Source organism: Mesoplodon densirostris, chromosome 2 (assembly GCF_025265405.1).
Source record: "Mesoplodon densirostris isolate mMesDen1 chromosome 2, mMesDen1 primary haplotype, whole genome shotgun sequence".
NCBI classification, from domain to species: Eukaryota; Metazoa; Chordata; class Mammalia; order Artiodactyla; family Ziphiidae; genus Mesoplodon; species Mesoplodon densirostris.
Genome location: NC_082662.1, coordinates 83,479,190 through 84,029,540, shown reverse-complemented (window position 1 = coordinate 84,029,540; position 550,351 = coordinate 83,479,190). Strand labels below are relative to the sequence as shown.

Sequence of the window (550,351 nt, the reverse complement as noted above, 5' to 3'; positions counted from 1 at the left end):
AAAGACCTCTGGCTACTTGGTGAAGGAAAGATTTCAGGGTTTCTCAAGCTCAGCACTATTGACACTTTGAGATGGGTAATTCTTTGTTGTGGGGCCCTGTCCTATACATTATAGGATGTTTAGCATCATCCTTGGCATCTCCATGCTAGATGTATCCACACATGGAGTTGAGACAACCAAAGTCTCCAGACATTGCCAGATGTCCCCAAGGGGCAAAACCATCCCTCATTGAGAATCAGTGAATTAAGGAATAGCAAGAGAGAACGATGGAGACCATTGGTGATTTCACCGTAGCCCAGGTAGCGATTATCGTAGCTTAGAATTGAGGAGGTGGAAAAGGAAGGAAGTGAACTGATTAGGGTTAGGATTAGGGATTAGGGAGACATTTAGGAAGTAAAGTCAATGATATAGGTTGCTTGGTTGAAATGGAAGGAGCAAGTGAGAGGAATTAAGGAGAATGAGTGATTCTGGCCCAAGCATACAGGCAGGTGCTTAGTACCATGAGCTAAGATTCCAGGTAGATCCTAGATTTTGAGCCAATGTAAAAGTGGAACAAGACTTTTGGAAGTATCGGGGTATGTGAATATAATTGTACATGTAGGAGGAACATAAATCATTAGAGGCCAAAAGGCAAACTGTAGTAGTCAATTACATTGGTAGCCCCCAGTGAACCATGCCTCCTGGCATTCATGCCCCTGTGTAATCCCGCCTCTTGAATCTAGGCTGGCTTTGTGACCTTTAACTAATGGAATATGGCAAGAAAAACATTCTGAGACTTCTGAGCCCAGCTATTAAGAAGGCCTGGCAGCTCCCACATTTGTGCCCTAGAGTGGCCATTTAAGAAGCTAGTGGCCATTTAAGAAATCTGAGTACAGTGAGGTCACCATGCTATGAGAGGCCCAACCTTGCTATTTGGAGAGGCCATGTGGAAGATAAGTGAAGCCCCTTGCCAGTGGTCCCAGCTAAGCTTCCAGTTTACAGCACCAACTTGCCAACCATATTTATGAGGCCACCTTGGAAGTGCATCCTTCAGCTCCAGTCAAGCCATCCATGTGAGCCGATGTGCTGGCCCCATCAAGACCTGACCATATTTCAGAATTATGAGCAAATAAGTTGTTGTTTTAGGTTGGTAACTTTGAGATGCTTTGTTACATAGCAATAGATAACTGAAGCAGCCTCTCTAAGGCTCAGTTTTGCCTACTGTAAGTTAGAAATAATAATAATACCTACCTCAGATTTGTTGTAAGGGTAAGTTAAATAATGCCTGGCACGAGAAGTACTCAAATATTGCTATTTTTATTCTGGTAGTCACCAAAAAAATGCTTAATAGTTGACAATTTTATTGCACAATATTGATTAATATTGTTAACGTTAACAGAGCATCTCTGGATGCCCTACATTGAACAGAAACTCTCAGTCACTCTGCTCCCTTCTTTGCTTCGTAGCACTTATCACCACTTGAAAAATATATTTTTATTATCTGTCTTCAACACTAGAATATAAACTCCATGAGGGTTAAGACTTTGTTTTGTTCATTGTGATATCCCTAGTGACCTGTCACATATCTGGTCAGTAACCATTTGTTGAATGAGTAAATGAATGAATGTTGTTGCTCATACATGTCCATTTTTCACTAGGGAAATAATGGAAAATTTCCTGTATTTTACCTAAAGCTTAAAACTTATCAGTTATTCCTTCTCAACACAGCATGTTTGATTGGTTGATTAGATAGTAAAGCTACTTTTCTCTCCTATAGGGAAATCTTGGGGTGCAAACAATGTGAAAGCGGGCAGACTACAGTTTCAGACCAGCTTAAATTCAACCAGTTTAATTCATTAAGCTTTACAAGCTAATTCTTCAGCTTTTATTCCTTGGCTTAGTCACACCTGTGTCCCAGATATATGCAGTTAGCTTTGAACTTCACCTTTTCTTTCAGCCTAAAGCTCCCTTAAACACAACCACTCAACCAACCATGGGAGCAGTGGTTTTTCTTCAGCTGAGATTTGGCCAGGACATTTATCAAGAACACTTCTTCCTGAGCACACATCACTTTATTGGGTTGGCCAAAAGGTTTGTTCGTTTTTTTCCATAAGATGGCTCTAGGAGCGCTTAGTTGTCTTTAACTTTATTCAAAACAATTTTGTTAGATTGTATTGTGACAGCTGTCATATCAGCGTGCATTTAAAAAAAGCTTATCAAAACTGGTGAATTTTTGTGTAGCCATTTTAATATTGAAGATGGAAGAAAAAAAGCAACATTTTTGGCATATTATGCTTTATTATTTCAAGAAAGGTAAAAACACAACTGAAACGCAAAAAAAGTTTTGTGCAGTGTATGGAGAAGGTGCTGTGACTGATCAAATGTATCAAAAGTGGTTTGCGAAGTTCATGCTGGAGATTTCTTGCTGGACAATGCTCCACGGTCAGGTAGACCAGTTGAAGTTGATAGAGATCAAATCCAGACATTAACTGAGAACAATCAACATTATACCATGCAGGAGATAGCCGACATACTCAAAATATCCAAATCAAGCACTGAAAATCATTTGCACCAGCTTGGTTATGTTAATCACTTTGATGTTTGGGTTCCACATAAGTTAAGTGAAGAAAACCTTCCTGACTGTATTTTCTCATGCAATTCCCTGCTGAAATGTAACAAAAACGTTCCGTTTTTAAAACAAATTGTGATGGGCGATGAAAAGTGGATACTGTACAATAATGTGGAACGGAAGAGATCATGGGGGAAGTGAAACAAACCACCACCAACCACACCAAAGGTCGGTGTTCACCCAAAGGTGATGCTGTGTATACAGTGGGATTAGAAGGGAGTCCTCTATTATGAGCTCCTTCCAGAAAACAAAATGATTAATTCCAACAAGTACTGCTCCCAATTAGACCAGCTGAAAGCAGTACTCGATGAAAAGCATCCAGAATGAGTCAACAGAAAACGCATAATCTTCCATCAGGATAATGCAAGATCACATGTTGCTTTGATGACCAGGCAAAAACTGTTACAGCTTGGCTGGTAAGGTCTGATTCATCTGCCGTGTTCACCAGACATTGCACCTTCAGATTTCCATTTATTTCAGTCTTCACAAAATTCTCTTAGTGGAAAAAAATTCAATTCCCTGGAAGACTATAAAAGACACCTGTAACAGTTCTTTGCTCAAAAAGATAAAAAGTTTGGGGAAGATGGAATTATGAAGTTGCCTGAAAAATGACAGAAGGTGATGGAACAAAAGGGTGAATACGTTGTTCAATAAAGTTCTTGGTGAAAATGAAAAATGTGTCTTCTATTTTTATTTAAAAACCAAAGGAACTTTTTGGCCAACCCAATAGCTCTTAAAAATGCTGCTGCTTTCAAAACTTTCCAGAGGTTACCTCTAATAGATTTGATCAGCATAACCTGAAATCTAATCTAATTTCTTTAAAAGTTTTTGCATTGCTCTCCCCCGCACCTGGTTTACCTGCACTGATTTATATGTCTACAGCCCTAGGGACAGGCTTGTCAGTCACCTGCCTATACCAACATTGGGGAATGGGCATCATCATCCCTTGAGCCTAAAAGACCTGTATTTGACATAGGCAGTTGCTGTAAGTCCTTATGTATTGGAAGGTGTTATACATGCAGGATCACCACAGGTCTCTGCAGACTGTATTCAGGATATTGAATGGAATGTGGCAACTTTGCTGAGAGCTTCAGTGTTTGTGTGCTGCTCTTGTACACGGGCCTCTCATTGTTGTGGCCTGTCCCGTTGTGGATCACAGGCTCCGGACGCGCAGGCTCAGCAGCCATGGCTCATGGGCCCAGCTGCTCCACGGCATGTGGGATCTTCCCGGACCGGGGCATGAACCCGTGTCCCCTGCATCAGCAGGCGGACTCTCAACCACTGTGCCACCAGGGAAGCCCTGCTCTTTCTTTTGAGTACACACAGCCAGGGGTTCTAATAGAGAATCTCTCTGTTTACTTTAAGCCTTCAGAGGATCTCACTGGATTGCTTTGTGTTTTGGTCAAGTGTTATAGTGTATAGGCTGTTGTCCATGTTGAATTGTTACTTGCACTTCAGGTACAAAAATTAGCTAAAAATTAAAGACTTTAAAAGCTAAAACTATAAAACTCTTAGAAGAAAACATACCTGTGACCTTGGATTAGATAATGGTTTCTTAGATATGATACCAATAGCACAAGCAAAGAAAAAATAGATAAATTGGACATCAAAATGAAAAAAAATGTATTTCAAAGGACACTAACAAGAAAGTAAATGGGGGGACTTCCCTGGTGGCACAGTGATTAAGAATCTGCCTGCCAATGCAGGGGACACAGGTTCAATTCCTGGTCCAGGAAGATCCCACATGCCTCAGAGCAACTAAGTCCATGTGCCACAACTACTGAGCCTGCCTTCTAGAGCCCATGAGCCACAGCTACTGAGCCCACGCACCTAGAGCCCACACTCCACAAGAGAAGCCACCGCAATGAGAAGCCCGCGCAACACAACAAAGAGTAGACTCCGCTCACTGTAACCAGAGAAAGCCTGCACGCAGCAACAAAGACCCAACACAGCCAAAAATAAATAAATAAATTTATTAAAATAAATAAATAAATAAATTTATCTTTAAAAAAAGAAAGTAAATGTGAAAAAATATTTGGAAATCATATATCTGATAAGGACATTTAATCAGAATATATAAAGAACTCAAATCTTTTATGAAAAGACCAACAATTTAATTGAAAATGGGCAAAGGATATGAATAGAAATTTCTCCAGAAACACAGGCAGTATGCACTTTGACATTGGCCTTGGCAATATTTTTTTTGAATATGTCTCCTCAGGCAAGGGAAAAAAAGGCAAAAATAAACAAATGAGACTAGATCAAACTAAAAAGCTTTTGCACAGTGAAGGAAACTATCAACAAAATGAAAAGGCTGCTTACTGAATGGGAGAAGATATTTGCAAATGATATATCCGATAAGGGGTTAATATCCAAAATATACAAAGAACTCATACAACTCAATATAAAAAAAACAGCCAACTCAATTAAAAAATGGGCAGAAGACCTGAATAAACATTTTTCCAAAGAAGACATACAGGTGGCCAACAGGCACATGAAAAGATGTTCAACAACACTAATCATCAGGGAAATGCAAACAATCAAAATCACAATAAGATATCATCTGTCAGAATGGCTATTATCAAAAGGAAAACAAGTGTTGGTAAGGATGTGGAGAAAAGGGATCCCTTGTGCACTCTTGGGAATGTAAACTGGTGCAGCCACTATGGAAAATAGTATGGAGGATCCTCAAAAAATTAAAAATAGAACTACCATACAATCCAACAATTCCACACCTGGGTATATTTCTGAAGAAAACGAAAACACTATTTCAAAATGATACATGCATTCCTATGTTCATTGCAGCATTATTTGCAATAGCCGAGATATGAAGGCAACCTAAGTGGACATCAATAGATGAATGGATGAAGATGTGGTATATATACACAATGGAATATTACTGAGCCATAAAAAAGAATAAAATCTTGCCATTTGCAACTTTTGGTTCTAGAAGATATTATGTTAAGTGAAATAAATCAGACAGAGAAGACAAATACTGTATGATTTTACTTATATGTAAAATCTAAAAAACCAAACAAGTGAATAAACAAAATGAAACAGAAACCAAGTCATAGATACAAAGAACAAACAGGTAGTTGCCAGAGGGGAAGTGGGTAAGGGGATAAAAAAATAGATGAAAGAGATTAAGAGGTACAAACTTCCAGTTACAAAATGTCACGGGAATGAAATGTACAGTGTGCAGAATATAGTACTATTTTTGTATAGTATCAGATGGTAACTAGACTTATTGTGATGATCATTTAAAATGTATAGAAATATCAAATCACTGTGTTGTGTGCCAGGAACTAACATAGTGTTACACGTCAATTATACTTCAAAAACAAACAAACAAACTTATAGAAAAGAGATAAGATTTGTGGTCATCAGAGGCAGACAGTGGTGGGAGGAGGAATTGGATGAGGGTGGTCAAAGGCTACAAACTTCCAGTTATAAGATAAATAAGTACTAGGGACACAATGTACAACATGATTAATATAAGTAACACTGCTCTATCTTATATGTGGAAGTTGTTAAGAGAGTAAACCCTAAGAGTTCTCATCACAGGAGAAAAAACTGTTTTTTCTTTTATTTTGTATCTATATGAGATGATGGATGTTCACTAAACTTATCGTGGTCATCATTTCATGATGTATGTAAGTCAAATCATTATGCTGTTTACCTTAAACTTATACAGTGCTATATGTCATTATAGCTCAATAAAACTGGAAGGAAGAAATTAATTTTTTAAAGAGCCTAAAAAAACTACAATTTAGTTCTTTTAAAATTACTTATTTACTTTCTAGCATAAGGCAAATATTGTGGTAAACCAAGAAACATATTTAATCATGATAATCCCTTGTATTTCATTTGTCATACATTATCTCATTTGATCCTTTAACAGCTTAATTTTGTTCTTTTGCTTAAAATTCACAAAGGTTGGGGACTTCCCTGGTGGCACGGTGGTTAAGAACCCACCTGCCAACGCAGGGGACACCGGTTTGAGCCCTGGTCTGTAAAGATCCCACATGCCGCGAAACAACTAAGCCGGTGTGCCTCAACTACTGAGCCCATGTGCCTGGATCCCGTGAGCCACAACAAGTGAAGCCACCACAATGAGAAGCCCGCACACTGCAACGGAGAGTAGCCCCCGCTCGCCACAACTAGAGAAAGCCCACAACAAAGACCCAATGCACCCAAAAATAAATTTATTAAAAAAAATTAATTGTGAAACCTAGTCATTTTGAGAAAGGACTCTTAAGAATCCCCTGAGAATAGTTTGCTTGAAAATATATATATGAGTTCATTTTTAATAGAATCAGACTTTTAAGTCCCTGCTTGACTTTTAAGTCTAATTCTTTAGACTCTGGAATGGATTATGCCAAGGCCTTGTGATGCTTGGTTGCGTTAATGGTCCAGGGTCATTCAAGAAAGAAGGTGGAAGGACTTCCCTGGTGGTCCAGTGGGTAGGACTCTGCGGTCCCAAGGCGGGGGGCCTGGGTTCGATCCCTGGTTGGGGAACTAGATCCTGCACGCCACAACTAAGAAGCCCACATGCCACAACTAAGAACCTGTGCAGCCGAAATAAATATTTTTTTAAAAAGAAAGAAAGAAAGAAGGTGGGAATGAAATGCTGTATGCCCTGCTCAGATTTTATTTGGGCAATCTTGTGAAAATAACTCTACGTTCCTTTATTTCCTCTTCTGTACAACAAATAGATTAAACAACATTACTGATTTAAAAAAGAGAGAAATTTCTCCAAAGATAATCCGCAAATGGCCAAAGAGCACAGCAAAAGATGTTCAACATTATTGGCCATCAGGCTCCTTTACTTTAGCAGGAGACAGCTCAAGGATCATCTTAACTTCAGATCTTCCCATGGAGTCAGCTAAGACCTTGTTGTGGCTACATTGCAGCCAAATTCTCCCTCTGCCCACTCTTTCTTTCTTCCCTTCCCCTATAAGTGTTGATTTTAAGAGATTCCTAAATAAACTTCCCATGTGCTACTTTCCATCTCAGGGTCTGCTTCCCAGAGAACTCAACCTGTAACAAACTGCTTTTAACAAAAGCTCATGTACCTAGTAGGGGCAGATGTATGAGAGGTATTCCGGGCCAGAAAAAATAGATTATGATAATTATATGGATAAAATGATGGCCAAACCAAGGACTTTGGCTCAGTGGATTTGTAATCTAAGCCAGTCAGAAAATGCATGGTGCTTGGGCTTTCACTCTTCTCCTGTGCCCAGTGCAGGGCTGACCTTGGGGAGGGAGGGGCCCAACCCTTTGGGATTTTCTGCTACCACTAGGCTAGCTCTAATCTCCACTTCAATTGTAGTTACTATATTTATGTCTTATTTCAAAGGTCCCTGTATTTCCCATTATGAACTTGATAATATTAATGTAGTTTATATTCATTAAACTGACCATACTTTATCAAATAAATATTTTAGAAATTGTACTGTAGATTTATTCTCTTCATGTGCTGTCTTGTTTGTACTTAGACCTGATTAAAATATTTTACTCTACATAAATAACAAGGGCTAGGAACAATGATAGGTTTTGTCACTTTCATTTCTGCAAGGTTTTGAAGTTGACACAGGGACTTTGATCCTAGGGTTCAACACATATGAGACATCTTCCCCAATGAAGTCCAGGCCAGCTGAAGGGAGAAATTAGGACAACAAACTGTTTTTAAATATTTATTTATTTATTTGGTTGCGCCAGGTTAGTTGTGGTGGGCTGGCTCCTTAGTTGTGACATGCAAACTCTTATTTGCAGCATGCATGTGGGATCTATTTCCCTGGTCAGGGAGTGAGCCTGAGCCCACTGCATTGGGAGCACAGAGTCTTAACCACTGCCCCACCAGGGAAGTCCCTAAACTTTTTTAACTAGCCTTCCCCTAAAGGATGGGAGGATGATATAGGACCAGGGTTGGGGTAGGTCAGGGGTTGAGGAAAACCAATACAACAGTATGGAATTGCTTTTCAGGCCCAAGGGGATAGGTAGAGCCTGGCACAGATCTGTGTTTATATCCCAGGTGACAGTAAAATGGCAGGGATGTCTAGACAGAAGGTGACTAAAAGATACCATTGTCGGGCTTCCCTGGTGGCGCAGTGGTTGAGAGTCCGCCTGCCGATGCAGGGGACACGGATTCCTGCCCCGGTCTGGGAAGATCCCACATGCCGCGGAGAGGCTGGGCCCGTGAGCCATGGCTGCTGAGCCTGCGCGTCCGGAGCCTGTGCTCCGCAACAGAAGAGGCCACAACAATGAGAGGCCTGTGTTCCACAAAAAACAAACAAACAAACAAACAAACAAACAAACAAACAAAAAAGATTCCATTGTCATTTTGATTTCTAGCATCTGCACAGTATCTGATGTTTGTCACATGAGTTACTGGAAAAGAGATGAGTGAGCATGTTCATCCTTCTTACCATCATACTCCAGAGTCTAGATCAACATTTCACATAAAGTGCTCTGATGATGGAAGAATCTATATTTTTAACCTAAAAAACTTCGTTTCATTTTCTCTTAGATAAGTCAGTCAACTTCATCCAGGCCTTTTTTTATTCCATTATTTATTTCTAGAGATGAAGCAGGCAGAATAGAATAGAATGGATCCGGATATATTGTAGCAGAAGGGTAGAGCAGTGTTTTCAATTTAGTTTTACATTTAGTGTTTGGTGATGCTCAATCCTTTATTGGTGTGTTGCCTATAACAGCTTGGATTAGTATCTTATTAACTACAGGAGTAGTTAATAATGACTTACCCTTATTCTCTGAATATATTTTAAAGAAATGTCACCTTGCATTTGTTCATGCTGAAACCTATCTGACATGTTTTTTTGCCCAGCCTCACTGTCTTACAACAGCTTCCTCTAATTTATCCTCATGCGTTTGGGTTTTCATCACAAAGAACCTTAAGTGTCACCTACATATCATTTTCTCCCTTTGAGTCTTATTTTTCTTCATCTGTGAAGTAGGATAATACTACAATATATCACTCATAGGATTGTTGGAAATATTAAGTAAGTAACCCATGTAAAGTGCCTAGCATGATGTCTGATATATAGTGACATTCTAGGAATGTAAATTTCTCTTCCCTCTCTTATTGGGTTCCTTGACAATTGAACACTCCCATTGATTCCTTTTTTGCTGTGGTTGTTAGAACAGGTCAAAACTCCTCAATGAATTACAAACATATTCAAAGGTTATTAGAGCCAACCATATGTTTATGAACTTTCAGAATTAGATAATTACAGTAATATTGACCTAATAGTTTCAGATTATATTAGTCAGGTCAGCATGCATTACAACTCAGGTTAGGAATTAATCAATACAGCAATCTCTCAGGATATTTTCTCTCTCCAACTCTAGACAAATTTTGATTAAATGACTCAACATAAAACTTCAATTATTCTGATATTTAGAAATACATACTTGTAAATAAATAACATCAATTATGTCTAACAATAATCCTCTTGTCTAATCCATGTGCTTTCCCACCCTCCTTTTTTGAATTGGTGGAAAGTGATATGGTTATGAGAAGCTGTTTATAAAACTTTTGAAATGAGTCTTAAAACAATCCTTTGTAGCTGGAATTTGATTGTTTGGTACCTATTATGTTTTGGCCGCTATTAAAATGTCTAAAAGGCTATAAACTATAAAGATTTCCCATATCCTATGCTTCTATTTTTTAGATTGCATCTATAATCCCAAGAAGTTTTGCTTTCAAATTGTTTAGTTTTGTGTCTGAATCTTCAGTGCTTGAAAAACTTTTAGACAAGTTATACTGTACCATGATTAAAAAGAAACAGTAGAATACAAATGGAAAGGGAGGTCATAAATATCAGCCAACAGCAATACTTGATAAATTTTGGGAATTCTAGGTCTATGTAACTTTCTTAAATTGAACTCTGGGGTCTCAATTGATTTCATTTAGGATTTTTGTCAAGTAGGTGATGATAATGTCTACATAGATCTCATTCTTACTTTCCCAAACTTTGACTATCTAGTGAACTAAGTGTGGGTGATGAGTATATTAGATTTCACAATAATGTGGAAATTATTGGGCTGAATTTTGTTTTGGAGTACCAGCTGTTGTGGTATTTACTTCTGTTTAGATCAATTATAGTGTATAATGTCAAAACAATACTTTGGAACCAATAGTTCATAGGGTAAAAATTATCCATGTACAGATGGTAATGAGTGATCACTTAAACTCTAGATGTATAAATACCATAAGTACGTATTCAGAGTTGTGAATGGAATAAGGATTCCCACAGTTTTAACCCACCTTCAATAAGCCATGCAAGCTGTTTCACTCATAAAAAGCGTGAAACACAATCTGTTCTATACACTTTTCACAACCTCAATTGCTGTAACATGAGAAATCTTTTCTTAAGGGTAGAAACTCTCAACTGCTTTTAGACCACAAAAGTCCATCAGCTTACAGCTCGAGTCTTCTATCCATCCAGAATATTTGGTACTCTTATGGACAGAAGTCCCACTGTTTAAATTAATAGATTTTGTATCTTTGGGAGTAAAGTGCTCTTAAGTCATGACATGAATTTTGCTTTGGCCTTAATTTTCCTTTTATTTCTAGGGGTTTCTGTAAAAAAGGGTTCTTTTGCTAACATATAACATATTTTCATTGTAAAATAACGTTAGATTTTTCCTCTGTATTTTCACAAAAGCAAAAAAAAAGTTTTTTATCTGTGTCAGATATCCTGCAAACCGATTGCCACAAACTCCTGTGGAACGAACTACCTCACATGCAACAACATGAATGAACCTTGAGGGCATTATGCTAAGTGAAATAAGTCAGTCACATAAAGAAAAATATTGCATGATTACACATATGTGAGGTATCTAAAATACTCAAATTCATGGAATCAAAGAATAACAAGCATAAAGTTTCAATTAAACAATATGAATAAGCTCTAGAGATCTACTGTACAACATTGTACCTATGTCAACTATAATATATTATATACTTAAAAATTTCTTAAGAGGGTAGGTCTCATGTTAAGTGTTGTTACCACAATAAAATAAAAAACAAACAAAAAATTTTTTGTACAAACCAATAGTTGTCTCTAACACATATTTTTTTTTTTTTTTTTTTGCTGTACGCGGGCCTCTCACTGCTGTGGCCTCTCCCGTTGCGGAGCACAGGCTCCGGACACACAGGCTCCGCGGCCATGGCTCGCGGGCCCAGCCGCTCCGCGGCATGTGGGATCCTCCGGGATCGGGGCACGAACCCGTGTCCCCTGCATCGGCAGGCGGACTCCCAACCACTGCGCCACCAGGGAAGCCCCATATTTTTCCAATTATAAAGTATTGATGTTATTTCTGGAAAAATATAGAAAAAGTTTAAAGCATAAAATAAAAATTACTCATAATCTATATGGAAATAAACATTATTAACATTTGTTCTCCATAGTCCCATATAAAATATTTCTTTGAAAAGGAAGAAAAGAATTGTGACACCTATGGTTCATTTAAACTGGAAGTAGAAAATACTAGAAGTGTGATTACAAATATTTATGAATATTTCCTTTTCTGATACCTACTTTGGACTATGGATAAATAGCTCCATGAAACCAGAAGTAAAGACAGAGGAGATAGATCTGTAATTCCCATTCTCAAGAAAAGATCTATTAATTTTGAAAAAAACTTTAAAACATGACTAATTATAAAATACCATAAGGAAGAATAAGAGATGAATAAACTCATTATCAAGATGTATCTTTAAAGTGAAAAAGAACATTGAGAAGTACAATAAAAAAAAACATAGACTAGTACAACACAAAGACTGAACCCTAATATAAACTATGGACTTTAGTAAATATTAATGTGTCGATATTGGTTCATCAGTTTTAACCAATGTACCGCACCAATGCAAGATGCTAGTAACAGGAGAAACTGAAGGATTAGGGAAGGGAGTATATGGAAACTTTGTACTTTCTTCTCAACTTTTCTGTAAACCTAAAATTGCTCTAAAAAATAAAGTCCAGTAATTTTTTAATATTAAAAAAATAAGTAAAGGAAAATAATATGAATCTTCAAACCTCAATACTTTTCTGATGGATTTTCTACCTGCATGTTTGCTAATTCTTCTTCCTCTGCTTAGCCCTTAAATAATAACTACGACACCCCTTCCTCAGTCCTTTTCCTTTTTATTCTATAGTCTACTTTTCATAAATTAGTTCATCCATTTCCATACCTTCAACTGTTACTTATCACCTATCATTTATTTCCTCCCTTCTTCCACTAAAAACACCCACTATCCCTGTGTTCCTATCTTGGCTATACATCTACCATTTTCTATCCCACTTCCCCCTGTGCTACGTTTTCCCTTACTTCTCTGCCTTTTTTCATGCTGTGCCCTCTGCCTGGAATGCTCTTGCCCTGCATCTCATCTTTCCATATCTTAATCATCCTTTAATGTTACTAGTTTTGTGAAGCTACTCCTGACTCAACCCTTGTATTCATTTAGCAATTGCTTATAACCACAACTGGGGCTTTAAAAATGGGGGAAAACACCACACAGTCTGGTTTATATTGTCATTAGTTGTATGTTTTGCTTATTTCCTTCACTAATCTTTGACGTCCTGGGAGGTAGAAAATATGTATTACTCAACTTTGCATTACCCAAATATGGTACTATAAGCATAGAAGATAATAAATACTTCAATTCATGATAATCAGGCTTTGAACAAAACTCTAACGTACTATTCTACTTTCATAAGATAACTTTTTTTTTTTTTTTTTTTTTTTTTGCAGTACGCGGGCCTCTCACTGTTGTGGCCTCTCCCGTTGCGGAGCACAGGCTCCAGGCGTGCAGGCTCAATGGCCATGGCTCACGGGCCCAGCCGCTCCGTGGCATGTGGGATCTTCCCAGACTGGGGCAGGACCCCGTGTCCCCATCATCGGCAGGTGGACTCTCAACCACTGCGTCACCAGGGAAGCCCCATAAGATAACTTGTGAACCAAGTGGAAATTTTGATGGGGTTGGTTGTCTGCAAGAAACATTCCTGAAATATTAAATTCTACAGTTTAGTGTTAGTAGGCGTTTAGTGTTGAGAGTCATATATTTCTTGCTAAGTCATCAACAAACATTCAATTTAAAATATAATCAGGGGACTTCCCTGGTGGCACAGTGTTTGGGAATCTGCCTGTCAGTGCAGGGGACACGGGTTTGATCCCCGGTCCGGGAAGATCCCACATGCTGCGGAGCAACTAAGTCCATGAGCCACAACTACTGAGCCCGTGTGCTGCAACTACTGAAGCCCGCCTGCCTAGAGCCCGTGCACTGCAACAAGAGAAGCCACTGCAATGAGAAGCCTGTGCACCGCAACAAAGAGTAGACCCCGCTCACTGCAGCTAGAGAAAGCCCGTGCACAGCAACAAAGACCTAATGCAACCAAAAAATAAATGAATAAAATTAATTTTAAAAAATAAATAAAATAAAATATAATCAGCATAATTTATAGAATAATTATAAAAGCCTATTGAAGACTTTTATATTACCAGCCTTGAAGAAAGACTGGTAATATAATTTTTAAAATACCACCAAAAGAAATTGAGTCTCAAATAATCCAGAAAAAGTAAAGTTGGTAACTATAATTTCATTAATATTTCTCTAGAACTTTTCAACTGAAGGATGTCTGTATAACTCAATATGAGTATTTTACTTGACATGAGAGCTATAGTCTTACATGAAACATCAAATATTCACAAAAAGCATGAAAGAGGGATATCATAGCATGGGTGTATTTTCTGTTTTTGTTGTTTCCAAGAGCAGGACTTTCATCATACTCTGAGTTTCTGGTCACTTACATACACACAAATAAGACTGAATATGCTGCAATGATTGTCAGCCAATTGTATTTATTAATTTAGACTAGAAGAAGATAATCATATGGTAAAAGACATAATTGGACTCAATTCTCATACCATATACAAGGTATACCAGCTAAATTCTAAGGAGATTAGAGTTTTACTGTAAAAAGAGGAAAATAATGAATTTCTCTGTGGGAGTGGAGAAAACTTTCCTATCAAGAAACAATAAGGAAGGCTTCCCTGGTGGTGCAGTGGTTGAGAGTTCGCCTGCCGATGCAGGGGACACGGGTTCGTGCCCCGGTCCGGGAAGATCCCACGTGCCGCGGAGGGGCTGGGCCCGTGAGCCATGGCTGCTGAGCCTGCACGTCTGGAGCCTGTGCTCCGCAACGGGAGAGGCCACAGCAGTGAGAGGCCCGCGTACCGCAAGAAAAAAAAAAAAAAAAAAAAAAAAAAGAAACAATAAGGAAAAGATTAATACATTTTATTTCATAAAATAATTTAAAATTATGTGATAAAAATCACAATGAGCAAAATAGAAAAATCCTAAATAGGGAAAAATTTTGCAATATTTATCATAGAAAAGGGATTAATATCTCTATCATATAAAAAGCTTCTAAAATATAAAAGACCAAAAATCCCATAGAAAAAGTGGATTAGAGATGTCACAAAAAAGAAATGCTAATGACTCCCAACCATATGAAAAGATGCTCAATCTCATTCATAAGAAAAACAATGCAAATCAATACTTCAGTGAGATATCATTTCTCACCTATAAGATTGGCAAAAATCCCAAAGTTTGACAATACTCTTTCAGTGAGGCTCTTTGGGGCATGGGCACTTTCCTATATGGCTTATGGGAATGCAAAACACTACAACCGTGAATGGGAATTTGGCAGTATCTGGCAAAAATTACATGTGTATTTGACCCATAAATCCTACTTCCAGGAATCTATCTTGAACATTTACTGGCACAAATGAGAACAAATTTTGCATGGGGCTGTTCATAACTACATTCTTTGTATTATGGAAAGACTGGAAACAACCCAATAGTCCATTAATATGGGAAAAGTTGAAAAAGTTGTGATACATTTACACACTGTAGAATTATAAAACTGTAAAAAGAAATGAGAAACATCTTTATATATTAAAATGACATGATCATCAGGATGTATTAAGTGCAAAAAGCAAGGTGGACAAAAGTGTTTTGATATGCTACCATTTATCCATGCATGAGTAGAGAAAAATGGATGTACACATACATTTGCCTATATATTTTTTTAAGTGGAATGATAAATCACACAATTTTTAAAATAGTTACCTGTGGGAGCAAGAAGGATAGGGCTGTGGGAACAGGGATAGAAGATAGATGTGTTTAATTATACCTTGCTTTTAGTTTAGACTCTGGAACAATGTAAATATTTAATATAGTTATAAAACAAAATGAAATTTTAAAAAATCTTGAAAAATTTAAGGCAAAAAACCAATTCAACTTAACCACATATCCAGTTGGTGGCATAACCACACAGAGAGGAACTATTCCAAATGACTTTAAAACACAGTATTTGACTGTAGGTTCCTATTGGGATATACCTTAAGGAAAAAGAAGAAGAAAAAGAAAATTGCAAAAACAAAAGAAAACAAACAAACAAAACCCTTAAACTGTTTTCAATTTCAGTATTCATATAGTTGATGGAGGTGTTAGTATTATCATGGGATAATTGTGTTCTGTGGCATAAAGTAAATTAGCAATTATACTGGCATCACTGAGAACTGGGATTTTTGCCATGGGACAAATTAGATATAAATGTAAAAGAGAAGAGGAAAAAAACCCTGAATTTGAATTGAAAATATCAGTATGATCTCATAATGTCTTTTATCTTTAAATATATAGATATATACATTTCCTATCTCTGCCCACCAAAATGGTCTAGAAACAATGACAAACCAGAAGTAATGAGCAACCCCAGTGCCCAGTTTGAAGGCTGTATGTAGCATTTTGCACTAAAAGAAATCAAGGATCCTAGGAGAAATGGCTGATTCTGTCTAGGGCAGAAAATATAAAAGAAAAGCTTGGAATATTTTGTAATACCACAAAGCAAGAAGGCAAATCAAAGACCACTGGCAAATCAAAGAACTCAGAAGCCAACTGACCAAAGATGGGATAATTTAAGTATTAAGTTATTAAAAAAGAAAATAATTGCAGTGTATTGAAAAACATAAACTTTAAATCCATGAGTTCATAATGATTAGAAGAAACTAATTGGTCACATTTAGAAGGTTCTAGGGAACCAACACTGTATTTTGAAAACCAGTAAAAAAAAAAAAAAAAAAAAAGGAAGGAATCAAATCCTTATTCTACCTTTCCTATATGAACTCTACCAAATAGTTCATGAGGTAAAATTTCTCATTCATAGAAGTATTCTACCTAAAAATGCAGAAGGACTTATAGAACTAGAATATCACCATTTTACAACTTCTAATGACTTAATAGATGTATTAATTACATCTGCTAACATTAAAAAAGAGAAATAACCAGACACTGTGTGCCTTTTGTAAGTGTCTGATACCACATATGAAGTAGTCCTGCCAAAAAAAAAAAAAAAAATCCAAAATCTAGGCAAACCTAGCTTAGATCTAAACTATCAATTTACAGGAAATACAAGGGACAGAGGAATATACTAAACAATATCATTGGGGATAACTCAGCAAATCTGGACTATGGAAACACTATAGGACAAAAAACATGGTTTTTTCAACAAATAAATGTCAAGTTAAGGGGGGCAGAGTGCAGGGGAATCTATAGATTAAAAAAGGTAAAAGACATAGCAACCAGTTGCAATGTATGGACATTTTTTGGGCCCTGATTGAAATAAATACTGTAAAAAACAAACTTTGTGAGACAATCAAGGATATTTGAACACTGAATATTAGATGATATTAAGAAACTGTTCGTTTTTAGATGTGACAATAGTTTTGTGATTATGTTTTTTAAAGAGTCCATATCTTTTGGAAATATACACTGAAATATTTCTCTATGAAGCCATTTGAAGTCTGGGATTTGCTCATAAGAAATGATGAGGGCAATAGGGGGCTAACAGGTTGAACAAAATTGCCCATGAGTTGGTAATTATTTAATCTGGTGACAGGAATTCTTTATTCTGTTCTACTTTTGTAACTATTTTAAATTTTTCATAATAAAAGGTTAAAAATTGTCACCACCTGGCATCAAAACTCCTCTCTGTTTGGAAAAACCTTTGATCACTTTGGAAAGGTGAAACCCTGTGGGCTTGAAGAGGAGATAGGCAGGTCACCAGAGAAGTGAGAGAGAACATTATTAGTACTAGCAATATTTGAGCACATTTATTGATTAGAGAAAGTTGCCATTTGAGAGAGAGAACTTGAAAATACTAGGAAGTGAGGATAGCTGACGGAGCAAGGCCTTATTTTATTGATTAGCTGAGCTCACCTATTTCTCAAAAAAGTTTTAAAAATAAGTTTTTTCCTAGCAAACGTTTGTTTCAATATTCTGTCCTTCAAAGATCTCAGGCAATATTGAAATATCAACGCTTTTAACAAATGTCTTCCAAGTCAATACCTTCAACTCTGTTCCTTCTCTGCCTTTTGAGTATTTCCACTCGAATATCCTGTCATTTCCTCTAACTCAGCATGAACACAAACTAACTAACACCTGTAACTGGACACCCTTCTGACTGTCCTGCTTATGTGAATGGGGCTACAATTCCCAAAGTCACCAGCTAGTTAATCCTCTAAATCCTCTTAACTCCTTCCTTACCCTTGACACTCCAGTCCCAATCAACAAATTCTTTTTTTCTAGGCCTCTTTCTTGTCATTTTCTTTCCATTCCCATTCCCATATCCTTATAGCACAGTTTGCAGATTATCCATTCATTCCAACAGCTATTTATTGAGCCAACTATGCACCAAGCACTATTCTAGATTCTGGAGATACATTAATGAACAAAAACACCAGAGACACTGTCTTTGTGGATTTTTGCATTCTCATGGAACTCACTGTCTAGAAATTCTATTGTCAAGGAGTGTAGGTCCTTAGCTGCAATAACACAGAAACTGGAAGAGTCCTAAATCCTTAATCTTTGGTGATTATCCCATCTTTATAGTTCAAGTAAAATGGAAGTTTGACTCTTGCCCAGATAAGAGAGAAAATTCTGTCTCTAACCTCTATCCGTGGTGGTTTCTTGCATGACACTGTAGAGGGGGCTATTGTCCAAGTCCCTTCCTCTGAAAACTCGATCCAATAGACAGCTGTCTGAATCTCACACTCAGGCAATAGAAAACAAAATTCAAATGGCCCTGGGAATTCCCTGGAGGTCCAGTGGTTAGGACTCAATGCTTTCACTGCTAGGACCCAGGTTCAATCTCTGGTCGGGGAACTAAGATCCCGTAAGCTGCATGGTGCAGCAAAAACAAACAAACACACAAATGGCCCTTAAACATATAAAAATATGTTATCATAAGATAATTGCAAAATAAAACTAGCTGAAATAACATCTTGAATCTTTCAGATTGTTAAAAAGCAAAAGTGTGACTACACACTCTGCTGACAAGACTATGGAAATAAATAAAATGCTGTTGGGAGTATAAAATCCACAGTCCCTTGGAGGACATTTGGAAGGCATTTCAATTTCATTTATTCTTTGACCCAGCAATCTCACTTCTGGCAATTTATCCAAAAAATATATTTGCATTTATATAAAACAACAAATTTACAAAGTTATGTGTTGAATAATTGTTTGTACTAGCCAAGACTGGAAAGAGCCAAAGTGCCCATCTATAGCATGGTTTCTCAATCTCAGTACTAATTGATATTTTGTACCAGATAAATTCTTTGTTGTGGGGTTGTCCTCTGCACTGTAGGATGGTTAGCAGCATCCCTGGCCTCTACTCACTAGATGACAGTAGCATTCTTCCCTCCAAACCAAAATGACTGCAGACATTCCCACATGTCTCCTGGGGTAAGGCTGGGGGACAAGATCTTTCCCAGTCCCCTGATGAAGACCACTGATCTATAGAGAACTGGTTAAATAAACAACGGTACATCCATAAATGGAATACTATGCAGCTGTAAAAATAATGAGGAGAGGGCTTCCCTGGTGGCGCAGTGGTTGGGAGTCCACCTGCCGATGCAGGGGACACGGGTTCGTGCCCCAGTCCGGGGGGATCCCACGTGCCGTGGAGCGGCTGGGCCTGTGGGCCATGGCTGCTGGGCCTGCGCGTCCAGAGCCTGTGCTCCACAGCGGGAGAGGCCACAGCAGTGAGAGGCCCGTGTACCACAATAAATAAATAAATAAATAAATAAATAAATAAATAAATAATGAGAAGAGCTCAATGTACTGATAGAGAAAATTGATTGGATAATAAAAAAATGGAAACAAGAGAAGAAAGGAGGTTGCTGTTCTGATTACTACAGGGTGCTGAGGAGAGACAGAGGGGAGCATGTATCTCCATTATCTATAATACTTTTTTAAAGTATATTTTAGATAACTTAAACTTTATTTCCATGAAAAGTAAGGCTATGATTTTAATCAAGACTATGTTCAAGTCAGTGAAGATACAGAGAGAGAAAAAGATCATTTTATAAGTTATAACAATATTTCTCATATAAAGTTATTTATAGAAAGTGTTTATTTTTTTAATAAATTTATTTATTTATTTATGTATTTTTGGCTGCGTTGGGTCTTCATTGCTGTGCATGGGCTTTCTCTTGTTGCCACGAGCAGGGGCTACTCTTCATTGCGGTGCACAAGCTTCTCATTGCAGTGGCTTCTCTTGTTACAGAGCATGGGCTCTAGGCATGCAGGCTTCAGTAGCTGTGGCACATGGGCTCAGTAGTTGTGGCTTGCAGGTTCTAGAGCGCAAGCTCAGTAGTTGTGGCACACGGGCTTAGATGCTCCGCGGCATGTGGGATCTTCCCGGGCTCGAACCCATGTCCCCTGCATTGGCAGATGGATTCTTAACCACTGTGCTACCAGGGAAGTCCCTAGAAAGTGTTTTTAAAAAGATTTTAAAAGAAAGTGTTAGAAGGTTGATTGCACTTGCTTTTAACTTAGGATATTGTGCTACTATAAGGAATTGCTTCAAGATCTGTTCTAGAATCTATTAATAACTAGTGATGGAAGCTATCAAGTTATATCTTTCCGATGGATTTTAACTTCTTTTTTTAAAAATGTATTTATTTTTAAATTTATTTTGGCTGCGTTGGGTCTTCGTTGCTGCGCGCAGGCTTTCTCTAGCTGCGGCATGCAGGCAAGCTGGGGCTACTCTCTGTTGTGGTGCACGGGCTTCTCCTTGCAGTGGCTTCTCTTGTTGCGGAGCATGGGCTCTAGGCGCATGGGCTTCAGTAGTTGCGGCACGCGGGCTCAGGAGTTGTGGCACACGGGCTTAGTTTCTCCGCGGCATGTGGTATCTTCCCTGACCAGGGTTCGAACCTGTGTCCCCTGCACTGGCTGCGGATTCTTAACAACTGCACCCCCAGGTAAGTCCCTTAACTTCCTTTTAAAGATACTTCATTCTTTAAAGTCCTAAGCCAGAAAAGAAGCAAGCTGCTGCCTTTATGTTGCCAAGGATGTAAAACCATCCTCCAGTTGTGACTTGAATAAAAATAGCTATGGCATGGGAGAAAAAAACATACCCTGCTGATAAGCTGCATATCGGTGACATTGTCCCACAAAATCTATCCCTGATTAATCTTGCAGCTCCATGAAGATCTGTTTATTTCTCCACTCGTTGAACATCATGTCTGAGTGCCTACTGTGCACCAGGCATTACGTTAGGTACTGAGAATACAGTGACAGTCATAAATGATACATTTCTTGCTTTCAAGGAATGAGGGAATCAGACCCTAAAAACCCCATGTGTACAGAATGGGAATATGGAGAAGAAGCACAGAGGAACTCGTTTATGATTTTGCCTTGTTTTATTCTTTATAATGCTCATATCATTCCTCATGACTGTAGCAAATGCCTTGCTCTATCATTGCTTATATAAAATCCACCCTTTCTATAGAATTCAGTTTAGGGTCTACAAAGTTTCACCTCCTTGGAGAAGTCTTCCTGGACCATCTCCAAGACATCACAAATATAATATTTATTATTTATTGATCATATACGATGTACTAGGCTCTATACAGGCAATACATTTTTTATCTTCACATCAACGCTTTGAGGGTGTGATTATTATGCCTACTTTACAAATGTGAAAATGAAGCTCAGAAAGATTAAATAACTTGCCCAAGTTCTCCCTGCTGCTAAGTGGTTGTATGGAAATTTGATAAAAGGCCTGATTCCAAAGCCTGTACTCATAAATATTGTGCCTAATGGTCTACTACTGTGCTCCTCTGCCTGTCATAGCATTTGTCAACTATACTACTCGCTCATTCATTCCAAATGACTCTTGTAGTTTGCCGCTTGAGCTATTGTTTGTTTGCTGGGTTGTGGATACGTGTGTGTGCGCTAGTGTCCATGTAATTGTCTTGCCTTCTCAACTTGATTGTAAACTTCTTATGGGTGAGGACTTATGGTCAGGCTCTACAATAGAGCTTTCAGCTTGAGTTTGACTTACATTCAGCTGATGCCTAAATCTTTTTGATTCTTCCTTGAAATGCCCCTCAGATCTTTCTTTCTTTTCCTTCCCGTTGCTAGTGCCCTACCACACTCGCATCATTTCTTCCCTTTGTCTCCTAACCAGTCTCTGAGCCTCCATTTTCTTCTCCCTTCGAAGATTTTTCCTCTCTTGCAGCCCAGATTTGTCAGCCTAAAATATGTATCTTAGCTATCATTCCTGTTCTTAAAGTACCCCTGATTCCACAGGACAAAGGCAACATTCCCTAGCCCTTAGCCTGAGGTCAGAATCTGCATCTGCATCTCCCTGATACACACCCCACTCTCCAGCCCACTAGTACAGTCGCATTCCCCAGACAGAATATGCTTTCTCATAGTGCTGGGTCTTCTGCCATGCTGGAGTGAACTTTTTTTACATAGTGAGCGCCTCGTCGTCCTTCAAAGACCGGTTCAGATGTTCTAGATATTAGTCCCATTACTGCCAGAATTGAAAGCTCCTTCTGTGTTCTCCTCTTTTCATATTTCTATGTTTCAGTTGTTCACAGTATAATTTATTTAGATATTGACTAGTTTCTTTTTTTTTAGTCTGGGCTCCTTGAAAAGAAAGAACCATGTATTTTCCCTATATATTCTACCATAGAGCAGGATCACAATATAAATAGGTGATGAATCAACAATTAAGTGAATAGCATTCCTTTTTTTTCCTCTTCCTTTTTTAACAGCATTTTTTTTTTGCCTATGCTTTTTTTTTTTTTTTTTTTTTTTTTTTGCGGTATGCGGGCCTCTCACTGTTGTGGCCTCCCCCGTTGCGGAGCACAGGCTCCGGACGCGCAGGCTCTGGACGCGCAGGCCCAGCGGCCATGGCTCACGGGCCCAGCCGCTCCGCGGCATATGGGATCCTCCCAGACCGGGGCACGAACCCGTATCCCCTGCATCGGCAGGCGGACTCTCAACCACTTGCGCCACCAGGGAGGCCCTGCCTATGCTTTTTCATTAGAGTTAGTCTATGTATACCCATGAAAGGGTAAAAAAAAAAAAAAAAAACCCATTGTGGATTGTTTTACATGTTTGCATTATGTGTCTCTTTCTCATAAGATTTTTTTTTTCCTTTCCCACTTCTGTAATGACAGGAAACCCAGGAATCTTATTCAGGGTGTCCTGGAGACCATCCTTCCTCAGTCCCCACCCACTTTAATTAATTCTGAAGTATTAAAGGCACCTTCAGTCTTGTCCTTACTCTTAAGTCATGGAGGTACTTTTTGATTCAGACTGATGTCCTAGCCTTCTTTTCATTTGAACTATTCACCAGTCAACTGAGATATATTTTAATGGCAAACATTAGTCACAACAGAAAGATGAAGTCAAATAAAGTTACTATACTGGCTTTTATCAAATATTAAATCTTTTCTCTCCTGTCTTCAATGGCAGAGACACCTGGCAGCTTCAGAGGCTGGGTTTCCCTCGTCCTTATCAGCATGTCTGCTTTTGCCTGCTTTATTTAGGGAAAAGGCTCTCTGTTTATCAGCCCTCAGAGAGTCAGTATTTTCATGAAATTGACCAATGCTGATCCCAGAAGTTGGAGCACACTTCCATAGAGAAGTCCCTGTCCAGGTCTAACTGTACTCTGTGTATTGAAGTGTTTTAGTGCTAAGTACATTTTTAAGTATTATAATTTATTTGAAAGTAATGATCCAAGTATGACATGGATTTGATTTATACTTGCTTACCACACTGTAGACCACTGAAAGGCAGCACTGTCAACTCTAATACCTTGGACGGAGTAGACACCTAACAAATACTTCTTAAATTAAATGAGTCGGAACCAGGGACGGCTACATAATTTGCCGAGCCCAGAGAAAAATAAAATAAAATACAGGTCCCCTTGCTCAAAAAGGAGGAAAAAAGTGACATAAAAGTACTAAAATATAATGTTTATAACAGCATTATTCATTTTGCCAAAAAATGGAAACAACCCAAAAGATCATCAACTGATAAATGGATAAACAAAAGTGGTATATCCATACTATGCAATAGTATTTGGTTATAAAAAGGAGTGATATATTATACATGCTACAACATGAATAAACTTTGAAAGCAATATGCTAAGTAAAAGGAGCCAATCACAAAAAGACCACATACTGTATGATTCCACACATAATGAAATATCCAGAACAGAAAATTCTGTAGGGATGGAAAGTAAGTTATTCGTTGCCTAGGGATAGGTGAGGGAGAGGGACCTGCAAGGGTAAGGAGAGGGGTTTTCTTTTTGAGGTGATGAAAATGTTCTAAAATTGACTGTGGTGATGGTTGCACCTGTCTGTGAATATTGAATTCTATACTTCTAAATTGTAATGTAAATTGTAGAGTATGTGAACTATATCATTTTTGTGTGTTCATCTTTTTTTATTGAAATAGTTGACATACGATATTATGTTAGTTTCAAGTATACTATGTAGTGATTTGACATTTTCATACATTATGAAATGATCACCTTGATAAATGTAGTAACCATCTGTCCCCATACAAAGTTATTGTGATATTATTGACCATATTCCTTGTGCTGTGTATTACATCCCCGTGGCTTATTTATTCTATAACTAGAGGTTTGTATCTCCTTGTTCTGTTTTTTAGATTCCACATGCAAGTGAAATCATACAGTATTTATCTTTCTCTGTCTTACTTATTTCACTTAGCATAATACCCTTCAGATCCAACCATGTTGTCACAAATGGCAAGATTTCATTTTTGTGAACTGTATCTTAATAAAGCTGTTTTTTTTTTAAAAAAGGTACTAAAATATAAAGTTTTTTTTCTTTCTTTTGAGGTCTTTTTCTGATTTGCAATGGTGTTTTTTATTTGATATTTTTGTCATTCTAAATAAAGAAAAAGTAAAATTTTTAATTATTAACATGAATTTTAATGTTCATCTTTGTATCGTGCAATGCCAGTTTTAAATGCAAATATAAGAGCATGTAATTCATGCAGAATTACCAAAATTACAGATTTCATATATTGTAGCTCATATATGCACATATATTTCGTCCTTACCAGAACAGTGGAAACACAGCACAAAAATAACTCAACTGTTTTTATTTCACTTCTTGATATGCACACATCCTACAAGTACTATCTTCAGTTTACTGATGAGTAAAGAAGAACTGAAAGTAAAAGAACTATAGGTCGCTATCTTTCCCTTTCCTTCTATGTCATTTTCAGTGTAAATGGTTGGCTAATATAGGGGAGCAACACAAGTAAGAAAGGGTATGATAGTGTTTTTCAGTCATCTGTGTTTCTTAGGAAACCAGAAAGCAAGTTCTGCTTTGAACAGAAAGTACAAGCCTCTTGGGGCTGTCAAGGCCCCACTTAATTTTGGACATAACATGCTTACCTTGTACTTGTTTTGAATCTTCTGAACACTCAGGCATTGTGGATCTCCTCCAGAATTCTGCATTCATGGGGCAAATCTAGAAAGTTACATGCAAATTCAGCAGCAAAGAATGGAGAACACTTTTATCTCTTCTGTTCATGCACAGGCCACATTGTCCCATCAGACTTCACTTACAATATGTAAGTTCAAAGTTTAAATTATTAAGAATTTCAAGATGAAGACAGTAGAGCATTAAGTCAAGTGTGGGGCACTTTTGAGTGTAGATCCTGTGTGAACTGCACAGGTTGCACGTCCATGAAACCAGCTCAATGGAAGTATTTGATTTCTAAATGATTTTAGATACAGCTTTGGATAAGCAATGCATCTGAGGGCATAACGTTTCCTTAGTTTAATTTTTTTTCTAACTGAGTGACTTTGAGCAAATGATGTTTTACTCTGAAGGCTCTTAAAATTTAATTGGTTGATTTCATCTCTCCCTTATACTGTCCTAACCTAAAAAAGCTAGAAGAGTGAATTACTGAGTCATTTTTCTTAACTCTTCTAGATTCAGTTGAAAGAAAAGTTGAGTGAAAATATATGCCGTGATCACCTGGATATCTAGGCATGAGTCTAAGTGGGGAACAGATTGCCCTGAATAAAAGGTTTTAATCCCCAGGAGGGTCTGTGGTTGACTGAGGGAACAGGGAGGGGATGAGCAGTTGGATGATGAGGGGAGCATGGCTGTGGTTAGTTGGGGCATGCATCTGGTCTGGATGTGCATCAGATAAACAAGGAGAGGTATGAGAAAAAGCTCATCAGCCTCCCAACCCTCTCCAGAGCAAATGAGTAGAAAGGTAGTTTGTAAATTAAAATTGTAGATGTTCAATAATAACTTTTAGTAGCTTTTTATCTGTAGCTAATTTATGGCCTTAATAATTAAAGGTCATCTAAACAGATTGCTTAAGAGAAATATTCAATCAGGGTTCATGTAGCCAAAGCACAGAACCCTTCTAAATTATTTTATAATTATTACAACATTAGGAGCTCAAAAATGCTTACAGATTGTAGATTTAGATGAAAGAATATAGTTTTGAAGAAAAAATGTTTAAGCTGCGGTGATGGGCCACTAGATGCTATCGAATGCAGAAATTCTATTATCTTTTATTCTATTAGTGAGAAATGCCTGTTACCTGACGCTTCCCTTGTTAACCCAGTACTACATAATGATTATGGGGTTTCACGTATGACCCTGGAACTCATGTAGTAATTCAAAAATTTTAAATGATGGCATTACATTCAATTTTATTTTAATAACATCGTATTTCAGGTCTTTGAAGACTTAATTCCCAGAACATTACGTTTATAGTGTGCATGTGGTGTTTGATTATCAATATATCCTATCCTCTGACCAAATATACTCTACTTTACTTAAAGATTTTATTTACTTAGTTTTTAGAGTAAGATTTACAATCCTCTCTCTATATCAACAAAAACATCTTTCTGCTTTTTTAAAAAATGTATTTTCATTATTGTCAAATAAATGTAATGAATTTATTTATTTTTCCAGACCCTTGCCCTTTAAGGTTGTAAAATTCACTTTTGTTGCCTTCTTGTGTCATAGCCCTGCTATGAAAACAACATATTCTTTTAAAAACTGCATGATGTAAATTTTATCCCTGTGCAGATGGTTGATATGCTACCTTTTGGTAAATGGAGGTGGAGGCATGGTAAATACAATCCCAGACTAATTTTCGAAGGCTTGTTCAAGTATAGAACAATCAGAGAGACCACCTGGGATCTTCTTCTACATTAAGAATACTTAGTGCATGAAAAGATGCATCAACTTAACCTTTTAAAATGATGATGCATCTAGCTTTGTTATTTTTTAAAGAAAACTATTTAACTATATAACTAATGCCAGAAAGGGATTTTTAAAACTTCTCTCTCAATCGAACTTCCTTGGCATGAAATTATAGAAATCAAAGCTTTTCCTATGTCTACTCTCCCATTCTCTTTATTTAACTTATATGAATTCCCATGGTATTGAGCTCTGTATGGAGGGAACAGATTTATTGAAGAACCTGTAAATGATTATTGCCAGCATGTGAAGCTGCACTGGAAACAATGAAACCAAAGAGAAACAGGCTTTTTCTATCAACCAGACTGATAGATTGAGGTAATGTTGTGCCTGCAATGTTTCCAGATTAGAGCAGGGCAGTTAGCAAAAATTTCTGTCTCCTTTAAGATATTAAAGTGTAGGCAGGATGATGGCATTACAAGTGTCTTCATAGTTGAAGGGACATTGTATTCATGGGGTATTGTATACCAAAGGGTAATTAATCCCTAGTAGTCTGGAGAGAATTTTCTAGTAAAGTGTCCTGGGTAAGTTGTAGGACTTGCCCAATTCAAGATTTATATCGGTGATTTAGATCATGGTTTCTAAGGGTATTCTAAAAGCAAAACTTCACTCAAGTAAATCTTCACAGAAGACATATAAAATAGATAAAAGAGGAATGGCTTTGGTGAAGGTGGGGAGTAAACAAAGACATGTCCACACACTTCTCGGTCTTTCTAGAGCTCAGAGCACTATTGACCCAGGTTAATAAAACTAGCTAACTTTTATTAGGACTCATTATGTGCCAGACATTGTGTTAAGAACTCTATAATCTGTTATCTCATATAATCATCACCACACCTTTCTATGAGGAAGAATCCCTTATTGGCTCCATTTTACAGATAAAGAAACTAAAAGTCAGAGCTGTTAATTGTTGAGTTAATTACTGATTACACAGTGGTAAATAATGGAGCTGGGCCTTGACACCAGATTTCCTGACTTCAAAGCCCAGGCTCTTAATTGCCATGATATTTGGTCTTCTATGAAAGTGTACATGTTACAGGTGTCAAATGCTGGGCAGTGCAGGGAGGTGAGAGGAATGATTGTAGCACTGAGCTCACTCAAAGTAATCCAAACCCCAAAACACACCAAAGTACACTGGATTGAGCTACATCTGCTTTCCCATGTCTTATCTCCATCTCTTTTCTCCTTCTGCCTCTCTTCCTTTCCCAGCTGCTCATCTGTGGCTTCTCTTTGTCAGTGGCAACCCCAATCAAATTTGGCATCTTGTGGTTAAACACAGCCTTCACCTATAATGTTCCCATTGCTTCTCTGATTCAATCTGACACGTACTTCTGCTTTCTAGGAGCCCACACATCTGTTTTCAGTTTTGTGATGACCCAGGTGTGGCCACCAGAATGCCAGATGGGGGGCAACTGTTGGTACTATGAAAATTAAGAGAGTAAACATCAAATGCATTCTGTTTCTTTTACACAAATACCCAAGACACTTATATTCTGAGGTGAAATTAAGTGCTCTAGTTCCCACACTTATATGTGAACTTCTTCCTTCCTGATAATTCACTAGCTTGAGCAAAAGTATTTTAACATTGCTTTGAAAAGAAAAAGTTGCTTATTCCATATGGGCATGTAGTCACTAAAGAAATACTTGTAAGAAATGTGAGAATCTCAACTGCTTATTTTTTTCTCTCACATCATATATATATATATATATATGAATATATAAAATAGTAAACACCTCAAGTGCGGTAAGAAATTAATATTTGTATAGAGTTGAATGTATAGAAAGACTGTAATGAACAACAAAAATGCATATAAAGAAAAATATTTAGTCTTTCAAAGAGAATAAGAAAAAGTATTTTCACTCTGATCCTTCCAAAGTTCTCTCCGTGATGTGGTCTAAATGAACTATGAGTTCAAAGAATTTGGGTTGCTGCAGGAGCCTGGTCTTGCCTCTCATCACAACAGCTTCCTAGAAAGGAGCCCTGCAGAGAGCCAAGGAGATGAAGCAACAAGACTGCACCTACCTCTGTGTCCTTCAGACCCCATTGTCACCTATAACTTTCTGTCAAGGGATAATGTTCTTTCAAGCTGCTTCAGCTCCTGGGTCCACCATGACTTCTAAAGTTCCTATAATTCCCTAGGCCCAGAGAAGTGCCTGCCACTCTGGAGAAGTTTTAGAGTACGGAAGCACTGTCCTTTCTACTGGAGTTTCAGCTGCATAATCAGTAATATTTCCAGAGCTAGGAACTAATCCAGAGAAAGATGCAGGAGTCAGGCAGCTGGAGATCAAAGTATCACCTTAATTGCTGATAAAGGTTAGTTTGGAGGAGGCAGTTTAGCAGCAGAATTGGACAAATTGACCCACACACTCACAGGCAGCACTGGGCAATGCTAAGCCTATCTCTGTAAAATTCACAGCATAGAGGAGCAACCCAGGATGTGTGTGTTTTTTTTAGGAAGGTAGATTCCAAAGAGAAACAGGAAGGAGCATGTTCATCTTCAAAATTCACCAATCAGGGGGCTTCTCTGGTGGCACAGTGGTTGAGAGTCTGCCTGCCGATGTGGGGGACACAGGTTCATGCCCCGGTCTGGGAAGATCCCACATGCCGCGGAGCGACTAGGCCCGTGAGCCATGGCCGCTGAGCCTGCATGTCCGGAGCCTGTGCTCCTCAACGGGAGAGGCCACAACAGTGAGAGGCCCGCATACCACAAAAAAAAAAAAAAAAATTCACCAATCAGGTAATTAACACTGCCTGCCATGGGATGGTGTGAAAGGAGAAATGGTCTGAGGAACGAATATGTAGAGACTCCTGACAGTGGCCAATGGCATGACCATCTGGTCAGGGGGTGGAAAGAAAAGGACTGGAAGATTGGAGATAAGGAGCACAGGCTTGTTGAAGGACACAGAGAGTAGGCACCAAGTATGAAGATTTTTGTATCAAGTATTAATGCCTGCCAGAAGCATCCACCACAGAAGTGCTGAACAAAGCAGACAAAATTTCTCAGCTAGTTGATGTCAGCCGGTCATTGCCATTGTCAAGTCTGGATCAGGCATGATGGGCACATGAACAGACTGACTATAATGAAAGAGAGGGAGGCTATGTATTGGCCACAAAACATGAACTTCTACTTCCCAGGGCCAGTCTCTTTATTGCTGCCTCTGAATGCCCAAACTGTCAGCAACATGGATGAACACTGGGGTCCTCCTATGGAACTATTCCTCAGAGAGACTGACTTAAATGTCCCTTCCATCCTGGAAGAGCCAGTGGTTCATCCTCACAGAGCTAAATACTTATTATTCCAGGTATGTGTTTTCCTTTCCTGCTCACAGATCCACAGCCAGCACCATTTTCTGGGATTTATGGGATGCTTGATCCACAGGCACAAAATCCCACTTAATGTAATCTCTGACCATAGGATCCATTTCATAGGGAAGATGTGGGAATGGGTCCACAACTCCATGTCTTGTTTGAATGGTGTGGTCAGAAAATAACTTAAAATTTTCATTTTTCATTTGGCATTACCTGAGTTGATATTGTAGAGTTTTTACATTTTGTTTTTATTATGTGCTGTTATGGGCTAAATTGTGTCACCTGCAAAATTCATCTGTTGAAGTCCTAACCCCCAGTAACTCAGAATGTGATTGCATTTGGAGATAGGGCCTTTAAAGAGGTAATTAAGGGACTTCCCTGCTGGCACAGTCATTAAGAATCCGCCTGCCAATGCAGAGGACACGGGTTCGAGCCCTGGTCCGGGAAGATCCCACATGCCGTGGAGCAACTAAGCCACTGCGCCACAACTACTGAGCCCACGTGCCACAACTACTGAAGCCCGCGTGCCTAGAGCCCGTGCTCCACAACAAGAGAAGCCACTGCAGTGAGAAGCCCGTGCACCACAACAGAGTAGCTCCCCTCGCTGCAACTAGAGGAAGCCTGCACGCAGCAATGAAGACCCAATGCAGCCAAAAAAAAAAAAAAAAAGAGGTAATTAAGGTAAAATGCCAATTTAAAAAAAAGGTAAAATGTAAGATAAGGTAAAATGAGGTTATTAGGGTGGCCCTAACCCAGTGTGACTGGTGTCCTTATGAAAAGAGATTAGGACACAGACATGCACAGAGAAAAGACCACGTGAAGGCACAGGAGGAAGATGGCCATCTACAAGCCAAGGAGAGAGGTCTCAGAGTGAAATCAACCCTGCCAGCTCCTTGATCTGGGACTTCTAGCCTCCAAAACTGTGAGAAAATACATTTCTGTTTGTTTATTTTAACTTATTTTGGCTGCGCCGGATCTTAGTTGCGGCATGCAGGATCTTCCTTGCGGCATGCAGGCTCTTAGTTGCAGCATGTATGTGGGATCTAGTTCCCCGACCAGGGATCAAAACAAGGCCTCATGCACTGGGAGCCTTATCCACTAGACCACCAGGGAAGTCCCGTAAATTTCGTTCTTTAAGCCACCCAGTCTGTGATATTTGTTATGGCAGACCTAGCAAGCTAAAACATATGCGAAGTTAATAATAGGTTAACATTTATAGTGGCTAGCTTTTCAGTTTACAAAGCGCTTTCAGTTACATATCTTAATTGACTCTCATTAAGGGTTGGTAGGGTGTTATAATTTTCAGTTAGGAAACTGAAGACATGGGAATCCCTAAGGTCCAGTAGTGAGGGACAAAATTAGGTCCCGAATCCAAGTATTCTGACTTCAGCGCCTCTCTATCAAGAGTGACCTTCTCTATTTAAAAACCATCAGTGGCCAAATTCTTTACTTAGAATGGCATACAAGGTCCCTCTCATGCTGATGTGCCCCAGCTTTCCTTTTCTACCTACTATCACTCAACCCCTTTCAGCCTATACTTTATCAATATGGAATTACCCACCACTCTTTATAAATCAAATATATGTTGCTCTCTCATGGCATTGTGTGAACTGTTTCTCTACTAGGGTGCTTTTGCTACTTTCTCAACTTGACAAATTATTACACATTCTTCAAAACCCAGCTCAAATATTACCTTCTCTGTGAACCCTACTGAGTTTCTCTCCTCTGTGCTCCCATATTTTGTATATATCTCTACAATTGCACTTATTTTATGAGATCAGGAAGCAGATTAACAGAGTGAAGAGGGGCCAGGGCTTTGGAGCTAAGCAGACATAGGGTCAAATCCTGACTCTGCCATGTTTCATTCAATCAAATAGCTTTTTACAGTATGAATTACATGAAACACGCTGAGCCATGTTCCAGGAATACAAAGATGACAAACCTGTGCTCACACTGAAAGAAACTAGTCCTAATGCAGTCTGGTTGCGGATTCAAAAAGTAAATTAAAATTTAGAGAGACAAGTGCACTGCTAGAGATACATACAGGGAGCATTAGGCAAGGCATTGACACTTTCCAGGGTCAAGGAAGGCTTTCTTGAAGGACAAACAGGAATTAAATGAAGGTGGGTAGTGGGAATTCCCTGGCGGTCCAGTGGTTAGGGCTCAGCGCTTGCACTGCTGGGGCCCGGGTTAGATTCCTGGCCGGGGAACTAAGTTCCCACAAGCCACGTGGTGAGGACAAAAAAAATAATATTAATAATAATTAATAATAATAAATAAATAAATAAAAATAATAAGTAAATAAGGTGGGTAGAAAGTTTCAGGCAGAGGAATTAAATGTACAGAGGAGACTGAGAGAATGGCCAAGGTAACTCTCTATAAGCCTCAGTCTCCTCATCTGCAAATAGGGAGATGTACCCCTATCTCTTAGGGTTGGTGGTAGGATTAAACGACTTATCATATGTAAATCATCTAATAAAGTGTCTGACATTGAGTGCTCAAAGTATTGAGATATTATTATTCTGTTGTGGTTATATCTATGTTTCTATCTCTACTACTTCACCAGGGGAGTTCCTTGAGGGCCAGGAACAGCCTTATTCACTTTTGTATCATTAACTTCTGACACTGTGCCTGGCATTTAGAGACCATTCAATATGCATTTGTTGAATAAGCTCATGAATGCATGAAGTACTGAGCATGTGTTTCAGGATCTCATCCGTTCTAAGACAAAAGTAAGAAGGAACCAAAAAAACTACAGCAACACTAAAAGACCCTTCAAGCTTTTCAGAAGTTTCCCTTTTCCAATTTATAAAACAAGTATGGCTTCCTTCTGTGATTTATGTCTCCTGATTTATTAGAAATTACCAAACCTGCCACCTTAAAAAAACTCAGAGATCCACAGATCTAGGATGAGTTGATTTTGATGTGAAAAAGAGGAGTAATAAGTGCAGGTCAGACCAAGTATAAATTCAAATCCCATGTCCTTTTTCCCTTCAACAATTATCAATACTTTATTACAGAGGATTTAAAACATACTTAATTGAGAAGTTGGTCAAGGATAGAAAGCTAGAAGACCAATGTCTCAGGAACTCCCTTTCCTTCCCTTTGGCAAGTCCTAAGGAAGGATTCTGGGATCATGGTGAGAACCATTGTTTCAATAAATTTTATAAATACCATGTGTGTAAATAGAAATATCTAGGTCTTCATTAGAACCATTCTTTTTAACACCAAAAAATGGTTATAAGACAAATAGACATCAGTCTTCAAGGTCAGATTCTCTTGAAACGATTCCAAGCTATTAACTATGAGAATAATTAAACTGTAATTTAAGTACATTTTAAAGAGCCTAACAGATCTTTGCCCAGGCAAGCATTCCTAGAGGAGATGCTGTACTTCCAGATTAATTTTAAAGTTACTCCAGCAATATATGTAATCTGAATTTATTCTCCAAATTACCAAATCCAGATTCTACTCTCCACTGTTCAATTTAGTTTCTTCAGTTTGTATGCAGATTATGCCAAGCAGGAGGTCTGTCACCTACAATTGACAACACTTACCAGCTGTTAATTTTACACATTGCTCTAATTTAAATGCTTAATTGCTCTCAGTGCACTCAATTTACAGCTCATAAACCCCTCCCAGTGGCCCCCAAATCTCTTTGCCTATGATAGGTTCAAAGTTAAATGAACCATAGTGTCCCTTGGTAGAAAAAAATGAAATATCTGAATAATCCTATACTCTTTAAATGTTTATAATTATTTGTTAGAAAAAAATAACATCTGAGAATTTTCTCTAAATTAGTTTTGGAGAGAAGAGGTTAGGTTCAATGACTGCCAGGTCTCCTACTAGTTCCTTAACAATCTTGCTCTTTGAAACTGGAGCACAAGGATGATACCTGCCTTTTCATGTGTATAGTATCAAGGATGATCAGGGAGGATCAAAGAAATATTAAAAACATTGTGGAGAATGACTATAGAATTACAAACTGTTCCATGTCGATGGCATCCAACTAAGGTAAAGATAAGGTGCTGTAAGTATCATAGCCTGATGGGAGAGTTTGAAGGCTTTTCTGTCTACCCATCCCATTAGCTGGGAAATTGAATGCTGACTTTGAAAGAGCTCATCTCATTCAACATCATCATTTTATGGATGAGGACACAGAGCCCCAGAAAATTCAAGTGGTTTGCCCAGCGAAATGAGTGATGGAGAACAGGACCAGAATTTCAGGTTCTTGTCTCTTCGGGCAACATTTTGACCACTTGACCACCCAGCCTATCTTGCCCCCCAGTTTGTTGCGGTCAACTGCAGCAAGGGGAAAGGGAGTAAACCTTTATTAAACCTTGCACAAGATACAGAAATGGATTTTCTTCAACAATGATACCGAGGTGCTCTCTGTTTTAAGCCAAACCACGTATGAAAATAGAGATGTACACTAGGCATCACAGAGTGCTTCTTGACTTAATTTACAGGGATTCACTATTGGATTTTTGTAAACATTTAGCTCCCCTACTGAATTTTAAAGTTGGCTTATGCTAGCCTCAAGAACACATCTATTATGTAAATTAAGGTATTTATGCACTCAAACCAATTAGCAAGTGTTTATAAAGTACAGTCATCCCTTAGTATCCACTGAGAATACCAAAATCAAGTCCCTTATATAAAATGACGTAGTATTTGCATATAACCTATGCACATCCTCCTGTATACTTTAAATCATCTTTAGATTGCTTATAATACCTAATACAAAGTAAAAGCTATGTAAATAGTTGTACATACAATGTAAATGATATGTAAATATTTGCCTTTGCACGAATTCAAGTTTTGCTTTTTGGGACTTTCTGGAATTTTTTTCCAAATATTTTCGATTTGGTTGGTGGTTGGTTGATTCCCTGGATGTGGAACCCGAGGATATGGAGTGCCAACTGTACCTAACACTGAGTCAGGTGCTATGCAATTTTTTAAAATAATAAGTATAATATAAGCCATGTTCCCTATTGACAAGGAGCTTGCATCTTAATTGTGGGCACAAGACAAACAAATTGAACAACTTGAAAACAAAACAGTATATAATGAAGCATTAAATGGTACAGCAAGGAAAATTTGTAGGATATGGATGATAAAGAAGAAAAGACAAGTGAAAAACTTTGAGACTTAAACATCTCTGTACTAATTTTATTTGTGTGATTTTCTGTTTTTTCATAGGCTAGCAAATTAAAACAGGTTAAAAGCAATGCAAACAAGAGACCATGTCCTCTACTGCTCTCAAAATAATTTGGCAGGTTTGTAAGAGTTTTGACGCCCCCTAGTGGCCAGTTATAATAGCATTGTCTGCCTGTACTTATAGTTCTGAGGTAACTTGTTTTTTTGTTGTTTTTTAAATTTAATTTTATTTATTCATTTTTTATACAGCAGGTTCTTATTAGTTATCTATTATATATATATTTGTGTATATATGTCAATCCCTATCTCCCAATTCATCACACCACCACCGCCCCGCCCACTTCCCCCCGCCTTGGTGTCCATATGTTTGTTCTCTACATCTGTGTCTCTATTTCTGCCTCGCAAACTGGTTCATCTGTACCATTTTTCTAGATTCCACATATGTGTGTTAATATACAATTTTTTTTCTTTTTCTGACTTACTTCACTCCGTATGACAACTCTGGGTCCATCCATGTCTCTACAAATGACCCAATTTTGTTCCTTTCTATGGCTAATATTCCATTGTATATATGTACCACATCTTCTTTATCTATTCGTCTGTCGATGGGCATCTAGGTTGCTTCCATGACCTGGCTATTGTAAATAATGCTGCAATGAACACGGGGGTGCATTTGTCTTTTTTGAATTATGGTTTTCTCTCTTGGCTTCTGTTTTTTTTTTTTAATTTTTATTTATTTATTTAATTTATTTTGGGCTGCATTGGGTCTTCGTTGCGGTGCACGGGCTTCTCATTGCAGTGGCTTCTGTTGCAGAGCACAGGCTCTAGGCTCTCAGGCTTCAGTAGTGGTGGCAACGTGGGCTCAGTAGTTGTGGCGCACGGGCTTAGTTGCTCCGCGGCATGTGGGATCTTCCCGGACCAGGGCTCGAACCGGCGTCCCCTGCATCGACAGGCGGACTCTCAACCACTGCGCCACCAGGGAAGCCCTGGCTTCTGTTTTGAAACCAAAAACCATGGGGAAGACTTTGATTTAAAACTATCAATACTTTTCAAAGTTTTCTTTGACTAATAGAGGCTGCGTAGTGTAGTGGTTAACACATAATCTACAGAGCTAGCCTGCCTCAGTCCAAACACCAACTTTGCCACTGACTAGCTGTTTGAGCCTGGGCAAATGTTGCTTAATCATTCCATGTCTCAGTTCCCTCTCTGTAAAATGGGAATAACAGTAGTACCCTCTTCATGATGTTTTTACAAGAATTAACTGAGTTAATATTTTTAAAGAACTTAGAACCGTGCCTATCACATAGTAAGCATAATATAAATATATGCTAAATAAATTAGAGCAAATCACAGTAAAGCTCATTCTTCTATTTACATTATACTGACAGTAATTTATAATTTTTCTAAACTTGGGAAAATTAACTTCTCTGTGCTTAAGCTTCTTTAATAATAAATAATCATGTGTGAGGAAATTTTTAAAAATAGACTTTCATTTATTTATTTTATTAAAAATTCTCTTTTAGAGGAGTTCTAGGTTCACAGAAAAATTGAGGAAGGTACAGAGCTTTCCCATATACCTGCTGCTGCTACACATTCATAGCTTCTCCCATTATCAACATCCTCCACCAGATAGAACATTTGTTAAAACTGCTGAAAGGATTGATACACCATTATCACCCAAAGTCACAGTTTTCAATACGGTTCACTCTTGGTGTTGTATATTCTGTGAGTTTGGACGACTGGTAATGACACATATCCATCATTATGGTATCATACAGAGTATTTTCACTGCCCTAAAAATCCTCTGTGGTCCACCTATTCATCTCTCCCTCCCCCCAAACCCCTGGCAACCCCTGACCTTTTCCTTGCCTCCCTAGTTTGCCTTGTCCAGAATGTCATATTTGGAGTTACACAGTACGTAGCCTCTTTAGATTGGCTTCTTTCGCTTAGTAATATGCATTTAAGTTTGTTGCATGTATTTTCATGGCTTGAAAGCTCATGTTTTTAGCACCGAATAATATCCATTGTCTGGATGTACCACAGTTTATTTATTTATTCACCTACTGAAAGACATCTTGATTGCTTCCACATGAATTATGAATAAAGCAGCTATAAACATCCACGTGCATGCTTTTGTGTGGACATATGTTTTTAACTCCTCTAGGTAAATACCAAGGACTGTGATTGCTGGATCATATAAGAGTATGTTCAGTTTCGCAAGAAGCCACCAAACTGTCTTCCCTTTTGCATTCCCACCAGCAATGAAGGAGAGTTCCTGTTGTTCCGCATCCTTGCCAGCATTTGTTGTTGTCAGTGGTCTGAATTTTGGCCATTCTAATAGGCGTGTAGTGGTATCTATTGTTTTAATTTGCATTTCTCTGATGACATATAATGTGAAGCATCTTTTTTTTTTTTCCCGGTATGCGGGCCTCTCACTGTTGTGGCCTCTCCCGTTGCGGAGCACAGGCTCCGGACGCGCAGGCTCCGGACGCGCAGGCTCAGCGGCCATGGCTCACGGGCCCAGCTGCTCCGCGGCATATGGGATCCTCCCAGACCGGGGCACGAACCCGTATCCCCTGCATCGGCAGGCGGACTCTCAACCACTGCGCCACCAGGGAGGCCCGTGAAGCATCTTTTCATATGTTTATTTGCCATCTGTATATCTTCTTTGTTCAGGTATGACTTTATTTTTTAGAAAAGTTTTATATTTACAGAAAAATTGAGAAGATAGTATGCAGAATTCCCGTATACCCACACCCAGTTTTTCCTACTATTACCACCTTAAAGTAGTATGGTATATTTGTTACAATCTATAAACCAATATTGACACTTTATTATTAACTGAAGTTCACAGTTTATTCAGATTCCCTTGATATTTGCCTAATGTTCTTTTACTATTCTAGGATCCCATCCAGGATACCACATTCCATTTAGTTTTCATAATCTCCTCAGGCTCCCCTTGACTATGACAGTTTTTCAGACTTTCCTTGTTTTTGATGACCTTGACAGTTTTGAGGAGTACTGGTCAAGTATTTCGTAGAATGTCCTTCAATTGGGATTTGATATTTTTCCCATGATTAGATTGGGGTTATGGGAGTTGGGGAGGAAGATCACAGAGGCAAAGAGCCATTTTCATCGCATCATATATACTATCATCATGATTTATGACTTTTGATGTTGACCTTGATCACTTGGCTGATGTAGTTTTTGTCCACAATAAGTTTTTGTAGGTCTCTCCAGAGTACAGTTACCCTATTTCCTCCCTTTCCATAGTCTTCAGAAGAAGGTCACTACATGCAGCCCACACTTAGGGAGTAGGGATTTATGCTCCCTCTCCTTGAGGACAGAGTATCTATATAAATTATTTGAAATTCTTCTGCATAGGCTATTTGTCTCTTCTCCTCCATTTATTTTTATTCAATGATTTATTTACACCAGTATTGACTCAGATAATTATTTTATGCCAAATTTGGGTTGCTATCCAATTTTACTTTTATTTATTTTTTCCAAATTTTTCCACCTTTGGCTATTGGGAACTCTTTCAGTTGTCTTCTCTGTCCCTTTGTCATATCCCTATCAATATGCTTTTTAAAGAAATCACCTCCTAAAAAAAAAAAAGAATGAAATCTCATTCCTTACTTTCTGTCACTTCAACATGCTCCTAGCTTATCTTGTATATTTCCTGCCCTAGTCCTAGAATCAACCATTTCTCCAAAAAGCCCTAGTTCCTTTTACCAGAGAATAATGTTAGAAACCAAGATCTGAGTGCTATGTGTATTTGTGCTAGGGGATGTCATTTCTTTTATGATCCCTCTCAGTTAACAGATCAAAGAAATATATGCATGTATACTAATCAGTGTATACATACATATCTATTAATATTTCTATTTGTAACGATATGCGTCTATAGTAAGCTAAACATGAGTTCTTCCTGATATCTCCAACTCTAATCCATCGCTACACAGATGGTTGGTTCTAGCCTCCTCCCTTTGCTTGTCTGTAAATTCTTACTCCAGCAATGAGCTACACCTGCCGCCCATTCACTCAGTTGTTCAGTTCCAGTATACACATGTAGCAGTATCAGAATTGTTAACACATACCCACAAGTGAAACAACTTTATCAACGAAAGTAGAATTCTATGCAATTTCTTTTGCCTTCAGTCTTCGAGATTCCATTAATTTCCAATTTTACTTAAGGTCAGCACCTTTCCCCACCCTGTCCTTCAGTGGCATTATTTCATATATATACATATGTGTATATATATATATATTTTTTAAAATTATTTATTTATTTATTTATGGCTGCGTTGGGTCTTTGTTGCTGCGTGTGGGCTTTCTCTAGTTGCGGTGACCGGGGGCCACTCTTCATTGCGGTGCACGGGCTTCTCATTGTGGTGGCTTCTCTTGTGGAGCATGGGCTCTAGGCGTAGGCTTCAGTAGTTGTTGTTTGCGGGTTCTAGAGCGCAGGCTCAGTAGTTGTGGTGCATGGGCTTAGTTGCTCCACGGCATGTGGGATCTTCCCGGACCAGGGCACAAACCTGTGTCTCCCGCATTGGCAGGCAGATTCTTAACCACTGCGCCACCAGGGAAGCCCTCATATATTTTTAATACAGTTAGATTCTCTTATCATGATCTGCTTTCCTTCCTGGAATTTTCTGACCTCCTAAATGATTTTATTTTAATTTTCATACATTAAAGTTCACTCTTTGTGTTTTACAGTTCTATAGCTTTTGATAATTGTAGAATGTCATGTATCCATGATTAAAGTATTATACAGAATAATTTCACCTCCCCAAATGTCACCTGTGCTTCAGCTCCCCATCCCTCCACCCTGAAACTCTGGCAACCACTGTTTTTATTGTCTCTATAGTTTTGCCTTCTCTAGAATGTCATATAATTGGAGTCATACAGTATGTAATCATTTCAGGCTCTCTTAGTTCACTGAGCAATATGCATTTGCAATTCCTCCATGTCTTTTTGTGGCTTGATAGCTTGTTTCTTTTTATCTATGAATAATATCCCATTGAATGGATGTACAATTTATCCAGTCAGGCAATGATTTAATAATTGAAAATTCAGAGGTGAAAAAGTCATCCTTACCCTGGAGAAATTCCCTACCACTGGAGTTGGTGGCACATAAATAAACTACAGCATGATAAGAGCTATATTACATGTATAAGCAAGGCGCTGTGGGCACCCATAGGAGAAAGTGGACATCTACGTAAGAATGTGATGAAGCATAATACAGAGAAAAGCTGACATTTACCTTGGGCCTTGAAGAAAAACTAGGCATTTGAGGGTGAGAAGAGAGCAGTAAGATGACTGATGAAAATGAGCCTGCCAACAAGTATTGCAAGAAGGTGAGAGAGACTGCCTCAGGTCCCAGATAACAAGTGCATTTTTCTAAGGTTGGGAGGAAGGGGCTCTGCATTTCCCCTTCTGGTGTCACTTGGATAATAGCAATAACAATGACTCTCACTTGTCGAGCACCTACTACCTCGTGCCAGGCACAGTGCTGGGCATTGTATGCATATTTTTCCCTCACAGGACTGTCCTTGTGTGTGTGTAACACACACATATGCAAAGATACGGGAAAAACTCCATCATGCTTCCTGTTGGAAGTTGATACTACTGAAGGTGAGTGCTATTCAAGTGTGTGGAGTAACTGAAGAGACATTGTCTGATACATGTGTAGAAAGCCTGCCCTTTGCTGTTTAGCTGCAGCTGCCACTTTCAGGCCTTCCTTACCCCAGCTCCTCGTCTCTAGGCCCCAAAGCTTTAAAATAATCACTGCATTACCGGTTGCTGCATTCCATGGGATTGGCCACCTCCTCTGTCTTATCCAGGGATCAGGTCTCGAGATCACCTCATTTTCTTCTACCTCTGAGATTCTATATTTACCTAAACAATTCCAGAAATGAGAGATGATAAGAACTTGGATCAGAATTAGAAGACACCAAGCTTTTCTTTTATGAAAATAGCAAAATGAGGTCAACCTTCTCTTGACTCTGCCCCATGTAAGTTTCCTAAAGAAAGTCAAAGCAAATTTGTTGATCTATATTTAGGCTGCCTGCTTCCTACTCCAGAGCTAGAACTGAACTCTTCTCCCTCGTGTTGACTCTGTAATATGTGACAAGGCCTTGATATTGGCCCAGCACCCCATGGAGGCCATTAGAACAGCACTGTCCTGGAATAGAGTTCTCTAGGGGAAAGAGCTATAAACATGTGGAAACTGAGAGAGTAAGTAATATTCCCAGAATATTAAATAGCTCCAACTCTGATAATCTTGACTTTTGGCACTGGAAGATAACAGGCCAATTTGTACCAAGAGACAAATTACCAGTTTGTGATAGTCTTTAACAAAGACTTGGCACCCCTATTGATACTACAAATCATTTTCATATTTCAGCCAATGAGGTCCTCCAGGGAATGTGTACTGAGTGACACATCACATAGCTAAATATAAAGCAGCAGTTAATTTGACACCCACTACAAGATGACAGAAGTGGAACCTACCAAGTGGCTCATAATTATTATTTCCAACATTTAAAATACTGGTAATTAAGTTTCCTGTATTTACTTCCTAAGATGCAAGCTTTTCCAAAAATTAAACTCAAATTTGTTATAGAATAAAATTTCAGGATCTAAGGAATTATAGAAAGTCACAGTTGCATAAATACAAACATGTGTTCTTATCCACATTTGGCTAATTAGTATTTAGCTTACAGTTCTTAAAATGTTATCAGTATTGTAATCATACCTTTCCCTTTAGGCAAAAAGTTATTTTAGTCAAGTTAGACCAGAGGTAATTGTGTAAACAACCAATTCTGCTACTAGACTGAAACATCCTTAGGGTATGTGTGTGTTTCAAATGTCCTTGTACCCTTCACACAGCAAAGGCTTCAGTTGTCCTTCAGTATTCATGGTACTACAGCCCCCAGTTTTTTAAGTGGGTTACATGGTCACTCAGGATAAAGACCACATTTCCTCAGGCTGACTTAACAGTAGGTGTGGGCTGGTAACTAAGTTCAGACAAATGATATGTAAGCGTAAGTGTCAACAGTCTACAGGAGCCTTCCTTAATTTAGCTTTCTTTTCCATTTTTTCTTCTTCCTGCTGGCTGGATTGTGGATCTAATGGCTAGAGCTGAGCAACTATCCAAGAGGTGAGCAGCTTTGACCATGAAATGATCTTAGAAGAGAGGCCAGGCCTGGCAGAGCAACTTCATGGAACAAAACCACACACCACTCTGGCCTGCCTCCATCTGGACTTTTATGTGGGATAAACTCTTCTATCTTATTCAAGCTACTGTCACTAGCAACAGAGCATAATTCTAACTGTTAAACCTTAAAATCTCTAGCATATGTTAATGTTACCAGTGCAAAATATATAGTAATGAAAGTTTATTGAATAAATGTTGCAAATTTGGGGGTGTACATTATTTTTGTTGGTCCAGAAGTTCATTGGCTGAAACAGGAAAACAGTGAGGTCATCCTAAGATCAGAGGGAAATCAGATCAAGGAGCTTAAGCATTCAGGAGACCAGCAATTATCAGGCAAATAAGGAAGAAACAGTCAAAGGTAAGGCTCAGTGAAAGACATGGAGATAAGAGGAGTTTTCGATCATCTGTCTCTGGCCCCGAGGATAGGAAGCAAGTAGCTCAAGGTCTGTGTCAGAGGTTCTCGTCTGGGGGTAGTTTTGCTCCTGAGGGTACATTGGCAATACCTGGAGGCTTTTTTGGTTGTCACAACTGATTGGGGGAGGAGTGATGCTGTGGGCATCTAGTGCATAGAGGCCAGGGGTGTTGCTAAACATCCTACTATGCACAGGGCAGCCCCCATAACAAAGAATTATCTGGCCCAAAATGTCAATAGTGCTGAGGTGAAGAAACCTAGGTTTAGCTGACGATAGCTGTACAGATTGGACCCCGAACTCCAGCTGCTCTTGGAATTCAAGCCAGTGTTAAAATGGATCATTTAGCCAGCCTGGATAGCATCTTGGAAATAGACAATCCAGACTTTCGTGTTCAGCATCGTTAAGCAGATTTCGTGACTAAGCTGAGTACCTGCAAATTGCTTCCAGAATATTAAATAGCTTATACCTCAGAGTTCCTCCCTCAGCGCAAAGATAATTGTGCTTAAGTATAAGGCTGAGGCTGTGACATGCTCACAAGCCCTTAAGGAGAGTATGGGATATAAAACAGGCATATATTGGGGCCCTAAGATCTCAGGTAGAGAAGCCCCCTTCTGTTCTCTGAATGTAGGGAGAGGAATTAACTTGACAAGCAGCTTCTCCTTTGATGTGTGTCATCAGCTTCCTAAATGTGGGAATTGTCCACACATTCCCAGGGCCAGAGCTTGTGCAGAAGATCTATGCCAGAGCAGCTGAGAGGACAGACCTGTCCTTAATGCTGCAGTTGACTTGCTGTTTGAACTGAAGTAACCCTCTGACTTCCAGGTGCCAGTTTTCCTTACAGTGTGAAAGTCAAAATTATCATTAGCTGGAGGGGAGGCCTGAGGGAAAGAGAGAGGAAGAGCAAGTTGATTGAGCTGCTCTGGCTGTTAAGCACTGTGTGCATATATCAACTCACTTAAACCGCAGAATATTCCCCTTGGTTCTAGGATGACAGTACTGTGGAAATGAAGTCCTATTTATATTCTTATTATATTCCTGCAACATACATTTGTTTCACATATTAATTAGAATGGCAATAATTACTTTTGTTTCTCAAAAAATTATTGCCCAGCTGCCTTCAATATTAATTGAATACTTATACACAAAGCACTATGTTTGGACTTCCCTGGTGGCACAGTGGTTAAGAATCCGCCTGCCAAAGCAGGGGACACGGGTTCGAGCCCTGGTCCAGGAAGATCCCACATGCCGTGGAGCAACTAAGCCTGTGCACCACAACTACTGAGCCTGTGCTCTAGAGCCCACAAGCCACAACTACTGAGCCTGTGAGCCACAACTACTGAAACCCATGCACCTAGAGCCCGTGCTCTGCAACAAGAGAAACCACCGCAGTGAGAAGCCTGCACACCGCAACGAAGAGTAGGCCCTGCTGTCTGCAACTAGAGAAAGCCCACACGCAGCAACAAAGACCCAACGCAGCCAAAAATAAAATAAATAAATTTATTTTTTAAAAAAGCACTCTTCTTGGTGTTATGTGGTTCCTGCGGGAAAGCAGACATTCACACAAATAAATTGTAATACAAGGGAGAAAGTCATAATGTCACCCGAAAACTGGGTTTGCCTCTTGGCGACTGTTGAGCCAAAAAGACGCAACCAAGGCAAAGAGTTGGGGACGGAAGGAGTTATTATCACTCGCAGCAAGTAAGGAGAGCACCAGGGATCTTTCCCAAAGCAGTGTCTCCTCAACTGCAAAACTGGGGAAATTTTAAGCTAGGGGTACATGCATAGTCATGAAGGGGCTTGGGTGGTCAACAGAGTGCAAGCTTTAGTGGATTGAAGTCATGAGGGTCAGAAAAGGTCAACATCATCAGCCCTTAGGTTCCAGTTGATCTGGTGGTTGAGCGCTCTAGGCAAATCTTTACCATGGGAACAGAACGGGAGTCTTCACAATGGATGTATTATCTTTGCTCTTGTTACTTCTCTGGCCTGTTAACAGTCACTTGTTTCTGCATTCTTTTGTTCCTTTAAGATCATCAATTACTGAGAACTGTTCAAGGGCAAGCACTGCAGCCAGGCTTAGGCTTAGACCACAAAATGGCTTAGGCCAAAAATGGCTTCTCTTATGTCAAGAAAGCCATCCCTGGTTCTCTTACTCCAGGGACTCCTACCTTATCTGCTTACCATAATGCCATAGAAGCGACATAAAATGTTATGGGTCCATTGGGAATAGAATAATCAATTTTGTTGGAAGAAATAGGTTCAGTCATTAGTTATTTTGTTGAAAAAATATTTACTGCACTTTTGCTATATGCCAGGCAGTCTGTTAAATGATGGAGATTCAGAATGAATGAGACCAAAGAGCCCTAAGTTGAGTGGGTAAGAGATGTATATTGAGAAGTGGCATTTGAGCTATGAGAATGGGAGGAGGTGCGGGTTATTCCAGGCAAAGTGAAAACTTCAAATTAAGTTTCTCTTTTGTCTTGGTTTATTTCCAATGCCTTCAAATAGTTGTTTAAGAATACACACACACACACACACACTGGAATATTATTCAGCCATAATAAGAATGAAATTTTGACATTTGCAACAACAGGGATGGACTTTGAGGATATTATGCTTAGTGAAATAAGTCAGACAGAAAGAGACAAATGCTTTTTTTTTTACTCATATGTGGAATCTAAAAAATAAGACAAACAAATGAATATAACAAAACAGAAACAAACAGAGAACAAACTAACAGTCACCAGTGGGGAGAGGGTTGGGTGAGCGACAAGATAAGGGAAGGGGATTAAGAGGTACAAACTACTAGGTTAAAATAAATAATATACAAGGATGTAATGTACAGCACAGGGAATGTAGCCAATATTTTATAACTTTAAATGGAGTATAATCTATAGAAATATCGAATCACTATGTTGTACACCCGAAACTAATACTGTATTTCAATTATACTTCAATTAAAAAAAAAAAGATTCAGGGCTTCCCTGGTGGCGCAGTGGTTGGGAGTCCGCCTGCCAATGCAGGGGACACAGGTTCGAGCCCTGGTCCAGGAAGATCCCACATGCCACGGAGCAACTAAGCCCGTGAGCCACAACTACTGAGCCCATGTGCCACAACTACTGAAACCCACGCCCCTAGATCCCTGCTCTGCAGGGAGAGAGGCTGCCACGATGAGAAGCCTGTGCACTGCAGCAAGGAGTGGCCCCCGCTTGCCACAGCTAGGGAGAGCCCGCACGCAGCAACGAAGACAAAAAATAAAAAATTTAAAAATTTAAAAAACAGATTCAATCTTAAGGCCAAGCCTCCAGGGAAGCTTTTTAAAAAATGACTTTATTTTTTTAGAGCAGTCTTAGGTTCACAGTAAAATTCAGAAGGTATAGGTTTCTCATATATTCCCTGCTCCCACATAGGCATAGCTTCCCCCCATTATCAACATGGGAACGCTTTTAAATTGTCCATGTCTCAGTGTGAATTTCTTCCAATACCCAATCAGATTACTTTCTCCTAGCACCTTGGAGAGGAATTTTATTTAGGAAGCAGAAGCTGGGATGAGCATAACTGTAGAATGTAGGGCAATTTGGGGGAAGACATTTATATTAGAACACTTCTTATCATAACAGAAATTGACCACAACTGGTCAGGCAAACAGGGGAATTTATTAGCAGCCTATCATGACTGCAGACAAGACGTTGCCAGAATTCAAAGAAGTCTGGAACCAGGGGATCCAACACCACTATCTTTCTCATTTCTTTGCTTCTCTCAGCATGGGGCTTCATTCTCTCAGTATAGCTTCCTCCACAGCCGGGAGAGGACTGTTAGGTCCCTATCCTGGGCTCTCACAGCTTTGACTCTAGATGACTGACTTTTTTCCCCTGAGCTCCAAGCCAAAAAAATCCCGAGGATGGATGCTAACTAACTTGGCTTGTGATTTGACCTAGCTTTGACCAGGTTATGAAATACTCTGGTTGGCTCAGTTTGGGTCATGTTTGCACCCACAGACCCATCAACTGTGAACAAAGGGCAGGATTTGTAACAACTTGGCAGTTCCTTTTGAATCACATGATAGTAATAGGAATAATATACCCCAGAAGAAAAGGGGTGCCATTCTGAGGAAGGAAAGCATGTGGACCAACACACATGCTAGGTGTCCACTAGCTTGGCAAGACCTTGGGCAGAAGGTTCAGAAAGAGGTTTAAGTGTAACAACAGGGACTTCCCTGGTGGCTCAGTGGTTAAGACTCCACGCTCCCAATGCAGGGGACTGGGTTCAATCCCTGCTCAGGGAACTAGATCCCACAAGCATGCTGCAACTAAGAGTTCACATGCCACAACTAAGAAGACCATGTGCCTCAACCAAGGAGCCAGTGAACCACAACTAAGGAGCCCACCAGCTGCAACTAAGGAGCCCGCCTGCCACAACTAAGACCCGGTGCAACCAAATAAATAAATAAATAAATATTTGGGGGAGAAAAAGCAAGAATGACTTGACTGTCATTAAAAAAAAAAAGTGTAACAACAAATTCCTATCACTTGCAAATTTTTTCAAGGCCCTAGAAGTCCTAACAGCCCTACATAGCCCTCAAGTCATCTCTGGCTTATGCTTCTGATAATCTAACAAACCCAGTAATAATGAGCTGGATTCCTCAGAGACCTCTTATCTTCTGCTATTTAGGCAACTGGGGAAGGAAATGTACCCAGTTCTGTCCACTAGCATTTCTTCCCTTGAGGATTAGGTTGTAACATAAACCACAGGGTCCTAAAGTGACAAATCATATCAAATATCATATCACACTGATTTGCTCTGAATCCTTGATATTTTCTGGCTCCTTACCTCATTGTATTCACATCAAGGTCACCTCTTCAGAGAGACCTCCCTGACCCACCCACCCAGATATTTTCATTTCTATTCTCCTACCTGATTCTACTTTTCTAATCACATTTATCATTACCTGATGGTCTCTGTTGGTCTCTTTGTTTACTGTGTACCTCTCAATAGAATTTAGGCTCCATGAGGGCAAGGATTTTGTTTACTGCTGAACCCCTGCACCTGGAGCAGCACCTGTCACATGATAAACGTTTAATGAATAATTTTTGCACCGTGACAACCCTTTCATAGAGCAGTGATCTTCACATTTATTCAAGGTGAAATACTTGGAAATCATGATATAATGCTGGGAAAATAATGTATTTAATTTCATCTTATGGAATAGAAACAATTTTCTTACAGAAAAATGGCTGTATGCATATAATTTTGGTGAGACTTTCAGCTGGGCCTAAACTATAATTCATACATTGATCTAGGCATGTGCATTCTACAACCAACTCACCAGAATCCTAGATTGGCATTGGATAAGTGGCCTGAGGATCCATTTTATTGATAGATAGATAGATAGACAGATAGATAGATAGATACATATTCATCAAATTCAAAATAGTGGTTACCTCTGGGAACCAAGAGGGATAACATCCAAAAGGGACTTTAACATTAGTTTAATGCTCTAATATTTTAAGATATTTTGAATAGAGAGAGAGACAGAAAGAGAGAGATAGACAGAGAGACAAAGACAGACACACAGAGACAGGGACAGAGAGATAGAAAGAAACATTTTTTAAAAATACTATAAACAGGGCTTCCCTGGTGGCGCAGTGGTTGAGAGTCCGCCTGCCGATGCAGAGGACGTGGGTTCGTGCCCTGGTCCAGGAAGATCCCACATGCCGCGGAGCGGCTGGGTCCGTGAGCCATGGCCGCTGAGCCTGCATGTCCGGAGCCTGTGCTCTGCAACAGGAGAGGCCACAACAGTGAGAGGCCTGCGTACCTAAAAAAAAAAAAAAAATACTATAAACATGGGCTTCCCTGGTGGCACAGTGGTTGAGAGTCTGCCTGCCGATTCAGGGGACACGTGTTCGTGCCCCGGTCTGGGAAGATCCCACATGCCGCAGAGCGGCTGGGCCCGTGAGCCATGGCCACTGGGCCTGCGCGTCCGGAGTCTGTGCTCCGCAACGGGAGAGGCCACAACAGTGAGAGGCCCACGTACTGCAAAAAAAACCCCAAAAAACTATAAACATGATAAAAGACTGGAAGCAAATATGCCAAAATATTAAGAGGAGTTGATTTTGAATGGTAGGAATATGGCTGATTGTTTTCCTCTTTATTCTCTTACTTATTTTTCAACTCACCCTCACTAAATAAAACATGATATAAAAACAGAATTAATCATAAAAATTGAAGAATTGAACTACTGCTACGAAGGTTTTTACTGAAATAAACTGATGGAGTAGCTTGGCCGTTTTTTTCTGCAATGCCAAACTCATATTCTTGCACTTTCACTTCTTAGGCCTAGGATTTATCTTTTTTTTTCAATATAAATTTATTTATTTATTTGTTTATTTATTTATGGCTGCGTTGGGCTTTCGTTGCAGTGTGAGGGCTCCTCATTGCAGTGGCTTCTCTTGTTGCAGAGCATGGGCTCTAGGCACACGGGCTTTAGTAGTTGTGGCACATGGGCTCAGTAGTTGTGGCTTGCGGGCTCTAGAGCACAGGCTCAGGAGTTGCAGCGCTCAGGCTTAGTTGCTCCAAGGCATGTGGAATTTTCCAGGACCAGAGCTCAAACCCATGTCACCTGCACTGGCAGGGGAATTCTTAACCACTGCGCCACCAGGGAAGTCCCGGATTTACCTCTTTTTAAAAACCATTTTCTTGGGCTTCCCGGGTGGCGCAGTGGTTGAGAGTCCGCCTGCCGATGCAGGGGACGCGGGTTCGTGCCCCAGTCCGGGAAGATCCCACATGCCGCGGAGCGGCTGGGCCCGTGAGTCATGGCTGCTGAGCCTGCGTGTCCGGAGCCTGTGCTCCACAACGGGAGAGGCCACAACAGTGAGAGGGCCGCCAACGCAGAAAAAAAAAACAAAGCCATTTTCTTTTTAATACTGTGGTGATGTTCTGAAAATATGTGGAGAGGGAAGATGTGAGTGTGACCTTGTGTTGAGTCTCTATTTCCCAGAAACATTTTAGATTCAGAACTGGTTACATATTAGCTCTAACCAGCAGAGTGATTCAGTTCTTTGAAAGAATAGATTTTTTTTTTTTTTTTTTTTTTTTTTGCGGTACGCGGGCCTCTCACTGTTGTGGCCTCTCCCATTGCGGAGCACAGGCTCCGGACGCACAGGCTCAGCAGCCATGGCTCACGGGCCCAGCCGCTCCGCGGTATGTGGGATCTTCCCGGACCGGGGCACGAACCCGTGTCCCCTGCATCGGCAGATGCACTCCCAACCACTGCGCCACCAGGGAAGCCCGAAAGAACAGAATTTTAATGTCTCTTTCTACTGATATCTTGCATTTTTAATATGCTTTGTAGAGTAGTTTAGTTTTAGAATCCACAAAATCTATGGTAAAACTTATTTGATCATAAAGGTCTTTGCTGGATCCAGTAAATGCCCTCCATCCCTTTTTAGCACTTGGAATTTTAGCAATTACATGGCCGATGTCCGAGTCACAGCATTATCCAGGGCAGGGATTTATGTCTGCTTTGTTCATTGTTATATATTTCCCCAGTTCCTAGCACAATACGTAAGTAGCATAGAAAGTGCTCAATGAATGTTTGTTGATAAATGGATTTGAAGCATTTGAGAAATTCCTACTTGTGTTTTGCTTAATTTAAGATTTGGTCTACTTACTTTTTAAAAATTATTTATTTATTTATTTGGTTGCATCAGGTCTTAGTTGCAGCATGCGGGCTCTTCGTTGCAGTGCAGGGGCTTCTCTCCAGTTGTGGCGCACAGGTTCCAGAGCACACGGGCTCAGTAGTTGTGGTGCAACGGCTCCAGAGTGCATGGGCTCAGTAGTTGTGGCACATGGGTTTTCTAGTTGTGGTGCATGGGCTCTACAGCATGCAGGCTTAGTTGCCCCACAGCATGTGGGATCTTAGTTCCCTGACCACGGATTGGACCCATGCCCCCTGCATTGGAAGGTGGATTCTTAACCACTGGACCACCAGGGAAGTCCCCAGATTTGGTCTACTTTCTCTCCAGGTGAGAGTCTCTAACAATTAACATAATAAATCACCAGGAAATGGGAGACTGGACTGATCAGACTAGGGTCCCACACAGCTGGGGGAGTGGAGGGACAGAATTAGGACTGGGGTGGGAGAGGTTCAGCAAAGGAAGGGAGGAGATAGGGTGTTGGGAAACAAAACCAATAGCTGTCCACATGGTAGCCCACGAACTCATCATAAACTATTCCATCACATTAGAAATTTCAGAAAGAAAACTTAAAATGAGAAAGAAGGAGAAAATGCTAGGTGTTATGGTGAGTGGCAGAAAAGGGTTGGAGGAAGAGAAGGGAGGCCAGAATGAGTGAGGCAGAGAGCGCTTGGACATGAAGACAGAGAAGGAGGCACAGCAGGCCAGGGTGCAAATCTAGGATTTTATTTTCAGTGTGTGGAAGTGACATGACCCATTTATGGATCATTCTGGTAACCATGTGGAGAATGAACATTGAGAGGAGGCAAGAGTAGAAGTTTAGAAACAAGCTAGGAGCTTCTTTCAGCCATTCAGGCAAGTGATGCTGATGGCCAGGACCAGGGTAGCAGTGGGCAAAGGTAGCAACCAGATATCAAGTGACTATTTAAACAAATAATTAATTATAATTGAGATATGTGCCACAAAAGAGGTGAATGAGGCAACTCAACTCGGTCTGGTCTGGTGGGTAGAAGAGCAGTCAGGTAAAGTTTCTTTGAGCAAATGGCATTCAAGCAGGGACTGGAAGGATGAGTGAAGTGGGAAAGGAGAAGAAAAATTTCTAGAACAGGGGTTGCAGGTGGGAAAGCTTTGGGGCCAGGAAGAGCACAGCTAAATCCGGGACATATATTTATTAAACATCATCTATTGTACATGACCATCATCTATGTGATCAGATTCATAGTTTAGAAAGAGTACTCTGATTGTAATATAGGAAATGAATCAGAGGGAGCAAGAACAAGTGCAAAGGACTAGTGGGTGAGCTTCTGAAGTAGACAGTGGGAGACAGTGGTGGTTTGCCCTACAGAGGTGGCAGTGGGCATAGAAGGATATGGATAGATGTAATGATTGGCAGCTTGGGGGAACAGGGGTATGGAAGAGGCTCGGAGACTGAGCACTGCACAATAGGCATTGGCAGATGGGGTTCAGCAAAGAGTTGGGACATTGTATTAGATTCCAAGGAGCACCTAGTCAGTCTCCTGCTTCTTGTCCTAGAGTATCCTAGAATGTCCTTACAGGACTATGATAAACCTTGCAGAACGACTACCCAAAAATAGATGGTATACTTAGAAAACCTGTGAGTGAGCTTCTTTACAAAGGGTTGCTTATAAAGATGTGGGCAGGGTGTAAGGGAACCACAAAGGATAACCCTAGGCCCCGACTAGATGTGACAAGGCGAGAGGGCAGTTACCGAACCCAGAAGGAGAAAGTCATATGGAGAAGGTCACTTTGACCTATACTCTTTGGTCAAGGAATTTACAGGGAAGAAGCCAGGGGAGTAGAAATTCTCCCTGACTCACTTTCCTCCCTTTCATCAGTCCACTGCCTGGGATCCCCATTGGTAAACCCCAACTAGAAGGACTTGGAGACTCTGTGGTGTATTCAAGTCAGCCTCCAGGTGTGAATGCAGGTGAGGGTGGAGAGTAGACCCAGAGAGGCAAACAGAAGTCCATGCTGGAGCTCTGCCAATCAAATGAACAATTCAAATTATCACCTCTTAGTCTGCATTGGGATAGGATTTCAGACATTTTAATTGAGAAACAAAAATGAAACAAGGAAAATTGTTCTCACCTGTTGGAGGAAGTCCCTCTATCTATTCTTACTTGTTACTCAGGTTATTTAGTTGTAAAATCTGATGAAAATAACCTTTGGGAATCTGCAGTTTTTGCCAATCTTGTAGCAAGATCTTCTAAAATACAGTTTGAGAAGTAAAGACTTTTACAGTGAAGTTCAAAGGAATTTGCATCCTGCACAAGTGTGGTTTGTTTCCTGCAACCTAGGCAACTCCTTGGAGCTTAAATGCATCAGAACCAGAAAACCTGGCCAGATAACAAAATTATTTTGCCGCATCATGAATCTGAGCTACCTAGGCTTTCTGCCTTTGGTTTCCCTATTACCCAAGTTACAGCAAATTTGTTTTTCTAAGCACATTGGCTTTTTAAAATCCTTGACAAATCAAGGAAAAGTCATTATTCTTGCTTAAAATTCATCTGGTCAACACATTTTCCGTATATGACCTAGTAAAACAGGTTAGTCAGGTACCTTATTTCTTTGCTCTCTAAAATGTTATTATCCTGGAACAAGCTTTCAATATTTTTCTTAATGGCTCTGGTTTCCACTGCAAGTTAACAATGATTATTTGTGGTCTGACAGTTCCCCTTGGCATTACACCAAAAACAGGAGCAAGAAAGCACATTCTTAGGGAGGTTTAACATCTAAGCCAGACATTCAGCTGTGAATCCAAATTTTCTCTTCTGTACTCCTTCTCTCCCTCGAGTGAAAATGCCATCTGACAGTTTCTTTGGTTTCCTAGCTTCAGAAAGTTATTCAAGCCCAGCAATTCCCAAAAATATCACAGCATTTTCAAGTCAGTATAAATGTCAATCTGTTTTCTTAAGTAGGATATTTGTCTCCAAGTTAAAAGAAATGAAGTATTTTTTTCTCTACGTTAGAAAGTTGTTTATCAAATACTGTCTTGGGGCAAAACTTCAGCCTGAGATTAGTAATGTAGACAAGTCAACGGCAGGTTGTGAGGTGCGTACAAAGAAAGTGGACAGCTCTCCTTTCTCTCCCTTCTCCTTCTACTCTGTCCCTGCCACCCATGCCCCACCTAAAACAGTCCTCCCCTTGAGAAAGAAGAGAACACTGAGAGGATGGGGCAGGGAAGGCTGTATGAAGAACCTGGGAAATTTCTTGGTTTCTGAACACTTTAACTATCAACGTTCAATAACAACAGAAAAGTCTCAATTAAAGACCTTAGGCACTAAAGGCAAATTAATTTTGCCTTTTTGTTTTGAAAGTGAAGACTAGAGAACTGAAAATTCTAGTTAATAAAAATAAAATTTGGATTTCAAGAGATGTAGCTTTGGCTCCAGGTCGTCAAATGTGCTGAAGATGGGCAGGCCAGCATTGAGATAGACCAGTAAACCAGTTTATTTTGCAACTGATTTAGCAGCTATAGGAAGCAAACAGCCACAATCACTACTGTCAGCTACCCAGTCATAAGAAGAGGAGCTTAGGCTGAAGCCCATATGGGGAATGTCACAGAAGAGAGATGAGAATAATATGACATCACTCACTGATATCACTAAAGTACTCGATAAACCAACCCTGAAGGCAACCTTCCATCTCTGGACTTTATGCCTAATAAGCAAATACATTTTTACATGATGTTAACAGATTTGATTTAGGTTGTTTGTTCTTCACAGCTGAAAGCATCTTTAACTGATGCTGGGATCTGTCACATCTCCAGCATCCACATGACTGTGTACTCATCATTCACATTTTGCATGATGGTCGAGAGACCCCATAGAACCCTCAATCAACAAACAAAAGTCAGGTTTTGGATATGGCAAGTTTTGTGTGGTACCTTAAAGATGGAACAAATTTTTTGTCATTGGGTAGCCACTGAAAAATGAAGTCAGTTTTCCCTTCTGTTGAGTCTGGGCTGGCCATATGGCCTCTTCTGACTAACACAATGCAGTGAAAGTAACATTGGATGACTTCTGAGGCTGGGCCTTAAGAGACTTGCAACTTTCATCATGCCACTTGGAACTCTCCCTCTGAGAACCCAGCGACACTGTAAAACATCCACCTATCCTGTGACCGTCTTGCCATGAAGAAGCCCAAGCTAGCCGTAAGAGAGAAAGAGACAGACAGGCAGACAGACCCTGTGGAGTAGCACTGAGGCGCCAGACATGATAAAACCTTCTTGAATGCAGCCAAGTGAACCCCAGCAGACTCCATAGAGAGCTAAGAACCACTCAGCTGAGCCCTATCCAAATTCATGACTCACAAATAAAAATAAAGATTGTTATTTTAAGCCACGAAATAAATAAATAAATAAATAAAATTTAACTTAAAAAGTCCAGTTCTAAAGTATAATCAGAGAGATGATAGAGAAAAGCAGGAGAATGAAGAGGTGGAGGGAGAAATAGAGAAATGACCTCAGTGATTGTCAGATTCCTGAGAAACACAGATTTAATGTGTTCATATTAGTGCTTATATATTAATACCATTCTTTTTTCCATTAAAAATTTTAATTTATAACTTGTTAAATATAACTTCATTTTTAACAACTTTGAGCATTTTTGAAATAATTTTGAGTTTTTTATTTTTAATAAAAATGTATGTATTTAAGGTATAACTTGATGAGTTGCTCTATATTTATGCAGTGAAATGATAACTACAGTCAAGCTAGTTAACATGTAATCTCCTCACATAGTTACCAGTTTTTTGGTGTGATGAGTACCTGAAATCTATGCTCTTAGCATATTTCTAGTGTTCAATAGAGCATTATTAAGAGGAGCCATCATGGGACTTCCCTGGTGGTCCAGTGGTTGAGAATCCACCTTCCAGTGCAGGGGACGTGGGTTCGATCCCTGGTTGGGGAACTAAGATCCTACATGCCGCGTGGCAACTAAACCTGCACCACAACTAGAGAAGCCTGCATGCCACAGAGAAGAGCCCATGCACCACACAAAAGATCCCACATGCAGCAACTAAGACCCAACACAGCCAAATAATAAAATTTCTTTTAAAAGTTGATTAAAAAAATAGCCATCATGCCTGTACATAATATCTCTAGGCTTATTCATGCTACACAACTGAACATTTGCATCCTTTCACCAGCATCTCTCCCTTCCACCTCCCTACTCCCCGGCCCCTGGTAACCACAACTCTATTCTCTGCTTCTGTGAGTTCAATTTTTTTCTTTTTTTTAGATTCCACATATAAGTGAGATAATACAGTATTTGTTTTTCTTTGTCTGGCTTATTTCACTTTGCATAATGTCTCCTGGTTTATCCTGATAGGACCTCATTCTCTCCTCACACACTCCTCTCTAGCCAAACCATCTCCACGCTCCCAGAGCCTGCCCAGTCTCTAACCTGACCTCTGACATCTACATCTCCCTAACTTCTCTAAGCCTGGTTTATAATTTATAATTCCTTGCTTTGCACTGGCCTTTAATTTTTGTGGGCATCTGGATAAAACATTTATTGCTCACTCATTGCCTAGTTTATGAAGTGATCCTTGTCTTTTTCTGAGCAATGGGTCTAGTAGAATAGCCCAGGCCTTAAAATTAGGTAGATCTGAGTTTGGATCCCACACTGCCAACTTACCAGATGTTTGATTTTGGTTAAGTTAACCAACTACTTTGAGCTTAAATTTTCGCATTTGTCAAATATGGGCAATGAGGTCATTGTGAGGATTATTTGAGACTTCATATGTAAAACAAATAGCATAATAGGTGACAGATACTTTTCATTTTCTTTTCGTTCCAACCCATCCAGTGGGGTAAAAGTGAGGGAAGAAGCAATGGTTTATGGGTGTCTAAAGTTCTTTTTTTTTTTTTTTTAAATTGAAGTATAGTTGATTTACAATGTTGTGTTAATTACTGCTGTACAGAAAAGTGACTCAGTTATACATATATATACTTTTCATATTCTTTCATTTCCATTATGGTTTATCACAGAATATTGAATATAGATTCCTGTGCTATACAGTAGGACATTGTTGCTTAAAGTTCTTTTTTTTTTTTCTTTTTGCGGTATGCGGGCCTCTCACTGTTGTGGCCTCTCCCGTTGCGGAGCACAGGCTCCGGATGCGCAGGCTCAGCGGCCATGGCTCACGGGCCCAGCCGCTCTGCGGCATATGGGATCCTCCCAGACTGGGGCACGAACCCGTATCCCCTGCATCGGCAGGCGGACTCTCAACCACTGCGCCACCAGGGAGGCCCTAAAGTTCTTTTTATATCTCACCAAGAAGAGAAATGGGATTCTCTGGGTTTATGAGCAATATAGTTCTTAGTGACAGCTGAGTCTCCTAATGTCTCAATCTCAAGATTAAGAATCATAAGGAAAATGGTGTCTGTAGTATCAATGGCAGTGTTCAACACCCTTGGAATATTTCAGTCAAATCTCAGTAGTGATGGTTTTTGCAGTAGACCTTTTTTAAATTTCCCTTGGCAAACTACCCTGGCCTAATTTTTAGAAAGGAACCTGGATAGGAAAAGGAAAACTCTGAATATTAATCACCTCCCATACTTATAAATAGTAAACAGAATTAAAACTTCCTGATGAAATCAATTCATTAAAAATCCTCTTTAATAAAAGCAAAAAGAATTCTAAAAACACCAAAAAAAAAGTTTGGCATAATGTGCCTCTAAAGAAATAATTTTTTTTTCAAGCAATAAAGGTGATGGCAGAAAAACCATGGCTAATTAACCAGAATAAATGTGGTTAAGAAAAGCTGTTTCATCAAGTAAAAACCAGGCAGTGTGAGAAATTCAGGCAAAGATTTAGTAATAAATAATAAAAATGATTAAGGGAGCTTCCCTGGTGGCGCAGTGGTTGAGAGTCCGCCTGCCGATGCAGGGGATGCAGGTTCGTGCCCCGGTGCGGGAAGATCCCACATGCCGCGGAGCGGCTGGGCCCGTGAGCTATGGCCGCTGAGCCTGCACGTCCGGAGCCTGTGCTCTGCAACGGGAGAGGCCACAACAGTGAGAGGCCCACGTACCGCAAAAAAAAAAAAAAAGATTAAGGGACTAACAGTAAAGAAAATAAATGGTCACCATAAATGAGTCCTGACTCAGGAAAAACACTCAATGATTTTAAACCATGGAGATAATCCCATGATATATAGGTAGATCTCCTGGATAATGGGCACCTGGGGAGAGCAGGGAAGTATGTGTTGTAGAGTAGGCACCTTGACAGCCTGCCATCCCTCTAGCTCTCCTATACAAAGATCTTACTCCAGGCACAGACTCTAAGAGTCACTGGGCTAAGCTTGCTAATATCCTTGTGCTCCTCCAGACCCTTCCAAAGTGTCTGGGACTTGGAATAACTAGGCCAAGATGTACCTCCCGCCTCCCACAGCAATCCTAGAGCTCTTCTTCACCCCCTACCCTGCCCCAGTTCTGGAACATATGAAGTGGCTGACCAAGTGAAAAACACAATAGTCTAGCCAGTTCCTGAAACAGCGGAGTCAAGAAATATGCAAGGTCTGTGTCTATCTATGGTCACGTCATACAGGGTCATGGATTTTGGTTTGCCTCAGGCTTCTATACTACCTGAACTGATTTTAGCCCGCAGTATAATTCTCTAGGTAGCCAGCCTAACCTCCCTGTCTACCGCAAGGCTAAGGAAGGAGTAAGAACTGGTCTGTTCCACATGATGGCAGGGGACACAGACCTGCCCAGTTTGAGCCTGTGCCCTTAGGACTGGCCTAAAACCAAATCCTGGGTTTGGGCACCATCCACCAAAGTATTTGCTTTGTCATGATACTGAAGACCAAAGGCTGGGAAGATTACATTATCATGGCAGTAAAAATAAAGCTTACTTTCATGCCTGTTCTGTGATTTGTTTGCCTAGTAATCTTACTTCTTTATTGGGCAGTATTAATGGTGAGGCAGAGAGTGGAGGTATAGAGATTCTAAAGGGAGCAGCACAGCGGTAGGCAGTTGAGAAGAGAGATGCTATAACCATTAAGTCCCTTGCTATTTACCTCTCTCCTCTAAAAACATCTCCATTCCTCCTGAAAAATTAAGGTCCTGTTTTCATGAATGTCTAGGTTTCATAGGTTGTGTCATTCTTTCTCAGGGAACCATCAAGGTTTAAAAAGAGCTTAGGTGTTTGCCCACTGAGAGCAACCCTAAATGCTACAATGTTAATCTGAACATGAGCCCCCTGAAACCCCTGGTGAAAAGAAGCCAGATACCCTTCTGCATCTCTTCTTCCTGGGTCTTATGGCTTTTGCATCCTTATACTGTCACTGCAGGAGAGATCTATACTCTGAGCCCCAGTTAAAAGCCAAAGTCCTGCTTTCCCACTTCATTTCTGCTATCCCATTTCCCAGGAGCTGGGTCCTGTTCTCATTAGTCCTCATTAGCTTTGAATAGATTACGTTGAATGACACTACTCTGCTTAGAATTTCTGAGGATGGGATAAATGCTAAGACAAGTGAATCCCATAATCACAGCCTTACTTTTTTTTTTTTTTTTTTACTGTAAAATAAGTTCCTTGATCAGAAGCAGTGTTGTATAGTATACCATTCTGGTGAATGAGGCATTAAGTAAGTACATGGAAATATTACTGGAGGACATACAGTGGGCAAGAAAGATTATCCAGAATAAATTTCCATTACAATCAGGACAAATTACTAAATTACTATCCCTTAATAGTACTAATAAAAGGGGGGCAATATAATCAATATGCCACCAGGTGGCAGTGTTTTCCTGCTGAGTATAACACTGTATTGCGGGCTCAAGGTAGGTGGAATTGAGGGCTCAAGGTCAGGTTGACATTAAACAGTGGTAGTAGCCAGACCAGCTTTGCTGAAGAGAATCCCATATTATATCCATGAATAATCTCTATCCCTGACATCATTAGTCTTTCCATGAACCTATTGTGCAAATGCTGAAGTGTTTGGGGAAAGAAGCTTGAGTCACAAAATGGGTAATTTTGTCCACCTGACTATGCAGAGCTCTTCTACTGCAAAGGCTGTTTGATGGGCATTCTCAAAGGACACAAATATTCTCACATTCGTGATCATTCCAAGATATTCATTCACATATATCTTCCCTAAACCTACAGCAACTGATCCCCTGGTGTTCTGTTCTTCCTTCCAAGTTTCTGAACATGTGACCAAACCTTTAGCCCCTGTCCTTGAATTTATATAGATCTATACTTCAGTCCATCTCTCTTTCTTGGCAAATGGACCATAAAATATACTGGTCAAAGTTATGCCCACTGGGAGGATTTCCATTCCTCCACTGTCTTTTCAGGACATACCTAAGTTGAACTGCCATGGCAGTTCAGTTTTGGCTAATAACATCAGATCATGGAATCATCTGTAATCCAGGCTTGAATTTATTTTTTCTCTGTCAATTGATCATAGGTAATTTCCCATAAGGATATAGGTGTGAAGTGAGTGTGAAAAGAGTAGTCATATTGTGAGTGAGACTACTGTGAGTAGTCATACTGTGAGTCATACTGTGGGTGAGACACTTGCTCATGCAACTTACTTGGGTCCTCAGAAGTTACTTAAATCTGATCTTATACATGCCATTTCCCCCGATGATGGAATGCTTAGCTCACCAAATTCATGGTTTTGTGGCTCAGACAACTGCCAGTTAAGATGGGCAAGTCACTGCATATTGGGTGTTCTGTGGTCAGGTAGAGGTGGCTGGATACCTTGGTAAGACACATACATTCCAGAATTGGGAGAGAAACTCCATCAAGATTCAGAGATCAGCCAATTCAGTATGGTTTTTAGGAGCCCAGTGGTCAGAGGCTTGCCAGAATAATCTCTTCAAAGTAAAATACAAATTGTAATATCTTTCACCCTCACCATGAAGAGAGAAACAAAGAAACTGGAAGTGTCTTTGGGTTCTGGAGACAACATATTCCACACTTAAGAATATTGCTCCTGCTCTTATACTGGGTGACATGGAGGGATGTCAGCTTTGAGGGGGCTCAAAGCAGGAAAAGATACTCTAGCAGGTCCAAAATGTGGAGCAGTCAGCCCTGCCACTTGGGCCATATGATCCAGCAGGCCCTTTGGTGTTAGAGGTATCAGTGGTGGCAAAAAATGCAGTAACAGCCTATGGAGAACTCCATAAGGTTGGCCCCTGAGATTTTGGAGAAAGGTCATACCATCCACATCAGAGAATTACATATTATTATTATTATTATTATTATTTTACATATGATTTGAAAAACAGGTCTTGGAAAGTTACAGAGGGGTAAAGGCAGAATGCTTGACGATGGAACATCAAATGACCCATGCATTCAGAATTTCCTCCTATAAGCTGTGTTCTGTCAATTACGCCAAGTCAAAAAGTTGGAGGGGCTCAGTAACAATCCTTTATAAGATGGAAATAGGATATCCAGGATCAAGTTCAAACAGGGCCAGAGGGCATAAGTAAGCTGTATGAGCAAATATCTCAGACTCTCATGTCACCCATCATAGTTGTGCTAGTTCTCCTCCCATGGCTTGTACCCACGGCCTAGTGAAGGGCCCCGTATGACCAGGTAAAGCAGTGAGAAAAGCTGAGGACTGGTTTATAGATGGGTCAGCTTTAAGTACCTACAGGCTAAAAATGGATGACTGCCTCATAGCCACATTCAGAGTTGGTCTTGGAAGACATTGGAGAGGGCAAATTTTCCCAAATGACAGAGTTAGCAGAGAACCTGTTCATCTGCTTTGGTGGAAGGAGAAATGGCCTGAGGTAAGAATACATACAGATTCCTGAGTTGTGGGCAATGGCTTGGCTGTTTGTTTGGAGGCCTGGAAAAAAAAAAATTGGAAGAGCACGGACAAAGGGGTCTGGGTAGAGGAATGTGTATGAAAATGTGAGAGGAGGTACAAGTGTGAAGATATTTGTATCACATGTTAACATCCACCAGGAAACATGCACCAGACACTAAACAACCAAGTAGACAAAATAGCTCAGCTAATTGATATTAACCAGACATCATCATCAACAGTCCCAGAGCTGACATGATTGACATATAAATGGCATGATCATGTGGCAGAGATGGAGGCTACATGTGGTCCCAACAGCATGGACTCATAGTTAACAATACTGCTGCCTCTGAATGTCTAACGTGTCAGCAACAGAGACCAACGTTAAGCTCCCAATATAACATTATTCCTCAAAGAAATCATCCTGGACATTGGAGCTCTCCTATTCTAAAAGAGCTAGTGACTCCCTCTTACAAAGATAATACCTATTCCAGGCATGAGTTTTCCTTTCCTACCCACAGAGCCTCAGCCAGGACTACTATCCAGGGGCTTTTGAAATGCTTGAGCCACGGGCATAGCATCCCACACAGTATAATATCTGATCAGGTGACCTGATTTAGAGCAAAGGTGCAGGTATGGACCTATATATTCTATGGTCCTATGTATGAACCTATGTATTCTATGGATCTATGTATTCTATGGTCCATTCCATGGACCTATTACCATGTAGTCTACTCATCATATCACATGCCACATCATCCAGATGCAGCCAGGCTCATAGAATGCCAAAGTGACCTTCTAAAGGGCCAGTTGAAGTATAAACTGTCTGTCTGTCTGCTTTGTCTGTATTTATTTATTTGTTAGAGTAACAAACCAAAAATGCTAACAGTGGTTTTTTCTATATGGTGATTTATATTTTCTTCTTTTTGCTTATCTATATTTTCTACAGATTCTGAATGTGATAGTGTTAAATTAAAAAGGGGGAAAGTAAAAGAAGCTCCTCTTTTTTCATTGCACCAGAAAATAGTCCTTTACCTTCTGAGCTCCAGAAACTTTGCCTTTTATCTCTTGAACTCTCTAAAATCTGTGTGGCTCTTTTTTTACTCTATAAAACCTCCAGCACTTTCCTAGAACCAGAGAATCACTTTCCACAGAAATCTGCATTGCTGATGCATTTGTCTCCCATTTCCCCTGGACCCTCTGAACCCATCATTGTTATTTTTCCATCAATGTTCTGAGAGCTCCTTAGAGCATGCAGCAAAAAAATTTACCTTGGTACCTTCTGAGTTCTAGAAACCCACTATTATTTACCTCAAGTCTCAGAAACTGTTTCACAGTGAATCTGTATTAGTTATCTATTGCTGCATGATAAATCGCCCCCAAATTAGCAGTTAAAGCAACATTTATTATTTTACACAGTTTCCAAAGGTCAGAATCCAGGAACAGCTTAGCAGGGTGGATCTGGCTTAGCATCTCTTATGATGTTGTAGTAAAGATGTTGTTTGAAGCCTTATGGAGCTGAAGATCTGCTTCCAAGATGGCTCACTCACATGGCTGTTGGTTCAGTTTCTTGTAGAACAGAGCTTTCCACACAACATGGTAGCTGGTTTCCCCTAGAATGAGTGATCCAAGAGATACTAACTTAGAAGCTGCAATTGCATTGTCTTTTATGGTCTAGTCTTGGAATTGACACGTCAATTATGTCATATTCAATATGTTAAGAAGTAATTCATTAAGTCCAGGCAACACTTAAGAGAAAGAAAGACTCTTGTAGGGGAGAGTATCACAGAATTTGTGGACATATTTTAAAACCACCACAGAGTCAAACTTTAGAAAAACTTCCAGATGTAGCAAGATCCATCAATCCCATTAGTTTCCTCTGAATCCTAAGGCTGTCCGTAAGGAATGTTGCCAACTTGCACAGTTCAGCCAAAACTGGGCATTCAGAACCCTAGATACCATCATTTATTATCTCACTGAACCATGGAAGTCATCACTTACTCCTCTTGAGCACACATGGATAAACCCTGGTGTATCATTAGATCCTTGAAATTTTAAAAAGCATAATTTATTCACGTAGACTGCCAAGCATGCTGTTATTTTCCTCAAACCCCAGAAATATGCTAACACCTAAGATCACAAAATACAAAGAAAGGCCATAGAACATAAAAAGGAGCAGTTTTTCACTCAGAAAGAACCATTAATTCTAATTTTGTTCAGAGAAGCAAATGAAAAACAAATTTTAAAAAAACCATTTATAGGAGTCTGATGCCTATTCAGCAGTACTGGTATCAAATGACAGATCTGGAATCAGTAGATCTAAAAAGTATATAGAAGGAAAATCTGGGTTCTATGATCAATAAATTTTGATGAAGAGCTAATTCCTATTAATTAACTCTAACTTCTGTTTCCAGGCATGATGGGATACAGGAACTAGATTTCTTATCCTGCCAGAAACCACAACAACAACAACAACAAAACAGACAAACTACCTTTTTTTTTTTTTTTTTTGCGGTATGCCGGCCTCTCACCACTGTGACCCCTGTGGCCCCTGTGGCCCCTCCCCCTTTTTGGAGCACAGGCTCTGGACGCTCAGGCTCAGGGGCCATGGCTCACAGGCTCAGTTGCTCGACAGCATGTGGGATCCTCCCGGACGGGGGCACGAACCCGTGTCCCCAGCATCAGCAGGCAGACTCTCAACCACTGCGCCACCAGGGAAGCCCAGACAAACTACCTTTGAAATTTAAGAAACTGTCTTAAGAAGAGCAAATTATAACACAACATTGTAAATCAACTATACTCCAAAAAATATATAAAATAAAATAAATCCAATGATAGCACAGGAAAAAAAAAGAACAAATTAAACCCAGAGTAAACAGAAAGGAAAAAATAGAGATAAAAATATGTTTAAGTTAAATCAAAAAAAAAATAAAGAAAAAATCAATAAAACCAAAAGCTAATTGAGGAGATCAATAAAATTGATAAATTAATAAATCTATAGCCAGATTTGTCAGAGAAAAACAGAGAATATACAAATTACCAATATCAAGAATGAGAATGGTGACATCACTAAAGATGCTACAGCTATTAAAAAGATAATATTATCGGCGCTTCCCTGGTGGCACAGTGGTTGGGAATCCGCCTGCCGAAGCAGGGGACATGGGTTCGTGCCCTGGTCCGGGAAGATCCCACATGCCGCGGAGCGGCTGGGTCCGTGAGCCATGGCTGCTGAGCCTGCACGTCCGGAGCCTGTGCTCCGCAACGGGAGAGGCCATGGCAGTGGGAGGCCTGCATACCGCAAAAAAAAAAAAAAAAGATAATATTATCAATAACTTTGTACCTATAAATTCAACAGCATAGATAAACTATCAAATTCTTTGAAAGACACAAGCTATTAAAATTTACTCAAGAAGAAATAAGGAACTTGAATAGCTCTATATCAATTAAAGAATTAAATCTGTGGTTGAAAACCTTCCTACAAAGAAAACTCCACAAGTCCTCATGGTCCATTCATAGGAGGATATAAGCAGTTGAGTTTCTAAGATGCTAAACACATCCAAAAAAGGCACTGAATGTGGCAGTCTGCCTTTCTTTTAAAATTTTTAAAAATGAATGAATGATTTTTTGGAAGAGGAAGAAAACTCCAGGCCCAGATTGTTTCACTGTTAAATTCTAAACAACATTGAAGGAAGAAACAATACCAATTCTGCACAAACTCTCTCAGAAAATTGAAAAGTAGGGGTTTTCCCCTAACTTAATCTATAAGACCCATATTATCCTGATACCAAAATCAGACACAGACATTACAAGGAAACTATATATAGACCAATATGCCATATGAACATAGTGCAAAAATTCTAAAAATATTTTAACAAGTCAAATTCAACAATATATAAAAGAAATAATACATCATAGCCAAATAGGGCTTATCCCAGGAATGCAAGTTCAGTTTAACATTTGAAAGTCAATCAGTGTAACACACCATATTAACAAACTGGAAAAAAAGTCACATGACCATCTCAATAGATGGAGAGAAAACATTCAACAAAATCCAGCATCCTTTGCCAATAAAAACTCTCAATGAACTAAGATTAGAAAGGAACTTCATCAGCTTGATAATGGCATACATCAAAAACCTATAGGTAACATCATACTTAACAGTGAAAGATAGGATTCTTTCCACCTAAGATTAGAAACAAGCCAATGATATTCATTCTCACCACTTCTATTCAGATTCATCCTAGAGGGTCTAAGCAGAGAAGTAAGTCAAGGGGGAAAACCCAGATCTGAAAGAAAGAGTAAAATTATCTTTATTCACAGATAAAATAATTATGTATGTACAAAATCTAGCAGACTCTCCAAAAATCTACTAGGACTAATAAATGAGTTTAGCAAGGCCTCAGGATACAAGATTAACATACAAAAATTGACTATATGCCTATATATTTGCAACAAACAATTAGACATTAAAATTTTTAAATATCATTTACAATTGAAAATATGTCAAAAAATATGAAATACTTAGGGATAAATCTGGCATAAGATGTGAAAGACCTGTACACTGAAAACTATAAAACACTGTTGAGAGAAATGAAAAAATAACTAAATAAATGGAAAGCTATACCTTGTACATGGGTCAGAAGACAAAATATTGTTAAAATGTCAGTTCTTCCCAATTTGTTCTATAGATTCAATGCAATTCCAAACAAAATCTCAGTAGGCTTTTTCATAGAAATTGACAAGCTAACTCTGAAATTTATGTGGATTTGCAGAAGTCAAAAAAAAAGTCAAAAGTAAAAAAAATAGGCAAAATATTTTGAAAAGAGAAAAAAAGAACAAAGTTGGAAGGCAAACACTATCTGATTTCAAGACTTATTATAAAGCTATACTATTCAAGATAGTGTGGTATTAGTGTAAAGGTAGACATAGATCAAAACAATAGATAGAGAGTGAGGAAAAGACTCAACAAATGTACAAAGTAGACTCAGTGGAACAGGAGTAGTTTTTTTCAACAAATGGAATTGGAACAATTGTATATTCTAATGCAAAACAATGAACTTCAATCCACAACTCATACCATCTGCAAAAATTAACTTAGATGGATCATAACTTAAGTGTAAAACCTAAAACTGTAACACTTCTGGAAAAAAAAGGATAACATCTTTGTGATCTTAGGTTAGGTAAAGATTTCTTAGACAAAACGCACAATCCATGAAAGAAAAATGATAAATTTGATTTCATCAAAATTTAAAACTTCCGCTTTTCAAAGGATATTGCTAAGAGAATGAAAAGGCAAGTCACTGACTAGGAGAAAACATTTTCAAAGCATGTATCTTATAAATGACTTTTATTCAGAATATATAAAGAACTTTTACAACTCAATAAGACAAACAATCCAATAAAATAAACAATGGGCAAAAAGTTTGTATTTCTTCACCAAAGAAGATATATAGATGGCAAATAAACACATGAAAAGATGCTCATCATTAGTCCCTAGGGAAATGCAAATTTAAACCACAATGAGACACCACCATGCAGGCACCATAATAAAAAAAGACAGACAATATAAAGTGTTGGCAAGGATATGGAAAAACTGAAACTTTGTACATTGCTGGTGGGAATTTAAAATTATACCAACGAGTTTGGAAGTCTTTTAAAATATTAAATATACATCTATCCCATGATCCAACAAACTTCTAGTATTTACTCAGGAGGAAAGTAAGCATATGTTTATACAAATACCTGTACATGAACGTTCATAGCAGATTTAATTGTAATAGTCCCAAACTGGAAGCAGCCCAAATGTCTATTGAAGGGGGAATGGATAAACAAATTGTCGTATAACCATGCAATGGCCTGCTACTCAGAATAAAAATCAATGAACTTTTTTTTTCTTTTTCTGTCTGCATAAGTACATCAGGCATTTGTGGAAATCTTTATTTCTTCAAGTTGTCAAATCTCAATTTTTGTAAATTACCCCAGCAGTACTTAACAAATAGTCCTGGGGTGGCTTAGAGTCATAGATGACCTTTTTAATGTGCAAGCCACTGCATCTTTTGGGGGCAACTTGGAATCCAGAGAGGCTTCTTGCCAGCCTCGAGCATTCTGATCTGCTTCAGGAATGCTAAGTGCTGAGGGTGAGTATGATGGTATTTTTTTAAATTTCCTATCCTATTCCTAAATTTCCTATTCCTATTCCTAAGAATAGTTGATGAACAATATTGTATGAGTTACGGGTGTACAATACAGTGATTCACAATTTTTAAAAGTTATGCTCCATTTATAATTATTATAAAATAATGGCTATATTCCCTGTGTTGTACAATATATCCTTATAGCTTATTTTATACATGATAATTTATACCTCTTAACCTCCTACCCCTACATTCCCTCTCCCCTTTTTCCTCTCCCCACTGGAAACCACTAATTTGTTCTTTATATCCGTGAGTCTGTTTCTTTTTAAACAATGAACTATCGATACACACAACAGCATGAATAAATCTCAACATAATTATGCTGAGTGGAAGAATTCAGATCCCCTAAAAAAAGTACATACTGTATTATTCCATTTATATAAAACTCTAGAAAATCAAACAAATCCATAGTGACAGAAAATAGATCAGGGTTTACCTGGGTAGGGAGTGCCTAGGGAGGGTGTACAGGTGTACATGAAAACTTGTGAGGGTGATAAATGCATTCCCTACCTTGATCATGGTGATTGCTTCACAGGTGTATGTATAAATACATCAAAACTTACCAAATTGTACACTTCAAATATATGCAGTTTACTGTACACTATTATACTTGAATAAAAATGTTTAAAATTTTTAATAAAAGTGATAATTTAGCAAGGACTTGAGGGAAGTGAGGAAGTTAGCCTTGTGGATAACTAATGGGAGATTTAGAAAAACATATTAACCAAATATTTGCAGTAAACATTCTTTTTCTTTTTAACCCAGCAACTTTTCCTTTTAGTATAATATTACTTTTTGCATCAGTTAATATTATTTTGGGCTGCAAGTGACAGCAAATTTTAAAAGCTAGGAGCTAAAAATTCTAGAGGTTTATTGTTCTCTTTCATAAATCTAGGCAGTTCAGGACTGGTATGACTCCATGACGATCAGGGACCCAGATTCCTTCTAATTTGTTGCTACAGTTTCCATTTTGTGATCCTGGCTACTCCGGGTCCAGCCAGAACATTTCCCTTCCAGGAAGCAGGAAGGAGAAAAGAAGTATGCCCCTCCTGTTAGGATACTTAGAAATTGTGTATACACTCTTCTGCTTACATCCCGTTGGCTAGAACTTATGGCTAGTCATATGACCACACGCAGGCCACGAGAACTAGGAGACGCTGTTTCATTGTGAGCTGCCATGTGTACAGATGTAAGAGGAAAAGGGAGAATAAGGATATTAAGAGACATCTAATCAGTCTTTGCCATATCCTTTTCTTTTTTGAAGACAACTCCTTTTCTCTTACAAAGTGTGTGATTCTAGTAAAGACTGTCAATCACCTTAACAGCTCATTGGTCACAGAGATGGATGCATGACCTAAGCTGGACCAATGGGAGTGACAAAGATGGGAGATGGAAACTTGGGAGCCCTTGGAAGTCATGGGATCATCCTCAGGAAAGCCAATGTGCGGAAGGCAGCGAAGACTGAAAGAAGGGTCCTAAAGATTTTCAGTCCCTGCTCCAGTTACACTTGAGGCTCGCTTGGCTACATTACTCACCCCTCATTTATGTTACCTGAGACAATATACCTTCTAAGCTCAATTGTTAACCAAAGATAATGCTAAGGGACCAGTTTTGGCCCTTGTGTAGCCTCCAAAGGGGCCAGTTTCACTAAAGAATTAACACTACCTTTGAAGCAATTCACATAAGAAAAAATATAAATGGCTGGTAAACATATAAAACAATGTACAATATCACTTCTAATTAGGGAAATTATTATTAAAGCAAAAGGAGGATACATTTTTGTTTGCTTAGAAGATTGACAAAGTTTCAAAAACTGGATAATATTCAATTCCTCTTAATGAGGAAACAGACGTTTTAATATACTATTATGAGAATGTAAATTGGTACCACATTTGTGGAAAAAAATTTCCAATACTGTTCACAATTTAAAATGAATGTATCTTTTGACCAGCAATTTACTTTCAGGAAACTTCACTCCAGAAAACCATGCATAACGATATTCATCAGAGCATTATTTAAACAAGTGAAAGTTGGAGACAAAGTAAAACATTTATTAATAAAAACAGTTTCAATAAATTACAGTACATTCATATGATGGTACTTTTTTTTTTTTGGCTGCGTTGGGTCTTCGTTGCTGCGTGCGGTCTTTCTCTGGTTGCAGTGAGCAGGGGCTACTCTTCTTTGCAGTGCATGGGCTTCTCATTGTGGTGGCTTCTCTTGTTGCGAAGCATGGGCTCTAGGCACGCAGGCTTCAGTAGTTGTGGCACGAGGGCTCAGTAGTTGTGGCTCGCGGGCTCTAGAGCGCAGGCTCAGTCTTTGTGGCGCATGGGCTTAGTTGCTCCGTGGCATGTGGGATCTTCCCAGACCAGGGCTCAAACCCATGTCCCCTGCCTTGGCAGGTGGGTTCTTAACCACTGCGCCACCAGGGAAGCCCTGATGGTAAATTTTAAAACAATTTTATAACAAGGTTTTTTATAACTATGGCCCTATGGTATATACATAAAACTATTGTAGAAAGTAGGATGAATTTAGGTGTTGGCGTGTAGGTGATATAGTTAAATGGAAAGAGCACATTACACAACAGTATATAAAATATAATCTCATTTATTTTAAAAATACATGTATAGAGACCCTGTCAAAATTTGGGATTCCTTATCTCTCTAGGACCCTATTTTCATTTTTTTAAAGAATAGCAATGAGATAAAAATCAAAGAATAGCAAGAGAGAGAGAGTTGTAAAATAGGTTTGTTTTGTTTTATTGTGGGAGAAGTGTGTGTGTGTGTGTGTGTGTGTGTGTGTTGTTTTGCTGTCTGACCAGGCGTTGTCCTGATACCAATCATACTACCCCTGCGCTTCTGCCTGAAGGTGAGCTTGCTCAATGATCTGAATGGGATTGGCTCTGCTCACTAGGCAATGAGCATCAACAGCAAGAGGGATGTCCTCTCTCTCTGCCAAACCTTTTCCAAACCAAGCGAGCAAATATTCCAAAGCAGGAAGATGTTCAGGTGCCTTCTACTAATTTCCTCAGAGCATAAATTGTGAGCCCATAATTATGGCCAACCTTGACCCCTTTCTTGAGGCCCTGAGAGACAGACAGATTTCTCCTCAGTCTTTTGTAGAAACACAAAAAGCAAGCAATGCTTTCTGTACTAAGAAGCGTAAAGCAGGGTACTTATGGATGCTCCATAAATTCTCCTTTATTGCAGATATGAGTCTTATCTTCTTGGAAGGATCACACAGTCTTGGTGTACCTTGCTTAAGAATAATGGACAGTAGTTACAGCCTATTCATCTCATCTGCTCTCCATGAAAAAAAGAGAATCATGATATATAGTGTTAGAGGTATCAAGTCACCCCATCCTTCGGGATTTCCTTAACGTTGTGCATAGATAAATGTCTGGAAGGAGACACAAGAAACCATCCATAGTGGGTACACAGAGGCAGTGAGAACAGAGAGGATGGGGGTAGGAAGGCTTTCTGTGTGGTGTGAATATTTTACAAGTGTTTATTACTTTGTAATTAAACTCTTTTCTTTCCTGCGAAGAATTCATTCTGTATGCCTATTGTGTGTATGAAAATGGATGCCCTAAGGGACTTCTCTCGTGGTCCAGGGGTTAAGACTCTGTGGCCAAAAAAAAAAAAAGGACTCCCCAAAAGTATGATCTGAGGAAAAGCGTGGCCCTGCATTTTCCTGTCTACCTCCATGAAAAAGTTGAATCACTCTCCATTTAGGTATGCATCCTTGTTAGTTACTTTCCTTTCATAAAGGGTACCAATTCTAGGCTGATTATGCTTAATTACACCATAGAACTTCTACACTTCAGGCTCTTATCAGAAAATACAACCTTGAATTTTCTGGTGTTGAATTATTAACAAAAGTTTAGTTGTAAAAATCATGTTCAGGGAGAACAGCCTGATGGGAATGGACCTATTCTCTAGCCAGTCTAAATGTTGTTAGGTCTGGGGACAGATCCTTGGAGAGATTTCTTGGGCCACATTGTCCCAACACCCCTCTCCCTCATGACATGGCCCTTTTCTGACCTACATTTGGCATTTTGCCTTGAGTCTACACTGAGAAGTATTTTAAGAAACAGTCAGGGCCTCCCTGGTGGCGCAAGTGGTTGAGAGTCCGCCTGCCGATGCAGGGGATACGGGTTCGTGCCCCGGTCTGGGAGGATCCCATATGCCGCGGAGCGGCTGGGCCCGTGAGCCATGGCCGCTGAGCCTGCGCGTCCGGAGCCTGCGCGTCCGGAGCCTGTGCTCCGCGACGGGGGAGGCCACAACAGTGAGAGGCCCGCATACCGCAAAAAAAAAAAAAAAGAAAGAAACAGTCAAATTATAGTCACCATGGTATAATACTGTAGAACTGTTATTAAGAACTTTTTCTGGACATCACAACAATATAGGAAAAGCAACCTTTTTTCCTGAGCATCTTGTCCTCTTTTATCTTATGGATACTGTGAATCTTGTAGTAGCTTTGCTTTCCCTTGGGCATTAGGAAACTCTGAGCCAAATTTGTGTTTTTCTCTGTATCTATGTAGAAGTTCATGGATGAATTTTTAGTGCCTGTGTATTCTATTCCATTCTATTCTATTCTATTCTAGTCTATTCTATTTTCAACCCTAGGTGTTATATTTTTCTACCTTTTTACTTTCCCTTTGCTCCCTTTTCTCATTTATATTAGTAGATTTTTATTGTTATATTTTATGTATTTCTATAAATGACGCCAAATCCTTTTTTTAAAAAAAATAAAGTGTACTAAGGGATTCACTTTACCTTCAGACCGTATAATTTGCTAAACCTTACATGATTCCCAAAGTCTTGTGCAATGGTTCTGATTATACCATATTAATACCAGTGTCCTCAATATTAACATCAAACCCTATTGTCACAACTCTAGAGTGACCATGAGAGTCACAGAACCTTATAAAGTCAATACTGTCTACAGCAAGCTATTGTGTTTTGGATTAGTGAAAAATGTCATAAAACTTGAACTCTAGACCCAGTTAGTTTGTTCATTCATTTAAATATTTATCACTATTTTACTATGTACTGGGTACACAAGTTCTGTGGATACAATGGTAAACAAAAAACAGACCTGGCCTGTGCCCTCATAGAGTTTATAATCTAGAAGTGAAGACAGGCACTAGTCAAATAATCCCACAAATGTAATTACAGGCCATAAGTAGGCTTTGGGAGCATATGATGTGCAATCAGAACTTGTCTTGGGAGGTAGGGAAGACTTCTTTGCACTGAGATCTGCAGGATATCTAGAAGTTTGGGGAGAGGATAGGAAGAAGCAAGAAGCATTTTGGGAAGGAGGAAAAGTGTGTGCAAAAGCCATGTGGCAGAAGGGAGCACAGTACAATGGGGGAACTGAAAGAGGAGCCATGTGGTGAAATGCAGACGTCTGAGGGACAGTGGTGCTAGCTGAGGCTATGCCAGCAGACAGGTGGAGTGCACTGAAGCATTTTAAATAATGACAATCTGTGAGCTATAGTAAATGATCCAACCTTTCTAACCCTGTTTTCTCGGGTGTAAAACTGATCCTTAAGTGCATGGTAAATGCTGAGCTACCAGTCCAGCTACTGGTATTGGGGATTTAAGCTAAACTTTATCTAGGGACCAGCACACTGGAAATTTCCATCTACTCAAGAGGAAAACCATCTATAGAAAAAGAGCCCTTGGGGAGTTGTGTTTTTTTTTTTTTAATGAAATTATTCACTGTGAAAAAATAGTCTCAAATGTAAATAGGTCTGGATGGATAACCTACAGGGATCAGTGCCTGCCCTACCCCCTTCAGGTACAAAGGCTTTAACTTAGTGCTATGTTAATCTCCACAGAAAACTTGCAGTATGCAAAACACTTTCAGATATATTATTTTATTTAATTCACAGAAGTCTGTGACTTAAGTATCATTTTTTTATCTTTCAGTGATGATAAAACTAGGCACCAGAGAAATAATTTACCCAAGGTCATATCGCTAGAAAATAATAGAGCTGGGATTCAAACTCAGGTAGTCTGATCCAAATCCATATAAACAACAGTCATCACTGGGGTCTCTACGAGACTGAATGTGGCTGGAATTCCCTGTCAGACCTTGTAGTGACTGTGAAGATGAGGGGGAAAGGGAAAACTGGATCCATCAGTCCTCATTCCGTGAACCCAATGTAATAGCAATCTTATCTTCTAAGGAAATGCCCTCAACTTCTCCTATCAACCTAGTCAGGTAAGGCAGGAGCAGAGTCATTTATCAATGTATAGTAGACCTTGGTATCTGCCAGAGATTAGTTCCAGAACCCCTGAGGATACCAACATTCACAGATGCTCATGTCCCTAATATAAAATGGTGTAGTATTTGCATATAACCTACACACATCCTCCTATATACTTTAAATCATCTCTAGATTCCTTAAAATACATAATACAATGCAAGTGCTATGTAAATAGTTGTCTGCACAGTATAATTTCAAGGTTTGCTTTTTGGAACTTTCTGAAATTTTTTTCAAATATTTTTGATCTGCTGTTGGTTCAGTCTTTGGATGTGGAAACCACGGGTATGGAGGGCCAGCTGTATGTAACTACATGAGATGGTCCCCAGCTTAAAAGAAGGAAGTGAAACTGATAAACCCTCTGCCTACAGAGATAAGAGATTCTGTTTCCCCAGATGGCCTCGACAGGGTGTGGGTTCTGTGAGACTTATGCTTTATAAAGAGAAGGGAAATGTCACCAGACTCATATCTGTAGAACTTTATTAGCATTCTGTAAAGAGGGAGAAAATAACATGGTACTAGCTGTTAATACTTCTGTTTTAATAAGAAAACAACCTTTGGAACAAAATCAGACCCACACTGGGATAGAATAGGATGTCTTAGACACAAGTACTGACTTGGTGTGGGATTATTAAGAAGCAAGCTCTCCAGTCATGCTGAGTCTATGGGCAGGATCTATTTTCAGTTTTCAACTTGTCCTGAGACCTTGTAAGCCTCTTGCCAAGTTGAATTAGAACAGCATCTGTGGAAACCGATTAAGAATGTCACATTACCTAGGAAGAGAGCAACAGAGTGCTGTAAACTCTTATCTGGATTAAAGTATCCAAAAGTGAAAAAAAAAAAAAAAAAGGCTAGCTAGTTGTTGAGTCAAATCTTTTGTTAACAAGGAAAAGGAAAGACCTCCTCTGGATGGACCAACTCTGTATTCCCCGGGCAACTAGGTGTCCATTTTTCTACTTCTCCTGACAGTCCCAAGCTGGACTTGGTTTGGCCTGAGAATCAAGTTTCCTTTGTAGACTTCTTTGCCTGGGTGCTTGACTTCTGCTCTCCAGACCTCTTGCAGAGGCAGTGCTCTTACCTCTTTTTTGCTCACTGGGTTCCTAACTGTCTACCTGGCTTTGGGTATTGCTGGTCTCCTAAAGCATTCCTTTGGGATTTCTGGTCAACTTGGTTGCTGTCTACTTGCCTGGTTTCTGGCACACTCTGAATTTTGCCTGCCTTTGGCTTCTGGATCACTGATTTTTTTTTTTTTTTTTGGTTCTTGTGTATTTCTAAACTGCTTTTTCATGCTTGCTGGCCCACTGCCTGGCAGACATCCACTTCCAACTTTCCTTACCTGTTTGATTTTTTTTTTAACCTGTCTTTGCAAAGTGCTATCATTATTCACAACCCCAAAACTGACATTTTTAGAGCCTGAGATGTAGCTATCACAAGGAAATACCTTTTTGGAAAGAGGAAATGCAAGATTAGAGTGGAAGGTTGTTTAGCCTTCTTTAGATCTGAATCTCAAAAGGCAATAATAAAGACTATAAAGTTAAAAAAAATCTGAATTCTAAGAGAAAGCCATTTATTGTTGGTAATACTTATAATAGAACAATAATTATCTAAGAATAATTTAAAGAACCAGACAGAGCATTGATTCTTAAAAATATTCTATTTTTCATATCAAGAAAATTTTGTTCCTTTGAACTATATGCTTTTAACTTATTATGAAATTTTGAATATGTGAATTTATTTTAAATGGGTAAAATTGAATCGTGCTATTTTCATAGGGATACACTGGCTCCTTTTGAAAGATTTACTTTTAGATTGTAGGAATTCATGAGAGTTAATTTTTTTTTTTTTTTTTTTTTTTGCGATACACGGGCCTCTCACTGTTGCGGCTTCTCCCGTTGCGGAGCACAGGCTCCGGACGCGCAGGCTCAGCGGCCATGGCTCACAGGCCCAGCAGCTCCGCGGCATGTGGGATCTTCCCGGACCGGGGCACAAACCCGTGTACCCTGCATCGGCAGGCGGACTCTCAACTACTGCGCCACCAGGGAAGCCCTATGAGAGTTCATTTTTAAGGTACATATATAGAAAGCTATTCCTTACCAACAGTGTACTTTTCTTATGGACATATTTTTCTTGTCCCTTCAACATTTATAAATGATGTGACTCTTGAACTGTACAATTGTAGTTCTCCTTGGAATCAGAAAAACAAATCCAGTTATTTTTGTATTTTCCAGAGTAGTATAACCTTTATTTTATTTTAAAGTGAATAGAGCACCGCAAAAAAAAAATAAATAAAATAAATAAAGTGAATAGAGCAAAACAGCAGAAATATGTAGGGAATCAGACAGCCTGTGATAAAATTCCAGGTGTGCAGCCTCACAGTACAACCTGGGGGAAATTACTCAATGTCTCTTCACCTGAGAAAGATTTTTAATGAACTCCACCTCCACAGTCTGTGACCTGGGGTCAAGTCATCCTTGCCACTGGTTTAATCTAGATAAGATTCTAAACTTTACCTCTCTCCATGTGTCCCTATTCTAATAGTTAGACCTTTGCCTTGACCCCTATTCCAAAATTTGTGTTCCAGTTGCCTGTCCAGCACAGTTGATCACCTCTAGGTTTAGAAACCTGCTCTTCACACAGATGACAATTTTTAGACAGATCTTCCAGTTACCACTTCCAACCTGCTAGTCTGAATCCCAGAATACTATCTCCCCCTGAACTGCCTGATTTTCTGTCAACTTGACTCAGTGATCAACTGCTGCCTTGGACCTCTCATTGACAACCGCTTAGTGAACTATGGCCTGATACCTAGAAATACTTTGAACACTTGCTGGCATGTCAGTATTCCCAAGTTCTAATCTTATCCCAGTGGATATGTTCAAGACTGGTTTTCTTCCCCTCTCTGGTATTAGAGGGCCATACTCAGCCTACTTCCAAGATGCCAGATGTGTGATTCTGTATTGTATGATCCTACAGCACTAAGAAATTGTTAAATTGTGTTCATTATAATCTGTTTAATAAGATAGGGACTTGGGTGACATAGTTCAAAATGATCTCTATTAATGTAACAATGGTCTAAAGTTTTATGAGTTGGTACTTAAGGGACGAGTTTTGTTTTCTAAGAAAATTAGTTTGTGTGGAAAAGCTCATTCCCCTAAAACTCAAAAATGGTTTTTTTTTTTTTTTTTGCGGTACGCGGGCCTCTCACTGTTGTGGCCTCTCCCGTTGCGGAGCACAGGCTCCGGACGCGCAGGCTCAGTGGCCATGGCTCACGGGCCCAGACGCTCTGCGGCATGTGGGATCCTCCCGGACAGGGGCACGAACCCGTGTCCCCTGCATCGGCAGACGGACTCTCAACCACTGCGCCACCAGGGAGGCCCCTAAAAATGGGTTTTTACCTAAAGCTTTTTGGGAAAGTTTCTTGAAGATGCTGACTCTCCATGAAGTTGTTCAATAATAAATTTCAAGAATGGTTGTAAACAAACCTACTTATTCAGTATACTTTTGAACTTAAAAAAAAAACTCCTTTTATTCTTTTCATCAAAGAAAGTAATCTTACATGGCCTTCCAGCATTTTATTTTATTTTATTTTATTATTTTATTGGCTTCACTGTGTGGCTTGCAGGGATCTGACCAGGGATTGAACCTGCAATGAAAATGCCAAGTCCTAACCACTGGACCGCCAGGGAATTCCTGGCAACATGGCATTTTAGACGTCTCTGTGTGTAGTGCTTACTCTGTGCTAGGTATTATGCTAAGAGCTTTATAATATATAACCTCATTTAATCCTCACACAAGTTCATTAACCTATTACTAAAGATGAAACTGAAGCATAGAGATTTTAAGTAACTTGCCTGAGGTCACACAGCTAGAAAGTGGCAGAACCAGACAGTTTATCTCTCTCTAGATAGCCCCTAATCATTACATGGAAATAAGAAACACTGAAAAAAAGAAAAAAAAGAAAGGGGGTAAAAAAACCTCAGGAAAAGATAAGGAGTATGTGCCACATGAAGTCTGGAATCCTTATGACATTTTCTGGATTGGTTGGTTATAACTGGATTTTACTCGGGGTAATCAGCAAGGAAACAGATGGGTCCTCTAAGAGATCTGCTATCATCTGAGTGAATTGGCTGTTTCCTGGATTAGGGTGGTTATTCTTGTGTTCAAGAGAATTGGGAAATATTTAGGACTGGTCTTCAGAAGGAAAGAAACACTACAAATCACCCAATGAACTGTGTTCTGGCAGTGCTACCAGGTCATCTCTTGCTGCATTATGTCTCTATGCAATTTTCCCCTTTAGAGAGCATGGCATATCCCATAAACCAAATTAAGAGGGTATAGTCAAACCATATTGTGGAATGCTGTTTGAATACTATGACATTAACAGTTTGCCTGTATGAAACCCTGAGACTACTGCCAGATGCTGAAAATATTCTCAGTCTCAGGACAAGTTCATATCCTGCTGAAGACCATAATTCACCCTAATAAGGTAATCCCTTCAATAACTCCCATGTGACAGGTTTTATATAATCGTTTTTGACACACTTGCTACAGTCATTGTAAATTCTCAATACAGGTCTTTTATTGCAACCTTTTCATTAGGGGGGATTTCAATTTCCAGAATTTTAGTATTATGCGTCAAGTAAGACAAAATCCTAGCACCAAATTATTAAAGGCTATTCTTTTTTTTTAAGTCCATTCTACTCCCATCCTCCACTCATATCTGTTTCCTCTGCACTTTTTAAAAATATTAATTAATTAATTAGTTTTTGGATGCGTTGGGTCTTCGTTGCTGCATGCGGGCTTTCTCTAGTTGCGGTGAGTGGGGGCTACTCTTCCTTGAGGTGCGCAGGCTTCTCATTGCAGTGGCTTCTCTTGTTGCGGAGCACGGGCTCTAGGTGCGTGGGCTTCAGTATTTGTGGCACCTGAGCTCAATAGTTGTGGCTCATGGGCTCTAGAGCGCAGGCTCAGTAGTATGGCACACGGGCTTAGTTGCTCCGTGGCATGTGGGATCTTCCCAGACCAGGGTTCCAACCCGTGTTCCCTGCATTGGCAGGCAGATTCTTAACCAGTGAGCCACCAGGGAAGCCCCTATAGGCTATTCTTTTTCCTGAGGAACTATTCCCCCAAAATGTCTCAGTGAATGTACAGATAAGAATAAGGAATGGAATAAATGATTCTGTTTCAGATCCTGAATGTTGCTTTCAAGTTGAAAACTTCTTTAAAATCTATTCTATTCTTATACCTTATATTCTCCTATTTATTCATTCTTTCAACAAATATTTATGAATTACCTTCTATATGCCAGGTACTGTGCTAGGTATTAGAGACATAACAATGGACTAGAATTCTACTTATTCCCTTTTTTCTTTTCTGAAGCATTCCATATAAAAACCAGATACACAAAATACTTGCTCTATTTCATCTTAAGCTTCTGTGTTCCAGAGCTTCCCTGGCAGTGCAGTGATTAAGAATCCACCTGCCAATGCAGGGGACACGGGTTTGAGCCCTGGTCTGAGAAGATTCCACATGCTGTGGAGCAACTAAGCCCATGCGCCACAACTACTGAGCTTGCACTCTACAGACTGTGAGCCACAACTACTGAAGCCTGCGTGCTCTAGAGCCCATGCTCCGCAACAAGAGAAGGCACCGCAATGAGAAGCCCGCGTGCCGCAAGGAGGAGTAGCCCCTGCCCACCGCCACTAGAGAAACCTTGTGTGCAGCAACAAAGACCCAACGCAGCCAAAAATAAATTAAAAAAAAAAAGTTTCTGTGTTCCATACTCTTAACATCATTTCATAACATTTTGGACATACAAGGTTCATAATACTTGGTGGTGGTGTTAGTAGAAAATAAGAGAACCATTGTATTTTTTTATTCCAATATCCAATTTGCCTTTTCATAGAAGGTAAAACAGAGCCCTGTCTCTCATTTTCGTCTATGTTCTCATGCCTAAAACACAACAGACTTCATTTTTCCTGGAGTACAAATTCAGTCTCCACCTTGCCTAACCTCTACCCTAAGCCATCTAGTGGATACAGGCTAAACAGTGTGAGTAAGTAATTCATTTGTCTATTCTTTTCTCTAGGGAAGTTCCGGTGAAACATGTGTTCTTTTTTAATTGCATTATTAATCCAGAGCCTAATCTCTTATACTCTTCACTAGTTCCTTTCTTGTTTCCCATTTTGAAGCATCAAAGATGCTCCTGATTGGGTCTACTTTCCCAAATCACTCTGTGGTTAACTCAGAGGTCATAAAGTCAAATGCCTACAGGGACGAGACTGGAAAAATAAATAAGTTCTGGGGGCTGGAAAATTGAGGAGTGAGGGGGACCGTGGCAAACTGCAGCACCTGGGCCCCCTCAAGGAGGAGGATGTGGTACTCAGTGCCAACTCATTGTTGCTGAGTGAATGAAAGGCTTGGTTAGATGATCATCTGATTTTCAAAAGAGTCAAAAATCTGGAGCTTTATGTAAAATGTCCCGATCTGTAAATGTTGGACCAGGCAAACAAAATGTGTCTGCCCAGGGCTGCCATTTGCAACCTCTGCTCTCATTGGAGTTGAATTCAAAGAACTAAAAGCATCTAGGTTTCCAAAATGTCCTTGAAGAATGTAAGTTGAGTTCTGTGATCCAACCCCACTATCCAGATAAAAGGGAAAGAAAGACTTCTTACTAGAAGTGTGATTTGATATTGGTCTAATCAGTATATTTTCAGTAATACTACTTAGTAGAGGGACTTTCCTGGTGGTCCAGTGGTTGAGACTCCACGCTCCCAATGCAGGGGGCCCGGGTTCAATCCCTGGTCAGGGAACTAGATCCCGCATGCCACAACTAAAACTCCCACATGCCAGAACTTAAAAAAACCTGGCACAGCCAAATAAATAAATAAATAGTAGATTGTCATTCTGCAGTTTAAAAAAATATATAATAAAGTAATCCATCTTTTATATAATAAAAGGGGGATGAAATATATATTCAATTTTAAAAATACATTCAATTTTGCTTCTATTTATAAAGGAACACTGACACTGGAAGAATACAATAAAAATTAATAAAAGTGATTATCGGGCTTCCCTGGTGGCACAGTGGTTGAGAGTCTGTCTGCCGATGCAGGGGACACGGGTTCGTGCCCTGGTCCGGGAAGATCTCGCATGCCGCGGAGCGGCTGGGCCCGTGAGCCATGGCCGCTGAGCCTGCGCGTCCGGAGCCTGTGCTCCGCAATGGGAGAGGCCACAACAGTGAGAGGCCCGCGTACCGCAAAAAAAAAAAAAAAAAGTGATTATCTATGTGGGTAGGGACAAGGTAGAAAGGCAAGAGTGTGGGAATAAGACTTCTCAATGTATGTTTTTGTTTAGGTTTTATTTTTGAACTAGGTGAAAGTATTACACGTTCAAAAATTAAAATAAATTAAAAATGAAAGTAAAAGGCATTAAAATGTCTTTTTTATTGCAGAGAAATGTGGTCGCTTGAAAAATAGATTAGAATGCATAAAGTATATAATAGGAAAAAATGCTATAAGGGAAGTGGAATTATTAAAGTTCAAGAAGAAGAAAAGGGAACAATTGTTACATTTCTGATAGCTAAAGAAACAATGTTTCATTTACTCTTCGAATGGGTGATACTCTTTCAATTATATTAAATCAAGATGGTATTTATATTCAACTGGACATACTTAAGAATTGTGTAACTAATTTATTTTTAAATGCCAATATTTAGAACATAATGCTGGAAATAACTTCCTTTACAATTGTTTAATTTTATGAGAAAAAACTCGTATGCTGACATAAAAATGAGGAAGATATGCATGTATTTTTCAAAATTCTTTTGGGAATATGTAAACAAAAAGGTCCAAAGACCATTGATCTTGATTTTTCCTATATTTGAAACCACTGGAGCTGCTCCTTTGTCTCTGTAAGACCAAAGTTATGTTATACATGAGGACTAAGAGGCCACAAATTAGCACCTCTGAACACAACCATATGGATCAGCTATACAACAATTAGTTTTAGATTAGCTAGATTTATTTAGAAAAACAAACTTTTAAGTTCCATAAGAATGGGTGCTAGGTAAACAGGTAAATTTAAATGTTTGTAAGGTAGGTCCAGCATAGGACATCAAGAATTCATAGGGCCACTGTAATGAGTGTGGGAAGGAGAGCAAGGTCAAGAGGTAGAAGGTTTCTTATCCAAATTTGCTACAGGTCAACCTGCTTGGACCCATCTTGGGACTTACATAGATGGATTTAAAGCCAAAAGTGCAAGTCCAGTGGTATGAGAGCCCATCAAACCCATCTACAAGTTTCCCAGGATGGACCCTGGGGTAGCTGCTCTTCTACATGGGATGACAAGATAAACTACCCAAGTGAGAAATGAAAACGATCTAAGCTAATTTTCCCCTTTCAAATAAGAAAATGTTAACTACACTTAATCTTCGTTGACTCTATATGGAAAATGAACAATCATTTCATTTGATTGAAACTTTGTCCTTGTTATCCGTGTTTATATCCTTTACCATAAGTAATCCCAGACTCTCGGGTCACTCTTTGTCTCCCACCCCCTAACTCACTCAAAGCTCTTCACATCACCTATTTTTTGTTTTTTTGGGGTTTTTTGTTTGTTTGTTTGTTTTTGTTTTTGTTTTTGTTTTTTTGCAGTACGCGGGCCTCTCACTGTTACGGCCTCTCCCGTTGTGGAGCACAGGCTCCAGACATGCAGGCTCAGCGGCCATGGCTCACAGGCCTAGCCGCTCCACAGTATGTGGGATCCTCCCGGACCGGGGCATGAACCCATGTCCCCTGCATCGGCAGGTGGACTCTCAACCTGTGCCACCAGGGAAGCCCCACATCACCTATTTTGAATCCCTTTACCACACTCCCCAATTTCTGAGACTTGTCCACTGTGTCCTCTGGAATTCACAGTCCATCTTCATCAAAAACCTTTGTATCCTCAGTCTCTTCTCTGAATATTTCCTTCACCTTCCTGTTCTAAAGCAAACCTGGTTCACCCCTGGTGGATGCTGTTGTCCCTGCAGCCTTCCCAGAGCCCTTGTACCACTGGACTTGGAGGTGGGAGAGGGATTCTCTTTGCTCTTCATTGCTTCTCTCAGGTTATTCTCCCCACCTCCTATTTAATTCCTCCCCCCACCCAATATTTGTTTTTTTTAACTCATGTCCTCTGATGTTATCACTCTCCTCATTGTGGTAGTCCCCTACTCACTCATAGATCACTCTGCCTTATTTCTCAAGGACTTTAGCTTTTGACTACTGGCATCTTATCCAGCATCTCTCTTGTCCTAAATCTTGTTGTTTTCAATATATACATAGATAATCTTCATGATACTCTCCCTTTGACTCTCTTCTAGTGACACTGTATTCCACACTCCTCAGCCATTCACTGCCATTTTCAGATTCCACCCTAGACTTCATCACTTCTTCATAATCTTAATTTCATGCATCCCACTCTAACTACCACATTGTTGTGGTCACTCTGCAGAAGCGAGATAGATTCCTCCACTTAAATTTTGTTTTGGATGTCAAGATTGATGACGCTACACATGTACCAACTTTTTCAGAGTATGAAAAAGTTTGTTACGTACATGAAGAAGCTTTATGGGGAGAGCAGGGCAGGCTCCAAACTGGTCTGAATATGGCTTGAGGGAGCAGAGAAAGGAGACTTTCTTAGGGTTTATGGTGGTTGGGGGTGGATGGGGCCAGGGTGAATGGTCCCTCACATGGACTGGGTCTTGCATAGTTTGAACTTCCCACTGACACCAAAGGAGCAAGCATCTGGGCTTTCTTATCAGTTTTCCCAGATGTGGGGCACAGGGAAAAGAGAAGTGGTGGGGCTTGAAAGCTATCATTGAGTATCAAAAATGGAGCCAGACCCTTTATGTTATACCTATCTTTTCAGATCATTCCCCCTTGTTCTCTGACTCCTACAGTCCCTCAACCCCATGAGAACTGGCAATTCACTGATCCTACCACCTTTTTCTGTCCTTAATCTCTCCATATCTACTCTTCCCTCATTTTAAACTCCATGGTGAATCATAATCACTCCCTTACTTACATCCTTGACTTCCTTGGTCCTCTCTCCTTGCTCTTATTTCCTTGGTAAAACTTGATCACATAGAATTCTAAGCCTACTCTGAGCCTGCCTCCTGGCAGTCCATTATTGCTGGAGGAAGAAAAGCACAATCACACTGACTTATCCCACTTAAATTTATGACCATGAACTCAAGTGGGCCCTTAATGACACTCAGCAAGCATATGATTTTTTTTCCTAGTCTATTCATCTTTCCATTCTCCTGGATGACTATTTCACACCTTTGCTTCTCTCCTCACCTTCCCTTGCTCTTCTGAATGTCTTCCCCGCTGATGACCTGACTTCCTATGTCTCTGAGAAAACTAAAACAATCAGAAGAGAACTTCCACAGATTCCCACCGCCACTTCTACCACCTGCCTGCCAGTTTCCATAGATGAACAGACTGTGCTCCTGTCTATAGATAATGCTTTCATTTGTGTGCTAGATTCTAAACTCTTTCCTTCTCAAGGACACTGCTCCAGCAGTTCTCTCTTCTTGCCCCTTCGTAAAATTTTCCTTCTCTTCTAGATCATTCTCATCAAAAACAAATATTTCTCCCAATTTTTTGGCCAACCCACTTTTGGCTCCACTTCCACAACCAGTTACTGTGGTAATGGGCTCCCCACCACCACTTTGGGGCTCCCCTTTGCAGGAAAACTTCTCAAAAGAATTACCTATAATATTAGCTATCTCCAATTCCTCTCCTCCCATTTTTTTCTTAAACCCATTCCAATCAAGTTTTTCCCCTTTTGCTCCACTGAAATATTACCAGTGGCTCCATGGCACCAAATCCAAGAGTCAATTCTCAGTCCTCACTCACATACTGAGCACTCACACTTTCTTGATAACATTATATTCACTTGGTTTCCAGGCACCTCCCTCTTGGCTCACCTACTTCACTGGCTGCTCCTTCTCAGCCTCCTTTGCTGGCTCATCCACTCTCCTGCCTTGAAGTTGCAAGGTTTCCTCCTTGCTTCTCTTCTATTTATACTCACTCCCTTGGTGATCTTGTCTAGTTTTGTGGCTTTAAATATCATTTAAATGCTGACACCTCTCTACTTTTTGACAAATATAAGTTTCTGATGACTTTTAGATCATACTACTGAACTGGCAAAAACTCCTAAATATATGGGCTCCTCCCTTACCTCTTTGGTACAATTCCTCAGAGCTATCTGTCTCCTGGGCTGCAGTCCTCAGTAAGGGAACCGAATAAAACATAACTCTCATCTTTAAAAAAATGCTGCTATCTCTCATATATCCCTAGCTTGGACCACCCTTCTTAACCCTGGACTCATATGTACAACTGCTTACTCAAGATCTCCACTTGAATTTCTAATAGATATCTCAAATGTAACAAGGTCCAAAACTGAATTCCCGATCTTTCTCCCCAAAGCAACTCTACCTTTAGTCTCCCTCATCTCCATTGATTTGTTTTCTTTTTTACATATCCCCTATCAGCTTTATTATCCTATTTGATTTGCTTGTTTATTACATTTATTACTTATTATTTATTACTTATACTTATGTTAATATCCACAAGCCCTGGGGTTTTTGATTTTGCTCAAGTATATAACCAATCAACTAGAACAATGTCTGGGTGCTCAATTAATATTTATTTATTGAATGAATGAAAGAACAAATTAAACCAGTACTTATCATACTTAGAAATTACCTTAGTCTCTTAACCCAAACTGAAAATCAATGAAAAACGGGTTTATTTGCCAGCAGTAAAATACCACACAGGTTTTTATAAAATTTAATTTAATTGTTATTTTTTATACAGCAGGTTCTTATTAGTTACTTATTTTATACACATCATTGTATACACGTCAATCCCAATCGCCCAATTCATCACACCACCAGCACGCCCCCTGCCGCTTTCCCCCCTTGGTGTCCATACGTTTGTTCTCTACATCTGTGTCTCTATATCTGCCTTGCAAACTGGTTCATCTGTACCATTTTTCTAGATTCCTCATATATGCACTAATAGATGATATTTGTTTTTCTCTTTCTGACTTACTTCACTCTGTATGAGTCTCTAGGTCCATCCACGTCTCTACAAATGACCCAATTTTGTTCCTTTTTATGGCTGTGTAATATTCCACTGTATATATGTACCACATCTTCTTTAACCATTCACCTGTCGATGAGCATTTAGGTTGCTTCCATGATTTGGCTATTTTAAATAGTGCTGCAATGAGCACTGGGGTGCATGTGATTTTCTGAATTACGGTTTTCTCTGGGTATATGCCCAGTAGTGGGATTGCTGGATCATATGGTAATTCTAGTTTTAGTTTTTTAAGGAACCTCCATACTGTTCTCCATAGTGGCTGTATCAATTTACATTACCACCAACAGTGCAAGAAGGCTCCCTTTTCTCCACACCCTCTCTAGCATTTGTTGTTTGTAGATTTTCTGATGATTCCCATTCTAACTGGTGTGAGGTAATACCTCATTGTAGTTTTGATTTGTGTTTCTCTAATAATTAGTGATGCTGAGCAGCTTTTCATGTGCTTCTTGGCCATCTGTATGTCTTCTTTGGAGAAATGTCTGTTTAGGTCTTCTGCTCATTTTTGGATTGGGTTGTTTGTTTTTTGAATATTGAGCTGCATGAGCTGTTTATATATTTTGGAGATTAATCCTTTGTCCATTGATTCGTTTGCAAATATTTTCTCCCATTCTGAGGGTTGTCTTTTCATCTTCTTTATGGTTTCCTTTGCTGTGCAAAAGCTTTTAAGTTTCATTAAGTCCCATTTATTTTTGTTTTCATTTCCATTACTCTAGGAGGTGGATCAAAAAGATCTTGCTGTGATTTATGTCAAAGAGTGTTCTTCCTATGTTTTCCTCTGAGTTTTACACGTGGTAATAAAATACCACACAGGTTCTAAACCTGTGTCTGTGCTTGGACTGGGGGAGGGGCGGACAAGAAAGCATCTCTTCATAAACGGAAAGCACTAGAACAAAGCTTAGGTAAAAACCACAGTAATAGTGAGTAAAGGTTTGCTTCTGGGGAAACCTCTTGTCAGAGCATCAGGCCCGAATGAGTTCTAAGTGGCCACCTAAACTTTGTTGGCGTCACGTGAAAAGGTGGTATACCGGGTAAAAAGAAGCAAAGACATATCTTCCTCCATTACAAGCTACTAGGATCAACAGCTGTTCTCCCGCTAGGGTGGCTGTTTTTTCCCTTATTTGGACTTCACTGTCAAAAGAAAGACACCACACCCTGTGTTATGTAGCCTTAACTGAGTAGCTATGCCACGTCCCAGGTCTCCTGTCTTCAGTACTGTATTTAATTCAGTAATATTTTCTTTTTTTCTTTTGACTCAGGGTTCCTGGGTGGGGCCAGGAAAACTCTGAAGCTGTCTGAAAACAATACAGACCCAAAAGGTCAGACTTTCTAAAAAGTACTCAGGAAAAAAGTTGAAGGCCGTTAGAGAACTGTGTTTGGAGGGCATGTTGACTTCAGCAGAGGGGGAGCGCCGTCTGCGTTCGCTCAGGGGATGCGCCCGCCGGCGCCTCCCGCGGCCAAACGGACCACCGTGCTCCAGGGAGAAAAAGCCGGTCCCCCGGGAAGGAGCCCCAAGCTTCCCTTGAATTTCCACGCAACCCGCCCAGACACGTCCGGCCTGAAGGAGCAGAGTCCAAAGGGAGCGTCAGACCCTCCGGGCGGGGTGGCGGGACGCGCAGCGCTGGGAGCGGGAAGCTGGCAGTAGGCACTTAGGTTGGCGCCGTCTGAGCGCTGGGTTCTCCCGTCCGCGGGGCGCAAGCCCTCACCCGCCCGACCAGTCCCTCCCGGCGCCGAGCGTGCGACACCCCCGCTTCCGCGGCGCCCCACCCCTCCTCCGCACGCCTCCCCTTTAAGCGCGAGGCGCAGTTGGATTTGTGTCGGCCGAGGCGAAGCGCGACTCCCCTTTATGCCGGAGACGGCGGCGGCTCTGACAGCCGCGGCAGCCCGGCGAGCAGAGCAGGAGGCCGGGCCTCGGGCCGCCGGCTGCAGTCACCGCAGCAGGGCCGGGGGAAGCGCGGCGCGCGCCGCCGCGGGGGCGGAGGAGTGGGCGGGCCCGGCCGAGCTGGGGGCGGGGGAAGGCGGGGAGCCGGGTCGCCAGCGCTCGGGTCCGCCTCTGACTGCGGCGCGGCGGGGCGATGTGTGATTACCATGGCGAGGAGTCTCTGTCCGGGGGCCTGGCTAAGGAAACCCTGTTACCTCCAGGTAGGCCGGCGGTGAGCCCGCCGCGCGCCCTCTCTCTGCGCGGGACTCGCCCGCCTCCCTCCTCCCTCCCTGGGTCCGGCGCCCGCCCGAACCCCGCTGCCCCCTGCCGTCCGGCACCTGGCGGCGCGCCCTCCCCCGCCGCCCGGGCGCCGCAGCCCCAGCCGCTGTCCCGCCGCCCCCAGCATGTCGGCCGGCCCGGGCTCGCCCTCGCGCCCCTCGCATCCCGAGTGCCCCGGGACGTGACCCGGGTGAGACCCTACGCCCCTCGCGTTCGGGGCTCCGCAGTCTGGGCTCGGGACGTGCCGCCGTCTTCTCCCTGGTCCGGTGCTCTCCTCCCCCCTCTGTGGTGGGCCCCTGAGGGCGGCTGTTCTCGACTCTATCCTGAGTCTTCAGTAGGTGGTAGGAAAGGTGGTGTGTCATTCCTCCATATTTTAGAAAATTATGGTAATTTGTCACGTCAGTGTTTTCCCCAAACCCTGGAGAAGCGGCATGTGCCTCGGGCTGAACCTCTTGGTTTGGTCTCTCCGTCACACCCGTGATTTAAATGGGAGGTAGGGCTCCGAAGCCCAAGCGAGGCGGATGGATGTTTGCGTTTTAAAAGGAAGGGGACAGTGTCTTGGCCGATCTCAGATACCCCAACAATGCAAACGTAATTTTCAGTCATGTCATGTGTACTGTTGGCGTGTTAATTTTTCATGATTTCCCGTTCCACCCTCTGTTCCGCTGCCAGTCTGTGTCTTCGAACCCTACTACTGTCTTCATGTACTGTTGGTCACCAGGGGGACCTAGTAGACACCGTGAGTAGCTGAGCGCAAATCCATCACCCCAGTGGAAAAACAACTACAAATCAATGCCTCGCGTGGGTCTGCAGTGTTGTCTGCATTCAGAGGACAGTATTCCTTTACCGCTTACCTTAAAAGGCTTAAAGCTATTGATAGATTATTTTAGAATGGGAATTCATGCTCAGCTGGTGCTTTTATCAATTATTTTAAAAGTTGAGAAGAAAGCGTTATGGGGCAAGTAAATCTTACATTTTTGTTTGGAAATTGCATGTGTGAATCATTACTCTGAAATGAGTGAGGTACTGCAAGTTGGAAGCATGATTGACAGCCCATGATACGAAGAGTATAGGAGTAAAACGGAACGTTCTGAGTCTTTGTAGCAGCTCCACCAGTAGTAACTGTGCCTTGAGTGACAGTAGAGCAACCCAGTCTAGAATTCAACCCAGGCCAGATACCTCTTTGTAACCCTTTATGTAAGAGGAAAAAAAAATCTTTCCAGACTCTATACTCAAAATAAGTTTATTGAGATATTTTAAATGTTTTTTCTTAACTAAAACTGTGTAGCTATTTATTTATTTATTTTTTCGATTTCGTGGCAGACTTAGACTTTGACTCATTTGGTTCTCACTGTTCTCCACAGGTGTGGTTGTGACTGTTTTTTGGCACCATAGTACAAGAGCTTTCAGATTGGCTGAGTTAAGATTAGTTTTACAAATAGTAATGCATCTGTTAATGGGAAACATTTGGTATTTCTGCCTTCCTGAATGTGTACATCATTATCTATTACCAAATGAAGGTAAACTCAGGTTTTAAGCATTTCAAAAGCATTTGGGGGCATAGTGGTATTTTAGTAGGCTGTTTTTATATAAAATAATGATTAAGTAGAAATCTTTATTGATTATAGTATTATATTTGAGATAAATAAATTTAAAACTTGGGAACCGGGTACGCTGGTGTTTTAAACATTGTCTTGGTATTAGTATTTATTCTCTTTATGAATTTCTTTATGAATTTTCGTTAGTTGTCCCTCACCATACTGTTTCAATTTAACCAGCTTTTTAAAAAAGGCCTTCAAATTACTCGTGTCATGCCTTCTTCTGTTCTCTATTGCCTAAATGCCTCACCTTATGTTTTTAATACTTCCTCTGCCATTAGGTGCTTCAACCTTGAAATTGTTTTAGGTGAAGTCAAAATAAAATATTTTCATCTAAGACTGTTATACAGCTAGCTATTCAGTTTCTCAGCCACTGAAAGTTGAATTAACTTATACAGTGCTCTTATTTTTATATTTTTATTGTTTTCTTTTTCTTGAGAATAAAATCATGTTCCTTTGGGAACAGCATGAGGCATGAGGCATAAGGACAGAGCTGAGTTTTGTTCATTTGTGCATCTGGTTCATTATGCCCTTGAAAAAATTTCACAACTTTTCAGTTCCATAGTTTCTCTATCATGAAGTGGAGAGTGTAGTTCTTAGCTGAGTAATCACATGAATGTAGTGAGGATTAGCTAGAGGAAGTTAAATCTATTTTGTGACACCTTTACTACATTTTTTAATAGAAAAGCATATGAACTTAAATAGTAAATACATATAGGTAAATATGTTAAATTCCTTCAACCAAAGGTCCCTGGCTTTCTCCCATCCCCCTTTTTATTTATTGAGTATTTATTTATCTGGGGGCATGATATGACTTAATTTTATTGACTCCATTATTTACTTAATAAATATTTGTTGGATGCTTCTCACATGCCAGAAACTCTGTGAGGTGGTAGGGATTCTAAAGGAGCTAAACAGAACACCTTTGTGGTTCTCATGCAGCTTAAAGTCTAGTCAGGGAGACAAACATTAATAAAATCTTAGAAATATATAGTGACATGAGGTATCACCTCACACCGGTCAGAATAGCTGTCATCAAAAAATCCACAAACAATAAATGCTGGAGGGGGTATGGAGAAAAGGGAACACACTTTCAGTGTTGGTGGGAATGTAAATTGATACAGCCACTATGGAGAACAGTATGAAAGTTCCTTAAAAAACTAAAAATAAAACTACCATATGACCCAGAAATTCCACTACTGGGCATATACCCAGAGAAAACCATAATTCAAAAAGACACATGCACCCCAGTGTTCATTGCAGCACTATTTACAATAGCCAGGACACGGAAACAACCTAAACGCCCATCAACAGAGGAATGGATAAAGAAGATGTGGTACATATATACAGTGGAATATTACTCAGCCATAAAAAGGAACGAAATTGGGTCATTTGTAGCGACGTGGCTGGGCCTAGAGAGTGTCATACAAAGTGAAGTAAGTCAGAAACAGAAAAATAAATATCGTATTTTAACACATATATGTGGAATCTAGGAAAATGGTATAGATGACCTTATTTGCAAAGCAGAAATAGAGACACAGACGTAGATAACAAATGTCTGGATACCAAGGGGGAAAGGGGTGGGGTGGGAGGAATTGGGAGACAGGGATGACATATATGCACTATTGATACTATGTATAAAATAGACAACTGAGCAGAACATACTGTATAGCACAGGGAACTCTACTTAATGCACTGTGGTGTCCTAAATGGGAGAGAAATCCAAAAGGGAGGGGATATATGTGTATGTATGGCTGGTTCATTTTGCTGTGCAGTAGAAGCTAAGACAACATTGTAAAGCAACTAGACGCCAATAAAAAATTAATTTAAAAAATTAATTTAGGGCTTCCCTGGTGGCGCAGTGGTTGAGAATCTGCCGGCCAATGCTGGGGACACGGGTTCGAGCCCTGGTCCGGGAAGATCCCACATGCTGCAGAGCAACTAAGCCTGTGCGCCACAACTACTGAGCCGGCGCTCTAGAGCCTGCAAACCACAACTAGTGAGCCCGTGTGCCAAACTACTGAAGCCCGCACGCCTAGAGCCCGTGCTCCACAAGAGAAGCCACCGCAATGAGAAGCCTGCGCACCTCAACAAAGAGTAGCCCCCGCTCACTGCAACTAGAGAAAGCCCACGTGCAGCAACGAAGATCCAACACAGCCAAAAATAAATAAATAAATAAGTTTAAAAAAATTAACTTAAAAAAAGAAATACATAGTGACAACAGTAAGTGTTATGAAGGAAAAGTGAAGGAACGAAAGACTGCCTGAGAGGAACAGAACAGTTTCTCTCTTTTTAAAAGTATTTTACTATGGAAATTTTTATACATACATAAAGCAGAAAAGAATGATGAACTCTCATGTACCTTATCGCTTACCCTCGACAATTATCAGTATTTTGTTTCATCTCCCCTCCCCCATGTCCTCTTTCCAACTAAAGTATTTTGAAGCAAATTTCAGGTATCACATCATCCAAATACCTTAGTATGAATTTCTAACAGATAAGGATACCTTTAGACATAATACCATTATCACGCCTAACAAAATTAATAACAGTTCCTTATTTTCTCTCACTCTCCTCCTAGATATGCATTACCCTGAGAGGACTGACTAAATTCAATTTGCCATGGGGTGGGTTTACTATGATTTGAGAGGGTCTCTTGGTTAAAAACAAAACAAAAAACTCTCCGCTTACCAACTTGTTCCTACTGGAAGTTCTTTGCAGGGAAACTAATTCTCATTTCAGGTTTTGGGAGAATGTCTTAGAACATGTCTGGTTTAATTAACATTTTCATGTAAATGTAATATTTTAATTTAAAGTGAGGCTGTAATTAGTCAACAGATATAAAAGGTCTTGTTTTCTTTGGAGCTAGGAGGAGGGGTGAAGAGTATTGAATGTCAAAGATAGGGGGAAGAGATGAAGGGCCCAGCAAGAAGACAGGGAAGTTGCAGACACCAGCTTTGTATACTTGCCATTTTGCTGTTCATCTTCAAGTGGGTGGAGTCAAAAAGTAGTTTTGTCCTGAGGTGTTCGGGTCTTAGGGCTTGCAAGTTCCTCTTCCTACTGCAATTTACAGGGAAAAAATTTTAAGCAATTGACTTAATTATAAAGGAGCTTCGTTCTCAATATTTCTTTAATCCAGATATTACTGTGATGATTGATAATGTTTCTAGAAACCGTAGTATTATGCAATTATAAGTTTTCAGCTATAATATGGCTTAAATAGGCATTTATGTACTAATGTGGGGACCTAAGTACTTTTTATAGTTTTGTTTATATAGCAAAAGAGATTCTACTTCTTGTGAAGAAAAGAACTGATGTGGTGTGTCCATGTAGTAGAATATTATTCAACAATAAAGAAGAATGAAGAATTGATACGTGCTATAATATGGATGAACCTTGAAAACACTGTATGAAAGAAGCCACTCACGAAAGATCACATATTCTATGGTTCCATTTATATGAAGTGTCCAGAAAAGGCATATCTATAAAGACAGAAAGTAGATTAGTTGTTGCCTAGGGCTGGGAGGGTTGGGGGGAAATGGATATGAGGTTTCTTTTTGTGGTAATGGAAGTGTTCTAAAATTGATGCTTTGCGCAACTCTGTGAATACACTAAGAACCATTGAATTGTATAATTTAAATGAATAAACTGTACGGTTGTGAATTATATCTCAATAAAGCTGTAAAAAAAAAAAAAGAAAAGAAACTGAGTTTATCCCATTCATGTGGTCCTTCTTTCTGCCTCTTGTTGTAGATTCCACCAATGCCAGCTTTTTGGTGCAGGGAGTACTTCAAGCAGGCACACTGTTTGCCTTTGTGGCCTCTGTGTGAGCCAGGAGGGATTGTGATAACCCACAAGCATTTACCTGAGCAACAAGCAGCTCATGGCCAGGCAGTATTCTCAGAGCACACTAACTTGCGGTTCTGTCCTTCCTAGATATTTTGTTGAAAACTTACCTGGGAAATAGTACTTCCTGGACTAGCTAAATGTTGTGGCACATTGAAAGGAGTAGAATCCTGCCAATGAGAACAGAATCTGTAGGTGTGTTAACCAGTTTGGACGATTTTTAGGCAGTGTTTTTCTTCCACACACCATTGTGATGATACTCCTTGTGGCCTGCATGGTGACCCAGAATGACACCTGCATTTGTCTGTTTTTAGCATCATGTTTTCTACAAATTAGGATCCACTTTGTTTGGCGTTTACTCAGTCTGAGTGGGACTGATAACACAGAAGCCCTATAATTTATTGGTTTTACTTTTTAATACCTTCTTCCTCTCACTATCATTAAGTCCTGGAAGAATGAAAGTTAAGACAATTTAAGCTAATTCTCTATACTTAGACACATTTTCCATTCCAGTTATTCTGCCTGCATGCCCTGTTACATACAAAAAGCTGGTGCAACTCTAATGGAATTTGAAGTCTGAGATACTTGGGTACTTCTGAAGGTTTTTCAAGTCCTTTAAATTGCAAAAGTTTTAGATTTCTTAAGGCATCCTCTTAAAAATGACTAACACTTTCAATATGTGTTCAGTAGGGCTGTCATGAATGGATGGATAGATGGCATTATCTAATCAGGGTGTTGGCACTTGTTTAACATTTCTGATACTTGCCTGGCTCTTTGACTTACATTAGTACTAGTCTTCAAATATGACTACTGTAGATAGTTTGGTTCTTTATGAGTTCATGTGGATATTTTGCAGGTTTAGTGCCCGATAGGGTTACTGATACAGATTAGCTGGTAATAGTGACAATGTTGACAAATATGGTAGTAAGACTAATATGGCTTTTTGCTCATTTTCAGCTCACAGGATTATTCTAAATCTAAGGATAGTAAGAGCATGTAGTTGTTTCCTGTTCTCCAAAGGGAGAAGGACTATAGGTAGCATGGTTTAATAATATAGGTTTATTATACCTGCTGTTCAGAGCTACACTTTTGCCTTTGCCTGAAACTAAATCTCCAGAATGATGATTAGCTTTCTGAGACTTGTGAATACACAGGGAGCATCTGTATCCCATAATGTCTTAAATTCAAGCATAGAATTATAATGCAGCCTTTTGATATTACCGTAAGTTGCTTTTCTACCCCTGTTAGAAACTCAAAAGAAATGGTGAATTCTCAGGCAGATTTCATCTTCACACACTTTCAGGCTGTAGCATATAGTAAAAAGCTTTCTTCATTGTCATCTTCCCAGTGCCTCAGTTTTTCATCTTAATGTTGTTTTGTATTCTTTATAGAAGCTTTCTTTTTTTAGAGGGTTTCATCTTAATGTTTTCATTTTTTAAAGTTACTTTGAAAAACAATACTATACTATTCTGTTAAATATCATCTTTTTACATTGATTGAAAAGATAAATGTCTCACATTCTTAACATATCTATTTCTAGACATTCAAATATTTTGTGAATAATTTTCCTTTAAAACCCTTTAATCTAGAAAGTATATGAGTTTAGAAAAACCAGGATACTGTAAAATGAACATGTTTTAAAAACCCAAAATATTAGTGGAAGAATTTTTCTTTAGAAATAGTAAGGGATTTTTTTTTTTTTTTTTTTTTTTTTTTTTTTTTTTTTTTGCGGTACGCGGGCCTCTCACTGTTGTGGCCTCCCCCGCCGCGGAGCACAGGCTCCGGACGCGCAGGCTCAGCGGCCATGGCTCACGGGCCCAGCCGCTCCGCGGCATATGGGATCCTCCCAGACCGGGGCACGAACCCGTATCCCCTGCATCGGCAGGCGGACTCTCAACCACTTGCGCCACCAGGGAGGCCCAGTAAGGGATTTTTTTTGATGACTATTTAATGAAATTAAATAATTATCTTTTTAGGTGTACAGTACAGGACTGTTAATATATGCACGTTTTTGGCAACAGATCTGTAGAACTTTTTCATCTTGCAGAACTGAAACTCTGTACCCATTGCACAACAACTCCTCATTTTCCCCTCCTCACCAGCCTGGTGGCCACATTCTATTATACTTTCTGTTTCCATGTGTTTGACTTCTTTAGATAACTCATGTAAGTAGAATCATGCAGTATTTTTTTTTAATTTTATTATTGTTTATTTTATTTATTTATTTTTGGCTGAGTTGGGTCTTTGTTGCTGTGCACGGGCTTTCTCTAGTTGTGGTGAGTGGGCTACTCTTCGTTGCGGTGTGCGGGCTTCTGATTGCGGTGGCTTCTCTTGTTGCAGAGCATGGGCTCTAGGCGCGTGGGCTTCAGTAGTTGTGGCTCGTGGGCTCTAGAGCACAGGCTCAGTAGTTGTGGCGCACGGGCTTAGTTGCTCCGCAGCATGTGGGATCTTCCCAGACCAGGCTCAAACCCGTGTCCCCTGCATTGGCAGGCAGATTCTTAACCACTGTGCCACCAGGGAAGCCCTGAAGTCAGTGATTAAAGAAAGCATTGTTAGTTTCCCAGTGGTCCTATAACAAATTGCCATAGATTTAGCAGCTTAAGAAAACACACATTTATTTGTACCCATATCTCATACTTCTGAAGGTTAGAAGTCCTAGGACGGTATGGCCCAGCTGGTTCTCTGCTCCAGGTTTCACAAGGTTGAAAATCAAGGCATCAGTAGGGTTGAGTTTCTTTCTGGAGCTCTGGGAATGAATTGATTTCCAGGCTCTTTCAGATTGTTTTCAGAATTCAGTTCCATGCTGTAGTAGGACTGAAGGCTCCATTTCCTTGCTGGCTGTTGGCTGGGGGTTGTTCTCAGCTTCTAGAGGCTGCCTCCATTTCTGGGTTCATGGCTTCTTTTCTCCATCTTCAAAGCCAGTAACAGTGGGTGGAGTCCTTCAAATGTTTCCAGTGTCTCTGACTTCCTCTTCTGCCTCCGCCTTTTACTACCTTTCTCTGCCTCATCTCTCTGACCCCTTCCTCTTCTGCTTTTAAGGGTTCATATGATTACATTGGGTCCACCTGCATAATCCAAGATAATATCTCTATTATAAGTCTCTTCACAGCAGCATCTAGATTAGTGTTTGATTAAATAACCGGGGAGTGGGAATGTTGAGAGACAGCTTTAGAATTCTGTCTACCCCAGAAAGAATACAACTGAAAATTCTGACAATTTAACAAAATCAATCATTTCCTAAAATATTTTGGTTTTCCCCTCATTACTATTAGGTTTTTAAGATATTGCCAAAGAAGAGATTTTATAAGAGAGTTATTATTGTATTTATGATTCCAGCAGTTACTATGAGAGGAATCTTGCATACTTATTAAAGGAAGGAAAATACAAATAAATAGCTGCTGAACAACCACATGTGGTGATACTTGTTTTTACAATAGATACTATTCTTAAATCTTTTGTATCGTTGTACCAACTGAAGTAAAAGTGGAAAAGTATCACTTTATGAACTCTAAGAAAAGGTTCTTTAAAATGTAACCTATTTCTTTCTGTTTATTACTGTAATTAACTAACATTGTTGTTCTTTACCCCTTAAAGAAGACAATGCTTGGTTTTGTTTTAATGTGCCAGCTTGTAAGATTTTTCAGTCACACCTGATCCAGTAGAACTAAATTCATATCCAGTGAAGGCAGAGCCTGTTTATTACCCTGGTCTTGTCCTTTATCCTGAGCATAGTACTCAGGATGTGCAAAATGATATAGTACAGTACATATATTTTTACATATATTCAAAAATATTCTGTAATGACTCTGAGATATTGAACTCCAATAGCTCACGCTAAGCACACACTGCTGTCTCTTTCACGTTCTCACTCTTTACTGTTACCACCAGCACCATCATATCATCCTCATAATTGTCATTATAATTGAGGCTCTCGCCACCCCCATTTCTTCCAATCTGCCAACCTCCTCTGGCTTCCCTCTTTTCCCTATTTAGTCAGGATCACATGTTCTGTCATTTCAGCTACTCTTCTTTGCTCACTCACTACTTCTTTGTCCCTCTGACCTTCCTTTATTCTTATTCTATCCTTTATTCCACACTTTCCTTTCTTTTTTTTTTTTTTTTTTCTTTTTGCGGTATGTGGGCCTCTCACTGTTGTGGCCTCTCCCGTTGCGGAGCACAGGCTCCGGATGCGCAGGCCCAGCGGCCATGGCTCACGGGCCCAGCCGCTCCGCGGCATATGGGATCCTCCCAGACCGGGGCACGAACCCGTATCCCCTGCATCGGCAGGCGGACTCTTAACCACTTGCGCCACCAGGGAGGCCCCACACTTTCCTTTCAATCTCATCTTCCTTTGCCCCCTGCTTTCCTCAGGACTCCAAGCTTCTCTACTTCTCACTTTGTAGTCTCCTTGGGTAATTGCATCTCTTCACATGGCTTACACTACAACCCAAATACTAATGGGTCTCAACTCTGTATCACCAGCCCAAACCTCCCCACCCGGAACTTCAGATTTGCATCTAGTTGCTTATTTGGTATCTACCTCTAGATAGCACTTCGTATTCAACATGTCCAAAGCTAAAGTCCTGCCCCCAAATTGCTTCTTTCCCTATTTCAGTTAGTGATACTCTCCAGTTACTCAAGAGATAAATATACCTAAGTCCTTCTAGACTCTCCCTGTTTCCTTACCCTCATGTTTAATCCCTCAGCAATTCCACTAGTGCATCTCCTAAATAACTTTTGATTGCATCATCTTTAAAAAAAACCCCACAGTGTTATCAACTATAGTCACCATGTTTTACATTAGATCCTCAGACCTTATTCATTGTGCAGCTGTAAGGTTTTACTGGCCTTTTATTGGCCTTTCCCTATTTTCCCCACCTCCCAGCCTCTGGTAGCCATTTTTCTACTCTAAGACTTCGACTTTCTAGAAAATTTTTAGATTCTGCATATAACTGATACACCATGTAATATTTTTCTTTCTGTCTGGCTTATTTAACTTAGCATAATGCCTTCAAGGTCCATCTATTCTGTTGCAAGTGGTAGTATTTCCTCCTTCCTCATGGCTGAGTAGTATTCTATGGTGTATGTATATGCCACATTTTCTTTATCCATTCATCTTCCAGTGGACACTTTGGACTCTTAGGTTGTTTCCATGTCTTGGCTATTGTGAATAATGCTGCAGTGACCATGGGAATGCAGCTATCTCTTTGAGATCCTATTTTCATTTCCTTTGGTTATATACCCAGAAGTAGGAATGCTGGATCATATGGTAGTTCTATTTTTTATTCTTTGCAGAATCTCCATACTGTTTTCATAGTGGCTGAACCAACTTAAATTCCTACCAGTAGTGCACAAGGGTTCCCTTTTCTCCACATCCTGGCCAACATAGTTGTCTCTTGTCTTTTTGATATAGCCATTCTAACAGGTGTGAAGTGATAGCTCATTGTGATTTTGATTTGCATTTCTCTGATGATTAGTGATAGTGATCACCTTTTCATGTACCTGTTGGCCGTTTGTCTCCTGCTGGTACCGTGATTCTCTCCTTTTGTCTCATTAGGCCCACATTGTAATAGCCTCCAGAAGGCCCTTCCTCATTTACCCCTTTCAGATCCACCTTCCACATTACTTCCAGAGCAGTCTTTCCCAAAATGCCAGTCTGATCTAATCTCCCTCCCTACCAGTGAAATCCTTCAATGGCTTACCATTGCCTTCAGTAGACTAAGCAGAGTTCTGAGCATGGCTCTTTGTTTCTGGTCCCTTCCTATCTTGCTGTTTCATTCCTGCCTCTACCATCTCATGCACTGTTTGCTCTAGCAATTCTGAAAACCTTCCAGTTTCCCAACACACTGTGCTTCTCTCTCACATGTCAACCTGTCTACCCCACCATTTCCTCTTTGCCCTAGAATGCCCTTCCCCCATTTCCCTGCATCCCTCTTTACCTGGTTTATTCTCAGTTTTCTACTTGTCCTTTAGGTTTCAACTCAGAGAGGAAGTGACCTTTCAGCAATTCCTCCCTAACATCCCACATGGTATTAGTGTACCTCTTTTGTGCCCCACCCTGTAGGTACATGATATCTGACACACACTTCTCTTACAGCACTTATGATATTGAATTGTCATCAGTGATTTTCATATCTCTCTTCTGAGCCCCAGACTGTGGTCTCCCTGACAGCCAGGATGTCAATTTCCTCTCTTTATCCCCTGTGCCTAGCCCAAAGCAGATGTTCAATAAATGTTTGTTGAATGACTGAATCCAGACATAGAGTTTTATGGAGTTGATCAGATTAACTAATTACTTATATGAAAGAAAATGTATATACAATAAGTAAAATAGTATAGGTGAGCTTATGATGCAAATCATAAGTCTCCCCTTCCACTTCTCCTTACCCCCAGCTTTGCTCCCAAAAGGTAGCCTCTTTGAATCACTTATCTTATTGGATTTCCCGGTGGCTAAACCGCTGACTTCTAGAGCTGTGTGTCTAAAGGGAACTGCACACACCCTGGGAGGTGCATATCATACTGAATTTGGGTACTGGAAGAAATTATTTGAAATTGTATTTATTCTCATATACTTTTTATATCTTAAAATATTTTTGTCCGAATAGCTGATGATTTTTTGTTTTCGGTTTACTATAACAAGCATCCCCCCCACAATAAAAATCTATTCAAAATTATTCTTAGATACTTTTAATTTCTATTACTGTGTGTCACAGTATACAAATAATAAGTTAATATAATCATGATTTTATATTGAGTATAAATAAGTAAATATACAAATGTTAGGGATTTGTGCTCTAAAATATTTTCCCTGAGAGGATTGTACAATAAAAAATGATTTGGGGCTGCTGCTCTAAATAATAGACTTTTACCTCTGTTTCTTGATTTATCAACTTTAGATGTATCTATTGACTTTCTACTTTTAAGGAGTACTTAGCTTGCTTACACTACGGTCATCTCATTCTCTTCCAGTGTTTGTTTTAAATTTTACTTCTTCTGTTGCTTAACTTAGTAACTTCAGATAATGACACCTCTATCTCATTTCATCCACTTTTGTCAGTCTGTCTACTCCCCCCCTTTTTAAGAAGGGACATTGAACATGTTCTGTTTTTGTTTTTTTTTTTAAAGATACTTATTTTTTTTTATTAAATCAGTTATACATATACATATGTTCCCATATCCCCTCCCTTTTGCGTCTCCCTCCCACCCTCCCTATCCCACCCCTCCAGGCGGTCACAAAGCACCGAGCTGATCTCCCCGTGCTACGCGGCTGCTTCCCACTAGCTAGCTACCTTACGTTTGGTAGTGTATATATGTCCATGCCGCTCTTTCACTTTGTCACAGCTTACCCTTCCCCCTCCCCATATCCTCAAGTCCATTCTCTAGTAGGTCTGTGTCTTTATTCCTGTTTACCCCTAGGTTCTTCATGACATTTTTTTTCTTAAATTCCATATATATGTGTCAGCATACAGTATTTGGCTTTCTCTTTCTGACTTACCTCACTCTGTATGACAGACTCTAGGTCCATCCACCTCATTACAAATAGCTCAATTTCGTTTCTTTTTATGGCTGAGTAATATTCCATTGTATATATGTGCCACATCTTCTTTACCCATTCATCCGATGATGGACACTTAGGTTGTTTCCATCTCCAGGCTACTGTAAATAGGGCTGCTATGAACATTTTGGTACATGTCTCTTTTTGAATTATGGTTTTCTCAGGGTATATGCCCAGTAGTGGGATTGCTGGGTCATATGGTAGTTCTATTTGTACTTTTTTAAGGAACCTCCATACCGTTCTCCATAGTGGCTGTACCAATTCACATTCCCACCAGCAGTGCAAGAGTGTTCCCTTTTTTCCACACCCTCTCCAGCATTTATTGTTTCTAGATTTTTTGATGATGGCCATTCTGACTGGTGTGAGATGGTATCTCATTGTAGTTTTGATTTGCATTTCTCTAATGAGTAAAGATGTTGAGCATCCTTTCATGTGTTTGTTGGCAGTCTGTATATCTTCTGTGGAGAAATGTCTATTTAGGTCTTCTGCCCATTTTTGGATTGGGTTGTTTGTTTTTTTGTTATTGAGCTGCCTGAGCTGCTTATAAATTTTGGAGATTAATCCTTTGTCAGTTGCTTCATTTGCAAATATTTTCTCCCATTCTGAGGGTTGTCTTTTGGTCTTGTTTATAGTTTCCTTTGCTGTGCAAAAGCTTTTAAGTTTCATTAGGTCCCATGTGTTTATTTTTGTCTTTATTTCCATTTCTCTAGGAGGTGGGTCCAAAAGGATCTTGCTGTGATTTATGTCATAGAGTATTCTGCCTATGTTTTCCTCTAAGAGTTTGATAGTGTCTGGCCCTACATTTAGGTCTTTAATCCATTTTGAGCTTATTTTTGTGTATGGTGTTAGGGAGTGATCTAATCTCATACTTTTACATGTCCCTATCCAGTTTTCCCAGCACCACTTATTGAAGAGACTGTCCTTTCTCTACTGTACATTCCTGCCTCCTTTATCAAAGATAAGGTGACCATATGTGCGTGGGTTTATCTCTGGGCTTTCTATCCTGTTCCATTGATCTATCTTTCTGTTTTTGTGCCAGTACCATACTGTCTTGATTACTGTAGCTTTGTAGTATAGTCTGAAGTCAGGGAGCCTGATTCCTCCAGCTCCATTTTTCGTTCTCAAGATTGCTTTGGCTATTCGGGGTCTTTTGTGTTTCCATACAAATTGTGAAATTTTTTGTTCTAGTTCTGTGAAAAATGCCAGTGGTAGTTTGATAGGGATTGCATTGAATCTGTAGATTGCTTTGGGTAGTAGAGTCATTTTCACAATGTTGATTCTTGCAATCCAAGAACATGGTACATCTCTCCATCTATTTGTATCATCTTTAATTTCTTTCATCAGTGTCTTATAATTTTCTGCATACAGGTCTTTTGTCTCCTTAGGTAGGTTTATTCCTAGATATTTTATTCTTTTTGTTGCAATGGTAAATGGGAGTGTTTCCTTGATTTCACTTTCAGATTTTTCATCATTAGTATATAGGAATGCCAGATATTTCTGTGCATTAATTTTGTATCCTGCAACTTTACCAAATTCATTGATTAGCTCTATTAGTTTTCTGGTAGCATCTTTAGGATTCTCTATGTATAGTATCATGTCATCTGCAAACAGTGACAGCTTTACTTCTTCTTTTCCGATTTGGATTCCTTTTATTTCCTTTTCTTCTCTGATTGCTGTGGCTAAAACTTCCAAAACTAGGTTGAATAAGAGTGGTGAGAGTGGGCAACCTTGTCTTGTTCCTGATCTTAGTGGAAATGGTTTCAGTTTTTCACCATTGAGGACAATGCTGGCTGTGGGTTTGTCATATATGGCCTTTATTATGTTGAGGAAAGTTCCCTCTATGCCTACTTTCTGCAGGGTTTTTATCATAAATGGGTGTTGAATTTTGTCGAAAGCTTTCTCTGCATCTATTGAGATGATCATATGGTTTTTCTCCTTCAATTTGTTAATATGGTGTATCACGTTGATTGATTTGCGTATATTGAAGAATCCTTGCATTCCTGGAATAAACCCCACTTGATCATGGTGTATGATCCTTTTAATGTGCTGTTGGATTCTGTTTGCTAGTATTTTGTTGAGGATTTTTGCATCTATGTTCATCAGTGATATTGGCCTGTAGTTTTCTTTCTTTGTGACATCCTTGTCTGGTTTTGGTATCAAGGTGATGGTGGCCTCGTAGAATGAGTTTGGGAGTGTTCCCCCCTCTGCTATATTTTGGAAGAGTTTGAGAAGAATAGGTGTTAGCTCTTCTCTAAATGCTTGATAGAATTCGCCTGTGAAGCCATCTGGTCCTGGGCTTTTGTTTGTTGGAAGATTTTTTATCACAGTTTCAATTTCAGTGCTTGTGATTGGTCTGTTCATATTTTCTATTTCTTCCTGATTCAGTCTTGGTAGGTTGTGCATTTCTAAGAATTGGTCCATTTCTTCCAGGTTGTCCATTTTATTGGCATAGAGTTGCTTGTAGTAATCTCTCATGATCTTTTGTATTTCTGCAGTGTCAGTTGTTACTTCTCCTTTTTCATTTCTAATTCTATTGATTTGAGTCTTCTCCCTTTTTTTCTTGATGAGTCTGGCTAATGGTTTATCAATTTTGTTTATCTTCTCAAAGAACCAGCTTTTAGTTTTATTGATCTTTGCTATCGTTTCCTTCATTTCTTTTTCATTTATTTCTGATCTGATTTTTATGATTTCTTTCCTTCTGCTAACTTTGGGATGTTTTTGTTCTTCTTTCTCTAATTGCTGTAGGTGCAAGGTTAGGTTGTTTATTCGAGATGTTTCCTGTTTCTTAAGGTGGGATTGTATTGCTATAAACTTCCCTCTTAGAACTGCTTTTGCTGCATCCCATAGGTTTTGGGTCGTCGTGTCTCCATTGTCATTTGTTTCTAGGTATTTTTTAATTTCCTCTTTGATTTCTTCAGTTATCACTTTGTTATTAAGTAGTGTATTTTTTAGCCTCCATGTGTTTGTATTTTTTACAGCTCTTTTCCTGTAATTGATATCTAGTCTCATAGCATTGTGGTCAGAAAAGATACTTGATACAATTTCAATTTTCTTAAATTTACCAAGGCTTGATTTGTGACCCAAGATATGATCTATCCTGGAGAATGTTCCATGAGCACTCGAGAAAAATGTGTATTCTGTTGTTTTTGGATGGAATGTCCTATAAATATCAATTAAGTCCATCTTGTTTAATGTATCATTTAAAGCTTGTGTTTCCTTATTTATTTTCATTTTGGATGATCTGTCCATTGGTGAAAGTGGGGTGTTAAAGTCCCCTACTATGATTGTGTTACTGTCGATTTCTCCTTTTATGGCTGTTAGTATTTGCCTTATGTATTGAGGTGCTCCTATGTTTGGTGCATAAATATTTACAATTGTTATATCTTCTTCTTGGATCGATCCCTTGATCATTATGTAGTGTCCTTCTTTGTCTCTTCTAGTAGTCTTTATTTTAAAGTCTATTTTGTCTGATATGAGAATTGCTACTCCAGCTTTCTTTTGGTTTCCATTTGCGTGGAATATCTTTTTCCATCCCCTTACTTTCAGTCTGTATGTGTCTCTAGGTCTGAAGTGGGTCTCTTGTAGACAGCATATATATGGGTCTTGTTTTTGTATCCATTCAGCCAATCTGTGTCTTTTGGTGGGAGCATTTAGTCCATTTACATTTAAGGTAATTATCGATATGTATGTTCCTATTCCCATTTTCTTAATTGTTTTGGGTTCGTTATTGTAGGTCTTTTCCTTCTGTTGTGTTTCTTGCCTAGAGAAGTTCCTTTAGCATTTGTTGTAAAGCTGGTTTGGTGGTGCTGAACTCTCTCAGCTTTTGCTTGTCTGTAAACGTTTTAATTTCTCCATCAAATCTGAATGAGATCCTTGCTGGGTAGAGTAATCTTGGTTGCAGGTTTTTCTCCTTCATCACTTTAATTATGTCCTGCCACTCCCTTCTGGCTTGTAGAGTTTCTGCTGAGAGATCAGCTGTTATCCTGATGGGGATTCCCTTGTGTGTTATTTGTTGTTTTTGCCTTGCTGCTTTTAATATGATTTCTTTGTGTTTAATTTTTGACAGTTTGATTAATATGTGTCTTGGCGTATTTCTCCTTGGATTTATTCTGTATGGGACTCTCTGTGCCTCCTGGACTTGATTAACTATTTCCTTTCCCATATTAGGGAAGTTTTCAACTATAATCTCTTCAAATATTTTCTCAGTCCCTTGCTTTTTCTCTTCTTCTTCTGGAACCCCTATAATTCGAATGTTGGTGCGTTTAATGTTGTCCCAGAGGTCTCTGAGACTGTCCTCTGTTCTTTTCATTCTTTTTTCTTTATTTTGCTCTGCAGCAGTTATTTCCACTATTTTATCTTCCACCTCACTTATCCGTTCTTCTGCCTCAGTTATTCTGCTATTGATCCCATCTAGAGTATTTTTTATTTCATTTATTGTGTTTTTAATCGATGCTTGATTCATCTTTAGTTCTTCTAGGTCCTTGTTAACTGTTTCTTGCATTTTGTCTATTCTATTTCCAAGATTTTGGATCTGGGAAATAGAATCTTGGATCATCTTTACCATCATTATTCTGAATTCTTTTTCAGGTAGACTGCCTATTACCTCTTCATTTATTAGGTCTGGTGGGTTTTTATCTTGCTCCTTCTCCTGCTGTGTGTTTTTCTGTCTTCTCATTTTGCTTATGTTACTGTGTTTGGGGTCTCCTTTTTGCAGGCTGCAGGTTCGTAGTTCCCGTTGTTTTTGGTGTCTGTCCCCAGTGGCTAAGGTTGGTTTAGTGGGTTGTGTAGGCTTCCTGGTGGAGGGGACTAGTGCCTGTGTTCTGGTGGATGAGGCTGGATCTTGTCTTTCTGTTGGGCAGGTCCACGTCTGGTGGTGTGTTTTGGGGTGTCCAGAGAAAGGAACTTTCCCGCTCAGGACAGCTTTTGTATGAACACTCCATCAACAGTTCTGGATGCCACACAACGCAGCGATATCCAAAGTGGGCAGCCACTCATAGTTGCTCGCCGGGACTTTTTGATGCAGAGCTTAAAGCGCCGCCAGGCGCCGTGCATAGCGGGCACAGGGCCAGCGTCTCGTGCTCAACGAATGCTGATCTCGCGCCTGTGCGCTGCCGTCCTTCTGGCTCCACTAAGCCTCTTCTCCCTGGCAAACCCGCCTTCCCGCCGGATCGTCACTTCCAGCAGACCCATGTTCTGTTTTTCTTCTGGTTTTCCCAGTTTCTGTCAGCAACACTTTTTTTTTTTTTTTTTTTTTTTTTAGCTGTGTTGGGTCTTCATTGCTGCGTGCGGGTTTTCTCTAGGTGCAGAGAGCAGGGCCTACTCTTCGTTGTGGTGCGTGGGCTTCACATTGAGGTGGCGTCTCTTGTTGCGGAGCACGGGCTCTAGGTGCGCGGGCTCAGTAGTCGTGGCTTGCGGGCTCTAGAGCGCAGGCTCGGTAGTTGTGGCGCACGGGCTTAGTTGCTCCACAGCACGTGGGATCTTCCCGGAACAGGGATCAAACCTGTGTCGCCTGCATTGGCAGGCGGATTCTTAACCACTGCACCACCAGGGAAGTCCAGCAACACTTTTACATTGTCAAAGTTGATAACTTTTATATTTTGTCCTGTGACAATAACCAAATCTCCAAATAAGTTGACTCTAAAAGATGAAAACTGTAAACAGTATTATATTATGACTTGTTAATTCTTCCATAAAGGAAAAATCTCCCTTGTAAACCTGAGATCCATTGACTGCAGCATGAAATTATTTTCTCCATGTCAGGAAAGTGGGTAGAATTACTGGGACAAATGCCTTTTGTTATTAAGCAAATTACTGCAAGGATTTGTCCCTTTCCAGAAGCTAAACCATATTTTTGCCAATAGGGAAGAGAACATGTGATATTTGCACATTCCCTATAGAAAGTTTCTTTTTGCGTAGAAATCATGCTTGCTTGCCTTTTAATATTCCTACTAAAGAATCATAATTTAAAGCCTAGCCTTTGGGATCTGTAGTGAAGTAACAGAGTTATGATTTGAGATCACTCTGAGCCACAGTTTCTCCCCTGAGCAGTCAATATACTGTCTTTTTTGGAATGATTACCTGGTTATGCTCAGCTCTAGGAAGCAGACATTTATTATGTTATCTGCCCCTCAAATCCAAGTGAACTGAGCTAGTTTTGGAGTCCTAGAGCATTTGAATAATGAAAACAACTTTCATCTTCGGGGAAAGCACTGCAGGTAGGAACTGGCTAACATTTGATGCCACAATTATAGAAAATAAAACAATAGTAAAGCAGTTTTGGCCAGTCTTTCTCTTAGGGTCCTGAAATTTATGTCTTGAGACCAACCACATCAAAGTTAATTCTGGCCTAAGATGAAGGGCCTCTCTATTTTTAGTACCCCCTAAAATATCATTCTATAGTGCAGAGCCAATTTGTGTGCTGGGATTACATTTTCTCCAGGGCCAGGGTCATGACCCCTTCGCTCTCAAGACTGTAAGATCAATAACAACTACATCCCCTTTTCTCATATTCCAGTTCCTTATAATTAGGATATGTAAGCGTGCTTCTTACTTGAAATACAGCTTTTTTGTGACATTTGTCTTTTTCTTTCTTTTTAATTTTCAGGGAGTTTCTAATTGTATTTTGTTTTTTGGGTTTTTTTTTTGGCATAATATGCCTTTACCATAGCCTCACTTTTTCCATATTCTCAGTTGTATTTTTTATTCTGTGGAATCCCCCTTCATGACCAAATGCTTCTCTAGGCTACTGCACAGTTGTCTTCCAAGGGTTTTCCTCTATTCTTCTATGTTGGAATCACTGTTCTTAGGATCCTGGGTCTTCCACTATTCTGATTTATGCCATAATTTTACTGGGGTATATCCTGAAATAAGTTTTTTAGAAAGGACGTGTGGGAAGTAAACTTTCTGAGTCACGTCTAAAACTGTCTTTATTGTACCTTTGTTTGTAGTTAGGTTGGGTGCAGAATTCTGGGCTGAAAATAATTTTCTTTAAAACCATGAAGACATTGTCTTCTCACATCCTCTGTTGCTGACAAGAAGCCAGTTTGATTGTCAGTCCTTGGTGGGTGTTTTTCAGTCCTGTTTTTCCTGTTCAGTGTCTCCTTTTTTTTTTTTTTTTTGCTGTACGCGGGCCTCTCACCATTGTGGCCCCTCCCGTTGCGGAGCACAGGCTCCAGACGCACAGGCCCAGCGGCCACAGCCCATGGGCCCAGCCGCTCTGCGGCATGTGGGATCCTCCCGGCCCGGGGCACGAACCCGTGTCCCCTGCATCGGCAGGCGGACTCCCAACCACTTGCGCCACCGGGGAAGCCCCAGTGTCTCCTTTTTATATTTGTTTTGGAATTCCATGAGGAAATGTATAAATGTGGGTCTTTTATCAGTTGATTGTATTGAGCACTCAGCCCTTTCAATCTTTTTTTAAAAATTTTATTTATTTATTTATTTATTATCTTCAGCTGCGTTGGGTCTTTGTTGCTGCACATGGGGTTTCTCTAGTTGCGGCGAGCAGGGGCTACTCTGTTGTGGTGCGTGGGCTTCTCATTGTGGCGGCTTCTCTCGTTGTGGAGCACGAGCTCTAGGTGCATGGGCTTCATTAGCTGCGGCACGCAGGCTCAGTAGTTGTGGCGCACAGGCTTAGTTGCTCCGCAGCATGTGGGATCTTCCTGGACCAGGGCTCAAACCCGTGTCCCCTGCATTGGCAGGTGGATTCTTAACCACTGCGCCACCAGGGAAGCCCCCAGCCCTTTCAATCTTAAGACTTGGGTGTTTCTTCAACTCTGGGGAATTCTATTAATTAATAGCTTCTCCATTCTCTTTTTTCTGTTTCCTCTTTTGGGGGGCTCTTATTAGTCAAATGTTGTACCTCTTGGATTGGCTCTTTGTATCTCTCACAGTTTCTCTATTATTTTCCATCTTTTTATCCATACACTCTCATTCTGAGTTTCTCAGTTTTATTTTCCAGCTCATCTGTTGATTTTTTTCCTTTTCTAATCACTCTTCAAATTCTGACTTTTAAATTTAATTTAAAAGACTTATGTCAAGTTCTTTGTTCCTTTTCTGTGTGTGTGGTTTCCTATTCCTAGTTTATATGCATGTAATGCCCTCTGGAATCTTTTGATTATAGTAGGGTTTTTTTAATATTTTTTATTTTCTTATGTCCCTTAATTATATTTGTTCCCCTCAGGATTTCTTTTTCTATATGTTTTTCTTAGCTCTTCTTTTTCATGCTGCTGGATTTTTCCATGTGCCTTGGTCATCTATTCATATTTTAGAGAGCAGGGCTGAGAAACTGGTGTGGATTTCCTCTGCTATTTGAAAAGTGGGTCTCTTTTCCCCCTAGACCTATCACCTGAGTGGATGGCTGACTGTGCCCTCTGTGTAGGTGGGGTGCGTTGGCTGGCCTTCTTGCTCTGGGGTGAGCCTGTGCTCAGGCCCTGGGGGCCCTGTGTCAGAGGAGTGCTTTATCCCGGTCGGACTGTACTACCATTAGAAGCCTTGGCTTTCCCCAGGTTGTTTGTTCCTTCAGCTATCTGGTTTTTCAACTGTGGGTTAATGCCAGGCTGCCTGTGATATGCATGGGGGTTGGGGAAGCAGATGGAGGTGCCAACCAGCGCAGTTCCAGGTACAGACCTTCAATTATCCCCACTGTCTTCAGCCCCACTTCTCACTCCTGCCCTCCCTCATACCTCTGGCCCAGAGCCCAGAGCCATCAGGTGTTCCAGGGCAGATTGGCTCTCTAGATTCCTTCTAGCATTCCAACAAGCAGTTTGGCTTCCAGCTTCTTTAGGTTGCTTTGTGGGTATTCTGGGCTGTGGCTTTCTTTGCCCATCTCATCCGTCAACACAATTCAATCTGCTTTTTGAATTCTAGAAATTTGTTGGATCTTTCATCCACTGGTGAACCCCCCTACTTCCCCTTCCTTTTGATATTAAACTTTCATTGCTTCTTTTGTCTCCCTTCTTTCAGTGTGGTTTTGCAAACTTTAAGTAGTAAACCTATATCCTCAATCTACCATCTTGAACTAAAAGTCCTGATATGAATTTTAACTATCTATCATTTGAATATTTACCCTGTTTATCTTCATAGCTGCAATATCTGTTTAAGCATTGCATAATTAATAAGTTATTTCAGTAAAATAAGGCAAGAGAATTGGCGTAAATAACTTCAGAGGGATAAAGATATAATGGCACATTTTTTTTCCAGAAAATCTTGTATAATAGCAACCGTTTATTTTAGTAAAAAAAAAAAAAAAAACACAAGAAAAAACTACTCAATTAAAGATTAGAGTCTTAAAATTAGCATCAATTTTGTTCCTGATTTCTATAGGTTATAGTCAACAAGGGTATTACCTGCTATGTATCAGGTAAGCACTGGGTTTGTAGCAGTGACTCTGATAGCTCTCTGCTGTCATAGAATTTGCATGTTGTTTGGGGGAGGGGCATTCATGGATAGAGAATAAATGAAGTTAAAAAATAACCACACAACAAAAACATCAGGTAGCTATGTGCACAATGCAAATAATTAAAATAGGTGAAGTGATAGTGAGTGTCAAGACATCTGTGTTAGCCGGCTGGCTGGAGAACCTGAGATCTGACTAACAAGCAGATGCCAGTCTGACTAACAAGCAGAAGCCAGCCAGGCAAGAACGGGAAACTTGGTATTACCCTGAGAGAGCATATCCTTTTCTCTTTAGTCAGTGCTACCCACCCCCCTTTTGGTTTTGATCATTCTTCTGTCCTGTAAAAGATTTTCATGTTAAGGTAATGAATTGCCTAAACATTTCATCACCTTTGAAAGAGCACTTTGGTGAAATAGAAAGACTCATGAGATAATTTACTCCCCTAGGACAGAGAAAGGATAAACAAGCCTTTTCAGTCTGTGATAGCTGAATGCTTTGGTGAATTTAAAGGACTTAATTATTATGCTTTAAGCTACAACTTAATTTGCTTCAGTCTGATTCTTAGCTTTCAAGTGGAGTCTTCCTTTGATATATTGTGTTGCTATTTTGGTGCTTGTCATTTTGCTGTTGCACTTTTCCTCATCAAAAAGCATTTACTGGGCTTCCCTGGGGGCACAGTGGTTAAGAATCCGCCTGCCAATGCTGGGGACACGGGTTCGAGCCCTGGTCCAGGAAGATCCCACATGCCGTGGAGCAACTAAGCCTATGTGCCACAACTATTGAGCCTGCACTCTAGAGCCTGCGAACCACAACTACTGAAGCCTGCGCACCTAGAGAAAGCCCGCACGCAGCAATGAAGACCCAATGCAGCCAAAAATAAACAAATAAAATGAATAAATTTATATTAAAAAAAAGAAGTGTGTAGTAAATGCTTTTTTTTAAATAAACGTATTTATTTATTTTTGGCTGCGTTGGGTCTTCATTGCTGCGCGCGGGCTTTCTTTAGGTGCGGCAAGTGGGGGCTACTCTTCGTTGTGGTGCGCGGGCTTCTCATTGCAGTGTCTTCTCTTGTTGCGGAGCATGGGCTCTAGGCACATGGGCTTCACTAGTTGCAACATGCAGGCTCAGTAGTTGTGACTCGCGGGCAGCGCAGACTCAGTAGCTGTGGCGCATGGGCTTCATTGCTCCACGGCATGTGGGATCTTCCTGGACCAGGGCTCGAACCCGTGTCCCCTGCATTGGCAGGTAGTTTCTTAACCGTTGTGCCACCAGGGAAGCCCTACTGCTCACTTATATAGCCCCGGTGCTTGTATTGATACCATGGGCTGCAGATGCACATTCGCTTTTATCTTTAAATTGGGTACACTTTTCAAGGAGTATGGGGGGGCATGGATAGTTTAAGGGGACCAATTTGTAGATCCTTAAATTCCCCACGTACTCTTTCCTAACATTGTTCTGCCTGAGAATGTGCCTTTGATGGAGGTGCAGGGGCTGCTTTCCCACCTTCTCTTTCACAGTTGCCCTTCTTCCACTATTACAGAAGAAAGGCACACTGCTCAACCATCTCAGATCTTACAAAGGTCCCTAGATGTAAAAGCCACCAGGGTACCAAACAAAGGACAGTTGAAAATATTGGTGTCTGTGTTGAGATAGTGAATGACTAAGTAACACTATCTCAAGGAATGACTGGATAACAGTTTCTTTTTTTTTTTTTTTTTTTTTTTTTTTTGCGGTATGCGGGCCTCTCACTGTTGTGGCCTCCCCCGTTGCGGAGCACAGGCTCCGGACGCGCAGGCTCCGGACGCGCAGGCTCAGCGGCCATGGCTCACGGGCCCAGCCGCTCCGCGGCATATGGGATCCTCCCAGACCGGGGCACGAACCCGTATCCCCTGCATCGGCAGGCGGACTCTCAACCACTTGCGCCACCAGGGAGGCCCAACAGTTTCTTTTGCAATTCAAATAGTTTCCCATTTTTTGCCTTCACAAAACTAAAAGACCTAATTGAGTTGTTTGCCAGTTAACTAGTAGATCATTAAGTATACACATATATATAGATATTTAAAATGCTTAATATTTGTATATAACTGATACTTTTTAATTTTTATTTTATATTGGAGTATAGTTGATTTACAGTGTTGTGTTAGTTTCAAGTGCACAGCAAAGTGATTATATATATGTGTGTGTGTGTGTGTATTTTTATGGCTGTGCCATTGGCATGCAGGATCTTAGTTCCCCAACCAGGGATCGAACCCATGCCCCTTGCAGTGAAAGCAGCGGGTCTTAACCACTGGACCACCACAGAAATCCCTGATTAAGTATAATTTTGATGGTAGATCACTTTTTTGTCACATAAGTCAAAAGATTTAAAAGAATTGAGAAATAATTGCTCTAACAAAACTTCCATTCTCATCTTCTCATTTATGTGGAAAAGGTTTCTCTTGACCTAAAGTTATGAAAACAAAAAGTAGGGATAGAATTGATACCGAGTCCTGTTTCATTCTGGCAATAAATAATAGTCACTGCGAGGAAATGTGAACTAACTGAAGAAGAAAAATCTCACCCATCTCTTTTAAAAAGTTTTCTTTCTTATATTTAAATTTCTTAAATCAAGAATTTGCGGTATATTTATGTTTAATTGATTGGGTGGTTTTCTTTAAAGAAAACTCAAATCAGAAAAAAAATTGTTTTAACACTTGAAGTCTTTTATTACAGAAAATAAAGAGAAATTTATTTTCAATTTACAGATGATTTTTGTTAAGGAAAAATACAATAGAGTGGCAATAAAAGATTTTCAAATATGAAATGTATTACATTAAAAAAACTGTGTGGGAAGAATCACCTTTCCTGATGTTAATGCTTACTATACAGCTTTACTAATCAAGATGGTGTGGTACTGACAGAGGGGTACACAAGGATCAATGGAATAGAATAGGAAACCTAGAAATAGAGCCACATTAATATACCTGATTAATTTTTTACAAGGGATCTAAAAGTAATTTAAATGGAGGAGGGATATCCCTTTTTTTTCTGAAATTTTGAATTTTATTTATTTTTTTATACAGCAGGTTCTTATTAGTCATCAATTTTATACATGTCAATCCCAATCGCCCAATTCATCACACCACCATCCCCACCCCCCCATGGCTTTCCCCCCTTGGTGTCCATACGTTTGTTCTCTACATCTGTGTCTCAACTTCTGCCCTGGAAACCGGTTCATCTGTACCATTTTTCTAGGTTCCACATACATGCGTTAATATACGATATCTGTTTTTCTCTTTCTGACTTACTTCACTCTGTATGGTGGTCTCTAGATCCATCCACGTCTCAACAAATGACCTAATTTCGTTCCTTTTTATGGCTGAGTAATATTCCATTGTATATATGTACCACAACTTCTTTATCCATTCGTCTGTCGATGGGCATTTAGGTTGCTTCCATGACCAGGCTATTGTAAATAGTGCTGCAATGAACACTGGGGTGCATGTGTCTTTTTGAATTATGGTTTTCTCTGGGTATATGCCCAGTAGTGGGATTGCTGGGTCATATGGTAATTCTATTTTTAGTTTTTTAAGGAACCTCCATACTGTTCTCCATAGTGGCTGTATCAATTTACATTCCCACCAACAGTGCAGAAGGCTTCCCTTTTCTCCACACCCTCTCCAGCATTTGTTGTTTGTGCATTTTCTGATAATGCCCATTCTAACCAGTGTGAGGTGATACCTCATTGTAGTTTTGATTTGCATTTCTCTAATAATTAGTGATGCTGAGCAGCTTTTCATGTGCTTCTTGGCCATCTGTATGTCTTCTTTGGAGAAGTGTCTGTTTAGGTCTTCTGCCCATTTTGGATTGGGTTGTTTGTTTCTTTAATATTGAGCTGCATGAGCTGTTTATATATTTTGGAGATTAATCCTTTGTCTGTTGATTCATTTGCAAATATTTTCTCCCATTCTGAGGGATGTCTTTTCATCTTGTTTGTAGTTTCCTTTGCTGTGCAAAAGCTTTTAAGTTTCATTAGGTCCCATTTGTTTATTTTTGTTGTTATTTCCATTACTCTAGAAGGTGGGTCAAAAAAGATCTTGCTGTGATTTATGTCAAAGAATGTTCTTCCTATGTTTTCCTCTAAGAGTTTTATAGTGTCCGGTCTTACATTTAGGTCTCTAATCCACTTTGAGTTTATTTTTGTGTGTGGTGTTAGGGAGTGTTCTAATTTCATTCTTTTACATGTAGCTGTCCAGTTTTCCCAGCACCACTTGTTGAAGAGACTGTCTTTTCTCCATTGTATATCCTTGCCTCCTTTGTCATAGATTAGTTGACCACAGGTGCGTGGGTTTATCTCTGGGCTTTCTATCTTGTTCCATTGATCTGTGTTTCTGTTTTTGTGCCAGTACCATATTGCCTTGATTACTGTAGCTTTGTAGTATAGTCTGAAGTCAGGGAGTCTGATTCCTCCAGCTCCGTTTTTTTCTGAGGGATAGCTTTTTTAATAAAGCTATCCAAGTGCTGAAGCAATTGGATATCCATTGGCCAAAAAAAAAAAAAGAACAAAAACAAAAACCTTGACCTAAATCTTATACAAAAATTAACTCAGAATGGATCATGGATATAAATGGAAAATGTAAAACTATAACACTTTTAGGAAAAAAAAAGTAGAAAAGCTTTGGGGCTTAGGACTAGGCAAAAAGTTCTTAGACTTGACACCAAAAGCATGTTCCATAAAAGGAAAATTTGATAAATTTTAACTCACCAAAATTAAAATCTTTGCTCTGCAAAAAAACCTTGTTAAGAGGATAAAAAGGCAAGCTACAGAATAGGAGAAGATTTTTTGGAGGGAGGGAGGGGGAGAAGATATTTTCAAGCCACATATCTGACAAAAGACTAGTAACTATAATACATAAAGAACTCTTAAAACTCAAGTGTTAAAAAAAACCAGTCCAATTAGAAAATAGGAAAAAGACATGCACAGACATTGCACTGAAGAGGATATACAGGTGGCAAATAAGCACACGAAAAGATGTTCAACTTGGGACTTCCCTGGTAGCCCAATGGGTAAGACTCTGCACTCCCAATGCAGGGGGCCCGTGTTCAATCCCTGGTCAGGGAACTAGATCCCACATGCATGCTGCAACTAAGAGCCAGCATGCCTCAACTAAAAAAAAACATGCTGCAAGGAAGATCCTGTGTGCCACAACTAAGACCCAGCACAGCCAAAATAAATTAATTACTTTAAAAAAAAGAGTTCAATTCATTAGCCATTAGGGAAATGCAAATTAAAAACACAGTGAGATATCATTGGAATGGTGAAAGTAAGAAATATGGCAATAACAAATGCTGACAAGGATTCAGAAAAACGGAATCATTCATACATTAATGGTGGGAATGTAAAATGATCCAGCCACCCTGGAAAACAGATGGGCAATTTCTTAAAAAACTAAACATACAACTACTGTATGATTCAGCAATTAAACTCCTGGGCATTTACTCCAGAGAACTTAAAACTTATTGCTATGGACTAAATTGTATGCATACCCCCCATTCATATGTTGAAGACCTAACCCCCAGTGTGTGGTATTTGAAGATAAGGCAGAGCCCTTGTGTTGGTATTGTGCCCCTACAAGAATAAACACAGAGAGCTTGTTCTCTCTCTCTGCCATGTGAAGACACGGTGAGAAGGTAATTATCTGCAAGCTAGGAAGAGATCTCTCACTAGAACCTGACCATGATGGTATCTTGATCTTGGATCTCCAACCTCCAGAACTGTGAGAAAATAAATTTCTGTTGTTTAAGCCATCCAGTCTATAGTATTTTGTTATGGCATCCTGAGATGACTAATATACTTACGTTTACACATACCTATATATGAATGTTTATAGCCACTTTATTTGTAATACCCCAAAACTGGAAACAACCCAGATGTCCTTCAGTGGATGAATGGTTAAAGAAACTGTGTTAAGTCCAAACCATAGAGTATTACTCAGCAATAAAAAAGAATGAATTATTGATGCATGCAACTACTTGGATGAACCTCGAGGATATTATGCTGAGTAAAAGGCAATCTCAAAAGGATACATACTGCATGATTCCATTTACATAACATTTTTGAAATAATATAATTGCAGGGATGGAGAATAGATTAGTGGTGTCCAGGGGATAGGAAAGGGATGGGAGAGAGGAAGACTATAGCTATAAAAGGGTAGTAAAAGGAGTCTTGTGGTGATACAGTTAGGTATCTTGACTTTGGTTACACAAAGTTACACATGTGATAAAATTGCATAGCACTACACACATGTGCATGCATATGCAATGAGTGCATACATACTGGTGAAATGTGAATAAGCTCTGGGTTGTACAAATGTCAATTCCTTCATTTTGATGTTTTGCCATCTTTAGTTATGCAAGATGTTAGTGTTGGGGATGCTGGGTGAAGAGTACGTGGAACTCATTACACGTCTTAGCACCTTCCTGTGAATCTATAAATACTTCAAATTAAAAGTTAAAAATAATTTGTGGTGAAAGTAGAAAGGGAAATAAGTTCAAGAAGGAAAATAAGATACAGAAAATTTCTGACCATTCTGGGCCAGTAGTTTATCAGTTTTTTGAAGTGGATACTGGCGCTATCAAATTGCTATAGGGTTTAAATTTCATTTGATACATTTAAGGTAACATAATAGCCTTATTTTAAAGTATCAATACTTACAATATGTTAGCAATTACTCCTTTGTAACTATATAAACTTATGGTGAAAAATTTTAGATGTCAATTTTAAAATGTGCCAGGGGTGGGGGACAGTGTATAGTTTTCAAAATTCTCTTGGGTGTCTACAAACAAAAAAGCTAGATTTCAGTAGCATAATACCCTCATTGATGAAGGGGCTAAATTCCAAAAGTGTACGTATATTTTTTATTTGTTTTTAATAAATTTTATTTATTTATTTATTTATGGCTGCATTGAGTCTTCATTGCTGCTCACGGGCTTTCTCTAGTTACTGCCAGCAAGGGCTACTCTTCATTGCGGTGCACAGGGTTCTCATTGTGGTGGCTTCTCTTGTTATGGAGCACAGGCTTTAGGCGCGCGGGCTTCAGTAGTTGTGGCATGAAGGCTCAGTAGTTGTGGCTCTCAGGCACTAGAGCGCAAGCTCAGTAGTTGTGGTGCCATGGGCTTAGTTGCTCTGTGGCATGTGGGATCTTCCTGGACCAGGGATTGAACCCTTGTCCCCTGCATGGCAGGCAGATTCTTAACCACTGCACCACCAGGGAAGTCCCCAAAGGTATACTTTTAAAAAATCAAAATCTTAGGCTTCCCTGGTGGTGCAGTGGTTGAGAGTCTGCCTGCCGATGCAGGGGACACGGGTTCGTGCCCAGGTCCGGGAAGATCGCACATGCCGCGGAGTGGCTGAGCCCGTGAGCCATGGCCGCTGAGCCTGCGTGTCCGGAACCTGTGCTCCGCAACGGAAGAGGCCACAACAGTGAGAGGCCCGTGTACCGCAAAGAAAAAAAAAATCAAAATCTTAATTTCCAGAGGTAGTTGAATTTTTTTTTTTTTTTTTTTGCCACACCACGTAGCATGTGGGATCTTAGTGCCACAACCAGGGGTGGAACCCATGCCCCCTGCAGTGGAAGCCTGGAGTCTTAACCACTGGACTGCCAGGGAAGTCCCTAGTTGAAATATTAAAGAACTTGGGAGCTGTTGGTTAAGGGTAGGATTATAGTATCAAAAAGCCATTAAATAAGTAAGAATACAAATATGGCTCAAAAGAGAGTAAGAAACGGAAGAAGTGTTGTACTGTGTTCAATGTTATTGGCCTCTAATGGCCTATTTTTTGAATCAATACAGCTATGTTTAGTTGCTGTGTTTTAAAATAGGCAAGAGAAGAAAAGGAAAGAGAGGCAGAAGAGGGTTGGGTTTTTAGCAGTCTATGTTAGTGGAGGGCAGAATGACAAGGGATGTTCACCTCCACCTCCAGTAGTTACCCTGAAAGGACTACATCATGTTAACCTTTAGATAATGCATGATTTCAGACTTCCTGTTTTTGCCTCCCAGAAAGAAAATCTCTCTATATGATTGATGGTGTCTCAGTCCTAAATAGAGGGTTAAACCTTCCATTTCACCATTAGCTGACTTAATATGCAAGTATAGTTATAGTATAAATGAATTTCAGTCATTTGATACATGTAAATTATATCTAATCATTTTCTAGTTGATAGAGGAGTGGAATGTGAAGGTATATTTATCTTTCGATAAAAAGGGGGCATTTGGGAAGGTGGGGAAGCAGGGAGTTAAGCTTTGAAAGCTACAGATAGGAGCAGAAAGTGAGGTATTTTGGTCTTGCTAATGCATTGTTTAACATGATTTATGAATGTTTTGGTTAATATTTTAAAATACTGCTGACTGCTTTATTAAGGAATTTATATCTCTGAGGATTAATTAACCTAAAATAGATCCCATTAAATCAGATTAATATAAAAATGGCCCATAGCTAGAGCTACCAAGTAAACGTAAAAGTCATTACGTTATGTAGACTTCCCTCCCCAAAGGTGATAGAAATTAATCATACAAAATGATACTCTTGGGATATAAATATCTTATGTAGCAAGTATTTTTAATGAAGTGATTTTGAATTTAAATAAAAGTGAAAGAATTCTAATGTTGTATGCTTTTAAGATGAGTAATATGCTTTAGCATGAGATTTCAGGCATGTGATTTGACTTGTATCCAGCCCCTTTGTTTCTCTTAGCCTTATTGTTTTCATTTACTAGTGAGATGATGATGATGGTCGATAAGACCTTTTTTTCTTACCTCTCTAACAATATTTTCAATATTGAAAGAAGAGGGATCCTGTGGAAACTCAGAGGAAGGGGTGGATTCACAGTAATGGCTAGAATGTGAGTCTTCAGGTTCCTGTAACATATCGGTGGAGACAGGTTTAATCCTGGACAGATGAACCCAGCTGGTGACCCCCTGGAGTTTAACTGCCGTAGGAGTGCTCAGCAAGCCATGAATTTGCCCAGAGACAAGATGGCAGAGGACGACTTGAGCTCATACCCTCTCACAAAAACACCAAAATCACAACTAACTGCTGAAAAACCATCGACACAAAAGGCTCAAGCCTAGCAAAAAAGATATTCTACACCCAAAGACAAAGAAGAAGCCACAACGAGATGAGCTTTTTGTTCCTTTTAATCAAGTTTTCTGAGGACTGTGGAAAAAAGGAAACACAAGAAGTAATCAATAGCCTCAAAAATAGGAGTATATGAGAAATGACAAAAGACGTCAATAAAATACCAGAGGAATGGACAGAGGCATGAAAACTAATGCAATGGAGAAATCTGAAAACGAATTGCCAGTGGGCAGGTAGGGGTAGTGAATCAGAGACATACAAAATGAGTTCATTAAAAAATAAGAAATTGCTGGCACCCACATCTCAGAAAGTCAAAGTTCAGGTGGGACTGTCAAAAGGAAGAACTACATATGGGTTGAAGGACTATGTAAGGGGCCTTTAGACCCATATACCCTACTCCTGATTTAAGCAGCCAGATGACTAATTTTTCCCACACCAACAGAAGATAAGATATTTACACTCTGGAAGAGTAAAATGGAAAAGCTCTGGAGTCAGAAATACCAGTCGCGGATTAATGACAAGCAAAAATGGGGTATAAGTGTAAGTCTACATAACAACTGATAAGACCCACACCTACTAGAAACCTAGTATGCCAACTAGAAATATATTCTGCAGGCAAGAGATTGAAGGAGGGCTTCCCTGGTGGCACAGTGGTTGAGAGTCCACCTGCCGATGCAGGGGACACGGGTTCGTGCTCCGGTCCGCGAAGATCCCACATGCCGCGGAGCAGCTGGGCCTGTGAGCCATGGCCGCTGAGCCTGCGCATCCGGAGCCTGTGCTGTGCAACGGGAGAGGCCACAACAGTGAGAGGCCCGCGTACCACAAAAAAAAAAAAAAAAAAGAGAGATTGAAGGAATCCTCTGGAGTGAGTGACCTGCCCCAGATGAAGATCTAGAGGGACTGACTTTGGAGGAACTCAAAAATTGTCCACCCTGTAATGAAGGTCACCATGGACAAATGTCTTCCACACATATAGAGCTTCCAGTCATCTTTTTGAAATTTCCTTTAAATATAAAAGAAAGTCTAAGATGACTGACTATAAGGTAACTGGAAATACAAGGAAAGTCTCTTATATGAAAGAAAGAGATAAGACAAGACTCTTATTTTTACAGAAAAAAGGAATAAGAGAGGAACAGAATGCAGAGAACAGAAGAAACTTTGAAACAAAAATCTAATTAATATCTTCTGAGTTATGAGCAATGGTATTGCATCCATGAAATAAAAACAGAAAACAAAAAAAAAATCTCAGAATTTAAAAATATGGTAGCTAAACTGAAAATTTCATAGAAGAATTAAAAGATAACATTGAAAAAAATCTTCCAGAAAATAGAACAAATACAAGATTTTGGAAAATAGAAAAGAAAATTGAAAATTTCATAGAAGAATTAAAAGATAACATTGAAAAAAATCTTCCAGAAAATAGAACAAATACAAGATTTTGGAAAATAGAAAAGACAAATTGAAAAGTTAGAGAATTAATCAGTGAGGTCCAACATCCCATAATAAGAGGTACAGAAGAAAAGATTAGTAAAATAAAGACAATGAATTTTTTTAATAATTAAAGGAAATTGCTCATATCATGTGTTGAAAAGTCCCACAAAGTACCCTAAACAATGAATGTAAAAGACATACCAAGTTACTTCAATGTGAAATTTTAGAACACTGGGAACAAATATAGGATCCTAAACCTTCCAGAGAGGGAAAAACAAAAACAAACCACATACAGTAGAATAGAAATCAGAATGGTGTCAGGCAAAATAAAAATGGAAATTGAAAAGAATGTAACAATGACTTTAAAATTCTTAGTGAAATGATATCCAAACTAGACTTTTGTACCTAACCCTACAATCAATCATGTCTGATCACAGAATGAAGACATCTTCAGACATGCAGAATCTCAAAAATTTCACCTCCTGGGCACCAGGAAGCAGAGAATCTAGTATACAAGATTTCTAGAATGATAGCGAAGACAAGCATTATGTTTTCAGTAGGATAGCAGTTTTCATGAACAACTAGTTCAAATTAGAACTGATAACCGATTAATACATGATGGATATTTGAAACTAAAGATCATTTGGTGCTTTGAATATTTTTTTTTGATGTTTTGAATATTAAGGACACACTTTTGGTGGAGAAATTAGGGATGTACTGTGAGTGGTAAGTACAGTTAAGTAAATGCCCAAAACAATAATTATTAATTCCTTTTAAAAAAAGGTAAAACAAAGCATATTGTTCATAGATGGAAATGTAATCATGTCATACATCTTACATGGCTCAGCTGAAATTAACATTCCTTAGGCCTTATTAAGCCAGGAGGGAAGGGGGCAGGGCACAACGGTTAAAAGAATGACATAACCCAAGGTCACGACATAAACTGATTAGAACAAAATAGGTCCAAGATGGTGGGATGAGTCGACTTCCACTAGACCGTAAGCTTCAGGATATGCTCATGTAACACATCAGCAAGCTAAACAACACAACCACAGGCACCATGACACTTCCAAGACTGACCATAAAGGTCAAAAAGTAGGTGGTGGCCTAATTTCTAGAAATCGCCACCCCTTCCCCAAAATAGCTGGAATACTCCTCCCACTCATTAGCCTATGAAATTACCCACCCCTATAAAAACTGACAACCCCATACCCTGGGGCTGCTTTCACCTTCTGAGATGGCCCACACTGTGCCTGTGGAGTGCATTTCTCTATAAATAAATCCACTTCTTACCTATCAAAAAAAAAAATTGAAAGATGAATGCTTTAGCTTCTTCATAAAATGCTGTGATATACAAAAATTATACATTTTTAAATAACTTTCAGAAAATACATTATAGCCTTCTATGTTGTACTCTTGTGTATTTCAAGGATTTTTTTGAAGTCAGATTAGTGAAATGCCCACTTTCTTCCTTCAAATTGTCTATTTATCTCAGTATGTGTTTATGATTACCTTGGAGAAATCAACATATTTTTTCATATTGAGAGCTGTTAATATATCCATTACATAAAGATTTCTAGAAATTCATATACCAGTTATTTTTACATTTAATCATATTGAATATAGAAAATTTTATTATTATGTATGATAATAAATAAATGCTTTAACAAACTACAAAGTTCCACAGAATTTTTTTTCACTTTCAGTAAGTAAATAGGGACATATTTATGTTACGTAATATGAAAAAGATCCTTCTAATCTTTTTGAAGTAAAAAGAAGTAAACAGTTTACATTTTTACTTGGGAAAGGGCCTAGATACAATAACACAATGGAGGTACAGGTTGATGCTATCTATATTTACTAAATAGAGCCACATGTGGTTTCTCCCCACCCCGTATATATAAACACTTTCAAGAGTCTGGATGCTGTGTCCTTCATCTAAGCGAATGGGTGTGGCTTAGATTCACACACTGGGCCACCTCCACAGAGAAGTTGTGAGGATCATAGTGTCATCAGGAGGCTGCTTTACCTATAGGTGTTGGGAGAGGTTGGAGTGGGGAGTATCCTAGCTCATAATTGAAGATTATGACTTTGTATGAAATACTTTAACATACTCATTAAGTATATAACTCTGTATATTAGCAAGTATGTTTTCCCTCTGTTATAAAAAATGGCATTTAAGGTTTTGTTTTGTTTTTTAATTTTTATTGGAGTATAGTTGCTTTACAATGTTGTGTTATACAGTGCTATACAGTAGGTTCTCATTAGTTATCTATTTTATACAGAGTATCAATAGTGTATATATGTCAATCCCAATCTCCCAGTTCATCCCACACCCCCGCCTTGGTACCAATACATTTGTTCTCTATGTCTGTGTCTCTATTTCTGCTTTGTAAGTAAGATCATCTATACCAATTTTTTCAGATTCCACATATATGCATTATATACGATATTTATTTTTCTCTTTGTGACTTACTTCACTCTGTATGACAGTCTCTAGGTCCATCCATGTCTCTACAGATGACCCAATTTTGTTCCTTGTTATGGCTGAGTAATATTCCATTGTATATATGTGCCACATCTTCTTTATCCATTCCTCTGTAGATGGACATTTAGGTTGTTTCCATGTCCTGGCTATTGTAAATTGTGCTGCAGTGAACATTGAGGTGCATGTGTCTTTTTGAATTATGTTTTTTTCTGGGTATATGCCCAGTAGCGGGATTGCTGGGTCACATGGTAGTTCTATTTTTAGTTTTTTTTTTTTTTTTTTAAATAAATTTATTTATTTATTTATTTTTGGCTGCGTTGGGTCTTGGTTGCTGTGTGCGGGCTTTCTCTAGTTGCGGCGAGCAGGGGCTACTCTTTGTCTCAGTACGCGGGCTTCTTATTGTGGTGGCTTCTCTTGTTGCAGAGCGTGGGCTCTAGGTGTGCAGGCTTCAGTAGTTGTGGCATGAGGGATCAGTAGTTGTGGCTTGTGGGCTCTAGAGCACAGGCTCAGTAGTTGTGGTGCACGGGCTTAGTTGCTCCGCGGCATGTGGGATCTTCCCAGACCAGGGCTCAAACTTGTGTCCCCTGTATTGGCAGTCAGATTCTTAACCACTGTGCCACCAGGGAAGCCCTATTTTTAGTTTTTTAAGGAACCTCCATGCTGCTCTCCATAGTGGCTGTATCAATTTACATTCCCACCAACAACGCAAGAGGGCTCCTTTTCTCCACACCCTCTCCAGCATTTATTGTTTGTATATTTTGTGATGACAGCCATTCTACTGTTGTGAGGTGATATCTCATTGTAGTTATGATTTGCATTTCTCTAATAATTAGTGATGTTGAGCATCTTTTCATGTGTTTGTTGGCCATCTGTATGTCTTCTTTGGAGAAATGTCTATTTAGGTCTCCTGCCCATTTTTTGACCGGGTTTTTTTGTTTTTGATATTTAGCTGCATGATCTGCTTTTGTATTTTGGAGATTCTTTGTCAGTTGCTTCATTTGCAAATATTTTCTCCCATTCTGACGGTTGTCTTTTCGTCTTGTTTATGGTTTCATTTGCTAAGCTTTTAAGCTTAATTAGCTCCCATTTGTTTATTTTTGTTTTTATTCTTACTACTCTAAGAGGTGGGTCAAAAAAAATCTTGCAATTTATGTCAAAGAGTGTTCTACTTATGTTTTCCTCTAAGTGTTTTATAGTGTCTGGCCTTACATTTAGGTCTTAACCCATTTTGAGTTTATTTGCGTGTATCGTGTTAGGGAGTTTCCTAATTTGATTCTTTTACATGTAGCTGTCCAGTTTTCCCAGCACCACTTATTGAAGAGGCTGTCTTTGCTCCATTGATATTCTTGCCTCGTTTGACATAGATTAGGTGATCATAGGTGCGTGGGTTTATCTCTGGGCTTTCTATCCTGTTCCATTGATCTATATTTCTGTTTTTGTGCCAGTACCATACTGTCTTGATTACTGTGGCTTTGTGTATAGTCTGAAGTCAGGGAGCCTGATTCCTCCAGCTCCATTTTTTTTTTTTTCCTCAAGATTGCTTTTGCTATTCGAGGTCTTTTGTGTTTCCATACAAATTGTAAACTTTTTTGTTCTAGTTCTGTGAAAAATGCCATTGGTAATTGGGTAGGGGTTGCACTGAATCTGTAGATTGCTTTGGGTAGTATAGTCATTTTCACAATACTGGTTCTTCCAATCCAAGAACATGGTATATATCTCCATCTGTTTGTGTCATCTTTGATTTCTTTCATCATTATCTTATAGTTTTCTGCATACAGGTCTTTTGCCTCCTTAGGTAGATTTATTCCTAAGTATGGCACTTAAGGCTTAAATAACCTTCAAGTTGAATGGTTCAAAAATAAACTTTGAAATTTCTTATAAATGAAGGGTGATAGAAACAACCTTAGGTCAAGGTGTGATTTTTTTTTTTTTTTTTTTTTTTTGCGGTACGTGGGCCTCTCACTATTGTGGCCTCTCCCATTGCGGAGCACAGGCTCCGGACACGCAGGCTCAGCGGCTGTGGCTCATGGGCCCAGCCGCTCCGCGGCATGTGGGATCTTCCCAAACCGGGGCACGAACCCGTGTCCCCTGCATTGGCAGGCGGACTCTCAACCACTGCGCCACCAGGGAAGCCCTCAAGGTGTGATTTTTAACTTTGCAATGGACCTTTGACACAAATTGACAGTTACTTTTTAAGTTTAGGATTTACCTACGTAGAATGAGTAAAAGTGCTTATTTTCTCTTAGGCAACTTGGGAAAGTATCTACTAAGTGATATTTTTTCTGACCAGAGAAGTACCTGATTAAAGATCAGAAAATGAGTAAAGATCAATAGTCTAAGCCTTCAGAATGGGAGAAAATATTTACAAACGAAGCAACTGACAAAAGATTAATCTCCAAAATATACAAACAGCTCATGCAGCTCAATATCAAAAAAACAAACAACCCAATCCAAAAATGGGCAGAAGACCTAAATAGACATTTCTCCAAAGAAGATACACAGATTGCCAACAAACACGTGAAAGGATGATCAACATCACTAATCATTTAGAGAAATGCAAATCAAAACTACAATGAGGTATCACCTCACACTGGTCAGAATGGCCATCATCAAAAAATCTACAAATAATAAATGATGGGGAGGGTGTGGAGAAAAGGGAACCCTCTTACACTGTTGTTGGGAATGTAAATTGATACAGCCACTATGGAGAACAGTATTGAGGTTCCTTAAAAAACTAAAAATAAAACTACCATATGACCCAGCAATCCCACTACTGGGCATATACCCTGAGAAAACCATAATTCAAAAAGAGTCATATACCACAATGTTCATTGCAGCACTATTTACAATAGCCAGGACATGGAAGCAACCTAAGTGTCCATCAACAGATGAATGGATAAAGAAGATGTGGCACATATATACAATGGAATATTATTCAGCCATAAAAAGAAATGAAATGGAGTTATTTTAATGAGGTGGATAGACCTAGAGTCTGTCATACAGAGTGAAGTAAGTCAGAAAGAGAAAAACAAATACCATATGCTAACACATATATATGGAATCTAAAAAAAAAAAAAAAAAGGTTCTGAAGAACCTAGGGGCAAGACAGGAATAAAGACACAGACATAGAGAATGGACTTGAGGACACAGGGAGGGGGAAGGGTAAGCTGGGGCAAATTGAGAGAGTGGCATGGACATATATACACTACCAAACGTAAAATAGATAGCTAGTGGGAAGCAGCCGCATAGCACAGGGAGATCAGCTTGTTGCTTTGTGAGCACCTAGAGGGGTGGGATAGGGAGGGTGGGAGGGAGACACAAGAGGGAGGAGATATGGGGATATATGTATATGTATAGCTGATTCACTTTGATATAAAGCAGAAACTAACACACCATTGTAGAACAATTATACTCCAATAAAGATGTTAAAAAAAAAGTTACAAACTACTATGTATAAAATAGAGAAGCAGCAAGGATATATTGTACAACACAGGGAAGTATACCCATTGTTTTGTAATAACTTTAAATGAAGTATAATCTATAAAAATACTGAATCACAATGTTGTACACCTGAAACTAATATAATATTGTAAATCAACTATACTTCAATTAAAAAAAAGGAGTTGTTAAAAAAAAAGATCAATAGTCTAGTCAATCATATATTTTCTTCTACCCTAAACTTTATTAATGCCTTACTAGCATTCATATTAAATAATCAATACCTGTCAACATAACTTTGGAAAATAACATTATCTAGAGGAAGACTTAAAGAAATGCAGACACCCATGCACACACATGAACCTTCTCATTGATCTTCATTTTTGACAAAATTACTTTGTTTATCCCTGCTTCTAACATTATGGCCTAAGTAGAAGCATTCACCCTGAATTGGTCTAATTTGAGACCAGTGTGCTGAGACTTCTATGCAGTTTCCCATTTAGGCAGTTGTTAAAAGCTGTCAGACATTTTTATGGTAGGTGTACTGATGGCAGGGGCTTTCTGTCTTTATTCAACACCCAGCTTTTACTCCTTAACAGTGCAGTCCCTCTATGGGTCTTTATAAAATCGCTTTAACCTTCTAAAGTGATTAGGCAAAAGCCAAAGAAGACTATAATCACCATATGCTCTAAAGCCCCCAGTATGACAATGAGGTGATATGAAATGGTGATTAAGAGCATCAGCTTGGGGGCTTCCCTGGTGGCGCAGTGGTTGAGAGTCCGCCTGCCGATGCAGGGGACACGGGTTCGTGCACCAGTCCGGGAAGATCCCACATGCCGCGGAGCGGCTGGGCCCGTGAGCCATGGCCACTGAGCCTGCATGTCCAGAGCCTGTGCTCCGCAACGGGAGAGGCCACAACAGTGAGAGGTCCGTGTAACGCAAAAAAAAAAACAAAAAAACAAAAAAACAACAACAACAAAAAAGAGCATCAGCTTGGGAGTCAGACATACTAGGATTCAGATTCTGGCTGTACCATGTAGGTACTGTCTGCCTTTAGACAACATACTCAGCCTAAATCTCCTTAACATAAAATCAGGATGATAACGAAAGTATTATATCATGGAGTTATGAGAATTAGATGAAATAATATACATAGTGCACTTTGCTCTGTGTATACCTCATAATAAAGACAATGATAAGGGGAGGGGGAAGAAAATCACTCTTTTCTAATGCCTTTAAATTTTTTTTAAATCAGGAAATAGCAAATTCCTTCCACTATACTGTTACTAGATCTCTAATTCTGTGAAGCTATGAGTTTGGTAAAGGTTACTCTGCAATTAGCTTAAAATCAGTTTCATTATTAGCCTTTATAGCAACTTTGACATTTATCCAAGAGGGGCTGATTTTTTTTATGTGAAAGGCCAAAACCCTAACACAAAATAGCAAGAAAAATACTACTCTTAACTTTGTATTTAAGTGTAACGTGCATATGGAAAAGTACATATATGATTAAGGACCAAACCACACTCCAGAAGCCCTCTTCATGTTCTCTTCCTATTACCACCATCCCCAGTGATGGTAACCACTGTCTTGACTTTTAATGGAATAGATAATAGATCATATTTTGTCTGTTTTTGTTTTTTATATAAATAGACTCATGTCTTTTGGGTCTGGCTTCTTTTGCTTAGCATTATATTTGTGAGATTGATCCATATTGTCATGTGTAGTTATTACCAAGTCCAAGCTCATAGTGCTTGCCACACAACAGTCCAATAAATGGAGAGACAAGGTCTTGGGGCAAGGAGTAGTGACTTTATTCAGAAAGCCAGCAGACCGAGAAGATGGTGGACTAGCGTCCCAAAGAACCGTCTTCTCTGAATTAAAATTCAGGCTTCTTTCATACTAGGAGGGGAGGGGTGTGATTGGTTTTTGCACACTTCTTGGTGCCAGAATCCTTTGTTCTTGCAGCAGTCCGTGTAGGTCCAGTCATGAGATTCCTACAAACCTCCAACAAGACAAATGCTATTCTCTGTTCTGCAACTTTTTATCTCTATATGAATGGAAAAGTGTTATACCTTGAAAGGCAGAACCATGAGAATGGGTTATCCCATATATTTCAGGCTATTGGCAACATGCTTTTAGTAATTAACTTATAGCGAAAGCAGTAGAATACAAAAGTTAAAGTAAAAGAAATAGATCCAGTATGGAGTCATATTTGTTCTCCTCTATTACATAGTTATATATATTCATTTTCATTGCTGTATAGTATTCTGTTGTGTGAGCACACCCCAATTTATTTATCTGTTCTACTGTTATTGGATACTTGGGTTATTTCTAGTTTTTAGCAGTTACAAATATTAAAGCTGTGGAGATTTTGGTACCTGTCTTTTGGTGAATATATTTAGGCATTTCTGTTGGACTGGAATTGATGGGTCATGGGTATGCCTACGTGCAGTTTAAATAAATAATTATACTCAATTTTCCAAAAGATTGTACCAGTTTATACCACCAGCAATATATGATAGTTCCAGTTTCAGCTCCATGTCCTCACCAATGCATTTTCTTCATTTTAGACATTCTGATGTGTGTAGAATATCACATTGTGGTTTTAATTTGCATTTTCCTGGTGACTAATGAAGTTGGACATCTTTTTAGGTTTATTTTCCATTTGGATGGCCTTTTATGTGAAGTCACACAAGTTCAAGTCTTTTGTTCCTATTTCTGTTGTGTGGTCTCTATTTTTCTTATTGATTCATAGAAATTCTCTATGTAAAATCTATATAAGTCATTTTTCAGATATATATATGTATATATTTTGTGTGTGTGTGTGTGTGTGTGTGTGTGGTACGCGGGCCTCTCACTGTTGTGGCCTCTCCTGTTGTGGAGCACAGGCTCTGGACGTGCAGGCTCAGCAGCCACGGCTCACGGGCCCAGCTGCTCTGTGGCATGTGGGATCCTCCCGGACTGGGGCACGAACCCGTGTCCTCTGCATCGGCAGGTGGACTCTCAACCACTGCGCCACCAGGGAAGCCCCCAGATATTTTATTGTTATACCTTCTTCCACTTTTGTGGGTTGTCATTTTGTTCACGTTGTCTCTTGATGAACAGAAATGATAAATGTAATCAAATTTATCATTCTTTTTCTTTCATGGTCAGAGTTTTTATATCCTGTTTAAGAGGATACAAATAGTTAAAATACTTTAAGGTCACAAAGATATTTTAGGGTTTTCTCTGAAGTTTTATTATCTTTCATATTTAGAATTGTAGTCCATCAGGAACTGATTTTTGTCTATGGTGTAATTAGAGGTTAAGGTACTTTTTTTTCCCAACTGGATACTCAGATGACCTTTGCTGAGATTTTTTGAAAAGCAGCATGAATACTTTGGTAATAATGGGTCATTCACCACAAGAATGAGTTCCAACCCTAGCTCAAAATGAGACTAAAAGAGCGTTTTAAGACCTCTTTTTCTTTCCTGCTTTGCCATTTGTTCTCCAACACAGTAAAGCAGGTCGGGTTTTCTGTTGATTCCTATAAGCTAAAAGTCATGTCTGCTAGAGTTAGGTAAAGTATAACATGCAGTAACTGTGCAGTAACTCCTTGCAAACTATTCGTGATGGGTTAGTCACCAGTTAATGTGCTATAACGCGGTCCCCAACCTCCGAGTACCGGTCTATGGCCAGTTAGGAACCAGGCCAAACAGCAGGAGGTGACCTGCGGGTAAGCGAGTGAAGCTTCATCTGTATTTAAAGCCACTCCCCATCGCTTGCTTTACCACCTGAGCTCCCCCTCCTGTCAGATCAGCAGCAGCATTAGATTCTCTTAGGAGCGCAAACCCTACTGTGAACTGCGCATGTGAGGGATCTAGGTTGCACGCTCCTTATGGGAATCTAATGCCTGATGATCTGAGGGGGAGCTGAGGCGGTGATGCTAGTGCTGGGGAGCGGCTGCAAATACCGATTATCATTAGCAGAGAGGTTTGATTGCACAGAGACCATAATAAATCAATTGCTTGCAGACTCATATCAAAACCCTATCAGTGGGACTTCCCTGGTGGTCCAGTGGTTAAGAATCCACCTTCCAGGGCTTCCCTGGTGGCGCAGTGGTTGAGAGTCCCCCTGCTGATGCAGGGGACACGGGTTCGTGCCCCGGTCCGGGAGGATCCCACATGCTGTGGAGCGGCTGGGCCCGTGAGCCATGGCCACTGAGCCTGCACGTCCAGAGCCTGTGCTCCACAACGGGAGAGGCCACAACAGTGGGAGGCCCGCGTACCACAAAAAAATAAAAAAAGAATCCACCTTCCAGTGCAGGGGACATGGGTTTGATCCCTGGTCGGGGAACTAAGATCCCACATGCCAAGGGGCAGCTAAGCCCATGCGCCACAACTAGAGAGAAGCCCATGCACTGCAAGGAAGAGCCCGTATACCTCAACGAAAGATCCTGCATGCCGCAACAAAGATCCTGCGTGCTGCAACTAAGACCTGGTGTAGCCAAATAAATAAATAATTAAATAAAATTTTTTAAAAATCAGTGAGTGGCAAGTGACAGTTAAGCTGCATCTTACGGAGTAGACTGGACATAAGCAACATACTTCGGGTGTCACTGTCTCCCATCACCCCCAGATAGGACCATCTAATTGCAGGAAAACAGGCTCAGGGCTCCCACTGATTCTGCTTTATGGTGAGTTGTGTAATTATTTCATTATATATTACAATGTAATAATAATAGAAATAAAGTGCACATTAAATGTAATCATGGCTTGAATCATTCCCAAACCACCCCCCACCGACCCCGGTTCGTGGAAAAATTGTCTTCCACGAAAACGGTCCCTGGTGCCAAAAAGGTTGGGGACTGCTGTGCTATAAGGAAGTTAGAGTGGTTGGAGAAAGATATAGATCTGATGGTATCTAGTTTTGGATTTTATATAAAAGTTTTAAAAAAAAGTAAAAAGCTTCATAATAATATTGCCTTACATTTTTAGAACAGTTTACAAAGTACTTTCATTTACACTATTTCATTTTGATCATTATAGTAACTAGCATTGCAAGGTTTTCAAGACAGATATTAGTGTCCCCGTTTAACAGAAAAAAACCTAAAATTCAGATCAGTTAATCAGCTTGATAAGTAATTTGATAAAACTGATAACCCAGTAGTCTTCTTCCTTTGATCCAACCATCTTTACAAGATTTCTCTAGGCAAACTGAACCAGAGATGCAGAGAGCCCCAAAATATGATTTATTCTCTCAAAGGGATATAAATCTTCAGTGTTTAATCAAAACAAAATATTTTAGGTCTGACAAATGAGCTGGAGCTTGAAGGGGTTCAGGTCATAGAGTCTGATAATCTCGTATTTTCCTATTGTCTTCTTACAATCGTCAATTGAATTAGCTCCTTATGATGCCTTAATCCCTTTTTCTAGCACTTTATAAATAAACTTTGTGTTTGATATCTGTTAGCAAACAGACACAGAACCCAAATGCAATTAAACTGGACATGAAAACTGGTAAGAATTTAATTTTAAAAGTATAACTCAGAGGTCATCAAATTTGCATGATCCTACTCAATTGTAAGCCCTAGGCAGCTGGTGGGTACAGGGACTATGTTTATAGGTTCTGGTTTTCCCAGAGTAACCAATTGTGAACCACATGTAATGAACATCTATAGTCGGTATGAACTAACAATTGTCTCAAGTAGAGAAGTGAAGGTAAAAGTTATTTCTACTAGTGGTAGTTAAAAAAAAAAAATATCTAAATGACCTATTCATTAAAAGGCTCAAACGTAAATTATCCAGGGCCATATATAAAGCATTCAATAAAGCAATAGATCAAGGTTCTTCATATCTGGTAGAGGTACATTGTACTTGCTATGGTGGTTCTGGCAGAACTAGACTAAAACAGTGACTCTGAGCATTTACGTTCGTTCTTCTCTGTTCCCCCTTCAGAAAAACTAGACTTTGGTTTTCAAAACTATCTACTTAGATAAATGAATGCAGAAAGATATGATCTAAATCACCATAATTTCAACTGTGTACTACCACAATTTTCTGATAATAGTGTTCTCTCTGACTCTATGCAGAGCCAAATCAAATGCAGAGCCTTTTTTTATAGTGGAGATGATATTTCCTGTGTTTTAACTTGTTTAGTTAATCAAATATGGATCGATGTGTTTATTTCTTTGCTTTACTATTTGAATAAGTTCTACGATAATCAGGATAAGGACTTCCCTGGTGGCACAGTGGTTAAGAATCCGCCTGCCAATGCAGGGGACACAGGTTCAATCCCTGGTCTGGGAAGATCCCACATGGTGCAGAGCAACTGAGCCTGTGCGCCACAACTACTGAGCCTGCACTTTAGAGCCCATGAGCCACAACTAATGAGCCTGCGTGCCACAACTACTGAAGCCTGCGTGCCTAGAGCCCATGCTCCACAACAATAGAAGCCATGTCAATGAGAAGCCCATGCACGGCAACAAAGAGTAGCCCCCGCTCACCGCAACCAGAGAAAGCCCGCACGAAGCAACGAAGACCCAACGCAGCCAAAAATAAATTAATAAAATAAATTAATTTTTAAAAAAGATAATCAGGATAAGCTAAAGATCTTGTTCTTGAGTTATCTGAAATTGCATTGTAAATGGTAGAATTAATTTTAGTGATGCTGAACCAACCTGTTTGTTTATAGATGAGGAGGAAACAGGCTCGGAGTCACACAGCTAGTCAGTAGCAGAGCTAAGGTTTAATTCCTGGTCTTATAATCCTGATTCCAGTGCCCTGCCACCTTTAAATAAATTGGGGCATAATTTTTAAAATTTATTTTATTAAAGTATAGTTGATTTATAATGTGTTAATTTCTGCTGTACAGCAAAGTGATTCAGATATATATAGATATAAATATATATTTTTTTCTTTTTCATATTCTTTTCCATTATGGTTTATTACAGATATTGAATATAGTTCCAGGGCATAGTTTTTAAAGAATCTTCCCAAGTTTAAAAATACAGAATTTCTTAATTATGTTTTCATAGTTTTCAGTCCAGTTCTAACCTCAGATACTTTGGTGACTCTGGGACTTAAAATGTACAGTTCTTTTTTTTTTCGTTTTGCTGTACACGGGCCTCACTGCTATGGCCTCTCCCATTGTGGAGCACAGGCTCCGGACACGCAGGCTCAGCGGCCATGGCTCACGGGCCCAGCCGCTCCGCGGCATGTGGGATCTTCCCAGACCGGGGCACAAACCCGTGTCCCCTGCATCAGCAGACGGACTCTTAACCACTGTGCCACCAGGCAAGCCCAAAATGTACAGTTCTTTTAAAAAGCTATTATGTGTGGGGTCATAAAATAACAGTATATTCCTATTTCTAGCCAAATATTGATTGAGAAAGAGCCTATGACTTTCAAGTTTTTGAAATGACTTAGATTAAAAGTTTAAGATACAGGCAACATGGTCATTTTAATATTATTTAGAAAGGTAGTACTGTTCAACAGAGAAGTTGAAAGGTTATTGAACTGAGAGTCTTGAGACCCACATTTTCTACTGGCACCAACTAGCTGTGTGATTTTGGGCAAATGACCTACCTTATTTGGGCTTCAGTTTGCTTGTCTGTGAAATAAGGAAGTAAGGCTAGAATTATAACTGTCTCTTTAGTAAATAACTCTCATTACTGCAAAATATGAGAAGTTAGGCAGAACAAGTTTGTTGTCAGAAGTCTTTGGACATGAAAATGATGTGTGCATTACATTCTTTATCTTGACACTATTAAGTAAGCACAGACTAGCCAACCAGCAATCAATCTCCATCTGTAGAACAGCCACTGTTGTCCATGTATAGAAGTCTGGAGAAGGGCCAGATTTTATTTTTGCCAGAAATATTCTTGGCAAATCTGTATCCCTAGAGATGACTGCTTAATTTTGTGGTGCAGTGCATAGTTTAGTGAAAAAGAAAAGGAATGCTGAGCTATTTCATTCTAAATGCTCTCAGAGATAGCTTTTGTTAATTTGTTTCCACACTGTTTCAAGATGTGTTGAATGGAGGTGAGCCAAAATAAAATAAAAAGAGGAAGGTGAGAAACCATCCACAGTATATGCTGACTCTGGAAATGAATTTGAACTGTGTGAGTTATGTGTGTTTACATATTGGTTGACTAAAAAGGTCGTTCGGGTTTTTCCATAACGTCTTCCAGAAAAACCCGAACGAACTTTTTGGCCAACCCAATATATTGGAAACTTCAGATATATGTATATAGTATTAACTGTCTTGCCAGGTTTGTCATTTTAGACATTCTTGTGCTGATTTTTTTCATTTTGAACTAGTCTCCTAGCTGTAAATTTTTTTTTAACATCTTTATTGGAGTGTAAATTGTTTAAAAAGAACTTCATTGGGCCTCCCTGGTGGCGCAAGTGGTTGGGAGTCCGCCTGCCGATGCAGGGGATGCGGGTTCGTGCCCCGGTCTGGGAGGATCCCATATGCCGCGGAGCGGCTGGGCCCGTGAGCCATGGCCGCTGAGCCTGCGCGTCCGGAGCCTGCGCGTCCGGAGCCTGTGCTCCGCAACGGGGGAGGCCACAACAGTGAGAGGCCCGCATACCGCAAAAAAAAAAAAAAAAAAAAAAAAAAGAACTTCATTATTGGAAAAATTTGTACTTTTTACAGATATTCCAAAACTGTCCCATTATTTTGCCTTCCGGAAATAAAGATAAAAGTATTTGAATAAATTTTCCACCACTTTCTATTTATTTGTAAAGATCCCAATTAACGACTGGATTTAAAATTAATATGTTTGAGAAAGTTTATTTTGTGACTGAAAGTTAAATGCTGAAAATTAAATATCTGAATTTCATAAGCTATAAGAATAAATCCTGTTGAAGCTGTATTTATCTAAAATGTCACTGTATGTCACTACTGATCTTCATCCTTCATTTCTTAATTCTTTCAGTCCTTCAGATACGTTTAAAATTCTTTTCTCCTAATCTCCATATCTATTTATTAACAGATCCTAATAACTTTACTTTCATAACATCTCTCAGATTTCACCTTCTGTCCTTATTGCGTTGCCCCATCCTAATCCAGGCTGGGCCTAGGTTGCTGCAACAGCCTTCTAAGTAGTCCCCCTGACCTTGGTATTCCCTTTCAAACTGTTCAACTAAAATCCAGATTAATCTTTTTTTTAAAAATTAATTTATTTAATTTATTTATTTTTGGCTGTGTTGGGTCTTAATTGCTGTGCTCAGGCTTTCTCTAGTTGCAGCGAGAAGGGGCTACTCTTCGTTGCCGTGTGCAGGCTTCTCATTGCGGTGGCTTCTCTTGTTGCAGAGCACAGGCTCTAGGCACGCAGGCTTCAGTAGTTGCAGCATGTGGGCTCAGTAGTTGTGGCTCATGGGCTCTAGTAGTTGTGGCACACAGGCTTAGCTGCTCCGCGGCATGTGGGATGTTCCCAGACCAGGGCTCGAACCCGTGTCCCCTTCATTTGGCAGGCAGATTCTTAACCACTGTGCCACCAGGGAAGCCCCAGATTATTCTTTAAACATCAATTTAACCAGGCTATATATCTGTTTAAAAATATTAAAACCTCTTAATTCAGTTCTCAATGCTATCAAGCCTTTAAAACCATCTGTATGTGGTCCTTTCTTTTCCATCCAACTGAATTAATTCAGCAAATATTGTTTTGAGCAACTGTGTGCAAGACACTGTACAAAGGTAAAAATAAATAAAATCTAGCTTCTTGTAGATGTATAATATCAGCATTAATGTTAACACATCCAGGTTTTTTTTCTGTTTAGAAACTTGTTCTACTTCACTCCACTGCACTTAGACTGTTCTTGCTAAGGTTATCAGTGATCTCCTTATTGCCAGATTCATCAGGCATTTTTCAGTCCTAATTGTGCTTTACATGGCATTGGGTGCTGTCAATCTTGCCTTCTTTGTTGACACATTTTCCTTCCTCAGTTTCTAGGTATAGAAACTATTCACATTTTTAATTACTTCTTGGAATTTTTTTTTAACAAGCAGAGTTTTTATTTTGTTGATCTTTATTTTGGGTTATTTTCTATTTTATTAGTTTCTGTATTTATTCCTCCTTTCCTTCTACTTCCTTGGGTTTGTTTTTTTCTTTCAGTTTGTTTTCCTGTTCTTTTCCAACTTCTTGAGATGTATGTTTAGCTTTTTAATTTTTATTGAAGTATAGTTGATTTACAATGTTGTGTTAGTTTCTGGTGTACAGCAAAGTGATTCAGTTATATATATATATATATATATATATATATATATATATATATTCTCCTTCATATTCTTTCCCATTATGGTTTATTACAGGATATTGAATATAGTTCCCTGTGCTATACAGTAGGACCTTGTTTATCCATTCTATGTATAATAGTTTACATTTATTATTTATTTATTTATTATTTATTATTTATTTGCTAGTCCCAAATTCCCAATTCATCCCTCCCTCATGCCCGTTGCCCTTGGGAACCACAAGTCTGTTCCCTATGTCTGTGAGTCTGTTTCTGTTTTGTAGATAAGTTCATTTCTGTCATATTTTAGATTCCACATACAAGTGATATCATATGGTATTTGTCTTTTTCTTTCTGACTTATTTCACTTAGTATGATAATTTCTAAGTCCATCCATGTTGCTAAAAATGGCATTATTTCATTCTTTTTTATGACTGAGTAATTTTCCATTGTGTGTATGTACGTATGTATATATGTGTGTGTGTGTATATATATATATACCACATCTTTTTTATCCATTCATCTGTTGATAGACATTTAGGTTGCTTCCATGTCTTGGCTATTTTAAATAGTGCTGCTATGAACATTGGGGTGCATGTATCTTTTCTAATTATAATTTTGTCTGGATATGTGCCCAAAAGTGGGATTGCTGGATCATATGGCAACTCCATTTTTAGTTTTTTAAGGAATCGCCATACTGTTCTCCATAGTGGCTGCACCAATTTACATTCCCACCAACAGTGTAGGAGGGTTCCCTTTTCTCCACACCCTCTCTAGCATTTGTTATTCGTAGACTTTTTAATGATAGCCACTCTGACTGGTATAAGGTGATACCTCATTGTAGTTTTGACTTGTATTTCTCTAATAATTAGCGACGTTGAACATCTTTTCATGTGCCTGTTGGCCATTTGTATGTTTTCTTTGGAGAAATGTCTACTTAGGTCTTCTGTCCATTTTTTTATTGGGTTGTTTGTTTTTTTGTTATTGAGTTGTATGAGCTGTTTGTATATTTTGGAAATTAAGCCCTTGTCGGTCACATCATTTGCAAATATTTTGTCCCATTCTATAGGTTGTCTTTTCATTTTGTTTATGGTTTCCTTTGCTGTGGAAAAGCTTATAAGGTTGATTAGGTCCCATTTGTTAAAAATAGACTATTTATTTATTTATTTGGCCATCCCATGTGGCTTGTGGGATTTCAGTTCTCTGATCAGGGATCGAACCCGGGCCCTCGGCAGTGAAAGTGCAGAGTCATAACCACTGGACTGCCAGGGAATTCCCCAAAATAGACTATTTTTTAATAGCAGTTTTAGATTCACAGCAAAATTGATCAGAAAGTACAGAGTTCCAATATATTCCCCACACATACAGCCTCCCCCACTATCAACATCCCCCACCAGAGTGGTATATTTGTTACAATTGATGAACCTACATTGACACCTCATTATTACCCAAAGTCTGTAGTTTACATTAGCATTCATTCTTTGTGTTGTACATTCTATGGGTTTGGACAAATATATAATGATAAGTATCCACCACCATTATAGTATCATATAGAGTAGTTTCACTGCCCTAAAGTCCAATGCGTTCCACCTGTTCATCTCTCCCTGTACCCTAATCCTTGGCAACCACTGTTCTGTTTTACTGTCTCCATGGTTCTGCCTTTTCTAGAATGTCATATAGGTGAAATCATACAGTATGTAGCCTTTTCAGATTGCCTTCTTTCACTCAGTGATAGGCATTTGAGGTTCCTCCATGGCTTTTCATGTCCTCATGAAAATGATAGCTCATTTCTTTTTAAGACTGAATAATATTCCCATGTCTGGATGTACCACAGTGTAGTTATTCATTCACCTACTGAAGGATATCTTGGTTGCTTCCACATTTTGGCAACTATGAATAAAGCTGCTATAAACATCTGTATGCAGGACTTCTTTTCAGTTAATTTGAGTAAATACCAAGGAGCATGATTGCTGGATTGTATGGTAAGAATATGTTTTATTTTATAAGAAACTGCCAAACTGCCTTCCAAGGTGGCTGTACCATTTTGCATTCCCACCAGCAATAGGAGAATTTTTGTTGCTTCACATCCTTGTCGGTATTTGGTATTATCAGTGTTTTGAATTTTAGCCATTCTAGTAAGTGCATAGTGGTACCTCACTGCTGTTCTTTTTTTTTTTTTGCGGTACGCGGGCCTCTCACTGCTGTGGCCTCTCCCGTTGCGGAGCACAGGCTCCAGACACGCAGGCTCAGCGGCCATGGCTCACGGGCCCAGCCGCTCCACGGCATGTGGGATCCTCCCAGACCGGGGCACGAACCCACGTCCCCTGCATCGGCAGGCAGACTCTCAACCACTGCGCCACCAGGGAAGCCCCTCATTGCTGTTCTAATTTGCAATTTTCTAATGGCATATGATAGAGAGTGTCTTTTCATATGCTTATTTTCCATTTGTATATCTTTTTTGGTGAGGTATCTTTAGATCTTCTGACTATAATTTTCAAACTTCTTTTCTGACCTGTGCCTTTAAGGCTGTGTATTTCCCTGTTAGTGCTTTAGTTACTTATCTGTTTGTATGATTTGAACCCTTCGAGTTTTATTTAGACTTTCTTTATACCTCAGCACTAAAAAAATAGTTCCATGTGTGCTTGAAAATAATATGTAGTTAGCAGTGTTGGGTGAAATGTTCTGTATTAGTTCAAATTTCCAGATCATGTTATATTGTTCAAATCTTTTCCAACCTCACTGATTTGTTTTTTTGGTCTACTTATCCTATCAGTTATTGAGAGAGGTGTTAAACTCTCCCAAGACTATTGTGCATTTGTCTATTTCTCCTTGTAGTTCTGTCATTTTTGCTTTATGTATCTTGAGGTTGTATGATTAGGAGCCTATTAATCTAAAAATGCTGATCTTCCTGATGATTTCACATTTTTTCATTAGGAAGTGTCCCTTGAAGTCTCTTTTGGCTGATACTAATATAGCTATATTATCAGCTATGGTCCAGCTACAGCTATACCAGCTTTCAGTTTGTATTTGCTCAGTGTAACTTTTTCTACTCTTTTACTTTCACCCTTTTTGTATTTTTAAATTACACATGAGTCTTAATGAATTTTTTGTTTCATTTTTATCTAGTCTGAAAATCTTTGTCTTGTTTGTTTGTTTTGTTTTGATTTTTTTTTTTTTTTTTGGCTGTACCGCATAGCATGTGGGATCTTAGTTCCCTGACCAGGGACTGAACCTGTGCCCCCTACATTGGAAGTGCAGAGTCTTAACCGCTGGACCACCAGGGAAATCCCAAGAAAATCGTTTTCTTTTAACAGCCTGATAATCTTTATTTTTAACAGGAGCATTTCATTCATTCATATTTCAAGTTGTTACTGATCTGTTTAAGTATATTATTTTGTTTTGTATCCCTTAGTTTATGTAATGTTACTGTCTTGGTTCTCTTCATACCTGAGGTTTTTGTTTGTTTGTTTGTTTGTTTTTGTGTGTGTGTGGGGGGTGTCACTCTCTGTTCACCATTTAAATGCTCATGTTCCCCAGGATCTCATTATTTGCCTTTTGTTTTTCTTACTCTGTGTACTTGTCCTTGGTGACTTTGTTCATACTTATAATTTCAACTACTACTTACTTATTGAGCTCCAAGCCTGTCTATTCTATTGCCTCCTGGACTTCACCACTTGGAGATCCTATCACTTCCCCAGATTCACCATATCCAAAGCCATACCTTCTTTTACTCTAAAACTGGTCTACTACCTATATTCTCTGGAATATCACTACCATTCCTTTCTCATTATATCCTCATCTATGCTCCCTGCATATTCAGTCTCCAGGTCATAGAGCCATCTCCTTTCTAGTCCCAGAGCCACTGCCTTATTTCAGATCTTTATCATAATTTGCCCACTTTGTTACAACAGTCTTCTAAATGGTCTTGCTGAATTTATTCTTACATCACTACATTTTACTTTACATTGCTTGCAGAATGCTGAAGGGTTTTATGCAGAACAGTGATATCAAATTTGCATTTTAGATATATAACTCTGAAAACTTCTGGTGAATATGGCAGTTATTAAAGATGTCTAATGGCTGTGTCCTGTTATCTCTAGTAGATTCTCTAGACAATGACTTTCTAACTTTTTCAACCATAACCTGTAATAAGAAATACGTTTTGTATGACGAATAAACACACACAAGTAACTGAAGCAAAAGTTTCAGTAATAATACTTAACTTTTCTACTTCCTTTACTGCATTCTGATATCCTCTAGTCTAGGCCATTTCATTTTTTAAAATGCTGGTTATGGTCCACTAAGTTGATTTAACTGCCTCTAGTTTGAAAAACTATGTTCAAGAGTTTGTCTCTTTCAACACATTCTATACAAAGGAGCAAAGGAAATTTGATGGAGAAAGGATAGTCTTTTCAACAAATGATGCTAGAACAACTGGATGTCCACGTGCAATAAAGTAAATTTAGACGCTGACCTGAAACCTTCCACAAAAGTGAACTCAAAATGGGTCATAGACCTGAATGTAAAACACAAAATTGTAAAACTTCTAAAGGATGACATAGGTGAAGAATCTAGGTGAGTTTGGGTTTGGCAGTGTGTTTTTAGATTCAACACCAAACGCACGATCCACGAAAGCAAAAAGTGATTAGTTGGACTTCATTAAAATTAAAATTTTCTGCTCTGCAAAAGATACTGTTAAGAAAATAAGAAGACAAGCCACAGATTGAGAGAAGATAATTATTAAACATATATCTGGTAAGGATTAGTATCCAAAATATACAAAGAACTCTTAAACTCAACAATAAAAAAGAAAAATACCCAATTAAAAGTGGACAAAAGGGCTTCCCTGGTGGTGCAGTGGTTGAGAGTCCACCTGCCGATGCAGGGAACACGGGTTCATGCCCCGGTCCGGGAAGATCCCACATGCCGCGGAGGGGCTACTCTTCGTTACTGTGCACGGGCTTCTCATTGCAGTGGCTTCTCATTGCAGAGCACAGGCTCCAAGTGTGTGGGCTTCAGTAGTTGTGGCTTGCAGGATCTAGAGGGCAGGCTCAGTAGTTGCAGCGCATGGGCTTAGTTGCTTGGCAGCATGTGGGATCTGTCTGGACCAGAGCTCAAACCCATGTCCCTTGTATTGGAAGGCGGATTCTTAACCACTGCACCACCGGGGAAGCCCTGGCTTTGTTAATTTTCTCTGTTGTCTGTTTTCTATTTAATTGATACTTGCTATTTTCTTAATTTTCTTCTTGGTTTTACTTTGCTTATGTTTTTCTAGCTTCTGGAAATATACAAAATAAGTTTAAACCATTCCTTCTTTCTAACATAGGCATATCTTGTTTTACTGCACTTCACGGATACTGCATTTTTTACAGATTGAAGGTTTGTGGCAACCCTGTGTCAAGCAAGTCTATTAGCACCATTTTTCCAACAGCATTTGCTTACTTTGTATCTCTGTGTCACATTTTGGGAATTCTCACAATATTTAAAACTTTTTCATTATTATTATATTTGTTATGGTGATCAGTGACAACTCACTGAAGGCAAGATGGTTAGCAATTTTTGTCAATAAAGTCTTTTAAAGGTAAGGTATGTATGTATTTTTTAGACATAATGCTGTTGTGCACTTAATAGTCTAAGTATAGTGTAAACATAACTTATATGCACTGGGAAAGCAAAATATTCATATAACTTGATTTACTGCAGTATTCACTTTATTGCAATGGTTTGGAATCGAACCGATAATATCCCCAAGGTACACCTGTATCAACAATTAAAGCTATACATTTCCTGGTAAGCAATGCTTTCACTACATCTCACAAATGCTCACGTGTTTTTCACTATCATTTACATGAAAATATTTTCCAATTTCCTTGATATTCTTTTGATCCATGCATTATTCAGAAATATACTGTTTAATTTCTAAATCTTTGGGAATTTGCCAGATATCTTTTTGTTATTGATTTCTAATTTAATTCAATTGTGATCAGAGAACATACTCTCTTAGATTTCAATCTTTTGACTCTTATTCAAACTTGTTTCATGGTCCTATAAACAGTCTATTTTTTTGGGGGGGGGGTACGCAGGCCTCTCACTGTTGTGGCCTCTCCCGTTACGGAGCACAGGCTCTGGACGCGCAGGCTCAGCGGCCATGGCTCACGGGCCTAGCCGCTCCGCGGCATGTGGGATCCTCCCGGACCGGGGCATGAACCCATGTCCCCTGCATTGGCAGGCAGACTCTCAACCACTGCGCCACCAGGGAAGCCCCATAGTAGAGATATTATAAAAAATTAAAATAAAAAAACCTCTTATAACATAGGCATAAAACTGTCTAATAAAATATTAGCAAGTTGAACCCAGGAAAGTATATAAGGATTAACACAGCATGACCAAATAGGTTTTATCCCAGGAATGTAAACTGGTTTTGTATTTGAAAATACACATAATTACCATAATAACAGAATAAGGAAAAAAACATATGATCATCTCAATAGATGCAGAAAAAACATTTGACAAAATTCAGCATAAATACTTGATACATGGATCTGGAATTAGAAGGGAATTGCCTCAACCTGATAAAGGGCACCAACAAAATAACCTTCAGCTAATGTAATCCTAAATGGTAAACCACTGGGAATTCCCTGGTGGTCCAGTGGTTAGGAATCTGTGCTTCCATTGCAGGGGGCACTGGTTCGATCCCTGGTCGGGGAACTAAGGTCCCACAAGCTGAGTGGCCTGGCCAAAAAAAAAAAAAATAGAGTCAAAAAAATTGAAGACAAATTTATAAAATAAAATAAAATAAAATAAAATAAATGATAAACCACTGAACACTTTCCTCTTAAGACTAGGAACAAGGCAAAAGTACTACTCTTACAATTTCTACTCAACATTTTCCTGACTGTCCTTGCTAATGCAGTAAGGTAAGGAAAGTTAAAAGGAATAAAGATTGGAAAAGAAGAAGTAAAAACTGTTCCTATACACAGATAATTTATATAGTAGAAAATGAATCGTCAAAAAACTTATTATCATCAATAAGTGAATTTAGGGACTTCCCTGGAAGTCCAGAGGTTAAGACTTTGCCTTCCAATGCAGGGGGTGCAGGTTTGATCCCTAGTTGGGGAGCTAAGATCCCACATGCCTCATCACCAAAAAACCAAAACATAAAACAGAAGCAATATTGTAAGAAATTCAATAAGGACTTTAAAAATGGTCCACATCAGAGGAGTTAGCGACAGGGAGGGCAGGGGCCCTGGGCTTAGTTTTCGGGGAGGAGGTGGCCAGTTTAGGGTCTCAGGGGACAGGTGGGGGAGATGGCAGAGTTAGATGGGGCTGGGGGAGTGGGGGGTGCCAGGAGAAGGAAGGTTGAAGGGGACACTAGATGTTGGGGGAACTGTGCTGGGAAGAGGTGTGTCGGAAGTGCCCACAGTAACCCGGGGGGCGGACAACACCCCAGACCTGGCTGTCGCAGCTGCTTGCTGGAGAAGGGGAGCCTGGCCTCTAGGAGGGCGCCGCTCCTGTGTAGGCGGAGCGGCCTCCAGTGCCCTGGTTTGTATGGAAGGAGGAAGGCAGAGAGACAGGAGGAGGAGGCTGATGGTCTCGCGGCCCTTGCTGGAGGCACACTTGGGCAGTTAACGCCCTGAAAATGAGCAGGAAGGAAGGCAGTGGGGTACAGGGACGCAGATGGGCAGGGAGGGCAGAACTTGAACTTGTCAATACCAGCAGCCCCGTTTTTTTCCAGACAGAGGGTTGTGAACCCGCCTGGGGATGAGGCCTGGTGTTGTGGAAACTGAACTTAGCTTCGCGGGGCTGACAGTTCTGGCCCAGGGTGGTGGCAGTGCACCCCCTTTGGACTTTTCCTCTAGGTTCCATGCTTACCTCTTCTGTGACCTCACTCTGCCCCTCCTCCTCCCTCTAACTCTCTCGAGGTTACCCCTTCACTTAAAACGTTGCTTCTGGTAATCTGGTAAGCCGGGAAAGTTGCTGGAGTCCCTGCCGGAGTCGGTATTGTCGGTAATCCCGAAGGAGGAGAGGCGTCCCCAGCGGAGACTCTGGGTGGGCGGGTTGGTCTTGCTTGCCGGTGGAGAGCGTGGGGATTGAAGGTGCACCCTTGGGTGGGCCCACAGCGATGGTACCAGCTGAAAGCTACAAAAATGCTTCATAGACCGTGGTTTGTTACTATAGTGTTCATCATGGCAAGCTGATAGCACCAGGAGAAATGGAGCCCCTGGCCAGTGTGAGTCGTAGCAGTGCAGGAGGGGAGACCCTGGAGGAGAGAGCCCGCCTAAGTTGATGTCTACAGATTGAATTTCCAGAGGCTTAGGAGGAGGAGTTCTCCAATGTCCTGTTTCCAGGCCTTGCTCAGGAAGCCCTGTATTCATTCAGGAGACCATTCTTTAAGGTTTTCAGATGAGCTTATGAGGGGGCAATCTTTAAAAGTCCAAAGCAGATGCATCCGGGGCCTTCAGCAGATGTGTTTCTTTGAGTGTGTAGTCCGGGAGCAGCGACCTCTGGGCACGTGAATGCCAACAGGCACCTCTCCTGTTCTGGGGTGGAGGTTTCCAGATGCTGCATCTTCTAAATTCAGCCTCCTGTTGTACTAGTTCTGTGCTACGAACCTTGCTTCCAGAGGACTCTTAAGCTGTAGAACATTTTAACGCGATGCCACAACACAGAGTGCTGCCTTGTAGATGGAGCTTGCAGATGGATCCCAGTGACCCTCTCATCTACCCGCCTGCCTTCCTGTGCATTGGTCGGAGGAATTCTTAGTGTGATGATATAATCTGTGTGTTGGGAAAGTGTTCAATATTGAAATGCCTTAGGTAAATACTTAAATGAGCCAACTGGCAAATTGAGGGGGGTCATTGTACTGTGCTGGAGGTACGAGTTGGTCATGCCCAAATTGTGATAGAAATGGCAGGTCTAGTTTGGGCATTCCTACTAAGAAGGGAGTGGTCAGGGTACCGATAGTGATCTTTGATTCATCTTGCTCTATGTGTGTTTTAACTTCAGTTTTACTTGATCAGATTTCAGAGTAATCTTAGTGTTCAAATGGGAGGACCCTGAGGTGAGGGGTGGTAGGGAGGGAAAAGCCTGCTGCAGGTGCTGGGAGGGGTGGGCGTGAAGAAAGGGAGAAGGGGGGAGGAGGGTTGCGGTTAGGTGTGGGTTGTAGAGGGTGGGAGTGGTAGGGAATGTGGGTTGAAGGGAATTCTCTGGAGAAAAGATCAGTAGGCAGAGCTCTGGGGAACTATATAGAGCTCATGGGCGAAGAAAATACTAGTTAATAGTAAATTATTAATGCTAGTTAAATTATCGCTTTGAAGCACAAAAAACAGTTGCTTGGAAACTTTCTAAAATGCTTAGAACTCTGCTAAGTGCTGGGGAAAAAGCAAAATTGTTTTGCTTTGCTGCAAGATGGGGAAGACTGAAAAGGTAACTGAAGACCTGGTTATTGGTGGCTTGAAAGATTGGTGTCAGAAACTTGCATCAGCAGGTTAACATCCTTCACTGCTTTCAAGCTTCTTACGTGGTTTATCTGGAGATGTGTGGTATTTGGGAGAGGTCTTCGAAAAGACTTTAAATACCCATATTGTGGGCTTTTAAAGTAAGCTTGAGATTTTGGAGTGCACTTAAGATGGTGAGATGTAGTCTTCTGGGTTTGCAACATTTTTTTTCACTGAGGTTTTGCAGTTGAAAACTTCAGCCAAGTGAAAATGCAATGATTTCTAAAGGAATTTTGTGTTACTTCCTGCCGTATAAGCACGTCTCTTCTTTGTGATGAGTATTAGAAACAGCAAGAGTTTTTACTTTTCGTTGTCATTGTAACAAGGAGAACCTAATGACTTTTTGTGATCGCTGTAAAATTACTGTAATATTTGGTAGCAAACAATCCATGGAGGCGCACTAGGGTTACAGCTAGTAATCCACTGTATCTTCAGTTTGAATGTTTGTGTTTTTTAAGTGATAACCGTACTGGAGGGGAAACTATCAGCCAAAATCAGTTTGGGAAATAAGCAAAACTGGGGATGGGGAGGTGCTTTATTGCTAGATTATGGTCTGTTTGTAAAAATTCAGGGAAAGATCTGAATCCTTTGTGATAAAGTAATACCAGTGGCTTCTTTATCATGTCCCTCTTCCCATTGAATTTCACTTTGAAAATTTTAAATCCCCCAATATTTATACACTTGGGATCTTTCTAGGTTCTCTTTTTAATGTTTAAAAATATGTTGACATGATAGTTCAGTTCTTAACCCGTGATTTGGGCATGATACAGTAACTGTCATTGGAATTTAAAGAATACTAGTCATGCATGTATGGGGAAACGTGTTCCGGTAAGCTGTTGTGAAATTGAAACTGTAAAAGTAGGAGGAAAAAGCACTTTTATGTTGCTCTGTATGGGAAGAACCAGTCTTGTTATACCATGTATGTGACTACTAATCATTTTTCTTCCCCTTTACAGCATGAATAAAGGTTTGAGTTCTAAACTCATAAAAAATAATAATAATAAAAAAATAATAAAAATGGTCCACATCAAAAAAAAAAGTGAATTTAGCTTAGCATTTTCTTAAGGTACAAGGCCAATAAAAATATTAATTGTATTTTTACATATACATGAGATTTAAAAACCAATTATATTTTAATAGTATCAAAAATAAAATACTTAAGAATAAATTTAACACTCACAGCTCTACACTGAAAAGTACAAAATACTGCTCAAGAAATTAAAGATGTAACTACATGAAGATACATAATTTTCATGGATTGGAAGCCTTGAAATTGTTGACATATCACTTCTTCTAAATGAATCTATAGGTGCAATGCAATGCCAATCATAATCCCAGCTGATTTGTTTTGTACGTAAAAACAGATCAGCTAATTCTAAAATTTATATGGAAATGCTAAGGACCTAGTATAGCCAAAACAATGTTGAAAAAGAAGAACAAAGCTGGAGGATTTATTCTCATCAAGGCTTAGTTATAAAGTGACAGTGATCGATATACTGTGGTATTGGTATAAGGGTAGACACATAAAGAAATAGAAATAGGGTTCCAGAAATATACACACATATGTAAAGTCAATTGATTTTTGATGAAAGCACCAAAGCAATTTAATGGAAAAAAGAAACTTCAAGAAATGGTGTTGGAACAACTGGCTATCTAAAAAAAATAATTAACCTCAGTCCCTACATTACACCATGCACAAAAATTAATTCAAGGTGGATCAGAGACCCAAGTGTAAAAATTAAAACTATAAAGGCTTTAGGGAGTTTCCTGGTGGCCTAGTGGTTAGGATTTTGGGGTGTCACTGCAGAGGGCCCAGGTTCAGTCCCTGGTCAGGGAACTAAGATCCCACAAGCCATGCACGGCCAAAAGAAAAAAAAAAAAAAAAACAAACCCCCCCCAAAAAAAAACTATAAAGGCTTTAGAAGAAAATGTAGGATAATTTTTTTTTTTTTTGCAACCTGAAAGTCAGGCAAAATTTTCTAAGGCATAGAAAGCAAAAACATTAAAACAAACATCAATACATTAAACTTCATCAAAATTAAAAACTTCTGCCCATCAAAACATGCAGTTAAGGAAATGAACGTGGAACCCACAGGCAGAGTTCAGAACTGGAGAGGAGTCTCAAAACATGTATCTGACAGAAAACTTGTACCAAGAATATGAAATAAATTATTCCCAAAACTCAATAAATGACACCCACCCCCAAAGACTTAAAAGACCTAAACAAACACTTCACAAAAGAAGATACTATATGAATGGCTAATAAAAATACAAAACACCATTAATCATCAAGGAAATGCAAATTAAAACACAATGAGATACTTCCTATTCCCTAGAATACCTAAAATAGTGAGGTTGAAAATACCAAATGTTGGCAAGAATGTGGAACAACTGGAATATTCATACACCGTGGATGGAAATTTTTTTGGCAATTTCTTAGAAAGTTAAACATATACCTACCCTTTAAATCAGTAATTCTACTTCTGTATATTTATACAGGAGCAATGGAAACATACTCCACAAAAAGACTTGTGCAAGAGTGTTCATAGCACCTTTATTCAATGTACAAAACTAATAACCCATGTATCCATAAATGGGAGAATAAACATTGTGGTTATATGCATACAATAGCATACTGCTCACCAAAAAAAGGAGTGTACTATTGATCTATGCAACAAATGGATGAATCTCGTACACATAATGCTGTGTGAAAGAAACCAGACATTGAAAAGCATATGCTGAATGATTTCATTTATATAAGATTGTAGAAGAGGCAAAACTAATCTCCACTGGAAAAAAAAATTGGAACAGAGGTAGCCTGGGGCTAGCAGTGGGGAGCTATGGGTTGACTGGGAAGAAACACGAGAGGACTTTTTGGGGAAACAGAAGTGTTCCATGCTTAAATTCGATGTGAGTTATAAATGTGTGGCCATTTGGTAAAATTTTACAGTAAAGATTTGTGCACTTCCATTTATGTAAATGTTACCTGAGAACTTCCATTACAAAAATAACAATCAAGTAGGGGTAGGGAGAAGGTGGAGGCATCCATGATACAAGAATGGCAGAATCTTAAAGTGTTGAAGCTGGGTGCTGAGTACATAGGGGTTCATTGTACCATTCTGTTTACTTTGTACAGATTTGAAATTTTCCATAATAAAAAGTTTTGCTTTTTTTTTAAACTGGATGCCCAACACACTACAGAACTTTCAAGTTATTTGAGCCCATAAATTTTATTTCTGTCAAAACCAATTAGAGATGGGTTTTCTATTACTCACAGTCAAAAGCATCTCAAATAATACACTGAAGATTGTAGTGATTGTTTTTTTTAAAATATTCTATCATTTCTGCATAACAATAAGCCTAGTAGTTGGATCTTATCTCAATTTAGCAGATGGAGACCTGTTAGACACCGGGAATTAGATAAGAAGTTGTACTCATCAACTGTACAGTTGTTGATTGGAGCAGGGGAATCCACTAGCACATACATTGACAGAATGGGGCCAGTGGCAGTCCACGCATTCTGTTTGTTCTCAAACAGCAGGTCTAGATGTCTTTCTCATCCTCAAATGAGAGGTCACATAACAATATGGGACTTACAAAACTTTTAGAACAAGGGAAAGGGAACATCATCACAGAGATTTAAAGGAAGAGCAACTCTGAAAATTATATTTTATAAGAATTATAAGAAATTTTAAAACTTTTCTGTATCCTTTGTTGATGCAAGAAGAAAAGGCTTCTATGGAACTGAAGCATAAAAACAAAAGGAACAAATAGGCTGAGATGAAAACAGGGCAAAAAGGATGGATAGATGTAGGTAAACAACATGCAGTAGCAGAATTAAAATACAAATTGGAGACGGTAAAAAGTAGGATTCACACTGAGGTGTACTGAGGTAGTGATGTGGAAAACACATTTGAGAAATGTCCTGGGAAATCAGAGGGATAAATAAAAGAGATTGAAAACTGTGGGAGAGATGGTAGCTGTTGATGACATCAAACATCAGAAGGTGAGCCAAAGTTTTCAAGGGAAAAGGCTGTGACTAGGCAGTCTTGTATCCAGCTGCATTTTGTTTTGTTCATGAGGGTAACAGACATTCATGTGTGTCAGGGTTCAAAACTATGCCAACAGTTCACATAACCTTTTTGAAAAACAAAACATTGAGTTGACTGAAAAACAAATCAAAATGAAGAACTTAAGGGCAGAATATATGTTACGAAAGTGGCAGACTTCCTAAAGGACTACCAGTAAGCAGAAGGCAGTCACAAGCTCTTAGTGGAATCCTCATCCTACCAAACCACTCTGATGGAACTGAGCACACTGATAAATCTGCAGGAATGTGTGTCGTGTGCTATCTGGACTAAACTTAAAAGCAAACAGTTTCCTTATGAGTTGTTATTCCCCCTGGACAAAATTGTGTAATTGGACACAAAAAACTCATCTGGAAATCATCTCCCTCAGGCACTGTTTACTACAAGATTCAGAAGCTCAAATAAGAGCAAAGTACAATAATGTTAAAAAAGAAGAAAGGAACAACTTCTCAGAAAAAAAGACTGAAAGGAAATACTTCAAAATGTTAAATAAATTAACACAACATTGTAAATCAACTATACTTCAGTTTTAAAAAGCTAAATAAATTAAATGATTACTACAAACCTATATGATTTTTAATCTTTGACTTTCTTGTATTTTTTAGCTTTTGAAATGAGCACGTATTATTTTTCAGTTAAAAAAAGAAAGAAAAATTGATGAAAATGCTGTTACTAGCAAAAAAAGCATACAAAATAGTGGAACAAGAAAGAGCCAAAAACAATTAAGACTTCATTAAACAGTTAAACCGGAGAATACATGTATTATTCAAAGTATAGTGTTAGCTAAAACAATGTAAAAGGGAACACTGAAACATTCACCTTTTTTAATTTCAAAATTCTTAAATTTTATTTTTATTTAAATAATGACTTATTTTAATAGTGGCTTTACAGTTTTTCAGATATATCAGTTTATGAAACATCATAACAAATAAACAAAAGGAAACAACAAACCAAAAAAGACAGATTGGGATTGACATATATACACTAACATGTATAAAATAGAAAACTAATGAGAACCTGCTGTATCACCAGCCCAAACCTCCCCACCCAGAACTTCAGATTTGCATCTAGTTGCTTATTTGGTATCTACCTCTAGATAGCACTTCGTATTCAACATGTCCAAAGCTAAAGTCCTGCCCGCAAATTGCTTCTTTCCCTATTTCAGTTAGTGATACTCTCCAGTTACTCAAGAGATAAATATACCTAAGTCCTTCTAGACTCTCCCTGTTTCCTTACCCTCATGTTTAATCCCTCAGCAATTCCACTAGTGCATCTCCTAAATAACTTTTGATTGCATCATCTTTAAAAAAAAAAAACAGTGTTATCAACTATAGTCACCATGTTTTACATTAGATCCTCAGACCTTATTCACTGTGCAGCTGTAAGGTTTTACTGGCCTTTTATTGGCCTCTCCCTGTTTTCCCCACCTCCCAGCCTCTGGTAGCCATTTTTCTACTCTCTAAGAGTTTGACTTTTTAAAAAATTTTTAGATTCTTCATATAAATGATATACCATGTAGTAGTTTTCTTTCTGTCTGGCTTATTTCACTTAGCATAATGCCCTCAAGGTCCATCTATTTATGAACCTGATTCCCCATCAAAACTATGAGCCCTTTCAGGGAAAGAATCATATCTCATGCATCGGAGTGTCTAGCTTACTTCTTGGCACTAGGATCCTGTAGAATCTCAAGCTGGGCCCCTAATGTGCTTGTGTGCACCACAATTGATTTGGCTCAAATAATACACTGTTTTGATTAATGGCAGTTCTCCCTTTGATAAGAATTTCATGCCAAGGTGGTTCATTGCTTTTTCCTTTAAGATATATGTCAAATCAATTTATCAAACATTGAATGAAGCCCTATGTGTCCTAAGTACTGACCAGTCCCATGGAGATTTGGAGATGAATAAGACATGGTTCCTGCACAGTGGAGGTCACAGAAACTTTTTTGGGTCTCCCTCCCTCCATTTCTCCATTCTTTCCTCCCATTCCTTTTCTGGATAAATTTTTGCTGAGTCTGGAATTGTGTCTGATGGGGTAAATACATGTAAAGAGGTTTTTTAATTTTCTTTTTGCAAAACAGTCTACTTAGTGCAACAATAGAAGTTTATTCCAGATATAGAGATAGCACAGAAGAAAGCATCATAGAATTCTTAAGGTAGACATGGGGGATCTTGGAGGTGGTGACTTCTAAGTGAGTTATAAAGAATAAAGACACTCCAAATGCTCAGGTAGGTGAAAGGTACTTTCAAGCAAAGAAAGAGCATATGCAAAGGCCTAGAGATGTGAAGTAGCATCATGTGTTCCAAAAACAATTCTACTTCGGTATCTCTGCAGCATAAAGTTTAGTAGAATGGGGATGGTGTGGGGTGGGAGATGAAGCTAGGGTAATAGGCAATATTTTAAGTGCTAAGGTCTTTTATGTTTGGCAAACTTTTTAGTTAAGAGAAGGGTAGTCTCCAGTATAGCTGGTGGTATTAATAATCCAAGTGTGAGCCATTATATTACAAATTTCCATCCGTTTCCATCGTAGAATTAAGCAAGGTTCTGTGATCATCTAGCTGTAGTTTAGTGTTCATTGTATGGGTGAATAAGAATGAAAAGAATATGCTCCCTGGAGTTGATGATCCTATTGAGGATAAAGAATTTACCCACACAAACAGTTCAGAGCCCTTACCAAGCAATCTACAAACTAGGGCAAACTAAAATTATAAAGATAGGGCTTCCCTGGTGGCGCAGTGGTTGAGAGTCCGCCTGCCGATGCAGGGGACACAGGTTCGTGCCCCAGTCCGAGAAGATCCCACATGCCGCGGAGCGGCTAGGCCCGTGAGCCGTGGCTGCTGAGCCTGCACGTCCGGAGCCTGTGCTGCGCAACAGGAGAAGCCACAACAGTGAGAGGCCCGCGTACCGCAAAAAAAAAAAAAAAAAAAAAAAAATTGTAAAGATAGTATATACGTACAATCTTTTGTTTTAATTGAAGTATAGTTGATTTACAGCGCTGTGTTAGCTTCTGGTGTACTGCAAAGTGATTCAGTTATATATTCTTGTCCATTATGGTTTATTACAAGATATTGAATATAGTTCCCTGTGCTATACAGTAGGACCTTGTTGTTTATCTGTTTTATATATAATAGTGTATGTCTGCTAATCCCAAACTCCTAATTAATCCCTCCCCCACCCCCCTTCCCCCTTGGTTAACCATAAGTTTGTTTTCTATAAGCACAGCTGGATGAGTTATAGGAGTGATTTAGGAAAACATGGGTTATAAAGAGACAACCTGATCTGGGGCTTAAAAACAATTTCCATCAGAGCTAGCTGAGCATAGAAAATACAGAACTGAGTAATGTACTTGTAAATTAGAAACCTTTGAATGTTCTGTAGTCTATAGTCAAGAAATGACCTTCTAGTTAGATCAACACATAATCATCTCTGAGCTTTATAGTATAAGCAGGAGACAAAATTACTTTTTCTTTATAATAAATTTATTTTTTTTTATTCTCTACTGGTGACAGAGGCTGTGTCAAGTATTTAGTGGAAAATAACAGTTATTTTCCACTAATTTTAGTTTTAAGGCACTTTAAGGTATACAATTTGCCTTAGAGATTGTTTATATGAAATGAGTCCCTGTGTCTCTGCCAAGTCACCCTCAGTCCAGGGTACACTAGGGCCACCTTAGATTCTCCTTTCATCTCACTACTCTAAAAAATACACCACAGCATCTGCCTTTTTCCTTGTGGAATGCATTAACTCTTCTTGTTCACTAGGGCTCACATGCCCACAGCCCTCTACTTGGATATTCCTTCCTCTCATGGAGCTCGGGTGGACTTTTGTCAGCTCATAGGGTTTGTATGTGGACCATCCTAGAGCCTTTGATCCTTAAATCACATTTCCCACTTAGGCAAACTCAAATTTACGAGATGGTATGTTGTAATCAATCTTCCAAAAGAAGGATGGGGGAACCTTTCACTTTCTATTTGTATGCCTCATAAATTATTTCAGTTTGACAATGAGCATTTGCTATTTTCATAATAAAAAGTAAAGTTGACCCACTTTTGAAAAATGAAATTCAACAGTAGAGCCTTTAGCACCATTTTCAGGTCTGTTAAATTAATCTATCTATATCTACACACACACACCCACACCCACACCCATAGTGCAAAGTAATGTTGAAAAATTCATACTAGTTTAGAAAGCAAGAACCATAAAAATGTTCCTACTGTATGACCCAGAAGCTCTACTGCTGAGAAACAACCTAAGGAAATAATTCAAAAGCAGGAAAATATAAAAATCTTTACAAAGCTTGTATACACACAGAAAAATTGGAGAAAGAAGACTTTAAAGTCAACATAAGGGGAAAAGTTAGGAAAATACTGATATATCAACTGGATGGCATATTATTGCAACACTGAAAATGAATGTCATAAAACTATGTTAACAACACAGCATGTTTACAGCATAATGAGAAAAAGAATACAAAATTATATATACACTGATTATAGATGTGTATAAAATGAATTACATGTGGACAACTAGAAGGAAATGGATAATGAAAACAGCTGTTTTTCTAGTTCAGTGGAATTATGGGTGAATTTTAAAATTTTATTGAATGTCTTTTCAGTAAATGAAATTGGAAAAATTGAAAGAGTTTCAAATTGTCAGTTAATTCAGATTATCTTTGTTCTGGGACTTTTGCAGCAAAAAGAAGGAAAGACCCCAGAATCTCAGCCCCTTTCCTCTTTATTTCACTGGCCAAAAGAACTACTCCCTAGGAAAGAAGGAAACATCTACTTTCTTAGAAAGTTATAAAAAGGAACATTCTCAGGGCGTATGACACTGGAATGACCTCCTGCAGAAGACTTTAGGCTCCATTCTTAGAAATTATTAAGAAAGTAGTTGTGGTTGATTTATTTGTTCATATTACTAAACATGGATTAAATCCAATAATTTTTAAATAACCTCTTTATTGAGGTAAAATTCACATACTATAAAACTCACCCTTGGGACTTCCCTGGTGGCGCAGTGGTTAAGAATCTGCCTACCAATGCAGGGGACACGGGTTTGAGCCCTGGTCCAGGAAGATCCCACCTGCCGCGGGGCAACTAAGCCCATGCGCCACAACTACTGAGCCTGCGCACCTAGAGCCCGTGCTCCGCAACAGGAGAAGCCACTGCAGTGAGAAGCCCGCACACCGCAACGAAGAGTAGACCCCACTCCCCACAACTAGAGAAAGCCTGCGTGGGGCAACAAAGACCCAACGCAGCCAAAAATAAATAAATAAGTAAAATACTAAATAAATTTTTTTAAAAAAAGCTGGACTCTGACCATTAGATTTTCATGATCACTTGGGCTTTGGAGAAAATTTGAAGGTATTGGACTATAAGTTCTAGACCTTTGGACTCATCAAGCCTTGGAGAAGGGGGTATTGGGGCTTGAAGTTTCAAGCAGGTGAAACATTTTTACAGGTATCTAATACCCTATAATATTTTGAAAATTACATCTATATTTTCATAGAAAACTTTTGTTTTCTGCCTTTTTCCCTTTAGAACAAAAGGAATACTAAGCTATAATGAGAGGTATATTATTTTCAAAATTCCATGAATGTTTGACATATATATAAATATATGTTTTATATATATACATATATGTGATATATATATCCCATTTGTAAGTTTTGAATCATGATTTAAAAAACTAACATCCAGGGCTTCCCTGGTGGTGCAGTGGTTGAGAGTCTGCCTGCCGATGCAGGGGGCACGGGTTCGTGCCCCGGTCCGGGAAGATCCCACATGCCGTGGAGTGGCTGGGCCCGTGAGCCATGACCACTGAGCCTGCGCGTCCAGAGCCTGTGCTCCACTACGGGAGAGGCCACAACAGTGAGAGGCCCGTGTACTGCAAAAAATAAAAATAAAAATAAAAATAAAAATAAAAAACTAACATCCATGAACCTATCACAACTTAAGAGTTTTAAGTTAAAGTTTGTCCATGTAACTGCTGGGAATGGGGCAGGAACCTAAACATTTTCATCCTAAATCCATTGCTCTTTCTAATAAGTATCTTTATGTTGATACATATCATTCCTCATTATTAAACTGTGCAATGGGGGCTTCCCTGGTGGCGCAGTGGTTGAGAGTCCGCCTGCCGATGCAGGGACATGGGTTCGTGCCCCGGTCCGGGAAGATCCCACATGCCACAGAGTGGCTGGGCCCGTGAGCCATGGCCGCTGAGCCTGCGCGTCCGGAGCCTGTGCTCTGCAAAGGGAGAGGCCAAAACAGTGAGAGGCCCGTGTACCGCAAAAAAAAAAAAAAAAAAAATGCAATGGTGTCATGAAAACAAACTGAAATCAGTGACAACACCAAATGTTGGTGAGAATGCAGAGAAAATGGATCCTCATACATTGCCGGTGGGAATATAAAATGGTGTAGCCGTTCTGGAAAATAGGTTGGCAGTTTCGTTAAAAATTAAACATGTATAACTGCCATAAAATCCATCAGTTACATTTTGGAGCATTTATCCCAGAGAAATGAAAACTTATTTTCAAACAAAACCTGTAAATGAATGCTACAGCAGCTTTATTTATAATACTCTAAAGCTGGAATCAATCCAGGTATCCTTCATTAGTTGAATGATTAAAGAAACAGTGATACGTACTTACTACGTGGCTGCCAAGGAATCAGAGGAGGGGATGGAGATAGATGTAGTTATAAAAGGGCAACATGGAGATCTTTGTAGGGATGAAATTGGTGTGTACTTGACTGTAGTAGTAGATACACAAAGCTACCACATAAAACTGTATAGAACTAAATACATTCACACACAAAAATGAGTACAAGTAAAACAGCAAATCTAAATAAAATCAGTAGATTATATCATTATCATGGTTGTGATATTGTAATTTTGTAAAATGTTACCACTGGGAAAACTGGGCGAAAGGATCTCTGTATTATTTCTTCTTTTTTTTTTTTTTAAGACTTTTTTGATGTGGACCATTTTTTTTTTAAGTCTTTTTTTTCCTTTTTTGGCTGCGTTGGGTCTTCATTGCTTCGCCTGGGCTTTCTCTAGTTGCGGTGAGCGGGGGCTACTCTGTTGTGGTGTGTGGGCTCAGTAGTAGTGGTGCACGGGCTTAGTTGCTCCGCAGCATGTGGGATCTTCCCGGACCAGGGCTCGAACCTGTGCCCCCTGCATTGGCAGGCAGATTCTTAACCACTGCACCACCAGGGAAGTCCCTTTTTTAAAGTCTTTATTGAATTTGTTACAATATTGCTTCTGTTTTATGTTTTTTTTTTTTTTTGGCTGCGAGGTGTGTGGGATCTTAGCTCCCTGACTGGGGATCAAACCCGCACCTCCTGCATTGGAAGGCGAAGTCTTAACCGCTGGTCTGCCAGGGAAGTCCCTCCTGTATTATTTCTTACAAATTCATATGATTCCACAGTTATCTCAGAATAAAAAGCAAAAAAAAAAAAAAAAAGGAAATCCAATTTTAAATAACTAAATTATTGGTTCAAATTTTAAGAGCTATAGCATATTTCTTTTATTAACAATAATTATTATTACTTATAATAAGTCATTTATTGTTTATTGAAATCTTGGAATGGAAGGGATCTTGAATGGTGCATTCTCCTTCTGGCACTATTGCCAGTTAAGTAGTTGTTCAATATAATCTCGTTTTAGTAAACTAGACAGGGGTTTCCTGAGAGGTTTTTAATTTATTTAGCTTGTGTCTATAACTCTTTCCCCCCAGATTTAATATGAATAATCTGGGGAACTTTTAAAATGCATGTTCCCAAGCTTCATCTGTAAGGATTCTGATTCAGTAGATCTGGGGGTAGGTCCTGACAACCTGCATTTAAAAAAATTGTATCAGCAGATTTTGATTCAAAAGAACAATGGGGGCTTCCCTGGTGGCGCAGTGGTTGAGAGTCCACCTGCCGATGCGGGGGACACGGGTTCATGCCGCGGTCCGGGAAGATCCCACATGCCGCGGAGCGGCTAGGCCCGTGAGCCATGGCCAGTGAGCCTGCGGGTCCGGAGCCTGTGCTCCGCAACGGGAGAGGCCACAACAGTGAGAGGCCCGCGTACCGCAAAAAAAAAAAAAAAAAAAGAACAATGGATTGTACTTTGAGAAACATCGAATTATAATTTTTATGATGAATAAATAAGAACACTTTAAATTTCTTTGTGGCATGGAGGATTTGTGGTTAGGTGAGAATTTTAAGAGCAAAGTACTGATAAAAATTTTCAAACACCCACGTGTTGAAAAAAGAACGTTTGATTAAACTGAGTATGTACTTACTCTGAATCAACAAGAACTCTGAACAAAAAGGAGCTTGCCTTTGGTTCTTATTCATGTTGAAGGAGTCCTGCCCATCTCTTAACTGTTTGGTCTGCCTGACCACTCATGATTTACTTGGTACAAAGAAGGCAAAGACTCCTGTTTTAGTTACATAGACTGTATAAAGGGAATGCGCTGCTAAGGTGAATGATTTATAAGCCTTGAAAATAACGTACTCATTAATTCTTATTTTTTGTAAATGAAGTTCCACCTAAAGTAATTGACCCATCCTTATTTTTTTTCCCTAAACTCTAGTAGTCAAGTCATTTTAAATGAATGTTGTTGTTGAAAAGCAGATGTAAAGAGATTGTCCTGTTCTACCTTTTGGGGTGCTCAGTTTGCTTGTTGAAAGCTGATGGGTCTCTCTCTGCACTGCCTCCTCAGACAAATAATGGGAACATTTTCATTTGGGAATACTTCAGGCTTACAGTGGAGTCCAGTCCAACTCCTGGGTATATGCTTTGAGCTAGTGAGTTGTCCTGTGGAAGCCCCTCTCTCTAGGCTTGGGGCGAGGAAGGATCAACCCTACCCTTCCTTTCAAGAGTATTTATAGGATAACAACACATCTCTCCAAGGAAACGTCTTGCAAGTCCTCTCTCTCTAATATCCCCATCTGACTGGGGGTGTAGTCAAGGAACCAGCCCTGGCCCTTTTGACTTTTAATGTGTGTGTTTTCTTGGGCACCTCACTTTGGTATGCAGCTTTTATTGTATCTTTGTGCTTCACAGCACAAAGCACATAGCACCATGTATTGTATATAACTTGGTAATTTATGTAGTAAAAATACAAAAATATACATGGGAAAGATAGACACCAATATCCAGATAATGATTTCCTCTGAGGATGAAAGGAAAGATGAGGAATATAAGGGGAGAGGGTTGAGATCTGGTTGTAACATTGTATTTCTTCTTAGAAAAGAGTTTTTAATTAATATGGCAAACTGTTGACATCTATTTACATTTAGTGGTGGGTACAGAGCTACCTTTTATGTTATTTTCTCTATTTGTCTTTTTTTAAAATTTCTTATTAGAGTATAGTTGATTTACAATGTTGTGTTAGTTTCAGGTGTACAACAAAGTGAGTCAGTTAAACATATATCTACTCTTTTTTAGATTCTTTTCCCATATAGGTCATTATAGAGTATTGAGTAGAGTTCCCTGTGCTATTCAGTAGGTCCTTATTAGTTATCTATTTTATATATAATACTGTGTATATGTCAATCCCAATCTCCCAATTTATCCCTCCCCCCTTATATTTTTCTATACAGACATTTTATCTGTATGTTTGAAATGTTTTATAACTTCAAATTAGTTGGAAAAATGAATCTAGGTTACAGTCATTTTTCTGTTTTAGGTTTCTCTCTCCTTTTATTCTCAAAGACAGAGAAAACAGAAGTCATCTGATGGAAACTACGCAACCTCCCCACTCTGATACACACGCACAGGTGCACCCTCCTTTCCCTCTTGCCTCTGGGCACAGTGGAGTCTCTTCATCACTGCTCTGGGTCCCCTCCCTTCTGACCTCTCAGAAACCTTGTGCTGTTAATCTGCCAACACCCTACTCTCTTTAGACTCTTTCTGCTGACTTCCTGTCAACATTTTAATATTACTCTTAGCTTAAAAAAAAAAACCAAAACAACCCGTGCCTCAAGTAGGTGCAGTACTATTTACAATGCAGGCAGAAACATTTTCATTTAGAAACCTGTCTCAGTACGTTTTCTTTATAAGTGAGCTCCTTTTCTTCTGTTGTAAAAATTGCTGTGATCAAAATAGCTGTCGTCTGTCTCTGAAGCATTTTCTGTGGGTTTCATTTTGTTTTGTTTTTTGCTTTCTTTGGAATTTAGGAGAGAAATGGGAAGGCAATTTAGATTAACACTTGTCTGAGAAATTCCAAAATTAGAGATGGCCATCTGGTTTGCATGATTTGTAATATTTTTGAAGTAAGATTATCATTCCAAACAGATTTTTAGTCTATTCTAAAATAATACTTAATTTTAAACTGCTACAACTATCAACTATTTTTCTATTGAACTGAAAAGAGGATCGTTAGGTGTTGGTGATGTTCACTCCAAGAAAGAATGCTTCTGTGACCTCTCTGTTCTCTGAGAGACTGATTTGAGCAGTGGAAGGCCATATTTCTCATTCCTTGGACTGACATAACCTGAAGGCCCATCTTAGATTTCTCTGTGTTTCTAGTAATTCTTTAGGATAATGTACTTAGGTCAGGCCTGAAGTAGTCAACCACAGTAGCTCTATTCAGTGCCCCACTGGTTCTTGTATACCTGGGCTTTTGTCAAATCTAGTGCTAAAGATTCAGAGAGTATCAACTATTCAATTTTTTTAAAAAAAATTAAAAAGAAAAAGATTCAGCATATTAAAATTCAAGGCCACTGTCTTAAAACTGTAACTGTAAATGAAACTAAAAATGTAATTGCCTATAGAATTGGATGCTGGTGAAGGTGAAAAAAGTGCATTTGAAAAACCAGTGAATGTTAATTGTTGCAAGCTTTTTGGAAAGTATGTAACAATATGTATCATTAACCTTTTAAAACTATATACCCTTTGACCTAGAAATTTTCTTGCTGAAATCTCTCCTGAAGAAATAATCAAATACTCAAGCAAATACTTATGTATTTAATACAGTAGGCAATAGACTAGAGCAAATACGGACTCTGAAGCCATGTTGCCTCAATTCAAATCCTGGTTCTCCTATTTACTACTAGTATAGCCTTGCTTTAACCTGCATATATTTCTCAGTTTCTCCATCTGTAAAATGAAGAATAGTCCCCACTCACAGAGTTCTTATAAGGAGATTCAAGCGTAAGGAGGGGTCCAGTATCACTTAGCTACAACAACAATGCTGCATAACAAATTGTCCCCAAAACTCAGTGACACACAATGACCATTAATTTCTCATTCATACATCAACAGGTCAGCTGGAGTTCAACTTTTCTAGGCTGGGATTGGCTCCCAGCTCTGGGTTTGGTTCAGGTGGGCTACAGTGTCACTTACTGTCCTGGGATGAATGGACTACCAGGGACCTGTTCTTCTCCTGGCAGTGCCTGAAGTGTAAGAAGGCAAGTCCAATTGTACACGTTTCTTTGCATCACATGTACTAACAAACATTGCCCAAAGCAAGTCACATGGCCAAGCCCAACACCAAAGAGGCCGGGAAAGCGGGGAAGGGGGAAGGAATGAATATTTACAATCCAAGCATTGACAAACTATTTCTATAAAGAGCCAGATAATAAATATTTGGGGCTTTGCTGGCCATGCGGTCTCTGTTGCAACCACTCAACTCTGCCATTATAGCATTAAAGCAGGCTTAGACAGTAAATCAGCGAATGGGGTGGATGTGTTCCAATAAAATTACAAAACCATGTAGCAGACTGGATTAGGCTCATGGACAACAGTTTTCTTACCCCTGACCAATTTACCACCTCAGAGCAGACTTTTTATGAAGATAACAGTTCCTGGTACAGGGTAACACTAATAAATATTGGCTCTCATTAATAATATTGTTGTTGTTACTATTAATAGACCACAATATTGGAAATAATAAAAATGTCCAACAATAGAAATAGGATTAAATAAATTATGCTATACCCATACTACAAAATGTTATGCATTCATTTAAATATCAAGACTATGTAATGGCCTAAGAATGTGTTTAATAGTATGCTAAGTGGAAAAAAGTGATAAATGACATTTATCATAAGATCCTAATTTTATTTTTCTTAATGTATGTTATATATATACATTATATAACAGCTATGAAAGAAATACACCAAAACTCGATCATTTACCTTCTTTTTTACATAATTATTTTTTGTTTTGTTTTGTTTTTTTATTGAGATATAATTAACATATAACATTGTATTAGCTTTAGGTATACAACAGAGTGATTTGATATGTGTGTATATACTGCAAAATGATCACCACAATTAGTTTAGTTAACATCCATCTCCTCACATAGTTACAATTTTTTTTCTTGTGATGAGAACATTTAAGATCTACTCTCTTTAGCAACTTTCAAATACACAATACAGTATTATTAACTACAGTCACCATGCTGTACGTTACACCCCAGGACTTATTTCTCTTATAACTGGAATTACATAATTCTTTATTGTCCATTTTTTCTATACTGGGCATGTACTGTTTTCTGGTATAAAAGTACTTTGATGAGAAAAAAACTAATAGAGTCTGGGTCCTCTGAGGACTCTTCTAACTCTCATGTAGTTACCATTTAACATGTCACTTCTGTTTTAATTGCTTTACAGATGAGTTTACCTTCAGAGATGTCTGATTAGAATGGACTAGATAGGCACTGTTCAACCTGTTATATATATATATTTCTTAATTTATTTATTTTATTTATGGCTGCGTTGGGTCTTCGTTGCTGCACGCGGGCTTTCTCCAGTTGCGGTGAGCGGGGGCTACTCTTCGTTACCAAGCACGGGCTCTCGGCTCACGGGCTTCAGTAATTGTGGCTCGCAGGCTCTAGAGCGCAGGCTCAGTAGCTGTGGCGCACCGGCTGAGTTCCTCCGCGGCATGTGGGATCTTCCTGGACTAGGGCTTGAACCCGTGGTCCCTGCATTGGCAGGCGGATTCTTAACCCCGTGGATTCTTAACCCCTGCGCCACCACGGAAGCCCCAATCTGTTATGTTTTTAAATTAAAGTTGTTCCGCTCTAGGGCTTCTGCAAATCTGTGCAGGATACCAACCAACGGGAATACAACCTACACATCCCTTTCAGGTCAGAGGAACCGTAGCTCCTTTCTGACCGCATTCCCTGAGCAGCCACGGATCTTTCAGTGATACAAAGGCAGAATGCTGTCACACAGAGGTGAACCACCTCCCGCAGCCCTGCTCTGGCCACCCCAGTATTTGAACACACACATCTGCTTTTCTCATGTATCAGAGAGAGGTGAGGTTTCAGTATTTAATTGCTACTGTGTCTAGAAGTCACATAAATGAATCCTGGGAAAGGAAGCTTCAGAACCCAGCTTCCTTCTTCATCAATCTCACAGAATATTAACTAACATTAATTTCCTTTTAAAAACCCTTTACAATAATCAAGTTTCATCTAAATTATAATCAGCCTCTGGATACTCCAAGATTCCAAACTCTGTTGAAAATTGTTAAATCAATCAGGTTGTACAACCGTAGAGGTAACTATTCCAAATAAATTTTGCCCTAAAATGTACTTCAGAATCTGGAGTTTAAAGGGACCATGCTGTTCAATCTCCGAGCTTAGGTAAAACATAGCTAAACTTTATTTTTAGTAAGTGAATTGTTAGTGAATTTAAGTGCCCACTAGGATTCCCATTTGAGATTTGCATGTGGATATTGTATGTGTACTAAGTTCTAGACCAAGTATGGTGCCTCAGGCGTACTAAAAAGGGAAAATGGACACGTGATTTGCCCATTCTGGGTGCCTGAATCTTAACTGAAATACTAAGGTAACGTGAATTCTATTTGGAAACTTATGTATAACCATACCTTAAGTAGTTCTTTAACTTGGGACTTTGTGTACATAAGCTAAAGATTTGTTGATAGTTACTGAGTTCATGATATGGAATGAAAACTGTATTCAGTAACTTAAACACAAATACATACAACTACAAATACTATTAATGGATTTTAATTGCAATTTCCAGTTCTGCCCCACTAAGGAGGAAGGGAGAACCCTTAATCTGAACGGCCAAGAAAATTGTCTCTGTTCTGGGTAGGACCTCCACATTGTTTTTCTCCTCTCCCTTAGACCCTGCTTTGTTGATCCTATCTGGGAGTGGTAGCTACTCTCCAAAGATGACCCCTCAGTAGCCATGCTTCCTGGTATGCATGCCCTTATGGAGTACCCCCTCCATTCCATCTGATCTGGCCCTGTGTAACCAAGAGAGTGGGGCAGAAATGATGCAGCTTTTCTGCCTTGGTCTCTGGGAACACTTGCCCTGGAGTAAGTCAGCCATCATGTAAGAAGCCTGACTACCCTGAGCACCATGCTCAGAAGAAGGCCAGCTAGGCCACATGGAGCTAGCTGGACATGTGAGTGAAACAGCCAACCCCTGTCCAGTCCATCCCCTGGACTGACAGTCCAGCCCAGTCAGTCCTTTGTCATATGTCTTCAGCCCTAATCACGAATGCATGAAAAACTTGAGAGAAGTGACCAGCTGAGTCCAATCAACTCGGAACCATGAGAGACATAAATTATTTTTGTAAGCCACTGAGTTTTGGGATAGTTTATTATAAAACAATAGAAAATTGGAATACTTAGCTTTCTTAACCCCTGTCTTTCTGCACTGGGATGTTGAAAAACTCTGTGACTGAGTTCATTTGCTCTTGCAAATGCTAATATTCCTTTTATGTAGAGTGCTGATGGGGGCTGCACCTCCCTCCCATGTGCTCTATGAAATGCCGGCTATCTACTTGTTCATTAAAAGCCCTCTGTGTGCCTGCTTTTTTAATCCTGGGAATGGCTTTGCTCTGTTTTCCTGGCCTTGCAGCTCTTTTAAACATGAGGCTGGCTTGTGGTCTCTAAAGCAGCAGCAGCAAAACAAAGGATTATAGTCTTCAACTTTTAGCGACAAAAAGTCGTTTCCTCATCGACTGATAACTAAAGTCGCACCCACACCCAGGCAGTTCTGTGACACTCCCCATGTAATGCCTTTAGACTTCCTCCTGGCACAGCTGACTTAGGACAAAACTGTTCACATCAGCCTCATACCACATCAGTGTATGGTTGAACTATTCGTTTTCGTTGTCTCTCCCAAACCTTCTGAATCCATGATTTATAGGAACATTGGATGAAATATATGAGACCCACAGAGTGCATGGAGCCAAGCATAGAATGCATCTCCATACTATGTGTTTTTTTTTCCAACGGAGCTTGAAGAGAAATGTATACATTTAAAAATTTATGTATTGATTATGATAAGACAAAGTAAATTTCTCACTTAAAAAAATAATTAAACAGTGGAATACTCTGCAGCAAAGAAAATGAACAAATTATGGCTGTATGCATCAGAGAAAGGTGCAAGTCACAATAGAATATATGGTATATGCTTCTATTTCTGTAAAGTTCAAGAGCAATGAACATCAAATTCTGTGTTTTAGGGATATATGATCAATGGTTAAATTACATAGGAAAGCACATATATGATTATCATTGAAGTCAGGAGCATGTTAATTAACCCTTACTGGAGAGGTCACATGGGGGTCAGTGAAGGCACTAGAGAAACTGTTTCTTAACCCAGGTGGGAGATATATGGGTATTTACTTTATAATTTAAGTTATACTTATGTATTTTAAACAATTCTATATGAATGATGTATTTTCCAGTTTTTTTTTTTAAGTTTTTGAAAAGCAGTCAGGAGACTTCTAGATCCTAGAGGTATGTTTTTAAATAGATATGCTAAGCACCTATATACAAATATGTAGTTTTTTCAGATTAAAAAAGTAATATGTATTCATTATAGAAAATCTATGTGATAGAGAGAAAAATAAAAATCATCCATAGGGCTTCCCTGGTGGCACCGTGGTTGAGAGTCCGCCTACCGATGCAGGGGACACGGATTCGTGCCCCGGTCCGGGAAGATCCCACATGCTGCGGAGCTGCTGGGCCCATGAGCCATGGCCGCTGAGCCTGCGTGTCCGGAGCCTGTGCTCCGCAACGGGAGAGGCCACAACAGTGAGAGGCCCACGTACCGCAAAAAAAAAAAAAAAAAAAAATCCATAATCCCACTACTTTTGACATTTTGAGATAACCACCCTTGACATTTTGGTTTATTTCCTTGCAGTTTCTACAGTCTGTTGGTAACTTTCTCTCTCTTTCTTTTTTTTTTTTAAAGCAAAATTGGGAACATACCATACATGCTGTTTTGAAAGGTGATTTTTTTCTCTAACCATATCATGAGCATTTTCCCACACTTTGACACTTCTTTGGAATAGTAATTTGCTATTGCAACTAGCCACAGCCTTAAGGATCACCCCATGCAGTTAGTTCCCCAGCGAAAAGTGTTCTGCATTTTTGATGTTGTCAGTGCCTAAGCTATAAAAAATATGAACCGGCATTCAGAGAAAATGTGAAAATTATCTGCTCCCTGTTAGAATTTTATTTCTAGAGTTCTAATAAAATCAAAACAGAGAATATGCTCATGCAAATAAAACCTTTAGAATTTAGATCAGAGAACAATGACAAATCTTCCTATAAAAGTGAAAATTCAGCTCTTAGAAAGATGAAGAATGCTAAAACTCTGATCAATAGACTAATAATGCCCTTTGACAAGGAATTCTTCTCTAAAGTTTTGTCATAAAAAAAGCATTTTCATGCTCAGGACAAGTTGGGGACCATAGATATTTTTAGAACCTTTATTTTCACTATTTTTAACATAAAAACTCAAGATTTTCCTGTGTGGAATGACATGAAAGTAATTTTTTGTGTGATTCTTTGGTTGAGTATCATAGCTGTTTTTTGATGTTTATGAAAATTAGCACTAGGATAGTTTAGATACATGTAGATAATTTTCTTAATGGAAAACCATAGCCTTCCAACTAAGCAGTGAAACACCCTTTTTTTTTTCTTTTTTTTTGCGGTACGCGGGCCTCTCACTGTTGTGGCCTCTCCCGTTGCGGAGCATAGGCTCTGGACGCGCAGGCTCAGCGGCCATGGCTCACGAGCCTAGCCACTCCGTGGCATGTAGGATCTTCCCGGACCGGGGCACGAACCTGTGTCCCCTGCATCGGCAGGCGGACTTTCAACCACTGTGCCACCAGGGAAGCCCGAAACACCCTTTAATAAAGGTACAGGAGGGACTTCCTGGTGGCACAGTGGTTAAGAATCTGCCTGCTGGGACTTCCTTGGTGATGCAGTGGTTGGGAATTTGCCTGCCAATGCAGGGGACACGGGTTCGATCCCTGGTCCGGGAAGATCCCATGTGCCGCAGAGCAACTAAGCCCATGCACCACAACTACTGAGCCCGTGAGCCACAACTACTGAAGCCTGTGCGCCATTTATTTAAAAAAACAGAATCTGCCTGCCAGTTCAGGGGACATGGGTTTGTTCCCTGGTCCGGGAAGATCCCACATGCTGCGGAGCAACTAAGTCCATGCACCACAACTACTGAGCCCGTGAGCCACAACTACTGAAGCCCGCGTGCCTAAGGCCCATGCTCCGCAACAAGAGAAGCCACTGCAATGAAAAGCCTGCTCGCCACAACTAGAGAAAGCTCAGGTGCAGCAACAGGGACCCAACGCAGCCAAAAAATAAACGAAATTGAGTTATTTGTAGTGAGGTGGATGGACCTAGGATCTATCATACAGAGTGGAGTAAGTCAGAAAGAGAAAAACAAATACCATGTGCTAACACATATTTATGGAATCTAAAAAAAAAAAAAAAAAGGTTTTGAAGAACCTAGGGGCAGGACAGGAATAAAGACGCAGACGTAGAGAATTGACTTGAGGACACGGGGAAGGGGAAGGGAAAGCTGAGATGAAGTGAGAGAGTGGCATGGACATATATATACACTACCAAATGTAAAATAGCTAGCTAGTGGGAAGCAGCCACATAGCACAGGGAGATCAGCTCGGTGCTTTGTGAGCACCTAGAGAGGTGGGATAGGGAGGGTGGGAGGGTGACACAAGAGGGAGGAGATATAGGGATATATGTATATGTCTGGCGGATACACTTTGTTATATAGCAGAAACTAACACACTATTGTAGAGCAATTATACTCCAATAAAGATGTTAAAAAAAAAAAGGTACAAGATCCATTCAGAACAGTTTATCTGTATGTGTTGTGGTGTAACGTATTTACCTTATTAAATGCTTTCTTTATATTTCTGTTTTTTTTTACAGCTAGCATATTTTTCAAAAGTATTATTACTATAAATATCTAGGGTTTATTTAAAGAAAAGGGTAAAAGTTATATTTGGGGATATGTGTCAATAATTTTAACTCTAGTTTTTTTCAGCCAGATTACTCCTAAATATTTAGCAGTAAAAGCTAGCTACAATGTTGTCAATATAACGGTAAGGAAAAAAAAGATTTTTGAAGTTTATTTCAGAGTAACTGGTAATTGAAAAACTTGAATGAAAATATGTTGTACACATGAAACTTACATAAATGTTATAAACCAGTGTTATCACAAAAGAAAAAGGACAAACATGTCTCTCAGCTTTTTCTATGAAATGATGAAATCATTGTATTTGAGTTTTTGCAAGCAATAGCCTTATCAATTTGTTAGGTTTTCTGAGTGTTCAAGTCCACTAAACATATTAAGTAAGACATGATACTTATTTCTCTTCCTTACTTTTCAAAATTAAGAACATCTGTATAGGAAGTATTTAGAGGTAGAACAGATGGGACTTTGTGCTTTATATGTTTGTAAAAGATGTTGAATGTGAAAAATTGATAAGTAACATAGAAGCAGTCTTACATGGCTAAATTTTGAGGTGTTGCTTCTTTATGCCTATTTTTAAAACTTAATGTAAAATCATTTGAATAAGATCATAGATTTTCAGATTTGTTTTGAAATAAAGTTATCACAGTGAGATCAATCAGTATAAAAAAAGAAGAAAAAGTATCACTATTCTTTACAGTAGAATTGGTAGGAAAGTTTATTTCATCATTTATATATTTTCCATCTCCAGTGATTTTTCTTTATTTATAATAAGATATTGCCAATCATTTAGTCATAAAGAATTACTTCTGTTATTTCCAGACAGATGTTATATTTTTCTAATTAGTAGTAGTTTATGCCTTAAAGACTAAAATAAAATGATAGTGTCATACAAATTTGATTCTTTCAACTGCTTAATTTTTGTTTTCATTTTACTGTGTAACCATAATACAAGTTTTCTCAGCCTTAGCACTATTGACATTTGGGCAGATAATTCTTAGTTGTGAAGGGCACTTCTGTGCATTGAAGAATGTTTGACAGCATCTCTGGCCTCTACCCACAAGGCTCCAGTAGCACTCCCCAGTTTCAGACATTGCCAGGTATCCCCTGGGGGCAAAATTGACTCCAGTTGAGAATCACTGCTGTAGTGTATTTACTAAAATTCTTATCATGACTTTCAGGAGCATAATTTGGAATAAAGCAATGTACCACTAGTAGCTAGGCACAAAATCAGCAGAACAGAAAATCTGCTGGGCCATATTTTGGATAGTTCAGCAAAATTAGAAAGGTCAGAAGCAGTAACTACATTTCTTAATCAAAGTCTAGATTGTCTAGGTAATTGGTATGGAACAGACCACTGGGAACATTTTAGTGAGTGCCACACAGGGAAATAAAATTAGTTAATAGCTACAGATGTCATTTATGGCTGTTTTTTAAAAATCTTTATTTTAAAATGTGAAGCAGCAGGATCTGCAGAAATTAAAGAACACATGAATATATACACAAATCAATCAATGTGATACACCATATTAACAAATTGAAGGATAAAAACCATATGATAATCTCAGTAGATGCAGAAAAGGCTTTTGACAAAATTCAACACCCATGTATGATAAAAACTCTGCAGAAAGTAGGCATAGAGGGAACCTACCTCAACCTAATAAAGGCCATATATGACAAACCCACAGCCAACATCATTCTCAATGGTGAAAAACTGAAACCATTTCCTCTAAGATCAGGAACAAGACAAGGTTGCCCACTCTCACCACTATTAGTCAGCATAGTTTTGGAAGTTTTAGCCACAGCAATCAGAGAAGAAAAAGAAATTAAAGGAATCCAAATCAGAAAAGAAGAAGTAAAACTGTCACTGTCTGCAAATGACATGATACTATACATAGAGAATCCTAAGAATGCTACCAGAAAACTAGAGCTAATCAATGAATTTGGTAGAGTAGCAGGATACAAAATTAATGTACAGAAATCTCTTGCATTCCTCTACACTAATGATGAAAGATCTGAAAGAGAAATTAAGGAATAACTCCCATTTACCAGTGCAACAAAAAGAATAAAATACCTAGGAATAAACCTACCTAAGGAGACAAAAGACCTGTATGCAAAAAACTGTAAGACACTGATGAAAGAAATTAAAGATGATGCAAAATGATGGAGAGATAGATACACCATGTTCCTGGATTGGAAGAATCAACGTGGTGAAAATGACTACCCAAAGCAATCTACAGATTCAATGCAATCCCTATCAAACTACCAATGCATTTTTCACAAAACTGGAACAAAAAATTTCACAATTTGTATGGAAACACAAAAGATCCCGAATAGTGAAAGCAATCTTGAGAAAGAAAAACAGAGCTGGAGGAATCAGGCTCCCTGACTTCACTCTATACTACAAAGCTACAGTAATCAAGACAGTATGGTACTGGCACAAAAACAGAAATATAGATCAATGGAACAGGATAGAAAGCCAGAGATAAACCCATGCACATATGGTCACCTTATCTTTGATAAAGAAGACAAGAATATATAATGGAGAAAAGACAGCCTCTTCAATAAGTGGTGCTGGGAAAACTGGACAGGGACATGTAAAAGAATGAAATTAGAACACTTCCGAACACCATACACAAAAATAAACTCAAAATGGATTAAAGACCTAAATGTAAGGCCAGACACTATAAAACTCTTAGAGAAAAATATATGCAGAACACTATGACATAAATCACAGCAAGATCCTTTTTGACCCACCTCCTAGAGAAATGGAAATAAAAACAGAAATAAACAAATGGGACCTAATGAAACTTAAAAGCTTTTGCACAGCAAAGGAAACCATAAACAAGACAAAAGGACAACGTTCAGAATGGGAGAAAATATTTGCAAATGAAGCAACTGACAAAGGATTAACCTCCAAAATATACAAGCAGCTCATGCAACTCAATGTCAAAAAAACAAGTAACCCAATCCAAAAATGGGCAGAAGACCTAAATAGACATTTCTCCAAAGAAGATACACAGATTGCCAACAAACACATGAAAGGATGCTCAGCATCACTAATCATTAGAGAAATGCAAATCAAAACTACAATGAGGTATCACCTCATAATGGCTATCATCAAAAAATCTACAAACAATAAATGCTGGAGAGAGTGTGGAGAAAAGAGAACCCTCTTGCACTGTTGGTGAATGTAAATTGATACAGCCACTATGGAGAACAGTATGGAGGTTCCTTAAAAAACTAAAAATAGAACTACCATATGACCCAGCAATCCCACTACTGGGCATATACCCTGAGAAAACCATAATTCAAAAAGAGTCATGTACCACAATGTTCATTGCAGCACTGTTTACAATAGCCAGGACATGGAAGCAACCTAAGTGTCCATCAACAGATGAATGGATACAGAAGATGTGGCACAAACATGCAATGGAATATTCAGCCATAAAAAGAAACGAAATTGAGTTATTTGTAGTGAGGTGGATGGACCTAGAGTCTGTCATACAGAGTGAAGTAAGTCAGAAAGAGAAAAACAAATACTGTATGCTAACACATATATATGGAATCTAAAAAAAAAAAAAAAAAGGTTCTGATGAACCTAGGGGCAGGCAGGAATAAAGACACAGACATAGAGAATGGACTTGAGGACACAGGGAGGGGGAAGGGTAAGCTGGGACGAAGTGAGAGAGTAGCATTGACAAATACACACTACCAAATGTAAAATAGCTAGGTAGTGGGAAGCAGCTGCATAGCACCTGGCGATCAGCTCCTTGCTTTGTGAGCACCTAGAGGGGTGGGATAGGGAGGTTGGGAGGGAGATGCAAAAGGGAGGGGATATGGGGATATATGTATACGTACAGCTGATGCACTTTGTTATACAGCAGAAACGAACACAACATTGTAAAGCAATTATACTCCAATAAAGATGTTAAAAAAAAAAAGAAAAGAACACATGAAGGTCCTTATACTATTTTGTGTTACTCTCAAATCACAGTAAGTTCCATGGCATGCTGGAATAAAAACGTGTTTCACTCCTTTTGTCATTATATGTACAACAGGTGATGCCCAGTGCCCTGCTGGGAACATTATTAATCCAACTTCCTCTCCAAAATTTTTGACATTCTGTATCATGATGAACACTCAGCGGGCAAGCCAGTTTACAGGGTGTTTTTCCATTTAAACATATGCCAGGGAAAAAATTTAACGTAACTATTTGAGAGAAAAGCAAAATGATTCCAAGTTTTATTAAACTGCCTCTGCAGGAGGGAGAAATACACAAGTCTTAGCTGCCGGCATCTATTAAGCTCAATATGCATTTGAAAGCTAATAGAAATCATTGATGGAGAGTCCAGAGGGTAGTTGACATTACTAGGCTTCTTGAGGTAGGTGTCAAGAAGAAGGTAAGACAGGACCAAATTCTGAACACTAAGAGAGAACCCTACTCACCAGGTCTGTGTTGTTTCGTTTGCTCTGTGACTTCTACCTGCTGTGGAGCAAGGCAGGAAGGAAAAAAGAAAATATTCTTTTACATTGTATTGCATTGTAAGGTCTTTCTTGACTTTTTACTAAATGAATTGAGATTAATCTTCTTTTAAAACCCATCTCAGTGTTAATATAAGATTGGACTTGTCACGCAGGTGGGTGATTGTAACTTTATTGCCATTAAAAGATTTCAAATTGCATTCATGCTTCTTTGTGCACATAATGAAAAATGGGCAAAATAATGCAGATTGATATTTCCTTAAGTCTGCTCTGTTTAATTCTGATGTCTGCTCTTCTACAATGCTGTGTTTCTAATTGTACACAATTTAGTGATATGTAGGAGTATATCGTTGTTGCCCATAAATAAAAATGCCAAATATAAAAAAAAAAAGTTGGTTTTAAAAAAGAAAAAAGATTGGCTTTTCTTTTAGCTTTCCTAAAATAAAATGGTTTCAATAATTTTATTCAGTAACTTCTTGATTCCTACATTTGTATTATATTATTTCAGATTTTACATGTCCATCAGTTTCATGTGGAATTTATTATTTTTTTAAATAAATTTATTTATTTGTTTGTTTGTTGGCTGCATTGCGTCTTCGTTGCCGTGCATAGGTTTTCTCTAGTTGCGGCGAGCGGGGGCTACTCTGTTGCAGTGTGCAGGCTTCTCGTTGTGGTGGCTTCTCTTTGTTGTGGAGCACGGCTCTAGGCACACGGGTTGCAGTAGTTGCGGTGCATGGGCTCAGTAGTTGTGGCTCACAGTCTCTAGAGCACAGGCTCAGTATTTGTGGCACACGGGCTTAGTTGCTCCGCGGCATGTGGGATCTTCCCATACCAGGGCTCGAACCCATGTCCCCTGCATTGGCAGGCGGATTCTTAACCACTGCGCCACCAGGGAAGTCCCTCATGTGGAATTTATTTTGATATAAGATATGTTTTAGGTATTTAAATATGCTGTTTCCAAATGATTAACAGTTGTCTCCTCATCTTTTATTAAGTAATCTTTCTCTAGTGGCCAAAAAAAAAAAAAAAAAAAGATTGGACTTCTAAAAGTAAAATCATGCCATGCTACAGTTGTTCAAAGAATCCTCTTAACTGTGTTAAGGGTACTTTTATGGTAGATTTATAACTTGTTTGTCCCTTTAACTGGAGATGTTCTAAAAGTGCCTAAGGCAGCACCTGGCACTTAGTAGACCATAAATAGTTGCTGAATTAATGTATGGGAAGGGGGTGTCTTGGTGTGGAAGTATTCCTTATCACACAATATAAAAAATGTTAAAAAAGTAGAGAAAAACATGTACAAAAGAAGGCATGTAACTATCACCCAGCTTGAACAGTTACCAACTCATGGACAATTTTGTTTTAATCATACCCCACCTACTTTTCCCTTCCCATATTATTTTGAGGCAAATCCCAGATATTATTTCACTCATAAATATTTCAATGTCTATCTCTAAAAGATAAGGTCTCTTTTCTTTAAACATTACATTATTACACCAGAAAAATTAAAATAATTCCTTAACGACGTCAGGTATTCTGTCAGTCTTCAAGTTTTCAATTGTCTCATAAATGTCATTTTCTTTTACAGTTTTACATTTGAATCAGGACTCAGAAAAGATCCACAGATTGTGATTATTTAATATACAGTATTTCTTATTTATTTTTTGATCTTTGGTTTTCCCATCTTCTCTCTATTTTCTCCCTTGTATTTTATTTGTTGAAGAACTGAGTTGTTTGTATTGCAGCACTTCCCACAGCCTAGGGTTTGCTGATTGTATCCTAATAGTGTCACTTACTTAACTGTCACTTATATTCCTCTGTCTCCTGTATTTCCTGTAAACTGGTAAGGCTTAATCAGATTCAGATTCAGTTTTCTTCTTGGCAAGCCCAAAAAGAAGGTGGTGGCCAAACCATAATGACAGCATTATTGGCTTTTTGTTCAGTGCCTTGCAAATTGATTTTGCTATTTGTTGAGTATTTTCTATGTGTCTAGCAATGTGCTTATGTTCTATAGGCATTATGTCATTTAATCATATTTAAGCTTCATAATACTAATACATATCAATTTCTCCCTGATGACTAGACCTCTTATCAGGGCCAAGTAATCTTAAATGTCTTTCAAACAAACCCCTTGATGTAAACCCCATTGTCATTTATGTGATTTAATTTGGAATTCTATATGAACTTTCTTTTTACTGAATTCATTTAGAGCTATACAAAAATAACTTGCATTAAAGGCATTTTAAAAAATATTTTAATAATAAAGCTCAAAGACCTATCATATAATTGTGAATTCGTTGTACTCAAGCCTTTTGGTACTGGGATTCACCATCTGTTAACCTCACAGAGACCGATACCTAAACCGCAAATAAAGCCAACAGAATTCAGTATTTCCTGAGTTTCTTTTTCCTCTGCACTCATTGTCTTCTGCAGATGCATTTACGTCTCTTTCATCCTTTTCTGCTTTCTTTGCATGCTCACAGTATCCTACTGTTGCCCAGTGTGAGAAACTGACTTGTGATTGTAAAAGCAAAACTAGCCTTTCGTTGTTTGTTTACATATCTTTATTTTGCTCAATTCTCCCCATAGTCCTAAATTCAGTTGTTTATAAAACCAGACCACTGGCGTTCCAGACTCAAAAAATAAATATCAAATTATCTTGACTAGCTGACATTTTGAAGATTAAACTGTTGGATATGTGGTTGATGGAGAAAAAACACTAACTGACCCGAGTTGCAATTAGATACCAGAGCACTGAGAGCAAAACAGTGCAGAGAGGATCCTGTTGTGCAGCTTTACAAACTGACATGCAGGGCGTATTTTATTCTTTATATATCTTAACCTTTCTTCTCCTTTAATAGTTGTAACTTTCTCCTTAAGTTTCCAGGATATCTATTAGGTGAAGCATTTGATTAGTTGAATAGAAGGAACATAAAGCATTGGTGAATACAGCAGGGAAATAGGAATGAATGTGAATAATTTCTTACTCTGGTTGTACCTCACTGTGAGACATTAGACAAGTAGCCAAATTCTCTGTTCTTATTTCTTAAAACACAATTATTTTACCATGCTTATTCATGAAGAACTTTAAGGTTCTTATTTGAAACGCTCTTCTGTAAGCTTGTAGTAAGTGGGAATTGTGTCTTTCTTTACCTGATCTTACTGGGTGCCCAGGGTAGCATGGTGCACGTGCTTGTGCTTAATGAGTAGGTTTGGATGCTGGTGGTATTTGAAAGGTTATACATTTTAAAGGGTATTTTGTTCCCTTTTCCTTGGCAAGACCAAGGAGCTTCCTTTTCTAAGACCAGTGCTGTTTGGACTAAGTGAAAGTACACTTTGTTCTAGGAGAATTGCCATATGAAAGCCTAGAATATATATTGAGTTCTTCCAAGAAAGGGGGAAAAGTCATGTTCTAAGACAGTGAATGCTGACTTGGTGCTGAATGAATGATTGTTATGTGCTCTTTTACTTACAGGCTCGCTTCTCATATGTGCGAATGAAATATCTTTTCTTTTCCTGGTTGGTGGTTTTTGTTGGAAGCTGGATTATATATGTGCAATACTCTACCTATACAGAACTATGCAGAGGAAAGGACTGTAAGAAAATAATAGTAAGTATTTTTTATTTTCTAGTATATGGAAAAACCTATTTTTAATTGAAGTACAGTTGATTTACAATGTCATGCCAATCTCTGCTGTACAGCACAGTGACTCAGTTATACACATAGAGACATTCTTTTTTTTATATTCTTTTCCATTATGGCTTATCCTGGGAGATTGGATATAGTTCCCTGTGCTATACAGTAGGACCTTGTTGTTTATCCATTCTAAATTTAATAACACCTTTAAAAACCTATATTAATAACACATTATATTTACTACTATATACATGCTAAAAAAATTTTTCAAAAAGTAAAAGTTAATTTGATTTTGAGTTGTGCTGAACTTCTTAGCATTTTGGTATGACCAAGTTAGTAGGACTGTTCCCCACTTTGAAAAATCCAGTATTCAGAAATCTAAATATGTGATACAGACTAGTGTGAAAGCATTCTTATTACAAAGAGGGATTTTTGTTTTTCAAATATACTTGAATTTTAGTTTACTGTAATCGGATGGGTTTTTTTAAAAATAAATTTATTGATTTATTTTTGGCTGTGTTGGGTCTTCGTTGCTGCGCACGGGCTTTCTCTAGTTGTGGCGAGCAGGGGCTACTCTTCCTTGCCGTGCGTGGGCTTCTCATTGTGGTGGCTTCTCTTTGTTGCACAACCTGGGCTCTAGGCGCACGGGCTTTAATAGTTGTGGCACACGGGCTTAGTTGCTCTGCAGCATGTAAGATCCTCCCGGACCAGGGATTGAACCCGTGTCCCCTGCATCGGCAGGCGGATTCTCAACCACTGCACCACCAAGGAAGCCCAGTCAGATGGGTTTTTAAATATTTATAGTATGAAAGTGTTATTTGCAGGCAACCTTTCTGGAACACATCTTTTGAATAAATGGAGTCATTCTCGAATACTGAAAGTTTACCTAAAAAGAATATAAGTGTATTTATTATTTAATTTCTATCCTAATTATTGGATGTGTCTCAGGAAAATCGCTCCATCAGTCTAAGATTTCTAGAAAATCCAGGATAAGTAAATTTAACTCCTTGTTTTCTGCTGATATCTTCTATATAAATAATATTAAAACATTTCATCTGAGAATTATATTTTTGATATAATAGTGGTTGGGATCCCAATTATTATAACTTGTTAACAATTCTATAATTATTGAGTGGTTACTCTTTAACTAGGCCAGTGGTGCTAGGGGTGTGCATTTAGCAAGGAAGAAGGTATCCTGACCTTACGAACTTAGAGTCTAGCAGGGAAGAAAATGAAAAATTACAGTAAGGTAAAATAAATATTACAGCAGCAAATGTCTCCCCATAAGACAGGGAGAGCTGAACCTTTCCAAAGTTCTAAGAAAATAAAAATCAATTTAATTCCGGCTATTCAGTCAGGATAAAAATTTTTTAAAAACAAAAAACCGTTATTGGGCCTCCCTGGTGGCGCAAGTGGTTGAGAGTCCGCCTGCCGATGCAGGGGATACGGGTTCGTGCCCCGGTCTGGGAGGATCCCATATGCCGCGGAGCGGCTGGGCCCGTGAGCCATGGCCGCTGAGCCTGCGCATCCGGAGCCTGTGCTCCGCAACGGGGGAGGCCACAACAGTGAGAGGCCCGCATACCGCAAAAAAAAAAAAAAAAAAAAAAAAAAAAAAAAAAAAAACCGTTATTCCCCAGGAGTATTACAGCCTCTTAACTAGGCAGGGGAGAAATTACTAATATAAGAAGCAAGGAATTAATTAACAAAGAAGAGTCCCAAATCAAGGAGGGTTGAAAGATGTCAATCTTATGTTCATTCCAATGGGCCATTCCAGATCCTTGAGGAGTTTTACTAGGAGGAACCTCTGGAGCCAGACAATACACTGGGTACTTTACATGGTCATTAGTACTTAAAATAATACTGTGAAAGCCCCGCAAGCCCACTTTACAAATAAAGAAATATGGCTAGCAGAGAGAAGAATTTGCCTGTGATGGTGGAGCCAGAATTTGATCCTAATTCTGTCTCTATAGAAAGCTCATGCTCTTTCTGCTACCCAATGTCAGAAAAGACTGATAAAGGAAGTTATAGATTAATGAAGCTAACAAAATCCCCCACAAAACTCACCAGCTCACCTTCAATGAAGAAGAAAGAAGTTATATAATCAACTATAACATATAAATAACCAAAACTATTTGAAATGTTTATTTCCTTTTTTTTAGGTCACCTTTCTCACACATTAGAGTGTACACATTAAAGTGTATTCCATGATCAGATATATTTGAAAACAGAGGGTTAAACAAGTATAAATAACTGACTTTACTGGGGACTTCTCAGGATCTTTCACATACTAGTGTGCATTCTGCATCTCCAGAGAAAGCAAATATACTTGATTAGGAAAAAAATACATCTCCACTGCAGCCCTCCCAGGAAGACCTATTAACATCATCTGGTTATGTTAGAAGTACTGTTCTAGAGATTAAGCCCAAATGAAATAGACATGGTTTTATCTGTTTTAATACAATAGCCTTTAAAATGTTAGGCATATGTTGGTACATATTCTGTTATGGGTGAATTATAGTTGAAGTACCATATTATTTTCCTTTAAGTTCACTTTAATTGATAAGGAATGGAAGCAGAATATAATTCTAGCATAATTTAATGGTTATCTTTCTAAAACTTGAAAATAATGAAAATGTTTTCTGAGCCTAAAAGATATCCTTTTTCCTAAGACTGGCTTTAAAAAAAATTGTAATTTCTCTGCATTCGGGAATTATGTTCTTAAAACTTACCACAACTAGTAGTACTAAGACCAGTAGTACTAAGATAGTACTGATATGGCATAGGAACTGTGTGATTAGAACTAAAAAGCAGGCAGAGAAAATATTTTTAAAGTATATGTTAAAGCTTCAAAGAGCTAACAAGATAGTGAGGAATTACTTGATCAAGATCTGGGAGAGGATAAGATTTAAGAGAGGTGGGCCTAGATTTTGTGGCTGTGTTTGCCTGGAAATGTATGACCTGAAATACAGTCTTATGGGGCTAGGAAGATAAAAATATAGTCCATTTTCTACCAAGAGTGGGACCTTGGTACACCATGCTTTGGGCTGAGATTCCAAAGGGCTGAACACCAAGAGTGAAGGTGAGCTAAAAGAACCTCAGAGAGGCGAGTTGACTTTGTAGCTTCTTTTTCACTTGAGGAATTTGCTGATGCTGGGCATGAGCAGGGGTCTGAGAACCACAACTGTATACTGGGAGAGTGCTGCTGCTGGGGATAAGAAACCAGCAAGCTTTTATAGAAAGCTAAGGGAGCCTCAAGCATAAAGCCAGTTATCCTGTTGGGATATTTGCCAAATCCTGGGGCTTTACAGAGTGGGAAGCTAAAAAAATCTCATTGGAAAGCCTTTGAAAAGTAGACGTTTTGGCAGTCTCACAAGCTACAGACTAGAGTTATGAACCTTCCAGGGGGAGAAACCTCAATGAATTACCAGGCTGTCAGTTAAAAATCCTGGAGGGCTATGCTCTTGGAATAGAGATGAGTCAAAAATAGATTGACCTTTACCAGAGGTACAATTCATCCTGCACTCAGCACAGCCCCTCATTGGATTAAGGCGATCAGCTACCATTATATCTGCCTACTAGAGGGAAGGGAAATCCTCTCTGGAGGCATTATGTAGACAATTACAGAGCATGACAAAAGACAAGATGATATGACTGAAAACCAAGAAATAAACACAGGCAATAGAAGCAGATCCATAGATGACCTAGGTATTGGTGTCATCCTAAAAGGATTTTAGAATAACTATGTTCATGTTCAAGTAAGTAGGAAAATAGGTAGAGAATATAAATAAAACAATGAATAATTTCAACAGGGAATTGAAATGTATTTAAGAGAATCAGGAAGATAATATGGAAGTTCCTCAAAAAGTTAAATATAGAATTACCAGTAATTCCACTTCTAGGTATATACTCAAAAGAAATGAAAGCAGGGACTTAAACAGATACTTGCACACCAATGTTCATAGCAGCATTATTCACAGTAGCCAAAAGGTGGAAACTCTCTAATGTCCATTAACAGATGAATGCATAAACAAAATGTGATACATACATACAATGGAATATTATTCAACCTTTAAAAAGAATGAAATTCTGATGCATACCACAATATGGAGGAACCTCGAAAATACTATGCTAAATGATATAAGCTAGATGCAAAAGGACAAATGTTGTATGTGTCCACTTACATGAGGTACCTAGAATAACAATTACATATAAATTGGGGAAAGGGTAAAAGGAGCTAAAGTGTTTAAAATCCTTATCATATTGCAGAGTAGGGGAAAAGTATTAATCAATTAACTTTAGACTTGCTAATTCAACTATGTATTTGTTATTTCTAGGATAGCCTCTGGAATAGAAAAAGAGTGTATCGTTTCCAAACTAATATAGGAAAAATGGAATAAATAATAAAAGAACACTCAGTCCTAAAGAAGGCAATAAAGAAAAAGAAACATAACAGGCAGAAGAAGTAGAAAACACATAATAAGGTGATAGATGTCACAAATTGAATTCCCTGGGAAACAGACTCAGAGACTGAGATTTGCCTGAAGGAAGTTTATTGGGATGGGCTTTTGAGGTTAACATCTGTGGGGCAGTGAGGAAGGAAGACAGATCAGAAAGAGAAGTTTAAACTGCAGTGCAGTAGTAATAAAAGCATCAGTTGATTCTACAGGGAACCTGGGGATGAGATGGCCTTGCAAAGGTCGAGGGCTTTGTACCCGCCTCACTGACCAGTCATTGTATACAGTTTTCCATCCTCTCCCACCCTCCCTAAAGGGGATATGACTTTGGGTAAGGCTGTATTCCAGCTGAGGCCAAGTCCCAAAGAAAGATTCAGCTGAGAGCTGTTGACTGCCTATATGCTCAGCAGCTAAGGGAATGAGTGTTCCATTTCTAGAGGAAATATGGGTGGCTTACGACAGCACTAACTGTAGTATATCTAAACCCAAATATGTTGGTAATTACATTAAATGTAAAGGGACCAAATGCTTCAGTTAAAAGACAAAGATTGTCAGACTGTGTTAAAATTTAAAAACAACTATATGATATTTATAAGATACACATCTAAAATATAAAGATGCAGATAGATTGAAAGTAAAAGAATAGGAAAGCATTCATGCAAATTCTAAAAGCAGGGATGTTTAGAGGAAAAACCATGGCTATAATATATTTATGTAGTTTTATATTACACAGGCTATACCTCTTTTTTAAAGTCTGAGTCAGCCCTTACTGGCTTGAAATGCAGTTCCTTGTAAATTTGCTTGTCCCAGATTGCAGTTTTACAATAGCTGCTAAGTACTTGTCTGGCCTTTTCATAAATTATGGCAATATCCATGCATACTTGTTCTGATCCTAGTAATTCCTGGTTTGAAATGTGGAGCCTAAACTGATTGTCTCTCTCTCTGTGTATTACTGCATAGATTGTTCTCTTAAGTGGAATGAACTGAACAGAGCATATATTAAGATGGCTGTTTTCAGTTTGGGATATAAATATATAAAACTGCATTATCTCAAAACCATTTAGCAAAAACATGCTTGCCAAAGGATTATAGTATCTTGTGTATAAACTCTGAACAGATTTCCTTCAAAATCCTCAGTCAATTTCATCTTAGTGAACTAAGGAAGATTATAAAGAGACACAGAAGATCCAAAAGTAGCCCTACAAATATTGTTTGCTAAAGATTAACAGTGAGGGTTCTTTTCTTCCTTTGAAAGTTGGCAGCTTAGCTTTTAACTTTTATCAAGTTTTTTTTCTCATTTTTAATAATTTAATATTTATTTTCAAGGTAATTACTATCACATAAGAATCATATTAAAAGTATAGTCCATTTTAGAAGAGACATCGATCAACAAATATTTCTTGAACACTTACTATATGTTAGTCATTATTCTAGGTGCTGTTGATACAGTAGTAAGCAGAGTCCATGTCTGGAGGAGCTTATATTCTGCTAGCAGAATATGAATAATAAAGACAAAAACAAATAAATGACTTCAGGTACTGAGAAGTGCAGTGAGAAAGGATATAATAGTAGTATTTAGTAAAGAATGGCAAAGGCATCTTATCTTGACCAGAGTGGTTGGGACAGGCTTCCCTGTGAAGAGGGCATTTTGAATTGAAACCTGGTAAGGAGGAAACAGTTGTGTATCTGGGCAAAAAGCATGTGAGGAGAAAGGACAGTGAGTGCAAATGCCCAAAGAACAGAGCAAGTTTGGGAAATACAACCGGTTTCATGTGTGACTTATGAAAATCTGTCTCATTACTTTAGTCATGTCAGTATATTATAAAACCTTGTATATTAATGGTACGGTACACCAAGTATGAGGCACTTCTTGATTACGAGTACTCAACTGTATCATGTTAGTCTACTGGAAAAAATACGAGCCTGGAGTCAAAGAACCAGCCTTACCCTTTCTTGTGGTCTATTGTATGGTTTTGAATAAGTGACTTCATTTCATTGATTTGCTATTAATTCCATTGTACAGGTGAGAAAAGTATTTCTGCCCTACCTGCATCACAGATTTTATGAGGATAAAGTGGAAGTGAATCAATTAAGCTGAATGATACTCTGACATATCTATTTCTTTTGTTTTAAAATAAATGTTTATTTTATCCCACAATATGAAAAACAAAGAAGTTTCTTGGGCAGCTAAAGTATCTGACATATCTGTTGAATACAGAGAAGGTTCACAAGTCCTTGACTTGATTTCATTTGGCTTGGGGCAGCTACCCTACTATTTGTTGCCCCTGTAACCATAGCATTGTACTTCAGAAGCTTCCCCAGAAGATTGCCGTGGCTCTCCCATTTAAAGCATCGCCTCCAAGGTGAGAACATTGTTTAGGTTAGGAATGACAGGTGATCAACAGAGTGTGATAATCAGTTTACTTATGTTTAAGAATAATGGTCTGTCTCAGCTTACATAGCTTTCTTCTTTCTGTATATCTCTGTCTCTGTCTTTTCACCTTTCCCTCTGTTTGTGTGTGATGGGTCATGTCTATTGCAGTAGTTAAGTGCATAAGCACTGGAATAAATGAGGTTCAGGTTTGAGTTCTGGCTTTGCCATTCCTTAGCTGTATAGGTTAGGCAAATTATTTAGCCTCTATAAAATGGGGATTAAAATGAGGATTTTAATATTCTCAGGTGGTTGTGAGTTCACTTATTCAAAGGCTTAATACAGCACTTAACTCTTGACACGTAGTAAGTGCTCAATAAATTATTATTTCAAGTTTATGCCTTTGAATCTGACTGGGACGATAAGACATATACATACACACATACATACATGACATTATATGATCAGTTGTATCAATCAAGTTTCAAGCAGAGAAGCAGAGCCAATAAAAATATATATTAAGAGATTGATTATTATTTTAAATTTTACTTATTAGTACAAATTTATTAATATTATTTATTAACAACATGTGTGGACCCTGAGGGCATTATGCTAGGTGATATAAGTCAGCCAGAGAAAGACAAATACCACATGATCTCATTTATATGTGGAGTCTAAAACACAACAACAACAACAAATCCAGCTCATAGATACAGAGAACATATCGGTGGTTGCCAGAGGAGGGGGTGTAGGGTGGGCAAAATGGGTGGAGGGGGTCAAAAGAACCAAACTTCCAGTTATAAAACAAATAAGTCATGTGGACACAATGTACAAGATGGTGACCATAGTTCATACCACTGTATTGTATATTTGAAAGTTGCTAAGAGAGTAGATCTTAAATGTTCTCATAAGAAAAAAATTCTGTAACTATGTATGGTGATGGATGTTAACTAGACTTCTTGTGGTGATTATTACACTGTATATACAAATATTGAATCATTATGTTCTATACCCGAAAGTAATATAATGTTATATGTCAATTATATCTCAATTTTTTTTAAAAGTGAGAGATTTCTTGCAAGAAATTGGCCTACCCAATTGTGGCAAGTCCGAAATGACAGGCTAGAACTCTTGGGCCTAGGCTAAAGCTTCTATGCACAAACAGAATTTCTTCTTCACCAGGGAAGCCTCAGCAATGCTCTTAAGGCCCTTCAACTAATTGAATCAGGCCCACCCAGATTATCTGGGATAATCTCTCTTAAAGTCAGTTGATTATGGACACATCTCTAAAATACAGCAACACCTAGATTATTGTTTGCTTCATTAGCTGGGAACTGCAGTTTAGCCAAGCCAACACATCCGAAGATTATCACATCCGGTTAAAATGATTTAGTTTGTGCTACAAATAGTTGTATTACAAAAATTTAAGGAAAGAAGGTTTCAATGAATAGATAAATCACTATGGGTAGCATAGTAGAGAAAGGCTTCATAGAGGAGGTAGATCTTCTGTAGGGCCTTACAGAATAGGAAGAATTTGGAAAGGCACTGAGGAGCACCTTTCTCCTTCTCATTACAACCAAGCTTGCCTTAGCACTTTTATCCCTCAGAGCAAGATGCTGATTAACATTAGATCTGAGAATTCCCAGAACCATGCATCAGTAGCCAGTGAACCACAGCTTTGGTCATTGGGCCTTTTGGCTACCTGCAAATTCATATCTTTCCCTCTTTTGTCTTTTTACAGTAAATTTTAAAAACAAACTTAGAATGTTGAACAAATCAAGTATGTATTTCATATGCATTATGTACTGTGTGTGAATTAGTCTAATTTAGTAATCAAGTACATTTCTTATAACTTCAACATAGGAGGTCGCTACAGAATATTAGTATTACTGCCCTGAGATGTTTTTCTCTAACCAATGGATCATTTTTGTTAAAAAATGTTATAAAGTTAATGGGATTCTTAACTTCTAGCCAAAACTGAGATTAATTTTGCACCTTGTACATTGACTTGCAATTTCAATTCAAGTTTCTTGTTTTCAGTTTTTAATAAAAGTATGAAACCTTCCACTGTTATATCCATTATTTAGAGCTGGATTCTAGTGAATGTGTAATAGGCTTTTAAAACTCCAAGAGGGGAAATGGAGTGGGGGTGGTGTTCCTGGGAAGCCAAGGTTAACTTGTGGAAGCGTAAGGAATAAGAACTGTATTCTGCTCATCTTTGTTTAAAGGCAGCTCTCTCTGAAACTAAGGGCAAAAGTAACTAAGCCTAATTAGATGTGCTTAGAAGGATCCATTTTTTTTCCATTTGTGCTTTTTTTTTTTCCACCAAGCTAGTTACAATATGTTGTATAATCCACTGTACATTTTCTCTGATCATAGCAATCACCAATTGACTCATTATTTCATCAAAGTTCTATTTTGTGCCTAACCATAAGGAAATTTTGTACAGTTTGACTCTGTGGTTTGCTGGGTTCTTTAAAAAAGAAAAAAAAGAATGCTGGGGGAGGGAGAGAAATTTTCCTTCTGTACGTTTTTCAGGACAACTTTGTTTAATATTGAAATTTCTGGCAAGTTTCTCCATGATAGAGAGTGTTTGTTCTGAGGTCTACCTGGGTAATAGAAGAATCACTCTCTGTGATATTCTGGTGAACCTTTGTGACTATTATATGAGCACATGCTTTAAAATGGAAGCATTAAAAGATGAGAGAGCCTCTAGATTTTATTACAGTCTCTTAAGATTTAATTTCTAGAGATAATGATTTGTTGCTTAAAACAACTAACTTAGCATATACTAAATTCAGGGACTTCCCTGGTGGTGCAGTGGTTAAGAATCCATCTGCCAATGCAGGGGACACGGGTTCGATCCCTAGTCTGGGAAGATCCCACATGCCGCAGAGCAACTAAGCCCGTGCGCCACAACTACTGACCCTGCGCTCCAGAGCCTGCAAGCCACAACTACGGAGCCCAGGTGCCACAACTACTGAAGCCTGCACACCTAGAGCCCATGCTGTGCAACAAGAGAAGCCACCGCAATGAGAAGCCCGCACACCACAAGGAAGAGTAGCCCCTGCTCACCGCAACTAGAGAAAACCCGCACACAGCAACGAAGACCCAATGCAGCCAAAAATAAAAACAAATAAATAAAATAAAATTTATTAAAAAAATATATACTAAATTTAAGATATTTAGAACCATGTTTCCAATTAGATAGCAGTACATAACTAATGGTTTCATTTAGCTTTTATTTGCTCAGGATCAATTATTACTTGACTCTAGAGGTTCATTTTGTGCTGTTATCCTATATTTTTAAAATACATGGAACCAGTTCACTTGGAACATACTGCTTTTAAAGTGCAAGCTTAACTTTTTCCTTTTAAAAATATGGTCTTCCTTTATGCCAGCTTGAGTTAGGTTACCAATTTCTCCTTTGCAAACTTACAGAAAAATATTTACTGAACACATTTATTTCAAATCTTAACAGACATAAGCCCTATTCCAAGGATAATCTTACTGGTTAAATTATAGTAGCTTTCCTGGTGGCCTTCACGTGCTGGGCTGCACTGTCTCATGTCACGTTCACCATGATGCTGAGGCAGGTGGCATCCCTGTTATCATGAACATCGTTCCTGAGAAGCAGTAAAGAGACTAGGGGTTAAAGCCAACTTCGAAGAAACAAGCCAGCAGTAAAACACCATGTGATTTTAGTTATGTGCTTACTAGCACTGTGCTGGAACCTGGAGTTACAGAGATAAGGCATATTGCCACCCTGAAGACGCTTACAGACTAGGAGAGGACATGAAAAAATAAACAAGAAGTACATAATTGAGACTGGGAGTAGTGTTGCTAGATTTAGGGGGAAAAAAACCAAACAGAATACCCAGTTAAATTTGAATTTAAAATAATGAGTGTTTTTTAGTATATGTCCCAAATATTACCAATAAACAACTAATAATTTTTAGTATATGTCCCATGCAATGTATTTTTTTATTGAGCCATCCTAACTGAGAAGGTTCCAGAAGACTTTCTGGAGGAGGTTGTATCTGGACTGAATTTTGAGCAGTGCAGGCAGAAAGAGGCATGTGCAAAGCTACAAAGATATGAAAGAATGCTACATTCCAGAAACAGCGTGGCTAGAGCAGAGTGCATGAGGGGCAGTTTATAGAGGTCAAGTTAGCAGAGTCAAATTCAAAAAACCATTCATGTTGTGTCAAGGGTAGTAGAGAATCAATAGAAGTTTTTTTTTTTTTTTTTTTTTTGTTGTTGCGGTACGCGGGCCTCTCACTGTTGTGGCCTCTCCTGTTGCAGAGCACAGGCTCCGGACGTGCGGGCTTAGCGGCCATGGCTCACGGGCCTAGCCGCTCCGCGGCATGTGGGATCTTCCCGGGCCGGGGCACGAACCCGTGTCCCCTGCATCGGCAGGCGGACTCTCAACCACTGTGCCATCAAGGAAGCCCATCAATAGAAGTTTTTAAACAGGGAAGTGAGTGATCAGATTTATGTTTCAGACGAATTTCACTGGTTGTAGTAGAGGGTAAATTGGATAGAAGACTATCGCATGCAGGGAGACCAGTTTTATGGTTGTTGTTGTAATCCAGGCATAAAGCAGTGAGAGCTTAAACCACGGCATTGGCAGAGGGAATAGAGGAAGAAATAGCTTCAAAGGATATTAAGGAAATGATTTGATTGCCAGCACATGGTGACCAGCTGAATGTGGGAGGATGAGGAGGAAGGAGGCGGTTAAGACAACTCACTGTTCCCTCCCTTGGATGCCTGAGTGGATGATGGCACCTTTCAATGAGGTAGGGAATAAAGGAGAACAACTCTTGGGGGAGAGGAAGGCGGGAGATGGTGAGTTCAGTTTGGGGAAGGTTGAGTGTGAAGTACTTGTAAGTTATCCAGATGGAGACAGGAGATGTCCAGGAAGCACTTAGATATTTAACTCAGGAGAAAGGCCTGTGTAAGGACAGAGGTTTGTTAGAGCCATGGGAATAAATGTTACTCATGATGACATACAGAGAACCCAAAGAAAGTAGAGCAAAACCCTGGAAAACAATATTTATGATTATGAGAAAGGAAGAGAATGACTCCACAGAAAGACTCAGAACAAGTGGCCAGAGAAGTAGGAGAAAAACATGGGGACAGAAGCCATTAGAAAAGTGGTCAACAAGGACGAATGCTGAAGAGAAGTTAAATAATGTAAGAACTGAAATTTGCATTCAGGGTTCATTGTCAAAAGTGTTATAAGCACTACCAAATGTAAAATAGACAGCTAGTGGGAAGCAGCCACATAGCACAGGGAGATCAGCTTGGTGCTTTGTGAGCACCTAGAGGGGTGGGATAGGGAGGGTGGGAGGGAGGGAGACGCAAGAGGGAAGAGATTTGGGAACATATGTATATGTATAACTGATTCACTTTGTTATAAAGCAGAAACTAACACACCATTGTAAAGCAATTATACTCCAATAAAGATGTGTAAAAAAAAAGTGTTATAAGTATTTTCAAAGTATAAAATGGTCCAAAGCCAAAATATGTTGGATTAAGTTTGAATGGCAGGAAATAAGTGTTGACAGTGAGTTTAGACTACTGTTTCTAGAAACTGTGCTGGGAAATCTGTTGGTTTGGGTTTGGTTTGGTTTGGTTTGAATTTTTTTTAATTGTGATAACATCCACATAACACTTACCCTCTTAACCATATTTGTTTCTCAGTTTGTTATTACTTTTAGTCCCCACTTTATTGAGATATAATCAACAAATAAAATTGTAAGATATTTAAAGTATGTGGTGATTTGACATACATATACACTGTGAAAGGATCACTCCCATGAGTTAATTAACACGTCCACTACCTAACATGCTTCCTTTTTTGGTGTGTGAGAACAATTAAGTCCTACTCTCTTAGCAAATTTCAATTATACAATACAGTGTTATCAGCTATAGTCACCATGTTATGATACGTTAGAGCCTTAGACCTTATTCATTTTTTTTTTTTTTTTTTTTTTTTTTTTTTTTTTTTTTGCGGTATGCGGGCCTCTCACTGTTGTGGCCTCCCCCGTTGCGGAGCACAGGCTCCGGACGCGCAGGCTCAGCGGCCATGGCTCACGGGCCCAGCCGCTCCGCGGCATATGGGATCCTCCCAGACCGGGGCACGAACCCGTATCCCCTGCATCGGCAGGCGGACTCTCAACCACTTGCGCCACCAGGGAGGCCCCTTATTCATTTTATAAATGAAAGTTTGTACCCTTTACTATCCTCTCCTTATTTCCCCCACCCTCTCAGCCCCTGGCAACTACTTTCCTACTCTCTGTTTCTCTGATCTTTTTTTTTTTTTCAAATGCCACTTATGAGTGATACCGTGCAGTATTTGTCTTTCTCTCTCTGGCTTACTTCACTTAGCATAATACCCTCCAGGTTCATTCATGTCATTGCAAATGACAGACTGAATAATATTTCATTGTGCCTATATACCACGTTTTCTTTATCCATTCATCTGTCCACAAACACTTAAGTTGTTTCTATAACTTTGGCTATTGTGAATAATACTGCAATGAACAAGGAAGTACAGCTATCTCTTTGAAATAATGATTTTGTTTCCTTTGGATATATACCCAGACGTGAGGTTGCTTCATCGCATAATAGTACTATTTTTTAATATATATAAATGTACTTATTAGAGACTGCATTGGGTCTTCGTTGCTGCGCACGGGCGTTCTCTAGTTGCCGCAAGCAGGGGCTACTCTTTATTGCGGTGCGCGGGCTTCTCATTGTGGTGGCTTCTCTTGTTGCAGAGCATGGCCTCTAGGCATGCGGGCTTCAGTAGTTGGGGCTTGTGGACTCTAGAGCGCAGGCTCAGTAGTCGTGGCACACAGGCTTAGTTGCTTCACGGCATGTGGGATCTTCCCAGACCAGGGATCAAACCCGTGTCCCCTGTATTGGCAGGTGGATTCTTAACCACTGTGCCACCAGGGAAGTCCCAGTAGTACTATTTTTAATTTCTTGAGGAACAGCAATACTATTTTCCATAGATCATCTTAACCATCTTTAATTTTACAGTTCAGTAGTGTTAGGTGTATTCACATTGTTTTGCAGCCAGTCTCCATAACTTTTTCATCTTGCAAAACTGAAACTCTGTACCCCTTAAACAACTTCTGATTTTCCCTTCCCCCAAGCCCCTAGCAACTACCTTCTATTTCTGAGTCTGACTACTTTAAAGATCTCACATAAGTGGAATCACACAATATAGTTACACTTGAACAACATGGATTTGAACTGCATGGGTCAATTTATGGTGGATTTTTTTTCACTAAATATGTACTACAGTATTACACGTACCACAGTAGGTTGAATCTGCGGATGCAGAACCATGGATACAGAGTGCTGAATATAAAGTTATACACAGATTTTCTGCTGGGGAGGAGATTGGTGCCCCTAACCCCCATGTTGTTCAGGGGTCAACTGTGTTTTTCTTTTCGTTGACAGGCTTATTTCACTTAGCATAATATCCTGAAGGTTCATCCATATTGTAGCATGTGTCAGAATTTTCTTCCTTTTTAAAGCTGAATAATATTCCATTGTATGTATATAACCACATTTTGTTTATCCATCCATCCATCCACGGATTCTTGGGCTGCCTCCACCTTTTGGCTGGGAAATTGTTTTAAACTGACCTAATCCAGTTTGGTCATGCACACTTCCTTAGATTCTATTTTGAAAGATAATGGTAGCCACAGTAAATGTTTGATATAGGTGAGTATTAACTACTCCCTCACAACCTTTTTACTAGGTTATAATGAAAATGATTTCTACTATACACATAGGCATTTATTCAGCACATATTTATTTATAAGCAGTCACAAAACATTTCATACAATCAGTCTGTAAACTCTGGCCTTTTAGGTGTTCTGTCAACATTCATGAAAGATTTCAGAGGCAGCTCCTGTTACCCTTATAATTAGCATCAGGCAACTAGAAATTCTGAACCAGTGATTCTCAAAATGTGGTCTCTTAGGGGCTTCCCTGGTGGTGCAGTGGTTGAGAATCTGCCTGCCAATGCAGGGGACACAGATCCTCCTGGTCTGGGAGGATCCCACATGCCACGGAGCAACTAGGTCCATGAGCCACAACTACTGAGCCTGCGCCTCTGGAGCCTGTGCTCCGCAACGAGAGAGGCCGCGATAGTGAGAGGCCCGCTCACCGCGATGAAGAGTGGCCCCCGCTTGCCACAACTAGAGAAATCCCTCACACAGAAACGAAGACCCAACACAGCAAAAATAAATTAATTAATTAATAAACTCCTACCCCCAACATCTTCTTTAAAAAAAAAAAAAAATGTGGTCTCTTGGACCAGCAGCACAGCACTGTGCGCGGATCTGTGCTGAAGCTCCCTGAAGTTGAGAACCTCTGCTGTAAAACGATTAGCTCTGGGTACCTCCCTAAAGATAAAGGTATGGCTTCAACTGGTTCTTATACCCTCTTTGTGAAAGAGTAGGAATGACTCTTATTTTAGCCAATCCATATCTCTTAATTTCACCAATGGTAGTTCATTTCTAACTTAGCCGTGCTATTTAACTAGCCACAAATTTCAGCAGTTAAAATTCTAATTTTCTAATTAACAAAATCTCAGAGATGGATCAATCCTTATCAAGATATGGATAATATTGTAGAAACCCTTACAGCAGCTACCTCTGGAGCATGGGCTTCCTGATTACCTTATTAGAATGCTAGCCAAGCACCTGTGCATTCCTGATTGGGACATTAGAGGCACCTGGACTATAAACAAGCACACAAGTAGCACACTGTATATGCTGAAAATAAAATACAGACATTATAACAGAAGGGAACAAAAGAGTGGAGAGGGTTCGTGTGTGCATGTGTGTATGTGTGAAGAGAGAGAGGAAAAGAGACTGAGTGTGATGAGCACCGTTAATGGCTGAGAGAAAGAAGTTAGGAGAGAAGGGAAGAATGAGAGGTTGAAGATACAGTGAGAGTGCAGAGAATGGTGAAGTTGATTTAAAATAGATGATGTAGAGAATGGGTGAGGGTGCTGACTAGAGACTTGGAGAATTTTCAGGAATTAAGAATCCAACTATTGTGTTTCCTCCTAAATAAGGAGAAATTGATAAGATTGTCTGAAATACATTTTTAGAACGTGGATCTTAGAAAATTATTTAAAACCTGGTACTATACATCTGTTCATTGTTATCACCCCTTGTGGTACAGTTCCCATAGTTGATGAAATTATTCCTTCAGCGTAAATGGGTTTTGTAAAATGTAGCTGAAGAGTGCCATCTTCTGGTACTATGAGGTATGTACAAGCAAAGGGGGTTGTGTGGTAGAATCGTAGAAAAATAAAGCCTTTGATGTTTTGCGCTGAGTATTGTAAAGTTGAACATTCTTTATAGTTTCTGTGTGTTTTTTGTTAGAAGATCAGATTACTGACAGTGATTATAGTTTGTGTGTATGGCCGAGCCTAAAAACAAGACAAAACAACCAAAACAGTATGTGGCCAGCCATCCTTTTCATAAAAGCATGTGGGAAATTTGCTTTTGGTTTGTGATGGAAGCCACAACTTGAAGAGCCTGTTCTTTGTGACTACCTCTTTGATGCAGGCTTGGCTTGGCGCCTTTGCTCAAAACAAGAATCTGATTCTTGTAACTGAATACCAGACTTGTCTTCACTGTTTCACAGCTTGCTAATAAGATACTGGTTTGTCCCCTTTTTTTTTTAATGTTTTAAATATTATAGGAAAGCATTCATTTTATCCTCAATGAGGTTTTAAAATCAAAACCTTTATGTTCTTTATGGTGGTTATTTAATAAACATTTATTAGACACTTAAATATCAACCTCTGTGCTATGTGCTAAAGGGAAGTAGAGATCCAGAGATGACTAAGACCATGTCTGCGCCTTCAAATCATCTTACTTTGTATTAGGGAAGATAATGTGAACGTAAATGATGTTAGATTTGGGAATACAAGAAAAGAAGGGAGGAGAATATTGGCTCAGGAAGGAAATAATACAGCTTCAGGATTTTTCACTGGAAAACAGGTGTGGTGGAAAGGGCCATGTTTAAATCTTGACCTTGGGCGGAGTTGCAGATAGAATGTGCTTCAGGATGCAGGAGCCAAAGATCAGGACAGTTAAAGTGGATAGCTCTGTTAGTCCTATTCCAGGAGTTGTTCATAATAGAATGCCCTATTTCTGGATAAAAACCCAGACTACACTTCATTTATTCATCCATCCAGCAAGTGCTTTTTATATGATTTGAGTATATGCAAAATCCCAAGGAAACAAATATGAAAGTCCTGACCCCACTTTGAGTTGCTTGTACAAAGGGAATGAGTGTGATCAGGGCCTCTAAGCAGGAGCACTGGGGACAGGCATCCGACCCCACCACTATTAAACCTGCTCTGCATGTTGCTCTCCAAGATAAGTAATCCTGGTTCTTTTACTTCAGTGGTTAAAAGCACAGGCTCTGGAGGCAGACTATCTGGGTTCGGCCAGCACCACCACTAACCTGCTCTGCAAGTTTCTTAACCTCATGACCTCTCTTGCCTCAGTTTCTTTAACAATAAAATGAAATAATGATAATACCTCTTTCATAGGGAGGTTGTGAGGATCAAAGAGAAATACATGAAAAGTTCTTAGAACAATGTTGACATATAGAAAACAATGTAACAAACACCTGTGTACCTACTATCTTCATAACAGACCTTAACCTTTTGCCATATTTGCTTTTTTTTTTTTTTTTTTTTTTTTGCGGTACGCGGGCCTCAGCGTCGTGGCCTCTCCCGTTGCGGAGCACAGGCTCCGGACGCGCAGGCCCAGCGGCCATGGCCCACAGGCCCAGCCGCTCCACGGCATGTGGGATCCTCCCGGACCGGGGCACGAACCCGTGTCCCCTGCATCGGCAGGCGGACTCTCAACAGGGAAGCCCTGCTTCATTTTTTTTTTTTAATTTATTTATTTTTGGCTGAGTTGGGTCTTCATTGCTGTGCGCGGGCTTTCTCTAGTTGCCGCGAGCAGGAGCTACTCTTCATTGCGGTGCGCAGGCTTCTGATTGCGGTGGCTTCTCTTGTTGCAGAGCACGGGCTCTAGGCACACAGGCTTCAGTAGTTGCGGCACTCGGGCTCAGTAGTTGTGGCTCGCGGGCTCTAGAGCGCAGGCTCAGTAGTTGTGGCACACGGGCTTAGCTGCTCTGAGGCACGTGGGATCTTCCCCAACCAGGGCTCGAACCCGTGTCCCCTGCATTGGCAGGAGGATTCTTAACCAGTGTGCCACCAGGGAAGCCCCTACTTCATTTTTAAAAAGAAAAAACACGGCAGTGCAGTTAAGCTCTCTTTACCCTCCCTGGTATTCTCCTTCCTCCCCAGCGGTAGACACCATCTTGAATTTGGTGTGAGTTCTTGCCATCATGTTTTCATACTTTCACTAATTGTTTATGGGTACATAAACAATATATAGTATTGCTTTGCATGTTTCTAAACTTTAATAAATGACACTAAACTGCACATACCAATCTGCAACTTTTTCCACTTGATATTATGTTTTCAACATTTTTCTGTGTTGATATGCATAGGCTGAGTTCTTTCATTTTAATTACTGTATAGTATTGCATTGTACGAATATACCACAATTTACTCAGCCATTCTCCTGGTGATGGACATTTATGTTATTAATGATTTTCCACTCTTACAAACAGCACTGCATCCTGGATGGCACCTTGAAGTCCTTCTAGACTATACCTTGACCTGATATTCTTAGAGGGAAAGATTTTTTGTTACTGATTAATTTTTTTAATGTTTATTAGTCTTAGATTTTCTATTCTGGTATCACTTTTTTTTTTTTTTCTTTTTGCGGTATGCGGGTCTCTCACTGTTGTGGCCTCTCCCGTTGCGGAGCACAGGCTCCGGATGCGCAGGCCCAGTGGCCATGGCTCACGGGCCCAGCCGCTCCGCGGCATATGGGATCCTCCCAGACCAGGGCACGAACCCGCATCCCCTGCATCGGCAGGCGGACTCTCAACCACTGCGCCACCAGGGAGGCCCTGGTATCTCTTTTTATTATTGTTTTAGACATATTGCTCATTTTAAATGCATTGCCAGAGTTGTTTACATTATTCACTATCACTACCCTTTCTATCCTGATAATCTTTATTTGTGCATCCTCTGTTTCTCAGTGATCAGTCTTGCTAAAGGTTTATCTCTTTTGTTAAAGTTTTCAAAGAACTAGCTATTGGCATTGCTGATCTATTTTTTCCCATTAATTTCTTTTTTTAAAAAATAAATTTATTTATTTAATTAGTTTTGGCTGCGTTGGTTTTTATTGCTGCACATGGGCTTTCTCTAGTTGTGGTGAGCGGGGGCTACTCTTCATTGCGGTGCACGGGCTTCTCATTGTGGTGGCTTCTCTTGTTGCAAAGCACGGGCTCTAGGCACACAGGCTTCAGTAGTTGTGGTGCACGGGCTTAGCTGTGGCATGTGGGATCTTCCCGAACCAGGGATTGAACCCGTGTCCCCTGCATTGGCAGGCGGATTCTTAACCACTGTGCCACCAGGGAAGTCCCTCCCATTAATTTCTGCTGTTTCCTCTCTTCCTCCTCCTCCCCTCTCCCCCTCCCTCTCCCCCTCCTCCTCTTTCTTCTTCTGGGGGTTGGTTTATTCTCTTATTGTTATTATTTTTAAAATATGATTTTTATATGATTTATATGATTTTTAAAAACATCTTGTGTTGAATGTTTACTATTTATTTCAGTCTCTTATTTTTTCATCATTGCATTTAAAGCTGTAAATTTTCCTCTAAGAACTGCTTTAGCTGTATCCCACAAGTTTTCATATGTATACCTTTGTTGTTGTTCAGTTCTAAATATTCTGCATTTCCCTTGTGACTTCTCTTTTAACCCAGAAATTATTTAGAGATGTGCTTTTTTGTTTCCAAACATGTCTGTGTCTATTTTTACATTATTTTTTTTGTTGATTTCTTATTTATTTGTTGTCAGCAAATTGGTCTATGTTATCTAAAATCCTTAGAAACCCTAAACTATACCTGCAGGAGGTTTCACTTCTGAGTGAGGCCCAAGAAGTCCCACCACCTTTGCCTCAGTGAAGAAACATGCTAATGAAATTGCTAGCCATCTGATACGAAACAGATGGTTCTGCATTTCCTAAAAATCCCCAGAGGATGACCTGGGCAAGAAAGTATTGAGCATCTCCCCGTGTAGTTCCTTCCAAACTTGAGTCCAGGAACTAGATTGCTCTGCTCCTCCTATGAAGATGAAACCTAATATTCTTGGTTACAACCCAGTCTAAAGGAGCAAGGAGGCTTGGTCAAGGGCTCACCCAGGAGCTTCTGCTAGTGATAGCTGAAGGGCAACAGATCCTAGGTATTGGTATTTAACTCTACACGTGGGCAGGACTCTCGATCTTATCTGGGCTATCCTTATCCTCAGAGCAAACTGTGGCAAGTGTTGGAAGGGGGACCCGGTGGGCAGGTCTGAGGAGCCTGTGCTGGCCTTTTCAAGTATTGAAGAATTACCAGAGCCCACTGTGCTTTGGCTATTTGCTTGGGATCATGAAAAATTTATGCCCCCAAAGTGAAGGGCTCAAGAAATTATCCTCAGCCCCTATCCCACACAAGAGGAAGCCCAATCATTGGAAGCCCAGTCATTGCAACCCTCTAATAGGTTGCATTGTCCCAAGAGCCAGAAGTGGGCAAGATTGATCTATGAGCAGCATAATGTCATCAGACTAAGAGAACCAGACAGACAGGGAAAATTCTGGGGAAGAGCAAACAAAAGGTAATTGCAGAAACCAGAAAAGAACAAGAAGATCTAAAGCAGAGAATAGGAGATGAAGGTTAGAGGAATTCTCTCAGTTACAGAAACATAGCCATAGCCTTTTCTTTTCACTTTGTATTGGTTAATTCCTTCTTTCTGCTTTCTTAGATTTTTTTTCTAATTTCTTGATTTTTTAATTCGTTTGTCTTGTTCTGTTCTGTGTTATTTATTAATGTAATTAAGACTTTGCAATCTTCTCTAGTTTTCTTTCTTTTTTTTTTTTTTTTTTTTTTTTTGCGGTACGCAGGCCTCTCTCGTTGCAGAGCACAGGCTCTGGACGCTGAGGCTCAGCGGCCATGGCTCACGGGCCCAGCTGCTCCGCGGCATGTGGGATCTTCCCGGACCGGGGCACAAACCCATGTCCCCTGTATCGGCAGGTGGACTCTCAACCACTGCGCCACCAGGGAAACACCCTAGTTTTTAAATTTTATCATTAGTTTTAGCTTTAGTTTCTGATATTTAAAAAAAGTTTTTTTTTTAATAAATGTATTTATTTATTTTTGGCTGCATGAGTCTTTGTTGCTAAGAGCGGGCTTTCTCTACTTGCAGCAATGGGACCTACTCTTTGTTGCAGTGTGCGGGCTTCTCACTGCAGTGGCTTCTCTTGTTGCAGAGTACGGGCTCTAGGTGCATGGGCTTCACTAGTTGTGGCACGTGGGCTCAGTAGTTGTGGCACACAGGCTTAGTTGCTCCGCAGCATGTGGGATCTTCCTGGACCAGGGATCGAACCCGTGTCCCCTGCTTTGGCAGGTGGATTCTTAACCACTGTGCCACCAGGGAAGTCCCTAAATTTTTTTTATTATTTTTTTTATTTCCCAGTTGCTTAACATTTCAATTTAGGCTCTCTCTTTGACTCAAGAATTAAAAGAACATTTTAAATTTTCCAGATAGATTTTTTGTTAATTTCAAATTTTATCATATTGTGATTGGAGCATACTGCTTCTGCCATGTCTACTTAGTGGAATGTATGGAGGTTTTGGTGTAATTTTGTAAGTGTTCCATGGGCTTTTGAAAAGGTCTGTTTGTTCTCAGGGCAATTAGATCTACCTTATTAGATTATTGAGTTCTTCTGTATCTTTTTTGGTAAACTTTTTTATCTGTCATAGACTAAGAAAAGCGAATTAGGGTCTCCTACTTCTAATGCCTTTCTGTTTATTTCTTTTTCTATTTCTTATAGATTTCACTGAATCAATTTTGATGTTACTTTATTTACTTTATAGAAATTCATGACTGTAGTATTGTAATATCTTCATTGTGGATTATATGTTTTAACATTATAAAGAGCTTTTCTTTTTTGCCTTTTTAATGCTCCCCCCACCACCTCCCAAAATTCAACCTCATCTGGTATAAGATTGTGGCTTAACTTTTCTCTTTGCATTTGGCTGGTATACCTGTACCATCTTTTATTTTCAACTTTTTTGACATTGTTTTCTAAAGATATTTTTCTTATAATAGGTAAGCTTATCCCATTGACATTTATAGATATGTCTTAGTTCTGTATCACATTTTATAACCTACTTTGTTTTTAAGGATTCATTTGGTTTGTATCTTTCTCTAGAGGGTGTATATTTCTATGTTTTACATGTGTTCCTTTTGATAATTTAGGAAGGTTTGTATTCAGATTTTAGCTCTTCTAGTGGTTAGCCTTATACTATAACTTTTAAAAGTATACTTTATCCTTTATTGCTTTAGACCATAACTGTTTATTCCCCACTACAAGCAATGACAAAATTATTATACTTCCATCCATCCCATCTCCTTTACTCCACCTAATTTTAATTAATATATTATTATTATTAGTTCTTCAACTAGTCATCTCTATACTTTTGAATATACTTCTGTCTCTGTTATTTGCTTTATAAGATATAAATATTATCTTTTTTATAAGTTTATTTATTTATTTTTGGCTGCGGTGGGTCTTTGTTGCTGCGCGCAGGCTTTCTCTAGTTGTGGCGAGTGGGGGCTGCTCTTCGTTGCAGTGCACGGGCTTCTCATTGCGGTGGCTTCTCTTGTTGCGGAGCATGGGCTCTAGGTGTGCAGGCTTCGCTAGTTTTGGCTCCTGGGCTTCAGTAGCTGTGGCTCGTGGGCTCTAGAGCACAGGCTCAGTAGTTGTGGAGCACGAGCTTATTAGTTGCTCCGCAGCATGTGGGATCCTCCCAGACCAGGATTCAAACCCGTGTCCCGTGCATTGGCAGGCGGATTCTTAACCACTGTGCCACCAGGGAAGCCCAATATTATCTTTTGACGTTGGATATTAAAGATAAGGAAATCAAGGACTTCCCTGGTGGTACAGTGGTAAATAATCCACCTTCCAGTGCAGTGGACGCAGGTTCAATCCCTGGTCGAGGAACTAAGATCCCACATGCCACAGGCAACTAAGCCTGCATGCCACAACTACTGAGCTCGTGTGCCTCAACGAGAGAGACTGCATGCCACAGACTACCGAGCCCATGTGCTCTGGAACCCGCGTGCCACAACTAGAGAGAAGCCGGACACCACAACTAGAGAGAAACCCGAGCAGACCACGTGCCGTGACGAAAAGATCCTGCATGCCTCAACAAAGATTCCATGTACCTCAACTAAGACCTTACTCAACCAAAAAAAAGGGGGTGGGGGGATAAATAAATAAAATAAACATTTAAAAAATAATAAAGATAAGGAAATCAACATCCTTTTGCCATCTCTCATCTTCCATCTCTCCTTCTTGGTTCTTGTTAATTTTATTACTTTTACTGGTATAATTTATAATATTAACATTCCGAACAATATACAGTAGTGATTAAGAGAAGGAGCTCTGGAACCAGACTGCCTAGGTTGGCTTTATCATTTTGTAGCTTGAGCAAGTTACTTAATAGCTATTTCTGTTTCCTTATTTTTACAATGGCTGTAACAATAGGTTCTACCTCACAGGGCTGTTGTCATAATAAAAGTACAGCACTGGAACAGTGCCTGACACATGGTAAGTATCTAGTAACTACCATATACTATATTAACAATTATTATGAAATAGATTTCCACAGTTGTTTTCATCCCAGTCCTACATTTCAACTGGCTCACATGTTCAGTTTCTCTGTTCATCTCTTGGTTGCCTAAAATTCATTCTCTAATAGTTCTTCAAGAGTTGCTAATGGGAATTCTATCTTCTGATCCTTACATGTTCAAAAACATTTAACACCTTTTACTTGAAAGAAAGTTTGGCTATGGAGAATAAGAAGAGCTATTTTGAGCACTTATTGAAATCACAGGTGATCTATCCTCATTAAACCATTATAGCTCATAATAATGCTATAAATCAAGTAGGAGGTACATCCCCTTTTACAAATGAGAAAATTAGGACACAGGCAGGTCACACTTCCTTTCTCAGACTTTGCTGGCATTGCACCACTGTTATCTACCTTTGAATGTGGCTATGGAGAAATCTGAGGCCAATCTGATTTCTTTCCCCTTAAAAGTGTCTGGATCTTTTTGCCTGGATGTTCAAAGAATTATTTATTTTTGAAGTCCAGTAAAATTCAATGGGATATGTCACAGGGGTCATTCTGTGTCAGTTTCCTTGGGACAGTATGTGTCCTTTCAATCTGTAGATTAAAGACTTCTCTCACTTACATGAAGTTCTCTTGAATTCTACTTTGATTATTTTTTCTTTTCTACGTGTTCTATTCTCCCTCCTATGGACATGCTGGATATCCTTTGTCTTCTGTATCTATAATTTTATCTCAAATTCTTTTTAGTTCTTTTTAAATTTCCATTTCATTTTGCTCACTTTTTCAACCTAGCCCTCATAAGTCTTACTATGTTGTTATTTTTGTCTGCCCCCCCTTTTTTCCCCATTCATAATGTGACTTTAATTTCTTCGATTTTTTTCTTTTTCTTAATTTTTGAGTTCTGCTTGCTTATTTTACATTTACTCTTCTTTTGTCACTCATTATGTCTTTCTGCTTTGAGACCTTACTTTAAACTTTCATTAAGTCCTTTGAATTCATAACAATATGTTTGGTGTGCTTCATGGTAGTATTTTTCTGGAAAATTTCTTTATTTGACATGTCCTTTTCCTATTCCTTTCCTCCTTTTCCTTGTACATTTGCTGTATAGATCTGCTTGTTTTCTTTTCTTTTTTTTTTTTTTTTGCGGTACGCGGGCCTCTCACTGTTGTGGCCTCTCCCGTTGCGGAGCACAGGCTCCGGACGCGCAGGCTCAGCGGCCGTGGCTCACGGGCCCAGCCGCTCTGTGGCATGTGGGATCTTCCCGGACCGGGGCACGAACCCGTGTCCCCTGCATCGGCAGGCGGACCCTCAACCACTGCGCCACCAGGGAAGCCCTTGTTTTCTTTTGAGTATTACTCATTACTGAATGAAAGGAGTTCTTCAACCACTATTTGCAAGAGCAACTGGGACAGTGAAATGAGCAAGTGGTGAAACTTCTATGGCCCAGAGTTTGTGTGGGGTTGGGGGGGTGAAAGAGAAAAAAAGATGAGATGGAGACATTCACACAGATTGGTTTAGCCTGTCTATCTCCCCAGCAACTACAGAGATGCTCATAATATAGTCTCTCCCAACCCTTATTTATTTACAGACTGCCTCCAACATAGATAACATTTTTAAGGATTTTATCAATCAGCACTGCCTTTCCCTGCTACATTACAATGCCAAATAGAGTCCTTGGAAGTTCCCACAGCTTGTGCCCCTTAAATTTTCATCGCAAACCAGAGTGATGGTTCTGTTCCTCTGGTGTACCACCTATTCAGTGCTCCGCCAACTTTGTCTGAGAAGTGAGGTCACAGCAGGTATTTAATCTCAGCATCCTTCTGTACTCTGGTGTAATTTTCACTGTATTTTGCAGGCCATCCTCATTTATTGTGCCTTAGGGTTACACTGGTACCTTATTTTGTCAAAGCGTTTGGTTTCTTTTTTTTTTTTTTTCAGCTGTGCCACACGGCTTGTAGGATTGTAGTTCCTTGACCAGGGATTGAACCCAGGCCCTCGGCAGTGAGAGCTAAGAGTCCTAACTGCTGGACTGCCAGGGAATTCCCATCTTTTTCTTTTTTTCTTGTTTTGGGGCAATATCAAAGATGACAAGATGACAGAGGTGACTTAATTTTGTTATTGTAAAATATTTTGGTATTTTAAACTTTATTTTTTATTTTAAAATAGAGCCGTTTTTGGGCCTCCCTGGTGGCGCAGTGGTTGAGAGTCCGCCTGCCGATGCAGGGGATACGGGTTCGTGCCCCGGTCTGGGAGGATCCCATATGCCGCGGAGCGGCTGGGCCCGTGAGCCATGGCCGCTGGGCCTGCGCATCCGGAGCCTGTGCTCCGCAACGGGAGGGGCCACAACAGTGAGAGGCCCGCATACCGCAAAAAGAAAAAAAAAAAAATAGAGCCGTTTTTAAAAATTGAGTGCCTACCTTCTCACAGAGAGTAGGTACCATACCACCTCAGGCCACGCTAAGTGGGAAAAACGGTTTCAAAATTCTATGCACACCCTAGTCACAACAAGATCTCTCATCATTATATAGCTAGTAAGGAGCAGAGCTTGTATTCAAATCCAAGTCTGTCCCGATCCAAAGCCTGAATTCTTTTCATCATAGGACTTTCTCTTAAAGAATATAGGTATCTCTTTATGGTGTCTCTAATATGTTTCTTCTTTTTAAAATTTTAATTTTCTTGGTGTATAGTTGATTTACAATGTGTTAGTTTCAGGTGTACAGCAAAGTGATTCAGTTATACATATACATATATTCATTCTTTTTTAGATTCTTTTCTCTTAAAGGTTATCACAGAATATTGAGTAGAGTTCCCTGTGCTATATACAGTATGTCCTTGTTGGTTATCTATCTTATATATAATAGTGTGTGTGTGTTCATCCCAAGCTCCTGATTTATCCCTCCGCCCTCTGTCCCCTTTGGTAACCATAAGTTTTTTTTTTTAATTTTTTAATTTATTTTTATTATTAATTAATTAATTAATTATTTGTGCTGTGTTGGGTCTTCGTTTCTGTGCGAGGGCTTTCTCTAGTTGCGGCAAGTGGGGGCCACTCCTCATCACGGTGCGCGGGCCTCTCACTGTCGCGGCCTCTCTTGTTGCGGAGCACAGGCTCCAGACGCGCAGGCTCAGTAATTGTGGCTCACGGGGCTAGTTGCTCCGCGGCATGTGGGATTTTCCCAGACCAGGGCTCGAACCCGTGTGCCCTGCATTGGCAGGCAGTTTCTCAACCACTGCACCACCAGGGAAGCCCCCATATGTTTGTTTTTGATCTTTGTAAGACTGTTTCTGTTTTATAAATAAGTTCATTTGTATCTTTTTTTTGGATTCTACATGTAAGTGATATCATATGATATTTGTCTTTCTCTTTCTGACTTACTTCACTTAGTATGATAATCTCTAGGTCCATCCATGTTGCTGCAAATGGCATTATTTCATTATTTTTTATGGCTGAGTAATATTCCATTATATATAGCCACATCTTCTTTATTCATTCCTCTGTCGATGGACATTTAGGTTGCTTCCATGTCTTGGATATTGTAAATAGTGCTGCAGTGAACACTGGGGTGCGTGTATCTTTTCAGATTATGGTTTTCTCCGGATATGTGCCCAGGAGTGGGATTGCTGGATCGTATTACCATACAATCATACCATTCTATTTTTAGTTTTTTAAGGACCCTCCATACTGTTCTCCATAGTGGCTGTATGAATTTACATTCCCACCAACAGTGCCAGAGGGTTCCCTTTTCTCCACACCCTCTCCAGCAGTTATTGTCTGTAGATTTTTTGATGTTGGGCATTCTGACTGGTGTGAGGTGACATCTCATTGTAGTTTTGATTTGCATTTCTCTAATGATTAGTGATGTTGAGCATTCTTTCATGTATTTGTTGGCAATCTGTATATCTTCTTTGGAGAAATGTCTATTTAGATCCTCTGCCTATTTTTTGATTGGGTTGTTGTTTTTTTTTGACATAGAGCTGCATGAGCTATTTGTATATTTTGGAGATTAATCCTTTGTCAATTGCTTAGTTTGCAAATTTTTAATATGTTTCTTCTTATGAACATTTTTCTATTAACTACTTTTCTATTTCCTGGTTTTTAGTGTGACAAGTACAAGACTGGAGTTATTGATGGGCCCGCATGTAATAGCCTTTGTGTTACAGAAACACTTTACTTTGGAAAATGCTTATCGACCAAGCCCAACAATCAGGTATGGACATTATGAATAAACAGTCCAGATTTATGGTGCTCTCTGATTTTACCTTAAACTAAATTAAAGCATTGTTAAGAGCATTCTTGAACTAGAACATTAGGACATTTTAAATACTTCAGTTGTGTATGCATTGATTCACTCATCCAACAGATGTTTATAAATCCCCTATTCCCAGCATGTTCCAGACACTGTTTTCGTTATTAGGAAAATAGTGGTAATTAAGATAGATAAGATTACTTCCCTGTGAGTCACATTATTCCAGAGGGATGGGGAACATAAACAGTTGATAGATAAATAAATAAGCAAGGAAATTACAGAACGTGGTGTGTTTTATATAGGTTGTACACAGGGTGGGTTGATGAAAAATGCAGGGGACGATGAGGGTAAAAATATGCTTTAGAAGAGGTGAACAGGGAGGACCTTTCTAAGATAAAATTTGAGCTCATACCTGAATGAAGAATTAAACTAGAGGCATGGGCAGAGGACAGGATGAGCTAAATCACAAAAGAAGAACTATAAATAGCTGATAAGCATAATGAAAAAAATATTCTACCTCACCTATCATCAAAGAAATATAAATTAAAATAATAGGACACCATTGTGCTAGAAGAAAATACAACAGAACATCAAAACCAGGACTTCCCTGGTGGCGCAGTGGTTAAGAATCCGCCTGCCAATGCAGGGGACACAGGTTCAGTCCCTGGTCCAGTAAGATCCCACATGCCGCAGAGCAACTAAGCCTGTGCGCCACAACTACTGAGCCTGCGCTCTAGAGACCATGAGCCACAACTACTGAGCCCGCATGCCGCAACTACTGAAGCCCATGTGCCTAGAACCTGTGCTCCGCAACAAGAGAAGCCACCACAGTGAGAAGCCCGCGCATCGCAATGAAGGGTAGCCCTCGCTTGCCATAACTAAAGAAAGCCTGTGCGCAGCAATGAAGACCCAATGCAGCCAAAATAAATAAATAAATAAAATTTATTTTTAAAAAAGTTAAAATCCATTGGGGGGCTTCCCTGGCGGCACAGTGGTTGAGAGTCCGCCTGCCGATGCAGGGGACACGGGTTCGTGCCCCGGACCGGGAAGATCCCACATGCCCCGGAGCCTCTGGGCCCGTGAGTCATGGCTGCTGAGCCTGCGCGTCCGGAGCCTGTGCTCCGCAACAGGAGAGGCCACAACAGTGAGAGGCCTGCGTACCGCAAAAAAAAAAAAAAAAAAAAAAAAGTTAAAATCCATTGGAAAGATATAACTTGATAGCTTCAATCACTAGTTATTAATAGATTCTAGAACAGATCTCTAAGCAATTCCCTAAGTAGCACAATATCCTAAGATAAAAGCAAGTGCAATCAACCTTCTAATACTTTCTTTTTAAATCTTTTTAAAAACACTTCCTAGGGACTTCCCTAGTGGCACAGTGGTTAAGAATCCGCTTGCCAATGCAGGGAACACGGGTTTGAGCCCTGGTCTGGGAAGATCCCGCATGCCGCAGAGCAACTAAGCCCATGTGCCACAACTACTGAAGCCTGCATGTCTAGAGCCCATGCTCCGCAACAAGAGAAGCCACTGCAATGAGAAGCCCACGCACCACAATGAAGAGTAGACCCTGCTCGCTGCAACTAGAGAAAGCCCGCGTGCAGCAATGAAGACCCGACACAGCCAAAAATAAATAAAATAAATTTAAAAAAAAAATGAAACAGGGCTTCCCTGGTGGCGCAGTGGTTGAGAGTCCGCCTGCCAATGCAGGGGACATGGGTTGGTGCCCCGGTCTGGGAAGATCCCACATGCCGCAGAGCGGCTAGGCCCGTGAGCCGTGGCCACTGAGCCTGCGCGTCCGGAGCCTGTGCTCTGCAACGGGAGAGGCCACAACAGTGAGAGGCCTGCATACCGCAAAAAAATTAAAAAAATAGAAAATAAATAAAAATAAAAAATGAAGCAAATATGGCAAAAGGTTAAGGTCTGTTATGAAGATAGTAGGTGCACAGGTGTTTGTTATATTGTTTTCTGTATGTCAACATTGTTCTAAGAACTTTTCATGTATTTCTCTTTGATCCCCTATGAAAGAGGTATTGTCATTATTTCCATTTTATTGTTAAAGAAACTGAGGCAAGAGAGGTCACAAGGTTAAGAAACTTGCAGGGCAGGTTTGCACCGCAATGAAGAGCTGCCCCCACTTGCTGCAACTAGAGAAAACCTGCATGCAGCAACGAAGACCCAATGCAGCCAAAAATAAATAAATTTATAAAGAAAAAAAAATCAACACTGGTTATACTTGAGCAGTGGAATATTGCATGATTTTTATGTTCATCTTTTTTCTTTGAATTATTTCTAAATTTCCAATATAAATACTCATTCATCTTATAGAAGTTTAAAATAGATTTTAAGTCTACACTACTAGCCATGTTTAAGAGGATTTCTGAAGTAAAGTCCAATATTTGAGTATCTACTATGTGCTAGGTACTGCTTAAGGCATTGGGAGAGACCATGGGGAATAAGACAGACAAAGCCTCTGGCCTCATATGCCTTATGTTTCATGTGAAAGAGGACAGATGATAAAAGAGTCAATAAAGAAATAAGATCATTTCAGGGACTTCCTCGTGGTGCAGTGGTTAGGAATCTGCCTGCCAATGCAGGGGACACAGGTTTGATCCCTGGTCCGGGAAGATCCCACATGCCGCGGAGCAGCTAAACCCGTGCACCACAGCTACTGAGCCTGCGCTCTAGAGCCCACGCGCCACAACTACTGAAGCCCGCATGCCACAACTACTGAAGCCCACGCACCTAGAGCCCATGCTCTGCAACAAGAGAAGCCACTGCAATGAGAAGCCCGTGCACCGCAACGAAGAGTAGCCCTTGCTCGCTGCAACTAGAGAAAGCCTGCGCATAGCAACAAAGACCCAACGCAGCCAATAGATAAATAAATAAATAAATAAGTAAAAATTTAAAAAAGAAATAAGATCATTTCAGACATTGGTAAGGGCTGTGAAGAAAATAAAATAGGGTCATGGGTTAGAGAGTGACCTGTGATGGAAGAGGGATCTATTCTAGGTAGGGGGTTGGGGAAGGCCTCCCTAAAGTGACATCTGGGCTGAGAGTTGAATGATGTGAAGGAACCAACCGTATGAAGATCGGTGAGAGTGCATTCCAGGCAAAACCAACAGCAAGTGAAGGAGGTCATGAAACAGGAATAATGCTGATAGGTTCAAGGAACATAGAGAAGACACATGTAGATGGGATATAGAGACCCAGGGAGTAAGTGGTAAAGATCAGGTTGGAGAAGCAGGCCAGCTCATAAGAAGCCTAGCAGACAATGAAAAGGGCTTTGGACTTTATTCTGATTGAATTAGAGGGTTTGACGCAGAGGAGTGATTAATATTATTACCAATTAATATGGTCATATTTGTTTTTTGTTTGTTTTGTTTGTTGTTTTTGCGTCACGCGGCCCTCTCACTGTTGTGGCCTCTCCCATTGTGGAGCACAGGCTCCAGACGCACAGGCCCACGGGCCCAGCCGCTCCGTGGCATGTGGGATCTTCCCAGACCGGGGCACAAACCCGTGTCCCCTGCATCGGCAGGCAGACTCTCAACCACTGTGCCACCAGGGAAGCCCTGTTTTTTATGTATAAGCAAGAGTAGACTGCCTGGATTAATATGTTGGCTTTTCCACTATTGTATTCCCTTCATCATGCTGCTTCACTTCTTTCTGCTTCAGTTTCTCTATCAGTTAAATCAGGATAATAATAGTATCTACTGCATAAGGTTGTTATAGGGAGTAAGATAAATTAGTAGACTGTAGAACAGAGTAAAGCACCATATAATGTTAGTTTGATAAATAGATAGTTAATAGTGACTAATTCTGGGAATTAGAGAAATGGGTGTAGAACTTTTCCTTTCATCTTTCTGTGTAATTTGACTTCTAAAAAATTATATTTACAGCTATAAACACATTAGAAATAAGAAAGATCTCAAATAAACAATCAAACTTTACAACATAAGGAATTATAAAATGAAGAGCAAACTAAACCCAAACCTAGCAGAAGGAAGGAAATAATACGGATTACAGCAGAGATAAAGGAAATAGAGAATAGAAAAACAATAATAAAGAAATAATAATAAAGAAAATCAATGAAACCAAAAGTTGGTTCTTTGAAAAGTTCAACAAAATTTGACAACCCTTTAGCTAGGTGGACTGAGAAACAGAAGACTCAAATAACTAAAATCATAAATGAAGCGGGGACATTACTATCAGTTCTACATAAATAAAAAGGATTATATGAGAGTACAGTGAACAATTGTACACCAACAAATTGGATAATCTAGATGAAATGGGCAAATTCCTAGAAACACAAAACCTACTAAGAAATAGAAAATCTTTATAGACCTATAACTAGTAAGGAGACTGAATTGGTAATCAGGACTCCCAACAAGAAAAGCCCTGGACGTGTGGGCTTCATGGTAAATTCTACCAAACATTTAAAGAAGAGTTAGCACCAGTCCTTTTTTTTGGCTGTGCCATGAGGCATGTAGGATCCTAGTTCCCCGAAAAGGGATCAAATCCATGCCCCCTGCAGTGGAAGCTCGGAGTCCCAACCACTGGCCACTGGACCACCAGGGAAGTCCCACATTAATCCTTATTAACTTTTGCTGGTTCAACATATGAAAATTGAGCAGTGTAATACACCAAATAAACAGAATGAAGGAGAAAAAAAGGATCATCGCAATTGATGCAGAAAAGGCATTTGACAAAATTCATAATAAAAACACACAGCAAACTAGGAATAGAAGGCAACTACCTCAACATACTAAAAACCCTTATGTGAAAAACCCACAGCTAACATCATACTCAATAGTGAAAGACTGAAAGTTTTTCATCTAAGAACAAGGCAAGGATGCCCACTTTCACCACTTCTATTCAACATAGTACTGGAAGCTCTGGCCAGATCAATTAAACAAAGAAATAAAAGGCATGGGAAAGGAAAAAGTAAAATTACCTCTGTTGACAGAGGATATGGATCTTATTTGTAGAAAAACCTAAAGATTCCACAAAAAAATCATTAGAACTAATAAATGAATTCAAAGTCCACACACAAAAATCAGTTGCATTTCTAGGGCTTCCCTGGTGGCGCAGTGGTTGAGAGTCTGCCTGCCGATGCAGGGGACACGGGTTCGTGCCCCAGTCCAGGAAGATCCCACATGCCACGGAGCGGCTGGGCCCGTGAGCCATGGCCGCTGAGCCTGCGCGTCCAGAGCCTGTGCTCCACAATGGGAGAGGCCACAACAGTGAGAGGCCCACGTACCGCAAAAAAAAAAAATTAATTAATTAATTAAAAAAAAAACAATTGTATTTCTATACACTGACAATGAACAGTCCAGAAAAGAAATTAAGAAAACCATTACATTCATAATTGCATCAAAAAGAATACTTAGGAATTAATTTAACCAAGGAGGTGAAAGACTTATACAGTGAAAACTTCAAAACATTGCTGAAAGAAATTAAAGACATAAACAAATGTAACCACATCCCATGTTCATAGATTGGAAGACAATATTTTTAAGATGTTAATATTACCCAGCATGATCAAGATTCAGTGCAATCCCGAGCAAAATCCCAAAGACAATTTTTTGCAGAAATAGAAAAAGTCCTAAAATTCATATGGGATCTCAAGGGACCCTAAATAGCCAAAACAATCCTAAAAAAAAATACCAGAAAGCTGGAGGACTCACTTCCTGATTTCAAATCTTACTATAAAGCTGCAGTAATCGGGTTTCCCTGGTGGCGCAGTGGTTGCAAGTCTGCCTGCCTATGCAGGGGACACGGGTCCGTGCCCCAGTTCGGGAAGATCCCACATGCTGCGGAGCGGCTGGGCCCGTGAGCCATGGCCGCTGAGCCTGCGCGTCCAGAGCCTGTGCTCCGCAACGGGAGAGGCCACAACAGTGAGAGGCCCGCGTACGGCAAAAAAAAAAAAAAAAAAAAAAGCTGCAGTAATCAAACAATGTGGTAGTGGAATAAGGACAGATATATAGACTAATGGAATAGAATAGAGAGCCCAGAAATAAGCCCTCACATATATGGTCAAATGATTCTTTTTTTTTTTTTTTTTTTTGGCTGCATTGGGTCTTTGTTGCTGCACATGGGATTTTTCTAGTTGTGGTGAGTAGGGGCTACTCTTCGTTGCGGTGCATGAGCTTCTTATTGCAGTGGCTTCTCTTGTTGCAGAGCTCGGGCTGTAGGCATGCGAGCTTCAGTAGTTGCAGCACACGGGCTCAGTAGTTGTGGCTCATGGGCTTAGTTGCTCCGTGGCATGTGGGATCTTCCTGGACCAGGGGTCGAACCCGTGTCCCCTGCATTGGCAGGCAGATTCTTAACCACTGAGCCACCAGGGAAGTCCCTCAAATGATTTTTGACAAGGGTGCTAAGACCATTCAATAGGAAAAGGACTGTCTTTTCAACAGATGGTACTGGGAAGGCTGGATATACACATGCAAAAGAATGAAGGTGGACCCTTACCTAACACCATTCTCAAAATTTAAGTCAAGGGCTTCCATGGTGGCGCAGTGGTTGGGAGTCCGCCTGCCGATGCAGGGGACACGGGTTCGTGCCCCGATCCCGGAAGATCCCACATGCCGCGGAGCGGCTGGGCCCGCGAGCCATGGCCGCGGAGCCTGTGTGTCCGGAGCCTGTGCTCCGCAACGGGAGAGGCCACAGCAGTGAGAGGCCCGCGTACAGCAAAAAAAAAAAAAAAAAAAAAAAAAAAATTTAAGTCAAAATGGATCAAATATCTAATGGTAAGAACTAAAACTATGAAACTCTTAGGGACTCCCCTGGTGGTGCAGTGGTTAAGACTCTGTGCACCCAATGCAGGGGGCCCAGGGTTCGATCCCTGGTCAGGGAACTAGATCCCACATGTGTGCTGCAACTAAGGAGCCCTCCTGCCACAACTAAGACCCAGTACAACCAGATAAATAAATAAATAAATATTTTGAAAAATAAAAAATAAATAAAACTCTTAGATGAAAACATAGGGCAAAAGCTTCGTGACATTGGGTTTGGCAATGATTTCTTGCATATGACTCCAAAGCCACAGGCAACAAAAGAAAAAATAGACAAATTGTACTTCATGACAATTTTTAAATATTGTGCATCAAAAGACAATATCAGTAGAATAAAACAGAAGCTCACAAAATGGGAGGAAATATTTGCAAATCATATATCTGATAAGGGATTAATATACAGAATATATAGAGGGCTTCTAAAACTCAACAACAAAAAAACAAACAGCCGGATTCATTCTTGAAAAAAGATATACAGATGTGCAATAAGTGCCTGAAAAGATGCTCAGCATCACTGGTTATTAGGGAAATGCAAATCAAAGCCACAATTAGGGAATTTTTTGGCAGTACAGTGATTAGGACTTGGCGCTTTCACTGCCGACACCCGGGTTCGATCCATGGTTGGGGAACTAAGAAAAAAAGCACCCGGTGAGATACCACCTCACACCCATCAGGATGGCTACTATCAAAAAAACCAGAAAAGGATTGCTGCGTGTCCTTGGAATCATTTTCTGGTTGTCTAGAGAGTGTGAAATATTGACAAGTGGTAAAACAACTCAGGACAAGCATTTCTCCTCTGTGAGTTTATTCTGGAAAAAAAAAAAGAAAATAACAAGTGTTGGCAATAAGGCAGAAAAACTGGAACCCACTGTTGGTGGGAATGTAAAATGGTGTAGCCGCTGAGAAAAACAGGTTGGCAGCTCCTCAAAAAATTAAAAGTAGCATGGCCCTATGATTCAGAAATTCCACTTCTGGGTATGTATGTAAAAGAATTGAAATCAGGATCTCGAAGAGATATTTGTACATCCATGTTCATAATATTCACAATAGCTAAAACATGGAAGCAACCCAAGTGTCAATCAGTGGATGAAAGGAAATGTAAAATGTGGGATATTCCTACAATGTAATAGTATTCAGCTTTAAAAAGGAAGGGAATTGTGACACATGCTACAATGTGGACATTATGAAATAAGCCAGTCACAAAAGGACAGATTCTGTATGATTCCACTTATTTGAGATATTTAAGAGTGAGTATAAAGACAGAAAGTAGACTGGTGATGGGCTGGGGGCTGGGGGAAGGAGAACAGGGAGTTACCGTGTAATGGTAGAGAGTTTCAATTTTACAAAATGAAAAGAGTTCTGGAGACAGATGGTGGTGATGGTAGCACAACCTCATGAATCTAATACCACTGAATTGTATGTTAAAAATAGTTAAGATGGTAAGTTTTCTATTTTTGATATTTTACAATTTAAAACATGGAAAATAATAAAACTGATGACCATGGTCAAAATATATATATATATATTTAGGTATGCAATACGTTTATAATTTTAAAAAATTAAGGAAAAAAAGCTTTGAAGTATGATTTCAAATTTGCAATTCAGAAAGTCAGCTCAATCTCGGCTTTGTTGCTTGTGTGTTTTTTTAAGAGGAGGACACTAAAAATATCGTGGTAGATTAGAGTTTTCTACTCTGCCTAAAGCATAACTTGTCATTCTTTTCACAGATGTATTTAGGGATTTGGGATAATCTACCAGGTGTTGTGAAATGTCAAATGGAACAAGCACTTCATCTTGATTTTGGAACTGAATTGGAACCAAGAAAAGAAATAGTGCTATTTGATAAGCCAACTAGGGGAACTACTGTACAGAAATTCAAAGAAATGGTCTACAGTCTCTTTAAAGTAAGTATATGCATTCACATGTTGCTAGTGTGAAGTGGTACTCTTCTGGAAGCTGGCGGGACCTCATTCTAAGCCATAAAAATGTTGGTATTCTTTGACCTATATCAGGGACTCCATCTTGAGGAAATAATTCAAAGAAAAGAAAAAAATGTATGGAGGGTGTGTAACATTACTTACTATCGCTAAAAATGTCCAGATGTGAGAGTTCATTAAGTAGATGGGCTGCTCTATAGCTTGACATTAAAACTGATACACTTTAAAAAGGTGAAATAAAATTAGTAGACTGATTGCAAATTTTTTTTTTTTTTCCGGTACGCGGGCCTCTCACTGTTGTGGCCTCTCCCGTTGCGGAGCAGAGGCTCCGGACGCGCAGGCTCAGCGGCCACGGCTCACGGGCCCAGCCGCTCCGCGGCATGTGGGATCTTCCCAGACAGGGGCATGAACCCGTGTCCCCTGCATTGGCAGGCGGACTCTTAACCACTGCGCCACCAGGGAAGCCCTTTTCTCATTTTTATTGCTCTTATATTTTAACTCAAAATCTTTCTTTTCTTTGAACAGTTTACACTTTTAGACTGTTTTATGCCAGAGAGTCTCCACAGGGAAATACTTGTAGCATTCATTATTGTAACACCTTGAATAAAATAATTAATATAGTAACAATTACAAAATAGGAGAAAATAATTTGTAGTTGACCCTTTAACTTTGGATATAGGCAAATTACACTGCAATTTCGCAAATAAGTGTATGAATAAGACAAAGATTAATTAATGGCTTGGTTAACTGTATTTATCTACAAGGTCTAAGGAGGCTATGGGCATTAAGGTGGCTATTTCTTAACAAATATACTTAGCAAAGTGGGTTTCACCTCAAGTACATAAAACATAGTTCTGACTCACTTAGCAAACATTATAAATATTTGGAAAGGTATTAAGTCTCCTATGGGTATTCAGTAGCAAGGTTATTACTTAGCATGGTAATTATCCCTGTAAAGGAAGTTAGTACGTTACATATGAGATTCTTGTTTTTCATTGCTTCTGTATAATTAGCCAAATTCTTATCTTTACAGGCAAAGTTGGGTGACCAAGGCAACCTCTCTGAACTGGTTAATCTCATCTTGACAGTGGCTGATGGAGACAAAGATGGCCAGGTTTCCTTGGGAGAAGCAAAGTCAGCATGGGCACTTCTTCAATTAAATGAATTTCTTCTCATGGTAATACTTCAAGATAAAGAACATACCCCCAAATTAATGGGATTCTGTGGTGATCTCTATGTGATGGAAAGTGTTGAATATACCTCTCTTTATGGAATAAGCCTTCCATGGGTCATTGAACTTTTTATTCCATCTGGGTTCAGAAGAAGCATGGATCAGTTGTTCACACCATCATGGCCTAGAAAGGCTAAAATAGCCATAGGACTTCTAGAATTTGTGGAAGATGTTTTCCATGGCCCCTATGGAAACTTCCTCATGTGCGATACTAGTGCCAAAAACCTAGGATATAATGATAAGTATGATTTGAAAATGGTGGACATGAGAAAAATTGTGCCAGAGACAAACCTGAAAGAACTTATAAAGGATCGTCACTGTGAGTCTGATTTGGACTGTGTCTATGGCACGGATTGTCGAACTAGCTGTGATCAGAGTACAATGAAGTGTACCTCAGAAGTGATACAACCAAACTTGGCAAAAGCCTGCCAGTTACTCAAAGACTACCTATTGCGTGGTGCTCCAGTTGAGATTCGTGAAGAATTAGAAAAGCAGCTGTATTCCTGTATTGCTCTCAAAGTCACAGCAAATCAAATGGAAATGGAACATTCTTTGATACTAAATAACCTAAAAACATTACTGTGGAAGAAAATTTCCTACACAAACGACTCTTAGTTCATTTGGACATTGTGACCATTTTAAGAAACTTAGCACTTCAAAAGAAAAATCTTGAACATTTTTTCTAAATGGCTTGATTCAAATCCTTGCCAGTTATCACAAAACTCCTTTCCCCTGATCCTAAGGAAGCCATCATCTTAAAATACATGTTGATTGCTGAAGTAATGGCAGGAGGTATAGGATCAAAAGGTCCAGAAGTATTAGTTCCTGCCCTTTTAGAAACGCTGGTACATTTCCTAGTACATTCACTGTGTAACTATTTTGACTAATGACTTAAAATAATGCTGTGAAAAGCCTCATTCCATAAACATCAACGGTCAGAGTATTTTGTAGATTTGTTAGCCAAAATATCAGTGCTGGAAATTGTGTTTGCATTTAAGCTGCTGTTTAAAAAAGAAAATTTATAAATTTACTAATGTCTCAGCATGGTAAAGTTTGCACATTAACAGAAATTAAGACTGCAAAGCAGGTAAATTAAAATTACTCCTTTATAAACAGATGTTGGGTTAATAGCATGGTTTCTTATAAATACACTTAACTCATTTAGACATCACATTTTATGTGGCTTCAGAAAGTTCTGAGTGGCTCTTACCCACCAAAAACCCATCAGGAAGCATTCTACTTGGCAATATATAATTGCCAATTTTAGAGGCTGAATATGGATGAGTTCATCATCCTAGATTTAAAGGGTCTGTATCTTAGTATCAGCCAGCCAACTGGTCTTCAAAACTCTTATCTTTAGGCCACAGACCTAACGCAGATAGATATACATATCTTGAATCTGAGCTACGGGAAAGTGGGACATTAAGAGCAGGACATTAGGGCTTCCCTGGTGGCACAGTGGTTGAGTCTGCCTGCGGATGCAGGGGACGCGGGTTCGTGCCCCGGTCTGGGAGGATCCCACATGCCGCAGAGCGGCTAGGCCCGTGAGCCATGGCCACTGAGCCTGCACGTCCGGAGCCTGTGCTCCGCAATGGCAGAGGCCACAGCAGTGAGAGGCCCTCATACCGCAAAAAAAAAAAAAAAAGGACATAAACTTCCTATTAAGAATTTTCCATTTTCAAACAGTATTCCCTATTGGCCAAAGGACTGTTTCTCAAGAGGCATGTAAATATATCCATCTAACACTTTTTCTCATGTAAACTTGATATACAAGGGTTAGTATTTGCTCCTCTTTTGTGTTTATTCAGATCTGGCCTTTCAACTCCATAAAATGAAACACCTCTTCTTATAATTAAAGAACCAGTATTTTCTGCTCAAAGGTTTCACCTGGATAAATGTGTTAAAATTATATGACCTTCATTGGACAGCTATCTCTCAAGAACTAAGGCCATGGAGTAGCATCAGTTTCACTTACTTTAAAATTGTAAACTTTGAAGGTACTTTTTCTTCCAACTCATTATGTGGTTACAATAAATGAATGGAAGAAATATTTCTAGGGGAAGGTTTGACTGTTGCTTGCCAGACTTTTTAAGGACAGCTGCACATCATACAATTCAAGGGATAACTCCTGTCAGGAAGAACAGATGCCCAAGGTATGAACTTTGAGGCAATATTTAAGATTTTCTGGAAAAAGCTACACTTGGTTTCTGGAAGGAAAAGACTGTCAATTTCAGGTACTTCCCACAGTTTCATTAACAAGAGCTTAACACAGAAACAGCTACATGTTCAATAAGTTTATTACTGTCTTTATCTGAAAAATCTTCATAGAAATTGTGGTTTGGTTTATTAACTCTCAGCAGCCCGTTCCTGAGCTCTAAGGAAGCTTGCCTTCTTCTGAGCTACCCGATCTTTCTTCTGGGCAAGTGACATTTTGGGACGGTTCCACCTATAGAACAAGGTAAAAAGAAGAGAAAGGGACATAAATTTTTAAAACCATAGCTAAAGAGAATAGAGAATATTTAAGTTTGAAAAAGATACACTTGTACTGGGACAGAATGGGCCACCTCGGTAGCATCCAAGGCTAATACATTTCTATCACCACGATTACTTTAGCAAACCTGGTTCCCCTCACCTCTGCAACATCATGCAGAGCTAGTGATCGAGTTTGCACAACTTCACTCAGAGTCTGAGCGAGATGAAACAAGGCAGGAAGCCCTCCCAACCTCTTTCTCTTCAAAAAACAGTAAAACACATACCTCTTCTTTTTAACTTCTTTCTTAGGCTTCTTCTCATACACTGGATTCTCTCGTATTGCAGCATGAGCTTTCTTATACATCTCCTCCATCTGAAACAAAGCAAAGCAAACAGTACTTGGTTTCATTTCATATGCCCTAAACAGTAATAAAACACACTATTCTACTGCTTGCTCTATTTTGTCCTTCTAAGCCAGATTCTCAAAAGGAGCTAAACTAGGTCAATATTGGTATCTTTTTGTAACCCATCTTTTCCTAAGAAAGTCCTAGTTTTTACCGTAAGCAACATGAATTGACACTATTCACAAAACATAATCTTCCTCAAGAAAAATTTGCATGTATTTCTGAATAATTCAGCTATACTTCATGAGTCACTCAAGTTTAAAGCAAACTGTTTTCTGCAGAAACACATTTTATGCTCATTTAAAACCATGTGACCTAAATTCTTTCATTCAAGTTTGGATACATGCCAGTATTTAAGATGTTAAGATGAAAAATATATGGACTAATAAGCAACTGCCAAATACATCTCTGTCCTCCCACGTTCCCCATATTTCTATTTTCCATTGATTTCTGATAGGTCTTTTCAAAAGTTATTCCCAGGATCCCATACCAGGAACCTCTTGATCTACTACCACAAATCACCAGTATCTGGCAGCAGTATCAGGCCTCTGTGGATTCAGAAAGAGGCCTGAAATTTCCCTAGAAAACCGCTATCCAATTAGAAACATTAATGAGAATTTTGTTCTAAAATTCAACAAAAAACAATGCTGCAACTCTCTGAAGTGTTTCAATACCCACCCCCCGCAAATGACTATTGATCACATGGAAGATCAAGGCATGAAGAGCAACTGTAAAATGTGTGAAATTCAGTAACAATTACAGCCTTCCTGAAGAATGAGTCAAGGTAATCCAGGACTCTAAAACTACTCATTCCATATGAGGAAAATGCAATTACTGGGCTTCCCTGGTGGCTCAGTGGTCTAGAATCCGCCTGCCAATGCAGGGGACACGGGTTCAAGCCCTGGTCTGGGAAGATCCCACATCCCGCAGAGCAACTAAGCCTGTGTGCCCCAACTAAGGAGCCTGTGCTCTAGAGCCCAACAGCCACAACTACTGAAGCCCACACACCTAGAGCCCGTGCTCCGCAACGAGAAGCCACCACAGTGAGAAGCATGCACACCACAAGGAAGAGTAGCCCCCGCTCTCTGCAACTAGAGAAAGCCCGTGTGCAGCTACGAAGACCCAACGCAGCCAAAAATAAATTAATTTTTTAAATGCAATTACTACATGCATTTGTACAAAGCTCATTAGCAAAGGAAAATGTAAAAACAGAAAGTGATCTTTCCCTCAATTATAACTCTATTTTAAAAATAATTTTCAGACATAGGTATGCCAAATACAAACTATGCAGCAATAGAAAAGAACCTAATAAAAACAATTACTTGACATGTATCAATTTACATATAATTCTATATTTGTAATAGGTTTGTAATAATCTGTCATTTTTGTGTTCTATGCCTTCACTATTGAAACTGGCACTGTCATCATCAATTACCTCAATGTATTAACAGAGAGAGCCCTGAGACTCAACTTTAGGGGTGATAAACTTTGCAACATTAAACTGACTTTTGAAAACACAGGTCCCTTCACTTTTGCAACATCACACAGAACTAGTGATAGAATCTGTACATCTCCCTTTTTGTGTGCATGCCTGAGACATTCAGAAAGTCCAGAACATAGCACTTATCTGCTAAGATGAAGAAAGAACCTTTTTCCCCCATGACCTCAAAATGAGTGAAGTTTGGTAACTAGCACCTTGTATTGGATTATGACCACATGAATGAAATTTATAAATACAGAACAGCCAAATGCATAAAAGCCACCAAAGGCTTTAGATTTGGATGCCTGAAGCCTGCCATCCTTCAGCATCTACAAGATTCCTAAAAGCACGTTGACAAGTCCGGCTCCTCATAACAGTATCCTGTCTGACTTTTAACCTACCCTAGGTCCAACATCCCAATTTCATTTTAACATGCCCATATTCAACTTTTAACTGTTAACCTGAAATAAAACTGTATTAACATACCCACTCAAAACAGGTAGGAAACCTGGTTGTATAAATTTACCAATACAGGTATTTTTAGTTAAATTTTTACCATGTCTGGAGTTACGTTGTTCTTTATGTATTGAGAGAATTGTTTTTTGTAAGCATCTTCATCTTCTTCAATCAGGTAACGCATATAATCTGCAACATTCTGCCCCATGATGTGCTTTCGGTGTACCTCAGCATTGAATTCTTTGCTTTCTGAATCATAACCAGGGAACCGTTTGGTACTGAAATAAAGTTTTCCATGTTTTAGTATATATTGGTTGAAATCAGTTCACTAGAAGGAATTCAGTTCAGTAGCTGCCATCAGTCCCGTCTTGAAACAATTAATTGCATCATATGCAACCAAAGGACCAACTACTGACTGCTCAGTTAGTGGGATATCATCATTCAGCAGCTAATTTTTGAATTCCAGGATAGAAAATCATGCCACAAGCACCTTTAAATAACATTAAATGAACCAAGGCCACTAAAAAGTTAGTTCTCCTTATTTCATAGCAAAAGGTTTCCAAATTTCTCTCCCTAAATCCTACAGTTTCTCAGTGGTGCCTCAGGGTACATGGTAATAAGTGATTTGTTCCAGATCACATTTAACAGGTGCCTTGAATGAGAATTGCCAAGACCACCCCGGCCAAAAAACCCCACCCTACATTATAAAAGTTCGTTCCAGTTAGGTTACATTTTATCGCTTACCCCACCCCCCACCCAAAAAGGCAAGCCAGAAAAAGCAAGTTTTTGGTTGTTAAATCACCAATCACTAAAATATTCCTAAGCTAATAAATCACCTTAAGATGTATCTACTCAACAATAACAATCATTAACTCAAACCAAGGGAACAACCGAATTGAAACAACCGAATTATTAGCTCCTAAGAACAGCATACATACACTCTTATTTCCAGTTGAAAGTTTAAAAATTTATGTCTTTTTCTCAAACTTTTTCCCACCCTAGAGTCCATATTTCCCCATAACTCAGTAAACAAATTTTCATTCTGAATTAAACAAACAAAAAAAAAATAGGGGGAGTACTGGTGGAATCAAGTTGCTCATTTCTAACCCAAACTTAGCTACACACAAAAGGTAGTGGTTTCAACACTGGCTCTTCCGTTTACTGACTCTAAAACCTTGGACAAATCATTTTACCCCTGAACCCCAGTCTCTTCATTTATAAACCATGTTACAGTTCCTTCCCACCCTGCCAGGTTCCCTTTGCACAGTACCCAGCACATGGCAGGTACACGATGATAGCTACTATTACTCTAATTGGTTCAGTTATCTCCACAGCCCAACCAGTTAGAAACAGTGCAGTACTGGAGTCCAGGCAACGAGGCCTTGAATACTATTATTACCTGTGAGGGATAGACAAGCCTCCATCGACAGCTCCCTTCAGGGCCCCAAAAACTTTATTCCCAGTAGTAGTCCTGGCAAGCCCTGCATCCAAGTAACAGGTGAAGGCACCAGGTTGACCATCAATGCTTTCAACATTGTATTCATCTCCAGTCACCTCGACTTGGCCTTCATAAATTCTGTCCATACCAAACCTATTAAGAAGCTATTAACAAAGAAGCCAATCTAAATGCTTGTTAGAATATATTCAAACAATATCTCAAAATTCACAACTTTAATGACCTGACAAAAAATTTCTTTCCAAATCACTTTTTCCCTTTATCCCAATCTGCTTTTAAATATCAATTTTTAAATGCCACAAAAAGAAATTTCAGACACCCAATTTTACCAACAAGTGTAACTGTTTAACAGTTTCTGAATCTGCTACATTGTCCATACTTGATTTTTGTAGCAATCAATTAGGACATGATACTTAAATTTGATTCTTATATTTACTCAAGGGAAGTAATCTCCACCTTTCCTCAGTAATATTTAGCTATAACTCAACAACCAAATATTAAATATTATCATATGCAGTTTTGTTTAATTTGATTACAATATTATGAGTAGGATCCTGTGCTGAAGAGAACTTTTGTGGCTCTACCCTGCCCTATATTATGTTAATATGTGCCACTACTCTGCTAGTTATCTATACTGCCTTTGCACCAAGATGCTCATATAAAAGACAATGTCCCAACCCAAACATGTTTATAACCAGTGAAGATGTGGGTCCCCAACAATGATGCATGCTAAACAATTCCACTGCAAAACAAGGTCAGAAAACAAAAACAAGGTGAAGATCACATTTTCGTTTCCTTTTATAGGAAATGTTGCCACCCAAAGGCAAAGATTATTAAAACAAAAATGAATCCCCCCACCAATGCCTACCCCCGCCTCAAAAGCTGAAGGGACTGCTTCTCAAAATTTAGCACGCAGGGCTTCCCTGGTGGCACAGTGGTTGAGAGTCCGCCTGCCGATGCAGGGCACACGGGTTCGTGCCCCGGTCTGGGAAGATCCCACATGCCGCAGAGCGGCTGGGCCCGTGAGCCATGGCCGCTGAGCCCGTGCTCCACAACGGGAGAGGCCACAACAGTGAGAGGCCCGCGTACCGCAAAAAAAAAAAAAAAAAAAAAAAAAAAAAAAAAAATTACCATGCATATAAATCACCTGGATATCCTATCAGAATATAAATTCTGAAGGTGTGGGGTATAGTCCGCATTTTTAACGTACCCTGATGGTAAGATCTACACTTCTGACTATATCTGTCCAACAAGATAGTCACCAACTAGCCACAACCGGCTATTCATATTTAAGTTAAAAACTCAGTTATCAGTAGCACTAGACACATTTCAAGTGCTAAATAGCTACATATGGCTAGCGGCTACCATATCAGACAGCACAGATTACAGATATCCATCAATGCAAAAAAATTCTTTTTGGTCTAGATATACCCAACAAACGGGAGAAAACAGAAAAAAAAGCTTCCCCAGATTATAAAGTACATCTGTCTTAAACAATGTATTTATATAAAATTATCTTCCCTGGTGACGCCCTTATAAGCCACAGGGCAACAGGAGGCACTCCTCTCTCCCCACAGCTAGCTGAAGGTATCTTATCCATGTGTGAACCATCTATGTTGCAGACAACTCCAGTGAGCTAATTCCAAAATACATCACTTAAAGTAATCTTGTACATACCCTGCGTGCCAGCAGCAGGCCAGTACAATATGCTGCAGCATAATTTGTCAGGCCAACCTTCACACCATACTTCGGGAGTTCATGAGCATAAGCTGCACAAACTATCATATCTCCTTCTATACGGGCATAAGCAATCTACAATAAGAGAAAAACCAGGTTAGTAATCTGTTTTCACTCTTTTGTGGATTACTTGTCCTAAGTGCCTTCTTTTTCAAAAGATTTAACAGAAAGACACAGATCTGGGCTTCCCTGGTGGCGCAGTGGTTGAGAGTCCGCCTGCCGATGCAGGAGACGCAGGTTCGTGCCCTGGTCCGGGAAGATCCCACATGACGCGGAGCGGCTGGGCCTGTGAGCCATGGCCGCTGAGCCTGCGCGTCCGGAGCCTGTGCTCCGCAACGGGAGAGGCCACAACAGTGAGAGGCCCGTGTACCGCAAAAAAAAAAAAAAAAAAAAAAAGACACAGATCTGCATCACTTAAGATCTGTCTTAGTTAAACCCACTCACCTTCAACAACGATTATGCCTTGGTCAACTACAGAAGGTAGGTTTATGAGTTTTTAAGTATGTTTGACTAATTTCACAGTACTTTGTAAGTCTCAAATTACCACAGACATCGAATATTAAAATACCTTTGGAATAAGTTATACTGTAGTTCCTTACTTCTGAGAAATACTGAAAAGACCTTGAGCTGGGAAAGCTGGTGAATTGAGGCACTTTGAAAAATCAAAAAGGAATCCCTGATTATTTCAAACACCTTTTAAACTAAGCAGACCTAAGTCCAACAATGTTTCAGAAAACCTAATATTTTAGTTATGTGAACTTAGGTATGGAGGAAGAGATTGCCTTCACAACCAACAAATTAGTTTGCCCAGAAAACAGATGTGCCTGTCTCCTCCAAATCTCAAGTACGAAGTTTTCGTAATTGTAAAAGCCCAGAAAACCACCTTCTAGGAGCAAATTGCCACTTTCTGTAAGTCTTTTACATGGGAGACACCTTCATAAGTATTTACTAAAACCTATTTCGAACAGTAAGCAGGAATAAAAATAATCTTTAGAGTCTAATTTAACACTCACAACTACCTACCTCTTCAAAGTATTAGATAAGTGAACTTAGTCCACAATAAATTCTATTATCTTACTGGAATTGGAATGGGCAAGAACCTTCTACTGGGTCTCAAATTTACCCTCCCACCCCCACAAAAATAGCACAGTACCATGAACTTCTCTAATCCCGCCCCGCCCCCGCCAATTAGAAAGTGAATGGAATTAAACCGGGTCAGGATTGCCAAACAGCTGATCCTCAGAGTATTTTTTACAGTACCAATTTCCCAGGCTCCAACTTCAGACCTACTAAAAGAACTACTCACTTAATGTTCCTTGGAGTGCCAGGCACTAGACTAGATGGACCTAATGCATACACTGTGTTTTGCTCCCCAAGTACAACTTTTCTACCACAGTGAGGGAAGAAGGGGGAGTGGAGGTTACTACCCATTACTTGAGTCTAGAATACAACTTACCTGACAAATGATATCTCTGTTAGTTACACGAACTATCATTCTGTATTTGGGTGTGTTGTACTTATTTTTATCTTGAATTACCAATCTTTTCCGAGCATAGTAGTCAGTTTTGCCCTCTGAAAGAAAAAAGTAATTTAAAAAAGTCTATTCCACTACAAAGCAGATTCTTTTCATGTCGTGAACATGAAAACCTGACCATACCTCGCCGTCTTCTAAATTTCACTTGGTATCTCTTGAAGTAGGCCTTATTCTTGACAACTTTAACAAACCCCTTTAAGATAAAAGAATGTTATTAAAACTTTGATAAATGTTTTAGCTTCTGATACTTTTGACATTTGTGTTAACTATGTAACAAAGTAACACTTAAACTTCAAAAGTGAATCCGGACAACCATCACTTTCTCAAATCTGAGGTCAAGAATCACTTTTTCTTCTACTTTCCATCTGTCAAGACTGACAGTTTTATAAAGCAAAATAAAAATAAATCAGCAGGAAAAATGGAATGAAAAAACATACAAAATGCAGGCCAATTATATTCACCAGATATAAAGCTGTCACATTGATTTTAAATTCTTAAACTTACTCTCAACTTTTGTTCCCTACTGGACCAGCAATAATCTTAGTGCCCAACTTTTGCAAAACACTGTTCAAGACAGCAATCTTGCAAACGTCCATCTGTTCTTAACACTGTCCCATTTCGAAAACCTAATACTTCTCTTTCCACAAACGTTTTTCAAAAGCCTAAATTACTTGCCACAAAACATAACTGGCCAAGGATATATTCAGCAATTACTCCCGAATAAAACAACACTGTCCCCCACCAACTAAAGCAACACCCCACCCGAAGAATCATTAAAAAGCGGAGCCAGCGACGATATAGAGAAAGAGGCAGAAGACGCATACCAAACTAAATGAGCTTCTTTTCGGGGCCCAAAGACCCCACAGCCTCCAGATTCTACTGACGGTTGTGACTTAAAAGCCACTTCTTCGGCCCCAAAACACAGGTTTTCCGAACAACTTGCCATCCCCGACGCTCTCCCGGAAAACCCACCAAGCAGTCATGGGTGGAGCTGGGTCCGAGGAGCCGCAGCCCGTCTCCACTCAGGCATCCCCCAGCTAGTCTGAGACTGACTCCACGCAATCTCTTCGTCCCGGCCGCCTGCAGGTGCCCCCTCTGCCGGGCCAGCACTACCCCTGCCGTTTGTCTACTATACTCACCCCATCCCCAATCCTCTGCCCCAACTCCCCCTCTTCTTCAACCCCTCCCCCCGCCCGCTTGTGTGCCGTGGCAGCCATTAAGGCCACGCTGGGAGCTGCAGCCCGACCACGGCAGAGCCGGCAATCTAACGGCATCCGATCCCTGCGCCGCGCGAGACGGAACCTAGGCGGCCTTTAGGACAAGGAGAGGGAACCCCCGTGCATCTGTAGCCCCGAGACCGGGATACACACTTACCATCCTGTAGAACAGAAGCTCTAGCCTCCACCGAGCTGCGGAACCAGCACGGCTACGGGGGGGGAAAAAGGCCGCGGCGCGTGCGCAGGCGCAGTATGTAGCGCCGACGCTCACGCCAGCGACGTGTGGAAGAGAGACCCGCCGGCCGCCTGGCTTGCAGTACTCCACCCCCTGCTGGTGGGAGGACCGATGCTGGACTTCGCCTTCCCGGAACAAATTCTCAAAGTCGCGGGGTCCCAATCTCCTGACTGGTGATCCGACAGGGAAGGGCGGTGAGCAGTAGCAGGGAGGATTGTAAAAGGCTTTTACTTTCCTATGCTAGGAAGTTGTTTCATAACAAACATTATTACTTTTGTAAGCAAGAAAAAAAAAGTTTAAAAATTAAATAGAATGAATTAGCTCTAGAGCCCCTTTGCCCCCTCCTCGACTACTCCTCCGGGTCCAGAGCATGCAGATTCCCCCTCAGGAAGCCAAGCCTGGGTTAGGGGCCTTCCCACAGTACCTTTGTACCTGTCTCAGCCTACCCTAGATTGTAAACTCCCTGAGGGTGGGCCCTGCTGTCAAGTTCACCTTTGAATCTCCAGCATTTAGCACAGTACTCACATTCAGTAAGTATTCGGTATTTGTTAAATGGTAAAAAAAAAAAAAAAAAACCTACTACTGTCTCCCTCCATCGTCTTCCCTGATCCCTGACTGCCTTATTCCTTTTCCCTCCCTCCATCACTCTCATCTAGTCAACATAACTTTTTTCTAAGTGCTTTTTTTTCATTCTTTTAAAGCTAATTGCAACTTAAGAATTCCCTATTCTCCACACAGAGACTGAGAAGAACCAATCAACCAACCCACCAAACAAAAAAGCACCTCAAGAAACAGTATTCCCTCACCCAACAGTATTTCAAAGGTGGTCTTTGGGCTATTGCATGGGAATTGTTTGGGTACTAGTTAAAATGCAAATATCTGAATATTCACCACCTCTAGTAAATCAGACTGGCTGGCTTGGGGACTGGGAGTCTACATTTTATATTTGGCCTCAATCAAGCCAAGCCAAAAGGTCTCAGGAACATAGAAAACAAATTCTATTTTCCCAATAGTGGAATTTACTGACTCCACTAGGAAAAAAAGAAAAATTACATACTGGCACAGCAACTTAAAATTTACCCATCCTTAGAATGAATTTTAACTCTGTACCCCCATCCTCCAATGTTTTAAGCCTGCTCTTGGGACATGAGTGTGTATAAGTTTAATCTAGCAGGAAAGAATCAGCATGTAAACTGCTCAGTATCAGAGCTGGGAGAAGGGTCTGCTGAACAGAATGACCAGGTTAAGTGATTCCAAAAAACTGCCACTTGAAAAAAATCAGAATCGTGAGGCCAGTTTCCTCTGGTTTCAATTTGTAACTCCTTTTATAACCAGAAAAATTTACATTGAGTCCACTCTGGCCAAGGTCTACAAAACCCTCAAGGAGAAATGCTAAAACATTCCTCACAGGCAAGTGTGGGTCCATCTTTGTCGAGTGGATTTTGGTAATGTAAAGAAAGAGGCATACAATTTGTGTTTATAGAAAGTACATAAGACCTTCATTTTGGTAGTCCATCAAGTTATTAGCCTATGAAACATGCCACATGTCTTGGTCAGGCCCTGCTTACATTGCAGATGGAATCATCAAGAGGGAAAGTCTACCTGGAAATAGGTCCAGCCCTAACTTTTGCACGTTGTAGGGCAAGGGTACATATGAAGGCCCACATACCATTAACCTGAATATTTGGAAGTTATGAAGCAAGCTAACACACAATTAAATGTTTTATTCTTCTTATCTTGCTTCTTCTTACCTTATAAACCTTTATAAGAACAAAATTAAAATATGTGAACCTATTCCCTTTGGTTGCAGCTGGGGGGTTGTGGCTAGCGTGGCTGGCTCACCCATTGCAGTTGGTGACACCAGGAACCAGGGGGAACTTGTCCAGCACCCTCGACCAACATAGTCTTGTTCAAGTAGTAAGACTTAAAAATCACAGTAATGGGACAAGTCAGTTTTGTGTGCCTCCTGATATCATGCACTGAGAACACAGTCTAATTTAATTGTCTGATACATGATGAAACTGCAAACAAACCCAGATTGAGGGATATTCTACAAAGTAACTGTCTGCATTCTTCAAAAGTGACAAAATCGTGATGGATAAGGAAAGACTAAAGAACTATTCCAGATTAAAAGGGACCAAAGTGACATTACAAACTTCATGCAATGTGTGATCCTAGACTTCATCCTGGACAAGAAAGGAAAAAAAGAAAAAGGAAGGTTTATTATTTCTTTTGTACAAAGGACATTCTCAGAACAATCAGTGAAATTTGAATGGAATCTGTGAATTAGATGGTAGTAATAGATCAATGTTAATTTTATTTTGATAAACACACTATGGTTATATATGAGAGTGTTCTTATTTTTTAGGAAATATACTCTGAACTATTTTGGAGTAATAGATATTATTTCAGCAACTTACTCTCAACAAATGACTCAGAAAATAATTACATTTGTGTGTATGTACACATATACATATACGTAAAGAGAAAGAAAATGATAAGGCAAACGTGTTAAAATGTTAACGACAGGGAATCTGGAAGAAGGGTAGACGAAAATTCTTTGTACTGTTCTTACAACCAATCTGTGATCTTGAAATTATTTCAAGATAAAAAATAAAACATTGGGAATTCCCTGGTGGTCCAGTGGTTATGACTCCGTGCTTTCACTGACCGTGAAATACCTGGTCGGGGAACTAAGATCCCGAAAGCAGCACGGTGTGGCCAAAGGAAAAAAAAAAATAGGGAAATTATTAAAAATAAAACATTGATTCCTGTTAGAATAGGAAATATTTCTTTTATTATTTGAAATGAAAGCAAACTCAGTTTTATCAAATAAATCAGCAGTTTTTAGTTCTGATAGTGATGATTTAACAACAAAATATAGAAAGTTTTCCCATATATGTTACCCATATATTATGAATTTGAGGTACCTATCTACTGCCCTAATCAGCTAGTGCTTTATTGAAACCACCATAATTATGATAAAAAACATCTTAAGTTTTCTCAAAATGTTTTTTTCTTTGCAAATGTTTTTTTTTTTTTTTCTTTTTGCGGTATGCGGGCCTCTCACTGTTGCGGCCTCTCCCGTTGCGGAGCACAGGCTCCGGACGCGCAGGCCCAGCGGCCATGGCTCACGGGCCCAGCCGCTCCGCGGCACATGGGATCCTCCCAGACCGGGGCACGAACCCGTATCCCCTGCATCGGCAGGCGGACTCTCAACCAGTGCGCCACCAGGGAGGCCCTGCAAATGTTTTTTTATTAAATCATTATGATGACAGATTTTTTAAATATTTTATTTATTTATTTATTTATTTGGTTGTGCTGGGTCTTAGTTGCGGCACGCGGGCTCCTTAGTTGTGGCATGCAAACTCTTAGTTGCAGTACGCATGTGGGATCTAGTTCCCTGACCAGGGATGGAACCCGGGCCCTCTGCATTAGGAGTGTGGAATCTTAACCACTGCACCACCAGGGAAGTCCCTGAAATTGGTTTTTGCTTTACATGACCTTATGGTTATACACTGAAGGATAGCAAATAGGTAAACTCCTTTATGGTTGGATCCCCTCTTTTGATATCAACACATTAGAAACATTTTAAACCTGTATTCTTTTTGCCACACTGGTTGGCATGTGGGATCTCAGTTCCCACAGTGGTCCCTGCAGTAGAAGTGCAGAATCCTAACCACTGGACTGCCAGGGAACTCCCTTAAACCTGTATTTTTATCTAGGAAAAAAATAATTAGCCTTCAATGAAAGAATAAACTTTGTTTCTTAACAGGAAAATGTATAAAGCTATGATTTTTATAGGACTGAAAGTCAGCAAAATATCAAGGACAATCAAACATAGTTATGATTGAGCAGGTCTGGGTGTTCTGTTGATAGGCTATTTATGTTTGAATGACTAATAAGATAAAGACATAAAAATTCATACATTATATTTATTCCATAAAACTTCCTTTTTATCTCCTCATTTCAGCAAAATCTCTGTGTTGTCATCACCAAGAGAGCTTGTTATTTGTGTTCTACAAATAAGAAGGCCAAATTGGACAACTTTTCTTGGGTCATTGTGGTTCTTGAATAATTTTTATTAATTTCAATTCAGAGAAACTTTGCTATGCTGAAGCAAGAGAAACTGGAATTTTAAATAATGTTCATAAGGCAATACTTAGATTTGGAAATGAACCAGGATTTTTCATATATCACATTCAAACAATATAATGGTGTCATATATGATAAATTATTGTTTTCAATAGAATACAATAGAAACTATTACCAGATATTTTGATATTATATAAACCACTGCCAGTTTTATTGCAATTTTCTCTGTCTCTTACAATAATATCCACATCCACCCAAGTTTTGTTATTCTTCTTACAATATTTCAACGATGGGGTGTAATACAGGAAAACAAAAATAGTAGTATGTTGCTCAATTTCTTCAAATGTCTTTTCAATCAGACTATATACACTGACCTATCAGGGTCAGAAAATAATCTCTATCGAAATTAGTTTTAGGTTTATTTGTACATGTTTTCTTCTTCACATTCATGCAAACTCTTCTGTTTCTTTCTTCTAATTTCCTTATATTTCATTAGAATGTCACATTTGTTGAATATTCCTCATGCAGTTTCATTCAATTTAGAAAAAAATTTGTCTACAATTTTCATATTTTTAAAAATTAGATCTGTTTGGGGTTTGAATACTTGTACTATGATTAAAAGCAAGTAATACTACATATTTAAAAATTAGATAGCACAAATTTAAAATTCACTTTTTTCTGCCAAAGACTGATTTGCTCATTATTTGAGCACCTTCTGTTGTTTCACTTTACTCTTCTACAGTCTCTCATGTCTGGTCTAAATCAAATCTAACTTTTAACACAATGAAAAACCTCTGGGGCTTCCCTGGTGGCGCAGTGGTTGAGAACCTGCCTGCCAATGCAGGGGACACAGGTTCGAGCCCTGGTCTGGGAAGGTCCCACATGCTGCGGAGCAATTAAGCCCGTGTGCCACAACTACTGAGCCTGTGCTCTAGAGCTTGCGAGCCACAACTACTGAGCCTGTGCGCTGCAACTACTGAAGCCTGCGCGCCTAGAGCCCATGCTCTTCAACAAGAGAAGCCACCGCAATGAGAAGCCCGCGCACCGCAACGAAGGGTAGCCCCCGCTCGTTGCCAACTAGAGAGAGCCCACATGCAGCAACGAAGACCCAATGCAGCCAAAAATAAATAAATAAATTTATAAAAAAAAAAAAAAAAAAAAAAAAAGAAAAAAAAACCTCTGGAACCAGGAACTGTAACATAAAGATAAGCAAGAAATTGGAGGCTTGGCTTTACTCAGTCACGAAACTTCATTATTCCAGAATCTTTTGTGTTCACGTTATCACAAAGAAAGGATTCAACAAGTTAATTTGTTTTTTTGTCTTTCCTAAAAAAAATTTCCATTACTCAAATCCTCCTGTACTCCAAAGCAGTATCTGTTTCAAATGTTAACAGCAGCACAAACCTAAAACCTTCATGACATTCAGACACAATTGCCTTTTGTGTGGAGGACACAGCACAAGAAATGTGGAACAGCAATTCCCTGGGGCCTGGAAGGTGTTCATTACCAGGGCAGATGCTTAGAGTTTCTGGTGAGAGCTAAGTGCCAAGTCCTAAATGACAGAGGCAGCCATAGCCATGCATTCCTTGATAAATTTACTTTTCTGTGTGTCTGTGATATGCAGGGTTTTATTAAGTACAAGACCAGGGCAAGGGGCCTGGCAAGGGCGCCTCTTGTCTGGATTAAGGGGAGGTACTTTCTGGAAACATCACAACCACCAAAGATCACCTGACTTGAAATGTTTGAGCTCCTCCCTATTGGCCTGTTCTTCCGGACTGGCCTCAATGACTCACACTTGATTGGGAGGGTAGTGAATGGGGAATAGAAAGGGAGTTGGAGGATTTCTACATATATGTCAGAAATAGCAAACATCTACTGAGACTTTACTAAGTGCCAGAGTCTATGCTAAGCGTTTACTACATTTTCTCATTTAATCTCAAAACTGCTTTAGCAGTAGTTCATTATCCCCATTTTACAGATGAAGAAACGGATGCCACAGCCAATCACAGTGGAACACAGGGATTTTTTGAATCTAAGCCTGACTTAAAACTGTACTAAAATAAGGACCTTGTACTCTAAAAAATTCATAATTGTGTATATTTGACTTTGGAATATATTCCCTGATGTATTTTTGTTTGACTAAGGGGTAAACATCCTTTGGCTTAGACTAACGACCATTAACTTTGTTTAAAAATAAAGGTGGGGGCCTCCCTGGTGGCGCAGTGGTTGAGAGTCCGCCTGCCGATGCAGGGGATACGGGTTCATGCCCCGGTCTGGGAGGATCCCATATGCCGCGGAGCGGCTGGGCCCGTGAGCCATGGCCGCTGGGCCTGCGCATCCGGAGCCTGTGCTCCGCAACGGGAGAGGCCACAACAGTGAGAGGCCCGCATACCGCAAAAAGAATAAATAAATAAATAAATAAATAAATAAATAAATAAAGGTGAAACTGCAGCTAGTAAACTGTTGTCATCTTCTAAGTTATCAAAATGAACCTGAAGCTTTACAAACTTCCAGAAAATGAAGACTTAACAAAATTCTGATCAGTTTGAACTAAGGAACGTAGCTTGTTCACTAGATGAAGCCCATATTATTAGAAGTAGGAGAGAAGCCCTTTAAGCTAAAGAAGACAGTCTCAGAACAAATCTGAGAAGTCCAGAACCACTTTATTAAATGGTTAGTTAATATATGAAAGTCAAAAAATGTAAATGATTCAGTAATATTTACATGTTTTCCTGGAGACTAGATTTATAGTAAGTTATTAAGAAAAAGTTTGAATGTCTAGGGATTGCTAAACTTTAGATGTCAGCGCTGCTTTCAGGGCAGTTATCACCTACCTGCTCACCTAATAAAATCTATTACTGCCACAAAATCCATGGGGGTATGAAATTAGGGGAAAGAAGCATCTGGCTAGGAGTTTGTTAGGTGGTAAGGAACCTACCTGGGAATTAAAAGTATGTGTCTTCTTTCCTGGAATCATCAAAATTAACTATAGTCTTATTTAGCCAGTTCTTCAAGGCTTAAAATATATGACTAATGACAAACTCCATAAATCCTTTTGAGATTCCATTTGTTAAATGACACTAATAATATTTGTCTCCCTCTTCAGTTACTTCGGGAATATAAGGAGGACCCAAGGTACACACAAGAAATCCCACCAAGTTCTTTGGGAGAAACAATATAAATTATTGTGGCTGATTCTCCCCTTAGGACATGACAGTAAAACCAGCTTCTGGATTCTCCCTATTTCCTTAGTCAACTTCTTCAAGGAAATATTGCTAACAAAAAAGGTGTAATTAGATCTGTTACAGACAACTTCAAAGCCATGGTCATAATGTTCTGAGTCATTCCTGTATTTCTGTGAGGGGTCAGCAACTTGAAGAGTCTGTGATTAAAGGCACAGTGTCTTGAATGGCACTTGGCACTGGCATCATAGCCATTAGATGAGTGAATACTCAGAGTGACTCTAGGAGCTCCAATGGAGGGCAGGACAAGTACATGTAATGTACTTGATATAGAGCAAATAACACCAAAAGCCTTAGAGTTATACTTGATGCCTCTCTTCTAATCAAGTTCCACATCCATATCCTGGTGGTGGCTGTATTTTTTTTTTTTTTTTTTTTTTTTTTGGTCACACCACATGGCTTGCAGGATCTCAGCTCCTCAGCCAGGGATTGAACCTGGGCCACGACAATGAAAGCCCAGAATCCTAACCACTAGGCCACCAGGGAACTCCTGTGGTGGCTATACTTTTATATATATATATATGTAAATAAAATATCTAACCACTTCTCATGCCCTGGTCTAAGCTACCATCATCTGTTACCTGGATCATTGCATTAACCTCTTAGCAGTCCTCTCTGTTTCAAACCTTGCACTCCTACAATCTATTCCCCACACAGTCAGACTGATCTTTTAAAAATATGTCAGATAATGTCACTTCTGTCCTCAAAACCCTTCAAGGGCCAAAGTTCCCACCACAGCCTATGAAGCCCTACAGGGTCTGTCCCTGCCCCTATGTTTCTCTGACTTCATTTCCTCTCATTCCATCCCTTCCTCACTCTACTCCAACTTACTGGCCTCGAAGCCATGCCTATCTTGGAGCTTTTGCACTATTCCCTCTGTCTTGATAGCTCATCCCCCAGATATTCATGGAATGTGCTGCCTTACTTCTTTACTTCTTTCAAGTCTCTATTCAATTGTCTTCCTTTCAGAAAGGCCCTTCTTAACCACTCCATCTAATATAGAACACTCCATCACTCTCTATTCCCCATAGACTGCTTTTTCTACAAAGCATTTATTACCAGCTAGCAATTATCAATTTATTTGTTAGTTTTTTAATAGTCTATCTGCCCTCCCTACAGCAAGCACTCCCTTAAGGAAAGGAGGGACATTATCTGTTGCAATCACTGCTGTATCACCAGCATGAAGAACAGAGCTTGGTATGCAATAAATTGAATGATAAATAATATGAGAATAATATCATGATAGGCACATGATAATCTCTGATCATTTATTCTGATTATCCCATTTATCAATTGGTATATAACAATCTACCTCAAAACATAGAGACTTAAAATAATAACATTCATTTATTTTGCTGTGAATCTGTAATTTGGGCAGGTCTCAATTTGGACGGCTTAGCTCTGGTCCATTTGGCATAAGCTAAAGCAGCTCAACTGGGGCCAGAAGGATCCACATTCAAGATGGCCCATTCACATGGCTGGTAATTTGGGCTTGCTGTTGGCTAGGAGCTTGGTTCCTCTCCATGTGGGCCTCTCTATGACTTCCTCACAGAATGGTGACTTGGTTCTTAGAGTTCCAAGAGAACAAGGCAGAAGTGCATGGCATAGTGTGATTTCTATAGTACTTCATTAGACAAGGCAGTCACAAAGGCCCACCCAAGAGGAGAAGAGGCATGGACTTCACCTCATACCCAGTAAGTGGCATGGTTCTAGAAGCACGTGTAGAATGGGAGAGATTGTTACAGACATCTATTAAAAATACAATATTCTAGGGACTTTCCTGGTGGTCCAGTGGTTAAGACCGTGTGCTTCCACTGCAGGGGGCACGGTTCAATCCCTGGTTGGGGAAGCAGTGTGGTCAAAACAAAAAAACAATTGTCTATGCTAATTAAACCAATTTTTGAGAAACCATAAAATAATTATAACAACAAATATATTGGTGTGTATGGAACTGTGCTACATAATAACTGTACTTTTTGGGGGCTCATGTTACAAGTTATGTTTAGAGCATCTCAGAAAAAAGAAATATTCAATTTCTTTCTGGTCTTCACCTCTGGTCCTACCTTCTGTGGCTCTTTTCCAGCTTCTATAACCACCTCTTTAAAAGGGACTTCAACCAGGACTGAATTCTTGCTCTTTTCTTTCCTCTACTATTAAAAAATTATATTAAATAAAATTTAAAATAGAAATTAAAAAGTCAATAAATGGGGCTTCCCTGGTGGTGCAGTGGTTGAGAGTCTGCCTGCCGATGCAGGGGTACGCAGGTTTGTGCCCCGGTCCGGGAAGATCCCACATGCCGCAGAGTGGCTGGGCCCGTGAGCCATGGCCGCTGAGCCTGCGCGTCTGGAGCCTGTGCTCCGTGATGGGAGAGGCCACAACAGTGAGAAGCCCGTGTACCGCAAAAAAAAAAAAAAAAAAAAAAATTGATTTATCTATCTTCTTATCTTTAAGATAGAAAGGTAAATAGATAAAGTTTTTGCCGGTGACTTCTAATTTAGTTGCATTTTGGTCAGAGAAAATATTCCATATGATACCAATTGCTTGAAATTTGTTGAGACTTGCTTTATTGTCTGAAAAGTGGTCAATGTTTAGAAATGTCCCATGTCAATTTTTAGAAATGTTCAGTGTGTGCTTGAGACAGATGAGTATTCTCAAATTATTGGAGACAGGTTTCTATTTTTCCATAATAAATCAAGGTTAATTACTTTTTTAAAAAATTTAATTTATTTTTTTTGGTGGCGCCTTGAGGCATGTGGGATCTTAGTTCCCCAACCAGGGATGGAACCTGCGCCCCCTGCAGTGCAAGTGCAGAGTCTGAACCACTGGACTGCCAAGGTTAAGATTTTTTAAGAATGTTTAAAACAGTGTTTACAAATGAAATGATTTGCTGCAAGAATTTGCTTTAGGGGCTTCTCTGGTGGTCCAGTGGTTAAGAATCCACCTCCCAACGCAGGGGACGCGAGTTCCATCCCTGGTTGGGGAACTAAGATCCCACATGCCACGGGGCAACTAAGCCTGTGCCACAACTACTGAGCATGCAGGCCACAACTAGAGAGCCCACACGCTGCAACTAAGACCCGATGTAGCCTAAAATAAATAAATATATTTTTTAAAAATTGTACAGAATACAAAGTTAAAAAAGTTTTTGTTTTAAAATACTCCAGTTCCTCTTACTCCCTCAGAAGAAAATTGCAGAGATGTCTTAAACAAGATTCCCAAATTGGGGAATTCCCTGGTGATCCAGTGGTTAGGACCCAGCGCTTTCACTGCGGTGGCCCCTGCAAGCCGTGCAGTGCAGGCAAAAAAAAAAAAAAAAAAAAATTGCCCAAATACATTAGTACTTAGAGGTTCATTACATCATACCAAGGTTCCACAAAGCATGGTCTTCCAACAAGTAGCATCAACACTACCTGGGAACCTGCTATAAATTGGTCTCACCCTTAACCTACCGAATTAGAAACTGGGGATGGAACACAGCAATCTGTTTTAACAAACTCTCCAGGTGCTTCTGATGCACACTAAAGTTTGAGATTTTACCACAGCTGTCTTTTAGTTGATATTTGCCTGACTTCTTTTTCTAGTTGAAATTCTATTAAGATAATTGTACATTTATACACAGTTGTGAGAAATAATACAGGGAAATTTCTGGTATAGTTTGCCCAGTTTCTCCTAACATTTTGCAAAACTATGGTATATCATCACCAGGTTACAGACACTGATGATTTGTCTTCTTTCTATCTCTTTAAACCTTTCTATATTCTTATGTTTTAGGTATGTCTCTTGGGTTTTATTTATTCTTTAATCCAATCTACTTTAACAGGCTAGTTCAATGCATTTACATTTATTAAATTACTAACGTTTCTACTTGTTTCCACTTTCTACTTTTTCTTTTTCTTTTTTCCTGTTTCTTTCTTCATGGCCTTTTGTTTTTTCATATTAAGGTTTAAAAATTATTGTTATATAGTATGCTATCATATTCCATTTTCTCCCCTCTACTAACTTGGAAATTGCATATTCTATTTTTGTTCTTTTAGTGGTCACCCTTGAAGCATTCGTAACAATATCCCAAGTTAATTCTTCCCTCTGAAACAATATAAGGACCTTTGAACTCTTTAACTTTGGTCATCACCTTACCAACCTAAATGCTATTTTTTCCATTTTTTGGTTTTATCCTTTTCTTTAATCTTTCAAATTAGCAATATTTATTGTAATACAGATATTTGTTTAGATTTGACTACCTGCTTACCTATATCTTTGCTCAGTAGTTCATCTCCCACCTTTTTTTTTTTTTTTGCTGTACGCGGGCCTCTCACTGCTGTGGCCTCTCCCGTTGCGGAGCACAGGCTCCGGACACACAGGCTCCGCGGCCATGGCTCGCGGGCCCAGCCGCTCCGCGGCATGTGGGATCTTCCGGGATCGGGGCACGAACCCGTGTCCCCTGCATCGGCAGGCGGACTCTCAACCACTGCGCCACCATGGAAGCCCCATCTCCCACCTTTTAGCTAGGATTATTTTCTTTCTTTCTTTTCCTGCTCCTGGTGTGAGACCAGCAACATTGGCATCACCTGGGCAATTATGAGAAATGCAGACTCTTAGGCTCCTCCTCAAGATCTATTGAATCAGTATCTGCATTCAATACAATCCCTGGGTGATTTGTATACATATTAAAGTTTGAGAAGCATTGTCCCAAAGAATTCCTTTTCAAAATTCTGTTAGTGCAAGTCTCTTATGGTAAACATTCTCAGTTCCTATTTATCCAAAAAGATCTTCATTTCACCATTCTTCTTGAATGGGTGCAAAATTCTTCATTAACAATTATTTTCTCTTAATTTTTGCGGTATGCGGGCCTCTCACTGTTGTGGCCTCCCCCGTTGCGGAGCACAGGCTCCGGACGCGCAGGCTCAGCGGCCATGGCTCACGGGCCCAGCCGCTCCGCGGCATATGGGATCCTCCCAGACCGGGGCACGAACCCGTATCCCCTGCATCGGCAGGCGGACTCTCAACCACTTGCGCCACCAGGGAGGTCCCTCTTAACATTTTTAATGACCTCATTTCTCTGTCTTCTAAATTATTTGCTTTTAAACTTGCTGTTTATCTAATTGCTATTCATTTCTCTCTGGCTGCTACTGAGATATTTTCTTTGACACTATTCTGTTTCACTACAATGTTTTCAGCTTTGGATAGATTAGGAGTTTTCCTTGTGGTATAGATTTGGGAATATCTAAGATAAAAATCTAGAGTGAATAGTTATATTAAAAAAATAAGTGGATAGAGCTCATGGAGTCATAGGTGATAGTTTTACAAATGATTGATAATTTCTTGGCTACATATAGATGGTAATAAATCAGACCTGATTGTCATTCAGGCAAAATATACAACAGAAGTGAATTACGTTGTGTTTTTCTTATTGTTGGATGTTAATTGTGACTTGAATTAGATGTTATTTGAGACTCACAAAGCTACAGTTTTGCCTTTTTTATACTTAAGTATACTTAATTATTAGAAAAACTTTATGGATCATAACTAAACAGGAGTTAAGCACTTTAAAAGCTGATATGATGGAGAAAATAGAATTCTGTGCCATTGTTTCAGGTCTACATCAAGAGATTAAAGTCTTAAAAGTTGAACTCAGCTATAAAAAAAAGAAATATTGCCATTTGCAGCAACATGGATGGACCTAGAGAATACCGTACTAAGTGAAGTAAGTCAGACAGAGAAAGATAAATGTTATATGACATCACATATATGGAATCTAAAAAAATAATACATATGAATCTATATATGAAACAGAAACAGACTCACAGACATAGAAAACAAACTTATGTTTACCAAAGGGGAAAGGCAGGGGGAGAGGGATAAATTAGGAATATGGGATTAACAAATACAAACTACTACACATAAAATAGATAAGCCACAGTAAATAAGGATTTATTGTGTAGCACAGGGAACTACAGCCAACATCTTATAATAACCTATAATGTAAAACAATCTGAAAAAAAAAATGTATATATAATTGAATCACTTTGCTGTATACCTGAAACTAATACAATATTGCAAATCAACTATATTTCAATAAAAGAAAAAAATCTTAAATGCTGAAATGAGCACAAGTTAGGATCCAAGGCTAGTAAGTTGTGTGTTGCCCATAACTTATACTTAATTACAAACAAAGATAAAATGTTCTTTTTCATCCTCCCCAGTTTTTACAGAATGAGTAGTATTGGGGCAGGGAAACCACTTTCAGCTTTCTGGGCAACAATAAATAAGTAAAGTTTACAAATTGAATAGATTTTAGTTCTAATTTTTATTATTATCTTTAAAATTAAAAAAAAATTTTTTTTGGCCGCACAGCTTGTGGGATCTTAGTTCCCTGACCAGAGATTGAGCCCTGGCCCTGGGCAGTGAAAGCGTGGAGTCCTAACCACTGGATCACTGGGGAATTCCCAGTTCTAATTATTTTTATATTGGTCTAATTTAAATAAGGTACTTACAGCTTTTACAGCTTTTATTTGTGAATACAATATTTATTATTATAGTTATTTCATATGTGTTTAATTACTCATTTTCAATATGTGTTCCAAAATATCAAGGGTTTTGTCTATTTTGTTCATTATTGTATTCCTAGTACTTAACCTTGCCTGGCATGAAACAGGTGTTGAATAAACATTTGCTGATTGAATGAATGAGTGAACATAGTGATGCCATACAACAGTTCTCCACGCATTACATGTCACCATCTAAAAGATAAAATGAAGCTGGTGTGGAACAGAGCCTGCCATGGAAGGAAACGTAAGTGGAAAATAAATCTCTGCTGGTGTAAGCTGCCAAAATTTGGGGGACTTTTGTTACTCAAGACTTGGAGGTTTTTGTTACTGCATAACTCAGCAAAAGCCTGATGATACAGCATATACAAGAATACATCCCAATAGATGAGATTCCAATGAAAGTGAGTTCAATAAGCATTGACTAAATACATCTACAACCTCTTCAGTTACCTAACAGAACAGAACTTTTGTTCACTAAGATCTGCCTCAAATATCACTTACTTTGTGGAAACTTTTCAGACTACTTCAGTATTAGTCAGGACTCTTGACTGCACATGACAAAAACCCAACTCTAACTTGTTCCCCACCACCACTCATGCTGCTCCTCCTTCAGTCTTCCCTGTCTTGTGAATGGCAACTCCATCCTTCTGTTGTCCAGCCCCCAAATCTTGGAGTCATCTTTGATTTCTCTCTCTTTTATCCCATAGCCAATCTGAAGACAAATCATGTTGACTGAAAATACATCCACGTTGATCACTCCTCACCCTCTTGCACTTCCTACTCTGGTCCAAGCAGTCACTTTTCTCAATAGCTTCTGACTCGTCTCCCCGTTTCTACCCTTCCCTAGAGTCAGTTCACTGCACAGCAGCCAGCTGATGCTTTTAAACGTAAAACATGGATCAGATCATGTCACTCTGCTTATCCATCCCACTTAGAATAAAAGCCAAAGTCCTAAAGATGGCAGGGTCCCCTATGTATTCTGGTTCCATTTTCTCTCTGATTTCATATCCTAGCATCTTCTATATTGCTCTCCCCATTCTAACTACACCAAAGCCTCCTTGCTGTTCCTTGGATATATCAGGCACATTCCTGCCTCAGAGCCTTTGTACTTGCTTTTCTCTCTGCCTGAAATGCTCTTTGCCAGACCTCTTGCTCTCTTACCACCTTATTTGTGAGGTCTTCCCTGACTATTCTATTTAAAATTGTAATAACCCTTCCCCACACTCCTTCTTCGCTTCTGTTTGTTTTCTCCATATACTTACACCATCTCATATACTATATATTTTGGGGAGTGGTTATTTATGTGTTCAATTTTATTTTATTTTATTTTATTTTATTTATTTATTTATTTTATTTATTTTGCGGTACGCGGGCCTCTCACTGTTGTGGCCTCTCCCATTGCGGAGCACAGGCTCCGGACGCACAGGCTCAGCGGCCATGGCTCCCGGGCCCAGCCGCTCCGCGGCATGTGGGATCCTCCCGGACCAGGGCACGAACCTGTGTCCCCTGCATCGGACTCTCAACCACTGCGCCACCAGGGAAGCCCTATGTGTTCAATTTATTATTTCAACTAAGTCAAATCAAGATTCTCTTTCTCGGGCTTCCCTGGTGGCTCAATGGTTAAGAATCCACCCGCCAATGCAGGGGACACAGGTTCGAGCCCCCGTCCGGGAAGATCCCACATGCCGTGGAGCAACTAAGCCCGTGCTCCACAACTACTGAGCCTGCAAGCCACAACTACTGAGCCCACGCGCCACAACTACTGAAGCCTGTGTGCCTAGAGCCCGTGCTCCGTAACAAGAGAAGCCACGGCAATGAGAAGCCCACTCGCCGCAACTAGAGAAAGCCCGCGGGGAGCAACAAAGACCCAAGGCAGTCAAAAATAAATAAATAAAATAAATAAATTAAAAAAAAAAGATTCTCATTCTTAGAAGGCTTTCTTTTCTTTTTCTATTGTGGAAAACTATACATACCATGAAGTTTACTATTTTAATTGTTAGATCTGTAATTCAGTGGCATTAAGTATATTCACAATATTGTATAACCATAACCACTATGTAGTTCAAAACATTTTCATCACCCCAATCAGAAATTCTGTACTTGGGACTTCCCTGGTGGCGCAGTGGTTAAGAATCCACCTGCCAATGCAGGGGACACAGGTTTGATCCCTGGTCGGGGAAAATCCCAACATCCCACGGAGCAGCTAAGCCTGTGTGCCACAACTACTGAAGCCCGTGCACTCTAGAGCCTGCGTGCCGCAATTACTGAGCCCACACGCCACAACTACTGAAGCCTGTGGGCTCTAGGGCCTGCATGCCACAACTACTGAAGCCCGCATGCCTAGAGCCCATGCTCTGCAACAAGAGAAGCCACTGCAATGAGAAGCCCAAACACTGCAACAAAGAGCAGCCCCCGCTCACTGCAACAAGAGGAAGCCTGCGCACAGCAAAAGACCCAATGCAGCTAAATAAATAAATAAATAAATAAATAAAATTAAATCAAAAAAAGAAAGAAAGGAAGTATGTGTACATTATTTAAAAAAACATAAAGAAACTCTGTACCCATTTAGTACTAACTCCCCATGTCCCCCTCCCCTGGACACTAGTAACCTCTATTCTACTTTCTGTCTCTGTGAGTAGCTAGATACCTCATACAAGTGGAATCAAACAATATTTGTTCTTTTTGTATCTGGCTTATTTCACTTAGCATAATATTTTCAAGCTTTATCCATCTTGTAGTATGTATCAGAACTTCATTCCCTTTTACAGCTGAAAAATATTCCATTGTATGGATATACCATATTTTGTTTATCCATTCATTTGTTGATAGACACTTGGGTTGTTTCCCTTTTTGGCTATTGTAGATAGTGCTGCTATGAACATTAGTGTATATGTTTGAATTCAGCTGTTTTCCACACTGGCTGCATCAGTTTACATTTCCATCAGCAATGTATAAGTGTTCCAATTTCTCCAACGTGCTCAGCAACATTTGTAATTTTCTGTTTTTTTCTTGATAGCCATCATAGTGAGTGTGAAGTGGTATTTCATTGTGGTTTTCATTTGCGTTTTCCTAATGACTAATGATATTATACATCCTTTTGTGTGCTATTGTATATCTTTTCTGGTGAAATGTCTGATCAAGTTCTTTTCCCATTTTTTTATTGGCTTATTTGTTTTTTGTTGTTAAATTGTAGCAGTTCTTTATATAGCTTAGATATTATTCCTTACCAAATACATGGTTTGAAAATATTTTCTCTCATTCCATGAGTTATTTTTTAACTCTTTTGATAGTGTCCTTTGATGCAGACACATTTTTAAAAATACATTTATTTATTTATTTATTTTTGGCTGCATTGGGTCTTCTTTGCTGTGCATGGGCTTTTCTCTAGTTGCAGCGAGCAGGGGCTACTCTTCCTTGTGGTGCACGTGCTTCTCATTGTGGTGGCTTCTTTTGTTGAAGAGCATGGGCTCTAGGTGCATGGGCCTCAGTAACTGTGGCTCACGGTCTCCAGAGTGCAGGCTCAGCAGTTGTGGCACATGGGCCCAGCTACTCTGCGGCATGTGGAATCCTCCCGGACCAGGGCTTGAACCCGTGTCCCCTGCATTGGCAGGCAGACTCCTAACCACTGTGCCAGTAGGGAAGTCCAGACACATTTTTAATTTTGATGATATCCAATTTATGTATTTTTTCTTTTGTTGCCTGTGTTTTTGGTGTCATATTTAAGAAATCCAATGTCATAAACATTTTCCCGTTTTTGTTTTGTTTTGTTTTGTTTTTGCGGTACACAGGCTTCTCACTGTTGTGGCCTCTCCCACTGCGGAGCACAGTCTCCGGACGCGCAGGCTCAGCGGCCATGGCTCATGGGCCCAGCAGCTCCACGGCATATGGGATCTTCCCGAACCAGGGCACGAACCTGTGTCCCCTGCGTCAGCAGGCGGACTCTCAACCACTGCGCCACCAGGGAAGCCTCATTTTCCAGTTTCTAAAAAATATTTATTTATTTTGGCTGATCTGGGTCTTACTTGTGGCATGCATGCGGGATCTGGTTCCCCCACCAGGGATCGAATCTGGGCCCCCGGCAATGGGAGGGCAGAGTCTTACCCACTGGGCTACCGGGGAAATCCTATATTTGTTCTTAATAGAGCTGCTCCCACATAGAAGCTGGCTTCCCCCAAAGCATGCAATCTAACAGAAAAGGGAAAAACTACAGTGTCTAATGACTTAGTCTCAGAGGTTATACTCTATGATTTTTGCTGTATTTTATAGGTCACACAGTCCAGCCCTTACTCAATGTGGGAGGGACTATACAAGGACGTGAAGAACAGGAAGCAAGGATCACTGGGGGCCACATTAGAGGATGGCTACCATGTGTATCTATCCCCAGTACCTAGAACAGTGCCTAGAATAATAATCTGGTATAATAAATAGTATATTATATATAAGCAGTATATATATGTAAATGTTCAGAAAATACTTGATGATGAATGAGTCACTTGGAGGTTCTTCGTGAGGTCACAGCATTAAAGAAAAATCAGAGTGACAATCCGACGGAAAGACATTGGAACTCACTAAAAAAGATACTCCACATCCAAAGACAAAGGAGAAGCCACAGTGAGATGGTAGGAGGGGTGCGATCAAAATAAAATCAAATCTCATAACTGCTGGGTGGGTGACTCACAAACTGGAGAACACTTATACCACAGAAGTATACCCACTGGAGTGAAGGTTCTGAGCCCCACATCAGGCTTCTGAACCTGGGGGTCTGGCAATGGGAGGAGCAATTCCTAGAGAATCAGACTTTGAAGGCTAGTGGGATTTGATTGCAGGACTTCGACAGGACTTGGGGAAACAGAGACTCCACTCTTCGAGGGCACACACAAAGTAGTATGCTCATCGGGACCCAGAGGAAGGAGCAGTGACCCCATAGAGACTGAACCAGACCTACCTGCTAGTGTTGGAGGGTCTCCTGCAGAGGCAGGGGGTGGCTGTGTCTCACCATGAGGACAAGGACACTGGCAGCAGAAGTTCTGGGAAGTACTCCTTGGCGTGAGCCATCCCAGAGTCGGCCATTAGCCCCACCAAAGAGCCCGGGTAGGCTCCAGTGTTGGGTCGCCTCAGGTCAAACAACCAACAGGGAGGGGACCCAGCCCCACTCATCAGCAGACAAGCAGGTTAAAGTTTTACTGAGCTCTGCCCACCAGAGAAACAATCAGCTCTACCCACCACCAGTCCCTCCCATCAGGAAATTTCCACAAGCCTCTTAGAGAGCCTCATCCACCAGAGGGCAGACAGCAGAAGCAAGAAGAACTACAATCCTGCAGCCTATGGTCCGGGAAGATCCCACATGCTGCGGAGCAACTAAGCCCATGCTCCACAACTACTGAGCCTGTGCTCTAGAGCCCATGAACCACAAGTACTGAGCCCACATGCTGCAACTACTGAAGCCTGCTCACTTAGAGCCCATGCTCCACAACAAGAGAAGCTACCCAAACCAGAAGCTCACGCACAGCAATGAAGAGTAGTGCCTGCTGCCCGAAACTAGAGAAAGCGCGTGCGCAGCAACAAAGACCCAACACAGCCAAAAATACATAAATAAAATAAATAAATTTACTAAAAAACAAAAAAGAAAAAAAAAGAACAATTAAGAAAATGATAATAGGAACATACAAATCAATAATTACCTTAAACGTGAATGGATTAAATGCTCCAAAGAAAAGACACAGGCTTGCTGAATGGATACAAAAACAAGACCCATCTATATGCTGTCTACAAGAGAACCACTTCAGACCTAGGGACACATACAGACTGAAAGTGAGGGGATGGAAAAAGATAGTCCATGCAAATGGAAATCAAAAGAAAGCTGGAGTAGTAATACTCATATAAAATAAAATAGCCTTTAAAATAAAGAATGTTAGAAGAGACAAGGAAGGACACTACATAATGATCAAGGGATCAATCCAGAAGAAGATATAACAATTATAAATATATATGCACCCAACATAGGAGCACCTCAATACATAAGGCAACTGCTAACAGCTATAAAAGACGAAATTGACAGTAACACAATAATAGTGGGGGACTTTAACACCTCACTTACACCAATGGACAGATCATCCAAACAGAAAATTAATAAGGAAACACAAGCTTTAGATGACACAATAGACCAGACAGATCTAATTGATATTTACAGGACATTCCATGAAAAAACAGCAGATTACACTTTCTTCTCAAATGCACCTGGAACATTCTCCAGGATAGATCACATCTTGGGTCACAAATCAAGCCTCAGTAAATTTAGGAAAACTGAAATCAAATCAAGCACCTTTTCTGACCACAATGCTATGAGATTAGAAATCAATTACAGTAAAAAAAAAACGTAAAAAATACAAACACATGGAGGCTAAACAATACGTTACTAAATAACCAAGAGATCATTGAAGAAATCAAAGAGGAAATCAAAAATTACGTACAGACAACTGACAATGGAAACATGATGATCCAAAACCTATGGGATGCAGCAAAAGGAGTTCTAAGAGGGAAGTTTATAGCTATACAAGCCTACCTCAAGTAACAAGAAAAATCTCAAATAAACAATCTCACCTCACACCTAAAGGAACTAGAGAAAGAAGGGCAAACAAAACCTAAAGTTAGCAGAAGGAAAGAAATCATAAAGACCAGAGCAGAAATAAATGAAATAGAAGCAAAGAAAACAATAGCAAAGATCAATAAAACTAAAAGCTGGTTCTTTGAGAAGATAAACAAAATTGATAAACCATTAGCCAGACTCATCAAGAAAAAGAGGAAGAGGACTCAAATCAATAAATTTAGAAATGAAAAAGGAGGAGTTACAAAAGACACCGCAGAAATACAAAGCATCCTAAGAGACTACTACATGCAACTCTATGCCAATAAAACGGACAACCTGGAAGAAATGGAGAAATTCTTAGAAAAGTATAACCTTCCAAGACTGAACCAGGAAGAAATAGAAAATATGAATGGACCAATCACAAGTAATGAAATTGAAACTGTGATTAAAAATCTTCCAACAAACATAAGTCCAGGATCAGATGGCTTCACAAGTGAATTCTATCATACAATTAGAGAAGAACTAACACCCATCCTTCTCAGACTCTTCCAAAAAATTGCAGAGGAAGGAACACTCCCAAACTCATTCTATGAGGCTGCCAACACCCTGATACCAAAACCAGACAAAGATACTACAAAAAAAGAAAATTACAGACCAATATCAATGATGAATATAGATGCAAAAATCCTCAACAAAATACTAGCAAACAGAATCCAACAACACATTAAAAGGATCATACACCATGATCAGGTGGGATTTATCCCAGAGATGCAAGGATTCTTCAATATATGCAAATGAATCAGTGTGATACACCGTATTAACAAATTGAAGAGCAAAAACCATATGACCATCTCAATAGATGCAGAAAAAGCTTCTGACAAAATTTCACACCCATTTATGATAAAAACTTTCAAGAAAGTGGACATAGAGGGAACCTACCTGAACATAATAAAGGCCATATACGACAAACCCACAGCAAACATCATTCTCAATGGAGAAAAACTGAAAGCATTTCCTCTAAGATCAGGAACAAGACAAGGATGTCCACTCTCACCACTATTATTCAACATAGTTTTGGAAGTCCTAGCCACAGCAATAAGAGAAGAAAAAGAAATAAAAGGAATACAAATTGGAAAAGAAGATGTAAAACTGCCACTGTTTGCAGATGACATGATACTATGTATAGAGAATCCTAAAGATGCCACCAGAAAACTACTAGAGAGAATCAATGAATTTGGTAAAGTTGCAGGATACAAAATTAATGCACAGAAATCTCTTGCATGCCTATGCACTAATGATGAAAAATCTGAAAGAGAAATTAAGGAAACACTCCCATTTACCACTGCAACAAAAAGAATAAAATACCTAGGAATAAACCTACCTAGAGAGACAAAAGACCTGTATGCAGAAAACTATAAGACACTGATGAAAGAAATTAAAGATGATACCAACAGATGGAGAGATATACCACGTTCTTGGACTGGAAGAATCGATATTGTGAAAATGACTATACTACCAAAAGCAATCTACAGGTTCAGTTGAATCCCTATCAAATTACCAATGGCATTTTTTTACAGAACTAGAACAAAAAATCTTAAAATTTGTATGGAGACACAAAAGACCCCGAATAGCCAAAGCAGTCTTATGGGAAAAACACGGAGCTGGAGGAATCAGACTCCCTGACTTCAGACTATACTACAAATCTACAGTAATCAAGACAATATGGTACTGGCACAAAAACAGAAATATATATCAGTGGAACAAGATAGAAAGCCCAGAGATAAACCCATGTACTTATGGTCAACTAGTCTATGACAAAGGAGGCAAGGATATACAATGGAGAAAAGACAGTCTCTTCAATAAGTGATGTTGGGAAAACTGGACAGCTGCATGTAAAAGAATGAAATTAGAACACTCCCTAACACCATACACAAAAATAAACTCAAAATGGATTCGAGACCTAAATGTAAGACTGGACACTATAAAACTCTTAGAGGAAAACATAGGAAGAACACTCTTTGACATAAATCACAGCAAGATCTTTTTTGATCCACCTCCTAGAGTAATGGAAATAAAAACAAAAATAAACAAATGGGACCTAATGAAACTTAAAAGCTTTTGCACAGTAAAGGAAACCATAAACAAGACGAAAAGACAACCCTCACAATGGGAGAAAATGTTTGCAAACGAATCAACGGACAAAGGATTAATCTCCAAAATACATAAACAGCTCATGCAACTCAATATTAAAATAACAAACAACCCAATCCAAAAATGGGCAGAAGACCTAAATAGACATTTTTCCAAAGAGGACATACAGATGGCCAAGAAGCATACGAAAAGCTGCTCAACATCACTAATTATTAGAGAAATGCAAATCAAAACTACAATGAGGTATCACCTCACACCAGTTAGAATGGGCATCATCAGGAAATCTACAAACAACAAATGCTGGAGAGGGTGTGGAGAAAAGGGAACCCTCTTGCACTGTTGGTGGGAATGTAAATTGATACAGCCATTATGGAGAACAGTATGGAGGCTCCTTAAAAAGCTAAAAATAGAATTACCATATGACCTAGCATCCCACTACTGGGCATATACCCAGAGAAAACCATAATTCAAAAAGACACATGCACCCTAATGTTCATTGCAGCACTATTTACAATAGCCAGGTCACAGAAGCAACCTAAATGCCCATCGACAGAGGAATGGATAAAGAAGTTGTGGTACATATATACAATGGAATATTACTCAGCCATAAAAAGGAACGAAATTGGGTCATTTGTAGAGACGTGGATGGATCTAGAGACTGTCATACAGAGTGAAGTAAGTCAGAAAGAGAAAAACAAATATCGTATATTGACGCATATATGTGGAATCTAGGAAAATGGTACAGATGAACCAGTTTGCAGGGCAGAAGTTGAGACACAGATGTAGAGAACAAACATATGGACACCAAGTGGGGGAAAGTGATGGGGGGTGGTGGTGTGATGAATTGGGAGATTGGGATTGACATGTATGCACTGATGTGTATAAAATGGATGACTAATAAGAACATGCTGTATAAAAAAATAAATAAAATAAAATTCAACCCCCCCCCCCAAATAACAGGCCAGGCATTAAGGCAAAAAAGATTTAGAAGGGGGAAAAAAAAAAGAAAAAGAAAAATCAGAGGAACAGAGGCTCAGGAAAGGCAGGATTGACTGGAACCAGGGATTGCATATCTTCAGGATGCTCTCCATTTCATTTTAAGTTTTCTGAGAATAGTCAGGATCTCTGGGTTCAAATCCCTAGAGCTTCATAATGAGAGGGCAAAGGGACTTTACTTTTGCTGCTCTGGTTTGAAAAATTCTCGGTGAGGACTCTCCCAGGCTTACCTCCTTTACCCAGTTACTATGGTCAGAGGGTTAAGGTGATGTGATTGGTTTAGCTTGTGTCAGGTGCCTATAATTGTTCATAGAAGATGGAAGGGGATATGGACAAATAAAAATAGTACAACTCCCTGGTCAGGTTAGGTAACCCCCATACCATATGTTCCCGCCATACTATATCTCTATATAATAGAACATATCAGTATTGTCCATTTATTTGTTCACATGTCTGTCTTCTACTCCAGACCATACGTTCTTAACTAAAGTCTGAACACAGGTACTACATTTTGTAACTCCAGACGACACAGGTTTTGTAGTGAAGGCAGAGTAATGCTTGTATTTTTGCTTTTCATTTTTCTGTCACTGTGACTTTGGACCAGCCATAGCTTCCTCAACTTTTAAATGGGTCTAATGATGGCTGCCTCATTTGGAAGCACATTATATTATTGCTGACATGTTGCAGGAGTTGAGAATGTTAGTTATTATCCTTCCTGTTAGGAAAGTGCCTGACACAATTGTATGTCCTTAATACCTTTATGAATAAATGACTGAATGAATAAATAAATGAAGCATTCTTAGTGATTTGCTTGGGTTCACTTGTAAATGAGGACAATAATAGGGTTATGGTGACGATTAAGTTAGATGATAGATAAAAAGTGCTTCCATAGCCCAGCTCATGGAGAATGGAATATCTCCATTTAGATATCTCTCACAAGGTGTATCACTTGCCTTTGTATTTCATAGAAACTCTCAATTAATAGTCCTGAATAACACAAATGCAATAGCCATTAATAGAACACAAAAGCCTGCAGTATTCCAAAACCTCAGTTAAAGAGTTAAAAAAAAAAACCCAAAAGAATAAGTTCTACCAAGTTAGTAATTTTGTCTAATGTCAAATTCAAGTGCTGAAACCACCTAATATATAGAAGCTTCTAACCAATGCCTCAGACTCGGCACCCCGAGCACAGTAACAATTAGTATACAATTGTCATTCTGAGACAAATCAATTCGTTGGAGGAAGGAAAGTGAAAGAAAGAAAAGAGAGTGATGGAGGAAGAAAAGAAGGAAAGGTGGAAGAAAAACAAAGTCAATTAGCACTCATGCCCAGAAAGCTCTGTTGTTGTTGTTGTTGTTGTTGTTGTTTTGCGGTATGAGGGCCTCTCACTGTTGTGGCCTCTCCCATTGCGGAGCACAGGCTCTGGACACGCAGGCTCCGGATGCGCAGCAGCAGCCATGGCTCACGGGCCCAGCCACTCCTTGGCATGTGGGATCTTCCCGGACCGGGGCACGAATCCGTGTCCCCTGCATCGGCAGGTGGACTCTCAACCACTGTGCCACCAGGGAAGCCCCAGAAAGCTTTGTTATTGCATTCCTAGTCCTCCACATTCTCAGCTTCCCCTAAGGATACTACCTAGCAAATGTATAGGGTGGAACTGAAAGGGTATTAAATGGGTGGATCCCAGTGGCAATGTCTTGTAAACACTCCCTATGAGTCAGCTATACATTCAATTCAAATCCCCAGTCTCCCTCTCTTTGCTTATCATGGTTACCACCAAAATGACTTCTGCCTTTAGAAACCCTAACAGGAAACCAGTAAATGTCTAACAATGTTCGATTTTATATTAAAACTTATAAAAATGTAGTTACTGTGCAGAAGATATTTTGTTACTGAGTTAGGGTTAATATACCTTCCTTAATCTTCAAATCACAGGAACAGCTGTGAACATTTCAGTTTTATTTTGAGAATGTTATCTCATTGTATTGCGGCCATTTGAGTGAGGAACAAAGATTTATGAAGTGTTAGGTTTAATTCCACACCTGTAAGAAAGATTATTTTAGTAAGTGCCTTTTGTAATTCAATACCATTTCTCTCCTTGCTGCAATTGGCTGCTGGTTATCTTTTTTGAATGTGCTTTCTCAGAGGAGACAATGTGTCTGTATGGGTTTCAAATTTCTCAGGTGGAGAAAAAGATTAGCTGAGGAAAATGCTGGTTACTAGCATTTGGTCCTAATGTTGATGGCTGTATGGCTTTTCAGTGATGACTTCAGCAGTGGTTGCTTCCCAGTCCTGTTTAGGAGCACAGGACATAATAAAAGCTAAATTAATTTTACCATAAAGTAACACCTTCCTAATGTAGTTTCCTAATTTCCTTTTTGATAGAGGTGGGGACAGAGTACTAATTAACATTAGCTAAAGTTTGTACTTTACTGTTATTAGACAATTTTCACATGAAATAACACATCTATTGTTGGTAACTCTTATCCTTATTTGTCTGATGAAGAAACTGAAGCTTACAGAGGTCAAAGGCCAAACAATTAGCAGGTGGTAGAGTCAGGATTTTTCTACTTAAGAGTCTTTAAAATCTATTTAAAATTTTTTTGCGTGTTGGTGCTTTGTGGCTTTCGATAATAGCAATTACCATTCATTGAATGCTTATTCTGTGCCTTGCATATATTATTTCATTTAATTCAACACTTACATAGATACTTTTATTATCTCTAGTTTATAGATGAGAAGATTGGAGCTCAGTGAGGTTAAACACACTTTTGGCAAGCACACTTGAAATTTTAGGTCACAATCTAGTCACATGCATTAATTTGGAGGTTACTAGTTCCCAGATAATTGGATAGATTAGAATTGCTACTATAGTTGCACTAAATTTTGTCTTGCGGTAAAACAGATATTTCAGACAGTCAAGAAAAGAATAGACTTCTCCTCTGGTGGGTGAGGTGTAAATTAGCACTCTACTGATGTCCCATTTTGGTGGCACAATTTCAAAACCTGTTGTTGGGTTGATAATGTGAATGTCTGATATCACATGTAGAAATGATGTCCAACCTCTAGAGCCTGAGGGCAGGTTCTTTACCACAACTGTGGCAGATATTGTCCCTACCTGTGCACAAACACCAAGAGATGGCAATAGAGTTGTGTTCCTCTTAACAAACAATGTTCTTTCCTAAGAGAATGTGTCTTGCAAACAACAGAATGCAGTAGAGGTGAAGTGGTGTGGTTAAAGCCATTCTTATAAACTCGGTATAAGGAGAGGCCACAGTTTTTGCACTTGAGTGCCTTTTGGATTTGTGCTGTGGAAAGCATTGAGCCGAGTGAAATAGGTTTTCACTGTTTCATTGTGAGCCTTCAGTTTTCAAAGCAAAAAAAATCTGAATATTAGCTGGAGGTCACAATGGAGTGTTGTTCCTCCTTTTTCTAGAATAGTTCTGCCAAGAGAACTTTCTGATGGATGGAAATGGTCTATGTGTGCTGCCCTAGTAACAAGCAGCCACATGTGGCTATTATTAAGCACTTGAAAGGTGTGAGCATGACTGAGAAACTGAAATTTTAATTTAAATTTAAATGTAAATAGTCACATGTGGCCAGTGGCTGATGTATTAGACAGTGCAATCCTAGAATGTAACTGAGATGCCCTGGTTCTCTCTGGAAGCTCCAGATGCCAGCTGCTCAAAGTGACGGTGGGCAGTGAGTTTCACTCCACTGGTGAGTTCCTTTTCTGTACTCTGGGTAGTTTTTGCCTCTCAGGGGAATGCCTCCCTTGCCTTTCCTTTCTGTGAGCAATGAGGCTCACATGGCTGACTTATAAAACACTTTTGGCAGTTGAGAGCACTGTGTTCTGATATTTAACCCTTGCCTGGTTTAGAGGGGATTAGAGCTCAGACCCTCCTTCTGTTCCCCTCCTGGACAGTGAAACAAATCAATGATAAGGGTGTGTGGTATTAGAACATAGGGAACCTTGAATTGCTAACTGAATTTGCCTCATACTCAACTGTCTCTGAGGAGGGTGCCCCTGCCTACTGCCCCCATACTTCCTCTATCTTCTACTCTAGTTTCAGAGTGTGAACAGCCGAGGGCAGAAAGCTGGAGGAGAGGCGGTGTTGGTGTGGAATTCACACAGTGGGATTTCACTTATGCAAGTGCTCAAGCACTTGGGAGAGGTTAGAATTAGCTATTTCTCTAGTTAGAATTAGCTTTAATGTTAATTTTATTATTTATTTATACAAATTTTATTTATTAAAAATAAAAAAATTAATTTTAATTTTTCAGTAAAAGAAAGGTGCAAACTTTCATCACATAAATTGGAAAGTCAGAGCTAATGGTAGAAGCTTCTCTCCTCAGGCCCATGATCTCATTAGAGATAGTACATCTCAAGCTCTTAGCACAATGGTACTGATTATTTGGATTATTTAGAATATTTTATATATATATATGTACAATTTGTACCAATTAAAAATGTGTAATTTGTACCAATAAAATTAACACCAAGCTTGTTCTTTATCATTCATTCAAAATACATTGAACAGCTACTATGCAAAGTGCTGGGGCAACTGAATAGTCTAAGACAAAATATGATTTCAGTCATTGCAAAGTTCTTGATCTAGTGGGTAAGTAATATAAACCACTTCTGACATTAGACGGACTGGCTTCAAAGCCCTGCCCCACCATTTTCCATTTGTATAAATAGGGGCAAGTTGCATGGTATTTACTAAGTGTCAATTTTCTCATATGCAAGGGGGTTATAATGATATCTGCCTCATGAGGATAGTATGAGGCTTAAAAGAAACAATGTATGTATAGCCCTTAGCCAATACTCACACACAGAGAGTGCTCAACCGTGTTAGCTTATTTGTTTTAAAATGAAGTATAATTGACTCAGGATATTATATTAGTTTCAGGTGTACAGCATAGCGATTTGATATTTTTATACGTTATGAAATGATCACCACGATAAGTCTAGTTACAGTCTGTCACCAAAGTTATCACAACATTATTGACTATATTCTCTATATTATATTCCCATGACTTATCTATTTTATAACTGGACATTTGTACCTCTTAATCCCCTTAACCTATTTTACCCAATCCTCCACCCCCTTGGTGACCAGCAGTTTGTTCTCTGTATCTTTGAGTCTGTTTCTATTTTGTTATTTGTTTGTTTTGTTTTTCAGAGTCCCCATGTAAGAGAAAACATATGATATTTGTTTTTCTCTGCCTGACTTTTTTTTTTTTTTTTGCGGTATGCGGGCCTCTCACTGTTGTGGCCTCTCCCGTTGCGGAGCACAGGCTCTGGATGCGCAGGCTTAGCGGCCATGGCTCACGGGCCCAGCTGCTCCGCGGCATGTGGGATCTTCCCGGACCGGGGCACGAACCCGTGTCCCCTGCGTCAGCAGGCGGACTCTCAACCACTGCGCCACCAGGGAAGCCCCTGCCTGACTTTTTTTATTTAGCATACATACCCTCTAGGTACTTCCATGTTGTTGCAAATGGCAAGATTTCATTCTTTTTTATGGCTAACATTCCATTGTGTATATATACACCATATCTTTATCTATTCACCTTCTGATGAACTCTTAGGTTGCTTCCGTATCTTGACTATTATAAATAATCCTGCAGTGAACTTTGGGGTACACATATCTTTTTTACCTTTTTTTTGGCCGTGCCACAAGGCTTGCAGGATCTTAGCTCCCCGACCAGGGATCGAACCCATGCCCCCCTGTGGTGGAAGCATGAAGTCCTAACCACTGGACTGCCAGGGAATTCCCTGCACATATCTTTTATTTTTATTTTTTATTTTATTTTATTTTTTATTTTTATTTTTTGCCGTATGCGGGCCTTTCACTGTTGTGGCCTCTCCCGCTGCGGAGCACAAGCTCCAGACGTGCAGGCTCAGCAGCCATGGCTCACGGGCCCAGCCACTCTGAGGCATGTGGGATCTTCCCGGACCGGGGCATGAACCCGTGTCCCCTGCATCGGCAGGCGGACTCTCAACAACTGTGCCACCAGGGAAGCCCCACATATCTTTTAAAATTAGTGTTTTCATTTTCTTCAGATAAATACCCAGAAGTGAAATTGCTAGATTGTATGTAGTTCTATTTTCAGTTTTTTGAGGAATCTCCAACGATTTTCCATAGTGGCTGAACCAATTTACATTCCCACCAATAGCATGCTACTGATTTGAGTACTTGGACTCTCTAATCAATAGAAATTGATAAGAGGGCAGACAAGAAATTCAGGCAAGTTACTGGGGCTCCTGGTGCAGCATGAGGGAGCAAAAACAAGTAACAGGTGCTCTTACTCACTCCTAGGGGTCAGGGGGCAAGCTGGTTCCCTTGGGCAGGAGGCATAGCTTAGATGGTCTGTCCACCCCCTTGGTGGTGCTATGTGCAGGGGTCCTGCATAGTACCCTGCTTTTGCTCCTGGCATCTCAGAAACAGCAGTTTGTTTGTGGCCTTTTTGTATCTTATTGTTCATAACTGCCCCAACTGCACATGTGCACAGTTATTTTTAGTCCCTTATAGTTTCTTTGTATTCTGTTGCTCAAGGAAACATTTGTGCAGGTGCAAGCACTTTAGTAGAGGGTCCCAGGTCCCAGCCTAGCTCAAGTGTGGGAGGGTTTTATGACCCAGAAATTTCTCTCATACACCTTCTCAGTCAATTTCCTGCCAGAGGCAGCCAGTTACAATTTTTTTCGTAGAATTTCAAAGAAATAGAATCATAGAGTATGCACTCTTTTGTGTCATTTATTTTCAAATAGGTAATATATTCACATGGCTTTAAGTTAAGAAGGTACACAAAAGGGCAGGCAGGCAAGTCTCCTTCCCAGCCCTGACTCCCAATCATTCAATCTTCTTCCCTTGAAGCAAAAATTATTATTAGGTTCATGTGGGCCCATCCCATAGCTATCATTAATTCAGGGCTTTACACAGGTACTTTGAGAACTCAGTTTTAAAGGTTACCCAAAGGATCTTCTGACAGCCCAGCTAAAACGATATAAAATCAGTTTAAAAATAACTGGAGTTCTTTTTAGACTCTGATTCCGAATGTCAGATTGTGACACTTTACCTATCTATGACTTAGGTAACCTTCAAGCCATACCTAGTTCAAGTTCTGGCATTCTATGATTCTCATTTATTGATGAAACAAACAAATATTGAACAAATATGGAAATACAACCATGAACCAAAGAGAACCAAGCTCCTGGCCTTAGTGATGTAATTAGTCCATTGTGGGGGGGGAAACAAAAATTCACCAAAATTATCATATAATTACAGTTTCAGTGTCATGTGATAGGAATGGACCAAGATAGGGAAGTGTGAAGGTGCTTCTCAGAAGTAGAGACTAGAGGTGTGGTCAGAAGGATGAGGATTGGAAGAGCCTTCCAGGCACAAAGCAAAGCATATGCAGGTCTGTGGAGGGAGAAAACTGAGGAATTGGAAGAGGCCAGTCTGGCTGGAACAGAGATAGGATGGAATGTGGTCTGAGCAGTGAGAAGAGGTGGAGAGGTGGGCAGGCCACCAGACCATGCAGGTTAAAGAGGTTTTGTCTAAGGAAGTGGGAGGCTATTGAAGTGGTACATGCTGGGAAGATAAAAGATCACACAGCCAGTTGTGTGGAGAAGAGATTAGAGAGGGGCTAGAGGGCATGAGGGTAAACCAATTAGAGACTAAATTTGTAGCCCTCCCAGGCCTCTGGCCCTCCCAGACAAAGGGAGTTTGGACTAAGGTGGTGATGGTAGAGGACAGATTCAAGGAAATTTTGGGATGTAAAATCTATAGAATTTGCTGATAGATGGAATATAAGAAGGAAAGGTAGATTAACAAAATGTCTCAGCTTTCTATACAAGATGGATTCAGTTGCAATGAAACTGTTAGTTGAAATTACTTTAAATAATGGCATAATCTGAAGTTATGCAAAATTTTGCCTCAGATGCAATTTCAAGTTTTTAGTTGGGTGGAAAGCATGGCTCTACTTCCTATTTTCTGGTATTTCTTAATCTTGTTTTTTAAAAAAATTGAGAATTTTTCTTTTTCTGAAATGCTTATTACAGTGGAACCTCTTCTGGAGATTATAAATTTAAATTAGGAAATAACCAGGGCTATCTAATTTCTAGGCATTTTTTTGTGCTAATTACTATCATTTTGTCACTTCTAAATGTATAATGAAAGTAATTTACATTGCCTTTGTTATTATTATTGTTATTTTTTGCCTGTTTTTCCTGGGATTAGACTGGAATTAGTAGGTTGTTTCTGTTCTTAAGTACTTTCCTTCTAAGAATTTCTTCGTTGATATTGGATGACTGCCCGGCTGGACCTCACATATTTGTGCCCATGTCTCTGCCGGACTCCGTATAAATCCAATGTGTCGAGACGACTGATGGTAGAGTGATTTGCAATCACAAGTGCCATTTACACGTTAATTATTGTTTTTGAGAGTGACCAGGTCACCTCTCGGGGAAGCACGGACGGCCTTTCGAAGCTTGAGCGTCTGCATCCCCTGGCCGCGACCTGGAGACATGCGCATAAGCAGTGCAGCAATGCGAGGCCCGCAGCCTTAAGCGCGGGGTCGCTTCGGGGCGGGGGGAGGGTCTGGTGCAGCTCTTACAGGCAAGGGGCGGTTCCAGAGACTGGGGAAGTCAGCAATTTGTGGGTCCGACCGCTGGAGCTTTGAAAGAGAGGCGGAGGAACAAGCGGGAGTTCCCCGCCTCCGTTCCCCACGGTCCAATCCCTTCGGCTTCTCCTTTTCTCAGCCGGCCCACCCGTCCCCTAACCTGGTCGAACCCATTATGCAGTAGGGCGGCCCGGTCTCTTTAAGACCCTGCCGCGCCTGCGCCTTGAGCCTTCCTGACGCGGCCGGGCCGGACCCGGGAGGAGCCGGTGGCGGGCACAGTAGGGGTTGAGTGGTAGTTGAAACCGCGGCGGCGAGGGCGGAGTGGGTCAGCGTCTGAGGCGGCCCCGAGCTCCTGAGTGAGCGCGGCGCTCAAGAGGGGGCGCGGACGGCGGCCGGCGGAGCCGGTAGAGAGGCCGAGGCGCTGAGACGCGGCGGCGCGGCTGCCGGCTGGATGGGAAGTTAATGTTTACGGCGGAGTCCACCCAACGTTTCCAAGGTGAGGGGCGCCGCGCCAGGCCGGGCGGGCCGCGAGCCCGGGTTCCGCGGGGCGCACAGCCGGGCCGAGGCGCGGCGAGTGGGGGCCGCCAACCAAACTTGCGGCGCGAGCGGGGCGGGCGCGCCCGGCCCCCCGGGGCCTAAGTTCCCTGTGGTCGCCGCGACCCTCCTGCCGTGGGCGCTGGGGAAGAAACTCGCCCGCGGGACTTCCAGTGGAGTCCCGGGGTGGTGGAGGGACTAGGCAGCTTCGGGAGCGCTTCCTCGTAAATCCTGTGGGGGAATACTTACTCTTCACCCCCCGCCCTCGAGGCCAGGAGTCTGTTCCTTCTCGGTGACCTGACGGGGCGAGACCGTCCGCGCCTCTTGCAAAGTTGGCGTCTTTATTTGGCCTCTGGGATTCTGCGCAAGGCCGTGTCTCCAGGCAGGTGATGGGCGAGCCAGGTGTGCTAGATGACGCCCAAGGATGCACTTGCGGAGAGTTTGTAGCCATCACTGAATCACCTTATGACTAGCGGGGCAAGCCTCAAATTAACCACAGAATTTCCGGTAGGTTGGATTGTGGTGTTGGTGTTTGCTTTAGAGTTGCTGTGATTTCTTTGTGGCTTTATTTTTGTCTTTTGGGCTACGCAGATCAACTCACCTGGCATTCTCTCACCGAAGAGTTAACCAAAACTTTTGGAATGGTTTCTTCACTTTCCTATCTGTTGTTGTTAGAGGTGATTTCAAAAAGTAGCATTTTCTTGCAGAGATTTCTTTGGGTTACAGTGTAGGATAACAGACTCCTAGAATAACAGACTCCTTTTATTGCTGAAAGAAATCCGGTACTTCGTGAAGATCAAGAAAAGTTATCTGTTCATAGTTTTTACCTTTGTTCTGGGTTGAAATGTGTTAGCAGCTTTTTTGTTTTGTTTTTTAAAAATGTTATTAATAAACTTTCGGCTGTTTACCAGAAGCTCCTTTTCTATTCTAAAATGCTAGTGTTAATGTCTCTGAGAAATTTGTGTCAAAGAAATCTTAGAAAACTTATTGTAGTATGATATATTTTAAAAAGTGCACAATCTTGAGTATGCAGGTAAAGAATTTTTACTAAGTATACTATCACAGATGAAGAAACAGAACATTGCTAGGTTGAGGTTTATATCTAGGAGTGGAACTCTTGGTTTATGAAGTATGTAAATGATAAAACTTTAGCATTAGATACAGTTGAACATTTTCCCAAAGTGTTCTACCAATTATCAGGGAATGGTATTCCATTTACCTCATATCCTTGCTAATGCTTGTCAGTTTTAAAAATTTTTGCTATTTTGGTAAAAGTGTAGTAATATATGTGTGGTCTTATTTACATTTTAATGATGATTGTGGTTGGGTATCTTTTGTTGGCCATTTATATGTCATCTTTTGTGAAGTGCCTGTTAAGTCTCACTTATTTTTTTTAATTGGTCTGTAATTCTTTATTCTGGATATGAGTTCTGTGTGTGTATGTGTGTGTGTGTGTGTATACACATCTATCTTCCATGAGTCCTTTCTGGACTTAATCTTTTTCTACTCTGTATGTTGCCTTTTCACTCTTTTAAGGCCTTTTTTTTGATGAATGGAAATTGTTAATTTTAATGAAATATACTTAATCCTTCGCTTTATGATTACTGCTTTTTGTGCCCTATTTAAGAAATCTTTGCCTAGCCTAAGAATATGGAGATATTTCCCCATGTTACCGTACAGAAGTTTTATTTTGTTTTACTTTTCGTATTTAAGATGTACAATTTACAGTAAATTCCAGATGGATTGTAGGGGTCCAGATTCACTTTATACCATGTGGGTATCTATTTGACCCAGCACCATTTACTGAATATACCATCCTTGCGCTTCTGCACTGTGTGACACTTTTTCATAAATCAGGTGACTGTATATGTGTGGATCTGTTTCTGGACAATATTCTGTTTCATTAGTCTATTTGTTATCCTTGCACCAATATCTCTATCAACTGATGTAACTTTATAATAAGCTCTGATATCTGTTGTTCTTATTTTTTGTTTTTGTTTTTTGGTTATGCTGGGTGTTAGTTTCCGCGTGCTGGCTCCTCGCTGTGGGCTTCTCTCTAGGTGTGGTGCGTGGGTTTAGTTGCCCTGTGGCCATGTGGGATCTTAGTTCCCCGATCAGGGATCGAACCCGCATCCCCTGCATCGGAAGGTGGATTCTTAACCACTTGACCACCAGGGAAGTCCCAATGGTTGTTCCTATTTTGTTCTTTAAGATTGTCTGGGCAGTTCTTGGTTCTTAGAGTTTCCACATAAATTTCAGAATCTTGTCCATTGCTACAAATTTTGGAAATAGAGAATTGATATCTTAACAATATTGAGTTTTCCAGTTTATGAACATGGTATATTTCTCCACTTATTTATGTCTTTTAAAATTTCTTTAATATTTTGTAGTTTTCTGTATAAAAGTTTTCCACATCTTTTTAAAAATTTATTTATTTATTTTTGGCTGCATTGGGTCTTCATTGCTGCATATGGGCTTTCTCTAGTTGCCACAAGTGGGGGCTACTCTGTGTTGTGGTGTGCAGTCTTCTCATTGCGGTGGCGTCTCTTGTTGCGGAGCACAGGCTCTAGGCGTGCGGGCTCAGTAGTTGTGGCTCATGGGCTCTAGAACGCAGGCTCAGTAGTTGTGGCGCACGGGCTTAGTTGTTCTGCGGCATGAGGGATCTTCCCGGACCAGGGCTCGAACCCGTTTCCCCTGCATTGGCAGGCGGATTCTTAAGCACTGTGCCACCAAGAAAGTCCCACATCTTATTTATTCTTAGGTATTTGATTTTTAAAATACTATTGTAAGTGATATTTTCAAACATTTGTGGCCAGTATATAGAAATACAGTTGATTTTGGGGGGTGGGGAGGGTGGCTCTGGGATTATTTTAAAACAAATCCCAGACGTCATTTCATCAATAAATCCTAAATCTTTAATGTCCCTTCAAGACCTAGTCCAAATTACACCTTGTATGCTCTAGTTTTCCAAGGTTTTTAAATCTCTTCTTGCATGTTATCTCCAGTGTCTGGGACCAATTAAAGATTTATAGAGTGTTTAACATAGAGTGTAACTGTGTTAGGCTCTGGGGATATGAAGCTGATTAAGATGCTGCCCCTGCCTTTAAGAAGTTGAGAGTCTAAGAGGAGTTGTAGAAATTCAGAAGACCTTTATCCTCCACTAGAAGTGCTGTGATGAAAATTGGTTTGGCTGAATGCAAAAGGGGCATTTAAATTCAAGTGTGGGGCACGTACTGTGCCTGGCTCCCGGTTTTCTGATATCGGCAGGGAGGAATTGGGCTGTGGGTGAGGGCTGGTATTACCGCGCATACTTCTGCTTTATTCCTTGGCTTTCAGCCTTGAGCCTTGCTCCACTCTTCTTGAGTCTGGAGTCTCTCCAAGTCACTGTTTCCAGAGAATAAATTTATGAGAGGATGTGAATAGTGGAGAAGGGAAACTGGAGGTTCATGTACAAACTTTTTTTTTACCAGACTTTAAACCACTAACCTGCTCTTCAGCCCCATACTTCTTCCCCACTGACTATATCCCTCGAGACTCTCAAGGGCTGAGCCTTTCTGGGGCTTTGTGAGCAAGGCACATCAGCCCGTTGACCATATTCCCTTGTGCAGGCCTGTAGGCTTAGCTTCCCATCCTCTACTCAGTTACTTATTCCTCAGTTACTTATGGCATCTATGAAACAAGAAAAAGTCTCTTTTCTTGTTTCATAGATGCCATATCTCTCTTACCTACCTGAGATTGTTAAATACAGTTTCTTTAAGCTTTCTTTTTCCTTGCATAGCTTGTTTCCTCCAAGTTACTTTTTTTCTGTTTGGTATAGTCTCAGCAGTAGAGGCCCTCTTCAGAGCTCTGATAATCCTCCTTGGTTGTTTGCTTGTGACTGAGGGACCAAATACATCAGGTAACAGTATTTTTTTAAAATTTAAGTGTGATTGCACACAGTAAAATATATAGATTTTAAGTGTATAGTTTGATGATTTTGCTGTGTGTACACCTGTGTAATGAACACAAGGTACAGAGCATAGTGAAACCCCTAAAAAATTCCTTCATATCCCTTCTATCTTCCCCACTCCTTGCCTAGAGGCAACCACTATTCTGATTTCTGTCTGCATAGATTAGCACCAGTATTTTCTAAAGTTGCCCAGGTGATTCCAGTGTGTGGTCAGGATTGAAATCATCGGTTTGGGTGGGCTGTTTGAGGCTCTCTCCAGTGTCTGTCTTTCTGTTTGGCCTGGTCAGATTTCCCAGAGAGTATCCCAGTTTTCTGCTTGGAGGCCAGAGGTCTAGTTGCCGGTGGTCTGGGAACTCAGGAAAAGAGGGCTGGATAATGAGCCATAGAGCATTTAATATGAAGGGACATATAATTTGCCTCTTTTTGTTAGGATACCTTTATCTTCCACCATGTGTGATTTACCCTTTTTAGAGAATAAATCTCTAACCTGCTGCCTGATTGAGGTTGGGTCAGTCAGCAACCCGGGAGAGGCATGGGCTCTAGGTTTCTAACTGTTCCGACAGCTTTCACCTGATCCTTTCTTTCTTTAGTCTCCCTTCCCCCTCTGTGTTCTGGCAGTTCCTGAACCCTTTGAGGATTCTGTAGCGTAAAGTGGGTTTGTTCTTAGTTGTCAGCACTGCTGTCTTATAATTTGTCTTTGACCAAATCAGTTATCACTCATCCATCTTTCCAGCTTCCAAAATTTTGTTGCTGTTGTTTCTTCCATTCTCTCGATCCTTATGCTTTGTGTCCTAAAAACAGAACAAAACAACAGCAACATTTTCTTTATCTTGTTTTAGTAGGGTTTTGGGAGGGAGCAAAATTAGATGTGTGGGTTCAGTCTGCAGTCTTAACATGCAAGTTCCTCATCTGCTTTCCATTCATCATACAGAAATGTGCTGCCATCTGCCCACCACTGTTTTCTCCTCCCTGTGGGCTTGTAGCTTTTAAAATTTCTTTACCGTTATCTACATAGAATGTTAGGAGGGAGAGCACTTAAATATTGGATCAAACTGTAATTTCTCTAGAAATCTCTAAATTCTTTTGAGAAGTTTACATTGTCCCAGAATCTTATAATCTCAGGATTGGAAATGATTTTAAAGATAAGCCAGCTTAGTGAGCTATTTGATACTTTCTGTAGTGGGAAACTCGCTATAAAGACAGAAATGACTGGAGAAAGAGTGGGCTGTGGATCTCTGCAGTGGGTCTGGAAATCAGTATGTGCGTTAAACATTTAATATTGAAAGAACAAATAATAGATCTTGCATATTTGTAACATACAGAAATTATCAAAAAGTTGTGGTGGTTTTGTTATTTTAATCAATAATTCTTAAATCCAGCTACTGTCATGGGGGGAGGTAATACTCAGAATGTTTTGTTTTTTTGTTTTTTGTTTTTAGCTAAGTTCTCTGAATACTTATTACAACAGGTCATCAGCAGTAATAGGGGTACGGGAGAGAGATAGGAGATGCATTTGCCCCTCAGGTAGATCTTGGGGGTCTGCCAACCTGTGGGGGTTTCCTTCAGGCCCGCCTTCCACCAGATGCGCTTCAGGTCTCTCTTGAACTTGATTTGCTGCCGTTTCAGGCGTCCTTCCTTGACTTTCCGCAGTAGGTACTGGGTCCTCTTGACCACCTTGCGGTACTTGAGATGATTCATCTTGTGCCGGCAGATTTTTTTTTTTTTTAACATCATTTATTTATTTATTTAGTTTAGTTTATTTATTTATTTTCCTTGCCTCTCACTGTTGTGGCCTCTCCCGTCGCGGAGCACAGGCTCCGCACACACAGGCTCAGCGGCCATGGCTCACGGGCCCAGCCGCTCCGCGGCATGTGGGATCTTCCCGGACCGGGGCACGAGCCTGTGTCCCCTGCATCGGCAGGGGGACTCTCAAGCACTGTGCCACCAGGGAAACCCATGCCGGCAGATCTTGAGTGTGTTTTTGCACTGCATCTGGGGTGCATCCCAGACCTCCTTACCCCACTGCTCGACCCCTTCCCCCACCTGGCTGGGCGGACACTCAGAGTTGGGCTGGATACACAGTCCCTGGGACCCCCGCGTCCAGTCTGGGCAGGAGGTAGCCAGCTCTCTAGGTCAACCAGCTCTCCAGGGGGCTGATGGATATATTCCTGAAGAGCAGCATCTCCGCAATCTCCAGATGGACCTGTCTGCCACGGAGGGAGGCAACGCCACTTGGGCCTGTTGGTTGCGTGCTGTAGCGAGGCCTGCAGGCATGCCTGCCCAGCACCCCTGAGACAGTCCAGGACCCACTGCAGCCTACCTGGGAGCAGCCCTGAGCAGCTGGGAAGTGAGGCACACCAGGAACAAGGTCTGTGTGTGGCGGCAGCCCCAGGTGCTCAGCAGAGCCTCTGTGAGCCTCAGCTTCACCCCGAAGTGCCCACTGAGTGGGTGGTGTGGACTCTCAAGTCCCAGGTCCCCAGCCCAGCCGGCAGCAGCCGCTTCCACTGTCCCTGGAGCCCGCGGCCTCATGCTGACCCTACCCAGACACCGCTGGGAGACTGACGATTCTGCTGCCCAGTATTTTTTGTTTTGAGAAACAGATTATATTCCAGAAAAAATTGAAAAGTATTGCTAAAGTTGTAGAAATCTTACAGTTAACGTAAACTGGTAAATTAATTAGAACCACCCATTAAAGCCTCTCTGTTAAGCTCCTCTGATAACTTTGTTATGCTTTGCACTCCTTTTTTCTTTAAAACACTAAGTATGTTTCCAAATGCTCTTTGAGATAAGAGTTTTTTATCATAAAGTTCATGATGAAATGAAAATATTATTCTCAATATAATTTATTTTCTCTTAGGCTAAATTTATAAAATTTTATGTGTTTACCTTTAAATTGTGTCCATCCTTTTCTGTGTTACAGTATCCTTTTACATTTGAAATTTATGCTAGATAGTGAGTGGGTTTTTTTGTTTGTTATTTTCTGTAATGCCCTTATTTAGCAAAACAAAAAGCTGTCAGCCCTTTGTTGCTCTTCAAATTAATTTTGGACAAGTTATATAAAAGTCTGCTTATCACTGCACACAGCTTTATATGTTTGCATATAAAATTCAAGCTATCAATTAAAGATAACATTGGCAGTTATTACTATCTGTTTTGGCGGTATGGTAGTCCTTCCTCATTGGAAACATGTAGGTTAATTAATGTGTGTTCTGTGGCTAGAAGCTGTTGACTGTGGCCTCATATGTTTGCTCAGAAAGGGTCATCCAATTTCTCCTAATTCTAAGTTGCCTGGTGTGTTTATTTGTTGCCATTTCCAGATGTTTATTACTGTCTCTGTACTTCATGAGAGCATTCCCTGCCTGTGCTGTTGGCAGTTTATTGTTTAAGTGGCCAGACAATGTGGGTTTAGTGCTTGTTAATTGTTCTTTGTACTAATCCAACGCTCACAATTGTACTTTGAAAAATGTTCCCTAAAGCTGGTTAAACTGGCTATTATCTGGGTCTTCATTGTTGGTTTTGCTATTCAGTGTCTTGGGTTCATGATTAGGGCTCTCTCCTTAAGGAACTGCTAGCTCCTGTGTTCTTGGAAGGAACCTTGATAGAGATAGGAGCAGAATGGTTTTATTATGGATCATTGCTCTTTTTGTTTTTCATAAGAAAGTGTAAGCACTGATAGGGAAGTGAATATGGGGATTTTGTCTTACCTTTGAATTGGTATTCAAATGATTAGTTGTTGTATTTGGCCTGATACAGATCTTTTGCTATGTTAAAAATGAATCCAGGGCTTCCCTGGTGGCGCAGTGGTTGAGAGTCTACCTGCCGATGCTGGGGACACGGCTTCGTGCCCCGGTCTGGGAAGATCCCACATGCCATGGAGCGGCTAAGCCCGTGAGCCATGGCCACTGAGCCTGCGTGTCCGGAGCCTGTGCTCCGCAATGGGAGAGGCCACAACAGTGAGAGGCCCGCGTACAAAAAAAAAAAAAAAAAAGAATCCAGCATTCTCGTAAATTATGCTAGTAAATTTGTTAGAACGATGTTAACAGATACTGGATAGGAACTTCCCTGGTGGTCCAGAGGTTAAGACTCCACGCTCCCAGTGCAGGGACCTGGGTTTGATCCCTGGTCAGGAAACTAGATCCTACATGCCACAACTAAAGATCCCGCATATGGCAATGAAGATCCTGCGTGCTGCAACTAAGACCCGGCACAGCCAAATACATACATACATACATAAATATTAGAAAAAAAAGATACTGGATAAAAGTTTCACTTGAATGAACCACTGTATAATATGATATTTGAAAGAGATACATAAGAGAAAGAAGAAAAATTTAATATCTTCAAGTATACCAGAATCAGGATAGCTTAGAAGACTGAGCCAGAATTTGCTGGTGAGAAGGTAGACCTTGAAGTAAATTGAGAATGAATCTTAGGGAATAAGCTCATGAAAAGTGTAATGCCTTTAAACATTTAATTTAAATACATGTAAGAGAGGAGCACAAAGTTAAAGACTCAACTTGGCTGCTTTTTTGATAACGTGGAGAAGCTTCTTTTCTGCTGCTGGATGAACAAGGTTATAAATGTTGTCAAGCATTATAACACACGAGATCAGAAAACTGAGTCAGTAAATGATCTAGAAATTTAATGAAGTTATGAACATTGTCAGTAAGAACCACCAAAGGTAACACATATATAGCATCTCCTATGTGTCAAGCATAATGATAGGTACTGGGAAGACAACGGTGATCAGTACTACATAGACAAAAATCTTTGCTTTCACAAAATTTATAAACCAGGGGAACACACATTTGGTATAGTCTTGTTTCTTTACTTTTTTTTTTTTCTGGCCATACTGTTCAGCTTGTGGGATCTGAGTTCCCTGATCAGGGATTGAACCTGGCCCTGGCAGTGAAAGCACTGAGTCCTAACCACTGGACCACCAGGGAATTCCCTGTATAGTCTTGTTTCTGAGTGAGGTGATAATTAAAAAAAAAAGGGTTATTAAGTGATTAATTTGTCTTAAATCTTGAGGTTTTTTTTTTTTTTGTTTAAATTGAAGTATAATTGATTTTCAGTGTGTCAGTTTCAGGTGTACAGCAAAGTGATTCAGTTATACTGAATCTATTCTTTTCCACATTCTTTTTCTTTATAGGTTATTACAAGATATTGAATATAGTCCCCTGTGCTCTACAGTAGGTCTTTATTGTTTATCTGTTTTATATATAGTAGTGTGTATCTGTTAATCCCAAACTGCTATTTATCACTCCCTCCCCCCCCCCGACCCCTTTCCCCTTTGGTAACCATAAGTTTGTTTTCTATGTCTGTGAGTCTGTTTCTGTTTTGTAAATAAGTTCATTTGTATCATTTTTTTGATTCCACATGTAAGTGATATTATATGATATTTGTCTTTCCTTGTCTGATTTTACTTCACTTATTATGATTATCTCTAAGTCCATCCATGTTGCTGTAAATTATTTTATTCTTTTTTATGGCTAATATTCCTTTGTATGTGTGTATACCACATCTTTATCCATCCATTTGTCGATGGACATTTAGTTTGCTTCCATATCTTGGTTATTGTAAATAGTGCTGCTGTGAACATTGGGGTGCATGTATCTTTTCAAATTAGAGTTTTCGTCTTGTCTGAATATATGCCCAGAAGTGGGATTGCTGGATCATATGGTAATTCTTTTTTTAAATTAAATTTTTATTTATTCATTTGGTTGTGCCGGCTCTTAGTTGCAGCTCGCTGGCTCCTTAGTTGTGGCATGCAAACTCTTATTTGTGGCATGCATATGGGATTTAGTTCCCTGACCAGGGATGGAACCCGGGCCCTCTGCATAGGGAGCATGGAGTGTTAACCACTGTGCCACCACGGAAGTCCCTCATATGATAATTATATTTCAGTTTTTTAAGGAACCTCCATACTGTTCTCCATAGTGGCTGCACCAATTTACATTCCCAGCAACAGTATAGGAGTGTTCTCTTTTCTCCACACCCTCTCCAGCATGTTATTTGTAGACTTTTTGGTGATGGCCATTCTGACAGGTGTGAGGCTTTTTAAATAATTAGTATGGAAAAATGCTGAGTGAAGTAAAAGTTTTATATTTTAATATTTGCTTTAAAATTTTTGAGGTAAAGTTTACATATAGTGAAATGAACTTAACTCTACAATTGAATGAGTTTTGTTGAATGTGTACTCCTGTGTTAATCTCTCCCTCCCCAGTAATCCCACATGGTTCCTTTAGTCAGTTCCTGCTCTGACATCTTTTACCACAGATTCGTTTTTCATGTTCTTGAACTTCACCTAATAGAATAGTAGAATAAGTGTGTATTCTTTTCTGGCTGGCTTCTTTTGTTCAACATAATGTTTTGAAATTCATCCATGTTAATGCTCCTTTCAGTAGTTCTTTTTAACTGGTGTGTAGTAATACATTGTATAACAATAACACAGTTTGTTTATCCATTCTCCCTTTAGGCTATTATGAAAGCTGTTATGAACACATAGCTATTAGTCTTCTTATAGACATACATTTTCATTTCTCTTGGATAAATAACTAGTGGTGGACTTACTGGTTCATAGAGCAGATGTATGTTTAACTTTAGAAGACATTGCCAAACAGTTTTCCCAAGGGAATATATCATGTTACATTGCAACCAGCAGTCTGTGAAAGGTCTGCTTGAGTGACAAATCAGAATTGAGTTTCAGAAAGACTGTGCTGGTACAGTGGGGTATGAGACTTGAGTTAGGGAACACACACAGTTAAGTAATACAATTGAAAATTGATGTATTCTTGTTCTAAGGAATTGATAGGGAGGGAGAGACTCTTACAGATTCTGGAGCCTGTGGTATGTGGGGTGAGGATAAGGCAGGGGTCAGGTGATCCCCATGCATCTGTCATAGGCTGTTGGATATTGGTGTGCCAGTCATTAACAGAGAGAATACAGTGGAGGAGCAGATTTTAGAGGGAAGAGGGAGAAGTAAATCTGTTTTGTTTGTAAGTAGTAATTGGGGTAAAAGGAAGTAGATTAAATAACTGTGTATAGTGAGGAGAAGGCCCAGGATGGAATTGGAATTTTGGGGACCATTGACATGTAAGAAATGAGCTGATGAAGAGAAGTCTGCAAAGGAGCAGAAGGAGTGAGTAGCCACCACAGAAGGGAAACCAGGGAAGTGATTTAACAAACTGAAAGAATAGAACTTTGAGAAAGGAGGGAGGGGCTTGAATGTTGTTAATGTGAGTAAAAAATAAGTGTAGCCTTTCTGGAGGTTAACTTTTTTTTATTATTTGACCCAATAGTTGCACTTTGTGTAATAACTTCTAGAGAAACAGACAAATGTTGAAAGTTATCACACACACACACACACACACACACAGAGTATTATATAGTTTTTTATTGCTGCTGTAACAAATTAGTACAAACTTAGTGGCTTAAAACAAAAATTTAGTCTCTTACAGTTAGGGAGGCCAGAAGTCTCAAATGTTTCACTGGGCTAAAGTCAAGGTATTGACCCAGCTGGTTCCTGGGGTAGAATCCATTTCCTTGCCTTTTCCAGCTGTTAGAGTTGCATTCCTTGTATTCCTTGCATTGCATTCCTTGATCCCTTCCTCCATTTTCAAAGTCAACTGCATAGCATCTTCCGATGGGCCCAACCCAGATAGTTCAGGATAATCTCCTCATCACAAAATCCTTCCCTAAATCACCTCTGCCAAGTCCCTTTTACAATTTAAGGTAACATTCACAGGTTCTGTGTTTTATGATGTACTCTTTAGGAGGCCATTAATTAGTCTACCACATATACTAACAAGGACAGAAGATCAAAGTACATTAAATTAAATTCTCAAAAATGTATAGTATGATCTGATTTTTTTTGGCTGCACCAGGCGGGGCATGCAGGATCTTAATTCCCTGACTGGGGATTGAACCTATGCCCCCCTGCAGTGGAAGCATGGAGTCTTAACCGCTGGACCACCAGGGAGGTCCCCAAGTATGATCTAATTTTTGTGAACTTAAAAAAAATACATATATACCTGTATATTACCATATGTATAGAAATCTTAATATATACTGTACTGATAACATTGGCTGTCTTTTTTTTTTTTTTTTTTTTTCTTTTTGCGGTATGTGGGCCTCTCACTGTTGTGGCCTCTCCCGTTGCGGAGCACAGGCTCCGGATGCGCAGGCCCAGTGGCCATGGCTCACGGGCCCAGCCGCTCCGCGGTATATGGGATCCTCCCAGACCGGGGCACGAACCCGTATCCCCTGCATCGGCAGGCGGACTCTTAACCACTGCGCCACCAGGGAGGCCCAACATTGGCTGTCTTTGAGAGTGGCATTACAGAGTACTCAAACTTCCATTTTTTTCTGTGATATTTCAATTCTTAACATGTATTTGCTAATCAGAAAAATAAAAAATAAATAAAAGGAAAAGTACTGTATGGGTCACATGTTACAGAGAGGTCTGTAAGTAAGATAAGGACTATGAAGCATTTACTGGATTTAGCACAAAGAGGCTGTTGGTGAGTGACCTTGGTAAGTGTGGTTTTAGTAAAATGGTATGGTAGAAGCCACATTGCAGTGAAAAAGTGGGAGATGAAGAAGGGAAGAATGAAAGCTAAATATCTGTCCAGTTGCTTAGCTATGGGGGAGGGACGATACTGTGAGACAGGGGGTACTTAGTGGGATGTAAGATCCAGCAAGAGTGCTAAATATGGCAGAGCAGCCTGTTTAAAAGTTGAGAGCAGAGACTGGGAAGAAGAGAGAGACCACCTGAGTTCCAGGATAATTCACAGAGCACGAGGCCTGTCTTCTGACTTTAGACAGAAGACCCACTTACCTGTGGCAGGTGAGACTAGAGAGGTGTGGATATAGGCAGTAGTTAAGTTTATTACATTTTTGTTTTCTTTAATATTATCAGATTAAAAAAAAAAACAAAACTCTTGTAGTTCTAAATGCTTCTTTGGCATTTTGTTAAAGTCCAAAGTTATTGTGTACCTGTGTTAATTTAGTCTTGCTAATGTACTCTCATTTTGTTGGTTTCTGATTATTTCTGTAGCCTCATAGTATATGAGTATATGAGGTTCAGGGAATGAGACCTTAGTTTTCTAGTGCAACATTTTGAGGACTCCGCCCCCCCTGTTATTATTGAAACTAATCATTGCATAAAAATCTGCTTATATGAGTTTATCAATTTTCTCTTGACTCTACAGTGTCACAACAGGAAAACATTAGAGGTATCATTCACTCCAACCTTTTTTTAAGTTCCTGACAAGGAAACAAGGTTTAAAAAATTTAAATAACTTGTGAAGGCCTTATGCACCTTGTCAAAAGAACATGGTACTTTACCTTGCTGAGATGCTGAGGACCTTTCAAAAAATTATTATTTCATTGATACTATATTTCTGCCAGGATTTCCTGAGTTTTCATGTGTCCTTCTATCCAATTCCAATTAACATACATTTTCCACCTCTTAATTTCATCACTCTTCTTTCACCAGTATCAGTGTAATTAAATTAATTAAAATGACAATTTAAAATACAGTTTTTAAGGCCTTGCCATGATCTGTGCATTATTTACCTATTTGGAGAGTTATGGTGAAGATTCCTGTTGACATTTTAGGATTTTTCAGAACTGTGGCAGTTCATTTTTGTTTCACACTGGGTATGGGGTGATGGTGCTTAACACACTTCTTGACACAGTGCTTGATATATTGTGTATATTAAATAAAAAATTCGTGTAATATGTGATATATTTTAAGAGGTACTTGTTCAGAATTTGTGCTTTTTTTGGACTAGATTAAGACCTAAGGAAACAGGTATTTTAGTACTCTCGCTGCTGCCAGGAAAAAATTGTGTAGATATGCCTTTTTTTTTTTTTTTTTAAACAATTTTGTCTTTGGAACAGTGGAAGGTTGAGGTCAGGGTACAGGCTTATTAGCTCCTTATTCATGAACTTGAACACCTTGGCTATAGCAATTTTAGGTGCAGCTCAAATTATCAAATTTTAAAATAAATTTATTTGTTTATTTACTTATTTTTGGCTGTGTTGGGTCTTCGTTGCTGCACAGGGGCTTTCTTTAGTTGTGGCGAGTGGGGGCTACTCTTTGTTGCGGTGCGTGGCCTTCTCATTGCAGTGGCTTCTCTTGTAGTGGAGCACGGGCTGTAGGCGCGCTGGCTTCAGTAGTTGTGGCTCTTGGGCTCAAGAACGCAGGCTCAGTAGTTGTGGCTCTCGGGCTCAAGAGCACAGGCTCAGTAGTTGTGGCACACAGGCTTAGTTGCTGCGCGGCATGTGGGATCTTCCTGGACCAGGGATCGAACTCGTGTCCCCTGCATTGGCAGGCAGATTCTTAACCACTGCGTCACCAGGGAAGTCCTTCATTTTCAAATATAATTTTCATCTCAATATTTTAGTTAATTGAATTGCTTAAGTAGGTAATCAAATTGGTTTTGGGCAGGTCCTATCTGTCTGTCAAAATCCTTAGAGTCACGACATGTTCTGACGTTCTGTGTTTTTACTTTTGTGTTCTTCTGTTTTAGCTCACCTTCCTATCAATGATTTATACTTGTCAGGATGTTTTTGTTTTAGGGCTGAATGTTTAGTATCCTGGTTCCATCATTTATTAGCTAATGGATTCTTGGGCAAGTTGTTTAACCTCTATAAACTTCAGTAAAATCTGTTTTAGGATTATTGTGAGGATTAAATAAGATAATGAATGTAAGTCTTGTCGCAGTGCCTTGTACATAGTAAAACTTACAGTAGATGATGGTGGTAGCAGCAGGAATAGTAAATCACTGTGTACAAAGTTTTCCTTTTCTTTTTTTTTTTAAATTAAAGTGTAGTTAATTTACAGTGTTGTGTTAGTTGCAAGTTTCCCTTTTCTGAAATTTTGCTCTAGAGGTGGGAAGGATCAGAGAGAGATGAATATATGCTGTATGCCTATAGAAAATAAATTAACTCAGAGAAATTTGTTATATAGACATCTAAAGGAAAAAGACTTGTCAGCAGTGTTACCCTTATTTCCTGTTTTTTTCCCTTTCAGTGTAATTCCTGTTTGCTGTTCTTTCTATTCCTGTTGAAGCCAGTGCTCTGTATCTTTCTCTTCTTCCATATGACAACTGTTAACTTAAAAAGTGAAAGACATAATTTGCAGTTCTTCTTTGAGGATATTTATAGACTGTATTTTAAAATCCACACTCCATATTTATTGATAATACTCAAAACATGCAAGACATTGCTATTTATATAATAATGTTGTTTATTCCCACGTTTGCAGAGTTGGAATAACACTTCCTTATAACCTGCTTAAAAGATTGAAGATAGATATTACATTTGCCCCAAGCTTAAATCCTACTGGGACAACGTTGAGTATAAATAATTTTTTTTTTTTTTTTGCTTTCTACATGTTTATTCAGTTGTATACCAAGATTTTTATGGGTTCAAAATTTCCAACACCTTGAAGAATGTTGAAGTAACGGTGGGTACAGATAATTATTTTTTATATTTATATTGGCATAGACCATTTTGAAATTTGATTGTATATTTTGGATATACTGCTAAGTTTGATATGTTTGCTATTTATTTTGGAAGAAAATAAGGAAAGATCTCTCTGGACCCATTTGGCATTACAAACACTTAGGCAAATAGCCACTAAAAAAGTATGATGATGTAAGTTGGTGAGTTCTGGGCTTGTAATCTTGTGTAATCAGTCAGAGTTGTAGTTTAAATAATGGTCCCAGAGATACAATTTCCTGTCACTCATCTACTGGCCAATTTCCCCATAAATTTATGGGTTCGTATAAAACTTACTGTGAAACTTGAGATGCTCCTAATAATCTGTTTCAGACTAAGTATAAATAGTTTAAAAAATATGATGTAGTTGGAAGAACTCAGATATCTATAGAATTATCCATCTATTTTTTTCAGCCAACTTTTGTTGAGTTTCTAGAATACACTGGGTACTGTGCTAGGCGTTATGGAGGGCAAAGTAATACCTTCTCTTTGGTCAGAACAAAAAGAAGATGCTGTTTCAGGCTATAACTCTGCTCCCTTCTCAGTATTGCTCCTAACCTGCAATCCTGACCTTAGTAATGATTTGTTAATATGTTACTTAAGCATTGTTGCTTTCTCCCTTTTATCTCCTTCTTGTATATTTTTCAGATTAGAACATATAAAGTCTGTCATGATGAAGGACTCTAAAATTTGGAAAAATCAGAAGTATAAATAATTTTAAAACCATAAAGTGGGGACTTCCCCGGCAGTCCAGTGGTTAAGACTCTGCGCTTCCACTGCAGGGGGCACGGGTTCAATCCCTGGTGGGGGAACCAAGATCCCGCATGCCGCGCGGAAAACCCATGAAGTTAATGTCTTATATTCTGTTCTGTTGTGGTAATTGCTTTTGGCAGCTTCTGTTGCTGTTTTTCTTTATAGTCCTTTTCTGGCTTTCCAGCCAGAGCAAACTATTAAAAGTCTATTTGGCATTTGTATGCCAATGTTCATAGCAGCATTATTCACAGTAGCCAAAAGTTGGCAACAACCCAAAATGTCCATCAACAGATGAATGGATAAACATCAGATTCTTCCTTCCTTCTTTTTTTCCTTTCTATCTTCTAGCCGTAAATATACCAAGTTTTTCATGGGCTCAGAGTTTCTAGCCCTTTGAAGAACGTGAGAAGTATATGTATAAATGGAATCTTATTTAGCCATAAAAAGGAATGAAGTTCGATACATGCTGCAGTGTGGATGAACATTGAAAACATTATGCTGAATGAAATAAGCCATGACACAAAAGGACAAATATTGTATGTATGATTCTACTTATAAGTCTAGAATAGGCAAATTCATAAAAATCAGAAAGTAGTTTAGAGGTTACCTGAGGCTGTGGAGAAAGGAATGGATGCATAATTTCTGTTTGGGGTGATGAAAATGTTTTGGAAATAGACAGTGGTGATGGTTGTACATCACTGTGAATGTAATTAATTCCAACGAATTGTACACTTAAAAATTGTTACAATGGCAGGTTTTTATGTTCTATATATTTTACCCCAATTAGGAAACAGGCTGTTTGGAACCTGCAAGAGGCTTGTGGCTAGTTCACAGTTTTACTTCTAAGTGAGGCTGAGGTCTTGCTCATTCATGCTTCCCTTGTTCATGCTCTATTGTTTTTGAAAAAAAAGACCAGCACTGATTGAGTGGTGAGTTTATGGATGATTCATTTTTCTTCATGATTTTCTTTTTTCTTCCCTTTTTTCCATAAATATGGATCACTTATAAGGAAAATATCCATAAATAAAACTTATTTTAAGAACAAAATCAGGGGACTTCCCTGGTGGCACAGTGGTTAAGGATCCTCCTGCCAGTGCAGGGGACATGGGTTCGATCCGTGGTCTGGGAAGATCCCACATGCTGTGGAGCAAGTAAGCCTGTGCACCACAACTACTGAGCCTGTGCTCTAGAGCCCACGAGCCACAACTACTGAAGCCCGTGCGCCTAGAGCCTGTGCTCTGCCACAAGAGAAGCCACTGCAATGAGAAGCACATGCACCGCTACGAAGAGTAGCCCCTGCTTGCCACAACTAGAGAAAGCCCGCGTGCAGCAATGAAGACCCAATGCAGAAATAAATAAATAAATACATACATACATACATACATACATACCAAAATCAAGTCAGAAAATATTTATCTTCTTTGGCTTACTATATAGTATTCTTTTCTTTCTCTTATCCTTTATTTCTTCTTGATCATCTTTCACTTTTTTTTGGATGTATGTATCATTCCTTAATTTTACAGTTTTTAATATAACCAAATTGGAGATAATTGGAAAAAGAAGGGATTCTTCCCATCCCCAAATTCACTACTATAACACTGAGTTACTTGGTTTTTAATTTTAATGTATTTTCTTCTATTCTCTTCTTGCTTATATCTTTGTTCTAATAAGAATTTATATATAATTTGAGTTTTTTCATTTTTTGCTGCATTAGCCTTCTGCATGTGGTCTGCCTTATTATCTTCCTAACCATCTTTTTAAAACAAAGTTACAACTTCCAGTTTCTAGTCCAACATGGAAGTTGCCACTTCCTGTTAACAACAGGTAAAAAAGCTGAACAAACTGAAAAATCAACAGTTTTTAGATTCAGCAGGGAGGTGAGGTCACAGGACAAAGCACTGTCCCCTGAATTGGAAAGGCAGACGGCAGATACAGAGAATTACAACTTAGTGGAGAGAAACCCGTGAGTTGAAACCACTGTGGGAACCGGTGGTAGGGAAGGGAAACCTGAACTACTGATGGATTGCCGCAGGCTCAGTGTGCACAAGTCTGAGAGATAAAAACTCCAGGGGGACCCAGTCATTGGATGCCCGCACGCTTTTGTGAATTTTGCCTCCAGGAACTTGGCCACGTTCTCATTATGAATATCAGAGAAAAATCCCCTCTTGCGTCCAGCTGTGGGAAGGAAAAGGAAGTATTTTGAAATACTCCAGAGTATTCTGTTCTTAACAAGGTCTGCCCTTAGGAGAAACTACTTAACCAGAGCCTCACCTGCTGGGGTTTGATCAGAGCCTAACTGACCTGGGGGAAATAAGCAATTCTGGGCTAGTATAGCCATTTTGTGCCACAGGAGGGGAGCGGAGTGATGGGAGAGGCTGATGACTGAGAAGCACATGTAAAGTTCAGAGTTTAGAGATACAGGCTCACTGAAAGACTAAGATCTAATCATAGGACTATAAAATGCTTCCCTGCCCTCCACATCTTACTGCCACATTATTAAAGGCCTATTTACAGTAGTTCCTTTACCCAGTACATCATAACTATCAAAAAAAAATTACAAGGCATACTAAAAGACAAAAAACAGTTTGAAGAGAGAGAGCAAGCATCAGAACCAGACGCAGATATGGTAGGGATGTTGGAATTATCAGACAAAAGAAGAATTTAAAGCAATTATGATTAAGATGCTAAGGGCTCTAATGGATAAAGTAGGTAGCTGACAAGAGCAGATGGGCAATGTTAGCAGAGGGTGGAAATTCTAAGAAAGAACCAAAAAGAAATGCTAGAGATCAAAAACATTGTAACAGAAATGAAGAATGCCTTTGGTTGGGCTTATTAGTAGACTGGATATGCCTCAGGAAAGAATCTCTGAGCTTAAGAATAGCTAGATAGAAACCACCAAAACTGAGAGGCAAAGAGGAAAAAAGACTGAAAAAACAGAACAGAATATCCAAAAACTGTGGGACAACTACAAAAGGTGTAATGCATATGTAATGGGAATTCCAGAAGGAGAAGAAAGAAAAGAACACAAGAAATAGTTGAAACAATAATGACTGAGAATTGCCCCAAATTAATGTCAGATACCAAATCATAGATCCAGGAAGCTCAGAGAGAACCAAGCAGGGTAAGTGCCCAAAAAACTGCACCTAGGCACACCATTTTCAAACTACAGAAAATCAAAGATTAAAAAAAAAATCCTGAAAGAAGCCAGAGGGAAAAAACACCTTACCTATAGAGAAGCAATTATAAGAGTTACACCCAACTTCTCAAAAGCCATGTGAGCAAGAAGAGAGTAGAGTGAAATACTTAAAGTGCTGAGAAGAGAAAAAAACACCAGCCTAGAAATCTGTGCCTTGCAGTATTATCCTTCAAAAGTGAGGGAGAAATAAAGACTTTCTCAGTCAAACAAAAATTAAGAGAATTTGTTGCCAGTAGACCTGCCTTGCAAGAAAAGTTAAAATAAGTTCTTTAGAGAGAAGGGACGTAATATAGGTCAGAAACTCATACCTTACTTCCTTACGTAAAGTAAGGAAGAGTAAGGAAATGGGAAAAAGGAATAAGTGATGGTAAAGTAAAAACTTTAGTTTTTTTGTTCTCATTGATCTAATAGATAAGTTTGTTCAAGATAATAATGTCAACAATGTATTTCATTATGTATACTTATGTATATATGTGTGCTATGTATAAGTTCAATGAATAACACCAATGAAACAAGGGCACAGGGGGGAGAATATATGATTATTTTGTTACTATAAGGTACTTACACTACCCATGAAGTGGTGTAGGGTTATTTGAAAGTGGAATTGGATTACCTGTAATTGTATATTGCAGACTCTAAGGCAACCACTAGGAAAAGTGTAAAAAAAAAAAAGTATAACCAATATACTAAGAAAGGAGAGAAAATAGAATCATATAAAATCTCTTAAAACCATGGAAGGCAGAAAAAGAGTGGAGGACAAAAATAGGAACAAAGAACAAGGAAGGGCAACAAATAGGAAACAGTAACAAATTTGGTAGATGTTACTCCAACTATGTCAATAATCACTTTGAACATCAGTGGTCTAAATGCACAAATTAAAAGACAAAGACTGGTAGACTGGATCAAAAAACAAGATTCAACTATGTAGTCTACAGGAAATCCCCTTAAAATATAAAGACACATACAGATAGGGGATTAAGGGGTACAGACTACTATGTGTACAGTAAATAAGCTACAGGGATATATTATACAGCACAGTGGATGAATATAGCCAATATTTTATAATAACTAAGTGGGGTATAACCTTTAAAAATTGTGAATCGTTGTATACCTGGAACTCATATAATATTGTAAATCAACTATACCTCAATTAAAAAAAACATAGATTAAAAGTAAATGGATGGAGTGGGCTTCCCTGGTGGCACAGTGGTTAAGAATCTGCCTGCCAATGCAGGGGACACGGGTTTGAGCCCTGGTCCGGGAAAGATCCCACATGCCGCAGAGCAACTATGCCTGTGCGCCACAACTACTGAGCCTGCGCTCTAGAACCCGCAAGCCATAACTACTGAAGCCCGCGCACCTAGAGCCTGTGCTCCACAACAAGAGAAGCCACCGCAATGAGAAACCTGTGCACCACAATGAAGAGTAGCCCCCACTTGCTGCAACTACAGAAAGCCCGTGCCCGGCAATGAAGACCCAACGCAGCCAAAATAAATAAATAAATAAATGGATGGAGAATGATATAAAAGGTACAGCATTGCTAACACTAATTAAAGCAGGAATAGCTATATTAATTTCAGACAGCAGGTTTCAGACCAAGGAATATTTTCAGGGATAAAGAGCGAGGGGAATTACATAATGATAGAGGGATCAGTTTGTTAAGAAGACATACCAATCCTTAATATGTATGCACCTAAAACAGGGCATCAAACTACATGAGGCAAAAACTGATAGAATGCAGGGAGAAATAGATGAATCCATTATCACAGCTGGAGACTTTAATATCCCTCTATCAGAAATGGACACATTCAGCAGACAGTGAGGACACAGTTGAACTCAGCAGCGCCATCAATCAACTAAATAGCATGGACATCTTAGACTACTTCATCCAACAACAGAGTGCATAGTCTACTGAAGGTCACATGGAACATTCATCAAGACAGACTACATTCTACATTCTAGATCATAAAACCAATATTTTTCTTTATTGTTTTTTTGGCTGAGTTGGGTCTTTGTCGCTGCGTGCGGGCTTCCTCTAGTTGTGGCAAGCGGGGACTACTCTTTGTTGTGGTGCGCGGGCTTCTCAATGCGGTGGCTTCTCTTTTTGCTGAGCACGGGCTCTAGGTGTGCGGGCTTCAGTATAGTTGCAGCATGTGGGCTCAGTAGTTGCAGCACGTGGGCCCTAGAGTGCACGGGCTTCAGTAGTTGTGTGCAGGCTTAGTAGTTGTGGCTCACAGGCTCTAGAGTGCAGGCTCAGTAGTTGTGGTGCATGGGCTTAGTTGCTCTGTGGCATGTGGGATCTTCCTGGACCAGGGTTTGAACCCATGTCCCCAGCATTGGCAGGCGAATTCTTAACCACTGCGCCACTAGGGAAGTCCCCAGTTTCTTAAAAGACATGATCTGCCCAAACTCACACAAGAATAGACAATTTCTTTTTTTTTAAATTATTTATTATTTTTTTACTTTTTTGGCCATGCCACACAGCATGCAGGATCTTAGTTTAGTTCCCTGACCAGGGATTGAACCCATGCCCCCTGCAGTGGAAGCACGGAGTCTTAACCACTGGACTGCCATGGAAGTCCCAAGAATAGACAATTTCTATTAAAGAAATTGAATCGATAATTAATAACTTTCCAGAACAGAAAGCACTAGGCCCAGACAGGTTCACTGGTGAATTCTACCAGACTTAGTATTATAAGAAGGTCAGCTCTTCCCAACTTGATCTGTAGATTCAGTGCAATCCCAATCAGAATCCCAGCAAATTATCTTGTTGATATTGACAGACTGATTCTAAAATTTATAGGGAGAGGCAAAAGATCCAGAATAGTTAACACTGCTGAAGGAGAAGAAGAAAGCTGGAAGACTAACACTACTCAACTTCAAGATATACTATAAAGCTACAGCAATCAAGACAATATGATGGAGGGGGGAGGGATAAATTGGGAGATTGGGATTGACATATACACACTACTATATATAAAATAGGTAACGAATAAGGACCTACCGTATAGCACAGGGAACTCTACTCAGTACTCTGTAGTGACCTTATATGGGTAAAGAATCTAAAAAAGAGTGGATATATGTATGTGTATAACTGATTCACTTTGCTCTACAGCAGAAACTGACACACATTATAAATCAACTATACTCCAATAAAAATTTAAAAAAAATTTTTTTCTAAAGGGAGAAAGGAAGGAGGTGATGGGGTCATACAGACAAACTCTAAATGATGACTGGGGGAGAAAAAAAAGACAGTATGATGGATAAACAACAGGGTCCTACTGTATAGCCCAGAAAACTATATTCAGTATCCTGTGATAAACCATAATGGAAAAGAATATGAAAAAGTGTGTATATCTGTATGTATGATCGAATCATTTTGCTGTATAGGAGAAATAACACAACATTGTAAATCAACTATACTTCAATTTTTAAAAAGTATGATATTGATTAAAGAATAGACATATAGCTCAATGGAATGAAATAGCCCAGAAGTAGTCACACATAAATATAGTCAATAGTCAACGATTTTTGACAAAGGAACAAAGGCAATACAATGGAGAAAAGATAGTCATTTCAACAAAAGGTGTTGGAGCAACTAGGCATCCACATGCAAAAAAAAATAATAATAACAAATAAAAAAAACCTAGGTACAGACATTACATCCTTCACAAAAATTAATTCAAAATGAATCACAGACCTAAATGTAAAAGGCAAAACTATAAAACTCCTAGAGGATAACATGGTAGAAAATAGGTCACCCAAGTAGGTGACCTTGGGTTTGGCAGTGACTTTTTAGATGGAACACCAAAGGCACAATCCATGAAAAAAAGAATTCATACCTGAATTTCATTAAAATTAAAAATTTCTGCTTGTGAAAGACACTATAAAGAGAATGAAAAGGCAAGCTACAGACTGGGAGAAAATATTTTCTAAAGACATATCCGATAGTGAAACCACAGTCCTACTCAGATGGGACTCAAACCTAGCCAAAACTCAAATTGGAACTTGAACCCATGGGTTGGCACTCGAACCCCCACTGTCTTTTAATTAAAACTGCTCACCTGGTGTCAGGACTTTCTGAAGCTCAGGTTCTTTTGTCTCTATGCAGAGAGAATTTGGCGTGAGGCAAAGTGATAGGTAGAGTGAGTTTATTAGCACAGGACGCTTTTGCAAGCAAGGGAGTGCAGTCTGGAGAACAAAGAGGGCTACGTTTTTATAATCAAAGAAAAAGTGGGGAGGGGAGAAGACCACCTTCTTCCTTATTCTTGGGTAAGGAATTATATCAAGGCTTAAATCATTAGTTCCTCCTTTGACCCTATATGGTCTAACCAAGACAGTCATGGTGCTATTTAAATCATATGTATATTAGCAAGAGGGTAGTAACATATACTAAAATATGGTAATTCATCTCAGGTTTCATTATAATGTCCCCTTTCACCTATATTCTTGTCTTGGCTACATGCAGAGATGCTACTCTTCAAGGGCCATTAACTCTGACTTCATGTAATGAGATTCAGACCCCCTATCTGTTGTGTTTTGTTTTAACCATCAGGATTTGTGGCTTGAATGTGCCTGGTCTTCTTTCAAGGTAGTATAGATTGTTGCTAGGTTACTGGATTCTTGAGTGGTCATTAGCTTACATGAGTCTCCCAAAACTCCCTTAAAATTCCCTGTCTTTAATCCCCTAGTGGGATTTTTATTTTTTTAATTTTTAATTTTTAAAATTTATTTATTTATTTATTTATGGCTGCACTAGGTCTTCGTTGTTGGGTCTTCATTGCTGTGCACGGGCTTTCTCTAGTTGCAGCGAGTGGGGACTAACTCTTCGTTGAGGTGCGTGGGCTTCTCATTGCGGTGGCTTCTCTTGTTGTGGAGCACAGGCTCTAGATGTGCAGGCTTCATTAGTTGTGGCACGTGGGCTCTAGAGCACAGGCTCAGCAGTTGTGGTGCACGGGCTTAGTTGCTCCGGGGCATGTGGGATCTTTCCCGACCAGGGCTCGAACCCGTGTCCCCTGCATTGGCAGGCAGATTCTCAACCACTGCGCCACCAGGGAAGCCCCGCCTAGCAGGATTTTTAAATGAGCTATTTAATTATCCTACTTTATCCCTATCACTAATGGACCGTTACCCCAAATATTCAGAGAATTCTTAAAACTCAACAATAAGAATACAACACGATTAAAAAATGGACCAAAGACCTTATCAGACACCTCACCTTATGTACAGATGGCAAAAAGCATATGAAAAAAAAACACATATGAAAAGATGCTCCACATCATATGTCATCCAGGAAATGGAAATTAAAACAGCTATAAAATATTACCATATTCCTATTGGAATAGCCAAAAATCTAGAACACTGACAACACCAAATGCTGTCAAGGATATGGAGCAACAGGAACCCTCATTCATTAATTGTGGGAATGCAAAATGGTACAGCCGCTTTGGAATACAGTTTGTCCAGTTTTTACAAAACTAAACATTCTCTTACCACACAATCCAGAAGTTATGCTCCTTAGTGTTTACCCAAAGGATTTGAAAAGTTGAAAAATGTCCACACAAAACCTGCACACAGATGTTTATATAGCACCTTTATTCATAATTTCTAAAACTTGGAAACAACCAAGATACCCTTAGTAGGTGAATGGATAAGTAAACTGTGGTACATCCAGACAATGGGATATTATTCAGCATTAAAAAGAAATGAGCTATCAAGCCATGCAAGACATGGAGGAAACTTAAATACCTATTACTGAGTAAAAGAAGCCAGTCTGAAAAGGCTACACACAGTAGGAGTCCAACTATATGACGTTCTAGAAAAGGCAAAACTATGGAGACAGTAAAAGGATCGGAGGTTGCCAGGCATTGGGAGGAGGGATGAGATGAAGAGGCAGAGCACAGAGCGTTTTTAGGGCAGTGCAACCACTCTGTATAATACAGTTGGACTTCTTTATCCTTGGATTTCTCATTCATGGGTTTGGCCAACTACAGATCAAAAATATCGAAAAAAAATTCCAGAAGGTTCCAAAAACCAAAACTTGAATTTGCCTCAGCTCAGCAACTGTTTACATAGCATTTACATTGTATTAGGTATTATAAATAATGTAAAGATGATAAAGTATACGGGAGGATATGTGTAGGTTATATCCAAATAGTATGCCATTTTATATAAGGGAATTGAGCATCCACGGATTTTGGTTTGCATGCGGGGTTCCTGGAACCAATCCACTGTGGATACCGAACGTATCTTTATGCATTTGTCCAAACCCATAGAGTGTACAACACCAAGAGTGTACAACACTAATGTAAATGATGAGAATGACAAGAATGGGAATAATGGAGTGGGAGGAATACAAATCAGCTAGGATCTTCTGTCTGTGTGACCAAAGCCATTCGAAAATACCTTTGAACCCTTTACTTCTCCCCAAAGTTGCAGAATTAGTTGCCCCTCTTATTTGTTTCTGTGTTATCTTGTATATACTTTTATGTGACCTTTGTCACATTGTGTTATAATTGTTTCCATGTTTGTCTCCTCACACTCCATTGATGGTGCTACTTGAGGACAGGGCAAGACAGGAATCAAATGTCATATTCCTCTCCCACTCAGTGCCTAGCCCTATACCTATGCTTAGTAAATATTTGTTGAGTGAAATTGATAGGGTTTTTGTGGAGGTAAAGAAGTTAGAAGGAATATTAAATTCCTGAAGCTGAGATAGCCAGGTTTTTGAGTCATTGTTGACATGTGTAGACAACCCTGTTTCTTCTGAGGAGTAGTCACAGTAAGCTTCTGAACTACTGTTACTTTAGCTGTAGGAGTTTGACACTGATTTTGAGGTCTTGGCATTTGTCCTCTATTTTGTTGTTCTCTGGGGCTTGGGTTAGGAGAAAATGTTTTCTGTAGAAGATTTTGATTTCAGACTCCTTCTGGGTGTATTAACTGAAGGTAAATTTTTTCTTTTCATTTTTCAAAATATGAAAGAATTACAAAAGACCCAAAGGGGCCTTTCAGTTGAGGATTTTGCTGATGGTGTCACAGGAGGCAGTTCTTAGCTACATCCTAATGGAGTATTTTTATTTATAGATTTTGGAGACACAGTATATTACCACAGAGGGTAATATACCTAATTTTAGGACATCTGGGTTTGAGTTTCACTTTTAGTATTTATTTGTAAGTGCGAGCCTCTCTGAACCTATCTTCTTATTTGGAAAAATTCTTGATTTCATTTTCATGAACTCTAGCACCCCCTGCCAAATAACAACAAAATGCCAATTTCTCTGGTTTTAGTAAATGGTACAATCAGTTGCTCAAGTCAGGATAGAATGTACTCTTGATTCTTCTTTCGCCCTCATTCTCTCTATCCACTTCATCAGAAAGTCATTTTGTTTCCACCTCCACAAAATTATTTTGGATACATCTATTTTCTTTGTCTCTGCTATCCCATAATAACTTAAATCTTAATTATTTCTTACCTAGATTTCTGTAACAGTTTCCTGCCTAGTCTCCCTACTTCTGCTCTTGCTTCTCTATAATTTGTTTACATAGGAGAGTACTTTTTTTTTTTTTTTCTGGCCATGCTGTGTGGCATGAGGGATCTTAGTTCCCTGACCAGGGATAGAACCTGTGCCCCCTGCATTGGGTGCGTGGAGTGTTAATCACTTGACCGCAAGGGAAGTCCCAGGAGAGTACTTTTTTATAAAATAGAAAAGACCATATTATTCTTCACATGTTTAAAATCGTAAGTGACTCTCAGTCATACTCCAGATAGATTCCAAATTCCTTTCTTATAAGATCTTTACTGACTGGGCCCTGGTTGACTTTTCTAGTTTCATCTTTCTGCACTTCCCGTTAAACTACTATGCATTAGCCATAATGATTTCCTCTTAGTTCTAACCTGTGCTATTCAGTATGGAGGCCACTAGCCATGTGGAACTGTTGAGCACTTGAACTGTGGCTAGGCTGAATTGAGATGTGCTGTATAAAGTACACACTGAATTTCAGACTTAGTATTAAAGAAAGAATGTAAAATATTTCATTAAATGTTCATTTTCTGTTGAAATAATGTTTTAGATATATTTGGGTTAAATGAAAGATATAATAATTTCACTTGCTTTTACTTTTTAAAGTATAGCTACTAGAAAATTTTAAATAACTAATGTGGCTTGCGTTTGGCTCACCTTATATTTCTTTTTTTTTTTTGAAAGAAACAACTTAGTCCAAAGCAAGCATTTAGTGAAAATCCATGTAACCATATCTTGCATAATGAGATTCATATAAAAAGACAAAGAGGAAGCTAGAAAAACATATATATGTAATACATATAAATGTGTACATTTATGTATGTATAATAAACACAACGCATATTTCACTTAGGAAATAACTGCTCTAATATTTCCAACAGTTTTCATTCCCCTCTTAATTTATGGTATTAATTTTTATTTTTATTATTTTTTATTTTTTATTTTTTTATTTATTATTTATTTATTTTTTTGCTTTATAACAAATTTAATCAGTTATACATATACATATGTTCCCATATCCCCTCCCTTTTGCATCTCCCTCCCACCCTCCCTATCCCACCCCTCCAGGCGGTCACAAAGCACCGAGCTGATCTCCCTGTGCTATGCGGCTGCTTCCCGCTAGCTATCTACCTTACGTTTGGTAGTGTATATATGTCCATGCCGCTCTTTCACTTTGTCACAGCTTACTCTTCCCCCTCCCCATATCCTCAAGTCCATTCTCTAGTAGGTCTGTGTCTTTATTCCTGTTTACCCCTAGGTTCTTCATGACATTTTTTTTTTCTTAAATTCCATATATATGTGTCAGCATACAGTATTTATCTTTCTCTTTCTGACTTACTTCACTCTGTATGACAGGCTCTAGGTCCATCCACCTCATAACAAATAGCTCAATTTCGTTTCTTTTTATGGCTGAGTAATATTCCATTGTATATATGTGCCACATCTTCTTTACCCATTCATCCGATGATGGACACTTAGGTTGTTTCCATCTCCGGGCTATTGTAAATAGGGCTGCTATGAATATTTTGGTACATGACTCTTTTTGAATTATGGTTTTCTCAGGGTATATGCCCAGTAGTGGGATTGCTGGATCATATGGTAGTTCTATTTGTAGTTTTTTAAGGAATCTCCATACCGTTCTCCATAGTGGCTGTACCAATTCACATTCCCACCAGCAGTGCAAGAGTGTTCCCTTTTTTCCACACCCTCTCCAGCATTTATTGTTTCTAGATTTTTTGATGATGGCCATTCTGACTGGTGTGAGATGATATCTCATTGTAGTTTTGATTTGCATTTCTCTAATGAGTAAAGATGTTGAGCATCCTTTCATGTGTTTGTTGGCAGTCTGTATATCTTCTGTGGAGAAATGTCTGTTTAGGTCTTCTGCCCATTTTTGGATTGGGTTGTTTGTTTTTTTGTTATTGAGCTGCATGAGCTGCTTATAAAATTTGGAGACTAATCCTTTGTCAGTTGCTTCATTTGCAAATATTTTCTCCCATTCTGAGGGTTGTCTTTTGGTCTTGTTTATAGTTTCCTTTGCTGTGCAAAAGCTTTTAAGTTTCATTAGGTCCCATGTGTTTATTTTTGTCTTTATTTCCATTTCTCTAAGAGGTGGGTCAAAAAGGATCTTGCTGTGATTTATGTCATAGTGTTCTGCCTATGTTTTCCTCTAAGAGTCTGATAGTTTCTGGCCTTACATTTAGGTCTTTAATCCATTTTGAGCTTATTTTTGTGTATGGTGTTAGGGAGTGATCTAATCTCATACTTTTACATGTCCCTATCCAGTTTTCCCAGCACCACTTATTGAAGAGACTGTCCTTTCTCCACTGTACATTCCTGCCTCCTTTATCAAAGATAAGGTGACCATATGTCTGTGGGTTTATCTCTGGGCTTTCTATCCTGTTCCATTGATCTATCTTTCTGTTTTTGTGCCAATACCATACTGTCTTGATTACTGTAGCTTTGTAGTATAGTCTGAAGTCAGGGAGCCTGATTCCTCCAGCTCCATTTTTCGTTCTCAAGATTGCTTTGGCTATTCGGGGTCTTTTGTGTTTCCATACAAATTGTGAAATTTTTTGTTCTAGTTCTGTGAAAAATGCCAGTGGTAGTTTGATAGGGATTGCATTGAATCTGTAGATTGCTTTGGGTAGTAGAGTCATTTTCACAATATTGATTCTTCCAATCCAAGAACATGGTACATCTCTCCATCTATTTGTATCATCTTTAATTTCTTTCATCAGTGTCTTATAATTTTCTGCATACAGGTCTTTTGTCTCCTTAGGTAGGTTTATTCCTAGATATTTTATTCTTTTTGTTGCAATGGTAAATGGGAGTGTTTCCTTGATTTCACTTTCAGATTTTTCATCATTAGTATATAGGAATGCCAGAGATTTCTGTGCATTAATTTTGTATCCTACAACTTTACCGAATTCATTGATTAGCTCTATTAGTTTTCTGGTAGCATCTTTAGGATTCTCTATGTATAGTATCATGTCATCTGCAAACAGTGACAGCTTTACTTCTTCTTTTCCGATTTGGATTTCTTTTATTTCCTTTTCTTCTCTGATTGCTGTGGCTAAAACTTCCAAAGCTATGTTGAATAAGAGTAGTGAGAGTGGGCAACCTTGTCTTGTTCCTGATCTTAGTGGAAATGGTTTCAGTTTTTCACCATTGAGGACGATGTTGGCTGTGGGTTTGTCATATATGGCCTTTATTATGTTGAGGAAAGTTCCCTCTATGCCTACTTTCTGCAGGGTTTTTATCATAAATGGGTGTTGAATTTTGTCGAAAGCTTTCTCTGCATCTATTGAGATGATCATATGGTTTTTCTCCTTCAACTTGTTAATATGGTGTATCACATTAATTGATTTGCGTATATTGAAGAATCCTTGCATTCCTGGAATAAACCCCACTTGATCATGGTGTATGATCCTTTTAATGTGCTGTTGGATTCTGTTTGCTAGTATTTTGTTGAGGATTTTTGCATCTATGTTCATCAGTGATATTGGCCTGTAGTTTTCTTTCTTTGTGACATCCTTGTCTGGTTTTGGTATCAAGGTGATGGTGGCCTCGTAGAATGAGTTTGGGAGTGTTCCTCTCTCTGCTATATTTTGTTTGTTTTTTTTTGTTTGTTTGTTTGTTTTTTTTTTTGCGATACGCGGGCCTCTCACTGTTGTGGCCTCTCCCGTTGCGGAGCACAGGCTCCGGATGCGCAGGCCCAGTGGCCATGGCTCACGGACCCAGCCGCTCCGCGGCATGCGGGATCCTCCCGGACCGGGGCACGAACCCGTGTCCCCTGCATCGGCGGGCGGACTCTCAACCACTGCGCCACCAGGGAAGCCCTCTCTGCTATATTTTGGAAGAGTTTGAGAAGGATAGGTGTTAGCTCTTCTCTAAATGCTTGATAGAATTCGCCTGTGAAGCCATCTGGTCCTGGGATTTTGTTTGTTGGAAGATTTTTTATCACAGTTTCAATTTCAGTGCTTGTGATTGGTCTGTTCATATTTTCTATTTCTTCCTGATTCAGTCTTGGCAGGTTGTGCATTTCTAAGAATTGGTCCATTTCTTCCAGGTTGTCCATTTTATTGGCATAGAGTTGCTTGTAGTAATCTCTCATGATCTTTTGTATTTCTGCAGTGTCAGTTGTTACTTCTCCTTTTTCATTTCTAATTCTATTGATTTGAGTCTTCTCCCTTTTTTTCTTGATGAGTCTGGCTAATGGTTTATCAATTTTGTTTATCTTCTCAAAGAAGCAGCTTTTAGTTTTATTGATCTTTGCTATCGTTTCCTTCATTTCTTTTTCATTTATTTCTGATCTGATTTTTATGATTTCTTTCCTTCTGCTAACTTTGGGATGTTTTTGTTCTTCTTTCTCTAATTGCTGTAGGTGCAAGGTTAGGTTGTTTATTGGAGATGTTTCCTGTTTCTTAAGGTGGGATTGTATTGCTATAAACTTCCCTCTTAGAACTGCTTTTGCTGCATCCCATAGGTTTTGGGTCGTCGTGTCTCCATTGTCATTTGTTTCTAGGTATTTTTTAATTTCCTCTTTGATTTCTTCAGTGATCACTTCATTATTAAGTAGTGTATTGTTTAGCCTCCATGTGTTTGTATTTTTTACAGCTCTTTTCCTGTAATTGATATCTAGTCTCATAGCATTGTGGTCGGAAAAGATACTTGATACAATTTCAATTTTCTTAAATTTACCAAGGCTTGATTTGTGACCCAAGATATCATCTATCCTGGAGAATGTTCCATGAGCACTTGAGAAAAATGTGTATTCTGTTGTTTTTGGATGGAATGTCCTATAAATATCAATTAAGTCCATCTTGTTTAATGTATCATTTAAAGCTTGTGTTTCCTTATTTATTTTCATTTTGGATGATCTGTCCATTGGTGAAAGTGGGGTGTTAAAGTCCCCTACTATGATTGTGTTACTGTCGATTTCTCCTTTTATGGCTGTTAATATTTCCCTTATGTATTGAGGTGCTCCTATGTTTGGTGCATAAATATTTACAATTGTTATATCTTCTTCTTGGATCGATCCCTTGATCATTATGTAGTGTCCTTCTTTGTCTCTTCTAGTAGTCTTTATTTTAAAGTCTATTTTGTCTGATATGAGAATTGCTACTCCAGCTTTCTTTTGGTTTCCATTTGCATGGAATATCTTTTTCCATCCCCTTACTTTCAGTCTGTATGTGTCTCTAGGTCTGAAGTGGGTCTCTTGTAGACAGCATATATATGGGTCTTGTTTTTGTATCCATTCAGCCAATCTGTGTCTTTTGGTGGGAGCATTTAGTCCATTTACATTTAAGGTAATTATTGATATGTATGTTCCTATTCCCATTTCCTTAATTGCTTTGGTTTCGTTATTGTAGGTCTTTTCCTTCTGTTGTGTTTCTTGCCTAGAGAAGTTCCTTTAGCATTTGTTGTAAAGCTGGTTTGGTGGTGCTGCACTCTCTCAGCTTTTGCTTGTCTGTAAACGTTTTAATTTCTCCATCAAATCTGAATGAGATCCTTGCTGGGTAGAGTAATCTTGGTTGCAGGTTTTTCTCCTTCATCACTTTAATTATGTCCTGCCACTCCCTTCTGGCTTTTAGAGTTTCTGCTGACAGATCAGCTGTTAACCTGATGGGGATTCCCTTGTGTGTTATTTGTTGTTTTTCCCTTGCTGCTTTTAATATGATTTTTTTGTGTTTAGTTTTTGACAGTTTGATTACTATGTGTCTTGGCATATTTCTCCTTGGATTTATTCTGTATGGAATCTCTGTGCCTCCTGGACTTGATTAACTATTTCCTTTCCCATATTAGGGAAGTTTTCAACTATAATCTCTTCAAATATTTTCTCAGTCCCTTTCTTTTTCTCTTCTTCTTCTGGAACCCCTATAATTCGAATGTTGGTGCATTTAATGTTGTCCCAGAGGTTTCTGAGACTGTCCTCTGTTCTTTTCATTCTTTTTTCTTTATTTTGCTCTGCAGCAGTTATTTCCACTATTTTATCTTCCACCTCACTTATCCGTTCTTCTGCCTCAGTTATTCTGCTATTGATCCCATCTAGAGTATTTTTTAATTTCATTTATTGTGTTTTTAATCGATGCTTGATTCATCTTTAGTTCTTCTAGGTCCTTGTTAACTGTTTCTTGCATTTTGTCTATTCTATTTCCAAGATTTTGGATCTGGGAAATAGAATCTTGGATCATCTTTACCATCATTATTCTGAATTCTTTTTCAGGTTGACTGCCTATTACCTCTTCATTTGTTAGGTCTGGTGGGTTTTTATCTTGCTCCTTCTCCTGCTGTGTGTTTTTCTGTCTTCTCATTTTGCTTATGTTACTATGTTTGGTGTCTCCTTTTTGCAGGCTGCGGGTTCGTAGTTCCCGTTGTTTTTGGTGTCTGTCCCCAGTGGCTAAGGTTGGTTTAGTGGGTTGTGTAGACTTCCTGGTGGAGGGGACTAGTGCCTGTGTTCTGGTGGATATGGCTGGATCTTGTCTTTCTGGTGGGCAGATCCACGTCTGGTGGTGTGTTTTGGGGTGTCTGCGGACTTTTTGTGATTTTAGGCCACCTCTCTGCTAATGGGTGGCGTTGTGTTCCTGTCTTGCTAGTTGTTTGGCATAGGGTGCCCAGTACTGTTGCTTGCTGGTCGTTGAGTGTAGCTGGGTGCTGGTGTTGAGATGGAGATCTCTGGAAGATTTTCGCCATTTGATATTATGTGGAGCTGGGAGGTCTCTTGTGGACCAGTGTCCTGAAGTTGGCTCTCCGACCTCAAAGGCACAGCACTGACTCCTGCCTCCTCAATTTGGGATGATTTGTTGTCTCTTCATATATTCCACAGATGCAGGGTACATCAAGTTGATTGTGGAGCTTTAATCCGCTTCTTCTGAGGCTGCTGGGAGAGGTTTCCCTTTCTCTTCTTTGTTCTCACAGCTCCTCGGTCTCAGCTTTGGATATGGCCCTGCCTCTGCATGTAGGTCGCCGGAGGGCGTCTGTTCTTCGCTCAGACAGGACAGGGTTAAAGGAGCAGCCTCTTAGGGGACTCTGGCTCACTCAGGCCGGGCGGGAGGGAGGGGCACGGAGTGCGGGGCGAGCCTGCAGCGGCAGAGGTCGGCGTGACGTTGCACCAGCCCGAGGCGCGCCGTGCGTTCTCCCAGGGAAGCTGCCCCTGGATCCCGGGACCCCTGCAGTGGCGGGCTGCACAGGCTCCCGGAAGGGCTGTGTGGACAGTGACCTGCGCTCGCACACAGGCTTCTTGGCGGCGGCAGCAGCAGCCCCAGCGTCCCATGCCCGTCACTGGGCTCCGCGCTTTCAGCCGCGACTGGTGCCCGTCTGTGGAGCTCGTTTAAGCAGCGCGCTTAATCCCCTCTCCTCGCGCACCAGGAAACCAAGAGGGAAGAAAAAGTCTCTTGCCTCTTCGGCAGCTCCAGAGCTTTCCCGGACTCCCTCCCGGCTAGCTGTGGCACATTAGCCCCCTTCAGGCTGAGTTCTCGCCGCCAGCCCCAGTCCTCTCCCTGCGCTCTGACCGAAGCCCGAGCCTCAGCTTCCAGCGCCGCCCGCCCCGGCGGGCGAGCAGACAAGCCTCTCGGGCTGGTGAGTGCCGCTCGGCACCGATCCTCTGTGCGGGAATCTCTCCACTTTGCCCTACCCAGGTATGTGGGGAGTTTCTTGCCTTTTGGGAGGTCTGGGGTCTTCTGCCAGCGTTTAGTAGGTGTTCTGTAGGAGTTGTTCCACGTGTAGCTGTATTTCTGGTGTATCCGTGGGGAGGAAGGTGATCTCCGCGTCTTACTCTTCCGCCATCTTACCCGGAAGTTCTCACCTTATATTTCTGTTGATATTTCTGTTGATAGATATCCCTTATCTAACCCATTGAGTTTTTAAATTACTCAGGGCCTTTGTACATGTTATTGCTTTGTTTGCCTAGCCCGCTGTGTCGCTGGCTTCTTCTTGCTCATCTATAAGATCTTAACTTAAATATTGCCTCCTAAGTAAGGCAGCCCTTAAATGCCCTGTCAAATTAAGTTCTAGTTTGTTGCCCTCATACCATATTTCCTTCCCTGCATTTGTTTGTTCACTATTTGTCTGACTTCTTAACTAGTTCCATCAGGGTAAAGAACATGTCTCTTTTGTTTATGACTACATATTCATGTATATTCATCAACCAGTAAAGTGCTTTTTCAGAGTAGGTTCTAAATAATTACCTGTCAAAGGAGTAATACTGGAATACCTTCTTCTCTGATCTGTTGTAGAATCAAATATGTGAAAATATTTTGTAAAGGGCTGTACCAATGTTATATGTAGAGAAGCGGAAGAAATTGGTCCTTAAATGTGCTGAGATTATCAGAGTACAACTCAGTATTCTAGTCAGTATACAGGTATCACTTTTGCTAACTTAAGAATAAAATTCTTTAAGAAATTACTTCCAAAGGAAGAATTCTTGTCAAAAAGAAAATTTAATTTGATTTTGTTCTTCAGTAATTTCACAGCTATGTATTTGTATTTAAGAAAATAAAGGTTAACTAACATAGTTTGTAACATATTGATTATAAGCCCATGAATAGCAGCAGAGATCCGGAGAAGAATGATAATTCTTACTTTTTAAACTCTTAGAGATGGGGAAAGGAAACGAGCAAGATTTAAGTACAATTTCAATATAGGTAGTTAGTTTAAACCTCTGTAAAAGCTTAGGAGATAGGTGGGGAGAACATCATGAGCCTTTTAAATAGCAGTAATAGCAGTGGTAGTAGCAGCAGCAGCAGAGGCAGTAGCGGTAGCACTAATGTAGTAATAGTGGCAAAAATGAGTGCCTACTATGCCAGGTAGCCTTCTAAGTCTATAAAAACATCATGAGGGCTTCCCTGGTGGCACAGTGGTTGAGAGTCCGCCTGCCAATGCAGGGGACACGGGTTCGTGCCCCGGTCCGGGAGGATCCCACATGCTGCGGAGCAGCTAGGCCCGTGAGCCATGGCCGCTAAGCCTGCGCATCCGGAGCCTGTGGTCCGCAATGGGAGAGGCCACAACAGCAAGAGGCCCGCGTACCGCAAAAAAAATAAAAATAAAAAAAAAAAAAACCATCATGAAAACCATAGGAGATATGCTTATTAACCCACTTTTTTTCAGATGAGGGTTTGAGGCATCAAGTGGTAAAACAAATTGCCCAAGGTAACATAGCAACACCTGGGTACAGAGTTTGTATTTGATCTAGCATAGAGTAAAAAGAGAAGTGGCCAAAGATGGATTTGTAGAGGACAACATCGGATAAAGCATAAAAAGGATCCAGCAAAAAAGATACCTGAGAAGTAGAAGGAAAAACCTAAGGACATGCCGTCATAAAAGCTATGGGAAGAGAGAGAAGAAAAAAGAAAGATTGTTAGTATGAAAATAGCTGCATTTATTGAGTGCTAGGTATATGCCAAGTGCTTTGTTTACATTTTATTTATTACTATTATCCCTATTTATAGATAAGAAGCTGAGGCTTATGTCAGTAGTAAGTAGAGGAGCTGGTGTTGAACCCGGGCCTTTAACTTCAAAGCCCAAGTGCCCAATCTCTAAGCCGTCCTGCTTTGCAACAATATGAGGGTTTGTAGAAAGTAGTGATTAAATTGGGAGGAAAGGTAAAATTAGAAAGCCAGCCCAAGAAGTACAATAACTGAATAATAAGAGTTTAAGAAAGATATTGTCAAAGAAACAAATCAGGAAAACTTCCCAGAACGAAGGATATGAATTTCTAAATTAAAAGGGCCCATCTGGGACTTCCCTGGTGGTCCAGTGGTAAAGAATCTGCCTTGTAATGCAGTGGACGCGGGTTCGATCCCTGGTCAGGGAACTAAGATTCTACATGCCGCAGGGCAACTAAGCCTGCGTGCCACAACTACTGAGCTTGCGCACCTCAACTAGAGCCCACAAGCTGCAAACTACAGAGCCCATGTGCTCTGGAACCTGTGCGTCACAACTAGAGAAGAGAAAACCTGCACACCACAACTAGAGAGAAGCCCACGCACCACAATGAAGATCCCACATGCCTCAACAAAGATCCCGCGTGCCGCAACTAAGACCCGATGCAGACAAAAATAAATAAATAGATTTAAAAAAATCTTAAAAAAAAAATTGAAAGGACCCATCATAGTGCTAAGCACAATGGATGGAAAAAAGATTTGTGTCAAGGCATTTCATTGCAAACCTTTACAACTAAGGAGCCAAAGAAGAGTTGGAGAAGTTCCCAGAGATGAAGGGAAAATGGGCTATTAATAAAATTAGAGTGATTATAGACTCTTCAATAAGAATAGTGAAAGGTAAAAGGCAACTGAGGGCAATATCTTCAAAAATCTCGAAAAATTATTTCTAATCTAGTTTGCAGTGCAGCCAAATTTTGAAGTGTGAGAGTAGACTATATTTTTTTCATGTATGCAGTGTCTCAAATTTACCTCTTGCTCAATCCCTCTCAGGAAGCTTTTGAAGGCGTTAACCCACCAAAATGAGAGTATGTACCGAGAAAAAGGAAGACAGGATTTAGGAAACAGATTATCCAAGCCACGTGCAAGGTGGATCACACTGAAGGGAAGTCCCTGGAGGAGAATTGTATACCAGGTGTGAGAGCAAACAGTCCAGAATGGAGCAGGTCAGGTTTCAGAATGGTCATGTTCAAAAATTGATAACACGTGATAAATGTGTTGTGGAGGCTTATAAAATTGGATGAATTGGGCAACAATTGGGCATGAATTAATAATATGTACATATAAAGCTAAATAAAATTAAAGCATTTGTTAACTCAAGGGAATGTAAAAAGTTGCGCTAAGAAAGTAAAACTAATCACAGCACACTTCATAGAATAGCTGTGACTTAAGTTACATAGTCATGTTAATGTATACACAGAATCTTGATCCAACCGAAAGTATGTTTTAATTATATAGGGATGGTGAGATGTAAGAAGTGTATGTGTGTTATGGTGGGCAAAGAATGGATGGTATGGGTGATGCGGAAGAGAACTAAATTGTCCTTTTTCATAGTGAGAGGTCAATAGATAAATTATTTAAAACTTTCTTTTTGGTCATAGGCCTCATATAACTGGTAAAAAATTTTAAGTAAGGGGAAAAAACAGTGATGAAGCAGACATTAGCTGAAGGAAGGCCCGGTATTCTTATTACTGCATCTGTGGATTACGTGAACCTTAAAGCTATTTGCAAAATTTTGTCTATATGAGCATGAAGTTCTCAAAGGGATTTGTGACCCTAAAATGTCCAAACTTATGCCTTAATAAGAGATGTGTAGGGGGTGATACGGTGATGTTTTTTTTCAGCATGCTCATAAGATGTGGTTGTTTTGGTGTTGATTCTGTTTTTGAGCTGGAGCTAGTCTTCGTTGTGGTGCGCAGGCTTCTCATTGCGGTGACTTCTCTTGTTGTGGAGCATGGGCTCTAGGCGCGTGGGCTTCAGTAGGTGTGGCACGCGGGTTTCAGTAGTTGTGGCTTGCAGGCTCAGCAGTTGTGGTGCACGGGCTTAGTTGCTCTGTGGCACGTGGGATCTTCCCGGACCAGGGCTCGAACCCGTGTCCCCTGCATTGGCAGGCGGATCCTTAACTACTGCACCATCAGGGAAGCCCCCTTGGTGTTGATTCTTGATTCATTCTTTTTCTTCATGTATTATTTCATCATCTTATGTGAAAAATGACTTTTGGAAACTAAATACTATTTCGTTTTTGGTCATTTATCAAAATAAATCTCCAGAATATTGCTTTGTATCTTTGTGCTGCTTTTTGAATTAATGTGTGCAGTTCTTCTAAGTTCACTGATTTTCTCTTTATGGATGGCTCATAACCTCTTTAACCCTTTCTCTCTCCATCCTCCTCATTCCTGTTTTTTTCCCCATTTCATTTATTTTTTATTGCCAGAGTTCAATTTGGTTACTTAACAAAATCTATCTGTTCTGTTATTATCCTGTTTCTTGCTCACTTAAGATATTCTCTTTCAGCATTTTAGAAGTACTTCGTTTATATTCTGTATTTGATAACTCCAATAGTCGAAGTGATTGTTGATCTGATTCTGTGTGTGTTTCAGTTGTCTTTTTTTTTTTTTTTGTCTGGTTCCTGACTGGGGATCGAACCCATGCCCCCTGCAGTGGAAGTGCAGAGTCTTCCACCAGACCACCAGGGAAGTCCTCGGTTGCTATTTTTTGAGCTTTGTTTCCTGTGTGTATTATATTTTTGAATTGTGAGCTTATTTCCATCTGGGTCGACTTTGGTGGCTTGACTGAGCATTTTTTTAAAAAAAATTATTTTTATTTATTTACTTTTGGCTGCATTGGGTCTTCATTGCTGAGTGCGGGCTTCCTCTACTTGCGGCGAGCAGGGGCTACTCTTCGTTGCGGTGCATAGGCTTCTTGTTGTGGTGGCTTCTCTTGTTGCAGAGCACGGGCTCTAGGCACACGGGCTTTAGTAGTTGTGGCATGTGGGCTCAGTAGTTGTGGCTTGAGGGCTCTAGAGTGCAGGCTCAGTAGCTGTGGTGCCTGGGCTTAGTTGTTCCGCAGCATGTGACATCTTCCCGGACCAGGGCTCAAACCCATGTTCCCTCCATTGGCAGGCTGATTCTTAACCAATCCCCTTGATTGAGCATTTTAAGTAAAGAGACTTCAAGAGCAGTTATGTGAACCTGAATTGGTATGGGTATTTGGAAATTTGAGGCTGTGGGCCCAGTTTTAGCAGGAGGTATATGGCATATGATAAGTTTGGATATGCATTTTAATGATCATTTGAGTGATTAGCAAACTACTTTATTTCTTAATGCTTTCATGTGCTCTAAATAGGGAGGGAGTTTTCCCCTAGCTGTCTGATGTCAGCATGATTTGGCTAATTAAAATGAATACTCATTATATTTACTAGTTATTACTCTCCCATTTATTATATATATAACTTACTCTTTATTGCACAGACATTTCTTGAATATCTTCTTTACGATAGACACAGTCTTTGGTACTAGGGATATAGAGATATTCAAGACACAGTCTCTATTTTGGGGGAAGTCAAGTAGCAGATGAAACTGAGAAAAACCTTACTGAGAACTTATGACTGCTCAGGCTTCATTATTCACATTATAGAATGGTTGCCTTTTAAAAAGTTGGAAAAGATCAGGCTTCCCTGATGGCGCGGTGGTTAAGAATACGCCTGCCAGTGCAGGGGACACGAGTTTGATCTGGCCCGGGAGGATCCCACATGCCGTGGAGCAACTAAGCCTGTGCGCCACAACTACTGAGTCTGCGCTCTAGAGCCCATGAGCCACAACTACTGAGCTCACCTGCCACAACCACTGAAGCCTGTGGGCCTAGAGCCTGTGCTCTGCAACAAGAGAAGCCACAACAATGAGAAGCCCGCGCACTGCAACGAAAAGTAGCCCCTGCTCGCCGCAACTAGAGAAAGCCCATGCACAGCAATGAAGACCCAACACAGCCAAAAATAAAAACAAATAAATAAATAAATTTATTTAAAAAAATGTTAGAAATGATATGGTGTATTGGCAGATAGAAGGGGTACCTTGTTCTGAAGTAAGAGACAAAGATGTTTTGAGGTGAGTAGAGAAGTAAATGAGGAACTTAATATTAGACCACTTCTGCTTCATCAAGGTGAGGCCGTTTGCTTGGGAATGTCTAAAGAACCAGATGGTGAGGCAAGTTGGGGAAAGACATGAAGATAGGAAGATAGGAGATTTGATTAGAGGTGAGGAAGGTTGTCAAGCACTGTCTGCATCATAATCTGGTCTTTTTTTTTTTTTTTTGCGGTACGCGGGCCTCTCACTGCTGTGGCCTCTCCCGTTGCGGAGGCTCTGGATGCACAGGCTCAGTGGCCATGGCTCACGGGCCCAGCCGCTCTGCGGCATGCAGGATCTTCCCGGGCTGGGACACGAACCCGTGTCCCCTGCATCGGCAGGCGGACTCTCAACCACTGCGCCACCAGGGAAGCCCTGGTCTTTTTTATTTTATGGAGAAATTTATCTGACCTAAATTTTGTTGTTGTTGTTTTATATACAATATTATACTAATTTTTATTGAAAATACATCAAGTATGGAATAAAATATATCCAGTATTAATAGTACTGACCTGAATTTTTTTTTTTGTGGCTGTGCTGCGTGGCTTGTGGGATATTAGTTCCTGAACCAGGGATTGAACCTGGGCCCTTGGCAGTGAGCGCACAGAGTCCTAACCACTGGAATTCCACCACTAGGGAATTCCCTGACCTGAATTTTTAAAACAACTTTCTTCATATATAATTCACATACTATACAATCACCCATTTAAAGTGTACAATTCAGTGGCTTTTAGTGTATTCACAGGTATGTGCAACCATTGTCATAGTCAATTTTGAAACATTTTCATCACCTCAAAAAGAAACCTTGTGCCCTTTAGCTATCACTCCCTGTCCCTGCATCCTCCCCAGCACTGTGCAATCATTAATCAACTTTCTGTCTATAGGTAATGTCTAGACATCTCATATAAATGGAGTCATCATATGTGGTATTTTGTGACTGGCTTCTTTTACTTAGCATAATGTTTTCAAGATTAATTTTTTTTTGCGGTATGCGGGCCTCTCACTGTTGTGGCCTCTCCCGTTGCGGAGCACAGGCTCCGGACGCGCAGGCTCAGCGGCCATGGCTCACGGGCCCAGCCGCTCCGCGGCATATGGGATCCTCCCAGACCAGGGCACGAACCCGTATCCCCTGCATCGGCAGGCGGACTCTCAACCACTTGCGCCACCAGGGAGGCCCAAGATTAATTTATGTTATAGACTGTATTAGTACTTCATTCCTTTTTTAGCTGCGACCTATTTTTTTAAATTAATTAATTAATTAATTTTAGTTTTGGCTGTGTTGGGTGTTCATTTCTGTGCGAGGGCTTTCTCTAGTTGCGGCGAGCAGGGGCCACTCTTCATCGCGGTGCGCGGGCCTCTCACTGTCTGTGACCTATTTTTTTAAATGTAAATTTAATTAAAATTGCTCATGCCTGGACTTCCCGGTGGTCCAGTGGCTAAGACTCCGTGCTGCCAATGTAGGGGGCCTGGGTATGATCCCTGGTCAGGGAACTAGATTCTGCATGCTGCAGCAGCTAAGAGTTCACATGGCGCAACTAAAAAGATTCCGCACGCCGCAACAAAGATCCCGCACACGCCAATGAAGATCCTGTGCGCTGCAACTAAGACCCGGTGTAGCTAAATGAATGAATGAATGAATAAATAAATAAATCTGCTTATGCCATTGAACTAAGCTCTTTTGGATATTTTTACTGAAAGATTTCTCTTCTATTTTAGTCACGTGTCTTAGTTAAAATATAAATATTTACATTAAATCTTCAAACTAATTATATCCTATATTACTCAAAAAAACAAGATTCCTATTTCAAGAGAATAGCCTACTTGTTAAACAGAAGGCTTCCTTGAATATCTTATTTCTTGGCATTGCTTTAACACACTAATCAAAATGCCATTTTAATAGCAGTGAAAAAGTAATGACATGATTTCGGTGCATTTGACTATGAAGTGCAAATCAATGATACATTTTCTAACTTAATTAAATGCTGTTCTCAGGCCTTTGGAGCATTAAAATAATTTTCTGGTTCTACTATTTACTTATATTTTCCTAGTATACTGTCCTTGTACTTACAGCACACTACAGGCATGTAAAAAGATGTTTTTTCTCAATTATGTGTGTCCTCCATTCTCTCAAAAACAAAAACAAGTGCAGTAAGAAGTCTTTACTAATACACTATACTGCAACTTCCTGGCTTTATTTTAAGCATTATTAAATATTTTAATTTTATTTTGTGAGTTATAGCTGTGTAACAAGCCCCCATAAAACTAGTGGCTTAGAAACAGTCATCTTAGTATGTCTGTAGATTCTTTGGGTCAGGAATTTGGACAGAGCCTTATGAAGAGGGGTTGTCTCTGCTTCATAATGCTTGTGAAGCTGAGAAGCTGGGAAGACCCTTCATCTAGGGCCTTGAATTATTTGATAATGTATCCACACTCATGTCTGGTGGTTGATGATGGGACCTCGGCGGGGCTGTTAGCCAGAATACCTACATATGATCTCTGTGTAGGCTAGTTTAGGCTTCTCAACAGCATGGTGTCTGGGCTCCAAGACTGAGCCTCAGTAATGACTTCGTTAAATAAATAAATAAGCAAATAATTAAAAAAAATCTTTATTGGAATATAATTGATTTACAACAGTGTGTTAGTTTGTGCTTTATAACAAAGTGAATCAGCTATACCTATACATATATCCCCATATCTCCTCCCTCTTGTATCTCCCTCCCACTTTGCCTATCCCACCCCTCTAGGTGGTCACAAAGCACGGAGCTGATCTTCCTGTGCTATGTGGCTGCTTCCCACTAGCTATCTGTTTTACATTTGGTAGTGTACATATGTCCATGCCACTCTCGCACTTCATCCCAGCTTACCCTTGCCCCTTCCCGTGGCCTCAAGCCCATTCTCTATCTGTGTCTTTATTCCTGTCCTGCCCCTAGGTTCTTCAGAACCTTTTTTTTTTTTTAGATTCCATATATATGTGTTAGCATACAGTATTTGTTTTTCTCTTTCTGACTTACTTCACTCTGTATGACAGTCTCTAGGTCCATCCACCTCACTACAAATAACTCAATTTCATTTCTTTATATGGCTGAGTAATACTCCATTGGATATATGTGCCACGTCTTCTTTATCCATTCATCTGTCAGTGGACACTTAGGTTGCTTCCATGTCCTGGCTATTGTAAATAGAGCTGCAATGAACATTGTGGTACATGACTCTTCTTGAATTATGGTTTTCTCAGGGTAGATGCTCAGTAGTGGGATTGCTGGGTCATATGGTAGTTCTATTTTTAGTATTTAAGGAACCTCCATACTGTTCTCCATAGTGGCTGTATCAATTTACATTCCCACCAACAGTGCAAGAGGGTTCCCTTTTCTCCACAGCCTCTCCCGCATTTATTGTTTCTAGATTTTTTGATGATGGCCATTCTGACTGGTGGGAAGTGATACCTCATTGTAGGTTTGATTTGCATTTCTCTAATGATTAGTGATGTTGAGCATCCTTTCATTTGTTTGTTGGCAATCTGTATATCTTCTTGGGAGAAATGTCTATTTAAGTCTTCTGCCCATTTTTGGTTTGGGTTGTTTGTTTTTTTGATATTGAGCTGCATGAGCTGCTTATAAATTTTTGAGATTAATCCTTTGTCAGTTGCTTCATTTGCAAATATTTTCTCCCATTCTGAACGTTGTCCTTTTGTCTTGTTTATGGTTTCCTTTGCTGTGCAAAAGGTTTTAAGTTTCATTAGGTCTCATTTGTTTATTTTTGTTTTTATCTTCCATTTCTCTAGGCGGGGGGTCAAAGAGGATCTTGCTGTGATTTATGTCATAGAGTGTTCTGCATATATTTTTCTCTAAGAGTTTTATAGTGTCTGGCCTTACATTTAGGTCTTTAATCCATTTTGAGTTTATTTTTGTGTATGGTGTTAGGGAGTCTTCTAATTTCATTCTTTTACATGTAGCTGTCCAGTTTTACCAGCACCACTTATTGAAGAGGCTGTCTTTTCTCCATTATATATTTTGGCCTCCTTTATCAAAAATAAGGTGACCATATGTGTGTGGGTTTATTTCTGGGCTTTCTATTCCGTTCCATTGATCTATATTTCTGATTTTGTGCCAGTATCATACTGTTTGATTACTGTAGCTTTGTAGTGTAGTCTGAAGTCCAGGAGCCTGATTTCTCCAGCTCCGTTTTTCTTTCTCAAGATTGCCTTGGCTAGTCGGTGTCTTTTATGTTTCCATACAAATTATGAAATTTTTTTGTTCTAGTTCTGTGAAAAATGCTGTTGGTAGTTTGATAGGGATTGCATTGAATCTGTAGATTGCTTTGGGTAGTAGAGTCATTTTCACAATATTGATCCTTCCAATCCAAGAACATGGTATATCTCTCCATCTGTTGGTATCATCTTTAATTTCTTTCATCAGTGTCTTATAGTTTTCTGTATACAGGTCTTTTGTCTCGTTAGATAGGTTTATTTCTAGGTATTTTATTCTTTTTGTTGCAGTGGTAAATGGGAATGTTTCCTTAATTTATCTTTCAGATTTTTCATCATTAGTGAATAGGAATGCAAGAGATTTCTGTGCATTAATTTTGTATCCTGCTACTTTACCAAATTAATTCATTAGCTCTAGTAGTTTTCTGGTAGCATATTTAGGATTCTCTATGTATAGTATCATGTCATCTGCAAACAGTGACAGCTTTACTTCTTTTCCAATTTGTATTCCTTTTATTTCTTTTTCTTCTCTGATTGTGGTGGCTAAAACTTCCAAAACCATGTTGAATAATAGTGGTGAGACTGGACAACCTTGTCTTTTCCTGATCTTAGAGGAAACGGTTTCAGTTTTTCACCATTGAGAACGATGTTGGCTGTGGGTTTGTCATCTATGGCCTTTATTATGTTGAGGTAAGTTCCTTCTGTGCCTACTTTCTGGAGGGTTTTTCTCATAAATCGGTGTTGAATTTTGTCAAAAGCTTTTTCTGCATCTGTTGAGATGATCATATGGTTTTTCTCCTTCAGTTTGTAAATATGGTTTATCACATTGATTGATTTGCGTATACTGAGGAATCCTTGCATTCCTGGGATAAACCCCACTTGATCATGGTGTATGATCTTTTTAATATGCTATTGGATTCTGTTTGCTAGTATTTTGAGGATTTTTGCATCTGTTTTCATCAGTGATATTGGCCTGTAGTTTTCTTTCTTTGTGACATCTGTCTGGTTTTGGTATCATAGTGAGGGTGGCCTTGTAGAATGAGTTTGGGAGTGTTCCTCCCTCTGCTATATTTTGGAAGAGTTTGAGAAGGATAGGTGTTAGCTCTTCTCCAAATATCTGATAGACTTTGGCTCTGAAGCCATCTGGTCCTGGGCTTTTGTTTGTTGGAAAATTTTTAATCACAGTCTCAATTTAAGTGCTTGTGATTGGTCTGTTTATATTTTCTATTTCTTCCTGGTTCAGTCTCAGAAGGTTGCGCTTTTCTAAGAATTTGTCCATTTCTTCCAGGTTGTCCATTTTATTGGCATATAGTTGTTTGTAGTAATCTCTCATGATCCTTTGTATCTCTGCAGTGTCAGTTGTTACTTCTCCTTTTTCATTTCTAAATCTATTGATTTGAGTCTTCTCCCTTTTTTCCTTGATGAGTCTAGCTAATGGTTTATCAATTTTGTTTATCTTCTCAAAGAACCAGCTTTTTTTTTTTTATTGATCTTTGCTGTTGTTTCCTTAATTTCTTCTTCATTTATTTCTGATCTGATCTTTATGATTTCTTTCCTTCTGCTAACTTTGGGGGTTTTTTGTTCTTCTTTCTCTAATTGCTTTAGGTGTAAGGTTAGGTTGCTTATTTGGGATGTTTCTTGTTTCTTGAGGTAAGATTGTATTGCTATAAACTTCCCTCTTAGAACTGCTTTTGCTGCATCCCGTAGATTTTGTGTCATCGTGTTTTCATTGTCATTTGTTTCTAGGTATTTTTTGATTTCCTCTTTGATTTCCTCAGTGATCTTTTGGTTATTTAGTAGTGTATTGTGTAGCCTCCATGTGTTTGTATTTTTTACAAATTTTTTCCTGTAATTGATATCTAGTCTCAAAGCGTTGTGGTCGGAAAAGGTACTTGATAAGATTTTAATTTTCTTAAATTTACCAAGGCTTGATTTGTGACCCAAGATATGATCTGTCCTGGAGAATGTTTCATGAGCACTTGAGAAGAAGGTGTATTCTGTTGTTTTTGGATGGAAGGTCCTATAAATATCAATTAAGTTCGTCTTTTTTAATATATCATTTAAAGCTTGTGTTTCCTTATTTATTTTCATTTTGGATGATCTGTCCATTGGTGACAGTAGGGTGTTAAAGTCCCCTGCTATGATTTTTTTTTACTGTCGATTTCCCCTTTTATGGCTGTTAGCTTTTGCCTCATGTATTGAGGTGCTCCTATGTTGGGTGCATAAATATTTACAATTGTTATGTCTTCTTCTTGGATTGATCCCTTGATCATTATGTAGTGTCCTTCTTTGTCTCTTGTAATAGTCTTTATTTTAAAGTTTGTTTTGTCTGGTATGAGGATTGGTATTACAGCTTTCTTTTTTTTTTTTTTTTTTTTTGCGGTATGCGGGCCTCTCACTGCTGTGGCCTCCCCCGTTGCGGAGCACAGGCTCCAGACGCACAGGCTCCGGACGCGCAGGCTCAGCTGCCATGGCCCACGGGCCCAGCCGCCCCGCGGCATATGGGATCCTCCCAGACCGGGGCACGAACCCGTATCCCCTGCATCGGCAGGCGGACTCCCAACCACTTGCGCCACCAGGGAGGCCCTACAGCTTTCTTTTTATTTCCATTTGCGTGGAACATCTTTTTCCATCCCCTCACTTTCAGTCTGTATGTGTCCCTAGGTCTGAAGTGGGTCTCTTGTAGACAGCATATATACACGTCTTGTTTTTGTATCCATTTAGCCAGTCTCTGTCTTTTGGTGGGAGCATTTAATCCATTTACATTTAAGGTAGTTATCGATATGTATGTTCCTATTACCATTTTCTTAATTGTTTTGGGTTGTTATTGTAGGTCTTTTCCTTCTCTTGTGTTTCCTACTAGAGAAGTTCCTTTAGCATTTGTTGTAAAGCTGGTATGGTAGTGCTGAATTCTTTTAGCTTTTGCTTGTCTGTAAAGGTTTCAATTTCTCCATGGAATCTGAATGAGATCCTTCCTGGGTAGAGTAATCTTGCTTGTAGGTTTTTCCCTTTCATCACTTTAAATATGTCCTGCCACTCCCTTCTGGCTTGCAGAGCTTCTGCTGAAAAATCAGCTGTTAACCTTATGGGGATTCCCTTGTATATATATATATTTTTTCCTTGTATATTATTTGTTGCTTTACCCTTGCTGCTTTTAATATTTTTCTTTGTATTTAAGTTTTGATAGTTTGATTAGTATGTGTCTTGGTATGTTTCTCCTTGGATTTATCCTGTATGGGACTCTCTGTGCTTCCTGGACTTGATTGACTCTTTCCTTTCCCATATTAGGGAAGTTTTCAACTATAATCTCTTCAAGTATTTTCTCAGTCCCTTTCTTTTTCTCTTCTTCTTCTGGGACCCCTATAATTTGAATGTTGGTGCATTGAATGTTGTCCCAGAGGTCTCTGAGATTGTCCTCAATTCTTTTCATTCTTTTTTCTTTATTCTGCTCTGTGGTAGTTATTTCCACTATCTTATCTTCCAGGTCACTTATCTGTTCTTTTGCCTCAGGTATCCTGCTATTGATTTGTTCTAGAGAATTTTTAATTTCATTCATTGTGTTGTTCATCACTGTTTGTTTGCTGTTTAGTTATTCTGCGTCCTTGTTAAGCATTTCTTGTATTTTCTCCATTCTGTTTCCAAGATTTTGGATCATCTTTACTATCATTACTCTGAATTCGTTTTCAGGTAGACTGCCTGTTTCCTCTTCATTTGTTTGGTCTGGTCAGTTTTTACCTTGCTCCTTCATCTGCTGTGTATTTCTCTGTCTTCTCATTTTGCTTAACTTACTGTGTTTGGGGTCTCCTTTACGCAAGCTTCAGGTTTGTAGTTCCCGTTGTTTCTGGTGTCTGCTTCCAATGGATAAGGTTGTTTCAGTTGGTTGTGTAGGCTTCCTGGTCGGGGGGACTGGTGCCTGTGTTCTGGTGGATGAGGCTGGATCTTGTCTTTCTGGTGGGCAGGACTGTGTCTGGTGGTGTGTTTTGGGGTGTCTGTGACCTTATGATTTTAGGTCACCTTTCTGCTAATGGGTGAGGTTCTGTTCCTGTCTTGCTAGTTGTTTGGCATGGGTTGTCCAGCACTGGAGCTTGCTGCTTGGTGAGTGGAGCTGGATCTTAGTGTTGAGATGGAGATCTCGGGGAGATCTTTTGCCATTTGATATTACATGCGGCCAGGAGGTCTCTGGTGGACCAGTGTCCTGAACTCGGCTCGGCTCTCCCACCTCAGGGGCTCAGGCCTGACACCCAGCCAGAGCACCAAGACCCTGTCAGCCACATGGCTCAGAAGAAGAGGGAGAAAAAGAAAGAAAGAAAGAGAGAGAGAGAGAGAGAGAGAGAGAGAGAGAGAGAGAGGAGGGAGGGAGGGAGGAAGGAAGGAAGAAAAGAAAGAAAGGGAAGGAAGGAAGGAAGAAGAAATAAGTAAATAATATAAAATAAGTTATTAAAATGGAAAAAGTTTTTAAGATAAAAAAATTAAAAAGTAATAAAAAAAGAGAAAGAGGAGAGCAACCAAACCAAAAAACAAATCCGCCAATGATAACAAGCGCTAAAACCTATACTAAAAAAAACAAAAAATGATAGGTTTTCCCTGGTGGTGCAGTGGTTGAGAGTCCGCCTGCCAATGCAGGGGACATGGGTTCGTGCCCTGGTCTGGGATGATCCTGCATGCCGCGGAGCGGCTGGGCCCGTGAGCCATGGCCACTGAACCTGTGCTTCCAGAGCCTGTGCTCCTCAATGGGAGAGGCCACAACAGTGAGAGGCCCGCGTACTGAAAAAAAAAAAAAAAAAAATGATGGTGAGAACCCTAGGACAAATGGCAAAAGCAAAGCTATACAGACAAAGTCACACAAAGAAGCATACACATAACACATTCACAAGAAGTAAAAAAGGAAAAAAAAATATATATATATTTTAAAAAAAGGAAGAGAGCAACCAAGTCAATAAACAAATATACCAATGATAATAAGCTCTAAATACTAAACTAAGATAAACATAAAACCAGAAAAATTATATTCAGAAAGGAAACTGAGAGCCTACAGTTGCTCCCAAAATCCACCGCCTTAATTTTGGATGATTCATTGTCTGTTCAGGTATTCCACAGATGCAGGGTACATCAAGTTGACTGTGGAGATTTAATGCACTGCTCCTGAAGCCGCTGGGAGAAATTTCCCTTTCTCTTCTTTGTTCGCACAGCTCCTGGGGTTCAGCTTTGGATTTGGCCTTGCCTCTGCATGTAGGTTGCCTGATGGCATCTGTTCCCTGCCCAGACAGGACGGGGTTAAAGGAGGAGCTGATTAGGGCGCTCTGGCTCACTCAGGCCCTGGGGAGGGAGGGGTACAGAATGTGGGGCGATCCTGCGGCAGCAGAGGCCAGCGTGATGTTGCAACAGCGTGAGGCACGCCGTGTATTCTCCTGGGGAAGTTGTCGCTGGATCATGGGACCCTGGCAGTGGCAGGCTGCACCCGCTCCCGGGAGGGGAGGTCTGGATAGTGACCTGTGCTTGCACACAGGCTTCCTGGTGGCTGCAGCAGACCAAGAAGCAGACGGGTCTCATGCCCGTCTCTGGTGTCCACGCTGATATCCACGGCTCACACCTGTCTCTGGAGCTTGTTTAGGCAGTGCTCTGGATTCCCTCTCCTCATGCACTCCGAAACAATCGTCTCTTGCCTCTTAGGCAGGTCCAGACTTTTTCCAGGACTCCCTCCTGGCTAGCTGTGATGCGCTAACCTCCTTCAGTCTGTCTTCACGCAGCCAACCCCAGTTCTCTCCCTGGGATCTGACTTCTGAAGACTGAGCCTCAGCTCCCAGCCCCCACCTGCCCTGGCGGGTAAGCAGACAAGCCTCTCAGGCTGGTGAGTGCTGGTCAGCAGTGATCCTCTGTGCAGGAATCTCTCTGCTTTGTCCTTTGCACCCCTCTTGCTGCTCTCTCCTCCGTGGCTTCGAAGCTTCCCCCTTGCCCACCCCCTGTCTCTGCCAGTGAAGGGGCTTCCTAGTGTGTGGAAACTTTTCCTCCTTCACAGCTCCCTCCCCGAGGTGCAGGTCCCATCCCTATTCTTTTGTCTCTGTTTTTCCTTTTTTCTTTTGCCCTATCCAGGTACGTGGGGAGTTTCTTGACTTTGGGGAAGTCTGAGGTCTTCTGCCAGCATTTAGTAGGTGTTCTATAGGAGTTGTTCCACATGTAGCTGTAGTTTTGTTTGTTTGTTTGTTTGTTTTTGCGGTACGCGGGCTTCTCACTGTTGTGGCCTGTCCTGTTGTGGAGCACAGGCTCCGGACGTGCAGGCTCAGCGGCCATGGCTCACGGGCCTGGCCACTCCGCGGCACGTGGGATCTTCCCAGACCGGGGCACGAACCCGTGTCCCCTGCATCGGCAGGCAGACTCTCAACCACTGTGCCACCAGGGAAGCCCTATAGCTGTAGTTTTGATGTATTGTGGGGAGGAAGGTGATCTCCTTACTTCTCTGCCATCTTGAAGGTGTCCCCCAACTCAACTATTTAACAAGAAATTTTTGCTTTATTTTTTGGCTGTGCTGTGTGACATGTAGTATCTTAGTTCACAGACCAGGGATCGAACCCGTGCCCCCTGCATTGGATGCACGGAGTCTTATCCTCTGGCCCGCAAGGGAAGTCCCTATTTGTAGACTTTTTGATGATGTATGTCATTATGGTTTTGATTTACATGTCTCTAATAATTAGCAATGCTGAGCATCTTTTCATGTGCCTGTTAGCCATCTGTATGACTTCTTTGGAGAAATGTCTAATCAGATCTTCTGCCCATTTTTTGCTTGGGTTGGGTTTTTTTTCCGATTTTGAGTTGTATGAGCTATTTGTGTATTTTGGATATTAACCTCTTGTCGTTAACATCATTTGCAAATATTTTCTCCCATTCCATAGGTGTTCTTTTTGTTTGTTCAGTGGTTTCCTTTGCTGTGCGAAAGCTTCTAAGTTTAATCAAGTTACATTTGTTTATTTTTGCTTTTATTTCTTTTGCCTTAGGAGAGTGCTCCAAGAAAATACTGCTACGATTTATGTCAAAGAGTGTCTCTTCTAGGAGTTTTATGGTTTCAGGTCTTATTTTTGAGTTTATTTTTGTGTATGGTATGAAGGAATGTTCTAATCTCATTGTTTGACATGTGGCTGTCCAGTTTTCCCAGGATCACTGTTGAAGAAACTGTCTTTTCTCCATAGTATATTCTTGCCTCCTTTGTCATAGTTTTTTTTTTTGTGTGTGTGGTACACGGGCCTCTCACTGTTGTGGCCTCTCCCGTTGCGGAGCACAGGCTCTGGATGCACAGGCTCAGCGGCCATGGCTCACGGGCCCAGCCGCTCCGCGGCATGTGGGATCTTCCCGGACTGGAGCACGAACCCGTGTCCCCTGCATTGGCAGGTGGACTCTCAACCACTGCGCCACCAGGGAAGCCCTGTCATAGTTTAATTGACCATAGGTGCATGAGTTTATTTCTGGGCTCTCTATTCTATTCCATTGATCTATGTATCTGTTTTTGTGCCAGTACCATTCTGTTTTGATTACTGTATACATAGCTTTGTTCTTAAGTCATCAAGAGGATTCATGAAAAGTAAAGAGTAGTCTCTTTGACCTATTATACTCTTTTTGGTGACAATATGAATATATATGAAATATTCTTTTTATTTCATAAGAAACTAAGAGGCAGTACATCTAAATGGTTAATAATGTAACAATATAAGGACGATATGACACGTATACCATAGGGTTGGAGGTTAAATTAGGTGATATCAAGTATCTGAGTATAACCACTCAGTAAATATTAACTGGTATTACTTTACTAATGAATATCAAAATATTCAATACAGTCGTTCTCAGTATCTGCAGGGGATTGATTCCAGGACCCCTGTAGATACCAAAATTCTGGGATACTCAGTGGCGCAGTATTTGCATAAAACCTGTGCACATCTCTGAATACTTTCAATTGTATATAGATTATTTATAATACCTAATAAAATGTAAATTCTGTGTACATAGTTGCCAGTGAGGGGCAAATTCAAGTTTTGCTGTTTCGAACTTTCTGGAATTTTTTTTCCCCTCAATATTTTCTATCCATGGTTGGTTGAATTGGTGGATGTGGGACCACCATTTACAGAGGACTGACTCTATAGACGAAATGTACCATAGAAATGAAGGGAAAGGTGAGAACGCGAAGTTACAAACGCCTTAAAGAATGAATACTGTTTGGAAACGGCATTTCTCAGAATACGTTTTGCAGATAATGGTGAAAAAAGGATTTACGGGCAGTTAAGTTTGGAAAGTACATTCCTCTGCCTTCTATAGTTATGTCTCTGAGAAGTTCTATAATAAAAAAAAAATTCACCTAATCTACAGGACTTCAGCTTTTAGCAGTACGGTTCACTACATAGCTTGGAAAAACTCTTCCTGTATAAAGCATCTAGGAAGGCAAACATCTTTTTAAATGCAAAATTGTATTTCCAGGAAAGTAAGGGAAATAACCCAGGCAAAAACAGCCAGAAACTGGAAACCAGATGGCCTTCAAACCCACCCATGTATTGTATGAGTTATTTATTTACTTTTTTGAATAATCTATAGAAAGCTGGAGTAGCTATATTAATTTCAGACAAAGCAGACTTGAGAAGGAAAATTTTCAGACATTATGTATTGATAAAGGGGTCAAGTCTCCTAAAAGACATAGTTTATTAGGCAAAAACTGATAGAACTTTAAGGAGAAATAGATACATTCACTGTTATGGTTGGAGACTTCAGCACCTGTCTTTCAGTAATTTATAGATACAGCAGAGGCAGAAAATCAGTAAGGATATAGCTGAACAGTACCATCAGTCAAGTGTATTTAATGATGTTTATCTGACAACCACTGAATATACATTCTTTTCAGGCTCATATGTAACAGTCTTCAAGATGCACTATATTCTGGGTCATAAAACATACCTGAACATGTGCTCTTAGACCACAATGGAATTAAGTTAGAAATAACAGAAAGATAGTTGGAAAATCTGAAAGTATTTGGAGATTAAACAACACACTTTTAAATAACACATGGATCAAAAAAAAAGTCCAAAGAAAAATTTAAAATATTTTGAAATAAAGGAAAATGAAAAGCAGCAAAAGCAGTGCTTAGAGATTAGTTTAGAGCATTAAATGTATATGTTAGAAAAGAAGAAAGATATAAAATGAGTTCCTAAGCTTCCAGCTTAGAGCACCAGAGAAAAAGAGCAATATAAGCTTTAAGGAAGTGAAAGAAAGAAGTAAAAATTAGAGCATAAATAAATAAAACCCCAAACAGGAAGACAATAACAGAAAATCAACAAAACGACAAGCTGTTTCTTTGAAAAGATTGATAAAATTGATAGACCTCTAGCCAGTCTAACAAAGACCAAAAGAGAGAAAGAAACAGATTACTAATATAAGGAGTGAAAGATGTAAATTTCTTCTTTTCATTTAATTATGATAAAATACACTGTTGACCCTTGAATAACACAGGAGTTAAGGGCACCGACCCTCCCACAGTTGAAAATCCAAGTATGACTTTACAGCTGGAACTCTGTATTCATGGTTCTGCATCCTCGGATTCAAACAACCGCAGATCTTGTAGTACTGTAGTACATATTTATTGCAAAAAATCTGTGTATAAGTGGACCCATGCAGTTCAAATCCATGTTGTTCAAGGACCAATTGTACATAACAAAAAATTTACCATTTTAAGCATTTAAAAAAATAAATTTATTTATTTTTGGCTGCGTTGGGTCTTTGTTGCTGCACGTGGGCTTTCTCTGGTTGTGGTGAGCAGGGGCTCCTCTTTGTTGTGGTGCGTGGGCTTCTCTTGTTGTGGAGCACTGGCTCTAGGCACGCGGACTCCAGTAATTGTGGCACGCGGGGTCAGTACTTGTGGCTCATGGGCTCTAGAGTGCAGACTCAGTTGTGACGCATGGGCTTAGTTGCTCCGCAGCATGTGGGATCTCCCTGGACCAAGGTTCGAACCCGTGACCCCTGCATTGGCAGGCGGATTCTTAACCACTGCGCCACCAGGGAAGTTCCACATTTTAAGCATTTTTAAGTGTACAGTTCAGTGGCATTAAGTACATTCACATTGTTGTACAACCGTCATCACTCCATCTCCAGAGTACCCATTAAACTCCCCATTCCCCACTTCCCTGGCAGCCAATCTACTTTCTGCCTCTATGAATTTGACTACTCTCAGTACCTCATATAAGTGGAATAATAGAATATTTGTCATTTTGTGACTGGCTTATTTCACTTAAAATAATGCCTTTAGGGTTCATTCGTGTAGCATATGTCAGAATTTTCTTCCTTTTTAAGGCCAAATAATATTCCATTACATGTAACAATGTGTATATAGTACTTTTAAAAAAAATTATTTATTTTTGGCAGTGTTGGGTCTTCATTGCTGCACGCGGGCTTTCTCCAGTTTCTGTGAGCCGGGACTACTCTTTGTGGTGGTGTGCGGGCTTCAGTAGTTGTGGCACACGGGCTAACTAGTTGTGGCTTGTGGGCTCTAGAGCGCAGGCTCAGTAGTGGTGCACGGGTTTAGTTGCTCCGTGGCATGTGGGATCTTCCCGGGCCAGGGCTCAAACCCGTGTCCCCTGCATTGGCAGGCGGATTCTTAACCACTGCGCCACTGGGGAAGTCCCTATAGTACATTTATTTATTTATTTATTTATTTATTTTGCGGTATGTGGGCCTCTCACTGTTGTGGCCTCTCCCGTTGCGGAGCACAGGCTCCGGATGCGCAGGCCCAGCGGCCATGGCTCACGGGCCCAGCCGCTCCGCGGCATATGGGATCCTCCCAGACCGGGGCACGAACCCGTATCCCCTGCATCGGCAGGCGGACTCTCAACCACTGCGCCACCAGGGAGGCCCCCTATAGTACATTTAAAAAATCCATTTATCCATTGATGAACACTTGAGTTGCTTCTGCCATTTGGATGTTGTGAATAATGCTGCTACGAACTTGGATATAAAAATATCCCTGCTTTTAATCCTTTTGGGTACATACCCAGAAGTGGAATTGCTGGGTTATATGGTAATCCTATGTTCAGTGTTTTGAGGAACCATCATATTTGTTTCCACAGCAGCTGCACCTTCTTACCACTTTACATTCCTATCAGCAATGCCAATACTTGTTATTTTACGTTTTTATTTTTTTAATTTTAATTTTTATAATAGCTGTCCTATTCTTTTTCAAATTCCTTTTCTATTTAGGTTAATACAGAGTATTGAGCAGAGCTCCCTGTGCTGTACAGTAAGTCCTTGTTGGTTTTTTTTTGTTGTTGTTGTTGTTTTTGCGGTACGCGGGCCTCTCACTGTTGTGGCCTCTCCCGTTGCAGAGCACAGGCTCCGGACGCGCAGGCTCAGCGGCCATGGCTCACGGGCCTAGCCTCTCGGCGGCATGTGGGATCTTCCCGGACCGGGGCATGAACCTGTGTCCCCTGCATCGGCAGGCGGACTCTCAACCACTGCGCCACCAGGGAAGCCCTGGTTATCTATTTTAAATATAGCAGTGTGTACATGAATAGATACATGTATATGTAATCATTGTGTAAGTGAATCACTCTGCTGTACAACTGAAACTAACACGACATTGTTAATCAACTATACTCCAGTATAAAATAAAAATTTAAAAAAACAGCTATCCTAATGTGTGTGAAGTGGTATCTTATTGTGGCTTTGGTTTGCATTCCCTAATTAGTGATGTTGAGCATCTTTTCATATGCCTATTATGCTTATTGGCCATTTGTGTATCTTTGGAGAAATGTCCTTTGCCCATTTTTTATGGGATTGTTTGAGTTGTTGATTTTAGGAGTTCCTTATCTATTCTGAATATATGTGAATATATACATATATATGTGTATATGTAGATATACATATATATACACATATACATATTCACATATACATTTATATATATATATGTGTGTGTATATATATATATATATGTTTGGCATCGCCAAAAAAACAAAGAGTTAATACTGATTGTTGTGAAAAATCCTAAAAAAATATGCTAAATTGTTGAATCAGCCTTGATTTTTTTTTTCTTTTCTTTTTTTTTTTTGGCCACACCACACGGCATGTGAGATCTTAGTTCTCTGACCAGGGATCGAACCCGTGCCCCCTGAATTGGCAGCGTGGAGTCTTAACCACTGGACAGCCAGGGAAGTCCCAGCCTTGATACTATAAAACAAAGTAACCGCAAAATGATAGGAAAAAAAAAGAGAGTCTAGTTATCTGAATTGTATCAATTTTTTCTTTGTTTCATAAAGTCAACTGAAGTTAGCGTGTTTGAAGGCATTTTTGGAAAGTAAGGTTTGTTACATAGTAAAATCCTGACCAACTTACTGGAGCCTCCAGCCTTCAGGAATCAGTCTGAATCAAGGTGTCTCAAGAATAAAGGTCATAGTGATTGAAATGGGATTATTTTGCAGCTCCTAATTCTCTAAGATGGTCCTCAACCTTCTGTAATCTGGTTTCTGCTTCCTTCACTGTGGAATGGATTAATTGAGGTCACTAGTGACTTCATCTCTTGCCAACTTTTGGTCTAATTCACTCTTTTTTTTTTCTTTTTTTTAACCATTGAATTGTACACTTTATTTTGTTGTTGTTGTTTTAACATTTATTTATTTACTTATTTGGGCAGCACCGGGTCTTAGTTGAGGCATTGCAGGATCTTCGTTGCAGCACGCACGTTTCTTAGTTGCAGCACGCTGACTCTTAATTGTGGCATGCTACCTCTCAGTTGAGGTATGCATGCGGGATCTAGTTCCCCAACCAGGGATCAAACCTGGGTCCCCTGCATTGGGAGTGTGGTGTCTTACCCACTGGACCACCAGGGAAATCACAGGTTTTGTTCACTCTTGACAGTGGTTAAGAGCAGAGAATCTCAAACCAGACTGTCTACGTTCCTCTCTTAATAGCTTTCTAATATAAAAGTTGTGTAACCTCTCTGGGTCATCATTTAAAAAGTGTCATCACTTTTAAGATGGGGAAAGTAGTGATACCTGCTTTAGAGTATTTTAGATTTTGGATCTAAAATTGGAATCTTTAAAAACAGTCCTTTTGGCGAGTTAAGAGCATCTTTATAAGTTCTAAAAAAATATAAAGTGATAAAGGAACCATGATTGTTTCTCATGGGAGATCCTATTCAAATATTATAGCAATATCTAAGGCTTTTTCTAAACTTCTTATTTAATTTATTTTACTAGTATTTTATTTTTTAAGAGCAGTTTTAGGTTCGCAGCAAAATTGAGTGGAAAGCACAGAGATTTCCCATCTACCCCTTACCCCTACACGTGCAGACCCATCCCCCATTATCAACATTCACCACCAGAGTGGTACCTGTGTTACAGTTGATGAGACTATGTTGACACATCATAATCATCCAGTCCATAGTTTATATTATAGTTCATGCTTGATGGTTTACATTCTGTGGGCTTGGACAAATGTATAATGGCATGTATCTACCATTATTGTATCATTCAGAGCATTTTCACTACCCTAAAAATCCTCTGTGTTCTGCTTGTTTGTCCCTTCCCTCGCCCAAATCCTGATCTTTTTACTGTCTCCATAATTTTGCCTTTTCCAGAATGTCATATAGTTGGAATTATACATTATGTAGATTTTTCAGATTGACTAAGCTCTTTTAAAATTGAGATATAATTCATATACTATAAAATTCACTCCTTTCAAGTGTACAATTCAGTGGCATTTAGTATATGCACAGGGTCATATAACTGTCACTGCAGTCCAATCCCAGAGCATTTTCATCACTCTAGGAAGAAACTCTGTACCTATTAGCACTCATTCCCCATCCCCCCTCTTACAGTCCCTCCAAGCCACCCAACTATTTTCTGGCTCTGGGTTTGCCTGTTCTGGACATTTTATGTAAATGGAATCATACGATGTATGGCCTTTTGTGTCTGATTACTAAGCCTTTTTAATGATGGTCTTAATCTTTTCAAAGTATGTTCATGTTTAAAAATAAATGCATAACACCTCTATGAGGTAGACAGGAACTTTGTAACAATCTTTGTGACATAATTGCATTGTCAGATTTATTGTGTCCTCATGACCATAGGATGAGGGAAAGAGGTTTAGAAGTGGCAGGTTAGAGATTTGGAAAAGTAGAGTTAAAGGAAAAATAAGACATGATGATATATGAAAAATAACTCAGTCCTGTGGGATTTCTAGAATCATGAGAATTAAACTTTATTAAAGTGCAACTGCAATTAAATACTCCAGTTATATTTAAGAATTTTAAATTGTAAAGATGGGTTGTTGAACCTTCAGTAGTTATAGACAATCTCATTTCATCAAGGTTGAAAGGATGTCAGGATTGTGCTCTGGGTTATTCCAAATTTTTTAAATGGAAGCCTGTTGCTACAGTGTGCAGAAAGGGTATGATAAATTTATTTTTAAAAACAAATTAAAGCAAATAATAGGTGTCTTTTGCTTTGCTAAAGTTAGCTCGAGTAGAGAACTTTTATATAATGGAAATGTAAAGCATTAATTCTTTCTTTAAAATTTTTTTTCTGTATTTATTTCCATATACTTTAATTTTAAGATTGAAGTATAGTTGATTTATAGTGTTTCCGGTGTATAAATCAAAGTGATCCTTTGATTATTATTTTTTTTCAGATTCTTTTCCCTTATAGGTTATTACAAGATACTGAATATAGTTCCCTGTGCTATACAGTAGGTCCTTATTGTAAGCATTAATTTTTGAAAGTTGTGAGTATATTTGAAATTAGTCATCAGTGTTAGTAAAGGGTAACATTTTTCTGTAAATTTTACATGTTAGGTTTTCTGTTTTACAATATAGTGTGCTTGTGGGATGCAAATTAGTGCCATCTTCACAATTGAATTTGTAGTTGTAACTGAGTAGAGAAAATCAATAGGATAACAAACTACAACAGGCTATCTTGTTGTCTGCCATGGCTCTTACCATTTCCTGGTACAAAGGAAGTTCTGGCTAAATTATTTGGTTACTATCTGGCCTTTCGCCTTAATGAACTGTGCTGCTGGTCTTTTCATTGGCGAGGACTTTTTTTTTTTGGCCTGGAAGCCTAAATGATCGTCCCCATACTTCTTTTCCTTGGTTCCCCTACTTCATCCTGCTTGTCTTTCTTGGGGGTTCTTCCCTCAACAGTAAGAGCTCCCTGATCCCTTCTATAATGCCATTCCAAGGGAAGTAAGTTCTAAAACGAAAAAGTTATTGAAAATGAAAAGAAAATGAGAGGTATCTTTACGTTAATAAAACTCTTGCCCCTATTCACTTGTAATCAAATCTTTGTCTCAGAAGTTCCAGCCTCACATTGAGTGGCATAACTATGACCTTAGAATCCCTTTTCCCTACACTGAATTTTTCTGCTGCTGGGTGGGGTGAGGAGGAAGTGGGGACATGTATGTGTTGATGAAGTGAGAAGGAAAGACTTGGACAACCCATGAGGGGAGAGTAGTATCTGCTAAGATAGTCTGGGTGGCATCTTTTTTTGTGTATATAAGTTGGTGTTTAATTTTTGTGTGTATAAGTTGCTATATGTAACCAAGGTTAGCTGAGAATATGTCTAGAAAATAACTTTATAGTGCTTAGTCATTTTCTGTTGCATAAAATTTAAGATCTTCTCAAAGCACGTAAAAGCACTTCATAGTTTTTGTCTAAGAACTTCACAATCAAGAAGCTCTTTTTCTTTTTCTGACTTATCTTCACTCTGGGGTGAAGTGAGAGTAGCATCGACATATATGCACTACCAAATGTAAAATAGTTAGCTAGTGGGAAGCAGCCACATAGCACAGAGAGATCAGCTTGGTGCTTTGTGACGACCTAGAGGGGTGGGATAGGGAGGCTCAAGAGGGAGGGGATATGGGGTATATGTATGCATATGGCTGATTCACTTTGTTGTACAACAGAAACTAACACAGTATTTGTGAAGCAACTATACTCCTATAAAGATCTGTTAAAAAAAAAGAAGAAGAAGCTGGGTGCGGTGGCATGCGCCTGTAGTCCCAGCTACTCGGGAGGCTGAGGCCGGAGGATCACTTGAGCCCAGGAGTTCTGGGCTGTAGTGTGTTATGCCGATCGGGTGTCCGCACTAAGTTCGGCATCAATATGGTGACCTCCTAGGGGCGGGGGACCACCAGGTTGCCTAAGGAGAGGTGAGCAGGTCAAAAGTCCCATGCTGATCAATAGTGGGATCGCGCCTGTGAATAGCCACTGCACTCCAGCCTGGGCAACATAGTGAGACCCCGTCTCTTAAAGAAAAAAAAAAAGAAAGAAGCTCTTTTTGTGATAGCTTCAAAAAAGTATAATCCCTTAAAAAAACTACTGTACCTTATTTTGTAAACTCAAATTAAGAATGTTTAGTTTTATATAGATATTCAAATATGGTTATTGTTCACATTGTTTTTCATTACTGAAGTGATAATGCCTGTTTGAATATTACTTATGTATATTTTGTGTTTCAAATGAATTTGCTGTAGGCATATCTGCTTAGGACTTTGGCATGATTTATGAAGAATATATTAGACGTTTGTATAGTTCATTGAATCTTAGAGATGGGAGGGATTTGAAAGGCTTTTTTAGTCCTAGTTGCCCATCTAAAACGGAAACTCATCTTCAACCAACTCTTGACTTTTGACTCTTATAATTAATTTTTTTTAACCTTCTTTTTCATATTCTTTTCCATTATGGTTTATCACAGGATATTAAATATAGTTCTCTGTGCTATACAGTAAGACCTTGTTGTTTATCCATTCTATATATATCAGTTTGCATCTGCTAATCCCAAACTCCCACTCCACTTCACCCCTCCCCTGTCCCTCTTGGCAACCACCAGTCTATTCTCTATGTTCTTGAGTCTGTTTCATAGATATGTTCAATTGTGTCATATTTTAGATTCCACATATAAGTGATATCATATGGTATTTGTTATTCTCTTTCTGACTTACTTCACTTAGTATGATAATCTGTAGCTGCATCCATGTTGCTGCAAATGGCATTATTTCATTCTTTTTATGGCTGAGTAGTATTCCATTGTATATATGTACCACATCTTCTTTATCCATTCATCTGTCAATGGACATTTAGGTTTCCATGTTGACTCTTATAATGAATTCTTTTTTTAAAAAAAATTTTATTGGAGTATGGTTGCTTTACAGTGTTGTGTTATGAATTCTTAATTGTAGCCATTGGTAGAGAATGTCTACTCTTTCTAGGCATCCCATTCTATTTCTGACTAGTTCTAGCTATTTGAAAATTGTACCCTGAAACTCTCTTACTCTGTTAAATCAATCATTTATCGTAATTTTGTTCTTCTAGAGCTAAATCCTCTTCAATAAAAATACTCTTTAGTGGTTTGAAGATACATCATGAGTCTCATTTCATCTTATTTATGCTAAGCCCAGTTTTTGTTGAATTGTTGGTCATATTATAGGATTTCCCTGTCCTCATCACCCAATGGACATGTTTTAGTTCCTCGGCTTTCAAATGTTTTTGACTGTAACCCAAATAAAGAATATATTTCATATCTCAACTGAACATACATGTAGTATGTAGTTTTAATACATATATGCAACTGAGACATAAATTTTATAAGACAACATACCTTTACATTGACACTTTCTGCTCTTTTTCATTTTTAAAAAATGGTGGTGTTACCTATTAAATTGATTTTATCACTCACTGATGGATTTTAGCCTGTAGTTTGGAAAACATTGTTCTAATTTGTTCATGTCGCAGAACTGAAATAAGGAGTTTCCAAAAGCTGTATGTTAGGACAGTCATTGCTAAAACAGGTTTTACCTTTATTAACTCAAAGAGAATATTCTGATGGTGGTTATAAAGTAAAACTAACCAGGATTATCAAGTTCTTGGTAATGCATACAATACAATTGATGTATGCAACTGTTATTTTTATCCTTAGGTGGCGACAGACAAGGTTGCAGAAAAGTTGAGTTCTACTCTCTCATGGGTGAAGAACACAGTGTCACATACAGTCAGTCAGATGGCCAGTCAGGTGGCAAGTCCATCTGCTTCATTACACACTACATCCTCGTCTACCACACTGTCAACGCCAGCCCTTTCACCATCTTCCCCGTCACAGTTGAGTCCAGACGACTTAGAACTCCTGGCTAAACTGGAGGAACAAAATAGGTAAGTAAGGTTGCTTGGGTTTTCTTTCTTTTAATTATCATACAAACTCAACCATTCATGTACGTATATATGGCATAATCAAAAATTTAAATATTTGTTCAAATTAAGAATGTTTAGGGGAGTTCCTTGGTGGCCTAGTGGTTACGATTCTGGGCTTTCACTGCTGTGGCCCGGGTTCTAGCCCTGGTCAGGAAATGAGGTCCCGCAAGCTGTGTGGCGTGGCCAAAGGAAAAAAAAAATGTTTAGTTTTTGGCTCGTTGTTTATCAAAGCTACTTAACAAAAGTATTCAAGTCTTTTTTGGAGGAGTTGGGTCTTAAAACTAAAGTTGGACTAAAATTTTCTTCTGCCTTGGATAGCTGTAGAGATTTGTTTTCTTAATATAGCAAATTATCTAAATTTTTCCTGAATTTTAGAAAAGATTTTTAAGGCAAATAAAACTACCATTTTTGTTTTTTAAACTCTCTAAATAGTCCCCTTTGGTTAAGCTGTAGAATTATTTAATTTAGGATGGATATCTGATTTGTGATATAGAGTGGGAAATCTCTTCATAAATTTATTCATGGAAGGCAGAGTATTCTTTTCTTTTAATGGTGTGACATAGAATACTTGTTTACTCTGTTATTACTGTGTACTGTGGACCCTGGGTGCCCCTTCACTAATATTACTATCAGAAGTTCTCTAGGGCATCAGCTATTAAAGAGTTATTGGAAAAGCGTCCTTTTACATTCAGTAAAACCACCACTGGCTTTAAGGGTAATAAGAGAGAGAATTTCTAACAGCTCTTTTGATATATAATGTACATAATAAAGTACACATACTTAAGGTGTACAATTTGATAAGTTTTGACATATGTATGTACCTGTGAAATTATCAACCAAATCAAGAAAATGAACATATCTATTATCTGCCTTTCTATCCCCAGATAGCCGTTGATTTGCCTTTGGTCACTGTAGATGAGTTTGCATTTTCTACAGTTTTATAGAAATAGAATCATACAGTATGTACTCTTTTTTAATGGGTTATTTCACTAGCATAATTTTTATGTTGTAGCACATATGAATACTTCATTCCTTTTTTTTGCTTAGTAGTATTCCATTGTATGGATATATCACAGTTTACCTACTCACCTGTTGTGAAATGCTATAAACATTTGTGTATAAACCTTTGTATAGATTTATGCTTTCATTTCTCCTGAGTAGATACCTAGTAATGGGATGGCTGGTTTATATGGTAGGTGTACATTTAATTGTCAAACTGTTTTCCAAAGGGCCTATAGTTTTCCACATTCTCATCATCAGTGTATGAATATGTCAGCTCTTCTACATCCTTACCAATGCTTGGTACAGTCAGTCTTTTAATTTTAGCCATTCTAATAGGTATTTGTATCTTGTGGTTTTAATTTTCATTCCCCTAATGGTGTTGAGCATCTTTTTATGTGCTTATTTGCCATTGATATGTCATCTTTGATTAAATGTCTGTCTGAAATTTTTGCCTGTTTAAAAAAATTAGGTTGTTTGCTTTCGTATTATTATTTCTTATTATTGTTTTAAGAGTTCTTTATATATTTCAGGTGCAAGTCCTTTATCCATATATATGTTTTTCAAATATATTTTTGCAGTCTGTGGCTTATTCTCTTAGCATTATCTTTTTTTTTTTTTTTTTTTTTTTGTGGTACGCGGGCCTCTCACTGTTGTGGCCTCTCCCGTCATGGAGCACAGGCTTGGGACGTGCAGGCTCAGCGGCCATGGCTCACGGGCCCAGCCGCTCCGCGGCATGTGGGATCTTCCCGGACCAGGGCACAAACCCGTGTCCCCTGCATCGGCAGGCGGACTCTCAACCACTGCGCCACCAGGGAAGCCCAGCATTATCTTTTGAAGAGCAAAAGTTTAAAATTGTGATTAAGTCCAATTTGAAGTTGTTCTTTTATGGAATTTGCTTTTGATGGCTCAAGGTCACACAGGTAGACTCCTGTGTTAGAGAAGTTTTATATTTTTAAGTTTTAGATTTACTGTTGTACATTTGAGTTAATTTATTTGTATGAAACAGAACATAGATCAAAGTTCAGTTTTTGAATATGCATGTTTAATTGTTTTTGTATTTGTTGAAAAGACTGTCCTTTCTCCACTTAATTACTTTTGCACTTCTGTCAAAAGTCAGCTGTCTGTATACGTTATGTGCTTATTTCTGGATTCTTTTTCTGTTCCACTGATCTATTTGTCTACTTTAATGTTAGTATGACACTGTCTTGATTATTGTAGCTTTCTGATAAGTCTTGAAATCAGATAGTGTTAATCCTCCATCTTTGTTCTTTTGACTATTTTTGCTGTGTATCATACCCTTGTGAATTTTACATGAAGTAATTTGTGCAAAAATGCTTGCTGAGATTTTATACAGAATGCTCTTGAATTCTTAACAGTATTGCCTTCCTCCCATGGACACAATATATTTCTCATTTACTTATTACTTGTGCATGGTATTGTTTTTGTAAATTTAATTTTTTTTTTTTTTTTTTTTTTGTGGTACGCGGGCCTCTCACTGTTGTGGCCTCTCCCATTGCGGAACACAGGCTCCAGACGCGCAGGCTCAGTGGCCATGGCTCACGGGCCTAGCCGCTCCGCAGCATGTGGGATCTTCCCGGACCGGGGCACGAACCTGTGTCCCCTGCATCGGCAGGTGGACTCTCAACCACTGCACCACCAGGGAAGCCCGTAAATTTAATTTTTGATTGTTCATTGCTACCATATAGAAATACAATCATTTTTCTTTTGTCATTCGTGTATCCTGCTGCCTTGATAAATTCACTTGTTCTGGTAGGTTTTGTTGTTTTTTTTAGATTCCATTAGATTTTCTACATAGATGAGCATGTGGTCTGTGAATAAAAGCATGTTTGTGTCTTCCTTTACAATATGGATGCCTTTTATATCTTTTTCTTGCCTTATTGCAACTGACTAGTACCTCCAGTACACATTTGAGTGTAAGCGATGAACAGATAGCCTTGTTTTCCTGATCTTAAGGGGAAAGCATTAAATATGAAGTTAATTGTAGGTTTCTGTAGATGACTTTTATCAAATTGAAGAAGTTCCTTTCTATTTCTCATTTGCTGAGAGTTTATAAGAAACAGAAGTTGGATTTTGTCAAATGCTTTTCCTGAATCTTTTGAAATGATTACATTGTTTTCCTCTTTTAGTTTAATATAGCAAATTACATTGATTTTTAAATGTTAAACCAACTTTGCATTCCTAGGATAAACCCCTCTTAGTCATTATATACTGTCTTTTTTTTTTTTTTTTTTTTTTTGCGGTATGCGGGCCTCTCACTGTTGTGGCCTCCCCCGTTGCGGAGCACAGGCTCCGGACGCGCAGGCTCCGGACGCGCAGGCTCAGCGGCCATGGCTCACGGGCCCAGCCGCTCCGCGGCATATGGGATCCTCCCAGACCGGGGCACGAACCCGTATCCCCTGCATCGGCAGGCGGACTCTCAACCACTTGCGCCACCAGGGAGGCCCTATATACTGTCTTTATAAAGTATTGTTTACTGTCTTTATAAAATATTGTTGGATTTGATGTGCTAAAATTTTGTTTGGAATTTTTGCATCTATGTTCAGGAGGGAAATTGTTCTGTAGTTGTCTTCCGATGTCTTTGACCTTTATCTGTAATGTCTTGTGTCCTTGTAATGTCTTTGTGATCTTTCCTCTTTTCTAATATAAGTGTTTAGTGCTGTACGTTTCTCCTAAAGCTCTGCTTTAGCAACATCCTTTTAAATTTTATGGTCCTGAGTGTGGTCCGTTTTGATAAATATTTTATGTGCACTTGAGAAGATTGTGTATTTAGCTGTTGTTTGGTGGCATATTCTATAAATGTTAATTGATTCAAATTGATTGATAGTGTTATTCAAGTCTGCTGTATCTTTGCTGGTTTTATGTTTACTTGTTGTATCAGATATTGATGTCAGCTGTTGAGAGAGGAGTATTGAAACCTCCAACTATAATTGTGGATTTATTTCTCTTTAAATTTTATCAGTCTTTGTTTTCATGTAATTTGAAGTTTTATTATTGTGTATATAAACATTCAGAATTGTTATGTCCTGTTGTGAAATGCACTCATTATCCCTAGTAATATTGTTTGCTTAGAAATCTACTTTATCTCATCTAGTCACTGTAGCTTTCTTTTGAATAATGTTAAAATTTTATATATTTTTCCATCCTTTACTTTTATTCTATTTTTTTCTTTATCTTTAAAGTTTGTCAGTTAGACAGCATATAGTGGCTCTTGCTTTTTAAAATACAATCTGACAAGCTTTGCCTTTTTTTTTTTTTTTTTTTTTTGCGGTACGCGGGCCTCTCACTGCTGTGGCCTCTCCCCGTTGCGGAGCACAGGCTCCGGACGCGCAAGCTCAGCGGCCATGGCTCACGGGCCCAGCCGCTCTGCGGCATGTGGGATCTTCCCGGACCGGGGCACGAACCCGTGTCCCCTGCATCGGCAGGCGGACTCTCAACCACTGCGCCACCAGGGAAGCCCCAAGCTTTGCCTTTTAATTACAGTAATTAGATCACTTTAAAAAAAAATTATGACAGAATTTTATTTCTTGCTCACATTAATGTTTATCTCGAACTGCAGGCTGAGTACATTTTTGCTGCACACTTCTTCATTTCTGGACCAGTGACCAGCCCCTATGCAGGATAAACCAGACTCATGGCAAATAGTGGAAATATATCTTAAAGCATCTGCTAGAGAGTGATACACATAACTTCAACTCACATTTTATTGGCCAAAGCAGATCACATACTCACACTCCTTATAGAGTGAAGTGGGGATTAGAATCTTCTTGCTGGATCTTAGAAAATATATGCTTATTATTATTTCAGCACCTTTTCCAGTATTTTTATTGTATTGTTATTGTGCTCTTAATTATTCACATACCATAAAATCCATCCCTTTAAAGTGTACAATTCAGTGGTATTTTTAGTACACTCACAGAGTTCTGCAAACATTACCACTATCCAATTTCAGAACATTTTTATGACTCCCAAAAGAAACTTTGTACCCATTAGTCTCCCCTTTCCTCCCTCCTTCCAGCTGCTGGTAACCACTAATCTACTTTCTGTCTCCATGGATTTGCCTATTCTGGACATTTCATTGGTAGTCTTTTGTGACTAGCTTCTTTTACTTAACATAGTATTTTCTAGGTTTTGAGGAAAATAGATCATTTACATTTAATGTAATTCTTGATATGGTTATGTTTATATTTGTCATCTTGTTTTACTATTCTTTATCTTTTAATTTTTCGGCCTTTTGACTGAGTGAAATGTTAATGATTCTGTTTTATCTTTTGTTGATTTATTGGCTATAACTTTTTGTTATTTTGCTGGTTGCTTTGCGGTTCATAGTATACATCCTTAACTAACTTAGCACAGTATGCCTTCAAGAGATCTCATACCATTTCACACGTAGTGTAAGAACTTAGAATAGTACATTTCCATTTCTCCTCTCCAATCCTTTGTGCTAGTTTTATCATGAGTTTTGCTTTTGTATATGTTATAAACCCCATACTACAGTATTATTTTTGCTTCAGTAGTCAATTATCTTTGAAATGAGATTGAAATAATAAGAAAAAAATCTTATATTTGCCTACATAGCTTCTATTTCTGGTGCTCTTTGGTTCTTTTTTTTTTTTCTTTTTGTGGTACACAGGCCTCTCACTATTATGGCCTCTCCCATTGTGGAGCACAGGCTCCGGAAGTGCAGGCTCAGCAGCCATGGCTCACGGGCCTATAGTTGCTCTGGGGCATGTGGGATCTTCCTGGACCGGGGCACGAACCCGTGTCCCCTGCATCGGCAGGCGGACTGTCAACCACTGTGCCACCAGGGAAGCCCCTTCAAAATTTTTTTGTTCCTTTCTATCCTCCTCCTCAGTGACTCTTAATTACACAAATATTAGGCCACTCGAAGTTGTTCCACAGTTCACTGATATCGTGTTCACTTTCTGGAAAATTTTTATTGTTTTGTATTCAAGTTCTCTATGTTATGATCTGCCATGTCTAATTTGCCATTAATCCTATCCAGTGTGTTTTTCCATCTGTCACATTGTTCATCTCTAGAAGGTGGAGCTGAGTGTTGTTTGTATGTCTCTACTTAAGTTTTGAATATACAGGAATATAGTCTTAATAACTTTTAATGGCCTTGTCTGGTAGTTCTAACATTTCTATCAATACCAGTTTGCTTTTGATTAATTGCTTTTTCTTCTGATTGGTTATATTTTTCTGCTTCTTTGCATGCCTGATAATATTTGATTGGATGTCTCACATTGTGAATTTTACCTCACTTGGTTTGGCTGTTTTCCTATAAATATTCTTGAGCTTTGTTCAAGAATGCAGTTAAGTTACTTGGAAAGAATTTGCTCTGGAGTAATGTACAGCCTAGGGCTATTACTCCCTCCTACTGAGGCACGACCCTTTGTGTACTTTACCCAGTATGCCTTGAAACAGGTTTTCCAGTCTGGACGGTGGGGACAGATACTATTCCTGGCCCTGTGTGAATGGTGGCCACTGTTAAATCTAATCTTTTCTGGTGGTTTTTTTCTCTAGCTTTGGGTAGTTTCCTTACAAACATGTGCTGATCAGTTCCCAGCTGAATACTTAATGGGTATCCTCTGTCAATCTCTGAAGGTCTTGTTTGTGTACTTCTTACCTCTCTGATACTCTGTTCCTTGGACACTAGCCGCTTTGGTCTCCTCATGCACTCAGCTCTGCTCAGTTGAGAAAGTTCACTAGGTTCTGTTGAATTCTTCCTACGCATGCCAGAATCTGGAAACTCTTTCATGGCAGGTAAGATGGCAGTCAAAGGTCTTACCCCACTTTTCTCCTGAGTTTCAGAAATTGCTGTCCATTGTTGCCTGTTGGCCAAAGTCTTATATATTCTGAATATTAACTCTGCTCAGCTTTAAAATAATTTATTGCTGAGGTAGTTGTTGAAATTTTTGCTTTCAAATGACCTGTCCTCAGGTTTGGTCCCTTTCTGTTGATATGGAGACAGAAAATAGAGATGTGAAAGAAATTACCTGGAAATAGAATTTACAAGCTAGAGATTTTGAACCTGGCCCAAATGAACGCCTAGAAGAAGACCTAATGTTAGCCCATTCAAACCTGGCAATAGAAATTGTCCCCTTCTGATTATTGTTTCCTAGAAAGTGCTTTTAAAGGGTTTTCTTCGGCTCTCAGCATTTGATGGGTAAGATAGAAAGCTTGGTGTGCCACATGATGATAACTTTTTGTGGGTTTTATGTGTGTATTGGTATTAACTTTATGCCCCTTTGCTTATTACATTTGAAAGATTTAGAGCAAAGTCTTTTGGTTGAGGTTTTAGGAGGAGGTAGTTTTCTAGCATAATATGTAGACTGGCAAAGTTTCTTGGGTAAGATGAATTTGGAAGTGGCTCATGAAAGAGCAAAGTGGAGTGTTGGGTTGTGTGAAGGCAGTTATGAGCAAATAGATGCTCACAGAAAACAAAGTGGCGGGGACTCTTAAAGAGAACAAAAGGAGGTGTATGGTGTGGAAAACTTAGTGGAATATAAAACCAGGGCAGGACTGGCGAAGTAAAACACGTATAGATAGTGCTAAAGGATGTAAAGAATTCATAAGTTTTGAATTGGTTCTTACATGGAAAAGTAGTTCACACAAAAGATAACTTTGGCCCTGAGTTTGTAAGTGACCAAAGTTGAATTTATTTTTATGGTTATGATCAATAATTACTGTATAACTAAAATATAGAAAACACCATATAAAAATTGTTGCAAGTGATGTGTGTATAGATGAACTTTTTCTCAAGTAATTCACAATTTATTCCAGAGTACTAGATGTGCTTGGCATATAGGTTAACAATTAAATAATAATTGTTAGAATTGTTTAAAGATGTCTAGAAAAGAGATTTTGACAAGTAAGACTTTGAAGAAGTAAAAGAGGCAGAAGGTTTTCACCCTTTGTTCTTGTGTGGAATTACTCAAAACTTTGTACTTTTTTGAGTTCACATTTTGAGTCTCTCACTCTTTTTAAAAAATCATTAAAACTCAGAATCCATGGGAAGGATTTATGTGTAGAGAATGGGTAAATGTAGCAATATTTTGTTTTGCCTTAGGAGAACAATCCTGGTGGAAAAACACATCTTTCTGACTTTAATAAAAAATAAAATGACAAACACTAAGATCTAGCTCACCTTCCTCTGTTCTGCTCTAGTACCCCAGCAATGTATTAAGTCCAAGAAAAAATTGCAAGAATAATAAACTAAATTTTCTCTGACCACTTCTGTGGTTTGTAACATAGATATGCAAGTTATGTATCTAAAGTAAAAATTGAGACACTACTGTTACTTCTAACAGGGGAGATGCTTTTATTTAGGATTTCTTCTCTTTTGCAAATGTAGATGAATCTCTTGTGTTGCTTAACCATCTTTGAATGAGAAAGAGTAAAATACTTTGGCAGTATTTTAGAAAATTAAAATTGAAGAAACATGAAAATACCAAATTCTATAAAGAAACTGTTTTTCCTTCCCATAGTTTTACTGCAGTTATCACTTTTTAAAAATCAGTGCATCTGGCAACCCCAGGAAAATGTGAAGAAATGGTTCAATACAATGTCAAAGATCTGTTTGATGAAAGTTAATTATTGATAGCCTTGAAGTTGAAATGGGACAGCTATTTTTTTTTCTGTGTTAAATGTGTTTTTCATTTTCAAAATACAAAGGCTTTGGCTGAGATGAATTTAAGAAGGTAAGGTTCAAGCGTAATAGCAATGCATTTTAATTAAGGAGGGGAATAGTGCTAATTTAAATTTTAAACGGGCCATTATTTTTGTGGTTTAAAAGTTTGACATTGCAACCATGTTTGTTTCCTTTTGCATTCTGTTATTTAGAATCAGATTTTATTTTTTAGCAGATTTTGGGGGGTGAAATATGAGGATGAGGAAATGGTTCTTCTAAACTAAAGTAAATGTATTTTATTTATTTTTTTAAATATGGTAAGCAGGAATCTTTGAAACCTCAATTTATATATCTTTGTATCCTACCAATATCTAAGTCTACACTGTCCAATATGGAAGCCATTAGCCATATGTGACAGTTGAGCTCCTGAAATGTTGCTGGTCTAAATTCTGATGGGCTGTAAGAGTAAAATATACTCTAGATTTTGAAAAGCTGATTTGGGGGGAAAAATCTCATTAATTAAAAAAGTTTTGATTACATACTAAAAATATGTAATATTTTGACTATATTTGATAAAATAAATTATTTAAATTAATTGCAACTATTTCTTTATACTTTAAATTTGGCTATTAGAATATTTAAAATTATGTAGGGGCTTGCATTATATTTCTGTTGGACAGTGCTGATCTAGGTGATCTAACTTTTATGTTTATAATTTTACCACCACAGTATTACCTCAGTTTTCCTAAGGATACTCTCTATAACACAGCCATGAACATTTAAGGAAGTAGTAAAAAGCTTCTGAAAAAAACATGTATTTTCAAGTCTTTGCGTTAAAAATTCATGTATTTTTAATCATAGGAGAAGCCTTTAGATCTTCACTCGCACTCTTTATTCTTTTTCTTTTCATAGGATTGTTTTAAATTTTTAATCCATTGTCTGATTTCCTGAGGAGTTTGATGATATGATTAATTAAAAGAATTTATTTTACTATTTCTGTTGCAGCTAGCTTAGCTTCAGTCTGCAATGTCTATGCTTTCTGTCTGGAATGTCTGTGTAAGGCAATCAGTAAACCATAAGTTTCTTTTTTTCAATTTTTTAAAACATCTTTATTGGATTATAATTGCTTTACAATGGTGTGTTAGTTTCTGCTTTATAACAAAGTGAATCAGCTATACATATACATATATCCCCATATCTCCTCCCTCTTGCATCTCCCTCCCACCCTCCCTATCCCACCCTTCTAGGTGGTCACAAAGCACGGAGCTGATCTCCCTGTGCTATGGGGCTGCTTCCCACTAGCTATCTATTTTACATTTGGTAGTGTATATATGTCCATGCTACTCTCTCACTTGGTCACAGCTTACCCTTCCCCCTACCTGTGTCCTCAAGTCCATTCTCTACATCTACATCTTCATTCCTGTCCTGCCCCTAGGCTCTTCAGAACCTTTTTTTTTTTTTTTTAGATTCTATATATATGTGTTAGCATAAGGTATTTATTTTTCTCTATCTGACTTACTTCACTCTGTATGACAGTCTCTAGGTCCATCCATCTCACTAAAAATAACTCAATTTCATTTCTTTTTATGGCTGAGTAATATTCCACTGTATATATGTGCCACATCTTCTTTATCCATTCATCTGTTGATGGACACTTAGGTGGCTTCCATGTCCTGACTATTGTAAATAGAGCTGCAGTGAACAGTGTGGTACATGTCTCTTTTTGAATTATGGTTTTCTCAGGGTTTATGCCCAGTAGTGGGATTGCTGGGTCGCATGGTAGTTCTATATTTAGTTTTTTAGGGAACCTCCATACTGTTCTCTAATCCATGAATTTGGTAAAGTAGCAGAATACAAAATTAAGGCACAGAAATCTCTTGCATTCCTATACACTAATGATGAAAATCTGAAAGAGAAATTAAGGAAACACTCCCATTTCCCATTGCAACAAAAAGAGTAAAATACCTAGGAATAAACCTACCTAAGGAGACAAAAGACCTGTATGCAGAAAACTATGAGACACTGATGAAAGAATAAGATGATACAGACAGATGGAGAGATATATCGTGTTCTTGGATTGGAAGAATCAACATTGTGCAAGTGACTAGACTACCCAAAGCAATCTACAGATTCAGTGCAATCCCTATCAAACTACCAATGGCATTTTTCACAGAACTAGAACAAAAAATTTCACAATTTGTATGGAAACACAAAATATCCCAAACAGCCAGAGCAATCTTGAGAAAGAAAAACAGAGCTGGAGGAATCAGGCTCCCAGACTTCAGACTATACTACAAAACTGCAGTAATTAAGACAGTATGGTACTGGCACAAAAACAGAAATATAGATCAATGGAACAGGATAGAAAATCCAGAGATAAACCCATGCACATATGGTCACCTTATTTTTGATAAGGGAGGCAAGCATATACAATGGAGAAAAGGCAGCCTCTTCAATAAGTGGTGCTGGGAAAACTGGACAGCTACCTGTAAAAGAATGAAATTAGAATGCTCCCTAAAACCATATACAAAAATAAACTCAAAATGGATTAAAGACCTAAATGTAAGGCCAGACACTATAAAACTCTTAGAGGAAAACATAGTCTATGACATAAATCACCTCCTAGAGAAATGGAAATAAAAACAAAAATAAACAAATGGGACCTAATGAAACTTAAAAGCTTTTGCACAGCAAAGGAGACCATAAACAAGAAACAAGACAGCCCTCAGAATGGGAGAAAATATTTGCAAATGAAGCAACTGACAAAGGATTAACCTCTAAAATTTACAAGCCTCTCATGCAGCTCAATATCAAAAAAACAAACAATGCAAGCCAAAAATGGGTAGAAGACTTAAATAGACATTTCTCCCAAGAATATATACAGATTGCCAACCATCAGTTTCTGATCAGAATATTTGAGAGGGGGCTGCAAGACTCCTGCATTCCCCTTCTCTGAGATCTCATCTTAAAGAAACAAAAGCCAAAGAAAACCCTTATGCTTTCAGAACTGGAGAGATTCTTGTCGTTTAGGCACCTCCCTCCTGAGTTGTCTCTGAATTGTTTCCTGCGCTAATTCCTTGTCTTTTCTCTTAATTGTCCCTTCTTGTTTCTCTTGTTCTGAGACTTGTATATGTGCTTGATGATGTTGCTGTGAAAGGGTGTGACTCCTGTGAGTCAGACGTGTATTTTGTTGCTATTGATTTGCCTTTCTTTTAGCCAGCAAGCTGCTGTCTTTCTCCGTGCACTTTCATATCCTGTTTGTTTGGTGTAACATTACAAGAGTGTTTGAACCCTATGTTTGAAAAGTTGCTCCCTCTGCAATAAAGTGCCAGTGTATTTAGCTTTCCAAGTGTTTTTCTTGTATAGCAGCTTTCTTCCTTAGCTTTCTTAGATCTTCCCTTAGTTCTTTATAAATTAACTTAGCAGTTTACACATTCCCAAATGGCATGTTGACCTGTCGTTTTTGTATCCTGCTCTCTTATTTCTGGTATCCATAGGAAGGCATTATACTGAGTACAGCAGGATATTCCAAAAGTTTGTCAAATAATTGCCCAATTTCCATTTGTAGACTTTTCAACTTCTGGGCTTCTTATCTATATGGATAAGTGTCACAAGTACTTCTATTCCAAATAACCCAAAAGAGAACCCATTCTTTATCTTCTCCTCCTTTGTATTTTTCATAGTATTGTAGTAAGTAGAGGGTTTTTTTTTTCTTTCATGTTTATCAAATATGTCCTGCTATATACATAAGCTACTTCTTTTTTTCATGTACCCATCATTGAAGTGCACAGAGTACCATTTTCCTCAGATAGGTGATCCCTTGGTGAGGTGAAGGTTCACTTCTCAGTAGCAGGAATATGGTGAAGGTAATCTCTCTAAAATAAGACCCAAAGACCCTGATTACTCTCTTTGTTGGCATATTCCCTTGTTCTCACTTTAGTCCCTAGTCCTATCTATTAGGGAACTGGAAATGCTTTCTCTCTGCCAAGTATTCTAAGCTTCTGCAAGCAAACAATCCTAGACTTTTTCCATCCTTGATACTATTTGAAGTCCAACTGATAATTGGCTTTAGCACCTCCACCTCAGATAATGTGGAGCTGTAACCATTTTGAATGTGGCCCTTAGAGCTGGAGGTACAGAGATTTGGAGTTGCTTAGCTAGGAGACCGAGGACTATGTATTTATTCTCCAGTCAGTAGAGATTCAACTCTGATGTCGTAGTCTGGCAGCATTCTAGGAGGATGAATAAATTTGGGCCTCTGAATTATTGTATAGCAGCAGGCCACACATACCTATGGGGAATGCCTTTGATTATAGCATACAGTATTCCTACCAGGCCAGTATTCTTTTCCTTAATTTGATAAATTTCTTCTTATTAGTCATAAGGAAATTATGATGGGGTGGGAAGGTAGTTTCCTTTTATTTATTTATTTTTTTAATTACAGTAAATCCATGCAAGGCAGTGAACTCATGTGCTCTGGGAAGAGGAAGATAACTGAATAAGTTTTGAACAGACTTCTCACTAGCCCATGGATCATGAGTAATGTTGTATTACCACTTTCTCAATTGCCAGGCTAAAGTCTTTGGAAACATTTTCAGGCAGTGTGCCTCTACTACCATGTCAAGAGTATTTTACTTCAATTTAAACTAGGTGGCAACCTGTCTAGGAGTCTTCCTGAGGTGTTTTTTTTTTTTTTTTTTTTTTTTTTAAATCACTGCTTTTAGGAAAAAGAAATAAAAGTATATGATTCTAATTACACATTCTGTAAGGTCTACCTATTCTTAATTAGTATGTAAATTCTTCTCCTGCATACCATGACTAAGTAGCTAGTGGGGAGAGACTTGATAGTATCAATTCAAGTGTTACTACTTTTGGAAAATGTTAACGTTTTCTCAGAAGGATTTCATTGTATCCATAGCACTGGAAAAAAATTATAAAGTTTTTCCTTAGAAAATTCTAAATTTTGATAGAGTGACCAACAAATTTGAAAAAAGAGAAAGGAAGTAGTATTCATACTTACCTTTCTTTATGAAATAGATACACTTAATATATCAAAAACAGTTACTGTTTTTTGTGATAGTAATAGTCATGGTTTTTAAAACAATTCTGAAGGGCTTCTAGTGATAAAAAGTAGTAGTTTCTCACCTAATTCTCACTACCCCTAATGTCATTAACCAGAGACAGTATTTTTAATACATTTTTGTAAAGTTGATGTATAATTTGCAACAGAGAAATGCACAATTCTTAAGTGTACAGTTAGAGCTTTGATAGATGTATACACCTGTGTATAACCCACAGGCCATTAACAGGGAGACAATTTCTGTCATCTTAGAATATTCATTTGTGCCCTTTTTAGCAACCCCACCACCTGAAACTTTTCATCTGATTTTTATTGCCATGGATATATTTCGTTCTTTTTTCGATATAACAGCATTTGGGGGGGTTCACACATATGAAGTGTACAATTGAGTGTTTTTTCATATATTCACAGAGTTGTGCAACCAATCACCACAATCAATTTTAGAACATTTTCATCACCCCCAGAAGAAACTTTGTATCCATTAGCAGCCACTGCCCATTCCTCCTTGTTCCCCTTACTCCCACTCCAGTCCTCAGCAACATCTAATCTACTTTCTGAATTCTAGCTATTTCCTATAAATGGAATCATACAATATGTTTCCTTTTGTGACTGGTTCTTTCACTTAGCATAGTGTTTTCAAGGTTCATCCATGTTGTAACATGTATCACTACTTCATTTATTTTCAAGACTGAATGATATTACACCTTATGGATATACCAGTGTTTTTATTCATTCAGCACTTGATGGACATTTGAATTGTTTCCACTTTTTGGCTATTATGAATAATGCTGCCATGAAAATTAGTTGTATAAGTTTTGTATGGACATAGATTTTCATTTCTCTTGAATATATACCTAAGAGTGGAATGGCTGACTCGTATGGTAATTCTATGTTTAACCATTTAAGGAATTGCCAGACTATTTCCCGAAGTGGTTTTAACCACTTTATATTCCCATCAGTAGTGTCTGAGGGTTCCTGTGTCTCCATATCTTCACCAACACTTATTATTTGTCCTTTCGATTATAGCCATACTAGTGGTTGTGAAGTGGTGTGTTGTTATGGTTTTGATTGACATTTCCCTAATCATTAGTGATGTTGAGCATCTTTTTATGTGTTTATTGGCCATTTCTATATCTTTGGAGAATCGTCTATTCTTACTCTGTGCCCGTTTTATTTATTTTTTATTTTTTTTAATGATTGCTTTATTTTTTTTAATTAATAAATTTTTGCCTGCCTTGAGTCTTCGTTGCTGCGCACAGGCTTTCTCTAGTTGCGGCAAGCGGCGGCTACTCTTTGTTGCGGAGCATGGGCTCTATGTTCACGGGCTTCGGTAGTTGTGGCACATAGGCTCAGTAGTTGTGGCTCGCGGGCTCTAGAGCGCAGGCTCAGTAGTTGCGGTGCACGGGCTTAGTTGCTCCACGGCATGTGGGATCTTCCAGGGCTCGAACCCGTGGCCCCTGCACTGGCAGGTGGATTCTCAACCACTGTGCTACCAGGGAAGTCCCTGTACCCATTTATAAATTGGTTTGTTTGTCTTTTTCTTATTGAGTTGTAAGAGTTATTTATGTATTCTAGATACAAGACTCATGGGTTACAAATATTTTTCCCATTCTGTGGGTTTTCTTTTCACTTTCTTTTTATTTTATTTATTTTTTATTATTTTTTCTTTTTTTTTTTTTTTTTTTGCGGTATGCGGGCCTCTCACTGTTGCGGCCTCCCCCGTTGCGGAGCACAGGCTCCGGACGCGCAGGCTCCGGACGCGCAGGCCCAGCGGCCATGGCTCACGGGCCCAGCCGCTCCGCGGCATATGGGATCCTCCCAGACCGGGGCACGAACCCGCATCCCCTGCATCGGCAGGCGGACTCTCAACCACTTGCGCCACCAGGGAGGCCCTATTTTTTCATTTTTTAAATTATTTATTTATTTTTATTTATTTATTAGTTTTGGCTGTGTTGGGTCGTCGTTGCTGCGCACGGGCTTTCTCTAGTTGCGGCGAGCGGGGGCTACTCTTTGTTGCCGTGTGCGGACTTCTCATTGCGGTGGCTTCTCTAGTTGCAGTGCATGGGCTCTAGGCACGTGGGCTTCAATAGATGCAGCGCGTGGGCTCAGTAGTTGTGGCTCATGGGCTCTAGAGCGCAGGCTCAGCAGTTGTGGCGCACAGGCTTAGTCACTCCACAACATGTGGGATCCTCCCAGACCAGGGCTCAAACCTGTGTCCCCTGCATTCGCAGGTGGATTCTTAACCAATGCACCATCAGGGAAGTCCCTGTTTTCACTTCCTTGATGGCATCCAGTGAGGTACAAAACATTTAAAACTTTGATGAGTCCAATTTATATATATTCTTTATTGTTACTTATGCTTTTGGTGTCATGTTTAGGAAGGCTTTTCTTCTACAATATGTGAAGACTTGTTCTTGCACTTCTTATAAGTGGAATCATATAGCATGTATTTGTCTGCATCAGGCTTCTTTCACCTAATGTTTATAAGATTCATGTATGTATCAAAGTTTGTTTCTTTTTATTGCTGAATAGTGTTGCAGTGAATGAATATATCACAATTTGATTATTTTTCTGAATATTGGGGTTGTTTCTGGGCTTTGGCTATTATGAATAAAGCTCTTCTGAATGTTCAATTGCAAGTCTTTTTCTGGATGTAGGTTTTCATTTCTCTTGCTGTGTCATATAAAAATATGTTTAACTTTGTAAAGAATTGCCAAAAAAATCTGAAAGTGAAATCAAGAAAGCACTCCCATTTACCATTGCAACAAAAAGAATAAAATATCTAGGAATAAACCTACCTAAGGAGACAAAAGACCTGTATGCAGAAAATTATAAGACACTGATGAAAGAAATTAAAGATGATACAAATAGATGGAGAGATATACCATGTTCTTGGATAGGAAGAATCAACATTGTGAAAATGACCCTACTAGCCAAAGCAATCTACAGATTCAATGCAATCCCTATCAAACTACCACTGGCATTTTTCACAGAACTAGAACAAAAAATTTCACAATTTGTATGGAAACACAAAAGACCACGAATAGCCAAAGCAATCTTGAGAACAAAAAACAGAGCTGGAGGAATCAGGCTCCTGACTTCAGACTATACTACAAAGCTACAGTAATCAAGACAGTATGGTACTGGCATAAAAACAGAAATATAGATCAGTGGAACAGGATAGAAAGCCCAGAGATAAACCCACGCACATATGGTCATCTTATCTTTTTTTTTTTTTTTGCGGTACACGGACTTCTCACTGTTGTGGCCTCTCCCGCTGTGGAGCACAGGCTCCAGACACGCAGGCTCAGCGGCCATGGCTCACGGGCCTAGCTGCTCCGTGGCATGTGGGATCTTCCCGGACCTGGGCATGAACCTGTGTCCCCTGCATCGGCAGGCGGACTCTCAACCACTGAGCCACCAGGGAAGCCCTGGTCACCTTATCTTTGATAAAGGAGGCAGGAATGTACAGTGGAGAAAGGACAGCCTCTTCAATAAGTGGTGCTGGGAAAACTGGACAGCTACCTGTAAAAGTTTGAGATTAGAACACTCCCTAACACCATACACAAAAATAAACTCAAAATGGATTAAAGACCTAAATGTAAGGCCAGACACTATAAAACTCTTAGAGGAAAACATAGGCAGAACACTGTATGACATAAATCACAGCAAGATCCTTTTTGACCCATCTCCTAGAGAAATGGAAATAAAAACAAAAATAAACAAATGGGACCTAATGAAACTTCAAAGCCTTTGCACAGCAAAGGAAACCATAAACAAGACCAAAAGACAGCCCTGAGCATGGGAGAATATATTTGCAAATGAAGCAACTGACAAAGGATTAATCTCCAAAATTTACAAGCAGCTCATGCAGCTCAATAACAAAAAAACAAACAACCCAATCCAAAAATGGGCAGAAGACCTAAATAGATATTTCTCCAAAGAAGATATACAGAGTGCCAACAAACACATGAAAGAATGCTCAACATCATTAATCATTAGAGAAATGCAAATCAAAACAATGAGATATCACCCCACACCAGTCAGAATGGCCATCATCAAAAAATCTAGAAACAATAAATGCTGGAGAGGGTGTGGAGAAAAGGGAACACTCTTGCACTGCTGGTGGGAATGTGAATTGGTACAGCCACCATGGAGAACAGTATGGAGGTTCCTTAAAAAGCTACAAATAGAACTACCATATGACCCAGCAATCCCGCTACTGGGCATATACACTGAAAACCATAATTCAAAAAGAGTCATGTAGCAAAATGTTCATTGCAGCTCTATTTACAATAGCCAGAAGATGGAAACAACCTAAGTGTCCATCATCAGATGAATGGATAAAGAAGATGTGGCACATATATACAATGGAATATTACTCAGCCATAAAAAGAAACGAAATTGAGTTATTTATAGTGAGGTGGATGGACCTAGAGTCTGTCATACAGAGTGAAGTAAGTCAGAAAGAGACAGACAAATACCATATGCTAACACATATATATGGAATCTAAGGGAAAAAAATGTCATGAAGAACCTAGGGGTAAGACAGGAATAAAGACACAGACCTACTAGAGAATGAACTTGAGGATATGGGGAGGGGGAAGGGTAAGCTGTGACAAAGTGAGAGAGTGGCATGGACATATATACACTACCAAATGTAAAATAGATAGCTAGTGGGAAGAAGCCGTATAGCACAGGGAGATCAGCTTGGTGCTTTGTGACCACCTAGAGGGGTGGGATAGGGAGGGTGGGAGGGAGGGAGACGCAAGAGGGAAGAGATATGGGAACATATGTATATGTATAACTGATTCACTTTGTTATAAAGCAGAAACTAACACACCATTGTAAAGCAATTATACTCCAATAAAGATGTAAAAAAAAAAAAAAAAAAGAATTACCAAACAGTTCTTCAAAGTGGTTGAACTCTTACATACTCCTGACATGGTTATATGAAAGTCACAACTGCTCCAATCTTTAGCCACACTTGGTATGACCAATCTGTAGAATTGTAGCCATTCTAATGTGTACATAGTGTGGTTTTAACTTGGGTTTCCCTGGTGACTAAGGATGTTGAATGTTTTTCAGTTGCTTATTGACCACTTGACTGTTTTGTTTTGGAAAGTGTCAGTTTAAGTCTCTTACTCATTTTAAAAAAGATGTGTTGTTTGCCTTCTTAATTATCAATTTTAAGTGTTCTTCATGTACTCTGGATACCAATCTTTTGTTATATGCATATGTTGAGGATTTTTTTTTTCAGTTTGTGACATACATTTTCATTTTCTTAAAACAGAGCTTTTTAAGTTTGAAGTCCAATTTAGTATTTCTTAAATCATTTTTTTCCTTTATTGTTAGTGTATCCTTGTGTCCCGTTAACAAATTTTGCCTGTTCCAAGGTTGTGAAGACTTTTTCCTGTTTTCTTCTAAGAGTTATATAGTTTTAGGTTTTATATTCAGGTCTATTGTCCATTTTGAGTCATTTTTTTAATATGTGAATTAAGGCAGAGACAATATAATGTAATGTCTTTACTTGGAATATTTCATTTGTAAATGTTTTTCACAGTTTTGTATATTTGTTTATGTTACTTATTTCATTGTCCTCTGAAGGTGAACTGCTTAACCCTTTTGTCTAATCTGCTCATGAATTCTTGGCTTTCCTGCTTATACTTAAAGTTACAATGTGGGGATCTCTGAGACCCTTCTGACTCTTAAAAAAAAAAAAAAGAAAACTTCTATTTGGGTACTTTTTCATCTATACTTTCATTATATCTCAAATTTATGTTTAGCTTAGGAAATACCATTATTTTCTTTTTAACTGCATGTCTCTTTGTTAATGGTAGTGGTGCAATTTAATTATTTGGCATATAGCAAGCATTCAGTGAGTAAGTGAAATGAAGAACTTAGGTTCAGGTTATTTCTGTAAAGTTTGTTTCTGTATTCCATTTATAATTCTTAAGGTTTAGAGTCATACATAAAATTACTTATATACATACACTAATTTTTTCATAAGCTATATTATGGACTTACTAAAATAACATGGAAAATAGTATTTAAAGCAAAACATTATCATTAATTAGTTTTTTCTTTTTTATACAAATTTATTTTATTTATTTATTTTTGGCTGCATTGGGTCTTCGTTGCTGCATGCGGGCTTTCTCTAGTTGCGGCAAGCGGGGGCTACTCTTCCTTGTGGGCGGGCTTCTCTTTGCGGTGGCTTCTCTTGTTGCGGAGCATGGGCTCTAGGCGTGCGGGCTTCAGTAGTTGTGGCTTGCGTGCTTTAGAGCGCAGGCTCAGTAGTTGTGGAGCATGGGTTTAATTTCTTCGCAGCATGCGGGATCTTCCCGGACCAGGACTCAAACCCATGTCCCCTGCATTGGCAGGCGGATTCTTAACCACTGCACCACCAGGGAAGTCCTAATTAGTTTTTTCTGATGAAGAATATTTATAGCAAAGAGTTGACCCTGAATTTGGCTGTTTTGTAAGTTTTTCTGTTCCTAGGAATATTTGGGACATTTTATTTAATTTATTGTTGCCATAAAAATGTATGAAATTATCCCATGAATAAGGATAGAATGAGTACAGTTTATATTACTGTGTTATTGGATATGACTATCTGGTATTTGACGGTATTTTTTAATATGGGGATTTTGATTTTATTTCAATTCAGTCAGTGTTCAGTGTACTTTGTATTGAGCTAAATACAAAGATGATATGAAGGGATATAAAGATGAGCAAGATATAAATCTGGCTCACAAAGGGTGTTTTTATAATCTCCTAGGTATAATTTGACTCATATGTTTCTTTTCTTAATTAGTTTTTATAAATCATAAATTAGTATTGGGAGCATTTCTTGTCTAAGCAGATTATTTTCTGAAGGAGTTACTGGAAGTAAATAGTAGCCATGTTAAATAATCTATTGAATGACATATAATTTACATCTTTATAATGATAGAGCCACATTTTTCCAGCCTTTTTTTTTTTTTTTTTTCTTTTTGCGGTATGTGGGCCTCTCACTGTTGTGGCCTCTCCCGTTGCGGAGCACAGACTCCGGACGCGCAGGCCCAGCGGCCATGGCTCACGGGCCCAGCCGCTCCGCGGCATATGGGATCCTCCCAGACCGGGGCACGAACCCGTATCCCCTGCATCGGCAGGCGGACTCTTAACCACTGCGCCACCAGGGAGGCCCTCCAGCCTTTTTTTTTTTTTTTTTTTTTTTTTTTTTTTTTTTTTTTTTTTTTGCTGTACGCGGGCCTCTCACTGCTGTGGCCTCTCCCGTTGCGGAGCACAGGCTCCGGACACACAGGCCCCGCGGCCATGGCTCGCGGGCCCAGCCGCTCCGCGGCACGCGGGATCCTCCGGGATCGGGGCACGAACCCGTGTCCCCTGCATCGGCAGGCGGACTCTCAACCACTGCGCCACCAGGGAGGCCCCCAGCCTTTTTTTTAAATAGCCTGTGTACATGTGAAAGAAATAATGGATTTGATGTTGTAATGAGTCATGGAATGGATCTCTGAAATTATCTTAACCCATCATTCTACAGATAAGGAAGAGGCCTTAAACAGGGCCTTAAGAGTAAAGACGTTTCAGTTTAAAAGCTCAAGTCCAATAATAAGTGACAGCTGTTAGTTGGCCTGAGTTTTTGGGAGATAGTAGGGATTATGGAGAGTTAGTGGATTAAAGTCCTTTCTCATTTAAAGGGAGAAGCTCCTATTCTGCTACATCCTGTTGTTTCTGTTTAGGAATGTGGGCCTAGTTTTGCCCTATCTTTTTATTTTTCAAGAAAATCCAGAATTGTAAATAAATATAAATATATGTGTATATAAACAGATAAATGAAATCTCCTCATTTTAGTTTTAGTAATAATTCATTTTTTTACTCAAACATTGCATGGGCCAAACAAAACACTTTTTGTTTGGGCAGGTTAGTTATGCTTCGGTAAAAGCAAAATGAAAAAAGACTAGGGATTTGATTAATTTGTGTGTCTGCCTTACTGTTTTAGCCCTAGACACATTGTAAACATGATAGGGTTAGTTCTTCCATAGAATTGGTTATACCTCTTCCAAGTAGTTTTTTTTTTCCTGAAGCCCTCCCAATCACTTTTCTCACCAGAAGATTCCTTTTAAGTTGAATGTTTAGTGGTGATGAAGGGAAATTATGAGGGGACTAATAGTAAAATATTTAACATAATTTACTATTTCAAATTTTGAAATTGCTATGCTTAGTAGAAAAAATACAGCAGTTAATTTTATAGATGCTGACCAAATATTATTGAAATTATATATATTTTAAAACCATGGCTAAATTGCAGTAGTGAAGCTCTTAAGTATCATCATGTCATCTAGTGTCACAGTGAGATGTTGAGCAATTTTTAATTATGTTTTAGATTGTTAGAAACAGATAGTAAATCTTTAAGATCTGTAAATGGATCAAGAAGAAACAGTGGCTCCTCCCTTGTATCAAGTTCATCAGCCTCCAGCAACCTCAGTCACCTTGAAGAAGACTCTTGGATTCTTTGGGGAAGAATTGTTAATGAATGGGAAGATGTGCGCAAAAAGAAGGAAAAGCAAGTTAAGGTATTCATATTCTTTGCTTAAGTCCTTCCTCTTATCCCAAAGGGCATGAGGCATCAATTAATAGAGGATTAAAAAAAATTAGATACTAGTACTTCCCAAGTGCTATGATGAAGAGGTCTGCTTTATATATTTGTGCCCATAGAAGTTTTGGTTTGTAACTATCAATTGTTATAGAGGTCTCCTAATTGTAGAAATATATATATAACTGAAAATTATTTTAGATATTAAATTCTCTTATTTTATAGATTCAGAAATGGAAGTTGTGACATCCTACATCCTTCAGTTACCAGTATTTTACTTGTTTTATTTTAAAACATAAAACAACCCTTTGAAAGATGATGGTTACAGTGCCATCATCCACAGCTCTGCAGATTATCAGGTCCTTGATGCCTTTAGAAGCCATACTCTGAGTGAAATGACAAGAATTTATCCATGGCATTGTTGTCCCTCTGATCAGAACAGAATATACCCGTATCTTAGCCAAATCTTAGCCTTGGTTAAAAAGTTCCCTAGTCTTATTATAAAAGTAGTTGTGAATTATAAATTTGAGAAAGTCATTTACTCTACTCCAACCTCCAATAAGTCTTCTTTGGCTTTCAAGGTAGGAAGTCTAAATAAGTCACTTAAACATTTTTATTTTTATTTTTATTTGTAGGAACTTGTTCGTAAAGGGATACCCCATCATTTTAGAGCAATAGTTTGGCAACTTTTGTGCAGTGCACAAAGTATGCCAATTAAGGATCAGTATTCAGAACTCCTGAAAATGACCTCACCTTGTGAAAAATTGATCCGAAGGGACATTGCTAGAACTTATCCTGAACACAATTTTTTTAAGGAAAAAGATAGTCTTGGACAGGAGGTTTTGTTTAATGTAATGAAGGTAAGTTCGATTTATTCATTTTTTGAGATGAAATGAATTCTCAGGAGGCTGAAATTAAACATTTCTCATAATGAAGTATGAACTCACCCTAGTAATCAGTTGCTTTGGCAATAAATTTGACTTTAGCATAATTCTGGCTTTAATTCTGACGCTAGATTATTGTCTAGTTTGGAGAACTCTTAGAAAATTCCTCACATTGCTTGGTATTACTTGACTGAAATCAAATAACCTATAAACCACTATACATACCATAGAGAAGATCTTCCATGAGAATGAATAATTCACCTTCTATGAGTTTCACAATCTGGGAGCAAATTTTTTGCTTGCTGTGGCCAGCATTGCTAAGAGCTCTTAGCCCTTAAAAGTGTGTGCCATTGTAATTTTTTCTCCAGTGTTGCCTTTTCCCTTTGCATAATTCCTTTTCCTTCTAGCTACCTCCATGGAATATTGATTTCTTATTAAATCATTTCAGTTTTGTCAGTGCTTTACCTTCATTCTACTCTAGTTTTGATCTTTGTCACATATATATTTTTAATGATTTTTAAGCTTTGTCATTTTCCTGAGTATAAATTCCTTTATTTTCTTGTCCTTAGGAGTTGTCAGTTCCTAATTGGGAAATCATCAAAATAAAATTTTATGTAATAAATCATTTGCTTTTAAAATACTTACAGGATAGGATAACATCTACAACAAAGCAAGCAAGAGCTTCTCTAAAAAATAAATGGTCTTTAATCCACCTTCTTACTGTCTTTAGGCTTTTAGAGAAGGAAGGTATGATATATCATGTTAAAGTATTTTGAACAACATTTTTTACTTTTTAGGCATATTCTTTAGTGGATCGTGAGGTTGGTTATTGTCAAGGAAGTGCTTTTATAGTTGGATTGTTGCTTATGCAGGTAAGTTAGTATAAGTATTAAATGTCCAATTAAGTTCTTTATTAAAGTTGGAGAACTTAAATATCATCCTTGTTTTAGTAAGTGGATATTGGGTACTTCCCCCTAAACATAGTCTAAATAGGAACATTTAGTTTGCATTTTAAAATATTAAAAGTGTTGAAAATAGCATACAGTAGATATCCTGCCATTAAATCAAATTTCACCTTATCTACATTTGGACCATAATATTCTCTAAAGCCTGTATCTAGTTTTAAATCTTAACTTATATGTCAATATTTAATGAAGAATAATCTTTTCCCAGCCAAGGAGGATTGATTAAAGTGTTGGTATGAAAATCTTATTTATGGAACTTCCCTGGCGGGTTCTATCGCTGGTTGGGGAACTAAGATCACACATGCCGTGTGGCGCAGCCACAAAAAAAAAAGAAAGAAAAGAAAAGAAAATCTTACTTATGATGTGCAATGTCTTTGGAAATTTATACAGTAATTTTATTTATCACAGAGCTGAGGGCTTGTTATGCCTGTTTTACTATAGGCTCTAAAATAGAGGTACTCAGTCACTTTTACTGCCCTGGAGATATAACATGTATTTCCATTGGCAGTGACTTATTTTGGGTGGGGTGTTTTCAGAAGTCAAGGACAGGGACAATCAGTCATAACTTTGAAGGGAAATAGCATGTTGTGTTACCTCTCCAGCCTTATCGAAATTAAAAAAAAAAGTCTATCATACTCTATATTTAGTCTTAGACTAAAATATGATCTGAAAAGAAACCTTGGAGATAACTTCATTTGAGTCATGTAGGCTTGTTTTTGCAACTCATTTCTGCACTGAGTTCAGAACTCAGTGATTCTTATTAACTCAGTGTCAGAGAGAAAGTAGGTAGCAACACATTGCTGTAAGACTCAAGTGTGCAGATTTCTTTATAATAAAGGGAATGACTGTAAAACAACTGGGTGATTGTTCTTCATGTTTATATTTTACTTGGTGTCACACTTTTTCATTTTGTGACTATCCTTTCAATCTTTTTTTTTTTTTTTTTTTTCTTTTTGCGGTATGTGGGCCTCTCACTGTTGTGGCCTCTCCCGTTGCGGAGCACAGGCTCCGGATGCGCAGGCCTAGCGGCCATGGCTCACGGGCCCAGCCGCTCCGCGGCATATGGGATCCTCCCAGACCGGGGCACGAACCCGTATCCCCTGCATCGGCAGGCGGACTCTTAACCACTGCGCCACCAGGGAGGCCCCTTTCAATCTTTTTGAGAGGGATCCAGTGATAGTATTTTTTTTTTTAACCTCCTTTTGGTCTTTTATTCAATCATTTCAACTTATTTTTTAAAATATCACCATTTTTAAAACCTTCTCCCAATTTCTATATCAGTGCTATTGTGGAGGAGAGAGGGAATGAATTATTTGATATGTTCAGAGGAGAAGAAGTTCTTAGAAGGCAAAAAAGGGAGATAAATTGACTCATTCTCACTGTGACTGGAGTTGAGGGGTGGAGGGAGAAGTGGAAAGCGGAAGGTAGTTGTGGGAGATGAGTTTGGAGAAGTAGTAAGGGGCCACATCATGTAGAACCTTGTAAGCATTTTGATTTTTACTGAGGATATGGGGAGGCACTAGAGTTTTTTGAGCAGTGGAGTGATGTGACCTGATTCATACTTTAAAAGTATCACTCTGGGATTTGAACCTCAGGTAGTGTGGCCCTAGAGCCTGCATTTAGTAACTACCTGCCAGGATCATTGGAGGAAAGGAGTCAAAGATCTGCTAGGCCAGGGAATTAATCCTCATGAAAATGAGTGGAGTTTAGGGTTGGGGGTTGATCCAGAGGTTTGTAGATGCTGCAAAAAAGAGGAGTAAAGGGTAATATCTGCTGGTATATGTTTCAGAGAGAAGGGGCAGTTAATGCAATGGCAGTGAGGCACTGAGGTCCAAGGAGGGACATAAACCTCTCTACCCCAGGCCTCTTCCAGTGCTCTGGGAGAGAAAACAGTCACCTCAGGAGAGAGCCAGGTTTCAGTGTTGAACTATTCTTCGGGGGAATCAGGTTTCACTTAGAGAAAGACAGTGAAAGAACATTTGGTAAACAGATTGAGGGTATAGGTAGGATATTTTGTTGATGGCGTATTATCAGTTTCAGAAAGTACTGTGGAAATGTTTCGGGAATATTGGAAATGGGGTTAAATTATGGGAGCAATAGAACCAAGCACATGGGATGAGAGTTCTGGGAGGTATGGTTTCTTGTAGTAACTGATATAAAAATCAGTGGGGCTATAAACCCTGACAGGATTAATAAGGATGGTCTCCAAGGCAAAATTGTGGCTATGTGTCTTGGGAGGAAGGAAGGAAGTATGGGTTTTGCCAAGAATAACTCTTGGCTCCTGTCCATGACTGTGTCAAGGCCAGGAAAAGTGTATTGTTAATAAAAGTAGTCTTCAGTAAGAAGAGTGCCTAGAGACCCTTTGAGGGTCTTTTGAAACACACTGGTATAATGTAAGTGAATGAACATTAGAAAATTTTATTTTAAGAAAAGCCACATGGGAATTCCCTGGCCTTCCAGTGGTTAGGACTCCATGCTTCCACTGCAGGGGGCATGGGTTCCATCCCTGGTTGGGGAACTAAGATCCCCGCATGCCGTGTGGCAGGCCAAAAAAAAAAAAAAAAAAAAAAGCCCACAAAATAATTTGTATAAGTGTTATGTGCCTGCATATTCTTATTACAGAGCTTTTACGTTCATTATCCTAGTTGATATGATTATCTAGGGAGTTACACATAAAATGTGAAATTGAAACCTTTAAAACTCTAATTACAGGTTTTTTTAAAACTTATTTTACAAGTTCTTTTAACACTTATGCCATATTGTTTCTGCTTGGAACCCTTGAAAGGCTTCCTATCTCACTTAATGTAAAAGTCCACATCCTTACAGTGGCTTCTAAAATCCTATGTAATTTGTTCCCTTTATTTCTCCTCCATAACCATACTTTCATTTGTAACATTACTACTAATTTAGTAGTCCCCTATTCATTGTTCCTTGAGCATGCCAATTGTGATTCCATTTCAAGACCTTTGTATTATTTTCCCAGAACTGTTCTTTCCTCAGTTGTTCCCTTACTTCAGTATTTTGCTCAAATGTTACCTTATCAAGAGACTTTCCCTGACCTATCTATATATAAATAGCAGTGTAGCTCCCCGGGATTCCCTGTTGCTCTACTTTGTTTTATTTCCATAGCACTTCTCACCATCTGACATATATGTTAATTGATTTATTCCATGTATTATCTGTCTCCCCCAAGTAGAAGGTTCAGTCTCCTTGAGGGTAGATACTGTTTATTTTGTTCACTGGTATATACTCAGAGAGAGAGAGAAGTATCTGGCTTTAAATGAATATTTGTTGGTTGAATTGATGAGTTAGGCAAGTGAGGCAGCTGGTCTCAGAGGCTGTAAGATTTGTCTAACTTCTCATTGTCGGTGATAGAATGGGAAATTAGAAGCTTCTGATTTCTAGTGCATTGCTCTTAATATTGTACCACATGGCACTCAGGATTGACATATATACACTACCATGTGTAAAATAGATGGTGGGTACATGCTATAATGCACAGGAAGCTAGGATGGGTGCTCTGTGACAACCTGGATGGGTGGATTGAGGGGGATGGGTGGGAGGGAGGTCCAAGAGGGAGGGGATATATATATACATATAGCTGATTCACTTCATTGTACAGAAACTAATACAACATTGTAAAGCAATTATGCTCCAGTAAAAGAAAAAGTTAGTGACAATAAAAACCAAAATAACAACATTGTTTATAGTTGGATGGGTACTTAGTTTAAATGTGTTTAGCTTATTTGCGTATCACAGAACATTAACCTATGTTGCTTTTTTCCTCCTAATGCAGATGCCAGAAGAAGAAGCTTTCTGTGTATTTGTTAAATTAATGCAAGATTATAGACTTCGTGAACTTTTTAAACCAAGTATGGCAGAATTAGGCCTTTGTATGTACCAGTTTGAATGCATGATACAGGTAAAAGTGTGGTGTTAACCAAAAACATACTGCCTTTATATTTTTTGTCATCTTGGTTTGAGTGACAACTAAGCTAATTTAATGTTAAAAGCATTAAAGCAATTGAAAAACAACCAGTGTTTCAATCACATCATCATTTGTTGTTCAGTTAATCCACAGTTTAGACCTACTTCCCAGTTAGGCGCTGTCTGCAGGTAGATCACAGTCTGGAACTTGACTAGTTTTTATATTCAGATCTTAAGCATTTGTGCCAAATATAGTATATCATAACCTAGATGCATGAATTTCTTTATTATGCCATATTGCATCCTATTATTTTACGTAGACTTTGCTGTCTTACAGAAGCCCATGACATTTGGACACTGACATCAATTCATTTCCTTGGAGACTATCTCTTTTATCTCTTTCAGTCCTCTCCCCTGCCTTTCCCTTTTCATCACTTTTTTTGCTAGCCTGTAATCTTTTTAAAAAAATATTGTTTCTATCCTTTTGTGTTACTAGTTTAAGAGTCAGAGTCTTAGTGACTGTGTGAGGGTGAAGAGGAGGAAGAGAGGAATCAAAACCAAGTAAAAAATACCTTTGAAGTATTTCATCTTTCTGGATTTAATTTTATATTTATATATATAAATAAATTTACTATTTTGTCCTGTAATGTAATGGTGGAAATATTCTTCATTTACTTAAATTTCAATTAGGTAAGCAGAATTTAAGAATATAGGTTAATCATTCAGCTGGCATAAGAGCCATTTTCACAAGTCTACTTTTCCCTGGCAGCCTTACCCACAGCAATTTTAAAATCCTCTATCTTTTCTGTGTGTGATGAGATGAAGGAGATATACAAAATGTTTTTACGTTTTAAAGTTAAAGACAAAGTAGGTCTTGATGATTCTTAATTTTCTTTTTTTTTGAACGAGTAAGCTTATTTTTATCACCCTTAAACTCCCTTGGTTTATTTTCAGTTAATGTGTCATTTATGTTTTGAATTACTAGAGTGTTGAAGTATCTGTATTTTGGGTGAGAAAGTAGGAAGCTTAGGATAGGTGACCAATGGTAGATAGCACCTGAAAGTATTTCAAGATAACATTTCTTTCCCTTAAAAAAATTTTTTGGGGCTTCCCTGGTGGCACAGTGGTTGAGAGTCTGCCTGCCGATGCAGGGGACACGGGTTCGTGCCCCGGTCTGGGAAGATCCCACATGCCGCAGAGCGGCTGGGCCCGTGAGCCATGGCCGCTGGGCCTGCGTGTCTGGAGCCTGTGCTCCGCAACGGGAGAGGCCACAACAGTGAGAGGCCCATGTACCGCAAATAAAAATAATAATAATAAAAAATTTTTGGAAATGTTATAGTTTGTAGAAAAGTATAGAAAATATCAGATACCCATGTACCCACAAATAAGACTAAAGAAATATAAAATTTTTACTTATTTATTGTAATTTTTCTTTTTATTAATAAATCATTAAAAAGTTCCAACTTTTAAAGTTCCAACTCCACATCCTTTTTCCTTTCTTTCTTTTCCAGACAATAACCACTATCCAGAATGTGTCAATTTCTGCCTCTTAACTCTTCCATATGATGCCTAAATTTTATGTTTGTGTTTGCTATCGGCTACTTTAGTATGTATACAATGGTCTGGCTTAAAATACTCATTTTTACCATGTTTTAACTAAGAAATTCTTTTCATCTCTTTAGGAGCATCTTCCAGAGCTCTTTGTGCATTTTCAGTCTCAGAGTTTTCATACCTCAATGTATGCATCATCTTGGTTTCTGACTATCTTCCTTACAACTTTTCCACTACCAATTGCAACAAGGATATTTGATATCTTTATGTCTGAGGTGAGTTAATGGGCAGACTGAGCAAAGGAATCATTGGGTTAATGAGAGCCGGGCAATGAGGCGAACGATAAAGGAGACCCATGTGTTCCATGCTAAACTGCTTACCTGGATAATCTCATTTAATCCTTTAACAACCCTATCAGTACTATTCATCTCCCCATTTGATAGATGAGAGATGAGAGATTAGGAAGCCGATATTTAGAGAAAGATTAAGTAGCTCCTCTATGGACACATAAGTGGTATAGTAACCAGGATTCAGATATAGGCATTCAAAATCTGGAGCCCACACTCTTAATCAGACCTCTGTTTCACCTCCTTTTTGATTTAGTGAGAATTAGGGGTAAAATCTACCTTACAATCAACATTGTTGCAATGCATCTGTTACCCAAAGAGGAAGAAGTAATGAGTATAATTAAGTTTCTTCTATCCCATGAACACCTTGCAGGCAGTCCTTTTAATTTTCAGTGATATGTAGTAGTGATCCTTTGTCTTGTATATTTTGAGTGAGAAGGTAGGAAGGTAAGGATAGGTGATCAGTGATAGAGAGCACCTAAGAATATTATTAATTGTTACTAATTACATCTTGGGAAGATCAGTTTGTATAATGTAGCTAAGTTAGGTTAGTCTGGAGCCAGCAAGCTATGATTCATGTACTGATCTCTTCTGGTTTGCATGCCAAATCTGTCCTTCCACTTATTTCTGTAAATAAAGTTTCTTGGAACATAGCTGTGACCATTTGCTGATGTGATGTCTGGTCTGCTTTTGAGCTGCAATGGCAGGGTTGATTATTTGTGACAGCAACCATAGGTAGGGCTTATAAAGCCTAAAACATTTGTTCTCCAACTCTACAGAAAATGTGTGTGCACCTCTGTTTAGATATCTAAATGTTTACCTTAGTATTCTTTTGAATGATTAGTTTTTGTTTTGGAAGAATAAGACAAATTTGACTTTATAATTTGATTCCTCAGGGTTTAGAAATAGTGTTTCGGGTAGGATTAGCACTTCTTCAGATGAATCAGGCAGAACTGATGCAACTCGACATGGAAGGGATGTTACAGGTAAGCCAGGCCATGATTTCTTGAATGTCTCTAGATTTTACTATTAATTGATAATAAATGGTACTAAGTCATTCTTTTGTTTTTCTTCTATTGTATTTTAGCACTTTCAGAAGGTCATTCCACATCAGTTTGATGGTGGTCCAGACAAATTAATCCAGGCAGCTTACCAAGTCAAGTATAACTCAAAAAAAATGAAAAAGTAAGTATTTTATATCTTGCTTTTTTAGTTATGGGGGTTTGTTGATGCATTTAGGAAATTACGGAAGAAGCAAAACATTCTAGTGGTGAGTGCAGATTTCCTCCTCATTTTATAGAGCTGTAATGTTTTATTTGGTGGTATTGGTTTCAATATAACCTAAATTTAATATTGGAATTTCATAGTGCTCTAGTGGTGCATGGGATTATTGTGTATTACTTTTAAAACTCCCTTCCCATTCTACATTGATTAGAATTAGGAACCTGGTAAGTGTATATATATGTGAGTGTGCTGTTATTTTAGAAACCGCTTTTATGGTGTGGTCTAAGTCAATGACATTCTTTTCCTCTTAGTTGATCCCAGTTTATCACTTAAGTTCAAGATTAGCATAACCAGCAAGATAAGCATGAGGTATGCATTAAGTTAAAATTTTGTTTACTGTGTATTACTTTCTAGTGAAACTTTTCTTTGAATATATTTCATAAAAGTTCAAGATATGCAGTGTTGGCCTGTAAAGGTTAATTTTTGAAATATGATAAAGGTGTTAATTAAGAACAACAGCTCTTACTCGTCTAGCTTCCAGCAATTAAATAAATCTTATCCTGAGGTCATTGTTAGCATTCCTGACACTTGTTCTCAGTATATCTGCTGCTGCAAGGTGAAATTGCATTAACATGTACAACGTATTCCCATGGAGATTCCTACTGCAGAAAGTATATTAGAATATGAGTAAGAATTATGTTATTAAAATTAGTTGGCTCTAATTTGCAAAAAGACAATTTATCATATTCAACTATTATTGTTAATAAATTACCTGTGAAATTTCTAATAACCAGTCACATCACACCATCATTTTGAGACATTACTGACCGAAAAGCTGTTCTGTTCTATAATTGATAAAATCTTAGGAGCCATCTCAATTTCTGCCTGTTGACCTTAATTTAAAAATACTTTATTGGGACTTCCCTGGTGGCGCAGTGGTTAAGAATCCGCCTGCCAATGCAGGGGACACAGGTTTGATCCCTGGTCTGGGAAGATCCCACATGCCATGGGGAGCAACTAAGCCTGTGCGCCACAACTACTGAGCCTGTGCTCTAGAGCGCACAAGCCACAACTACTGAGCCCGTGTGCCACAACTACTGAAGCCTGCATGCCTAGAGCCTGTGCTCCACGACAAGAGAAGCCAACTCAATGAAAAGCCCATGCACTGCCACGAAGAGTAGCCCCTGCTCACCACAGCTAGAGAAAGCCCGTGCGCAGCAAAGAAGACCCAGTGCAGCCAAAAATAAATAAATCAATAAATGAATAAATAAATTTATTAGAAAAAAACTTTATTGCTAAAAATTGCTAATCATCATTTGAGCCTTCATCAAGTTGTAATCTTTTTTACAATAGTAACATCAAAGATCACTGATTATAGATCACCGTAACAAATATACTTCTGTTTTCTTTCCCTTCCTTTTTTTTTCTTTTGTTGGTACTTCCCTTCCTTTTCTATTGCAGTATCTACTTCTTACTGCATTGACTACTTCTTAGTGGTTAGTAGTTGTTTATACATATTCTGGAGAATAATACTTTATCAGTATTAAAAGATGAGTGTCATCCATTTCTACTAAGTATCACTCTCAGAATGTAATGAACTTAGACTAGGACCTGGCTCTGAAGAAGGTTCAAATTTCCTGTGGGTAGGATGGTGGCAGAACAGAAGTAAATAGCCTATTACATTTACAGTCTGGTAGATGTCAATATAACATGTTATTAATATAACATATAAGAGATGCCTAACCTATGTGTCTTTAAACTGCATATACACAGTCTAGTCTGTTGGGACCCAGGAAAATGTTCAGAGCATGGTAACTAGATTTTCATTCTTTCCTAACTTTTATCTGCCCTGATAATATTCCTATGGTAGAGGTATTTTTACTGAGTTCAAGCTTGTGGTACTCGCCACACGACAGGCCAATACATCGAGAGACATGGTGTTGGGGCAAGGAATAGTGACTTTATTTGCAAAGCCAGAAGACCAGGAAGATGGTAGACTGGTGTCCCAGTGAACCATTTTACCCAAGTTAGGATTTAGGTCTCTTTAATACTAAAAGGGGAGAGTGTGTAGCTGGTTGTTGCAGACTTCTTGGTGCCAGAATCCTTTGTTCTTCCAGCTGTCCACCTGAGTCTAGTCACAATGTTCCTATCAACCCTCGACAAGACAAATGTTGTTCTCTGTTCTGCAACTTTTTATTTCTATATGAATGGAAAAGTGTTATATTGATACTTTTAAAGATCAAGCCTGGGAGGCAGAGCCTTGAGAATGGGCTCTCATGTATATTTTAGGCTATAGGCAACATCCTTTTACAAAGGTGCAGAGCCAGCATAACTAAGAACAGGCAACAGAGCTCAAAGGTTAGAGCTAAAGGAATAGATCCAATATGGAGTCAGGTTTGTTCTTCTTTGTTACACAGTATCTTTGTTCTCCTTTCTAGCTCCCCTTTTACAGTCTGCCTTCTACCACTTTATAAAAGTAAGGCAAACCTGTCACACTCCAATTCTTACTGTGGTACATTACTTTGGGATATAAAAATCTCTGGGGTACCAAACAAAAAGGACAATTTCAGAATGCCTTGCTACAGAAGGAGTGTGCCCTTAGAGAACAAGGCAAGAAAAATCAAATGGAGCAGCTTCTTATTTCATCCAGCTGACAAATGCTTGGCAAGGCTGCCTTATCTTGCTTATAGTTAAAATTGAAAAATAGAATGGTGGTTATGGGGTTATGTATTAACATATACTTATTTGTGTTGAAAAAGAACATGAACTTCAGTGATAGAGAAAGTAAATATAATTTGACTCATTGGTTTAGGAACAGTGACTGCCTTTGCTGCTTAGGTTATAGAGTAGACATCCATAAATCGAATAAGTCTCATTTAAAGTTTTAGTGAAAAAATTTAAGCATATATAAATCACATCCTTTGCAACTGTATGCACTTAAGTAACAAAAAATTTTTAGACTTCTTTAAAGTATATAAGGGGCAACATTCTTTTAGCAGGTACATGAGAAAAAAAAGTTGAAGACCACTGACATGGTTGTATAGGAGGATGGCAGAAGATGAAGATTCAGGTTGTTTTCTTTTTTTTTTTTTTAAAGCGTCCATAGTATGTATATACTACATCTTCTTTATCCATTTATCTGTTAATGGACACTTAGGTTTCTTCCATGTCTTGTATTGTAAATAGTGCTGCTATGAACATTGGGGTGCATGTATCTTTTCAGCTTATGTTTTTCTCCAGATATATGCCCAGGAGTGGGATTGCAGAATAATATGGTAGCTCTACTTTTACTTTTTTAAGGAAGATGATGTTAGCTTTGATCACTTGGTTAATAAGGTGATGTCTGCCAGATTTCACTACTATAGTTATTATTTTGTCTTTTGTGAGTAAGTAATTTGTGTCAAGGTACTTTGAGATTATATAACATCCTGTTCCTTACCAAACTTTCCCTCCCCATATTTGGCTCTGTTTATGATTGTCTCTCTCCCTGATTCCTTCTTTATTAATTGGCATTCTAGTATAAGGAAGAGGTTTCCCTTCTTTCTCTTTTTAGTTATCTCTTTGCTTGCTTGCTTATTTATTTATTTATATCTGTGTGAATCCACTGAGTCTTATTATTTTTTTTTTAAATTAAGAACTACTAGGTAGGGCTTCCCTGGTGGCGCAGTGGTTGGGAGTCCGCCTGCCGATGCAGGGGACGCGGGTTCGTGCCCCGGTGCGGGAGGATCCCACATGCCGTGGAGCGACTGGGCCCGTGAGCCATGGCTGCTGAGCCTGCGCATCCGGAGCCTGTGCTCCGCAATGGGAGAGGCCACAACAGTGAGAGGCCCAATTAGCTAAAAAAAAAAAAAAAAAAAAAGAACTACTAGGTGGTTTTCAGACTGGTTTTTGAGAAGCCCTGATTTTTTAAATTAATTTATTTATTTGTTTTTATTTTTTGGCTGTGTTGGATCTTTGTTGCTGTGCATGGGCTTTCTCTAGTTGAGGCAAGTGGGGGCTACTCTTGTGGTGCGCAGGCTTCTCATTGCGGTGGCTTCTCGTTGTGGAGCACGGGCTCTAGGTGCATGGGCTTCAGTAGTTGTAGCACGTGGGCTCAGTAGTTGTGGCTCACGGGCTCTAGAGTGCGGGCTCAGTAGTTGTGGCGCATGGGCTTAGTTGCTCCACAGCATGTGGGATCTTCCCGGACCAGGGCTCGAACCCGTGTCCCCTGCATTGACAGGCCAATCCTTAACCACTGTGCCACCAGGGAAGTCCCCCCAAAATAACACTCTGGTAATAGTGTTTAGAAAAGATTGAGTTAAGAAACTGGCAAGTAGCAAGAACAATTAAAAGATTCCTCTAGTAATTTAGATAAGCCATAACAAAGGCCTAAAAGTACCACCAGTGAAGGGAGAGGGAGGTAGCTTTGCAGCTACTTGGAAGTAGGTTTGCAGAAACCTGATCATACCTCAGCCAGGTGATCAAGGTCAACATCAACAGTGGTATCCTGTTGATCGTTTATACCTTTGATGAAAATGGGACTTAGCTCTGTGGTCTTCCTCCCCCAAAACCCATAATACCAATATAATCATGAGCAAAGCATGAGACAAATCCCAGTTGAGGGACATTCTACAGAATACCTGATGACCAGTACTCCTCAAACTGTCAGGGTCATTAAAAACTTGGAAAGTCTGAGAAACTGTCCTAACCATGGGACTTTAAGAAGACGTGACAGCTAAATGTAGTGTGGTATCCTGGATGGGATCCTAGAGTAGAAAAAGGACATTAGCCAAAAACTTCGGAAATCTGAATAAAGTATGGACTTTAGTTGTTAATAATGTATTAATATTGGTTCATTAATTGTCATAAATGTACTATACTAATGTAAGGTGTAAACCTAGGAGAAACTGGGGATGGGGTTTATAGAAACTCTATACTCTTCTAATTATTTTGTAAATCTAAAACTGTTCTAAAAAATAAAGTTTATTTTAAAAAATTATCAATGCAGATGAAAAAGTAATATTGAATTTTAGAGCAGTGTTAAGGTGGTTGAATTGAACATGCTTGGTGACTGAATTGGGAGACAAGGATTAAATGATAACTCATAGTGTTTTGTTTTAGGTTTGTGCATGAGTAATGATGAGATTTATCACAATACATTACAAAATATCTACTTCACAGTGGTCATTTGTGAATGCTATGAAGTTATTTCAACGGCGCAGCCATTGTTCAAAATGTTTCGCACCTTTTTAGAATCAAAATTTTTTTGGATATCCTGTATTCTTTTAGACATACCAAAGTAAGAGACGTAGCAGCGTAGCAGTTAAGGGTGTGACCTTAGGCAAGTTTTTCCTTCTTTCTAAGCCTCAAAATTGGCATATTACATAGTCACTGTGGACAGAAGATTGTGAAAAGATGGCAGAGTAGGAAGCACCAGGAATCTGTCTGCCACCTAGACAGTAGTTGCACTGGCAGAATCTGTCTGATGTTAACTATTTTGGAACTCTGAAGTCTATTGAAGACTTGTAACTTCTAGGGGTAGGCATGGTAAATTGCAGTTAATTTGATCAGTTCAGCTCTTAGCACATTACCCATTCTCTACCCCTTAGCCACTGACAGGCAGCTGTGCTTGTATTCCTGGAACAGCCTGCATGCAGCTTATGGGAGTCAGGGTGGGCAAAAAAGACCATGTCCTCCACATATTGAGGATCTATGCTCTGATTCCTGATCACTGTTTATGATCGGACAGGTGCAAAGAAGTTGTTGTTGCACATTTCCCCACTGTTGTCGCACCTCTCTCCACTGTTGTTGCACCTCTTCCTCTGGCTGAAGAGACTGCCAAGAGATTTAAAGGGCTCGTGCCCTTTTCTCCCCTTCATTTTTTTCTTTTTCCGCTTTTGGGAGCCAGACACAAAAGACTAGGACGTTCAAAAACAACTGCATATATGGAGAAAATTAAAACGTGACTGTGCATGCCCAAGGGAGAGGCTCAGAAAAGACCTGCGGATACCATAAGTTTACAGCTTAGGTTGGTCATCAACACAGAGACAGCCTATAACAATCAAAAAAGACAAAAACAATAACAAAAAAACCCCCAGCAAATCCTGGGGAGGGGGAGAATCTGATTTTCAGAGTTACCACATTACTAGATTCAAATGTCTAGTTTTCAACAACAAAAAAATCAAGGCATGTAAAGAAACAGGAAAATATGACCCATTCAAAGGAAGAGAATAAACTGTATCTGAAGGAAACTTCATGGCATATTTGGTAGATAGAGACTTTAAAAGATGCTCAAAGAAGTAAAGGAAGATGTGGGAAAAGTAAAAAAGATGTATGAACAAAATGGAAATATCAGTAAAGGGATAGAAAATCTAAAAAGAAACCAAAAAGAAATTCTGGATCTGAAAAGTACAATAACTGAAATGAAAAGTTCACTGGAGTGATTGAAAGGCAGATTTGAGCAGGTAGAAGAATAAGTGAACCTGAAGATAGGATACTGGAAATAACTGAGTTCAAGGAACAGCAACAACAAAAAAGACCCAAGAAAAGTGAACAGAGCCTAAGGGATCTGTGGGATACCATCAAGTGGACCAACATACATATTTTGGGAATCTGAGAAGATGGGGTGGCGGGATAGAATGTTTGAAGAAATAATGGCTGAAAACTTAACAAATTTGTTGAAAGACATGAATATAAACATTTAAGAAGCTCATTGAACTCCAAGTAAAGTGATGTAAAAAAGACCCCACACCAAGACGCATTATAATCAGACTTGCAAAAGGCAAAGAGAGAGCAAATCTTGAAGGCAGCAAAAGAGAAGCCAATCATTATGTACAGGGGATTCTCAATAAGATTATAAACATACTTCTCATCAGACACTTTGGAGGCCAGAAGACAAGTGGGCCTTTATATCCAAAGTGCTAAAAGGAAAAACAGGAATCCTGTATCTGGCAAAACTGTCTTTCAAAAGTGAGGGAAAAATTGAGACCTTCCCAGGTAAATGAAGGCTAAGCTCGTTATCACTAGATCTGCCCTTCTGGAAATACTCATTCCTGCAGGGTGAAATGAAAGGACACTCACGAAACAGTAACTCAAAGTCATCTCACAAAATGAAGGTCTTAAGGCAAACACATGGGCAATTATGAAAGCTATTATTATCATAACAGTGGATTGTAATTCCACTTTTTGTTATCTACATGATTTAATAAATTAATACATTTTTTAAAAAAGCAATTATTAGTCTAAAAGCTACTAGTATTGTAATTTTTGTTTGTAGCTCCAAATCTTGTTTTCTACATTATTTAGGAGACTAATAGATTTAAAAGAATCATTAGTTTGTGTTTTGGGGCACACAATGTATAAATACATGTTTTTGTGACCAGTGACCAAAAGGGGTGGGAAAGAAGCTATAAAAGAGCAGAGTTCTTGTATATTATTGAAGTTAAGCTGCTATAAATTCAAATTAGAGTATTATAACTTCAGAATGTTAATATAATCTCCATGGAACCACAAAGAAAATAACAATGGAATATACACAATAAGAAATTAGAAAGGAATTTAAGCATTTCACTACAAAAAAACCAACTAAACACTAAAGACAACAATAATGCAGGAAATGAGGAACCAAAAAAGCTACAAGGCATATAGAAAAGAAATAGCAAAATGACAGTAAGTCCTTCGTTATCAGTACTTACTTTAAAAGTAAATGAATTAAACTCTCCAAAAGACATAGATTGGCAGAATGGGGAAAACCACATGATCCAACTACATGTTATCCACAGGTGACTCATTTTAGATCCAAAGATGCAAATAGATTGAAAGCGAAAGGTTGGGAAAAGATATTCCATGCAAATAGTAAACAAGAGAGAGCAGAGGTAGCTATAGTAATATCAGACAAAACAGACTTTAAATTTTAAAAGTTTCCAAGAGACAAAGACAGGTAATACATATTAATGAAAGGTTCAATATAGCAATAGGTGTAACAATTATAAACATTTATACACCAATGACAGACTATCAAAATATATGAAGCAAAAATGGACAGATGAAGTGAGAAATGGACAGTTCTACAGTAGTAGTTGGAGACTTCAATATCCCACTCTCAGTAATGGATAGAAGAACCAGAGAGAATATAGGTAAGGAAATAGAGGACTCAACACAATAAACCAACTATATGTAATAGAGATACACAGAACACTCTACCCAATAACAACAACACTATTAAGTCTCAGTAGATTTTAAGAGATGTACAAAATATCTTCTCCAGCTGTAACAAGTTGAAGTTCAATAACAGAAGTAAAACCGGAAACAGAAATTTTTTGGAAATTAAACAACACACTCTTAAACAACCAGTGGATCAGTGAAAAAGTTTTATTTTTCAGTAGCATCAAAAGAAATACTTAGCAATTAACTTAACCAAGGAGGCGAAAGACTTGTACAATGAAAACGTCAAAGCATTACTGCAAGAAATTAAATATATAAACAAATGGAAACACATCCCATATTCAAGGATTGGAAGACTTAATCTTGTTAAGATGTCAGTACTACCCAAAATGATCTACAGATTCAGTGCAGTCCTTATCAAAATACTGATGACATTTTTTTTTGCAGATAGAAAACCCCATTCTAAAATTCATATGGAACCTTAAAGGACCCCAGATAGCCAGAATAATCTTGAACAAGAACAACAAAGCTGGAGGACTCACACATCCTGATTTCTAAACTTACTGCAAAGCTACAGTAATCAAAACAGGTTGGCACTGGAATAAAGACAGAAATAAGCCCTTACATACGTGATCAAATGATTTTTGTCAAGGATGCTGAGACCATTCAATATGGAAAGGACTGTCTTTCAACAAATGGTACAGAGAAAACCGGATATCCACATGCGAAAATATGAAGTTGGACCCTCACCTAGCACCATATGCAAAATTTAAGTCAAAATGGCTCAAAGATCTAAATATAAGAACTAAAACTAAAACTCTTAGATGAAAGCATAGGGCAAAAGCTTCATGACATTGGATTTGGCAATGATATCTTGCATATGACACCAACAGCACAGACAAAAGAAAAAATAGACAAACTAAAGTTCATGAAAAATTTAAAATTTGGATATTAAGAGGTAAAAACTTTCAGTTACAAAATGAGTCCTCAGTGTGAAATGTACAGTGTGGAGACTATGGTCAGTAGTTATGAAATAGCTTTATTAGGTGATCCTTTTGAAATGTATAGAAATGTCAAGTCACTATGTTGTGTACCAGGAGCTAACATAGTGTTGTAGGTCAGCTATATTTCAGAAACAAATAAGCTCATAGAAAAAGAGATCAGATTTGTTGTTACTAGAGGTGGGGGCCAAGAGAGGGGGAATTGATAAAAGCAGTCAAAAGGCACAAACTTCCAGTTTTTAGATAAATAAGTACTGGGGATGTAATGTATAAGGTAACACTGCTGTACATTATATATGAAAGTTGTTAAGAGAGTAAATTCTGACCTCTCATCACAAGGAAAAAAAAATTTTTTTTTCTATTTTAAGCCCTAGAGCGGAACAACTTTAATTTAAAAATGTAACAGGTTGGGGCTTCCCTAGTGGCGCAGTGGTTAAGAATCCACCTGCCAATGCAGGGGACAAGGGTTGAAGCCCTGGTCTGGGAAGTTCCCACATGCCACAGAGCAACAAAGCCCATGCACCACAACTACTGACCCTGTGCTCTAGAGTCCGTGAGCCACAACTACGGAAGCCCGCGTGCCTAGAGCCCGTGCTCTGCAACAAGAAAAGCCAACACAATGAGAAGTCCATGCACCGCAACGAAGAGTAGCCCCCACTTGCCGCAACTAGAGAAAGCACGCAGGCAGCAAGGAAGACCCAATGCAGCCAAAAATAAATAAATAAAGTAAATAAAAAATAAAATTTAAAATCTATATGCGGTAATGGATGTTCACTAAACTTATTGTGGTAATGATTCATGATGTATATAAGTCAAATCATTATGCTGTACACCTTAAACTTGTACAACGCTGTATGTCAGTTATATCTCAATAAAACTGGAAGAAAACATAAAAATAAAAAATTCAGAAAAGTTCTATCCATTAGAGGCTCATAAAATTTAAAAATAAAATATTACTGTACTTTGAGAAATTTTTTGTGTATTCTAAGACACTCAACAGAAAAAGGCAACCCACAGAATGGGAGAAAATGTTTGCAAATCACATATCTGATAAAAGATTAATATCTAGAATATATAGAGAACTCTTAAAACTCAACAGCGAAAAACTAAACAGCTGGATTAAAAAATAGACAATGGATTTGAATAGACATTTCTCCAAAGAAGAGATATAAATGGTCAATTAGCACATAAAGAGACGCTCAATGTATGGTATAATATGGGTGAACTATGGGGACAGTATGCTAAGTGAAATAAGCCAGTCACAATAGGACAAATAGGGTATGATTCCACTTATATGAGATACTTAGTGTTCTCAGACTCACATAGACAGAATGTAAAATGGTTGTAGCCAGGGCCTGGTGAGGGGGGGAAATGGGGTGTTATTGTTTCATAGGTACAGAGTTTCCGTTTTATAAGATAAAAAAAGCTGTGGACATGATGGTGGTGATGGCTGCACAACATTATAAATGTATTTAATACCACTGAATTGTACATTTAAAAATAGTTAAGATGGTAAAGTTTGTTATGTGTATTTTACCACAATAAAAAAATGTTCTGTGAGATAAATGCAATTATACATAGTAAATAATAGATTCTTGTCCTTTGAGGGAGAACTTGATTTTTAAAAGAAGCTATAAGCTATGTGGGGCCTGGTTATTATTTGGAGGGTTTAACTTGTTATTAACATTTTTGGTTGAGAGTAAGATATAAAAATAATTTGGAAGGACTAATTTTTGGATGGGCGATAATTTTTTAAGATAATTTTGTGTTTATAGTAGAGTTGTAAAAATAGTACATTGCATTTGTTTGTCATTTCTTACTCTCCTACAGTCTGTGACAGTTCTTCAGTCTTTTCTTGTCTTTTCTGACCTTGGCACTTCTGATGCGAGCTGGTCAAATATTTTTTAGAATGTCCTTCAATTGGGGTTTGATAATTTCTCTTGATTAGATTGACGATATGCATTATTGGGAAGGATACCACAGAGGTGAGGTGCCGCCTTTCTCAGTACTTTTTAACAGGGGGTTTGTCATGTCAGTATGCATTACTGGTGATGTTAACCTTCATCATTTAGCTCAGATGCTGTCTGCTAAGATCCTGTACTATAAATTTACTATTTTTTCCTTTGTAATTAGTAAATATTTGGGGAGAGATACTTTCAGACTGTGCTTAAACTTTTACCCACTAATTTTAGCATTCATTCATTTTTCTTGCCTATGGCAGTTATTTATTGTGGAGTTCTAATGGCGATTTTTATATTTGCCTCATTCTTTCTACATTTATTAACTGGAATTTTTTGTTAGGAAGAGTTGTTCCTTTTCTCCCCTTACAAATTTCTAGTCAAGTTTAGTTAAGATCCAGTTGAACTTTATCAGTGTATTTTAATTTGAGAGGGAAGGGTTTGTGCTTCTTCTGTAAGTTATGGGCTGAATAGAATCTCCAAACTCAGTTCTCTGTTTGGTGCTTTATAGCATTTTACTTTCTAAAGTTTACTTTTGAGGGAAGGTTTCTACACACTACAAGCCCCTTTGCGGGCGGAGACTGCAGGTGGTGGAGGGGGAAAGCTTCGGAGTAGCGGAGGAGAGCACAGCAACAGGGGTGTGGAGGGCAAAGCAGAGAGATTCTGGCACAGAGGATCAGTGCCCTCAGGCACACACCAGCCCGAGAGGCTTGTCTGCTCGGCCACCGGGGCGGGCGGGGCTGGGCGCTGTTATCGGGTTTCAGTCGGAGCGCAGGGAGAGGACTGGGGCTGGCAGCAGGAAGAGAGCCTGAAGGGGTTAGTGCACCACGGCTAGCCCGGAGGGAGTCCGGGGAAAGGGTCTGGAGCTGCCGAAGAGGCAAGAGACTTTTTTCCCTTTTGTTTCCTGGTGCGCAAGGAGACGGCATTAAGAGGGCTGCTTGGGGAAGTGCCAGAGACAGGCGCGAGCCGCGGGTAAGGCGCGGACCTCGGAGACGGGCGTGGGACGCTGGGGCTGCCGCCGCCGCCGCCGCCGGGCCTGTGTGCGAGCGCGGGTCACTGTCTGCCCCGCCTTCCGGGGGGCCTGTGCACCCCTCCACTGCCGGGGTCCCGGGACCCGGGGACGGCTTTCCCGGAAAAGCGCACGGAGCGCCACAGGCTGCTGCAACGTCACGCCGGCCTCGGCCGCCGCAGGCCCGCCCCACACTGCACGCCCCTCCCTCCCCTCTGCATGAGTGAACCAGAGCCCCCGAATCAGCGGCTCCTTTAAACCCGTCCTGTCTGAGCAAAGAACGGACGCCCTCCGGCGACCTACGCGCAGAGGCAGGGCCAGGTCCAAGGCTGAGACCTGGGAGCTGTGAGAGCAGAGACAGGGAAATCTCTCTGTGCAGCCTCGGAGGCAGCGGATTAAAGCTCCACGGCCCATTTGATGTGCCCTGCGTCTGTGGAGTGCATGAATGGGCAGCGAATCATCCCAAATTGAGGAAGTGGACTTTGAGGACAAGATTTAAGACTTTTCCCCCTTTTCCTCTTTTTACAACGAATTATCCCAAATTAAGGAGGTGGACTTAGAGAGCAAGATTTCAGACTTCTCACCCTTTTCCTCTTTTTGCAACGAATTATCCCAAATTGAGGAGGTGGACTTGGAGAGCAAGATTTTTGATTTTTCCCCCTGCTCTCTTTTTGTGAATGTGTATGTGTAATCTTCTGTGTAAGATTCTCTCTGTATAGCTTTGCTTCCACCATATGTCCCAGGGTTCTATCGGTCCATGTTTTTTTTCAATAATTACTTTTTAATTTTAATAACGCTACTATATTTCATACTTTATTCTATTTTACTTTACCTGCTCTTTCTTTTTTTCCTACCTTCCCTTCCTCCCTCCCTCCCTCCGCTCCTCCTTTCCTTCTTTCTTTTTCTTTCCTCCCTCGCTCCCTCCCACCCTTCTTCTTTCCACTTTTTCTTTCCTTCCTCCCTCCCTCCTTTCTTTCCTTCTTTCTTTCCATCCTCCCTCCCTCCTTTCTTTCTTTCTTCCTTCCTTTCTTCCCTTCTTCCTTTCTTTCCTTCTCTCTTTCTTTCTTCTACTAATTCTTTCTTTCTACTTTTTCTCCCTGTTATTCTGAGCCGGGTGGAAGAAAGGCTCTTGGTGCTGCAGCCAGGAGTCAGTGCTGTGCCTCTGAAGTGGGAGAGCCAACTTCAGGACACGGGTCCACAAGAGACCTCCCAGCTCCACATAATATCAAGCAGCGAAAATCTCCCAGAGATCTCCATCTCAACACCAGCACCCAGCTTCAGTCAACGACCAGCAAGCTACAGTGCTGGTCACCCTATGCCAAGCAACTAGCAAGGCAGGAACACAACCCCAGCCATTAGCAGAGAGGCTACCTAAAAACATAATAAGGCCATAGGCACCCCAAAACACACCACCAGACGTGGACCTGTCCACCAGAAAGACAATATCGAGCCTCAACCACCAGAACACAGGCATTAGTCCCCCCCACCAGGAAGCCTACACAACCTACTGAAACAACCTTAGCCACTGGGGACAGACACCAAAAACAACGGGAACTACGAATCTGCAGCCTGCAAAAAGGAGACCCCAAACACAGTAACATAAGCAAAATGAGAAGACAGAAAAACACAGCAGGTGAAGGAGCAAGATAAAAACCTACCAGACCTAACAAATAAAGAGGTAATAGGCAGTCTACCTGAAAAAGAATTCAGAATAATGATAGTAAAGCTGATCCAAGATTCTATTTCCAAGATCCATAATCTTGGAAATAGAATAGACAAAATGCAAGAAACAGTTAACAAGGACCTAGAAGAACTAAAAATGAATCAAGCATCGATTAAAAACACAATAAATGAAATAAAAAATACTCTAGATGGGATCAATAGCAGAATAACTGAGGCAGAAGAACGGATAAGTGAGGTGGAAGATAAAATAGTGGAAATAACTGCTGCAGAGCAAAATAAAGAAAAAAGAATGAAAAGAACAGAGGACAGTCTCAGAGACCTCTGGGACAACATTAAATGCACCAACATTCGAATTATAGGGTTTCCAGAAGAAGAAGAGAAAAAGAAAGGGTCTGAGAAAGTATTTGAAGAGATTATAGTTGAAAACTTCCCTAATATGGGAAAGGAAAGTTAATCAAGTCCAGGAGGCACAGAGAGTCCCATACAGAATAAATCCAAGGAGAAATACACCAAGACACATATTAATCAAACTGTCAAAAATTAAACACAAAGAAATCATATTAAAAGCAGCAAGGGAAAAACAACAAATAACACACAAGGCAATCCCCATCAGGTTAAAAGCTGATCTCTCAGCAGAAACTCTACAAGCCAGAAGGGAGTGGCAGGACATAATTAAAGTGATGAAGGAGAAAAACCTGCAACCAAGATTACTCTACCCAGCAAGGATCTCATTCAGATTTGATGGAGAAATTAAAACGTTTACAGACAAGCAAAAGCTGAGAGAGTTCAGCACCACCAAACCAGCTTTACAACAAATGCTAAAGGAACTTCTCTAGGCAAGAAACACAACAGAAGGAAAAGACCTACAATAATGAACCCAAAGCAATTAAGGAAATGGGAATAGGAACATACATATCAATAATTACCTTAAATGTAAATGGACTAAATGCTCCCACCAAAAGACACAGAGTGGCTGAATGGATACAAAAACAAGACCCATATATATGCTGTCTACAAGAGACCCACTTCAGACCTAGAGACACATACAGATTGAAAGTAAGGGGATGGAAAAAGATATTCCATGCAAATGGAAATCAAAAGAAAGCTGGAGTAGCAATTCTTATATCAGACAAAATAGACTTTAAAATAAAGACTATTAGAAGAGACAAAGAAGGACACTACATAACGATAAAGGGATCAATCCAAGAAGAAGATATAACAATTGTAAATATTTATGCACCCAACATAGGAGCACCTCAATACATAAGGCAAATACTAACAGCCATAAAAAGGGAAATCGACAGTAACACAATCATAGTAGGGGACTTCAACACCCCACTTTCACCAATGGACATCATCCAAAATGAAAATAAATAAGGAAACACAAGCTTTAAATGATACATTAAACAAGATGGACTTAGTTGATATTTATAGGACATTCCATCCAAAAACAACAGACTACACATTTTTCTCAAGTGCTCATGGAACATTCTCCAGGATAGACCATATCTTGGGTCACAAATCAAGCCTTGGTAAATTTAAGAAAATTGAAATTGTATCAAGTATCTTTTCTGACCACAATGCTGTGAGACTAGACATCAATTACAGGAAAAGATCTGTAAAAAATACAAACACATGGAGGCTAACCAATACACTACTCAATAACGAAGTGATCACTGAAGAAATCAAAGAGCAAATAAAAACATACCTAGAAACAAATGACAGTGGTGACACGACGACCCAAAACCTATGGGACGCAGCAAAAGCAGTTCTAAGGGGGAAGTTTATAGCAATACAATCCCACCTTAAGAAACAGGAAACATTTCGAGTAAACAACCTGACCCTGCACCTAAAGCAATTAGAGAAAGAAGAACAAAAAAACCCCAAAGTTAGCAGAAGGAAAGAGATCATAAAGATCAGATCAGAAATAAATGAAAAAGAAATGAAGGAAACGATAGCAAAGATCAATAAAACTAAAAGCTGGTTCTTTGAGAAGATAAACAAAATTGACAAACCATTAGCCAGACTCATCTAGAAAAAAAGGGAGAAGACTCAAATCAATAGAATTAGAAATGAAAAAGGAGAAGTAACAACTGATACTGCAGAAATACAAAAAATCATGAGAGATTACTATAAGCAACTCTATGCCAATAAAATGGACAACCTGGAAGAAATGGACAAATTCTTAGAAATGCACAGCCTGCCAAGACTGACTCAGGAAGAAATAGAAAATATGAATAGACCAATCACAAGCACTGAAATTGAAACTGTGATTAAATATCTTCCATCAAACAAAAGCCCAGGACCAGATGGCTTCACAGGCCAATTCTATCAAACATTTAGAGAAGAGCTAACACCCATCCTTTTCAAACTCTTCCAAACAATATCAGAGGAAGGAACACTCCCAAACTCATTCTACGAGGCCACCATCACCTTGATACCAAAACCAGAGAAGGATGTCACAAATAACAAAAACTACAGGCCAATATCACTGATGAACATAGATGAAAAAATTCTCAACAAAATACTAGCAAACACAATCCAACAGCACATTAAAAGGATCATACACCATGATCAAGTGGGGTTTATTCCAGGAATGCAAGGATTCTTCAATATACGCAAATCAATCAACGTGATACACCATATTAACAAGTTGAAGGAGAAAAACCATATGATCATCTCAATAGATGCAGAGAAAGCTTTCGACAAAATTCAACACCCATTTATGATAAAAACCCTGCAGAAAGTAGGCATAGACGGAACTTTCCTCAACATAATAAAGGCCGTATATGACAAACCCACAGCCAACATTGTCCTCAATGGTGAAAAACTGAAACCATTTCCACTAAGATCAGGAACAAGACAAGGCTGCCCACTCTCACCACTCTTATTCAACATAGTTTTGGAAGTTTTAGCCACAGCAATCAGAGAAGAAAAGGAAATAAAAGGAATCCAAATTGGAAAAGAAGAAGTAAAGCTGTCACTGTTTGCAGATGACATGATACTATACATAGAGAATCCTAAAGATGCTACCGAAAAACTACTAGAGCTAATCAATGAATTTGGTAAAGTAGCAGGATACAAAATTAATGTACAGAAATCTCTGGCATTCCTGTACACTAATGATGAAAAATCTGAAAATGAAATCAAGAAAACACTCCCATTTACCATTGCAACAAAAAGAATAAAATATCTAGGAATAAACCTACCTAAGGAGACAAAAGACCTGTATGCAGAAAATTATAAGACACTGATAAAAGAGATTAAAGATGATACAAATAGATGGAGAGATATACCATGCTCCTGGATTGGAAGAATCAACATTGTCGAAATGACTCTACTACCCAAAGCAATCTACAGATTCAATGCAATCCCTATCAAACTACCACTGGCATTTTTCACAGAACTAGAACAAAAAATTTCAAAATTTGTTTTGAAAAACAAAAGACCCCGAATAGCCAAAGCAATCTTGAGAACGAAAAATGGAGCTGGAGGAATCAGGCTCCCTGACTTCAGACTATACTACAAAGCTACAGTAATTAAGACAGTGTGGTACTGGCATAAAAACAGAAAGATAGATCAGTGGATCAGGATAGAAAGCCCAGAGATAAACCCACGCACATGTGGCCAACTTATCTTTGATAAAGGAGGCAGGAATGTACAGTGGAGAAAGGACAGCCTCTTCAATAAGTGGTGCTGGGAAAACTGGATAGGGACATGTAAAAGTTTGAGATTAGATCATTCCCTAACACCATACACAAAAATAAGCTCAAAATGGATTAAAGACCTAAATGTAAGGCCAGAAACTATCAAATTCTTAGAGGAAAACAGGTAGAACACTCTATGACATAAATCACAGCAAGATCCTTTTGGACCCACCTCCTAGAGAAATGGAAATAAAAACAAAGATAAACAAATGGGACCTAATGAAACTTAAAAGCTTTTGCACAGCAAAGGAAACCATAAACAAGACCAAAAGACAACCCTCAGAATGGGAGAAAATATTTGCAAATGAAGCAACTGACAAAGGATTAATCTCCAAAATTTATAAACAGCTCATGCAGCTCAATAGCAAAGAAACAAACAACCCAATCCAAAAATGGGCAGAAGACTTAAATAGGCATTTCTCCATAGAATATATACAGACTGCCAACAAACACATGAAAGAATGCTCAACATCATTAATCATTAGAGAAATGCAAATCAAAACTACAATGAGATATCATCTCACACCAGTCAGAATGGCCATCATCAAGAAATCTAGAAACAATAAATGCTGGAGAGGGTGTGGAAAAAAGGGAACACTCTTGCACTGCTGGTGGGAATGTGAATTGGTACAGCCACTATGGAGAACAGTATGGAGGTTTCTTAAAAAACTAAAAATAGAACTAACATATGACCCAGCAATCCCACTACTAGGCATATACCCTGAGAAAACCATAATTCAAAAAGAGACATGTACCAAAATGTTCATTGCAGCTCTATTCACAATAGCCCGGAGCTGGAAACAACCTAAGTGTCCATCATCGGGTGAATGGATAAAGAAGATGTGGCACATATATACAATGGAATATTACTCAGCCATAAAAAGAAACAAAACTGAGCTATTTGTAATGAGGTGGATGGACCTAGAGTCTGTCATACAGAGTGAAGTAAGTCAGAAAGAGAAAAACAAATACCGTATGCTAACACATATATATGGAATTTAAAAAAATATGTCATGAAGAACCTAGGGGTAAAACGGGAATAAAGACACAGACCTACTTGAGAATGGACTTGAGGATATGGGGAGGGGGAAGGGTAAGCTGTGACAAACCAAAGAGAGGCATGGACATATATACAGTACCAAACGTAAGGTAGATAGATAGTGGGAAGCAGCCGCATAGCACAGGGAGATGAGCTCGGTGCTTCGTGACTGCCTGGAGGGGTGGGATGGGGAGGGTGGGAGGGAGGGAGATGCATGAGGGAAGGGATGTGGGAACAGATGTATATGTATGACTGATTCACTTTGTTATAAAGCAGAAACTAATAAAAAAATAAAAAAATAAAAATAAATAAAGTTTACTTTTGTGTGGTTCTTATATTTGTTATTTTTGAAGTAATTTTTTTTTCGTGATAACCTGTATAACTATTGAGATGATTTTTCTGATTTCAAGTATCTCAAGTCATAATTTGGGGGAACATAGCAAAATTGTATGTTGTGTTAATATTTAGTTTTAAATTTTTTAATTTCCATAACTAGTTTGGAATGAAAGCATACCTTTAACTTTTTTTTTTCTTCCTTTCTCAGGCTTGAAAAGGAATATACTACAATAAAAACTAAAGAAATGGAAGAACAAGTTGAAATTAAAGTAAGCATCTTAGGACTTTTAAAAGTACTGAGCATAAATTCATTAAAGTCAGTTATTTGGCAATAGATGTTATGTTGATATATTTATTACCTGTTATAAATTTAGCAATGATGTTTGTATTTATTTATTGATAAATTTACCATCCCACTAGATTATAGTTAAAAACAGACATTTCAAAAAGTGTGATCTGAAGTGGTTTTTTTTCTAGTGTGAAAGAAAGCAGCTTCCTTTTTCTGGATTTATTTGTGGGTCATCAGGAGAAAATACTTCTTTGGGGAAGATAATTATTTCATTTAAGCATGGTTTAAAAAGTTATAGAGAAGATAATCTGTAACATGCTGAGACTAACAGCAGTATAGTATAAAGGAGACCAAATAGAGTAGATCATTGCATTAGAACTAATTATGGCTGCCTTAGAGATGCAGAAAGCTTTGACTAATTAAATTTTCTCATCGCTAACCAAAGATTATTTTTGAATTACTGTTCAGAGAAACATGTAGATTTTCACTTTGAAGGACATGTAAATTCCCACGTGTACCTTGAAATTCTTGTTTGTATCCCTGTAGGCCAGAAATTGTTGAGGATCTTTGGCATTGTGTGAGCTGGGTGTTAAGGAAAATTGAACTGGCATTTATGCTGATATTTCAGGATGGGGATAATGAGTAGAAGCATGAGTTAGTGAAGAAACTCAGTGACTGGCTGATCCAATTCCTTACCTTTTATTTTCCCCCCGACTGCCTGAAAAAAAAAAAAGAAAAAGAAAAGAAAAAAAGAAACAAAACAAATTTATTGGATGACTCCACTTTTTAAAAAAAACTGTATATTTGGATGTGTCTGATTTTTTACTTCAACCTGGCAAGACATTCGATGACCATCTTATTTACAATTCCCTACCCGTGTATTAATTTAGCCTTGCTATAAAATAACACTTCATTACTCACACCCCACATGTCTTTTTACTAGGGAATGGGTTCTGTTAAATTACTACTCCTTCTTACCATAATCCTGCTCAGAAGCCTCCTGGGAGACAGTCTCTTCCCTCATCAACTCTGTCTCCCTTTTATAGATGTTTTATTTCCGTTTCTATCACCTACTCACTATCTGTTGGAAATAGATACACATTTTTCAGAGAGAGAGAGGAGAGAAGGAAAAGATCCCTGTGGATGTTTTTCCCTCTTTTTTTTTTTGTTTTTTTTGTTCTGGCACCCACCTGCTGCTCTACCATTTGCTTTTCTTTTAGGTTCCATGAGTAAGGGTAATATTAAATCATACGCTCCACTTCAACCTACTGAAAGTAAAAAGTACATCATCCTGATGAGTGGGGAGAGAGTATGGGTTATTGCATACCACGAATATTTGGAACTGCAAATCAAGAATCTGAGGATGGGGAAGCCATCCTGTTCATTTCATCATGCTTGTAGTTGCAAAAAATAAAAAAATAAAAATGAATTAACAGTTCTGTGAACAATCCTTGCTCTTGAAGAAGTTTTTTTAAAATTAAGTCACATGAATGTAGGAATAGCAAAGGCCTTTTCAAAAAGATCTAGCAGACATTAGCTTATATTTGCAGTTTTTTTCAAATTTTGATTTTTGGGGAAAGTTATAGTTCATATACCGCACAAAATACTTTTGAGTATGTCTTAGGCAAAAACAGATGGCACAAAGTTGTTTATAATAGAGAAGAATCTGGGGGGAAAAAGTTTAAAAAGTTAGTGGAGTGCATTAGGTAAATAAATGCGCTGATCTCAGAGATAGTTCCTTTTATAAAATCTTGTTTCCACATAGTTCTTTTTTTACTCTTGTACCATTTTCATTCCTTTCTTCATTCCTCCTGCCCTCTGAAGGGCAAAGCCAAAACAATTTTCCTGTAACTGTACTTTTTTAACTTCATGTTTGCATATGTCTGATTTTTAATTTGGACCTGGCAATTCATCTCATTCGCAACCAGAAGACCACCTTATTTACAATTAATTAGCCATGTATCAGGGAGCCTCTCTCTTTGTTGGGAAATGTTACTTCCTTATTCAATTCCCTTCCCCTCCCCCAAGGGCCCTTTTACAAGGGAATGAATTCTGTTAAACTAGTACTTTCTTGCCTTGGTTCTCCTCAAAAGCCTTCAGGGAGATAATCTTACACTGTTCTTTACACAAATAGTATGATCATAATTATGTGATGTTTTGATATAGAAGTAAAAAATCAGCCTTTGATGCTGTGACATGTGTTTAAGGTTTGACCTTTGGGTCAGTGACCTTTAGGCTAAGAATTATACCTGTCAGCTCCCTGATCAAGACGGTGACTTTCAAGTATTTTCCATTCCTTCTCTGAAAGTGTTACAGGAAGATTTTGATAATAACGATTTCATACAGTAGATCTTACATTTTACTGTGCGAAATTTTTTGTTAATAGAAACACCTTTGTCAGTATCTTCTTCCAATCTCTTGATGTTCCACCTGAGGGGGAGGAGGTAAGAAATATTAAAATTCTAGCTTATATTGGGATAAACCACAGATCTTTAAAAAAGAAGAGCCTTTATCCCCTACTCTATTTAAGATAGACATGAATTTATGTTTAAATTTGTGTTTTGGAGTATAGAGATTTAAGCCCTGTGAAGAGGAGTTAGAAATTCTGACTGGTTTTTAGTCAGAATTTGGATATTTTTTTCTTATTTCAGAAATTATGGAATATTCCAGATATGCTGAAAACTAGAGCGTAATATAAAAACATCTGTGTTTTCACTGCCTAACGTAAAAAAACATGACAAGTATTATCTAAATCATCCAGGAATTATATTGAACAATCAATATAAAGTACTAGTACTGACACATTTATTCAACACTTAATATATGAAGGATAATTTACATACATTATCTCCTTTTATTCTTCCAGTAACCTTATGAAAGGGTTGTTTATCTTCCTATGAAGAAACTAAGGTTCAGAAAGCTCAAATAATAAGATAGTGGTCATACTGACAGAAAGTGGTAGAAGTCAAGAGTTTGAACTCTGATTTGGGTTAGTCTGAGACCCATACATGTTCTTCAGTGTATACACACTACCACTTTGCAAGAGAGACTTTAATGTATTGTGATATAGGAAGGATTTGGATGCCCATTTTTTGTGGCATTATAAACTTTTCATTAAAAAATGAATAGCTACTTAATAAAATCCAATGGGGATGTAATAGCTTAATTTATTTAAGAAGTCATTCATTTAACAGATATTTACAGTGCCTGCTACATGCCCAAACACTGTTGTAGGCACTTGATATTTGTTTATAAAACAGACCAATTCCTGCCCTTGTGGTACTTACTCTAGTATGGAAATCAGACAATAAGTAAAATGTACAGTGTTTTAGATGGTGATAAGTGTTATACAGAGGAAAAAAATATCTTAGGGAAGGGAAAATAAAATGATAGTGTTCGGATTAAAAGTTTAGAGAAGTTGACCAGGTTACCTTTGAATAAAGACCTGAAGGAAGTGAGGGAGCTAGATGTATAAGGAGAGCAGGGTCTGGTCAGGAGCGTGCTGATGAGGAGTAGTGATGGGACAGCGTGAAGATGAGGGAAGTGATAGGAGGTAAGGGGTTGCACATTGCAGATAATGTAGGGAGTTGCTGAACATGTAAAGACTTTAGCTTTTACTCTGGTGAGCCACTGGGGTTTTCAGTAGAGAAGGACAAGATCTGACTTAAGTTTTCAGTGCATCTTCTGGCTGCTGTGTTGAGAGTATATTGCAGGGGGTAAGAGCAGAAGCAGGGGTATTAAGTAGAAAGCTGGTGACGTAATGCAGGCAAGGGGTGGTGGTGGCTTGGACTGAGGTGTTAAGAAGTTATTGGATTCTGAATAGGTTTTAAAGGTATAGCTGATTGTGGAGGTGTCAGAGGGACAGAAATCAAGGACTTTGGCCTGAGCAGTTAGAAGAATGCAGTTCCCAGTACCTGCAATGGGAAAGTCTACAGGAGGAATACCAAAAGCCCCAGTTTTGGTTATATTAAGTATGAGATGCCCAGGAGCTGTTCAAGTAGCTCCTCGAAATACAGTAAGTCCCCTGTGTATGAACGAGTTCTGTTCAGAGAGCGCGTTTGTAAGTTCAGTTTGTTTGTAAAGTCCAACGTAGTTAGCCTAGGTACCCAACTAACACAGTCGGCTATATAGTACCTACTGTAGGTTTATAATGCTTTTCACACAAATGATACATAAAACAAAAAAAAATAAACATTTTTAATCTTATAGGACTGTACCTTGCAAAGTGCAGTAGTACAGTACCACAGCTGGCATACAGGGGCTGGCTTTGAGTGAACAGGCAAGAAGAATTACTGACTGGAGGAGGGAGAGGAGGTGGAAGATGGTAGAGCTGAAGGATTGTCAGCAATAGGAAACAGAGGGCAAGCTGCAGTTTTAAGAACGCATGTTCAAATCTTTGAAAGTTCACAACTTGAAGGTTCATATGTAGGGGACTTTATTTAAAGTTGGAGTTAAGAGAGGACAAGCTGGAAATAAAAATTTGACAGTTATTGACATGATCATATTAAAAGCCATGAGAATAGATGAGATTACCTGGGGAATGGATGTAGATAAAACAGAAGAGTACAAGAATTAAGCCTGAGAGTAAGCCAACATTTAAAAGTTAGGAAGACCAAGAGCCAATCAGCAAAGTCGGAGAACACCAGGGAAATATAATGTCCTAGAAGCCAAGAGAAAAGAGTGTTTCAGAAAGAGAGGGCCATTTACTGTGTCAAATGCTAAAGAAAGGGGACTTCCCTGGTGGCACAGTGGTTAAGAATCCGCCTGCCAATGCAGGGGACACGGGTTCGAGGCCTGGTCTGGGAAGATCCCATATGCCATGGAGCAGCTAAGCCTGTGCACCACAACTACTGAGCCTGCTCTCTAGGGCCAGTGAGCCACAACTACTGAAACCCGCGTTCCCCAACTACTGAAGCCCACGCACCTAGAGCCCATGCTCCACAACAAGACAAGCCACCACAATGAGAGGCCTGTGCACCGCAACGAAGAGTAGCCCCAGCTCAAAAAAAGAATCAACACCAAAACAACCACATCTTATGAGCACACTGCAACCAGAGAGAGCCCGCGTGCAGCAATGAAGACCCAATGCAGCCAAAAATAAATAAATAAATAAATTTATTTTAAAAAAGAACAAGAGAGAATGTAAAATATATGGGCAAAAATGTAGGTAAGATGTTGGTTGTGGGATGTTGTGAAGTTCTATTGTGATTGCTTCAATTTTTTCGCTGAAATCAGAAACAAGATTATCATCTGAGAGTGACAGTAGGGTGGAGGGTTGCTGGTTTGAAGGAAGAGGAGAAAGTATGAAATAGTGATCTAAGAAGGTGGGAGAAGGAATGGACTAAGGAAACACATTACTGCTAGGATGCATTAAGAGTCCAGCTGAATTTAGTGATTGTTAATTGAAATAAACTTTACGGTTTTATTTTTCTTTGGTCATATTTACTGGCTGAGGTGCAGACTCAAGAGTTGTTAGTGTGTTGACCCAGACTAGTGGTTTCCCAGGCAAGTATGCTCACTACTAAAGAAGAGAAGGGAAAGGGGGGATAAAAGCAAGGGAAGGTCTGCAGTGATTGGAAATTAAACTTTGTTTGGGAAGAGAGGATATCAGGCAGTGAGGGACAGTGAAAAGTTGGTAGGATCCATGGATTATACCAACAAGAAGGAGGATTATTGAGTTTGGGTTACTTCATAAAATGAGTAAGCTGGAAAGAATAGAGTGGTTTGTTTGAAACTGAGATTCCCCTATTTTGGCATATTTAGGTTGCTTTTCGTTTTTCATCATTAAAAAATAATGCTCATGTTAACATCTTTGTATATAAAGTTTTGTGGTACCTTCTATTTCTATAGTCAGTTGTAAAAAGTAGAATTACTGAATTATAGGATATTAGTATTTTTACGACATTCAATATGTACTAAGTAAATTTCCTAAAGAATATTTCCAGGATATGTTCTTGGCAGCGTTTCCATTTCACTAATACCTTGCATACATTAGGTACTTCATACTTGCCCTCACTCTTAGTCTCATTTTCTTTTCTAATTTGGTAGGTCAAAAAAGTCTCTCTTTTTAAATGTATGTATCTGTTGCTCTTTCTCTTTGTGGTTTTCACTTTAAAGTTTAGAAAACACCTTTTTAATTAATTCTAGGAAATGTGATTAAAAGTAAGGATACTCAAAAATTAATGAGAAGGGCTTCCCTGGTGGCACAGTGGTTGAGAGTCCGCCTGCCGATGCAGGGGACACGGGTTCGTGCCCCGGTCTGGGAAGATCCCACATGCCGCCGAGCGGCTGGGCCTGTGAGCCATGGCCGCTGAGCCTGCGCGTCCGGAGCCTGTGCTCCACAACGGGAGAGGCCACAACAGTGAGAGGCCTGCGTACCGCAAAAAAATAAAAAAAATAAAAAATTAATGAGAAATCAGTCAAGTGATAGATTTTAGTCATTAACTTTCCTATATAGCAGCAATAAACATTTCAAAAGTATCTTGGAAAAAAGAAATTCCATTTGAAATAAAGATAAAAGCATATTTGGGACTTACCTGGTGGCACAGTGGTTAAGAATCCGCCTGCAAATGCAGGGGACACGGGTTCAAGCCCTGGTCCAGGAAAATCCCACATGCCACAGAGCAACGAAGCCCATGCAGCACAACTACTGAGCCTGCGTTCTAGAGCCTGCGAGCCACAACTACTGAGCCTGCGTTCTAGAGCCTACAAGCCACAACTACTGAGCCCGCGTGCCTAGAGCCCATGCTCCACAACAAGAGAAGCCACCCCAATGAGAAGCCCGCGCACCGCAGTGAAGAGTAGCCCCTACTCGCCACAACTAGAGAGAAAAGCCCTCGTGCAACAATGAAGACCCAATGCAGCCAAAATTTAATTAGTTAATGAACTAATTTTTTAAAAAAGCATATTTAAGAATAGCCTAAATGAAAAATAGCGTAAAACCTAACAAACACCAAAAAAACTTTGCAAAGGGTGTTTTTAAAGGATGAATAAAGGGGAGAGACAAAAGTAACTATGTGTTGTATGAAAACAATCTCAAGAATAATTATTTTAAAAAATAGACAGGGCTTCCCTGGTGGCGCAGTGGTTGAGAGTCCGCCTGCCGATGTAGGGGACACGGGTTCGTGCCTCGGTCTGGGAAGATCCCACATGATGCAGAGCAGCTGGGCCCGTGAGCCATGGCCGCTGAGCCTGCGTGTCCGGAGCCTGTGCTTTGCAACGGGAGAGGCCACAACAGTGAGAGGCCCATATACCACACACACACACACACAAAAAAAATAGACAAAAGTAATAAATTATATTCATGCCCTAACTTTAAAAATATAACAATGCTTATCATTAACCAAGTATTTGGTATATATTAGGCAGTATGCTATCTTGTTGAATTCTTGCAGCATCATTGTAGGTTTTATTAGTGTAATTTTCTAGTTGAGGAAATGGAGATTCCAGGGCACTGAATGATATCCACAGGTGTTAAATATAGAGTGAGGATTTGAACCTAAACCTACCTCATTTCAAAACCTAGTCTCTAAACTACTAGTCTACTAGTAGTTAAGGTTTGCGGAGGATAAAAAACACAATATAAGAAGGGGGGAAATTACCTATACCAGATGTTAAAAGAGATTACAAAGCTCTACTTACCAAATACTGTGAAGGTAACCCTGAAACAGTCTTTAATAACTGATAAAGTCTATTATATTTTTCAACTCATAATGAAGTGGGTATCACACAAATGAGGAATTGATGATTTATTTAAAAAGTGGTATTAAGACATTTGTGTAAGTGTTTGGGGGGAAAATGAATTCAGGTTTTTATAGCAAAATTTCAGAAGATTTAAAGGGGGTGGAGAGGGAAATCCAAGGGAATGTTTTTAGTTTTAAATTTTAAGCATTATTTCTATTGAAATATTAACTTTATTCACTCAATTGTCTGGTTGAACTTAACTTCCTAAGTCTTTTAGAAAAACAAAATGCTACTTTTTTTTTCATGAAGTATGTTGAGAAGATTTTGAGAATCACATTTATTTCTTTGGCTTTCCAGACTTTAAGAGCATTTAATAATTGCTTATTTGTATAGACCATTATGCTGTACATAATGTGAGTAGCCAAGAAATGAGAAATATTTTCTTTTTCTCAAACTATTTTGTAGCTTGAGATCACACATAAAGTACTACCTATTTCAAATCATCCAAATATATTCTAGTGAATAGAGCAAAATATTTAATTCACAAACTGTCTTTGTAATAAATAAGATTTATTTATTCCAGTTTGTGGTCCACTTAATAAGACAACAATAATTCATAGTCTTTTATTTGCTTTGTTCTGAGATTTTATATGTTATATAAACTATATTTTAGTCTTTACTGGCAAAATAATAGATTGAATTAATAGAAGAATTTTCTGAGGAAGACATTTTTAGCAGGAATTTAGAGGAAGGCAGGGTTGGAAGAAGGCTGGATTGCACGCTAGAGCAAGTTGGTACAAAAAGGTAAGAGGGAGTTTGAAATTATAATGATGGCAAAATGAAGGGATAACTTATATTGGTGAACTATACAAAAAGGAGATGATTTTTTAATGTAGAGTGTTTTGTTTTTTTCATATTATTTTCCATTATGTTGTCACAGGATATAACTATAGTTCCCTGTGCTATACAGTAGGACCTTTTTGTTTATCCATCCTATATATAGTAGTTTGCATCTGCTATTCCCAAACTCCCAATCCATCCCTTCCCCAACCTCACTTTCCCCCTTGGCAATTACAAGTCTGTTCTCTATGTCTGTGAGTCTGTTTCTGTTTCATCGATATGTTCATTCGTGTCATATTTTAGATTCCACATATAAGTAATATCATGGTATTTGTCTTTCCCTTTCTGACTTACTTTGCTTAGTATGATAATCTCTAGGTCCATCTGTGTTGCTGCAGATGGCATTATTTCATTCTCTTTTTATGACTGAGTAGTATTCCATTGTGTGTGTGTGTGTGTGTGTGTGACATCTTCTTTATCCATTCATCTATCGATGGACATCTAGGTTGTTTCCATGTCTTGGCTATTGTAAATAGTGCTGCTATGAACACAGGGGTGTGTGTATCTTTTCAAATCATAGTTTTGTCTTGATATATGCCCAGGAGTGGGATCACTAGATCATATGGCAACTCAATTTTTAGTTTTTTTGAGAACCTCCATACTGTTTTCCGTAGTGGCTGCACCAGTTTATAGTGTAGGGTGTTTTAGATTTAATACTTAATAGCAGTAATTCAACAGGGTTTTTGGAGTTGGGCATTGAGCAATTAGGTGAAGTGTTTGTTTTTTTTTTTTAAATCTGGTTTTACTCTTTACAAGAAAATGCTAGTAATTTTCTTAAATTGAAAACAACTCATGATAAATAATTCATTCAATGAAAATAACTCATTCATATTTTCAGAATGGAACTTTGCAACTTGGCATATATAACACATTATAAATGGAGGCTGATCTAGTTCTAAACTGACAATTTGATATTTATCCTATGAACATGCATTTTTCAGATTTCTTGTTTATTTGATAGACATTTGAATATTATTTGTGTAGTCTTTGTAGGAGATAAATGAGTTAGAATCTTTTCTATCTAATAGGGATATTAAGACATATAAGAAAATACTGGGAATTCCCTGGCGGTCCAGTGGTTAGGACTCTGCGCTTTCACTGCCGAGGGCTCGGGTTCAATCCCTGGTCGGGGAACTAAGATCCTGCAAGTGGTGAGGTGCAGCCAGGAAAAAAAGAAAAAGAAAATACTGATTATGAGTCATTATGCTAGGTACAGAAAAGAAGGGGGTTATTTTGTATGTATTCTAGCTTATATTTAAAATTCAGTCACAGCTGGAATGATGAATGTGATCATTTCCTTTGCCATGCATTTCTTACTCTGACCCTTTAAGAATTTCACAGATGATAATGTAGCCATTTCTTGGACTCTTTCCTATTTATAAAAGGTGGTACATTTTATCGACTATGATTTAGGTATCATTTTTCCTTCTCAGGAATGTTTGCAAGCAAACCTTTGTTTTCTTTTTCTGCAGAGGTTACGCACAGAAAATAGACTACTAAAACAGCACATTGAAACATTAGAAAAAGTAAGTAAATTGCTACTTATGTAAACTTCCGTTGAATGCACAATAATTTTTCTATTTTAAATAAAGGCTCATGAAATCTGGCACGACTCTGAAGTTGTGGTATTGACTGCTTAGCTTGCATAGCTTACTACATAACTAAATAACTTGTCAATAAAAATTGATCATTACTAGTCCTTGAACTCTTAAGGTTAAAGTTTCAAACTGAGGTTATTATTAGAGTAACATATTGATGTCATTTGTTTTTGTTACATAACCTCTGAAAAGTATGTTCTTTAGGGGTAACCTAATTGAGAATCCATTCTGTGTAGTATTTTAAAGATGAATTTCAAATGTTGCCCTGTCGTGCCATATATTAAATGTGGCAGTGATTTCTTTAAGGCCTAGGATTGCTTTAAGTTTAGTCAAAATGACTGACTGATTTCTTATATAAAAATTCACCATGATGTTGATTTTCAACACAGGAATTGTGACTAAACTTTTGGTTCTTAGAATTATTTTGATACCGCTTGTTACCTCTTCCTCTCTGTTTCATGTAAAATAACTGGGTAAATGTGTCAGTCTTGCATTATTTTTCTTATTGTGCTTTTGATGTAATGTCTTTCGTAGTCTTGTTCCTGATGCTATAAGAATGTATTAAGTAATAAAAGTATAGCCTAAGAGTTTTGGTTTACTAAAGGAAAAACATCTGAATTCACAAACTCTTTTGGGTTTTTTTGTTTTTGTTTTCTTTTTACCAAAGATGAAAATTAGTAGTTTAAAAAATAGTCCTCATGATATTGCCAATTATCTTAAAATCTTCTGTGAAAGTCTACAGGTCAATATTTAGGAATGAAATGAATGAAGATATAGATTATTTGCATGTTTTTCTTTTGTTTGAAAGTATTGATGGTTTCATATTAAATAGCATGGCAGAAGGACAGGATCTTTGTTACATGTATATTTTTGTTATATAATAATTGCAGGTACATTATATTAAGGATATATTTCTTTCATCTTATTAGTTGGTTTGAAGATAATTCTGCTTTTTTGGTGACTGCAAAAAGGTTGAGCTTAATTGCTTTTAAGTCATTTTGATTTTATCAATATATATTTTTTCCACTAAACAGTTTATAGTAAAATGTACATCTTCGTAGGTGGTCTTTTATCTTTGGAGTAAGACATTTTCACAGAGAAATCATTTTTATTTCATTGAACCTTAAGAATAATAAAGGTGCTGTCTGAAAGAGTTAAGTTTGGATTTTGCTTCTAGAAAATTAAGTACCTTTTTACTGGCTTAAATGGCCTAGGTGTGTTCTTTAGCACTTAGAATTCTGTAAATACTTAGATACCAATTAAAGTCTGTAACTGAAATGTTTACTTAATCAGTAGTTTATTATGGTTGAGCTCATTAATTTCATTTGTCATATTTTCCTTGCTTTGCTTCTTTGGAAATTGCTGTTGCACAAATTGCTGTCACACTTCATAAGTGGAATTGCTTACTCAAATTCCTTCTCCCTTTCATATAAATGATTTGACAATATGGCTGACACTAAACGTACTTAAAGTATGCTTTAAAAAGAAGATATTAGCTTGTCCCAAATAATGAAAACCCTCTTGGAATTTGTGTTTGATCTCTTCTAGAAGCACATGATTTTCTGCAGTTTATCCTTATTTTGATATATTCTTTTTTAAGAATAGAAACACATGCAATAAAAAATAGTTTTAAAATCTAAATGTCCATCTTAATTACAATGAAACGTAGGTGGAATTTGGGTATGTGTTGTTTCTTCTTACTCCTAATTTTATCACCTTTATTTTGTTTCTTTCTCTTATATTTCTATCTGAATTTTTCCTTTTGTAGGAAAGTGCTTCCTTGGCAGATAGATTGATACAGGTATAGTTTTTTTTTTTTTTTAAAGCATTTTCTCTAACATCTAAGGAAAGTCCTAAACCTAGAAATTCATATTTTAATGCATGCAATTTTACATGCATTATTCTAGAAATAATTTTTGGGGTGGTATCTATGGGTGTAAATTTAATTTTTGATAATAGTGTGTTATCTTTATTAAAATAAACCCATCTTTTGCACGTTTTAGAGCTAACCTTATTTTAAAGTTTATTCCAAAATGTCAATCAGTGGATTCTGCGAAATTAACCACTATTCATTGAAAACATTAGTCCTGCATGTACAATAATATTGCATGAATTGAATTTTTATTGACTGAAAGAAGAATTGTTCTTACGATTATCAGATGAATTTTTCATTTAGTTTCCCAAAATTTGCTGGAGCGATAATGAGCTGCTGGCTAATAATTACTCAGGCTGTTCTGTTCTCTGAGGTGATCTTTTTTTTTTTTTTTTAACATGTCAAAGTAAGTAACTAAACCTCACAAAGGCAGTCTTTCTTGAATCTATCCTAAATTGCTTTACACACACAAAAATTATGTCCTAAGGGACAAGTGACAAGAGCCCAGGAGGCTGAGGAAAACTACCTCATAAAACGGGAGTTGGCCAACATCAAACAGCAGAGTGATGAGGCCAGTGCTAAACTGGAGCAAGCTGAAAATACCATCAGGAAGCTCCAGCACCAACAGCAATGGGTAAGGAGTCTGATAGTGGTTTTTCTCACATTTCTCATCCCCTTCCTTTAAACTTTTTTTTTTTTAAGCACAACTTCTGTGCTCTTGTTTTAAACAATTTTGTTTTCTACTTTAATTGAATTCTTAAGTTAATCAATTTTAAGTTCTGTAATATTTAGAGGTCTTATTGTGGCCTAAAGACTCCTTGTTCTAACTTTTTTTTTTTCTGTCTACACAGTTTTGTTAGAATTAGGTAATGTTTTCTTTCCTTACATTATATTTTAAGTCACAGCAAATAAGTGATGTATGTCAGACCTGCTTTTTAGGTTTTAGAAATCTGTTTATTTATAAAAGGTATTTTTCCATGGGTAATTATTAAATCTTCTGATAGTTTTGTTAATTGTGTACACGAGATACTACCCAACATGTAGGAAATATGTAACTATCTCATTTAAATCTTTGATAATATGGTGATTTGTATCTTGTGAAATACTATAGTCTTCTTACATCAAGACATTAAATTATGGGTTCAGTTATATGCTTACATTTTTTTCAAGAAGAGAGAAGTTGTGAAAATAAAAAAACTGTACTTTTAAAATATTATGTTAAATAACTTAGAGTACTAAACAGCTTCTGATTGTACAGCTATCCTCAGGTACCTTTTGTAACTTAGATATTATTTTCCATTGGCAAATTCAGACAAGTGTGATATTAATAAAGAATATGAGAGTTAAAAAGAAAAGCCAGCTGTTTATCTTTGAAAAGATATTATTTCTTGTTTCAGTTTTCTGTTTTCAAGTAGGAGTTGGATTGTAACAGGAATAGATGGAAAGAGTTGTGGTAAACCTAGAATTCTATATAGGTCTGAAAGGCAAATAGAATGACTTCAAGGTTGGATGTTATTTTTATTCAGAAAAACTAAGAAACATTATCATCTGAGTATGAAAAGCAGAAAACTAAAAGCAAAAAAGAAATTGGTAATTGAAAAAAAACATAACATGAAATTTTTTCTATTAATGTTAATTGAATATGGTTACAAAAAATGAATAGCAGAGTGGTAAGAGAATACATTCATCCCTTGTTATCTGTGGGGGACTGGTTCCAGGACCCCCTGAGGATACCAAAATTCTTGTATACTCAAGTCCCTTTTGTAAAATGGCATAGTATTTGCATTTAATCTGCATATATCCTCCCATATACTTTATTTTTTTAATTTTTTGCACTTAGTAAATATGTTTTCATAATGAAAATTCTTGAAGTATAGCTTTGAACATATATACAAGAGTAGCACAACAAAACAAATTGAGATTGTGTATTTTTTCCCTTTAAATCTTGGAATTGCTGTTTTGGTATATGAATATTTCATTATAAACATTTATATTGTATGTTAAATATTTAAAAATTCATATTCACACACAGTGTTGCTGTAGTCTCTACTACGTTAGTGCTTCATGCTGCCTCCCATATACTTTAAGTCACCTATAGGTTACTTATAATATCTAATACTGTGTAAGTGGTATGTAAATAGTTGTCTGTGTATGGCAAATTCAAATTTTGCTTTTTGGAACTTTCTGGATTTTTTTTTCCTGAATATTTTCAATCCACGGTTGGTTGAATCTGCAAATGCAGAAGCTGTGACTGTGGAGGGCTGACTGTACTAAAAAGATGGGAACTCAGATGTTTCATTTTGCCTTTGTATGAAATGTCAATAATATCAAAGCATAAAAATAGGAAAAGCAGAATTGGAGGGTCATGTTGAGAATTAAGTTGAACTGAGTTATCAGTGTAATGTGATTTTGTTATTGGAAAAGATAAGTATTATATTTACATTTAGTATAAGCTACAGTCTTTAATACATTAGAGTCATAAATTATTAGTTTTTTTGCACAGTTTTTCATATAGTAAGACCTGTGTATAGATGTGTATCAAAGATAAAAAATGTTGGTTTATAATGAAAAAGCTAAGTGGGCAAGCAAAAACAGCCAGAATGAACTGAAGCTTTTGAAAATAGTTAAGTCTAACAAAAAGAATCTTTGTACTCTAATTCAAAGGACAAGATAGACCCATATTGTGGGGCTGCGATACAACAAGTAGAAATCAAATCTGTACTTCGATTTTGCTTCCATTTTTTTTTCTCGCTAAGCAGACATTCTCCTAAACTGAAATAAACTGTAAAGCAGACATATAAAGCAGCAATGCACAAAAATAGGTGAAGTAACAGAGTCTTCGTTAAATTTCCAGTTTCAAAGTAAAGTGATATTAGATATTAAAGTAACTTGCAAGATTTTTTAAAAAGGATTTTAGAAAATAAGAGATGCTAAAGGCTTTGAGGTTGGCAACTGCAGTTAGGTAATAGTGGTTAGATATCTCAGAAGAGGATCAGTGACCTTGCTGATGCTTCATTAAAAATTCCTGGAACATCTGGCTTGTGAACAATTAGAAAAATAACTTTTACTTGCTAAAAGCTAATTTACTATGCATAAGTCATAACAAACTAACTTTGTTACTATAACAAACAAAAATTTTTACAAGTTGGTAGCGTCTCTCATGATATCATTCTTGACAAGGTAGAGAAATACAGATGAAAATAGTAAACTTAAGTGGCTTTATAGGTGACTAACTATATCAAAATGGCTGTTCATGTTGAAGTAAAGAGGTGTCAGAGGTCTTTGTCTCCTACATGAAGTATTTCAGGAATGTAGGTAATATTTTATATATATATAAATTTGTTTATTTATTTATTTTATTTTTTTTGGCTGCATTGGGTCTTCGTTGCTGTGCGTGGGCTTTCTCTAGTTGCGGTGAGCAGGGGCTACTCTTCCTTGTGGTGCGTGGGCTTCTCATTGCAGTGTCTTCTCTTGTTGCGGAGCACAGGTTCTAGGTGTGCGGGCTTCAGTAGTTGTGACACGTGGGCTCAGTAGTTGTGGCTCGTGGGCTGTAGAGCACAGGCTCAGTAGTTGTGGTGCACGGGCTTAGTTGTTCCGTGGCATGTGGGATCTTCCCGGACCAGGGCTCGAACCCTTGTCCCCTGCATTGGCAGGCAGATTCTTAACCACTCTGCCACCAGGGAATCCCCTAGGAATGTAGGTAATATGTTAAATGGTGAGTCAAGATTTCAAAATATTTAAACAGTCTATTCTGAATAAGAAACTAAATAAAAGATTATTTCATAGAAGTAAATCTATAGCCTTGCCTCGAAATGTAAAACTTAAAGATATATCTTAGTGATGCTTTATGTAACAAAATTGAGAAATTGACAGCGAATCAGGAATTACTAATAATATAATGAGACTCCCTGCATTCCTTATCCCAAGTATAGTCTTCTAGAAGTATAATAATCCAGTTCAGTTCTAAGTAGCTTGTAGAAAATTTGTAGTGTTGTATCTGGTTTGAATACCAAAACTCATATGAAATGTTTACAGACTGTGTTATGGCAAGTATAGGAAGATGTGGAATCCCTGGATATTTTTAGACTCTACTAAAGAAGATTTTATAAGAACATCACAGGTATGGTCATTTTAAAGTATTTGAGAGGTGATCTTATGGAAAAGTGGTTAGTCTCTTTTGATATTGCTTCAGAGGGTAGAATGTGTTTAAGATCCAAAGATACAAAATCTTACTAATCGGAATTTTGACAAATGGAGTAGTTTCTTCGCAAAGTAGTGAGCATACTACTGCTAGAAAGTGACCATCTGTTGCTGTCTTGATTACAGCCTTCCAATATAACAACATGAAGTCTTCAGAATTCTCTAAGGGTTTCCAGTCTATTCCAGCAGGAGGTATTGAATTACCAGTATAATCAACCACCACCACCACCCTCTACTGCCAGTAGTTTCATTTTATATGCTATAAATAGCTTTGGATTTCATATACAGAACTGAATTCTAATCCTGTTTTGCTAACTTTGTGACCTTGGATACTCAAGGATTGGGTTTCTTTTTTTCTCTAAAATGATTACATAAGGCTAGATTACCTCAAGTCTTTCTTTTTGATTTTTTAAATGAACTTTATTAAGGTATAAATTACATATAATAGAATTCATCAAATTAAAATGAAAATGTATGGTTTGATATGTTTTGATATTAGTTGTATAACCATCACTATCACAATCAAAATGTAGAGTATTTCCATCACCCCCCATGATTTCTCTCATGTCCCTTTGCAGTTCACCTCTCTATCCCAGCAGCCTCTCTGCTTTCTGTCACTGTAGTTTTGCCTTTTCTAGAATTTCATGTAAATGGAATTGTAAGGTATGAGGCTTTTGTGTCTGGCTTCCTTCACTTAACATATTCATTCAATTTTTTTCTTCTTGGCAATTTTTTTTCTTTACTGTGGTAAAATAGACACAATATAAAATTTACCATTTAAGTTCACAGTTCAGTGGCACTAAGTACATTTATAATTTTTTGCAACAATAACCACTATATTTCTAGAACTTTGTCATCATCTCAAACAGAAACTTTGTATCCATTAAAAAAAATAACTCTCCTAACCCCCCCTCCACCTTTTTGCCCCCGGTAACCTCTGTTCTACTTTGTGTCTCTATGAATTTTCCTCTTCCAGGTAACTCATATAAGAGAATCATACAATATTTGTCCTTTTGTGTCTGACTTATTTCGCTTAGCATAATGCTTTCAAGGCTCATCCTTGTTGTAGCATTGCATTAATATCAGAATTTCCTTAGTTTTTATTGTGGCTGAATAATATTCCATTGTATGTGTATATATTTTGTTTATCCACTCATCTGTTTATGCTCATTTTGGTTGTTTCTACCTTTTGGCTGTCATGAATAATACTGCTGTGATCATTAACATACAAATGCCTGTTTGAGTCCCTTCTTTTGAGTATATACCTGGAAGCAGAGTTGCTGGATCAAATGGTAATTTCATGTTTAACTTTTTGGAGACTCAGCAGACTATTTTCCACAGCTGCTGCACCATTTTACATTCCCACCAGTGTACAGGGTTCCAATTAATTTCTCCACATCCTCAACAACTCTTGTTCTTTTCTTTTCTTTTTTCTTTACTGTGTTTTTATTAAAAGCCATCCTAGTAGCTAGTAGTAGGTGTGAAGTGGTATAAAGAAATTTAAGTAAATGGAAAGATCCCATGTTCATGTATTGGAAGACTTCATATTGTTACGATGTCAACACTACCTAATATGATGTATAGATTTAATCCTATCAACCCTGTCAGTCTTTTACAGAAATGGGAAAGCTGATCCTGAAATTCATATGGGATTACAAGTAGCCCTAAATAGTGAAAACAATCTTGAAAAAGAACAGAGTTGGAGGACTCAACATTTCCCAATTTGAAAGCTGACTACAAAGCTGACTACAAATCAAAACAGTGTGGCACTGGCAACAGGGTAGACATGTAGATCAATGAAATAGAAATTGAGAGTTCAGAAATAAATCCATACATGTATGGCCACCTGATTTTCAGCAAGGGTACCAAGACCATTTGATAAGGAAGAATAGTCTCTTCAACAAATGGTTCTTGAAAAACAGGACATCACCATGTGAAAAAATGAGCTTTGACTCCTACCACACACCACATAAAAAAATTACTCAAAATGGATCAATGATCCTTATGGTTTTAAAACACGTAAGGATAAATCTTCATGAGCTCAGGTTTTTGGCAGTGAATTCTTAGATATGGATTCTTTGACACCAAAAGGATGAGCAACAGCAACAACAACAACCGAGAAATAGATAAATTGGTCTTCAAAATTAAACCTTTTGGGCATCAAAGGACATTATCCAGAAAATGAAAGGGCAACCTGCAGAGTGGTAGAAAATATTTGAAACTCACATATTTAAGTGTTTAGCATCCAGAATATATAAATAACCCTTTCAACAAAAAGGCAAACAACTCAATTTAAAAATGAACAGAGAATTGCAGTATTACTTACCATAACCAAGACATGGAAACAGCCTAAGTATCCACCAGTGGATGAATGATTAAAGAAAATGATACACATAAATACACACACACATAGTGCACATGCTAGAATATTATTCAGCCAATAAAAAGAATGAAATCTTGCCATTTGCAACAACATGGATGGACCTTGAGGGCATTATGCTGGGCAAAATGAAATAAGTCAGATAGAGAAGGCACATATCACATGACCCACTTATATGTGAACCTAAAAACAAACAACAGACCCCACCGAGCTCATAGATACAGAGAACAGATTGGTGGTTGCAAAAGATGGGAGGGTGAGTGAAATGTGATTAAGGGGGTCAAGAGGTAGAAATTTCCAGTTATAAATAAGTCATGGGGATGTAATGTACAGCATGGTGACTATAGTTAACAACAGGCAACTGTATTGCCTGTTTGAAAGTTGCTAAAGAGTAGATACTGCAAGTTCTCATCTCGAGAAAAAAGATTGTAACTACCTATGGTGATGGATGTTAACTAGACATTGTGGTGAACATTTCATGATATATGCAAATACTGAATCATGATTCTGTACACCTAAAACTAATATAATGTTATATATCAATTGTACTTCAATAAAACGTGTTTTTTTAAGTAAGCAGAAGACTCGAATAGACCTTTCTCCAAAGAAATATACAAATGGCAACAAACATATGAAAAGATGCTCAACATCATTAGGCTTTAGGGAAATGCAGATCAAAACCACTATGAGGTTTCCACACTTAACTAGGATATCTATAATAAGTAAAAAAGAAAAGGAGTGTTGGCAAGGAGATGGAGAAATTGGAACCCTTGTATATTGCTGGTAGAAATATAAAATGGTCAGCTACTGTGGAAAACACTTTGGTGGTTCCTCAAAAGTTTAAACATAGGATTATCATATGACCCACAATTCAATTCCTAGATGTACGCCCAAAAGAATGGAAAACTGATGTTCAGACAAGTATGTGTACACATGTTTGTAGCAACATCATTCACAAAAGAGTGGACATAGCCCAAAAGTTCATCAACAGAAGAATAGATAGGCAAATTGTGGTATATACATACAATGAAATATTCAGCCATAAGAAGGAATGAAGTACTGATGCATGCTATGAATAATATGGATGAATCTCCAAAACATTAAGCTAGGTGAAAGAAGCCAGACACAAAAGATCACATATTGTATGATTCCATTTGTATGAAATATCCAGAATAGATAAATCCATAGAAACAGAACAGAGATTGGTGGTTGCCAGAAGGTTGAGTGGGAAAAGGGTGAGAAACTGCTTAAGAGGTTTTACTGTGGACTGATGGAAGTGTTTTAGAGCTAGATAAAAATTTGTGGTTGTACAACATTCTGACTATCCTAAATGCCACTGAATTGTTCATTTAAAAGTGTTATTTGAATTGTGCCTAATTGTCTAAAGAAGAAGGCTACAGAACTGAAGGGTATACGGCTCAAGGAAATGACGCATTTAGTTTGAGTAATTGTGGTAGAAGGTGGAAATAAGGGAGAACATATAACATCCCAGTGCTGAAACCCATTGGTTGAGGTCAGGGTAGGACCAGAAGCAAGTGAGCTAGCTTGTATGAAGAGTCTGAGAGGACTGGGAGAGCCCTCAGGGCTGGAGTTGGGCATGTCTTAATCAGCATTGTAGTTGCACTGAGACTAAAAGGAGAATGCAATGTGGAGTAGTGCAGAGCAGGTCAAGGTTGGCAACTACAGAAGTGACTTACAATAGGTTGTCAGATGAATGCCCTATAGGAACTGTAGCCCAAAGGCAAGGGAGTTTAAGACATAAAAGAGGCAAGAATTTGGATTATCAGGAGTTTAGTGGGCTAATGAGAGAGCAGCTTGGGCAAGTGTTGAACATGGAGGCTATTATCCATAGCTGTGATTTACGTGATTTGGGAAGATGTGGTGTTTGGATAGGCCATCTCCGTTAATGTGCCAGAGTAGAGCAGACATATTTTTATATTTATTTATTTTTTTTATGTTCTTCTACTTAGGAATAAGGTTGTTCCCAGAATCTCAGTGAATCTGAGATGGTCTCACTTAAAAGGGCTGGAAGTGACAGAGGCCAAGTAGGCTATTATATGAATATTGGAAATGTGGATAGTATGATAGCTAATGAGGGTGACACTCCTACAGTGAAAAGGATCAAGGTGGTCTTCAATATACTAAATTAAAACTAGAAAAAAATGTAAAAAGATAAATAAGAAATACCATGCGAACACTAAGCAAAAGAAAGCTGGAGTGACTGTATCAATATCAAATAAAGTAGACTTCAGACTTCTTGGAATTAAGAGGTACATTTCATGTTGGTAATATGGTCAGTTCCATAAGAAGACATAACAATCTTAGGATTGTTATGTATTTAGAAATATATGTCTCCTAATATGTGTATGCTCCCAATGATAGGGGAGCATGAAGCTGAACTGATAGAACTGAAAAGTGACGTGGACAAATCCACAGGTACAGTTGGAGTCTTAAATACCCCAGTCTCAGTAATTGGTGAAACAAGTAGGGGGAAAATCATTATGGAATGGATATCAAAGACCAACCAACTTGACCCAGTTGGCATTTATGGAACACTTCACCTAATAACAGCAGAATACGTGTTATTTTTAAGTACACATGGAACATTTACAAAGATAGAACATATTCTGGACCATAAGATAAATTTTGACAAATTTAAAGTAACTGAAATCATATGAAGTATCTTCTTTGACTCTAACAGCATTCAGTTATCTGGAAAATCCCTAAAATATTTGGAAATTAAACAACACATTTTTACCCCTGTGTCAAAGAGAACATCTCAAGGGAAATTAGAATGTGTTTTGAATTAAATGAAAATGAAGACACATTATCAAAATTTGTGAGATCTACCTAAAGCAGTGCTTAGTGGAAATATTATAACATTGAATGCTTATATTAGGAAAGGAAATAAGTCTCAAACCAGCAATCTAAGCTTCTACCTTAAGAAACTAGACATGTAAGAGGAAATTCAATCTAAAGCAAGTAGAAGGAACAAGTAATAGAGTAGAAATTAATGAAATTGAAAACAGTATAAAGCAAAAATAGAGAAAAATCTGTGAAATCAAATGCTGGTTCTTATAAATCATCAATAAAGTTGATAAAACTGTCTAGACTGACTAAAGATAGAAAAAACAGAAGCCAGTTTAGGGATGACACTGACTTTTTACAGATGTAACCAAGTTGTCTTGTCTCATATCCTGGATTTGTCTGATTCCTTTCTCATAGGGTCACATTTCCTGTAACCTAGATTCAGTTAAACATTTTTAACATTTAGATTATAGATGATGTTGTGAACTTTGCTTTAAATCGGGAATCACATAATGTAAGTTCCCACTATTAGTGATGCTGCTGAGTTTGATCACCATGCTAAGTTTGGTTACCACACAGCCTTTCCCTTGTAAAGGTATGGTTTCTTCTTTGCAACAATTAAGTAATACATTGGGAAATACTTCTGTACCAAATAAATATCTTGCTCTCTATTCACCTTTTACCTAAGGGTTTTAGCATCCTCTGATTGGGTTTCCAAAATTGTGATTTTCATATTTTCTCATTTTTTTCTACACTGTTAGCTAATGTTCCTCTGTAAAAGAGACTTTTCTCTTTTTCCCCTTCAATCTCTCTCTTACTCACTATGAATACTTTTCTATCACTCCAGACTCATGGGCTTTTGTTTGTTTTGATGTTTCATATCATATTTAATGATTTTAATGCTATTGGTACAATGATATATATTAAACTTCTGAGCAGCAGTTTTTAAAAGGTAAATTTTATTTTTAATAAATTTTGAGTATTGATATGCTTTAAAAAGCATTTGTGCAGTACTCAATTATTGAGTAATTGTCTTTAACAGATCATTGATTGCATTTTATGCTGGCTTTTGATACTTTGAACCTGATATTGTTGGTTTTCAAAAATGATCGTGTTAATTATTTTTTTAAGTTGAGGTGTAGTTGATTTACAATATTAGTTTCAGGTGTACAGCATACATATTCAGAGATTACACTCCATTTAAAGTTATTACAAAGTAATGGCTATATTTCCCTGTGCTATATAATATGTTGTGTTAATTTATTATTTAGTATTTACTACACTAAATAAAATTTAATATTTACTTACATTTAGTACTTTTAAATTAAATAGTAAATATTAAACTAAGCATAAGATAAACCAAGCATTGAGATTAAATTATCCCTTTAAGTATTTGTTATACATGTTGCATGTCAGTTTTTCTAGGAAACCCATAGAAGTAGAAATGATCCAATTATATTTCATACAGTTGCATGTCTGACTTTGTCCTTTTTGAGTGTGATGGGGCACAGATGTGTTTATATTGGATGATTTTTCCTGATGAGACCAACTGTCTGAGTCTTGCTTGATCTATTTATAAACTTTTTGCCCTACACATGACTGCTTATCATTCAGGTGTCCTGAATAAGTAATTGTTGTCCAGCAGTTTGTTGGCTAGGATCAGCATATACAAGAAGGATTGTAACACTTAAAGCTGCTGAGTGCTGAAATGACCGCCTTTTGAGGTTGTTGGGACCTTTGTACCAGGAAGTACTTAACAGGAGGCTAGGCCAGATTTCTTTCGATCTTCCTTCCTCTTCCTATAATTCTAGAAGAAAATATGAAATAATTATGTGATACTTTTAAGAACCAAGGATTTGATATGAGGAATAGAAACTAATCTTACTTAGATTAAACACATGAATAAACATTAATAAACTAAAAACTATCCATTAGTGCAAGTTGTGAAATCGTCTAGATAATTTATTTTAGAAAGTGTGTTTGTTAAGCAGCATTTAGAATTGCCCCACACCTGATTTACCTAGTGGGTTTGTTTTTCTTTATGAATATGGAAGTTAATATTTCTTCCTGCATTATAAACACTTTTAAACTCTACTTTGGTGACATTTCAAGAAAAAGCCATTTAATTTGTAATTATTGGTAAATTTATGTACATCTTTCTAAAAATCCACACTAGACTGATGACTTAACACATTAAGCTTGGTAAACTCTCAGTATGCCTAGAAATCTGAACAGAAGCTTTCTTCCAAACTAATTTTGGCCTTAGTCTAAGATTAAATGTTTTATATTCATATGTAATCATCTCTTTTCAGCTTAAATAATAAATGAACGTTCACTTTAGTGGAAATAATTGTTTTCTTAACATTTTCTTCATCAAACTATCTTGCAGTTTGTGTATATAAATAATCAGAGATAATCTTCCACTTTTTAAAGGATGTGTGTAATTTTTTAGATGTTGGGAATAAATAATTTTAAAATGTTATACCAATTTAAAAAAATTATTTATTTTATTTATTTTTGGCTGCGTTGGGTGTTCGTTGCTGAGCACGGGCTTTCTGTAGTTGCAGTGAGCGGGGGCTACACTTCATTGAGGTGTGTGGGCTTCTCAATGCGGTGGCTTCTCATTGCAGAGCACAGGCTCTAGGCATGCAGGCTTCAATAGTTGTGGCATGCAGGCTCAGTAGTAATGGCTTTCAGGCTCAGTAGTTGTGATGCACGGGCTTAGTTGCTCCACGGCATCTGGGATCTTCCTGGGCCAGGGCTTGAACCTGTGTCCCCTGCATTGGCAGGTGGATTCCTAACCACTGTGCCACCAGGAAAGCCCCCAATTTCTCAAAAAAGTTTAGTGTGGCAAATCTTTAAATAGTACATCCATATTGCTTAGATTTTTTAAAAAAGACTCATTGGAACATGGTGGTAGAGGGGATTACAAACATCTTTTTTTGGATCATATGCTAGGTGGGAGAGCAACTTTTTATTTAAGTTTTTTTCTCCTTTAATATTGTCTTGCATAGAATCATTCTGGACTCTTTGATAGTACAGGCATTTTCTCAGATGCTTTGGATGTAACAATGGAAATGTACCATATTCCCACACTATTACAAATTTTGTTTATTTTTGAAACAAATAGATTTTATAGGTTATTTTTGAAGCATTGAATTTCCACTCCCATTGTTTAATATATGGTTTATGATAGAGGGGGGTTTTGTTGTTGTTTTTTAAACCAAGAGTTGACTAGCTAATTGATTCAGCAAATAATGTTTCTCACTTACTATGAAAAGTACAGTTTAGTTCTGGCAATATAGTGGTAAATCACACTATCCTTGGCATTGATTGTATAGTATTTATAGAAATAGATAACTGTGAAAATTATTTAATTAGAGTGGCAATTAGTACTACAAGAGAGAAGAATACAGGGTTCCATGAAATATGTGGGGTCCTTAAAAGGACATATAATTATCAGGTCTTGAATAAATACAAGAAACATCTTTAAATACAAACATTTACTTTTTACTAGGGCACTTATATATTCTTCAGACATTGAATGTGTGAATTCATTTTTTTGTTGTTTTATTCAAGATACAAATAAAAAAGACTACTAAGGGCATTCTAATTTGTCTTTACTTTTGTAACTTTTACAACACCAGAAAAGCACTTGGGATTAAAAAATAGGTGGGCTAGGGGCTTCCCTGGTGGCTCAGTGGTTGAGAGTCCGCCTGCCGATGCAGGGGACACAGGTTCGTGCCCCAGTCCGGGAAGATCCCACATGCCGCGGAGCAGCTAGGCCCGTGAGCCATGGCCGCTGAGCCTGCGCGTCCGGAGCCTGTGCTCTGCAACGGGAGAGGCCACAACAGTAAGAGGCCCGCGTACTGCAAAAAAAAAAAAAAAAAAAAGTAGGTGGGCTAGAGACTCCACTAAAAAAACATCTCTGTCAATTTCATTGGAATGGGATTGCTGGTATCACAGAAGCAGTAAGAGATTCATTGACAAAAGCAAATTTGATGTAAGTGTAGGAAAGTCGTTCATTATTTGTGGACTTTTAAATAAATGGCCCCTTGCTGACTTATCAGCCATTGTAATTGTGGCAGTTGTCATTTGGTAAAACAAATTATATATTTTTCCAGTTTACTAATTTGAATATGAAGTATATTCTTAGGAATTTATTACAAGAATATTATGTGAGATGTTTAATTTTTTTTAGGTGTTTAGATTTTTAATATTATACCAGTAATTCTTAGAACAGTATATATTAAAACAATATATTAAGCTCTTAAAACATATTATTTCAACCCTTATAGGCTTAAATGTTAAGCCATATAAGGGCTCTGTAATCCACATTCCCAGTTAACAGAATTGCCAGTCTGTTTGCCTTGCTAAGTCTTTTTAGTTTACTTATTAGTAAAGTGGAAGTTGTGGTGAAAGTTAAATGAGAATACAAAGCGCTTAGCATGTGCCTGACATATAATGAGCACACAGTAGTTGTTAGCTACTCTCTTCATTGTTGTTATCATCATAAACTTTAAAACCTATTTTATAGTGAGTGGAACAGGAACGGGAACATCTTAGAACAGCTGCATCAGAAATGGTCAAGGCTTGGGCTTAATATGATAGCTGTTATTAAACCTCACTTTAGGGGACTTCCCTGGTGGTGCAGTGGTTAAGAATCTGCCTGCCAATGCTGGGAACACGGGTTCGAGCCCTGGTCTGGGAAGATCCCACGTGCGGCAGAGCAACTAAGCCCGTGTGCCACAAGTACTGAGCCCACGTGCCACAACTACTGAAGCCCACGTGACTAGAGCCCGTGTTCCACAACAAGAGAAGCCACCGCAGTGAGAAGCCCGCACACCGCAACGAAGAGTAGCCCCCACTCGCCACAACTAGAGAAAGCCCACGTGCAGCAACAAAGACCCAATGCAGCCAAAAATAAATTCATTAAATAAGTTTTTTTAAAAAAACCTCACTTTGAGCTTCTCTTGGCTTTGATGATTTCTTCCTTCCTCTCAAAAGTTTATCATTCTTTTCCTGACCTCAAGTCAACCTCATAAAAGCCCAATTTTTGTTTTGCTTTGTATTAAAGTTTTCAGTGCAGTGTTGTTGGGTTCAGGATTTTTTTTTTTTTTGGGGGGGGTTCAGGATTTTGATTGTTTTTTATTTTTTATTTTTTTTCTTTCTATTTGGTCTGGGAAAACTGTAAAATGAGGTGGACCAACCGTGCTAAAAAGTTTCCTAAATAGACACGGTACTAGGAATTTTTGTTCCCCAGTGTTCACTTGTTTCATAGCCACTGTCTTCCATGGCACTTCCTCCTGGTAAGCAGCTGGAACTGCCCACATGTGCTGCAGTTTTTTTCTCAGGCTGTGTGGTACCAGTCACCTTTCCTGGCATCTCTTATTCCATTGTGAGGTAGTTGAGTTAAAAGGCTTAATAAAAAAACAAAAACAAAAATAAAAAAATCCCTTTTTTATAAATGACACTTTTTTCCCTGTGGAAAAAAATTTTTGATTGAAACAGGTAGTTTACAGTGCACAGTAACATCTTTTAACGGTGGTAATTTGATGCCATTTCTGCCACTCACTGGTTGTGTGTCCTTGGACAAGTTACTTCTGCATATAATACAAATTTCTTGTCCTGTATATAATAATGGGTGATTGAGGCTTAAGTGAGTTGGTCCTCTAGAGTAATGCTTGGCATAGAATGAGTGCTTAATAAGTGGTAGCTATTATTAAGAGTAGTATCAATATTACCATTATTTCATCATTTAATTCTACCAGCTTGCTTTGCCAATGGCATAAACTGCAAGTAATAAAACCCAAAACTTATAAGACCTAAAGCTGGCAGGCAAAGTTTTTAATAGACTAAACATTGACAAGTATATCACTTTCCTGATCAAATTTAGATCTACATAATTTTGAACAGGGAGAATTGGAAATGGTAGAAATAAGTACCAAATAAGAGAATTCAATTGCAGAAGCTCTGAGTCAGTTGAAAGGGACCAAAAACCAAACAAGAACAATAAAACCTCTAATCAATAAGTTTAATCTTATTTATAAATTTATAAGATTTATTAGGGTTCTCCAGAGTAATGGAACCAATAGGACAGACACACACACACACATACACACACACAGACTTACTGTAATTGGCTCATGCCATTATGAAGGCTGAGAAGTCCAATGATTTGCATTTTACAAGCTGGAGACCTAGAAAAGCCAATGATGTAATTCCAGTTGAAATCCAAAGGCCTGAGGGCCACAGAAGCTGAAGGTGTAAATTCCAGTCCAAGGGTAGGAGAAGATTGATGTCCCAGCTCAAGCATCAGGCAGGAACAGATCCTCCCTTTTTCTGCTTTTTGTTCTATTCAGGCCCTGAATGGATTGGATGGTCCCCACTCACATTGGAGAGGGCAGTCTACTGAGTCATCTGGAAACACCTTCACAGGCACAGCCAGAAGTAATGTTTAATCTGGGCATCCCATGGCCTAGTCAAGTTGACATAAAAATTAACCATCACAAGTCCAACCCTTGTCAACTTGGCACCCATGTGCATCTCCTTAAACCATACTTAATCTCCAGGTAAAATAACAAGGTCATAATTCTGCATGACTTGATACAGTTATATCCTGAGCGTAACCAAAAATGTACTAATGCATATCTCTGAAGGGAGGTAAAGTCCTTGAGTGACGTTTTCTCTTCTTGATATCCTGTAACTTAAATACTATACTGTAAATACTGTACTGTAAAACAATACTTAAGTGCTGTAATATAAAGTCAGTGCATCTTATATTGCATGATAAGGGAATAAGAAAGGAAAGAAAACAGTTACAAACGTATTCATAGCAAAATTAGGAGGAAATACTCATGACAGTTACAGTCCTCATTTCTATAAGTGATCATGTGGTTGTAGCTAGTATTTGTAGCTGCCTTCTTCCACTACCCACTCTGTATTCCTTTGCCTTCAAAAAGCACCTCAGCTGGTCATGGTTCTTTGCCTGGTGGAGTGACCCAAATCTTCACTCCTGAAAGATCTGGGCCATTAGTAATCCTTCCTGGATTGGGTTGTTGTAATTTTTTATTGACTTTAATCACAGGGCATGATAATACTAAGAGACACCCCAAAGGATCTCCTATGTTCCACATATATTCTTTCCTGATCTCCATTGTGGAGTAGTAGTCCACTTTCCTCTTGGTAGTCAGGATCAGTCAACCAGACCAGCACCGTAATTCCCTTTTTTGCCTATTGATTCAGATGTATGAGGACCCAAAGTGGTTGGGTGAGTCTTAACTTCCAGTTTACTGTCTCCTCGTGGAAGCATTCCTCCCTCAGGCACTAAGAGCTCTAGACCAGTAGAGCATAATGTTGCAAAGCAAACATTTTGTTGGTGAGTCTGTAGCAACAATAGTGTCACTCCTATTTTCACCCCTTGATTCCTGGATCTATGAATTATGGGAGAAACGGCACTGTATATTGGATAGTGATTCACAGCATATTCCTTCTTCTGGAGAACCTTACCCCAGCCCTGCAAGGTATTGCCACCTAGCTGGCACTGTACATGAGTTTTCAAAAGGTCATTCTACCTTTCTGTCAAGTCAGCTGCTTGATATTAGGGAACTTGGTAAGACTGGTGGATTCCATGAGCATGGGCCCATTGCTCTACTTATTTTGCTATGAGGTGCACTCCTTGATCAGAAGCAGTGCTGTGTAGAATACCATCATGGTGGATAATGCATTCTGTAAGTCCATGGATGATATAGTTTTAACAGAAGCATTGCATGCTGGGGAGGCAACTTCATATCCAGAGTAAGTGTCTGTTCCAGTAAGAACAAAACGCCCCTTTCCATGATGGAAGTGGTCCAGTGTTATTAACCTGCCACCAGGTTGTTGGCTGATCACCCCAGGGAATGGTGTCATATCAGGGGCACAGTGTTGATCTCTGTTGCTGGCAGATTGGACACTCAGCAGTGGCGGTTGCCAGATCACCCTGGTGAGTGGAAGTCTGTGTTGCTGAGCCCATGTATAATCTCCATCCCAGCCACTATAGCTACTTTGTTCATAAGCTTATTGGACTTTCTGAGGAAAGAGGCTGACTGGTTTCCACAGAATGGGTCAGTCCATCCAATTGATTTTTTAAATCCTCTGCTGAGGTCACCCTTTGGTGAGCATTCACATGGGAGACAAACATCTTCACCTTTTTAGTCTATTCAGATAGGTCTGTCTACATACATCTTCCCCAGATTTTTTTGTCACCAGTTTTCCCTTCCTTTACGTTAAACCAAGGCATGTCCAGCATTTCCAGTTCACTCACTGTGGGCTGTGGGCCACCCTTTGGTCCACGTTTCAGCCAACCAACCAAACAAATGTTAGAGTTTTTTCTAAGTCCCTAAGTCATAGCATTAAATGCAGATTCTCCGTTCAGTGAGCCTATATCAATACTAAGAATTGATCCCAATAAAAATACTTTTTGTTCAGTAATGCATATGAATGTAATTGAATAGAGCTAATTGCTATGTACAGAAATTGATAATGGGATGACATTGGCTTAGTGGAGTTAGATTGATTCTGAATACTTTATTAAAGTGTACCAGTGCTTGTATAATTTTCGTTAAAATGTTTGTATTGATAAACATGGAATTAAAACTTCCTTAGACTCAAAAGGTAAGAAAACACCTACCTAGGCCAGTTGGTGGAATTGTAAAAATGCCTTCTACTACAATTTAGTATGAGATGTAACATAAAATACAGGTATACCTCAGATTGTGGGTTCAGTTCCAGATCACCGCGATATAAAGCAAATATCACAATAAAGTGAGTCACAAATTTTTTGGTTTCCCAGTGCATATAAAAGTTATGTTTACACTGTATTGTAGCCAAGAAGTATGCAGTAGCACTGTGCCTGAGAAAACAATGTACACACCTTAATTAAAAAATATTTATTGCCAAAAATGCTAACCATCATCTGAGCCTTCAGTGAGTTGTAATCTTTTTGCTGGTGTAGGGTCTTGCCTCAATGTTGATGGCAGCTGACTGATCAGGGTGGTGGTTGCTGAAGGTTGAAACTTTCTTTAAAAAAAAAGCAAAGTGAAGTTTGCCACAGCGATTGACTCTTCCTTTCATGAACAGTTTCTCTGTAGCATGCAGTGCTGTTTGATAACATTTTGCCCGCAGTAGAACTTCTTTCACTTTTGGGGTCAATATTCTCAAACCCTGCCACCGCTTTATCAACTGAGTATATTTAATATTCTCAATCCTTTGCTGTCATTTCAGTCATCTTCACAGCATCTTCACCAGGAATAGATTCCATCTCAAGAAACCATTTTCTTTGCTTGTCTGTTAGAAGAAACTCCTCCTGCAAGTTTTACCATGAGATAGCAGCAATTCAGTCACATCTTCAGGCTCCACTTCTAATTCTAGTTCTCTTGCTGTTTTCACCACATCTGCAGTTACTTCTCGCACTGACTTGAACCTCTCTACGTCATCCATGAGGGTTGGAATCAACTTCTTCCAAGCTCCTGTTAATATTGGTATTTTGACCTTTTCCCATGAATCATGAATGTTCTTAATGGCATGTAGAATGGTGAATCCTTTCCAGAAGGTTTACAATTTACTTTTCCCAAATCCATCTAAGGAATTGCTATTTATGGCAGCTATTGCCTTACGAAATGTATTTCTCAAATTTTTTGAAGACTTGAAAGTTGGAATTATTCCTTGATCCATGGGCTGCAAAATGGATATTGTGTTAGCAGGCATAAAAACAGCATTAATCTCATTTTACATCTCCGTCAGAGCTTTTGGGTGACCAGGTACATTGCCAGTGAGCAGTGATATTTTGAAAGGAATCTTTTTCTGAACATTAGGTCTCAACAGTGGGCATAAAATAGTCAATAAACCATGTTGTAAACAAATGTGCTATCGTCAAGTTTTTGTTACCATTTAGAGAGCATAGGCAGAGTAGCTTTAGCCTAGTTCTTAATGGCCCTAAGATTTTCAGAATGGTAAATGAGCATTGGCTTCAGCTTCAAGTTTCCAGCTTCATTAGCCCCTAATAAGAAAATCAGCCTGTTCTTTGAAGCTTTGAAGCCAGGCATTGACTTCTCTTCCAGCTGTGAAAGTTTTAGATGGCATCTTCTTCCAATAGAAGGCTGTTTCATCTACATCAAAAATCTATTGTTGGGGCTTCCCTGGTGACGCAGTGGTTGAGAGTCCACCTGCCGATGCAGGGGACACGGGTTCGTGCCCCTGTCCGGGAGGATCCCACATGCCGCGGAGCGGCTGGGCCCGTGAGCCATGATCGCTGGGCCTGCGCATCCGGAGCCTGTGCTCCGCAACGGGAGAGGCCACAACAGTGAGAGGCCCGCATACCACACACACACACACAAAATCTATTGTTTAATGTAGCTGCCTTCATTAATGACTTTAGCTAGGTCTTCTGGATAACTTGCTGCAGCTTCTACGTTAGAACTTAAAGTTTCACCTTGCACATTTATGTTACGGAAAAGGCCTCTTTCCTTAAAGCTCATGAACCAATCTGTTTTGGCTTCAAACTTTTCTTCTGCAGCTTCCTCACTTCTCTCAGCCTTCATAGAACTGAAGAAAGTTAGGGCCTTGGTCTGGATAAGGCTTTGGCTTAAGGGAGTGTCGTGACTGGTTTGATCTTTAATCCAGACCACTAAAACTTTTTCCATTATCAGCAATAAGGCTGTTTTGCTTTCTTATCATTTGTGTGTTCAGTGGAATAGCACTTTTAATTTTCTTTAAGAGGGACTTCCTGGTGGTCCAGAATCCACCTTCCAATGCAGGGGACGTGGATTCGATCCCTGGTTGGGGAACTAAGATCCCACATGCTGCAGGGCAACTAAGCCCACGCTCCAGAACTACTGAGTCCGCGCACCTCAAGTAGAGAGCCCACATGCGGCAAACTACAGAGCCCATGCGCTCTGAAGCCCGTGTGCCACAACTAAAGAGAGAAAACCCACACGCCACAACTAGAGAGAAGCCCGCGCGCCACAACTAGAGAGAAGTTCACGTGCTGCAATGAAGAGCCGGCGCACCGCAACAAAAAGATCCCGCATGCTGCAACAAATATCCCGCGTGCCGCAGCAAAGACCCCGCATGCCGCAACGAAGACCCAATGCAGCCAAAAATAAATAAACAAATAAATATTTTTAAAAAGTCAGGATCATTGTCAAAAAAAAACATTTAAAAAAATTTCCTTTAAGAATTTTTCCTTTACATTCACAACTTGGCTGTTTGGTGCAAGAGCCCTAGTTTTTGGCTTATCTTGGCTTTCGACATGCCTTCCTCACTAAATTTAATCATTTCTACCTTTCGATTTAAAGTGAGAGACATGCAACTCTTCTTTCTCTTGAACACTTGGAGGCCGTTGTGGTTTATCATATGGCCTGATTTCAATAGTGTTGTATCTCAGGGAATAGGGAGGCCCGAGGAAAAGGATGGGGGGAATGGCCAGTCTGTGGAGCTGTCAGAACACAAACAACGTTAGTAACACCAAAAGTCACTGGTCACAGATCATCTTAACAAATATAATAATGAAAAAGTTTGAAATATTGTGAGAATTACCAAAATGTGACACTGACTTGAAGTGAGCAAATTGTTGGAAAAATGGCACTGATAAACTTGCTTGAAGTAGGGTTGCTACAAACCTTCAATTTGTAAAAATTGTAGTATCTGCAAAGTGCAATAAAGCAAGGAGCAATAAAACGAGGTATGCCTCTATTAAATAATACCCACTGTAAGCACTATTAACAATTGGATGGTGATATATAAGGCTATTGCGGTGGTTCAAAGAAAGAGATGAGAGCATAAATAAAAACAATGACTGCGAAGATGGAAAGGAGCAGACAAATTCAAGAGATGTGCAAGTTACTAAGACTTTGTGATTGATTTGGTATGGGTTGATTATAAGAGGGGAAGTTTTGACTTGGTCAGTTGTTAGATGGTGGGATCCTTAGCATATAGTAGTAAATACATGAGGAGGAAAAGATGAGGAGTCCAGTTTTGACATGTTGAATGTGAGGTGAGTATGAGGCTAAACAGATGAACAAAACCAGTAGGAAGTTGTGAATATGAACCTGTAGCTTAATAGAAAGATCAGAGCTGAGAATATGGACTTGAGAGTCATCGCTTTCTATGTATCTGTTTATCTGTCAGTATCTATCTATATATTTATTGTCCCTAGAGTTCCATTATTGTATGTTCTTTCTTCCTCCCTCTTCCTGTCCCTCTTTCCCTCCTTTTTTTTTTTTTTTTTTTTTTTTTACTATTTTATAGATTCTTCCTTGGTGATCTCATCCACTGTCTGTATAGGCTTATACAGAGACAAAATCTGATACATACACACAGTATCTGATAGTGTCTTTATACAGACCGTATTAGTGGATGAAATCACATAGGAGGAATCTACAAAATAAAGTTAACAGGAAGATTGAGAAAAAACACAATATTGAAACCCTGGGGCCTACTGATTGATACACACAGACATATATACACACACATACACGTAGACATACATATGTATAATTAAGTAGTTCAGCTGACAGGAGACAGAGAAGTTATGAGGTAGAACCATGAAACAGTAATACCTCAGAATCTGAGGGAGGAGAAATTTTTGAGTTGTCAGTTGTCTTAAATTCCATAGACTATCTGGTGAAGGTAAGAGCTGAATTAAAGGGCTTTCCATTGAGTTTTTATATTGTTATTGGGTATTAATATTGTTAGCGATTAGAGCAGTTTCATCAAGGGATGAAGACTAAAGCTAGTTTGCAGTGGGTTGAGGAACAAATGGGAAATATGAGAAGAGAAATAGCATGTACACTATAGAATGTATTTCATTAACAATAGAAGATGATTAAAAGTTTTATAAATTTTATCAATAAAAATTTGTTCCCAATATTAGTACAGTTTTTTGTATACTTGGTTGGATCAGTTGGATTATACTAGATCAATGGTTTCATTCTCATTTTGACCATTTGGGTTTGATGTATTCCTGGGGCTCTCCTGATAGAGTCTTGGAAAATAAGTGTGAAGTAACATAGAGCTTTAGATTAAAAGCAAAAAATTCTAGTATTACTCATAAAGTAACTATGATTAATTAAAGAAAAATCATGGCACCTGCATTTTGAATGTGGTCATTCCAAAATTGCCATTCTCCTATTTGGTAAGGTAAGTATTTGCTAAGGTGTTATACCTATTGCAGATGTACTTCTTGTATTGAAATATTGTTTTAATAGTATCAGAAAATTACTAGGAGAAATAACATGTAGTACACTGAATTAAAAAATTCTCATTTGCCTAATAAGTGAACGGTGCATTTTAAAAAATATCTTTTTGGGTAACTGGGGCAAGGGAGTACCATATGTTTTAATTAAGTATTTAATAGTTTTTAAATAGAGTTTTAATTTGATGTCTATTTTGTTCCTAATGTATTGAAGAGTAAAAGGAACCATTCTTTACTTGTGCCAGTTCAGTGGGAGATTATTCCCTATGACTCTATGTTGGAATTTTGAGTTGTCGCTATTTTTTTTACTACGTGAGTTAAATGTGAAGTGATTTTAGGCAGTCTTTTATAATGGTGAATTCAATATCTTTTTGCTTTTTTGAACAGCTTTGTGTAGAAACTAGTTTAAAAAAAGGAATTTCTTAAGTAGCTGTATTGGTATAAAGTAGGAAAGGAAATGGAAAGGTTTCATTCTTCCATGGCTAATTTCTTTATGCAACATTTTCTTTTTCTTTGCTTCCAGCAGTCATTTTCATGAGTATATTTAAATAGATCTACATTTCTAACAGCAAATACATTTTTATTCTTTTGGGATTTAGGATGGTTCACGTTATTGTGGATGCTTTGTTTTTATTTCTATTAGGTTAAAATAGAATTTTCAGTAAATATGTACTTGTCTTCTGTAGTCTGTAATGGTGCTGTCTAATAGTAATATATTGTGAGCCAGATATACATTTTAAAATGCCATGTTAAAAGGAGTAATTAATAAATAATAAAATTTTTATTTGATTAAATTAATATTTTGTTTAACTCGGCATTTGAAATATTATTTCAACATATAATCAGTATACAAGTTACTGAGATATTTTGCCTTTTTATTTCACACTAAACCTTCAAAATCCAGTTTGTATTGTACACTTAAAGCTTTTCTTAATTTGGACTTACCACATTTCAAGTGCTCTGTAACCATATATGGCTGGTGGTTACACTGTTGTACAGTTCAGGTCTATAGAGCTGGAACAAATTCTTAGTATCTGGATGGATGGACAGATAAAAAAAGATATTTATCTCCTATAAATTGGATTCAGTTAGTGTGATTGATTATGAACACCCAATAATATGATCATCTTTATAGATATCAAACCTGGAATTTTTTGTTCATTGGAAAGTTAATTGGAGGAGATAAGCTGGAAATATTAGGTGGATGGAACTTTTACGATCTGGTTGCCCTCAATAGTTGTATTGTGTAATTGCACTTATTTTTATTATATATACATATTCATACTTATGAAAAATTTCAGTGTATGTCTATAACTTGTAGCATAAATGCAGTTCCAACTACAATGAAGATTTTGTGCTACAGCTAGAGAAGGAATTGGTCCAAGCCCGACTGAGTGAAGCTGAGTCTCAGTGTGCACTAAAGGAAATGCAGGATAAAGTTCTGGATATAGAAAAGGTAAGAACAACATAAATGCTTTCATTCCTGAATTAGAATGGGACATGTGATAGATACTTGTTAAGTACTTACTGAGCAGTGAAATTGGACTTGGCGTTTTTGCACATTAAAAATCTTACATATTATAAGAGAGGAAAGGAAAAAAATACATGATTCCCATTTATTCTTTGTTGTTGCCATACTACTCAAAATGCCATATTTAGGGTAAAAATGGAGATTAGAGCCCTTTTAGAGGAAGACACCCAGGATAATTTTGACATGGATAATGTTTAAATGTCGGAGAAGGGAAACTTAGGGGATAGAAATTAACCATTGTCAAGATGAATAGTACTTACAGCATTTAGAATCACCCGACTGCAGCAGGTACAGTATCTCCCAGACTTCTTGTTTCTGAAATTCTGGGGGAAGTGGGACAGTTTGAACTGTAACAGTCTACAAGGTAGTAATATTGCCTCTTGGCCATTGGCCCAGTACTAACCCTTTTTGTTTTGTTTTTTAGTATATAAAATATGCTGAAAGTTTTGTCTTAAGCACATTTCAATTAATGTAATTAAACAGAAGGCAGCAACTTCTAGAAGAATTAGATTTAGCTATGAAAAACTTGCCATATATTTGTTAATTTATGGAATACTTTTTGGGTCAATCCAGACCATAGTATATTTTTTAATTTAAAGCCTGTGCTGAACACAAGTAAAAAGAACTAAAAACATAATCACGTTGGTAGTTTTTTTTAAAAATGAAAATTACCATTTTTATCCCTATAGTATATAAATACATCATGTTGCTTTTATCCAAATAAAAGGTAAATTTCAAAAAAAAAATCCACTGTGAAATTTACATTCTGACTAAGCACAAAAGTACACAAATATTAGGTCTAATCAGAAATTTCAGCTGACAAGTGAACATTTTTACTTTGAAATATGTAGATCTGAGATATAAGAGTGAATATTTTGATTGAAACACATTACATATATACCTTGTTTTCATGTAAAAATAATTTTTTAAAGAAAAAAAAAGAAATTAACCATCATCTTCAAATATTATAATACCTTCATCTGCAAGAGGTGTAGAAATAGACCAATACATAAACATTTCAGCAAAAAGTTCATCTGAGTGTAACTGTTACAGCTTTCCAAGCTGCAAAAAAACCACCTCTGAATATATAGGAAGATCTTAGCTGGAGATGTACTTACAGAAGCTAACTTACCTTTTTTCAGAGTTATTAAAGAACAGATTAGTAGTGGAAATGGAAATGATTTTAGGTTTCTTACAACCCTCTGACTTGAGAGTCTCTGTTCCAAATCACAAACTCTGAATCTCTGTTTTCTCATTTATAAAATCATAGATGATTTGGGCTCTGTGTTGCGTTTGTTTCTTTGACCCTTGGGTAGTATCTAGCCATTGAGTCAAAAACTCATAAATAATGGACATGAAAGATACCCTCAAATTGTTCTTAACTGTTTCTTAATGAAATAGAATAGGGTATAACTACAATTAATAGTGGAATAATTTTGCTAGAAATCTACCTGCTATTTTTATATTATTTTTGGAAAACTTATTCTCCTGTTTGCTGAGAAAAAAGCCGGCAAGAATGCTGTAAAAATTGCCTAATTGAGAGTATTCTGGGCTCCATGATTTAGGTAAGAATCTGGATCTTTTAGTTTTGAATATTTGGTAGAAAGAAATGTCCTTGGGTCCAATTTAAAAATGAATTTTTTAAGTAGCTTTGTTGGTATTCATGTTATAGAGTAGAAAGGAAATGGGAAGGTTTCATGCTTCCTATGGTTAATTACTTCATGCAAGATACTTTTTTTTAATGCATATACAGTAAATTTCTGGTTTTCAATTGAGAAAATAATTCAAGTCCATCATAAAAATGTGTAGTTGGCAAGAATAACTTTATTCCATTATCTCTGTGGGCTAAAAAATCTTCATGAAATATTTCAGAGATAGAAAATTTCATAGACTCAGGACTTGAAATTTCAATAGCACTTCAGTTTACCTAAGGAGCTTTTACTAGAGCCTAATTTAGGATTCTTTGGTCATTCCCCAGAGCAGTTTAATATGGCAACCCTATATCTTATGGTGGGTCTTTCAGCATGGTAGGAGATTAATCTAAATCTTGTACCCTTGAAGCAAATATTTAGGTCACCTTGGTGCTTATTTCTTGAATATTGATATAAACAGTGACTAATGTACAGATGTTTTACAGTCCCTTTTCAAAATGATATGCTCAGAAAATATAACAAAACAGATTTTGGACTATTCTCTTCCATAAATCTTTAAAACATAAATGATGTTCATGCTTTGTAGTCCTAATTAGCGGTTAGTATGTTCACTGCCATATTGAAAAACATTTTTAATCCTGTTGCTCCATAATTCTGATTAGTATTTTTTTTTTTTTTGAGGTACGCGGGCCTCTCACTGTTGTGGCCTCTCCCGTTGCAGAGCACAGGCTCTGGACGCGCAGGCTCAGCGGCCATGGCTCACAGGCCTAGCCGCTCCATGGCATGTGGGATCTTCCCGGACCGGGGCACGAACCCGTGTCCCCTGCATTGGCAGGCAGACTCTCAACCACTGCGCCACCAGGGGAGCCCCTGATTAGTATTTTATTAAACAAAACAGAGTTAAGACTTTCTGTGTCCTCAACATTAAGTACAGTTACCCTTATGCCTTCCTGGTGGGAATGTAAAACGTGCAAATGCTTTGGAAAAGTTTGACAGTTTCTTAAAAGTTAAATGTAGAATTACCATCTGATCCAGCATCTCTGTTCTTTCATATATACTCAAGAGAGTTAAAAACATATATCCACACAAAAACTTTTACATAAATGTTCATAACAGTGTTATTCATGTAACCCCAAAGTGGAAACAACCCACATTTCCATCAGCTGATGAATGTGTAAATAAAATATGGTATATCTGTACCATGGAATATTATTCGGCAATAAAAAAATGAAACTTGAAAACATGCTAAGTGAAAGAAGCTAGTCATAAAAGGCCATGTATTTTATGATTCCATTTATATGAAATGTTCAGAATAGGCAAATTCATAGAGACATAGATTAGTGGTTGCCAGGGGCTGGGGGTAGGGGAAACGTAGAGTGACTGCTAATGGTATAGGGTTTCTTTTGGGGGTGATTAAAATGTTCTGAAATTAGTTCGTGATGTTGGTTGCACAACCCTGTGAATACTCTTAAAACCACTGACTAGGGACTTCCCTGGTGGTGCAGTGGTTAAGAATCCACCTGCCAATGCAGGGGACATGGGTTTGAGCCCTGGTCCGGGAGGATCCCACATGCCTCAGAGCAACTAAGCCCGTGCACCACAACTACTGAGCCCACACACCCCAACTACTGAAACCCGTGTGCCTAGAGCCCATGCTCCGCAGCAAGAGAAGCCACCGCAATGAGAAGCCTGCGCACCACAACGAAGAGTAGCCCCCGCTTGCTGCAACTAGAGAAATCCCATGTGCAGCAATGAAGACCCAACACAGCCAAAAATAAATTAATTAATTAATTTTAAAAAACAAAACAAAACCCACTGACTAGTGTTTATTAAAAGGGTAAGTTTTATGGTTTATGAATTATATCTCAATAAAATTAAGTGCAATTACATATGGGAGAAAACAGCTCATTATTTTGCTGTATTTTATTGTTAAATATGCTATATTGTATTCTTCAAATTAAAAAAAAAATCCCCAATTAAATTTTCTTTGCTTTAGAGAAACAACTCCTTTCCTGATGAGAATAACATTGCAAGGCTTCAGGAGGAGCTCATTGCTGTGAAACTGAGAGAGGCAGAAGCTATTATGGGTTTAAAAGAACTTAGACAACAAGTCAAGGATTTAGAGGAACACTGGCAGGTATATCAAAATATTTTGTGTGCTTTAAAAAAGAAAGGTGAAACCTGAATATCCATATTGTGTGAATTTGAAGTAGTTAATGACCAACACTAGGATCTGAGTTTAAAGTGAGAAAGACCCTGTTTAATACACAAAACTGAGAGCATTTATAAATTGAAAGTATCTTTAAGCTTTTTCTCCCTTTCTGATTCTTATAAGTAAGTAAAAGATAAAATAGAGATCAAGTCATATTTTTATTGTGTTGTTATACCATTGTGATTTGTGTAACTTTTTCTAAAGAACTAAAAGAAAATACTTCTTTATATAGTACTTATTTCTTCTCCTGTTGATATTAAATTCACTGGTCAGTATGAAACATCAGAAGGGTGACATCAATATAAATTTGTTTATGAATTTGTAACTTCTTTTGAAAATGGTTTTCCCACAAAATAAAACAGACATTTATTTAGTTATACGCCCACAAATTTATTCACATATGAGGGAAACTATTGATCAGTAGCAAAAAAAAAAAAAACCAACCCAGAATCTATAAGAGAGAAGGGAGAGAGGAAAGAAAAAAAAAACACACACATCATTTTAGAATAGTGATCTTGGTATGAATTTGGGATGGGGGATGCATCTAGCAAAGACTGAAGTCAGTCCTTTACGTTGCCATGGCTTTTTTTTTTTTTTTTTTAAGAAATATCAGGTGGCATTAGAAATTAGAAACAAATGAAACAAAACTGTCCTTCACCACAGATATTTTGAGACCACTGCTCTTAACTTCTAATATTGTTTCCTTAATTCGTGAAGGGCCCAATTTTCCCCTTTTCTTGGGATTTCATTACAAAATAATGTAAAAATCTCTCAGAAAAAAATTAGGGTGAAAAATGTATTCTTTACAATAATTAATCCACAGTATAAAAAATATTTGAACTATATCTGAGTTTATATCCCAGATCTGCCACTTACTGGCTGTGTGACCTTTCTGAAGTTACTTACTCACAATTTCCATTTTCTTACCTCTATATTGAAAATAATAGTGTTTAACTTTTAAGATTTTCTGGGGATTAAATAAAATGATTCATATAAAGTGCCTTATACAGTACTGGGCCTGAAATAAGTGCTTCGTTAAGTTGGCTCTTACTGTAATACTGGGAATATTTGTTGTGATATAATTTTTTGTATTTCAGCGCCACTTAGCTCGTACTACTGGGAGATGGAAAGACCCACCTAAGAAAAACGCTGTGAATGAGTTACAAGATGAACTGATGACCATTCGACTTAGAGAAGCTGAAACACAGGCAGAAATAAGAGAAATAAAACAAAGGATGATGGAAATGGAAACACAGGTATAATGGGAAAGCCTAATAGCTTTAAAAAATGCTGTTAGCCCATTAAAAGTTTATGCACAAATTGTATCATCCTTAGAACAAAGCCAAAAGGTGGACATATGAAACTGTCTAGACTGCAGTTTTCTAGCCCAGATAAAAAGGGCTAAAACTGTATTCCTTGACAGCAGAGATTTAATATCTTCTTTGACTCTTGCAACAAAGTTTAAACAAGTCATAAAACTCTATATGACTTTGTTTCATTGTTGTACAACCTGAAAGGGAATACTCATGTTGAGCAAAATTTCTTAACCTCAACAATATTAACACTTGGGACCAGTTAATTCTTTATTGTGAGACTGGCCTGTGCTTTGTAGTATGTTTAGCAGCATCCTTGGCCTCTCTACCTACTACCATATCCCTCTACTCTCTACTCAGTAGCACCACGCCCCTGGCACATTGTGACGGCCGAAAGCATCTCCACACATTGTCAAATGTCCCCTGCGGGGCAGAATTGCCCCTGGTTGAGAACCACTGATGTAGAATATAATGTGAATGATGCTTCCTAAAGTTGTGTAATGTGGTGACTCTGAGCAGTCAATTCCGAAATTACACTTCTTTCTTCTCAAGTCCCCTTTTCTCTAATAAATCTTATCTCAAATATGCTTGACTTAAGATCTGCAAAGTCCTTTTTATGTAACCCATTTACATTATAAAAGTACCTTTGGTACATTTGGTTTTTATGTGGTACATCTTTGTGGACTATATTCTTTATTCTCTGTAATGTTATTCAGTTTTCAAAATACTTATTCAGTCAGTAGGGGGCATAGTTAACTCATATATCATTCTGTATACTTACTGCAAAGTGATTATCCCAAACAGACTCATAGAGAGAGAGAGAGAGAGAATGAACTGATGTTCATCAGAGGGGAGAAGGATTGGGGTTGGGAGAAATAGGTAAAGGGGATTAAAAGGTACAAACTTCCAATTATAAAATAGTTGTCATGGGGATATAGTATACAGCATAGGGAATATTGTCAATAATATTGCAATAACTTTGGACAGTGATGTTATCAGACTTACTGTGGTGATCAATTTGCAATGTATATAAATGCCATACCATATGGCATTTATATGTCACTACATTGTATACCTGTAACTAATATGTCAACTGTGCCTCAATAAAAAAATTAAAAATACATGGAAGATATTTTAAAAAATGATTATCCCAACTTGAACGTGGAAATGATTATCCCAACTTGAACATGGTAATGTGGATATGTAAATCCTTTAGATTAAACGTATCTTGTTTTACATTGTTCAAAGTCATTTTCTTGTATTGTTCATTGTAATTAAAAATAACAGTAAGATTATGAAAAGTAGAAATCCAGCTTTGTGATGGTAAGTTTTATTTTTATAATCAGATTTTATCTCAGTATAGATATTAAAGATGCAAACACAACTTTTAAGCCAGTATTCAGGATTTATTTCAGAGTGACTGTAGGTAAATGGATCAAACTCAGCAAATGTGGTTTTGGGAACTTGTGACTACAAAGCAGTATGCAGCCATCAAAGATCTTACACTTAAAGAAAAAAAAAATCTTACAATTGAGAAATCAGGCATGCACAAACTGTATTTAATATAATTCACTATGTGAGATAATCAAGGTTAACTAAATTTACTGTGGTAATCATTTTGCAATATATGTAAGTCAAGTTATTATGCTGTACACCTTAGACTTATACAGTGCTATATGTTAATTATATCTCAGTAAAACTGGAGGCAATATATAATTCAGAAATTTGTAAGTAGAGAGTTAGATAGAAATTGCTATGGAGAATAGGACAGGACAGTTAATTGCAACTTGGTGGTTTGGAGAAAGGCTTCTTAAGGAATTTGTATTTTGTACTGTGCCTGACTAATGAGCATGGCTCCTAAATGTCAGTGCATGTACTGGTGATGATCCATGAAATTTTCTCATTGCAAAGTGAGGAAAATAAATACAGATAGTGTCGTGTGATGTTAATGCTGTATTAGTCATCTAAAGAATATTACATCAAACACCCATGTATCCAGCATCCAGATTAAGAGATAGGTCCTTGTTGATACATGTAGCTCCAGTTCTTTCATTTTAATGACTTTTAGAAAAGGCCACCTGATAAGTATACCTTGGTTTATGGAGCCACTTTCCTTTTCGTACCGATTTTTGCTATTACAAACAGGGCTGCTCTGAGCATTCTTGCATGTTTTCTTGTGTATATCTCTAAGAGTTTCTTTAGTACAGGGGTTCTTATCTTTTTTGTGCGCCATGAACCCCTCTGGCAGTCTGAAACCTATGGACCCCATCTCAAAATAATGTTTTTTAATGCATAAAATACATAGGATTCCAAAGAAAACCAGTTATATTGAGGTACAGTTATCAAAATGCTAAAGAACAAGTTTGTAATATGGAATGCAGACAGAGACATATACAACATATTCCCATTGCAGGAATCAGGTTTTTCATAATTTAGATTTTTTTGTACCTAAATTAGATTGTGCTATAATTTTCCTTTTGGGGGAGCCTTTTATCTGGTTTTGACACCAAGGTAAGCTGGGTGAATGAGTTGGGTTGTATTTAACTTTTTGTGTTCTCAGAAGTTTTATGTAAGATTGAAATTACCCATTACTTGAATATTTTCTGGAATTCATTCCTTTTTGAGGGGGGGGGCAGGCGGTATGTGGGATCTTAGTTTCTCAACCAGGGATTGAACCCGTGCCCCCTGCAGTGGAAGTACGGAGATCACTGGACCACCAGGGAAGTCCCTGGAATTCACTCCTTTAAACAGTCTTGCCTTTTTGTTTTGTTTTGTGGGTGTAATAATTATTGATCCTAGTTGTTGAAGGGTTATAGATCTTTTCAGGTTTTCTGTTTCTTTTTGAGTCTGGTGCTGTAAGATGTGGTAAACTTCTTCAAGACTTTTTAAGAAAAGAAAGAAGGCACAAATAAACACTATTAGGAATGAGAAAAAGGGACATAAATATAGATCCAGTGAAAATATTTTTTAAAAACATACTCTGAACAAGTTAAAGTGATACATTTGAAATTTGAGTATTTAGATGAAATGGGCAGTTTCCTAGGGAAATATGATTTGACTTGATGTGATTTTTGCTTTGTTTTTTTCTTGAGCTTCTGGGACCTGTGAATTGGTGACTGCCATGAAATTTGGAAATTTCTGGGTCATTATTTCATCACATATTTCTTCTCCCACACTCTCTTCTTCAGGGATTCCATTTACACTTATGTTAGGTTGTTTGATGTTGTCCAGCAACTCTTGGATGCTCTATTCTTTTCCCTCCCATTATTTTTTCTCTTTGTATTTCAGTTTCTATTGACTGACATATTTCTCTTGATTTATCACTAAGTTCACTGATTCTTTCCTCCAATTTGTGAGTTGTCTGATGAGCCGTTGAAGGCATTCTTTACACCTGTTAACTGTGTTTTTTACTTCTAGTATTTCTGTTTAATTCTTATAGTTTTCATTTCTTTGCTGATATTACCTATCTGATGTTGCATATTTTTCACCTTTCCCATAGAGCCCTTATTTTAAATTCCCTGTCAGATAATTTCAATATCTGTGTCATATATGAGGCTGGTTCTTTTGATTGCTTTATCTCTTGGAAGTGTTTTGTTTTTTACCTTTTCCTATGCTGTGTAATTTTTTGTTGAAAACTAGATGTGTATCTTGTGTAGAACAGTAGACTAAGGTAAATAGTTTCTTGCCTGGAAATGGGTACATCTTTCCTTCTACTAGGTCTTTAATGTGGGGGATTTGAGTTAATATAGTCAGGAGTTGGGCTGGTTTGAGGTTTGTTGTTTCTGTGGTTACCCTCATTGCACCACGGGCTTCAAATTCCTCTAGCAATATCTTATTTTTAGATCAGGGGCTGGTTTGCCAAAGGGTTTTCTTAATATCTTTAGGTCTTCCCTTTGTACAGTACTTCAGGGGGTCAGTCCCCAGCAGTATTCCACTGTTACTTGTTACAGGAAGTTGGAGGGTCAGAGAACACTTCTGCCCTATTGTTCTGATAAAGCCTCAGTCTTAGGCTGTATCATGTCCCTGGATCTGGGGTGTTTGGTCTCATTAGTGCTACTGTCCTACCCCCAAGCTATAGTCCTGCCCCCTCCCCAGATGCACTGGTTTTCCCCATGCCCCAGAGACAACAATATTTGTTGTCCTGCTCCAAGCAGATTAAACCTTTTGTTCTGTGGAGGAGATAAGCAAGGATTTGTGCCCCTCACATATCAGCTGCTTTCCCCCTCCCTGCGGCCTGTACCATGGAGATCTCTTTCTTAGGACTCTCACCAATCTTTTTTGTGGGTACCTGTTGGGGTCCATGAGGGAAAAGTGTATGAGTTTATGCAGTCTGTTCTCCCGACGGGCTCCACGCTCTCTAGCCAGCCCACACTTGAGCTCCACCAATTCAATGTTTATTCTAGCTGAATTATTCTTAACAGCTTCTAGCAGCATCTGTCCTGTCTCTTAGATTTTGAGCTAGTTGGTTGTCCTGTGACCTCACCTCTCTGGATTCAACATTAGTTGTGAACTTAGAGTTTGGCTGGCTTTTTTTTTTTAATTGAAAAGGTGGAAGCAATGTTCTTTCTGATTCTCTACACCCCCAATCAGAAATCAAAAGTCTTTATTATGATGTATTTGAAATTATTTTATTTTGTATTCTGTTTCTTTCTATGTGTTTTCTTCCTTTCATGCTTTTTATTGGATTTAGTTTTTTTCTTTCTCCTTCTATTAGTTTGACTTTTATAATTCCTTTTCTATTAGTGTTTATTACCTGAAGGAAAAAAAAAAAGGAAAAAAATGCTTGCCTGACTGAACAAAGTCTAAAGTTATTAATTATCTCTGTCATTCTTCCAAACTATATAAGGGCCTTAGAATAACTCCATGTGTTCTTCTTACATCTTACGATTATTGTACATTTTTTATATCTCCAAATTCCTAGGCATTATTATTGTGTTATGGAGTCAGTACTCCTGTGGATTTGTCTACTTGCATGCCAATTTTTTGCTCTCTTCTTACTTTTATCAAACAGTTTCTTTCCAGTTTCGATCATGAGTTGTAAACTCTCTCACTTTCTTAAAATAAATGTACTTTTCTCTCACTCTTGTATGTTGTTAGCTGAGTATACTTTCATAGGATGAATTTTTTTTTTAAGCACTACCAATTTTTCCTGTTGAGATGTCTGCTGGATATTTCACTTTCCACCTTCACAGATACTCAGTTTTCCCCTTGATTTGCCTCTTCTTTAGCATTTTGTAAGTTTTGTTATAATGTATTTTGATGAGGCTTTATTTATGTTGATATTTATCCTGTTTGGGACTAGTTGTGCTTCCTGAGCTGTAGATTCATATGTAGTTGTTGATTCCCAACTATTACCATCTTCTTAGGCCATCGTGTCTCACTTTTTTTTCTGCAACACCTGTTAGGTATATTTTATCCTAAAACACCTAATAGGTGTATTTTTTATCCCCTTATTCTCTTTTCTGTGTCTCAACATAATTGAATTTTTAACAGCAGTGTCTGTTAATTTTAAAAATTATATTTGGTTATTTTTCAAATTTGCTGAATGTTTTTTTGACAGTGACCTGTTCTTTGTGTTTTTGCTTCCTCTTTTTATGTCTATGTCTAATAATTTTAAACATAAACTATTTTGTATAAAGCCCTTATGTGATTATTTTACTATCTAGAGTTCTTAAAAATCTATTCTTGCTATTTATTTTTTTGTCTACCATTTCTCACTCATAGTCAATTCTTGGATTTTGTTTATGTGTAAGTGTTTTGTTTTGTAATTTTGGATCATGGAATGGTATTCAGGGGTGTAGGGAGGAGTTTTGTCTGGGGGAATTCTTTGCAGCTTATGTTGAAGTTGTGTCCCTCTGAAGTATTTGTCTTAATGGTAGGAGGTAAGACAGTAAAAAGAGGTTGTGGAACATTTTGAATACAGTACTAAGAAATTCACTCTTAATTTTGTAGACAGACAGTGTTCATTGATTGAAAGTGAGAAAGAAGGGGGTGACATAGAGGATGGTCTTAGGAAGGAGGCATTTCTTCTGTGAGTCAGGAAGATGAGTAGTGAAGATGAAGAAACCTGGAAGTGGTAGAAAGTTTTAGAGCTTAAATCTATTGAATGATCCAGATTTTAAAGTTAAAACTGGAGGCAGGATCATCTTCATAGAGTGAGATAGAATAGGTTTAATAATAGTAACAACTGAGTATTTATTAAATGTCTTAAATTTCAGGCATTAGGTGAGAACTCCTTCCATAAACTTTTCTCACATAATTCTCAAAACACAGCCTTAAAAGACAAGCAGTTCTATCTACGGTTCTGTCAGTGTACTATAATTTGATGGCGTTAGTTAACTTGACCAAGGTTGAAGAACGATTAAATGAAGAGCCTAATTTTGCCTGTCTTTGGTTATGAAAATCCATACTGTTTCTTTCAGGCCTCTAATAGAATAATTTAGCGTTGAGAGGATTCAAGCTGGGTCAAGCCTGAATGTGGAAACTACCTCATGTCAGTAAATTCAAGATCTATAACAAGATCCTATTGTACAGCACAGGGAACTATATTCAATATCCTGTAATAAACCATAATGGAAAAGAATATGAAAAAGAATACATATATAAAAAACTGAATCACTCTGCTGTACACCAGAAACTAAAATACTAAACTAAAACTACATTGTAAATCAACTATATACTTCAATAAAAATAAATAAATAAACAAAAGATCTATTTTTTTTATCATGTCCTAGTTATAATACACTAAGCAGCTAGCATGTATTGAGTTCTTACTATATATTAAGCTCTGTTAACATGTATTATCTCATTTAATTCTAAAGACAACCAAGTGAGAAATAGATCGTATTTTTATGTACATTTTTCAAATAAGGAAATAGAAACTAGATATTAACTAGTTTGCTTACTCACCAAATAGCAAGCCAGAATTCAAAACCAGTCCATCCTCCATAAAAACAGACTGTGCTATGTACATTTTAGGAATATAGAAGTTCATGTGATACATTTTGTGACATCAAAAAGTTTACAGTCCAGTAAGTGGTGATGATACCTTTTGATTAGTCTGTGCTTTCTTTTGGGAACTGGAAAAGGGAGTTAAGTTCATCGTATCACATCTATTTTATACCAAATTGCCTATTTCAGAAATTAAATACCTATAAGTTCTATGTAAGCATCCTTATAGTTTATAGATATTTATTGTATAAATGGTAAATGGACCTCTAATGAGAATTTCTAATATGAACCTTATGCATCCTTTTGGATTATTTGATTCTTAAAGCAGTTTTATAATTTTTTTATGCATTTAACTATTTGTTGAATAAAATAGGTCTATAACTAATAATAATTTTAAGAATATTGTTGAGGCATAATGTGCGTAGGTAGAAATTTATAAGTTTTTTCAGGCCTTTTATCTATACTCTGAGTATTTATATTTTTAATTATTAGAACCAGATCAATAGTAATCATCTTCGAAGAGCAGAACAAGAGGTGATCCATCTACAGGAGAAGGTGCAGTATCTTTCTGCACAGAACAAAGGACTACTTACCCAATTAAGTGAAGCAAAGCGCAAACAAGCAGAGATTGAATGCAAGGTAAATATATCATTTACAAGTTTTTGTCAATATAATAATACTTTTTTTGTTTTTGTCTCATCATTGAGTACATTATCATAAAACCAAAAAAAAGCTAGTCTTATTTCCTACTTTTCCTGAAGTTACTTTGGCAGTTGCTTTCAGGCCATGTTAGCTCATCTTGCTCTGGGTGGATTTCAGGCAGGAAACTTCATTTTCAACCACTTGGTTAAATGCCAGTGCAGGAAATTAAGTTAACCAAGTGGTTGAAGATTGGTATCTCTTTTTACCCATAGCCTTTAAAACCGAAGCTTTTAGTGTCTTAACCAAAAAGATAGGTAATTTAGAAGGGTTGGGGCAACTCTGCTTTTATTGGTACCTTATTGGCAGGCTGTCAATATTGATATATGTTTTCTGGCTAGAGAGCAAAAGAAGTGTGTGTGTACCAGTGGGTTGGGAAAATTGTGTACATTTCACATTGCTATTTTAATCAGTTTTTAAATTTTTTGTGAACTGTTTAGATTTGTAAAACATGGAAAAGTTTTTGAATGCAAGTATGTTTTTTCCTTTAATAAATTTACAATATAGTAATGGTGAGACAGAAGGGGAGGTTGGGAAATGGGGTGGAAGGAGAGGGACTGTGTGTGTGTGTGTGTGTGTGTGTGTGTGTGTGTGAAGTAACTAAAGAGAAGACTGTGGTGTGAACATTAGAATGGATTACTGAGGGCAAGTAATGGGATTTTAAAAATAAACTAGACATCCATCTTTCCATGGTGAGGTAGTAGGAATGATGCCCTTTAAAGATTCCAGCCTTATTATTCTATGATAAGAAATAAGACTTTCAATGGCACATATAAAGCTGTAATTCCATCAACTTGTTCTGGTGTCATTAAAAACCAAGAGTGAAGCTTGAGTGGTTTATCAGTGTCACTGAAATCCAGAGATGAAATTACATCCTAATAAATATGCATGGCTCTTACAATTTACACTGACAGAAATCTGTAGGCAGTACTGAAGTTTGTACTGACATAAGAGTAGTCCCTCTTGAAGGATGTGACTAGGCTTTTATTTTTGGCCTCATCATGCAGCTTGTGGGATCTTAGTTCCTGGACCAGGGATTGAACCTGGGCCACAGCAGTGAAAGTGCCAAGTCCTAACCACTGGACTGCCAGGGAATTCCCTAGACTAATTTAAAAATAAAATGATGTGACATGAGGTTACATCAGTTTGCTTTATCATACTAATATCTGTTTGAGTTTTTTGGTGCTATAGTGTCTGTGCTGACTTACTTTTAATAAAGAATTAAATTTAGTCTTTTTTATTATTGGTATAAGTTTTCCTTTAAACATGTTGTTAACACTGTTACTGGATTTAATATTGCTCCTCAAATGCCTTAGCACCTTTTAATCAAAGTAAAGCATTCTTTGGAAATAAATATTTGGGGAGGGAGTTTGCTGATGAAAATAATTGTTTTCTTTGAATTTATCTAAGTAATGGGCTCAGATTCAGAATTTTCAGAACCGATATGAGATTTTATTTAATTTTAACTTTTCATTAATACCTTTGTAAAGTATGTTACAGATACTGACTCTGAGATCTCCCCCACGTTTTAAGGTGTATATTGATTGATTCAATCTTTTTAATGCCTTTTGCAGATTTCAAGAATGATCAGTGTTGTCACCCTAGCATCTAGTACTTTCTGGTTAAGTGTATGTATTTTACTTTGTCATGTTGGAACAATTCAGCAACAAACCTAACTTTTTCAAGTGAACTAGTCCTTCAGTTTTATAAATCTGATTCATTTTCATTTAGTTTTATATGATTATAGCTTATGATTTGCTGGTAAGTAATTATTAAAGCTCATATTATTTTCATTGATGTAAAGTATGTCAGGATACTGTTTTTAATATTAGTGTTATTTTCCCTCTATAACTGAATTTGAATGTTTCCACTTAAAGATGAAACAGTACAAGTCTAAGACTCCTAATACGAAAATCCAGAACACTGAAACCTAAACATTTTCATAAATTTCACACAAATCCATTTGGAAGCAAAACCAGATTTGAATTAATTTACAGCCATTTATAATTTTTATTTATCCCATTTGGTGTGGGTATTTATACTTCACTGCTTCATTGTGTTAAGCATTGAGCATACTCTTTCATTATGGATGCTGCCTCAGATCCCACTGGAGAGTACAAACGTTTGGTTTATGCACCTTACTACTCTTAGAAAGTCTAAAAACTCTGAAATTCCATAACACACCTGGCCCTCAGGATTTCAGTAATAAGATTGTAGGATTCCTACATAAATCTAAATTTGAAGATTATAGAAAGATTTTATATTCTCTATTCATATACAACATAAAATTGTGTAATAAATAATGTTAAGTGAGGAAAGCTGAGCAAAGTATTATACTATGATTATAATATTGTGCATATATGGAATAATCATAGGAAGAAAAAAGGAAATTAAACCTATTGCTTATATTTCATATACATTTTACTTGCTTATTTATTTTTTAAATATTTATTTATTTGGCTGCGTCGGGTCTTTGTTGCGGCACATGGGGTCTTCATTGCCGCATGCAGGATCTTCGCTGCGGCATGCGGGCTCTTTGGTTGCAGCATGTGGGATCTAGTTCCCTGACCAGGGTTCGAACCTGGTCCCCCTGCATTGGGAGCACTGAGTCTTAGCCACTGGACCACCAGGGAAGTCCCTCATATAAATTTTAGTAGCTTAATACTTACACATTTTTCATAATGCTTTGATATTTTTAAACTAAAATATAAATGAAAGCATTCCCCTTTTAGTCTCTTCCTGACCCTACCACATACCCTTTTATTTTTTTCTCAGGTAACTGCTTTTAGAGTTTCTTTTAGGCAGATACTAACAATTAAAAGTGTATACTTTTAGAAATATACATTTTTATACAATTAAAAGTGTATACTTCTCCTCACTTTCTTATGTGAAAGTTAGCAGACAGTAATATATTCTACTTTTTGCTTTTTTCTGGTGGGTTTTTTTTTTTTTTTTTTTTTGGCGTAAACGCGGGCCTCTCACTGTTGTGGCCTCTGCCATTGCGGAGCACAGGCTCTGGACACGCAGGCTCAGCGGCCATGGCTCACGGGCCTAGCCACTCCACACCATGTGGAATCCTCCCGGACCGGGGCACAAACCCGTGTCCCCTGCATCGGCAGGCAGACTCTCAACCACTGCACCACCAGGGAAGCCCTTGGTGGTATGTTTTGTAGAGCTTTCAATTATCGGTGCTTAAAGAATCTCCTCATTAGTTTCTAAGGTACATTGTTTTCCATTGCATGCATATACTATAGTATACTTAACTAGGTCCTTATTGATGGGCACATGGGTTGTTCCCAGTGTTTTGCTACTGCAAGCAGTGTATAGTGAATAACTTTGTACATACATAATTTCAGATGTATAGAAGTATATCTACACATTCCTGTAGGATAAATTGCTTTAAATTTGATTGTTTGGTCAATTGTACTTTCATAGATTTTGTCAAATTACCCCGCTTAGGGTTGTACCATTTTGTACTTTGACCTGCAGGGCATGATAGTACCAGTTTCTTCATCATGTTACTTGCAAATTGTGTAACCACATCTTTTCATTTTAAATAGATGTAATTTATATGTTCTAAGACCGTGATTTTCAAATAGGGATAGGAAGAGGTGAGATTATGAGACTTTAAAGAATGATGGCATCTATCAGTACTTACATATATGTCAAATATTTGGGTGTCTTCTATTTGTCGGTTTTTCTTGTAGGCATTGGGGATACTGTAATGGAGAAAGTGGGCATAATGTTTAGTGAGACAATAAGTAAAAAATAGGAAAGATCATTAGTAATGATGTACTGTAGAGTGAGAGGTTAGGGGAAGTGGTAATTAAGATTGAATGCCAGGAGATGGTAGCAGAGCTGGGACCTGAAGAATAAGAAAGAAGCAGCCATATGAAGAGTGGGAGGAAGATCTTTGCATGAAAAGGGTCAGAGTTCAAGACCCAAAAGCAGGAAAGAACTTGGTTGCTGAGTCTCATGTATAATGCAGAGCTGAATGAGATAAAGTCAGGGAGGTAAGCTAGGACTCCACTTCTTACTATGTAGATTTTTATAGGCCATGGTAACAAGTTTGAGTTTTACTCTTAAATGCTGTGGGAGGCCACTAAAAGGTCTTAAGCAGGAAAGAAACATGATATATTTTTTGATTTGCTATATTTGCTTCAGTTTTTTTACTTTTAATTTTGAAGTAATTTTATGTTTACAGTGAAGTGGCAAAGATAGTACAGAGTTCCCATATACCCTTTAATCAGCCCCTCGTAATTTTAACATATTACATAACCATGATGCATTTATCAGTACTAAGAAATGCACATTGGTATAATGTTATTACTAAATTACAGACTTTATTCAGATTTCCCCATCGTGTCTCATTCTTCTTTGATCTGCAACAGTTTCTCAGTGTTTTCTTATCTCTCGTTACTTTGACTATTGAAGAATACTTGTGAGGTATTTTGTAGAAATCTTTCAGTTTGGGATTGTCATATGTTTCCTCATCCTTTGACCAAGGTTATGTATTTTAGGAAAGTATACAGAGGTGAAGTGTCTTTCTCAGTGCATCATATCAGGGACATACTGTTTTGATATGTCTTACATCTAGTGCTGTTAACTTTGGTCATTTGATTAAGTTGGTTATCTGCCAGCTTTCTCTACTACAAAGCTTTTCCCCCCTCATATTCTGTCCTTACAAACAAGTTACTGAGCCTAGACAATGGTCTGAGTGGGGGAAAGGGCATTGAGCCACGACTCCTGAAGGAAAGAGTATCAAAGAACTTGTGGGCATGTGTTAAGACCACCAGAGTAGGACAATAATTAATAAGTATTTGGAGGAACTATTTTGAATTTATGCAAATATCCTTAAGGTTTCAGCAACTAATTCTATTTCATTTCGTTTCATTCATTCATTCATTCATTTATGGCTGCATTGGGTCTTCGTTGCTGCACGAGGGCTTTCTGTAGTTATGGCGAGCAGGGGCTACTCTTCGTTGCGGTGCACGGGCTTCTCATTGCGGTGGCTTCTCATTGTGGAGCATGGGCTCTAGGCACGTGGGCTTCAGTAGTTGTGGTACACGGGTTCAGTAGTTGTGGCACATGGGCTTAGTTGCTCCGTGACATGTGGGATCTTCCCGGATCAGGGATCGAAACTGTGTCCCTGGCATTGGCAGTTTCATTCTTAACCACTGCGCCACCAGGGAAGTCCCTCAGCAACTAATTTTAGCGTTTATTAGGGGATAATGCTTGTAGCGATAAATGTAATTCTTTTTTTAGCTTTTTAAATTTTTATTTACTTATTTATTTTATTTTTGGCTGTGCTGGGTCTTCGTTTCTGTGCGAGGGCTTTCTCTAGTTGTGGCGAGCAGGGGCCACTCTTCATCACGGTGCGCAGGCCTCTCACTGTCGCGGCCTCTCTTGTTGCGGAGCACAAGCTCCAGACGCGCAGGCTCAGTAGTTGTGGCTCATGGGCTTAGTTGCTCCGCAGCATGTGAGATCTTCCCAGACCAGGGCCCAAACCCGTGTCCCTGCATTGGCAGGCAGATTCTCAACCACTGCGTCACCAGGAAAGCCCTGTAATTATTTTTTAAAGAACACAAGTGCCACTGTTTGTGGAGATGGATTTGAGGCGGGGTTGGAGAGGGATTTGATATGAGATCATCAGGTAATAGTACTGAATAAAAGACAGAGTTGCTAGCCTGGGCTCAGGTGTTGGCAGTGGTACTAAAGCAGAGTAGATCAGTTCAGTATTTTTGTAGAGACTTGGTGATTGGATTGGAGAGGGGGAAGATTGGGAGAAAACTGATGCCCAAATTTTTGTTTTTTTACTTGATGGATATAATATTTGTATACAGTGTTAAAATTTGTAGAGTATAAGTGTATTAGTTATCTATTGCTATTTAACAAATTACCTCTAAAACTTAGTGGCTTAAAATAGCAGTAACCACTAATATCGCAGGGTTTCTGTGGATCAGAAATTCAGGAGCAGCTTAATCAAGTGGTTCTGATTGAGAGTCTCATGAGGCTACAGTCATCTAAAGCCTTCACTAAAGCTAAAGGATGAGGTTTTTTAGGTGTCCCACTCACATGGTTGCAAGGTAGTGCTGGCTGTTGGAGAGAGATCACTGTCCTCATGGGGCTTTCTCTTAGCAAAGGATATAGACAAACACCATTACAATGCAGTATGAGTAGTGCTATGATTGAGGAGGTATATAGAATACTATAATGGGCATTTAGTGTTAAGGTCATGGTTCAAGCAAAGCTAACTAAGGAATGATTAAGCTGAGACCTTAAGGATATGTAGGAAGTAGTCAAGGAAAGGCAACAGAGTTCACTAGACAAAGGGAATAGCACATGTGAAGAGCAAAAGTGAAAAGGAACAATAGGTTTTTTGCTTGAACTGAGGAAGTTCATTCTAGTTGGAGGGAAGTGTGTGGTGAGGAATACTGGTGAGATGTGAAGCTAGAGCAGTAAATAGGGAGCCAAATAGTATAGAATATTGGACACCAGTAAAAGAACCTGTTATCTCAAGATCTGTGGAGTACCATTAAAGTGTTTAGAGGGTGACAGAAAGAGATTTGAACTTTATTAAACATAGACACAGACGTGTGCTGGAGCTGGCTAGTAAAGGCTTGCAAGAACCAGTTGTTACAAGATGTTATGGAAAAACCTGAATGAACTTTTTGGCCACCCCAATAAATTTTCAGGAATTTTGTGGCACATTTGTTAAACAGCCATATTAAAAATTAAATTAGTCAACATGATTAGACAAATTATGGTAGTAAATACTCAAATGTCATCATTTCCTAATTATTTTTACATTTTACTATTATCTGTGCTTTTGAGATTATTTATACCTATTTGTATCTGTTTAGTGGAAATACCAATGTGTGCTACTCATGTTATATTCATTAATGTTCACTAATGTTATGTCGACTTGAAAGGAGCCATGATGGGAGTATTTACACCACATAAATTGGCAAACTACAAATCAGGGCTCGATTTATTGTTTTGTGGATTATCAAGACCAGAAGTTGGCGAACTATAGACCATATCCCAAATCTGTCTGGCTGCCTATTTTTGTAAATAAAGTTTTATTGGAATACAACCTTTCCCATTCATTTATATATTGTATATGGCCACTTTCACACTCCAGTGGCAGATAGAGTAGTTGTGATAGACTGTATGACCCACAAGTCTAAAATTATTTACTATCTGGCCCTTTAAGGAAAAGTTTTTGACTCCTGTTCTAGACTGTTAATGCAGATTAAAGCTTAAAAATGTGTTGTATCTTTAGTCTTTACATTATGAATAGCACAAAAATATTGAGGAAATCATTTTTCAGTGTTTGATTACTGTTATCAGAATGATAGTAATTCTATTATCAGAATAGATAACTTGAACAAAAATTAACCAACGTTCATATCCATACTTCACTTTTTCCTCATTTTCAGTGGTAGATGACCTATGGATACAATAGTTTGGCAAAAATTAGTGAAAGCATTCTCTGAGAGTATATTGACTACATAGAATTTATAATAGCATTATATATCTTATTAACTGTGTGTTGTATATTAGACATCTTCTATTTCAGTCTATATTAAAATATATAATAAATGTACATACAAACACATGTGTACACATGCACACGTACACACACTTGCTTGAGAGCTGGTTGTTAAGCACTTTCCAGCACAGCACTGGGTACAGAGACTACACTTTCTGGCCATGTACAAAATGGCAAAATATTTAAAGCAGTATTTGCTTGAAGTGAAGTACCAGTATCATATCTAAGATTAAAACATATATATATATATATATATTTTTTTTTTTTTTTTTTCTTTTTGCGGTATGCGGGCCTCTCACTGTTGTGGCCTCTCCCGTTGCGGAGCGCAGGCTCCGGATGCGCAGGCCCAGCGGCCATGGCTCACGGGCCCAGCCGCTCCGCGGCATATGGGATCCTCCCAGACCGGGGCACGAACCCGTATCCCCTGCATCGGCAGGCGGACTCTTAACCACTGCGCCACCAGGGAGGCCCTATATATATTTTTTGAGTGAACTATTTCTTTATTGTTACACAGTAGGGTCATTTACAACTTTTTACCATTGTAAATAGTGTTTTGATGTACATATAATTGTGTACACTTGTCTGAAGATATATATATTTTAAATTTATTTATTTTTGGCTGCATTGGGTCTTTGTTGCTGCGTGCAGGCTTTCTCTAGTTGCAGCGAGCGGGGGCTACTCTTTGTTGCGGTGCGCAGGCTTCTCATTGAGGTGGCTTCTCTTGTGGAGCACGGGCTCTAGGCGTGTGGGCTTCAGTAGTTGTGGCATGAGGGCTCAGTGGTTGTGCTGTGCAGGCTCTGGAGTGCAGGCTCAGTAGTTGTGGTGCACGAGCTTAGTTGCTCCGTGGCAAAAAATATATATTTTTTTAATTTAAAAGTTTAGTTATTATATTTTTACTAAATTTAGTATTTTTTTAATTTTTGGTATTATATTACTGTCAGGTGCTAAATTTCTCCTGTGGTCACCATGATGCACATTTTTGATACTAAGTGATTGCTAAATTTCAACTGAAGTTAATGAAGGAGCAAAATATTTTTGTATACCCCATTTTCCTCTGTCTTCATATTTTGTTACTTCTGGATCATTATTATTTAGCATGGATATTGTAGAATACAATTTTAGAGCTTTTCGTTTGTGAAATTTTGAAGTGGTAGAATTGATATTATGCTTTTCCTAGGAAGATTAGAATTACGATATAATCTAAATTCTATTACTCTGCTTTGTAGTGTAATGTAAATACTCATTAAAGTTCATTGCCTCAGAAAAAATGTAGTATAATGTAAATACTCATTAACTTTCATGGCCTCAGAAAAAATGTAATTTTAAAAATATTATCTAGCTCTCATACTCTTAGTGTTTATATTCCCTGTTAATCTGTTGTCCTAGTTACGTGTTTGAAAGTTCTCAATAATTGTTTTTGGTTAAAAAATTAACAGCTTTCACAGTCACCAGTAATTTTAATCGTTTTAATTAAATTAACTTTTAATTTAAAAGTTTGAGCAATATATATATATATGTGTGTGTGTGTGTGGTTTTAAAGATGGAATGCTATTCTATACATTTATTCTTCATTTTATACCAAGTTCAGGATATAATGGCATTTTTTCTCTCATTTAATCATGGGTTTATTTGTCACTTTCTAAATTTGAGGCATGTTACAAGTGTTTATGTTTTATTAATGGTTTGGTTTATTATATGATTTATTTTTGGTTTGTTTTGTTTACCACCCTAGAACAAGGAAGAAGTGATGGCTGTGAGACTTCGGGAAGCAGATAGCATAGCTGCTGTGGCTGAACTACAACAGCACATTGCTGAGCTTGAAATCCAGGTAATACATGAAAATAATAAAGTACATGTAAAAATAATGCAGTTATTTCCCCTTCCCTCTGCACCTGAATAGTGACTTATGTCTTCATCCTAATGACTGTGCTTCTATTTTCAACACTACTCATTTCCAAGTCCATTTTTTTCTATTGTGGTAAAAATACACGTATTGCGGTAAAATTTACAATTTTAATGTATACAGTCTGTGACATTAAGTGCATTCTCATTGTTGTGCAGCAATTTCCAGAACTCTTCACCTTGCAAAACTGAAACTTTGTACCCATTAAACAACTCCCCATTCCCCTCTTTCCTCAACCCCTGGAAACCACCATTGTACTTTCTGTCTCTGAATTTGACTACTCTAAGTATCTTATATAAGTATTGATAAAATCATAGGATATTTGTCTTTCTGTGACTGGCTTATTTCACTTAGCATAACGTCATCAAGGTTCATTTATGTTGTAATATGTGTCAGAATTTCCTTCCTTTTTAAGGCTGAATAATATTCTGTTGTGTGTGCATACTACGTTTTGTTTATCCATTCATTCGTTGATGAACACTTAGATTGCTTCTACCTTTTGGCTATTGTGAATAATGCTGCTATGAATGTGAGTGTACAAATAGCTGTTTGAATCCTTGTTTTCATTTCTGTTTTCATTCATACCCAGAAGTGGAATTGCTGAATCAGGTGGTAATTCTATGTTTAATTTTCTGAGGAATTGTTATACTGTTTTCCACAGCAGCTGCACCATTTTACATTCCCACCAGCAATGCACAGGGACTAGTTTTTCCACATCCTCACCAATACTTGTTAATTTTCTGGGTTGTTTGTTTTTTTTTAATACCCATCCTAATGGGTATGAAGTGGTACCTCATTGTGGTTTTGATTTGCGTTTCTCTGATGATTAATAATGTTGACCATTTTTTCATTGTGCTTATTTGCCATTATGTCTTTAGAGAAATGGCAGTTCAAGTCCTTTGCCCAGTTTTTAAATGGGTTGTTGTTGAGTTGTGGAAGTTTCTTATATATTCTCAATGTCAATCCTATATCAGATATAAACAGATATTTTTGTAGATATTTCCTCTCATTCTGTGGGCTGCAGAATTTTCTTAGCACCACCCTCTTTTGACTCTCTTCTTTCTTGTTGAACTTTGTTTTCAGTCCTTTTTTCTCAGTTCTGAGTGTTTGTATTCCTCTGAGCATCCAAGTTTTTTGGCTTTTTAAAAACTACTCAGCGTACAACAATGAATTCTAATCTATCTCCATCCTAGCATGTTCCCCTAATCAATAATCTTACACCTTTAAAAACAAATTATGAAGACAAACAGAAAAGTTCATAAAACAAAGCTACATTATAATATGTATAAAAACAGTATCCATGTAACCACTACTTGGTCAAGATACAGAATATTGCCTATATTCCAGAAGTCTACCCAATCACACCCTTTTCCCTTATCCTGAATTTTATATCAGTCACTCCTCTACTTTTCCTTTTAGTGGTGTCATCTTTGTATGCATCTCTCATCCACACAGTTTAGTTTTCCCTATTTCTGAATTTCGTATAGAGTCATGCTGAATATTTTCATTTGTGTCTCTTCTCTCTTTGTTCAGCACTGTTTTAATGAGTCATGATTTTTATTGTTGCAACATGTTCCATTTCATGAATATGTCACAGCATACATATCCACTCTGATATTAGTGGTCATTTGTAAATTTCCAGATTGGGACTGTTATACACAATGCTGAGATCGTAAGCAATCTTGTACACTATACTGACTACGTGTGCACATGTTTCTGTAGCATGATGCCAGGGTGTGGAATGGCTGGGTCCTAAAGCATGCAGATCTTCAGTTTTATTTTCCAAAGTGTTTGTACCACTTTAACTGCCAACCACAGCCTACGAAAGTCCTGTTGTTCCACATCCTCCCCAACACTTGGTGGTGTCAGATGCTTTAATTTGTGCCAGTCTGGTGGATATGCAATGGTATTTCATCATGGTTTTAATTTGTATTTGCTGGATTACTAATGAGGTTGGCAGTTTGGATTTCATCTTTTATAAAGTGCCTATTAAAGTCTTTTGTGTATGTTTTTCTTTAGGATTAACTTTTTCTTATGTACGCGTAGTTCTTTCTAAGTTGATGTTATGTTTTACAGATAGCTACTCCCACTTTGTAACTTGTCATTTGTCGTTGTTGTTTTTAATTTATTGTGTCTTTTGATCAGTAGACCAGTATGTTTAATGGACAGTAGAGAACTCCTCCTGGAACTTGTACAGAAACTTCAAATTCAACACGTTTAAAATCAAATGTGTTCCTATTCCAGCCAAAATGTTTTTATTCTTTTGTATCTCAAGTCTTGTTCAGTGGTATCATCTCGTCTTGAATTATTCAGCTTAGTAGGAACTTCACTTATGCTTTTCTTTTTTTTTTTTTTTTTTTGCGGTAAGCGGGCCTCTCACTGTTGTGGCCTCTCCCGTTGCGGAGCATAGGCTCCGGACACGCGGGCTCAGCGGCCATGGCTCACGGGCCCAGCCACTCTGCAGCATGTGGGATCTTCCCGGACCAGGGCACGAACCCGTGTCCCCTGCATCGGCAGGCGGACTCTCAACCACTGCGCCACCAGGGAAGCCCCACTTATGCTTTTCTTAACGTTATGCCATATTTATCAAGGCTACGTATGCAAACTTTCAACTTTACTTGAGAGTACCAAATTATTTTTACAAAGTGCTTCTGCTAGTTAACATTCCTACCAGCATTTCACCTGCTCACCTACTCATATAGATTTGCCTTCAGATAATTCTTAATAATTCATACAGGTTAAAGTACCATGTCCGACTCTTCAATTTCTTCAAAAGATAAAAGTCGTGAGTAAATCTAAAACTCAATCAAAGGTAATTTTACTCATTTCATAAACTTTAAAAAAAATCTTTCATGGCCTTGCTATTCCCCCCGCCACTCCCTTCATTCATCTGCCTTCGTCCCCACCTGAACGTCACAACTTCCTGTCCAGCTTCTTTTCTCCAGCCTGAGCTCTTCCACAGAGCCACCAGAATTTTCTTTCTAAAATATAAAAAACCTTATCTTTTCATTATTGTCCAGACTTGCACTTCTAGCCTCTTCTTTGACCATTACCACCCCATCCTCTCTCCCTACCTCCTACACACACACACACACACACACACACACACCTCTTTACAAAGTTTTTATATTCTTTTAAAATTCTGTATCATTCTACATGCTATTATGTCTTCAAAAAATTGCTGTGTTTTTCTGTATCCCCTAGTCCTCTGCTTTTTAGGTGTTTCTGCTTACTGAGTTCTCCTTGGCTAGTTTACCATTAAGACATTTGATAAATGTGTTTTCAGTAAACATCTTAATGATTCAAACTTCATTCATTCATTTATTTATTATATGCAGGTTAAGATCCATAAATAGATCTTTTGGTAAAACCTGAAACTCCTTTTCAAGTATAAGAGTAACACACTTTAGGTTATTTTTATTCATGGAAATATCTTCGATCATTTTCAAGTTCCACTAGGGGGAGAACTCAACTTAGTCCAATATTTTTGTACTTCAGATCTCTTCAGACCAACTCTTCCAATTACTCTTGTTCTCTTGTGAATAAAACTTTTTCCCACAAACCAAATTCTTTCAAACCCTTCATTTAATAAATTACATGACTATGTAATTAGTTATTGATAAAATTAAAGCCTGCTTTTTTAAATGTAGTTATGAAAATTGTACTTTTGTGAATGTCTCATTTAGATGAGGAAATACTCATTTTTATACACACTGTAGCATTCTGTAGTAGATATACTTATGAGGTTGAAGTTTATTAAATTTATTTTCAAAGATCCTTCAGTCAACTTGAAACTTTCAGGTCTGGTTTAAAGTTCATAATCACCACCCTCTGCATGTTAATCTGAGATAACTACATTTGTAATATACTTAATGTTCTTTATAATAATGCCATTTCCACCATCTTTGGAGGAGCTGTTTTATATTAGTCTCAGAGTGAATTTAACCTTTTTTAAAGTGTAGCAGCTTTCAGGTTTTAGCCATTTTCCTGAACTATTTGTAAAAGTTATTGCTGAGGTTTCCTCCTTCTCAAACAGAATTACACTTCTTGATGGATTTTAGTCACCATCTACTGTAATACTTATTTAGAGCAGATCATACCCCTATAATAGAATTAAGAGGTTGAACTCCAAGGTGCCATGAAATATTTAAAAATATGATATCATGTATATCATTTTAATATTTTTTGACAATTCAGTTATAATGAACTTTAAATACTGTATAATCTCGCTTCATTCAGATCTATTGTTTTCTTACATAAAGCTCCTTTGGCCAAATTTCTATCTAAAATAATATTCATATCCTAATCACTGTACTCTTATGCTGCTTTATATTTCTTCAAAACAATTATTTCTTGCCATAAGTTATGCATGTTTGTTATTGTTGTCCACATCCCGCACCAGAATGGAAGCTCCGTAAGAGAGGAATTTTTGCCTGTTTTATTCAGTTGCTGTATTTCTCAGTGTCGGTATATAATGCTTAGTATATAACCATCATTCAAATATTTGTATTTGAAGAAATTAGTTTAATAATTTGCTCATCTGTTGTTTTTACAATAAGTGACTTTTAATGTATGTAATTTGAGCATTCAAATTTTTTAAATTCAGAGATTATCACTGTATTCACACATGCATCAATTTGCATTTTTTTAATCATTAGGTCACTACTGGCTAGGAAGGATAAAATGAATTCAGACTCTGCCTAAGTGCATTTATCATTATACAGAAGGAATGATTGAGTTTGGGTCCCTTCTTTGCAATATCATTGAGTAGAATTTAAACCTCTGAAAATTTATGTACATTTATTGGTGTTAATGGCTTTAATTACATGTGAGAGGATGCCAATTGTTATCTTTTAAAGGAGAATTTTTTTTCTTCCTACTTGTACATATACTTTACAAGCTAATTGAATGGCTCAGCCTAAGTGGAATTTCTATAAGTAGCCTGCAAAAATAAATATGACATACCCTGATCAGAATAGAAAGAGTCAATAAATTTAATTTATTATTGGGAACAAGAGGATTTTAGAATCCTAAATAACTCTGTGGTCACAACTTTTATCTTTCTGTTTTCTTATAATTGCTAGAGATTTTGTTGATTGGTTGAGAGTATAGATTTTGAAGACAAACTACTTATTAGCTGTCTTGTCTGACAAGTTATTTAACCTGATTTTGAATTTTTTGAATTTACTCGTTCAAAACTAAGGATCCTAAAGTTATTTGCTTTAGAATTGGTATTAAATGAGAAAGCATGTGTCAAGTGTTCTTTCCTCCCTAACTAGTTTCCAGCAAATCAGCTTATCAATGACCTTTTATAAAAGATCACACTCAGCATTGTAAGGGCTTCCAAAAATTACAACCAGAATGGAAAGTGCAGAAAGTCCTTTGAGTTCCCTTCAAGGTAGTGTTTATCCACCCCAGATAATGAATTTATCCCTTTCCAAGAATTAGATATAGCTGCAAATTAAGAATTGTTTTGGCTGGTTTTTTTTTTTTTTTTTTGATTGAACTTGTTTCTGTCCAGTGTAAGCCTTGTTTACCTTACTCTTCATTTTTTATGTATTTACCATGTTTTACCGTATTATCTGTAACTTTTCTTCCAGAATACTAATAATTAAAGTATTAATAGCTAGCATCATTGAATACTTAAAACATGCCAGGCAGTACTATTAGCCATTTAAATATATTCACTTATTTAATCTTTACATATGACATTATTGTTAATATCCCTATTTTATAGTGGAGGAAACGGAAGCATAAAGAAGATTTTTAAATGAGATTTTGTTGTATGTTTAAGAACCCACTCTAACTTAAATTCTTTCCAGGATTAAAATGAAAATTTTTTTCTTTAGTATTACAGGTACTGTTGTGTTAGTTATATGGATTTTCTTGGTAGATCACCTGCCTCTTATAACTTTGTTACTACTGGTTCCCTTTTCCTCACTTAAATCTTTCAGTAGCTTCCCATGGCTTTCGGGACACAGTTCAAATTCTGGCTGTACTCACGAGCCCTTTCCTGCTCTGATTCTTGCTTCCCTTTCTAGCTTCATTTCCTGCTTTTCCCAGCATATACCTGTGCTTGAGCCATAATAAACTAGTTAAGAACTCTTTAAATATGTCATTGAGATTCACTCTGTTTTTCTTCTCTCCTCCTTTGATCTTGCTTATCATTTCAAAGGTCAGATTAAGTTTGACACGCTGTGATCAGCCTTCCCTGATGATGCCAATCCAGCCAATTTTGTTGTGTCTCTGCTGTTTAGCCCCCTCTGTTATAGATCTCTCTTTTACCATCTCACATTATTTTAATCATTCTCATTTAAAAGCCTAGAGGTGAAGAAGAGATTAAATTATTAATTTAAATGGGTATCAGTTTCAATTCAGCAGATACTTATGGGATACCTACTATGTGCTAGTCACTACTCTACACACTTTATAAGAATTAGTGAACAAAACACACGAAAAGTCCCTTTCCTCATCAAGCTTAATGGTAGAGGAAGAAGTAGGATGAACAAAATAAATGAATCATATAGTGTGTAATTTAGAAGATGATGAATACAATGGAGAGGAAAATGTAGGAAAAGGAGAGGGTTGGGGTGTAGGAGAGGGTTGGGGTGTTGAGCGTAGGGTACCATTGCTATTTTAAATAATGTGGTCAGGCAAGGCTCAATAGAAGGGGATATTTAAACAAATATTCATGCAGATTTGTGGTAGAAATACCCTGCTAAGGGAATAGTAAGGACAAAGGGCCTAAAGCCAGGGGCATCTCTGAGACCCTGAGTGGAGTAAGAGAGGAAGTTAGAGGAAGTATGAGAGGTAAATAGGGCAGATTACATAGGGCCTAAGAACTTTGACCCTTCTCTGAGTAAGGTAGAAAGTCATGGGAGGGTTTTGAGCATAGGAGTCATCAGTTAGATGACATTTAAACCTATTAAAAGGATTCATTTGAACTTGATTCAGAAAAAAATGCTTGTAGGAATTCATAGTATTTAGATGGGAGGAAATGGTGGTTAAAAATTGTTTCCTCCTCCTCTTAGTGGAATTTTCCACCTTTATTCTATTGATCCAAATGTTATTTATTAGTTGAGGACTTTATTTTAACGTTAATGCTAAATCACACTTTCTCCACTTTGCAAGTGGTGGAACAAAACACCGAAAAGTTAATTTTTGCTCAGTTAGTTGAGGAAAATAGATGAAAACTGAACCCAAGCCTTGTGATATTTAACCTGGAATTGAGTTTGTGTTTTGATTTTTATAAAGATAAACATATTAATTTGTCATAACCATATTAAAAGCTTCTGTGGGCTGAGCACATCTATAAAGTTAATGCTGCTTTGTTATAAATAATGAAAAGTTTTAAGTTTAAAACAGTTTAGTTCTACGCAAATCCAACTTTGTGTACTTTTCCTGGTACCCAGTTAACATTTACCCATTTTCATTACTTTGCCCAACAGATAACCTCTAGGGATGCCTCAGATGGGCAAAACCCCAACCGCTCTTGGCTTAAGAAACACCCACTCAAAATTCTGTTCTGACATAAAATGAGGGAGTTAGATTTAAATCAGTGTGCCCAGCTCAGTATGCAGTTTTGACAGAGATAGAGAGGAAGTGATAAAAATCTTTACCATTTAACAAAAATTTTAATAATGTAAAATTACAATGACATTACTAAAGGATGGAGTTTAGCATGAAGCTTTGTGATCAGTTTGTGCTTTCTAATTTCCTGAGCTTATTTGTTAATAGTTTCACAGCAGGTGGTAGTTTATATGCCGCCTCTTGACTAACAAACTTCTTTTTGGAGGACTTTTTTTTCCCCCTTTAAGTACAGTGGTTTCTGTTTTGAGCAACTTATTTAAACATTAAAATATTTTTCATTTTTCTTTAATTTTTCTCAAAATTTTAAGCATTTTTAAATTAGAAATATAACTTCTATAATCTTATCTAGTCTTAATGCTGATTCTCAACAAAGGGAGTTAGGTATACAGAATGTTTTACTCAGCTTGCTATCTGGTCATTAGGTATTAAAAACTATGTTAAAAAATTTTTTTTAACTGAAGTGCTCAGAGATGATTCTCTGATCTCCAACTTTAGTATGCAGTTAAATATAAAGAGAGTAAGTATCTAGAGGTTTTTAAATTTGCTATATCTAAGAATGAAGGATATCTTTCACTTACCCAAGACCAGTTCATAATAGTATCTAAAGAATTAGTGAAGATAGGGTAGACCCTTAAAGTACCATGCTACCAGTGATCATCTTGGTGTTATTAAAATTAGTTTAGAGAATTCCCTGGCGGTCCAGTGCTGAGGACTTGGCACTTTCACTGCTATGGCCCGGGTTCAATACCTGGTAGGGGAACTAAGATCCCTCAAGCCATGTGGCATGGCCAAAAAATTTTTTAAATAAAAATAAAAATTAGTTTATGTGCACCTAGCACACAGATCTTGGTTTCTAATACCATTCTCCAATAACAGAAACCAAGGTTCCTGAGAAAAATAGTCCTGATTCCAGGACTAGGACAGGAAATATACAAGATGAGCCTGGAGTATCTTGCAGTGTCAGAAAGTAAGGAAGTGTTCCAAAACAAAACAAAAGGAAACCCTACATTAACAGGAATACGTTAAAGGGACAGAGAGGAGCCAACTGAAAAAGCTCCCAGTGGCCCAGGTGGAACAATATTTAAAATAGGAAAAAATAATTAACATTGTAGTGGATTATAATTCAAGGTATAAAATAAATATCCATGGATCCATACTGATATCAGTAATGATTGAATAAATTAATAAATGAGGAAGAAGAGATAAATCTCTATGCAGAAGAATTCCAAATAACTTTTGTAGATACTGTGCCTTCAGAAGGGAAACATAAATTTCTATTCTTTTAAGTGCAGCCTGTGCACAGTGACTTCCTTCCAAGGGGTCCAGTATGGAAAGGGTAAGGGAAAAAAGTAACTTTTTTGGAGAAACCTGACAAACACTACCTCACCCAGATGATCAAATCAGCATCAACAGTTGTAAATTACACTGCTAGTAATATACTCTTGATAGGATGTGATGAAATGGCACTTTACCTCTGTGGTCTTCCAGTAGCCCATAATCACATTCTTACTGTGAGAAGAATATCAGAGAAATTTCGATAGTAGGGCATCTGGCAAAACACCTGACCAGTACTCCTCTAAGCTGTCAAGGTCATCAAAAACATAGAAAGTCTGAGAAATTGTCCCAGCCAAGAGAAACCTAAGGAGACATGACAACTAAATGTAATGTGGTATCCTGCATAGGATCCTAGAACAGAAAAAGGACATTGGGTTTAAAAAAACAAAAAAAACCCTAAGAAAATTTGAATAAACTTTGGACTTCAGTTAGTAACAATCTATCGATATTAGTTCATTAATTGTAACAACATGGAAGATATTAATAACGGGAAACAGTGCAAGGGAGTATATAGTACTCTTATCCTCTCAATTTTTCTGTAAATCTAAAGCTGTTTGAGGAAAGTCTGTTACAAAAAGTAGTTTATGGGAATTTCCTGGCGGTTCAGTGGCTAGGACTCCACACTTTCACTGCCAGGGGCCTGGGTTCAATCCCTGGTCAAGGAACTAAGATCCCACAAACTGTGTGGTGTGGCCAAAAAAAAAAAAAAAAAAAAAAAAATTTTTTTTTTAAATTAAAAAATAGTTCATATAATTCCACGGTTTTTAGGAGCCCCTGGAATTAGATAGAATTTTAAGTATTGGTCACAAAATTTGAAATGTGTTTAATTAAACTGACTTATAAGAAATATTTTCTAGCTTTTGGACCTTGTGCAAATGCTGATTTTTCATGTGTGTATTTAGCTGATCCTGTAAGAAACATCACTTTAACGATGTGTGGGATGTATTTCTCTTCTGAAATGGAATTAAATCAGTCTTAGTAGTGAGTAAAAATTTTGATTTATTTCCTCCCTTCCATACTTTTCAACTTACCTTATTATTTCTTAAAAGTATTTATATGTACTTTTTTTCTAGTTACTAAAACATAAAGAATAGTCAAACCTTTTTGTCTGTGACTTGAAATTACAGGAAACTGTTTTAGAAACTTACCAATAGTACATGATATGAGTATGATTTGGTTTTAGATGTTTCAAATGAGTCACCTTGAAGTCATGGAGAGGCTACCATTTACCACATTTACTATTCTGATTAATTTTTCTTAAGGCAAAGTACAAATCAGTAAAAACTTACTAAAGCTTAGTGATTGCTATTGATGTTTCAGTAAGGTTATGTTGATTAATCACGGTGATTGCTTATCGAATGTCACAGACTTACTCAAATCATTGTGTTTTCTGCTACTATCATCATCTCATATGCAGTTATAATTTGCTTAATATAGCTTGCTTTAATTGAAAATATCAAATTAGAACTTAGAAATTGTGCTCCTGCTGCTGCAAGTTAATATGGTTTCCTCTGTGACCGTTGAACATAGTTTCATAATATAGCCTTGAAAAAAAGCATTATTTAACCTTTAAAATAGTCAAGATAATGCCTTTTAATGGTCTCTAAAATAGTTAAACTTTTACAAAGGAGAGAGAGAGCTTGTATATATCTTTCTGTAGCATAATCTCTCTTTTTGTTACATTTTCTCATCTGTGGGTGTAATTTAAAATATTTTTTTAATGTAAGCTTTACACTTGCATTTGAGACTAAGCAACCTGCATTGTGTCATGACCCTTCTAATACCACAAACCTTCTGTAATACTACTCCCAGTGAAAAACCCACATCCTATGTATAACCTTAGATTTATTTTGAAATCTCTATGAAGAGCGCACAGAGAGATTACTAATTGTTTCTGTTATTTCCTTTAAGGGTGTGATGTCTATTTGTAAACCATGTTTTAAGTTTTACTTTGTCAGGCTTAAAATGTTAAAGTATATTAAGTATTGATTTCCTATTCTAAAGTTACTATATAAAAATTTAATAACTAACGATAAGTTTCAGTTCAGAATTGGGTGGTATGTTAGACATTTGTAGGGTGTTCAAGAAAGGAAAAAGCAGTGGTACTTGCAGTAGCCAATATTTCTAATACCACTGGCCAGCACAGTACTAGTAAACAATTGCAAATTTTAACACTAAGCAACATTTTTTCCCGTTTTATTCCTGTTCTTTTATTATTTCCTTTCATCTGTTTTAGCTTTGGTGTGTGTTCTTTATGTAACTTCTTAAGATGGATGCATAAATCTAACATTATTATTTAAAAACATGGATAACTACTCATTATTAGGAGAATGGTTAAACCATAGTAGATCCATATTTGGAAGTCTGTATCTTTAAGAAAGAATAAAGAAAGATCTGCAAGACATAATAATGAGAAAAATTATAGAATGTAGTGATAATTCCATTTGTGTATGTTAAAAAGTATATGTGTGTGTGTATGTGTTTAAGTAGATTGGGATGTCTCCTGTGATACCTATCAAAGCTCCCTCTGGGGAGCGTAAAGGGCTTGGTGCAAAAGAGAAAGGGAAACTTCAGTTTTTATACCATATGAATTTATATGATTACCATTATAATTTTTTAATGTACGTACATTAAAATAACTTGAGGTAACCATTGCTAGAATGGAAATAAGAATCAGCGCTTGCAAGTAATTATTGGAAAACAGCAATGTAGAAAACTTGGTCAACCTAGCAAAAATGCCACCCTCCTTCTCTGGCCTTAAAGTCTTGAGCTGTCTGTCTCCTGCCTACTTCTCTGACTGCATCGTAAACCACACTCCCCTTCATGTCATGCTCTAGCAACACCAACTTTATTTTTGTTTCTAGAACCAAACTCATTCATTCCTACAGGCTTTTGCTCTTGCTCTTGCTCTTCCCTACATTTGGAATGCTATGCTCCTTGATCTTCCCATGGCTGGTTCCTTCTCATCATTTATATATCAACTTAAAAGTCACCAAGTCATAGAGATTTTCCCTGACCACCTTTGTAAAGTAGGAGCCTAATGCCGTAACTCTATTTCATCATTGTGTTTCATATTATTTGTAGCTCTTATTAGTGTCTGAAATTACCTTCACTTTAAAAATCAACTCACACCCACATGTAATATATTAGAACCTGGTTTGTCTTACATACTGCTGTATGCCTTGTGCCTGGCATGTAACAGGTGATCAAAAAATAATTGTTGAGGGCTTCCCTGGTGGCGCAGTGGTTGAGAGTCCGCCTGCCGATGCAGGGGAACACGGGTTTGTGCCCCGGTCCGGGAAGATCCCACATGCCGCAGAGTGGCTGGGCCCGTGAGCCATGGCCGCTGAGCCTGCGCATCTGGAGCCTGTACTCTGCAACGGGAGAGGCCGCAACAGTGAGAGAGGCCCGCGTACCACCAAAAAAAAAAAAAATTGTTGAATGAATCTTAGGTGGCAGCCATGTACATGAGAATTTAATATTATTATGCCATAACGACAGGTAGGTTCAAAGTACCGTTTTTTTTATTGAAGTATAGTTGATGTACAATATTACATAAATTTCAGGTGTAAAGATTCATTTGTTTAAATGCTGCCCCAGAGGTGGACTGAAACTGATCCCATAATTTCCTACCTCAACCGTCTAACAAAATAGTAAATTTTTTTTTAAGGCAAATACTTTCCCACTAAAAGCAGCCTGAGAGGAAAAGGATCTTACCCTAACGCAATAAACTTTAAAAGTGACAGCTAAGGAAAGAAATAAACTATTTAAGAGCAGAGAATCCTAGCAGGGCTTGGCTTCTAACCTCAACTATCTCCCTCTCTCCTATGTCACCACGCTGTATATATAGGTAAGTCAGCAAAACCCCTGGAAGATTCAGTCATATCCCAAATGTGGAGAGAAGGAAAATGAGTATGTCTGACTGAGAAGTTGTAGAAACTTCTAGAAGGAACAACCCAGTGAAGGAGATTAGAAAGTGAACATCTGAATCTTAATTAAAGTGAAGGCCCTGGGACAACACACTCTATTTGGGAAATGATCTGAATCCTAAAACCCAGGTTTTGGCATGTATCGCCCCAATTTGGTAATACAGAATATCTAACAGAATCTCAGAAGAATAAAGAGTGCCCCTGTTTAGCCAGGTTCTTCTTTTCCCCATGCTATCCCTCAGGCCATAGAAAAATGGGAACAAACTTGAGCTTGGAGGGCACAGAAAATAGATTTTAAATATGATGGAAAGAGAATTAATAAGTAACTCATATCATTAGAGCATTTAGAATATCTAGACAGTCACCTAGCCATGAGCATGATGAGAAGAAATGGCACAACAACTTGGTTTCTATTATTATAGCAGAGAAAAGAGAAAGAAATACTATTCAGAAACATCCCAACCAAGAAGAAAGGTAATTCAAGGATAAGAGAGGCATTACAATTACTTCCTACTATAAAACAACTAAATGTGAATTTAGTAAAATTAAGAAATCAAAAGGTAAGATAATTAAAAAGTACACTGAGGTAAGAAGGAGGGGATTGTACCACAAGGGAATAAATTGAAGCCCAATACACCATTGTAGAAACCACAAAAGAATAGCCTATTCAATGGACAGTGCTGAAAATTGGAATATTGGCATAGAAGAAAAGCTTGAGATAATAATCACAATGAATATAGAGGTTAAGAATGAAAAACAAGTATATTAGCTAATGCTTATGGACGACAGACAGATAATCTAACACTAAGAATAATTGGTATCCCACAACAAATGGAAAGAAGATATATTCAAAAATAAGAAAGAAGAGGTCCTTGAAATTAATGAAGATTCAAAGATGCAAATTAAAAGAAAACCTTGTGTTCTAGGAAAATTTGACACAGAATGCTCCTTAACACTTAGAGCAAATTACCTACAAAGTTGTATGGGAAGCTTAAGACTTGTCCTCCAGGTTTCTCACAGCATATTCAATGCCAGAAATCAACAGAGCAATGGCTGTGCTGCACTCTCCAATATGATAGCCACTAGCCAGCCAATGTGGTCATAGCCTCATTTTGCACAGTAGCTACTAGCTAACATATTAGACAGTGCAGATGGAGAACATTGCCATCACCACAGAAAGTTATCTTAGTACTAGTCTACAACATTCTGAGTTTGGCTGACCCAAAAATATTATAGCCAAACAATGTGTCATCCAGACATTTTGAAGAAATAGGTTGTCATTTTCCAGTGTGAAAAGATTGCTAGGATACTACTCTCATAATCTTGAAAAAATTACTGGATAGTGAAATCCAGCTTAAAACAAGTCAAAATAAAGAAATATGAAATGTGGGCGCTATTTGAAAAGATGGGTGGTAAATGTTGAATCTGTTTAAATACAGAACTAATACTAAACAAATATGGGAATAATGATTACGAGTGAGAGAGTTTTTTTAAACTAAACTTTGACAGTGTAAAAATAACATAGCTAACAAAAATCTGGAAGTGGAGGGAGAGGGGATATGAAAGCAGGTATAAATGCACTCATATCCCAGCAGGATAGTCAATCAATACCACATACATTTAAAGCATGTAATAAAAATGCAGACTTCTAACATCTTAATGTTTTTTTGTTATCCCTTAAATGTAGAGGTTTTTTTTTTTAAAAAAAGGAAATTACCTCTCATATTGAAGAAACACTTGGCATTCACTGTACTTTCTTTTCCTATCAATTTTAGCTAATATTTAATGTTTAATTTTCATTTTTGTATTTTTAGCACTGCCCAAGTTGCTTAAGGCAAACATATATAATTTTACAGAAACAATTATTTTTCTTAAAAAAAAAATCTGGCTGCATGTATTCCAAGATGTTAACATTGATCAATTCTGAGGAGTATGAATAGAAATGATTGTTACTCTCTTTATGTTTTTTTTTTCAGTTAAAATATTTTTCCTATTTTTTTCTACTGTATTAATCACAACCAGGCCAGACCACCTCATTGAAATAGTTGAGGAAGGAAATTAATTTTATAGTATGAGTTACTAATTTGAAATTTATAAAGTATTATTGATATTATCTTTACATGGGCTATCTTTGATTTATCTTTTGTTTGTTTGTTTTGTTTTTTTTTCCCGCTGAGCTGCACAGCATGCGGGATCTTAGTTCCCCAACCCGTACCCCCTGCAGTGGAAGGTGAATTCTTAACCACTGGACCTCCAGGGAAGTCCCCCTATCAAGTTCTAATACTCTAATAGTCTAATAAGTTGATAAAGATGCTTTTTGGCAAGATCATCTCTGCATGGATCCTTTAAACAGGTCACAGAAAAGCATGTTTTATCCATGAGGTAAATATATAAGAGCCATGTATATGGTCATCTGATGCTAAGGAAGGTTCATGAGAAATTTTGACAGCTAAGGACTAAACTCCCCAACTTTGGCTTACTAACACTCTGTACAGAGGGTCCAGAAAAAGATAAATGAGTATCATAAGCAACACCAAGTTTGGAAAAATAATTCTAGCACATATCCTGCTGTGATTTGTCTTACAATTAAGGCACTAGGAATGAAATCTGGTTTCTATCCCTGGCTAGCCATGTGATCCTTGACAGGTAAGCCACTAGTCTGTCTAATCTTCTAGTGTTGTTGAGGCCAGACTGTGCTTCGATCAAACCACCTGTGAGGACAATAATCAGGTAAAGCACCAGGCCAAAAGAGAGGGCTTGTTATTAGTCTGTCAGTCTGGAGGAAATTTGGCTAAGAGAAAGAAGTGATGATAAGAACCCAGAGGATGGAAATAACAGGCCTAGATCGTAATCGTCATCAAGCTGGGAGAAGACAATCTAGAGAAATAAAAGTGATGGGTAGTAGAATGACAAAGTGATGAAATGATGTTTGCATAGATCTAGAAAGACTTTTTGTAACTAATTCTTCAAAAGTCTTGGTTTCTCAAGACAGTACTCCCCAAAAGGGTTTGTCATGTGTTAACTCAGCCTGGCATAACAGTGTTTATCCTTAGTAAATGGGATACATTACCATATATCCTTTCCTCATAAGGAAAAAGTGAGACAGAAGCTGCTTTACAGTGCACAAGACTACCTATTTGGAGTTTAAGTTTGTGGTATTAGAAACAAAAAGCAAAACCAAGAAATAAAAATAGAGATAAATCTTTCACTGAGATGATAACACCCATGACATGGAATATAAGGGTATTAAAATATGACAGTTCCACCTCTCCAGAAGGTGAATCACATTTTCTTCAGTTACACAGTTTTCCAGCTGTGAGCACTCTCTCAGTGAGCAAGATAAAGCTTAATGAGTGGTTGTTTTATGCTTTCTTTTATGACAAGTCTTCTCTTTCTTAGAGATTTCTTTGTGATGAACACTATGCTTTTCCCAGAATTTAAAGTCATCTACCTACTTTATAGAATATTTTTACAAAGAAACAAATGACAGGCTGAAAGGGTTTTGTATGTTTAAAGTGATGTTAAATATAGAGAGTTCTTTGGACCTCATAGGAGTGAAATGCTAAACACGTTAATCTATTAGTAAGAGGCAAAAAATCGTAACTGCTAATATTTATTATGTTTATCTTTTACCAAATACATATAAATAGTAGAATAAATATTTACAAGGGTAATATATAAAATGCTAAATTCCTATAAATATTCTGAGTCTTTGGCTTCAGATATTTAAAGTTCTGTGCCCATGTCTTCTATATTTACTCCCTTGACCCAACCAACCATTAAATATACATTATATTAGTTTTACTCTGTTACCTGTTTGATGTGAAAAAAAGGAATAAAAACAGTACTTGTTTTAGTTCGAATGGGAAAATTTTCTCTTTCAGCTTTGACTCTTAAAATATCAACAATATCATGGGGAAAAAAGGCAAAAGTACTACTTTAGATTTAAAAAAGGCTAAAGAGATATAATAACCAAGTGTAACCATGAATCTTGGTTCAATTGTGGATAATAATAAAACATTTTGGGCCCTTTTAGGAAAGTTTGAATAGGAAGTACATGTTTAATGATATTGTGAAATTACTATTAATTTAGGTGCCGTAAGGACATTTGGTTACTTTTAGGAGATGCATGCTGAAATATATAGTAGTGAAATGTCATATCTGCAATTTCCATTCAAATGTTTCAGAAAATACACAAATAGGAAAAACAAAAGCAAATTGGCAAAATAGTAATTGGTGACTATAACTAAGGGGTATATGGGTATTGTACTATCATTTCAGCTCTTCTGTAGATTTGAAAATTTTAAAAATTAAAAAGCTAGAGAAAAATTTTGCAAGATGTTAATGATAGACTAGATGCTTTTATATTTCATATAGGGTGCTTTCTGCTACCTTCATCTACACATCTAGTATATTAAGTAGGTGTTAACTGGTTAAATTCTTTAAAAAAACAAACAAAAACAAAAAACAAAAAAAACCCCCTCTAAACAAATAATCTGGTTGTATAGAGCATTAAAAAGCCTATGGCTTGAGACACAGCTTTTTAAAATCTGCTATCTTCCTGTCTAAGGAAGTGTCCTTCCTGTGGCAGGATAGGGGTAAGTTATAACCAGCCTTAAAAACATAGATAAAGAAACAAATAAACAAGAATGGACTCTTAGGCATGCCTATTACAATTTCTCTTTTAAAATGAGGGTAATCCATGAATTTAAACAAACCAGGGCCCCTGCCTCCTCTTTTCTCACTGCCACAATATGTTTTAATGTTGTCCACTGCTAAGCCACACTTTTCTCTCAAACACTTGTTCAAAGCAACTTAACATATTTATCTCAGTTTTGCTGCAACATAACACGCAAAAACATGCTGCTTAGAGCTATATAGTAAACATTTCATGTTTTCTCTTCAATCTTTTAGCTTGATATGCGTTACCATACTTAATTGTTCAACCTTTTTAAATAGTATGTTGGAGTACAGTAGACGTAGGTGAAGGTATTTCTAATTAAAATGTCCACTTTCTGCTGTGACTTACACAAATACATAATTCACTTATTTCCTGCTGACCACAACATTTATGATTTTTCAATCAACAGATTGAAAATATTCAGGTAACAGAATATTTTACATATCCTGAGCACAGTCCATCTCTACGTCATCCTTTCTGTGATTAGAGTTCCCAAAGGTTGCAGGGACAAAAACAGGTGAAGGTATATGCCGAAGGTCGTTAATCAACCGTCTAGGTAGTTGAACACCAGAATCACTGCTCTAAGTAAAATATTCCTCTATACACATTTATATGTGTTATATTAAAGCACATAGCTTTGGGGCTATAACAATCTGTTACCTGATTTAAAAAAAGTTCATTGAGAATTGGACTCCATATTGCCCTTATTTATTGCCATACCTCCTCATAATATTGGTACTTTAAGTTTTAAAAGAATTATTTTGTTGGTCCCCAAATCTTTGGTTTTTCTTCATTCTTTAGAACAATTAGTTTTCAGTCATAGGGGTCATATGTGTGGAATTTTCTCAGATCCTAAACATTTTATTTAGTTCCTCATCATGCATTACCAAACTTTAAATCATATTTTCTGTTTGAGAGCTAGGTTAACTAAGACAGGGATTTGAGTTCAAAATTGAACCAACCTCTGCAGACAGGGAATTGACCAGCTGAAACTATCACAGAAATAATGTGAAGTGAAACTGATAGCAGAATTGAAAGAAATTAAAGAACCCTTGACAGTTTTCCTCTATTTTTGTTTTTAAATATATTCGCTCTGGAAATGTAGAGACTATTTGTAGATAAGTTTATCAGTCTTGGTTATTTACCACATTCACCACTGTGGTAGTTGGAAAAACATCTCTTTTTTTATATGTAAAATTATGCTAAGTAAATTCTGTAATGAGTGTCAACACATAAAATATTAGAGGTTTTTAAGAAATAGGGTAAAAAGCATTTTATAATTGGCATATAAATAGAATTTTGAATTTGTGTTTAAAAAGAATAGTTAATTTTCAAAGATGGTTCAAACCAGTGCGTTTCAAGTGTAGTTTATGTCACGCTGGTTATGTCAGAATCACCACTTGTTTAGCTTTCAAAGTATACTGATTTTCAAGCTCCATTCCCAGACATTTAGAATTCAGTAGGTCAGAAATTGGTTCTCTTAATCTATATGTTTACAAAACTCCCAGAGTGATTTTTTTTTCCATAATCATCATTTGGAATCATTGTTTTAAGCATTTCATAGATTATGTTGTTTATATCATGGTGTTTATTTACTTAGCCATATTTTTTAAAATATTTATTAGTTAGGATGTTTTTATTGCAGGCAACCCAATTCTGGATTCGTTAATGGCGTAAGTAATATGGCTTAAATAATAAAGGGGATTTATTGGCTTACATGCCTGAAAAGTCCAGAAGTAGGGTGTGCTTCAGGAAAAGTTTGGTTTGAGCTCCATTTTGTTGTATTTAACCATGATTCTTAAGGCTCAGCCCTCCTTGTCATTTTTATCTTCAGGAGGTTTTCCTTATTGTGTTAAAATGGCTTAAGGGTGAGCTTTATACCCATACATCGTAATATCCAGAATAAGAAACTGTACCCCATACTTTCCAGGAAAAGTTTTGAGTGTCACACTTTGAGAAACCCCTGAACCAATCACTGTGCAAAATAGATGTGATCATCTTGAGTTAAACCCCACCAATCAGGGCATACCTGTGGAGTTAAGGATCAGGATAATTCCAATTCTATCACCACTTCATAATGAGGGAGAGAAAATTTATGATCCTTCATAAAGAGGGATCTTGAGGTAACAACCATAAAATCTACTACAAAATATTATAGAGACGAACTATAATTTAGCCTGCTCCAAAATTATATTCTGTTTTAATGAAGTACTAATTGTATGATTTAATCATATTGCTTTTTAGTTTCTTAAGTTTTCAGTAAAATGTGAAGAAAGTAGTATCCATTCTAGAGCAAAACATGGATTTTTAAATGAAGAAACATTAAGTAACCTTTGGTAGATATGTGTCTTTTCACTTATGTAAATGAAGAATGGTGTGGACCAAGTGCTTACTTTTTAGCAGGCTGGGGAGGGAGAGGAAATTAATTGCTTTTTATCGATGACTCTTCCTCCCCATATTTTATTATGAAAAATTTCAAACATACAGAAGTTGAAAGAATTGTATAGTGAACATTATAAACTCACCACCTCCATTCTAAAACTAATATTTTGATATATTTGTTTTAAATGTTGCTTTATCAGATACTTATCCATCCACCATTCTAGCTCACTTATATTTTTGATGCATGTCAGAGTAAGTTAAAGTTGTCATACTTTACCCCAGTCACTTAAGCTTGCGTATTATTAACTAGAGTTATTAATGACCTTTTGACTAAGAGGCTCATACATAAAGCTCAGTGGCTTAAGGCCTTAATATGAATTAGATTATTTTAGACTTCATAATGGTAATTCCTAAAATAATCATTCAAAGATAGATCTAAGAGTGAAATATGCATTTAAAACTTTCATAAAGTTACTGTATGCTCTCTTGATATAGTTTCTTTTGCTGTGTGAAAAAAGATATGTATTTAAGGTCTGTTCACTGAAATTACTGACAATTGCCAAAATTGTTTATATGTTGGATCTCTTTAAGTTTGTTATTAGTTTTGCTTAGGAAACCAATTAACTGACAATCTGTTTTTGTTATCAGCTGGACCAAAAGAAAACCTCAAGAAAATGCAGGTTCCTGGTAAATTTATTAGCGTAGCTGACATTTTCCCACCTGCTTATCAGAAAGAACCATGTGGACATTGCTTGAAAATAGAAAGCTATAAAAATACTTGCAAGAAAACCTTAAACATTAGAAAATTGAATGAACTGCCTCAGAAGTGAAATTAAATTGATATTCACTTATTAGAATATAATAGTTAATTGTATTTTTGGGTGTTGGAAATATACAGTTATTCAGTTTTTACATTTAAAAAGGATCCTTAAAAGGCTTTATATTAACATTTTTAAATGAGACCCTATTTGTAGAACAAAAAATCACAGAGTTTTAGATAAAAGGTCATTTTTGTACATTTCAATTTATTAAATAGCATTTAGGACAGCTCTCATTTTTTACTTCTATTTTTGAAATATCAGCTATATTCCCTTAAAGCAGACTATTGAATCAAAATGCCTCAAGCAGAGCTTTCCAGCTGTTGTGTCTGTCACACTGGTGTGCTACTAATGTGTGACAAGTGTGCCAGGATGGTGATTGTCTTCTCCTGGGGTCACTGTTAGAGCCTAGAGTTGCTTAATCACCCTTCCTCTTTCTTCAGTTTAGCCAGTGTGCCTTATAGGTTGTTTATTGGGGTATCTGTCTGTCTGTCCACAGAAACAGTGGTTTGATAGGCATCAGACTATTTTTATTTGTAAAAGTTTTGCAAAAAAAAAAAAAAAAAGACCCAACAGTAACCTTTGTATTTAAATCTAAAAAGAACAACTACATGCTATTAGATTTGATCAGACATATAAAGTGTTTCTCTTTGAAATTCTGCTTTTTTTCTGAAGTTAATAGAAATTGGAAGAACACCGTTTTTTTAGTCATAAAATCTAAGGGGGCTTCTTTGATTTTCACAAGTATCTTTCAGGAGTTTTTTTTTTTTTAAGCTAAAAGCATTCCATTTTTTATTGTAAAATTTCTTAACTGCCCTGTTTTTCATTAAACACTACCTTTCCTCCAAAGAAATCAAAGTGCTATAACAAACTTTTTTTTTTTTTGGTATGCGGGCCTCTCACTGTTGTGGCCTCTCCCGTTGCGGAGCACAGGCTCCGGACGCGCAGCCTCAGCGGCCTTAGCTCACGGGCCCAGCCGCTCCGCAGCATGTGGGATCTTCCTGGACCGGGGCCCGAACCTGTGTCCCCTGCATCGGCAGGCAGATTCTCAACCACTGCGCCACCAGGGAAGCCCTATAACAAACTTTTTAGCCAAACCCTACAAAGACCCACCTTTGGAAGAAACAAATCTTTGGAGTCACTTGATCGCTTTAAAAAAAATTTTTTTTTAATTTAATTAATTTATTTATTTTTGGCTGCGTTGGGTCTTCGTTGCTGCGCATGGGCTATCTCTAGTTGTGGCGAGCGGGGGCTACTCTTCGTTGCGGTGTGTGAGCTCCTCGCGGAGGCTTCTCTTGTTGTGCAGCACAGGCTCTAGGTGTGTGGGCTTCATTAGTTGCGTCACACGGGCTTAGTAGTTGTGGCTCACGGGCTCTAGAGCGCAGGCTCAGTAGTTGTGGTGCACGGGCTTAGTTGCTCTGCGGCATGTGGAATCTTCCCGGATCAGGGATGGAACCCGTGTGCTCTGCATTGGCAGCCGGATTCTTAACCACTGCACCACCAAGGAAGTCCCTTGATCGCTTTCTGTAAAACAGATTTAATGATTTCTATCTTGCCAAGCATTTTTTTCACGCAAGTTTTCCTGTAGGGAAGAAATGGTATTAATTATCGTTATTGGTCATTCTACAGCCATTCAGACCTAAAGCATTTCTGCGTTCTTGAGCTTCTTTCCTACAATATTAGAGCTTACCTTGGGCTTTGTCATTTTATTTGCCCTGAAAATTTTATGTTATCCCACATGATGATATTGCTATGCAGTGTTCAAAATCCTGAAGACCTTTGCCTTTATTGGGGACCTGATTTAAAATCACCTTTCTCCAAGTCTGATTCCAAACCATAAACATTTAGCTTATTTCATTCAGAAGGATATCTCCTTAGTAGTGGATTGCACTTTCCATTTAATCAACCATTTCAAGGGAATTAATGTGACATGATAGTAAAATTAGACTAAAATTTAAAGCCATCAAAAAGGACAGCTGGACACATATTAAAATGAGTAATTCTTATCAAATTACCCTGCTTTGGAAGTATATTTACTTACTAAATTTCTGCTGCCATTTCTCATGTCACATATGGGATTTAGAAAGTACTTTCTATAAGAATAACGGCTTCATTTATTTTATTTACGTCAATGAATATTCTCCCTCCAAAAATTTTTTTCCTACATTATTCCTTCTCTTCCTTCTCTCATGCACTCACTACTTAATCCCTTCTGCTTGACATCATCTTTTCCATCTTTGAGATATACAGGACTAAGGCGGAGGAAGTCTAGAGCCAAGGAAAATCTTAGAATGAGATGGTTATGAAACAGGCTGAATTTGGGTGGTGGGTTCATTAGTCTTTATTATAATAATTTTTTGTTCTTATTCTGTGCCTTTGAAATCTTTCATTTAAAAAGTGGAGTGATTAAAAGTAAGATCCAGGTATAAGTATATGTAGCTCCTCTGCAGAGTCAGGGCACCACGCCAACAGAATTGCTCTTCTGTGTTAAATTATCTTTGCCACCTTGATTTCATTCTTATGTACCCTTAGCGTGTTCTGCAAATCCTTTCATCAAGTTATTCCTATACGTACCTTTTTTTATTTTATTTTTTTCTTTTGGTAATCTGCCTTAAAAACCTTTTACTGGAATTTGGCCTGTTGAAGCAGGCCAAAGTGGTATTGGACAACTGTAAATTGATAATATGGGTCATTAGCTTAGGGCCATAAATGCAAGTTGCTTTAGCTTTTTTTTTTTTTTTTTTTTTTTGACTGCCTTGGGTCTTTGTTGCTGCGTGCAGGCTTTCTCTAGTTGTGGGCAGCGGGGGCTACTCTTCCTTGCGGTGCGTGGGCTTCTCTTGTTGCGGAGCATGAGGTCTAGGTGCGCAGGCTTCAGTAATTGCAGCACGCGGGCTCAGTAGTTGCGGCCCCTGGGCCCTAGAGCGCAGGCGCAGTAGTTGTGGCGCACTGGCTTAGTTGCTCCGTGGCATGTGGGATCTTCCCAGACCACGGATCAAACCTGTGTTCCCTGCATTGGCAGGTGGATTCTTAACCACTGCACCACCAGGGAAGTCCCTGTTATAGCATTTTATCTTTAATTCTTTTGATATTGCAATTACCGTTTAAATCAGCGGAGGCTGAAATAAATACATAAAAATTTTTGTAACAAATCCAAGAAAGCTAATTTGTGTGATCCTTTGCATAGATTTCCATATATTCTCTTCTGTTTCATTATATCTCATGTTCATAGTGCTGTAAATTTAAGGTGAAAGATGTGTCAACTGTTGCTGTGACTCTTACGCAGACAGTTCACTGAGTCTTTCATTTAAGTTTCCTTATCTAGGAAATATGAATAAAAATAATACCTATTACACAGTGTTGTTGTGATGATTACATATAAAGGGCTTAGAACAATTCCTAGCTCATTGTAACCCCCAGTCTTTCTCCATCACAGCTCCACAAGAGAATTAAGTCCTACAGAAAATTGAGTAACTATTTTCTCGATTCTTCTAAGGATGATACATAGTTAGTACCATTTTAGATGCATAGGAGGTAAGTTAAATCATTACATACAATGATACTTTAGGCATTAGGGCTTAATTCCTGTGAGGAACCTCAATTGTGAAGGTCTAATAAGTGCTCAAGATATGTTAGCTTTTATTTTTTTATGGTTTCAAGTGACAAATCCATATTCTAACTGGTTTAAATAATAAAGAGACTTTATTGGTTCATATACCTGAAAAAACAGGTAAGGAAGGCTTCAGAGATGGTTTGATTAGGATCCTGACTTGGTATCCCTGCTGTTCTATTGGTTCTGCTATCATTTCTCTGGCCATCATACTAATACTCCTAACTAAATCTTCAAAAAAATTTTTTTCTTAAATATGGGAATGTGGCCAAAAACCATAAGGTGTCTTTTGTATATATTTTGTATATATTTAAGAAGCCCTGCATATTTGGAATATAGTAATTGTTAAGTTAGTTCTTTGCTTAGATGATTATATGTGATATTCATGTGTTTAAATGTATAAGAAAAGTTTGAAAGCCTGTAGAAACAGTAGTTGTTCTTTTACATCTATACAAACATTAGTTACATCAAACTGCTTCAGCAGGCCAAATTCCAGTAAAAGGTTTTTAAGGCAGATTGCCAAAATAAAAAAAGGTACGTATAGGAATAACTTGATGAAAGGATTTGCAGAACACGCTAAGGGTACATAAGAATGAAATCAAGGTGGCAAAGATAATTTAACACAGAAGAGCAATTCTGTTGGCGTGGTGCCCTGACTCTGCAGAGGAGCTACCCATTCTGTTGCCGGAGCAGCTCTGTCTAGTTCTTCTTTCTGCCAAGGATGTTAGGGGAAGGTGTGTAGAAGAAAAGTAGAGGCTGGATTTGGCTGCAGTCAGAGGTCCAAACCAGATAATGTCCAAGGTCCCTTCTTACTGTGAGTGGGAAGAAACGTTTTCCACATTGGAAAATGCTCTTCACTACAACCCATTACATGCAAGGTAATTGTACAGAACCTAAGGCACCTTTTAAAACCTACTTTTAAAAAACCGATAAATATTTAGATACCACTAAGATAACTTTCACAGGAACTTCAGAGCTCTCTCAAATCAAAATGTATTATCTTTCTGCTCTGTGTATACTGATATTGAATGATCTTCAAGTTGTATTCTTGAGAGATAATAGCAAGTGTAGAACAGCTTGTATAGTGTTGATAGTATGAGTAAAAATATGTGTGTATACATGTGTGTTTGATTATATATGTACAAAATACCATGGAAAGACTACACTAAAAAAACTGTCAACAGTGGTTGTCTCCATGGAAGGAAACTGAGTGATGACTATTGAAAGTGAATTGGTACTTTTCTGGCATGAGTAGTTTCAGTAGATGTCTCTGCATCAGAGCTTCTTAACATTTTAAGCATCAACTTCCTAAACAAATAATCTGGAGATAACAAAAACAATCCTGTTTTCACTCTTTAATAAGCTCTTTACCTTCAAAGTACATTTGTTTTCAGGTGGTATAAGAAAAAGGCAGCTCCTCCCCTTCCTAGTCTACTTCCCTGGAAAATGATCCCAGCATGATTCTACAACTAGTTCTTAGGATTGGAGCACCTTTTAATCACATTCCTGAATAATTAAAAAAGAAATTCAGAGCTGTCCTCCCCTTTTAAGAGTGGTTTGGAGAACCTGGTTTTTTTCCTTCTCTGTTCCCCAGCAAAAGCAGGTTCGTAGTGTAGCTGTAGGAGGCTTACAACCTTCTCAGCTAAGCACTGAATCTCTTTATAGAATGGATAGAAAAGCATTTGCCCTCAAAATAACTGGATAAATGGCTTTTGAATTCTAGGGTAATTTTTTTCACTAGTAGACCCATTTGATTATTGATTTCTAAGAGTCTCTCAAAAGGTACATTTTATAAATTGTATTAATATAATTAATAAGCACTATTTAGAAATATTCAATATAGTTTACTATTAATTATTGTACAGAAATAGTTTGAGAATAGATTTGTTCAGAATTTAGCCAATTAAAGGATATGCCCTTATGCTGTCCTATATCTTCAAATGTTCGAGTATATGCTGTGAAAATTGTCTCTTGATTTTGCTTTGTTGTATTGTCACAAAACAGAAAGAAGAAGGAAAGCTTCAAGGACAGCTTAACAAGTCTGATTCTAACCAGTACATTAGGGAACTGAAAGATCAGATAGCAGAGCTGAATCATGAGGTAAGTGATAAATTTTGATCTTCACATATTTCTTTCTTCCTTCCTCTGTATTGACACAACACTTTATTATTGCTTATGACTGACTCTTTCATGGTAAATATTTTCTGTGAATCTTTGATTATGATTAATAATAATATTTTGGAAGATTACCTTCTTTTTAACATGAATTTTTCTGTTCCAATATTGAGGATTTATTTTCCTTAAACCTCTTTAATCATGATCTGAAACGATCAATTAATATTTGTATGGCAAATATTTCACTTTTTTATTGTGATCTGAAAAGGTAGTTTGTCTAGGTGTCAAAGTTACTTAAATTAAACGAAAATTTTCTTTTTACCTCTATAGTAGATTTGTGGTATTTACCGTTGTGGATAGAGGGAAGTTTTTTTTACTCTTGTCTTCTTTTTCCCAAGCGGTATTACTGAGATTGCAAAAAGGGATACTTGCCTAATATCAGTTAACAGATTTCTTAGTATCTGAATACTTTTTAAACTGGCACTACCTTGAATCTGTGAGATTCAGCTCATGAAATTTTCAGATAGTTTTACTAGATACTATACTAGGTAATTTAAATTATTTAAAATAATGTGTTTTGATTAGAGAGACACTTTTTATTAATGTGGCTCTAGGTCAGTTTCCTTTTTTTTTTAATGATAAATATCTGGCTAAACATGAATGGAAAAATGTGTTTCTTACCTTGAATTATTTGTACAAGAATGTTTATTCACAGTGGTGAGATTTGAATGGGTAACATAAACCTCATTTGTTAAGAAAGAAACTCATTTTCTTCACTAAATTAATTTAAACCTCAAAGGAAAAAGTTTGGATATTACCCTTTCCTGGTATTACACTCTTCAGTGAAAGTATAAGTGTTTTGGGTAATACCTCCTGGAGGCAGTCAATCTAAGTAAAATCTGAATGAAAAAACAAAACATTAACAAAAATGATAAATCTTAGATGTGGTTTAATTTAATTTGTCCTGAAATTTGGGAGGTCATGCCTATAAATATTGATTTTCAGCTCTGATAACATTTGAGGGATTCAGGATCATGTATAATCTTTACCTATTCGTGTGCATTTTTTATAATCTGTTCCGATCTGATAGCCAAGAATGAAAGAACAAGTTACAAATAAGCATGTTCTAGAAACGCTTATTCTTTTGAGAACCCTAAGAATTATTCCTTATGTTCAAAGATTTTCTCAAAGGAAATTATGACTAAAATAAAGCAATCTCCCATTTATAATTTTGACATCTAGTGATAAGGAATGTACCTTAACTAAAAATAATGATATTCTCGGGCTTCCCTGGTGGCACAGTGGTTGAGAGTCCGCCTGCCGATGCAGGGGACACGGGTTTGTGCCCCAGTCCAGGAGGATCCCACATGCCGCAGAGCGGCTAGGCCCGTGAGTCATGGCTGCTGAGCCTGCGCGTCCGGAGCCCGTGCTCCGCAACGGGAGAGGCAACAACAGTGAGAGGCCCATGTACCGCAAAAGAAAATAATAATAATAATAATGATATTCTCCTCATCAGGAATGGCAGGAAATATAATAGTTCATGAGGTTTAACTTTAATGTAGGGTTTTTTCTGTGGCTTGTTAAAGCAATCTTTTATCTTATGCAAACATGAAAAGAAAATTACTTAACAGGTAGAAGTTTCTTCTGTTAAAATAAAGAGCTAGATTGTGCAAACTAAAAACTAGAACAGTTTGCGATAAGATGCTAATTAGGTGATTCAGAATAGGCCAGAGTCCTGGGCTTAACCAAGTCCCAATTAGAAAGCATAGTAGAGAGGAGAATGAGTACAGCTGGGGACCACACAAGCACACAGAGGTGAGAGTGGGTATGGGGTTGGGAGTTTAGAGGAGGCCAGATTCGATTAAGAATTAATGCAACTGGGCTTCCCTGGAGGCTCAGTGGTTAAGAATCCGCCTGCCAACGCAGGGGACACGGGTTTGAGCCCTGGTCCGGGAAAAGCCCGCATGCCACGGAGCAGCTAAACCCGTGCACCACAACTGCTGAGCCTGCACTCTAGAGCCCGTGAGCCAAAACTACTGAGCCCGTGAGCCAAAACTACTGAGCCCACAACTACTGAAGCCCATGCTCCTAGAGCCCATGCTCCGCAACAAGAGAAGCAACCGCAGTGAGAAGCCTGCGCACTGCAACAAAGAGTAGCCCCCACTCACATGCCACAACTAGAGAAAGCCCGCATGCTGCAACGAAGACCCAACACAGCCAAAAATAAATAAACAAAATAAATAAATTTATTTTTTAAAAAAAGAATTAGGGGCTTCCCTGGTGGCGCAGTGGTTGAGAGTCCGCCTGCCGATGCAGGGAACACGGGTTCGTGCCCCGGTGCGGGAAGATCCCACATGCCGCGGAGCAGTTAGGCCCGTGAGCCATGGCCGCTGAGCCTGCGTGTCCGGAGCCTGTGCTCCGCAACGGGAGAGGCCACAACAGTGAGAGGCCCGCGTACCGCAAAAAAAAAAAAAAAAAAAGAATTAATGCGACTGAGTTGTGGAAATAAGGTTAGACTGAATAGAGCCAGCTTATGGTGAATCTTCAAAGCTAGAAGAGATTAAGTTTACTATTATAGATAATGTGAAACCACTATAGGTCTCCAGTTGGAGACTTCTTTTCATTATGTTTTCTGAGCAGATTTTAATATATGCACCTGTTCAAAGTTTTATAACTAAAGAAAGGATAAGTGAAAACAAGTGAACGTTTAAACTGAGATAAATGGTTGTAGTCAACTTACTATAAAAATTACTCTTCGTTGGACCAGGTTCTTGAGAAGTTTAAACAAGTTGTCACTTCTTTAGTGTTTTTTTCATTCTTGTGTATAGCACTTCACAGTGGGAAAAAAAAAGATAACTGAAGTCAATCTAATTGCTCCAACTTAACTTTTGTCTGTATGCTAGAATTTGCCAGAATTTTTGGCTTTCAACATAAGAATTGACTTTTAAGTATTAATGTTGTATTTGGGCATGTGACTGTTAATAGTCACTTTGTTAGCTGATCTTTGTACTTCTCTAAATGTTGAAGGAAATAGTGAGACAAACTTTGTAGATTCATCTTCCTGAACATACAGCAATGTTGTACATGTTATAACAGCTATGACCACTTAGCATAGTTAGCTGTATGAAATAGTAAAGAGGTTTAAGCGGGTTATTTTTTATGAATGGCTGAATATATTGTTAATCTATAAAATAACAATAATAGATACTATTCATTGGTTTGTTGGCCAAGCATTGTGTCAGATACTTCATATTTATTACTACTAATCTTCATAATAATCCCATGTGATGGTGGTATCCTCAGTTGAATGGATGTGGAAACAGACTCACAATGATTAAGTAACTTTTCCCAAGATGATGCAAATAGTAAATGGTTGAGCTAGGATCTAATCCAGTTTGGCCTGTTCTTTTCTGTGCTGCTTACAGAGACGTTAGATTAGAAAACATGTCATCAATGTTTAAAATCTTAAGAATGTCAATTAATGGCAATATTTTAACTGTGTTGTCCTCCTTCACACATGAATCTGCATATATCCAGTAAGTAAATTCTGCAGTTGACCTAGCCACAAGGACTCTCTCTGTCAACATTGCAAATAGAGATTTATCTTCACTTTCTGCACCTTACTGTCATCCATCCATGTGATTTCTATGACTCCCAACTCCTGCGATTCCTACCCTCACCACCTAATTTTGCTCCTAATATTACCTACCTACCATAGCAATCTTTTAATTTGAAGCCTTTTACCCTGCCAAGAGCTTCACAGAAGCCACTGTGGAAACTCTTGCTGCCCCAGACCTGGCAGGAGCTGTGGTTAAATCCTCCCCTTAACCCTACATTCTGTCCTCATGGGAGACATAGAAAAGACCCAAGGTCCCAATTTAAGTGCTTTCGTTATCCCATCTTCCCACCTCCTGCCCTTTCACCCATCTATCATCACAGCACCTACTCTATACTAGGCACTGGGTTTAGAACTGAAGATAAAGAAGATTGAAACACAACCCATAGCCTTAAGGGGCTCACAGTCTAACAAAGGAGATAGGCGTACAAATAAACAAATTGTAATACATAATGAAAAGTTTAGCATTATAGTAGCTACCATTCATTCAACAGCTGCTCTGTGTCCGACACTGTACTAAGTATTATACTTCCTTTATTTCTTTTAATCTTCACAACAGTCCTCTGAAATAGGTAGCATCATTATTATTCATGCTTTACTTGTCATAAAACTGAGGTTCTGGGGTATTAAATAACTCCCCATGGTCATAAACTAGTCAGTGATAGAGGTAGAATGTTAGACTATATGACTTTAAGCCCATCCATGCACTTAACTACCGTATGCTATATAGCCTCCTTTGAAACATACAGGGATAAGATGGCAACAGCATCTGGGCTGGGTTTTGAAAAATGAAATTTTTTCAAGCAGATTGGTCATCAGGAACATTTCAGTCGGAGCCATAAAACAAAAATGTAGATTCCAGAAATGAATAAGCCATCTACTTTTTCAATGCTGATCTGTCTTCTTGCAGCGGCCGACCACTAAAGACAAAGAATATTTTCTAAATGCCAGGAAAGGGAGACAGAAGGAGGTAGAAAGTTAATCTCATTTAGAAGCCAAAGGAAATGTACTCAGAACTCATTTATGTATTGACATATTGAGAAGTATAATCGTATGGTTCACCCAAATTATCAGTTGACTAAGCTTCTCTGGGTTCCTTGAAGCCTTGCTACCATTTACAGTATTGTTTCACGTGAAAATGCACGCTAAACAGCTGATTTGAAAATGTTTTTGGAATACAAATTTTATGTTTTCACTTGTTCTTGATGGTGATGTGTTCCAGTGGATGTTCTAGGAATAGGTAAATTTATTCCATACTGAAGATAGTTCACTTATACTAAAAAATATTTCCCCATTATACAGCTTTGCTCAATTTTTATGTCTTAATAAAATAGTTTTAAAGTGCTTTATATCCATAAAGTCTCACAAAAGTAATTCTAGTTCTATTCACTTAGTAGCTTTTCTATATAAAGCAAATTTTCCCCATTTTTATTAACCTTTCTATGTGGTTGTTGCTAAACCAGGTATAGATCTTTTGGATAATTATTTTAATCTTCACAGTTATTCTGTGAAAATTATTATTCCTGTATTATAGGCTCACCAAGGCTAAATAACTTGTCCAAAGTCACACCTATTCCTGATACAAAGACCAAACAACAGTTTCTTCATGGCTCTTTTCATAAAGAAAACCTTCTAGTATGAGTCCATCAGCTATTATCCTTAATGTTCTATAATAGTATGGGTTCATAATCATAAAAACTGAACAATCGAAAGAACACAAACTTTTAAAACTTTTCTATAGAAGTAAAACTTACAGAAAAGTGCCCAGGTGACAAGTTTGTTGCTCAGTAAGTTATCACAGTAATCACACCCATGTAACCACCATCCAGGTCCAAGAAGTAGACCCCAGAGCTCCATTCATATTCTGTCACAACCTCTCCTCACCCCCTCCTCCTCAAAAATAACCACAATATCAGCTTCTAATACAGTAGTTTTAAGTTTTTGAATTTTACATAAATGGCTCCTTAGGGTATATATTCTTTTTTTTTTTATTCTGCTTTGATTTTTAATATTGTTAATTTGAAAGAATTATTAAATATCAAGAAAAGTTATTTTTCAAGCATGTATAATATTTACTGTGACAGTTATACTGTTTTGACTATTTTGTTAAAATGTATTTCTATTTTTTATTTTTTTACATCTTTATTGGAGTATAATTGCTTTACAATGGTGTGTTAGTTTCTGCTTTATAACAAAGTGAATCAGTTATACATATACATATGTTCCCATATCTCTTCCCTCTTGCGTCTCCCTCCCTCCCACCCTCCCTATCCCACCCCTCTAGGTGGTCACAAAGCACCAAGCTGATCTCCCTGTGCTATGCGGCTGCTTCCCACTAGCTATCTGTTTTACATTTGGTAGTGTATATATGTCCATGCCACTCTCTCACTGTGTCACAGCTTACCCTTCCCCCTCCCCATATCCTCAAGTCCATTCTCTAGTAGGTCTGTGTCTTTATTCCTGTCTTACCCCTAGGTTCTTCATGACATTTTTTTTCATAAATTCCATATATATGTGTTAGCATGCGGTATTTGTCTTTCTCTTTCTGACTTACTTCACTCTGTATGACAGACTCTAGGTCCATCCACCTCATTACAAATAGCTCAATTTTGTTTCTTTTTATGGCTGAGTAATATTCCATTGTATATATGTGCCACATCTTCTTTATCCATTCATCCGATGATGGACACTTAGGTTGCTTCCATCTCCTGGCTATTGTAAATAGAGCTGCAATGAACATTTTGCTACATGACTCTTTTTGAATTATGGTTTTCTCAGGGTATATGCCCAGTAGTGGGATTGCTGGGTCATATGGTAGTTCTGTTTGTAGTTTTTTAAGGAACCTCCATACTGTTCTCCATAGTGGCTGTACCAATTCACATTCCCATCAGCAGTGCAAGAGTGTTCCCTTTTCTCCACACCCTCTTCAGCACTTATTGTGTCTAGATTTTTTTGATGATGGCCATTCTGACTGGTGTGAGATGATATCTCATTGTAGTTTTGATTTGCATTTCTCTAATGATTAATGATGTTGAGCATTCTTTCATGTGTTTCTTGGCAGTCTGTGTATCTTCTTTGGAGAAATGTCTATTTAGGTCTTCTGCCCATTTTTCGATTGGGTTCTTTGTTTTTTTGATATTGAGCTGGATGAGCTGCTTGTAAATTTTTGAGATTAATCCTTTGTCAGTTGCTTCATTTGCAAATATTTTCTCCCATTCTGAGGGTTGTCTTTTGGTCTTATTTATGGTTTCCTTTGCTGTGCAAAAGCTTTGAAGTTTCACTAGGTCCCATTTGTTTATTTTTGTTTTTATTTCCATTTCTCTAGGAGGTGGGTCCAAAAGGATCTTGCCGTGATTTATGTCAGAGAATATTCTGCCTATGTTTTCCTGTAAGAGTTTGATAGTTTCTGGCCTTACATTTAGGTCTTTAATCCATTTGGAGCTTATTTTTGTGTATGGTGTTAGGGAGTGATCTAATCTCATACTTTTACATGTACCTGTCCAGTTTTCCCAACACCACTTATTGAAGAGGCTGTCCTTTCTCCACTGTACATTCCTGCCTCCTTTATCAAAGATAAGGTGACCATATGTGTGTGGGTTTATCTCTGGGCTTTCTATCCTGTTCCATTGATCTATATTTTTGTTTTTGTGCCAGTACCATACTGTCTTGATTACTGTAGCTTTGTAGTATAGTCTGAAGTCAGGGAGCCTGATTCCTCCAGCTCCGTTTTTCATTCTCAAGATTGCTTTGGCTATTCGGGGTCTTTTGTGTTTCCATACAAATTGTGAAATTTTTTGCTCTAGTTCTGTGAAAAATGCCAGTGGTATTCGATAGGGATTGCATTGAATCTGTAGATTGCTTTGGGTAGTAGAGTCATTTTCACAATGTTGATTCTTCCAATCCAAAAACATGGTATATCTCTCCATCTATTTGTATCATCTTTAATTTCTTTCATCAGTGTCTTATAATTTTCTGCATACAGGTCTTTTGTCTCCTTAGGTAGGTTTATTCCTAGATATTTTATTCTTTTTGTTGCAATGGTAAATGGGAGTGTTTCCTTGATTTCACTTTCAGATTTTTCATCATTAGTATATAGGAATGCCAGAGATTTCTGTGCATTAATTTTGTATCCTGCAACTTTACCAAATTCATTGATTAGCTCTAGTAGTTTTCTGGTAGCATCTTTAGGATTCTCTATGTATAGTATCATGTCATCTGCAAACAGTGACAGCTTTACTTCTTCTTTTCCCATTTGGATTCCTTTTATTTCCTTTTCTTCTCTGATTGCTGTGGCTAAAACTTCCAAAACTATGTTGAATAAGAGTGGTGAGAGTGGGCAACCTTGTCTTGTTCCTGATCTTAGTGGAAATGGTTTCAGTTTTTCACCATTGAGGACGATGCTGGCTGTGGGTTTGTCATATATGGCCTTTATTATGTTGAGGAAAGTTCCCTCTATGCCTACTTTCTGCAGGGTTTTTATCATAAATGGGTGTTGAATTTTGTCAAAAGCTTTCTCTGCATCTATTGCGATGATCATATGGTTTTTCTCCTTCAGTTTGTTAATATGGTGTATCACATTGATTGATTTGCGTATATGGAAGAATCCTTGCATTCCTGGAATAAACCCCACTTGATCATGGTGTATGATCCTTTTAATGTGCTGTTGAATTCTGTTTGCTAGTATTTTGTTGAGGATTTTTGCATCTATGTTCATCAGTGATATTGGCCTGTAGTTTTCTTTCTTTGTGACATCCTTGTCTGGTTTTGGTATCAAGGTGATGGTGGCCTCATAGAGTGAGTTTGGGAGTGTTCCTCCCTCTGCTATATTTTGGAAGAGTTTGAGAAGGATAGGTGTTAGCTCTTCTCTAAATGCTTGATAGAATTCGCCTGTGAAGCCATCTGGTCCTGGGCTTTTGTTTGTTGGAAGATTTTTAATCACAGTTTCAATTTCAGTGCTTGTGATTGGTCTGTTCATATTTTCTATTTCTTCCTGATTCAGTCTTGGCAGGTTGTGCATTTCTAAGAATTTGTCCATTTCTTCCAGGTTGTCCATTTTATTGGCATAGAGTTGCTTATAGTAATCTCTCATGATCTTTTGTATTTCTGCAGTGTCAGTTGTTACTTCTCCTTTTTCATTTCTAATTCTATTGATTTGAGTCTTCTCCCTTTTTTTCTTGATGAGTCTGGCTAATGGTTTATCAATTTTGTTTATCTTCTCAAAGAACCAGCTTTTAGTTTTATTGATCTTTGCTATCATTTCCTTCATTTCTTTTTCATTTATTTCTGATCTGGTCTTTTTTTTTTTTTTTTTTTTTTTTTTTTTTTTTTTTAAATTTAATCAGTTATACATATACATATGTTCCCATATCCCCTCCCTTTTGCGTCTCCCTCCCACCCTCCCTATCCCACCCCTCCAGGCGGTCACAAAGAACCGAGCTGATCTCCCTGTGCTATGCGGCTGCTTCCCACTAGCTATCTACCTTACATTTGGTAGTGTATATATGTCCATGCCGCTCTTTCACTTTGTCACAGCTTACCCTTCCCCCTCCCCATATCCTCAAGTCCATGCTCTAGTAGGTCTGTGTCTTTATTCCTGTCTTACCCCTATGTTCTTGATGACATTTTTTCTTAAATTCCATATATATGTGTCAGCATACAGTATTTGTCTTTCTCTTTCTGACTTACTTCACTCTGTATGACAGACTCTAGGTCCATCCACCTCATTACAAATAGCTCAATTTCATTTCTTTTTATGGCTGAGTAATATTCCATTGTATATATGTGCCACATCTTCTTTATCCATTCATCCGATGATGGACACTTAGGTTGTTTCCATCTCCGGGCTATTGTAAATAGGGCTGCTATGAACATTTTGGTACATGTCTCTTTTTGAATTATGGTTTTCTCAGGGTATATGCCCAGTAGTGGGATTGCTGGGTCATATGGTAGTTCTATTTGTAGTTTTTTAAGGAACCTCCATACTGTTCTCCATAGTGGCTGTACCAATTCACATTCCCACCAGCAGTGCAAGAGTGTTCCCTTTTTTCCACACCCTCTCCAGCATTTATTGTTTCTAGATTTTTTGATGATGGCCATTCTGACTGGTGTGAGATGATATCTCATTGTAGTTTTGATTTGCATTTCTCTAATGAGTAAAGATGTTGAGCATCCTTTCATGTGTTTGTTGGCTGTCTGTATATCTTCTGTGGAGAAATGTCTATTTAGGTCTTCTGCCCATTTTTGGATTGGGTTGTTTGTTTTTTTGCTATTGAGCTGCATGAGCTGCTTATAAATTTTGGAGATTAATCCTTTGTCAGTTGCTTCATTTGCAAATATTTTCTCCCATTCTGAGGGTTGTCTTTTGGTCTTGTTTATGGTTTCCTTTGCTGTGCAAAAGCTTTGAAGTTTCATTAGGTCCCATGTGTTTATTTTTGTCTTTATTTCCATTTCTCTAGGAGGTGGGTCAAAAAGGATCTTGCTGTGATTTATGTCATAGAGTGTTCTGCCTATGTTTTCCTCTAGGAGTTTGATAGTGTCTGGCCTTACATTTAGGTCTTTAATCCATTTTGAGCTAATTTTTGTGTATGGTGTTAGGGAGTGATCTAATCTCATACTTTTACATGTCCCTGTCCAGTTTTCCCAACACCACTTATTGAAGAGACTGTCCTTTCTCCACTGTACATTCCTGCCTCCTTTATCAAAGATAAGGTGACCATATGTCCGTGGGTTTATCTCTGGGCTTTCTATCCTGTTCCATTGATCTATCTTTCTGTTTTTGTGCCAGTACCATACTGTCTTGATTACTGTAGCTTTGTAGTACAGTCTGAAGTCAGGGAGCCTGATTCCTCCAGCTCCATTTTTCGTTCTCAAGATTGCTTTGGCTATTCGGGGTCTTTTGTGTTTCCATACAAATTGTGAAATTTTTTGTTCTAGTTCTGTGAAAAATGCCATTGGTAGTTTGATAGGTATTGCATTGAATCTGTAGATTGCTTTGGGTAGTAGAGTCATTTTCACAATGTTGATTCTTCCAATCCAAGAACATGGTACATCTCTCCATCTATTTGTATCATCTTTAATTTCTTTCATCAGTGTCTTATAATTTTCTGCATACAGGTCTTTTGTCTCCTTAGGTAGGTTTATTCCTAGATATTTTATTCTTTTTGTTGCAATGGTAAATGGGAGTGTTTCCTTGATTTCACTTTCAGATTTTTCATCATTAGTATATAGGAATGCCAGAGATTTCTGTGCATTAATTTTGTATCCTGCAACTTTACCAAATTCATTGATTAGCTCTAGTAGTTTTCTGGTAGCATCTTTAGGATTCTCTATGTATAGTATCATGTCATCTGCAAACAGTGACAGCTTTACTTCTTCTTTTCCCATTTGGATTCCTTTTATTTCCTTTTCTTCTCTGATTGCTGTGGCTAAAACTTCCAAAACTATGTTGAATAAGAGTGGTGAGAGTGGGCAACCTTGTCTTGTTCCTGATCTTAGTGGAAATGGTTTCAGTTTTTCACCATTGAGGACGATGCTGGCTGTGGGTTTGTCATATATGGCCTTTATTATGTTGAGGAAAGTTCCCTCTATGCCTACTTTCTGCAGGGTTTTTATCATAAATGGGTGTTGAATTTTGTCAAAAGCTTTCTCTGCATCTATTGAGATGATCATATGGTTTTTCTCCTTCAACTTGTTAATATGGTGTATCACATTGATTGATTTGCGTATATTGAAGAATCCTTGCATTCCTGGAATAAACCCCACTTGATCATGGTGTATGATCCTTTTAATGTGCTGTTGGATTCTGTTTGCTAGTATTTTGTTGAGGATTTTTGCATCTATGTTCATCAGTGATATTGGCCTGTAGTTTTCTTTCTTTGTGACATCCTTGTCTGGTTTTGGTATCAAGGTGATGGTGGCCTCATAGAGTGAGTTTGGGAGTGTTCCTCCCTCTGCTATATTTTGGAAGAGTTTGAGAAGGATAGGTGTTAGCTCTTCTCTAAATGCTTGATAGAATTCGCCTGTGAAGCCATCTGGTCCTGGGCTTTTGTTTGTTGGAAGATTTTTAATCACAGTTTCAATTTCAGTGCTTGTGATTGGTCTGTTCATATTTTCTATTTCTTCCTGATTCAGTCTTGGCAGGTTGTGCATTTCTAAGAATTTGTCCATTTCTTCCAGGTTGTCCATTTTATTGGCATAGAGTTGCTTATAGTAATCTCTCATGATCTTTTGTATTTCTGCAGTGTCAGTTGTTACTTCTCCTTTTTCATTTCTAATTCTATTGATTTGAGTCTTCTCCCTTTTTTTCTTGATGAGTCTGGCTAATGGTTTATCAATTTTGTTTATCTTCTCAAAGAACCAGCTTTTAGTTTTATTGATCTTTGCTATCATTTCCTTCATTTCTTTTTCATTTATTTCTGATCTGGTCTTTATGGTTTCTTTCCTTCTGCTAACTTTGGGGGTTTTTTGTTCTTCTTTCTCTAATTGCTTTATGTGCAAGGTTAGGTTGTTTATTCAAGATGTTTCCTGTTTCTTAAGGTGGGATTGTATTGCTATAAACTTCCCTCTTAGAACTGCTTTTGCTGCATCCCATAGGTTTTGGGTCGTCGTGTCTCCATTGTCATTTGTTTCTAGGTATTTTTTGATTACCTCTTTGATTTCTTCAGTGATCACTTCGTTATTAAGTAGTGTATGTTTAGCTTCCATGTGTTTGTATTTTTTACAGATCTTTTCCTGTAATAGATATCTAGTCTCATAGCGTTGTGTTCGGAAAAGATACTTGATACAATTTCAGTTTTCTTAAATTTACCAAGGCTTGATTTGTGACCCAAGATATGATCTATCCTGGAGAATGTTCCATGAGCACTTGAGAAAAATGTGTATTCTATTGTTTTTGGATGGAATGTCCTATAAATATCAATTAAGTCCATCTTGTTTAATGTATCATTTAAAGCTTGTGTTTCCTTATTTATTTTCATTTTGGATGAGCTGTCCATTGGTGAAAGTGGGGTGTTAAAGTCCCATACTATGAATATGTTACTGTCGATTTCTCTTTTTATGGCTGTTAGTATTTGCCTTATGTATTGAGGTGCTCCTATGTTGGGTGCATAAGTATTTACAATTGTTATATCTTCTTCTTGGATCGATCCCTGATCATTATGTAGTGTCCTTCTTTGTCTCTTCTAGTAGTCTTTATTTTAAAGTCTATTTTGTCTGATATGAAAATTGCTACTCCAGCTTTCTTTTGATTTCCATTTGCATGGAATATCTTTTTCCATCCCCTCACTTTCAGTCTGTATGTGTCTCTAGGTCTGAAGTGGGTCTCTTGTAGACAGCATATATATGGGTCTTGTTTTTGTATCCATTCAGCCAGTCTGTGTCTTTTGGTGGGAGCATTTAATCCATTTACATTCAAGGTAATTATCGATATGTATGTTCCTATTCCCATTTTCTTAATTGTTTTGGGTTTGTTAATTTCTCTATCAAATCTGAATGAGATCCTTGCTGGGTAGAGTAATCTTGGTTGTAGGTTTTTCTCCTTTATCACTTTAAATATGTCCTGCCAGTCCCCTCTGGCTTGCAGAGTTTCTGCTGAAAGATCAGTTGTTAACCTTATGGGGATTCCCTTGTGTGTTATTTGTTGTTTTCCCCTTGCTGCTTTTAATATGTTTTCTTTGTATTTAATTTTTGACAGTTTGATTAATATGTGTCTTGGCATGTTTCTCCTTGGATTTATCCTGTATGGGACTCTCTTTGCTTCCTGGACTTGATTAACTCTTTCCTTTCCCATATTAGGGAAGTTTTCAACTATAATCTCTTCAAATATTTTCTCAGTCCCTTTCTTTTTCTCTTCTTCTTCTGGAACCCCTATAATTCGAATATTGGTCTGTTTAATGTTGTCCCAGAGGTCTCTGAGACTGTCCTCGGTTCTTTTCATTCTTTTTTCTTTATTCTGCTCTGCAGTAGTTATTTCCACTACTTTATCTTCCAGGTCACTTATCTGTTCTTCTACCTCAGTTATTCTGCTATTGATCCCTTCTAGAGTATTTTTAATTTCATTTATTGTGTTGTTCATCATTGCTTGTTTCATCTTTAGTTCTTCTTGGTCCTTGTTAAATGTTTCTTGCATTTTCTCTATTCTATTTCCAAGATTTTGGATCATCTTTACTATCATTATTCTGAATTCTTTTTCAGGTAGACTGCCTATTTCCTCTTCATTTGTTAGGTCTGGTGGGTTTTTATCTTGCTCCTTCATCTGCTGTGTGTTTTTCTGTCTTCTCATTTTGCTTATCTTACTGTGTTTGGGGTCTCCTTTTTGCAGGCTGCAGGTTCGTAGTTCCCGTTGTTTTTGGTGTCTGTCCCCAGTGGCTAAAGTTGGTTCAGTGGGTTGTGTGGGCTTCCTGGTAGAGGGGACTAGTGTCTGTGTTTTGGTGGATGAGGCTGGATCTCGTCTTTCTGGTTGGCAGGTCCACGTCTGGTGGTGTGTTTTGGGGTGTCTGCGGACTTTTTATGATTTTAGGCAGCCTCTCTGCTACCGGGTGGGGTTGTGTTCCTGTCTTGCTAGTTGTTTGGCATAGGGTGTCCAGCACTGTAGCTTGCTGGTCGTTGAGTGAAGCTGGGTGTTGGTGTTGAGATGGAGATCTCTGGGAGATTTTCGCCATTTGATATTACATGGAGCTGGGTGGTCTCTTGTGGACCAGTGTCCTGAAGTTGGCTCTCCCACCTCAGAGGCACAGCACTGACTCCTGGCTGCAGCACCAAGAGCCTTTCATCCACACAGCTCAGAATAAAAGGGAGAAAAAGTAGAAAGAAAGAGGATAAAAGAAAATAAAGTAAGGTAAAATAAAATAAAGTTATTAAAATAAAAAATAATTATTAAGAAAAAAAATTTTTAAGGTAAAAAATAACAACAACAACAAAAAACAGACAGATGGAACCCTAGGACAAATGGTGAAAGCAAAGCTATACAGACAAAATCTCACACAGAAGCATATACATACACACTCACAAAAAGAGGAAAAGGGGAAAAAATAATAAATCTTGCTCTCAAAGTCCACCTCCTCAATTTGGGATGATTCGTTATCTGTTCAGGTATTCCGCAGATGCAGGGTACATCAAGTTGATTGTGGAGATTTAATCCACTGCTCCTGAGGCTGCTGGGAGAGATTTCCCTTTCTCTTTGTTCACACAGCTCCCGGGGTTCAGCTTGGATTTGGCCCCGCCTCTGCGTGTAGGTCACCTGAGGGCGTCTGTTCTTCGCTGAGACAGGACCCGGTTAAAGGAGCCGCTGATTCGGGGGCTGTGGCTCACTCAGGCCCTGGGGAGGGAGGGGTATGGAGAACGGGGCGAGCCTGCGGCGGCAGAGGCCGGCATGACGTTGCAGCAGCCTGAGGCGCTCCGTGCGTTCTCCCGGGGAAGTTGTCCCTGGATCCCGGGACCCTGGCAGTGGCGGGCTGCACAGGCTTCCCGAAGGGAGGTGTGGAGAGTGACCTGTGCTCACACACAGGCTTCTTGGTGGCGGCAGCAGCAGCCTTAGCATCTCATGCCCGTCTCTGGGGTCCGCGCTGTTAGCCACGGTTCGCACCCGTCTCTGGAGCTCCTTTAAGTAGTGATCTTAATCCCCTCTCCTCTCGCACCAGGAAACAAAGAGGGAAGAAAAAGTCTCTTTTCTCTTTGGCAGGTCCAGACTTTTCCCCGGACTCCCTTCCGGGCTAGCCGTGGTGCACTAACCCCTCTTCAGGCTGTGTTCTCGCTGCCAGTCCTCTCCCTGCGCTTCCACCAAAGCCCGAGCCTCAGCTCCCAGCCCCGCCCGCCGCGGCGGGTGAGCAGACAAGGCTCTCGGGCTGGTGAGTGCTGGTCGGCACCGATCCTCTGTGCAGGAATCTCTGCGCTTTGCCCTCCGCACCCCGTTGCTGCACTCTCTTTTGTGGCTCTGAAGCTTCCCTCCTCCGCCACCCGCAGTCTCCGCCCGCGAAGGGGCTTCTAGTGTGTGGAAACCTTTCCTCCTTAATGGCTCCCTCCCACTGGTGCAGGTCCCGTCCCTATTCTTTTGTCTCTGTTTGTTCTTTTTTCTTTTGCCCTACCCAGGTATGTGGGGAGTTTCTTGCCTTTTGAGAGGTCTGAGGTCTTCTGCCAGCGTTCAGTAGGTGTTCTGTAGGAGTTGTTCCACGTGTATATGTATTTCTGATGTATCTGTGGGGAGGAAGGTGATCTCCGCGTCTTACTCTTCCGCCATCTTCCCCCATTCCCTTATGGTATATATTCTTTTGTGTCTTGTTTTGCTCAAAGTTGTTTGTGCAGTTTAACCATGTTATTTTTATTTTTTTTTTTTTTTTTTTTTTTTTTTTTTTTTTTGCTGTACGCGGGCCTCTCACTGTTGTGGCCTCCCCCATTGCGGAGCACAGGCTCCGGACGCACAGGCCCAGCGGCCATGGCTCACGGGCCCAGCCTCTCCGCGGCATGTGGGATCTTCCCAGACCGGGGCACGAACCCGTATCCCCTGCATCGGCAGGCGGACTCTCAACCACTGCGCCACCAGGGAAGCCCTAACCATGTTATTTTTAAATGTAGCTATAGGTTATTCATTCACATTGCTGTGTAACTTTTCTTTGTATAAATATACAACAGTTTATCTATTCTGTTCATGAATATTTGAATTACTTCCATTTTGGCCTTTTAAGAACATTGCTGTTATTTATACTCCCATGAGCAGTAAAGATAGTTTCTGTTCTACATCCTCATCAGCATGTAGGATTGTCAATCTTTATCTAATTTTAGTCACTGTTTGTGAATAGGATTCTCATTATGGTTTTAATGTGTATTTCCCTAATTACTAATAAGATTGGGTCCCTTCCCCCCAGCATCCAGAACAATATTGGCATGTGGTAGGTACTCCATGAAAATGTTTTTAATGAAGAAATGATTGTGAAAGGCTTTGCTGATAACATAACATATAAGTTGTGATAGGAATGCTAAAAAGCTTCCTGATGTGCGAAAAACAGTGGAAAGATCATGCCTGGCAAAAGAAACAACTAACACAAAGACCCTAGACAAAAATGAAGTGGACTTTTTGAGAAACCATACTAATGTGGCTGGAGTGTAGCACAGGGCGGGAAAAAATGGTATGAGGTAAGATTAGAGAGGAAGACAGAGTCAAATCATATACAATGTTTTGTAAGCCAGGATAAATCATTTGAATTTTATTCTTGGTTGAGTGGGATGGTTTTAAGCAAAGAGTGATGTGATTTGATTTGCCCTGCCTGCTGTATGGTGAATTGATTGTAGGAAAGTAAGAATGGAAATAGGGAAGCTCATTAGGAGGCTGTTAAAATAAAATAGTCCAGGTAAGAGCAAAGGTGACTTAGAAGGATGGCAGAAGTGGAAATCTTAGCAATGTGGATGTATTAGAGATATGTTTTAGAGGCAGAGAATTTGCAGATGGATTGTATGAGGGACATGAGAGTGCAGTCAGTGACTCCAGAGATTTTTGGCTTCATAGTTGAGTGAATGGTTGGTACCACTTACTGAGGTTAGGGAAGGGTAGAAATCCAAAGCTTTGTTTTATGTTAAGATTGAGATTCCTGTTAAACATTTAAATGAAAATAGCAGGTAGACAATGGATATGTGAGCATGAGGTTCTAAAAAAGAGCTCAGGGCTAAAAATAGGTTTACTAGTCATTGGCATATAAATGGCATTCATAGATAAAGAGAAGGAGGTCCAGGAGCAAGTTTGTGGGCTCCTGACCTTTAAGGTCAAGAGAGCCAGCAAAGGAGACTAAAACCACCAGTAGGATAGGAGGGGAACTGGGAAGTGTGAAGATATAGGAACCCCCCAAAAGGAGACTTTAAAGAAAGAAGCATTTCAGCATAGTTGGTTTAATTAGATTTTTAAACTTCCCTGATCCATCTGAAGAAAGAATTTATTTAAAGAGGTTTCATCATCATTTTTCACCATTTATCAGAAAACGGTGGATGATTTATGAAAGAACTTGAGAATGATCGATCTATGGTCTGTCACTGAACGATTACTAACACCTCCTTCTTGAAGAAATTAGAGAACTGTTAGCTATTTCAGGACAAAAAAAAAGAAAGAAAGAACTATTACAGGATGCTCTAAACAAAGTACAATTCAGGTAAGTGGAACCAACTTTCTCTCTAAGGATAGATAGACATTGTGCTGTTTTCCAAAAGGTCTTCTGTCTTCCTGTCTCCTTTGTTGTGGAGGCAGGTTTTTTAAGTTAAGTCATTGTATGTCACTAGAATCTTCGTTTTTTTTTTTCTTCTAGCCAAGTATGAAATTAGGAGTTTGAGTAAATAAAAAGAAATCTAAACAAAGCCCTTACTGCAGTTTGGCTTAGAAAGTATTTATACATGTAATCTTTAAGTTTTTAAATTCTCATAACTCTGTTTATGTATACCTGAGCTATGGATTTAATTAAATATCTACCAAAATGTATTTTTAATGTCCTGAACATTCTTAATACGTTTAATATGTATACTCATTTTGTTATCAAACTAGAATTTTTGAAATAAGGATCTTTAAGAGTCAAATGACAGATGACCCTTTGGTACTGTTTGAGTCTTTTTTTCTTCCCTGTGTTTTTCAGTTTAAAAATAGTTAATAGGGCTTCCCTGGTGGCGCAGTGGTTGAGAGTCCGCCTGCCGATGCAGGGGACACGGGTTTGTGCCCCGGTCTGGGAAGATCCCACATGCCGCGGAGCGGCTGGGCCCGTGAGCCATGGCCGCTGAGCCTGCGCGTCCGGAGCCTGTGCTCCGCAGCGGGAGAGGCCACAACAGTACGAGGAGAGGCCCGCGTACAGCAAAAAAAAAAAAAAAAAAAAAAAAAAGTTAATAAAACCACTTGAACTTGAATTGAAAAATAAAAAAAGAAGAAGAAGAAGCTTTTTAAAGACTCAATAAACATTGATTTTCATCTAGGCATTAAAACCAGAATAAAGGTAGAAAAGAACTTAGTCTTTTGGCTCTGTGGGTACTGGCAGCTATTTTTTCCTCTTTTTGTTCCAACTGAATGATTTCATTTTTGTTTTCTTAACTGGATGCTTATTCTATGCTACTGTTTCTGCCAGTGTTTGTTTCCTTTTAAATCTTGCAAAGCTCTGAGTATATTACCTAGTTTACAGAGTGGTAACCTAGAATAGAATTTACATTCTTACAAACAGCTTTGATAAAAACAATCTGTATCTGGAGGCAGAAATAATCAAAAATAGTGTTTTCTGTTTGTACTGATGGCTGTTGATAATTGAATTATCTTTTTTAGAAATACAACTTACTTTTTAATTTATTTATTTTTGGCTGCACTGGGTCTTTGTTGCTGCATGCGGGCTTTCTCTAGTTGCGGCGAGCATGGGCTACTCTTCATTGTGGTGTGCGGGCTTCTCATTGTGGTGGCTTCTCTTGTTAAGGAGCATGGGCTCTAGGCACGTGGGCTTCAGTAGTTGTGGCTCGTGGGCTCTAGAACGCAAGCTCAGTACTTGTGGTGCACAGGCTTAGTTGCTCTGCGGCATGTGGGATCTTCCCGGACCAGGGCTTGAGCCTATGTCCCCTGCATTGGCAGGCGGATTCTTAACCACTGTGCCACCAGGGAAGCCCTGATAATTGAATTTTAATTTTAAGGTTATTGTTTAAGAAATTTTTCAAAATGTGGAATTTTAAGCCTTCATGTATGTTTTTACAGTGAAAAGTGCTAGGTTTCTCAGTGTAGAAGCTTCTTTTTTTTTTTTTTTTTTTTTTTTTTTGTAGAAGCTTCTTAATAAAAGAAATTATTTCCTTCAACTTGTTCTTTCTCTAGTTAGAGCAATGTGAAGTACCATGCAGGAGCTCACACAAGCCTCAGTGCAAGTAAATTCTTTTTCTCTGCTGCCCCAAAAAAAGGTCCTATGTAGATAATGAGAGATTATAATTGTACTCCTATGAAAATTGGTTTAAGGCCCTTGAAACGTTTAGCACTGGTTTTTAATCTTACAACTTCCATTTACTGATAAAAAAGTTGATTCTTAATGACTTCTTTAAATGAGTGTTATTACTCCTGTTTCTCTTATATGTTCCATTTTATCTTTGGTAAGCAGCTTATCTTATTTGAAGTCATAAGATTAAAAAATTATTGTACAATGTACAATATTTTATGTCTGGAATAATATCACTATGTAAAACAGACTTAAAGCTGAGATTTCAGATTTATGTTTTTTTTTTTAAACCAGGCATGTTCTTAAAGTTTATCTAGTTTTTCACTTGGTAAATGAGGAAGCTGAGGGCCCAAGACTTAAAGGGACTTACCCAAAGTTGCACAGCTATTTTGTGGCAGAGATGGAACTACTGCCCAGGAGCTCTGGCCTCTGACTTACTACATCCCACTGCCCTACCAGTCCTGCCGACCAATTTAGCTGTCTCATGGTAGATAGTGTAGGAGTTTCATAGATGCTTAATTGAATTAAAATTAACTACCTCTCTCAGATGAGAACCCAGTGTCTAGATAGTAGAAATCTACTCTCACTTAGTATTCTTTACTTTTCCTTCAGCTTCAGGTTCTGAACTTTTATTTGATCTGAAACTGGGGACTTGACCCTTTAGATTCTGCTTCAGTTTCCAGTGGTTGCCACTAAAATCTTAGCTTTTAAATATTAGATGATTTTTTTTTTTTTTTTTTGCATTACGCGGGCCTCTCACTCTTGCGGCCTCTCCTGTTGCAGAGCACAGGCTCTGGAAGTGCAGGCTCAGTGGCCATGGCTCACGGGCCGAGCCGCTCCGCGGCACGTGGGATCCTCCCGGACCGGGGCACCCCTGCATCGGCAGGCAGACTCCCAACCACTGCACCACCAGGGAAGCCCTAAATATTAGGTGATTTTCTGAAAACAGAGGCAACTGAGATTTTTTAGCCAAATCTGACATTTCTAGAAACCTAGAATTAGGTAAAAGTAGTCAACCTAATTTTATATATACATATTATTTAAGAAATACAAGCTTACTCAAGGACATAAATTAGCTCAGCTATTCAATACATTCTGTTTCAAGAGTCTGTTATTTAGAGGAAGACAAATATATGATATCACTTATATGTGAAATCTTAAAAAATGATACAAATGAACTTACTTACAAAACAGAAATAGACTCACAGACATAGAAAACAAACTTACGGTTACCAGAGGGGAAAGGGGGAGAGAAATTAGGAGTTTGGAATTAACATATACACATTACTATATATACAATAGGTAACAACTGGGATCTACTGTATAGCACAGGGAACTATACTCAATATCTTGTAATAACCTATAATGGAAAAGAATCAGAAAGTCATATATATATGATTTTCAGAGATACATATATAGGAATATATATATATATATATATATATATATATATATATATATATATATATATATGAGTTTGATATTTAACTGGCGACCAAACTTCCAGCAATTGTTTCTAGATTAATATTTTTTTTAATCTCCAGGGATATATGTCTTTCCATTCATTCGTTGCCTCCAAAAAGAAATACCACATTCATATAAAGAAAAGCTATAATAATCCCACACAAGATACCTTACTTTTATTCAAGACTTTTAGACCATTTTCTAGTTTTATGTTATTACATTCATAAAAAGAGTGTTTTCTACCTAATTACATGTATCTATGTATCCTGTTCCTACTGTAGGTAAAAAGAGATTTTTTAATTTGTTAATGAAAAATGTGTTTCTAATGATGGTAATTTCATTAAGGAATTGGAGTTGAATCATGAGAATATGAAAAAAAAAGATCTGGTAGGAGAGGGTGAGATAATGAAATCACTTAGGAAAGAAAAATTGAAAATATAAAACAATTTGCTGTACACCTGAAACTAGCACAACATTGTAAATCAACTATACTCCAATATAAATTTTTTTAAAAAAGAAAACAAGGCAGGGAAAGAAATTAGAACGTAGAAAAGATGAGATACCAAGGAAAGAAGCCCCTTAGGAATATTGACTGAAGTAGGACATGCCTCTAGAAGGATTTGTAATGAGATTTCTAGGATAAACTCTGGGTGAGCAGCCAATTTAGAGAATACAGAAGCAATCTAGAACTAGGGTTTTAGATCTGGTACTCAGAATTAAGGACCAAGTAAATATCCTCAAGAGATAATATCACACTGGCCAAGGAACAGAACCCGTTAGAAGTGTAAAGTCAGAGTTGGATATTAAGCTGTGTCAGGTGGAATTTTTTCTGATATTGTGCCAGACACTATAGGAAGTACAGTGTAGTCTTACTCTCAAGGAATTTACAGTCTGATGGGAAGAAGCAGAACAGTTAATTTGATAAAGGCTATGTGGTTGGTACTGATAATACTTGATAGTTCAGAAATGGGGGCAAACACAGCACTTAATTTCATTTATTTTAGTGGCTGTTATACTGTCCTTGATGCTCCAGGGCAAGCTAAGCTGTGCATTCCTTGATGGCAAAAGTTGTGTCTTATTCAGCCTTATATTTCTTAGAGTCTTTCAAAAGTCCTGACGCAGTACCATAAACTGATGGATTCAGTTAGTTCTCATGGTGTTCTAATTGTCCTGAATTTGACCAGTGGGAGCTCTTTAAGGCTAGCTTCAGTATCTTTTTTTTTCTTTACAAACCCATTAGTCTTTGAGCATTTTTGTGTTTTCTGGCACTAATAGTACTTTACATCAAATGAGTATAGCTGGATTTTCAAACGTAAGGTAGTGAAACAGTGTTTATTAATATAGTCGGCCCTCCCCATCCGCGGGTTCCATATCCTCAGATCCCGCCAACCTCAGATTGAAAATATTCGAAAAAGAAATATTCCAGAAAGTTTGAGAAAGCAAAACTTGAATTTGTCACACATGCAACTATTTACATAGTATTTACATTGTATTTACAACTATTTACATAGCATTTACATTGTATTAGGTATTATAACTAATTTAGAGATTACTTAAATTATACAGGAGGATGTGCACAGGTTATATGCAAATACTACACCATATTCTATGAGGGACTTGAGCGTCTGTGGATTTTGGTATCCACAGGGTCCTGGAACCAATCTCCCTTGGACACTGAGGGACAACTGTACTGATCTGTAAATTGCTTAATAAATGGTCCCAACAATTACTCTTATGACTATTAGATTGGAAACATACCTCACAAGAAACCACTTCAAGGGAAATTGCATGTCAAATACCACTTGGGTTATGAGAAGTAAAGGTAGATGATAATAAGCATTTTTTAAAGGAAGTGGAGCTAACTATAAAGCCTAGAGTGACAGTTTTTATAGTTACTTACAGCAGTTCTTAAACAGATTTAATTCAATAGGGTTGGAAGAGACTTGCTTTCAGCCTTCCCATGAAGAGGCCATCTAATAATATACTCTTAGATCTAAGACATGAGGAAAATAAGATATAAATGCCTAAAGCCATTTCAATCATACGTATGATACCAATAAGGTTTTAGCATGACTACAGTATTACTTGTTGACATTTAGAATGATACTGATAAGATGTGCTTGAAGATTTCATTCAACCTGATATGAGGCAACCAAAATGAGCTGTGACTTTAAAATCCAGTGAATTTACTCATGTACTCAGGTTTCAAGACTTCAGTATTCATTTTTTAAATTTCCTTCATTTATTTGAAAACTGATTATCCCTACTCTTACTTTCTCCTTCACTCTCATGTCACTACTGCTAAACACATTCATAAAATAGAGAAGAGGGGAAAAATAGATATCCATGCAATTTATCAGGTTCTTAATAGCACTTCCGGATTTTGTTTGTTGTTCTTTGGGTTTCTTCATTTGATAAGTTTAGTTTTGTTTCTGAATTTTGTGTCTTTGCTCTCCACCTTACTGCAGGTGGTTGAGAAACTGTCATCCTGGATTGTAGGCCTAGTTCTGCCGCTGATTAACTGTGTGACCTTAGGATGCCAATTTACTTCATACATTCATTCAGTGAACATTTGGACATCTTTTAGCTCCCAGGCATGCCTCAGGCTTTCCCTCAGTTTCTGCATCCCAAAACAGTTATACTAAATGATCTTTAAAGTCCTTTCCATCCCAGTCCTGTGCTAGGTGTAGAAAAGTCATAGTCCCAATTGTTAAGGAATTCAGACTGGTAGGGAGAGCCAGTCAGTATGGGCAGTGCTGTGGTAGAACCGTATGGTACCACGGCCTTAGAAACATGAGGAAGCCTCTGGGCGTGGGGCTGCCTAAACTCTGTATTGAAGGAAGAATAGAAGATAGCCAGGAAAAGGAAAGTAGAGGATATTTCAGGTAGAGAAGCTGTCATATGCAAAGGTTTGGAGGCAAGTAGAGAGCAAGTAAAGAAGGAACAGCTAAAAAAGTAGGAGGGAAATCAGTAAAGAGGGGCACCTCTGAAACCAGAGAGAGCCTTCCCCTAATCAGTCTGTTTTTAGTGTGTGGTAGTGAAAAAATCATTTGTAGAGATTGATCTGATGGCTGAGGGTAAAACTTTCTTAATCAAACAAGAGGAAATCCATAAAATACAATCTTCTTCCTTGATTATGTTTTGAGTTATTTTTCTTTTAAGGCCTTGGTTCAAATGATGCATTTCAGAGCCAATTTGAATCTTTTCAATCTAATTTAGATATTCTTGTGCTGTTATTCACCAAGCTATCCAGTACTTCACACTTGTTTTTTAGTGCTATCTATTCTTAAGTATTAGTCCAGTTTCTTCAACTACACTAAGATTTTGAAATATAGTCAGTCATTTTTAAAAACTTTTTTTTTGTATCACGTAATTCAATTTTAAAATGCTAGTTTTTAAAAGAAACAGTAACATAGTATTGACAGTTTTTCAAACTAGGAACATTTGAAAATATGCTCCATAAATTTACTGTGTCGATTAAAGGAAAATTGATAAAAGATGAATAGCTAACTCTCTCTGATTTACAAAAACTAAAAATTTTACATTGTGGTTGGAAGTCTTTAGTGCAGTAAATCATGTGCTTTTCATGGACCATATCTCACAGATGCAGTTGGACGTGAGATAATCAGATTTTCACTCCCCACAAGCTGAACAGCTGAAAATGTCATACCAATAATACTTGTCAAAGACTCAGTGCTCCTTTCCTGCCTGTCTGATTTAAGTTGTTGTGGTCAGTGTGAGGAACCTGTGATATGATAAGATAGCATTCATGAGGTCATGTGGTTTGCAAGTACCCAATCTTAACTAAGCAGCCTGTGAGCACCTCCGAATGAGGAAGAAAGGGATACTAACCTTGTCTGTTTGAAAGCTTATTTTGTGTTCAGTGATAAAATAGTGTGGGTGTGTGGCCATATATATATATATATATATATATATATATATATATATATATATATATATATATATATATATATATATTATATATTTAAAATTATTTTTCCATCAGGAGTTAGTTTTAGTTTCTGAAGAAAGTAAATACTATAAATGCATTCATCTCCTTTAACTTCAGTCTAAAGGATTAAACATTTTATTGCAAATATTTTCTGCCTGTTTAAAATGAAACTATAGAAGGTAGCCATCATTTCTTTTTCTGTTGAGAAAAAAACTAGATGTTAAAGGTTAATATTATTGGTGAATTTTTTAATCAATTAACATTTCTGCATTTCCTAAATAGAAAATTATTTCTTTTCAGTGTGGCAATATCTCCATTGAAAACATATCCACAAAATGGCCATCTGATATATATGTAAATAGATAGATATAGATGTAGATATTTAATATATTTATATATATAAAACAGCTTTATTGAGCTTTAATTCACATACAGTACAGTTCACCCATTTAAAATGTGCAATCCAGTGGTTTTTTGTATATTCACAGAGTTGTGCAGTCATCACCACAGTAAATTTCAGAACATTTTTATCACTCAGAAATTAATCACATTCCCATTAGCAGTCACTCCTCATTTCCCCCAAGTTCCCATCCCCCAGCTCTAGGCAAACACTAATCTACTTTCTGTCTCTATTGATTTCCCTATTCTGGACATTTCATTTAATGGAATTATACAATATGTGGTCATCTGTGACTGGTTTCTGGTACTTAGCATAATGTTTTCAAAGTTCATCCATGTAAATAGTAGCATGTATCAGTACTTCATTCCTTCTTATTGCCTAATAATATTCCTTCATATGGCTATACCATAATTTATCCATGCATCAGTTGATGGACATTTGGGTTGTTCCTACTTTGGGGCTATTATAAATAATGCTGCTGCAAGCATTTATGTACAGGTTTCTTTGTGAGCATATTTTCATGTGTCTTGAATGTATACTTAGTAATGAAATTGCTGGGTCATATGGTAACTCTATGCTTAACCATTTGAGGAACTGCCAAACTGTTTCCCAAAGAAGCTGTACCATTGTATATTCCTGCTGGCTGTTTATGAGGGTTCTAGTTTCTTCACATCTTTGCCAATACTTGTTATTCTCTCTTTTTTTGATAGCTATCCTAGTAAGTGTAAATGTCATATCATTTTGGTTTTGATTTGTATTCTCATGATGGTTTATGATATTGAGCATCTTTCCCTATGTTTATTGGCCATTTATATCTTCTTTAGAGAAATATCTACTCAGACACTTTGCCCAGTTCAAATTGGGTAGTCTTTTTATAATTGAGTTGTAAGAATTCTTTATATATTCTAGACACTAATCCCTTATCAGATAAATGATTCAAAATTTGGTTGATTGGATGGACTGATAAAACCCATGATTTAGCTTTAGAGAAGAATAATTCCTCTTAAGAATTCAACCCAGGGCCTCCCTGGTGGCGCAGTGGTTGAGAGTCCGCCTGCCGATGCAGGGGATACGGGTTCGTGCCCCGGTCTGGGAGGATCCCATATGCCGCGGAGCGGCTGGGCCCGTGAGCCATGGCCGCTGGGCCTGCGCATCCGGAGCCTGTGCTCCGCAACGGGAGAGGCCACAACAGTGAGAGGCCCACATAACGCAAAAAGGAAAAAAAAAAAAAAAAAAGAGAGAGAATTCAACCCAGATAAGAAAAGAAATGCTTCGTTTTTATGAGGATGTTTTGCTAAAGGTTTGAATTTTTTTCAGTGCTCCAGCTAAAGGTTAAATCATATGAAATGTACGTGGTACTTTGATGTAGCTTTAAAAGTTCAGAGTGAAACAAGTGTGAAGTGATTTATTTCCTGTAATTGGTCATAAATTTACATAGAACCTCATATATTCCTAACCTCATCACCATTGACATTAGAGTACCTTCTAAATAATGTTAATGGTTTCAATTTTATCAAGATGTGTCAGCTGCCAGGAAGAGGGCAATGGCAGTTTCATTTTGTTTGCCCAAGTGTACTGGATAAATCTAAGTATGTGCTACAGAAAGATTAAGAGTTCTTTGTAAATGACTTTTATTTCTTCCCCCTCTCTCCTTTTCTGGTAACAAATGCACAGTATAAATTTCTTCAGTTCCGAACCTTACTTTTCTCCTTTTTCACTTATTAATGTGGGTATGTACTTTTTTTCTTTGCTTTTAATAATGTAAGTTTTAACTATTGCATTTTATACATTTAACATAGAATCTATATTTTTTTAATTTTAAGTGTTTTATCAGTTTAAAAAAATAATTTACATATATTAAAGCCAAAAACATTTTCAGCATTGTCTATTTTATATTATTTCAATAAAATTCTTGAAGTTTTAAACTTAATCTGATTTTTAATTACTGTAGGTAATTACTGAATTTTGGCTGTTGTCCATGTTTATCGCTAGTTTTTTGGGTGTTTTTGTTTTTGTTTTTAAACAAGCCTGTTTATTGAAAGGATCTGAAAATAGTAATAAGGCTTTCAACATTTAACAAATTTTCAAGATATTAACAATATGGAACATTAAGAATTGACTTCAAAAACCCAAAGTTTCCTAGGTCATTCCCTGTCACACTTAGGACTTGGTCTACACTGGCTCTGTTGTCTGAATGAGTGACCTGTGTTCTGAATGCCACTCTCTTCTGGACCTAAAGCTGGGAGTGTCACCCCCTCAGCCCGTGGGAGCCCGGGTGGGCTGCCCGCTGTGCCCGAGCTCTCGGGCAGAGGGTGGGAGCCGACCTCCATCCCCAGCACCAGCTGAGCTACCCAGACGGGCACGTTATCGCTAGTTTTAATCTTTGTTGTGTGTATAATTGAGAATAAATGTAACGTATTATTTCCCATTGACATTTATTTTAAATTTTGAAAATCAGGAAAACTATTAAAATTATTTTGTAAGGAATCCAACAAAATCACTGATTAAACTTTGGGAAAAAAGAGTAAAGCCTTTATAACTTAGAAACACAAATCTATGTTATTGGACTTTATGTACATCTGCCCATATATATATGTATATATTATACATCACTTATAGAAATGTTACATTTAGCTTTAAAAGCTATAGCTCTGTGTTTTACAAAGATTGATTATACAAGCCCAAATGTACAAATAGGAGCTTTTATAATCTGATATGACTCAGTCTTGGAAACTTACTGCAACTGTTTTGCAGTTCACTTGGTATCACATGACTCACTTCAATGGTTTAAACCCTGTCTAGTAGTGATCAAAGTTCATTTGGTTAGGGGTTTTTTTGGTGTGTGGATGACTTTTTTCCACTTTGTTGTGGATTGATTGTCTTTCAAAATACTCAGTGCAGTCCTTCTTCTTATTCTGTTGAATCTCAGAAAGTGGTAGTTGCACAATTCAACCTCCAAGCATACACACTGGGAAAAATTTTTAACTTGAAATAATATACATGGAAGCAATTTTAACTGTAAAGCATCATATAAATATAAGAGTTCATTATTAATTCTATTACCTCTACATGTTGACAATGGAGGAAGAATAACCTGTTTTGTCTCTTTAAAATCAACTATAAAATCAGCTCTAACATTTTTCAAGTTACCACTGTTCTGTAATGTGCAGAAAGAAAGCAAACACATAGAGAACATGTTGTGTCCTCTGTTTACATGGTCACTAGCCCAAATGATCAAGTTTTCTTAGGACAGATTTTCCAGTTATTTATTAAGAAGTTATATTTAAAAGCTGTATGTCTCTAAAACTATCACACTTCTCTGTTTTACAAAGGAAACTTCTATCTTAACCTTTAGTTGTTTAGGGAATGAAGTAGACTAAGGAAAAATTACAGAAAATACTTCTATATCCTTAATGATTATGAAGTCCTTTGGGGCTTCAGAATATTCACCACTGCAGGTTTTCCCTGCTTTAAAATTTTAATGTAATTTTTCTGTGAAACAACTGTAATAGTTTTTAATACTCCTTTTTAGTGTTTGTACTTTTACTGTCATGCAGTTAGAAACTCTGCTGTTTCCTGTCAAAACCTACGTTCATCGGACTATGAACATGACAGTTTCCTGTTTTCTTATTACCTATAGTGCATTTTGTGCTTTATTCTTTATAAGTTGTATAATATCTTAGCTTATCACTTTCCTTTTCTAATTACTAAATGCTTCCTTGGGTCAGCATTGCTTAATACATGGAGAGAAATCCTTAAGTCCAAACTCTTTGTTGATAGTGAGAGGTTAAGATTTTGTTAACTTTTTAAGTTGTAATGAGTATATCAGAATGTCTTAAGTATTATTTAAATAAATTCTACATGTTTTTACTTTTTTTTACTCTGTCTCTTAATGCATAACATGATGAAGCAATCCACATCAGGTAAGAAACAGTACATTATTTGGATTTTGTATATTAGCACTCTTATCTGTCTGCTTATTAGTATTCTCATTCAGCATTTAAAAGGACAGGATGAATAATCAATACCCCAGGGTTTTTTCAAGAATCCTGCTGGCTTTTCAGTGTAGTTCTTCAACATTCTTAGGTGCCTACTCTGGTCAAGTCAGAATGCTAAGTTCTAGGATACAAAAATGATTAAGAAATAATCCTCATCATCAGGAGCTAACAAGAGGTAAAATACATGTACAGCAACCAACCATTCCATATTTTTCCAGATGGTACTGATTTTAAATATTTAATTCCAGCGTTAAATCATATAATTTGGAAAAAACATATCTATTAATATAAACTCAGGGACTTCCCTGGCGGCCCAGTGGTAAAGACTCCGTGCTTCCACTACAGGGGGTAGGGGTTGGATCCCTGGTCGGGGAACTAAGATCCATCATGCCTGTGCAGCACGACCAATAATAATAATAACAATAATAGTACTAATAAGAAAAAGTCAAATATACATGTGTGTGTGAATCACTACAATATTAAGGTATGTGTGAATATACTTATGCCTGTTGATTTATTTAAAATGTTATAAAAGTTATAAAAATGGTTTGTAAAAATGCTAATATTGTAAAGTATTAATATCAAAATAATACTGGAAAACAAAAAAAATACTTTCAAAAATAAAAGAAGCAATTTTGATTTTTTTGTTATTGGATTATTTGGGGGTTTTGTTCTGGTTAATGTAACTAATTTATTATCAAATTGTCAAGCTACAGATAAATTTGGAAGCATATTTGAGAGGCTTTATTGATCACCTAGTCTTGGGATACAACTAAACAAATAATTGAAACTAAGAAACTTAATATGCATGGTGGAAAATGTTTGTTTTTAGATTTATACCCCTCCTTGTTCCCTAAAGATTTTGAGGCAGTTTGCATGAATACATATAATACAAAAATAACCAAAAATTAGGTTAATTAAGCCAAATGAAATTACTGATACTTGACTTTCACTTACAAAAATGGCAATATCATATGATTCAAACTAATAGTTAAAATAATTAGTTCTTGGACTTTTATTTAATAATAGACATTTTAATTTAAGTGTAAGATATATACAGAAAAATGCGTAAATCCTAAGTGTCCAGCTTGATGAATTATCTCAAAAATGAACATGCCCATTTAACCTTCCACCAAGGTCAAGAACTAGGACCTTGCCAGCATTTCAAAAGTCTCCTTGTCACTCTTCCACTCACTGCCTAGTTTTTAACCTTATACTAATGAAATCATACAGAATGAATTATTTTGTGTTTGGCTTCTTTTGCTCAGTACTGTGAGATTTATGTTGTTCCATGTAGCAGTAATTTTTCATTCATTTTTGTTACTCTATTGTGTCAATTATATGACTATACCATAACTTATTTACTCATTCTACTGTTATTTCCATTTGGGATTATTATGAATAAAATTGCTATGAACCCTGTTATAAATGTTTTTTAGTGTATTATTATACTTATTTCTATTTTTCATATACTTAAGAATGGAATTGCTGGGTGACTTATTATTTATCGTTCAAACCAGGACACTTTTGAGAATGAAAATAGTTTGTCCCAAGCAAACTGTAGTCTGTGATTATTTTAGGTGTAGGGTATGTAGATAGATGGTCAACTTTAGTACTGCCAAACCATTTTCAAAAGTGCTTTTACTGATTTACACTTCTACCACCAGTTTACTTCTACCACCAGTTTACATTCCATGTCTTCACTAATGTGATTGGATAGCTGAAAATTCAATGTTGTATTTTCTAATAAGAACCTGGAATGAATTTAATCAGTATGATCAGTTAAGGGACCATTAATTTGCTTTAATGACCAACCTGGCAGAAGGTAAGGCAAAAGTCTTCTTGCAAAAATTAAAGAGCTTATGTTACAACACTTTGGAAAATGGCTTGGCAATTTACTAGAGCTTAACACAATGACCCAGCAATTATATTCAAGAGAAATGAGTGCTTATATTCACCAAAAAACATATTTAAGAATGTTTCTAGCAGCCTTATATGCAGTAGGCTGGAGACAACCCCAAAAGCCTTTAACAGTATAATGGATAGTTAAATTTTGATATATTCACATAGTGGAATACAACGTGGCACTGAAAAAGAGTTAACAGCTGCTATACATGCCAACATAGATGAATCTCACAAACATAATGTTGAGTAACAGGGGCCAGACACAAATGAGTACATACCATATGTTTCTTTATATTAAGTCTGAGAACAGGCAGTACTATTCTATGGTGATAGATGTCAGAGTAGTGGCTACCTTTGAGGGAATGTAGGGTTATCACTCAGAGAAGAAGGGATACAAGGGAGCCTCCTGGGGTGCTGGAAGCATTCTGTATCTTGATCCAGATGGTAGTTACATGGGCATATACATAAGTAAAAATTTATCAACCTGTACACTTAAAATCTGTGTGCTTTTTACTGTGTTTTATCTTACTTTTTAAAGAACACGAGCCTAAACATTACCTTGAAACAAACATACTCTCAAAATTTTCTCAAGCAGTTTTGACATTATAGCATTGTGGTCATAGAAAAATACCACAGAACATCTCATTTTTTTAAATTGATAGATTTATTTTGGGGAACAGTCTTAGGCTTACAGAAAAATTGATCAGAAAGTGCAGAGGTACACCCCCTCAATGCCTTTCCACAGTTTCTCCTATGCACATCTTGTGTTAGTGTCATACATAAGCTAATATATATTATTAACCAAAGTCCTTATTTACTTTAGGATGCACTCTTTGTGTTGTACAATACGTTCTTTGGGTTTTTACAAATGTATGATGACTTGTATCTACCATTACAGTATCCTACAGCAGCGTTGCACTGCCAAACAGTCTCTTGTGCTCTACCTATTTATTCTTCCTTCTCTCTCTTTGAACCTCTAGCAACCACTGGTCTACTTACTGTCTCCATCATTTTGCCTTTTCCAAAATGTTATATGGGTGGAATCATACAGTATTTAGCCTTTTCAGATTGACTTCTTTGACTTAGCAATTTACATTGCCCAGCACCCCTAGCAGCCTAATATTAAACTGCTTAACAGTTCTTCAGACCTCTCTCTTGCCTCCATACTTTTGGTACACACTTATCTCTTTAATGGGACCTTTCCAATGTGTGTGACACCATGTGATACTTTCTAACCAGAAAGAATTACTGGTACAGAATCAGTCATTTGGAGAGAAACCAGGACCCTACTCAAAGATTTGGAAGGGGTCCACTCCTAAGAAAGGTACATTTCGCGTGTGTGTGTGTGTGTGTGTGTGTGTGTGTGTGTGTGTGTGTGTTAAAGCTCCTGAGTTGTTTCCCTAGAGACCTCTCCTCTAGAGTGTAGACCAAAGACAGGCCTGGAAAATCTTATTTTTAACAAATTTCTAAGATGGTCTTATCAGGGAAGTTTGAAAAATAATGTTTTGGGGAGAGTTTGTTTTTCTGGCTCTAGTTATTTTAAACAGGTTTATTGAGATATAATTTACATATCATAAAGTTTTTCCATTTTAAGTGTAAAATTCAGTAGCTTTTAGTATATTTATAGAGTTGTGTGACCATAACCACAATCTAATTTTGGAATATTTCTATCACCCCAGAAAGAAACCTCATGTCCATTTTCAGCCATTCCCTTTGTCCTCCCCCCACTTCCCTAGTCGTAGGCAGCCACTAATCTACTTTCTGTCTCTGTAGACTTGCCTGTTCTGGACATTTCATATAAATGGAATCATGCAATATGTCGTCTTTTATATTTGGCTTCTTTGACTCAGCTTAATGTTTTTGAGGTTCATTCATATATCACTACTTCATTCCTTTTTATTGCCAAACAGCATTCAGTTGTATGGAAATAGTGTCTTATTGTGAGCATTTTACCTGCGTACATTTATTCAAATGATTGTCTTAGTTTTTTCATTTTCTTGGTGTGGTTTCTTATGTGTAACTCTCCTCTAATATAGTGTAAATCTCCTGTTATGTGTTAATCTTTTCAAACAATTTAGGTGTACTACTAATTTCACCTTCTTGAATAAATCTTTCCTCTGGCCTGCTGTTCTTCTTCAAAGAGGTCTGGCTGCCTGGAGGCCTCCTGCACAGATGTCATCTTGGGAGCTTTTTTTGTTATTCTAGGAATTCCTTTTGCCTCACTTTTGTATTAGACTTCCTTTTTCCTGGATCAAAAACAAAAGGATGTCTTTCTTGGTGTACTTCATTTTGGTGGAGCATATCACCTACCTTTCAGTTGTGGGGGCGGGGAACGATGGAAGATAAACTATAAAAAGGATTTATCTGATTCTGGTTCAAGTCCTTTAAGCTTTTAACTCATATTTTAGCCTCACATTTAATTGATAGTTTGTATGGGTATAAAAAAAATTTTTAAGGTAATTACAATTTTTTAAAATATAGGTTAGAAATGTTTTTCTGAGAATTTTGAAGGCACTGCTGTAATTGTCTGATACCATTCTGATTCTTAATCTTTTATGTAAAACTTGTTGTTTTGGGCTGGATACTTTGTCTTTTCTTTGTTCCCAGTGTCCTGAGATTTCATTGTGAGGTACTGCAGTATAGGTCTACTTTTATCCATTGTCTTGGGCACTTGACAGCTTTTTCAATTTCAAAGCACATGTCTTTCAGGTCAGAGAAATTTATGTTTAAGACCCTTTTTTAGAATATCACTTTTTTTTTTTTTTACATGGATGCAGCGTCTTCAGAAGGAATGAATGATGCTTTTTTTTTAAGTTTTCTTCTCCACAGTCTGTTAACTTCTAGTTTCTTTTTTTCTGGTTTCTCTTAGATGCTTTCCTCAAATGTCTGATAATACTTTACTCTCTACTCAAACTTTAAGACTAAAGAACTTAAGGACTTCCCTGGTGGCGCAGTGGTTAAGAATCTGCCTGCCAATGTAGGGTACACAGGTTCGAACCCTGGCCCCGGAAGATCCCACATCCCGCGGAGCAACTAAGCCCATGTGCCACAACTACTGAGCCTGTGCTCTAGAGCCCATGGGCCACAACTACTGAGCCTGCGTGCCTGGAGCCCATGCTCCGCAACAAGAGAAGCCACTGCAATGAGAAGCCCGTGCACCACAACAAAGAGTAGCCCCCCGCTCACCACAGCTAGAGAAAGCCGGCGTGCAGCAATGAAGACCCAACACAGCCAAAAATTAAAAAAAATAAAAAAGACTAAAGAACTTAAAAATCTGACAGGAAGTTCTGAATGCCTGGGTAGGATTCATTGACTATGACCGTCATTGTAGGATGATCCTGCTGAGATTCTTCTTTGGGGAATCCAAAGATTCCTGAATCCCTTTACATACAATTCAGAGACTCCTGGTGCCTCTTTTTCCTTGGTGAATCTCAAAAGTACTTCTAGGCACATTCATTGACTTTAAAACCTATGTCTAATTTCACCCAGAAAAATAATACATTTTTTTCTTTTCCACGATATGAGTGTATTTCACAATTGAAGTTTTTGTCATTGTTGTTCCCAGTGTCACGAAGATATTCCTATAGTCTTTAACCTAAAATTAGAAAGACAGTGGGCCTCAAAAGGGTATGCTCCATCTAGTATGTATGTATACTTTTCAAGACAAAAGGCAGTAGCTTTTGTCCGATTCTTTATCCTGTGATTGACCCAAAAAAGATGTCAAACAAAACCAAACAAAAAAACATTGCCTAAAGAGTGGTCCTTATCCTAGGATGTACATCAAAATTACTCAGCTTTTTTGAACATATACATTTGTAGACTCTACCCTTAGACCAGAAGAAAGTTTCAGGAAAAGAGGTTTCAACAGACCGCTCCTTGTTTCAACCACCAGATAGTAGAATTGGCCCAGAACAGCTTGGTTGTACTACTGAAAGATGGTGTCCATTTGTGTATACCAGACACAAACAGGCAGATGTTGATAGTTCAGGAGCACTTTTGTCCTGCATTATTGATAGTTGCATTTCAGGTAAATCAACTCCTTCCTGAGTCAGCCCCATTTGGTTTGAACATAGGATCTGCCACAACGATTCTCTGAATACATCAAAATCTCCTGAGATGCTTGTAAAAAATATAGTTTCTGGGGTTTTACTCTCCAGATTTGAGATCCTTAAATCTGGGGAGCGATTCTACATTTTTAATAGGCATACTTGGTTATCCTAATGCTAATGATCAGTGGGCCATGTTTTGAGATATGCTAATCTAAGTTTGTTATTGGTAATATCCCTGAAAGTTTTTCTAGGGGGGTTGGATTAAGAAGGTTACTTGTCTGCTTTTTGTTGTTGTTTTCTTTCTTTTTTCTTTCTTTTTATTTGGCCACACCATGCGGCATGCGGGATCCTAGTTCCCCGACCAGGGATCAAACCCATGCCCCCTGCAGTGGAAGCGCAGTGTCTTAACCACTGGGCCACCAGGGAAGTCTCTGTTGTTGTTTAAATATAATTAGTTCCCAAGAGTCTAGTAATAAGGGTAAGCAGTACAGCTCTTAGATGCAGGCAACCAAGACAGCACTTTAGAGGGCCCTGCTCTGGTCCTCTCCCAGCCAGACTCCTTTTCACAGGATGCCCTCCCAGAGGACATCCCCACCTGAAGTCTAACCCCTCTGAGACCATACTCTACATACTCAGTACCCTGGAATTCCTTGCCCAGATGTCTACCTTCAGAGCCTACCACAGGCCCCTTCCCTTTCAGAACCAGTATGCACACTCCTAGGTCCAGGGGATAACTAGGATATAGCTTCAGTTTTACCGTCCCTTACCTTCACATTTTTCTTCTTTCTGCCAAAAAATTTCTCTATGTCTTTGCTGTTCTACATTAGCAGTTCTCAAAGAAGCAATAATTGCATCTCCTTTGACATTGAATAAATGACCCTTCAATCTGTAGTTCACTTTATATAATATTTGAGGTCGATTATTACATTTGATATGAGGCTACAATGTTTTAATTGCAATAAATTTTGTTAGAGCAAAGAGAAGCTATAGCTTTCCAAACAATTGGGAAGTTGTGGTTCCTCCGCCATACACCTCCTTTATAGCCAGGAAGAAGGAAGACACGTGCTCTATATTATTTCTTCAAAAAGGGTTTGGGGACAAGAAAAAGGAAGACATTAACTGACTTAATTTTACACTTGGAGCTATAAATCATGTGTTGCAATATGGTGATAGGATGTTGCATCAGAGTGTGGCAGTTGTAGTAATGCAGTGTGTATCACAACCACGGAGAGGTCTTTGTGGTGCTCTGTGCCCTTTCCCTAAAGATTCAACTCCAAGTTTATATCCAAGTTTATATCCCTTCTGCTATGCCAAAGAGGAAGGTTTTACTTAAATTACATTGTACCTCACTATGATGTTCTCTTAGCCTAGGGCACAGGAATTTCTTAATGGCTGAAGGTTTACCTGAGGCAGATATCATTGTGTTGAGTCCCAGCATCCCTCTTGTTTCCCATTGTCACATACCAATAGGGAAGTACTAGGGTTTCTTCACTTCTTCCTGGAAGTCTATCGGGAAAGCTAGGAGGTGTTCTGGCAAAGCTGTAATGTCTTTACTCTCAGAACCGTTAGTTTTGAAAGTGTATGTAATATTTCCTGAATATTTCACATTGTCTTTATCTCAAGATTCGAAAGATAGTGACCAGGAATTTGTCCTGGAGAAACAAAATTGCAGGTTGATAGTAATGAAAAGGACAAGAGACATGGAGTATATTTTTAGCAAATTCTTGATAGTAAAGGTAGATTTTGATAATTAATGGTTTTTATTGTTTTGGATTTTTTTAACTCTTCTACTTTATCATAGGAGAAAATTCATGGTGTATGAGAGAAATTCAACAGGTGATAATATCAAAATTAAATTTTATATTTAAAACATAAGCTCCTTGAGGAGAAGCTGATGTCTTAATTATATGATAGTGTATGTGGTAGTATCTATGGTGGTGGGTTTGGGAATTTGTGGGAATTTAGGCAAAGAAGTGGCAGATGATGAAAAGAAATCACCCTTAATACTGATAAAACTGGTTTGGGAGAATGTGGTTTTGATGGGTGCAACAATGGGTTTTTCAGTACTGAACTCTAGAATTTGTCAGACTTGTCCCCCCAGAAATAGGTAGCATTTGATCTGCATAGCCCTTCCCACACAAGGGTATGGCCATATAGAATTCCAGGGATAGAGAAACAGAACCTGGTTCCCAAAGATGGAAAGAGAGGGAAAAGAGCTGAGCAATATGTGCCATTCCTCTTCCCTACCCCTGGTGAAAGAAGTCACTCCTTCTCCCTGGGAGGAATAGGGGAGAGAAGGCAAAAATGTTATACATCACCGGCCTTCCCTCTACACAGAAGGACATATCAATAGTGGGAAGAAGCATTTCTGCCCTCACTGAGTGATAGTGGTATGGTGGTCTTTAGGATATTATAACAGGATGGAGACTCCTAGCAAATTGTATTGATTTGTAAACCATTATCATCATTCACAAAATTATGGAGACATGCTCTAAGACAGTGTGTGTGATAGTTCAGAGTACTGTCTTTATTAAGTCCATATCTTCTACAGATGTACATTGAAATATTTGCAGGTGAACTGATAAGATGGCTGGGATTTACCTCAAAATAATCCAAGAACAAGAGAGGCATATTGTAACAAGATTGTCCATGATGTATTAGATGTTGAAATTAAGTGATGGGCACATGGAGTTGATGTTGTCTCTAGTAGAACAAAGGTTCCGTTTGAATCTAAACTTGGGTATTAGCTATATGTCCTCAGCAAGCTACACTACCTGAGTCTCTATTTCCTAATGTCTAAAATGAAGATAATAAAATCAACCACACAGGACTTTTGTGGTGATTCAATTAAAATAAGTTATCTGCTCATCGCGTTAACACGTGAGAGTCACTAAAAAATTGGTAGTTACTATTTATATCCATAAATGGAAAAAGATCAGGGTATCTTCATACTTAAACATGAAATGTTTGCTTTCTTGGAGTGTGTACATTTCCCCAAGTTGAGTATATTAACTTGTATTTTGTTTCAACAGCTCAGGTGCCTAAAAGGCCAGAGGGGCTTCTCCGGCCAACCCCCTTTTGATGGAATCCACATCGTCAACCATTTAATAGGAGATGATGAATCATTCCATTCCTCTGATGAAGAGTTCATAGGTAATTCCTTACAGGAAAGTGGCATTGGTTTTCCTTTGCACAGAAAATCTGGCCTGATATCTTTGGACCCCACTGTGGCAGATGGTAGTGAAAGCGAAGCAGAAGACAGTGCTCTGAAGACCAGAGAGAGCAGTGAAGTGGTTCAAAAGGAGTGGCCCCCGAGAAGCGAGTCGTACTCAACCACTGTCTGACCATCACTGTGACCTAGACTGTGGATTTTTTTAAGGGATCAGTTATCATGACTAAGGGTTTTTGGAACATATCTGTTTCATATGTGTATATATATATATATAAGTATATATATTTTACAATCTTAACTGCCTTTTTATCTTTGCCAAATCTTCACCACTGACTTACCATTGCTATAAAGTAGAGTGGAATATGGTTAATGGGAAAAATAAGGTTCTAGCAGTATTACTAAATATTAATGTTTCTTGTTTAGGAAATGCAATTATATCTATATGTGGGAACCATTTTGAAGTTCAGAACTGTGGAAAATTGAATTTTCTTCAGACAAAACTGTTCTTGTGCAATATTTTATGCTCAGTGAACAAATTGTATATTTATGTTTATCAGTTTGTTTTCAGGGTGGCTGTCTACACACATTTGACCAAGACATCTGATTTATCTTGTTTTTTTTGTGTTTGGAGAAATTTTTTTTCAACTAAAATTACTGCTTTATTAGTGGGTCATTGAAAATTCCCAAACGCAAAGCCTTTTTTTCACATAATTTTATAAACACAAGTTAATGGTTATCTGTCTTGAGAATTCTAAATTTTGTTTTAATTTCAGATTTTTATGTGCACATGATGCTTCTGTGTGTTGCCTACCAGTCAGAGTAGTAAGTTAACTACAAATATAGTGGGGTTTTGTACATATTTATAAATCTGCACCACGCAACATTGAACATTTTATGTGGAGAATGTATCTGTTGCAAGATGACTGCCTTCAGCATTATAAAAGGACCTCTGTAAATAATAGGTTAAAAGAAAATTGAAAATAAAACCAAACACTAATATTTTAATAGCTTTAGAATTTTGCTTAGCATTCAACGCTAGCAGATTCATAACTGATGCTTGTTCAAAGACACTATTGGTGAAATCTTTTACTTCATGTGTATGTAACTAATAAATTTTTCATGATTAGAGAGGTAATAGCACACATTACTTAGCGCTAATATTCTACTTAATATAATTTAATCAATGGACTGAGGTCCACAATACACAGCAATTGTATCTGCAAATAATCTATGAACATTATCTTCAGATTCTCTAGTTACTGATCTATAGATAAAGCAAGCCATAAGAATCCTTTCCTACCAATTCTTTATCATCTAGACTTTTTTCCCCTAGGAAACTGAATGCCTGTCATTGATAAATTAGAGGAAACACCCAAACTACACTTGTACTATGGAAACACTACAAAAATGTGTTGGCTGGATGCTTTCTACCCTCATTTTCATCAGCAGCCTATGGAAAAAAAAATAACCTTCAAGAATAAGAGGAAGGTAGAATTCGGTAAATATGGAGGTACAGTTTTGCACAATATGTTGCATGCAGAGAAAAAAAAATTACATGACACAATGGAACAGAAGAGACAAAAATAGTTTTCTGTCTAAACCAAGGAGTTAAGCCTTACGGTACATCGTAGACAAGAGTTTCCCAGCAAACCCTTTATAGCCATTTTGCTTGAGAAACAAGATTGAAAACATGCCTATTGTCTCCATAGCTCCAGGCTAAATTCTAGTGGTTAAGTAATTTACCTGTGGTCACAAGTTAGTAAGTAATCAGAGCCAAGATTTTAATCCAAATCGCTCTGACACCAAAGCATTTGAAAAGGCTCAGCTAATGAATTTCTCAATTCCCTGCTTTTCTGACAGTTAATGTGATTTAAATAAGTTTGATTTAAATTGTTTCCTGAATATATTACATAGATATATATCTATATGTATAAATATGCAAGTATCAACACTCATAAGCTTTACGCAGCTCATGAACATAGATACTACTCCTAGAATTGTCTGACTGGTGCCTTTGGGATTCTCTTTTGGGGTTCATTGCTGTCAGTCTCGAGGCTGTTGATGCCCAAGTGAAATGAGATGATTCATGGCCACATGATTGCCTTGACCCCCGACATCAAGAAATCCGAATGATCCAGCCCATGAGCCAGTTCCAGCCAACATCCTGTTTTCACATGACCCACAAGCTAAGAATGATTTTTACATTTTTTAAGAGTTGAGGAAAAAATCAAAAGAATAATATTTTGTGTCACATGAAAATCATATGACCTTCAAATTTCAGTGTCTAAGTTTCATTGGCGCATACCCATGCTTATTCATTTGCATGTTGTCTGTGGCTGCTTTTGTGCCACAGTAGCAAAGTTGAGTAGCTTAAAATATCTGTTATCTGTCCCTTTAGAGAAAGTTTGCTGACCTTAATTTAGATACTCAAAAATGTAGGTTTACCTCTTCAGTTTGTCTCAAGTAGAAGACTGAACCATTTGCTTTTGCTGTTGAGCTAATGGTTTGGAAACCTAAAATTTTCTGGTGGATCCTATACTTACAACTCTTCAGCATGGAGAGTGTGCCAGCTATTTTAGATTACAAAGTCTTCGAAGCCATAGACAAATTTGGAAGGGTGTCTGTGCCTTTGGAAATGGAGAAAGAAAGGGAAGAATACCAGAATCCTAGCACTGTTCTTTAAAGCATGCATCTTTGATTGGCCTTTAGGTTTATGCTTTATGCTTCACTGAGTCAGTGTTATAATTTGACTTTAAAAGTAAGAACATCTTTCTAGAACCATGTTTCAATTCTAAACTTTGAAAGATATTCTTAAAGAATTTCCTAAGTACTGTTTCTGGTTAGGAATTAGTTGTTAAAAGAATCATGGTAAGTAAACCTTACTCTGTTGAGACTTGTAATTTGGATAATGAAAAAGCTAGAAACGACAATCTTCTCATTCAAGATCTTTGATTCAAATACTCCTTAGAAGGGTTTAAAATCTTCCTGGCCCTTAGGATGTAATAGGATAACTTACTCCCTTAGGATAGTTACTTTCTGGTGTCATTGCCATCCTGGGTTGAAATGCTGAGAGAGACTACAAGTCACCTGAATAAAATGGAAATTGCATTGAGGTGATGAAACAGACCTTAAAGATCAAGAAAATATTTCAACAGCCTTTTAAAAAATTAGTGGTAAATTTTTTCTTCCTGGAAAAATAAGTCAAAGATGTAACTTTACACAATTTCTACCCTTTTTATTGATATTAAGCATTCAATGTTTGATGACTAATTGAGACACCAAGTCCTAACTAACTGGTTCGCTATTTGGGGAAGGAAAAAACAACTTTTTCTTAGCTCTAGAATGTAATGCAGCTTGTTACTCTCCAGATAGTGCCTTTGATTGAAAACAAGGTCTAGACCTTTTAAAGTATTTTATTTCTGACATCATAAGAAATTATTTGGTTCCTCATTCTTCTTTATCTTTACACAGTGCACTGTAATTTTCAGATTTAAAGTAAAATGAGTGTATGAATTGTGTTTTAGTAAAGCCCTTTTATGACCAGCTCGATTTTTGTGTAAGTACCAAGTGTCAACAGCTAACATTTCATGAAATCAGTGATTTACTTTGTTAAAACAATGAGCTTTAGCCTGAAAATTATTGCTGCTCTGTCGTTAATGAAACAGTAAGTTTTTTAAATTAGTTAATTTTAATTTAATTCATTCTACTGAAATTAAATTTTCTGATTAAAAATGGAGTGAATGCTATTTATAATCCAACTTTTTACATCAATCCATTGATCTACCTACCCCTTCTTTTCACTCCAAAGACAGGATAGAATAATACATTAGATATACTATAGAGATGCAAAATTATAATGTATTTCATTTTACTGTTGGAATTTCTTATTGTAACATTGTATGATAACCTGAAATGTTTACTTGTGCCTTTGCTTTAAACAATTAAAGTTTTCCATTTTATAAGAATTTCTGTTTCCTTAAACTATTCAACTTAAAAGGGGATAGGCATCAAAAAAAAAGAAAAAAACTTCAAAAATGTGTGGCCTAACATCAGATATTCATGAGTAAGGCTTGTGCTCCGTGGGTACAGGGACCATATCCACCTGTTCCACCTATGTGTAACTAGTGCCAAACAGAGAGCCTAGTGTATATTTTTCAATTTAATGAAAGGCCTAATACCTGGATTTGTTATTTCCTTCAGCAACGTGGTAGTTTTTTGAAAATAGTAATGGCAATATTTTCATCTCACATTGTGTTTTAGGTTATTAAATTAATTAGCAACTAATTCAATAAATATAGTTAAATATAATTTGAATGTACATAGGTAATTATAAAAAGAAAGTTATGCCTTCTGCATCATCACAATATTAATAATCATTTAATTCAGAAGCAGTAGTTCATTGTATATATACATTATATATACAGTTGTATAAAATGTAATTTATAATCCAGGGTTTCCTACCTTGGCACTATTGACAATTGGGGCCAAGTTGTTGCAAGTGGCTGTCCTGTACATTGTAGGATGTTTATCAGCATTCCTGAGCTCTACCCACTAAATGCTAGTAGCACCCTCTCTTTCAGTTAGTTGTGTCTCCAGCTGCCAAAAGTAGGGAGGACTGGAATGAAAATCACCCCTGGTTGAGAATCTCTGGTATATATTTAGAACTGAGTCAAAAAACAAAAAGCCACTAGGACTAAAACTAAAAATATATACATCTATTGAAGATGGATATCAAATTTGTTTCTAGTAGCTGGTGAGAAAAGTAAAACCTGAACCACAGTGAGGTGCCTCTTCACACTTATTAGAATGGCTATTAAGACACACACACATACACACACTAACAAGTGTTGGTAAGGATATGGGAAAATTGGAACCCTTGTCCAGAGCTGCAGGGAAAGTAAAATGGTGCAGCCATTGTGGAAAAGTTTTGGCAGTTCCTCAGAAAAGGTAACCATAGACTTACCATATGATCCAGCAATGCCACTTCTAGATATATACCCAAAAGAAAACAGGGACTCAAACAGATATTTGTGCAACAGTGTTCATAATAGCATTATTCACAATAGCCAGAAGGTGGAAACAACAAATGACCATCAACAGATGAATGGATAAATAAAATGTGGTATATACATACAATGGAATATTATTCAAGTATAAAAAGAAGTGAAAAAAAAATTTTTTTTTGGCTGTGCATGCAGCTTGCGGGACCTTAGTTGCCCCATCAGGGACTGAACCTGGGCCCCAGCAGTGAAAGCACTGAGTCCTAACCACTGGACTGCCAGGGAATTCCCCGGAACGAAATTCTGATACATGCTACAACATGGATGAACCTTGAAAAATGCTAAGTGAAATACACCAGACACATAGTGTGATTCCACTGATTTGAAGTACCTAGAATAGCAAATTTATAGACATATATCAACACAAGTATTTCTGTACTTCTGTACATGTCTAACACGTAGACATTAACCATGGAATAGGGGTGTGGGAGAAAGGGAAGTTATTGTTTAATGGATACAGACCTTATGTTTGGGATGATGAAAAGGTTCTGGAAATGGATAGTGGTGATGGTTGCACAACACTGCATGGATTTAATGCCGCCAAATTGTACACTTAAAAATGGTTGAAATAGGGACTTTGGTGGTCCAGTGGTTAAGAATCCACCTTCCAATGCAGGGGACGCAGGTTCAATCCCTGGTCAGGGAACTAAGATCCCACATGCCTCAGGGCAAGTAAGCCCTCGCACCGCAACTAGAGAGAAGCCGTGTGCTGCAACAAAGAGCCTGAGCGCTGCAACAAAAGATTCCGAGTGCCCCAACTAAGACCCGACAAAGCCAAATAAATAAATTTTCTTTAAATGGTTGAAACATTTTTTTAAAAATAGGCATGTTGAGAACTTAGAGTCAGCTTATAAATTAAATATGTTCAAGTAAAGATATATAGAAGGAAAAAAACCTAATACCTGAAGACATAAAATTTGCAGTATCCATGAAATAAAAAGGTTTTTTTAGGTGTAGAATTCTGTCACTAGACTGGGACTCGAGCTTTGTGTTGTTGAAACCTGGACAAATCACAGAAATTTCTGGCTTCCTTGCTGCTGCTGATACACCAGACTCCTGGGGCCTTGCCCTTCCTGGAATGGGCTTCTGCCACATTCCCACAAGACTAGCTCCCTAACTACTCTTCTTTGCTTAAGTATCACCTGCACAGGAGGCCTTTCCTGACCCTTTTAAAAAGCCCCTTCCCAGCTTTATTTTTCTCCATTGCATTGATAACTGTCTATGCATTTTACATCATTTGTTTTTGTCTGCCCACACTAGAATGCAAGCTTTATGATTTTTGTCTCTCTCCCCAGTATTCAGGACAGTATCTTGGCTCACAATAAATGTTTGTTGAATGAGTGAATGAATAGTTGAATAAATCACTGTACCTCAGTTTATTCACTATTAAAACGGGATAAACAACATCTGTGAAATATGAATATCAGTGGAAAACCCAGTGGAATCTCAGTGCAACCAGCCTGACTCCAGAGTCCTCTAATTACTGAATACTGCTTTGGCGGAAGACACCCACCAGGCACTGTTGAGGAGGCAAAGATGAACCAGACCAACTCCTGTCCTCACACATGGAATGAGAGATACAAAGGTACGGATACAGTGCCATCGGAATTCAGAGATCACATCCAACTTGGTGGAAGGGCCTCCTTCGTACTGCTTCCTGCTCTCTGCCCATCCAAAAGCCCCACCCTGCACCAGGGCAGGGCCCGTGATCCCTGCAACAACTGTTCTGTAAGTCCCATTGTCTCCTACCCAATGACTTGCTCTTACCTAGGTGCTATTGTCTCCTGATCTGGGTGTATGGCTTCATCTCTTCTGCACTCTAGATTTTACCAAGGGTGTCTAGAAATTAAGCATCATAAACCAGCGTGTGGGATTTCAGGCCCAGAGAATCTTTTTGTATCCTGAGTTGACTCTAACAAAGTAGCTACTACTGTGTCCACAGCCCCCGCCTTTGTCACCCAGGGCTGGCCACTTTTTCAGAGACTGCAAAGGATCTTCTCTGAGGCTGTCCTCGTTAACAGGAGAGAGCAGGGCAGGTGGAAAGAAACTGGTTGACTTTCAAGATGTTGTTTCTCTGATTTTTTTTTTTTAAAGGAAATGCATACTGTACACATGAGAGGCTCCAAGGCTGAGAGATGCCGTGGCAGTTGAGATGCACCTGGGAGCGCCTAACTGTTCCCTGCCTCTGCTGCAGGGGGTGGGACAGGCAGCCACTGCACACAGCCCTCCACAGCAGATGGACCAGGGCAGCCCATCAAGTCATAGCACCTCGTCTCCTCCCCTACCAAGGACTCTTCTTTCTCTCCAGGCGAAGGCTTTCCTGGTCTCTTGTATCATCTTTGTCACTCCCATCCAGGTCTGGAGTAGGGACCCTTCCTTGGTGTTTGCTGTACTTCAGTCTTCAAGGCACAACTGTGTGTGGACCTGCCTAACCCCAACCAGGCTGATTCTTCCCTGTGGGTAGAAGAGACAACATTTATTCCCCACAGCCCTGCATTGTCTCTTCTGTTTTGCATGTCTCGAAGTCCAGCTTCTACCCTCATGCCCTTCACTGGAGCTCAAGATTGGGCCAACTACACTCCATTTACAAAGAGAGTTTTAAAACCTTTGGTGCACGAATAAATGTTTGTCTCTGCAGCCTTCTCTCTACAGATAAGCTTCTGGTCAGGCTTAAGCTGCTCAGCTTAAAGGAGTCTCTGAGCCATTTCCCTCTCCCCTGCCTCATCAGCCCACTGAGCTGCTGCCAGAACTGCAAAAGCAATCTGCCAGGTAACGAGGTGGAAACCCCAACAGTGAGGAGTCGTGATGTTCAGCATAAACTTATAAAGAAAAGCATCAGGCATTTCCCCCCAGTTAACTTAGTTCAAAAGCTAAGACCAGGTCCAGCTCTGCCCTATTCTGGCGAACTGCCTTCCAGTTGTGCTCTGTGGAGGGATGTCCCTGGCAGGCAGCTCCCAGGCCAGTGCTGGGATTTGAGTAATCACAAGCCCAAGTCGGGTGTGTGGGAAGGTGTGTTGTTTGGTCTGGCCCACAGCCCTTGACACTCTGTAGCTATTTTAAACAAGATCCCACAGCCTTTCATTTGCTTCACTAATTTCCCTAAAATAGAATTGTTTATTTGTGGGTCAAAATTGGAGAAGCTGCTTCTTCATCACCAAACTGCTCTTTGATGAGACTGGAGACCACACAAGGCCCAGAGCCTAGAAGGGCTTTGCACATAGTAAGTGCTCAGTCAACGTTAGCTAACAGTGAGATCGTGTGTGGCATCTCTGAATCCCCAGAACCAGTACAGGCCACTCAGTTAGTATTCATGGATTTGAATGTTCCTTCTCCTGCCCTGACTTCTCATCTGCACTCCAGTTCTCTACTTCCACTATCTACATGGTATTTCCACATAAATATGTTTGAGGTGATGGGCCAACACTCTCTGTTTCCTAATTTCTGCCCATAGTGGTAATTATACTACTTGTTGTTGTTATTAACACATACCTTAGAATCTCATGGCTTACAACATCGTGTCTCACTCCTGCTACACGTCCATCAAAAGTTGGCTGCTGCTCTGATCTACATCGTTTTTACTCTGGGAACCAGGCTGATGAAGCCACTTCTATTCTTTTTTAAAATAAATTTATTTATTTTATTTTTAGCTGCATTGGGTCTTCATTGCTGCGCGTGGGCTTTCTCTAGTTGCAATGAGCTGGAGCTACTCCTCGTTGCAGTGTGTGGGCTTCTCGTTGTGGAGCACAGGCTCTAGGCACGGGCTTCAGTAGTTGTGGCACATGGGCTCAGTAACTGTGACTCACGGGCTCTAGAGTGCAGGCTCAGTAGTTGCGGTGCACGGGCTTAGTTGCTCTGCGGCATGTGGGATCTTCCCGGACCAGGGCTCGAACCCATGTCCCCTGCATTGGCAGGTGGAGTCTTAACCACTGCGCCACCAGGGACGCCCACCACTTCTATTTTGAACATTGCTGATTGTTAAGGCAGAGGGAAAAGTGATATGGTGAACAATATGCTGGCTCCCAAATCTTCTGCTGGGAAGTGATATACATCATTTTCATTGATGTATGTCACTTAGCCATTTCATTGGCTAAGTCACACAACTAAGACTCCTCCAAGGAGAGGCAGTAAATATTTGGAAACATAGTACTTACTTTGTGCCAATAACTATTTTTAAATAACAGCTTTATTGTGATATAATTCACACACCATAAAATTTAGCCTGGGACTTCCCTGGCGATCCAGTGGTTAAGACTTTGCCTTCCAGTGCATGGGATGTGGGTTCAATCCCTGGTCCCACATGCCTCATGGCCAAAAAAATAAAAAAATAAAACAGAAGCAATACTGTAACAAATTCAATAAAGACTTAAAAAATGGTCCATATCAAAAAAAATCTTTGAAAAGAATTTAGCCTTTTAAAGTATACAATTACATAATTTTTAGTATATACACAGTTGTTCAACCATCACCACTAGTAATAATGGTTCACACCAATTTTAGAATATTCGCATCAATTTCAGAATATTTTCATCACTCCAAAAAGGAAACCCCATACCCATTAGCGGTCACTCTCTATTCTCTCCTTTCCCAAGCCCCTAATATTAGTAGGCAACTATTTTTTTCTGAATAATATTCCAGTATATGAGTATACCATATTTTGTTTATCAATTCATCAGTTGATAAACATGTGGGTTGTTATTAGCTCTTTGCTATTGTGAATTATGCTGCTTTGAATATTTGTGTACACGTTTCTATGTGAACATAGGTTTCCAATTCTCTTGGGTGTATACTTAGGAGTGGAATTTCTGAGTCATATGGTAACTCTGTTTAACATTTTGGGGGACTACCATACTGTTTTAAGTGTCTGCAGTATTTTGCAATCCCACCAACAATGTATGAGCATTCCAATTTCTCCACATCCTCAATACTTACTACTGTCTGTCCTTTTTATTTTAGGCATCCTAGTTGGGTGTGGAGTGGTATCTAACTGTGGTTTTGATTTGCTTTTCCCTAATGATTAGTGATATTGAGCATCTTTTCCTGTGCTTATTGACCCTTTATATATTTTCTTTGGAAGTGTCTATTTAAATCCCTTGTCCATTTTTTAATTGGGTTGTTTGTTTTTTTTAATTGTTGAATTAGTAAGAATACTTTGTATATTCTGCATACCAGTCCCTTATCAGATATATGGTTTACAAATATTTTTTCCTATTCCATGAGCTATCTTTTCACTTTCTTTTTTTTTCTTTTTTTTTTTTTCTTTTTTTTGTGGTATGCGGGCCTCTCACTGTTGTGGACTCTCCCGTTGCGGAGCACAGGCTCCGGATGCGCAGGCTCAGAGGCCATGGTTCACAGGCCCAGCCGCTCCGTGGCATGTGGGATCTTCCCAGACTGGGGCACGAACCCGTGTCCCCTGCATCAGCAGGCGGACTCTCAACCACTGCGCCACCAGGGAAGCCCTCTTTTCACTTTCTTAATGGTATCCTTTGAAGCACAAAAGTGTTTAATTTTGATGAAGTCAATTTTGTCTATTTTTTCTTTTGTTGCTTGTGCTTTTGGTGTCATATCTAAGAAATTATTACCTAATTCAAGGTCACTATGATTTATAGTTTTATATAAAAGAGCTTTATAGTTTTAGCTCTTACATTTAGGTTGATGATCCATTTTGAATATGGTGTGAGGTAGGGGTGAATACTTTTTTTTTTTTTTTTTTTTTTTTTTTTGTGGTATGCAGGCCTCTCACTGTTGTGGCCTCTCCCGTTGCGGAGCACAGGCTCCGGACGCGCAGGCCCAGCGGCCATGGCTCACGGGCCCAGCCGCTCCGCGGCATATGGGATCCTCCCAGACCGGGGCACGAACCCGTATCCCCTGCATCGGCAGGCGGACTCTCAACCACTGCGCCACCAGGGAGGCCCTACTTTTTTTTTTTAAATAAATCTTTTATTTTGGAATAATTTTAGATTTTCAGTACAGTTGCAAAGATAGTGCAGTTCCCATATACCTTTCACCCAGCTTTCCCTAATGTCTAACATAACTATAGTACATTTGTCAAAATAAGACATTTTAAATGGTACAATAGGTTTAACTAAACTACAGACTTTATTCGGACCCCACCAGTTTTTCCACTTATGTACTTTTTTTCTACTCCAGGATCTAAGCCAGGAAAAAGCATTGCATTTACCTAAGTACTTTTTATATATTAAGTAATTTAATCCTCACAATAATATAATTATCTTCACATTACAGAGGAAATAAAGGCATAAAGAGCTTAAGTAACTTACCCAAGGTCATATTGCTAGTAAGTGATGGAATTTTTCTCATCTTTATCATCAATCCAAAATTCTAGGTAAATTACACTACATCCTTCAGTCACCTCCCAAGGAAGGTGCATGGGAGTTAAATGTTGTGAGATGTCGCTAGTCTGAAAATGTTTTGATTCTTTTTTATTCTATTTGATTGATAGTTTGGGCAATATGATAAAGACTGCCTGATGTCCCCCAGTATCTTGGGGTTCCGAAATTTCACAATGATATCCTATGATATAGGGCCTTTTTTCTTTCATTATGTTGGGCCCCCACTGGATCCTTTCAATAAGGAGACTTATGTCCTTTAGATTTGGAAACATTATCCTGATCTCTGTGATAATTTCCTTTCTATTCTATCAGTGGGATAGTAGGACCCCTGGATCGCTCCTCTTATTTTTCTGTCTTTTTCTCTCCTGTTTTCCTTATTTGTTTATTTAGTTAGTTAGTTATCAAACTTGGGAATGTATGTACACATTGTCATGTGACCTGATTTTTTAAACTTACCTTTTCCTACATATTTTAATGGCTGTACATCACATGAACATTCTTTAATTTATTTGACCAATGTTCTGTTATTGGGCATGTGTTCCCTATTATTGCCATGAAACTGCTTAAAATAAGTTGTAACACATCTTTGCTTCCTTATGATATATTACTAAAAGTGGAATTCCTACATCAGGGAGTATGTATATTTTAAATACGTTTTTCTGACACATATTGCCAATTTATCCTCTACAAATTAACATTCTCATTAGTACTATAAAAGAATATTCATTTTCCTTATAGAGCATACTTTTGGGAACAGACTAATTTAAACTGAAGACATATATTCTTTGTAAATGGAAACGTGGTATTGAATACATTTTGGGGGAAATTTTCCCTCTAATCTGAGAGATTGCTTCGTATGTTGTAGTTATAACATATATTATTATTATGCTGCTAACCACCCTTAGAACGAATACTCTGGATTACATATAAAATTTTCTCTTCTCTGGCTTAACTAAGAGCATCCTTGTCATAGAGCCATAATACCTAGGAATTAGATTAGGGTGATCGGTGCACTGACAAGAGTAAGGTGGCTGAGAGCTTTCAAACACCTGGTAATTTATCATTAGGTGAATTTTACATAAACTGCTTTGGATGTAGAAAACTCATAACCAGTTTTCCTGAAAATGAAGGTATCACTTTCCTAGTACGTGATTTGTCAAGAACTACTGGTTGGCCAAGAAAACCTTCATAGGATTAATGATGAAACAACCAAAATCTGGAATGTCCACCTGACACTTACTTATAAAAGCAAAGATCTATAATTTTTCTTTGCATCAAAACTGCTGCTAAGAAGAGTCCTTATTCTTTAGAGAGATGTCCTGAAATGTTTATAGAAGAAATGATATGATATTTGGGATTTACTTCAAAATAGTCAGGTGGAGGAGGGGAGCAGTGGATGGGGAGGTAAATGATAAAATGAAACAAGTTTGGCCATAGATTTACTGTTGAAGCTGGGTGATGGGTACATGGGGTACATTTTACTATTCTATCTATATATGTTTGATATTTTCCATGAAAACAAACAAAAACAATAAAACCTTCTTTGCTATGAACTTTTGGAAGAAACTGAGGCCATTAGATTTGGCACTTTGAACATGATCTCCAAGGCAAGATGATGGAGTGGCAACCCAGATGTGAGCAGGCTCATGGGAGGCTCACTTTACCTAACTCTACAGACCATGGTCAATGGCCTGGATTTTTGTAGCTCCCAAGCCAATTTCTAACCAGAGCTCAGTAATGGTCTCCCACGTTAAGCAACTGGTTAAAAAATACAAATTCAGTATAGCACCTGAGGTCCTGAAAATAATCTAGATCTTGACTTGGGTGTATATCTATGTAAAAATTAGCCAAGCTCAGGCTTCCCTGGTGGCGCAGTGGTTGGGAGTCCACCTGCCGATGCAGGTGACACGGGTCCAGGAGGATCCCACATGCCGCGGAGCGGCTGGGCCCGTGAGCCATGGCCGCTGAGCCTGCGCGTCCGGAGCCTGTGCTCCACAACGGGAGAGGCCACAACAGTGAAAGGCCCGGGTACCGCCAAAAAAAAAAAAAAAAAAAATTAGCTAAGCTATACTCTTAAGATTTATGCACTTTTACTGTATCTATCTATCTATATTTTTATATATATTTATATATGTTATATATATATATTATATAACAATAAAAGTTTATAAAAGAGAATAAAGTACCCAAGATTTTATTTCTAGAGCTGTTTAACAATTGCTGTGAAATCACAAGCTCTGGTCCTTATAAACAAGAGGTATGGGCCTCCCTGGTGGCGCAAGTGGTTGAGAGTCCGCCTGCCGATGCAGGGGATACGGGTTCGTGCCCCGGTCTGGGAGGATCCCATATGCCGCGGAGCAGCTGGGCCCGTGAGCCATGGCCGCTGAGCCTGCGCGTCCGGAGCCTGTGCTCCGCAACGGGGGAGGCCACAACAGTGAGAGGCCCGCATACCGCAAAAAAAAAAAAAAAAAAAAAAAAAGAGGTATTTCTGACTGGTTCCCTCCACAGACATGACCATGCCTGGCAGAAGAGCAGCCAGCATTTATTCTGTCTTTGAAAAAGCCTGCCTGATTAAAGGACCATCTAGTCTGTTTGCTTATTATAGGGGAGTAGTGTAACCAGAGTTAAAAATCTGGGCTTTAATATCAAATCCACTTAGGTTTGAATCCTGTTAACTAACTGTGTGACTTTGGGCAAAGTTACCTCTCAGCTTCAGTTTCCTCACCCATAAAATAGGAATAATAACAATAACACTGCCTACCTCATAGGGTTGTTGTAGTCAATGAGATAAAATGGGGAAAGAACTCATAGTCAACAACCAAAAAAATGAGTTATTATCTTGATTGACAAATTCTGAGCCTGGGTTTTTCTGGCTAGTGTTGTACATAAGGAATAGGCAGACTTTAGACATAGCTTGTCTATTATATTCAACATAATATTCCTTTGACATTTTCTCAGCCTTTAGGTCTGTTGGCATGAATTGGTTATGGAGCCATCTGCACAAGTTCAACACAGATACACTCTATCCCTGCACCCTATTAACACATATATTAAATCTTAAAGAACCTGAGCAATAAAACAGTTTTCATAGCTGAGCTTGACAACTCCCTTCTGTTGTGAAAAAAAAAAAAAAAAAAGAAAAGCAAGCACTTCTGTATATGCAGATAAAATGAGTCTTATCATCTCAAACTCAGAGCTCTTGATAAAACCCTCTTGGGTAATTGCTGCCAGAGAAGGTATATACTTGCAAAATAAATTTATATTTGGTTTGTATTCAGTAGGTATTTCTCTTTTTTTTTTTTTTTTTTTGCGGTATGCGGGCTTCTCACTGTTGCGGCCTTTCCCGTTGCGGAGCACAGGCTCCGGACGCGCAGACTCAGTGGCCATGGCTCATGAGCCCAGCTGCTCCGCGGCATGTGGGATCTTCCCAGACCGGGGCACGAACCCATGTCCCCTGCATCGGCAGGCGGACTCCCGACCACTGCGCCACCAGGGAAGCCCCTATTTCTCCTCTTTTAACTGGTTTATAATGTTAAAACAATGTTATGTAAGTTACTTTGTTTAATTATCTCCCTGTACATCACAGATACTTTACCCAGAGGGTAGATATGGCAGGAAGTAGCCCTACTAAAAGTTATGAATTCTGGGGATGCTTAATTAAGATTTTCTTTTGGTGTTAATATTTTTATTCAAATTTTATATTAAGGTTATGTTGGAGTTGAATCTAGCTAGAATTATTTGGATGTTCATTGCACTATTCTTTGAACTTTTCTGTATTGAAAATATAAAGTTGGAAAAATATCATTTTGGCCATGTTCTATGGATGTGAGCTTTTAGAGTTGAGTTTGTGTGCTACAAAAACTCAAAACAATTTCCTCAGGAAAAGTCTACACCTGACTTTGGTTTTCCCTTGTAGGTGAGAAAAGCCTTTTACCCAGCCAGCTGTCCTTAGGGACCTCAGCTTTCATAATAGGCCAAACTCTACCCTTGAATTGTCTATTAAGGCATGTGTGTCTGAATTTAGACAACTCAGGATAGCTACATTCCAGGATTTGGCTGGGAATATAATCTCATTTTGTCATTCAATATTTATTTTTTAATTAATTAATTTATTTATTTTAAATTATTTTATTTTATTTTTGGCTGCATTGGTCTTTGCTGCTGCACGTGGGCTTTTCTCTAGTTGCAGCGAGCAGGGCTACTCTTCGTTGTGGTGCGCAGGCTTCTCATTGTGGTGGCTTCTTTTGTCGGGGGCATGGGCTCTAGGTGCGCGGGCTTCAGTAGTTGTGGCACATAGGCTCAGTAGTTGTGGCTCATGGGCTCTAGAGCGCAGGCTCAGTAGTTGTGGTGCACGGGCTTAGTTGCTCTGCGGCATGTGGGATTTTCCCCGATCAGGGCTCCAACCCATGTCTCCTGCATTGGCAGGCGGATTCTTAACCACTGCGCCATGAGGGAAGCCCATCCAATATTTACTAAAAACTCAGTAGGGAGAAGCAATTTTCAGGGAGGATTGTTTGAAGCATACATCAGCTTATGTGCTTTTTCAGACAGTCTAGTCTAAAACATATCCATGGATTAAACCAGATCATTAGACAACTGGTACCTTGCTAGACAGTGCCATAGTTTCCTAAAGTATAATTTTTACCAATTTGTACTTTTCTGTGATATCAACACTGTGTATTGAGTATTGCATCTATTATAAGGAAGCATGAAACATTGTTCATTTCTATCACACAATAACCACTTTTTAGGATTCCAGAGAGAAATACAGCTGGTCTTAGTACCAAAAATAGTTAATAGTAATAGTTAATCTCAACTTTGCTATTAGAAAGAAAGAGAGAGAGAAGAAAAAGAAAGAAAGAAAGAAAACATTTTCATCCACCTTCTCTGACTCCTTCCCAGAGAATCCAAGCAAAAACATGGAGAAATTTTGGCTAGACAAGCATCATGGAATATGCCAAAATCAAATAAATGCCTTTCTACAATCCAAAATACTTCCCAAACCAGAAGGAAAAATGTCTGTGCAAAAAGTACATCACATTCTTCACAACTGGTCGAATATTTTGATGCTCCAAAATTCTAACCCCAGCCTCATGTATTTTGTTAATTTCAGATCTTAACAGAAACTGCAATGGTGCTGACTGGTTGTACTCATCAGGGTTCTCCAGAGAAATAGAACCAATAGGATATATCTAGATATATATGAGGAAATTTATTATAGGAATTGGCTCACACTGTTATGGAGGCCAAGAAGTGCCACGATCTGCAAGCTGGAGAACCAGGAGACCAGTGGTATAATTCAGTCTGTGTCTAAATGCCTGAGAAACAGGGCAGCTGATGGTGCAACTCCAGTCCGAGGCTGAAGGTCTGAAAACCAGAAATTCCAATGTCCAAGGCTAAGAGAAGATGAGAGAGAAGGGGGGTGGGGTGGAGAATTCACCCTTCCTTTCCACCGTTTTGTTCTATTAGGGCCTTCAATAGACTGGATGATGCCAGCCCACATTGTTAAGTGTGATCTTCTTTACTTTATCTACTGATGCAATGTTAATCTCTTTGGGAAACACCCTCACAGATACATCCAGAAATAACGTTTTACCAGCTATCTGGGTGTCCCTTTGTCAAAGTAACACGAAAAATTAACTATCACACTGGTCAAAAGAAAAGTCCCTGGGGAATTCCCTGGAGGTCCAGTGGTTAAGACTCAGGCTTTCTCTGCCCTGAACCCAGGTTCGATCCCCGGTCAGGGAACTAAGATCCTGCAAGCCATGCAGTGCAGCCAAAAAAGAAAAAAGGAAAAAGTCCCTGTATGCCAGGCCAAATGGCCATCTCAGAGGCCTGGGGTAGGAGGGAAATATTCTTCATTCATTAATTTTCTCTTTTATTTACCTTCCCTGCTATAGTCCCTTCTTTGTGGGTAAAGGAGAGCAGAGACCCCCATATCCATCTCTGTACCCCACATAGGGCACGGTACATGACATTCAACCAGTATTCACTAAATATTTGTTGAATTAAACTGAATCGTGCTGTTGAATCCACAAACCCCATCCTCCTGTGGAACAACTATGCCACCACTTGCCTTTCCATCCTTCAGGCCTCAGGGACTGCTTTTAAACTCAGCTGCCACACTGGTCACCCAGGTTACCATCCTGAGTCAGAGTTCATTCTGGTGCTGTCCCTTGTGTTTCCTTGTTGCAACCAGGACATTCTTCTACTAGTGGACAAAGAAACCATGCAGTGCACAAGCAAATTCCTGATTCGCACAGATGCCCTGTTCGTTCTTTCATCAGATACGTCTGGACTGGGGGTCATGTGCAGGGGTGTGTGTGTGGTGGGTGCATTTTAATTAAAGCTCAAATGAAACCTCATGGCCCCTATCACTGAATTGGCCCTTACCTGACAACAGGAAGAGTTAAAAATATTTTAGAAAGGGGAACACAAAATAAATATTTGTTTATTAATAAGAAGGGTATTTTAGGAAGAGGCAATGATCCTTTGCCACTCTCTACCAGCCCCAGCCTTGATGAACTACTCAATTTGATGGAGACACAGACCATGAGAGTTGAAAGTAATCTTGGAAAGCCCAGAACCCAAGGCCTCCTGTGGGAGATGAGGTCTGAGAGCCTGAATCTCTCAGGTGGTCGGTCTGATTGGGGATGTCAGAAATCCATAGTAAAACGCTTCCTGGCAATTCCTGGTCATTGTCTAGAGTATGCAAGCTACTGCTCCCACACTGTGGGCCCTACCTCCAAGAGTCCACCTACAGGGTCTGCAGCCAGGCTGGCCTGGGTTTGAATCTCGACCCTGTCCTTCTCGGCCATGTGATCTAGGAAAGGCAAATCTCTTCAAGTCTATTTCCACAGCATGTTTATTGGGATGGTTCAAGAAAATGTATGAAAGGGCCTCGATAGTGGTTGGTATATAGTGACAATAACTAACACTTCATAAATGCCTACTCGATGCTTCACATCTATTATCTCGTTAAATCTGTGCAGTGCAACAAACTATGAGGTAGGTGCTATTATTTTTTTTTTTTTTTTCTTTTTGCGGTATGTGGGCCTCTCACTGTTGTGGCCTCTCCCGTTGCGGAGCACAGGCTCCGGATGCGCAGGCCCAGCGGCCATGGCTCACGGGCCCAGCCGCTCCGCGGCATATGGGATCCTCCCAGACCGGGGCACGAACCCGTATCCCCTGCATCGGCAGGCGGACTCTTAACCACTTGCGCCACCAGGGAGGCCCGCTATTATTATAAGTATGTTCACAGGTAAAGAAATTGAGGGACTGAGAGGTTGAGGAACTTGTCTAAGGCTAATAAATGACAGAGCCAGAATTTCTAGATTGTAGAAATCTGGCTCAGAGTCCATGCCTTTAATGACTACATTCTTCTGTTCCTTGGTTACTATGGTCTTTATAATTTTTCTTGGCAGAGGTGTAATTATTATACTCATTTGGGAAAATAATTTGTCAATATGTGTTCATAAACTTAAAAAGGTCCTTATTCTTTGATGCAGTAATTCCGTTTCTGGCAATCAATCCTAAAGAAAGAATTATATATACACAGAAACCCAAATGCACTTTAAAAAAATCACAGCATCATTCATAGTAGGGAAAAAGAAACAATCCAACTGTCCAGGAAAATGTTAATAAATAAAATCATAACACGTCACTTACACGGACAATTATACAACACGATCATAGCATGCAAAATATACACCTAGAGTTTTTTTTTTTAAGATTGAGGAAAAAACACTCCAAAATATTACTAGTGGTTAAGCTAAGGTAGTGGGATATGGAAGTGTGTTTTAATATTTCCTTTTATCAACTTTACAGGTGTTCTGTCACACAGCTATTCTACTTTCAGCAACTCACTCATTTAATGCTGTTTCTGGGCTTGTGATGAGCAGCGTGCCAGGGGGGCAAGGCGGAGGTGGGCTGGGGTTGGTTACAAGCTCGCAGCAGTAGGTGAGGAAATGTGTTCCCTCTCCTCTACCAATCAAACTTGGTTATCGGCTTGATCTCCCCCATCCTTATCACTCCCCAAGGCTCTAACAGGCTCTAATGGCTTTTGGCTCAAGGCTTTTGCTCCCTGTGCTGGATGTGGAACTATTAGTATGGTTTGGTGGAAAGAGACAAGATTGGGACTCAACAGATTTGGGTTGGGTTTTAAAAAGCTGCTAGTTATCAGAACCTGGGCTTCTTAAACCACTGGTGTCCTTATGCAGAAATAGAAATGACTCTAATGTCTGCCTCTGAGAAGTCCCAGCCTTTCCCTCTCCTCCACAGAGCTAGAACACCCAGCGGGTTGCATCTGCCAACCACGGGTCTTGCTGTCCTTCTCCCAGGGAGTTGTCTCTCAGGGAGAGTCTGGGGATATCCATGAGGCCTGATCTTCTGAGCCTCGCAGCCTGCCTGAGTTTTCCAGGAGCCTCAACTCCCACCTTGCTTCCAGGTATGGGATCAGACATTCCCTGTAGCAGAGCTATGCTTTATAAGTAATTTTTTAAAGTTACAATATATAGGCTTTACTGTTTGAAAGTGAAGTGTCTCAGCTGGGGTAAACATAGGGTAAAATGATCACCAAACATCTTGGAGGAAATGATGAAAAAAAAGAAAAATAATTTTACATTTTCTCTCTCGTTACATTTTCCATTCACCAACTAAAACCTACTTTTTTTTTTCCATGAAAGTTCACGCTGGGTATGTTTCTATGAAGAGTCATTTCATGCAGCCCACACATAAGATGACACTTTATTCAGTCAATCTGTTCTTAGGAACAATGTAAAAATATACATGTGGTGAGGTTAACAATTTTCTTATTTGAACTCTGAACACCAAAGCTGACAGCCCCTCCCTCTTCAGATGTTTGAAATCCTTTATGTAAAAGTTTAATTTAGATTTTTATACTAATAGAACATGTTTTATAATGTGACAAGATTTAAATATATCAGTTCCAAAATGTTTATTAAAGGAAAATAGTGTTTCTCTTCATGTTTGAAAAGGTTCTGAATATTAATACAAGATTGGGTCTTACTCATGGCGTAAGTCTTATACTAATTTTTTTATCTCCAAATTTCTCCTTTACCCCATTTCCCAATTTTTGCATATGTTGGTAAAAAAGCATTACCCACTTTCCATAAATGATGATACCATCAAATTTTATTCTGACTTATAGTGTCATTTGAATTTTATTTTGATAGCTTGCTACTTATAAGAGTGGAAGGGAGACAAATATATTACCTAACATTTCAAACATTTCAATTAAGGCATCACAGAATTATCACTCTGCATTTATATTCCTTGAATTAATACAATTTAGAAAAAATATGTATCTCTTATTTCTGTCTAACTTCACCCACCAAAACAGCTAATCCAAAGACAAAAATTAAACAGTTTTTTAATAGCAAGAGAACAAAACTATAGCAATATGACAGGGTGTGGCCACTGTCTCACAAATACTTCTTGTGCATAAAATAAAAACCAGTTCTATGTCTGGTCTTTTATCAAGGTCCAACTTTTCCATAGTTGATTTTTTTAATAATCTTTTAACTGTTTGCTAAGTGATATGAATTTTTTTGGCTTGTGCATTACACAAACATGCTATCCAAAACACTTTTTCTGGTATGTATCAAGAGCCATAAAAAATATTCATTGTTGGATCCAGAAATTCCACACTTAGAAAGATATCCTAAAGAAACAATTTAAAATGTGGGCAAAGCTATAGCCAGAAAACTTATCACTGCATTACTTAAAATAGTAAAAAATGAAAACAAGCTAAATACTAAGACAGGCATGATTAAGTAAATTATAGTAACCTACTTGATAGAATTCTTTTTATAGCAATTGAGAATGATAAAAGACAATATAAAAGCAAGGAACATGATTGTTACAATTTTTATTTAAATAATTTTTACTATAAAATAGTTTTTTGTTCAATTAAAGAAAATCTGAAAAAAGAAAGAGAATAGAAAAAAGAAATATTATTATCCAGTGGAAAAACCAGAATACACATTTGTATCTGTGATATGATTACAATTACTTTTTTTTTTAAGAAGCAGAGCAAAAATATTAGAATGTTGTCTTGGGTTTCTTCTTTTCTTTCTTTATCAAACTGTATCTAATATAATTTATAATGAAAAAATATATTTAAAAAATAAAGCACCACCTTCTTATAGACAAAATCTCTTGTCTGGTTTACAGAGGAGCCTCATGCCTAGTCCCATCCTGTGATTTTTTTTTTCTTTTTACTGTGTGTATTAAACATTGATTTAACTCTCAGTATCTCTCCCACAGCTACTCCTCAGCCAATAGCTCATGGTATTTGATACATGGGAGGCATTTCTTGTTTTAAAGATGGGTAAACTAAGTTCTGAAACAAGTTAGTTTTTCATTTAACTTCCCCCAAATAATTCCATAGAATATCTAGAAATGAAAATAGATCCTTGATTCATTTTTTCCCTGACCTTTGATTTAAAAAAAAATCCAAGTCCCTGCAAATTGCTGTCACAAAGTTTACTTATGCAAAGTTGAACAAATTGAATCAGGACATGGGACAAGGAGGTTAAACCTAGGACACCTTCACTGGGAGCATTCTTCCATTCTTGGTGCCCAGAGGATCCTGTGAAGAGTGGAAATCAAAGGACTGCTCCATGGTCTTGCAAGATTGGTAGGTACTCTGACTTTATAGATGAGAAACTGAGGCTGGGAGAGTTGAACTAATTTGTTCAAGGTCACAGGGCTAGTAACTGGCAGAACAGAGATAGATACCACAAATAACCATCGACAAAAAGCGCAGACTCTCTCCCCTCCTGATAGCATCGCTGTGAGGATCAAATGATGCAAACATCACAGAAATGTATGCTGGAAATGGAAGCATCACCCCTCCTCAGGATCACCCATTTTTCCTATGCCTCCCACAAACAGAACAGAGATGGTAACATAAAGCTTTGTGAAAAAAACAAGAGACTGGTAATATCCTGTTACAATTTTCTTTTTAAAAATGTCTCAAATCTTTTGTTGTAAGGAAATTCTGATCTATGAGATGCTGCTTGAAATAAATGAGCCACTGGCCAGAGCTTGGAAATGTTTGCCATATGAAGAAGGTCATTTGTTATTTGGCATCTGTAGATACATTATTATTGTTATTTAATAATAATTAGTAAATTACTGACAAAATTAGTAAACTTAACATCCTCTTTTGGGAAAACCAGTATTTATAGAAAATTATGCCCCAAGCCTACGTTCTGCTTACCATTATATCCAGTTCCAAAGGAATATTTGGGGGGAGGGATTCTTCCTAGATTTAAAAAAGTGTACTTTTCGTGGAGGGGGGGCTTACTCTCCTCACTCTCCGTTAAGTGGTAAATGAGAGGGAGTCTGGGGTAGTGGGAAGTCAGGTTCATTCTATCATCGCTTCCAGTCCTGGCTCTATGCTGCCCCTTGGTAAGTTTCTTAACCTTTCTGGGTGCCCCTCTTCTTACCTTTCTCCTCTGTCCCCTCTAAGCGTGAGAATCACTTTCCAACACTATGCACCTGATAGATAACCTGATCTCAATGGCTGAATATTTTTAATGTGTATTTATTTATTTGAATTAGTAATACATCCACATGGCTCATAACATAAAGTATGTAAAGGGGAATTCGGTGCCATTCCCCTCCCACCTGCTCCTTTCTGGGTGTCCCTGTTCCAGTCCCCAGTTTTATTTTGCAAACTCAGAGGCTGTGAAGGGCAAAAAAACAAAAACAAAAACAAAAACAAAAACAAAAACAAAAACCAAGATGACTAGATTTACTCTGAATGAACGGGATTTATTCTAAGGTGATTATTTGTCCCCTTCAAAGTCTTCCCATGTTTTCTGAGACTTCAAACAGCAACACTAAACTACTAACTAATCACAGCACAAGAAATTTTGACTTTGAACTTGCTAATGTGCAAAGGAAATGGTTCAGCCATTTCTCTAGAACTTGGTTGATAATAAATTTGGTCCCATTTATCATTTAAAAAATTGTGTTTGGTCTTTTTTTTGCTGTTGCATAAGATAGAAGGAAAAAAGAAAGATGTGTTTTCTACTGCTTTAAGATTTTTATACCTTAAGCCAGAACAAAACACACAAATAAAAACTTTAACAAAATGACCTTAATTTCCCTTCAGCTAATTCAATATTTGTAGTCCTTCTGATTAAGGTTGCTTACCTCTGCATTTATTTATAAAGAGTATGTTAAGCAAATGAACAGTGGTGTAAGGAGGACACAGTCACACAATTAAGATGCGTGTATGGTCCCGCATCTGGCACATAGTAGGTGTGCAGCCATTGCTGTATGAAACGTCTAAATTATTAAAGCATGCTTGAAACACGGCAATAGTAGTCAAATATTTTCCACAAACCTTTAGATTTACAATGCAAATTAAAAATCATTTTTAAAAAGCATTCTCTAAGGACTTTTTTTGCATGACAACTTTGGATTAATCTAAAATATAGCAAGTTATTTTGCAAGAACTGAGGAACACCACTCCCTTCTCCCGGTATCTGACACTGGAAACTTATTGTGCAGGAAGTAGTGATCAAAATCTAACTCAATTCATTTAGGAAAGTAAGGTAATTATAACGATATCCATCCCCCTTAGGAAAGGGTTTAGGCTTTAAGTACACACCACAGGCCACACTCTATGGATCATGACATACAGTCTAGCGTTGGAGGTCGCTGCATTTTTTATTTATGGGTGAGGTTTTAATTTTTCCTATTCTACTACAATTAATTAGTTAATTAGTGCCATTCATTCATTTACTCAGTCCACAGACATTTGCTACGAGCCCACCAGGACACAAGGCTGTAGATCCACCCCTACCCTCATGGAACACACAATCCCAGCGAAGAGACTTTTCAGTAATCAGCAGGGTAGTGCTTTTATGGCGCTTTACCGCTCCCGTCCCGACTAGGTGCCTGGGTTGACCTCAGGCGGTGGCGGAGCCCGTGCCTGGGGTACGGCTCCCCTTGGCTTGCCCCGGCAGGGCGGGGTCACCCGAGCAGCCGCCGTCGCTGCCCCCGCGCGCTCCCTCCCGCGCGGCCTTTAATTTCGCAGCTCCGACCACCGGAAATTAGCCGCCGGCCGAGCGGACCCGGCCCAGCGCGGGTGAGCGCTACGTGGGGAGGGCGCGCCCGCCAGCCCAGCCGGGCGCCCGCGGGACGCGCCGCTTGCGCCCTCTTGGTCGGGGGCTCGGCGCTCGCCCACCTCTTCCAAATTTAACCATTACCTAAATCCGAAGGGAAATGAGCAAACCTCTGGGATTGGGTGTCAAGGTATTTTCAGCCTTGTTGGGCGTATTTATCCCGAAGTGTTTCCACAACAAGCTATTTCGGGGCCGCGGGGCAGGTTTCGCTCTGCGGACGCCGCGGCCACTCGCCGGGCTCCAGGCCGGCGGCACCGCTGGCGGGTGATTCACGGCCCCGACCCGGGGGCGGCGCAGCCCAAGCAGGCAGCAGGGCTGTGCGGGGGTGTCCCGGACCAGATGGGCGGGGAGGCTTCCTCGGAGCTGGGCGCTCCCACCCCCTGCACTCCAGTCAATCTGTGTCCTGAATCTGTGACTTCTTCTCGCTGCGGAAGTCTCCCAGGAGCCAAGAATAGTTCATTTTCTTTCGAGTCATTTCTAGTGCCTGGGTGTTTGAGCCCTCCGGGTCTCCCCATCTCCCGCCGTTCCGCAGAGAAAAAACGGGGAGGGCCGCAGGGGAGGGCGGCTAGAAAGGCCAGGCCCCCTGTCCGCTTCCTATACCCTTGCGCAAAGGGGGAGCGCGCCCGCCGCCCGACTGGGGCTTGGGGGGGCAGGTCTGACAGGGCTAAGCGAGCTACTCCTTAACGCTCAGGAAGTGAAGCTTGTGGTTTTGGGGGCTGAGCTCGGAAGATTAAAAAAGGAGAGAGAGAGAGAGAGAGAGAGAGAGCAAGAGAGAGAGAGAGAGACAGCGCGGTCTCTCCCGAAAGCAACTCAGTTTGAAAACTCTCGGAGCGCGATACCCGCGCCCTGACCCCGCAGGTAGGTCCGCTGCGCCTCCCTCCCTGGCGGGGGCGGACGCAGGAACTGGCGGGACACCGGCACTGCGGGGGCGACCAGAGGGCGCTGCCGGTTCCCACCCACTGCCGGCCGCAGTTCGGGAGCCAAAAGAGCTCTATCCTCTTGGTCCCCGCGCGATCCGCACGGAGGGGCTGGGGATCTGGTTCAGGGGGCTCACTCCAGACGGTATGGTGGTTCTGCAGGGGAGCGGGATCCACCGGGAAGGAAACATCTGGTGGGGAGGCGGCGGCATTTGGGCTCAGGAGGCTGCCCGCTCTGCGCCTCCAGCTCCCGCCTTCCCAGGCCCTGACCGTGAAGAGAGGCCCGGCCGGCCCGCGTGCGCCGAGGAGGACGCCCCGCCCCCGGGCGCCAGCTGCTGCGAGAGGTCGCCTTCCCACGCGATCAGCCCTTGGTCCTACCACCCCTCTACCCATTCAACCCTCCCTGGAACGGACAGAGCCAGCCAGGATGAAAAGGAGGCGCAGGGCTGTGGCCTGAGTCGGGAGGTCGCTTCCGTGCCAGTCAGTCCAGACTCAGCTGTGGCGGGGACAGCTCACCCCCTGCATTCTCGCCCCCGTCCCGCTCCGCGCCAACGCAGACCCAAACCGCAGCAGGGCCCTCGGGACATTTTCACCCCATTTTCCTTTTCCTCCGAGTTTCATGGCTGTTTAAGAAATTGGTTTTGGATTTGTGGTGTCTAAGTATACAGCCGACGGAGCAGCTCACGCCGGGGCGCAGGGAAAACTGAATCGGCAGTGCTTCGCCCTAGGGCAGCCGAGCACCTCGAGGCCTCCTGAAGCCCCGTCCCTTAGGGGCCGGCCCGGGTACGGGCGGGCAACACCCTTAATCCTAGGGGCCTTCTGGCGTTTAGGACAAGGGAAACGTCCCTTGAGACTCAGCTATATGTCCCAGCGGTCTTTTCTCCCACGCCTGTCCATTCCTCCTCCGGGGAAGGGGACACAGTGGGACGTGGAGTGAGAACTCGTGTTGATTCCGGAGCGCCAACCGGCAGACTTAGACTCTGTCCTGCATCTTGCTCTGGGAACCGCACTGTGCCTGGTCTGGCAGAATAAGTCGCGCGAAGCTCAAAGATGAGGGGTCCTTCCCAGACCCGGGATACCCAGGGCCCTTGTTTCTGAAATAACCAAGACAACCGAGAGCTGCGGTGCCCGAAGAGCCTGCAGCTCGCACTTGAACCCGTCCCCCATCACCTTCACCCTGAGAGAAAGGCAGATTCGTTTTCCCCAAACCTCCTAGCCCGCCAGGTCCCGCCCCCGGAGCGAGCCCCAGGAAAGGCCGTAGGCTCTGCCCCGCCTCCCCGCCGGGCTCAGGTTTCGACCCCGGGATTAGGTGAACTGATTGGGGGGTTAATGAGAGCGGCGTAGCGGGCAGCTAGCTCCCTCCCAGGCCCGCGCCCCCATCCCGACTCTCTAGCTGCTGCCAGAGCAGCCTGCGCTCTCCCGCGTCCTCTAAACGGTTGGTTCTCTGCGGACTCCAGCACACCGCGCGTTTCACAGCCGTAGCGCGCGAACCCGGCTCGACTTCCCCAGGGCGAGGCTTTTGGTGAGCAGAACGGAAAGTGCTTTTTCCCGGGACTTTGTTTCCGAGGTTAGGTCTCCATGGTCTGGTGTGTTTTGCGCCGATCCCTGCCTGTTCCCTCCGCACCCGCGTCTCCGGGCCAATTTCTTCCCCGCGTGGGGCACAAGTGAGGGGCGATCAAGATCACCGGGAAGCGAGTTCTTCCCGGGGCCTTGATTGGTCCTCTGCCACCTGCTTCCCTACCTTCCTGCCTTCTTTCTCCGGCCTTTGCTTCCCCCAGTCCTTCTGATGCAGTTCCCCCGACCCCGCCCCTCAATCAGCCGGAGGCGTCTCTCCCCCGACCCCCTTTCACTACAGTCTGTAGCTGTCTCTTGGAGGGCTTGGTTCTTTGCCTCAACCCGGTCCGCGACCATCGACACATTCCGCCCTCCCCCGCCCTAAACTGATCCGCGCGTCTACGCCTTTCTCCCCAGCCCAAGAGCGGATCCAGACAGGCAGTGTGTGGTCGAGTTGGGGTAACTGGCCCGTTGGGGACTTCGGCTCTCGGAGAGTTTGATTACCAAAACGAGTTTTGCTAGGGAAGGGGAGGGGCCAAGGGGCGTGGGCAGGGCAGAAGGAAGAGGCCTGAGTCTGAGCCCAGGGACGGGTTTTACCGCTGAGCGGCGGCGGCTAGCTCGCGCCACCTGTCCGAGTGCCACCTGGTGAGCGCGGCGCAGCGGGGCCAAGCCCCTCCTCCCACGGGCCTTTCTCCCTCCTCCCTGGCCCGAACTCTGTCTACTCCGCTGCCCAGTCCCGGGTCCCGGTGCGTGCTGACCTGCGTTTCCACCCTGTTCTCCTCTCGCAGGTCTCCGCCTGGCTGGGGCTTACGGTGGGCTGACGGAGGCTCCAGGGACCCTTGGAGCAGAGTGGGGAGCGCGCCCGACCACCATGCCGCGTTCGTTCCTGGTTAAGAGCAAAAAGGCTCACAGTTACCACCAGCCGCGCTCCCCGGGACCCGACTATTCCCTCCGCCTGGAGAATGTACTGGCGCCAGGCGGAGCAGGTGCGGGGCGTGCGCGGGCCGGGCGGGGCCGCTCCCGGGGCCATAGACTCTGTGTCCCGCCACACCATCCCCCAGGAACCGGGAAGGGCGGTCCCGAAGCCCCTTTGCTGCCTTTTTTGTTACCTACCTTTCAGGTTCCTTCCAGGCTTGTCGCCTAGGTGCCAAGGCCTCTCTGCTCCCGCCCCTGGATCCGGGAGGGTTCCGGCCGGGTCTGGGGAGAGCTGAGGGAGCTCAGGTGCCACGGTCTGGGGGGCGCCGCTTCAGAACCATCAGGCCCATCCAGACCCAACCTGAGCCCCTATCCTACCTCCTCTCCGCAGACAGCACCTCGAGCACAGGCGGGGCGAAGGCGGAGCCCCGGGGCCGTTTATCCCCCGAGTCTCAGCTGACCGAAGCCCCCGACAGAGCCTCCACGTCCCCCGGCAGCTGTGAAGGCAGCGTCGGCGATCGGAGCTCGGAGTGTGAGGACTTCTGGAGGCCTCCGTCGCCTTCTGTGTCTCCAGGTAGAGACCCGCTGGGAGCTCTGGGGCCCGGGCGGCAGAGACCCAGCGGTGAGGAATGAACCGGAGCGGCTTTGGGCACAGAAATGCCAAAAGGATGGCGGAGAGTCTTTCCGAGAGGAGGGAGCTTGTTCTTGGGCCCCACGGGGAGGCATCGGCTTCTGTGGGACAGGGGCAGCCTGCTCGCGGGGTCGGCTGCTTGGATCCCAGGCAGTGATGGGATCCCAGAATCCAGACCCCCGAGTCTCAAACGGAGACCTGGGCAGTCTGAGAGAAAAGTGTCGTTGCCTTTAAAAATTAAGCTCGCTCCCGCGGCGTTGGGCCTGGCAGAGCTGGGCGCCAGGCGGGAGGGACCGGTCCGGGACGAAAATCTCGGGCCCCCGCTAGGTCTTCGCAGGCGCGGATTGGGGGCCTATTTCAGTTTTCGTTCTGCCGGGTTGGCCCGGCTTTGGGGACCAGCCCGTTGGTTTCATTTCCAGAGAGCAATCAAGCTTCGCGCAAACCGACTGCACGTTGGGTGGGAGCGAATCTCGGGTTCCGGCGGTGGGGAATGGAGTGCGCTGAACAGCGGGATTCTGCCAAGGGCCGGTTATTTCCAGATTTAATTTACTAGTTTTAAAAGATACCCCCAACCCCGTCCAATACTCAGTGCGTCGACTTGGCTAAAGAGGGTGCGTCTGGGAGCCGGCGACCCGAGGGTCCTTCTTGGCTGTGCAGGACACCGCCGCGCAAGGACTGGGCACCGCCGGAATCTCCGACGGAAACTCGAAATGCAGCTTCTCATTGAAGCGGCTAGCCTGGACTGGAGTCTGCGGTGTGTGTGAACAGATTTGTAAATCCGTATGCATTTAGGGAAAAGTATATGTTGGTATTTGGTTTTAGCAAAATTCGCACGGGTCGGGTGCAGAAGGCCGCGAATTCGGAAAGCTGTTTGTCTGGCAGGTGGTGACTAAACCTTAAATTGTAAATCATTCCTCTAAGAAATTCGTGGGATTTTTTTTTCCTCTGTCAAATTATGACAGGACTGGGAATAGGGAGTATTTAGCAAGCCCGAGCTCCCTTCCCACTGGCCCTGGCTACCTGCATTGGGTATTTAATAACTTTGAGAAATGTTAACGCCTTCCCGTTTTTTGTTTTTTCCCAGACAGATATGTCTCGGATAGGCCGGGCCGCATTTTATTGGTCCTCTCTGCCTCCCTCCTTCCCGATTCCGGGAAAGAAAAAGGACGGAGTAGAAACACGTAGGGGCTGGGAGAGCGCCGGAGCTGGGCCCTCTGCCCACAAGCTCGGTCCAGGGCCGGAACGGCCGCCGCTTTCTCTTCCCGCGCAACTCCGCTCTGCTCGGAGCATTTTTGAAGCGTGGCGCGTCCTTCTCTATGGGGCCGCCAGGTGTGCTGGTCCAGCCAGAAAAGACTCTCTTAACGCCGTGCGCTTCCGCTGACCTGGCACAGAATTTACCTCTCTCCTCACCCGATGTCATTTTAAGTTTCTGTGTGCTGCCTTGTCGCCTCCAGTGGTCCTCGAGGCCCCAGGGACCCGGCCGGCGTTTGAGCCTGGGGGTTTCCCTGGCACGCAGCGAGAGGCCTGGCGCACCGAGTGCTGCACAAGGGCTGGGTACCTGGCACTTCACAGACACACCGACTAGCCGACACCGCCGGGTCTCAGGCCTGACCTAACCGGACGCCCTCTTGTGCCTCCACAGCCTCGGAGAAGTCGGTGTGCCCCTCGCTGGACGAAGTTCAGCCCTTCCCCCTGCCCTTCAAGCCGTACTCGTGGAGCGGTCTGGCGGGTTCCGACCTGCGGCACCTGGTGCAGAGCTACAGGCCGTGCGCGGCCCTGGAGCGCGGCGCCGGCCTGGGCCTCTTCTGTGAGCGCACTCCGGAGCCAGGCCACCCCGCGGCGCTGTACGGCCGGGAGCGGGCTGCTGGCGGCGCGGGGGCCGGGGCGCCCGGGGGAGGCAGCGCAGGAGGCGGAGCTGCCGGCGGCGCGGGCCTGGGGCTCTACCGCGACTTTGGGCCCGCGGCGGCAGGACTGTATGAGAGGCCGGCGACCGGCGGGCTGTACCCGGAGAGCGGCCACGGGCTGCACGGCGACAAGGGCACCGGCGTCAAGGTGGAGTCGGAGCTGCTGTGCACCCGCCTGCTAATGGGCGGCGGCGCCTACAAGTGCATCAAGTGCAGCAAGGTGAGGCTCCCTCGCGCCTGGCTTTAGCGGCCCCGCGCCCCCGCCCCCGGCCCGCGCCCAGCCAGCGTCCGCGCCCCTCGGCCCCTCTCAGCGGCCCTCTCCCCGGCCCCACCCGCCTCAGGTGTTCTCCACACCGCACGGGCTCGAGGTGCACGTGCGCAGGTCCCACAGCGGCACGAGACCCTTTGCGTGCGAGATATGCGGCAAGACCTTCGGGCACGCGGTGAGCCTGGAGCAGCACAAAGCCGTGCACTCGCAGGTAAGCGCGGGACGCACGGCCGCGCGCCGCCCTGCTCAGGTTTTCCCGTTCCGGCATCTTCTGCTTCTTTGTGCAGCACCGACCGCTCTCCGCCTGGCACCTTTCTCCTTGGACTTGCCCCGACTGCCCCCAGTCTCCTCTGCCACGTCCCCTTGCTCAGACGTAGGCGTGCAGGGAAAGGTGCGTGGTTGCCGGCTCAGGGCTCGAGGCAGCCCTGGAGTTCGCTGTCACATCATTGTGAGACCCCAGAATGTGATCCCCATCATTAATTTGGGTTTGAGAAAGGCTTGTATGCACTCTTGGAGCGGATATGTCAGATTCATTAGCTCTGTTTCTTGGCCTCTTTCTTTTCACCAAATGGCTGTCACTTAATCTGCATTGACCCCTCCTGACTGAAGAAGAGGAATCTCAGCTCATTTAGAGCATCCAGTATTTGTCCCGCTGTTCTTTCAGTTATTCACTTATAAATATTTGTTGCTCAACTTCCAGGTACATGAGAATCCAGTAACACACCAGGTCCCTGACAGGATACCCTCGCAGAGATTACAGTTTAGCTGAGAGATAGAGGCTACGTAGATAAGCAAATAAGTTCACAAGTAACTATGACAGAAGAATGCTTACTTAGAGAGACCTATTTACTAAAAAAGAGTATTCTCCCGTCTCCTTCAACATCCACACTGCCTGGGGGGAGGTGAGAGGAGCCTCTCAAGTGACTGAGGTCTAAACCTCCTGTTGAGGAGGGTGGAGAAGTGTTTGTAAATTGGTGTCAAAAAAGCAGGGTGGGGATGCGTTTTGGCCAAGGGGTGTGGAAGTTTGTGGCTGAAAAGTGTTTGGGTTGAAAAAGTGTTAAAGGGGTAGAGGATATGGGTGGGAAGGGTGGAGGTTGGAAATAAATGGGAGGAGAGAGGATAATGGGGCAGGCTATGGGGAAGGGGAGTCTGAAGGAAGGGAGAGCCCTAGCTTGGGGGATTTTAGTGTCAGGTTGGTGGTGAGGAGAATGGCAGCCTAGACCATTGCAATAGTAATGCCACCTCTTTCTCTCCACAGGAACGGAGCTTTGACTGTAAGATCTGTGGCAAGAGCTTCAAGAGGTCATCTACACTGTCCACACACCTGCTCATCCACTCAGACACCCGGCCCTACCCCTGTCAGTACTGTGGCAAGAGGTTCCACCAGAAATCAGACATGAAGAAACACACCTTCATCCACACTGGTGAGCTGAAGACCCTTGGCTTGTAGGAAACACCTGTTGAGGGGTGGAAAGGGAGGTGGAGGTCATTGTTTTTCTCCCTGAGGCCAACATAATTCACCTTCTTTGTGATATTCTTGCCCCAGAATGAGTGGTGGAAATGGCCTTCCAGATGGAGTTAATCACTGCATGTGCGTTAAAAAAAAAAAAAAAAAAAAAACAAGAGGCACAGATTCTCTTAGGTTCATTTACATACGTGGTTCTCCCCAGAGAGGCTTTGATTTGGGGTTATATCTGAAGAACCACTCAGCAGGTCAGCTGCAAGTTTTCTATCCTTGCAAAGAATATTTTCCTCTAGTTTAGCAGCTGCTCCAACTGCTGCCTGCTCTAGGTGAAATATGAAGCTCCAGGGTCCTCTCAGAGTGTTGCTCTAAATGGTTACCTAGAGATTGAGACTTTCTCTAGGGCTACCACCCAGCCTTTTGGGGGAGGGTCTTATGTGTGACCTCTTGGCTGCATTTTTAGGAGTCTGACAGCTTATTCTGACTGAGCAAGGGAAAAAATGGTAACTATTACTAGGCTTTTTCTGCTAAGTACTTTTAAAATGCATTATCTCATTTTATGCTCACAACAACTCAGGGAGGTAAAGACTACCCCTTATCCCCATTTTAGAGATGAGGAAAGTGAGGCACCTGCCCAGGGTCATATTGCTAGCAAGTGGCAAAGCCAGGACTTGAATTCAGGTCTGTCTGCTCTCAAATGTCTATCCTGTTGACCACTGTTTATTATATTCTATTTTCAAAGCCAAAGGGATTGGTGGATATAGAAAGCTTCTATTCACTTATTGCCCTTTTTAAAATATCAGCAAGTTTGTCATAACAATGATAAGTCTTCACCCATTATGATGCTTTATAATGTACAAAGTGCTTTCAAATCTATCTCTTCATTTGATTCTTACTGCCGTTCCATATAGTAGAAGGAGCTGCTCTTACCATCCTGAAACTCAGAGAGATGGAATGATTTACCAAAGGTCAGACTGAGAGTAAATCATAGGGCTGTGGAATGCTCTGGCTTCCAATCCTGAACTCTTTCTCTAATATTTTGATTGTGTGTAGGTGGCAGGTTTAATGCCAGGAGCACTCTCTTTAATAGTCAACAAGACATTTACACGAGATCCAGAATTTTATTTTATTTTAGAAGATGAATACTGACTTAAAACAAATTGCAGTGTGTTCCAAACAATCACTGTTGATGTTTACATATATGCTTGGGCAGTGTAGATGCCCCCATCAGAAAACCTAGAAAAATATCCTACTTTAATCATGCTCTCTTGCGTGAGATTTCCATGCAACTCGCTCCTTTTGAGTAAAGGTATTCAAGACGCTCACCAAAATGCAACTAGGATCTTGACTGAATGAAACATTAAGCCCTTATCAAACATTTACATTATAGCTAGAATTCGTTTCTCAGATTTGTTTGACCCTAAGGGATAGGATAAGTTTTGATGATTGGTTCCTTATCAAGGAAATCTGAAGCACAAAGATAGAAAGGGGTACAGCAAGAGGAACAGAGGCTTCCTCAAGAACAGACTTCATCTATTTTGCATTTTTTCCAAGGCCAAACTCTGACTATAACACCATGCTGAGGCTATTTGGAAAATCATGCTACTTTCCCAAATGTTAAACAGCATATGAATTGGGGGGAAAACAAACCCTTTTCTGTTACTTATTTAAAGGTATTTTATTTTATTTATTTATTTTTGGCTGCATTGGGTCTTCGTTGCTGTGGATGGGCTTTCTCTAGTTGCGGCGAGAGGGGGCTGCTCTTCGTAGCGTTACGTGGGCTTCCCATTACGGTGGCTTCTCTTGTTGCGGAGCATGGGCTCTAGGAGCCCGGGCTTCAGGAGTTGTGGCTCGCGGGCTCTGGAACGCAGGCTCAGTAGTTGTGGCGCACGGGCTTAGTTGCTCCGCGGCATGTGGGATCTTCCTGGACCAGGGCTCGAAGCCGTGTCCCCTGCATTGTCAGGCGGATTCTTAACCACTGCGCCACCAGGGAAGCCTATCTGCTATTTATTAATCTATGGTGAAGAGTTGCTGGTATATAAAGAATCCTGTGATTAACCTCGTAAAAAGAAAGTAAAATCAAGATAGAAAAGGATCAGCTGCCTTAAGAAATACTTTGTGACCCAGATGTGGATTTTTTTAAAATAAACCTTCTAGAAATGCCCATGCTTTCAAATACATCCTGTTGTCCTCCAAGAGCAAGAAAGAAGACAGGCTCACTGGTCCATACAAACCAACACCCACTTGGAAACTCAGATTTGAAAACTTCCTCTCAATTAGAACAGAGTCACATGGTTTGAAAGACAGCACCCCGGCCCCTTGCGCTGAACATCTGCTGTGGGAGCTCTCTACTTCTAAAGCCAAGGGAGTCCTCCCAGGGCAGATTCAGCTGCGTGTCTGGGGAGGGCACGTGGCCTTTGCTCTGTTTCCGTTTAGCAGGAAACGGTTTGAGGCCTCTGGCTGGGAACCCCCACCCGGAGAGTCTCCCTTTCACCTGGTGCACCCCTGGCTTCCCGGGACTTGCACTGCCACACAGGGCACCCTCCAAGCTGCTCAGAGGCTCTAGACTGTGGTGCAGCCAGCCGCTGCCAAGAGCTTGTGGGTCACAGTGAGTCCCCTCTAGCTCTATCATAGACTCATGCTTCCTCCCCTCCCCCTTCCATCTCTGTAGGTGAGAAGCCCCACAAGTGCCAGGTGTGTGGCAAGGCATTCAGCCAGAGCTCCAACCTCATCACCCACAGCCGCAAGCACACAGGCTTCAAGCCCTTCGGCTGCGACCTGTGTGGAAAGGGCTTCCAGAGGAAGGTGGACCTCAGGCGGCACCGGGAGACGCAGCATGGGCTCAAGTGAGCGCCTTGGCCGGCTGCAGGCGCAGTTACGCAGGCAACACTACGGAGGGCAGCCTCCCCACTTGCCACCAGCTACTTCTGCAGATCCCACCAGGGTGATCCCCCTTCCCTTTTTCCCTGGAGCCGCCAGAGGGGATAAGTTACCTTTTGAAATTTCAGCCTGGAGTGGGAACCAAATGACTGCCTGGGTATGGGACTCACCCAATAGGCTCTCCTCTACATCTGAAGACTCCAAGTGGAGCGGCAATCAGATAAAATATCGGGCCTCACAGTCCTTCCTATTCCCAGCCCTGTTCCACAGATAGGAAGGTCCTTCAGGTTTCTTCCCTCCTCCTCCTGACCTACCCCAGATACTTGTGTGGAATAGGAGGAATCATCATTTACAAGGTAAACATATCAATGTTTTTATCTGGAATGAAGAATGAGTGTTATTTTATTGTTTTCCTTCTGGGGAGTTTTTTGACCCCTTTTTTGTTGGATGCTGCCTATAAAGGTTGGAGGAATCGTTTCTTCCACTTGGAGACTGGTTCAGAAACTGATCCTGGGAAAGGAATTTCATACTTTTGAAATTACAAGATACACTGTGGATCCTGCCCCAAGAAGGAGCAGAAGAAAAGTCGGCTTGGTGAGGAGAAGAGATTAGACGTCCTCCCTCCAGGAGGCCTGTGAAGGCTTCTTCAGAAGAGGTGGAAGCACAGAGCAATGCCTTTGGACAAGATTGTCATCCATTCATTCAGCAAATGTCTATTGACCACCAGTTACCATGGTTTCAGGCCCTATGCTAGGTACTGGGGAGCCAGAGAGTAAAGTCTGTCTGCCTCTGCCCCGCAACTCCAAGTAGCTGGGTCTATTCTCCCCCCCGGCCCAAAGGAATTCTGAGAAGGTAAAACGGAATCTTGAAACTTCCCTTCTGACTGTTTGGATTTTATCAAACGTAAATGAAAAATAGCTGAACAGATACTTCAAAGATTTTTGTGTATATTCAGTTTTTTTATTGTTAAGCTGATATTTTTAAGATGTCTAAGCTAGCAGGCATGTGAAGGCTCTGTCTTCAACTCTTGGAACCCTCCATACGTACCACAGAGGAAAAAAAAGTGGTGTTTTTACTATGATGAAGTTTGTAAATGTTTTTAGATCTTCTGGAGTGCATTATGTTTGTTCATACATATTTATTAGAGTGGTGTTTTAAGTTAATAAAGTATTAAGACTCTTACCTATTGCTTTTCATTTAGGCAGGGAATTTGGGAAAGAACTTTGTTTTGGTCTCTAGGGGCAGTGGACACTGAAGGAAACCGGAGCAGAGTATAAAAGTAAAGCAGACAAGCCAACATCCAGAAGAGAGTAAAATCCAATTGCTCTGGTTTTCATGTGCTTTTTTCTTTTCTTCTGTGCCTGAGCTCCTTCTTTCTTAGCAGAAGAACTAGGGATACAAAAGTAAGTTCCTACCTTGCCGAGTCTCTGATGTCCTACATGTATATGGGCTTTTTATTCTGAGAGGTTCAGGTTTTTTGTTTTTGTTTTTAAACAGGCCAGAAGGCTCCCAGATGAATAAAGGCACTACGAGCCTTAGGTCTAGAGACTGAGTCTTAGTCACGACTCTGTCACCAACATACCATGTGACTTGGGCAAATCCTTTGACCTTTCCGATACTGGTTTCCTTCACCATAAAATGAAGATATGGTTCTATCATCACAATCCAAACCTGACTACTTTGATCCTCTGGAGACAGAGGGGAAAGAAAATATCTGAGACTGATTAGCTGCCTCACCTAAGGCAAGTTATAAATCTGAAGACTGATGAGGGGCAGTAAAATTGGCATCTGGGTTATTTCTGGCTCTATCCCACCTTTGGGAATTTCTGGCATAAATCAGTCCTTTAAAAGAATGAAACCAGAATAAGATCCTGGCCTAAATCCCAGCTACCTGTACTCTTTCTAATACCCAGCCAAGGTATTGCACAGCCCATGGTGACCATCAGCAGCTTGTCCATTTCTTTCAAATCAATTTCACCCATATTGATTGAGCGCCGAGTATGTGCCTGGCACTGTTCTAGGTGCTAGGGATACAGCAGTGAACACAGTGTCCAGTGGAGCTTTATATATTTGGTCACTGCTGAATCTTCAGCTCCCAGAACAGTGCCTGGCACACAGTAGGAGATCAATAAATATTTGCTGAGGTGGTAAGTGAATAAGCAGAGAAAATAAACTCCTGCTTCATCCTGGCTGGCTCTGCTCTCTCCAGCACAAAGGGAAGAGAAATTGCTTGAGGGCCAAGGAAGCAAATAGAACACATAGGACTCTCCCTGGCTTTGAGCATGCTTTTCTCCAGTCTCTCCAAATCTCGGTGTTTGGCTATCCTCACTTGGTTTTCAACACCATGTCTTTTCATGTCAGTTTACTCTCATTCAAAATTGAAATTTGTTCACTCTATAAGGCGGTTTAAGATAATTTCCCAGAACTGTTGGGTGAACAGTTGCAGCGTCCAGGAAGCTCTTTCTAGTGTCCTGGGAAACAAAGTTCCCAGTGAATAAAGATCACAAAACGACCTTCTCACAGGATTCACTGTGCACATTGGTTGATTATTTCCAACTTGGTTTGAAAAGTAAAGAAGTTACATTGGGGGGTAAGTAGAACTGATTGAAATCTAGTTGGCTGCCTTGTCCTGCTCTACCCTTGTGACTTTTAGAACTTTGGTCCATTTTCATAATTCCTATTTATGCTATAAATGTGGAATTTTAATTTTGATGTTAATAGTGTGCTTTTTTTGGAAAAAAAAATATCCTGATATCCTCAGTTCAGAATCAAAACAAATTACTGCGCCTGTTACCGTGTGAAATTTGAAGATTGCAAATATCTCTCTTAATGTTATTACTTAACTCCATTAAAAATACATGTGAATATTCCATGTCACATTATTCATGAGGCAGGCCCTATGCCTTTTGTCCACTGGAGTAACAGTAGAAAGGGTAACAAGAGACACCAGAGCACACCTTTGTTTCTTTCACTAAATTTTTAATAACACCTCCAGCTAGCCAGTTGGTGAAGCTCAGCTCTTGCATAAAAGTGGAAAAGCACAGCTATCTCAGAGAAGACCAACTCTTTCAGTAGCTAATTGGAGTTTGCGTTCATCTACACCACAGATGATTAAATTACCTATCAAGTGTGCTGAGCTATCAGGATTCAGGCCACGTAAAAGGTGAAATTCATCTGATTGATTTGAGACACGAATGGAACAATTGAGCTTTAAAAGCCCCGCCTTAATTAAAGGCATAGCAAAGTATCACTGGGTGAGTTCTTGAGTGCCATTGCCCTTGAAAATTGGGTGTCGATAGTGATTTTTTTTTCTATTGAAGTGTCGATAGTGATTTGACCTGTGTCATTTTGTTGTGTGCCTGCTTGTTTAACCTGATCATTTAACAGAAAGAAATGAATTGAGAGGAAGGCCAAAAAGGACTTGACTACTCTTTACTGTGCATTTCTAGAGCACTATTTAAATCTCTGCTGCTATATGATTTCTAAAGTAACAACTTTGCAGGAAGTACATAATACACTTGTTCCTTAACGTTTATTCAACATTTCATTCATTGAGTCAATTTTTTTTTAAAGAAATTTCATCCCAAACCCTTCTAGCTTCCAAGCTTATATTAATTTTTTAGTGCTCATTTCCAGTCTACCCACATGTGTGTATGTTTATGTATTTTTTACCCTACTATCAATTTATGTCTAGATAGCTCTTATTTATTGATTGGTAGTATGGACACATGTTTGCTTAAAACGGAAATATTTGTGTTTCACAATAAGAATTTTGAACATTTTATGGTTAGATTTTATTGAAATCTTAGTAGGTATTAGGGATTTTATCAGCCATTAAGATGAAGTCTTTTCTGAAGTTTTATTTTAAAGTTATTCACTTTTTAACTGAAACATATCAAGCATATGGGAAATTAAAAAGACTAATACAATAAACATCAGTTTACCCATTGTTCTGCCATATTTACTTCAGACTTTATTTTTAAAATAAAATATTACAGACATGGTTGAATAACTTCTGGAATATGTTTATCCCTTTCCTGTCTCATCAGAGGCATCCACTATACCCAAACTGGCACATTATCATCACCGTGAATATTTTTATACCTTTACTTATACATATTCTCATAAACAACATGTAATACTGTTGAACATATTTTAACTTAATATAAATGGTGTCATAGTGTATATATCCTTCTGCACCTTGCTTTTTTTCCCTCAATACTTTGTTTTTTGAGATTTATCCACGTTGGTACATGCAGTTTTGTTCAGTTATTTTAACTGCTGCATATAGAATTCATTGTATGAATACTTGGTGACTAATTATGTGTTCTCCTGTTGGGAGAGTTTTGGATATTTCCAGTTTTCATTGTCACAAACAATTCTGATGCAAGCAACCTTTTACATATCTCTTTGTGAAAGAGATTCTTCAGGGTATGTTCCTGGGAATGGGAATGCTGGATATTACCAAATTGCTCTCCAAAGTTGTACCAATTTACATTCCCATCAATAGTATGAGAGAATTCCTGTTGCTCCACATCTTACCAACACTTGGTATTGTCAGACTTTAAAAATGTTTGCCAATCAGGTGGATGTAAAATGTTAATGTAATTTGCATTTCCTGATTCCTAGTGAGATTGAGAATCTTTTCATAAGTTTATTGGCCTGACAGGTTTCCTTTTTTGTGAAATGCCTATTCATGTACTTCGTCCATTTTTTGGATTGGGTTTCTTGCTTTTTATCAATGAATTTTTCTATTGGGTTGCTTGCTTTTTATCAATGAATTTTTCTAACTGTGTTCTCACTACTCACTGTTTTGCTAGTTACATATGTTGCACACATCTCCCAGTCTGTAGCTTGCCTTTTCATTTTGGTTGAAGAGGATTTGTTTGTTTTTGTTTTGCGTTAATGTATTAAAATGGGGCCTCCCTGGTGGCGCAGTGGTTAAGAGTCCGCCTGCCGATGCAGGGGATACGGGTTCGTGCCCCGGTCTGGGAGGATCCCATATGCCGCGGAGCGGCTGGGCCCGTGAGCCATGGCCGCTGGGCCTACGCATCCGGAGCCTGTGCTCCGCAACGGGAGAGGCCACAACAGTGAGAGGCCCGCATACCGCAAAAAGAAAAAAAAAAAAAATGTATTTGTCTTTTCCCTAATGGTTTATGCTTTTTATGTCTGAATTAAGAAACCCTTCCCTAATTGGTGATCATAAGCTTATCCCCTATACTTTCTTCTAAAAGCATTAAAATGCTTACTTATAACATTAGCTTTTTTTTTTTTTTTTAATTGGCTGAGTTGGGTCTTTGTTGCTGCGCGCGGGCTTTCTCTAGTTGCCGCGAGCGGGGGCTACTTTTCCTTGAGTGCGCGGGCTTCTCATTGCGGTGGCTTCTCTTGTTGCGGAGCACGGGCTCTAGGCGTGCGGGCTTCAGCAGTTGTGGCTCGCGGGCTGTAGAGTGCAGGCTCAGTAGTTGTGGTGCACGGGCTTAGTTGCTCCACGGCATGTGGGATCTTCCTGGACCAGGGCTCGAAGCCGTGTCCCCTGCATTGTCAGGCGGATTCTTAACCACTGCCCCCGCTTTTAAAAAATTAATTTATTTTATTTTATTTATTTTATTTTTGGCTGCGTTGTGTCTCCCTTGTTCTGCACAGGATTTTCTCTGGTTGCGGTGAGTGGAGGTTACTGTTTGTGGTGGGAAGCCCAACATTAGCTTTTTAATCCACTTATATGTGTATGATATGAAATAGGATCTAATTAAACATTTTTTTCCTACATGGATAACCAATTACTCCAACATTATTTATAGCAAATTACATCCTTTTCCCTCTGATTTTAATGCCATTTTGCCATCATGTGTCAAGTTTCTATTTCTGTGTAGTTTTCTTCTGGGCTTCCTGATCTGTTCCATTGGTCATTTTGTCGATGTCTAAGCCAAAGCTGTAGTGTCTCAATTAAATTTGTAATAAACTCTTAGTAGCTGGTAGGCAAGGCTTTCCTTTCACCTATTTTGTCCTCTTCAGGAATATCTTGGCTACCTTTGGTCCTTTGCTCTTGCTTGTGAAAAACTCTGTTGGAGTTTTTATTTGTACTGCACTTATTATTTAATTGGGATGAACTGAAATCATTTTGATATTGATCTCCCCATCCATCAATATGGTATATTGCTCATTTATTAAGGTCTTCTGTTATGTGTTTCAATAAGACTTTATAATTTGGGGCATAATTTTCTGTCTTTTTTTTTTGTTCACTGCTCTCATAGTTCTTTTTTAAAATTGCATTTTCTGGGCTTCCCTGGTGGCACAGTGGTTGAGAGTCCGCCTGCCGATGCAGGTGACACGGGTTCGTGCCCTGGTCCAGGAAGATCCCACATGCCGAGGAGTGGCTGGGCCCGTGAGCCGTGAGCCATGGCCGCTGAGCCTGCGCGTCCGGAGCCTGTGCTCCGCAACAGGAGAGGCCACAAGAGTGAGAGGCCAGTGTACCAAAAAAAAAAAAAAAAAAAAAAAGCATTTTCTAACTGCCTGCTGCTGGTGTATGGGAGCAAAATTATTATTTTTGTATGTTGATCTTGTATTCTGCAACTTTGCTGAAACTTCAGTTTGTTGCAGGTTATTTTAGATTTTCAATGTAAGATAATCATAAAATATGCAAATGAATATTGGTCTTTCTAATGTACTCTTCTTACTGCGGTAGCTAACACTGTATTAAATAGGGGCAGAATAGTAGGCATCCTTGTCTTATTCCTAATTTCCAGGGAAATGCTTTTAATTTTTCACATTTTAGTATGATTTGGGGGGTAGGTTTTGGTAGATAACTTGAAATAAAAGGTTAAGAATTTCTATTACTATTTGATAAGAATTTCTGTTTGTGTTCATGAATATTTAATTTTATTGTATGATTTTTAGGCATCTGTTGAGAAATGTGTGTTATTTAGTTTCTAAATCTTATGGCTCTTGTTCTTTAACTTGTCAATGTGGCAAATGACTTTCTAGGTTTTCTAATGGTAAATTATCCTTGCATTGCTGGGGGGAGCAAACCCCAACTTGGTCATTTTGAAAAACTACATTATTGATTTTGTTTGCTGAACTTTACATAGGATTTTTGCGTTTATGCTTATTAGTGAAATTGGCTTATAATCTTTCTTTCTTATTCTGTCCATATGTAGTTTTGATATCAAGGGTTAACTTGTCTCAGAATGAATAGGGTAGCATTTCCTCATTTTCTGTTTTTTGGAACAATTTGTGAAAGATTGAGATTAGGTGTTCTTTGAGTATTTGACAGAACTCATCTGGGCCTTTTTTTTTTTTTTTTGGAAAGGGAAGGGGAGGGTATACTTTAAGCTTTAGTGACTATTGGTTTATTTAGTTTTTCACTTTCTTCCTAAATCAGCTGTAATAGATTATATATTTCAGGAGGTGTTTTGTTTCTTCTAAGTTTTCAAATTAATTGTCGCAGTATTTAAAAATCATTATGAAATGCTATGAAAAATCATAGTATTCTCTGATTTTTAAAAAATCCCTACTGTACCTATAATTACATTCAGTATTTCATTGTAATATTGTTACTTGTGCCTTTATTTTTTTCTTGATCAATTTTGCCAAAGGTCTCTATTTTATTAGTTTTTGCAGCATGTTTTCATTTATTTCTACATCTTAGCTAAAAAGATTTCTTACTTGACAGATGTATTATTTAGAAGTGCATTTAAAATTTCTAATCATATTTTTTCAGTAATTTTTTATGAATTATAATTTAATTACATTTTGATCAGAGAACATGACCTGCATGATATTAATTCTCTTGATATTATTTGTTGAGATTTGTTTTATGGCCTTATCCATGGTCAATTTTTATAGATAATGTATGCTTGAAAAGAATGTATGTTTTCTGATTGCTGGTGACAGTATAGTTATGCCAACTTTCCTTTTGTTGGTCTTTATGTTTATATGATTTACCATTTAAAAGTCTTTCAGACATGAGTAAAATATAATTTCCAATTGAAATCTTAATTTCTGATACTGTTTGATTGTGTGTGTGTGTGTGTGTATTAAAGCATCTGACATTTTGATCACACACACACACTTGAGAGAAAAAAGTACTCAATTACTCTGTCCAAAAGACTATATATTGCTTTACTCTGCCAGTTCCTTTTCTGGTATTTGAGGAAGGATCCTAATTTGCAAGGTTTTTAAAGCCTCAATTTTTTGTAACTGTAGAGGAGAAACAGCAGGAAGTTAGACTTGCTTCTTGATGCTAGTTCTACAAACTTCATTGAGAATTTTTTATTTTTGGTAAATTAGTAAGCATAGTTTCAATTCTGTCTTTTAGCATGAATTAGACAATTTCCTAGGTTGCCCTTTCTGAGAAGTAGAACTGATTGACATGCCTCTATAAGATTTTGCTGCAATGGCAATTCCTTAGTTGTTCTTAGGGTAAGAAAGGCTGACTGGATATCTCCTATCAGCTGACTTTCGGAAGAGTCAGGAACCACCCTTTCATTACCTTTCGGTAGACTTGTCTATATTTTATCTTTTGGACATACCTTCCCAGAGATTTCACACAAACTTGACTTCCTCTTTCCTTGTACTGAAACTACCATTCATGGGACTCTAATAAACAAGGATGACAAGTTCTTAACCCAGCTGAGGGAGTCCTACCACAGTATCATATTTTTGCACGCCATCTTTCTGATTTATCTTTGTGTGGTCACTGGTTATATCACATGTTTAGGCACTAAAGAACATATAAAATTAAAAAATGTAAATGAAGTATCAGATGAACTCCAAAACTTTTTCAATCCAAAGGTTCTCTGATTTTAAGTTTTCTTTTTTTTTTCTAAGAGTTTATCTAAAATAACAACTATAGAGGTATGTTTCAGGTATGTCCAACTAAGTCCTTTCACTCAGAAGAGAGTTAATATCATGAAGCTATGGAAAAGAGATCCAGATCACTCTATTTCACCAGTTGCCCAGGGATGCAAGCTTTGTGACTAGCTATTTCATCTGATAATCTCTCTCCATCTGGTAATCTGTCTCTCCATCTGTAGTTCAGAGAAGACAGGAATAGACAATTCTAGTCACTAGATGGTTATACGTTTGTGTCAATGGACTGTGGTTCTGTGTTTGTACCATGTATAGATTATTACATTAAAAATCAGATTAGGGCTTCCCTGGTGGCGCAGTGGTTGAGAGTCCGCCTGCCGATGCAGGGGACACAGGTTCGTGCCCCGGTCTGGGAAGATCCCACATGCTGCGGAGCGGCTGGGCCCATGAGCCATGGCAGCTGAGCCTGTGCGTCCGGAGCCTGTGCTCTGCAACGGGAGAGGCCACAACAGTGAGAGGCCCACGTACCGCAAAAAAAAAAAAAAAAATCATATTATAGCAAAGTCATACAATATTAAAACTTTACTTAATTTTATTTGATGATTCACAGTTCAAGCTTCAGGTGATTATTAGGTGTGTAGCAGTACTGATCAAGGTAGAGTTCTCTGGCTGACAGACTGCTGGGCACATGTGCTCTTATTAGGCACATGAAATAGTGGACAGTAGATTAGGAGACATATTATAGTCCAAGCACTAGTGCCAGAGGGTTAGCTGATCCCAGGGCACTCACAAACTTATACTTTGTGCATTGCTAAGGATCCCCTGGTGTCTTCATGGAGATTTATTTTTCACTTTCACTCTTGGACCAAGACTGGGAGGTTCTAGGTATGTCAAGTGGGTATGAAGTTTCCTAGGGAATCTTCTCTGTATTTGCTTGGAGAGATATAATAGTTTAGTGAAAAACAGCATTGAATTGGGAGTCAGAAGTTCTGACGTATAGTCTCTGTATCAGTCAGAGCTCTCCAGAGAAACAGAACCTATATATGTGTGTGTGTGTGTGTGTGTGTGTGTGTGTGTATGTATATATATATATATATATATATATATATATACAGAATTGACTTACATGATTAGGGGGGCCAAAAAGTCCTAAGATCAGCAGTCAGCAAGCTGGAGATCCAGGAAAGCCTGTGGTGTAGTTCCCAGTCTGATTGCAAAGGCCTGAGAACCAGGAGAGTTGATGGTATAAGTTCCAGTCCAAGAGCAGGAGAAGACCAGTGTCCTAGCACATGTCATCATGCTGGCAAAGTTCCCTCTGAGCCTTTTGGCTCAATTCAGTTCGTTTGGTCTTCAATTGATTGGGTAAGACCTACGTACAGTAGGAAGGAAAATCTGCTATACTGTCTACCAATTCAAATGTTAATCTCATCCAGAAACACCCTCACGGACAACCCAGAGTAATGTTTGATCAAATGTCTGGGTGCCCCATGGCCCAGTTAAGTTGACACTTAAAATTAACCATCACAGGGCTTCCCTGGTGGCGCAGTGGTTGAGAGTCCGCCTGCCGATGCAGGGGACACGGGTTCGTGCCCTGGTCCAGGAAGATCCCACATGCCGCGGAGCAGCTGGGCCCGCGAGCCATGGCCGCTGAGCCTGTGCGTCCAGAGCCTGTGCTCCGCAGTGGGAGAGGCCACAACAGTGAGAGGCCCGTGTACCGCAAAAAAAAAAAATTAACCATCACAGTCTCCAAACTGTCAGTGTATTTGTCAGAGTAAAGAGCACTAGTTGTGTAACAAATCCAAAATCTCAGTGGCTTATACAATAAAGTTTATTTCTTACACACGTCACATTTGGTTTGGGTGTGTTCGGGTTGCTGCCTTCACAGATGATTGAGACATCTCAGCTCTTTCTATCTATCTAGCCAGTCTTTGCCAGAGCCCTAACCAGCTTTTAAACTTGAGCTTATCCCCTCTCTGAGCCTATTTCCTTCCTTGTAAAGTGAGGAGGATGGACTAAATGTTCTCTAAGGGACTTTCCAGCTCTGACCATCTAAGTTCTATAATTCTATCAAAACCCTGGCTGGGCCCTGTAAACACTCAGCTTGGAGATGGTCTCTCCCAGTCCAAGAGGGAAGAACAGTGCTCAGTGTGCCCCCAAGGATTTTCTGGTCTATACCTGCAGCCTCTGGGAAGATTATTCACTTCCTAAAGTTCCCAATATTCAAGATAATCCCGTCTCTCAGTGTATAGCCTTACCCTAGGTCATGGTGCCAGCCCCCTCTTACCCAGTATTTGTGCAAATACTAATGTGACCATGAAACTTCCTCCTTATCACCTCTTCTTACAATTCTCATGCTGTGAAAAGTGATGACTGCTTGGGCTCCTTCCCTAAGATTCTAGAGTACCAACAGAGAGGGGCAAAGGCTATGTACACCTCAGCCCCAGATAGCCTAGAAGAAGGTTTCACAAAAGACTGGGCCGTGTCAGAGTGATTGCGTTCACAAGTTTTTTTTTTTTTTCTGCACTTTCTGATGATTTTTAATTTATTTGTCTATTATCTGACTCCCCATTGGATTTTAGACTCCACAAAGTCTGAGATCCTGTCTACTTTATTTACTACTGCATCTCCAGGGCCTATAATGGTGCCTGGCATAAAGTAAACATTTTTGAATGAATAAATATTACTGAAAATTTTTTAATTTAGTGTAAATTCGGGGCAATAGGATTTCTTGGGGAAATTATGTTAGTAATAATCCATATATTTGCCTACTTAGTAATGTTTTAATCTTACCTAAGTTTACTGTTAACACTAGTAATTTTAGAATAATGAGCAAGAGACCAATAACAGACTATCCCTCATGGTTTAACCTAAACTTGGGGTTTCAGAAACGTTAAAACAGGGTGTAAGAGCTGTTTCTCCAGGCTGGGAAGCATATGCTGTCAGCATTCAGTTGAGCTGTACTTTCTCCACAAAGAAGACTATGCCAAATTGTCCTTACTTTGGACAATGGTCAGTTTCAGAATATGAGTGTGCATTTCTAACCTAGAGAGTGTAGCTGTCTCTTTTTAGTCCCATGAAGTATAGAAATTAGCTCTACTTCTTATTTGAGTATCAAATAAAATCTAGTTGTCCTGCAGCTTTTCTTGTCCCTGAAGAAAAGGTGTGACTGAGCTCTCCTTAGCTTATGCTTTCAGTTTCACTGTGATCATTGTCTCTTTATTCACCACTCCACCTTACAAATTAAACACAATTTGTAAGATTTAAGTCTGCAAACAAAAGGAGCAAAAATATCATATCATATAATTCAAGAGTCTAGTGTGGAGTAGGAACTCAATAAATGGCCCTACTGTTGTTAATATTTGTATCATTATTGATATCTTCTCATATTAGTAACTGCCACTTATTAAGACTTTACTCTGTGCTAAGAACTGTGCTAAGTGTGCTGCATGCATTTTCTCATTTAATCCTAACGATATTCCTATGAAGTATTTTATTAGTCAAGGCTCACCAGAGAAACAGAACTAGGCAGTCTGTCTGGCTCTCAAGGCTGATCTCAGGTTATTTGCACCCTTCTTTGGGGACAGGTCATGTCACTGGCTGATCTTCTCAATTAGAACATGACAAGTTTTTTAAAAATATTTATTTATTTATTGGCTGCATCAGGTCTTAGTTGCGGCATGTGGGATCTTTTGTTGCGGCGCACAGTCTCTTCACTGAGGCGTGTGGGCTCTTAGTTGTGGCGCGCGGGCTCCAGAGCGCATGGGCTCTGTAGTTGCAGCCCGCGGGCTTAGTTGCCCTGAGGCATGTGGGATTCTAGTTCCCCAACCAGGGATCAAACCAGCGTGCCCTGCATTGCAAGATGGATTCTTAACCACTGGACCACCAGGGAAGTCCCATTTGAAAAAAATTTTTTTACTTTTTAAAAATTTTATTTATTTGGCTGCACTGGGTCTTAGTTGCGGCACTCGGGATCTTTGCTGCGGCATGCGGGCTTCTTGGTTGTGGCATGTGGACTTAGCTGTGGCATTTGGACTCCTAGTTGTGGCATGCATGCAGGATCTAGTTCCCCGACTAGGGGTCGAACCCAGGCCCCCTGCATTGGGAGCATGGAGTCTTAGCCACAGGACCACCAGGGAAGTCCCGAATATGACAAGTTTTTATTCTAGAAACCCTAATAATTTATTATTAAATCACATACATTCAATTAAGAGAAGTATATTTCTTCTTTCAAACAATTCACAAGGGTATTTAAGAAATCAGCCACTCATTGTGGAGGGCTGCAATTTATAGACCGACTCTCTCAAGCCTGAAACCATTCCATTGCCTGATGTCCTTTGACGCTATCACCCAAGTTGTTTCCATCTGCCTGATGGAGATCAGACTTCTCTATGACCTTGAATAAGTACAATTGTATAAAACACCTGATCCAGAAATTTACTGATGTCCAGAGGGAAAGCTATACTCTCTTTTTTCACTAACTTACTGATTCTAAAATTGGAAAGGCAAATATATTCTCTGGCAGCATTTGGGAAGTGGGATTACACATACCATCTTTGATTTTGGACAGAATCTCCTCACAGATATTGAATATTCTCTTTTTTTATTGCTATGGAACTCACCAAATTTCCAATTCATTAAAAAATTTTTATTATATAATATTTGCTATATACAGAAGAATATATGTAATGAAAGTGTAAGCTGTGAGTATAATAGTAAAACTGAACAACTGCGATTCCGGCCCAAGCTTAAAAATGAGAACTTTATCAATACCCATTGACTCTACCTGTATACTCCTGCCCTGGCCCATTTCTCTCAGCATCACTCTTTATTACTTCTTTTATTTATATACTTTTCTTGGTAAGACTAGAAAGACTTGAAACATTTTGTGACTTGGAAAAAAAATCAGTTCTAGTTCTCTCCACAAACTTAGAAATGATAAGCATGATTTCCATGGCAGGCACACCCCCTCCCCAAACCCTTGCTTCCCGTACACTTAAATATAGGCTACAATTATTACTTCTCTATTTAGAGATTATTGTGGTTTCAGTTTTCATTGTATCCTTGTGGGTTTTTTTCTGTGTTGGTTGCCATTATAAATGTCTCTTTTATTCCCCCATGTGGTCACTTTCTTAAAAACCTTGTTTAGCAGATCTTCAATGGAGTGTGGTTTGACTGCATATCTGCCAGCCTCAAGGATATTCAGATACTTTTATTCCATTCCAAGTATAGAAAACATGCAATGATAATTTAGGCTCTGTGAACTGTGAGGGAGGGGAAGAGAACATGCATCTTTTAAATGCCTATAATGTGTCAAGTTTTTTGCCAGTCTTTTCCCAATTCAAAATTCGTATTAGGTAATTGTCATTATGTGTATATGACAGATGAGAAAACTGAAACTCAGAGAAGCAATTGCCCAGGGTCACACAGGTACTAAGTGGTAGAGCCAATATTTGAATCCAAGTCTTCTGTGACTATGATGGGTGAGGGAGACAGTCCAGCCTAATGAAAATCAGGCAATCTCATTCCTAGATATCTGCCCCCCTCCTTTCTTGTGGAAATGGTAATGCCAATCCTATTCATTCATTTCACAGGGACTTTGTGGGGCTTACTACAGTAATCCTTAGAATTTCAGAGGATAGATACTATAGCCATCAAAGACATTGTTTATATTAGTTTCTGGGGGTCAGGCAATGAGTGGACATTTAGTTCTGGACCATCATTTACAGAGACCAGGAAAGCTGAACACCTCTAATGCAGACATGATCCCCAAATTCAGGTCACCCCTGTGCTCACCCATTTCTATATGCCCAATCTGCTCACACAGATTGATTTGTGTATCTGCTCCTCTCCTACTCCTCCAAGTCCTCTCACCAAAATGATACAAAGACAGGACCCTGGGGAAGAAGGCCCAGAAGCAAGACTCCTAGCACACAAACTCAACAATAAGCTCACAAATAGTTTCATAATATTTTAAAATAGTATACATTTTATATCAATAAATATAAAAATAGGTTAGCTTATCATACCAAGGTATAGCCAGCAAGGAAACAACTTTTTTTTTTTTTTTGCGGTACGCGGGCCTCTCACTGTTGTGAGTTCTCCTGTTGCGGAGCACAGGCTCCGGACACGCAGGCTCAGTGGCCATGGCTCACGGGCCCAGCCGCTCCGCAGCATGTGGGATCTTCCTGGACCGGGGCACGAACCCGTGTCCCCTGCATCAGCAGGCGGATTCTCTACCACTGCGCCACCAGGGAAGCCCAGGAAACAACTCTTAAACACAGAATAATGGTCACAGCTTTGGGAGCATTTCACGAATGAAAAAGCTTGTGTATAATCAGTGGCACCCACTAATGCCATTCCTGATTCTGTTCCTTTGGTCAAAGGATCTGAATAACTAAAAATGATGATTCTCCTCCAGCTTCTCTCTGCCTCTGGTATTGGGTTGTTTTTCATCAACAACCTGCTGATTGGTCTTGGCAACGAGGAACAGTGTGTGCGTGTTAGCATTCTGAAGGTGGTTTGCAGATTTACTCCCACTGAGTTGATAAACTTCCTCCTTCTTAACGGTTTTCTAGCCTCCAATCCTAATCATTGCCTTCTTTCCAAATTCTCCACATATGTTGCTCAGGAAGCACAAGTAGTTGTAAACCACAGAGGTTGGTTCTCACCAACTGCTGGATTCAACCTGTAGAAAACTGGACAAAGCACAGCCAACCCTTTCAGGAGCCTAGAGCAACTCCAAAGTGAAGAAAGTGAACTCAAGTTGTATTGTGTAAATTGCACCCCCGAACAGTCTCAGGAAGTATCACAGCTTCCTGATTGCAAACCCAGATAAAGCTGAAGGCCACAGCTGCTAAGGACAAAAGCCACCAACCCAAAAAATGAAGAAAAACGACATCTAAAGGCTGCGGTTGTGAGAAAGTCCCACTAGATATATCGTGGTCTAAAGGAGAATTCAGATAATGGGTTTTGTGTCTCATGCAAATAAAGATCACCTGGAGCTTTGGAATTGTAGAGAAATGGGGAGATCTGAGAGTTCTGACTAGTAATATTATGAAGTCAGTTTCTGCATGACCATTTCACTGAAGAGCATTTTGAATCTGATGAAGAATGTCAGGGCTATGGGTTGAGATGATGGGAGCCTATGAGTTGGGACACTAAAATGGAAAATCTTACCCCTTAAAATCGCCTCTGCTCAACCTGCTTTCAGGGCCTGCTGTTAAATATAAAAGCCACTGTGCGCTCTCAGTATTAAGAAAAAAGACTCTGGGAACTCCCTGGCTGTCCAGTGGCTAGGACTCTGTGCTTCCACTGCAGGGGGCATGGGTTCGATCCCTGGTGGGGGAACTATGATCCCACACACACACACAAAGACTCAGCAGCGTGAAAAGGAGATCAGGATTGATTGCAAAGGGCAGAGTTCAAATTCCTTTGCTGACTGATTGTGTGACTTTGGACAATTTAATCCTAGTTGCTTCATCTGTTAAATGCAAAGAATAGTATCTACTTGTAGCGTTATTGTGAGAATTGGGGATTATACATGTCAAAATACCTGAACCAGAGCAGGCATTCAATACATAATGGTTGTTATGCTGCTTTTGTTAACCGATGGCTCTGAAATTTATCATGTAGCACCCAATTTGAAACACAACAGGGCTGGAAACTTCCATTTCTGGTAGTATTATGGGAACAACCCTCCAGATGGAGGCAACTAAAATTCTGGGCAAAATATTTTAAAATAATTGTAGATACATCCAAAGTAAGGAATCTGTTGATTTCAAAACCAGTAGTGAAAGTAGGAAATCTGGTCAGGAAACAAGTGCCAAGCTGCTATCACCCTGAGGCTTTTTTCAAACTCCAGAGGGTCGTTCTTCCTTGATGCCTGCATGAAGCAGAGCATGGAATTGGGAGTTGAAGCGTGGGCTGACCAAGGTGGAGAGTCTAATAGAAAACCTACCCTATTACACCCTCAGTGCAGGGGTGAATAAGAAATCACACTGCACAGGCGATAATGAAGAAACGCCTATTTTCACCTTGGTGTTGGTGGAAGGGGCAGAAATCTTCCTCAAGAATTCATAAATCATGTTGGTCCTCACATGTATTTTCTGTCAGGATTCACTTTCATTTAAATGCTGAATTTTAGGTTAAAATTTTAATCTAACTGTAGTCCCAGATTGGTAGCGCTCCAGGCAACTGATAGAAACTAATGGAAATTTCTCTGGAGGAACCTAACTTTAATTCAGATCTCAAAGAATTCCTGCCTGTTGAGTTCTAAGGAAAATTTTTAATTTTATTTATTAAATTATAATTAACATACAATATTATATGAGTTTCAGGCATATAACATAGTGATTTGATATTTTTATACATTATGAAATGTTCACCACAATAAGTCTAGTTACCATCTGTCAGGATACAAAGTTGTTATAATAGTATTGATTATATTCCCTATGCTGTGTATTACATCCCTGTGATATTTATTTTATAGCTAGCATGTTTTTTCATGATTCTTTGTTTAAGTTATTTATTTATTTATTTTGGCTGCGTTGGGTCTTAGTTGCAGGCACACGGGATCTTCGTTGAGGCATGCGGGATCTTCCTGTTGTGGCATGTGGGCTCTTCGTTGCGGCACTTGGGCTTCTCTCTAGTTGTGGCATGCAAGTTTCTCTTCTCTAGTTGTGGCTGGTGGGCTCCAGAGTGCACAAGCTCAGTAGTTGTGGCACATGGGCTTAGTTACCCCGCAGCATGTGGGATCTTAGTTCCCCAACCAGGGATCGAACCTGCGTACCCTGCATTGGAAGGCAGATTCTTTACCACTGGACCACCAGGGAAGCCCCTAGAATTTTTTTTAATTGAAGTACAGTTGATTTACAATGTCGTGCCCATCTCTGCTGTACAGCACAGTAACTCAGTTATACACATATAGACATTCTTTTGTTTATATTCTTTTCCATTATGGTTTATCCCGGGAGATTGGATATAGTTCCCTGTGCTATACAGTAGGACCTTGTTTTTTATCCATTCTAAATGTAATAGTTTGCATCTTCCAACCCTAACCTCCCAGTCCATCCCTCTCCCTTCCCCCCTCCCCTTGGCAACCACAAGTCAGATCTCTCTGTGAGTCTGTTTCTGTTTTGTAGATAGGTTCATTTCTGCCATATTTTAGATTCCACATATAAGTGATATCATATGGTATTTGTCTTCTCTTTCTGACTTACTACATTTAGTATGATAGTCTCTTTTTGTTTTATTTATTTACTTTTTTTTTTTTTTTTTGGCTGCTGTGGGTCTTCATTGCTGTGCACGGGCTTTCTCTTCATTGCTGTGCATTGCTGTGCACGGGCTGCTGTGTGCGGCGGAGCAGGAGCTACTCTCTGATGTGGTACACGGGCTTCTCAGTGAGGTGGCTTCTTTTGTTGCAGAGCACGGGTTCTAGGTGCACGGGCTTCAGTAGTCGTGGCATGCAGGCTCAGTAGTTGTAGCTCGTGGGCTCTAGAGCACAGGCTCAGCAGTTGTGGCACATGGGCTTAGCTGCTCCGTGGCATGTGGGATCTTCCCAGACCAGGGATCAAACCTATTTCTCCTGCATTGGTAGGCGGATTCTCAACCACTGTGCCACCAGGGAAGTCCCAGTATGATAGTCTCTGGTTGCATCCATGTTGCTGCAAATTGCATTATTTTGTTCTTCTTATGGCTGAGTAGTATTCCATTGTATATAAGTACTACATCTTTATCCATTCATCTGTTGATGGACATTTAGGTTGTTTCCATGTTTTGGCTATTGTGAATAGCACTGCTATGAACATAGGGGTGCATTATCTTTTTCAGTTATAGTTTCGTCTGGGTATATGCCCAGGACTGGGATTGCTGGATCATATGGTAATTCTATTTTTAATTTTCTGAAGAACCTCCATACTGTTTTCCATAGTGGTAGCACCAACTTACATTCCTACCAACAGTGTAGAAGAGTTACCTTTTCTCCACACCATCTCCAGTATTTGTTATTTGTCTACTTTTTAATATGGCTATTTTGAAAGAGCCAGTATTGCCAAAGCAATCCTGAGGGAAAAAAACAAAGCAGGAGGCATAACTCTCCCAGACTTCAGACAATACAAAGCTACAGTAATCAAAACAGTGTGGTATTGGTACAGAAACAGACATATGGCTCAATGGAACAGAATAGAGAGCCCAGAAATAAACCCACACACCTACAGTCAATTAATCTTCCACAAAGGAGGCAAGAATATAAAATGGGAAAAAGACAGTCTCTTCAGCAAGTGGTTCTGGGAAAGTTGGACAGCTGCATGTAAATCAATGGAATTAGAACACACCCTCACACCATGTACAAAAATAAACTCAAAATGACTTAAAGACTTAAACATAAGACATGACACCATAAAACTCCTAGAAGAGAGCATAGGCAAAACATTCTCTGACATAAATT

At 39.0% G+C, this 550,351-nt stretch overlaps 4 protein-coding genes, 2 non-coding genes and 1 pseudogene across 13 annotated transcripts; 3 read left to right on the top strand and 4 right to left on the bottom strand.

Annotated features, from left to right (window-relative positions):
* Positions 1 to 88,476: 88,476 nt before the first annotated feature.
* DIPK1A (divergent protein kinase domain 1A) lies at positions 88,477 to 220,639 on the top strand. The gene is made up of 5 exons (XM_060090128.1): positions 88,477 to 88,602; positions 177,518 to 177,652; positions 205,416 to 205,523; positions 214,081 to 214,257; positions 215,324 to 220,639. Exons 1-5 carry the CDS (start codon positions 88,549 to 88,551, stop codon positions 216,134 to 216,136), a joined length of 1,287 nt encoding a protein of 428 aa, XP_059946111.1. The 5' UTR covers positions 88,477 to 88,548; the 3' UTR covers positions 216,137 to 220,639.
* RPL5 (ribosomal protein L5) lies at positions 217,801 to 226,515 on the bottom strand. The gene is made up of 8 exons (XM_060090129.1): positions 226,435 to 226,515; positions 225,184 to 225,253; positions 224,983 to 225,098; positions 223,467 to 223,601; positions 221,733 to 221,935; positions 220,434 to 220,611; positions 218,274 to 218,366; positions 217,801 to 217,967 (listed from the first exon to the last, which is right to left on the bottom strand). Exons 1-8 carry the CDS (start codon positions 226,435 to 226,437, stop codon positions 217,896 to 217,898), a joined length of 870 nt encoding a protein of 289 aa, XP_059946112.1. The 5' UTR covers positions 226,438 to 226,515; the 3' UTR covers positions 217,801 to 217,895.
* Positions 218,060 to 218,192, bottom strand: LOC132484760 (small nucleolar RNA SNORA66). The gene has a single exon (XR_009531312.1). It is a non-coding gene; the product is annotated as a small nucleolar RNA SNORA66 (small nucleolar RNA).
* On the bottom strand, positions 220,684 to 220,779 carry LOC132484751 (small nucleolar RNA SNORD21). The gene has a single exon (XR_009531304.1). It is a non-coding gene; the product is annotated as a small nucleolar RNA SNORD21 (small nucleolar RNA).
* Positions 226,516 to 258,939: 32,424 nt separating the features above from the next.
* Positions 258,940 to 499,917, top strand: EVI5 (ecotropic viral integration site 5). Of its 8 annotated transcripts, none has more exons than XM_060090119.1 (20): positions 258,941 to 259,248; positions 321,917 to 322,146; positions 344,302 to 344,491; positions 345,147 to 345,371; positions 346,193 to 346,267; positions 350,157 to 350,282; positions 351,970 to 352,113; positions 353,082 to 353,171; positions 353,273 to 353,370; positions 372,493 to 372,553; positions 382,629 to 382,682; positions 384,523 to 384,555; positions 385,115 to 385,261; positions 408,610 to 408,702; positions 412,426 to 412,566; positions 413,739 to 413,897; positions 421,398 to 421,544; positions 430,892 to 430,987; positions 457,409 to 457,504; positions 495,856 to 499,917. In XM_060090119.1, exons 2-20 carry the CDS (start codon positions 321,998 to 322,000, stop codon positions 496,165 to 496,167), a joined length of 2,436 nt encoding a protein of 811 aa, XP_059946102.1. In that variant the 5' UTR covers positions 258,941 to 259,248; positions 321,917 to 321,997; the 3' UTR covers positions 496,168 to 499,917. The 8 variants fall into 8 exon arrangements, with proteins under 8 accessions (XP_059946104.1, XP_059946105.1, XP_059946102.1 ...); XM_060090118.1 differs by having other exon boundaries at positions 408,568 to 408,702; XM_060090121.1 differs by lacking the exon at positions 346,193 to 346,267 and having other exon boundaries at positions 258,940 to 259,248; positions 408,568 to 408,702.
* LOC132503297 (small ribosomal subunit protein mS38-like) lies at positions 263,949 to 265,764 on the bottom strand (annotated as a pseudogene).
* Positions 499,918 to 523,880: 23,963 nt separating the features above from the next.
* GFI1 (growth factor independent 1 transcriptional repressor) lies at positions 523,881 to 531,069 on the top strand. Its single transcript, XM_060090127.1, has 6 exons — positions 523,881 to 524,025; positions 524,346 to 524,528; positions 526,228 to 526,709; positions 526,831 to 526,968; positions 528,016 to 528,181; positions 530,891 to 531,069. Exons 1-6 carry the CDS (start codon positions 523,911 to 523,913, stop codon positions 531,067 to 531,069), a joined length of 1,263 nt encoding a protein of 420 aa, XP_059946110.1. The 5' UTR covers positions 523,881 to 523,910.
* Positions 531,070 to 550,351: the final 19,282 nt, after the last annotated feature.

Bases quoted from the DNA above. Each gene is read 5' to 3' on its own strand.
- DIPK1A (XM_060090128.1), top strand. From the start codon at position 88,549: ATGGCGAGGAGTCTCTGTCCGGGGGCCTGGCTAAGGAAACCCTGTTAC. The intron at 177,653-205,415 runs GTAAGTATTTTT...CCTGGTTTTTAG, and splicing joins AGGACTGTAAGAAAATAATA to TGTGACAAGTACAAGACTGG. The intron at 205,524-214,080 runs GTATGGACATTA...TTCTTTTCACAG, and splicing joins CGACCAAGCCCAACAATCAG to ATGTATTTAGGGATTTGGGA.
- RPL5 (XM_060090129.1), bottom strand. The intron at 221,936-223,466 runs GTATGTACAAGA...CTTTGTTAATAG, and splicing joins GCCTGCTGCTGGCACGCAGG to CTTCTTAATAGGTTTGGTAT. The intron at 217,968-218,273 runs GTGTTTTACTGT...CTTGTTCTATAG, and splicing joins AAGTTAAAAAGAAGAGGTAT to GTGGAACCGTCCCAAAATGT.
- EVI5 (XM_060090118.1), top strand. From the start codon at position 321,998: ATGGCCAGTCAGGTGGCAAGTCCATCTGCTTCATTACACACTACATCC. The intron at 322,147-344,301 runs GTAAGTAAGGTT...ATTATGTTTTAG, and splicing joins AAACTGGAGGAACAAAATAG to ATTGTTAGAAACAGATAGTA. The intron at 412,567-413,738 runs GTATATCAAAAT...TTTGTATTTCAG, and splicing joins ATTTAGAGGAACACTGGCAG to CGCCACTTAGCTCGTACTAC.
- GFI1 (XM_060090127.1), top strand. From the start codon at position 523,911: ATGCCGCGTTCGTTCCTGGTTAAGAGCAAAAAGGCTCACAGTTACCAC. The intron at 526,710-526,830 runs GTGAGGCTCCCT...CACCCGCCTCAG, and splicing joins AGTGCATCAAGTGCAGCAAG to GTGTTCTCCACACCGCACGG. The intron at 528,182-530,890 runs GTGAGCTGAAGA...CCATCTCTGTAG, and splicing joins ACACACCTTCATCCACACTG to GTGAGAAGCCCCACAAGTGC.